Raw genomic sequence first — 487587 nt, forward strand, 5'->3', positions numbered from 1 at the left:
TCCAGGGTATCCCTGTACTTGGCCGCATTCATCTTTCCCTCGATTGCAACCAGTCGTCCTGTCCCTGCAGCTGAAAAACACCCCCACAGCATGATGCTGCCACCACCATGCTTCACTGTTGAGACTGTATTGGACAGGTGATGAGCAGTGCCTGGTTTTCTCCACACATACCGCTTAGAATTAAGGCCAGAAAGTTCTATCTTGGTCTCATCAGACCAGAGAATCTTATTTATCACCATCTTGGAGTCCTTCAGGTGTTTTTTAGCAATCTCCATGCGGGCTTTCATGTGTCTTGCACTGAGGAGAGGCTTCCGTCGGGCCACTCTGCCATAAAGCCCCAACTGGTGGATGGCTGCACTGATGGTTGACTTACTACAACTTTCTCCCATCTCCCGACTGCATCTCTGGAGCTCAGCCACAGTGATCTTTGGGTTCTTCTTTACCTCTCTCACCAAGGCTCTTCTCACCCGATAGCTCAGTTTGGCCGGACGGCCAGCTCTAGGAAGGGTTCTGGTCGTCCCAAACGTCTTCCATTTAAGGATTATGGAGGCCACTGTGCTCTTATGAACCTTAAGGGCAGCAGACATTTTTTTGTAACCTTGGCTAGATCTGTGCCTTGCCACAACTCTGTCTCTGAGCTCTTCAGGCAGTTCCTTTGACCTCATGATTCTCATTTGCTCTGACATGCACTGTGAGCTGTAAGGTCTTATATAGACAGGTGTGTGGCTTTCCTAATCAAGTCCAATCAGTATAATCAAACACAGCTGGACTCAATTGAAGGTGTAGAACCATCTCAAGGATGATCAGAAGAAATGGACAGCACTTGAGTTAAATATATGAGTGTCACAGCAAAGGGTCTGAATACTTAGGACCATGTGATATTTCAGTTTTTCTTTTTTAATAAATGTGCAAAAATGTCAACAATTCTGTGTTTTTCTGTCAATATGGGGTGCTGTGTGTACAGAAATGAGGAAAAAAAATGAACTTAAATGATTTTAGCAAATGGCTTCAATATAACATAGAGTGAAAAATTTAAGGGGGTCTGAATACTTTCCGTACCCACTGTATATATATTAGTATAAACAGTGCATTCATAAAGTGTTCCAAACTTTCCACCTTTTTAAATATTCCCTTGTCAACAGCATACTGGTGTAGATGTATATCTGAGGGTCATGACAGGAGAACTAGACACAGTGTTGTGGTGCCACTTTTGGGACTCAAGGTCAGTAAATAAGCTGAGCAGGTGTTGTGGGCTGTGCGCTGTGATCTGTTTGGGCCCTGAAGTTTGATAGGAGAGAAAATCAAGATGAAAAAAAACAAGGAAAAGTAGCATAGAGAAACATAGCTTGTTTATAGAATGTTGCAAATGTCCTATTCTTCTAAACTAGAACAAATTTGTGAAAGGATTTTAAGGGAAATAAAGATATTTTTGCACATTAATGCCTGTAACAATTCCCTGGGAGATGACAGTCACGGTGGGTTTTCTAATACAAGCGCTGGTTAAACTGAAGTTATATTGTGTGTTCCCCAGCATTTCTGCTAACTAGAGGAATTACTGATGTTTTCAGTGGAGAAGCACACAATAGGGTGCTGACTAACTGGATCAAGACAATCGAGAGAGAAAGACAGAGGTTAGGAGAGGAAGATGGGCAGAAATTAAGCTGCAGCACTGCCTGAGAGGCCTTTTAGAGGGAGGCAATCACCCTGGTTACTCAGTAACCCAGGGCAACAGTTGTCACTCACCTCTCCCCTAATACCCTTCACCCTTAGGCCCACATGAATAGGGACTGCTCTGATTTCAGTCGGCTCTCGTGAACACACACACACACACACACTGAAGCAGTTAACACAGAGGACTCTTTAGGGGAAAAAAGAAAAAGAGCCTTGGAATGGTTTATGGGTGATATCATACATTTCTTTATAGGAATAGTTTGCCCCAAAATGAAAATTGTCCTAATGTCACACCAAATTCATTTGACTTTCTTAGATGGAATACAGATGTTTATTTGCATGAATATTATAATGACCCTAATTGATAAGACTCCTGTATTATTTTCCAAGTATTGTGAAGTGCCACGATCACTTTGTGTGGTGAAAAGAATTACATTTAGGTTGTTATTCACTCTCAGAAGAAATCATTAATAAAGCACTTAAATCAAATTTAAGAACGGAGTTCAACATGACATTATGATGTTTGGAGTCTAGATGTGATGAGAACAAACCAGTCCACTTATAATGTTAGTAATGACTCAGTGCCATAGTCATATTTTAGGCTGTTCTAACTCTGTTCACACTTGTTCGATTGTTTGGTCCATACCATAGTTCTATTCCACCCCTTTCCCCATGATCTCTGCAGGTCTCGCTTTGTGTTATTTTAGTATGAACAGCATTACATTTTCATCATCAATGTGGGTACTAGTGGCAGCTGTTTACCACTGTAGATAGATAAAGACTCCAGCACACTTAAAGAAAATGTGCCTCTTTGTTCATAGGTATAAATAAGGTAAAAAAAGGGCATACCATTTGCGAACATTCAGACACCAGCCACACCGCTGGGGAAGGCATTTAGAGGAGGATTTAAATATGAGGATGCTCAAGACTACATGTAAAACATGTAATATGACATTAAAATGTGTTATCAATGACTTCATGCCCATGCTATGAGAATTCACACAAGATTATTAAAAGAAGCTGTTTTAACGAATCGATGATGATATAAAGTAATAATATGCAGTAGATATATAGCGGTTATCATGTTTACATTTTAAATTAATGCCACTAATGTGCTAACATGCTATATCTGGGCCATAATATGCGCTGATTACACGGTTACTGTATTTATGATAACACTGATACTACTGCAAAGATGGGTGTATAAAAGTGTTAATGGGTAGAATACAAATAAAAGAATGATGACAGGCATATCTTTAGCTGCATGGTTAATCAAAATAAATTCTAAATCACAATATGAGCTTGTGCGATTGCAATTTAACTAAATAAATCATTAAATAGTCTGCTCGCACTACTCCCTTCAAAATGTATGTGCGATCTGTCTGTATTATGTTAGTGTATTATTACAGGGTTTTCATAGCGATTCTGTGCTTCATAACACCATTTCGTGCTCAGAATTACAGATGTGCTCCAAGTTTGGTTCCTTTTGCTTTGATTACATGTGCTGAGCATGCTATATTTTAAGACAGGTGTGCTCATTACATCGAGCGCAAGACTACTGTTGGTCGATCTTGTTAACAGGCCAAAAGGGAAAAAGGATGGAGATAGAAATTACAAAATATATCATAAAGTTTGACATTTATTTCCATGCTTCTGTAGGCAGGCATGGTTTGTTCCTGATAGCATTTGTGTTTTTAGCCTGATAGCCTGCTTAGCATTGCTTATTTCTCTATTGTCAGTGTTTAATCTTTAATCTCTCTTTTTTTCACATGCATTGTTTTTTCCACTTTTATACTTTTTAACGAGAGACGTGCATTTTACCGTGCACACCCACCTTTCCACTTTTATCGTGATTAAACTTTACTACACTTTGTTACACAGATCAATGCATCTATCTCAAAACCACAGGTGATCGGGAACCACCACAACATCAACAATTACAAGAGGGATTCATATCGATCTGAAATGTCCGCTGATCAAAAACCACCACCGCAAGTCATGGCATCTGCTCATATTATCGCTTCATGTATTGCATGACACATGTTTACTATAGCTTCTTCCTTCAGCAGTGAGGGATTCACATGTGATAAATATAAGAAATTAGTCAGGCCGACGGAGAAGGTTAGAGACATGCATCCGAACGCTAGTGGAGGTAAATGAGAAAGAGATACCAGGAGAAACTGTTTCGGATGCGGGTAGTGCTGCGACCTACACACACACTTTGGTTTTGGCTGTAGAATCCGTGCAGCAGGATATTTGGGTGGGGCAAATCAACACCACTCCACTGTTCCTGTTTGGATCAAATCGATTCTCCCCACTCAGTGTAGCACCCACTAAGAATCGTGTTAAAGGAACCCTTGTTATTGGTGACTCTGTTGTAAAGAACGTGGAATTAGAGACTCCAGCCACTATTGTCAAATGCTTTTCCTGTACAAGAGCCCCTAACATCAGATACAATTTACAATTGCTGGCTAATGCCAAATGTAGATTTTATAAGATTGTTATTCATGCTGGCACTGATGAAGTCTGGCCTCGCCAGTTGGAGATCCCTAAAGATAATGTTAATGAGGTGTGTGAACTTGCGAAAATGATGTTTGACACTGTAATATGCTCTGGCTCCCTCCCTGCTCGTCATGGTGATGAGGTTATAGTAGATTAGTGTCACTGAATGGCTGGATGTCTGATTGGTGTTTGGACAATAGCACATGATTCATAGACATTTGGAATAGTTTTTGGGGGAAGACCTGTCCTGCTAAAGAGAGATCCCTCCAGGGAAGGTGATGCTCTCATCTCTAGTAATATAGCTCATAATGTTAATAGTGATAGTATTTGACTAGCTGGGGCCCAGGTCAGGAAGCAGACAAACTGGCTAATCCGAGCATCTGCTAGCTGCCTAGAGACATCACAAAGGTCACATAACTACAACACATAGAGAATAAATCACCTATACCATATAGATACTGTGTCTGTTCCCCCGAACTACCAAACACAAAACACTCGTTGTCATGTAAAAAGCAAATTGACTGATGTCAAACTTGATAAACATCATATAATGGTAGGCCAACATTAGAACACTTTCATCCAAATCACTAATTGTAAATGAAATTATTACAGATAATAGTTTGGATTTACTTTGTTTGACTAAAACGTGGATTAAAACAGATGAGTATATTACTTTAAATGAAACCACTCCCTCAGGTTGCCTCATCTGAAAGGTCGAGGAGGAGGTGTTACTACAATTTACAGTGATATATTCAGTGTTACTCAAAGGTCTGAATATACATTTAACTGAATTCTTCATGTGACATCGTCAGATATAAATAAAAAATCTTTGTAGTTTATTGTTCTTGCAACAGTATTATAGACCACCAGGGCCATATTCTGAATTCCTTTGAGAATTTTCTTATTTTCTGTCAGATCTAGTGATTGCTGAGCATAAAGCTTTAATCGTTGGAGTCTTCAACATCCACCTAGATAACAAAATGATACATTGGGATTAGAATTTATCGATATTCCCAACTCTTTTGGGGTTAGACAAAATGTGACCGGTCCAACCCTAGAGTTGGGGTACTAGTTTAGATTTGACCTCGAGTCCGAGTCACGAGTCCAGTTTTAGTGGACTTGGACTTGACATGGACTCGGATGCATTTTTACTCAGACTTGACTCGGATGCGAGTCTTTCGGACACAGCCAAGTCCATGACATTTGTGATGCAATGGAAAAAAATAAAAAATAAATAACAAAATAATTTTTTGAACACATCTCTGTCTTCATGCAGCTGTATTAGCCCCTGAAGTCATAGATGTAGCCAGAGTTGTTTCACTGTGTTTAAGCAAACATACATCAGTCAACCAATATGCTATAATGTTACTACAGAGACTACTGTATAACATTGACTACCAAGGTGGCTGGCATGACAAAAACAAAGGCAGGTATGTATCCAGTGTAACAGAAACTAAACAAGGCAGTTTCACACTTCATGGGACCTGACAACTGGTAAAAATGTGTGTGGAGTTTGTGCAGACAAGACAGTTTCATTGTGGTTAAAAACTTATAATCAAGAACTTCATTGAGTCAAGAAACCCACAGAATGTCTCTCACAGTTTTCTCAAAACAGCATATCAAAATTAAAATACATAAAATTAGTATTAATATTGGATATAAAATCTTTTTAGGCATCATTTATCTACACATTTAGGCTTCTGTAGTCTCTTGTAGTCCACGCAGTGTTGTCAGCTTTAATAATAATAGCTCGATAAACAGCACCTATTTATTATTGATTGACTATTTTCAAAGCATTGATGAGCTGCTTAAAATACATTATTTTACAGCATTTGTCCGCCATTCACAACATTCAACCATGCACAATAAAATATTAGTATATTTTTGGCAGTGAAATATTTTGTTTATAATTTAATTATAGAATATAAAATAAATGTATTATTCAATTGTTTGTGTGTGAAGCTAAACTTCATTTAACGAGACAAATTTAGTGGGTTATGATGTTTTTATCTGAATGTTTATTTTATTTTTATTGTAAACTACTGGGTAACTTATGCACGTCATTTTTGAAGGGCAATTCTGTTAAATTTATGTCTCAGAATAATCATTCTCAATGTTTTTGCATTTAAAGAAGATGTCAATCAAATTTCCTTTGGTTCATATTTAAAGACTTCAGACTGATTGCAGACCAACGTGGCTGCCGCTCAAGCAAATATCAATTATTTTGATTTTATTTTTTTTAATCTTCTGCGGCAGCTGCTGTGAGACGCACACGGACGCATCACAGATTTACGAACGCATGCAGAACTGCCCTGCATTGTGCGGTTTCCTGCAAATTAACTAGAAAATCTAATATTATCAGTGGGCTTTTCCAGTGTTTTTGGATGTAGCATTTGCAGTCAAATCATGAGATTGTGTAACTTTTATGTTACAAATGATTTCAGATGAAAATAGTCAATATAAAAAACAAATGTTGACTCATTTGTGCGTACTGTATTTTCCCAAATCAGTTAGCAGATAGAGAAAAAAGGATTCAGAAAGAAACCTCAGTATATACTTGTTTCTTTTAATAGGGATCATTTTAAATAAAAACTAAATTAAAATTCGAAACATAATAACCTTGGTTGTAATGTAACGCAGCTTTCGCTTTCTTTAGTCTATGTTTGAGTGGAAGGGGAAAAAGCAACAAATAATTGAAAATGTCAACAGAACGGAATAAGTGTGTTGAAGGAAAGTTTTGTTTTCATACACCTAAAGCAGATGATTTCATTCTGAAACCACTTTGAAGACTGTTCAGCTGGATACTAATCATAAAGATATATACTGTATATGAAAGGCAACAGGGGTGTTTTTACATTCTACATTTATATTGACTGTTTTTCTTAGTTGTGAAGATTAAAATAAGCTTAAAATATTGATGTCAAGTTTACAGTTACTATTTTAATTCAGATTCATTCGGACTCGACCTGTTATGGACTCGGTCTTAGACTATGACTCGGCCCCTTTTGGACTCGGACTCAACTCGGACTCGATTGTTAAAAGACTTGTACTTGACTCGTCATTACATCAACTCTTCAGTGCTGAGCTTAGCTAAAGTAACTCAATCTACACAACATTATCATTCAGGTGGAAATATTCTTTCAACTACTAATGATATCTTCGCTAATAATCTTCCAGACTTGTCTCAAATACTCATTACACCAAAAAGTTAATTAAAACTTGATGTAGACACAGAAAATATTGATACAGTCTTCTATAGCACTCTAGATATTTGTGCCTACCTTCAATTAAAGAAAGGTAAAGAGAACAATCCCGCACCATGGTGCAATGATCACACTCATGCTCTCAAGAGATCAGCTCGAAAAATGGAGCGTAAGTTGAAGAATACAAAATTAGAGGTATTTTGCGGTGCATGGATGGATAGTGCCTCTAACTGCAGACAGGCTCTCTCTGAAAGGTTACTACTTGTATTCTGGCTCAATGTCCCGCTCACAGTTTTATCGGATTGGTTATCTGTCACGAGTAAATGGCAAATCAACACTGTACTCCGTATTTGTGGGGGAGAGGTGGGAAAGAGGAAAGCAGCAAGAGAAAGATGGATCAGAGGGGACAATCTGTTTTCAAAGGTAAAAATTAAATTACTGAAGTTGCAATAAACATCACAATACTCTATGCCAGTGGTCACCAGTTAGCGCTGGATTTGTTCCATCCGGACCGTGAGACTTGACAACGGTTGCCCCATGCCACCATTTTTACACTTAAGGTTAGCAGCACAACAAAACAACAGAGCTGTGCACACCATGTCACGACCGGCTCGTAAGCGTGACAAAGAGGGTGACTACATATGGGTTAAATGTTCAAATTAAAATATATAGCTGAAGTCAGAAATGTATATACACTTCGATTGAAGTTTTTTAACCATAAAAGTACTTTGTGCATGACACAAGTAATTTTTCCAACAATTGTTAACAGAAAGATTGTTTCACTTTTAATTGACTATATCACAATTCCAGTAGGTCAGAGGTTTACATACACCAAGTTAACTGTGCCTTTAAGCAGCTTGGAAAATCCAACAAAATTATGTCAAACCTTTAGACAATTAGCTTCTGATAGATGTACTGAATTTGAGGTTTGTCTGTGGATGTATTTGAAGGCCTACCTTCAAACTCAATGCCTCTTTGCTTGACATCATGGGAAAATCTAAATAAATCAGCCAAGACATCAGAAAAACAAAACTGTGGACTTCCACAAGTCTTGTTCATCCTTGGGAGCAATTTTCAAATGCTGAAGGTACCACGTTCATCTGTACAATCAATAGTATGCAAGTATAAATACCATGGAACCATGCAGCCATCATACCGCTCAGGAAGGAGATGCATTCTGTCTCCTAGAAATGAATGTATTTTGGGGCAAAAAGTGCAAATCAATCCTAGAAAAACGGCAAAGGACCTTTTGAAGATGCTGGAGGAAACAGGTAGACAAGTATCTATATCCACAGTAAAACAAGTCCTATATTGACATAACCTGAAAGGCTGCTCAACAAGGAAGAAGCCACTGCTCCAAAACCACCATAAAAAAGCCAGACTACAGTTTGCAATTGCACATGGGGACAAATATCTTTTTGGAGAAATGTTCTCTGGTCTGATGAAACAAATATTTAACTATTTGGCCATAATGACCATCGTTATGTTTGAAGGAAAAAGGGTGAGGCTTGCAAGCTGAAGATCACCATCCCAACCGTGAAGCATGGGGGTGGTATCATGTTGTGGGGGTTCTTTGCTACAGGAGGGACTGGTGCACTTCACAAAATAGATGGCAAAAGGAAGGAAAAGTATGTGGATATATTGAAGCAACATCTCAAGACCTCAGCCAGGAAGTTAAAGCTTGGTAATAAATGGGTTTTCCAAATGGACAATGACCACAAACATTCCTCAATAGTTGTGGCAAAATGACTTAAGGGCAACAAAGTCAAGGTATTGGAGTGGCCATCACAAAGACCTGACCTCAATCCAATAGAAAATTTGTGGGCAGAACTGAAAAAGTGTGTGTGAGCAAGGATGCCTACAAACCTGACTCAGTTGCACCAGTTCTGTCTGGAGGAATGGGCCAAAATTCCAGCAGCTTATTGAGAGAAGCTTGTGGAAGACTACCCAAAATGTTTGACCCAAGTTAAACAATGTAAAGGCAATACTACCAAATACGAACAAAGTGTATTTCAACTTCTGAGTAACTGGGAGTGTGATGAAAGAAATAAAAGCTGAAACAAATAATTCTCTCTACTACTATTCTGACATTTCACATTCTTAAAATAAAGTAGTGATCCTAACTACCCCAAGACAGGGAATGTTTTCTATGATTAAATGTCAGGAATTGTGTTGAGTTTAAATCCATTTGGCTATGGTGTATGTAAACTTCTGACTTGAACTGTATTTATTAAAAGGAAAATGTTTACATAAAATGAATTTGAACTAAAACAACAGAAACAAAAAAGAACACATGTCTGGATTGGCTAGCGGAAAGAGTGAAGTCTGGGCAAGAGCTGTTAAATGCCATGTAGCATTCACTGGCACAGGTGTATCCCATCAATATTGATATGCCAAACGACTCAGAATACAAGCACTAAAGAAATGCCAATACAGCCCAAAATGTCCGTAACACCTGTAAGCATGATATTTCATCGCTATATCTTTGAATATTTTTCTCTAGCACCGAACACACTTCAACCCTTTCGTGCTCTGCACACATTGCCTCTCTCCCTCGGCCCGCGACAAGATCGTATAGTAGAGCTGCAGATGCCGATAGTTTAAAGACAACAGACCGTAAAAGAGAAATACAGTGAGCAGCAATATAGATTTGTGGCAGAGATAAGGACTGATTTAACAGTTCTCGCCTGTATGACATGGTGTTTTTACATGTTATAGCTAATGATGGCATTGATAGTGGTAGCCAGCTAACCAAAGTTAGAAGTTTAGCAAATGTAACGCCAACTTTGCTAGCATTAAATCTTTCACCTCCGTTGTGAATAAAATCTCGTTGCCCTTAATGCACTTTACTAAACAGGCTAGCCAGCAAGCTACATGAAGAGTGTCAACTCCAATAACATTGAGTCTCGTCTGTTATCACATGTTAATACATAACATTATGTTTTGAGCTGTTTAGTTTGTAGAAATAAAGTTCCACTTTATTTTTGAAACAATTAGGTTGATGTTGTATTCCATTATTTTTTTGAGATAATTTTGAAATGTTCAGTTTTGCAGTATTTCACTAAAAACATGTTCATTGGCATTTCAAGTATGTTTTGTGTTAGTGTAAATTTTCACAGTACAATTGGTATTTTATTGCAAATGTATTTTGGCCCAAAATATCGGTTACCGGTCTCCTTGATATCTAATAATCATTATCGGTATCGTCCCTGAAAAAACCATATCGGTCGACCACTATTATTAATGTATTATATTTATACAGTAGTAATTTTGTCACATTTAATTTCATTCTGAATGTTTATTTGAATACTTTATTCTGCTGTTAAAAACTTTTAAAGCTGTTAAAAACTGTTTTCTTAATTATGTATTTTTGTTCTATTTGTTTCTATACATTGCTTTTAGCTTGTTTAAATGTAACAAGTTCACAAAGCAATTTGCACTGAAATTTACTGCTCAAACTTTCAAGATCGAACTGAAATGTTGTGGGACCTTGTTAAAAATAAACTTTTAGAAACTTTTTGTTTCTAATGAAGCGATTCCAAAATAAATGCAGAGTGGAAGGTGCTAAACACACAGCTAGAAAAACCACATGGTTCGACAGACTTTCCCACATATTGCTGTGGGAACGGTTTTGGATCACCCAATCACCCAGTTTTGTGATTGATGTGAATAGATATGATTGTCCTGGCAGTTGCGGTATGTGATGATGCATTAATCTCTGTGCCGTTTTTGCAGCATAGTTTCATTAAATACTCTTTTTGAAATGGATTGACTGTGTTTTCTTAGTTCATTGAGCTCCTTTATGTTAAAAGAGATCAAGGAAATGTTAATTCCTCAAGACATTACCTTTTCAAAACAGTCTGATCATAAAAACATAAGTTGAAACTTTCTCCTTGATCTTTGTAACTGTATTCAGGGTTGGGTGTGGCGGATAGGAGCATTTATTAAATGTCAGTTTGTCAGATCGCCCAATTCTTCTTGTTGATTGTGGTGACGTTCTATATTTTGACTGCCTTTCAGTACCATGGTCATAATAGAGAAAAATATGCACGGTAATCTCACCACAAGCACAATAATCCAGAGGTTCTCTTAGTATATACTGAGATCCTGAGGCCCCAAGAGGTTTGTGTGACTCACTAGAGGAGTGGTGTGGCTTTTGTGCACTAAATGCGTGCTGGGATTTTGTCACACACATACACGCACGTACAGACTAGCGCAGGGAGGTGTGGAACGGTTGGTGGCAAGAAGAACCAGACTGATCCAGTCAAAGTTTTGACAGGGAGGGTGTGACTGAGGCCTGTTTGCTGGCCAAGATTTTGACTAATTTGTTTCCAATCTTGAATGAGCACTTGGTGTCTTTGGTTAGAGAAATTCTTATGACTGGGCAACATAGCTAAAAATATATATAGGGGCCTTGGTAGCTCAGCGAGTATTGATGCTGACTACCACCCCTGGAGTTGTGAGTTCGAACCCAGGGTGTGCTAAGTGCCTCGAGCCAGGTCTCCTAAGCAACCAAATTGGCCCAGTTGCTAGGGAGGGTAGAGTCACATGGGGTAATCTCCTTGTGGTTGCTATAATGTGGTTTTCTCTCAGTGGGGTGTGTGGTGAGTTGTGAGTAGATGCAGAGAATAGCGTGAAGCCTCAGCATGTGCTACGTCTCCGTGGTAATGCACTCAACAAGCCACTTGATAAGATGCGCAGATTGACGGTCTCAGATGCAGAGGCAACTGAAAGTCGTCCTCCACCACCTGGATTGAGGCGAGTCACTACGCCACCACGAAGACTAAAGAGTGCATTCCAAATTGGGGGAAAAAAAGGGGAGAAAATAAAATAAAAATTATGCATTTATAAATATGTGACAGGGCGGAGTGCGGGGCCGGGTTGTGATTATACACACCCGGTCCCTCATCAGGCTAATTAAGCCTCAGAGACGGATAAAGGCCAACTGCGGATGGTGGTGCGACAGAGAGAGAGAGAATGTTTACGGGCAGCTGACCCGGCACCGCCCTCCACCCTGTCACATTCCTCCCTTGTTCTCTCAGGCTGGGGACCCCCTGGCATGACGTACACCCCCCCGCCCTTTAATTATGGGGGTACTTCCTGTAACAGTGTAGTGCCCCCCAAAAAACACTGTAAAATTTAAAAGAGAGGGAAAAGGCCAACGCGGAGTGGCAGTGGGAGAGAGAGATAAAAAACAACAACACTTACTCGCCAGTTCTCCGATATGCCATAGCTCGGCCACTCCTCCACCCTCTAACGGACGACAGCCACGCCTCCCCGGGTGGATCGGAAGCAGTCCTCCAGCCCCTGGTGGACGGTACGCCCCAGGCGGTCAGCAGCGAGCCCCTCCCTGCTCGCAGTCAGCGCTCTCAGAACCCGCCGTGCTTCAGCGGCTGGTAGGGGGCTCCTCTGACCCTGGCAGCGGCCCTGAATGCTACAGATGGTTGGTTAGGAGCCCCTTCTCCCCTCGCAGTCGGCGGCCAGGCTCCTCCAACCCCCGGCAGACGGCAGCGGCTGCTCCGTTGGGGTGGATGGTAGTGGCGAGAACTCTACTATGCCGTATCCCTCCTCCTTCCCGGGTTTCGGCACCAGTATAAAGGGAACAAGGGCAAGGAGGAGGCGAGACCGGCTTGACAATATAATTTATATTTTAATTGTAAACAAAAAAATTCATAAAAAAACAAGTATATATATAATATATAATATATATATTTTTTTATTTTAACAAAAACTATTTTTTATCAGAGGAACCATTAATTTCGACAAAACATCCATTGTTGCAAAGTAGATTCTAAATGTTTAATGCAAGAAGTTAAATACAGTAAAAATTAGGAATGGAAGTAAATTCCAAAAAGTTTGATTCTGAAGTGCTGGCAATCAAAAGTCCATGACTCTCATGGGCCTGACATTCATAATTAGTGCAATGTATATTGTGCCGTATTATCGTAAGATTTCATTTGACCTGCCATTTTTACTTAAAGTTTGCACAATTCAGAAATGTACAGTAAGATTGTTTATTGTCAGTTATGATTTACATTTAAAACTTTTGAACTTTTATTGAACTTTCAACTTATTGTAGCTCATAATTATTTTTAACATTGTTTATTATTATAATTTATTTATTAATGTATGTTTTACAGAAAGAGATGTGTTGAGATTACACATGAGCCGGTTACACATGCTCTGTGCCATAATCTTAATTAACCTTAAGAATGTAATATCCTCAGTCAGTTTGCAATGGATATCTAAACAGCCGGAGACAGAATATGCACCTTGAGAAAATTATTTATTCAGTATGAAAACTAAGATAAAGATGTTGTGGTTGGGTACCTTATGTCATGTAACAAAAGAAGACCAGAAATTATTAAACAAATCTTGTGTTGTCATGGCTGCAAAAATCTGAAAATGTGTCACATTGTTAATGAGAGGGACAGGTTAAACAAACTAAACTTCTGGCGTTGTCACAATGAGTCAAAGCGAAATGCTCATTATTTGTAATTGAATGTAAAATGAACTCTTGCTACCCTTTCTGCTAGTGTAGTCAGGCATAGTAGCACTAATTCAATGATTTCCTGCATTAAAAGACTCAGTGAAAAGCCTTTTTACAGAAATCTATAGTATACCAAAGTAAACCCAATTAAAACTTGTAAACTTTTAAAAGTCCACTTTTTACTTTGTTTATGCTAGAAACATAGCCTTTTAATTTGCGTGAAAAAGGAACAATGGAAATTACCAATAATTTATTCTTGAAAGATTTATTTGATTAAATCAAAATTGTAGTTTTGTTGCTTTTATTCCAAGCCTATTTGCTTTGAGGCTCTCTATATGTGTTTTAAATCCTAAAGTTGACTTTTAGCACTTATACACATTATCAGTAATTAAAAAAAACTTGAACCACAAATGTTGACTTATTTTATATGCATGAGCATTCCAATAAAAAATCCTCTATGTAAAAAAATGCCCCTAAATACCACCTGTCACCAACTAGCAACAGCAAGTAGCATATCATGGGTTTGCTAGAATGTGGTGCAGGCTATTGATTAGGGTTGACTCAGCTGCTACATGTTTTATAACCGTTAAAGGGATAGTTCAACCAAAAATGAAAATTCTCTCATTATTTACTCACCCTCATGAGATCCCAGATGTGTATGACTTTCTCTCTTCACCACAACACATTTGAAGAAAAATAGAAATATCTCAGCTCAGTAGGTCCTTAAAATGCAAAAGTGAATTTTGAATTGATTTTTGAAGATCAAACAAATCACAGATAGTCAGCATAAACAACATAGATATGATTCAAACTTTTAAATTAATGTCCTCTAAAGCGACACAATCACTTTTAGTGCAAAAAAAGGATCAATATACAATTACTTCTCCAACTCTAAATTATTGATTCTGGGATGGGTGAAAAGAGTACTGAAAAATCATACTCAAGTAGAAGTACTGTTACTTCCCAAAAAATACAGTGTTAGTAGAGTAAAAGTAGCTGTCCTAAAAATACTCAAGTAAGAGTAAAAGAGTAGCTCATTTAAAAGTACTCATGAGTAGTGTGTATTGAGTACCGAGTTGCAAAACCTATCCCCCATTATAATGACCACTGTTAAAATACATCACTTATCTATGATAAACACTACATGAATCTGATTCCAAAAAATAAAAGGGAGACATGATAACAGAAATTAAAAGATTAAAAAGTTATTTTTAATACACTGATCACCATTTTAAATCATAATGTATGAAACAATTGCATTAAAATCAGTTTATGTGTAGGGTCTAAATTTCCCTTAATGCCGACAGAGCTTTATTGTTGTGCATAAAACATGTTCAAACAATGCGAGGAATGCAAAAAAAAAATGCTAAATAAGATCACAGGATCACTTGGCACGTCATGTCCTGCACTATAGTGGAGGTGTAGAGCAGGCATGGGAAAAGTTGTTTGGTACAGGGGCTACACCCCTTATGTTTATAATAATTACTAAAAGGGATAATTCACCCAAAAATGGAAATTATCTCATTTACTCACCCTCATGCCATCCTAGATGTGTATGACTTACTTTCTTCTGCAGAACACAAATTAAGATTTTTAGATATAGCTCTGCTCTTTTGGTCCATACAATGAAAGTGAATTGGTGCTAAAATATTGAAGCTCCACAAATCATATAAATCAGCATAAGTAGTCTAATCCATATGCCTCCAGTGATTTAATCCATGTCTTCAGAAGCGATATGATAGATGTGGTGAGAAACAGATCAATATTTAATTCCTTTTTTATTATTAATTCTCCTCCCTGCTCAGTCAATCTCCACTTTAAATTTCATATTGTTGTTCTTTTGTTTTTTGGTGATTCTAATTCTTAATTAATATCGCCACCTACTGGGCAGAGAGAAGAATTTCAAGCAAAAATGGAGTAAAATATATTGATCTGTTTCTCACCCACACTTGTCATATCAATTCTGAAGTCATGGATTAAACCACTGGATTAAACACTGTATGTATTACTTTTATACTGCTTTTATGTGCTTTTTGGAGCGTCCAAATTTTGGCACCCCTTCACTTACATTGTATGGACCCAAAGAGCTGAAATATTCTTCTTAAAATCTTAATTTGTGTTCTTCCGAAGAAAGAAAGTCATAGACAGATGGCATGAGAGCGAGTAAATTATGAGAGAATTTTCACTTCTGGGTGAATTATTTCTTTAAGTAGCACATGGGGGGCCACATTGTCCTCCTTTTGAGATACAATGTTCCACATTGATTTAGTTCTTGTATGTTTTAAGTCCAGAAATAGTTGTGTTCTCATTCTTATGAATGTTGCACAATTTTCTGAAGTTTGTGACTGGTGCAAAGTTCTGCTGAAGTATTGCTCTGCAAATGTTGATACTTTTCTATCTTTATAAAGGCTAATATTAATAATAATTATAAATTATTTTATCATCTCTACTTTTCTGGTAATTTCTTATACCAATTCACCCACTCTCTACATCAGGGGTCAGTATTATTAAAAAACGAACAATAGTTTAAAAGTATTATTATTATTGAAAATGTCAGGTTTATTCTTTTACATTATTACTTTTAAAGCTACTCAAATTATTCGGCCAAAAGTAGTGAGTGTTTTTCTCGTTTCCTTGTTAACACTGTTTGATTAATAGCTTTTAAAAGAAATGGCCTACTAGACAGTGTTCTATACATGTACACTTCAAGTCTGACATTTTGATGCAAATACTCTTTAAGTTCACTTTACACATAAACGACTACCTTTACATTAATGCCTCATCAAGACGGACATTGGTGGAATTATAAAGTGTATTTGATCATTTAGGCGCATTAGTGCTCAAACATTAGCCACCTGTCAATCGTACTGCACGCAGCTACAGGCGTCAGGAAATAAAAAGTCAATCTTTTATATTTCATCTAGATCGACCAACCAGTGCTGCTCTTGCTATTGTGATCGTTGTAATGAACACCCCTGTTTTAGATGTATAACATTTTGATCGAGGACATCTCTCTTTACCTATAAACATCTAGATTATTTTATTGCCCAGCCCTATTGTTAGCATTGCATTAATCTCTCACAGCAGCCCAATAATCTCAGTGATAGACACACAGAATCTAGTAAGCAGAAATATGAAATTTACCTCTATATGTTTCTTCAAATTAGAGGCAGGATTAATGCTGATATCTGGCTTGAGCAAGTTAAACTCGCATGACTCGATCAAGCAATTGGCCTTTTTCACTGCGAAAATCCCTTTCAAGTGCAGTCCTGATGTTCAGGTGTTGAACTGTTTTTGAGGCATTCTCCACATCCATTACAGATGGCACCAGATCTGCAGCTGCCGTTCAAGTTTTTTTTAATTGAGAGGAGACACGAGACTCTCCCTAGCCAAGATACAAATTTAATCAGGACAGGGAAGTTGCGAACACAGACGGTGGGAAAATAGAGCAGTAAAAGTACAGTTACAGCTCTTAAAATGAACTCAAGTAAAAGTATCATATTTTTGGTGGTATGATGTTGCACAAGTTTAATACAAATGATTTTGCTCCCTTTCTCCATTGCGATCGGTTTGACTGACGCAGATGTGTGCGCTTGCTTGCTCAGTGAAGTTTAATGGAGACTCGCATGTGGTATAAACAAACAGTTTGCGAAATACCCAAAAAAAGGCGCCTAATTTTTTTTAATATATAACATGTATTCATTAAAAAAAACAGCAGAAACTGCAATGGAGAGAAACTCTTAAGTGCATCAAATGGCACAATCAATCTGTCAAAACACCTGATGCAGCAACCGCTCCACGTTAAACTGTATGTGTATTATGATCTTCTTTGTGGTGTTTATAAAGTGCTCACATGCGCTTGACAACTTGGGTCATGTTTTTTCTGCTTCAACTTGTCTCAGTTGATTTTCAAATGAGTTTCATAATGTAGCACATCTTTCACCGTGCTGTAAAGTGACGTCACTGACAGCTTCTCTGTTCTCACCGCATATATCCAACTAATCGATCATGAATTTCATTGTCGATGATTTCAAATTTGTTTTTATCGATTAGCTGTTGCAGACCGAGTTAAAGTACTTCAATATTGATTTTTTTACAATTATTATTAAAAAAAAAATTTGCACCAAAAGCGATCGTATGATGTTACAAGACATACATTTATTTAACAGAGTCCTATTTATGACGTTCTGGTGAAACAAGTAAGTCATACACATGTGGGATATCATGAGGGTGAGTAAATAATGAGAGAATTTTCATTTTTGAGTGAACTATCTCTTTAAGTTAAAAACACTCATAACTGTAAAACTAGTACTAAAAACAGATAACCGAAATTCTGAACAACAACATTTATCAACCTATTCTCGTAGAATAAATTAACTACATTTTTGTAAACTCACTTTTATGTGCCACGTTCTACGTTTCGCCTCAGTTTCCTGATGAAGTGAACACAAGATGTGCAACAACAACAGTGCGTTTTATTCACTTTCACACAAATCATGACTACAACAGCTGATTATGACTTTATAAACACTTATTTTTTAATGTTACACACTATGCTATGTTATGATATCAAAACACTTTTACTCTAAAGCATCATTTTAAAAATGATACATTTTAACATTAACTTTTTTTCACACTTATTCCGGTGCGATTAACTTCTGCGGTAGTTCACCTCATAGAGTGTTATGCTGTGGATTGGAAGACCGTAGTTCAAATCCAGCACAGCACGTAAGCTGGCATGTGAGTGTTATAGAAGTGACACAAGATGGTGTGTTTGCTTCAGAAAACATGCTTTTCCTGTCACATTCGCTTTTAGGACACTGGGTTTGGTGTAGTGTTGGTTAAGGGTAAGGATGTCTGTTTTGTGTATACCTCTCATTTGCTTTTTGGACCCCTTTGGATAGGTTTAGGTTAGAAAGGTACGTTTTACTCATTAAAACCTCCATCTAAAATTCACTTCTCACACAATCTCATCTGATTATGACACATTTCACTCAATTTTGGCGCCCCCTGCTGGACATTTTACTGGGCAACTGCAGCAAAGTGTGTAATGAATAACGCTTTGCAAATGCTTTTGGTCATTTTATGTTCATGAGGTCAGGGGCTGTATTCCCAAAAAAACGTATCTTACCACTAGGAGTTCTTAAGATTTCCTAGCTAAGAGTTTTTGCTTAAAAGCAAATCTGGTAACATATTATAATAACTTTAATTAATAAATAATTTACAAACATGCTTAATCATTAGTTAGACATATTAGATAATGTGTTTGTTAATGTTTACCAATTAATTTATCTATCATTAACTAATGATCTTTTAAGCGTTATGTAATGTAAATTCAAATGCTTACAATTGTTATTAAACTTTCATTCCTATATGACTTTGCACTTTTTTATCATAAATGATTTTAACAAATGTACATAATGATGAACAGATCATTTTTAATGTGCATTTGAATACTTAAAAGTAACTTTAAACTTGTTCATAAATTATTTATATTTGATTTCAAGCACTTTTTACATTCAGAAATGTTTTCAGAAATTGTTATTTTTTTCACCACTTAACATATTATTCATGTTTACAAATGCTTCCTTAATGCCATACATTTACTGTTTGTTTGCATATTTTTACTATTTACACATCTTAACAAATTATTTATTAATCATTTGTTCATATTTTGCACTACCTGATCTAAAGCTGAGACTATTCATACATTGTAAATGTTTATAAGGGTTTACAATGATTATATACTGTATTTATGGGCATTGGACTTTGAGCTACTGTAACAAATTTCGTGTCTGGAGTGGTTTGTTAAATTTAGTTGTGCTTGATACAGATATCAACAACACATAATAACAAGAACAGCCTACATTGATAGAAAAGAAGTTTATTACCTTAACAGATTTTGTATTTGAATTGACTCAATTGTGTCATATATCACAATATATAACAATAAATCATATATATTTATTTTTTCCCACAGATTTTGACTAACAAAAACATGTTTTCTGGATCTTCCATTTCAAGCATGTTCAGGCAGGTCTTGCAATAAACCGGTATTACACAAACATTTTAATGAATAAACTAATGTGTTTTGACAGAAACTGTCATTTAAAGATGCAATATGTAATATATTTACTGTACTTAAGCATAATTATCATAATATGTTATCAGAGATTTAGGAAACATGCTAAGTTGAAAGATTGGTGCTACAGCCAATATATTCTACTTTAAAATGTCCGTTCCGAGACAGAATTTTTTTTTGTTTCTTTTTTCTTCATTTTGTGTTTTGGCCTGTGTGATCTCGCCCACTGCCCATTTCCCAATAGTATTCCGGTTAAGTTGCGGAAGTTAACGGGCAAACACAGAGTGCTGCAGCCATGGAAGCCAGCAATACATCTAGCTAAGATTGACAGAGTTATAAACAATCCACATGTGCTGGTTTATAATTTGCAAACAATAAAAAGATTGAAAACTTACATTGAAAGTAATTTTAAAGTTATAAATATGGATATTTTCTTACAAAACCGCATCGCTTCGCTTCAGAAGGCCTTTTTTAACCCCCTGGAGCCATATGGATGACTTTGGTGGATGGATAAATTGGTGGATGCGCTTTTTTTGGGCTTCAAAATCTAAGGTACCATTCACTCCCATTATAAAGCTTGGAAGAGCCAGGATATTTTTTTATTATAACTCCGATTGTGTTTGGCTGATAGGAGAAAGTCAGACACACCTAGGATGGCTTGTGGGTGAGTAAATTATGGGATAATTTTCATTTTTGGGTGAGCTAACCCTTTAAGTTTCATGCTTTGGAGCGTGCGATCATTCTGTGTTCTCAGATTGGTGGATCAATGATGGACCTCACTTCAGGAGGATTGTGAGAGGATTGTGGGTAGTGTAGTACTTCGCTGGGAATTCAGCCATTGTGCTCATTTATTGACATATTCTCATGAATCACCAGCACTGAACTGCCACTTGTAATAATCAAATTCAAATTTCAAATTCAAGCATTGCTTCATAGATAAAAGCCGCTATTTCACTGGCTGGGATCGAGCAAAAGTGAATGATCCACCGCCACAACAGAGAAAGAGGAAACATTCATAGGAGTCTAGCTCAATGTGAGCTAAGTGCTTAATGTGAGCAGTACGAAATCCGTAGCGGTTCCCACTCGCTGTCCGGTGGACCGTCAAAGTTTACCCATCGACCTCGTGAAGTGGGGTTTGAGTGTTAAATAGTATTTGAAATTTATATTTTTGTAAAGCTTACAAGAGTAAAATGCTTCTTATTTGCTTTTACACAAAGTGGAAACATTTCTATTTTTTTTTTCCATATTTATATTATTTGTTGAGACAAATATATTTGTATTTGATTACTGAGGTAACAGTCATTTGTTTTACCTTTCTTTGCTAATTGAAAGTATTTTTTACATACAGTATGCTATGAATATGTTTTTCTCCCACCTTAAGTCCTGTTATTATTTTTGTGATGTGTTATTGATGTCTGTATCAAGAACTTATTTCTGTAACAAGTACAAATACATTTAATAAACCACCACAAACTTTGTTACAGTAGCTCAAAGGCCAAATGCCTATACAAGTACTTAATACTCATTAGTAAACCTTTATAAACATTTACAATATATTAATAGTTTCAACTTTAGATTGGGCACTGCAAAAATATGAACAAATGATTAATAAATGATTTTAAATATGTGTAAATAGTAAAAGCATGCTTACATGCATTAACAAACAAACAGTAAATGTGTGGCTTTGTTAGATGTTAGATACTAATGAGCTGTACATTAATACATTATTTCTAAACATGAATAGTGTTTGAAGTGGTGAATAATACTATTCATTTCTGAAAACATTTGTGAATGTTAAAAAGTCCATGATTTATAAATAATATATAAAAAAGTTTAATAACATTTGTATTTTAATTTACATTAACTAATGATCTGTTAAGTATTATGTAATGTTAGTTAAATCATTAGTTAACATTAAGAATCGCATTATCTCATATTTCAAACTATTTGAATATACATTAACTAATTATTATTATTATTATATCTATATTATTATTATTATTATTATTATTATTATAACTAACTTCAATGCTGCAGAAATATTTCTGTATTCTTACCCAGATCTGTGCCTCGATACAATCCTGTCTCGGAGGTCTACAGACAATGCTTTGGACTTCATGGCTTGGTTTGTGCTCTGACATGCACTGTTAACTGTGGGACCTTATATGACACGTGTGTGCCTTTCCAAATCATGTCCAATCAACTGAATTTACCACAGGTGGACTCCAATCAAGTTGTAGAAACATCTCAAGGATGATCAGTGGAAACAGGATGCACCTGAGCTCAATTTTAAGTGTCATGGCAAAGGCTGTGAATACTTTAGGGATTTAGACGTCCTCGTGACAACTTCTAGGCTGTTGTGGGTTTAGGAGCTACTTTAGCACTAAAATTCTTCATGAATTACTCTTAAATGAAAACTTTACGAGTCTTTAAAACTACACATGTCCACATTTCTACCCAAAAAGATCGCTTTGCATCAATATCATGCTAGTGAACAAAAGCTTCATTCACAGACTTCTCCAGGAAGAGACAGTAAAGACAATAAGCAAGCACATTTACAGCAGGTTACTGTCCACCACTGCTGTGAGAAGACTATCTCACGCTCTACATGACTCCCCATTCTGTTTCTTTGGCTGCTTCACTCTGGACAGTCATGCAAATGAATGGTCGTGGGTGAATCACACATAGATGAAGATTAAGTCTTGAGTCTTGACTCAGAAGATGAATCACGCAACCTGTTGAGAGCCCAAGTCATCCGAGCAGCTGTCTCAACACACCGAGGTTACAGCCCTCCATCGGGATTCACGGTGGGGTGTGTTTTTACGGCAATCAATCTGTGGGTGTATTTTAGATTTCTTTTTTGGCCTGAGAGAATTCAGCTGATCTGCTTCGCAATAACAAACGAACTCTGTGGCTTCTTCAAAAGAGGTTAAAAAATAAACAGTTTGAAGTGGAAAAACAGGGCCATTTACGGGTTAAGAAATGCTTCATATTGTTTTAAGTTACTGCTGCTCAGGATAAGCACTCTTAAGGTCATTTCCTGCCATTCAGCAACAAGTGCTCTCCTCTTAGTTATGGGCAAGAGTCCTTAGCTGGAAAACATGAAAATAATCTGGGCAAGTAAATAATAGTTGTTCCTCCATGGTGCTGCTGAAAGCTAATCAGCAGGAATCATAATAGGAAACTCAAGCAATGTAAACACAAGAAAATATCTCAATGAAATTTGTACACAGATCAGCCATATGGTCCATGAATCACACATTTTGTACCTCAGCCATTAATTGAGCTTGTGAACAATTGAACCAGGTGCGAATTTGGCTTGATCTTTTGACATGATATAATTGGTGGTTGCCAGGGTGTTGCTATAGTTTTGCAGCAGTGGTTTAAGCGCACAACTACATGATTTCTAGTGTGTTATTGGAGGTTGCTAGGCTTCTGATCTCATGAAAATCATGTGACTGTGGCAACAGTTTTGCTACATAACATAGCTCCTTAAATGTATTGCGGCAGTTCTGAGGTGAAATGTCCACTGTGTGGTGCTAAAAGCGAGTTAAACTTTTTCTCAAATATATACGATTTAAGATTTTAAAGATCTATTGAGTTTTAAATCAACAAAACAGACCTGCCTATCCAAAACCTTAAATCTGAACCTAACTGATGGTGTCATAAAAAGCAAAAGAGAGATGGAATGTCATTTTGGGGTGTTTCTGTGACACTTTCAGCTGTCAAGTGTTTAGATGTCATAAGATAGCATTGTATGAGTAACAGGGTGAACAGTAAGTATTTATGAATTAATAATCTGCAGTTTTACTCGTGATTTATGTAAAATAGTATAAAAGTCATCATTGTTATATACTGCTGCGATACTTAAAATCGAGCCATGTAAAAATAATTTAGTAAAAATGTAGGAATGGTAACACGATTCTATGAGACCACGTTGCAAAAGAGCTCTGTGATACTCATCTGTATGGCTCAAGTCCCTCATTTATTGAAAGTTCATGGTACATTTTGCCTGTTTTAATAATGCAATGTTTAGGGTAAGGGTTTCTTTAAAAATCTCAATCGTAAGTATAAGCAATAAAGCTTGCCTTAGCAACAGTCACTACATGTAAAGGTTTTACAGGATGAATTCTTATGCAAGAACATTAAAAAGGTTCAGACATTATTCCTTGGCAGCACATTTAAAGATATATTGTGGTCATGCAGCTATGAATCATATCAAGAGAGACCAATAGAAAGTAATCCAAATTCATATTTAGACCTGCTTGTTGGTCGTTATAGAAACCGTTGATCAGATGGTCCATTGTACATGTGAGTCATTGGAAGTGACTGCTCACATCTCATCTGCTGTCACGATATGATAGAGAACGCTACTGATTGCATAATTATCATCACGACTCATATAATTACTTGCCATTTAACAGATGCTTTTTTTTCTGTGCAAATCAAATTACAGTACATTGACTGCCGGCACAAGCTCTATGAGCAGCCTGGGGTTATGTGTATCAATCAAGTCAAAACCAAGAAATGTTATTGAGAATACTATGAAATCAATAGGAACTCTTTAAAATTAGTAAAGTGATTTGTTTTGTTGCAGAGATTGTTCAGGGGTTATGGGCTGCAATAAGATGACACTGGTCTGATCATACAGTGGCCCCAAAAAGTATTTGGACATTTGAAGTCACACTTTAAATGTCTAAACGGCACTGCATTAGATAACACAATATCAAACTGGCATGTGGAAACAAGCCATGCCTGATCTTTTCTTATAATTAACTTAAGCAACTGGTGTTTAGGTGATTTTCACACAGGTGTCCTTGCCGAGTAACCACAGGTGTAGTCATGGGTGGACTGGCCATATTGAGCACCAGGCATTTTCCCGGTGGGCTGTTGGGTAATTTGGGCCTGCCTGCTACTGCGCAAGTACCGACACGTCCTACAAGCAATATAGGCAGCCACCCTGGTCTCCAACATGCCTGCACAGACCCCATTACAGAAGTGAATATTAAAAAAACTCAGCACCTAAAATACACACTTTCCCTGGTACTTTCATGTACATTTTAACCTAACATCTGTATGTTGGGGAAACTGTTTTCTGACATGTTATTTGTCTGAGCTATAAAGTGCTTATTTTTAGTGTTTTCTATCACATTTATTGTGGTTTTATATGTTTTAAAGTTATGACAATTTTTACACCGTGGGCCATGACTAGCAATCAATAGAAATGTCTTTTCTTTTCTTCAACACCACAATTTGAAATCCGCTCTGGGCAGTGGTGGACAGTAACGAAGTAAATGTAATTCGTTACTGTACTTAAGTAGCTTTTTTGTGTATCTGTACTTTACTGAAGTATTTAAATTTGGGGAGACTTTTACTTTAACTCCACTACATTTCAAAGTCAAATATCTTACTTTTTACTCTACTACATTTTCAAAATCAGTCGTTCCTTTTTATTTATGAGTGGATAAAAACGTAACTGGTCATACGAGCCACCAATCACAGTACAGCGCATGCGCGCTTTGTTTTGAACTTGCCTTGGCGGCATCTACTAAGCGCGAACCAGGGGTGCGTTTCCCAAAAGCATTGTTAGCCAACTATGGTCGCAAGTTCCGTCGTTATCATCATAGTTCAACGAGTCGGTGTTTCCCGAAACCATCGTTGCAACGAACATTCGCAAACAGCATCGCAGAGTTGTGTGGTTGGAACGACAGCTCTCGACCTGTGGTTAGAAGCAGAGTTTCTTGTTATTATAACATGTGGGCTTAATAAATTATTATCTTGAGCCAAATAAGCAAGATGACATTCAGTACAATCAGTATCTTTTATTTAGAAGACATACAAATGTTCTTTATGTCTTTTAGTTCGTCAATAGATTTAAAGCACCGTTTTTGAAGAGTGCGCATGTGTGAACGTGCTCTAGTGCGTAAGAACGAGCCTATGTTTGAATCTGGAAATAAAGCAAATAACTGAGAAAAATATGAGAGAGTCCTCAGATGACATGTCCGTAATTTATAGCAAAACATCTAGCATTAATTCGATCGCAAACAGATTCATTAAAAGTAGTTTTTACTCCACCACATGTGTGACATCATTAACCAACGTGGTTGAACAACCAATCTGCGACAATACGGTTTCGGGAAACAGTCGTGACTAGCAAGTTGATTTCTTCAACAGTGCATCGTACTATGGTAGTGGAGCAGCAAGTTACGTCTTTGTATAGGAAACGCACCCCAGAGCCGTTAAATATGAGAGTTGCGAACATAGACGGTTGCGACAGTGATCTCACCGCCGCGCGGTCACGTGATTCGTGTAGCTCTCAATAGTTCCAAACAAATTGCGTTGCCAATGATTTTAAGTGGGGCATAGAGCAGCAGCTATTATTGCAGCAATTATCGGTAAATATTGACACATAATGTACATTGCTTATTATGTTGACACTAAAATGACTTGCAGCATTTTTTTTCTGGGGAGTAGCAGAAACACTGCATTAATACGTTTTTGTGTTTAATTTTGGAGGGAAATTGGCTGCTCCCATAACATAGAATATATATATATATATATATATTCTATGTATGTGTGTGCGCGCGCGCGTGTGTGTGTGTATATATATATATATATATATTTAATGGCGTTGTGCAGGTTTATGTGAATGTATCATAACATTAGGATGTTAATAATTATGACCATAGACACTCGAGAAAAAATATATACAGTAAATAGTGTAAATGTATTATACCTTATGGGAACAGTCCCCTTCCCTCCAAAATTAAACACACAAAAAATGTATTCAATTCAAATATATAATATATATATACATCTGACTAATTAATGTCATTTTATTAATAGATTGGTGTGCCAAGAGTGACATTAGTCTTCATGTAGACTGAGTTAAGCAAGAGTCTTGTGACAAATTATAATAGGACATTATGGCCATAAAAAATCATAGTACTTGGATACTTAAGTACATTTGAAGGCAAATACTTTTGTACTTTTACTCAAGTGAATGTTTAAAGGCAGCACTTCTACTTTTACTTGAGTAATATTTTACCTTGAGTATCTTTACTTTAACTCAAGGTATGTGTACTTTGTCCACCACTGGCTCTGGGCCAGAAAGTCCACGGCCACTTTTTAATCCCAGTCTGCCAATGGGTGTAGTTAACTTTGAACGTTTAAATACCAGAAACTGTCCAAATACTTTTTTGTCTAAATTTTGAACAATATCTCTATTGTTTTATCATTTTAAACCTAACAAACACAGTTTTGTGAAATGTTTGCTTGAACAGTGTGCTTGTGCCATCTTATTTTTCTTCCATTTTTGAAATGCCCCATGGCTTGAAGTAATTTAATGACGTTCAGACATTTTTAAGCACGACTTCAGTGTTCAGTGTTGGACCACGATAGCTAGGCCTAGACAAAATCTCTGGACTTCGCGATTGCTTGCTGATATTGGGGAGAAATCTGTGGGATAGATTTAAATATGGTAAATCCATTTGTTAAGGGATCTGAAATCATAAATAACCCCAATGAAAACTAACCAGTAAAATAGCGTTTGGGATGCCTTCAATTATTGTTGTGAAGCAAAAACAGGCAGATAACAGCCACTAATTCCAGTCTCAAGATGGATGGCTTTGTTGTTCCTGTTAAAATGTCTGAAAAAATGTATTTAATTATCTGTATTTAAGCAATGAAATACAGTACGAGAGGTCTTGCAATGATGTAAATTGTCATGGCTAAAGGCCCCTTCAGACGAAACTGAAGAATGAAGGTGTGACTTCATGTAGAAAAGAATCTGACCAAAAAGAAGGTACTTTTGAGTTAGTTTTGGTGGTTTGTAACAGCTCGCCAGGGCGAACATTCAGGAAAACTTCTTACTGGCTGCGAAACACCGTGAAGCTCCACTTACTTTGAATCCGACAGCTAATTCCCGTTCAGTCAGTTAAGATCAGTCAACATGAACACACCAGCTTGCAGAGTTATTAGCGAACTGGTGTAGATTTACCTAGATCTGTACAATCATTCATATAGAGACAAATTCAAAGAACATATCATGCAATTGTTTTTTAAAAGGAATCAAATCTACTCAAATACTCTTAAGTGCCCATTCACTAATATGGCATCCGCAGCAAAAAGCCATTCACACATCTGCCCAAAGGAAGATATGCTTATCATCATTCTTTTGTCTGTATTCTACCCATTTACACTCTTTTAAACACCCATCTTTGCCTTAGTATCAGTGTCATCATAAAATACAATAACCATAAGAGTGTAACTAGTGCATATGATGGCAGCGTATAGCATGTTAGCACATTAGCATATTAGCTCCATGAATTCAGAATGTAAACGAGACAAATTATACTACATATATATTCATTTAAATCATCATAGAGTGGTTAAAACAACTTAGTTTACTGATCTCATGTGAATTCTCATAGAATGAGGAATTAAGTCACTGATTACTCATTTTTATGTCATATTAGTTGATGTTTTACATGTAGTCTTGAGCACTTTAAATATGTTAATGTTTTCTAAACCCCTCCCCCAGTGGCTGCGTGGTGGGTGTCTGAATGTTCATAAATACTATGGCGTTGCTCAGCTGTTCAAACTTCTTTTTACAGCTGAACAAAGAACTTCTCCGTTGGTGTGCTGGGGCCTTAAAAGGTGTCGTTAGTCACAACACACAGTGGAGTGACTAATTTATAAATTCATAAGAAAATATTAAGGACACACATTTTCAAATGATGGCCTCTATGGTTGCAGTAGGGATATACACAGTAGCTAGATGAACAGGATTTACTATATTGTCTATTTGAGGGGCTGTAAATTTGTCCTGACCATTTAGCATCCAGAACTGAAACTATCCATTTTATAAGTGAATTTCTAAGTGCAATTTTTATGTTTTGCTAATTAACTAATTAAAACCACTGTTATCTCCCAAACATGATTCCTTAATTGGTTTTAAAGTTAAAAGTCATGTGTCATTAAATGACTCATTTAAGGTGAATAATTGTTTCTCTTTCATTACATACAGAGCATCAGGCTACTCTCTCGGCCTTTGTAGCCTAAAACAATTACGTTCCCTATTTTGTGCACAAGAAATGATTACTCAGTCTTTGGATAATAGATCTGAGGCCCTATGATGTTGCGATGTGTGATGAGATTAAAAATTAAAAATCTCCACCATCATTTCACAACTAATGAAACTACTGGAGTGGCGAAATGTCAAGTAACAGAGAAACATGTCCAGTTGAACAGAACAAGTATTCCAGATGATACCAACTGTTGCTTAAAGTTCCACCACTGGAATGGTGGTGGCGTAGTGGGCTAAAGCACATAACTGTTAATCAGAAGGTCGCTGGTTTGATAGCCACAGTCACCACCATTGTGTCCATGAGCAAGGCACTTAACTCCAGGTTGTTCCGGGGGGATTGTCCCTGTAATAAGTGCACTGTATATCGCTTTGGATAAAAGCATCTGCCAAATGCATAAATGTAAATGTTAAAGACAACATGCTGTGGCTTTCATAATGCATTTTACATATGTAATGTGATGTGTTCCCAAAAGCAACAGAATATTGAGCAGGAATGGGACTTGATTTTATCTAATGGGATTTGATTGGATCGTGGAAGGTTGGTGTTATATAGCAACGTGCAATCAGATGTTACGAAGGCACTTTTAGTTTACTAAGAAATGCTTGATTGTACATGATACCAACCATACTATTCAACATTCACATAGTTGTTCAAATAAATTGTAGAGAAACCAAATACTAAGATCAAGTAGTCAATGAAAAGAATTGTGTACCTGTTGCAACCAACACTCTGAAACAAGAGCAGCTCTTTATTAAATCACCAAACCAGCCCCTCAGCTGTTTGCTTAATGTGGTCACAGATGCGGCCCATGTCAGGATCACTTCTCGCCCCATACATCCTCAGAGTAAAGAGGTGTCCTGCTGAGGCTTGTCGGCCTGGGGTGAAACCAGCTCCCGCTGGCATCACTCAAGCCTGTTGTCAAAATGTAGCATTCAGCTTCAGCACAGAACTTGAGTTGAGTAATTTCTGGAGTCAAGAGGCTGAATCAGACCTCCCACCCTGAGTATTTTATGGATTACTGTACCATCTATGGTATTGTTACTATTAGTGTAGTGGAGAGGAGAGGAGGTATCCACATTATAGCTTTTTAGTGGAGATGTATAACCTGGTTTGGAATGATAAAGTCAACATACCGTGGGAGTGTTTTGACCAGAAGTTTTGTTTGACTTGTAAATTAATGAACTTGCCATTCTTTATTTGGAAAATCCTGTTTTTTGCATGCATGTCTGTCTGTCTGTCTGTCTCTCTCTCTCTCTCTCTCTCTCTCTCTATCTATCTATCTATCTGTCTGTCTGTCTGTCTGTCTGTCCAATTTTAAAATCCTTAAAATAATTTACCTGAAGTAACATATTAAATGGAAAACAAGACAAAAGCACTTGATAACAATAGGATCTTTTGCAGTGAATTAAACTAATAAAGTCATTTTTTCCTTTAATTCAATGAATGTCATTTAGAGGTGTTTTTAAAAGATGAATTTGTCCTCATTATTATTAGTAAACTTGTTTATTACAACCTTTTAAGTAAAGGTACAAGCTAAATATTTGGTTAAGAGGTAATGATTAATCGCCGAATAGTTGAATAATTGTTATAATAATCTTTATATTCTTTTATCAAAATAATCGTTAGTTGCAGCCCTATTGTACACTGGAGTGATTTTGTTGTTTTTTCCCCCTCAGCTGAAGCTGTTTCTATAACCTAAACTCAAATGCCAAAATGTATCCCACAATTCTAACATAAATTATCATAATGGGAATGACTTAAACATTGTTTGTTTAAAATATGAGAAGATATAAAACTCATCAGACCACATGTCCTAATGTTGCATCCACAATGAGCATGATGTGGGAAAAGTTAATTTTAAGTTTACATTATGTATAGTTTGATATCTTACAGATCCCCACCTTTCATTTGCTATTTATAATTATGAATTTGTTGCATATTTAAACACTTTTTTTTGGCAGTTTAACATTGTGACCGCTTGCTGAGGACACGTTAAGTTACATGAATTTCCAAGTATAGAGCATGCATTATAAAAAACTAAAATTCTAAATAAATTATTTTAAAATATAAGTAATGAGTGCCATGAGTATACACATTTCCATTAGAATTTTCTAGTATTCTATTTTTATCAGGGTTCCAATCTTTTCAAGGCACAAATTTCCAGGACATTTTATGCAGCAAAAAAGTGTCATATTTAACCAAAAACACATGCGTCTGTTTAAATCTAGCTTTTATTTTTGCGTTTCTGTGTGTTTTTGATTTTGAATGGCTGTCTATGGAGAAACATGCTTTTTGCCATTGGATGGTATAGTTCCAGCATCTACCAGCAGGTGCTAACCGGGACCTGCTACAAGGTAATTTAGTTTGTTTATGAATGATTTATGGCTGCTGTAGCCAAGCATGCGATTGGCTGTAGCTGTAACCAGTCAAGCAATCTGCCTCGTTTGGACTGCGATTGCCAAGCACACGATTGGACGCTGATATAATCAATCATGAGGGTGTAAGCACCCTTGACCTTTGATGTTGTTTCACAATGCGCAGCTGGCGGCAGTGACAAAATAAAAAATATTTGCGTGTTTGACTCCTATTCCGCGTCCCGATCATTACCATGTTTTTGTACATGTAACGGAAACCTTGCTAGCAACACAGTCAAACCATTTTATTATACTGAAATATTTTCCAGGACATTTAGGTATTTTTCAAATTTTCCATGACTTTCCATGACTGGAAAACTGCATTGCAGAATTCCAGGTTTTCCAGGACTTGTGGGAACCCTGATTATGAATATCGTCTCTGATACTTACGTAACCTCGTTTCCCTGAGACAAAGGGAACAAGACATTGTGTGCTAATGCATATGGGGAGTGTCCTTTAATACAACCTAGTTGAAACCTCTCTTCAATAATGTAAATATTCTAATATAGAGGAAACATGAATGCCACAGTCCCGCAGGACAGTGACTGACATGAGTATGCTGCAAGTGAGTGACCATAATGTTGGACCAGGAGGGGGGCACTCAGAATGAATATATGAACTATAGTCATATTGTATGAATTCACACCTTCACAAACCCAGTCTTAAGCCCATACTTAAGGGAAGGGGCATAAGTATATGTTTGGCAAACGAAAAAGCAAGCACTCTAGTGTAACCTGACACACACACACACACAATTAGAGACAGTCACAATGAGGAAAAACTGCTTTATTGTAAATAAAAGCAGTCCGGGCAAAAGTACAAACAAGGGGGCAAATCCAAGGAGGGAGGTGAACGAGAGCAGGAAAAACAGTTAACAACTAGGGCGAGGAACACGACGAGACTAGCAGGAACGAAGACAGGGGGACGAGAGGAATGGGGAGTTGGCAAGCTAACAAGTGACGAGTAGGGGCAAAACTAGACGGGACTAGCGGGGGCAAAACTAGACGGGACTAGCAGGGGCAAAACTAGACGGGACTAGCAGGGGCAAAGGTACGGGAACCAAACATACAGGAATCTAAATACAATACAATAACCAACAGGAAACAAACGGAAGGATGGTGTATTTATAGGGGCGAGTGCAGGTGCAAACAATGACAGGTGATTGGGACTGTGGCAGGTGTAACTAATGTGTGGGGATAGGAAGCGCGTGAGAACAAGAGTCATAATGTTCTGGCTGATGAGCCGAAGTGCGCCAGAGGGGGAGATCGTTTATGAGCGAGAGCTCGTAAAAGCAAAACCGGGCGTGGAAGCCCGATGGAGGAAAAAGAGCGTCACGAGCTCAAGGGGAGCGAGGGAGCGGGAAGCAGCAGCCGCCATGGAGTGCATGTGTGCGTGCTCGAGGAAGCGGAGATGGGGCAGAGGGGCGGGGTTCGTGACAGTACTCCCCCTCTGAATAGGACGGCTCCTGACGGCCGCGCTCGGCTGCGAGGAGCGCGAGGGAACAGAACGAGCGTGTGAGCTCGGGGGGACAGAACGAGCGTGTGAGCTCGAGGGGACAGAACGAGCATGTGAGCTCGAGGGGAACAGAACGAGAGTGTGATCTCGCGGGGAACAGAACGAGAGTGTGATCTCGAGGGGAACAGAACGAGAGTGTGATCTCGCGGGGAACAGAACGAGAGTGTGATCTCGCGGGGAACAGAACGAGAGTGTGATCTCGCGGGGAACAGAACGAGCGTGTGATCTCGCGGGGGACAGAACGAGAGTGTGATCTCGCGGAGAACAGAAGGCACCAAAAGGGAAATGAAACAGTCCATGGGGGTCAATGGGCAGTTCAAGACAAGGTCAGGGGGAACATAGTGGACAGGCGGGTGGTCGGGAGGTCCAGGGGGCAGCCATAGGGCAGAGACTGGGTCAGGAGGTCTGGAAGGCGACTGGAGGACAGGGACTGGGTCCGGGGGTCTGGAAGGTGACCACAGGACAGGAATAGGGTCCGGAGGCCAGGGAAGAGGCCACAGGACAGGTAGAGGGTCAGGAAGTCCGGGCTGAGCCGTGAAAGGTGGAGTCGTCAGAGGCGGCCCCGTAGTTGGCTCTGGAGGTGGAGCCGACGGAGGCTTTAGGGGCGAAGGCCTGGAAGGCTCTGGAGGTGGAGCCGAAGGAGGCTTTAGGGGCGAAGGCCTGGAAGGCTCTGGAGGTGGAGCCGAAGGAGGCTTTAGGGGCGAAGGCCTGGAAGGCTCAGGAAGTGGAGCCCATGGAGGTGGTGCCGTAGGAGGCTCCAGAGGTGAGGTCCTGGAAGGCTCTGGAGGCAGAGCCGAGGGAGGTGACGCCGTGGGAGGTGGCGCCGTAGAAGGCTCCAGGAGCCGAAGCCGGGTAGGCTCTAGAGGCAGAGCCGGGGGAGGTGACGCCGTGGGAGGTGGCGCCGTAGAAGGCTCCAGGAGTGAAGCCCTGGTAGGCTCTGGAGGCGGAGCCGGGGGAGCTGGCGCCGTTGGAGGCTTGGGAGGCGGAGCCGCAGGAGGCTCGGGAGGCGAATCTCTAGAAGGCTCTGGCGTCTTAGGGAGCAGAGCCGTAGGAGGCTCGGGAGGCGAATCTCTAGAAGGCTCTGGAGTCTTAGGGAGCAGAGCCATAGGAGGCTCGGGTGGTGGAGCCATGGAAGGCTCGAGAGGCGGAGCCCTAGGAAGCTCTGGAGTCTTTGGGAGCAGAGTCATGAGAGGCTCGGGGGTGGAGCCGTAGGAGGCTCTGGAGGGGGAGCCGTAGAAGGCTCGGGAGGCAGAGCCATAGGAGCCTCTAGTGGCCGAGCCCTGGGAGGCTCGAGAGGCTTGAGGGGGGGAGCCTTGAAAGACTCGAGAGACGAAGCCCTGAGAGGCTTGAGAGGAGGAGGAGGAGCCCTGAAAGACTCGAGAGGGGGAGCCCTGAGAGGCTTGAGAGGGGGAGGAGCCCTGAGAGACTCGAGGGGCGGAGCCCTGAGAGGCGGAGGAGCCCTGAGAGACTCGAGAGGCGAAGCCGTAAGAGGCTTGAGGGGTGGAGTCATGAAAGACTCGAGAGGCGAAGCCGTGAGAGGCTTGAGGGGTGGAGCCATGAAAGACTCGAGGGGCGGAGCCCTGAGAGGCGGAGGAGCCCTGAGAGACTCGAGAGGCGAAGCCGTAAGAGGCTTGAGGGATGGAGCCCTGAAAGACTCGAGAGGTGAAGCCGTGAGAGGCTTGAGGGGTGGAGCCATGAAAGACTCGAGGGATGGAGCCCTGAGAGACTCGAGAGGCGAAGCCATGAGAGGCTTGAGGGGTGGAGCCGTGAAAGACTCGAGGGATGGAGCCCTGAGGGACTTGAGGGGTAGAGCTCTGGGAGGCTCGTGAGGAGGAGCCCTAGGAGGCTCGTGAGGAGGGGCCCTCGGAGGCTCGAGAGGAGGAGCCCTGGGAGGCTCGTGAGGAGGAGCCCTGGGAGGCTCGTGAGGAGGAGCCCTGGGAGGCTCGAGAGGAGGAGCCCGGGAGGGCTCTGAGGGGCGAGCAGAGGCTGACAGAGCCGTGGAAGACTCTGAGGGTGGAGCAGAACCCGGCAGAGCCGTGGAGGACTCTGAGGGCGGAGCAGAACCCGGCAGAGCCGTGGAAGACTCTGAGGGCGGAGCAGAACCCGGTAGAGCCGTAGAAGACTCTGAGGGCACCTCTGCGGTCTTGAGCACAAGACGAGACTGGGGAGAAGGGGCCCTCTTCCTTCTCTTACGTCTTCGGCCAACGGGGGACGTGGCCATGGGGACGGTCCAGGCTACAGGCGCTGGCTCTGGGGCGGTCGAGGCTACAGGCGCTGGCTCGCTGACCGTGGCAGGCATGGGCGCTGGCTCGTTGGCCGTGGCGGGCATGGGCGCTGGCTCGTTGGCCGTGGCGGGCATGGGCGCTGGCTCGTTGGCCGTGGCGGGCATGGGCGCTGGCTCGTTGGCCGTGGCGGGCATGGGCGTTGACTCGCTGGCCGTGCCAGGCTTCGAGGCTGGGGCCTTAACAGGCCTCTGGACTGGGGCCGTGTCAGGCTTGGGGACTAGGGCCGTGTCAGGCTTGGGGACTAAGGCCGTGTCAGGCTTGGGGACTAGGGCCGTGTCAGGCTTCAAGACAGGGGCCGTGGTAGGCTTCAAGACGGGGGCCGTGGTAGGCTTCAAGACGGGGGCCGTGGTAGGCTTCAAGACGGGGGCCGTGGTAGGCTTCAAGACGGGGGCCGTGGTAGGCTTCAAAACGGGGGCCGTGGTAGGCTTCGAGAGGGGGGTCTTGGTGTGGAGCGCTGGTTCAGTGTCTGCCTCCCCCACAGTAAACGAGGAACCAACGCACAGCAGGGCGAGGTCAATAAACTGAGCCAGGTTGAGAGAGCATCGACCACCAGGCATGTATGATGAGGCTGGCTCATTCAGTCCATCCTGAAAAATGTCTTTCAGAACCACCTCATCAAAATTCACCTGGTTGGCCAGGGCACAAAAATCAGTGACATAAACCTCCAAGGGTTGACTCCCTGACGCTAACACCAATAGTCGGGCCGCTGGCTCCATAATGTCAAGGGTGGGGTTATGCGTTACATAACCGCTGCCTCGCAAAAAAACCCCTTGGTCAGCGCCGGAAGAGCCAAAAAACCTCTCGGGGGGTGGAGAGTTCACGGCACTCAAATATGCAGGGGAAGCATAAACGGGCTCAGGGGCAGACACAGGTGACGCAGGGTGACAAAAATCAAAATTTGCACGCACCTGCTGGCCCTGGGCTGTGAGCGCGCGTTCATGCTTCCACACCGTAGCTCCTCGCGCTGAATGTGACGTATTCCTCCGCTCTAGTGAGCCGCGCGAATCCTCAGCGCGACGCATTGTGACTGTCTACGGTGAGGTTGGTTATTCTGTAACCTGACACACACACACACACAAGTAGAGACCGTCACAATGAGGAAAAACTGCTTTATTGTAAATAAAAGCAGTCCGGGCAAAAGTACAAACAAGGGGGCAAATCCAAGGAGGGAGGTGAACGAGAGCAGGGAAAACAGTTAACAACTAGGGCGAGGAACACGACGAGACTAGCGGGAATGAAGACAGGGGGACGAGAGGAATGGGGAGTTGGCAAGCTAACAAGTGATGAGTAGGGGCAAAACTAGACGGGACTAGCGGGGGCAAAACTAGACGGGACTAGCAGGGGCAAAACTAGACGGGACTAGCAGGGGCAAAGGTACGGGAACCAAACATACAGGAATCTAAATACAATACAATAACCAACAGGAAACAAACGGAAGGATGGTGTATTTATAGGGGCGAGTGCAGGTGCAAACAATGACAGGTGATTGGGACTGTGGCAGGTGTAACTAATGTGTGGGGATAGGAAGCGCGTGAGAACAAGAGTCATAATGTTCTGGCTGATGAGCCGAGTGCGCCAGAGGGGGGAGATCGTTTATGAGCGAGAGCTCGTAAAAGCAAAACCGGGCGTGGAAGCCCGATGGAGGAAAAAGAGCGTACGAGCTCAAGGGGAGCGAGGAGCGGGAAGCAGCATGCCTTCATGGAGTGCATGTGTGCGTGCTCGAGGAAGCGGAGATGGGGCAGAGGGGCGGGGTTCGTGACATCTAGACAAAGAGGACTTGTGAAGAGAGAGATGTTACATCTAGGTTGTAAAACCTTGCGAATTTGTTTGAGAAGACCATCCTGCTGCAAAACAAATGTCTTGTCCATGAGGAGCCCATACATCTAGGTGAGTGTGCTTTAACACCAATTGGACAAATCTTACCCTGTGACTCATAAGCCAGGGCAATCGCATCAGTGATCCAGTTAGAAAGTATTTGCTTGAAGACAGACATTCCTTTCATGCATTCTCCATAGCACACAAAGAGCTGATCATACTGGCGGCTGGGCTCAACGTATGCGTGTAGCTCCCACACAGGGCATAACAAATGCAAGGATTGTTCCTCATCCAAATTAAATGGAGGAGGGAAGAAAGCTTGAAGGTGAACCACCTGCGTTCTGAAGGGCATGGTTGGAACCTTAGGCACAAAGCCTTTTCTGGGATGGACGGTGGCTTTTAAAAGACTGGGGCTAAACTCCAGACATGAATTGTTAGTTGGTAGTGCATGTATGTCACCGTCCCGTTTTACTGAAGCCAGAGCCAGCAGTAGTGCGGTCTTAAAGGAGAGCATGTGCAAATCAACAGAACCCTGCAAGCACTTTTATGACTAAAGTGAGGTCCCAAGTCGGGACTGTAGCCAGCTGAGGTGGATTTAATCATCTTGCTCCTCTAAGGAAGTTTATTAATAAATCATGCTTGCCTATAGTGGTGCTGGCTTCAGGTGCATGATATGCAGATATAGTCACCACATAAACTTTGAGCATTTACGGAATGAGTCCTGCGTCTAATCGCTCTTGAAGAAATATGAGAATTTAATGTAATGGATAGTTTACTGGGCTTTTGCCATGTGAAAGACACCAATCAGTGAACACATTCCATTTTAGCATGTTGGGGCATTTCGTGGATGGCGCTCTGGCCTGTAAAATGGTGTTATGACTAAATGCGTCAGTTCTGACACGTTTAGCATGTTCCGTTTAGGGGCCACACATGCAGTTTTCACAGCTTGGGCTGGGGATGCCAGATTGTGACTTGTGCCTGAGAGAGGAGATCCCTCCTTAACTGTATCACCCATGGCAAGCTGTATAACATATCTATCATTTCCAGAAACTATGACTGATTGGGTAATTTCAGTGCAATTAACAGAACTGTTTCCATGTCCACTCGGACTTTGCTGATGACAGAATGAAGGAGGTGCACTGGGGGAAGTGCATACTTGCGTTTCGCCGGCCATACGTGGGCCATTATGTCATGGCGACATATATACACCACTATTGATGTTGTGGTGATTCACAACATCAGAATGAAAAGCTCTCAAAACTAGAAAACAGCCAGTAGCTCTAGGCAGTTGACATGTCACAGCGGGGCGTCCATTAGACACCATGCCCGACCTGTGTTGGATGCATTTGTGGTCAGCACTTTCTTTCTGAAAACTTGACCCAGCATGGTATGTTGGTAGAAGGCTGGCGCTGTCCATGGTGCTAGAGCAGCCAGACAGTGGAGAGTTACCGCAATGCACATGAAAATGAAATGACTTCAGTGGTAATGTTTTTCAGATTGAACTGGAACAGACACTGAAGAATGGTCTCTATGTGCTTGTTCATGAGGTGAGCACGAATTAACTCCTAAAAAGAAGATTTACTGGCTTGGGAAAAGTGTGCTTTTTGCCAGTTGACATTAGACCAGATTTTCGAAATGGCAAAGCAGCAAGTCTCTGTGTTAGCTCAGTAGTGCCTCTGATTTGTTAGAAATAACCAATCGCTGAGGTAGTTCAAAACGCACACACCGTTAATTTTCAATAGGGTGAGTGTCGCATCAATACATTTCGTGAATGTGCGGGTAGCCAGAGACAGACTGAAATGAAGGCCTTTAAATTGATATGCAGTTCCCTCGAATGTGAATCTAAAAAGCCACCTGTTACTTGGTGCAATTGGTACATGAAGTACGCATCCTTCAGATCTTTTGACACAAATCAGTCCTGAGGACAGATATGCGATAAGATATTGTGTAGTCACAATATGCCTGTGTTGCGTGCACACGCATTCGGTGCAGTGGGACAGCAGGATTATTAATTCATATGAAACAACCTCTATCGCATTCTTTGCGAGAAGATTGTGTATTTCGGCTCGTAACACTTGTGTGTCTTCGGACTTCTTTTTTCAATCTTTGGAATTCATTACAAGATATTATGTGCAAACTTTATTGCATGTGATTAATTTGAGACACAGAAAGCAACATATTGAACAACATTTTGAACAACAATATTCCTTTCCCGAAAAATATCAGTGGGGAACAGGAGCGATTTGCTGCGCGGGGAGGGGGTTTCCTGCAGGGCTTGCACTCAGGCACCTGCCTTCATTTGGTCCACGGCTTGCGTGGCTTTACCAGCTGCGCTGAGGCACTCTGGACCGTAGCCTGGCTTGTCCATTTGTTTGAGGAGCTTAGCTTGGAAAACTTGGAGCACCATCATCGTGTGGAGTGCTGAACCAGTTTGGCCCGCCGCTGAGTATGCTCTTCCAGCCAGTGCGGATGTTAGTCGACTCGGCTTAGAAAGATACTACTTCTGATTTCTAACTATATATTCAGACTTATATTTATATATTCAGTAATAGCCTACTCTGTAATATTTCGATTGTAATATTATTGGATGCCACTCCAAAGCTCATTCATAATGCAATGGTGGGCTACAAGACAAGGGTACATTCATACAGTAATACCATGTTTCCTTCGGAGTACCCACTTCAAGGGCTCTGCACTTCGGAGTGATTATAGGGCATAGAGAGGATTGCTTGCGATTGGAATCCGCCCGCGATCTGCTGTAGCGCACACTCTTAAAGGCACCTCTGCTTAATTTTCTATTAAACGCCCACAATTTAAAAAGAAATCTCATAATAACACATTATTACTGTTATTGTGAGATTATGATGAGATTGTAACCCCCCATCCCCGCTGCCCCAGTTCTGTGAAAAGACACTCTTTTAGAAAAAAACAGATACTGTCACATTGTTGAAAAATATAAATTTGTACGACAAATTTTTACAAGAAGTATAAACAATTGTAGTAATTTATCTACTAAACTCTTTAATATGACTAAGTGGCCCTTCATACCAAATGCATCCATTTGTTTAAAAAAAAAAAAAAAGTTAGAAGCATCGTCACAAATTGAGCATAACACCGGTATCTCCAGATGCATTTTTAACATTTCAAGTTCTTTTTCATTTGAGACAGCATCAAAAAGACAGCAAAAATTGGTGCAACACTCAAAGACATCCATCTAGCCCATGTTTACATAGAAAACAATTAAAAATGTTGTGGAAGAATGATAAATGGATTAGGTATTATGAGCACAAAGTGTATTTTAACAGCATTTATTAAAATAGGTACAGTAAATGGTAATTTTATAAAATACTGCATATTGTTCATTGTTAGTCCATGTTAGTTCATAGTGCATTAACTAATGTTAACATAAACAACTTTTAATTTTAAAATGTATTAGTACATGTTGAAGTCAACATGAACCAATATTAACATCACACTTTATTTTATAGTGTTTATGTTACTGTGTATTTATTGGTAATTACTGAGTAATACTAATAAACTACTTACTTCGGGGCTTTTTATCCCATTAAAAATATATATTTTGGACCCCATTTGGGCTGTCATGATTATGCAATTTACTGAAGATTAATTGTCAAACAAATAATTGTGATTATGACAATTGTCTGTTTGAAGGCTCCCACAATTATGATTATTGCAATTAATTGTCATACTTTTTCATAGGTGTATGTGTGCTTCATAAACCTTAAGTAATTTATTCATATTAAAATTTTACATGATTTTCATTAACGCTTTGAAAACTTATGAATTGCATCAAAAATAATATTATATTATATTATATTATATTATATTACATTAGGGCTCCTCTGTTTCACTACGTCATTTACACTGTTTGTATGAACCCACGATGACAAATAACATTTGCCATCAAGGACTAAAAATGAAATGTTTTTTGTTTTGGTTCATTCTGAGCAAAAACTGTAAGTACCCCAGCCTCCTTTCCAAAAGGTTACCGGTTAGAACAAAATAAAAGAAGTGAACTGGTCTGGAAAAACAAGCCGAAAATAAGCAGTTCATTTTTGTCCTGTGTGGTGGATTCATCAGAATAGATATTAAAAGCATACAGTTAATTAACAGTTAAATATCATTTTAATTACAGATCTACTTCTCAGCCAAAACTCAACAGCATCAAATCTGTATTAATGCATCATATCTAACAATAAATCAGTGAAGATTTGGAAACAACTGAGAAATGTTCTTTTTACTTCAATAATGTGTTCCTTGTATCTGGATATGTAGTAATTATACATAGTTGTTAAAAATGTCTTCATTCACAGGCAAAGATTTGTGTGATGCAGCAGTTTCCTTCAGGATCAAAGAACATGTCTCATTTATTTCGGTCCACATGAAGTGGTGTAGTTCCAACACTTTATTGTGATAAACCCTTTAGCCTTTAGTTTCGAGGAAAAATTATCGGAACAAAATTAACTGGTTATAACCGGTTACCAGCATTCAAAAATAAAGTTTTCACTCCAGAACAATTGAATTTTTGGTTATGTTCTGCTATAATTCTGCTCTAATTTAGTTTGCTTAACGATCGTTAAGCCTATTAAAGTCAAACCGTAGTGCTTTGCATTCACTAAAATCCTTGTTCACATTTTTCGTAGGAGTTTGGCAATTGGCACTAACCTCATTGGAATTTAAAGGGCACAATAATCGTGGTTATTTCAAATAACTGCAATCAAATGATTTTAATAATCACGATGGCCCTGATGTAACAAGCAACATAACTCTTTTAACTCCACTCATAGCATGTTCACAGCTGTGTGTGTGTGTGTGTGTGTGTGTGTGTGTGTGTGTGTGTGTGTGAGCGTGTATTTATCACTTTGTGGGGACCAAATGTCCCCATAAGGATAGTAATACCCGAAATTTTTGACCTTGTGGGGACATTTTGTTGGTCCCCATGAGGAAAACAGCTTATAAATCATACTAAATTATGTTTTTTGAACATGTAAAAATGCAGAAAGTTTTCTGTGAGGGTTAGGTTTAGGGGTAGGGTTAGGTTTAGGGGATAGAATATAAAGTTTGTACAGTATAAAAACCATTATGTCTATGGAAAGTCCCCATAAAACATGGAAACACAACTGTGTGTGTGTGTGTGTGTGTGTGTGTGTGTGTGTGTGTGTGTGTGTGTGTGAGACAGGGAGTGAGAGAGAGAGAGAGAGAATGTCTGATGGCCATGGCTACAGGTTGTGTTGTCATTCTTCTCAAACAGATAATGATGGATTGGTTTGGAAAAGCTCCTGGTATAGAAAGTAAGAACATGCGCCGCATGACGTAGCAGGTGGCAAGCGCTGACTTGACAGCAATTAGATGTACAAATCTTTGATTAGGCTCTTGGGAACTCAGTCATTAGAACGGCTGAGTGCTTCCCCCCATCTCACTCAGTCATCACCTTTTCTCTTTCACTGACACTTTAAGTCAATCATCAGATGAAGCTGTCCACAGCTGAACTTCATTTAAATATCTATCTATCTATCTATCTATCTATCTATCTATCTATCTATCTATCTATCTATCTATCTATCTATCTATCTATCTATCTATCTATCTATCTATCTATCTATCTATCTATCCCTTCCCTCTTTCTTTTCAAACCATCCATCCATCCAACAAAGAGCTTTTCAAGAGAGACTAAATAAGGTAGTTTGTTTTAAATAATGTAGCTAAATCAATATATCTTACCGTTGTAATGAGGCATTTGACTGAAATGTTTCTATTCGTGTCATTGTCATTTCTGTGCTTGACACGAGGGTTTCTTCAAATAGTTGCATTTGCACTTATGAAATAATGAAGTAGATAGAAGATATAATAATGCTTAATGATGGCTTTGAAGTTAGGAGTAGCTTACACCCCTGTAAAGTGGCAGAAACTCTGGGAGTGGTGATTACTGCTTTTGGAAAAGGTCATGAGGTATCAGAGTATTACTCCCTGCTAATTCAGAATCTGGGTTTTTTTTTTTCACCCCGTGTTTTTTGGTGGTGTGTTAAGATCCAAGATTTCTGGTTGAAGATTCAGAGTTTTAAGTGTGACTTATTGGGCTCTAAAATTTTATTTGGTGATGGGGTGGTCAGTAATATGGAGAATAAGCACATAAAAAAACTGGGTCCTTAAGGGGTTGGAAGTTGGCTAGAGCGTCCCCATTTCAGGAGTGGTGTTCGGAGATGGGCAGGGTGGCAGCTATTGAAGAGGGGTCATCCAGAAGTCTGAGGAATTTAGACTTGTTTGTTGTTTTTCTTTGCTTAAGAGATTAATCAATTTATTTATTTTTATCACAATTGGCTTAAAAATGGCTTTTAAGATTTGGCATGTATGGGGAGAGTTGAATTTTTCAGTAAATATCTCAAAACCTTCAAGATAACAGTTTATTTTTACATTAAGTGGCAGCTCAGCATTTAAGTGTTTTGGAAAGCCACTGCCACCACAAGATTTTCACAAGGACAGTTTGTCAAAGAAATGCTCACCAAAACAATATTTTCACACTGTAGATAAGGTACAGACGTTTGTCCTTTAAAGCCATTTTATACATATAAACACCATTTGAGCTTTAAACCCACAATAAAGCTTTAGTCACTGGAAATATACAATGAAATGTTTACTTAACAGTTTTTCATATAATTCATTTAACTCTGTGAAAACACTGCTCTTACTCTGTTATACTATTTGTCTATACTATCCATCCATCCATCCATCCATCCCTTTTTCTTTTCTTTTTTTATCTATCATCCATCTTTCTTTTCCACCAACCATCCATCCATCCATCCATCCCTCTTTCTTTTCTTTTTCTATCTATCATCCATCTTTCTTTTCCACCATCCATCCATCCATCCATCCATGGTTCTCGAAGGAGATCAGTATACAGAGCTTTGTTTGCTCTGAATGTCTTGGGAATACGTAACCTTAGTGATAAGACTGTATTCCCAACCCAGTCCCAGAAACTAAGTGTGTCTTAACCAGGCCCCTGTGTACATCAGAACTCTGCTTTAAAGGATTGATTTAAAGGAATATTTTAGCCAAAAAATACAATTCTGTCATAAATTGCTCACTCTAGTGTTGTTTCAATCTTGTATGATTCACTTTCTAATGCAGAACACAAAACCTGGCAGTTGATAATGACTTACTTTAAAGCCAAAAAAATACCCAAAAGTATCATTAAAGTAGTCTGTGTGACACATTCATAATATAACAAGTCTTCTAAAGCCATACGATAGGTTTTGCTGAGACACAACCAGCTTATTGTATGTTGGAAATAATAATAAAAATAATCTTTTGAGAGGCCCACAGCTCATGATTGTCTTGGTTTGATTAATTGCATGTCATTTTCCATTGGAAGGATTGTTCTCAGCTGTTTGGCTTGGTTTCTGCCCTCAATTAACTTCCCTTTCTGAGTCCTCGGTGCAACAGAAGCAAGATTCTGTTCACCTTTTGACAATGTTTTGGGAGGAAAGTTAGCATTGGCATAGGAAAAGGCCTTAATACAGTTCATGTGCAATGCAATGATGTCTTCATAAACTTATTTTTATGTAAATACTCAGAATCTCACACACGCTTATAAACAGTGTGGTGGAGGAGTTTACATTTTAGTGGAGGCGGTAATTTCCATCCGTTAATGTTTTGATTAGAAACTTTTGTTAAACGAGTCAGATATAATTTATCTCAAGCTGTCAGAGAAGTCATTTGTCTCAACTTTGTGGGAATACAATACCAACATCATGCAAATGTTATGCTGGACTTTATGGACAGATTCTGTTTGTGTTTCAGTACCAAACAGTACCAATTATTTTAATGTTCAAGCGTCCGATAACCTAAAATCAGAAACGTTTTTATTTATAGTTCTATTCCTGCTTAATATTGCAATATTCATCCGATTATGCATTGCACTTCTCACATGTGCCCAAATGGAAAACTAATACTAATAAAGATATATTGTCTTTGATTATTCACTATAACTAAGTTCTAAATGTGTTTTCTTTGTTAACATTTTGAATTTAGACCTGAATTGAATAAATTACTACATTCTAGTTGTAAATAATTATACTGAACTGGCCCGGGGCAGAAACGGGTTCTGGATGTTTTTGAATGTTTTAGCATAGCTTTGAATGTAGCATAATTCTGGGGCTTGTGAGAATGTGTGTTTTCTTTGTTAAAATGTTTGTGTTTAGGCCAGAATCGAGTCAGTCAGTAAATAATTTCTGGTTGCAGTATTTGAAATTGTATCTGTTCAGTAACAAAAATACATAGAACTGGCCCTGGGCTTTGTTTGTTAGTCAAAAACAGTTGGGCAGAAACAAGTTCTGGAATGATTTAGGTGATGGCTCTTGCATTGGAATGAATGATTTAGGTGATGGTTGTTGCATTGTCCTGGGCCAGGTGGGAATACGTGGGAATATTCTAAATGGTTCTGAATGTACTGGAATGTTTTAGCTGATGGCTGTTGCATTGGAATTAATGCTCTGGATTGATTTTGGAATGAATAATACAATATTTTGTGAATATTTTGTAAATAGTTTTTAAATAATTACCTCTTTTCCAATTTCAGAATGCCACCAGCAATGATAGGACCTGTGTATAGTGTGCAGAATGTTCTTGCTATCATCCAAAATCTAGAAAGTGACTTTGAGTTGGATTCAGAACACAGCGATGCAAGTTTCAGATGTGATGTCATGCATCAGATTCCAAAAACTGCTGAGATTGTTACATTTTGTCAACAACTTGACAGTGCCAGAGACAGAAAAGACAGACAAAATGTAGAAACTAAGACCTTGGCTCGACTCATTCAGAGAGAATTGTCTGCATGTTGTACCGGAAAACACAACTCTGTGGATGAGATGATGATCCCTTTCAAGGGGAAATTCAGCGGCATAAGGCAGTATCTGCGAGGAGAGCCACACTCATGGGGATTAAAATTATGGGTGAGAAGTGGAATCTCTGGCATGGTCTGTGATTTTGAGGTGTACCAAGAAAGTGTCTATGGACATCGAGCCAAATCTGAACTTGGACTGTCAGGAGATGTTGTGATAAAGCTTGCTTCCACGATTCCAGATGGGCAGAACTACAGAATCTATACTATTTCACCTGCATTCCATTCGTAGTTCAGGTTGCAGATGAGAAGAGCTTGAAGAAGAGTGGGAGAGGAAGCTTTGACTTCAGAGTCGAGGGGAACCACAACATCTGTGCTGTCAAATGGTTTGACAACAGGACGGTGACACTTGTGTCATCCTTTGCTGGTCCAGAACCTGTGCAGAAAATTGAACGCTGGGACAAAACCACCAAAACCTACATTGAAGTTGAGAGGCCTTACAATGTGGAAACTTACAACAAATTTATGGGAGGTGTGGATTTATTGGATTAATTTGCTGGCAAATATAATTTCCACATAAAATCGAAACGGTGGTACCTGTACATCTTCTGGCACACCATTATTCTCGCTGTGATCAATGCCTGGCTCCTCTACAAGTGAGACATTTTCCCAAAGAGATGCTGAACAGGAGACCGTTTCAGGCAGAACGAGCAGATTCTCTTATCCAGGTGAGAACACATTTCTGCTATTTACTGTTTGTAATATGTTTAATGTTTCACTGTTTATAACATATCTGACTTGTATCTTAATGTATTTTTGACATCTTAATATATTCTGTTCTAATCAAATTCAGGTGAACACAATTCCAATTAAACCAAAGAGAGTGCGACCATCTCCAGCCGGTGGCAGCCAAGTAACCCAGACGGTGACATCAAGGAGCCCTTTGAATGCTCACAAGAGACCATCCTCAGATGGGAGTGAACCAAACAGGACCCCAGCTAAGAGGCCATCTGCACACACCCCGGTGGACGTGCGCAGGGACATGGTTTCACATTTACCAGTGAAGACAACAAGAGGACGCTATAGACTCTGCAAAACTGGCCACACCAGTACTCTATGTCGGATGACAAGAACGGTCTTTGGGACTACATACCTGAACTTTGGGACTAAGTCTAAGTTCAGTTTTGTAAAAAAAATATGACTGTTGTGTGATTATTATTCATGATATATAGTTATGGGGCTACATAAGCAATCAACTGTGCAAACGAACACTTAGTTGTTCTGTATATTTGTTCAGACAATGCAAGTACAATTATTATAATCAAACCGCTTATCAGTATTTCTCTATATGATTGTTAATTTAAATCTCACCCGTTTGAGGATTGATCCCAGTTCCCACTCCATGAGTTTTACCAATAGACTCATCCTCTCCTTTAAAACGCAGCCAAACCCACTAATCATGCGATCAGGCCAGAGCAGTGAGCCATGCATGCCTTTGCACATGGCAGGGCAAATTAGAGTGTCTCCAGCAGTCTGGATCTGTAATTCAGCAGCACCAGGCCTTCATCTGTCCCCTGAATTACAGCCCAGCGCTCCCCGCTGTGCATCCAGCTAGGCTCGGCCCTACCACACTCAGACAGAGTGACTGCAGCTCGGAGAACAACACACAACGAGTATGCAGAGCACATGAGATCAATGAGCAACAACCAGTGATAAACACCTTTGCATTAACCATGTGACAATTGAGGCAAGATGGGCCATTAGGGTCACAGAAGTAGAGCTGTTAGGTCAGGCATGGCTGGATGTTTGGCATGGTGTTGTTTGTGACTTCAAATGGGCACAAACAATCACTTCCTGCAAGCAGAGAGTGATGAGATTACAAAGTACTGCTTAAAATTAACCTTCAAAAAATCAAAATGAAAGTTTTGTGGCTTTTAGTCCAAATAAACTTTAAACTAATGTATACGTTTCAGTTTGAAATGTTTAAACTTTGGGGGCGTTCTCATTTAGAACATTCACATACCCCCCGGACAACAACTTTGGGGGCGTGTTGAAGCAGGTTTGGCCCAGGGCCCCAAACAAGCTAGAACAGCTACTGCTAAAATGGACTAAAACATTAATACTCCTTATCACAGGGGAATATAAGCCTACATATGTTTGTCCAGTAAAGTACTCTCTTGAATCAGAATGTCACATAATTTTACTGTTAGTTACTGTAATCAAATTACTTTTTAGTCAAAAGTTTACAGATAGAACCACATTACTTTGAAACCTGACATATATCCAGGTGCACAGTATAGTCAAGCACAGTTTCCATATATTAAAGCTATGATTCAGATGTCTGGATCACAGTAGTAGAGGGATGCTGGACAGTCCTAGCAGAGTGTTTGAGGTCTCAAAGGACAGCATAACATTGTTGACTACCTTTTGGTCTGGTGGCTAAAACCTTTGCACATTTTCTTTTCAAACGAAATAAAATTAACAAATCACTTGCAGGGAAGTCTGTGGATGCTCTGACATGCTGTGGTCGTAACATTTCCTCCACTAGTAGTTCCAGTGTTATAATAATGGATCAGGTCTGGTTCAGTGCTGGTTCAGCAGTGGGCGACTCATGAAGACTCAAAGCTTGTTTCTCTTCACTCCAGAAATCTGCTGAGGAGGCAGAGACTCACAGCAGATGGGTTGACATCAAGCCAACATAACATATTTCTCCAGGATTAATTGTCTGGCCCTGCACTCTCTCTCTCTCTTTATCTCACTCTTTCTTATTTTTTGAGCATTGGAAATGATTACATTCTCTTTGTTGATTATCTATTTGTCCATGACACTCTCATAGTCTGTTTTCAAAACCGATTGTTTCCATTGACTGCTCACTGCGTTCGAAGATGTCATAAAATGATTGTAATTGCCTACATTTAGGCTAATTAGCAATATACAGTAACTACCCAGAACAATTGTTCATTATAATTATTAATAACAGTACATTTAACTGTTTATTTCAGTCTTTTGTCATATAGCTGTTGCTAAATCATCACTACATTCAAGCACCTTTAAAACACTGCAGGTTTGGGTCCCCGTCAGGTTGTTTTAAATGAAAGCAATGAACTCAAGGAGTTATGCATTGCCATGTTGTACCAGTGGCAAATAATTGTTCTTGGGCAATCTACTTCTACATTTACATTTACATTTATGCATTTGGCAGACGCTTTTATCCAAAGCGACTTACAGTGCACTTATTACAGGGACAATCCCCCCGGAGCAACCTGGAGTTAAGTGCCTTGCTCAAGGGCCCAACAGTGGCATCTTGGTGGTGCTGGGGCTTGAATCCCTGACCTTCTGGTCAGTAACCCTGAGACTCAACCACTGAGCCACCACTGCCCCACTGCATCAGATAGACTTCTATCGGGAAGACACGCAGGGTTGAGTGAGGTTTAAGATGCCATTTATTTGATGAATGTAAAACAGAAAATTAATGTCTCTCTTTGGTGTAGGCCCCATCTGGCAGTCCGGGGGAGTTGTACTCGGAACCATCATATCCTGCCGGAGATAGGAGGCAGGGGCGAAGAGCCTACCCAAGTGTGGGACGGGGCTCAACTGGTGGTGGTGGGGTGGTGGAGGTTGCCGTGTTAGCACACTGAAACAGCAATGTGATAGATTGTGAGCAGACTTATAAAGCAATGGCTTACATGAGATTGGCTAGGAGTTACCCAGCTAATGATGTGATGATGTATAGCTGCTAGTCTTCCCGCTAGAACTACGCTGCGCTTCCATTTCCCGCTGCGCCTAAGGACTCCCCTACACTTGATGATAAATAATACAAATAATAATAATAATAATAAGAATAAGAAAAAAATATATAGTTTCAAACACCATCAATAATACACATACCCAACTAAAGAACCCTCCAAAAAATCCAAATAACCCCCCACTTCCTAAACACATCCCATTTCCCCAGCCTTCTAATTACCCAGGATACAGAGTATGGGGCAAAATGAAAACGGAGTGTCCAATACCTCACACATAATGCTCTGAACCCTCAACCAAAATTCTTGGATCTTAACACATCCCCAAAAAACTTGTGTTGTGTCCCCGTCTTCTGAGTGGCATATACAATCTAGAGGGGTCCAACATAATCGATGCAAAATCTTAAATTGCATCAGATAGACCCCTGTATCTCTAGATGTAGACTTGATGCTTTTTAGAATCCTAGCCCACACTCCCTCCACCAAATTAAAATCTTTCTCCCATAATCTCTTGAGAGAAGATGAAGCTCCGTCCCCCAGACTCTGAATTAACAGGGAGTAATACACAGATGCCTCTTGAACTTTTCCAAAAGCAGTACTCACCACTTCCAGAGTATCTGCTGCTTTAGGGGGATGTACACTAGGGGTTCAGCCATATGTTAGAGGCAACATTTAAATAAATGTCTGAATTAAACACTTATCTCGCAAATGCGGGATAACGGGGTGTAACTTTATTTCTGGAGTTAGTTTTATAGAAAGGCTTTGCAGTGGTGAAATAGGGGCCAGAACTTCCTGTTCAATACTAAACCAATGAGCCAAATATCTGAGAATGAATGCATAATAAAAAAACTAAATCTTGGGTAGGCCAAACCCACGTTTGTCAATCTGCCTATGTAACTTATTGAAATGTAATCTGGGACGTTTACCATTCCAATTAAAGGTCTTCGCTATGCCATCAAATTGCTTGAAATAAGAGAGGGGACATCTACAGGGAGAGGCTGTAGCAGGTTGTTGAATTTTGGAATACAATTCATTTTAATAACATAAACCTTCCCAATCATAGATAAATGTAATGAAGCCCACCTGCCCACATCGCTCGAAAACCTTTTTTATTAAAGGGTCAAAATTAACTCCCGCAAATTTGCTGGGAATAAAATGCCAAAATACTTAATGCTCTGAAACAGTGGGTGTTTTAACGTCTGCCCAATGTTTTCTCCAGTCTGACTTGTGTTTTTAAGGTCAGAATGTTTTTCTTATTATTCGTCTATTGTGCAAGAGCAACAAAAAAATACGGGCGTTTAACAAAACCTGAGCAGATAGTTTTCGTGGTTGTTGTTCTTCCGTCATATAGTCGGGTCACGTGACAAAGACCACATCCCTGGATGAAGTATGTCTGAAATCTATTCGCATGCCTACCTAAAATAATGTACTGTTTTGATGGCAGTTAAGTGTGTCCTTCGTAAAATACAGTGCATACTGTGACAGTACAAGGTTTCGGACGTGGCAAAGGTCTCGGAAGTGCTGTTAACCACTATGCAAACCACACGATTGCTACGTTCAGATAGCAAAATGCTCAAGGTGGATTTATTTTATTTGGCCTCTTCGCTGTGGCCTGTATGTATGGTCATATGTGATTACTAAGACGCAAAATAATGTGAACCCCAGAGTGAACAGGTGATGCGTTGTTCTGTTTATGCGCAGGGCTCGTGGTATTTAGCTTTCTCCCATTCATGCATTTACAAACATTTAAGGGTACTTAAAAAACGCAACACAATATTACAGAAATGCTGTGGAGGTTCACCAGTGTTTTGTAATGAGGAACTTGGTAAACTGTCAAATTTAGCGAGTTCCGCTAAAATAAAAGCTCCAGGTGAAGGTTAAGCAAATATGACAGATTATCGGTATCGGGACATCCCTATTGAATTGGTTAATTTAAATAATTGTTATTATATTATAAATTAAATACCATTCTTCCTGGTGTTCATTTAGTGAAAAACTGTGGAAAACATTATTTCATTATCTTTAACTATTATAGATTTTTATTTCATTAAACATTTTTAATCTTCTTGGCTAAAATGGCTGTTTAGATGAAAGAAAAAATTATGATTTGAAATCAGTATAATTTCTGAGCATGTAAGCAATTAAAAAGATACAGTATACAGTATATCAAATATCTGAAGGCTGAAAAATATCAAGATATGTTTTTTGAGCCATATCATCCTGAAAGGGGGCCCTGTGTTTGACTGTTGCTTGGTGCCTCGGAAATTGCAACCCCGCCTTTGGGAGGTCTATAATGCCTGGAGAGGGCTCTCCGTTGGCATTCCCATTCATTCCAATGGCTGTTGTTTGACTGGTGTTTAACCAGACTGATCTCACAGTGAATTCAGAAACAGTGGGTTGATTTTTCTTTAGCTATAATCGGTCTGTGCTTACTGAAATTCCAGAAATTCTACACACTGCCTAAGTGGCCAAATCTTCAAGTGTTGTTGCATGAAATTTCCATGGATGGGCACCAAAAGCGAGCTGTGAAACAAGTTGTTTTCAGCTGTATAGGCTGTAATAACGAGAAGAGGAATGCATGTTTTAAAACTGTTCACCCAAACCCCAAACCAAAACCTAATCAGTAAAAATGTAATGTTGGAGGGAAAAATGCAACCTCCAAATCACGTTTATCACGGGGAAGGTAAAGCGCATTGGAGCCAATGCAAAATGTCTGATAGGAGATGCCGCTTGTCGGTGAGTCGGCATACTGTGGTCGATCCTAGGGTTCTGAAACTCTTGGAAACAACATGCCGACTTCCTGTTTGACTTCTCAGCCATAAAGGTGCTGTAACTGATTTTTTCATGGAAAGGTATCCAAGAACTTGTCATACTCCTTGAAAGACATTAATGAAATAAGTGTCCTGAGATATCTCACCAGTCTCTGTGACACCTCTAGACTCTGTAAATCTGGGCCGCAGTCAATTACGTGTTCTGCCTGTCAATCGTTGTGCGCATTCTCATAGTAGTTTCAGCAAATTATTGAGGCGTAATATCATACATCTGCTTGCTTTTGGTCTCAATAAAGGTAATTTGTTATCTTTAGAGTGCAGGTTTTGGATAATCCAACGGCTCAGCTTGTGGAAATTCTAGAATGGCAAAGATAGCTTACAGCACCAAGTACTCCGCTAATGCTTTTATTCACCTTTGGATCTTTATGATTTGCTTTACTCCATATGTATAGTGATTGTAGCACACATTTGTCATGATTCAAATGCCCATCTGTACTTCACCTGTGCTTTTTCAGTACTTTTTCCAGACCAAAGTACAGGTTGCAGGAACAAATTAGCAGAATGCCTTGGACGTTAATCATCAAACGATGACAAGCAAAACACAGAATAAAGACTTTTCTTCATTGAATTTTCTTCTCAAATCATATCTGTGAGGAGGAGGAGGGTGTGGCCAGGCCGTGAGGGTCACCTAATCAGCCAGGAGGGGGATAAAGACAAGCCGGGGGGTGCAATATCGAGAGAGAGAGACACACGCAGCCACTGTGTTTGTGCATCTATGTGTTTTATGTTATGTTCAGTTATTTTATGTCATTAAAGATATGTTGAGAGTTCTGCCGGTTCCCACTTCCTCCTTGCCCATCCTGAACCATTTACAGTATCTTATTGTTTTTTTGTTGTCCTTATGGAACACAGCGGAGCTAGCATTGACAGAGCTTTTGTCATTTTAGATCTGTCAAGGCATTTGAACATGCAAAAGCAAGCATATCTTTCAATGTACAAAAAAATAAACCTTTGATAAATGTGTAACAGTAATTAAAAACACTTTTTGTTAGATTTCCTTAGACTGGCTTAGAATGCAAATATTTAGCATTAGCAACTGGAAATAACATGTTTGGCTTTCGACAAAGCCTTTCGTGACAGCAGAGTGCCGGGGTGAATGTTAGATCCTTTACAGTGCAGCAAATACATTTGTTATGACCAAGCATACTTGTTATTAGTCAGTGTTGTTATTGCATTTGAGAGAGCATGGTCGAGAGTCGTATTAAATGGAGCACACTGCAGTTAAGTAACAAAGCAAGGGAAGGAAACACACTGACACACATGCTTGTTTTTGCAGCACTATGAGGTGTTGTTTTGAATCCTTTGCCAACCTTGTGGCACATTGAAGTGTGAGGAGAGGGTTCAGGTATCACCATGTGTTCCCGATTAATACAAAAACAAACACTGGAGGTCAGTGGACAGAACAGACATCATTACACTCATTAATATGTGCATGACAGCTGACCGGTCTCATAGACTGATGGATGCGTATAACCATGAACTCGGATTAACAGGTGTGTTGGTAGATGATAACAAACATCAGTGGTAAAAGTTGGCAATGTATCCAGATGGGAAATTAATATTTGCGTCATCAGCTTTGGTTGTTTAATGTACAATTACTGCTGTTTATTTGATTTTGATTACTTTTTCAAGAGATCTATTTCTTTCCACTGATGCATATTTTTGCAAGACACTTGTCTTTTTTTGTCTAGATGTATTAATGTATTCAAAATAACATTAAAACTCTTGCACACTACTTAAGCTTGCAAAAACAACATTTATTGCAACTTTTCTAACATGATCACTTGGGAAGTCAATGTGTTGATTCCGAATATTCATGTCCCCTGAAATCAACTCCAATCTCCAAAATCTCTCCAAACTGACAAGTGTTATCCCCAAATAGACATTTTTGCTCTCTCTGTGGCGCTACTGATTAGCGCATTGCACGAGCAATCTCTAGTCCCAATGAAACCAGGAAGTAATCATGCTCACATGAACAATGGTGAGAGCAGCGGTTACATTTTCATATAAAATGACATTTTTATTCCACTGACAGTTAGTCTAGGTTCGGGTAAGGGGCTATAGTTAATAAAAGATGCATTCCTGTTGACTGTATTACATCATTTATAATTAAAAATACAACTCGCTTTTGGAGCCACCCTGTGGACAGTTCACTCGTAAACTGGGGCAGCCACTTGCCAAAACTTTCAACAACACTTCCAGCTTCGACCACTGGGGGGGTAAGCATAGACCGATTTTAGAGAGAAACTTTTGACCTACTGTTGCCGAATTTACAGTGTGATCAGTCAGAATTTTCATCACGCAACCTTCATCTGGTGTTAGTTTTACGTATATACCAGCAATCATTCAGGGGAGTTAGGATTATTTATTTAATCTTAAATTTCGGAATCAAAATTAATTTTAATATTTTTGAAGAGCATACAGGTGGTATAACATCCTCAGATCATAAAGAAGAAATAAAAGTTTCTTTAAAATGTACAATCTTTTATTATTATTTAAAAAAATCAATCACTATTGTTGCAATTTTGTTTGAACAGTTGTTTGTCAAGTTAGCTTGTCAGTGTGGTATGAGCACACAGTATTGCTGTTTTACACAGTGTTTATTAGAAATTCACAAAAATATTTGACAATAGAAAATCCTGTTAATCGGCCAAGCAATACAATAATCTCAACATGGCCCTATATAGGCTGTTTTTTGGCCTAGTCCATACTCTCACGTTGACAGTTTGATATGACATGAATGAAATCTAACAATTAAATGAGCAATTCACCCAAACATGATAATTCTCTCATCATTTACTCACCCTGATGTCTTCGTAAACTTGTATTACTTTCTCTCTTCTGCAGAACACAAACGCAGATATTCTGATGGATCTATCACTATGCTGCCATTATGTTCTTTTTGGAGCTTGATTGTTTTAAACCACATTGACTTGCATTATTTAGATATATTTACATCATTCATGAAAAAATATTTTAGTATTTATTTTATGTAAATATTTTCAGCAGAAGAAAGAAAATCATACGAGTTTGAGATGGCACGAGGGTGAGTAAATGATGAGGGAATGAACTACACCCTTATATCAGAATATCAATAAAGTGCAAAAATTTTATAAAGTGATGGCAAGAAGTGTGTCAAACAGATGCACATGATGACTCATGGCACCTCAAATGGCATGCCAATATGGGCAGTGTGCATGCTCCAATTTGTTTTGCTAAAAAATAGAGGGAACAGAGTCATAAGACTGGCACTGGGTACCAGCACACCACCACCCATGAGTGCCGTTCCTCCCTCACATATAATCATCAGAGCACGCTGATTAGTTACTGTCACTCATGCAAAACACACTTCCTCCTCTTGCTCATAATTGTGTGCAGCTCGCCGGCCTTTTAAAATGCAATCCTGAAGTGACAATTACTGTCTGTGCTGGACAGAACAGCTCAAGATTGGATGCAGTTTGAGATATTTGGTCTTTTTGTTTGGATTTTCTTTTTTTTTTGCTGTGTGTGTTTTTGTGCACACAAAGGCATATACATTCATATCTACAGTGGGATCCAAAAGTCTGCGACCTTTAGTGTAAATGCCTATTTTGCATTTTTCTAATATTATGCAACATATTTCTTGCATAACAATTTGGGTGAAAAGTTGAACTATACTTAAAATTAACACACATTTCAAACACAAATATAAACGTCTAGGTTACTAGTGTAACCCCTGTTCCCAGATGGAGTGAACGAGACGTTGTGTCGATTGTAGTGACACAAGGGGCTTCCTACAGGAGCCTCGGATACCTCTGAATATGAAAAAGGCCAATGTCAAATTGGCGAACAGAATTTGCATATCCTGCCCCCGGACATACAGTACGGGTATAAAAGGTGGGATGTGCCTCTGTTCAGTCAGGTTCTGCACTGAGGAGCCGAGAACAAGGTTCGGCCATTACAGTGGCTTGGTACAGTGTTGTGACAAGTGGGACACAACGTCTCGTTCCCTCATTCAGGGAACGGGGGTTACACTAGTCACCTAGACATTCCCCTTCTGTCACTCACTCGACATTGTGTCGATTGTAGTGACACAAGGGGTCCCTATTCAATAGTGCCACTTACACTGACCGTATTACGTGATCTGCTGATGCTAGTGCACCAGGCTGTAGAGTGCCAAAGAGCATGAGCATTAGACTGCATGTAACCCTCCCCGATGCCCCACTAGATGTCATATTGTTTTTATTAGGTTCCCGGCATCCGACCAAGGATTCCCTTGAGGGGTGGGAACAAGTACAAGTAACCAAGGTGGGACGGATGCCACTGAAACGGGGCGGATTCCTGGAGAACTGATTTGCGTAGCCAAATCGGATGGTCCTGGCCAGCCAGCATGACAGGTTGGAAGGCGTAAATCACGCGTCCAATCTCTGCCCGAGGGGCACTAAAGGAAAGATTGTTTTTGACATACCCGGTGGGGTTTCGCAGCGGTGGGGAGTAGTGTTGCGTTGGGAGGTAAAGTTGCGACCTGAGGTACCTTGCTCCGCGTACCTGGTAGGTGGTGGGTTAGTGACTAAGGAGGAGGTCCTGGTGAGGCGTCCTCTGGACTCGTCATAACCGGCCAACCGTGGTTGTGAATGCTGTACAGATGTGGATGAAGGGGTGAAGTTTCTACGTCCAGAGTTCCGCTTTGCCTGTAAGGTTTTGTAGCCAGGGCGCTGTGAGAACGGCATCTTGCGGCCACCGGCTAGGTGACCCAGGGGATGAGGAAATCGCTCTTTTATTGAAGTGGGTACCATGGCCCAAAGTGGGTGTGGCAAATTAAGATAAGGACACCAAGGATTCTCCTCCCGGCCCTCCACCGGGGGAGGGAGTGGTCTGGCTACCAGCTCCTGTGCAAACGTCTGGTCCCCAGGGTGGTCTGTCTCGGGAATGCTTGGGGGGGGTAAAATGTGTTGGATGGCCTCTGTCTGCTTTTTCACTGCTGAAAACTGCTTGGCAAAGTCTTTAATGGTGTCACCGAATAGACCAAGCTGGGAGATGGGGGCGTTGAGAAAGCGGGCTTTGTCGGTTTCCTGCATCTCGACCAAGTTCAGCCATAGATGACATTCCTGGACCACAAGGGTGGCCATCGCCTGTCCGAGTGCCTGTGACCTTCATGGCCCGGAGGGCGAGGTCAGTAGCTGAGTGCAGTTCCTGAAGCACAGAACTCCCCAAATCGCCTCCATCACAAGCCGAGTCAGCCTCAATCCTGTGGGAATAAGGCACGACACGGGGGGCGGATGGAGTGCCATTTCCTTCAAGGAAGGAAAGCCGTGACAGCAACTTTGCCATGGTCACTCTCTCGCAATGAGAACATGAACCATTCATAAAGGCTGCCTCAGTGTAATTGCAGCCCACACACGTGAGGCAGCATATATGACCGTCAGAAGCGGAGAGATATCTACCGCATACAGGAACTACACAAAGGAAGAAAGGCATCTTGAAAAAGACGTGTCTTTAAAAAGACGTTCAACGCCAATGTGTAAACTCTTTTAGAGGAAATATACTCTTTTAGGAAACGCTGTCGAAGTGCCCAGGGGCGTGGACTGCCTGGCATGCAGGTAAGGGAGAAATCCGCTGGTAATGCTCCATAGGATCCAACAGCAATACTCTTAGAGGTGAATGGAACAGTAGTGAGTATCTCAGCTCACTGATCACTCATCCCGCCTTTTATACACGTATGTCCGGGGATGGGACATGCAAATTTTGTTCGCCAATTTGGCATTGACCTTTTTCATATACAGAGGTATCCGAGGCTCCCAAAAGAAGCTCCTTGTGTCACTACAATCGACCAAATGTCGAGTGAGTTACAGAAGGGGAATGTTGATTTCTTCGCAGAGATTGGGTCACAGTGAATGTTGGTGAGTGCAGAAAGAGTTTGATCTGGAGGTGGGGTCTGATGATCGCACTCGGTCCCGTGGCTCGGCATCGCTTGTGTATAAATTGTATCACTGTATTACTATAGCCTAGTAATATTGTAGTAATCAGGTTTGTTTTGGCAGAAAATATAGTTTTAATGCAATTAACCATAGTGTTATGGTACTAATATGGTGGTAATCTAGTATCCATGGTTAATTTTGTGGTTACTGTAAATTGACAGTAAAATACCATGGTTACTGTAGTAAAACCAAGGTTATTTTTTCTAAGGGAAGGTTAAGGTTAGGTTTAGGGGTAGGGGTTAATGTAGTTTGTCTTTGGTACTCTAAATAATACAATAAACACACTGCAGTGATGCCCATTTACTGTATGTAAGTATTTAAATATGGGTGCAAACAGTATCTGACACAATTTGCACCAGGGTGTAATTAGTATCTAACATTATTTGCACCAGAGTTGGGGTGCCACTATTTGCACTGGTGTGTAAATAGCATATACGATTATTTGCACCAGGGTGCAAATAGCATCTGCCAAATAATATTAATGGAAGATTTTCTGAGTCTCCTCTGGATTCACAAAACTCATTTTAGTTAACTTTGTAGTTTTTCCCAGATATTTTTAGCTGGAAAACAATGCGTATCATAGCCTGTGATTGGTTAACACCCTCCAATCAATGATCTTTAATCATAACAACAACATTAAATGCCAAACATTTTGCTAAAACGAATTGCTAATTGATATCTTCTGAAACTCTTTTCCCATGCGTTGAAATATAGATCAGCAATCTGTACACTATTTTGTGATTGTTGTTTTTGCTGGTTATCAGCGTGGTGTACAATATCTTTCACTTCCCCAGTGTAAACTCTGTGAACTTCTTTGGAAATGGTCTGTCTTAAATAATGCAGAAATGCTGCATCATTTCAGAGTGATGAAAATGTGGGCACATACAACAGTATGATTCCTAATGCTTAGCTTCTCTAAAAATGATTCACATATCTTTGTGTCCTATTTTATTGTACTTTATTTTCTTGTTTTAAAAAGAGGGAAAAACGATCAAACAAAAACTGCCTTTGTTAGTTTTGTAGATTTTCTTTTGTAACATGCTGACTGGAAATTTCACAGGAGTCACCAAACCACAGAGTCTTAAAAAGAGGAAACTTATTACATTCGTGCAGTGGCACTTCAAAAATACCATGTCATGATGGGCCATGAGACATGTTGCACGGCCTGCAACAACTTTCCGAAAGAGAACCGGAAACTCGTGCCACAACATGACCAACACATGGGACTTGAAGGAGTCAGGTAGATGGGAAATACCATCTGCCTGATAGTGTTGTTCTAAAAGTCCCACACCAAAGACGTTATATGGTACAAATATGCATGTAATACTTCCCTGCTACACAGTACACGGAAAACAGTAAATCGAATGAGTAGGGTGTCAAAAAATATACCTGGATGACCTACTGCATCTGCTGAGATTCTGAAGTGTGCATCCACTGGACACTATTCTTATATGTGGAAATATGGGGTTTATGAACATACACAAATTCATAAGATGTTTCTGTATAAATGTTTAGGCAACCTGTAAGAATGGTTGTATAACTGAATACTTGCTATACATTTCTTTTCTTTTCTTTTAAATCACAATTTTCTAGCAATTGCATGCATTTTACCTGTATGATTTAAACAGCCCTGAATAACTTTTCGATGAAATGAGCCACTTCAATAGAATGAAACCGGTATGCATTACATATACAGAACAAAAGCTACTTCATTTGGGTAATAGTGTTAAATACATGGGGATTTTGCCATTTTGACTAATGTCATCATGACTTATAGCGTACTTTCTGAGATTGAGGACCAGAGGGACTAAATTTTTGTCTGACTGGACTTGTGCTTGCCTTAATTAACAGTTGGAAAAATCATTTTTATTGGAATATTTGTTGCTTTAAAGCATAACATGAGACTGAGGTAATGACAGACAGTTCAGACCACACAGTAAGCTCGGCCGAACACTGCTGAATCTGTGGGTAGCTTTTGTGATGTGTGATATTAAGGTCCCTCATTCTGTTTAGCTCTCGCTTTGTAAAATTGCAAATAGCCAAATATTCCCCCTCAGGTGCAAGAAAGCGTAGTAGGAGTTTGCTGCTAAACTTCTTTCTCAACACCTTTTAAAGGAATAGCTTAACCCCCGAAACTGAAAATTCTGCCATAATGCACTCACTCCCATGTCATTCCAAACCTATATCATATTCAATCTTCTGTGGAAGTCAAAAGGAGATATTTTGCAGAATGTCCATGCTCTTCCTTTCAAAAAATGAAAGTGATGATGAACGTATGGACTAGGGATGGGCATTATCGAGTAATTTTGTTATCGAGTACTCTAACCCACAAAAAACCTATCGATTACTCAGAATTTAAAATATATGTTAAAAATAACAAGTACATACGTGAAATTAATATTTTGTTTTATTCACAACTTACTGAGAACAGTTTTAAAATGAGCTAACTTCAATGAACTATGTTTTTGGAAAACATAGTACTCGATTAATCGATTGCAAATCACTAGTATGGACACGCTGCACAGTTTCATTTCAAAAGCGAGTTTCATTTTTATTTTTAAATGATGTAAAACGGTCAGAACAGACAAAAGGAGTGCATATTTTAATAACCATACCCCTAACCCAAACACAAACCCCAAAACTGACTGTCAGTGGGGTATACATTTTATTTTAGTGCGAAAATGCAATCCCACCCAAAATGCTTTCGCCATTTATTATGTGAACGTGATTACTTCCTGGTTTCCATGGGACCAGAACCCACATCTTGGGGGTTGCTCGCATAACATTGTTTGTGTGTGTGTGTGTGTGTATGTGTGTGTGTGTGTGAGCGTGTATTTATCACTTTGTGGGGACCAAATGGGATAGGATAGTAAAACCCGAAATTTTTGACCTTGTGGGGACATTTTGTCGGTCCCCATGAGGAAAACAGCTTATAAATCATACTAAATTATGTTTTTTGAAAATGTAAAAATGCAGAAAGGTTTCTGTGAGGGTTAGGTTTAGGGGTAGGGTTAGGGGATAGAATATAAAGTTTGTACAGTATAAAAACCATTATGTCTATGGAAAGTCCCCATAAAACATGGAAACACAACATGTGTGTGTGTGTGTGTGTGTGTGTGTGTGTGTGTGTGTGTGTGTGTGTGTGTTTGTGTGTGAGCAAGCATGTATTTATCAATTTGTGTGGCCCAAATGTCCCCATAAGGATAGTAACAACCAAAATATTTGACCTTGTGGGGGCATTTTGTGCAGCTTATAAATCATACTAAATTATGTTTTTTGAAAATGTAGAAATGCAGAAAGTTTTCTGTGAGGGTTAGGTTTAGGGGTAGGGTTAGGTTTAGGGGTTAGAATATAAAGTTTGTACAGTATAAAAACCATTATGTCTATGGAAAGTCCCCATAAAACATGCAAACACAACTGTGTGTGTGTGTGTGTGTGTGTGTGTGTGTGTGTGTGTGTGTGTGTGTGTGTGTGTGTGTGTGTGTGTGTGTGTGTGTTGTTGATTTCTCATTTACTAAGAAACTTGGGGAACAATCTCAAAATATGACATCTGCTGTTATTTGGGATAACTTTGGATATCTTTCTCTTGGTGTCATCTGTCCTTAACAGCAAATAAATGATATGTTATCTGTGATATTTCTTCTTGAATTTAATTATTGTTTTCCACAAATGTCAACAGCATTTCACATGTTACAGTTGATGTGCTGTGTAGGTGTTTTAATGCAAACCTGCCTGTAGGGTTCATGTAATTGGAGCAAAGGCAATTAAATCCTTAGATTGATAAATCATTTAGCCGCTCTTTCATAGAGGAGGTTTTAACGGCATATTAGTGTCTAATTTGAAATTGCAAAATGTTGATTTTTACGGCACTCTTTTGTGAGTAATTGTGCTGTAATCCAGGGATTGGTAAGAACCGTAGTACATGGAGTTGACTTGATTATCTAAAGCAAATAGCTGGATACACTTTGAAAATTTGGGTTGATAATGTTATAAATGAGTGTGCTTTTTCAACTGTTCAGGTGTTTTGGTTACCCCTGTAAAACAAGTAGTTGTCAAACAATATATCTTGTTTTTTTAATGGCCGATTCAGATAACTACGTATGTCGATAATCGCTAATATACAGGAAATTGTACAATTAAATGACAGCACGATACGATGCATTTCTAAATTTCAAAACATTTCTGAATTTAAATGAACACTTATTATATACGATATTTATAAAAAATCACTATAAATATTTGAAAATTAGAAATGTCAAAAGTACTGGTACTTCCGGAACAAGTCGATACTACAATACTAAAAGCAAATACATAAAAACTAAATAATTATAAAAATGAGACCAGTCGTTCTACAGTATGGATGATACAGTATATTGATCATTACTGACAAACCAATATTTTAAGATTTTTTAATGAATGTGCGTTCTGTTTTTGCCTTCAATGTGCATCCAGTTTTTATTGGGTATTTCGCTAATTTCAATAGATTGTGGATTAGCAACCTTGCTCAGTTTCGCATGTGGCAGTTTGCAGTGTCCATGTGTATAGTAAGGATATTTTGTGAATTTGGCATAGGCTAAAACCTACGAGCAAGGTATATCACATCAGTGATTCATTGGGTTTCACGATTCTCGTCCTGTTCTGAATTATTCTGTTTCAGAATTGCTGCCAAAATAAAGACCAATACTGCCACTTTGAATTCTTGCCTTGTTCCTGTTTTGGGGGTATTTCAACATACATAATTTAACTGAGGGTTTGACAGTTGTGAAAGACCCAATTAGGCTATTAACACCTGTAAACAAACAGTATGGATGTCCGTGACATCAAAAAGCACGTAGAATTTGGAGGAAAGGAGGCCAACATACTATTCAGCTTCATTAATATACTGATGTCCACTATAGTTTGTATCCATTATAAATAAATTCTCAGCGCTACCTCTCGCTCTTATTGTTTCTGCCTCTGTGCCATCAAAGACCAGCCTCAGAGGCAAAGGATAATGCGTGAATGCCGAGCATTGTAAGTCACATTTGCATATTTGAGATTTATATTATTCAAATGCTTGACATCCCCTCTCCTTCCTTCGCTCTGCCTGACACCCCAGCCTCACCTTTATCTGTCTTCTCTCCCTCCCCTCTCTTTGCCCCCCATATTTTGATCTGTTCTTCAAGGATTGGAATAAAGCACACAGGTCAGATGTCCACAAGCCATACCAAGTAATTTTATGGTACTTTTATTGTTCTAGGTGAATATGTCCTCAGGGTCTTCAGAGTACTAAAGTATTTGAAATATGCCATTATCCAAAAGGCAGAATTTTTCACATTTGTTATTCCCGATCCTCTGTAGTGTCACTCGTGTGGTCTAGCACAGTTCGCTCCCACTCAGCCGGGTGGTCTTCACACCAATGGGGAGTCAACTGAGGACGGCAGTCTGAGACGTCTCATCTCTCTTCACACGAGCGCTCGCTTCATCTGCTTCTCTTTTTTTCTCGTCCCTTTCTCTTTCCAAGTGGGTTGATGAATGTGCCGGTTACATTTAATCTTGGCAGAGCTCGCGTAATTTAGGGTCTGAGTGCTTTTTCAGAGCCCGTAAACTCGCTCCATATGGAGGGCCATCATATATACCACAATACATCAGGCAGCTTCTAAGATGACAACACAAATGACATGGTGATTTTCACAGAGCCTGGCTGTGGAGGCATTTTTCTACATCTGAATGGGATTTTAAATTGGTAATAATCCACCCAAAAATTAAAAATCTGTTCTCATTTACTCACTCACATGTCATTCCATACCTGTATGACTTTCTTTCTTAGAAAACAAAATGTTAATTTTTTTAAGAACATCCTGGTTGCTCTTTACTATGTAATGAAAGTGAATGAGGCCTGGGGCTGGTTTGCTTTAAATAAAAAAAAATAAAAAAACGTAAAAGTGGTACATATGACAGCGCAGGAAATAATGCCAGACTGTGTGCAGATCACTCGGGGGAGAATCTATGATATTAGGGTGGAGTCCGTCACCAGTCGTGGGCGTGGCCAGCTCTAACGCGACATCACTTTAGAGCAGAAATGAAAAGCATTCATTTTGTTTATCTGTTAACTGCTGAAACTGGATCATTTAGTGAGTGGGCCAAACTCTAGAAATGGATCAATTCAGATCGGTTTTGGGAATTTGATCAAACGTTTAATTGAAAGGATATGACTCAAAAGAACGATTTGTTCAAGAATCGGACATCACTGCATCTATCATGCACTCTCATGAACATGCCAATTATAGAGCTATTATATATTTTCAATCAATAACTTACATTTTATACATACTGTACACACTGTATTTATATATACTGGACTGTATCAGAGTGCCTATTTGTACTAGGTGTATATAGAACCTGCCACAAGCGTGGATAATAAAGACAAATGCCTCTTGTGTTGCTGCATTGGTGTGGGGTGTAATGATGGTGTGGATGTGCTTGCTTCATGTGGATGACCAGGGTTCGATCATGCCCTTTGTCCAACTTTTTCCCATTCTGTTTACAGTCTCCACTCTTAAAATTTCCTTTAATACTACTTATAGTAGGTTGAATTCCTCACAGTGATTTGGACACGGTGGTGGTTAGTGAGATGAGAGAAAAGTTTGATCAGGGTAAAATTAACCATTACAATAGTAATATCGCAGTAGTCATGCTTTTTGTCAAAAGCTAGGGTTTTAACCATGGTGTTACTACAGTAATATGTAATATGATGTTAGTATAGTAACCATGTTTAATTTTGTGGTTGCTATGATTTTACTATAAAATACCATGGTGATCCTGTGGTTACTGTAGTAAAACCATATTTCATTTTTATAAAGTATGATTAGGTTTAGGGGTAGGGGTTGGTGTAGGGTGTCTGTGGGACTCTAAATAAACACAACAAACACGCTATAGTGATGCCCCTATACTGTATATTAGTATTTAATTAAGGATTAAAATGCTCTCTACAGTATACAGCCATGGCCAAAAGTATTGGAAGTGACATACATCTTTTGTTTCACAAAGTTTTCTGCTTCAGTTGTTGTGGTGTTGATTCACATTGTTTCTAGATTATTGTGCAGAGTGATCAGATGCATTTTAAATAATTGCAAAAATCTTTATTGGCCAAAAAAATGAACTTTATCTCAAAAACACAAATTTCACTGTTTTTTGGTCCTGGCACAAAATGACCAGCTAACATAATTTCACTAATCATATCAGCAGCACCTGGGAAAGTGTGAACGAGTACTAGTCAAGAGAAATCACTCTACCACTCTGATTGGATTTTAAGAGCAGACTGATTGCTATAAAAAGAGGGAAGAATTGCTTCCAATCATTGTGTACTTGTTAGCAATCGTTACCTATAAAGAAAGACATCCAGCCATCATTTCTTTGCATCAAAATAGCCTCACATGCAAGGAAATTGCTGCAAAGAATATTGCACCTGAAAGAACCATTTACCAGATCATCAAGAACTTCAAGGAGTGAGGTTCAACTACAGTGAAGAAGGCTTCAGGATGTCCCAGAGTGTCAAGCAAGTGCTAGGACCGTCTCCTCCTGAGGAGTCAGCTACGGAATCGTGTCACCATCAGTGCAGAGCTTGCTCAATATTGGCAGAGGGTTGGTGTGAGTGCATCTGCACACACAGTGAGGTGAAGACTTTTGGACAATGACCTGTTGTTAAGAAGGGCAGCAAAGAAGCCACTTCTCTCCAAGAAAAACATCAAGGAAAGATTGAAATTCTGCAGGAAGTATATGGATTGGACAGCAGAGTACTGGTGCAAAGATATTTTCTCTGATGAAGCCCCCTTCCGACTGTTTGGGACATCTGGAAAATTGATAGTCCGGAGAAGAAAAGGTGAACGCTACCATGAGTCCTGTGTCGTGCCAACAGTGAAGCGTCCTGAATCAACATTGCTTTTCATCCAAGTGAGTGGGCTCTCTCACAATTCTGCCCAAAAAACACTGCTATGAATAAAGAATGGTATCTAACTGTCCTGCAAGAGCAACTTCTCCCAACGATCCAGGAGCAATCTGGTGATGATCTGTGCATTTTCCAGCATGATGGAGCACCATGTAACAAGGCAAGAGTGATAATGAAGTGGCTCGGAGATCATTACATTGAAAATTTGGATCCGTGGCCAGGCAAATCCCGGATCTTTATCCCATTGAGAACCTGTGGTCAATCCTCAAAAGGCGAGGGGACAAGCAGACTCCGAGCACTACTACAGCAAGAATTGATCGGCATCAGTCAGGATTTGGCCCAGAAGCTGATATCCAGCATGCCAGAGTGAATTGCAGAGGTTATGAAGAACAAGTGTCAATACTGTAAATATTGACTCTTTGCATATATTGAATGTTTTTGCGAATAGAAGCCTTTAAAACTCATGAAATGCGTATCATTGTTTTCCACTATACCATAGAAACATGTGAAAAAATTATCTACAAATACTGAAGCAGCAAACTTTGCAAAACACAAAATGTATGTCACTGCCAATACTTTTTGCCACGGCTGGAGATACAGAAGTTTCATATTTGCAATTCTGTGGTTTGTTCAAAACCCTAACCCTAATATTATGTGACTGTGGCGATGTTTTTGCAAAATGATATTATGTGGTTCCTTCCGCATATCGCAGCAGTTCCGTGGTAAAATGTCCACTGTGTGGCACTAAAATACATTTCTCCCAAACAGGTGAGGTTTTCAATATTTAAATCAATAAAACCTACTTTCCTACCTTAAACCTAAACCTAACCGATAGATTCAGAAAAGCAATTATGAAATGAAAAATGCAATTGCTGGAAAACCATATGATTTGTGGTGCTTCTATGACACTTTCGGCTCGCATGTCAACTCCTCATTGCTGTTTTAGCGCCTCTAGTGTTCATTTCATTGGGAAACTGACACGATACGTACATTGAGCCAGGTAAAAATCTAAAAGGTATAATTATGGGATTCTATGAGACCAGATTAATAGTAAGAGTAATGCTTTGTTCTTTAAATAAGGTGTCTGTGGTATTTTTCTTTACTCCAAATGTTTGTTTTTTAAATATCTGAAGAATTAGGAGGTGCCAAAAGATTAAATCCTTATTTATTCACACAATAATACACAGGAGGCGGATGAAGAGAACTTGAAAATCCACTTTGAAATAATCCTAGACTGTACTAGTGTCACATCTGTGTGTCCTCATGTAACCCTTTGCCTGCCTGTCATGCATTGTGCCCTCTGTAATGTAAGGGCCATATATGCAGTTGGCTGCCATCCACACGATCTTACGCACACACACGGAGAACTCACACACACCGCATTCCACAGGAGTCTACTCATGAGAGGCCGTCAAAGGGGGTGGTGTCCCCTCCTCCTCCCCACACTTCCTCTCTGTCAGCACATGCCATTTAAAAGGAACTCTGGACCACACTGAGCAAAGAAGCATAATTGGGGACATTTAAATGGAAAAATATATATATATATATATATATATATCCATTTAAATAAACTTTTTTTTTTATATAAATTAGAACATCAATAGTTTCAAGGATTTCAAGGTCACTGATTACATGAAAGAAAATTTGTGACATTGACCAAGTTCATTTCTGTGCACGAAAGTCAGACTTTCTTGCTTCAGTTGCTAAAGCATACTGTATAAAATGCTCTTTGTATTTCATTTTCATAACAAATCGTGCTGTGATAACATGGATCATTAGATTTTGCACAAACTTGTGTAGTCCAAGCCAATATCTAGCAAATACTAACAAATTCTGATAATCATATACATTTTGCAATCAAACTTTTATTGATATATAAAACTTTACTCTTTACAATAAGGTTGTATACACAATACATAATATTAAAGGGAGAGTTCACCCACAAATGTTTAATGATCTCATCATTTACCATCCCAGACAGGGCTGGCCTATGGGTTTGTGGGGCCCTAGGCAAAATTATAAAAATGCATCCCCACCCCTGGTGTGAAAATTGTCATAACTTTAAAACATCCATAGAACCACTGTAAACGTGATGAGTAGATTTGTTTAATAGAAAGCACAATAAAAGTAGCATTATACCGTATAGCTCGGTAGAGGACAAATAACGTGTCATATAGCTTTTTTTCCCAACATACATTTTACATTTACATTTATGCATTTGGCAGACGCTTTTATCCAAAGTGACTTACAGAGCCCTTATTACAGGGACAATCCCCCTGGAGTAACCTGGAGTTAAGTGCCTTGCTCAAGGACACAATGGTGGTGGCTGTGGGGATCGAACCAGCAACCCTCTGATTAACAGTTCTGTGATTTAGCCCACTAAACCACCACCAATCCATGAACAGGAATATGTTCAACTTTTTTCTTGAAGTACAAATAAACAAGTGTCCCAATGAATATGAGGTCATTGAAACTGCAAGTATGATAATGACTGGTGAACATTTTACTATGTTTGCAATAGGTAATTAAAAAGTGTATTGTATGATTTTCCAGCATTTATTAATCTCAGCTAATGTCCATTTATAAAAATACAATTGTTTATTGTTTGTACATGTCAGTTAATAATGTATTAACTAATGTTAAAAATGGACTAGTATATGTAGAAATTAACATTAAATAAGATTATTAACTAATGTTAACAAATACAACCATAAGTGTTACCCATTAAAGTTACCCTAAATAAGAAAATGCTGTTTAAAATAGTTTTGGATAGTTTTAATTGTATAGGACACTGACAATTGTTGCTAATTCTGATGAAAATGCTTGAAATGTTTATTTAGAGCAACAAAATAAATGAAAACAAAAAGTTGTCCAGAATGTGTGCAAAAGTTAATAAAAGTTAAAACATAAGGGAAAATAAGGTAACGTATAATTATTTATAAATAAAAGAACATATTTTAAATAGGGCCTATTAACATAACACATTGAAATGCATGTATATATTTGTAAACAAATTTAAAGAATAAACACATTTCTCTTAGAGAGCTGACATCTTTGCAGATTTATTTTTTGCGTTTTTATATCAGCAGTGTCTGAATTCCTTCCTGGCTAATAATACTGTGAATCAGAGTGCACTGCTTAGCTTCTTGCCGATTTTAAATACTGCTATTATTTTTTTTTGGTTGTCACTTTCAGTTATTTGTCTTTTTGTGATCACCATAGTTGTGATTTGTGTTAAATGATCAGGTCCACGACCATTGCACGTTATTCAGTGTGTAAGTGTTTTGGAAACCATTGGACTGCGGAGAGTTTCAAATTAAAAGTCATCAGTGTTTTATAGTCTGTGACTTGTTCATATGCTTTGCACATGTTTGCGGGTTCCTGTCAGACACGTCGGCGGTCACCTGTATTGCCTGTAGGATGGGCCAGCCCTGATCCCATGTGTGTATGACTTTCATTCTTCAGCAGAACACAAATTAATATATATATATTTTTTAATATCTCAGCTCTGTAGGTCCATACAATGCAAGTAAATGGTGATCAGACATTTGTAGCAAAAATCACATAAACAAAACATAAAAGTAATCCATATGACTCCAGTGTTTAAATCCATGTCTTCAGAAGTGATATAAGACTGGGTGGAGCTACAAAGTTCTGGCCACCATTCACTTGCATTGTATGGACCTACAGAGCTGAGATATTCTTCTGAAAATCGTTGTTTGTGTTCAGCTGAAGAAAGAAAGGCATACACATCTGGGATGGCACAAGGATGAGTAAATGATGAGAGAATTTTCTTTATTGTTTAATGTTAATTTCTACATATACAAACTGTATATATTTTTTTACATAAAAACAATGAACAATAGTATATTTATAAATTAATATTAATCAAGATTAATAGGCAACAGTTTATTCATTGTTCAATGTAAGTTCATGTTAGTTTATAATGTATTAACAAATGTTAACATATACAACTTTTAATGAAATTGAAATGGGTATCACTTTATAATAACTATATGGTACAAACTATTGTAACACATTTGCTTATATTTAATTAATTGCTCTTAAATTATAAATACATTAATAAACTACATTAAAATAGTTTATTATTGTTTTGTATTCACAGTAGCTAATTATTGCTTAAATAGTTCATAGCAGTTTGTTAGATGTTATTCATCCCTAAACAAATGATAAAATAATTAACTGATGTATAGTAGTTGATGCAAACCAGTCCTAAAGAAGTGTTTATTACAACATTAAGAAGGCATGAATGTATAGTTAATAAAGAAATGATACATACCTATGTAATTGGACTGTACTAGCATCACATCTGTGTCCTCATGTAACCCTCTGCCTGCCTGTCATGCATTGTGCCCTCTGCAATGTAACGGCCATAAATGCAGTTGGCTGCCATCCACACGAACTTACGCACACACGGAGAACTCACACGCACCGCATTCCACAAAATGTAATTGGACATACATTTATAATTAATTCATGCATTTATTACTGTTTTAGAAACACTTTAGCTATTAATGCTGCATTATAACGATTGTAATAAGCATTGACTAATTCGTAGCAAAGTATTTTGCATAACTTAATCTAAAGTGAGAACTATATATAACTAATTGTGTAAATGGCTTAATGTAATAGTATACGTTGAAATAAAAATGAACCAAGATTAATAAATGCTGTAAAATTATTGTTCATTGCTAGTTCATATCAGTGAATAAAACCATATTGTAAAAATAAAACCACACTTTTAAACGGACTGCTACGCCCCTGAATATGTACAACCTTATTGTAAAGTGCACGTTTACTGGTGGTCTTTGACTTTTGGGCCCCACTGTATATTGGATCCAGATAACTCTCTTGGTTGGGTGTTTTCCAACGGCAGGGAGATCAGGGCTCAACGTCAAGATCGTTCTAGTAACGAGGCCCCAGCTGGAAGCCAGAACCATAATAGAAATCCAACACCCAGACCTGGAGAGAAGTGTACAGCGAAAAAAGTGCCAGTTCTGCACTTTCTTTTTCCTGGCGTCCTTTACTATCAAAGCCAGGACAAAGATCCCCACAGCTTTTCACACGATTGCTTTCCACAAGACCATCTGGCTCAAGAAACCCCGAGCAGATCACATCTCAGAGCAGAGGAGGAGCCAGAAAAGACCTGAAGCCTGAAGTGGGGTGACTGAGTTCATTGTGACTGAGAGGAGAAAGGTATTTCAGGCTGAACAGTGAATGTGCTCCACTTTTTAGAAACATTTACTAGGATTTATTTGCTATTAGCACCTTTAAATGACTCCTTTAAAAGTGCCTCGAGTCATTTATTTATTCACCCTCATACTGTTTCAAACATGTATGACTTTCTTTCTTCTGTGAATCACAATAGGAGACACAGTATCTTCTTCGGGGGAACCATGCTGTTCATCCAGAGTTTTTGTGAAAATGTCAAAATCTCCCCATGTGCATTAGGTAAGAACCACCCCAAACCTTTCCCAGCATGCTTTTGAGTAAACAAAGAGAGACAGTCACTTTAGATTCGTCTTTATATAACATCATTTATATACACATGGCTTTTTACAGCAGCATCAAGAGCAAAACTAGTGCTATGGCCTCACATTTCACAAACTGTTTGCTCACAGCTGACAAACTAAAGAATGAAGATACAATATACATATATGTCAGTATTGGCATTAGTCAGAATAACATTGTCTTCAATCAGTTTCTCTTTTGACTTCTCAACTATATAAACAAATTGCACCTTTTAGATAGTTATATCATCTTTTGATTGTGAATCAAATCATTTCTGTACATAAGTTAAGAAATGTAACAGTTTTTTTCAATATAGATCATCTTCAATTCTGTCTTCTCTCTCTAAGAGAACTCATTATATTTATGGAAAAAGTGCAATATTTTGATTTACAGTTTATAGTTTTTCAAAAAAATTGGTCCAAACCGAACAAGACATTTTCCTCCAATTTATTTTTCAATTTTATATATATATATATATATATTGTTTTTCTACAAGCTGCTGCTAAATACAAGGATAACGGCGTTGCATGTAAATTATCTTCTACTCTCTAAATATACTTCATATTCGTCAGAACTATGAACTAACAAGCGACGTTAAATCGACTCCACAGCTCTATAAAATATCAAATATCGCAAACTCGGTCAAATAATTATCATCAAAGTACACAGGTGACCCCATAGGTGGGGTCACATGCTAAATTCACAAAGCATATGTATGCCATGCTTTGTGTTTTATGGATATTAATGGTGGACACAGTCATTTTTGTAAAATATACTGGATCTGTGTTGACTGAGGCAGTGTGGGTCAGAGGTAAATGGATATTCATTTAATGACGTGAGATGTTTGTGAATTTAACAGACATCTGACCATTTGTCCACACTGAGAGCGGAAATGCTGCATGATGCCACACGTTCACAGCCAATCAGAACATATTTGATTGTTTACTATGCCAATATGTGGTGCAGGATTTTGGATCAATTCAATTGTACTGTGGGCGGGGCTAGAACGCCACAGGAATAAAACAGCACCCTTTTTCTCAACCGTCTTGATTCTGGAAGTATTTTTCTCATTCATTTTTTCCATAGAGATTTAAAAACAAAACAAAAAATACCAGCTTTATAAAAGATGCATCACAACATTACAAACTTTGATTTGAAACAAAAAAAAAATTGTTTGCAAAAAAAAAAGGAAAAAGACTGTGTACTTGATTTCATCCCATGATGCAGTGCGAATGACAAATGTAAAACTATTGATTTAAAAGCGTTGATTATAAGGATAAAATATATGTAAATTGTAGTAAGTATTTTGAGAGTACAGGGAGACTAAATTATGTAATTCGACGTGCTTCATAGGAGTGGGCGGTCACTGCAAAGCACTTTTGGTGTGATTTGTTTGCCACCATTCTCTGATTGGTGGATTTTTCTTATTCAGGATTATAGGTTGTTTAGTTTTTCACCAGGAATGTTAATTTTTTTTATTTTTATATCAAATTAAATATCACGGACAAATGGCTTCAACCATTGATTAACAACCTCCGAGCTAAGAAGGTTAAGAAGTTATCATTCAAAATCTATTTGTCTATGGAAAAAATGAATACGATTTTTACTTCTGGATCCAGACTGTTTTTGGACCAATGAGATTTTATTGTGGGCGGGGCTACCAAGCACAACGGCAAAGAAATAGAAACCAAACAACTGACAAAATGCCCTGTTGCTCATCGCGGCAGAGTAGGATAAAAACTCAGATTTACATGGAAGTGAGCTTTTATCACGTCGTGCCTAGGTGGGACACATTGTAAGTGTCCCCAAATTATACAAAAAAAACTCTTTAATAACATTAATCATTTAAAAATAACTGTCCATTAGTCAGCACCTCACATATTTAAATCTACAAAGCATAAAAATGTCTTCGATATCTGTTTTATAACACTATTCAAGAAATCATTTCGAACAAAGTCTTTAATGAATGATCAATGATACTTTCACCCTGGTTCAATATACAGTACACTTGCCAGTTTGCAACGTTTAAATGTCTGCATATAGGTGCAAAATAACCAAATCTGTTGAAATCTGCAGAAAAGGGAGTGAGATATGCATGTGCAAATGAAAAAAGATGGGTATACTTTGAGTTCAAGAGATGTTTTTGAGGCAGAACAATCTTGGAAAATCACCACAAAATTAGTACGTATACATCACAGTGTTTAAAATTTGTGAGAGAAGAGAAATTAAATAGAAATACAATATAAGTGTAAATTATACACTGTGATATGATTCAATCACATCGCTTCTTCTTTAGCCTAATAAATAATGTTTTTAAAAATGCTCTACATTTTCTTAAAGGCAGAGGACTGTTGAATTACTACAGGAACAGATTCAATACGGTGGCAAATGCATAGGAGAGTCTTCTTGTGCTGTTATTCTGAACTACAATATCAGCCACTGTCACAAGGATCTAATGGCATTGGGGGCCCTGTGAGCAATACTTAAAGGGATAGTTCACCCAAAAATGAAAATTCTGTCATCATTTACTCACCCTAATGTTGATCCAAACCCACATGACTTTCTTTTTGTCCATGGAACACTGTTTGACTGTGTGTGAGTCTCTTTTTTTCAATACAATGAAAGAGAATGGTTACTGAGGCTAACATTGTACCTATAATATACTTTTGATTTCAGCTGAAGAAAGAAATAAAGGTTTTGAACAACATTGGGTGAGTGCATGGTGACAGAATAATAATGTTTGAGTAAACTGTCCTTTTAAACACAAATCCAACAATTTTTCAAAATGTCAAGTTTTCTTATGAAGGGAATTTTCAGACCGAGATCTTCATAAAGTCTCAATCTTTTATTTCCCATTCTGCTCTTATATGGGCCACAATGTACTTTTTCAAAGTAGAAAAACACTAGTGAAATATTCAAAAAATTGAGTTTTTGTTCTTTGAGGGCCCCAAAACTCTGCTGAAATGCACTATACACAGCTTATTGTCAGTTGAAGCCAGTAATAAACAGCAATAACAATAATTCAGATAATACAAAAAGAAAGAAAACCCTCAATATTTCTACTTAATATGCCTTTGAAATATATATTTCATGTATTTACAAAAGATGTTGAAAGATGTGTACAATTCGAATGAGAAACACCCTTTTGTGTAAGACCACCAATATGTAAAATGTCAGATCCAGTTTGTACAAAACAACATTAAATCTGTTGCCCTGATTGTTGATATCATTGTGTAAACTCTCTGTATACCAAGTTATAGTAACACACTCTTTAGAAATGTAGTACATCTGCACAATGTCACATACGCTGACTGACGTGACAGAAACAAAAGTGTTACGATACGCTGTGTTTGACGTAGTTCAACTAGTCACCGAAAATTTCCCTAACTTTTTTGAGATTGTGTTTGTTCAGGACCTTTTGTAAATGAATCTATTTACAGTCATTCCAGGCTGTTCCAGTTCTTCTTCACAATAAGGCCAATCATGAAGTCTCCATGAAGCACAGCACGAACGCATTATAACCCTCAACATATATTGCAGGGTAGCACTTTAAACTGACAACGCGACATTTAAAAGAGATCTATTAACATGCATGTCGCTGCTTCAATGAGTATCATATGTACTTTTGTGGTGCCAGATGTTGAATTTGGTGGTTCTGCCTTATCACAGTTTGCCTCAAATGTATAATATTTGTGTGGACATTGGTTTATGTATGTGTTGCAGCAGCTGTAAGGGCCTCAGGTTGTCATTGTCCTGATTTGACCACTGGTTCTCTACAGTGAGAAAAAGGCAACAAAATTAAGCTTGTCAATTTGGCTATGGCTCACAGGCACCTGGTTTGGCACTTGGTTTGAATTTAAGTCCCAGTGTCGGAGGAAAAGTGTTTTTGTAAATTAGCTCCACATTGAGCCCATTTGCTTGGCAGTGTGAGGTCGTATTGCACCACCTCTGTGAAAGAAGAAGTATTAATTGAGGTCCTTGATGAGGGATTCATGTTAGGTTTGGATCGGTGTATACAGCTGCTCAGCATTGCTGATCTCCAGTTGAGATGTGTAGTTTTTACCTATAAAACAAGAAGATATTGTAATGAAAAATTCAGTTGGTGTCTAGTAAATTCCATGCAGAATTACCATGCAGGTCTAGGATGGATTATGCTGGTTTGGTGCTGGTGTAGCCAGTGTACCAGGCTTGCTATTCACCAGCAAAGCTTACAGTCACCAGTATGTTCTTTCAGGTGAAGCTAGTTAAAGGGTTAGTTCACCCAAAAATGAAAATTATCACCCTCAAGTCATCCTAGGTGTATAGGATGATAGGTCAAAAAATATCCTGGCTCTTCCAAGCTTTATAATCGGAATGAATGGTACCTTAGATTTTGAAGCCCAAAAAAGCACATCCATCCATCAAAAAAGTAATCCATACAGCTCCAGGGGGTTAATAAAAACTTTATAAACTACAATCACTGGCTTCCGGTAACGGCCGTCCACGAATTCACTGGCTTCCTCTATCCTCTGCCCTTTTGTGTTCGTGACTTCTCACCGGAGATTAAACTACGCCTACGTCATACACCAGAACTCAACTCTCTCATGAACATGCGGACAGCCATTAACGGAAGCCAGAGATTATAGTATATAAAGTTATAAATATGGATATTTTTCTTACAAAAATGCATCGCTTCACTTCAGAAGTCCTTTATTAACCTCCTGGAGCCATATGGATTACTTTTTTGATGGATGGATGCGCTTTTTTGGGATTCAAAATCTTAGATACCATTCATTCCGATTATAAAGCATGGAAGAGCCAGGATATTTTTTTATATAACTCCGATTGTGTTTGGCTGAAAGAAGAAAGTAATTTACACCTAGGATGGCTTGAGGGTGAGTAAATAATGGGCTATTTTTATTTTTGGGTGAACTAACCCTTTAAGAGGCCTAATAAGAACATCAGCTCACCAGCATCCCATACTGGGAAGCAGCACCTTAACTTAAGTTGGTGACCATAGATTCTGGTCTTTTGAGCACAGTTGTGGGAATAAAGATCTAAACTTTGTTGGCTTGCAAGTTATTGCTATTCGGTTTCTAAAACATAATTGAATGCCATCTTTATTGGGTACCACGATGCTTGACTGACTGTGTAATTCAGTGTTTCTTAATCCTGGTCCTGGTTTACCATCAGTACAACACATTTTTGTTCTCCTTAATCTTACACACCAAATAAAACTCATAAACTCTTTAGTAGAGGATCCATGACCTGAATTGGGTGTCAAATAAGAAAGATATTCAAAATGTGAAGTGTTGGATGTACACCAGGATTCGAATTTGGAAAAACTGCTGTAACGTAAGAGAATAATTCTTACCCAGACACCCAGTTGTGCGTGGTGGTCTTTACACTGTGAGGTGCAAAACCCTGTTGGGTGGCCATGGGGTCGAAGTTGAAGTCCAGCGACTCTCCGTCCATGAGCGTGTCATGTAATATGGACTCCACGTCGCATTCGAATCGCTCCACGGGCATCCCATCCAGATCGCTGGGCAGCTTCTCCAGGTGTTGGTGCTGCTGGTGTGGCATCAGCCCTGGGCTACGGCCGTATCCATTGCTGTTGACATTGCAGTAAGGTGGGAGCCCACAACCAAGATGTGCAGCGCCACCATACTGCACCTGCATGGCTGTTTTGATGCTTTCCAGTCGTCCAGCAGCACTGCTGTGGCCAATGCTAGTCAAGGGATGCAGTGTCCGCACGTTCATCGCCACTGATGGGGGTCGTGCTTGTCTGTGCATGTTGTGCGGATGGGAGAGGGTGCGAGTGTGAGAAGCCCCACCTCCCATAAGTTCATTCCGGGCACTGCTGTAAGGAGGCAGCATACATCCACCGCCTCCAATTGACTGGGAAACAACAGTGTCCACGGAGGGCATGAGCTCTCCAGGCTCCCCGTCAGATGTCAGAAGCTCCTTTAATAACCCTGCTGTGCAATTAAACTGGCCCATGGATCCTGGACCAGGACCAAAGCTGGGCTTGGATTCTGGCAGAGGCTGCATTGGCATGGAGGACATGCTGCCCATTCCTGCCTGGCCATAGAGACACTTACGATAGTCTTGTTGGGTCTGCTGGTTGACCGCGGCTAGACCTGGGGAGTTGTAGGGGGAGTAACCAGGGCTGGCCTGCATGAGGGAGGAGGGCGAGGATTGGTTGGACACTGACCCGGGCCCTCCTGCCGACCCCACCGATGGGTTCTTAGGTGAGAGCAAGTTGAGGTTATCTAGAAGGTTCTCCATGACATTTTCAGAGCCGCTGTGTCCTAGAGAACCAGCCATCTCAGACAAGCTGGGGAGGGTGGAGGTCATTTTGGTCCCTGAGCCAGGGCCTGGGTAAACCATGTGGACATCAGAGTCACCAAGTTCGTCATCAATGAAGGGTGAGAGACGCTCGCTCAAATTGCTGGCATTGGAGCTGGTGCGAGGCCGGAAAGCTGTCCAGGCATCAAAGTCGTCATTGCTGTGGGAGTTCGGACTACCAGGCCACTTGCCATACTGAGATCCAGGGCTTTCTGCACCCCCCTCAGGCCCACCCTGCAGAGCCAGCTATAAATATGGAAATGAATAGAACCAGTCGTGAGAACAATACTTGTAAACGTAACTATGTATAAATAGTTGGAGTACAAACTGTTTATCAAAGAGATCACAGAATTGTCTGCTTTGCAGCTTTAAAGGAGTTTTCACATGCTGGTGTGTCTTGCGCACAGTACACAAGATGCAAATTTTGTATTCGGCACAGTATGAATGGACTGTCTGTGTGAAGCCCAGTTTTTCTGGAAACAGTGTTTACTAGTTGTGGTCAAAAGACTATACGTTGAAATGTTAGAGTGCTCAATTGTGCATGAGACGTAATAGCACACAGATAATAGAAGTATACGCAAGGTGTGGGATCTGGTCATACAATATTTTAGTTATATCATTACATGAAAACCCTTGTAGTATTGTATGGAAGATCTGTATGGACATCCTGAAAAATGAAATGCAAGTTACTATATAGACATATATTCTTGGATGGTTCAGAGATTCCATTTTGGTCAAATGTTTCTGAATGTTCGTTGACCTAATGCCGCAGTACACTTCATCTTTGAGTCAAGTTGTGTTCTTTTTTCCCCCAAAAAAATAGTATTGTAAAAAAAACGGAAATTTAAACAAAAATATTGTTCCTTGGTGTTAGAATATAATTCGACAGTACTGTAAGGTAAAATATTGTAATACTGTATATTGAAATATAAATGTCCCATCTCTAACATCTTTTTCTTTACCTTTTTCTTTGCCGCTCGCCCTCTGCTCTTGGCAAACTTGCTGTTGTTGTCCATGGAGGCAGCTCGGCGTCGGGGTGATTTGCCACTCTTGCCGCCTTCAGGGTTGAGCATCCACCAAGAGCTCTTGCCCGTGCCCTCATTCTGCACACGGACAAACCTACTGTGCAGGGACAGGTTGTGTCTGATTGAGTTCTATGGGAAAGAGAGAGCAAAAAATTGTGTGTTATGTTCGAAATTTGCCCTGTTCCCGTAAATTCCTCTCTGACGGTAAATCAGCAGAGTGCAAATACTCTCAGCAGCTGTTTTCTTTTAAACAGAGCTGTCTTTTCTCTTCACCTCTGCTTTCTTCCACTCACACTTCCCTTCACCTAGATCATTCTCCATCATTAAAAGGAGACCGAGGACAATTGTTCTTGAACATCAGCCATTCGTATAAACATATGCAAGTGGAAATTTACAAATTGGTCTCAGATGTACATGTAATAAAATAGGAGAATCCCTTTTGACGTTTTATTGTGCATTATGGAAACATACAGTAATTTGCATTTTGTTGTAATGATTTATGCTCCTATTCCAAGTCTAATACTCAAGACAGAATTAAAAGACTTTCATCATGAACATGTTATCAGTGGTGTTTACAAAGGCAAGCATTACTATTATTATTGAATTTTGAACTTTTTGAACAAACCCCTACCCTATGTTTTTGACTTGTCCCACAATGTTTCTGCTACGGTTATGAATGATACCTCAAATCACGTGGCTTGTTGAGGAGAGGTGTGCTTTAACTTTTTTAAGCAATCTTATAAATGTTTCCTGCTAGATGATAAAATGGGTGGAAAAAATTCCACACACTGAAGGAGGGACTTAAGGGACCATTATATCAGAGAGATTTGGGTACTCTCTTTTGACTTCGGCTGGTAAGCAACCATATAGCAACACCCTAGCAACCACCTTAACAACCTAGCAACCACATATCACCATGCTAAAAACCACACAGAACACATTAGCAACCACAGAGCAGCACCCTGGCAAGCACCCACAATACCATCAGCATCCCGACGGCGACTTTTGCGGAGGCAAAAAAAAATAAAAAAATAAGTCTTCTATATGATCTAAGCAATGAAGAGAAGTAACCCTTATAGGAAAACAGATGTAAATTTAGGAAAATAGTGGTATATATAAATATTGAGCAATTAGAATTTTCTTTTAGAAGCAGCAGAACTGAGAAAGCAAAATAACATGGACAAATGCCGTTTTTATTTACTACAAGCTATGACTTTATTACATAGCAACAAATCACTTAAATAGCAACCTGTCTTAAAGTCCAGTCAAAACAGCCTTTCTCTGCTTGTTTCTCTACTCAATTCAATGAACAGTTGTGGAACTGGGGTCGATTTAGCCTTGTGTACTGTAAATGATGTCCATCTCTCCACCGAATCCACATCCCTGTCTGGCAAACACAGGTAAACATTCAGCCTGGCATAGACACATTACCTACGTTGTCATGGTGATCTAAATCATTAAGACCATTTTCCCTAGAGAGGAGGAAAATGGGGAATTTTTGAAATGCTGGGCTAATGCCTTCTGTGTCTAATTTAAAGTTGTTAATGGATAGTTTCAGGCTGTGATGGCAGCTTAAGATGGTCGTTGTGGTTGTTTGTGAAGTAAAAAGCTTCATGAGGCACATGCAGAGGCACATGATGATTTTTTTTTTAATCTGGCCCATAAATCCTACAGTGGCTGTAAAGTTTCAGATATGGTCAGTTTGACATGCGTTTTAAAAAAAGAAGCAAACGTTCAAAACAGAGGCAGAACACACTCTTAGTCTTGCATAGCCAGACTTTTGACTATCAGCTTAAAGTCTGATCCACATTGCAACTTGCAAGAAGTCAGGCCAAAAATAAACCCCTTAGACAGGAAAGAGCCATTGGAAATGTAAAACTAGGGATGTCCCAATACCATTTTTATTTTCATTTGTGGTACTCGCCAATACTGAGTCCAATACCTGTTTTTTCTTTTTCTTTCATTTTTTCCCTAAACTCCAAATCAACAGTTCATTAAATTTCATCATCAAAATAGTAGTAGTATTACATAACTTTACAGTAGTGGTATTTTTCTGTCATGCTTTTAGCTACAAATGTATCTTTAATTCTGACAGCTCTTTTATTTTGAAGTGTTTCTGTGTTGTTTTAATCAAGGAGATCTAACTTATGACGGCAGATTCCTGCTCTGGAAAAGCCGGTCGCTACGTGACTCAAAGTGATTATTAAACCGCAATATGCTGCTATTTGATTAAATAAGTATGTACTCTGTATGTACTACAACGTGAATTTGCACTCTGTTTACTGTCATCTGCTACAAACAGAGATTGTGATGCTCATGATGGTGTTTTCTCTGTATGAGCCAAAGAGGAGCTTTAAAAGGTTTGAGCAGCCAGCATCAGCACAACACTGTCTCCACACATTCACAAGCACTGACATTTAAATTACATGCAAACTATATTTTGCGGTTAAATAATCTCACTAGGACATAACATGATTTTAATATGAAAGTATCAGTATCAGGACATCCCTATGTAACACATTGAGGGGTGGGTAATTCTCCTATCACACATAACTCTATTGCTGTCTTCAGTAGGGTAGGAAGTAGGAACTTCATTTTGGGAAGTTCCTACTTGCTTTTGACTCATTTCGGAGTTGTCCTGCAGTTTTGCAAAGCTCTAGCCATTTTTGTGTGCAATACATATTGGAATGTTCGTGTACAAGAATGATTGCCTTGTAGGCAGATATCAATGACCACTGTATACAATACAGTATCTGCGTTGACAAAGAGAAGTAAATCCCAATGTTGAATCAATCACAACTGAACACACAATCATAAAGACTTTATGCAACATGAATCCAAAGGATAACAGTATGAATTGAAGTAGTGTCGCACCGCTAACTATAACACTATCCATCTGTCTCATATTTAAAAATCATTCCCCCACATGCCAGGGCTGTAAACACTGCATCAGTGCTTTACTACACAAGTTTGCATGTCGTGTAAAAAGTCTCTATGGTCCAATAATATTGGCCAGTATGCAAACATATATACCGTGACAAATTTAACCACAACCACATCAGAGGAGTATTTGCTGATGGATATATGGAGAGGTTTTGGAGAATGGGAACCAGGGGGGTCTTGGGAATACCAAAGCAGAACATGGCATTCTGAGAGGGAAGAGTCTGTGCGTCTGGATGTGGCTAGGCCTTGGAAAGGGACAGGGACAGCTTCCTGATGAGTGTTATGAACATGTTTGTGAACTAGAGGTTCTCTACCATTAACTAAGAACACTGATAAAATATAGCCGTGAGGGTGTTCAAGAGCTGGGCGGTGTGACGGTATATACTGTGCAATGGTAGAATGCTAATACTCGCTGCATTAATACTGAATTCAGCTGATGTTTTGTAAGTATATCAGTTATTTTACAACAGCTTTACAATGTGGCTTATCCAATCAGATGGTATAAGTGTTTTTAATTTTTACTTGTTATATCACTGTTATGAACGAGCAGCGAAGGCAGACGAGGAGATGCGGATCCAGTTGCAGTTCAACTTTATTTCATAAACAAACAGGCAAAACACAAAAGGAAAACCCTCAATGGGGAAATAAACATAAAACTAGAAAACACGGGCAGGGAACACACACCAGGCTAACAACATTCAACGAACGACAAAGAGTGAACAAAAAGCAGGGCTTAAATACACAGTGAGTGATGACTGAATGAGACACAGGTGAAAACAATGAACAAAATGGCAGTGATGATGGCAGGTGGATTCTGGGAAGTGTAGTTCTAAACAATGACAAGTGAACACAAAGGCTAACCAAAAGACAAAAGTGAAAACTAAGGAATGCAAAGGTGGCAGACAAAGGGCAACAAAGAAACAAGACAAGGAATTCCTAACATAGCCCTCCCTCAAGGATCAGATTCCAGACGATCAACATAAAACAAAAAATGTCCATTGACTGGGGGGGGAGCTTGTGGTGGGCAGACAGACCAAGGGGGGCAACGACGGGCAGACAGGCAGTCCAGGGGGCAACGACAGGTAGACAGGAAGTCCAAGGAGGCACAAAGGGCAGGCAGGAAGTCCAAGGGGGCACAGATGGCAGGCAGGAAGTTCAAGGGGGCACAAAGGGCAAGGACAGGTTCAGGTGGTCTGGGAGCTGGCCACCGGGCAAGGACAGGTTTGGGGAACCTGGGAGGAGGCCACTGGACAGGGACTGGGTCAGGAGGCCTGGGAGGAGGCCACAGGACGGGACTGGGTCAGGGGCCTGGGAGGAGGCCACAGGACAGGAACAGGGTCAGGGGCCTGGGAGGAGGCCACAGGACGGGACAGGGTCAGGGGGCCTGGGAAGAGGCCACAGGACGGAACAGGGTCAGGAGGCCTGGGAGGAGGCCACAGGACAGGGACTGGGTCAGGAGGCCTGGGAGGAGGCCACAGGACAGGGACTGGGTCAGGAGGCCTGGGAGGAGGCCACAGGACAGGGACTGGGTCAGGAGGCCTTGGAAGGAGGCCACAGGACGGGAACAGGGTCAGGAGGCCTGGGAGGAGGCCACAGGACAGGCACTGGGTCAGGAGGCCTGGGAGGAGGCCACAAAGGCGGTGACCTGGAAGGCTCTGGAGGGGAAGCCGTAGGAGGCTCGGGAGGCGGAGCCGCAGGAGGCTCGGGAGGCAGAGCCGCAGGAGGCTCAGCTGAGGGAGGCTCTGGAGGCGGAGCTGAGGGAGGCTCTGGAGGCTCAGAGGCCTCAGGGGGCGGAGCCGTGGGAGGAGGAACCATGGAAAGCTTGGGAGGCTCAGGGGGCGGAGCTGAGGGAGGAGGAACCATGGAGAGCTCAGGAGGCTCAGGGGGCGGAGCCGTGGGAGGCTCAGGAGGCAAAGCCGAGGGAGGAGGAACCATGGAAAGCTCGGGAGGCTCAGGAGGCAGAGCAGAGGTAGGCTCGTGAGGCGGAGCCCTGTGAATCTCGGGAGGAGGAGCCCTGGCAGACTCGAGAGACTTGAGATGGAGCCCTGGGAGGCGGAGCCCTAGGAGGCTTGGGAGGAGGAGCCCTGGGTGGCTCGGGAGACTTGAGAGGCGGAGCTCTGGAAGGCTCGAGAGGCTTGAGAAGCGGAGCCCTGGGAGGCTCAAGAGACTTGAGGGGTGGAGCCCTGGGAGGCTCGAGGGGAGCACTGGGAGGTCGAGAGAGCCCTGGGAGGCTCAGGAGACTTGAGAGGCGGAGCCCTGGGAGGCTCAGGAGGAGCCCTGGAAGACTCGAGAGGCGGAGCCCTGGGAGGCTCGAGAGGCTTGAGAGGCGGAGCCCTGGGAGGCTGGAGAGGCGGAGCCCTGGGAGGCTGGAGAGGCGGAGCCCTGGGAGGCTGGAGAGGCGGAGCCCTGGAAAGCACGGGAGGTGGAGCTCTGGAAAGCTCGGAAGGTGGAGCTCTGGGAAGCTCGGAAGGCTCGAGGGGCGCAGGCTCTAGGACGGGCATGACCATTGGCGCTGGCTTTTGGTCAGTCCTGGCTATTGGCATTAGCACTGGACGGTCGAGGCTACAGGCTGGCTCAGGGACTGTCGAGGCTACGGCGCTGGCTCAGGGACGTCGAGGCTACAGGCTGGCTCAGGGACTCGAGGCTACAGGCTGGCTCGCTGGTCGCGGGCAGGCTGACGGGCTCTGGCTCGCTGGCCGGGGCAGGCGAGGGCTCTGGCTCGCTGGCCGGGCAGGCGAGGGCTCTGGCTCGCTGGCCGGGGCAGGCGAGGGCTCTGGCTCGCTGGCCGGGGCAGGCGAGGGCTCTGGCTCGCTGGCCGGGCGGCGAGGGCTCTGGCAGACTGGGCGAGCAGAAGCCTTTCCTGACTGTCTCGGCTCCTCCGGCTGGCTCAGGTTGATCTCTGGCAGGCGACGAGGCACTGGCTCACTGACTGTGGTAGGCGCTGGCTTGGGTTCGCTGACCGTGGCTGACGAAGGCTCTGGTTCGCAGACCGGGGCAGGCGAGGGCTCTGGCTCGCTGGCCGGGGCAGGCGAGGGCTCTGGCTCGCTGGCCGGGGCAGGCGAGGGCTCTGGCTCGCTGGCCGGGGCAGGCGAGGGCTCTGGCTCGCTGGCCGGGGCAGGCGGAGACTGGGGAGCAGAAGCCTTTCCTCTTCTCCTCCTCCGCCGGGCAGACGAAGTGGACCGTGCAGGATCACTGACCAAGGCAGGCGTGAAGGTACGAACCACGGGCGAGTGGAGGGTTATTACTCTGGGAGGAGTGGCAGTGTTCTCCTCGATGGCGCCCACAGTTAACGGCGAACCGCAGGCCAGCAGAGTCTCCTCCACGAACGCGTGGAGCGTCCAGCCGCGCGTTGCCTGTGGCAACCGCTCCTTAAGTGGCGGGTGCAGATTGCGCCTGAAGAAGACCACCAGAGAGGAGTCCAGGAAATCCGAGATACCCGCCAGCTTAAGGAAGTCGCGGATGTGGTCCTCTATAGGGCGGTCCTCTTGCTTCAAGCAGAGCAGGTGGAAGTTTGCTCGTTGAACCGCTGGATCCATAGTGTGGTCGTTCGTTCTGTTATGAAGCAGCGAAGGCAGACGAGGAGATGCGGATCCAGTTGCAGTTCAACTTTATTTCACAAACAAACAGGCAAAACACAAAGGAAAACCCTCAATGGGGAAATAAACATAAAACTAGAAAACACGGGCAGGGAACACACACCAGGCTAACAACATTCAACGAACGACAAGGAGTGAACAAAAAGCAGGGCTTAAATACACAGTGAGTGATGACTGAATGAGACACAGGTGAAAACAATGAACAAAATGGCAGTGATTCTGGGAAGTGTAGTTCTAAACAATGACAAGTGAACACGAAGGCTAACCAAAAGACAAAAGTGAAAACTAAGGAATGCAAAGGTGGCAGACAAAGGGCAACAGTGAAACAAGACAAGGAATTCCTAACAATCACCTTATGTGAAGCTGTTTTTTTTTTTGTGAACCCTTAGAATGGCTCTGTTTTGGTAGCACATGCTGAAAGGATTTTTAACAAACTTAATGTTTCATAATAAAGTGGCTTAATGCTTTCCAGATTTTGCTAAGCATGAATAAGTTTAGTCTAGTTTTGTTTGGTTTCGATTAATTTAATTTTGTTTCAATTTTTTACTTTTGTGTGGTTGTGTTAATTAATTCCATTCGTTTTTAGGTTTGTTTGGTTTTGATTGGTTTCGTCTAGTTTTTGTTTAGTTTTGCTTGGTTTTATTTAGTTTACTTTCATTTATTTTGGTTTAGATATTCATTTGGTTGCATTAACTTTCATTTAGATTCGTTTGTTTGGTTTACTTTTTGTTTATAAATAAACATAAATTTGTTTATTTATGTTAAGTTAAAAAAATTGGCTATTGAAATTTAGTATTGTTTAGGTTCGTTGAGTTTAGTTTTATTTACTTTAGTTCAAGTTTCTTTCTAGTAACAGTCATTTTAAAGTGTTTAATTCTGGATTATCAAAAAAAATACCATTACTAAATGGTAATGTTATACATAAAGCTTTGTTGAATTTGAATTTCCATCAAAATAACTATATTCGGATATTTACCGTTACCTTGATATAAAATACTCATCCCATAATATAAGATTTTGATCATACTGTCCATCCCTAGTGTGTCCATTTAGCCTGTTTGAAAGCCATACTGTTCATTTGTGTCCTCTAGACAGCATGGGACAACTGAGCCATTCCAAACTGTGGTCAAATTTGTGAATGTCCCTACATCATAACAAATGGGACAAAATCGAGAAAGAGAACACAAATGATATCAAAGCACGTCCATCCTGGTCACAGGCTTCCTTCCCGAATGACACATTTTTAGCGTGTTTTGACAATAGTTGATGTATTAGTGGTGGAGGAACACAGGAACTTCAACATTCCAGCTAATCACTGTGTTCGAAGTTCAAGCGTAATCACAACTAGCCCTCTAAACCCTATCTCTTCTGGAAACACAAAAATGCGGGATGCCAGTGTCCCAATCCACATTCCTGTCTGTGGATACCAAACCCTGGCCATCATTCTTGTTGTGTGAAGATCCTGTAATCTCGGGTTCGCAACAATACTGCCATGCCACAGTTTCCACATCAATACACACAACTTCACATAAAATGGAGCAATTTCTAGAATGTTATAGCCAAGTAAATCTGTCATCTGTGCAAATAAATCATATCTTATCATGACCTGTAGTGTGTATGTGTTGGATATATTGTGCTGTTGTGTTGACAAGTCTATCACCATGACAATAACTGACATAAAAACAAAAATGAATTATGCATAATTTTAAATTCTAAATTTCCATATAGTATTTTCCTTCAATTCTGTTGTTCAAGTCTCTTCGATATGACGTAGTAGTGCCACAAATACAATGATGGACAATAGATTCGAATTTACAATAGTAACCATTGTTTGGTACAATTGAATGCTACTGCCAAAATACCGTAGTTCTCAACAGTCTCATAGAATGAGCGTTATTATAACTACAATTTTGCAAAGTTTTATGTACCGCGTTCTATGTTTCTGCACAGTTTCCAGCTGAAATTAACAGTGGTGCTACAACATCTGTGCATTTTATTCACTTTTACACGAATCACGACTACACACTTATTCCAACCTTATTAGCTTCCGCAGTAGCTCACCTGATACTTTGCACTCAGAAGTCCAGCCAAGGACACAAGCTAATACGTGAGACAAAAGTGTCATAGAAGCAACACAAAATGTTGTGATTGCTTCAGAAATTGTGCATTTGATTTGATTACACTATTGGTTAGGTTTAGATGTTGGTTCAGGGTAAGGATGTCTGTTTATTTCACCTCTCAGTTGCTTTTACAATACTATTGGTTATATTTAAAAGTTTTAGGTTAGGGAGGTATGAGGTATGTTCATACCAAATGCAAGAATGTAATTGTTTTTGTATTTATTGTTTTTATTACAATAAAATTTAATATTCACCTTAAACCCCACCCCACCCAACTGCACTAACTACGATAAGAGTATGGTTACAATCGTAAACTTTTGTACCATGTATCCATATTAAAAAAGATACCGTCAGTGACTCTCACAGACACTGATTTTAAGCACCTACAGCAGGAACAATGAAGAAAGTCAACAGCAAGAGCCAAACACCAGGAAGTGACCACATGAAAGAGGACTGTCACAGGAAGCCGGCCTTACTTCCTGTCTTTCAGGAAGCAGGGGTTGTGTGTTTGAGCATGTAGAAAGGACTGCAATGCCAGGCCACAGAGCCAGGCTGGGGGTGGAGAGAGGGAGAGAGAGCGAGAAAGCTGCCCTACTGCGCTCGTCCCCTACACTAGCACACTGTTTGGCACTATAGTCAGCCATAGTGATTCTCACTCCAGAGAGAATAATCAAAGCAGACCACACACATAGACCCAGAACAGTGCCAACTCCACTGCCTGCTTACATAATGGAAACCAAGACATTAACTGAATCCTATAAGTAACCCTTACAAAAAAGTACTCTGGTGGCACCATGGTACACTACACTATAGGGCTGGGCGATATGGCTTCAGAAATTATCTAAATATGTTTTTCCTTTCAAATAGCATAAAAGCTTTTTTTTAAGTCAGAGGTTCCTCTACATCACATTTACATCACTTCATCTAAATTGTAGTTAAGTAGAATTCATATTTCAAAGGAATTAAATAAAAATCTATTTAAAAACGATGAAGGCATTTCCCAAAGTTTTTCCACTAACTTAACACAAGGGAAAGTAAAATGTAATCATTTCCATTGATTTGCACATTTATACTTTATTTAACATACAATCATATATGGAAGCTTAATAAAAATCGTATTTATTTTCATATATTTTTACTAAACATTTAACTTATTTATTTATTTGCATATTTCTAAATTATTAGAGTGGAACCCAGTCAAGTTTATTCTTATAATATAATACTGAATTATTATTATTTTCAGGACATAATTTGTTAAATATATATTAATCTAGTTCAGTCCTATTTACTTCACTCTAAACTGGGTTTTTTTTTGACAATGCAAGTGCAGCCATGTTTATTTCAACTTCACCAGGAGCTTTTATTATGAAACAGAAAAAGCGATGTTTGTTTGACAGTTATGAGTTTCGCATCTTGTGAACCGCTGTCTGTTACTGCTCCACATTGGTAGATTTGTATAATAACTTTATAGCGGTTACTAATGTTTGGAATTGCGCAAATGCTTGAACTGGCAGTACTTCACAATGCAGGACCGCGAACTGCACTAAAAGCACTAGCCCATGAGCCCCGCTACTTACCGATACTTACCGATAATTCTTGATACTTACCACGATAAAAAAAAAAATCCACGATATCAGTGATAACTTTTGAGTAATTTTAGATATTTAGCCTATGTTGTACATCTAGACGATCAGGTGCGTGATGCTTTCTCAGTCTATGTTTCCACTGGCATGGAAGAAATCCACTCAAAGCCACCATAGGGATGAATTGAAAATGCTCGCTCAGCTTCGCACATAAAACATTTTGGCCATATCGCCCAGCCCTATACCGTGCCACCCCCACGCTGCACCCAGATCCAGTTCATTCTGAAGTGCACATGGACCATGTCTATTTGTCTTTAATCGCAGACTTTGGCAGTTAAATAATCACATATGATCATAACTCCATATTGATGTTATTTTGATTAATTATACGGCCCTGAAGAACCATGAAAATAGTCTACTGATGCACTCTATTAACCTTAATGGCCAAATAAAAAGCTCATTCAAATCATTGCGATTTACATGATATTGTTGAATTTTATATCGTCAACAAAATCTTCACGATTATATCGTTAGTATTCGATGTATCACCCAGCCCTACTACAGTGATGTTATCAGATGGTAGTATCTTAGTAATAATACTCCATATTTACTAGGGGTGTAACTGATCTCGGTAAAAAACATTTGCACTGTGGTTAATCTCAAGTTTAATGACGCATCTGGATCATACAGTTTGGTGAAGGAAATAAAGCACCAAATAGACATGCCCAGTTGTATCCTCTTCTATTGCACCTGTATGGCTCTGTAGGCACGCTCTGCCTGTTTCACGTGAGTCAACTTTCTACAGAGAGAAGCTGTCCTATTAACTGTAAGTATGTTAAATCAGTTGATGACATCACAGTTCTGCACACATTAGTGTGAAGTTAAAAATGGCAAGCTGAGAAAACAAGCCACAAGATAGAAGCATCATACAAGTCTCATGTCTGTGAACTTTTTCGTTTTGCGGTCAATCAAAAAAGCGATGGTCATAAAACCTTTAAATAACAGGCACTGTTTGCAGACATTGCTCGACGCGAGAGTCGTATACTGGTAATGCATCAATGTTTGATTATTTATTTACGCCGACATCACCCGAGGATAGATAGCGAGTGGCGGGCACAGAGTGAGATGAAATTACACACAATGCACAGACTGCACAGAATTATATTTTGAGCACACACACAATTTTAATATTTTGAGCATGCAAAAAGTTATTTTGCATGCAAAGTGGAAAGGAGGAAAAAGCTAAAATGAATTAATCTTCACAAGAAGATAAATTGCTTTATAAATTGCTTCAAACGGGTGCAAAAGAACCTTTTTTGTGCTCAAAATATCTTCTTGCACATGTAATATAATTTTTTGTGCACTCAGAATATCATATTGCATTGCAGAATTTTTTTGTGTGCTCAGAATATAATCATGCAAAATAAAAAATGTTGTGATCTCAAAATTTCATCTTGCACGAGGAGAACATTTTTGTGCACTCAAAATATGCACATAACTCCATAGATTTCCACATATGACTAAAACACTTGTGTTGCGTTATGACATCCATTCTCATATTCATTTTAACAGCAAGGTTATTCTGAGGAAATTTGTTTCCATTATGAAATGCACTTTATGTTGATGTATGTAGCATAAATTCAGGTATTAGGATAAATATTGATTTAATAGTTAGAGATTTTTACTTTTTTTTTTTAGTTAAGAACACTAACGAAAATTAAACATGGTTTTACTATAGTAATATTGTAGTAGCCATGACTGAAGTAACAATGACCGCTGTCACCATTGATTTCTTGGCAGAAAGTTTTGATACAATTAACCATTGTTTTACAACAGTAATACTGTAGTTTCCATATAGTAACCATGATTTTAGTATTGTAACCATGAAAGTAACCATGTTTTGTGGTTACTATGATTTTGCTAGAAATACCATGGTTAAACTATGGTTTCTGTAGTAAAACCATGGTGATTTGTAGTGAGTGCAAATCTCTTGAAGTGTTTGTACCAAATAAAATATTTTTACTTTGGATTTTAATTTGGCAGTAATATTTTTTTTCTGAACATAAATACAGAAATTAACCGAAACCGTGATGCTAAAACCATGATACAAATCGAACCATGAGAAATTTGAACCGTTACCCCCGTAATATTTACAAAGCAATCTAAAACACTTATTTCAACAGTACATGTCCTAAAACAATATAAAAGCATGGTACTTTAAGGTAGTGAATGTAGTAAATTTGTTAAATTATTTTATTTGTGATCAATACTGTATTTGCTACTAGAAAGGAAAAAGGTCTGTTGTTAGTGAATGGGTAAACAAAGTATTCAAGGGGGCAATATCCAATCAGGTATGCTATTATTCAGGTAGCTAGCTATAAACATGGTTATACCAAACCCATAGTTAGCCTCAATAAGAAAACTGACTATAGAAGAAAACTCACTAAAGCACCACTTGCAGAAATTTGAGAACGCAGTTGCGTTCGGACATATTTAAAAATGCCATGACATGTGAAATCTTGCTTGCGTACCTAAAAGATTTGGTCTAGGTGGACTTGATCGACTATACTGCTCCTGCTGCAGAGTATGTATGAAGAGTTGCTACTGCTAGAACATACACAAACATGCTGCATTGAGCATGTAGGACATGCCGCTGCCGAATTAGACAAACATACAATCCATGTGAAGCAGACCTAGAAAGGTGGTGCTGGGGAGGAGGAGGGTTTCAGAGTGAAAACTTGTGTAGAGTGAAACTGGCTTAACTGCAAATTTACTGGTAATTTAAATGTTAGACAAAGTGAGAGTATGCAAGTTGATTGGCTAGTAGTATACATGTCAAAGGCCCCATTAGCCCGCTATGCAAGCTAATTGGCTAACATATTTCGGGCCCTATTTTAAGACTGCAAAATCTTATGCGATATGTCGTAGGTGTGAGGTCAGTGAGCATGTCCATGAAGTTTTGGTATTTTCATGCAAGCATGTGATAAGTCTTAGGTGTTAATGGGTTGGCAAAATAACGTGCGCTAAGCGTGAATGGGTTTGTTCAAGTGCAATTTAATTCTTAGATTCTTCTCTGGTTATTGTACTGTGTGCATCCCTGTCAAGCAACATCAATATAAAAAAAGACAGCCCATTCATAAGAATTTGCTAGAGTAAATGGGCTGTACACAGTGTCTTAGAAGAATACAAATACGGGCCAGTTGAGTCTTACGTTCTTTTTCCACATTAACTACTTCCTTGTTGAAATGTCAGGCTTATTTCAATGACAAGCACATGCTCCTTATATACGCATGGAAAATGTGATGCTCATCAGGACTAACTGGATGTAGGCTGTGTTAAATTACAGTATAAAGAATGTAAGAATGTATATTTAATCATATTGATCTGCTGACACACAAATCATGCCTAGTACTAAAAAAAATATATAATCTGCGTCCCCAAACTGCTAATGCAGAAACTGAGTTTAGACTTTGCGCCAAGAATATACATGGTTTTAGAGACATTTTAGCGCAATTCAATATTTCTCAGGAAAATAGCAAATTGTGCCATTATATTAGCATACAATACACCCACAGTTTGCAAGTTTGTTCATAAGAAAGCTCACATTTGACAACTTTGCGATGTGCCTACGAAAAAAGACTTATTGCTTTAGTTTAGGTATGTGGGCATATTTCCGTACATGTGAAAATGTGTTTGGTTTTATGTGACGCAGTGAACGTACATTCGTTTGTATGAATGTGTGTATGTGTCACTGCAAGCTCCACTGGCAGCTGGAGGTCATGTGTTCAGGGCAGTCCAAAGCCAAGGACACAGATTCCCATTTCTCTCTCTTTAATCCCTCCCTCCAAGGAGCCAGAAAGGCAACAGTGTTCTCTCTCTCTCTCCCTCTCTCTCTCTCTCTCTCTCTCTCTCTCTATCTATCGCTCTCTCTCTCTCTCTCTCTCTCTCTCTCTCTCTCTCATTCCTTCTTTAAGCATCCAAGATTTACTAAAGACACTAGAGTTGGAATAGAGAAATTATTCTTAATCAGAAACAGTTTCATTTAAAAAAGAAAAATACTAGAACCAAAAGATTTTCAGAGTTGTGAGTTTGCAGTCTGGCTTGAATGAGATGAGAGGGAAAGACTGGTTGCCACAAAATAATAGTTTTATGCAGGATTGCGTTGTCCCTGCTGGTTGCACGTAACAACGTACTTTATAGCCCAACCTGCGTAGACCGGTTTGTGAACGAACGACACTTACGAGCCCATTGTTTCTAACGAAGCGGTCAAAACAACTTAAAAGTGAACCTCAAACTTAACAGACTAACTAAGTGAATCAGTCGAAGGTGAAGCTGAATTAACATCTGACTAACTTACTGAACCACAAGTCATTGTTAATTGATCATATCTGACAAAAAAATTAACCAAGAACTGTTACAGTGTTGATGGTGTACTTACGATTTCTTGTGACTTGTTTGTTCACAACATTTCACTGAATTTTGTTGTATTAAATTGTACTTCAATAAAATGAAATAAAAACATTCAAATATGTAAACAAAAGTAATTTAGGATAAATTTTTAGGAGGGCAGATCCCTCAAAATTACTAAAAGAATCATTAATGGAATCATTTCGAAACTATAATGTAACTGTAATCATTAAGAGGCCTTAAGAACTACATCTGAACATACATACTTCCCTACCATATAGCATGCCAAATATGGTATGCCAATGGAGTAGTATGTCTGAATTCTCAATGTTCAAGGAATAGTAAGCAAGGAATACCCGGTTCCCTATCTGTCACTCACTCAACGTTGTGTCGATGAGTTGACAATAGGGGTCGCTCCTGCGGAGCCCAGACATCTCTGATCTTGAGAAAAGGCCAATGGAAACTGGCCTGTGGAATTTGCATGCCACTCCCCCAGACATACATGTATAAAAGTAGTGACGCTGCAAACACACATCAGATATCTTCTTTGGAGCTGAGCGAGCAAGTCACAGAGCTGAATTCCTCTGCCGCCTCCATTCATCTCTACACGCTGTTGGACCTACGGCGCTTTCCAGCGGTTCTCCCCCTTGCACACTACGTTGTGCTGAGCACACACCCCTGGGCGCTTCAGCAGCAGAAAAAGTTCACGGAGTGAATAACTTACCTATATATACACATATAAATAAAAAACACACAAAAGAGTAATATTTCTCTAAAAGAGTGGTGCAAACGGAAAGCGTCTTTTTCAAAGATGCCTTTTCGTTTGTGTTTATTTCCTGGTTACGGTCGATGTCTCTCCCCGTCTGATGGCCACAATCGCTGCCTTTTGTGTCTGGGTGCCACCCATGCGGAGTCAGCGTTCGTGGATGGTTAATATCCTCACTGCGAGGACATGACCATGGCTACGTTGCGGTCGCGGCTCGCCCTCGTAAGAGAGCAAGCCACCCCAGCGGCTCCCCGATTCGGTCCTTCTTCCTACTGGTATGAGGCGGGGTCGGTTAGCACTGGGAACCTCTCCACCGGGTATTCCCCCACGGACCTCTCACCCCTGTCACGCTCGTATGCTCCAAACGAGCGCTGGGGCGAGGTTGCCGGTTCGTTTCACGGCGGACCCGCAATCTCGTTTGGGGCGCCTGACGACGATGAGGTAAGTGCTCCACATGCGCTGGTTGTCCCCTAGGCAACCCTGTGTGATATATATTCTGCAAAATGGTTTCCCTACGGGTAAACCGCATCTTCCTTGGGCAGAGGGCCCTCTGTCCTTGGTCGCCGTGTTTGTTGTAACTTCTCCCCCTTGGGTAGGACCTACCACGATGCCGCTCTGCACGATGTGCTTCCACTCCTAACCGGTAAGACTGTGTGTTGTATTCCACCTAACCCACCACCCCCCCTCTCGGGGCCGGGTGTGGTCTCCTTGGTGTCCTCCTCTTTCGAGGGACACTCACCAGCTTGGACTGGCCCCCAGCCGAACGATTTCATTCCTTATTGGGGAGAACAATAGAGAGAAGGCCAAGGCTGGGCCAGCAAGTCCTTATACTTCTGAGCAGTTAGCCGTTCCCCTAGGTGCAGGGGACCGCTTCATACCTTGCTGCGCTGGCTACGAGGCACACAGAGGTCTGTCCGTCTCATACCGCCAGTCTGCGTAACCCTGTTCAGCTCTTGTGGCGTTTTCCATTGGGACCCCTAGTGTCAACTCATCGACACAACGTTGATAGATAGGGAATGTCTCAGTTACTGATGTAAACTCTGTTCCCTGATGGAGGGAACGAGACGTTGTGTCCCTCCTGCCACAACACTGAACCAACCGCTGAAATGGCCAGGTCTTTGGCTAGGCTCCTCAGTGCGATACCTGATGTGTGTTTGCAGCGTCACTCCTTTTATACCCGTATGTCCGGGGGAGTGGCATGCAAATTCCACATGCCAATTTCCATTGGCCTTTTCTCAAGATCAGAGATGTCTGGGCTCTGCAGGAGCGACCCCTAGTGTCAACTCATCGACACAACGTCTTGTTCCCTCCATCAGGGAATGGAGGTTACATCAGTAACCGAGACGATGACCTACTATTACCAAAAAGGCCCCGATTTACTAAGATCTCACATAACAGGTGTTATTTTGCTTGTGCAATCTATGAATTATGTAAATATGTGTGTCATGGGCATTTTGCGGGTGATTTACTAAGAAAAATTGTGCAAATAACTACATGTGCAAATATGTTGGACACACTCTCCAAAAGGAGGCTTTTGCATGTGGTACTTGCATCAAATGCATTTACAGTAGAGCTCTCACTATATATAATGGTATTTTTATTCAATATGTAATTTATATGTTTACTCATAAGACTGTATTATATCATCATAAAATCCCTGAAATTTAACAAGTGTAAGAGTAGTTGATGAGAATGCACATGACACTCTTCACTTAAAATTTTCATAATTTACAAAGAAAATGCAATATTATGTACAAGTTAAACCATCGCAGCACTGATGTATACTTAAATGAAATCTGAATTTCAAACCACTATTATCTTGACCATGGCGAAATTAGCTGCGCAAAAGAGGGACACAGGAAGCTGCACGGAACAGAACTTGCGCTCCCTGCTCGTTTCACGGGATCAAGAGGAAACCTGTTCACCGTACAGGTGCGTATCGGCCTGCTTCGAGTACTGGAAAGAATGCCACTTAAAATATTTCGTAATATTTCAGCAGTTAAATTTTTTTTTTTAAACATTAAATTACGACATCATTTGGACATAAATTGTTAGTAGGCTTATAATATTATCAGATATTATATCGAGTTTTAAAATAATCAATTAATTAATTATTAGTGTCAATGAAGGGTGTAATACGTATTATCTGTTCTCAAAATCACCTTTTTGTCACAATGACAGCATGATGCACAGTGCAAATCAGATTAATACCTGCCTTTCATTTGTATTCATTTGCTTTCGTAGGTTCCGATTCTGAAATTATTTTCAGGCTGTATAACTAAAGAACATACTTTTTTACCGGCCGAGAAGTGTGTCCTTCATCAAATGCATTACATACTCTGAGAGTACACCATTACAGATGCAGTTAATGGAATCAGAACTTGAATCGTTACGATTCTCGCCCCCTAAAAGACATCTGTTCATCTGAAATGTAGGCATGTATGACTTCCACATAAGAGCTAAAATGTCTCATAGTTCTTTGTGCTTTAAAGCAAAAAACTCCCCAGGAAGAGCAGGTGAGTATTGTGACTCAGACGTAGCCACATATGTGAGCTACATCACTGTAATAAAACATTACTGGAGACATTCTCCAACCAGCAATGTTCAGATGTCAGCTTGTGATTTGTCAGACTGAAAAATAACATGAACTGCACACAATTACGTTAATGAGATAACCTTGTTCCTACGGGGACTTCAAAGAGGTTTCAAGCAGCCAAGGGGAAGAATGGTGTCAAATGTCATTGTTTGAAGTGCGACACCTGTGCAGGTGAGAAATAGAGACCGCGCGAAGGCCTCGAAATATCCACGTATTTTTTAAGGACAAAGTCCAACCTAATCCGAGGGTCTGAATATGCATTTGTTTTGAGCTCTGGGCTCGAGTCAGGTCATGTCTGGCACAGCAAGAATGTGTGAGTGTGGTTAGCAGGCGACGGAGAGAGCGCCGAGACCTGTCATTAACTCATCACCAGCTCAGCAGGTCTCAAGCATACTAAGTATAGCCCAAGTTACAAAAGTGAAGCAATCAGGTGTAAATAAACCTAATCATTTCGACATGTTAACCCTGGAGAGAAGCAAGACTCCAAGTCTGGATGGAGACAACATGAGTGTTATGCAAAAGTATTAAAATTACTAACTGCCTGCCAGAATTTGTCATTACTTGATTTGGACGATAAGATGTGGCTCTGATATTTGAGTAGACGAGCCACATTCAATCAAAGTTGTTATAAAACGCACCTGTGACAGCAAACAAAGTCCCTTTCAAGAAAAAGTCAGTCCACTCGTCGGCCATCTTTGGAATGCTCCCGTGCAGGCTGGGCAGCTATTTACTTTGTGTACAAGCAGCATAAAAGTACAGCTCCTATCTACTTGAATGGGGAAAGACCGAAATCCTCAAAACTGTAGGTCAAGATTATGTCCAAAGAACATATTTAATATCAGTAGTAAAATCAGACAACATTGGTATCATAACTGTGCTACTTTAGCTTAGATTATGCTAAAAAACTCTATTTTTCAGGCTGGTTCAGCTAATCTGCATGTGTGTTCTCGAGTTGATTGACAGGCGACGTCTGAATCTAATAGGTGATTAGCTCTTTTGCCTGTAAGGTGGGACTTCATGTTCTACATCCATTTGATGTTGGGCATCCCAATTTTTCCTATTTATTTTAATCCAAGTGGTCCATTTTGGGCTAAATAGTCTCTGCTGCAAATCAATTAAGTTCTGTATAAATGCTCTAATCATCTGCCCTCATCATTCATTCATCAATTGATCTTTGAATGATCGTTTAAGCAAGATTCAATTCAAGTAACAGTAAGCTCAGTTGATAGCATATGAGGCATAATGTTGATTACCACAAAAATGTATTTCGACTTGTCCCTCCTTTTCTTAAAAAATATTATAATAATTTAATAAAAACACATTAATTCTTCTTTTAAAACTTGCACATTATTTGAGCTATAAAGTTATTTAAATCATTATTTTTAGTCATTTTAGGGTTTGTTGACATTAAATCAAGGTAATGAAGTTGTAAAACTGGCTATAACTTTACAAAGAAAAAGTTAGTAAAAGATTTCATCAGACTAAAAGCATGTTTGCATGCATATTGTTTATGTCTTGTGAATATACTTTTGAAACAGTGACTATTATCTTTAAAAATAATTGGCCTCCATTCACCTCCATTGTAGGTGCCTCACTGTAACCCAGATTTTTTTTAAGAAAACGAGTGGCAAGTCTAAATAAATATTTGTTGTAATCAATATTGTGCCACAAATGCTGTTAATTGAGCTTTACTTGTATTGAATATTCCTTTAAGTTGCTTGGGATCCATAAACAGCCTACAGTTACCAATGGACTACATACTTGATGGGTAAAGTTTTGTGATTAACATTATTAACACATTTATTTATTGAACATTGGAGTTTTTATCATGCTATATTTGCTACCATATTATAAAAGCAATCCACTTAACATAATGCTCTGTTACCATGGTAAAATCACTGTAAAGCACATTCTCTTGAGGCTTAGTACTTTAATAAATACTACACTCAGTATATAATATTACATCACACCTTTCAAGAGATGTCATGTCTCGTCACGACCACTAATATGAACACGAGGTGTGATGTCTTCACAAATAATGTAACTTTGTGGGTGGTGCTGCATTTGATGTCATGAAAACTACCATAATATTAATTTGCTTCTGTTTGTTCGTCTCTGACCCAGACATGACACTATTTGATGACTACTTTCATCAGATTAGAAGTGCTCACTTTTTGAGAACACACTACATTACGGCCATTTCTCATGAAGAAAGTTCAGTTATAAAAATTTGATATATTAGTCTTTTTTTCCCCCTTTTATTTGTCATAGTCAGGGTGGACACCATATTTATTATTTTCTCATCATTGACTCACCCTCATTCCATCTGAAACTCAAATTACTTTCTTTCTTCTACTGAACACAAACAAAGATATTTTGAATGATGCATGAAGTCAGTGGGGTTCAACACTTCCATGCCCCCACCCCCTATTTGAATCATGTGGTTTAATCCATGTTGTGTGAAGCAATAAAATTGCTTTGGGTGAGAAAGAAACAAAAATGTAGGTATTTAATTAATAAATCTTGACATCCACAGTCTCCTTGTCTCATTCATGAAAGAAGCTCGTTCACACACTTCCACGTGCTTGACGCATCCGTAGAGTGCTGTACGAAAACCAGACACAGTGTTGCCAGGTTCGCAGATTTCACGCCATGGTGGACTATTTTGTAAAGATGCGAGTTAAAAAGATAAGAGACGCAAGTTGAGTTTTTTGGAATACTTTTAAAATGTATCAGGAGAGCCAAAATGATAAATGCTAGAAAATGAAAATACAACGTCTCATTAATGTATAATGATGATACCAGGATTAACCTTCCAACCACATGCAGTTTCAAAGAATCCCTTTCATGAAGCCTGCACTGTGTTCCAATAGGTACGGATGTCAAGATTTCTCATGAACAAGGACTTTTGGTCTGTTTCTGACCCAAAGATGTTGTGTTGCTTTAAAAGACATGGATTAAGTCATGTGAATTACTTTTATGCTGCCTTTATGTCCTTTTTGGAGATTGAAAGTTTTTGACCCCATTGACTTGTATGGAAACTTTGCATGAGGGTGAGTAAATGATGAGAGGATTATAATTTTTGGGTGAACTATATATTGCATTTGACCAATTGTCTAAAGGTTTCTAGGATTTTTTTGTCTACTGAAATATTTTAGGAAAGATTTTCAATGTTTTCACAATTTGTAGGAAATTCAGTGTTTTGTTGGCTGATCAATCCACACACACACACACACACACACACACACACACACACACACACAAACACACACACACATGGATGAAACACATTCAGTTTGCGCAAAATTTTGAATTTGAATTTTTGAATTTAAAAAAAGGTGCACTAATTAAAATGTGGGTTTATGTTGCGCTAGCACTTAGCAGCATAAATGCAGCATCAGTCCTAAGTTAACGATGTCATAGAAAAAAAGAACTATTTACCATTACCCAAGACTAATTTGATCCGCGACTGAAACCGTCCAATTACATTATTATGATTATTGAGATGAGCAAGTAATATTCGGCTAGTCATGTGATCTCAACATAGCGGCACTCATCAATGAGCACCTAGCACCTTGTGTAGAATAAAGCAGTTTTTTCTAACACTGATATGACTTCATCTCATGTAGCCTAAGAGCACATAACTTAAACATATTTTTCAAAAATACTACTCCATTATTACCATTTCTTTTTGTTCATTCAAAAACGACATAGTGCACCTTTAAGTATGACGTTTATCCTGATTAAGGTGTACACCAGAACAATGGGGCTTTTTTTGCACTCCATGTAAGTACCATTATAAGAGCACTTCATATCATAAATGCTCTTTTCATTCTCGCTTTAGCTGAAAATTTCAGCTAAATTTGACTGCAAAGAGCATAAATGCATGATGTTCAATTAACCTCCTAATGTGAAGCCTCTTTATAACTTTTCATCTGTTCTTCAAGCAGATAAAACATGCTTTCTGACTTTGCAGAAATGACTGGCATATTAAGTAGGGATCAAGTTCTTGAGATTAGAACTGCACAATCAGCATATATATTAGAGAGATCAGGAAAGCTTTGAAAGGAAAAGTGAATAATGTCTATGATCATTCAGATGTTTTTTATTTATTACTCCCTGGACAAAAGCCAGAGATGTTTAAATCTGCATAGCGGTGCCAATATATTATAGGTTCAAATTGGATGCACGGTTTGACTTTGAACAACGCAATAATAAAGTCGCACAGTACATTATAAAGAGACTGGGACAGATAAGACACGCACACAAATACAGCACTGTGCAAAAGACACAAAAACATTGTCTTAAGATGGTTATTTATATCTTCAGCTTTAGTGTGTCAATAGGAAATATACATTTTAGACTCCCAAACATTAATTTTGCAAATATAAAAGAACAGAAAAGAAGTGCCTAAAACTTTTGCACAGTACTGTACCTCTGAATGCAGCAGACAAGATGCACTGATTTATTGCCACATTAAAGAGCACTCAAATGCTCTCTTTAAGTCTTAAGTACCTACACACTGTTTCAGAGGTGTAGCAATACACAAACACAGACATACACACTCTCAAAAGGGAAGGAACATACAATATTGATTAATAAGGAAACAATTTTCTCCTAGATCTGCACCATGCAGCCACACTCTGCACGCCGCTTATTATTCAAATAGATAATCAATTAAATCAGTTCCTACACCTGTTGGCCAATGATTTTCCATGATTTTATTTCAGTCGTTTGTAATCACTGAATAAGAACTGTAATTAATCATTTGATAAAAATGTAATCTTGCATTCACAAAGAGCAATTTTCAGCTAATGACAATTTTAGGACCAATCATGAATAGACAAATATATATATATTACATTTTATTAAATATATTTTTAATTAATTATATTTAGTAAAAATTAATAATATAATTTTACAAATGTATAAAATATAAATAAGTTAAAATTTATTTATTTTAAAATATAAATACATTAAAAATATATATTAAAAACTATGGATGTCGATTTAAAATATTTAAAGATAACTATGTATAATTATTTCATCATTATATTTTTAATAATTTTTATATGAGGGGTTTTCTCAGCAAATATTTGTATATGCGATTAAATGCGATTAATCACGATTAATTAATCGGGACACCACGTAATTAATTTGATAAAAAATTTTATCGATTGACAGCCCTAATAAAAACATTATATAAAATATAGTATTTTAGAAATAAATGTATAATATATGTATATAATTAGGGCTGTCAATGAAAGATTTAAATTGTTAATCGTATTTAGCATATTTAACAATTGTAATTACATGATATGTCGATAAAAAATAATAATAATTATAAATCACAATTAATCATAAATATTAATATTTGTAAAAAAAAAGCCCTCAAATAAAAATGATTAAATATACAATGATAAAATAATTATAAATACTATAAATAATTACAATAATATAAATATTTTGCTTTTTTTAATGCGTTATTTCCTATATAATTAATCACATCAATTAAGGCGTTAAATCAACTGCCCTACATATAATATTGTAATGTGAAATTGTTTTTTAAATGTATAAAATATTAATTATTTAAAATGCATTTTATATATATATATATATATATATATATATATATATATATATATATATATATATATATATATATATATATATATTAATTTGAAAGCAGGACATTATCTAATTATCTACTATAACTAAAATATTTACATATTTTCTTTTGACATAGTTGTCTGTACAATTAAAAAATGACACAGGGATCATCCGATGTTGATCATAATATATCTGTCAATTAATTAGCCTAGCTAATAATTGGTTTATCATAAGATTACAATAATGAACTTACACGAATTGTGCAGTACAAAAAAGAAACATTGTCTATATCATCTTTTTGAGTTACATTTTAAAAATCAAGGAATAATCCTTTTAATACAGCTGGTGAGAAAAGTGCAGCATTCATGTTTAAAGAGGTGAAATATTCATGAAAACTTTTAAAAATACAAGAATAAATCAGTTTGGTGCAAACTGCACCAAGTCTTGCATGACTGAGTCTGGCCAAAGTCTGAGTGTGTGTCTGTGGAGGCTGTCTGACTCAAAAGATCAGAATGTTTCCCAAATCAGAACCAGGTCCAGCTCAGGTCCCGCCAGGCCTCTAGTCTGTCTCTCAGCTTCGGATTCCACTCCAGGGAAATGAAATACTGGGCTCAAGCTGAACTCAATACAGCAAATCAGCTGAACGCAAGACATCGGGTTGGGCCATGTGGGTTGCTTTCCAATTAAAGATCAGGTTCTGGAATTACGGATCATGTTGGTGTAAGACACCCAATTTTATGACTTCCTTCAGGTTGGTCTGGTCTTATGTAGTGTGCTTATAAACAAACTATTCCTGAATCAGGCAGCTACGGTGCCCTTGAGGCATTCTGATCTTAACATTGACCACACTTCTTACCGCAAACATTTGGGCTTTTGGGGCGTAGCATTTAAAATCACCATCCACTTATATTGTACAACCCCAATTCTGAAAAAGTTGGGACAGTATGAAAAATTTGAAATAAAAGTGATTTGTAAATTATATTCACCCTTTGCTATATTGTAAGCACTACAACTACACATTATATGATGTTTTACCTTGTGAATTTGTAAAAAAAGGTGAGACAGGCAATTTAAGACTAATAACAATTTGACAAGTTGAAATAACAAGGTGATGTGAAACAGGAGATATAAAACAGGTGAGGCAACTGTGCCATATTATATAGGGAGCCTCCAAAAAAAGCCAAGTCCTTCATGGATCATTTGAGACTTGTCAATTTGCCAACAGATTCTTCAGCAAATATTCCAGCACTTTGAGAACAATGTTCCCCAAAGACAAATTGGAAGGATTTAGGCATTTCACCCTCTGCGGTGCACAATATAGTTAAATGAATCAAGGAATCTGGTTAAATCTCGGTACGTAAAGGGCAAAATGAAAACCACTTCTGAATGTACGTAATCTCTGATCCCTCAGATGTCACTGACTTAAAAAACATCATTCATCTGTAATGGATATCATGAACTTTGGCTTGGGATAACTTTAGCAAATCTTTGTTAGTCAACACCACTCGACGCTGCATCCACAGATGCAAGTTAAGACTTTACTATGCAAAGCAGAAGCCGTACATCAACACAGTCCAGAAGCACTGCCGTCTACTCTGGGCTTGGTCTCATATTAGATGGAAAGTAAACAGTGGAACAGTTTTTTTGGTCTGAAGAGTCCACATTTCAAATCGTTTTTGAAAAACAAAGCCGCCATGTTATCCGGGCCAAAGAGGAAAATGGCCATCCAAACTGTTAATAGCATCAGATCCAAAAGCCAGTGTCTGTATGGGCCAGGGGTTTGTCAGTGCCCATGGCATGGGTAACTGTGAGAAAAGAAAAGAAATACTGGGTTGGGACAGCATGAGATTGAGTAAATGATTAAGAGTGAAATAATTTAATTCTACTTTCTGTTCCTTAAGTTTATATGTATAGTGTACATTGGAAGACAATCTGTTAAACGGTTCCTGTGTTAATGTGTAGAAGAGACAGTTCTGTCTTCTCAAGCTTATGTTGATTGCCTGTGTTTGCACTTTGATAGGTTATCTTGGCCAACAGGGGAAAATCACAGTAATACACGCTGGCCTACTTTTGAAAGTCAATAGACAGGAGCTCTTAAGTGGCCTGCGAAGGAAAGGCAGATGGGGAAATATGAAGCGTCTGGCGTCCTGTCGAATTAACACGACTCCTTTCATTAAAACCCATCCACAGAGGTGGAAATGACAATCGTCATTACAATCCTCATGTACCTGGCAACCGCAATGTGTTGCCAAGGAAAACCTACTAAGGAAACATGACAGGTCAAAGGGAAATCCCTGAATAGTAGTTGGACCTCAGTAAAGTGCTGTGAACATATACCACCAAGATCGAAGGTTTGGACTGTTGGATGCAACATGTTCTCATTGACTACTGAAATATATTGAAGAAATATTTCAAGGAGAGATTTTGGGTGATAAATTATACTACATGAACTATATTCTTACATTTTCTGAACAAAATGATTGGTGTTTTCCCAAGCAAAAATTGCTGCCACAATGCTAGGGTGTTCTCGGTGGTTACTAGGGTGCTGTGGCTGGTTGCTAAATGGTGTACTTTGTGCTTTGTCCCAAGGTGTAGCTTAAGGCTAGAGTTCACTTCGTTTGTTCATGTGCCTTGCATGGTCGAAGGTTTTAGCCTTTCAAAGTATACTCTTTTGACCATGACCCTGTATGAATATGTTCCACATATGTGTACTACGACTGCTTTGTGTTACACTTTAGTACAGTCAACGTCAGGCGTGTGTGCAAATGATGCATGCAGACTGTCCATGTGTCTAGAAAAACGGGGCTGCACTTGGACAGTTCGTGCATACATTGCTGATTAAAAATGTGTGCTAGGCAAACTGTGCTCAAGACGTGGCAGCACACAGAAAAAACGAGTTGAATTGAATTGAAGAATTGGATCCTTTCGATACATCACATTGAATTTGAATTTGAATTAAAGGAATATTCCAGGTTCAATACAAATTGAGCTCAAGCAACAGCATTTGTGGCATAATGTTGATTACCACTAGGGCCTGTCACGATTATTAAATAATCATTTGATTGTGGTTATTTGATCTAACTGCGGTTATTTAAGATAGAATATTTAACAGTCAATGCAAAGAGCTTCGGCTTCACTGGCAAATGTTCCTGGACATAGCTGGTTCATACACGCAGTGTATATGACACGCCGTGACAGAGAGGAGGAGACAAACGCTTACTCTGTTTCTGTGTAGTGATAAAATGATGAAAGGAGAAATTATGCTTCGTGAGATTGAGTGTTCAAGATAATGCAAAAAGCTCCATTCATTATTGAAACGTAACTTGGTTATACAGAAAATAGATACAATCTATTATTATAAAACAATAGCGCATCGATACATCAAAATGGCAGTTGTGATGGAATCACATCAATACTGAATTGTGTCAACATATTTATAATGTACAGTCTATTTTATAAACAGCTACTGTCATCATCCACCAAATTTAGCTAACAGCTATTGATAAAGCTGGCTAGCTTGCTAACTCCGACATCGTATAAATGCAGTCAATGTATCATGCAAAGAAAAGTGATTATTTCAAACTACAGTCTCGCATAGTCAGCCCTATATCCACACTTTGTTTTAGCCCTGTTCCAGCACTGGAGAGTCAAATATAATATACAGTCTCAAAGTTTGCAGTAAAACAATCATAATTGTGTAAGTTTAATTATACTACTTCATACGTCAGCATGATGCCGGTGAATCACGTTCAGTCTCTTTGTACGCTACATCATTGTTTTGATTGATGCTCGTTCACTCGCCTCCCTATGGAGTGTGCGCACGAACACGAGCAACATGTAGCTGGCTGCAGTTCACTTAACGGCCACAGGCGTCATTAATAACAATGGTTTCTGAATCATACATACTGCACCTTTAAAAAATAAAAATAAAAAATAATAATTTCGAGATGATTCGAAGTGAATGGGGTCGATGTTTGGATGGTTTAAAGGCAGAAATAAGAAAAATATACTTTTATAAAAGCACAAGTACATTTTCCTGTTAAAAATCATGTATTATTTTTGCTGTAACGTTGTTTAAATCATTGTTTTTACAGTCCTTTTCAGGGTTTAGAGTTTACAGTGTTTTCATGGCAACAAAGTTGTAAAATTGGATATAACTTTACACAAAAGTTAGTAAGTGATTTTATCAAACTAAAATCATGCAAACATGAATATTGTTTACGTCTTGTGTGGATGTATTTTTTTAAACGAAGGACAACCTGAAAGTTTTTTTTGTGGTAATCAACAATTTGCCACAAATGCTGTTGATTGAGCTTAACTTAATTGGACCAATAATATTAATATTCCTTGAAATTGGCCCGCCGGAAGCTGAATTGGATTTAAATTGGAATGACAAGAAGTGGGATTTACTTAAAAACAGTCACACAACACAGGAATTTAATTAGTCCAACACAACAACACACATTTTAGTATTTATTATAGACTTATTATACCTATTTTTATCCAGATGAAAAATGACAATAATAATAAAAACTCAATTTACACCATAAGTTTGTAAACTTACAATTTATTTGAATTGCGTTACATTTAAATTATACTTCCTTAAATTCAAATTCAAATTCAAATTCTACATCCTGTTTGCTACCTCCGTTCAAACTCAGGCATTTCAGGGTGGTCAGTAAAGGTTCAGGGTGAGGATTAGGGTGAATCTAACAAGAGTGTCACTGCACAAAAAAACAACCAGTTTCTTCTAGTAAGCTAATCATTGCCCTCTTTCATCTTCCTGACTCCACATTCTCTCAGTTTTGTCCATGAAACACGCCACTCAGACACACAATCGGCCCATGGGCCAGCTGATCATACACTCGTGCTGCTGAGACCGGTCGGCACAAAAGACAACCTGTGTCACGCTGTGATGTCAACTCCCACTAATTGAATTTTGGTCAAGGAGAAGTCTGCTAGACAGAGATCCCAATGTGCAACTTCTCAATCCAATTTTTTCTTATGTTAAGTGGGCCCCACTTATGTTACATTGCTCCATTTTTGCCAGAAGAAACACCTCTTTATCCTCAATATAGCACATTTCACACTGAAAATACAAATGTTCTAATGCAAATGAGGTGTAGTCTTTTGGTAGATGGTGTGATCTCATCCAGGCGATGTGGGAGATTTTGATATGTTGTTTGAAGAGACAAGGCGGTCTTCATTACTGAGTAGCTCCTGGCAATGTTATCCTCGCACATCTGCAAAAAGATTCTGAGTACACAAAGCCCAGACAATATCCATCAGCTAGCTTAGCTGAGCATTAGCCAAGCATTTTATTGCCCGCCAATGGGCACTACTTTAGTATTTGAGAGCAAAACCATTGGAACACCATGATGGTGTCCTAAGGCATTTCTGTAGTTTTATGCAACTAATTCGTTTTTGCATAAATCATTTTTATTGCTCAAGGTTTTTCAATGGAGTTTAAAATTAGCCTGACTGAATGTTGCAAAGTTCAACTTAATTCAAGACATATTCTATGAAAATAACTCTTGATGTCTTATGAACTTTTGTTAATCTTGTTTTAAGTTTATTAAGATGTTTTTACTGCAAAACACGATACAAATGCTGATTAAAAAATCTTTTTGCAGTGTAGTCAATGTATGTTAGCTTTGAGGCCATCTCAATGCTAGTTTATTCCTAAAAGTTCCCAAATTTCTGTCCAATAAAATGCTCTTTCGTGTGAGATTGCCCCTCCCAAATAGTAGCAAAAGCATGGTTCACATTTGCCATGAAACTAAAGGCTTTTTGATTAAAAAAGGAGAAGCCCTACGATATTTCTCATCCCAACATCCTGCTTCAACAGGAATTACATCAACATAGAAAAGGAAACTTCGCCCGTCAAACAATTTCATGGAGTTTTTTAGGATTTCTGTAATATTTATGGGGTTAGGAAAAAGAGGAAGCTTAGATCAGCATAAAATGCACCATATTTTCAAACTTTATACGTGTGCGTGCATTCAACGGGTGTATGTTATACCCTCAATGGCCCCACTGTGGCTTTCAAAATTATGTAGCGAAGGTTAACAGGGTTTCAAAGAGCAAAGCAAAGCCGTCAAGTGCAGCACTATTAGTTGACTTCCTCTCCATTGTATTAGCACAGGAAGTGCTGGCTAGCAGTGATACGGATCAGGCTAATGTCACTGCTCCGCACAAAAACACGCGGCCCAATACACAAGGGCAAGTAGCGCATGCAGTCTGAAGAGGACGGGTTCGAGAGCAAATGCTTCCTAATCAAATGTCATCTAATAGCAGAAGATTGGAGAGAAAGGGGAAAACAAATCTCTCGGAGGACAGAGTAATCCCTTACACACAGTAAAAATTACTGAAAGCATGGGATAAAAACACTATTCTAACAATGGACTTCCATGAATCTAGTCCACAGCATATTTTAAGAGCCTTTATCACAAAGTAATTCCCTTTGAACATTTGTGCAGCTGTTATGAAAGAAAGCACGCTAATGTTATATATATACAGGGCCTGTTTTGGTCTTAAAGTCCCCTCAATGCCACAATGATGATTCAGTCGCTAATCCTGGTGACCTTTCTTTAGACAACGGGCATTTAAAAGGGTGCACAAACAACACAAGCTCTTAACGTCGTTGAGAAATTCTATATTTTGGCTATATAACTCGATATAACTGTTGATCATTTCCCTCTATATTAATGATTATTAATTTAAATGATTAAGATTTACATGATTTAAAATACTTTGTGTTGTACAACTGGATACCATAGTCTTTGTGTAGGAAACATATCCAAAATTAGGCTGAAAATGGTCTGAATTATTGCCATTTTCAGTAATCAGGATGTGCAGAAAATGCCTAAATTGTCAACTTCACATTGGTGCATGAAAAGCAGCATGAAAAACCAAACTGTAATTCAACTTTTGAATAAATTATACACAAAATGTGAATTAGACTGTTTAAAACTTACTCGTTACAACTGGTTATTGTTATCTACAGTCCTACCAACCAATAAATGATTCCAAACAATGCTCAACTTGCAAAAAACATGTTGTTAATCGAATTTTTTCACGCAATGGGGGTAGACTTTAATGGAATGCTGTAGTTGACACTTTTGCAGAGACAACTACAAGTAAGCCATTCGTAGGTTGATTTCCTCAAAATCTGGGTGCAATACAAATATTACACCGTTTGTTTGAGCATCCCGACCACTCTATACAGCAACATGTACTCAACCAATGGTGTGACTTTGGGGCAGGACTAATATTGATGGATAAGTGTTTACGCATATGTTACTAATGACTAATTTAATTCCATAGTGGATTATCTGTTTTTCCAACCAATGGCACACAGGAGACGCATTGAGACCTATTCTATGTTTTTATATTTATATTTGTCAGTTCAATGGTGGAAAAGTGAGGTTTAGCCATGATGTATCAAGCAAGTCAGGCTACCTATCGAATCAGGTTGACGTCAGCAAGAGCAGGTGATGAATCAAACCGAGAGATCTGCCAGGACTAGTCAGGACGGGCGGCTTCAAAAGGAAATAGATCTAGCACCTCTCACACATACTTTCTCACACATTTTGCAGCTTGCGGCTGCTCCCCCATTGGCAGGAAGTGCATCAACGTGACCTTTATGGTAGTGGTTCTGTGAAGATTATGCAGTGAAGGCCTTCTGCAAAATTGGCCTTGTCTTTTTTTATTCTGAGATAAATTTAATTGCTTATTGATAATAGCAAGACTGAGGATACAAATATAAAGTTTGAACTATGTCAGCGGCAAAGGCAAATAATGTATGTGCTCATTGCTCCACAAATAATTTACAATTTTTTTGATAGGGACAATACCAATGGAGCAACTTGGAGTGCTGTGTCATGGGCTATGATTGAAATACTACCATACGACCCTTACTGAATCTGTAGTATGCAATATTTTGCGAGGTACAGTATGGAAATATTCTGTATGCATGGAATACCTTGAAGACCTACTGCATTTGTCAAGATGTGCAATACTGTGCACATAATATTGTATTCCGCAATGCACTTGCTAGACTTGACTTTTAATGTAGGCCTACTGTATATGTGACACATGTATGGAAGTAATATCAATCATGGTTTTCACATCACTTTCTTGACTCATTATTATTTAATCAAACATCTAAATTTCTAGCATTTTTAAACAAAATTATTATGACTAGCACCACCCCTGGAGGAAAATGCCATAGTGAGAATGAAAGGCATAAATTAAGCTAAATGAATGCTTTTAGATTAAAATGTATTTGTGTGGACATGGCCTGACATCTACAGTATCTCACAAAAGTGAGTACACACCTGACATTTTTGAAAATATTTGATTATATCGTTTCATGTGACAACACTGAAGAAATGACACTTTGCTACAATGTAAAGTAGTGATTGTACAGCTTGTATAACAGAGTAAATTTGCTGTCCCCTCAAAATAACTCAACACACAGCCATTTATGTCTAAACCGCTGGCAACAAAAGTGAGTACACCCCTAAGTGAAAATGTCCAAACTGGCCCCAAAGTGCCAATATGTTTTGTAGCCACCATTATTTTCCAGCACTGCTTTAACCCTCTTGGGCATGGAGTTCACCAGAGCTTCACAGGTTGCCACTGGAGTCCTCTTCCACTCCTCCATGATGACATCCTGACCTTGTGTTCCTCCACCTTCCGTTTGAGGATGCCCCACAGATGCTCAATAGGGTTTAGGTCTGGAGACATGCTTGGCCAGTCCAGCACCTTCACCCTCAGCTTCTTTAGCCAGGCAGTGGTCGCCTTGGAGGTGTGTTTGGGGTTGTTATCATGCTGGAATACTGCCCTGCAGCCCAGTCTCCAAATGGAGGGGATCATGCTCTGCTTCAGTATGTCACAGTACATTTTGGCATTCATGGTTCCCTCAATGAACTGTAGCTCCCCAGTGCCGGCAGCACTCATGCAGACCCAGACCATGACACTCCCACCACCTTGCTTGACTGTAGGCAAGACACACTTGTCTTTGTACTCCTCACCGGGTTGCCGCCACACACGCTTGACACCATCTGAACCAAATAAGTTTATCTTGGTCTCATCAGACCACAGGACATGGTTTCAGTAATCCATGTCCTTAGTCTGCTTGTCTTCAGCAAACTGTTTGCGGGCTGTCTTGTGCATCATCTTTAGAAGAGGCTTCCTTCTGGGATGACAGCCATGCAGACCAATTTGATGCAGTGTGCGGTGTATGGTCTGAGCACTGACAGGCTGACCCCCCACCCCTTCAACCTCTGCAGCAATTCTGGCAGCATGAGATATGACACTGAGTATGTGCACTCAACTTCTTTGGTCGACCATGGCGAGGCCTGTTCTGAGTGCAACCGGTCCTGTTAAACCGCTGTATGGTCTTGGCTACCGTGCTGCAGCTCAGTGTCAGGGTCTTGGCAATCTTCTTATAGCCTAGACCATCTTTATGTAGAGCAACAACTCTTTTTTCAGATCCTCAGAGAGTTCTTTGCCATGAGGTGCCATGTTGAACTTCCAGTGACCAGTATGAAGGAGTGTGAGAGTGATGGCACCAAATTTAACACACCTGCTCCTCATTCACACCTGAGAACTTGTAACAATAACGAGTCACATGACACCGTGGAGGGAAAATGGCTAATTGGGCCCAATTTGGACATTTTCACTTAGGGGTGTACTCGCTTTTGTTGCCAGCGATTTAGACATTAATGGCTGTGTGTTGAGTTATTTTGAGGGGACAGCAAATTTACACTGTTCTACAAGCTGTACACTCACTACTTTACATTGTAGCAAAGTGTCATTTCTTCAGTGTAGTCACATGAAACGATATAATCAAATATTTACAAAAATGTGAGGGGTGTACTCACTTTTGTGAGATACTGTATATGGCTTCTACACACAGATAACATAGCTAACAGTGATAAAATCCCTTAAGTGACATTTCTCTCAAAGACCGTTTAATAACATCGCCGCATACATCGTATAAATGTCCATATTGCCGTATGTTGTACATAATGCCCCTGTGTGTGGACAGAGCCATGTTTGTGGCAGTCAAAGCGGGTTGTATATATTTTAGAGTGTTATCAGGTGAAAGCGCCTTTGCTATGCTTGGATAAAGACCCTGTGTGGTTACGACACACTACTTCATGTCACTGAGGTAAGGTGGGGTTTCAGAGGTAGGTCCGAGTGTTACCTACAGCTAGGAAATGTTACAGTGGTCGAGTGTGGCCCAACAGATGTATGCCTTTAGGGTGTTATTGCAGCCCGGCGGCAAGAGACCTTATTTGAGCACTGTAGACGCTCAGTCAGGCTAACTGTCACGCAAGTTTGAACTATGGATGGTTAGACCCAAGGATTTAGTATGAATTACACTTCAGAATGGGGCCTCTAATAACATTTCAGCTAACAGACATTCAACTAAATTGTCAAATTTGAAATTTTTCATTGTTTTGGCAGCCGTGACCAACCTTGCTGGAGTTCCGTACTGATTTCATGTTGAGAAATGAGCAAGAAGAATGCTAATGGAATCAAGAGAGATGATCTTTGACACAAGTTCACTTAAAATACAAGTTAATGATTCTAGAACTATATTTAAGGGCTATTATGCAAGCTTGAACAGGTTTGGCCATTAAAGGGAAATTTCACCCAATAGTTTTGGCAATTAATTGGTGCCAAAATTGGTTAATTGGTGTCTTTTGGCACTATCGGTAATCTGCAAAAATCCATGCTGACAGTTTTTTTCTGTCTGTATATTCGTTTTTAGACAGTAATGTTTTTTACTGGTTTTGCCAAATTAATTGACACCAATGAATCAGTTTTGCTGATTAATCCGTGCCTATAGTTGCTTTTCGGAACTATTGGTTATCTTCAAAAATCAACTGTGATACGTTTTTCGGGCAGGGCTCTAGAGTGCGACCAAAATTTATAAGGGTGCGACTAATTTTTTCCCTTGGTCGCACCGGTGCACCTAACGTCCTCGCACGCATCCGCTGCTTCTCGGCGAACTTTTCTTTTTTTTTTCCGCGAACTAAGCGTTTGTTCTCTAGACAGAACTCACTCATGGTTGGATCATATTGTGGTCTAAACCAATCAGAGACAGAGATGGGGCGGGTCTTTGCCTCTGATTGGCTGTGGTCCAGATATTCATGTAAGCTCCGTGCTGTGTGATTGAAATTGCGACCGGAGCAAAAGAGAATCAGCAAAAAAAAAAAACGCAGAAGTCGAATAATGAAAAGAAATAGACCCATAGAGAGTTTTTTCTGTAAGAAAAGTAGGCCTGTTCCTCCCTACACTCTACCCGGTCAATGCTCCGACAACAGCCCAGACACGGAGCTACTTCAGCCAGTCTCCCCAGTCCCTGGTAAGATGCCAAGTCCTGGTCCTTCGTCGGAGATGGCATCCGACTCAGAGACGGAGGTAGAGCCTAACGTTACCGGGCCCGAGATAGAGACTCAAAATAAAAAGGGGAAAACATATATATTTCAGTAAAGACTGGTTAGACCAGTTTCCTGGTTAAGGTTTAATAAGAAAGAGAACATAATGCACTGCATTTATTGTAAAGAATGTGGCCAGAGCATGGCAGGGAACAGTGCATTTGTAAGTGGATCAACAACGTTTCGAATCGAAACGCTGAAAAAGCACAATATTTCAAAAAAACACACTTCATGCCGCGATAAGTGTGTGACTAAAGTGGCTCCTCTTCCGGCTGCATTTCAGCGACAGGCAGCAGCTATCAGGTCCTCAGAACAATCAGAGATGATAATAAAATTCAACGTCGCCTATAACGTCGCAAAAGAAGAGCTGCCATTCACTAAATTTAGATCGGAAATTATTCTGATGAAGAAAAATGGATTAGACGTGAACCCGACGTACAGCAATGACATTGCATGTGCCCAATTTATTGGGGTAATAGCCGACACATTAAAAAAAAAGACGACTGTTGCCATTGCGAATTTTGATGCTAGGGAGAGTGTGGCAAGCTGGTTTAGCCAAGGCCAAAGGGCAAGAAGGCCAAATTACAGGTGTTGGCCATCTGAGGGGCATGCGACAGCAAGGGGGGACCCGCTATGACTTTGAGCCATGAAATGTTAGGTCTCAGTTCAGGGAAGTGTTGAAATGTTTTATTTTGCTTAAATGTTTTTAGTTTGGAAGCTCAGTGAAGCACTTTAAACATTTGTTTTTATTTTTTAAAAAAGATTTTTATTTTTATATGCAGCATAATTGTGCTTCAAATAAAAAAAGTATTTACCTACACCTTATTCTTGTTTAAAATCATTTACATAATATATGAATGTATATGGAGCGTGATAAAAAGGTGACCTTGAAATTGTGCCGTTAAAGGTGATGCAAACCAAGGAAAAATTTGGGTGCACCTAAATAAAAAAGTTAGGCGCACCAGTGCAACCAAGGCAAAAAGTTAATCTGGAGCCCTGTCGGGTAATAGTTTTTTATCGGTGTGACAGGGCGGAGGGCGGGCCGGGTCATGATTATACACACCCGGTCCCTTATCAGGCTAATTAAGCCTCCGAGAGGGATAAAGGCAGATTTCAAACGGTGGTGTGACGAAAGATAGATCGTTTACGGACACGTCCGTCATGTGTGTGTATTTGTCTTTTGTTTAAGTTATCCATTAAAATATTGTTTATATCGCCTGACCAGTTCTCGCCTCCTCCTTTCCACTGAACTGCTTTACAATCGGTTTGGCCGACTAATCAATTTTGCCAATTTATCAGCGCAGATAAATCAGTTTTTATGACTAATCAGTACAGATAGGTGTTTTTGGCATTGTTGGCACCTGAAAAAATCTATCATTTCTCCAATAGTTTTATTTTATTGGTTTTGCAGATTAACTGATGCCGATTAATCAGTTTTGCTAATTAATCATGTTGATTAATCAGTTTGCAGATGAACTGATGCCGATTCTTAATTTTATTTAGATTAAGTGGTGATTTTCACTGATTTTGACAGTAACGCCGATAGTCCCCCCATAGATGCTGCTTCACTTCATGGCTGCATTACCACCTCTGGGTGTGCATTATTTTCTAATAATTAAATGGTCCGTCGTCAATTGTTCTTTTCATATTGTAATACATACAGTAGTTGATGATTTTAAGAGTGCATGTTTTGTTTCCATTATGTGTTTGTATGAGCTGGGAGCACAGGCATTTCAAAATAAGAGTCCCTGGTGCATTTTGGGATGTTTTTAGCTAAACGTAACATGTTACGCAACAATTATAATTTTTATCCTGGTTATTTTGGGGATTTGTTTTGTACAATAAAATGCATCTGGGATTTTCATTCTGGACTCTTGTTACCTTTATGTCTGTATCCATCACAGTAAGAAAAGACTAAGCATTTTGTAACATTCAATAAATAGATTTTAAAACTATAGGTCAGTTTTGAAGTTTTAAGTGAAATATCCTCAGCAGATATAAAAACCTATTTAGACTAATGCTGCCCTTTCACACAATGCATTGAAACTTAACTCTATGACAAGAAATGTGTAAAAGAGGAAAAAGTCACTTGAAAATTGCTTAACACATAGTTTTATATAGGTATGTCTGCTTTGTGAAGACATAGCAGATGCCTGTTGCATGAGTGTATTTGTCACACTTATGACTGTGAGTCAGGTCATGGGTCGCACACAGACTTACAGCCAGACATATGTATTTGAGTAGTATATGGTGTAAGAATGTGAACCAAAAGGGAATTTAAGGCATGCAGTAGAATGCATAGTCAGATGGAAGCATACAGTGACGAGAGGAGAGTTCTGTAAGATTCACCATTAAAGTTTGCATAGTGTCTCTAATATGATTGAGCGTTTGATAACTGAGTGTAAGAATAAAGGGGTTTAGTGTCTAAATGCAATGATTTTTAGTAACATAAGCAAGGCAAAAGGTTCTGTTTCAGATCAAGTTAATATGTGTGCGGATCAGAGGCCAGATCTAATTGTATGTTGAATTCGATCCCTGTTGGATCCACGAGGCATCAGCCAAAAGCCCTTCCATGCAAATTCCACTAAGACAGCCGTAACATTTCCAGTTCCTTGTGGCAGACAGAGAATGTGGAAGAGAAAAGATGTTGAGAAAGGTAAGGATGACAGGACAGTGAGGGTGAAGGGGTGATAGAGAGGAAACAGAAGAACAGGAAAACCACCAGCGCACTGCCAGAGGAGTCAGTTTGCCACAATTATAAAAAGTATTTGGACACTTCAGCTAAACTTGAAATGCATGAATGTCATTTAATTCGATTTCTGAACATTTTCTATTTATAGCTATTTATTTATAGCATTTACTCGCGCGATTAACCAAATGTGAAGCGCTGCCGGCTTGTGATGCGTGAATGGCTTGCACGCGCTGCACAATCTGTTGGGTATACGGCAGTCTCGTCACATTTTAACTTTTTGTTTAGCCTCCCTTTCAGCTCATGAAAACATGCTGTGTGATTATGAGGAAGAATTACATTAAGATGTAGATTAGAATGCAGGTGTGGAATTTCTATATAAACAAATAGTCTACTCCTCTCTCACTGTTGCTGGTGTGCCAGTGATTACCCCTCCACGTGCCAATTGGCACACGTGCCATAGGTTGCTGACCCCTGTACAGACACAAATTCCACTGAGATGTCTGTCCTGCTTTTGACTCCAAGTTTCATATGAGTCATGGAAACCCTTGTGCATGTGAAAGGAAGAGTCTGACGCATGGAAATCTTGGTCACGAAAACATCAACAACTCAAAGCAAGCAGGCAGAATCAAAACAAAACAGAATGGCTTAAAACTCCCGCCATTGGTTTTCACTCTAGCGTGTTCAACCTCCGTGAGTCAGCAGGCCAACACGACATGAATGATTCATTGAAACAAAACGGAGTGCACATGTGGGCACACGTTTAATCTGCCCAACTGGCTCGGCCTCAGCCCAGGAATTCTCTATCACAAAAACAGCCGCCACACACACAGAGCTCAAAAGAGCCAGCAAAACAGTTTTATTTACAAGTCAAAGGGATAGTTCAGCCAAAACTGATAATTCTGTCATTATTTACTCACCCTCATGTCATTCCATACTTGTGAGACTTTCTCTCTTCTGTGGAATACAAAAGTTCTGGCCATTCTATTCCATATAATTAGGACAGAAAGTTTTTTCCTCTACATGGCAACCCTAATGCAAGTAAATCACTCACATGTGCGACCAAATTTTGAAAAATGTCAGTGATTGGCGACTGCCTGGTAAACTTTCAGATTTCACTCACCAGTGATTGAGTAGTATAGTGGCGAAGAAGTTATAAGCACCAAGATCCTTTCACTGTGTGTTGTGAGTAAAAGTTTGGTTTATCTCTTTATGTATGTTCAAAGACGAGATCCTCGCAATCAATTCGTCATTGAACAATGTCTCTTTTATTAACCTTTCAGTACTTTACAGTTAGCTGTTGATTAAAAACAACAACAACAACTAAAGAAACATTTAATTCTAATCACACATGGATGGACTAAAACAAACCATGACATCCTCTCTCGTTATACGCACTCACTGGCTGATGCCGGTAGTCTTAAAGAGACAGTACCGATTTAGCGCGTGCTCTCAATGTAAATACTTTAAAATAGTATGAATTATGCAAGAAACAATAAATATGTAACATAAATATATGTGCAACATAACATATGCAATTTCAAGACATTTATTGATGGAATAGACTGAATTGGAACATTTTTCAAAAGCTAAAATGTGACTTCTATGATGCTAAAGTAATGATAAGATTTGAAACTGGAAGGGTAGAAGGTCCCTCTCTAATCTAATTATTTCATATGTAAGCAAAATGGATTTTGCAATAGAAATATACCCATATCAATTGCTATCAAATTAAATATAATCGGAATCGGAATTTAATCGAATCGCAAACTTGTGAATCTAAATCAAATAGAATCAGGAAATCTGTATCAATACCTAGCCCTACATATAATGAAAGTGAAAGAGAACTGGGGCTGTCAAGCTCTACAATGACAAAAATAAAAGGTCTGATTCATGAATGAATCGCTCTTTTGAGTCAGATCTATTCAATGAATCAGTTGATCCAGTTCACATAAAGTTTACTTTAGGATTCTTTCACAAATTGGGCTGATCAAGTTCTCGCTCGAGTTCAACTCACTAACTCAATGACCAATTCACAGGTATTAGCGGTAAATTATCAGTGAGTAACAACTTAAAGTTTGGTCTGTTTTTCACACAAAGCTATCTGTCACGATCCCCTGTTGTCCGCCCTGTGTTTCTCACTTGTCATCCCGAACTACACTTCCCATAATCCCCTGCCAGTGATGAGGGCAGGGGATTATGGGAAGTGTAGTTCGGGATGACAAATGAGAAACACAGGGCAGACAACAGGGGATCGTGACATAACTAAACAACACAGGGAACAAACAAAACATCCACGAGGGGACAACAAAATATAAACATGAGAAACATCGACGAAGGGTAAGGCAGGAACACAGTCAAGGACAACCATAACATTAACATTAGACGACCGACAACGAATGAACAAACAACAGGGTTTAAATACAGAAGGATGATGATTAAATTAAACTCAGGTGAGAACAATGACACTGGCAGTGATGAGGGCAGGGGATTATGGGAAGTGTAGTTCGGGATGACAAGTGAGAAACACAGGGCAGACAACAGGGGATCGTGACACTATCGTATAAATTCAGAACACTTAAAATCTCGCAAAAGAGTTGTATAGACTAGTGGTTCTCAACCAAATAATATAACTTAATTATAATGCTAAAAAATACATTAAGATGTATGCCCACAAATTATAAACAGACTCTTTCTGAAACTACTAGAATAAAAAAATATCCATGATAAATTATTTTAATCGACACATCTAGTTTCGGGCGAGGAGGCCTTCAAATATTGTCTTGGACAGTGGAGGGCGTTGGAGTAAAAAAAAGGTTGAGAAACACTGGTATAGATCACTTTTAAAAAATACATTTAAACATTTATAATACATTTATGATGCATTTGCATCCTTTTTGATTTGAAGTCCCCATTCATTGTAAATGCATGGAAAAGAGCAACAAGCAAAATCATACTAAATCTCTCTTTTTGTGTACGCAGAAGAAAGTCATGTGGGTTTGGAACAACATGAGGGTAAGTAAATGATGACAGAATGTTAATTTTTGGGTGAACTGTCCCTTTAAAATGAGCTAACCAGTTAAACAAACCCTCTATAAGCAAATAAAGAAGACGGCTGCAACTGTGGACAAATGTGTACATGATGTCAAAAGAAATCCCACAGTGTGGGCCAGATAAAAACAATCTTTAACACATCCATCTTCTTCAGTAGTCCTCCAAAAAAAAAAGAATTTAAATAAAATACTTAATACACTTTCATTTGCGGTTCACTCGCAACGGTATTTGGCAGCAGTGTGTATCAAAGTCAATATTATGTGTTGAAGGGTATGTCTATGTATGAGATTGTGTGTTTGGGTGAGCATAAGCTGGGCACTGTGTGTCTATGTGTCACAATAGTGGGCCAGTCTGTCAGGCACCACGTAAAATCACTTTAGGGCAGGAGTTGCACAACAGTGGAGAGGGTAATGCCTGCGGTTTGGGGCCTCGACAGCCGGCGGACTCAAATGAGTGACAGCCACAATGAAGTCGCACACAAATACTAGCATCGAGGTGCACAATTCTCTCTTTCTCTTATTCACTTACTCAAAAATGCCAACAAACGAGACAGTGTAACTCTGTGGCCCCATCCTTCAATGCTATTAGAGTCTCTCTCTCATCTGTCACTCAACAAGCTGTTGAAGCTCTTCCCTCTAACAGGAAATGTGATGTGATGCCCAATCTTCTTTTTAAGGTGCACTGCTAAATGACTGAACATAATCACTGCCACCTTATACACAAATGCTAGTGCACACCTATACACAAGTTAGATTTCTTTAATGTTGCGTTGACCTACCTACACACGATAGAGCCTGAACAAAAGCAGGGCCGAAAAGAGAATCAACTTTTGCCGGTTTTTAAAAAATATGTATGTAAACGGTTCGGCTTTGACTGCATTTTTAAGGCAACATCCACACTAATCAGTTTTCATTCGGAATCTCTGTTTTTGGTGTCCTAGCATCATCATTTTCCAAAGTATGCAGTGATTTTGGTGGAGGAATACAAGGCTCTTGCATGGATGAGAGGCATAAATGTGATGTACCGGTAGTTAAAATGTTTTTTAACTAAAACATATTAGCGTGGACGTGTCCTAAGAAGCTTAATGTTTATTAAAGGGATAATATTTTACACTTTTGTGTGATTTAAAGGAATAGTTCAGCATAAAATTAAAACTATGGAATCATTTACTCAACCTCATGTCATTCCAAACTCTCATAGCCCGTATGAATGGGCAACAGACGTCAAAGTTTTCAATGAAAAAATAACATCTTAAAGGGATTGTTCACCCAAGAATGAAAATTCTAACATGATTTACTCACCCACATGCCATCCCAGATATGTATGACTTTCTTTCATCAGCAGAACACAAATTAAGATATTTAGAAGAATATTTCAGCACCATAGGTTCTCACAATAGAAGTGAATGTGTGCCAACATTTTTTAACTCCAAAATCCACATAAAGGGAGCATAAAAGTAATCCATAGGACTGAGGTGGTTAAATCCATGTGTTCAGACCAGATATGATAGGTATGGGTGAGAAACAGATCAATATTTATCATTTTATCAATATTTGTCATAAATTCTCCTCCCTGCCCATTAGGGGGCAATATGCAAGAAGGATGTGAATCAACAAAAACAGAAGAAGGAGAATGATAAAGTGAAAGTGGAAATTGAGGGAGGAGAATTTATGCCCTTATGTGGATTTTGGAGCTTCAAAATGTTGGCACCCATTCACTTACATTATATGGACCTACAGAGCTGAGATATTCTTCTAAAAAATCTTCGATTGTGTTCAGCAGAAGAAAGAAAGTCATACACATCTGGGATGGCATAACGGTGAGTAAATGATGAGAGAATTTTCATTTTTGGGTGTACTATCCCTTTACATTTTGCGTTGTTTCCCATCTAAACCTACAAATGCCTTCAGAACACTTGGAATATGATGCATAAGTTGCATGGACTACTTTAATTATTGACACATCAACTGCCATTGTACTGATAAGACAGACTGGTATATTCATTAAAACATCTATTTTTGTGTTCCACATAAGAATGAAAGTCATGCGGGTTTGGAACGACATGAGGATGAGTACATTTTCACTTTTGGGTGACCTACTCCAGTGTTTCTCAACTGCTGGGTCGCGTAGGTTCACGGACAGCAGGGAAAGAACAATGTCATGACTTAAAAATGTCGATTTGCGAAATCTCACATTCTGCACTTTATAAGCCCTAAATTTGCTTCTCAACTAATACCAATGCAATATTTTCACAGTGCGAATAAATTCGTGGATTTCGTGCAAGCCATCACTGAACCACTAGCGCAGATGATCTGCTCTGCTCTAACATATTGTATCTCAGGAGAGCGTGTGCATTAACCGAGGTTCCCTCGATATCACGGCGTAGACAACAAAACTGATGCGGCCCATTTTAATTCTAGTTTTATGGCATGCGTTACGTTTAGAGAATTTTCTAGTTTAAAAAGCTATGCAGAAAGTCAAACCTCTTAAACCGTGGACAGCCTCGACATGCTAAACAGCACTGAGGAGTAAAAGAGCAAATCTGTGATATGCGCCAAAAGAAGTTTTTCAAATTACAAATGACTTAAGTTGATCAAGATTTTACAGTAGTAACAGTAACTATGATATTTTGACAAAACTTTTATAGTTTTAAATTAAACAATCTATTTGGTAGATTATATTAGACATCATTTTTATTACAACTGTGCAGCAGTAGTTTCTAGAAGTTTCTAAATGTGTTAAGGCTCCAATCTTTTCATAACAAATACTTCATTATTATTATGATTTTAGAGAGACTAGCTACATTGACCTAACCACTGTAATGAGCAGCCATCCATGATATTACCTGTGCTTACATGGCATTGCACTGTAAATATAAGGGCAAATACATAAAGGGCTTTAAAGTCTGGACCACCAAGAATTATGAACAAATGATGGTTTTCCTCCTGTGAAATATAAGTTTCAATTATGTTTGACATTAGGAAATAAAGTTTTCCTCTTGTGTACTCTACTGTACCTTTAAGACTTCTATATGTAAATGACCTCTGGAACAATTGGCAAACCTCTTTGCATGTGAAATAAGTAACAACTGCCACACAAAGTTGGTGAACACTGAATTGCCGTTGATGCAATAATGTGGGTGGTCATATGCAGGCTACTTTATACTTTACAATTTGAATAATAAATATTTTTTTATGTTGCGTTTATAAGAATATCATAATGACCATGAATTAGGGCATACAATGTACATAACTGTCAGAAAAACAATTATACAATGTAAAACTAGGCGTCATTTTCACTATACAAATCAAATTAATTTTTTGTTTCTTTTCAGTTTAATAGGAGTTAAATAGGAGGTTTCATGTGAATAAACCTTTTAGTTTCAATACATGATCAAGGTGGACTGGGTAGGAAGTTTTGTGTTGGAAACATACATTAGTACATTGAACTTTTAATTAGAAAAAGACATGATGTGATCACTTTAAGGACAGATTTGAGTTACAGTAAAGACGGAGAAGATGAGCTTACACCAGACTGCATGCGCAACCCCAGCAGTCGTCACCTACTGCCATACAAAACAACTTTGTGACTCACTCTTCCTCACTCCGCACGACTATTTGGTTTTAAATGGTCTAGTATGTCTATCATCAGATGGGCTCTTCAATCTAGCAGAGCGGAGTAAAAACAAACCAGTCGGGGCAAATTCCTTGGGTTGGACTTTGTTGTGCCAAATTTCCAGAATATCCCTGGCTCATAGGTGAATATTGCGTGATTTAAGTCAGGCAACTATGTTGAATATTTCAGAAAAGACCATGCAAGACCGACTTCAAGTTAATTTGAGATAACTGTACATAAATACTGACTGGAAAGCCTAAATATATTTGAGTGGTGATAGCCCAAGGCTCCAAATGTCTACATTGCTATTAGAACATATAATCAGTGGTGAAACACGCATGTCAAAATCAGAGTATACGAGTGGATCGGAGCGGCAGCAATGTCCCCTCCCCACTCAAAGCATTCTGTAATAACTCCACTCTGAGTTTTACATTTCCCGTTCCTCGTTCAAACCTTTGCTCTATAAATTTCAACATGATCACACGGGAAGTCGGCCTGTTGTTTCTGAGGGTTCCGGTACCCTAGTATTGGTCACATTTTGCCAACTCGCAATAAACAGCATCTTATATCAGACATTTTTGCATCGTCTCCGGGGTGTTTACCTTCCCTTGCGGCATGATCGGAAGTGCGTTGTGTCAGCAGCTTTGGAGATCTGGATTCAGATTCCATTTTGAAACCAGGATGAATCACGTTTGCATAATCAGTGACATGTGTGATTCCATTCTCCACTGATGGTTAGGTTTAGGTTTGGGTTGGGGCAAACAGTTTATAAAATGCATTATGTGCACTCCTCTTTTCTGTATTACTACCTGTAGAGCTGAAAACAACTCACTTTACAACTCGCTTTTGGCACCCCTCTGTAAATCTACGCCCAACAACAGTCAACGCTTTGGCCACTGGGGGCAGTGTTTCAAATTTCGGTAAGCACTGACCGATTTCACCTAAGGAGAAGTCCACCTACTGTTTCTGATTTCACTGTTGAGATCAGTCTGTAAATTTTAAGAAAAACAAATAAGAAATCCACTGTATTGAAAACAGCTCTGGATAGTCAATAAAATGTCTCCTTTTGTGTTCCACGTGAGAAAGAATGTAATGCAGGTATAACATTTCATTAGCGTGAGTGAATTATGACATAATTTTCATTTTGGGATGTGTTATACTTAAAAAAAAAAAAAAACACTCCTTGCTCCGCCGCTCTCCGAATCTTTGTCCTTGTATTTACATTTTGTGGGACCATGTTGCAAACCAGTGTACAGCTCTGCGGCCTGTTCCCTTATGCAATCCCCTGCACTCCTGAACATAATCATGAGGATGAGATGTTCTGTCCCTGGACAGAGGCCAACGGCCTGCCGAGATATCAGCATGTTTTGGCCACAGTGAGGCCGCTTGTGAGTTAGGGACCCTGTCAATCTGACAGTACAGGCAGACGGGCGCAGGAGGGAGTTGGGAGAGGCATGCTCAGCCCGCTGGGTCTGTCGAGCCCCAAAATACTTCCCCCAACCTCCAGACTTCGACACATCCCCCAGTATAATTTCTGCACATGGCTTTAAAAGTCTGCTGCGCACTAGCCTGCCCTGTCCTACTTGGAAAGGTTTACCGCAGTGCCCTCTTGCATCAGAGGTGAGGGAACTTGGATCACTATGTAACATGGCTCAAAATACACAGCCTCGCCTGATTGGCTGAGCTGCTCATTGTTGATAAATTAAATAAGAACAACTGTTATTAAACTTTGAAGTGGGTTCATTAACGCATCAGCCTTGGAAAAAATCTCGCAAAGTGCCCTGAGGTCTCTTCTTCCCACAAAATATGTATAGCTATTGAGAACCAATACTATAATGATGATAAATTGTTTGTCTGCTATGTTTCGACAGCACAGCCTGAAACATTTGCAAGATAGCAACAATCTGAAGAGATTTATTTTTTTTCAACACTAGCTATGTCTCTTGGAAGCCACAGCCCTTGAAGAATAGCAAAACATTGCTCTTGTTTAATTCCTTTTTCTCCATGAGTGGTATGTTTAGTCTGGAAAGGGGCACAAAATACATCCCCTCATTTTTTTTCTTCCGTTCTCCATTCCTCTCACACTTTATGAGGTCTTAGAAGGTATTTTAATTTGTTTATATTATTTAAAATGTATATGATTATTCTAACATAATATACACAGTATAATATCATATATCTATAATAATAGTATAGATTTTGTTTAAAAACAATTCTGTTTTTCATGACCTTTGTTCACCGTTCTCCTCGTACTCTAGTCTGAGGTTACAGATGGTAGAAATAATATTTCAGTAATGTAGGGCTAGGTTGTAGACTAATAAGTTTCCATGAAAATAAAGTATGTTACGTGAACTCATTTTTTTTATTTTTTGGGCCATGACCTTAAAGAGTCTTCAGAGAGCACAACACAACGGCAGCATTTCTTCACACACAACATGCATTTGCATATACACATCTGTTTTCAAAGATGACTACCACTCACATGCCAGAAACAGTGGTTTATCAAGGGTTATCTAACGGTATGAGATGTGTGCTTAAGTTTCCTTAAAGTAATGTAAAATGCAAAAAATTGTAATGGTTATCTTTAATTAATTGTCTTTATGCAAAATGTCCAAAACATTTTTGTTCAGACTTGTCTCATGGTAAAATCGGAAACAGTAACTGACTTTTCCTTTGCTAAAATCAGTCTGTGCTTACTGAAATTCAAAACACTGCTCCCAGTGGCCAAAGCTGTAAGTGTTATTGGGCGTAAGCTCTATTTTCTGGGTGTAATGTCCACAGAGGGGCGTGAAGCAAGTTTTTTCAAGCTGTACAGGTAAAAAGGTACAGGTACAGGGGACGGTAAACACGCTGGAGCAGATGCAAAAATGTCTGATTGGAGATGCCGCTTGTCAGTGAGTCGTCATAATGTGGCCGATCCTAGGGTACTGGAACTCTCGGAAACAAAATGCCAAGTTCCTGTGTGATCATGTTGTTTTCACGACAGTTTTAGTGAGAATCACCAAATTCTGCTTGGGAGCGCTAGTGGTGGACAAATTACATACTCCAGCTTTAAAAGGGCCCAGACTGGAATGTGCCCCTAAATGTCATGTCCACCTGCCCTCTAAAAATATTTTTATTGGGTCCATGTTTGGTAAAGCAGGTCACATTAGTTAATGTGAGAGGCAGAGGTGCCCCCATCTTACTGTTGCTCCACTGTAGGAGATTCACTCACTTACAAGTGGCACCAGACTTTGGCCTAAAGCACTCAGATTCCAGTAAACGTTTCATTATGCAATCTTTAATGAGTGTCGCCTTATCTGAACTCCAGCGAGAGAGCGCGTCAGCCAGTCACAGCCTCAGGGGATGACTGAGAAGCGCTCTATCTTTGACTGCTAGCTCGCATGGCTTTCGCAGTTAAAAAATAACAACCGATGACCCAGTGTGTGCCGAGTCATTTTGATTAAGTGTAGTGCGCCATGCACAAACACAAGCACGATCAAAGTCATTTTATTGACTATCCAAAATGCAAAGTTTCCAGAATACAGGCCGAGGGAAAAAATTAGGGGAGTGAAGAGCTTTTGGATAAATACAAGTATCCTTCATACTGAAGTACAAGTACTGATTACACCGTCCCAGTGGGAGCTTCATGAGCAAGACAAAGAATTTCTAAGCAGATCTCCTTTACCCAAAATATCAGATTCTTGGAATCACGATGGCAGAGCTAATGTTCTCGGCTCTTCAAGGAATTAACTGTTCTTGCTTTCAGTTATAGAGAGGAATGCAACATGAAAATGACCACAACATTGCAGGGAGCAGCTGCGAACAGATTTCCTCCAATTTCAGATTTTCAAAGAAAAGCTCCATCTCAAAGATGTCATACTACTCAAAGTAAACTTTAATAGATAGATTATGCAAACTTTTTTGCACTGATTTTAGGTGAAAATTAAAATGCAGAATTCTGTGTAATGGATTGTGCCAGTCAACATCCTAAAATCCAAGAAAAAAATGAAAATTATGTAATATTACCGAACCAAACTGTTTGTAAGATGGCCAGTATAATTAGACCTGATGGCCTGAGGTCTTTGTTTTGAAAGAGGTTTTCAAAAACCCAGTTGATTGGAGGAGGAGTTATCACAAGAACAAAGTATGACGTACCACAGGACAGGAAAATCGATGGTGGACATCAAACACTGCTCTGGTGATTGGTGACAGCAACCTGCATCAAATATTTACACTTCCAGAGTGACGTATGTTTCATAGATGTAGCGAGAGAAGGTAGAGTAACAACGGTGAACAGATCAAACCAAACCATCTAGCCGTGTTTGTTTGGAAATGCACAGAGAGCTCACATCAAGTGTAACCTTTCAGACCCAACGCATGCAAGAGCAATTGAGTTCACCACCCCACAGACACATACAGTACGCACCAAAACAGATGTACGTAAGACTTAGGGTGGTTTCAATATAGTATGTTTTAAGTGAACCAAACCCAGTTCGGTTGAAGTGAATCAGAAAGGGAACCAGCCACAAATGGCCTCAGTGCTTTTGGTGTTCACAGTGTTATGAGGCTTTTCCACTGCATGGTACAACTCGACTCGACTCGACTCTGCTTGCTTTTTGGGGGTTTTCCACTGTGGATAGTACCAGGTACCTGGTACTTTTTTTAGTACCATCTCGGACGAGGTTCCAAGCGAGCTGAGCCGATACTAAATGTGATGTCAAAACCATGCAGATCACTGATAGGTCAGAGAAAATCGTCACTACTAGCTTCCCGCTAGTTTTAAAGTTAGCTACAGCGATAGCAGTATCATTTGTTCACGTGACTTTTGAATTTTAGAGAAATTGCTGTGCGCAAATCCACACTGTGGTCAATAAACGAGGTGCAGATGTTCCTCTCATTAGCGACGAACGAAACAACGCAAAACGAAAAAGTCAGAAAGTGTTTCAGCTGTTGGCCTCACAGCTGAAACACGGCTACCACCGGACCTACCAACAGTGTAGGGAAAAGTTTAAAAAAACATACAGAACCATCAAGGAAAAGTGGAAGTGGTTCGACCACGCTATCTAGACCGGCAAGCAATGGGAGAGAGAGAGCGGCAACTATGACGATCAGCTTATAATCCCACCCACGTTGAGGCAAAACTAAACAGCAGTGGAAAAGCAAGCTCAGAAAAGTAAAGTGAGTAGAGTCGAGTCGAGTCGAACCATAACGTGCAGTGGAAAAGTGCCATAAAAGTCCTTAAAAGAGGACCTCTTCACATTTTTGTGGTCTCAGACCCCTTGATGTTCACACCACAGCTCCTTAAGAACTCAGACCCCATTGCTGTCACGATTATGGAATTTGGCTGAAAAGTAATTGCGAAATAGTTGATTTCGCATGAAGGAAAACATTTGAAATACTATGTGCATTTTAAAATATGTTTATAAAAACCCTTGCTCGTATTTTCGTGGAAGTTTGCCGCAAACCTCCGTAGATGGTACGCCCATCAGAGCACTTTAAAGCAGTTCATCTTACCGTGCTGCTCTGCTCTGAATGAGGCCGGTCCGTTCATTTCTCAAATAATACAAGAATGGAATATGAGACACAAAAACACATCATGGTAATCATGGTATATATATATATTCGCTTAAAATTCCCATATGTGGACAGTAAATTGTGACTGGAATATGAAGTATGTAGCCTAATGCATAGTATGGCAAGCCATGAGGTACTTATGTCATAAAATGCAAAGCGGACTGGTACCTCTTCACTTTCACATTGGACAAATCAATCGAACCACAAAAGAACCCACAAACGAACCTTACTCAGACCACCCCATGAGACCACTTGGGTTGTTCATATTTACACGTTATACCGCTCTGAGTGTGCTTGAAAGGCTCAAACGAACAAGGTGTGAAAACATCCTTAGGCTACACCACAACAGCAGAGACAATCTGCAGTTTATATAGAACCAAAATCATTTGCATTGTTATATAACTTGGAAAAACTCAAACTAGGCCTGGTGGTTAGCATACACAATTTATTGAGATGTGGGCTCATGTGGGGGATGCATGTTCGAGTCTGCTGGCGTATACTCTATATATTTATATATATATATATATATATATATATATATATATATATATATATATATATATATATATATATATACAAGTTGCAAAAAGACCACATAGAACTCAATAAAACTCAAACAGGCTAAGAATGTGTTCAGTAATTGACCTTGATAGCATATCATGTCCCCAGCGGAGAAAAGATGAGCTATCATGTCAAGCTGCTCACAGATTGCTGACTCACAAGGTTCAAGTTAGACAGAATTCACTAAATACTGGCTGATGACAACAATGTATGTCTTAATGTGATATTATCTCTATGGATACCAGCATAAACACAGATATCAGAACAGCTACCAGAAGTGTCCCTGTGACCCTACATAGGACAAGCGGCTATAGAAAATGGAGGGATATCAGAAGTGTACCAAATGTTCATTTCTTTAGACACGTACAATGGAAAAAGAAAAATTGACGAACAAATGAAAAACCATGTTTTGGGTTGAGGTACAATGGTAATCCCATGGGGGTTTTTTCGTTTGTTTTTTAAAGGTACAACGAAAATGCATGCTTTTGGACATGTACAATGGATATACAATGTTTTTTGGACTTAGTACAGTGATAATAAGATGTTTTGAACATGTAAAATAAAAAATAAAAACATGTTTTTTGGACATGTACAATGAAAATACTATGTTTTTTGTTGTAAAATGGAAATACCATGTTTTTTGGATATAATAAAATGGTAATACATGTTTTCTGACATGTACACTGGCAATGCTATGTTTTTTGGACGTGTTAAATGGTAATTCTGTGTTTTTTTGGACATGTACAATGGAAATGTTTTTGGACAAAGTACCATGGAAACAGAATGGCATTCCCTAACAATAAAGGGAATCTGTGAGGAGAGGATATTTATATATTATATTTATATTTTAATAATATAATAATAGTTTATATTTACAATATTTAAAATATTTCTGTTTAATGTATTAAATAACCATATGCAACATCTTAAATAAATGATTGAATAAATCGATTTATTTGTTTTTTGTGTACATTTTATAAATATTTGTATTAAATCACAATCTACAATATAGTCAAATTGACTTTAAAATACCACTGTGCCTTTTCATGTAATATCAAAACACATATTGTTGGGACCTGGGTAGCTCAGCGAGAAAAGACGATGACAACCACCCCTGGAGTCGCGAGTTAGAATCCAGGGCATACTGAGTGACTACAGCAAGGTCTCCTAAGCAACCAAATTGGCCTGGTTGCTAGGGAGGGTAGAGTCACATGGGTTAACCTCCTTGTGGTCACTATAATGTGTGGTTCTCATTCTCGGCGGGGTGTGTGGTGAGTTGTGCGTGGATGCTGTGGAGAATAGCGTGAAGCCTCCACGCGCACGACGTCTCCGCGGTAACGTGCTCAACAAGCCACGTGATAAGACTTAGAGTGCACTGGGAAATGGGCATTCCAAATTGGGGAGAGAAAAAAACAAACATATTGTTTGTGCATTGACAAAATGTTTTTTCTTTTAAATTAAGACCTACTTTAATAATATATAAGAAATATTAATTGTATATTATTTTAATTATAATCTAGAACAACCACAATGTAATATTGATTTAACTGTAACTCAGTCCAAACAATACAGAGTCTGTAAACATAAGATCTATCTAAACTTGCCACAGAGGAATGTGTATTTAGAGTCTGGTATTCACTTTGTTTCCTTCATTCACTGTTTCTCCTCTGAACAACACACGTTACAATTTACCTAATTCTCAGTTTGTGTTCAAGCACAGCTGATAATTGCAAAGTGCACTAGCATGCTGTTACACAAATACTTAAATGCAAAGCTCTCTAAAAGAGTAAAAGACAGCAGGTTTCAATGGATTGTGAGAAGAGGGTAAAGGGTGACCTGAGTACAGTAACATGGCTTCAGGCATTTACCCTTTGGAGGTGTGACATTAACCGCCAAAAGTTACTTTGTCAAGAAGTTGAGTGACTATATCCTCTGGAGCGAATCCCAGACGCTTTTCTGCTCCATGAACTGACAGTTTAGACAGATGATTCAGCACGGAAGGTGTTAGGGGCTGTCATAGATTCAATTCTCTTGTCACGATCAGAGCGTGCAAGGAGCAGCGTTAATATATTTCTCACTCTCTCTTTTTTTATCTCACTGAGAATATGCACACTATGGAGATAATAAAGCTGGTGAAAACAGTATCGTGCCTGTCTCCAACTACATGGACACCATGTGTCTTCCAAAAGCGAACTGATCGCCTAGAGAAAAGTGGCTGAAAACATGCAGAACATTTTACAGTTGACAGTTTTTTTTTCAATATTAAGATTTTAGGTTAAATATGAATAGTCATAGGGGTTTGGAAAGACACGAAGGCATAAATGACATTTTGGGTGAACTATCCCTTTAAAAAAGTCTTAAAGGAACAGTTCACCCAAAATATGTAAATTCACTCATAATTTACTCACCCTCATACCATCCTAGGTGTCTTTCTTCTGCTGAACACAAATATATATATCCACACAATGCAAGTAAATGGAGGCCAGAACTTTGAAGCTCAAAAAAGGACATAAATGCAGCATAAAAGTAATAAGACTCCAGAGTTTTAAATCCATGTCTTCAGAAGAGATATGATAGGTGTGGGTGAGAAACAGATCAATATTTAAGTTGTTTTTTTACTATAAATCTCCACTTTCACATTCACGTTCACATTCTTCTTCTTTTGTTTTTTGCGATTTGCATTCTTTGTGCATATCGCCACCTACTGGGCAGTGAGGAGGTTTATAGTAAAAGGGGCTTAAATATTGATCTGTTTCTCACCCACAGCTATCATATCACTTCAGAAGACATGGATTTAAACCTTGGAGGAGTATGGATTATTTTTAGGCTGCCTGTATGTGCTTTATTGAGCTTCAAAGTTCTTTCCACCATTCACTTGCACTGAGACCAAAAGCTGAGATATTTTTCTAAAAATCTTTGTTTGTGTTCTGCAGAAGAAAGAAAGTCATACACATCTGAGATGGCATGAGGGTGAGTAAATTATGAGAGAATTTTAATTTTTGGGTGAACTATTCCTTTAAGCCAATGATTTTCAACTACCTAGCCTCTCCTTCCCTTCAAGCACATTAGTTTACATTGGCATAAATTATGCTAAGGTCAAAGATATGTGTAAATGAAGCCCCTGAGGTACCCTTAAACTGATCACTACCCACGCCACATTGTTTATGACTTTAGAATCAAATTGAACAGTTCCTGCGGGGAAACTCCCTGTGGCTCACAACACATTGTCCTATTATGAGTCAGAACTATCAAGCATTCAGTCACTACACAGATTCAACAAAATTGCACAGATCATATCAGTTTACAACCAAAACACTAACGCACACTGAATCTGATCTGTCACAGGGTTTATCACATGTGCTTTCGAAATCAGCAGAAAAGCTCTGCTGCCATTCGGTACTTGCATTACCAAGAATTATGTGTTATCAGAGGAAAGGGGGTCAAATTCTCTATTTCCAACACAGGGACATTTACTCTTCAGTTATCAATATGCCTCCCCGTTGACGTACAAAAACATGACAATCATGGAATGCTGGCACAAAGACCAAGACAATAAACCGGTGGGGTGAAGCAGCGCTTTCCTTGCATGCGTAGATTGCCATGCTTACACACTTGGCAACAATCAAAGGAGTACTGACATTTTATTCCCGTGGATATTAATAGCGTGCAGTGCAATGATGCGCTACACCTAACAATGCAACTTTGGGCCTACCAAACGGGAAGGTATCCATGGATCCAAAAGCACTGTTTTCATGTTTCTCTGGTTGCCAGGTTTGTTCAGGCATACCGGTAGTAAGTGACATAAGACTGTGTGTCACCTGAATTGTTTTGTAGGGAAACACCTTGTAACATACCTACTACAAGAGTGACTCCAGTCATCATCTTGAGAAAATGTGGTCTTGGTCCGGGTTTGGGTCTCATAACTTCTTGGTCTGAACCTGGGTTTTGGTTGATGTAGTGTAAAGTTGATTTACACTATATTTAAGGTGATAATTACCACCATACATTTTTTGACAATGCTAACAAAATGATAGTTTTCTACATAGGCTAATGTGTGTGGAATTTCTAATTATGGAAAAACTTAGAACACTGAAAATAAACTAAAAAACTTTATTAGTGAGTGTTTTACAATCAAGGCTGAAGTTCATAAAAACGTTTTAAATTTCATTTTAATATTCAGAATTTTCTCTATTTCACATAAAAAAAAAATGTCTCTCCCCCTTTTCTACCCAATTTGGAAAGCCCAATTCCCAAAGTCCTCGAGGTGTTGTAGTGACTTGACTCAATCCGGATGGCGAAGGACGAATCTCAGTTGCCTCCGTGTCTGAGACCATCAATCCGCGCATCTTATCATGTGGCTTGTTGAGCGTGTTACCGCAGAGACATAGAGCGTGTGGAGACTTCACTCCATCCACCGCGGCATCCACGTACAACTCGCCATGCGCCCCACCGAGAGCGAACCACATTATAGCGACCACGAGGAGGTTACCCCATGTGACTCTACCCTCCTTAGCAACCGGACCAATTTGGTTACTTAGGCTGGAGTCACTCAGCACGCCCTGGGATTCTAACTCGCGAACTCTAGTGGTGGTAGTCAGCGCCTTTACTCTCTAATTCACGTAATTAAATGGGACAGCTTTGTTCTTGGACCAACAGGTCTGAGACTTAATGGAATAGTTCACCCAAAAATAAAAAATTCTCATCATTTACTCGCACTTTTGCCATCCCAGATGTGTATGTTGAAGATTTTCACAAAAAATATCTCTAGTTCTGTAGGTTCACACAATGCAAGTGAATGGTGACCAAAATTTTGAAACACCAAAAAGCACATAAAGGCAGCATAAATGTAATCCATACAACTGCAGGCGTTTAATCCATGTCTTCTGAAGCAATTACACTTTTTAGCGCCATCTAGTGCTCAGCACATGCATCATCAGACTTTCAAGCATGAAGTCATGATAGTGCCTAGAGAATGCAATGGCAAGATGTATAGTGACAAATGTGTTATATTTTGGTCTGTTCTGACCCAAAATGACTGGATCGCTTCAGAAGACATGGATTTAACCACTGGAGTCTTATGGATTAATTTTGTGCTGACATCATGTGCTTTTTGGAGCTTCATATTTTTGGTCATCATTCACTTGCTTTGAATGGACCTACAGAGCTGAGATATTTTTCTACAAATCTTTGTTTGTGTTCTGCAGAAGACATCTTACACATCTGGGATGGCATGAGGGTGAGCAAAAGATGAGAGAATTTTCATTTTTGGGTGAACTATCCCTTTAAGGTTGTGGTCTGAATTAGAATTTTTTTGTCTGGGTCTGGTGATTAGGACTTGAACTTGGTTTTAGGGAGTCTAGTCTATGTGTGGGTCTTGGGGTCAGGTCTTGACCATGGCTGGGTCTAAGGGGGTATTTCAACAGGCCCCCCTAGAAATGTCTGATGCCCCTGCCCGGAGTGAGGGCAAAACCATCAACGTTGCCCCCCTACACATACAAGTGCCCCACCAAAGATCACATCCTACCAGCCCTGCTGGTCTTGACTCTGCCTTTTACCTGGAAAGGTGAAAAAAGCCTACAAGTCCACCCTGTCAGCAGGCATCTCATAACACATTCTACTCGGGACCGTCATATGATATAACATGGGACAGTACTTGACTTATTGACAGCAGTGCACCACCTCAGCATGTGCAGCATGTAATGAGAGCCAATCAGCTGGCCTACACAGCAATGAATAGAGACTATTTACAATCCCATGACAATCCTAAAACAATAAGGGGATGATGCACCATAATCAGTGCTGAATCTAAGTAATTGGGCAAAATGGAAGAGCAGAAATCAATAGCCAACATGCCAAAAGCCATAAAGACTATAATGCATGAGACCCAATTTCACACAGGACGCGTCTAAGAATTTTAAGAACGCTAAACTCATGGAGCGTGACGCGACGCAACGGTCACAGTCGTCCGACGCATGTGTATATATCAACAATGAAAAGATAAATACCTTCCAACCAGCAGAGCTGTTACTGTCCCCCTTGTCCTTAAAATAAGGGACGCTTTTCACCATCCAGTCATAGATCTGAGACAAAGTGAGCCGCTTTTCGGGGGAGTTCTCGATGGCTTTGGTGATCAGGTCCGCGTATGACATATTCCCCCAGGCGTTGCGTCGGGACGAGCTGCTTTTGCGCTGCGCGGCGGCGGCGGCTGCGGCAGCGGCCACTGGAGAGGAGAGCACGGGCACCTGTTGCTGGTGACTCGGGATCTGCTGCTGCTGGTGCTGCTGGTGGATGCAGCTCTCTTGGCACTGGAAATCTCCGCACATGAGCGGTTTCTGATCAGGATAGTCCTCATTCTCTTCCAGCAGACTGAAGTTGTTGATAAAGTCCGTGTTGCTGGAGGGCTCCTGCTTGACGGACGGAGCCGGGGACGATGTGTTGGAGTCGGCGGCTACGGGGTTGGTGAACTCCGGTCGCGGCAGCGGCCAAGTGCACGAACGGGGTCGAGAAAGCGGCTCGAAGTCCGGGTCGATCTCGACCATCTGGTTCTGGGCTGCTTCAGCCATTGTACCAGCAATACTGTACGTCTCGTAAAATGTCACATATGACTAGCGAAATAAATTTTGACGACGCGAACAGCGATGAAAATAAAGAGAAATTAAATGATGATAACAGCTTTAAACTGACTTAGTTACATTGATAGCCACTGTCTTGTGCGTCAGTGTGGGTCAAAGCAGATACAATGACTTCAGAATGGTGTTGTTATGAAGTTTTGTAACCCAGTCTAGTCCAGTAGAGTGTGCTAGTACTGCTGCTGTAGCTTGTTGAATGTGCGTGTATACTTTAATTTGTCGAGCGCGTTTACTGGAACTCACTATCATATGTCACCCGACACCGCCCCCATACATGATTGACAAGCGCCGACAGCCAATCACAGGCGCGCGTTCGAAAGCGAAACAAGCCGTATTTTGGTCCGCCGAAAACTAGTAAACAAACTTTCGCCGAGTTACGAATGTTATGAAAGCGCAACTCGCTTATGACCACATTGTTTCTTACGACTTGGTTTTATCTCTATATAATTAAACGTACAAAACGGTGTTTTGGTATTTTGAGATCAAAGCATCAGCTTTGCACTCAAGGTGACCATTTGCAAAATAAAGAAAGTATTGTTGTGGTTAATAATATGCTGACGTCAGAGCAAATATCCGATAATCTGTCTCTAAACTGTCGTTATCGACTCCGTAGTGCCTGTTCTTATCTATTTTTACTCTACAATAAAGGGAATATAAATGGGACTGTTATGTTTATTTATTATTTGCATTTTGCATTTGATCACAGTATTCATAATGCATTTGTAATAAAGATATATTTATATGTTATACTTATTTTATATATTGGATAAGTCAAACACGTAATAAAATATTTATAATAAAAATATTTATAATTTATTATTTTAATACTGAATATGTTCAATAAGCCACTTGCATCCTAAAATATTTTCAGGGTAATTTTCTTTTATTTTTCGTCTTATTTGAAAAAATAATAAAATAAACAAGGTGATAAGAAAACGATTTAACATTTATTTTATGGTGAAGCATATAGTGCCTGTACTGATCTATTTTAACTGTGCATTTGATCTATTTTTACATAGCCAATACTGGGAATCTATTAGGGTAATTTAATAGTATTTTTATTTAATATAAATACATTTTGAATACATTTATTTGTATTTTTGTTCATGTAATATCATAGCACACATTGTTTACAGAAAAGGCACGCATTTAAGTCCACAGATAATATCTGTTCAAAGTGAGCGTTTAGATAATTTGCATTATATTCAACCCAATCATGCCATCTAGTGGTTGAAATAACTAACCAATGTCTCCTGGCATTTGTGAATCTCAAAGATCACCTTTGAAGAAGTGACTTGTGTCACAATCTTAATGTTGAGTCAACATCCTTAGGCAAGATATGACAGCAACATAGAACATAGTCTTTTATTTCAAGGGCATGCAGTTTTCCAGGAATGCCCCATATGTTGAAGAAGACACGCCTTTGACTGTGTGGTATGCAGACACCTTCAGTGATTAAGGGAGTGTGAGTTTGTGTGTTTATATGTGTTTTAGATATGTTCTACCTCAGTATTGAGAGCATTTGATTTCAGGAGGCTTTTTGAATGTTAGTGTCAATCTATCCAGAGATCAAGAAGGAGTCGGTAAGTGTGAGAATAACTTTTTATCACGTTTTATTGTGATCGTGCAGAACATGTAGAAATGTTGATAAGACATGTGAATGTGGGCAGCGAGTAGGTTTAAATGATCACAGTGTTTGTCTCAAAGCAAACATTTGTAACAGGACTATTGATTAAGAGGACGTCTAATATTAATAGAGAGCACACAATTTATGTAATGTTCTGTGTTTAATTTTTCCAGTTGAGTATGAAGTTGGGTAATGGTCTAATTAAAATCCTTTTTTTATTGTTTCACTTGAGGTTTGTATGTTACCACTACTACAACAAAAATGCACCATGGTATTACCATCTGATACTGTACCATAGTACGGTCATTCTACTTTTTTTAATCGTGTCATTTAAGCATGTGCATTATGTTTTCTATTTTTCTATTTGCATTATTTCTTTACAAAATATGTGCCTTTTCGATGACAATTTACAGTACAATACATAAATAGCAGTTGTTATTACATTATGAACTAGCAATAAACAATATATTTTACAACATTTATGGTAGCACTTTACAATAAGGTTGTTTTTGTTAACACCACAGTAAACATGAACCAGGAATGAGCAATACAGTACTTTTAAAATATGTATTAATCTTGGTAAATGTTAAATTCTACATATACTAATATATGTTTAACATTAAAGGTTGCATAGGTCAACATTAGTTAATGCAATATGAGCTAACATGCACCAACAATGAACAATGGTATTTTGATAAATTAACATTAACCAAGATTTATGAATGTAAAAAATCATTGTTTATTGTTCGATCATGATACCTAACACACATTATTGTAAAGTGTTAATGTATTTATTAATCTTGGTTTATATTATATGGTAACACTTTACAATAATGTTACATTTGTTAACAACAGTTAGCATGAACTAACAATGATCAATACTTTTGCATCATTTATTAATCTTAGTTTATGCTAGTTAATAAACATACAGTTGCTCATTGTTTATTCATGTTAGTTCATAGTGCATTTACTAATGTCAACTAATACAACTTTTGATTGTAAAATAATTATTAGTAAATGTTTTTTCTTAAGATTAATAAATGCTTAATAAGTGTCGTTCATTGTCATTTCATGTTAACTAATGTTGTTAACTAATATTAACAAATGCAATCTTATTGTAAAGTGTTACCCAACTTTTGTATAATATTAAAAATGTATTAGTACATAAAGACATTAACATTAAACAAGATAATTAAATGCTGTAAAAGTATTTTTCATTGTTAGTTTATGTAAACATTTTTGCGTTAACTAATGTAAACACATACAACTTTACAGTAAAGTGTTAGCATGTTGCATTATTTGCTATATTGATGTGTATTATTTTTAGTGTGAAAATAGAGGATTAAAGGAATATTCCAGGTTCAAAGCAAGTTAAGCTCAGTCGACAGCATTAGTGGTATAATATTGATGACCACAAAAAAAAACTAATTTCGACTCGTTCCTCCTTTTCTTTAAAAGAAAGCAAAAATCGAGGTTTCAGCACTTACAATGGAAGTGAATGAGGACATTTTTGGAAGGTTGCAGAAATGTGAAATTTATAATTTTATAAAAAGCACTTACATTAATTCTTCTATTAAAACTAATGCATTTATAGGAGAATTAAGCTGTAAAGTTGTCATTTTAGGGTATAGGATTTAAAAGGATTTTAGGATGTAAAATTTGCCATAACTTTACACTGAGAAGAATAGTAAGCAATTTTATCACACTAAAATCATGTTTACATGCATATTGTTTATGTCTTGTGGCTATACTTTGAAAAAGTGAGTATTTTAATGTTCAAAAATTGGCCCCCATTCACTTCCATTGTGGAATCTAGATTAATTTATTTAAGAAAAGGAGGGACGGAAATTTTTCTGGTATTCAACATTATTCCACAAATTGTAATGATTGAGGTTAACTTGTATTGAACCCGGAATATTCCTTTAATCTGTATCTTGATTTGAGAGGATGAGTAAAATAAAAAAATTTCTTCTGCACTTTACAGGAAGTGATGCAATATAGAAGTTCTTAAGCATGGCTCCACATCCAGTCATTCAAGCTATCATTGATCTTTCAGCTGGAGCATGTGGTAACAGCCTTGCATATCTCATTTCATGTGTCTGTAATAAAACTGAAACAATTTGGGATGTTGAAAATATGCAAAATATGTTGGATCCAGATGTAGTTGTTCTTGCCTTGGGAAACCTTTCCAAATAAATTTCCCATGCCATGGGGCAGAAAAGTTACCTTTTTACATTGCAAAATCCCAATTTACATAATTGTAACATTCAGGTAGTCTTAATTTGCCAACTGTCTTGCATAACTTGGTGGTACACAAATTCATAACAAATGAGAACTTTGTTCAAAATCGGTTGCTTAAAAACACTTATTTATTGAACAATTTATAATGCCATTGCATTAAATACTGTAACTCAATTTATATCACAGGAATGTAGCACAAGCACTCTCTTCAAGCAAAACATAAAAAAAGAAAAAAGAAAAAAAAAAAAGATATATATATATATAAAAAAGATATATATTCTGTTACAAATTAAGCATTTGAACACTTTCTAATTGGCATATGTAAAGTTATTGGAAAATGCTCATAGTTCATGATCTACACCTGTATTTACTCTGCAATGACATCTGTGTTCCTTGTCCATTTGGAAGACCCATTTGCAACCGAGCTTTAACTTCCTGGCTGAAGTTTTGAGATGTTGCTTCAAGATATCCACATCATTTTCCTCATGATCTATTTTGTGAAGTGCACCAGTCTCTCCTGCAGCAAAGCATCCCCACAACATGATGCCCCCCCATGCTTCACGGTTGGGATGATGTTCTTCAGCTTTCAAGCATTCCCCCTTTTCCTCCATACACAACAATGGTCACTGTGGCCAAACATTTACATTTTGTTCAAAAAGTAAGATCTTTGTCCCCATGTGCACTTGCAAACTGTAGTCTGGTTTTGGAGCAGTGGCTTCTTCCTTGCTGAGCAGCCTTTCAGGTTATGTTGATATAGGACTAATTTTACTGTAGATATAGATACTTATCTACCTGTTTCCTCCAGCATCTTCACAAGGTTCTTTGCTTTTGTTATTGGCTGATTTCTTTTGATTTTCCCATGATGTCAATCAAAGAGGCACTGAGTTTGAAGGTAGGCCTTAAAATAAATCCACAGGTATACCTCCAACTCAGTACACCTCCTATCAGAAGCTAATTTGGTAAATGTTTAAAGGCTTGACATCATTTTCTGGAATTTTCCAAGCTGCTTAATGGCACAGTTAACTTAGTGAATGTAAACATCTGACCCACTGGAATTGTGATATAGTCAATTAAAAGTGAAACAATCTGTGGAAACATTATTCGTGTCATGCTCAAAGTAGATTTCCTAAGTGACTTGACAAATCTATAGTTTGCTAATATTAAATGTAAAAAATGAGCTTTAATGACTTCAACCTAATTCTATTTAAACTTCTGAGTTAAACTGTACTTTTTTAAGGCCACTGTACATATGTAAACACAGCTGATTGAATCCGTAATGCCCCATTCCTACTGTATCTATAGGTCAAGGTCAATTTATATATATAGCACATTTAAGAACACTAGTGTATACCAAAGTGCTGTACATATGCAAATTAAACAATAACAGGACACAGAGGAATAAAAGACTAATTTGAAAAATAACACAAAACAAGAAATTACCCATATAGTCAGCAATAAAACATTCATGTGAAAGCCAAGGAATACAGATACTTCTTCAGGCGTGATTTAAAAACAGGAATGGAAGGGGCAGACCTAACGTTCAGAGGTATACTGTTCCATAATCTAGGGCCAGCAACCAAAAAAGCACGATCCCCTTTAAACTTTAGGTGAGAGCGAGGTATTTGCTAGAGAAATTTGTCCGAAGATCTGAGGCTTCTAGGGGATTGTTGATAGCTCAGAAGTTCAGACAGATTAGAAGGGGCCACACCATTTAAAGCTTTATAAACAAATAACAAGATCTTAATGGATCCTATAATGCACCGGTAACCAGTGGAGAGATGCTAAAACCGGTGAAATGTGTTCCCTCTTCTTAGCACCAGTAAGCAACCTAGCAGCTGCGTTTTGGACCAACTGCAGGCAATACAGAGATGAGTGATTTAGCCCCATATACAGTGCATTTGAATAGTCAAGTCTAGATGAGATGAAGGCATGGATAACTGTCTCCAGATCCTTAAATGAGAGCAGAGGTTTTAATTTGACTACTTGTCTTAATTGAAAAAAGCTTCTCCTCACCACAGCATTTACCTGTTTTCCAAAATTTAGCTCAGAGTCAAAAATCACACCTAGGTTTTTTGAACATTTTGAACATTTGGAGACAGTGTATCTAGGTTCCTAGTGATGTCAGAGACAGCACCAGGGAGACCAAACACAACAACCTCAGTTTTGCTCTCATTTAATTGGAGAAAGTTTTTGCAGTCCAACATTTAATGTCTTCAAAGCATTTTAGAAGCATAGAGCAAGAGTAATCAGAACTAAGAGGAATATATAGCTGAGTATCGTCGGCATAGCAATGATATGAAATATTATATTTCTTCATGATAGAACCCAAAGGGAGCATATACAGAGAAAATGGAATGGGTCCCAAGAGGGACCCCTGGGGTACCCCACAAGTGAACAATGCAGAAGAAGAGGACGAATTTCCAATCATAACCCTCACAGTCTAATCTGAGAGGTATGATGTAAACCAATCTAAGATAGTGCCCTTGATGCCAACCTCATCCCTTAAACATTTAAGAAGGATAGCGTGGTCAACGAAATCGAATGCAGCACTGAGATCAAGTAACATCAGAATCCAGAGTGAGCAACAAATCGTTCAACACCTTGAGAAGTGCAGACTCAGTGCTATGTTGCGATCTAAAACCTGATTGAAATGTATCTAAAATATTGTTACCTGAGACAAATAGGGAAAGCTGATTAAAGACAATTTTCTCCAAGATTTTTGATTAAAAAAAAGGCTGTTTGGATATGGGTCTGAAATTTTTAAGATCGGTCATATTTAAATGAGGCTTCTTGAGATGTGGCCTGATCACTGCCTGCTTAAGGCATGAACATCAACCGAAGAGGTGGTCGGCTTAATCTGTTGGACAATATCCATAAGATCTGTGAGGGGTATTGGTTCGAACCGATCACACAGAGCGGAGCAGGTGACTTGTTCAGAGTGGTCAAGACTACTAATGGTCATACTAGATCGTATGGCATCCACCTTACCCATAAAATTTTTTAAAAACGCTGTACTGATGTAGCATCAAGGCCTGAATTAGTAGTAGGAGAGAAAATTGTAGTTATTGTATTAAACAGAACTTTGGGATTGTGATAATTATTTGATATTACTTCAGAAAGATATTTGTTTTTTGAATCTTTTATAGAATGTTGGTAAACGGATAGAGCATATTTCATGAGTTCGTAAGACACTTGCAATTTGTCTTTTTTCCATTTACGCTCAGCTTTCCTACAATCCTGTCTGAGAGCTTGTGTATTACTATTCAACCAAGGTTCTGTCCTAAGATTAGGTTTTGAAAATTTAAAAGGAGTGACAGAGTCTAAATAAAAGTGCTAAAATAAAATGGGTAACTATCTCTTCTATTCCTAAATTTGTGTTTATTAATTTCAGAGTGCTTTTGGAAAAAGTGGAGAAAGCCTCTGAAAAATGACTAGCCATAGCTGTGGTAATGATGCGAGAAAAAGACCCAGAGGAGTAAGATTTTAAAATGTACCCAGGCAATATAGCATTAAAAACAACAGGCTTATGATCAGATCATAATCAAATCAGAGATTTCAACATTTTGTACAGAAATGCCAAAAGATAAAACAAGATCAAGTGTATGACCATGCTCATGAGTAGGGCCATAAATATGCTGTGTGATATTAAAAGAATCAATAATCTGCACAAACTCCCTAACCAGTGGCTTGGAGGGAGAGCAGATAAGAATGTTAAAATCACCAAGAATTATAAGATTGTCCGTAATAGGCAGAATGTTAGAGAGAAAACCAGCAAATTCCTGAATAAAGTCCTTAGTATTGTTAGGTGGCCTATAAATGAGCGCACAAAGTACTGGAATAGGCAGCTGAGCCTGTAGCAATTGTACTTCAAAGGAATTATATTGATCCGTGGGAAGCAATTGGCACTTAAAAATTGTTCTAAAAATTGAAGCCAATCCCCTACATCACCCTACAGTCCTGGGGGAACTAAATAATGTTGTGCATTCTAGTCTGCATTGTTCAACTTCTTCTGTCTGTGTAAGGTGGGACTGCCTGTGTATTAAGCGGTCAGCCCTTTGACACAGCCAAGGTGAAAATGCAGACCTTTCCTGGCATATACAGAAACTTCACCCACTGCTTCATCTCCATCTACAAACGTGTTGGACTCCGTGGGTTCTATCAGGGCACCACACCGGCCCTCATAGCAAGCATCACAGAAAATGCAGTCCTCTTCATGAGCTATGGCTTCTGTCAGAATTTAGTGCGCTTTGTTTCAGGAACTGACCAAGACACAGAACTCAGGTGAGTTACCAACCATTATGGGAAACTGTGTTATAAGTAGTCCAGCAGTGATACAGTGATGATAAAAAAAAAATGTCTCTATACTTTGATGTATGTTACTCTTTGATTACTGTATTCATATACCATGGTACTGAAATTAGAGGCCGACCGGTTGTGGATTTTGCCGATACCGATAATACAGGTGGCCAAAAAGGCAGATAACCATTTAATTGGCAGATCATTTTTAAAATAGTTTTATTGAATGCTAAAAAAAATCCTTACTGTGACGGGTACAGTTTGGTTGCAAGAGTCCAAAATGGTGCATAATGTGGGACTTTTAATTATAAAAGAAGCCCAAAATATATAGGGGACTCTTATTTTGAAATGTCCACATTTCCAGCTCACACGAAGACATCAAAATCATCACAAAATCATCTACAATGTATTACAATATAATTAAAATGTAGTAAACATTGTCATATGGGCTAATACTGTGTGAGTAGTTATTAATATACAGTAGATCATCATTCATTAATATTTGATCATCAGCGATCTATTGTCAATAGACAGATTACGTCAAGTCTTTATTTTATAACATTTTGGATTAGTACTTGTGAATTAGTCCATAAACAGTGATGGTAGCAGAGTCTTGGCTTCTTTACAATTGTCATGTTCATTGTTGTCCTTTGTTCTTTTGTGTACTTTTATTTTGAAAATTCCTGTTCAGTTCCTAGTTTTGTCACATCCTGTTTTCCCACCATGTTTTGTATCTGGGTTTTATTGGTTCATTGTTTGATTACCTTGATTCAGTTCTTGTTTGTCATTGGTTTTAGTTAATTATCTTGTTATCCTGTTTCAGAGTTCTGTTTGTTGATTGGCCTTGTTTCCCTTGTCCTTGTGTATTTAAACCCTGTTTGTTCCTTCATTCCCTTGTCGGTCCTTGAATGTTGTTGTACGTGAATGTTATGGTTGTTTCTCCTGCCTGTGGATGTTTTTCATGTTCATGTTGTTTTCCCCTCATGGATATTTCTTTGTTCCTGTTTGTTTGCCCTCACTTTGATTTATAATAAAGAACCTGCTTTTGGATCCGCACCTCCTCGTCTGCCTTCACTCCTACACTCGTTACAGAACGACCGACCACACTATGGATCCAGCGGTTCAGCAAGCGAACTACCAGCTGCTTTGCCTAAAGCAAGAGGACCGACCGATGGAGGACCACATCCGTGACATCCTTGAGCTGGCAAACATCTCCGACATCCCGGACTCGGCCTTGGTGGTTTTCTTCTGGGGTAACCTAAACCCCTCACTGAAGGAGCGGTTGCCACCGGCGACACGCGGCTGGACGCTCTGTGATTTTGTGGCGGAGACGCTGCTGGTATGCGGCTCGCCACTTACTGTGGATGTTGTGGATGAGGATCCTGCCTCCCCTCCCACGTCGGTGACTCTCCAGTCGTCCCTAGCTCTCCCTGTCACGCCAGCCCCTACGGTCATTGTGCAAACCCCCACGCCTGTTGCCATCATCGAGCCTGCACGGTCCACTTCGTCTGCCCGGAGGAGGGTGAGAAGACGGGCTTCTGCCTCCCGGTTCGCGCCTGCCCCGGTCTGCGAGCCAGAGCCCACACATGTCACAGTGAGCAAGCCAGAGCCCACGCATGTCACGGTGAGCGAGCCAGAGCCCACGCATGTCACGGTGAGCGAGCCAGAGCCCACGCATGTCACTGTGAGTGATCCTGAGTCCTCGTCAGCCACGGTCAGCGAACCCAAGCCAGCGCATGCCTCGGTCACCCAGCCAGTACCTGTCGCCTCAGAAGTCAGTGAGCCAGTGCCGATAGCCTCAAACGTCAATGAGCCAGTGCCTGTAGCCTCAGATATCTGTGAGCCAGCGCCTGTAGCCTCGACCGTCCCAGAGCCAGCGCCAGCAGCCATGACCGTCCAAGAGCCAGCGCCTCCCGAGCCTTCCAGGGCTCAGCCTCCCAAGTCTCTCGAGTCTTCCAGGGCCCCGCCACTCGAGCCTCCCAGGGCTCCCCCTCTCAAGTCTCTCGAGTCTTCTAGGGCTCCTCCTCCCGAGGTTTCCAGAGCTCCGCCTTCCGAGTTTCCCGAGCTTTCCAGAGCTCCGCCTTCTGAGTTTCCCGAGCTTTCCAGAGCTCCGCCTTCCGAGTTTCCTGAGCTTTCCAGAGCTCCGCCTTCCGAGTTACCGAGCTTTCCAGAGCTCCGCCTTCCGAGTTACCCGAGCTTTCCAGAGCTCCGCCTTCCGAGTTACCTGAGCTTACCAGAGCGCCGCCTTCCGAGCTTTCCAGAGCCCCGCCTACCGAGCATCCTGAGCTTTCCAGAGCTCCGCCTCCCGAGCTTCCCAGAGCTCCACCTCTCAAGCCTCTCGAGCCTTCCAGGGCTCCTCCCCCCGAGCCTCCCAGGGCTCCGCCTCTCAAGTCTCTTGAGCCTCTCGAGCCTTCCAGGGCTCTGCCTCTCAAGCCTTCCAGGGCTCCTCCTCCCGAGCCTCCTAGGGCTCCGCCTCTCAAGTCTCTCGAGTCTTCCAGGGCTCCTCCTCCCGAGCCTCCCAGGGCTCCGCCTCTCAAGTCTCTCGAGCCTCTCGAGCCTTCCAGTGCTCTGCCTCTCAAGTCTCTTGAGCCTCTCGAGCCTTCCAGGGCTCTGCCTCTCAAGCCTTCCAGGGCTCCTCCTCCCGAGCCTCCTAGGGCTCCGCCTCTCAAGTCTCTCGAGTCTTCCAGGGCTCCGTCTCTCAAGTCTCCCGAGATTTCCAGAGCTCCTCCTCTCGAGCCTCCTGGGGCTCCACCTCTCAAGCCCCTCAAGCCTTCCAGGGCTCCGCCTCTCAAGTCTCTCGAGCCTTCCAGGGCTCCGCCACTCAAGCCTCTTGAGTCTTCTAGGGCTCCGCCCCTCAAGCTTCTCGAGCCTACCAGGGCACCGCCCCTCAAGCCTCTCGAGCCTTCCAGGGCTCCGCCTCCTATGGCTCAGCCTCCTACTGCTCTGCCTCCCGAGCCTCCCATGGCTCTGCCTCCCGAGCCTCCCACGGCTCTGCCTCCCGAGCCTCCCACGGCTCTGCCTCCCGAGCCTCCTACGGCTCCGCCTCCTATGGCTCAGCCTCCTACGGCTCCACCTCCCGAGCCTCCTGCGGCTCTGCCTCCCGAGCCTCCTACGGCTCCGCCTCTCCAGTCTCCTATGGCTCAACCTTCCTCAGCTCCACCACCGAAGCCTTCCAGCTCACCGCCTGAAGAACCTCCTACGGCGCCACCTCCCTCGGCGCCGCCTCCTAAGCCCCCCACGGTCCTGCCTACGCCTCCTTCGACGCAGCCTCCCAAGTCTTCTATGGCTCCGCCTCCGAAGTCCTCCTTGGCTCCGCCTCACGCAGCTCCACCGGTCCCTATCTGGCGGCCACCACCCAGGTCCCCCAAACCTACCCACATCCCGTGGTCAACCCCCAGGCCTCCTGAACCTATCCATGCCCTGTGGCCCGCTCCCAGGCCCCCTGAGCCCGTCCTTGCTCTGAGGCCAGCTCCCAGACCTCCTGAACCGGTCCTTGCCCCATGGCCATCTCCTAGGCCACCTAGATTGGCCTCTACCCTGTGGCCTCCTCCTAGGCCCCCTGAGCCGGCCCTTGCCTTATGGCCAGCCCCCGGGCCATCTAAACCTGTCCCTGTTCTGAGGCTGCCTCCCAGGCCTCCTAGACCTGTTCCCGTCCTGTGGCCTCCTCCCAGGCCTCCTGACCCTGTTCCCATCCTGTGGCCGCCTCCCAGGCCTCCTGACCCGGTCCCAGTACTGTGGCCTCCTCCCAGGCCTCCTGACCCGGCCCCTATCCTGTGGCCTCCTCCCAGGCCCCCTGACCCAGTTCCCGTCCTGTGGCCTCCTCCCAGGCCTCCTGACCCGGCCCCTGTCCTGTGGCCTCCTCCCGGGCCCCCTGACCCGGCCCCTGTCCTGTGGCCTCCTCCCGGGCCCCCTGACCCAGTCCCTGTCCTGTGGCCTCTTCCCAGGCCTCCTGAACCTGCCCCTGTCCGGTGGCCTCCTCCCAGGGCCCCTGACCCTGTTCCTGATCTGTGGCCTCTTCCCAGGCCCCCTGACCCTGTTCCTGTCCAGTGGCCTCCTCCCCGGTCCCCCAGACCTATCCTTGCCTCCCCTAACCCTGTCCCTTTGTGCCCCCCGGGGCTGCCTAATGGGCCCCGTGGACTGTCTCATCTCCATTTGTGCCCCCGTGGACTGTCTCATTTCCCCCTTGGACTTCCTGCCTGCCCTCTGTGCCCCCTTGGACTTCCTGTCTGCCCCTTGCACCTCCGTGACCTGCCTGTCTTGCCCTCTGCGCCCCCCTGGACTTCCAGCCTGCCCATTGTGCCCCCATGGTCTGTCTGTCTGCCCATGTGCCCACTTGGACTGTCTGTTTGCCCCTGGTGCCCTTATGTTGTTTTTGTGGGTTTTTGTCTTTTGTTTTTGTTTCAGGATCGTCTGGAATCCGATCCTTTTGAGGGGGGATTCTGTCATGTTCATTGTTGTCCTTTGTTCTTTTGTGTACTTTTATTTTGAAAATTCCTGTTCAGTTCCTAGTTTTGTCACATCCTGTTTTCCCACCATGTTTTGTATCTGGGTTTTATTGGTTCATTGTTTGATTACCTTGATTCAGTTCTTGTTTGTCATTGGTTTTAGTTAATTATCTTGTTATCCTGTTTCAGAGTTCTGTTTGTTGATTGGCCTTGTTTCCCTTGTCCTTGTGTATTTAAACCCTGTTTGTTCCTTCATTCCCTTGTCGGTCGTTGAATGTTGTTGTACGTGAATGTTATGGTTGTTTCTCCTGCCTGTGGATGTTTTTCATGTTCATGTTGTTTTCCCTTCGTGGATATTTCTTTGTTCCTGTTTGTTTGCCCTCACTTTGATTTATAATAAAGAACCTGCTTTTGGATCCGCACATCCTCGTCTGCCTTCACTCCTACACTCGTTACAACAATGCAATATCTTTACAATGTAATTCTTTACAATGCTCTATATCAGGGGTCGGGAACTTTTTTTCACTAAGGAGCCAATTTCGTAATTTTTGGTTGATGCATTTTTTCGAAAGTGCATACCACAAACGAATAATTTACTATTTTCAAAAACAACGTTTTTCAATAAAATTTTAATTTTTATATTGCCCATAGACTCAAAAACAAAAAAATGTACAAAAATGTATAGGAAACATGTTGCAATATGGAATTGAGTTTGTGCGGGTTTCCATAAAATTACTTAATTTTACAATTGTTCATGAAAAATGTAATTTCCCTTTTGGGCTGCACAATATGTAAAAAAATATTTTAATGATAATCGCATTTAAAATATTGCGATATCCATTTATATGGTGAACCCCCAAGGTCGGTGATTATTTTTGCTTTGTTGATTTTGCTTTAAAAAATAATTTATTGAAACATGAAAAACGTAAAAGACATTTCTAAATTCAAATTGCACTTTAAACTAAACAAAAAAACGAATAAATTAATGAAGTGATTAAAAAATCTTATATAGAAAGACCTCCCCAAATCCAAATCTTCAATGGCTCCATTTGCCATCATGCAAGTATCAGCACCAATAGGTGCAAATTGAGAACTAAAGACTATTATAAATGTAAAGATAATAATCATAATAAATACGCCTAAAAAATTCCCTTGTGTTCCCACAAAATGCTGCCAAAGGTGTGTTCTTATCGAATGTGCTTGTATTGCGTTTTGGTAACAGTTTATGCTGCCTAAAGAAAAGAAAACGGAACAAAATTTTAGGTTCAAGGTGAACGTGTCTTTAATACAAAGATACCTATATATATATTACTGAACCTGCAGAGTCACATTCACAATGTGTAAGAGCGAACTGCTCCGTGGAAATAAAGCAACCTAATTCACAGCACCACAGGAGATGATCGGAGATTATGTGCAGCATTCTAAAAGACTACATTATTCAACAGTTTTCAGTCAAATGAAACTGAGAAAAAGGAGTGATTTGGGGACTTCAGTGGGTATGGTTCTGCTGGGTAAAACCCCACGGACCGCCCACTCCCCGATACGCTCGTTTGCGCCCGCCCAGTTCTGGGATGAGACAGGCAGCTCGCCTCAGTGCCAGCCTAATGTCTCTTTCGCTGAATCGGAGAGTGCCTTGGTGATGTCAGATGTCAGGGAGTGGCAGTCCATTCTGAGGCCGACACAGATCTGACCGCCAGGACATCGCCCAACAGTTCTCGGCAGTGAAACAGCAGACAGAGGCCATCCAGCACATCTTGCATGCATCAAGAGTGTGCATGCCGTCTGTTCACTGAGGGCATCCCCCTGGCTATACCCCAGCCTGAGCCCAGTTCTTGACCCTGGCACAGAGCCCCACTGCAGGAGAGGGACAACCCCCGCTTCTCGGCCTGCCGCGAAGAACCCCAGGAGGGCTCCCAAGCGCCCCTGAAATGGGATGTCCGAGGATCGAGAGGTCTGCAGGAACTTCAGAGCTGGTAGCCAGACCACTCCATCTCCCAGTGGAGGGCCTGGAGGAAAATCCTTTGTTCCCCATTTCTTTTTTGTTCGCCGCGCGCCGTCTGGGTTGCGGTACCCGAATTGTCAAAAAAAAGAGCAGTTTCCTCTCTCCTCAGGCTACACTGCTCATGGTGCTCATGGTTGCCGCACCCACGGCCACCGAACACTGAGTGTCTGCAGCCTGGGCCTCACGAACACGGCCCACCACCTTCACGTGCCCAACTGCATCACACAAACCACACTCATGGTCGGCCAGTGGTGACGAGTCAAGACGACGGCCCCAGAGGCCCTCCTCTTCAGTCACCAGCCTGCCTTACGCCGGCACACGGAGCAAGGCAAGTACTTCGAGGATCCCCTCAGCATGGCCGCCTTGGGTCAGAGCACCACTCCCCGACGCAGCACTCCCTGCTTCCTCACCGCCACGAGGCCCCAACCCCAGGAATGTTGGATGCGATCCTTCTTGTCCCGCTGCCTTTTCAGCCCTTGGACAGACCTTGCGTTCCTGCGGGCTGGAGTCCCCATACAGCAAATGTCCAGGCGCAAAGTGGTTACGACGGATGCTTCCAAGACTGGCTGGGGCACCATGTGCAATGTTCACGCAGCCGCTGACTGCTGAACAGGACCTCACCTGCGTTGGCACATGAACTGCCACAAGTTGCTGGCAGTACTGCTCGCCCTGTGGAGGATTTTGCTGTTTACCAGGGCAAGCACGTATTGGTCCGGACGGTGGTTAACACTCACATTGCAACTCGCCCGTCACCTCCTCCTCTGGAGTCAGCGCCGACTCAGGTCGCTGCGGGCCACTCATATCCCTGGCAACCTCAACATCACAGCAGATGCTCTGTCGAGGCAGGTGACGCTCAGGGGAGAGTGGAAACTCCACCCCCAGGTGGTCCAGCTGATATGGAGCCAATTCGGCAAAGCACAGGTAGATTTGTCCTTCTGGGAATCCTCCCATTGTCCGCTCTGGTATGCCCTGACAGATCTCTCCTCGGTACATACGTTCTGGTACACAGCTGGCCCCGGGGTCTTTGCAAATATGCATTTCCCTCAGTGAACCTACTTGCTCAGGTTCTGTGCAAGGTCAGGGAAGACGAGGAGCAGGTCATTCTCGTGGCTCCGTTTTGTCCCACACAGACCTGGTTCTCGGACCTCACGCTCCTCGCGACAGCACCTCCCAGGCAAATTCCCCTGAGGAAAGATCTTCTCTCTCAGGGACGGGGCACCCTCTGGCACCCACGCCCAGACCTCTGGAATATCCTTGTCTGGTCCCTGTATGGGACTTGGAATACTGGTCTACCGCCCACAGTGGTTAACACAATCACTCAGGTGTATCTTCGCTAAGTGGTGTTCTTCCCGTACCGAAGATCCCCAGAGATGCGCAGTCGGTTTAGTGCGTTCCTTCATGCAAGAGAAGTTGGATGGGTGGCTGTCACCCTCCACTCTCAAGGTCTATGTAGCTGCTATAGCAGCATACCACGACGCTGTTGAAGGTAAGTCTCTCGGTAAGCATGACCTGATTATCAGGTTCCTGAGAAGTGCCAGGAGGTTGAACCCTCCTAGACCAAGCCTCTTTCCCTCATGGGACCTCTCCGTGGTCCTTCTAGGCCTAAATAGATTCCCGTTCAAGCCCCTAGAGCCAGCTGAGTTAAAGGCCGCCTCATTGAAGACCGCCCTTCTGACCACGCTCACTTCCATCAAGAGGGTTTTGATGTCTCCAAACAGAGGCTTGCCCACTGGATCGTGGACGCCATTGCTTTGGCCTACCAGACCCAGTCCGTGCCCGCCCCCTTGCGGGTTCCAGCACACTCTACGGAGTGTGGCATCCTTGTGGGCACTGGCCAATGGCACCTCTCTAGCAGACAGGTAAGTATCGTTACGCAGGGCAGCTGGCCGGGTGTATCGATTGTGTATAGCGCCTTTCCCCTCTACGAAGGTGAAGCGTTCTACTTTCCCATGCATGTTCCCAATCTGTGAACTCTGGATATCCTTCATCCTAGCCTTCTGGCTCTGAAATTCAGCAGAGGAATACGTACCTATTACGTGTGCTAGTGTGCCCTGTACAGGGGTAAGTGCTCCTTAAGTCTCGGTTACCCCGGTGTCCTCCTGTGATGTATCTTCACAGTGGTGCGGCCTCCCTTTTTTCCAGTAGACCCGCATCTCCCTTGGCAGATTCCTCTCTGCCCCAGTCGCTGCGTCTGTAGAGCTCTTTGTAGAGCAGGACCTACCGCCGCGCCTCTTCCCTGTAAAACCTTAGGCCCATATGACGTATTTGCCACTTTTTACTCTCTCCAGGGTGTGGCCTCCATGGGGTCTTTTCCCCCCTGAAAGAATAGGAATGGAAAAAAAGCCTTCTACAGCGCGTTTTAAGAGCATTTAAAGGCTCAAGCCGAATCAAAGATTCTGTGGAGAGAAAAGGCCAAACGGCCAGCTCCCATAATAGATAACCCCCCCCCCCCCCCAAGGTTTGTTTGGAATTACACAATGTTTTGGGGCATCTGGGGAGGTAACATGCAGTCTGAGTGCATCTGTTCCTATGCTCACAGTAGCTTGCCTACACCTCAATTGGCAGTTCACGTAACACAGTTCAGCCATTGTGGCATTTCATATAGGGAACCATAGTGTCACTACATCAACACAACGTCGAGTGAGTGACAGAAGGGGAACGTCTCGGTAACTGTCTTAACCTCCGTTTCCTGATGGATGGGAACGAGACGTTGTGTCCCTCTTGCCACAGGCTGAACTACACCACTGTTATGGCCGGTCCTTGTCTCGCATCCTCAGTGCAAAAACCTGAATGATTCAGCATTCCAGCCTCCCTTTTATACCCATATGTTGGGGGGAGTGGCATGCAAATTTTACTCGCCAATTCTCATTGGCCTTTTCTCAAAGATCTGAAGGTGCCTCGGGCTCTCGAGATCGACCCCTAGTGTCACTACATCGACACAACGTCGAGTGAGTGACAGAAAGGGACTTAAACGCGTAAATTCACTTTTACGTGTTTAATATGCTTAATAAATGTTTATGGTTAGGTTTAGGAGTAGGTGTGGGATTAGCGGCTGTAAAATATATATAACTTAATATATCATAACAAAAATAATTGCTACTGTACATTAATCTACTTGTTACAGGATTTGTATTGTTGAAATGTGGTTATGTTTAGAGGCTGGGGTTAGGTTAAGTGATCTAAAATATCTATAAACCAGTAAAAATGTACAAATATATTTATAATCCATTTGTGTATTCAAATATAGTTGTAATGGATCGGTCAATATTTGAAATTTCTAAAGCTGTGAATGTAAAAATGTTTACGTTTTAGATGCTTTCAAAAGTCCATATTGTACATTTTATGGTCTATCCAAATGTACAAACTTGTACATTTAAATGTTACAAATATTAACGTATAAATAGCTACATATATTAATGAGGCTGGGAATTCACGTTTGATGTTCCCGGTCAAATTTGACCCGAACAAAATGGAACGAGGTTCTCTTTTGATGAGCGTACAAGGGTTAATGGTCATGTTCTCTCTGTGTGTCAGTGATGTTCAGAAAGCGTGCTCAGGCTCCATTGCCTCTATCTTCTCCTCTCTGGCTTTATGCCCCGCTGAGCTGGTCAAATGTCGTCTGCAGACCATGCATGAAATGGAGGCATCCTGCAAGATCCCCAGCGGACAGAAAAGGTCTGTTAGCATGGAGGATGTTTTGGTAGTGGATAAAGGGCTGAAATATGGGTAATGATGCAAAAATCAGCTATGACGTCAGATCATTATTGTTATGGCTGAAAAACTGCAGTATATTTTGGTCGGCATTATTCAGTAAATCTATAATGTTTTACTTGTTGATTATCTTAACAACTTTGCCACTAAAGCTCCAATCAGGCAACAAAATGCTATTATTGTATTTACAGTAGAAAAAAAATGCATAACCATTTAGAACGTTTGAAACCTGTCACGGAAAAAGAATGTAGTGTTTAAATTAACTAAATTGGGAAAAAAATATGCTCTAATATTCATCAGAAAAATCATAATAAAGGGAAAAAAGGCATTGATTAGCAGAAAATTATTTAGTCTCTGATATAATGTGCATAATGTGCATCCTTAAAAACAAGTTAAGGTAAATAGGAATAAGAAATCAAGTGCTACCAGTTGGAGTTATTTCAATGTGAATAAAAGCTCTTTCCCTCTTTTTCTCAGCACGGTTTGGTCTGTTGTCCGAAATGTGATACGCACGAATGGCCCTCTGGGTTTCTATCAGGGTCTCAGAACAACTATAGTCCGTGAGATACCTGGATACTTCTGTTTCTTTGAAGGATATGAACTCAGCCGCTCTATGTTTGCCCATTACATGGAAAGAGACAAAGAGCACATTGGTAAGATGCCCACTTGAACAGATAGTCCAGTCCCAAATGAACAACATGTTGCTCCGTTGAGCTGGTTGGAATACTCAACAGTGCAATGTTTTGAAAGCGACAATGGATAATTCACACTATCTGTATTTTCTGTAGGTGTTGTGCCATTGATGTTCAGTGGTGGTTTTGGCGGTGCCTGTCTATGGTTGGTGGTTTACCCCATATACTGTGTGAAGTCTCGCATCCAGGTTCTGTCTCTAGCAGGGAGACAGGAGGGCTTCCTTAAGACATTTATGGGGATTTTACGAAATGAGGGTGAGACGCCAATATTTCTATCCAACCATATGCTTAATGTCACGAATCAGTAGAGGCAGGACCCAAACGCAGAGCAAAAAATCAAAAGCTTAATTAATACAAAAATAAACAAAGGCAAAAACTCAAACTACCCTGAAGGGGAAAAAACAAGGTAAAGGCTGGTAAAAACAAGTACAGGCTGGGCTGGAGCAAAAAGGAAAAAACAGGACCGACTGGACAGCGAACAGAACCAACTCGCACCAGACTGAAGACAAGGCTGAGGAACAAGACCAATGATTAAGACAGCACACACAAAGAGACTAAAATAGGAAGATAAATCAAAGCAGGGCAGGTGTGACTAATGAACTAATAATAAGCAAACAAGGAGGCCGGGTATGACACAAGACAGAGAGACACAAGGCAAAACAGAAACAAAGTCCTGTCACATGCAAAAACACAGACTCCCGAATGGCACGTGCGCATATCGCAAAGACAATAGGAAACATGCGCCCATGATAACTGTAACCCGGACACACACACACAAGACGAGACAGTCACAATGTAACGAACAACTGCTTTATTAAATAAGAGCAGGCAAAGGTACAGTGGGGAAAATCCAGAAGGAGAGTCGTCGAGGGAAGCGTAAAGTCGGGGCCGGGGAATCAGGATAAGACAAAGGGGCAAATCTACAGATAGAGTAGTCGTGGAAAGCGTAGGGTCAAAAAGCCGGGTAATCAGAATCAGAAATAACAAGAGGGTAGAAGACGGGAAAACAGTTAACAACTAGGGAGCTGGCAAGCTAAGAGGAACGAATCACAGGGGGTCAAAACTAGACGAGACTAGCGGGGGCAAAACACGGGAATCTAAATACAATAACCAACACCCGTGAAACGGAAGTGCTGGGTATTTATAGGGAAGGTGCAGGTGTAACTAATGTGTGGGGATCGGAAGCGCGTGAGTGCAGGTGAAACTAATGTGTGGGGATTGGAAGCGCGTGAGTGCAGGTGGTCATAATGTTCAGGCTGATGCGCGTGAGAAGCGAGCATGAGTCAGAGGGGGGAGATAGTTTACGAGCATGAGCTCGTAATAGCAAAACCGGGCGTGGAAGCCTGAGGGAGGAAACAGAGCGTACGAGCTCAAGGGGGCGGAGCGAGGAAGCGGAAGCGAGCACGCTTCATGAGTGCATGTGTGCATGCTCGTGGACGCGGAGATGGGGCAGAGGAGCGGGGTTCGTGACAGTACTCCCCCCTCTGAATAGGACGGCTCCTGACGGCCGCGCTCGGCTGCGAGGAGTGCGAGGGAACAGAACGAGCATGTGAGCTCGGGGGGACAGAACGAGCATGTGAGCTCGAGGGGACAGAACGAGCGTGTGAGCTCGAGGGGACAGAACGAGCGTGTGAGCTCGCAGGGGACAGAACGAGCGTGTGAGCTCGCGGGGGACAGAACGAGCATGTGAGCTCGCGGGGGCAGAAGGCACAAAAGGGAAATGAAACAGTCCATGGGGGTCAATGGGCAGTTCAAGGCAAGGTCAGGGGGAACATAGTGGACAGGAGGGTGGTCGGGAGGTCTAGGGGGCAGCCATAGGGCAGAGACTGGGTCAGGAGGTCTGGAAGGCGACTGGAGGACAGGGACTGGGTCCGGGGGTCTGGAAGGTGACCACTGGACAGGAATAGGGTCCGGAGGTCTGGAAGGCGACTGGAGGACAGGGACTGGGTCCGGGGGTCTGGAAGGTGACCACCGGACAGGAATAGGGTCCGGAGGCCAGGGAAGAGGCCACAGGACAGGTAGAGGGTCAGGAAGTCCGGGTTGAGCCGTGAAAGGCGGAGCCGTCAGAGGCGGCACCGTAGGTGGCTCTGGAGCTGGGGTCCTGGAAGGCTCTGGAGGTGGAGCCGACGGAGGCTTTAGGGGCGAAGGCCTGGAAGGCTCTGGAGGTGGAGCCGAGGGAGGCTTTAGGGGCGAAGGCCTGGAAGGCCTGGAGGGGGAGCCGAAGGAGGCTTTAGGGGGGAAGGCCTGGAAGGCTCTGGAAGTGGAGCCCTTGGAGGTGGCGCCGTAGGAGGCTCCAGAGGTGAAGCCCTGGAAGGCTCTGGAGGCAGAGCCGAGGGGGGCTTTAGGGGCGAAGGCCTGGAAGGCTCAGGAAGTGGAGCCCATGGAGGTGGCGCCATAGGAGGCTCCAGAGGTGAAGCCCTGGAAGGCTCGGGAGGCAGAGCCATAGGAGCCTCTAGTGGCCGAGCCCTGGAAGGCTCGAGAGGCTAGAGGGGGGAGCCCTGAAAGACTCGAGAGGGGGAGCCCTGAGAGGCTTGAGAGGGGGAGGAGCCCTGAGAGACTCGAGAGGCGAAGCCTTGAGAGGCTTGAGGGGTGGAGCCATGAAAGACTCGAGAGGGGAAGCCCTGAGAGGCGGAGGAGCCCTGAGAGACTCGAGAGGCGAGCCGTGAGAGGCTTGAGGGGTGGAGCCATGAAAGACTCGAGGGATGGAGCCCTGAAAGACTCGAGAGGTGAAGCCGTGAGAGGCTTGAGGGGTGGAGCCATGAAAGACTCGAGGGATGGAGCCCTGAAAGACTCGAGAGGTGAAGCCGTGAGAGGCTTGAGGGGTGGAGCCATGAAAGACTCGAGGGGCGAAGCCGTGAGAGGCTTGAGGGGTGGAGCCATGAAAGACTCGAGGGGCGAAGCCGTGAGAGGCTTGAGGGGTGGAGCCATGAAAGACTCGAGAGGCGACGCCGTGAGAGGCTTGAGGAGTGGAGCCATGAAAGACTCGAGGGATGGAGCCCTGAAAGACTCGAGAGGCGAAGCCGTGAGAGGCTTGAGGGGTGGAGCCATGAAAGACTCGAGGGATGGAGCCCTGAGAGACTCAAGAGGCGAAGCCGTGAGAGGCTTGAGGGGTGGAGCCCTGAAAGACTCGAGGGATGGAGCCCTGAAAGACTCGAGAGGCAAAGCCGTAAGAGGCTTGAGGGGTGGAGCCATGAAAGACTCGAGGGATGGAGCCCTGAGAGACTCGAGAGGTGAAGCCGTGAGAGGCTTGGAAGGAGGGGGAGCCCTGAGGGACTTGAGGGGTAGAGCTCTGGGAGGCTCGTGAGGAGGAGCCCTAGGAGGCTCGTGAGGAGGAGTTCTCGGAGGCTTGAGCGGAGGAGCCCTGGGAGGCTCGAGAGGAGGAGCCCTGAGAGACTCATGAGGCGGAGCCCGGGAGGGCTCTGAGGGGCGAGCAGAGGCTGACAGAGCCGTGGTAGACTCTGAGAGTGGAGCAGAGGCCGGCAGAGTCGTGGAAGACTCTGAGGGCAGAGCAGAGGTCTGCAGAGCCATGGAAGACTCGGGGGGCGGAGCAGAACCCGGCAGAGCCGTGGAAGACTCGGGGGGCGGAGCAGAACCTGGCAGAGCCGTGGAAGACTCTGGGGGAACCTCTGCGGTCTTGAGCACAAGACGAGACTGGGGAGAAGGGGCCCTCTTCCTTCTCTGACGTCTTCGGCCAACAGGGGATGTGGCCATGGGGACGGTCGAGGCTACAGGCGCTGGCTCTGGGGCGGTCGAGGCTACAGGCGCTGGCTCGCTGACCGTGGCGGACATGGGCGCTGGCTCGTTGGCCGTGGCGGGCATGGGCGCTGGCTCGTTGGCCGTGGCGGGCATGGGCGCTGGCTCGTTGGCCGTGGCGGGCATGGGCGCTGGCTCTCTGGCCGTGGCGGGCATGGGCGTTGACTCGCTGACCGTGCCAGGCTTCGAGACTGGGGCCGTTACAGGCTTCGGGGCTAGGGCCGTGTAAGGCTTAAAAACGGGGGCCGTGTAAGGCTTCAAGATGGGGGCCGTGTAAAGCTTCAAGACGGGGGCCGTGGTAGGCTTCAAGACGGGGGCCGTGGTAGGCTTCAAGACGGGGGCCGTGGTAGGCTTCAAGACGGGGGCCGTGGTAGGCTTCGCTGGTTCAGTTTCTGCCTCCCCCACGGTAAACGAGGAACCGGCGTACAGTAGGGCGAGGTCAATAAACTGAGCCAGGTTAAGGGAGCAGCGACCACCAGGCATTAATGATGAGGTTGGCTCATTCAGTCCACATTGAAAAATGGTCTTCAGAGCCACCTCATTAAAATTCACCTGGTACGCCAGGACACAAAAATCCATCACATAAGCCTCCAAGGTTTGGCTCCCCTGACGCAAACCCATGAGTTGGGCCGCTGGGTCCATAATGCCAAGGGCGGGGTTATGAGTTACACAACCACTGCCTTGCTCGGAAAACTCTAGGTAAGCGCCCGAAGAGCTCACGGCGCTCAGAAATGCGCTGGGAGCATAAACGGGCTCAGGGACAGACACAGGTAGAACAGGGTGACAAAAATCAAACAAAGTGCGTACCTGCTGTCCCTGGGCCGTGAGTGCGTGGTCATCTCTCCCAGCCGCAAATCCGCGCACAGAACGCGCCACGAAAATCCGCTCTAGAGAGCTGCGCGAATCCGTGGAGTGACGCATTGTGACTGTCTACGGTGAGGTTGGTTATTCTGTAACCCGGACACACACACACAAGACGAGACAGTCACAATGTAACGAACAACTGCTTTATTAAATAAGAGCAGGCAAAGGTACAGTGGGGAAAATCCAGAAGGAGAGTCGTCGAGGGAAGCGTAAAGTCGGGGCCGGGGAATCAGGATAAGACAAAGGGGCAAATCTACAGATAGAGTAGTCGTGGAAAGCGTAGGGTCAAAAAGCCGGGTAATCAGAATCAGAAATAACAAGAGGGTAGAAGACGGGAAAACAGTTAACAACTAGGGAGCTGGCAAGCTAAGAGGAACGAATCACAGGGGGGTCAAAACTAGACGAGACTAGCGGGGGGCAAAACACGGGAATCTAAATACAATAACCAACACCCGTGAAACGGAAGTGCTGGGTATTTATAGGGGAAGGTGCAGGTGTAACTAATGTGTGGGGATCGGAAGCGCGTGAGTGCAGGTGAAACTAATGTGTGGGGATTGGAAGCGCGTGAGTGCAGGTGGTCATAATGTTCAGGCTGATGCGCGTGAGAAGCGAGCATGAGTCAGAGGGGGGAGATAGTTTACGAGCATGAGCTCGTAATAGCAAAACCGGGCGTGGAAGCCTGAGGGAGGAAACAGAGCGTACGAGCTCGAGGGGGCGGAGCGAGGAAGCGGGAAGCGAGCACGCTCGCGGAGTGCATGTGTGCATGCTCGTGGACGCGGAGATGGGGCAGAGGAGCGGGGTTCGTGACAATAACTAACAGATAGGATGAGAGAATGCACGGCAACGCTAACAAAGCAATGCCCTGCATTCTCACACTAGACAAAGCCTGAGTGTACATTTCGAGGCATACACCCCGCAATGTATGCAACAGGTGACAAAACGAGATAGGACACCTGTGCAAGAGTTCAGTCACATACACACCCAACACCTCAGACCGAAGTGACTGAACCTCTCACAGTTTACTACTCGGACTAGTAAACAATATACTTGACACTTGACTTGGACTTGAGATCAGAGACCCGTGAAAAACACAAGTCATTAGCAAGTTTAAATGCCATTTTTTAAGCGGTGAAGAGGTGCTTTCCCTGTAAGAGCTGTCTGACTCATTTTTGCAGATAGGTTCTTTCTCATAGTTGGTATGGCTGATTCAAAAGAACTGACACAGTAGAATGATTTGTTCATAACTGAAACCTTCGCTTCCATAGGATGGCATAATCTAAATGCCCTTTATCATAACAGGACGCTACAGGATGCTTGGCAGATTTGGATTAATTTTTTAAATAATTTTTGAAGAATAGTTTGTAGCAATGTCTGACACAGCCAATTAAATGCACTTTTGAATTATGATCCGATCAACATGATCACACGTGGCACCTGGTGCAATTGCCTGGCTTTGAGGCTAGTGTTCAAAGCCAGGCAACAACCACATTTGAATAATCAATGACTTTCACGATTCAGAGGTTTCACTTTTCCCTCTAACATTACTTTTTTACTCCCTTAATTGTTAAGGTAAGGTTTGGGTTGGGGGATAAAATCGATAAATATATGCTTTTCTCTTCATTGGATAACATCCTGAAAATCTGAAAAAAACTTGCTTCACTACTAGCATTTGGCGACCTCTTCTGGACATAAATGGATCTCATATGTGCCTATATGCCCTACAACACTTACCGCTTTGGCAACTTGGGACAGTGTTTTAAAATTTCGGTCAACATACCGAACATACTGATTTTGATGCAAGAAAAGTCGGTCTACTCTTTCCGATTTCACCGTGAGATCAGGCTGGATCCGATCCAAAATCATGCATTGTTAATAGGGATGTGCAATGGTATTCAAATACCGAAATCACATGCACGTGTTTAGAGGTCTTCAACCTGATCTGAGTTCGACAGTACCCGACAAACATTCAGATTTTGGGCTAGGCTCTGGTCAGTTTTTCAAGTAGGCTATAGGGTGAGTTACAGGCTGTTCACACCTGCGTCTGCGCTGTTTTTAAATGGTTTTTCTGTGTAAACACGCAATAAACAGACATCTTCGATCGTTGCGTTGCTCCACAACTCAGGATTTTTGAATATTTCCAAACATATCTCAAGACGCGTGTATTCTGTTTCATCGTTTGTTGTGCTGCATCAGCACTGGTGTCACACATAGACATTCTTATAAATTCAGGTTGCCAAGACGACTTAATGTGACTGTTACACATGATTCCAGATTGTTTTCCACTGCTGTTATCCCAATGATGGTTTTAGTCTTGTTTTAAATGTTAAACGTCTATAATAGATATAGTCTATAATCCATTGTTGTCCACTGTCTGCAGGTTCACTGAATTCACCAGGGCAAATGTAGCTATGAAAGACTATGCAAATTTGAATAGAATGGGATAAATGTATACATTTTGGGGGTGAAGTATGCTGAATTCTGCTCGTTTGCAGGACTGTGGACTTTGTATTCTGGTTTGACCCCCACTATGATTCGAACATTACCCGCCAATGGAGCACTCTTTCTGGCTTATGAACTCAGTCGCAAGATGATGATGCAACAGTTTGATCGCTGACTCCACCTCCTGTAGCTCCTACTGTCTTTTCACCATACCGGCACTGCAACTTATTAATGCTATGTTGTGTTTTCATTATCGACATTGCAGTCAATAATGACTCATTTTAAAGCTTAAAAAACACACAAAGTATCATTAAAGAAGTCCATGTGATTTGTGCATGATATTGCAAGTAATCTGAACATACAACCTGAAATTTAAGTGAAAATCGCTATGAGAGAAGCTTGTTCAGAGTGGCTTGCATGCGAGAACTTGAGTTGTTTTCATGCTAAACACACAAACTCTGAATTGACCTTTTTCTTAGTGCTCATGAAAGATGTCAAAACTTTCAATGAAAACTTGCTTACCTTTCAGTTTGTTTCATTGCCATCGTATTAAAAATGAGTGCAGTGGTATTCACTGAACAATCTCCTTTTGTGTTTCACTTAAGTAAGTCTTTCAAAGGGTTTGAAACAACATGAGGGTGAGCATTTATAGAACATTAAAGGAATAATTCACCCAAAAATGTAAATTCTCTCATCATTTACTCACCTTGATTCCATCCCAGATGTGTATGACTTTCTGTCTTCTGCAGAACACAAATTAAGATTTTTAGAAAAATATCTCCATTTAATTCAAGTGAATGATGACCAGAACTCAGAAGGTCCAAAAAAGCACATAAAGCCTGCATAAAAGTAATCTATATGACTCCAATGATTAAATCCATATCTTTAGTAGCGATATGAAATGTGTGGGTGAGAAACAGATCAAATTGATGTCAATTTTTTTTTTTACTGTAAATCTCCACCTTTGACCAGCCCCAACCAGTAGGTGGCTGAATGTGAAAGTGAAAGTGTGGATTTACAATAATAAAAAATACTTAAATATTGACCTGTTCCTCACCCACACCTATTATATACGCTTCTGAATACATGGATTTAACCACTTTATTCTGCATTTATGTCCTTTTTGTACTTTCTGATTTCTGGTCACCATTCACTTGTATTGTATGGACCTACAGAGCTGAAATATTCTTTTGAAAATCATAATTTGTGTTCTGCAGAAGAAAAAAAAGTCAAAGCCTGTTTTTTTTTTTTATCACTTTAAATAATTCTCTACAGAAAATTTGTGTAGACTCCATGAAACTGCAGTACACTGTACTTCACCTAGTATATGAGATGGCTGTTGTCATGTTTACATAAAGGCCAAAAATGTGTATTTGCATGAATGTGGAAAAAGAGCATGTGACGTGGCATCTAGTGTTGTTGGGCGGCCCCATGTTTTCCATGTTGAGTTTATTACATGTAAACAAAGCCTGTCTCTATGGAGGGAGGCTCTTGGCTGCATGTGACACTTGACCAACCGGGACCCAAAGCTCCCGCATACAGTCGTCGAGCCTAGATACCTTTTAATGAGGTCACAGTACATGTATCTAAACAACTGTGAAAGCTGAATGACAATTTACTGTATTGTGCAGCTATGTTTATTTATTTTGTATTTTTTAAATGCACTTCATATGTTACAGTGCCACACTTTAAAAAGTGATAAAATGCAAATGTTACCTTAAGGAGCTATTTCAATCTTAAAATTTGTTGTAACCTGATGTGTTGATTCAAATATGTTAAATCATAATTTTGACATGAATAAAACCAATGAACTTAGATGAAGCACCATTTTTGGCTGACATTTCTTTCAGTACACATGTGTGTTTAGCCAAACAAATGTGATTCAGCCGCTTTACACTTCTGCTGCTTTGTCATTTTTATATTTAAAATATGAAAATGTTTTTTAAATAGTTAAGCATTATTTATTTTAATTATGTATTATTAGTAATAGTAGTAGTATAACACTATTATTAATTAATTCAAATTGTAATACATATTAATAACATTTAAGACTAATCATAAAATAATGGTTCATTGTCATTTAGATGTAAAAAAAAATATAGAAAAATATAGAAAATATTTCAACATTATTGTTATTAATAATAATAAATGCAGTATCAAATATTATTTAATAATAATGTTACTAATTTAATTATTATTATTAATAATACAATTATTTATAGTTTTATACTATAAAATATGTATTTAAATTAGTATTATTTTAAATAATAATATTAGTATTAAATAGTATTTAACATATTTTAAGGCATTTAAACTATTTTTGTATCATGATCGATAAACTGTATAACTGACCATTGTCCCAGGCAATCGATTTTCTATTCACTATGTCTCTCATATCACTCCATACTCTCTTCCTTCTCACAGGATAAAGTCAGTTTAACTCAAATCAACATTTCATGTCCATTTATTTATTTATTTGGTAAGAAACTGTGTAATAAGCAAGATAATGCAAAGTCAGCCAAAGTAAATGATTATGCAAAATTACATACTGTAGCAAAATTACATACTGTAGCATTCTACTCGTATAGTGTATGCCAGCTCACTTTATACCTTTTTATAGTTGAAATAATCAAAACACCAACATTACATTTCCATGTCGAATTACCAGCTAAAACAAAAGTGATGTCTGCCATAAGAAATTAAATTTATCCGGTCATATATCAGCACTTGGGTGTCATGTGATGGTTTGCCATGTCATTTGAGAGCTCATATTTCTTTGCCTGGTCATGGCACAGCAATCCATGAATAATATATGTCCCGTTACAGCTTTTACAGCATTTAAGAAATATACTGAAGGCTCTGAGAAAATACAAATGATCAGTTATCTGATTATCAGAGTATTTTTCATTTTGTACCTGTTCTGGCTCACGTTATTAGTATCTAAAATTAAATGAGTAATTTTCCTTTCCTCCTCTGCTGTTCTTCATACATCTGCAGTCTAGAGGGAAAAGAGAAGGACACACCCTCGTGGGTAGGTGAGCTCGCTTTTAAAGGTTCTCTGTTACCTGCTGTCTTCCATAACACAAGCTTGTGTTGCTCTTAAAGATGACTACTGTAATCAAGATACAAAACCAGGAGACTGTGCGTCACGCACAAATAATGCAAGGTAGGCCTTCATAAAAACATAACACATTACTTTGTTAAAAAAGTTTCTTTATTCATAAGGCATCACAAAAAATTTAATGTTTCACTACATGAAAAACATAAAAAGTTTACTTAATCCAAGTAATAATGCCAGAAAATGTAACATTTAAAATTATTAAAGCAAAAAAATTCTATAAATATGCTGTATAAATTCACAAAAATGATCAATGCAACCACTCTGTTAACACTTCTTTATTATGAGCAAATTTGCGAAATAACAGCGCACCTAAGCTTTTATAATTGTGGATATCTTGTAGGCCTACATAAGGTGAGTGAAACATGCTGTGCCTGTGTACTACAAAGTGGTAATCTGCAATTGTTACCTCAAGGATCAAAAATTATATATATTCTACTTGATCTAACCCATAAAAATTTATAAAATAAAAATAATTTATATATTCCTCTACATGCTACATTTTTGAGTTGCTTGCCCAAGACTGAATCCTTAAAGACCCAATTGCTTTAACCCGTAAACAGTGAAAACATAAAAGATATGACTGGTCAGTGTGCAGTGAAATTTAAGATAGCTTTATTGAGCTCAAACTGTAAAAGTTGAGTTGTTTACTTCATCGGTTAATTCTGTGATTGATTGGGAATAATAATTAAGATTTATAGTTGACATGATGTAGTGACATGACAAGCCTGTCTTGAAATATACCTGCATAAGATTTATAAGCAATGATCATTTTGGGAAACTTAGCTTGAACAGAAAGTTTGCTTCATGTCTTTCAGATGATAAACAACCCTCACTTGGATGTATCGGCTGGTTCATTATCATCATCTCCATCATTTTCATCATAGGATTGTTTCCTGTCACAATCTTTATGTGCATCAAGGTATGTTGTGTTTTTAAAAGGCTGGGCTAATATGATACAGTAGATTGTACATAGACAACCAACTCTCGATCATTGACGGCATCTACAATGTACTCCCTGGCTCACTCTTAGATTGTACAGGAGTATGAAAGGGCAGTGATCTTTCGACTGGGTCGTATTGTGGACAGGAAACCAAAAGGACCAGGTATGACAAAGGTTTTTATTTGTTTGAACATTTAACAACTGGATCCCATTAATCTACTGGTTGTGCTCATCTTAGGTTCTAAATGTTATTATCCATATCTAACCAGCTGCCCTTTTCACACAAAAACCTTTTTACATGTCAAAGTAAGTGTTTAGCATGTAAGTGAACTTTAGGTCAAAGCAAATTGGTTAAAACTTTTATAAAACATATACATTTTTGGGTTTCACTTTATTTTACAGTATGTATGTTTACATTGTACTTACCCAAGAAAATACGGTGTAATATTAGGTAACTATATTTACTTAATATGGGTTAAGTTTAGGGTTGGGGGTAGGTTTAGGGTTAGTGCCCAGTAACGTTTGGTTACATATGTAACCTCCATTCCCCGAGGGAGGGAACGACACGTTGTGTCGGAGAAGCGACACTAGGGGTCTCTCTTGAGCGCCGATATCAACCTCAGATCTATGAAAAAAGGCCAATGAGAGTTGGCAGCCAGTATTTGCATGTCCCGCCCCCGGACATACGGGTATTTAAGCGGCGCAAATACGGGAGTTCATTCAGGATTTTTCTGAGGAGCCGGAAATGGTCTGGCCACAACAGTGGCTCGGTTCAGCGACATGGCGGAGGAAAGACACAACGTGTCGTTCCCTCCCTCGGGGAAAGGAGGTTACATACGTAACCAAACGTTCCCCTTCTGTCGCTCTCTCCACGTTGTGTCAGAGAAGCGACACTAGGGGACCCATTCCAATCTTGCCATGCGCTGAACCGTGTACGTGAACCGCCGATACAGAGGCGGGCAGGGATTTCATCCAGTGCCACGCATCATCTGTACCTGGCTGCACGTACCCTTCCCCAATGCCCCATAAGAACATCGAGATCCTTCTAGTTACCCTGGAAGGGGAACAAGGCGATGTTTGCCACAATGGGAACGGGCCAGCCTTGCTGGGCCTCATTTCTCTCTATGTTTCTCGCATAGAGCAATCACGGCCGGGGCCCTTACACGCATATAGGGAAGGGGGTCTTACCCAGACCCTGCGGAGACCACACCTGCCCTTTTTCTTGGGGAGGAAAAGTGGTAGACACGTCACACAGCCGTCTTAGGGCTCGTGTGGAAAGTATGGTCGCGGTGGTAGATCCAGCCTCGAAGGGGGAGTTGCTACAGCACGGCGACCGGGCAGCTGTAACTGCCTAAGGGAGACACGGGGTCCGCTCGTAAGGGGACAGAACCGTGGAATTACACACAGGGGAGTCGAGTAGGAGGCCTTACCTGTGGAGCACCTATACCAGTACAGGGTAGCCAACAGGGTACCCGCAGTGGCTTGGGTCGGCGAGTTCCTCCGCTGAACCAGCGGACCCGGAGGGCTGGGGAGGAATCGACCAGGGTCCCGACTCGGAGTGGGGCGCCCTGGGAAAAAAGGCGCACTACTTTACCTTGACGTCAGGAAAAGGGCGCTGGGCGCAAGCGATCCACCCGGCCGGTCGGCCTACGTGTTACCGAGTTCTACGGGCTCGGACCTGAGAAAACACTTTTGAACGGGAGTTTTAACAAGGCCCGATTGAAAACTCGCAGGTCCAGGATTGGTCGTAAGCCACCGCCTTTCTTGGGTACAATGAAGTAAGGGCTGTAGAAACCCTTCCTCATTTCGGTTGGAGGGACGGGCTCTACCGCACCCTTGGCTAAGAGGGTCGCGATTTCCGTGCGCAGGGAACTGCGCTAGGGGCACCAAAGGAGCGCAGTTCCTGCAGCACATCAGGATCAGGTCCACCCCATGCATGTTTTTGAGTGCTTTGGTCTGGTGGACTTGCAGGAGGGCCATCGCATGCAGGGCAGAGGCAGCGCATCCAGCCGCACTGTAGGCCTTCGCGTTGAGCGAGGTTGTTGTCCTACAGGGCTTGGATGGGAGTACGGGGCGGCCACGCCAGGAGGTAGGGCTACCGGGGCATAGATGATACGCAACTGCCCTATCGACCTGGGGAATCGCCCCGTATCCATGGCACTCTCCGCCGTCGAGGGTGGTGAGAGTGGAGTGGTTGGCACCTAGACGAGCGGAGAGCGGGGCTCTCCACGTAGACGTCAGCTCGTCATGCACCTCCGGGAAAAACGGGACCGGGGGGATGCGTGGCAGCGAGCGGCGCTGCCCCCAGGAACCAGTCATCCAACCGTGAAGGCTGTGGGGAGGATGGAGGGTTCCAATCCAACCCCACGCTCACGGCGGCCCGGGAAAGCATGTCAGACATCTGAGCGTCGGCCTCAGCCTGGGCCTGCTGGCCCGAAGGCGGCAGTCCAGGGGAGTCCTCGGCATCAGACATCACACTCTCCGATGCAGCGGCAAGCTCATCTGCTTCGGGCTCGGGAGGATAGACAGCCAGGCCGTGAGGCGAGCCGCTATCGCCGCGAGCGTGGATGGGGACCAGGAGGGAGGTTCGCGGGGGGGCTACCCGGCGAAACTGCACCCGCTGCCGCCCCCAAATCGCCCCCAGCGCCAACCGCATCGTCCTCAATCCCGTGTATCCCCCATATTTTTTTATATGGCTGTATGTTGTATACTGTAAATACTGTATGCTTTCTTCTGGTTTTAGGTAGTAGCAGACATCCCTAAGTATATATAGGCATATTCATTTTACTTCAATCTCAATTATCTTTGCCTAGAGGCCAACTTAACTAAAAAGTGGCACAGCTTACCCCACAATTGTGTGTATTTGTATATTTTTTACATTTATATTTATTCATTTACTTTTTCTTAGGAATTTTCTTTGTGCTGCCATGCACTGACACATTCAGGAAGGTGGACTTGAGAACAGTGTCATTTGATATTCCTCCTCAGGAGGTACATACTCTTGATCTACTTCCATAGACAAACAGAACTAACTTATATATATTATATAAGCTATAGATGTAAAAAAAAAAATGATTGCCATATCATATATGACTTCCAACTCAAAGTTAATGCAGTCATAGCAATATCTAGAACCAACAATCTCTGTTAAGGTTTAATTCACATGTATTTATTTGAGAACAGATCTTGACAAAGGACTCGGTGACAGTGAGTGTGGATGGTGTGGTGTACTTCCGTGTTTTTGACCCCATCTGTTCTGTGGCCAATGTGACCAATGCGGACCACTCAACACGTCTACTGGCCCAGACCACCCTTAGAAACATACTGGGCATAAGGAACCTGTCAGAGCTGCTGTCTGATAGAGAGGGAATCTCAAACAGCATGCAGGTACAAGAGCTCTTGGAGCAGAAAGAGCTATTCAGCAGTCATCTTGGGGCAGTTTCCTTTAAAAATAATCAACTCTTTATCATCTCACCTCTTTATCAAGGAATATTCTGGGTCAACTAAAGCTTTATCTACAACTTCTGCAATTACTAAAGAAAAAGATAAATTCTTAAAAATTATAATCTTCAAATTTGTGCTGTTAAACCCTTTGATACACTTGCCTCATACACTTCCATTGTAAGTGCAATACTGTACACACTGGTATTAAGCTACTACTTTATGTACTAAGTTTAAAATGCATACAATACAATATATTTATCTCGTAACTACATGTTGTTCTGCAAAATTCTTACAAGATTTACATTTGCTGCAACTGAGGTTGAGGTATGGGTTGGTTTAGGAGTAGGGTTCTGGTTAGGGGTTACAGTAAGGTTTTAGAGTAAATATGGGTTAGGGTTAAGATTAACAATGTAACTACAGATGTAATTAAATGCAGGTACATAAAATGTAAGTACAATGAAACAAGCACACTGTATTAACATAATAAGTAGGTTAGAAAATATGACGAGTTGCAAGGATACCAGGGAAGTGTGTTAAGTTAAATCAAGTGTTGTAGATATAGACCAGCATTAGTTCATTTCTATTACATGGATATTGCTTTAGTTGTAAACCTATCCCCAGGGTTCCGCCCCAAGAGATTATTATCTGGGTATCACATTAACGGATCCTCACAATTTGTATTACCTTAATGACAGGCATCCCTGGATGAGGCCACTAGCGATTGGGGCATTAAAGTGGAGCGTGTGGAGATAAAGGATGTTAAATTGCCTCAGCAGCTTCAGAGGGCCATGGCTGCAGAGGCCGAGGCGGCCCGAGAGGCTCGTGCCAAGGTGAGACCACCAAAACACCCTGAGAGTACAAGTAAAATAAGTCTTGTGTTATAGATAATAACTATTAAAAAAATGAAGGACTGCTAATCTTGCTTAGTGACATTAGAGACAACATTGAATGGCATTGCAGCACATTTAACCCTATGTGATGTGATATATTCACTTAATAGATATTTAGTAGGAATTAATGTGGGGTGGGACTTTATCAACAAATTTTATCCAATGGGATTTGATTGAATCATGAAGAGAAGGCTATGATATTATTGGTTAATACCATTTTTGCTGCCTGTATGGCCTAGATTAAGATTTCTTTGCAATAAATTATGAAAATTAAGTTTTATTTTCTTAAGAACAATGCACTGATGAATTGTGCATAAAGAAACCATGAACATTTATTAAGGTCAGTTTAAATGTCATGTTTTCTGCCTGTATTTATGGCCTGTATATCATCTTAAGGCTCCAAATGTAAGGCCATTTTGTACAAAAAGAGATTTTAATAAGAAGGTTGTAGAACATGACATTATGCAGCTACGCAGCCTGAATTAATCTCAAATCATGACAAATACACATGAATAATATAGTGTGTGTTTTGAGATGCCTTAGAATTCATTATTAACTTTCTTCCCTCAAAAGCATCAAGCCTAGAGAGTGTATGTGCATGCGTAACAGAATGCTAGGCTAATACTGCAAAAGGCTAAAACTTCCAAAGTCCTTTTGAACAACCTCAGAGAGATGAACATCAAAGTTATTCATTTTTAATGTTAAGATAGTAACCTAGCTAGCTACAATCTTCTCAGCTGGCATGCAAAATTGTAAATAAAGAACATCATCCAAACTACACCCACGTTTACGTTAGCCAGGCTATGTCCACACTAATTCATTTAAGATTTAACTCAGATTTATTGTGGAAACTTGTGGAAAGACTGTTTTTTTTTTTTTAAAGTCTCAGTTCAAGTGTGGATGAAAGACAAAAACATAACGAAACCAGTGCATTTTCAAATGGAAATGAAGTTTGACTAGCTAAGTTCTCTTAGGTCAAGAATTTTAGTGCGTAAAGGAAAAATTATCACTAAACAAATACCGTAGCAGAACAAAAACGTCAGTGCATTATTACAAAATTTGTAGGTACACTAAAAGAAGAGACTGATCTCAGTGCAATTGTAAACAGTAGGTTTACTCGGTCTGTGCTTCCTGAAATTCAAAACACTGCCCCCAGCGGCCAAAGCGGTAAGTGTTGTCTGGCGTTTGGGCACATGTGAGCTCCTTTTTTGCAGGTGCATTGTCCAAGGTGGAAACAATGCAAAAATGTCTGATAGTAGATGCCGCTTGTCAGTGAGTCGTCATGAAGTGGCCGATCCTAGAGTACTATATCTTTCGGCAACAAAATGCCGACGTCCTGCGTGATCATTTTGCCAGTATGTATAAATTAGCCTTAACAGAGCAGGCAACCACTCTGTGCACTTGATCAAGGTGACAGTCTCAATACTCCCCAAATAAAGGGCTAAGCAATGAATTTAGGTTGTACAAATGTACACAGACAAACATATATGTAATGTATTGCACAATTGTACATTTAGATGAATCTTGAATGAAGCCATGTCTTGTTTGCAGTGCAACGTCTAAGCAAATACGACCTGCTCTGAGCAAAATAGCAATAATCAGATCAATTACAGTTAACCCATTTTTATCTGGGTTGTCTACTGGGTTTTTTAAGGCAATGGTTCTCAACTGATTTTGCTTCAGGATTCCAATTTTACATTGAAAATCAGGTGGCAACCAACACAAAATTGTGCAAAGATTTCCCCTTCAGTCCGCAACCGGCTGCTCTAAAGTCTATCTAATATCACATCGAGAAATTCAGGGTTTTACAAACAGCAGTTCCAGCACTGCAAAGAAATACTGTTGTTGAAATGAACATATTAAAAATGGGGGGGAATCTATATCAGGCATACCAGCAGCTCAAGCGTATTATTATATGTATGTGCAGGTGATTGCAGCAGAGGGTGAGATGAACGCCTCACGGGCATTGAAGGAAGCCTCACTGGTGATTGCCGAGTCACCATCCGCTCTGCAGCTACGATACCTCCAGACTCTAAACACCATCGCAGCAGAGAAAAACTCCACCATCATCTTTCCTCTGCCCATTGATATCATTCAACAGTTCGTATCCAGAAGAGATTAATGATTACTAAAATCCTGAGAATGCTTTAAAGGACTTCAACATCATTTGTAAATAACATAAACGAAAATAAATACAATTATTAACCGGATGCATTTACATAGCCTTTTAATACTTAAAACCCATAGTGCAACATAACTGTCAGAAGAGTTTTTGAATGCATCACAACAACAGTGAGGTAAGCTACACTAACAAGGTTTCAACAAAAATGATACAGCTTTAAGACATTCTTTTTAACATGTGTTGTAACAGTTCACATATACAGTAGAGCTCATACAAGCTGTACAACAATAACCAGAAATAAGAACAGGAAACTTTAATAACACGATGCATGTTATATTCCTCCCTTAAATGTCCAATAACAGAGAGTTGTGTTTGTTTTCCATTTTAAGAATAGGACAAAACGTTCAGAAATTCCATAATTATGTCCATGGGACACACACAAGAAAACAAATCAGTGTATTTCAGAACCTGATTTAGAAAGATTACATTTCAATTATATTTCAAAGGTAGACGTCAGAGTAATACAAGCGGACAGCTATATGAAACTGAAGCAGAGAAGCTTTTTTTCTCGGCAAACAGGTCGTTTTAGATTTTATTCAGAGCTTAATTGTCAATTGAGTGAAATAAATGTAGAAATGTGATAATACATGTGTGTGTTTAACAGTGCAATGGGTTAAACTGTTATACATTGATTTTCATGACATGTAATGACATATGGCATTTAATACACATTCTTAACCTGAGAGATCTCTGAGTAAGACTGGAGGTAATGATACTTTGTAAATGAACACAAAATACAATTTCAGAAATAAAATGGTTTAAAAAAAAAAAATCAACAATCTTAAGTTTTAGTGTTTGTAAATGGCAACATCAAGCACTGCTCTCTTCTCTCTCTCTCTCTCTCTCTCTCTCTCTCTCTCTCTCTCTCTATCTCTTTTGGGATTTGCATGAATTATAAGGCTGAAGAGAGTAAACTAATGATTTTATAGTCACATAAAATCTGTCATAGTCACATCGCATAGTCAATCCATAAAACATGTAATTGAAGCTCATTACTAATAGCTGCACTTATAAGTATATTTGGACCAAAATAAAATAAGAAAAACAAGTATATTGCCCCCTAAGGACAATGAGAACATTAGCATTACTTAAAGAAACAGTTCATCCAAGAGGGTTGTCTTCAGTGGAACACAAATTTTGTTTAAGAATATCCTGGCCACTCTTTTCCATATAATGAAAGTAAACGGGGACTCAAAAATGACCAAAAAGGTCTTCTGTAGTCAAACAATAGCTTTGTATAAGAAACAGACCTAATTGTCAGTGGTTATACACTGATTATCTTCTTCTATATTCAACCTGGTCTCATGGTGAAAACATGACTCTATATACATTTTTGCAAAACCGTTTTACCAGGTACAATTTCCTGCAGTTTCCAGGTGAAGTGAACACTAGAGGCGCTACAACAACTGACTGATTTATTATTTTTCACTCAAATCATGACTTTAATGGCTGATAATAACTTTATAAATATGCATTTTTTCTCTTTATAACTCAGACCCTGCTATTTTATGATAACAATGCACTTTTTACACATCTTTCGAAAAACGATACATTTTAATGCTTGTATTACAGACCCACCTACATTTATGTCTTTTTTTTTAAGGATGTCTTTTTTAACGTCTCTTATATATTTTAAAACACTACTGGCAAAAGTTTTAGGTTAGGGTTGTAAGGGTTTTTTCTTTTCTTCTAAAATTCACCTTAAAACTGCATCTGAATATGACATCATCTTACTTGCTTTTGGCGCCCCCAGCTGGAAATTTCACTGCAAATCTGCAGCCAAACGTCTTATACAGGACGTCAATTCTGAATTGCAAACATGCTGTCATATTAACATAAACATCATGAGTTTAGGCTGTCTATATCAGTGCTCTGGCCTAAATGGACAAAATAGTAATTTAGACTGCAAAAACAAAATGTAAATAGACACCATTTGACACCAATAATGGCAAACGCCTTTGGTTCTCACATTTCTTGTTACAAAACCTCATTGGCACAAGATGTAAATATATGAGTTAACATGATTTAAGTGTGCTAAAATCTGAGATTTACCTGCTATAATAAGATTAGTATGCAATTTTATCACACTAAAATCATGTTAACATAAAAATGTTTACATCTTGTCCCTACACTTTTGAAACTGTGTATTTTAAGGCTTATAGACTGGCCCCCATTCACTTCCATTGTAAGTACCTTGTTGTAACCATCATTTCTGCTTTTAATTAAAACAAATAAGGGATTCAAATAATTTTTTTGTGGCAATCCACTTTTATGCCATAAATGCTGTCGATTGAGCTTAACCTTTAATGAACCTGGAATTCCTTTAACCCTAAGTGCTGAGGTAAAGACGATCCACTTAATTCCACACATGGTGCCTTGTTGTAACACCCCAATAAGACATTCAAGCGGGATATGAAATACACAACATTTTAAATTGAGTTGCTGTCTATTTGCCAAAAGCTTGGTTCATACTGTAAGAAGAGGGCCATTATTTGCCATTAATTGCCAATGTCAGAAATGTTCAACGGTCAAGTAGTGTGACCTGGGATCAAAGTCTTGGCTACAATGTGAATAATACATTCTTACGTTATGTCGTACAGTGTGAAATGACATTTACCCAAGTGGCAGTGATTAAGAACCATAGAATCGTACAGTGTGCTTTAACCATTTCAGTCTCAAACACAAGAGGATTATCAGTTTTAGAGATCTTCCTGTAATGAGATCATGGCTTTGATATTTTAGACCCTGAATGTATAACATATATAAATAAGCATCTATGTAGAGGCCTTCTGCATTTTCATTTCAACAGGTTATGTAATCATGATAACTTGTTAACTTGTGTTGCTAACTTAAAATGCAAACGTAGAGCTCAGTTGAACTTGCGCTGCACTTTCGCAAACATTTCAGCTGAATACTATGCAGCCAAACATCTACAAATATAGGACAAAGGCCCTCAGTAGTGTCCACATGAATGCAGTTTAAGCATATTATATAGGTCAAAGCAACCGGAAGACTTATTTTACATAGCCTACTGTACAGAGCAAAGGAATATGAACAGCCATGACAGATAAAAGTGGCATCAAATTCACAGGCATTTCTTCATTAATGGGATAGTTCACCCAAACATTTTAATTCTCTAATAATTTACTCACCATCATGATATCCCAGGTGTGCATGACTTTCTTTCTTCACCAGAACACAATTGAAGAAAAATAGAAAAATATCTCAGCTCAGTAGGTCCTTAAAATGCAAGTTGATGGTGATCAGACTGTCAGCATAAACGTAATAGATACGACTTCTCGTAGAGTGTGCTCGAACCCGCAAGGGGGCGGGCATGGCCTAATAGCATCAACGACCCAGTGAGCTAACCTCTGTTTGGAGATGGCGTTCCTTTTCCGCCGTCCGCCGAAGCAGACAAAGAGCTGCTCAGAACATCTAAAGCTCTGCGTGCGGTCCAAATAGATATGCAAAGCACGTACCGGACACAGCAACTAAAGGGCTGGGTCTACCTCCTCCCGGGGCAGCACTTGCAGGTTCACGACCTGTTCCCTGAAGGGGGTCGTAGGAACCTTGGGCACGTAGCCCGGTCGCGGCCTCAGGATAACGTGAGAATGTGCTGGACCGAACTCCAGGCAGGTGTTGCTGACAGAGAACGCTTGCAGGTCCCCAACCCTCTTGATGGAGGCTAACGTGATCAGGAGGGCCGTCTTCACTATTTACTTTGATTGCATTTTTAAAAAAAATATATATATATAATGAAAGTGAATGTTAAACGAGACCAACTCTTTTTGTGTGCCAGGGAAGAGAGAAAAATAATGCAAGTTTGGGGAAGTAATGATGATAATAATAAAGAAGTTCTGATATTCAGAAACACTTATAGGGTCCGTTCACACTGATGGGTTTTTGCATCAATCCACACTGTTTCTTAAATAGTTTTTCTAGGTAAACATGCAGATACATTTTACCACTGCTACACAAGTCTTGTGTAGGAGCGGCAAGTATTTTAGAGACCCTGTCAAATTAAAAAGAACTTACTGTTCAGGGAGAGGGCCTTGAGCTCAACTGAATCAATCGGCTCGAAGGGGAGGGTTCAGTCTCCGGGCGCCTTTCAGGAACCTGATAATCAAGTCATGCTTACCTAGGGACTTGCCATCTACTGCGTCGTGGTAGGCTACGATAGCAGCTACATAGACCTTCAAGGTGGAGGGGGACAGCCTCCCCTAAAGCCTTTCCTGCAGGAATGAAAGCACCTGAGCACCTCTGCGGGTCTTCAACTTGTCAACGTCGTGCATCTCGACCATGATCAGCCAGAGATGGCGCTCCTGGACCCCGAGGGTGGCCATTGCCCACCCGAGTGCCTGCGCTGTGACCTTCATGGCTCTGAGACCTGGCTGGAGTCACTGAGTGCATCCTGGATTCGAACTCACGACTCCACGGGTGGTAGTCAGCATCAATACTTGTGGAGCTACCCAGGCCCCCAACTGATGAGGTTTTTATGTTAATGCTAATGATTAATATAATGTTTTAAATCAACAAAACCTTAATCCCTACCCTAAACCTTAAAGGTGCACTACATTTTTCCTAATTAAAAAAGTTTCACACATATAGACATGAATAGCATTTTTTTTTAGAAATATGTTGAAAATTATGTACACCCTCATTAGATTAAAACTCCAGTCATATTAGTAACCGAATAAAAGCTGTTTAATTTCACATTGAGCGGGTCTCCCCCTCATGAGCGCTGCCATGTTGACAGCACTTGACACTGTCATGCACTTGACTGAGTTACAACCACTAATAATGACAATAATAATAACATATTTCCTTTATATAGAGCTTTCAGGTAATGCTCGAACATTAATGTACATGTAATAAAACAAGCAAGCCAAACAATAAAACAACAAACACAATATACTTACTACTGAAAAAAATGAAGCCCAAGTCAACAGATCCAGTGTGATAGTGGCATTGATCATGAAACAATCCGTCACTACCTGCAGCTCTCACAGCACGAAGAGATAAACGGTGACTACCACCCCTTCATGAGTTCATGAGTTTGAATCCCAGGATGTCCTGAGTGACTCCAGCCAGGTCTCCTAAGCAACCAAATTGGCCCGGTTGCTAGCGAGGGTAGAGTCACATGGTGTAACCTCCTCGTGATCGCTATAATGTGGTTCGCTCTCGGTGGGGCGCGTGGCGAGTTGTGCATGGATGTCACGGTGGATGGCGTGAAGCCTCCACACGCACTATGTCTCCGCGGTAACACGCTCAACAAGCCACGTGATAAGATCTGCGGATTGACTGTCTCAGACGAAGAGGCAACTGAGATTCGTCCTCCGCCACCCGGATTGAGGCAAGTCACTACTCCACCACAAGGACATAGAGTGCATTGGGAATTCCAAATTGGGGGGAAAAAGGGGAGGAAAAAATGTATAAATATTCAGTGTAAAGCGGCAGGAATTAGTAAACAAAGTTTCAGTATACTGGACGATGGGTGTCAGTATAGAGTTCAAAACCACAAGTACTACTGGGACAGATGGAACAAGTAAGAGGCAGCTAAAAACTTCTGGAGTACACCTTTAAGCCTGATCCTAATCGATATTGTCATAAAAAGCGAATGTGAAATGAAAAAAAGAGGATTTGTAGGTTAACGCTCTATCGAGTTTTAAATGAACGAAACCTACTACTGAAACGGTCATCTTCTACGCCAAGTTCAAATGTTTTCGGTCTTCCTAAACTTTGGTATCAATCACAATTTGAGGGATGTGTAAGTGCAACTTCCAATTCAGCAATGTGTATTTACAATAAACCTGATAGCACATGAAAGCAGCACAAAACCAAGCCAAACTGCAGAAATCCAAAACATATTACCATTGTAGTGTAGTAGTGTCCTATACATTTCAAATACATTATAAGATTGTATGTGACATCTTGAAATTGTTGATTGAAATGACAGATGTCCAGGTTAAACTTGCCTATAGAGATGACTTCCTGAATTTTCCTGCTGTAGCACTGATAACAATAATGCCTGGGCTTGCACAAAAGGTTGCTGGTGGGTGGCTTAGATTAAAAAAAAAGGCAAGTGGAGGAAAATCCCCCATGTACACCTGATATGTTGTCCTGAACAATCTTTGGAAAAGCTTGAGATCAGAAGCAAAGTTTGGAGAGTAAGCACCATGAAGTCCTGTTCAAATGGAAAACATCAGTGCAAGCCCAAGAGCCAAATGCATTCTGCACTACGCTATATACAAAGTAAAAAAAGTACATTTCAACACTGCCTGTGAAACATCAGCACAACATTGTGATAAACACAAAGTCATAAAATCAAAAAAGAGCCTAATATTCCTTTTTCTGCAAATTCTAACATAGGAATGGGTTTGTACATTTAAGGGATAGTTCACCCAAAAATAAAGATTGCGTCATCATTTGCTCACCTTCATAATGTTCCAAGCCTGTTTGAATTTCTTTCTTTAATGGAACACAAAATGAGATCTTAGGCAGAATGTTATGGACAGCCTCAATCACTATTTACTTTGATTGCATTTTTTTATATATATATTGTATATATATATATATACACAATGAAAGTGAATGTTAAATGAGACCAACTCTTTTTGTGTGCCAGGGAAGAGAGAAAAATAATGCAAGTTTGGGGAAGTAATGGTGATAATAATAAAAGATTTGATATTCAGAAACACTTATAGGGTCCGTTCACACTGATGGGTTTTTGCATCAATCCACACTTTTTCTTAAATAGTTTTTCTAGGTAAACACGCAGATACATTTTACCACTGCTACACAAGTCTTGTGTAGGAGCGGCAAGTATTTTAGAGACCCTGTCAAATTAAAAAGAACTTACTGTTAAAACACATCTTGAGACACTAGTTCAATTCGTGGTGCTGCATCTAGATTTTTGGTGTGAACGACCCCTTACTGCTTTGTGAAGTCACTGGGGGGCATTCAGTAAGAATGAATTGCAGCCACTGATAGTGCTGTTTATTTGCATGATCTGTTGTTTTAGCACCTGAGTACTATCGAATACTATAGAGCAACAACGATTTTGTTTTTTGCTTTTTAAGTGTCACAAAACAAAAGCTCTTGTATTTATGATACATTTTCTGAAAAGTATAGTTTTGGTTTATATCAGGTAAATAGATATTTGTTTCAAGATTTTAAGATATTTCTTCGGGAAAGCAGGGCAACATTTCTCTTTAAGAATATATTTTGCTGTGTACACATGGATTGCGGGTGGTTAAGGAAGAAGATGCAGGTTTTTGTGGTGAAATGCCATGTGCTAAGTTGCCACAACTGTTCAGAGAACCCGGCCCACTTTATCAAGCCAATAACTATTCAGTAAGAATGGACCAATAAACAGCAACTTCCAATAAATACAATAACACTGAACAAGAATTGGCCAACATTTGACCATTTTCTCATTTTTAATATGCATGGGAGGATCTTCTGTTCCTTCCAATTTGAATCCACAAGAAGGGAAATACGAGTTAGAGATACAGAATAGAATGGAAAGAAATAGTGTGCAAGAAACAGAGTGTGAAAGACAGAGTAAGAGAGACAGTGAATCGGGGGACTCATCTAGGAAAGGGCTGTGCTCGGGAGGGGGATGTGGGACTTGACGATGGCCGATGAAGGGGTGACTGGGTTGGAGACATTCGAGGACTCAACTCGCCTGACTGAAGCCGCCACATAAGCTCTTCATTGGTGCGACTCAGTCGTTTCTTCTCGTTGCTCTCTTTCTCCACGTACACCTGCAGGTTGGCATTTTCCTCCGACAGTTGCCTGGTAGAGTAGAGAAAACTACTGCTTAGCATTCTGGTGTATATTAATGTCCTTGCTCTTTTGAAATCAAAGAGTTTATACTATGAATGACACTTGCTGGTATGAGGCGGTTGGCAAATTATAACAGAGGTCAATTACTATACATTCAAAATTCTTGAAGGTACAGTAGCAAAAAGAGTAGCTTATTTAATTCTAAGTGAGACAGGGTGGAAAATGGTCACGTAAAAAAATTTAAAAAATATAAGTCTCTTAGACAAACATTATATGCTGACTTTACTAGGAAGAAAAGTATCCATAGTATCTGTTAGACTTGAAAACGTATGGGTGTCAACACCACCTACCCAGGGTTATGATGGCTCTTTTGTTAAGAAGAGCCATCATACTTAAAATGCTGTATGTACCAGCTCTACATAAAACCACATGATTTAGGACAAAAGGACCTTAAAACAGACAGGCTTTAATGAACAAAGTCGCAGAACTTCCTTTTCCTTCATTTCACATTCCAAATGCATTTAATCAAAGTTTAATCAAAAGTATACTATTATGACCCTTAATCATGTATTATCCATGTATTATAACTAGAATGTTAATCATTATGATTTTTAATAATTTATCATTCTGTATTATAACTAACAAGTTTATAGCAAGCTTACAAGTTTACTAACATGTTTATAGCAAGCTATATGATGCTATATAATGTCTGAGATTGTTTCATTTCAGAACATTTGTGTAAATTAAACTGGCGTAACTTGCATCATATTAACGTTCTTATAAAATCACTGATTAAGTTACACACAATAGCGGGATGTAGAAGTTTTTAACTTTCGTCTGCAGCTGCATCCGAGGCTCCACCTGGTCATTCTATCACCCTATCCACCATCCACGATCGACTTCTTGCGAAATTAACTTCTTCAGCAGAACTCCAGACCAACAACAAAGACTTTCTTCCCAGTCAACCAAGCCAAAGAACTTCCTTCCCAGCAGAATACAAGTACAAACCTCCAGACTTTTGCTAAACACTTTGCAGTAAGATATCATTTTGCAACCCCATTTCAAATTGATGAATTAAATATGGTAATAGGTGGTTTGTTCAAAGCATGATCTGCATATTAGATTAATATATATAATTTTGTCTTTGCTAAATTCCATAAACTGAAATAAGATCAGTTTTATAAATTTGCTCTGCATCAAAGCTAATTTCTTTCTACAATTTGTATGTGTGTCTATGTGTGATAGTTTAGTTTTGTATAGGAGGTGTAGATTAGCACACAGCCAGTATATACTCAAAGAGAATTTGACTGTGGTTTATGATCATACTTGTCATCACTTAAAACCTGTTTGACCCTTGCTACTTTGTTAATGTAAAGCTGAGTCACAGGTTGAGAAGATTACAGATCGAAATGCAGTTTTAATAACATAAAGAGGCAAAGCACACAAATAAAACAAGCCAAGGACACTGACAAACAACCATAACTGTAAAAAAACTGCTGAAAATGGCCAAGATCTTACAACACCTACGGCAAACCAGAGGATTTATATGCTCTGTAAGCACACATACTAATGAGGTAAATGAGACTAATGACAAGACACAATTACAATAATGCACAATAACTTGAAAATTAGAGCCGTACAAAAGATAAGCACAAAAAAAAGGCCAAAAACCATCACAGAACCCCTCCCCTAGGAGCAGCTCCTGATCCCATAGAAAACAAAATATACAAGAGTACTTGAGAACGGGTAAAGGCTGGGGCTTTGGACAGTGACCAGGATCTGGGGCCTGCCATGGGGAATCAGGAGAAGCAGGAGTCCATAGGAGACCTGGTGGATGATTTGAAGACTACAGAGGAGCCTGAGGTGAAACCAAGGAGATGCTGACAGAACTGGAAACACAGGTAGTGTCCCTGAATCTAGAAACCACAGGAAAGTCGGACCAAGAGACCACACGGGATCAGTCGGATGACTAGGAGACCATGGCAGAGCAGGCACATGAACAAGAGACAAGGGCAGAGCTGGCTTATGACTAGGAGACCAAGAAGGAGACGGCAGATGACCAGGAGACCATAGGGATCAGGCAGTGCTGGAGATCAGGGCTGAGCTGGAGGATGTCTAGGAAACCACAAGGGATCCGGCATACGATCAGGAGACCAGGGCAGAGCCCTTGGCATTTGAGACTAAGGGAGAGATAGTGGTCAATCAGGAGACAAGGGTAGAGATGGCAGACGATCAGGAGACCAAGGAGTAACTGGGAAATGGGCTGGTGACCAAGGAAACAGAGGAAGCTGGGAATGAGGACAAGGTCAAAGGCACTAGAGGACCTCTGGGACCTCCAAAGCTGGGACCACTGAGGCTGGGACCACAGAGGCTGGGAGCTCCTAGAGCACTGGAGCAGAGAGCCAGGGAATACCATCACAGAACCCCTCCCCTAGGGACTCTTCAGAGCTATTTTACTTATGAACATTGTTTTCACTAAATTTGACATTTATTGTAGGGAGTAATATCCCTTTAGAATTAGCAGATACTGTATATTCACCTTAACTTAATGCTGGCTAAATAAGCTGATCAGGCATAAATAATACTTTCAATATTCCAGAAATAATTATTCTTCCTTTCTTGAACTAAATGCTTAACAATATGTCACAGCAACACTTAAAGTTTTGTTACAGTTAAGTCTTGCATGAAGACCTACTAGTTGCAGTAGATCTACTTTTATCTTTCAGATTGTAAATTAGAAATTTTGTGGAAAAACCTGGACATGGCAAGGTTGCGGTCAATCCTGTCCTTCAGGTCTTCATTTTGCTGCTGTAACACCTGAATACGCTCCTCCAAATGTACATTTGTTTGAGCCTGCACAAAAAAATACGACATAAAACAAATCACAATTACGTTCTACTCAGCACTCAACTTAAAGGTATAGTTCACTCATACATAAAAATTCTCTAATCGTTTACTCACCCTCATGTCATCCCAGATGTGTATGACTTTCTTTCTTCTGCAGAACACAAATTATGATTTTTTTTAGAAGAATATTTCAGCTCTTTAGGTCCATAAAATAAAATATAATGGGTGCCAAAATTGTGATGCTCCAAAAAGAACATACAAGGCATCATAAAAGTAATCCATATGACTCATGATTTAATCCATATTTTCAGAAGTGACATGACAGGTGTGGGTGAGAAACAGATCAATATGTTAGTCCTTTTTTCCTGAAATTCTTCTTCCTGCCCAGTAGGGGGCGATATGCATGATGACTGTGAATCACCAAAACCACAAGAAGAAGAATGTTAAAAATGATCTGTTTCTCACCCACACCTATCATATCGCTTCTGAAGATACTGATTTAACAACTGGAGTCGTATGGATTACTTTTATGCTGACCTATGTGATTTCTGGAGCTTCAAAATTTTGGCACCCATTCACTTGCATTGTATGGACATACAGAGCTGAGAAATTCTTCTAGAAATCTTCATTTGAGTTCATTTATTCATTTGGCAGACGCTTTTATCCAAAGCAGATGAAAAAAAGTCATACACATCTGGGATGGCATAAGGGTGAGTAAAAGATCATTTTCATTTTTGGGTGAACTATCCCTTTAAAGGTGCACTCGGTAATTTTAGCTTAAGAAAATAAATTGTACTTTTGACAGATTGGTTTCAAATTATGTTTTATTTTACAGTATTCTCGGCAGGTTGACATGTTGAAATCATATGACCAGTGTAAACTACTTTATCTCGGTAACACCCCTATCTCTTGCGGTCTAAATGAAACATGGGTTACACAAGCGGTAAGCGAAAACAAGTATATATCCAAGTCTCCAAGACCACTGTATCAGTCAGAAAAATGTATTCTCTTTCACTCGATTTATGAACTGACCATTTTCTCCAGTTCTGAGATCTTGAGCTCCTGTTGATGAATCTGCTGGTTCTTCATCTCCAGAACCTCTTTGATACTCTTTAGGTCCTCCTCGATATGCTGATATGGGGCGAGGGCATCCTGTACACATAAAAAAATTGGAGATGCATAAAAAGCTGGAAAAAACAGAGACACCCAAATACACAACTTAAGCTGACAGCAGGAACCATACCACAATCTGCTCATCTGTGCTTCTGCATAGAGCATCTTCAAAACGCTTGGCCCGGTCTCGCAGAGTGCGGTTATGAAATGTTAGAGTGTCCACCTGATCCTGAACACAGCACACAAACACACCTGTTCATCATCTGCCATGCAGAAATATGCAAAAAAAATGATTTTTTTAGGGCTCAAAAATGACAACAAACCTGCAGTGAGAGTCTGAGCTTCTCAAATTCCTCTTCCATGGATTTCTTCTGTTGCTCATGTGCCATCTTTATATCTATCAAAACAACAACTACATGTTAGTATGAACACACTGATAAAGTGTGTTCATACAACCTCATCTCAATCATTTTCAATGCGAGCTGGCGACTTCCGGCAACATAAGGAACGGCGACTGGAAATGTTTAACTTTATGCAAATGAAGAGCGACTTTCGGGAGCGACAGCCAATACAAGAGAAGATGGTAGAGCTCACGTGATCCTAATATTTTAATAATAATATTAATTGTAAATAAACAGTGCTATTTAGACTCTCCATACACAACACTAGCGACCTAACTGCCAGCCACTGGCGACATGCAGAGACAAAGTAGCTGGCAGTGTGAATGTAGCTTTAGATGGCTTTCCACTCTATTGTATGTACAGTAGTAAAATAGGTGCAAGTATTTGTTGGGCGATGTTCAATTCACCCCAAAGATGTTCAATAAACCATTTCTTTATGGACTTCGCTTTGTTCATAGGGGAATTGTCATGCTGGAACAGAAAAGGACTTTCCCCAAACCGTTACCACAAAGTTGTAGGCACACAATACACTAGAATGCCATTGTATTGAGTAGGATAATGATTTGTCCTCATTGGAATTAATGTAGTAACCAAACTGGTTGATAAGAAGGGGGTGTCCAAATATGTTTGCCCATATAGTTTGTTTCACCTTTTTTTCAAGGAAAAAAAATAAATAGAATTTTGACTGAGTAATATACAGTATATATTGGAGGGAAACTGTGCTTAAAGGGATAGTTCACACACACACACACACACACACACACACACACACACACACACACACACACACACACACACACACACACACACACACACACACACACGTTGTGTTTCCATGTTTTATGGGGACTTTCCATAGACATAACTGTTTTTATACTGTACAAACTTTATATTCTATCCCCTAAACCTAACCCTACCCCTAAACCTAACCCTCACAGAAAACTTTCTGCATTTTTACATTTTCAAAAAACATAATTTAGTATGATTTATAAGCTGCACAAAATGTCCCCACAAGGTCAAAAATTTCGGTTTTACTATCCTTATGGGGACATTTGGTCCCCACAAAGTGATAAATACACGCTCACACACACACACACACACACACACACACACACACACACACACACACACACACACACACACACACACACACACACACACAAATTTAAATAAAAAAATCTTATTTTTTACTTTAATTTATTAATGCTAATGTTGCTCCAATTCCTGCATGAATTTCTATATTCCGTGGAACACAAAAGAAGATGCTAGACAATATGTTAGTCTCAGTCACCATTCACTTTCAATGTATCTTTTTCAGAACATCTACTTTTGTGTTTCACAGATGAAAGTAATTCTATTTTTTCCCTGAAATGTGTACACACAAATAATAGTAATAATTATTAAATATAATAAATAATAATAATAAATAAAAGATTCTTGGCTTTATTTTTTTATGCAAAATAGTTTATTTTTATTTTTATAAATAGTCTTATTTTTTGTCTGACCTGGACATGCTATTATTAGATTTTTGTTTTGCCTTTTTTGCCAATATTTGGGCAAAGGAAAGGTTGCATGCATCACAGAATGTTAAGTGTTAATTGATGGTTCATTCTTTCATTTACTGAAGCGTTCAACAAAACAGCCAGTTTATGTTGACAACCAATTACCAAGTTAATAAAAATAAAGCTGACTGTCAGAAGGACTCACTCTTGATGGTTCTGGTGTGTTCTTCCTGTAGTGTGGCCAGAGAGGCACTGTGCGTTGCTTCCATCTCCATCAGGGCAGTCTCATGATTCGCACTCATTTCCTCAAACTAACATCAAACATCAGCTGTCAGATTATCAGAGTTTGTCTTTCACAGCGCATACAAAAAGTATTTCACGAAACAAAACATTGGGTAACAACCTCCTATAGGAATGACTGCACCAGACACGAGTCACAGCCAAAGTAGATTGTTTGTGTGGCCCCTTGTGCACCTGGTATTACAGGAATAGTTCACCCAAATGCCACCTCAAACTCATATAACTTTCTTCTGTAGAACACAAAAAGTTTTTATTTTTTTTGTTTGAGATCATGATTTGAAGCTCGATAGCATTTCCTTGCGCTTGACGCTCTGTGCGTGTGCACACGCAGCACATGCTCTGCACATGCGTCAAGTACGAGGTAGTGTAAAGCTTGAAATTAAGGAGACTGCTGCCAGGATTTATGGTGAAAAAGGAGTTACATTTTGGTCTGTTCTCATCCAAAACTGACCATATCACTGCAGAAGACATGGATTAAACCACATGAGTTGTATGGATTTGGAGCTTGAATGTTTTGGACCCCATTGACTTACATTGTATGGACAAAAACACCTAATGTCTCCATCAAAATATCTTCATTTGTGTTCCACAGTAGAAAGAAAGTTATAAGAGTTTGAGACGGCATAAGGGTCAGTAAATGATGAGAATGATCATTTTTGGGTGAACTTCTCCTTTAACATCTGTCTCAGGTGCTCTGTTTCACCTGTTCCTGGTGCTGGGAGCGGAGCTGCTCAAGGTGGTTGCTCTGCTGTTGCTGGAGTCGCTGTATCTCAGAGTGCTGCTCCTTTACCAGTCTCTCCTGCAGGGCCTTGAGCTCCTTCTGTTGCTGCTCTTTGAGTCCTTTCAGCTTCCACTCAAAACTCTGCTCCAGTTGGACCTTCTCACCCTGCAGACGCTCCCACCGCCGAACACTGACCACTACAGAGAGAAAAATATCTTTACATTTTGTTTCCATTGCTAAAAGGTTGCTAAGTTGTTCTGAGTGGGTTTATAGTGTGTTATGATGTTTTTTGGTGTAATTTAGGATGTAAACCTATTGGATTTTTTTTTACATGTTTTATTATATGCCTAATCTTAAGTATGAGCAAAAGTAATAATGATGCAAACACCATTAATACAAACGTGAAATTTGGGGAAAATATGAGTGGAGGGAAAGAGGAAAATGTGGTTGAAAAATACAGATCTGAGAAGGTCTATATATTATTTAGTGAGTGCTTGACCTCATACAACCATATCTGAGAATGTTGCAGTTGAGTGGGCACAAATGAGATGACTGTTAAACTTTTTTTTATTATTTTAACTGTGAGTCAGAGACTTACCCACTTCATCCCTGATCCTGGCTAACTGCAGGGACAACTCCCTCTCCTTCACAGCTCCACTCTCACTCTGCAACACACAAAGATACATAAATGTGTTGTGAAAGGGCCTACATGGAATCTGCACACATTTATTCAACAAATGTGTAAGGGAAAATCTTTTAAATTGTGTGTAATATATTTAGATATGATCAAATGTGTTAACAGAGCTAAGAATGGTAGCTTTTGGTAGCTGAAAGCATGGTCAAATCACCCAAATATTTAAAGGTGCAGTATGTAAGATTCAGAAACCCTTGTTATTAATGACACCTGTGGCCATTAAGTGAACTGCAGCCAGCTACATGTTGCTCATGCTCACACACGTGAACACACTCCATAGGGACGTGAGCAAGAGAGCATCGGCCAAAACAATGACGTAACATACAAAGAGACTGAACGTGATTCACCAGCATCATGCTGACAGATGAGGTAGCATAAATAATATTACAGAGTTATGATTGTTTTACTACAAACTTTGAGACTAAACTAAAACTACTTATCAGCTAATATAGCATACTGATACACACATACAGCTGCATACTATTCAGACAGTTTACAGTTATTTTGCATTATTGTATGTTTTGAATGTCATATGTTGTACTACGAATAAGAAACCAGCGTATTTGCTCCTGTATATCTGACTTTTAGTATCAGAATCAGAATCAGAATCAGCTTTATTGCCAAGTATGCTTACACATACAAGGAATTTGTCTAGATGACAGGAGCTTCCAGTCAACAACAATACAAACAATACCAAAAACAGCAGCAAGACATAGGTAATTAAAAACAGAAAAGAACACTAAATAAATAATTATACATACTATACGTACATACACTCACCTTCATACATACCCACATACACACACGTAGTGCAAATCTAATACAATCTGTTATATAAAGAACAAAAAACTGTATATTATGTACAGAGCAATGTAAGTAATGGCAGAAGTGGATATGTTGGATAATATAAATTAAAATTAAAATTAGACTGTGTATTGCACATAATTATTGCTCAATGGGGCAATTTAATTGTTCATTAGATGGATGGCCTGAGGGAAAAAACTGTTCCTGTGTCTGACAGTTCTGGTGTTCAGAGCTCTGAAGCGCTGGCCAGAAGGCAACAGTTCAAAAAGGTAGTGGGCTGGGTGAGTGGTGTCCAGAGTGATTTTACCAGCCTTTTTCCTCACTCTGGAAGTGTATAGTTCTTGAAGGGGGGCAGGGGGCAACCGATAATCCTCTCAGCAGACCGAACTGTCCTTTGTAGTCTTCTGATGTCTGATTTCAGGAACCTCAGCCGTTTAGGGCTTCAGGTTAACTGCGAAAAGAGCAAGCTCTCCCCGGTTCAGAGCATCTCTTTTCTCGGCATGGAGTTAGACTCTGTCTCAATGAAAGCGCGCCTCACAAGCGAGCATGTGCAGTCGGTGCGGAGCTGTCTGAATACGTTCAGACCAGGCACAGCGGTTCCACTGAAACATTTTCAGAGGCTCCTGGGGCATATGGCATCCTCAGCGGTGGTCGCGCCACTCGTGTTGATGCATATGAGACCACTTCAGTACTGGCCTCAGTCTCGAGTCCCTAGATGGGCATGGCACTGCAGCACATACCGTGTGATCCTCACCCCTTCCTGCCGTCACTTATTCAGCCCTGGACATACCTCTGTTTTCTACGGGCAGGAGTCCCCCTACAGCAGGTGTCCAGACACGTCATAGTTACTGATTTGGGGTCGATTCGGCAGAGCACAGGTAGATCTGTTTGCCTCCCAAGAATCCACCCACTGCCCACTCTGGTACTCTCTGACAGAAGCCCCCCTCGGCACAGACGCGCTGGTACACAGCTGGCCCCGGGGGCTGTGCAAGTACGCATTTCCCCCAGTGAGCCTCCCCCAGTGTGGCAGGTTGAACTTCCTCAGCTGGCTGAAGGAAGTACAACCTCTGCTGGGCCTTTTTCCCAATGGAGTCGATGTGTATCTCCCACTTCAGGTCCTGTGAGATGGTAGTGCCCAGGAACCTGAATGACTCCACTGCTGCCACAGTGCTGTTCAGAATGGTGAGGGGGGACAATGTTGGGGTGTTCCTCCTAAAGTCCACAATCATCTCCACTGTTTTGAGCGGGTTCAGCTCCAGGTTGTTTTGACTGCACCAGAAAGCCAGCCGTTCAACCTCCTTTCTATATGCAGACAACACCAGTCTCTCAAATGACTTCATGACCACAGATGTCAGGGCGACAGGTCTGTAGTCATTAAGTCCTGTGATTTTAGGTTTCTTAGGGACGGGGATAATAACGGAGCGTTTGAAGCAGCATGGGACTTCACACTGCTCCAGTGATCTACTGAAGATCTGAGTGAAGATGGGGGCCAGTTGGTTAGCACAGGAACATATAAAGAGATGATCATTGAAATTATTTGAAAGTTATGAATCAAGGTAGCTTGCAATTCGCCAGTGTTAGCAGGCAAGATCAAATTAACTAAAATGACACAGATCAATCCTTATGGCACTATATTTCACATGCTTTGCAGTTATGCAAGATTACCTGTCCAATAAGAAGAACGCAAATTCAGGGTCGGTTTTGATCCCCAAAACCTAATGAAGGTCCCCTAATCAAATGCCATGTCGAAGTTCACTCTAGTTTTCACTCGACCACAATCACGTTCCCTCTTAGCCAGACGAGATTCAGTAGATACTTTTTTTTTTTTGGCTTACTCTGAGTTTGTGTAGGAGTCGGTGTTGTTCTGGGAGCAGGACGTTTGCTTGATTCCATCTCTAAGATAATGTTACCTGTTGCAGTCTTTTGTCGCTGTTGAATAGCGGAAGAGAAGCTATTACTGGCAAGTCTCTCAGGAGCATGCATAAATGTCACATCCTATGGATTTTCCCGGCAAAAGCAACCCGCTCCCTTCACATGAAAATCAGTCTACAGACTTTAATAGGCAACCTAGGAAGTTTATTTTTTAGTAATTTTTTAAGTTGTGTTACAAGCCGTTCACACATGAATGGTGAATATTACAAGAAAATTGTTACATACTGCACCTTTAATAAACAATTACGCAAGGAGCATATTTAAAATATTTTGTAACTTAAAATGGTGGCTTTTAGAATTCTTTGGAAATCTGTAGAGCTTTTTGTGGAATTTTGCAGACACGTATTTATTGCAGGCCTGAATAAAATATGTAATATAATGGAATGATAATTTGCACGAGGTGTAAATAGCACGTGCCACACAGTGCGGCTATTTGCACTTCAGTAGTCTGGTAGAAACACAGGAATTGAAGACAAACTTCAATTCTAGTGTCGCTGCATATATGTGGGGTGTAACGACAGAGTGGGTGTGCTTTTTGTGTGCGGACGTCCATCCTGTTTCTGGTCTCCACTATTAATATTTGCTTTAATACTACTTACATGACATATGAAAATTAATATGAAGGTTGATTTTCTCACAACAATTTGGTCACGAGTTAAGAGAAAGTTTTGATCTGGGTAAAATTAACCATGGTTTTACTATAGTAATTTTGTAGCAACCATGTTTTTGGGCAGAAGCCATAGTTTTAATGCAATTAACCATGATGTTACTGCAGTAATATGGTGTTAAAATAGCAACCATTTTTTATATTGTGGTTACTGTGATTTTGCTACAAAATACCATGGTGATACTATGATTACTGTAGTAAAACCATGGGTCATTTTTGTGAGGGAAGGTTAGGGTTAGGTTTAGCTGTAGGGGTTGGTGTAGGGCAGAGGCGTTTATTACGTTGACCACTAGTCGATCTCGATAACAGTTCAAGTTTATTTAGTGTAGGCCAAAGTGCTGTGCATTAAGATCAAAACAAATAACATCCTTCTGCTAGAAAATATAGTTCCTGACATGGCAAAACATTGCTATACAACAAGTACAATGATGAACAGGTCTGTGTTTTGGATTACTATATTGTGCATCAGCATCCATGACAAGAACTATCAGTTTTATAGTTAAAAACAAAGCAAAAAATGTTCCTTAACTTTAACGAGTGAAACTCTCAATACATTAAGCAGCAGGCTCCTAACAACCTAATGACACACCTTGATCTACAGTATATTTGTTACAATTAAAATAGCTCAATAAGTTATAATAACAAACATCTACACCACAGTGATTTAATCAAACAACATTGTGATGACTGTGAAAGCATTAAAGCATGATTCAGCATGTTACAATAGCAGCATTGTTCACCTACACTTGTTCACCTCCAAATGCCAGCTGAGATTTCACTGCACCGTCTGTGGACTATAAATAACAGGTACAGATATTACGCTTCCAAAAACATACTGTGGTAGTACCATGGTACAGTGATGTATCAGAAGGTAATACTATGGTACTTTATATATGTACTATGATACTACTGAATGATTACTAACTGTATTATTAACTGTATTTTCCCTTCTTACTTTTCAACACCTCCTCAATGGTAACAAACGGCAGGGTCAAGACCATCTTGGTTACTGTCATAACCTCCGTTCCTTGATGGAGGGAACGAGATATTGTTGCGATGTAGTGACACTAGGGGTCTCTCTTGAGAGCCTCGGTTACCTCTTATCTTTGAGAAAAGGCCAATGAGAATTGTCACACAGAATTTGGGTATAAAGGGTATAAAAGGAGGGAAGCGAACATCTGTTCAGACAGGTTTTGAGCTGAGGAGCCAAGACTTGTTACAGTGTTGTGACAAGAGGGACACAATGTCTCGTTCCCTCTATCAGGGAACAGAGGTTACAACAGTAACCAAGACGTTCCCCTTCTGTCACTCACTCAACGTTGTGTCGATGTAGTGACACTAGGGGTCCCTATCTAAAAATGCCACAACACTGAATCGTATTACATCACGGGAGGTTACCGGAGTAATCAGTACCTGTGGAGCACCTGTCCCAGTACAGGCAACTCGGTGCCTGCAGTGGGTCTGGCTGCAAACTCCAAATCAAGGGGAGGGCTGGGCAACACCCAATACCTTCACAAGAATTTACAATCTCCGGATTGAGCCGGTCTTGTCCCGAGAGGACCACGGAGAGATCCCATGAGGGGAACAGACATGGTAGGAGAGTTCAGCCTCCAGGTGCCTCTAAGGAACCTGATGATCAGGTTGTGCTTCCCTAACGACTTACCACTGCGTCATGGTGAGTCTTCAGATCGGGAAGAACACCAATTTGCAAATAAGCGCCACTTTAGGGCATAAAGCTGCCTGGTAGAGGGAGCTCTGGCTTGAATGATCGTGTCTAAGACGGCTGGTGGTAGACCGCTTAGATCTTCCGCATCCCATCCAAGGACCAGACGTGGAGGTTCCAGAGGTCTGGGCGAAGATGCCAGAGGGACCCAGTCCCTGAGAAAGAAGGGGTATTCGCCAGGGAGATGCTGTCGCGTGGAGCGTGAGATCCGAGAACCAAGTCCGAGTGGGCCAGTAAGTGACTTGTTCCTCATCCTCCCTGACCTTGCACAGGACTTGTGCAAGTAGGCTCACTGGGGGAAATGCGTACTTGCACAGCCCCTGGGGCCAGCTGTGTACCAGCGCGTCTGTGCCGAGGGGGGCTTCTGTCAGAGAGTACCAGAGTGGGCAGTGGGTGGATTCTTGGGAGGCAAACAGATCTACCTGTGCTCTGCCGAATCGACCCCAAATCAGTAACTATGACGTGTCTGGACACCTGCTGTAGGGGGACTCCTGCCCGTAGAAAACAGAGGTATGTCCAGGGCTGAATAAGTGATGGCAGGAAGGGGTGAAGATCACACGGTATGTGCTGCAGTGCCATGCCCATCTCGGGACTCGAGTCTGAGGCCAGTACTGAAGTGGTCTCATATGCATCAACACGAGTGGCGCGACCACCGCTGAGGATGCCATATGCCCCAGGAGCCTCTGAAAATGTTTCAGTGGAACCGCTGTGCCTGGTCTGAACGTATTCAGACAGCTCAGCACCGACTGCACATGCTCGCTTGTGAGGCGCGCTTTCATTGAGACAGAGTCTAACTCCATGCCGAGAAAAGAGATGCTCTGAACCGGGGAGAGCTTGCTCTTTTCGCAGTTAACCTGAAGCCCTAAACGGCTGAGGTTCCTGAGCACCAGATCCCAGTGTGCACAGAGCATCTGTCAAGAGTGTGCTAGGATTAGCCAGTCTTTGAGGTAGTTGAGTAAGCGAATGCCCACTTTCCTTAACGGGGAGCTGCCTCTGCGACTTTCATGAAGACATGAGGGGACACGGACAGAGCTAAGGGGAGGACCTTGTACTGATACACCTGGCCGTCGAAAGCAAACCGTAGAAAGGGTCTGTGATGGGGTAATATTGAGACGTGAAAGTATGCGTCACCACCTGCCGGCCTGAGGTGCGAGTGTGGTGCAGTTGGGCACGTGAATGCGGAAGGTCCGCGTTCAAGGGGCCTGACTGCAAGTGCTCGGTGTCTGATCGCCGTGAGAACGGCAGTTGTGGGCACTGGCTAAGTGACCCAGGGAGTGAGGAAACTGCTTTTTTTGTGACAATGTGGGTACCATAGCCCATTGTGGGAGAAAAGGAAACAAAAGATTCTCCACCCGGCACTCTACCAGGGATGGAGTGGTCTGAAGACCAGCTCCGTGGCAGACGTCTCTCTCCCTGGGTTGCCCGTCTCAGGAGCGATTGGGAGCCTTCCGGGTCCGGGAGATGTTTCGTGAGATGGGGGTGTCTGCCTCCTGTGGGGAGCTCTACGCTGGGGCTGAGAGCTGGGCCTGGGCTGGGGCGGAGCTGTCTGGGGTTTCACCACCACAGGGGGATGCCCTCGGCGAGCAGACAGGGTGCGGAATCTTGAGCCACGGTGGGGCAAGATGTGTTTACTACTTATAGAGGTGAGTGGAACAGCAGTGGGTTTACTCAGCTTGCTGAACATCTGAACAGATGCACACTTCCCTCCTTTTATACCCGTATGTCTGGGGGAGGGGCATGCAAATTCTGTTCGGCAATTCTCACTGGCCTTTTCTTAAAGATAAGAGGTAACCAAGGCTCTCAATAGAGACCCCTAGTGTCACTACATCAACAAAACGTCGAGTGAATAACAGAAAGGGAACATATGACCTTATCAAAGCCCATATGTCTTCATTGTGTCTCTGTTAAAGCTCTCTCCCAATCAGATTTTCCTCCAGCACACAACATATCTTGCAGATCCCCGGGGAGTCTTTCCAGGAATACAAGCTCCTTGTTCGTAATCTGCTTTCATTTTCTAATTTGGAAGGTCTATATTAGTGAGAGCAGGACAGTCTCAAGGACTCTTTCCCCACCTATTAAACACACTATAAATCTGATGGCCGTAACACTGTTACACCTCAACACACCTACAGCACTGAACATGCTTCTATATTACAAAGCACCTACATATCAAACATGGAACTTCTTATTAGTGGGGCTTGCTAAGACAAGCATCACTTTTACTATTGCTCTTACTAAGTATTAAGTATTAAGCTGAGTATTACACTTTGCCGCTTATCTCATCCCACACCATTTGTGCTGCTAACATGATTGATTGATAATTCAAATCATAAAGCTTGTTGAGGAAAGATGAGCAATTACTTTTCTAAGCAATTCAATTATGGAGGACGAAACCGGCAAAAATAATAAATAAATAAATACATAAACACTGTGCTTATATAAATAATTTAATAAATACATAGTGTACGTTTGAGCATAAACAAATATATAAATAATTACATGTGCGAGGAGATATACAAATAAATAAATAAATAAATACATGCACCAATTAATGCTAAATAAATCAATGTAAAACACCTCCTGGATCTGCTTTTGGTGTTCTTGCTGAATTTATTCTGTTATCTGTTTAATTAATAATAATTTATTTTGTATGTTAAATTGTATCCACATGTGGCCTATCATTCATGTTACTCGTAACATATGGGGGCTCGTAGTCCGAGATTGTAGCTGGGATCAGGTCAGTAATGCCCTTGGGAATATTTGCTATTTCACAACACATTACATGAGAGGTATTGTGTTGGTTTGAAATATCTGGGTTGGCCAGTTTACTAACTGGCAAGTCAATCATTTCATGGTCTTTGATTGATTGTAAATTGGGCCTATTTGGTTTTAGGGAGTGCTGCGTGCATTTATTGATTGGGGAATGCCATGATCAGAAGAAGAATACTTTCTCAACTTCATAGCAACCATCTAGAACACTCTAGCAACCACCTAGCAACATCCTTGCAACCATCCAGAACACTAGTTTTGCAGAGGCAAGTAGCACAAAATTTAGTTTGATGTCATTAATGCTTTCAAGCCACTATTTTATATTTCAGATAATCTGCAATCAGTGTAAATATCCATTTAAACATGCATGCAATCATATGCATTGAATTATGTATATACAATTATAAAAAACTAAAATTAAATGAGCCAATAAACATCAAAATTGAAACAGCACAATTATATCATAATATCAGATTAGGTGCATCAAGTGTCAATGGTCATGGTGGGTTGTGTTCCCTCGCCAAGACAGCATGTTTCTGTCTCCTGAGAACACACACACACACATATGGACACACACATAATGCAAACACAAATATACTGTATACTGTATATATATATATATATATATATATATATATATATATATATATATATGATCATCTAATCACAAACTACATAAAGCATACTGCAGAATAAGCTAAACAAGGTTTGATTCATAAAGCACCAAAGATTCTACTTTAGTAAACAAATCAGAGCAAGAAATCAGCTTAAATAATACACTCTCATAAACCGATATGTGCTGTTCCTGAAGCTGCAACTTCTTTACCGTAGTATCCCAACAGCAGTTATGATGGAGACACAGAGAGATTACAGCAACATTCGCCCATGCTAGGGCTAAACGTAGCGTCATAAAAAACTGTCGGGGGGATACCATACACACACCACACCGAGAAGGCTAGAAATAAGGAAAGACGGGGAGGGGAGGACAGAGAGACAGGCAGATTGGGGGATACAGAACGAGCGTGGCATAAAAAGGCAAAACTGCCCCAATAAATGTCCTTACCTCACTCTGAATTGAGTGTCAAAGCCTGACAATAGCAACAATGTGTACCGTGAGACTGCAATTTCATAGACAATTCTTGGGACCACCCACAAGCTGCTCTCTCTCTCTCTCTCTCTCTCTCTCTCTCTCTCTCTCTCTCTCGCTCTCTCTCTCTCTCTCTCACACACACACACACACACACACACACACACACTCAAGGATGTTGGGAGGAGGAGGGGTGGATGATGGAGATATAAAGGAAGACCAATAAACCAAATTACACGCATGCATCTATTGTCTGATAAAAGCGTCCACTAGGAATGGACACACATTTTAATTCAAAGCATCCTAACGGGTCAGTATATTATATATAATAATTCTTCTGATAGTAGTGACACGTAAAATATAATAATGTTGAAATTATTTGCTGTTCTATGTGCTATAAATTAGGCAAAAGAAAATGTAAATCTAGCTCTTCTTTGAATGTGCAGGGTGAAATTTCTATGCTACTAGTGACAAAGGCTTCTAATTCAATTGACAGACATTCAAAAGAAGCCGCATATACAGACCAAAAAATTTCATAACGTTATTGCGGATAGTTCACCAGTGCTCAAATTGTTTTTATTTATATTTGCCTGTAACAAAAACCCACTTATGACTGTCTTACGACTATCTTACGGCAGCCAAAATTCACGTAATTTAACATCTCATAAAATAAAAATTTTGATTAAATTTACTCTGTTATTTATTTACTCTATTTCTAATAAAATAAAACTGAAATTAAAACTTTCTTTCTTCTGCAGAACACAAACAAAGTATTTTAGAAAAATATCTCAGCTCTGTAGGTTCATTCAGTGCAAGTGAATTGTGCGCATGCAATGGCAAAGTACAGTGAAAAAGAGTTTTATTTTGGATTTTTTTTAAGAAGATGGATTAAACCACTGGAGTTTTATGGATTAATTTTATGCAGCCTTTGTGTTTTTTGGACCTACAGAGCTGCTATATTCTTTCTAAAATCTTCATTTGTGTTCAGAGCAGAAGACAGAAATCACATCTGGGATGGCATGAGGGGGAGTAAATTATTAATTATATTTTTTTATTTTTGGCTGAACTGTTCCTTTAAAGTCTGCAGAACCAGCGGTCCATTGGCAGGACCAGGAGTGTGTAATAAGATTCCGCTTACAATTTAAAAATTCCTGCGTGAAAATTCCCATCTAGATACATGAATAGTCATATCATTTGAAGAATCTGAACTTTTCATTATTTTTGCATTCATGTTACATAAAATAACAAGATAAAACCTGAAACCCTCTGCATCCCAAATGAGCATTTTCAAAATATCTTCAAAAACAAGAGCGGCATCTGCAATGTTAGCACCAAAACTCCTTCAGTGACAAAAAAATGTGTTTACCGCCCCTTAGCTTTTTGCGCCGAAGTGGGTCAATAAAAAGCATTTGCATGAGAAAAACTGCAGGAAAAACATCCTGGTTACTTTTGTAACCTCCGTTCCCAGATGGAGGGAGTGAGACGTTGTGTCGATGTAGTGACAGTAGGGGTTGCCCTTGGGAGCCCCAAACACCTCTGATCTTTGAGAAAAGGCCAATGGGAATTGGTGAGTGGAATTTGCATGCCACTCCCCTGGATATACGGGTATAAAAGGAGCTGGCTCGCAACAACTCATTCAGGTTTTGTGCTGAGGAAACGAGACAGGGCCCCGGACATTTCAGCGGGTAGTTCAGTGTTGTGGCAGGAGGGATATAAAATCTTGTTCCCTCCAGCTGGGAACGGAGGTTACCAAAGTAACAAGGACGTTCCCTATCTGTGAGTCACTCTACGTTGTGTCGATGTAGTGGCACTAGGGTTCCCTATACGAAACGCCACAACTAGCTGAACTGTGTAAGGTGGACTGGCGGTGCGAGACGGGCAAACCATTGCGTGCTACGTAGCCAGCGTACCTGGCTGTCACGTGACCTCCTCCAACACTCCTACGAGCGTCTCACAGTCCACCGCACTTCGGGGACAACTCAACTGTAAAAAATTAGTACAGGCCGCCCCAGCCGTGGCCGCTTCTCTTCTTTTTACTTCCCAAAAAAGAATGGAAATCGTTCAACTGGGGGCCACAAGTTTCCGCTTCGGGGGGGGGGTTCTCCAACACACCTGGACACTTGCACTAAGGGGACCACTGCCTGCGGAAATGCAAGGTCATTCCAAGGGCTGAATTAGTGGGGGCAGATCGGCGTGATGACCACGCGATGTGTGCAGCAGCACCATGAGCTTCTGCTTAAAGTCTGCCTGAACTCAAGTCTGAAGCCAGACCTGAAGCTGTCTCATATGCATCCATGTGGATGCTGCCGAGAATGCCATATGCCCCAGGAGCCTCTGAAATTGCTTCAGTGGGACCGCCGTTCTCCGCCTGAATGACTTTAGGCAGTTAATCACCGACTGCCCGCGCTCGCTCTAACTCCAACCCGAGAAAAGAGATGTTCTGTACCATGGAGAGCTTGCTCTTTTCCAAGTTGACCGAAGCCCCAACCGGCTGAGGTGCCTGAGAACCAGGTCCCTGTGTGCACACAACAATTCTCAAGAGTGAGCTAGGATCAGCCAGTCTTCAAGATAGTTGAGGATGCGGATGCCCACCTCCCTTAGCAGGGCAAGGGCTGCCTCTGCGACTTTCGTGAAGATGCGAGGCGACAGGGGCAGACCAAAGGGGAGGACCTTGTACTGGTACGCCCAGCACTCGAAGGCGAACCACAGAAAGGGCCTGTGCCGAGGTGGAAGTATGCATCCTTCAGGTCTACCGCCGCAAACCAATCTTGATGCCGGATGCTTGCTAAAGTGCATTTCTGCATCAGCATCTTAAACGGGAGTCTGTGCAAGGACCGGTACTTGCAGGTCCAAGACTGTCTGCAGCCTACCGCCTTTCTTGGGTATGATAAATTAGCTGTAGAACCCCTTCTTCATCTCGGCTGGAGGGACAGGCTATATCACGTCCTTCCGCAGAAGGGTCGCGATTTCCGCATGCAGGGTGGCGGCGTTCTTGCCCTTCACTGAGGTTAACCAACTACCCTTGTGCACCTTGGCTTGGTGCACCTGCAGGAGAGCCATGGCGTGATATGGCCTGTCCAGTGGCACTGTAAGCCTTAGTCGCCAGTGACGACATAAACCTACAGGCCCTGGACAGGAGTCTAGGATGGTTCCGCCAGGTGGCGGCATTTTGCCAGCACATTTTCACCACAATCACCTTATCCGCCTGGGGAATCAGCGAGTACCCCCTGGAAGTCCCACCATAGAGGGTAGTGAGAGCGGAGGAGCTCAGAGATCGGGCCCGATTAGTGAAAGGTGCAACTCATGACCTCGTGAACTCGTCATGCACCTCCAGGAAGAAAGGGACTAGGGCACGGTCATGAGCAGCGCTCTGTGCCCAGGAACCAATAGTCAAGCCACGAGTGTTCAGGGTGGGTGGAGGGTTCCACTCCAGCCAGATGCTCGCAGCCGCCAGGGCAAGCATGGCTGCCAGCTCCGCGTCGGCCTGTGACTGGGTGACCACACTCGAAGGGGGGATTCCGCAGCGTCAGACTGGCAAGCCCGCACTCCGATGCTGCAATCCAGAGCTCCGAATGAGATTGTGAGCTTGCCCAGAGACGAGCCGGTGGTCTCATCCCAGAACTCGACCGGGTTAAACGAGCGTACTGGGGAATGGGAGGTCCATGGGGTGTTACCCAGGGGAATGGCTCCCATTGGAGTCCCAAAGTAGCCCCTAGTGCTAACCGATGCGGCCTTATACCCGTAGGTAGAACGACCGAGGCAGGGAGCCGCTGGGGTGCCTTTCCCTCTGAGGAACCACTGTGTGAATGCACAGATGTTGTTGTTATTTTTTTATATTTGTAGAATCCTCCTGCAGTTAAATTCCCTTTCTAACATGATTCAGCAATGTAGAGAACTAGCGTAAATCCTCATGAAAATGGACACCTCATAATTCATACAGATTTGATATGTTGCTGATGAATGTATTTTTGATGATGATATAATATACAAAGGAATATGTCTGAAAAATTGCAGTTGGGAACCAAAATACGCAGCAGAGCTTAAGGGGTTAAATAGGACATCAACACTGGAAAGAAAATAGTTTTTGTCAAAGCATTTTATGGGGTATTGTAGTAGGCTAATTTAAGAATCTTCTATTGATGTCAACGTTCAAAAATAAACTGGAAGTGACAGCAGAGAATATTACACATAAATGCAGCACTGTGCACCTAAAATACTGTAAACCCAACTGCTTGTTAATGGCCGTTAATGCCTTTATATAGTAACAGGCTGTCCAAACAGATGGCCCTTTAACCACACTCGATTATCAGAGAGGAAGTTAGTGCTTTGTGTCTATGCAAAAGTAAATAATTGCAGGACAGAGAGAATTAAGATCAAACTGCAGCATCAGCCATCTATTTGGCATCTCTCTTGCCACTTACACAAGATTTTAACCCAAGAAAAAAACCTTTTGAGTAAGCTCTACTGCACTATATACAGTCACACAACACTGAAATAATTCAGGTGAATTTGAATATATGTGAATATCAGGTAAATTGACAGTGTGTTACCATCTGGCAGAAGTGTTGAGTGGTTATGCTGAACACATCAAGGCATCGTGAAGCCTTCCTGAGCTCATCCTGCAGGTTAATCAGGTGCTGGGCCTGATCTTCACACCTCTCTTTCAGTCTATGCACCATCAGACGCTCCCGCTCGGCATCCACACCCTCCACACGGCCACCCAGACGGGCAACACATGATTTCTGACGCACTAGGAGAAATAATAATAATTATTATAATTATTCTCAAAACAATATTCAGTAGATACAGGATAATTAGATGTTGTTTTAACATCATGGTCTGTCAAAACTAGCATTACTGTTATTATGTTTGAAGTCCCAGTGACCCCAAAATGTACAGGAAATAATAATAATAATAATAGTAAACTCCCATCAAATCAGTTTTACATTAATTAAATTAAATTAAATAATTTCCCTTCAGATTATTTTAATGTGTTTCTCTGACCTAATCAAAAACCAGTAGGCAGATATTATTGAAGCTGTATCCCTCTTAAATGAGTTTCTGCTGTATAAGGACTGCACAATAATCTATTAAACATAGCATGATCAGGTTAAACATTTAGAAGTAACTGCTGACTTGCCCATCCCATGACCACTTACACTTACAAATACCCATTGATGAGTCAGCACATGAACACTACAGGTAGCTAGAAAAACAGTAAAGCTGGCTCTACACTAGCAGAATCAGAACAACTCAGTGAGTCACATTTACTGATTAAAATCAGTTGAGATCTTTGATGGCTGAACAGTCCTATCCTGGACCCACAAACTCTATTGCAGATGGGGCATAAATATATGTGGTAGTAGTTGTGGTAGTGATGGCAACCATGGCTGTGTGTCTCCCGACTCTCTCCTGTTGTCTTCTGGTTGTCCTCTCCATCTCCAGCATACAAGCCCCATCCCTACAAAGCTGTCGCCAGATGCTACGATAAGCAGCAACATTCTCCAGGTCCTCTGGTCTGATCTTACACTTCATCAAGGCAATCTTCATTTGATCCTTATAGTGCTTCTTTGGCCCTCAAGCTGAGCATCGACTATGATGTAGCTGGCCATATAGCTCTCTGCGGGGTAGCCGACATGTGGGCATCCTTATCACCTGGCCCAGCCACTGCAGCTGGCGCTGGGTGATCATGGCCTCAATTCTTCTGCAGTTGGTCTTTACAAGTATTTCAGTGTGAGACATACACTCACGCCATGTAATTCCCAGAATGCGCTGAAAGCATCTGACGTGGAAGCGCTCTAAGGACTTAATGTCATGGCTATAGGTTGTCCAAGATATTCCCTGCTAGATTTAGAGTTGGTTATCCAGTGTGTGTAAAACTATCATTTTAGCACTTGTTTTAGAGTATTATTTATTGCTAAAGTGCAGCATCATTTATTTGTGGTGTACGGAATTCGCGTTTGTTCCCGCGCCTGGCACCTCGCGCGACCCTTAGTTTCGGTCAAACCTGACTAGCTTTGTTGTGCTAAGTAGCATTAATGCGTGTCCTGCTTTTTTCCATTGAACGGCTCATTAAAATCGTGTAAATAGTTGACTGAATGCTGATGCGGAAGCAGCAGCTTAAGTGGTAGCCTTCATGTAAAGCCCTCCTAGTGTGAAGACCTTTTTGTGTAAAGACCAGTGAGTCTTCCTGTGCGAGTCCACCAAGCAAGGACATCGACAAGGCGCCACTAACATAGCACTTAAGAATCTTTTAATTTTATACCTTCACTTATTTTCCTTCTACATACTAACATGTCTACTTCACGAATAACACATGCCTTCAAGCTCATCCCTTTTATCTGTTATAGACCGTTTACAAGATATAGATGCAAGACCAAACGCAACCCACACAACCACCGGCCACTTTGCACTTCAGCACCTGCTCTGCTCTCGTTCTCAGTGGGACTCTGGAACTGCCAGTCTGCTGTGAACAAAGCTGACTTCATTCCAGCCTTTGCCACACAGTCCACCCTCAGCATCCTGGCACTGACGGAGACATGGATACATCCAGAGGATACAGCAACACCTGCTGCTCTCTTCAACAACTTCTCCTTCTCTCACAACCCTCGACATACCAGTAGGGGTGGGGGAACAGGTTTGCTCATTTATGACAACTGGACTTTTTCACCATAGTCTTCACTATGTAACAATTCATCTTTTGAATTCCATGCCATTACTACAATGCAACCCACAAAATACATGTTGTTGTCATCTATTGCCCTCCAGGTCAGCTGACAAACTTTCTTGAGGAGTTTGATATCCTGCTGTCCTCCTTGCCAGAGGATGGTAGTCCACTTGTGGTTCTTGGCGATTTCAACATATACCAAGTCAAGCCCCAGGCCGCTGAACTGAATACTCTTCTGGCCTCATTTGACTTGGAAAGACTAAACACCACAGCAACTAACAGATCGGGCAACCAGCTGGACCTCATTTTTACACATAACTGTACCACCTCAAATATTTTGTTACACCTTTACATGTCTCTGATCACTACTTTGTTCAATTCAACATGACTCTCCCATCTACATTAAAACAGATTCCACCTTTGGTTTCCTTTCAACATAATCTCCATTCTCTTTCACCCTCTCGCCTTTACTCTGATGTCTCTACCTCTCTTCCCACAATAAATGTATTTCCACACTTGATGTAAACACTGCCACAGACACACTTAGCACTACTTCAACAACCTGTCTAGACAATATCTATTGTCTTTCCAGCTAACCCTACTGTTGAACACAACATCACCATGTAGCTGGGTACAACTACAGTATCGCCTTCCAAAACGGTCAGAAATCTAGGGTTAACCATCGATAACAAGCTAAACCACATCTCAAAGGCCGCAAGATCATGTAGATTTACACTACAATATCAGGAAGATAAGACCCTTCCTCTCTGAACATGCCACACAATTGCTTGTTCAGTCACTTGTCATAACTAGACTGGACTACTGTAACTCTATCATTGCAGGCCTGCACAATTAGACCTCTGCAAATGATCCAGAATGTAGCAGCACGTCTGGTCTTTAATGAACCAAAGAGAGCACATGGACCACTCTTTGTCTCTCTCCACTGGCTGCCGGTTGATGCACGTATTAAATTGAAGGCTCTGATGCTGGCATACAAAACAGTCACTGGGTCTGCTCCAGCAAACCTAAAATCATTTCTGCAGAACTACACGCCCACCAGAAGCCTGCGGTCGAGCTAAGGAGCGTCTCCTTGTCATACCAACACAAAGAGGCAACAAAACACTTTCCCAGACTTTCAGTTTCGTCATGCCACATTGGTGGATTGACATTCCCAACTCCATCCGTGAAGCTGACTCACCCAGTCACTAAAAAAAATATTGCACTAATCTGTTTTGAATATTATTATGTTGCTAGTGAAACTTTGTAGTATGGCACTTTTCGTAACACTGTCTCCTTAAGATGATTCGCTTATCTTTTCCTCTTTTGTAAGTCGCTTTGGATAAAAGCGTCTGGCAAATGAATAAATCTAAATGTACCCAAGCTTCACAGCTATAGAGGAGGGTGGTGACACAGACTGCTTGGTATACAATGAACTTTGTGGGGGGGGGGTGAAGATTCTTGTTCTCAAATACTCTGCGCTAAATTCTCCCAGGCAGATGCAACCTGTTTAATCCAGCTCTGGATATCGTTGTCGATGCCCCTAAGCTCTGCGAGTATACTCCCCAGATATTTTAAGGATGGCACTACTGACAGCTGTTCACCACCAAAAGTGAAGGTCCATTGGCAAACCACTTGTGTCTTGGTGGTGTTGACTGTCAGCCCCATCCTGCTGTACGCTCTCACTTCCACAGCAAAGACGGACTGGAGATCCTCCGGAGTATGGTCCACAAAAGCACAGTTGTTTGTATACTGCAGTTGCAGGAATCGCTCTCTCCGGAGTTCAGTGGTTGCGTAGAGCCTCTTAATGTTAAAGAGATAGCCATCTAAGCTGAAGTCCACTGCCACACCACTACTGTTCTCAATCTCGTTGTGGAGAACCTTGGTAACACAGGAGGAAGATGTTAAAGAGCACTGGCGCTAGCACACACCCCTGCCTCACCCCTGTGCATACAAGGAAGGGCTCAGAGTTTTGTCCACTGATGGTGACCCGAGCAGTCATCCCATCGTGGAACTGGTGGAGGATGTTAACAAATTTATTGGGACAGCAAAACCTGAGGAGGACATCCCATAAGAGCTTTCTTTGCACAGTTTCAAAAATTTTGGAGATGTTGATAAAGGCCATAAATAGGTCCTGATGTTGCTACTGGCACTTTTCCTGAAGCTGGCGGCTGTGAAGATCATGTTGTTTGTAGTCCTGTTCCTCCGAAATCCACAATGTGATTCAGGCAGCATTGACTCAGTGATGTTTTACTGATGAGTGTCTGAAGCAAAACCCTAGCCAGGACCTTACCAGCAACAGAAAGAATTGCCCCTACTATTGCCGCAAATGGCCTTGTCACCCTTGTTCTTATAAATTACAACAATGTTTGCATCTCTCCATTGTTGTAGGATGTTCTAATCAGTCCAGGCCTTGGTAATGTACTGGTAGAGGATGCGCATACACATGTACCCTCCCTCCTTTAGTAGCTCAGCATGAATATTATCTGCACCAGGGGACTTGTTGGTCTTAAGGATGGACAGCTGACAGAACCACCTGAAAGGTTGGTGTTAGATTGAGTCCTGATTAAGCAGAGTGTTAAAGTGTTCAGCCCACCTCAACAGGATTCTATCCTGATCCTTCAGAAGTTTTAGACCATCAGTGGCTACTCATACAACCTGGCTACTCATAATTTTTATTGTATATTTAAACGGTTCCTTACCATGTACACTGAGTTCGTCAGCTATTTCCAACAACTTTTTTCTCTTTTAATGGTCTGTCATGATATGACATATGTGATATGTCATACAAAAATATAAATGCACCGCTCAATTTGCACTTTCCAGACTGCATGCTTTTTCTGCATAAAAAAATAACTTTTCGTTTTTCCTCTGGCAAAAAAACACTTTATACATGAACTGCACTCATCAGTCACTGCCTTGGTGGCATGTACCTGCCCCACACACAGCCAGTGGTCATTTCAAGCCAGTCGGATGTGTATTTTCAGTGTTTCAAGGCATTAGCTCAGCTGGGAGTCCAGACAGTCAAGTGATTTACTCCTCCCACAGAGAGATGGTAATGCGGGCTCTGTCTCCCTCTGCCTTACCAGTGATTATGTTAATGAAGCTAACACTGCTAGTGTAGAGCCAGCTTAACCCAGGAAATGCCTGTACAGTACATATTTTGCTATTTATGTTCATAGCACACTGTGCACTATATTTGATGCTATTTTGAATGTTTGAGGAAATTTCATCACAATAAACATTCTTTATTCCAGACTCCCAATGAAAAACATATTAACCATTCATGAAACCTTGCGGTTAAGTGAATGTTAAAAACATCCCTTTTTGCACATCCCTACAATCCACACAATGATATGAATATTCATATACATTATTTTAAAGCAATATGTCATAAGAAGACTGTACGTTTGAGATATTGTTTGAGGTGAGAAACAGATCTATATTTAAATCCCTTTTTACAATAAATCTCTACTTTCACTTTTACATTGTTCTTCTTTTGTTTTTGGCAATTCACATTCTACGTGAATATCGCCATCTACTGGGTGGGGAAGAGAATTTATAATAAAAAAGGACTTACATTTTTATCTGTTTCTCACCCACAAGTTTTGGTGAACTACCCTTTTAAGTGGTGTTAGGTACTGTAGGTACTATGTGCAGCTGAGATCCTAAAACCACATTGACTGTGGTAAAATCACTGTAACACAGCCTTGATGGATGCACAGCTATAGGCTTATTTCTTTTAGAAATTATGACAATAGCAATATGACAAAATACCAATGTTCAATAAATAATTATATGTATTAATGATAATCACAATAAACTACTTTTCCATCAAGTAATATCCTTTCTTACCTGAACTATAGGTGATACTGTATGCAGACATGGCACAATAATATTGAATTCTGTTCACTATTATATATAATAGGTCATAGGTGAGAATATTTCAGAGTTTTCTATGTTGATAATAGTTTACTGACTAACATTCAGTTTGTTTTGTGTAAGACCTAAACATCCATTTCAATTTAAGAATTTTTCTCATTTCTTCATCTTACATTGTTCATTTATCTTTACATCAGTTACTAGCAGGTTTCCTAATGGAAGAATTTAGTCTTCACAGTGTTGCTATGACAACCACTACCAGCCTCATTAACCAAAATGAGGCTGGTTAATGAGGGATGGAAAATGACAGTGGGAGGGGCTGAGAAAGCCAGGCAGAAAAAAAGATATAACATACAGGAGACACTTACCAGGGGATTGAGGCTTAGGAGAGACCACTGCAAACCTCTTTGGAGATGACACAATGGGACGTGTAATTTCTAGATCCCTTTGAAACTCTTTTCTAGAGGCTAAATGAGAAACAAAGAATGCATTCATAAATGCCACTTTCATAACTGAAAGCATAAGAGAGGAAAAGTGTATACTGTATCTTACTGTATCTCGTGTATGACTGGTCACTGTAATTCATCCCATTGTTGGACATGCCAACTTAACAAAAGCATGATTAAAAGTTGCCCACTAGCTGCAGCCATTGGTCTAGTTTTCTTATGACTGCAGTGTCAAGTCAGTGATTTCAAAAATAATGCAATGCCTAACTTCAGCCACTAGAGTGCTCTCCAAGAAAATTTTACTCTGTACTGCATTCAGGAGAAAAAAATGTTCCCTCTCGAGAGGTCTCTCCTATTGCGTAAGTAGCTTACACTACGGGACAACTCTGTTTCTCGAGAAATATTGAAGTCTTTATGTAAAACGCATTGCAGCTGCACAGCAGACAGCAATGAGCGAGGCAGCTCGGTCATTGGCTGTGCTGCGACTACTTGCTCGAACCAATGGCGGGCGACTCTGAACGCTAGCGACCAATGGGCACTATCCGAGATTATGTGGAGTCTTTATTAGCCCGTCGAGCGTTCGACTAAGCTCTACAGCAGAACTCCGCTGACATCGCAGGACGCCGGCGCGCACCTTCAGCCGCCTTCAAAGCCTTCTGCTACGCCATCCGGCGTGCATCACCCTGATATCCTTTTGCTAAGCTACTTTGCAAGTGTTCGCCTCTGTGACGCTTTATGTATTTTAGTAAAAGAGCAATTTCGAGGCGTTGTTCACAAATGCCTTCCACCTGCGCCTCGTGCAGAGGCCTTCTTCCTGATGGGGACCGTCACATTATCTGCACTCGCTGCCTGGGACCCGACCACGCAGAAGCTGCTCTCACTCGAGGCGGATGCCCTGAATGTGACTCCCTGGGCCTCACCGAGCTGCGCGCTCGCTTCGCCGCCTTCGCCGCCGCCAGTCCATTTCACGCAGGCGGACCAGCACCCCTCCAACAGAACGGTGGGTCTCGTCTCGTTCAGAGCGTCAGGGGACGACGGTGAAAAGGATGACAGCCTTTCCATTGACGCTGCATCCGACGACTGGCCGGGCTCGGCCTTCGACCCCGCGCCGTCAACATTAGCACGGGCACCAGCATGGACTCGGAGATCGTCCGCATCCTATCTAAAGCCGCGGAAGACCTCGGGCTCGACTGGTCTTCTCCGGAAGAACCCGCCCGCAGCCGGCTGGACGAGTGGTTCCTACAGGGGCGCCGGCAGGCCCCTCGACAGAGACCCTCCCCTTTCTTCCCCAAAGTTCACAACGAACTCACAAAGTCGTGGAAAGCCCGCGACTCTGCTTCGCCTGAAGCCTTCTTTCTCTTCCTCGCTCTCCTCGGTAGACGGCGCAGAGAAAGAGGCTACTGAGGGAACCCTGCCCCTCGAGGAGGCTGTGGCCAACCATCTGTGCCCACCCTCCACCGCTGGATGGAAAGCCAAAGCTTCTCATCCCTCGAAGCCCTGCCGATCTACCTCAGCTCTCGCCGGTCGCGCATACGCCGCAGCCAGCCAAGCTGCGTCAGCGCTTCATTCCATGGCTGTTCTGCAAGTTTATCAGGCCAAACTTCTCCACACCATGGACGAGTCTGGACCTGAACCTGAGGCTTTCAAGGACCTGCGCAGCGCCACTGATGTAGCCCTGCGAGCCACAAAGGCCACCGCCCAATCCATCGGCCGGGCCATGGCTAACCTGACTGTCCTTGAGCGCCATCTGTGGCTGACGCTAACGGAGATGAAGGACGCGGATAAGGCACCATTCCTCGACGCGTCTATCACTCCAAGCAGCCTGTTCGGACCGGCGGTAAGAGAGTTCGCGGAACGCTTCACTGAAGCTCGGAAGGATTCGCAGGCTATGCGTCACTTCCTGCCCAAGCACTCCAGCTCGTCACAGAGCCGCCAGAGACTGCCTCAGCAGCAGCAGCGAGCCAGAGTGGCGCCTCCCGTCTCCCAGCCAAAAAACAGACCTGAAACAGATGCTCGACGCCGCTCGCGTTCCGCTAACCGAAAGCAGCTGCCTGAGCGACGGGGACCTCGGCCCAAGATCGTGCTGAACCCGGAGCCTCGTAAGTCTTCCTAGCCATAGGAAGAAAAAGAGAGAGTGCGTGTCTCTCAAAAGCCGGACCACTCTCTCCAAAACGTGTAAAACATTACCCAGTCCCCTTACAGGCGGCTGGAAATGTCTGTACAGCAGTCAATGGGCCAGTCACAGAACTCGCTCACCTGCAATCAAACGCCGTTTTAACGGCGACACACAAAAAACACAAAAGAGTCATTTTCTGCTTGTGTCACTAAGGAGTCACGTGTCCACACTAAAGTGCGCATTCCCACATATCAATACTGTCCAAACAGTGCGAATACTTCCCCAGCTCCAGCTGGACGCTCCCATAAATGTAGATCGTGTGCCTATTGTCATGTGTGCACCACTACACACAAGCACTGTTCCCACAGTTATAAACACTTCCCCAGTAAAAGCGGGAAATACTATAAAGGTAGCGGCGTGCCTGCTGTCATGCATGCACCCCTACACACAAACACTGTATGCATGGCCAGAAACCCCCGCCGCAAGCGAGAGGCTTTATGAAAGTGGCGGCGTGCCTACTACAGTATATGCACCCCCACCCATAAGCTGCCCATACAGTTTCAAACAGTTCTCTGGCTCATGCCGCGAGCATCACAGATGCGACGCGTGAGCTAGAAACTCCCGCTAAGAGCGGGAAGCTTTATGAAAGTGGCGGCGTGCCTATTACAATGTATGCATCCCCACCCGTAAACACTGTTGATACAGTTTCAAACATTTCTCCAGCTCATGCTGCGAGCATTATGGAGATAGCACGCGTGCCTGTAATCTCACACGCACCCCTGCACTCGGCACTCAACAAAGCTGCTCAGCGCACCAGCGCTTCTGAGAGCTGTAAGCTCAGTGTTAGCACAAGGCGATTCGCCGGTGGGGCCCATACGTCACTGCGACACGCCCCCAGCCAGCATTCAGCCCATATCTGTGCGAACAAAAGCCTGGGAAAAAATCCCGACATACGAAATGGGTTTTGAACATAATAAAACACGGTTACTCGCTTCAATTCGGCTCACGAGACCACCCCGCTTTTCAGCGGTGGTCAAGACGAAAGTGAGGAAAGATGTTTCACATGTTCTACGCACCGAGGTGCTCAAACTGATAGAGAAGGGCTATAGAAACTGTCCCTCCCTCTATGAGCGAGGCAGGTTTTACAGCCGCTATTTTCTCCTCCGAAAAGGATGGTGGTCTCCGCCCCATCCTAGGTCTCAGACATCTGAACAAAGCTTTAATGATTCGCTCGTTCAGAATGTTAATGACCAAACATATCATCGCGCAAGTTCGCCCCGGGGATTGGTTCCTATCAGTGGATTTGAAAGACGCTTACTTTCACATCCCGATAGCGCCTCATCACAGGCCTTTTCTGAGATTCGCTTTCGCATGCCCCCGTCAAACGATTTCAAAGGATGCTCGGTCTCATGGCCTCGGCATCAGCTGTACTCCAGCTAGGATTGTTGCACATGCGTCCTCTCCAACGCTGGCTCAAGAGCCGTGTCCCCACTCACGCGTGGCGCTCGGGCCACTTTTTAATCAGAGCGAATCACGGCTGTATAAAAGCCCTGACGCCCTGGAAAGACGTTGACTGGTATAAAACCGGCATGAGTCTGGGCGTGAACACACAGAGAAAAATGATCACGACAGATGCCTCCAAAATAGGATGGGGGGCCCTTTACGAGGGCAGGCCTGTCTCCGGCTTTTGGTCAAACCCGGAAAAGTGCCTACATATAAACTGTCTGGAAATGAAAGCGGTCGCCTTGGCTCTCAGAGCCCTGCTTCTGTACCTGAAAAACGAACACGTCCTGGTCCGAACGGAAAACATGACGGTAGTATTGTATATAAATCGCCAGGGTGGACTCAGGTCGAGCTCCCTGCACTCTATGGCCAGGGAGCTCATCTTATGGTCACAGCACAACCTGCGCTCGCTGAGAGCAGCGCATGTGCCAGGCGTCCTGAACCAGGGAGCGGACATGCTGTCCAGAGACAAAGTTCTCCCAGGGAATGGTCTCTCCACCCCTGATGGCCCAGTGGTTATGGCAAACCTTTGGCGAGGCAGAGGTCGACCTCTTAGCCTCCAGGGAAAATGCGCACTGCCCTCTTTTCTTCTCAAAAGCACGGACGCTTCGCCCAAGTCTGGCCGAACCGCCCCTTGTATGCTTGTCCCCCGATCGCGATGCTACCTCAGGTCATCAGTCGGATCAGGGAAGTGAAATGTGCAGTGCTCATGGAAGCCCCACTCTGGAAGAACCAGATGTGGTTTCCAGAACGGATGCAGATGATGCAATCTGCCCCATGGCCGATTCCGTTGAGGCTGGACCTCCTCAGGCAGGCCAACGGGATGATTCTTCATCCCGCCCGATCTGTGGGCCCTTCATGCATGGCCCCTCAACGGGTTCCGAGAACCTCCCCAATGGAGTGTTGAGAACCATCACTGAGGCGTGAGCGCCCTCTACGAGGCGCTTATATGCCCAAAAGTGGAAAGTGTTCAGTGACTGGTGTGATACCAAGAGCTTGAACCCCAAATCGTGCGAGATACCAAGTGTACTCGCCTTCTTGCAAGAGCTGCTGGAGGCGGGCCGCACACCCTCCACGCTCAAAGTCTATGTGGCTGCCATAGCGGCGTCACACAATCCTGACAAGGGACGCTCATTAGGGAAAAACGACCTAATCATTCGTTTCCTAAGAGGCACTAGGAGGATGAACCCTCCTCGCCCCCCCTCAGTGCCGATCTGGGACCTGGCCATGGTCCTGGATGCACTCAAGAGTGCCCCGTTCGAACCTCTCCGAACCGTGCACCTTACACAGCTCTCGCTCAAAACTGCGCTCTTGCTGGCGCTCGCCTCAGTCAAGAGAGTGGGCTGACCTGCACGCTGTCATCAACGCTGCTTGCCTGGAATTTGGACCTAACGACTGCAGAGTTGTCCTTAGGCCAAAGCACGGGTATATTCCTAAAGTGCTCTCCACACCCTTCAGAGTACAGGTTATATCTCTGGCAGCGCTATCGTCTCCAGCAGATGAAAGCGACGCTAATTTACTCTGCCCGGTCAGGGCTCAGAGTATATTTGGAACGTTCTGCCCCGTTCAGACAGGCGGAACAATTATTCAGTATGCTTTGGCGGCGCACTAAAGGTCTCGCAGTTTCAAAGCAAAGAAGATCGGCTGGATAGTGGATGCTATAGCGCTGGCTTATGAAGCCAAGGGCCTTCAATGCCCCTTAGGCGTCAGAGCTCACTCTACAAGCAAATACTCGGTTACTAACGTAACCTCGGTTCCCTGAGAGGAGGGAACGAGTATTGCGTAAGCTGCCGTACTTGTGCTTGGTCAGTTCGCTTCGGTCGATTGAACCTAAAGAACTCTCATGACGGGCGCCTAATATATAGCCCTAGCCACGCCCATCTTGGCGGGCTCTGAGCGTCTGCGGCGTGAAGCGCCGCCCATTGGTCGCGCGTTCAGAGTCGCCCGCCATTGGTTCGAAGCAAGTTGCCGCAGCACAGCCAATGACCGAGCTGCCTCGCTCATTGCTGTCTGCTGTGCAGCTGCAATGCGTTTTACATAAAGACTTCAATATTTCTCGAGAAACTGAGTTTTCCCGTAGCGTAAGCTACTTACACAATACTCGTTCCCTCCTCTCAGGGAACCGAGGTTACGTAAGTAACCGAGTCGTTTCATTACACTATGTAAAAAAAAATTTTTGCTTATGCCTCAAAAGTATATAACATGGCTATTATTCCCCACAAACTTTGCTTTTGTGACCAGGACAGTGATATGATATGAAATGTATCTATTTCCCATGAGAAAACGTACAAAAAGTAAGAAAAAAACAACATATGAGTCCAAATTAACATGTATTTATTCATAAGCAATTAGGAAATAACCCTTTACTACCCAGGAACCCAAAAAAAATAAAAAATAATAATTTGTTACACAGTGTTATGTTAACATAAACGACTTTTGACATTATTCCAATTTTTTACTTGATTTTGCTGTCTTGCAAAGCAAAACACAGAGTATAACTGAAATCAATGGAGACTGGCCACATTTGGCCATACAATCATATGTCTATAACTTTAAAAAGTTTACTTTCTTTTACAATTTTGGTGTGTTTTTTTTTTATATAGTGCTTGTTTGTTTTTTTGTTCTTTATTTGGTTTGCTAATTCCACACTGGCAGTATGAGACAAATTACAACTTCTCTCCCTATTTTAGTTACTGTGTTTGTAGACAAACCAATGTCCTTTACTCTTGTAATCATCAGCCTTAATATTCTATTTTAGTCATAGTTATACACTGATCAGCCTAACATTAAAACCACTGACAGGTGAAGTGTATAGCATTAATTATTTCATTACAATGGCACCTGTCAAGGGGTGGGATATATTAGGCAGAGAACAGTCAGTTCTTGAATTTCATGTGTTGGAAGTAGGACAATTGGGCAAGCTTAAGGATCTGAGTGATTTTGACAAGGGCCAAATTGTGATGACTAGACGACTGGGTCAGAGCATCTCCAAAATGGCAGGTCTTGTGGAGTGTTCCTGGTATGCAGTGGTTAGGACATACCAAAAGTGGTCCAAGGAAGTACAACCAGTGAACTGGAGACTGGGTCATGGGCACCCAAGACTCACTGATGCACGTGGGGAGTGAAAGCTAGACCGTCTGGTCCAATCCCACAGAAGAGCTACTGCAGCACAAATTGCTGAAAAACTTAATGCTAGCCATAATAGAAATGTGCTCTGTGGCCACAGACCAGTCAGAGAGCCCATGCTGACCCCTGTCCAATGCCGAAAGCACCTACAATGGGCACGTGTGCGTCAGAACTGGACCAAGGAGCAATGGAAGAAGGTGGACTGATCTGATGAATCAAGTTTTCTTTTAGATCATGTGGACGGCCGGGTCATTTACCTGGAGAAGGGATGGCAACAGGATGCACTATGGGAAGAAGGCAGGCCAGCAGAGGCAGTGTGATGCTCTGGGCAATGTTCTGCTGGGAAACCTTGGGTCCTAGCATTCAAGTGGTCTTTCGAACCATGCTACCAAGCATCAATCTAGTGAATCTCTGCTCTTTTCCTAACAAAACTGATCAATTACTTCGCCTAACCCACAAAATACTATATTTGACTTTTGTTCTTCACGTAAACCTGGCTGAGTGAAGCCATTCCGGACAGCGCATTACATCTACCAGGCTTCCAGCTGTTCAGAGCAGATCACACCATGGTTAAGGGAAAATGAGAGTCGCTGGAACATGTTTTTACATGAACAAATGTTGGTGTACAGATGTAACAACGCTGAAGAAGATTATATTCCTCCACGCTGTGTAAGCGCAGCGCTGCAACAGCTGGCTGATCACATCACAGCACAGAGCAACAATACCTGGACTCACATATTATTAATCTTGGATACTTTAACAAGGCAAACCTCACAGGTTAACAGCCCATATACAGACAGCACATTACATGTCCCACCAGAGACAGAAATACACTGAATCATTGCAACACAACAATAAAGGATGCATATCGCTCTGTCCCTTGAGCAGATTTGGGACTCTCCGGTCACTGTCTGGTTCATCTTTTTCCGATCTATAGACCGAAACTAAAATCAGCTAAACCTGTAGTAAAGACTGTAAAGATATGGACCACTAAAGCAGAGCTGGAATTACAAGCCTGCTTTGACAGCACTGATTGGAGGATCTTTGATTCTGCAGCCACAGACCTGGATGAGCTCACAGATAATGTGGCATCATATATTAGTTTCTGTGAAGATATGTGCATTCCTACTAGGACTTATTTAACATATAACAATGAAAAACCATGGTTTACAGAAAAACTCAGGAAGCTTTGTCAGGTCAAAGAGGATGCTTTACAGAATTGGGGATAAAATATTATCCAATCAGTCCAAAAATCAGACTGACAAAGGAGATCAAAGTGGCTAAAAGAAGCTTTTCTGAAAAGCTGAAAAAAAAAAACAGTTTTCAGCTAACGAACCTGCATCAGATTAGAGAGGCCTGAAAGATTTTACCAACTACAAGACCCCATACCCCAACACTGTAGGGAATCAACAACTGGCTGATGACCTGAATGTGTTTTACTGCAGATTTGAAATGCCCAGTCGCACACCCCCCACCTGCTCCAACCTTCACCTCAAACAAACATTTACACCTCCTGCAACCACCTTCCTACCCTCTCCTGCTACTATACCTGTACTTAAGATCTGTGAAGAGGATGTATGCCGGGTCTTCTTTAAACAGAGGACAAGAAAAGCACAGGGCCCAGATGGTGTTTCACCTGCTTGTCTAAAATCCTTTGCTGACCTGCTGGCTATCATCTTCACACAGATCTTCAACAGATCACTAGAGAAGTATGAAGTTCACTGCTGCTTCAAATGCTTCACATTCATCCCTGTCCCAAAGAAACCCAAAATCACAGAACTTAATGGCTACAGACCATTCACTCTGATGTCTTTGGTCATGTGAGAGACTGGTGTTGGCCCACCTGAAGGACATCACTGTACCCCTCCTGGATCCCCGGCAGTTTGCCTATCGAGCAAACAGGTCTGTGGGTGATGCAGTCAATATGGGACTGCATTACATAATTCAACATCTCGACAGACCAGGGATTTATGCAAGGATACTATATTTGACTTTTAGACTTTTACAGTTTAGCTTTTAAGATCATCAACCCCACTGTCCCATGGACTAAATTAACCCAGCTCTCTGTTCCTGCCTCTCTGTGAGGGGATCACCAGCTTTCTGACAGACAGGCAACAGCTAGTCAGAATGGGAAAATTCACATCTAGCACATTTACAATCAGCACTGGTGGCCCCCAGGGATGTGTGCTCTCCCCACTACCCTTCTTCCTGTACACAAATGTCTGCACCACCAAGGACCCCTCTGTCAAGCTCCTGAAGTTTACAGATGACACTAAAGTCATCAGCCTCATCCAAGATAATAAAGAGTCTGCTTATAGAAGGGAAGCTGAACAGCTGGCCGCCTGGTGCAGTCAAAACAACCTGGAGCTGAACATGCTCAAAACAGTGGAGATGATAGTGAACTTTATGAGGAACACCCCAACATTAACCTCACTCACCATTCTGAACAGCACTGTGGCAGCAGTGGAGTCATTCAGTTCCTGGGCACTACCATCTCACAGGACCTAATAGGAAGTTCAACCTGCCACAGGCACTGCTGATACAGTTCTACTCAGCAGTTATTGAGTCTGTCCTCTGCACTTCTGTAACTGTCTGGTTTGGTTCAGCTACCAAGTCATACATCAGAACACTTCAAAGGATAGTTCAGACTGCTGACAGGATTATTGGCACTTCCCTACCCACCCTACTGGAATTGTAAACATCCAGAGTGACGAAAAGGGCTGGAAAATCACTCTTGACCCCATTCACCCAGCACACTTCCTTTTCGAACTGTTGCCCTATGTACAGCACTACAGAGCACTGAGCACCAAAACAGCCAAGCAGAAATGAGATTGAAATCAGATTTTTTTCAGATGCGTCTCAGTCCGGATGCTCTGGCTGCTCAATTCGTATTTCAAATGTTCTTTTGCATCACTCTTAATGCGACACAATGATGACGTCAAAAAACGATGACTGCAGCACGGAACATCACACTATTTACCAGTCTCCTCCGTCGTTGAGTTTTTCTTGTGCGACAGAGGAGTTCAGCACCGCAACTGGTCAGTGCACTTATTTGGCTGCACATGGAGGCTGCACCTCCATTTTTCCCACATCTGTTTTGAAAGTATCATTATGTGGGTACACATACGTCGTAACCAAAGCAACCCATGCAGATAGGTTGGTTATGTCTGAATGAGCAAATCTGATTTGATCACTTGCAATTAATAGTACGGACAGTGTGCCTGAAAAGATCTGATTTGAGAAAAATCTGATTTGCCTGCAGTCTGAACATAGCCTAACACACTACCACTGCTTTATCAGCGACCGTACAGGCTTTGATAGACCAGATCACTCACGAGTGGTGGGCTTTTGTTTACCTTCACAAAAAATTCTGATAGAACTGAGAGTAGGATCTTTAATTTGAAAATCCTTTAGTTCAGCTGTTGTATAACCCGGCAGAGTAGGCGTACTTCCTTGAGAGTTACTACCTTCCTCTACTCCACACTCTAAAGCATGAATCTGTCTAACCCTACAGCACTTTTCACCAGCAATCACTAAGTCGGGTTCTAAGGCTGTTCCTTTGTTTAAGATATTGCAGAAGGCAATACAGTCATCATATTCTGCATCCTCAGGAGTAACAGGCTCCCCTGCTGATGGCTACCTAGAGAGGGCATCAACAGCTGCATTATGCCACACTGGGCCATATTTCACCTCAAAAAGACGTCCCAATTTTTGCTCAATTGCACTGTTTTTAGATGGCACAAAGGGTTGTTATCTGTTATAACCACAAACTTGGAACCCAGCAGATAACCTCAAGGTTTTTCTGAGATAGCCTTCTTTCTGCTATACAAAGTCTCCTAATGGCATAAGCTATGACTCTCCTGCTGCTGGTATAAGACACCAGCCAGGCCTTCTCCAATGCAAATGGAAGATTGAAATCTGCATACCCTAACACAGGAGCAGAAGTAAGCTTCTCCTTCAGCAGCTCAAATGCTGATTGGCACTCTGATGACCACAAAGCACTAAACTCTTTATTTGTGGCAGCACACTGCTTGATACATATGTTCAGTAAATCATGGATGGGGCCAGCAACTCTAGAAAAACCCTAAATGAGCTTTCTGTTGTAACTAAAGTACCCTAAGAATGAGCGTAAATCCTTAACTGTATTTTCCACACATGCTCGATGCAGCATGTCTTGCATTTAGCCTCATTGTGCAGCAGCAGCATGTCCACATGCTAACTCAGTATGTATGTGTATTTTCTAGCAGTAGCAAGTCTCCTTACTTGCTCTGCTGCAGCAGCACAGCAACAGCAGTGTAGAAGATCTAGTCCGCCAAGACCAATATTCTATCAGTATGTCAAACCCAAATTCACCTGCTAAACCATTCCGAGAGCTGGCTGAATGACTGAATTCTCATTATTATATTACTGTATGAGAATCTAATGACAATAACTTTAAGAATAATGAGAATTACAAACAAACTCAATTATAATGTAATATAAAACAAATGCTCAATATAATAATGAGCATTTGAGGGCAAAGGTGCTGAACTATTATTAAAATATTGTAATAAAGCAAAAAAAGGGCTTCATTTTTTTCATTCTTTAAACAAAAATCGTATTTCTTTATTAATTTTGGGGTAAAAAAAATAACCCTGACATGTTCTTCGACAGATTCTTCCAAAATAGAATATCACCAATATTTTCATAATGCGCTCATGTTCATTCATTGCTTTACTGTTATAGAAAGTATCCAGCAAATAAAAATGTAACAAATCCTATTAAAGCCTTACAATACAGTATAATGATAATGAGATGCTAGCGGCATCACTCACCCACAGGTGAGCCGCGAGGGGTGGGAGCAGAGAGCGGCGGGTGGGGGTGGGGCCACTGGAGGGTGTGGGGCTGCCGCGGTAAGGACTTCTCACACTGCTGCTTTCAGTGAGGGGGAGAGGGGAGCGAGAGAGGAGGGTCTCCTCACTGCCACTGTTTGGACCTGTGGAAAAGAAAACAAGACACTTGTGATTGACATCCTTGCATTCTTCTGTCTACTACTATGGATTTCACAGAAGATGAACTGCTGCCACCTCCAGCCGTACAACAAGGGATGCTTCACTGACCACTACCTACACCTCAGACTTGCGAAGGACTTCAGAGGAAATGAACTACCACAAGCTTCCAGCTGGATTGCAAGTATGTAATACATAGACAATAAATTACTGCCAACCAAGGCCTTTAAATAGACTTCCGCACTCAATGTTTTCTTAGTTAATGCATGATTGTATCACATACAGCTAACTAATGTTGACATTACATTCGCCTTTGGCTTGCTCTCTGGGGGCCTAAAGGCATGATTTTCAATGTCACTTTTTAATAAAACTGCTCAATGAGGACTCTTAAGATGTTACAGACATTACAGGCATTACAGCATACTTTTCTGAAAAGCTGTACAAAATCACTATACAAATAAAAATTGTTTGACTTAACCTGAAATAATGCATCTTTGAAGACAAGCATTCTTTCTTCGCTGTTGTGTACTATCACTTCTGCTCTTGTGTTGTACTCCTTATCATGTTATATGCATCTGGCAATCATTTAGTTCCTTGGTATATACAGTATAATGTAAAAGTACTATTACCATTTCATAATATCACAGTACAACAGTGGTACTGCCACAGTACTTTATTGGTCATTAAAAGCCTCTTAAAAAATATGCTTAACTATTTTTCTTCTAGATTGCTGAGTTTGAATTATGATAACTAATGGTGGTAAAGAGACAGAGCCAATCAATCAGTCCAGAAGTATATGACATGTTCTGCTGACACTGCAGACAATCTGTCTCCACCTTTACTTATATTCCATTCATCTCAGTGTAGAAATGGAAATGTGGTGGATTTTTGCCCAGGTAGATTAATAAATCAATGGCAGGCTCAAAATCACTGATGCATTTTGATTTACAGTATACTCCAGACATACATCCAAAAACAAAAAGTCACAGCTGCAAGGTGAGATCAATGTGATTCAATTCACTACCTGCACATTAATGAGGCACTACAAAACTGTGGTCAATAAAGTCAACAGACGATCTGTTACAAGGGCTGTGAAAACTGTATGTTAAGGAAAAGTGAAATAAAAAAATAAAACATGAATTTAGTTTAAATGTACGTTTTAATTCTGTTTTACAGCTGCCTGGCACACTAATTGTTTTAGAATTCTGTAATCACATGATTTTTGCAATTCTGTTTGGTGCTGCTAGGGTTGAAGAAATCACACTTCAACTGTAAGTATTTTCATTAAAATACAGACAATGGCAACATGTTTCCGATGAATGACCATCAGCAGTAGATGAAGACACTGGCTGGCAAATGGCATGACGTGGTGCATTCCGCTCAGGACATGTCAGAGAGAGGCGCTGGTACACAAAACAGCACTCTGTGCATTATTTATGATGCACCATTAAAGCATTGGAGAGGTTTCACCGTCTGATGTGAATGATGTTTGACATGTAAGACAGATGAAGACCTTTGCATGTTTGAGCACACTGTGTAAAAGCCTTACTTTCATTTTCATTGATGTGATGTTTATGTGAAGACAATGTACTATGCTATTGAATTTGTGATGTACCTCTGATGTAAAGATCAATAGGATAATATCTGAGGCTTATTTTATAGATACAATCTCATGCTGATCATGAAGAAAACCAGATACAATTTGCATTAAGAGCTCTATTCCCAACAAAACATTCCCAATAAAGATCTTGGTTTTAAAGCATATTTATAATTTTCTGTGACATTCAATATGCTATTTTCTTTTCCAGCCAAAACTATTGTTACGCTAGGTCACTTAATGTCAATTAAACCTTGAAAAACTTTCAGGCAAAAATTGGCGAGTTAGTTTGTTAAATTCTTCTCCGCCAGCAAAAATAGTTCCAAAATAAGCCAAAGAATCAAGCACAACTCGCTCTCTGCACTGGATTCATTGAACTTTTTGTGTTTACTTTGTAAATTAATCAGTGCTTTTAAATCATTCAATCATAAACGAATCATTCTCGTTTAGTTCCATTGTTTCAGTGGTGAGCGAATCAGTCAATGATTGAATGACTCACTCATAACATGAAAATGTTATGTTCAATCTCCTGAAATGGCCACTAAACAAATCAGTGAATGAAATCAAAATGATACAATGAATTTCCCACCACTGTTTGGTGATAGAAAATGATGAAGCATCTAACAATAAACATCAGCAGTCTTGGAGCGCCACTTGTCTAATCAGATTCAAGGGCTGACAATAACTGTTGTATAAATATTTATTAACGATTGGACTCCAAATAATCTTCCTGCACTTTTTTTCCTATCAGGCAAACGGCCCACAATTAATTTGCAACTTCATTGTTGAAACACTCTTATTTTAAATGAATTACAAACAACACTTACATGGGTGCAGATCCTGCTTTTCAGTGTCCCTTTTTAAAACAAAAGTAAAGAGCGGTACAAAATAACCAAGTAATGTAAACATTTTTGCAGCCAAATCTTCATTTAGTGGATGAGTTGCATTCAGAATCCAGACTTGAGATAAAAGAACATCATTCGCTTTCAAAAAGTTGATCTGACACTATAACTCCACCGAGTCGCTAGACAGCTCAGACCACATGCAAATCTCTTACGTTTACAAAGTTCGGTTACCATACCAAGACTTAAAAAGTTTTCGGTAAGATCTAGAACCCCGTCAAATACACCAGCCCAGCTCCACTATATGTGGAGGACACTTCCGCCTCTAATCCAGACAAGACATTCAGAGTGACCAAAAGTAAAAGTGGTCACCCTGGCCTGGAATTGGACTTCAACTCGGGTGGGGTCAACAGCTGTCCGAGCAAAGCATCAGAAAAAAATTCCATATGCACACACTAGTCTCCGGATATAAATTACAAGAGGACAAGTCTCTGGGTTTTTAAGAGGGAACATAAAATTGGGAAGTGAAGGTGCAACTGATGACCTCTCAGCTGTCTGAGCCGACAGACAAATGTTTCCCCACTATAGTAGCAGACATGTTGGGACGTCTCCTGATGTTATAATGGGATGCAAAATAAGGGTGTGATTTCAAAACACTCACTGTACTTACAGTATAACATATGACAACTATAACAACCCAAAAAAGACAGAGACAGAGAGAGAGAGAGAGAGAGAGAGAGAGAGAGAGAGAGAGAGAGAGAGAGAATGACCATCTCTGTGAGAATGTATACATCACACTCAGCTCTTTTGCGACATTATTTGTTATTGAGTTTAGGAGAATGACTGTTGGGAATATCTATAAATGAATGAGAGGACACTCAAGTCTAATAGAGATAAAGCTGAATTTACACATACTGCAGCAGTGTGCACAGTCATCTATGACCAAATAACCAACGACTCAGCAGAACATTAGCCTTCAGAGTAATAGGGGAGTGTGAGAGATTGCTGGCAGCAGCATTTCATATGCTGTTCTTAACACTGTATTTAAACTACTACCTAATCAAAATTATATTTCTGAAATTTGGAAAATTCTGGTCTGTAAATTGGCCTGTATATTGCGTGATGTGTATACTTTTTCAGATCTTAAAATAGTTCCATTTTAGAGTTTTATTTTCAGAGACATTTGTAGACTGACATCCCGAAAAGTGTGAACTGTTGTTCTGTGGTGCCTTTTAGAACATTGTTTGTTCGACAGTCCGACATGTCAACTGTTGGGTCAACCAATGATTTGGCTCAACTTTGGGGCAGAACAATCTGTTTGTCCAAACAATAGACAATATGGGAGCGGAGCTAAATGGGTGGAAGGAGCGTTTGGGAAATCTACTTGAAAACAATCATTCATTTTTGTAATTCTTTTTAGTATGGCTAGTAAAGCCGAAATGATACATGTCACATTTAACAATTTGCTTAGATGATTCCAAATCGATTTGAATCACTGCATTCTGGGGGCAAATGTTTTTGTATAATGTTCGCTAAACTGTACAACTGACCGTTGTCCCGACTCCCAAGCCACTGATTTCCTACATTGCTTTGCTTGTTTTATGTAGCGGTAGATCGATATATCAGTTTTACAGATTAATCTGTGCTGATAGTTACTTTTTGGAAGTGTAAGCGCAGCATAGTTGTAGCGGGAAGATTAGCAGCTGTACATCATCGCACAATTAGCTGGGTAATTCCTAGCCAATCACATGTAAGCCATTGCTTTATAAGTATGCTCACAATCTATCACATTGCTTCGGAGTGGTGGTGGTGTAGTGGTCTAAACCACATAACTGGTAAACTGGTAATCAGAAGGTTGCTGGTTCGATCCCCACAGCCACCATCATTGTGTCCTTGAGCAAGGCACTTAACTCCAGGTTGCTCCGGGGGGATTGTCCTTGTAATAAGTACACTGTAAGTCGCTTTGGATAAAAGCGTCTGCCAAAATGCATAAATGTATTTCAGTGTGCTAACATGGCACCCTCCACCACCCCACCACCACCAGTTGAGTCCCGTCCTGCATGGGGGTAGGCTCCTCGATAGGAGTCATCCAGATAGAACTATATGTTATCAGTACAAATCTATGCCAATTGTTTTTCCCCATCAGTGGCCAGCGCTGGAAGATTCTACAGTTTAAACGGCTTGGTTCTGCAGACTAACAGCAGCCTCTACAAGCGAAATAAAAACAATCACTGAGATCTTGTGGTGATTTGCTGTTTCTAAATCTTTCATCATTGACAATATTCATCCATATTTTTATCCTCTCTTCAATGCACATTATATTTGATTATATAATGTAGTGTTTTAAATTGAAGGGAGGATATGCAAAGAAAAATGGGACTATATGGAAACATCCCCCCATAGCACATACATGCATAAAGTCCCACATTATGCACAAAATTTTTTTATGATTATCATTACGATTTTGGTTGAACAATAAACTGCATTTGGGATCCTATTTATTTTGTAGCCTCTGCGTCACAGTAGGGATTGACTATCCATTGTTTACATTTAAAAAAGTATGATTTTAAAAACTAATCAACCGATTAATCGGTTATCGGCCTTTGTTCTTACATAATACAATAATGAATACATAAATGTTTTATTTCTTTTTCTACCATTTAGCATAATATTTGGTAAGTAGCCAAGTAATAATATATAATGGGCATTACAAATGGGTTCATGTACAATCAATAACCAGAATGGAAAAATAAATCCTGTATTATCCATCTAAATAAGACTATTAGTGTGTCTTTTGTAATACGTCAAATTGTCAGTCAGAATGATAATTATAAATTCACATAAATATATCCATGTATTAGATTACTAAAATAATGTATTTTGATAGCATGCTCGACATCATCCTGTTCAACAGGGAAAAGTAAAGGTTATCAAAATTCTCAAGTTATCAAAAAAGTTTATCATCATCATTCTGGTTCAGAATTAGTGTGACCTTTGGTCTAGTTTGTTTATGGTCTGAATTGAGATCTGAATTTGAGAGAATTGTATTCAGTAATTGTTTTCAACTAATTCTACCTCTGATCAAATTCAAAGCAAAAAATAAATCTACTTTTTAAAAATAAAAATGTATAAAATATGCCACAAAATTCTTACATTTTGTTAAAAGTATAGAATTGAGAATCTCAACTGAGATTCATCCTCCACCACCCAGAGTCAATACGCCATCACGAGGACGCACATTGGGAATTGGGCATTCCAAACTGGGGAGAAAAGGGGCAGAGGAAAAAAAAGAAGAAAAAAAGAAAAGAAAATGGAGAAGCTTCAAATTTCCACCTTGTAAGCACTCTTACAATGATAAAAGCTGAAAAATCAACTGTACCTAAAGCTGTACAGCCACATCTTTTAGCAGGTGGTTCTCCAGTCAGACCGCTGTGTATATCAGCATGGGTAAAATGTTTTGCATGTGACTGACAGAAGGTTTATGACAGGAAAAGTTCTAACACTCACGGCTGGATCGGCAGGGGTCACTGTGTGTGCTGTCATTTGATTGGTTGCTGGACACGGAGGACACACTGGCACTGCGGATGAAGCCAAATGCAGCCAGTCGGGCTGGAGGCAGGTGGGAGAAGCCAGGTGGACGCAGTCCAGTTTGACCTGGTTTGGGTACCATAAATTTGGAAGCCACACCAGATGCTAGTCTCTTCTGATCAACTGTAAAAGAGTACATAAATCTTAGTAATACCACAAACACATCACACAAGTTAATTCTTGAATGAAACATATTTCATAGACTTCTATCAACAATCCATAATCTTCAATGAAAACACATATGTGCATGTGTGAACAAACACCCCAACAGGTTTAAAAGGAAAGAACAGTCAGACTTTTAGTGAAGATGCTGATGATTTTTTAAAGGGCTTTATGGCATGGGGACGTGGTCATGTGTCGGTCTGCGGGAGAGAGAGAGAGCGGTAAGGCTTGTCACCTGGTTCATAATTACCCCTAACATCTGTCTCTCATTATAGTGATGCAGAGGGAGACATAAAAGGCACGCCAGCAAGAGACAGGTGTTAGGGGTAAATATGAACCAGGTAACAAGCCTTACTGCTCTCTCTCTCCGGCAGACCAACACATGACCACGTCCCCATGCCACAGGCTTATTCACCAGGCCTGGTAGCTCAGTGAGTATTGACGCTGACTAACACCCCTGGAGTCGCGAGTTCGAATCCAGGGTGTGCTGAGTAACTCCAGCCAGGTTTCTAAGCAACCCTATTGGCCCGGTGACTAGGCAGAGTACAGTCACATAGGGTAACCTCCTCTTGGTCATGATTAGTGGTTCTCGCTCTCTATGGTAAGTTGTGAATAGTCTGCGGAGTGTAGCATGGGCCTCCACATGCGGTGTCATACACAACAAGCCACGTGATAAGATGCACAAATAAGCGGTCTCAGAAACTGAGACTTGTCCTGCACCACCCGGATTGAGGTGCCACCACGAGGACCTACTAAGTAGTGGAAATTGAGCATTCCAAATTGGAAGAAAAGGGTACAAAAATAAATAAATGTATAAATAAAAAAAGGGCTCATTCACCAATCACTTTCACTATGAAAAATATGCAATAAAAGTGAATGGTGACTGTGGCCAACATCTCCTTTTGTGTTCCATGGACGAACAAATGTCATATGGTTATGAAACAACTTGAGGGAACAACATAGCTCTTTTTAAAGTGAAATCTATTTGGTCCTCTTTGGACCTGCTCCAACAAACACAATAGAAAAACATGAAATATTGAAAAACATGAAATATTTTCTGCCTTGATAACGGACAAATTATTTGTCACAGGAAAATTAAGACACAGTGTAAAAAAGAGCGCTTTAGCATTAACTGACCTGAGAGTTCCTGGTGACTGCTTGGAGCTTGACCAGCTGGAGCCGTGTAACTGAGGGGTGATGTCAACTTTTGACTTGGTAATATCTCCCTGTTCTTAGAAGCAGTCTGTCTGCTGATGGCTCCAAGACCAAGCTGAGGCCTTAAAGCTCTAGGAATGCGGAAAACACCAGCAGTATCATGGGTAGACAGCTGAACCCCTCTACCAACCTGAAATAGCAAGAAGCAACTTTTGATGTGTCTGTTACCAGACATTTTAAAATGATTTTATAGGAATATTTAACTCAGAAATGTAAATAATATCATAATTTACTCACCCTAATGTTCTTCCAAACCTGTATGACTTCCATGTCTTTCACGGAACACAAAATGAGAAATTCTGAAGAATGTGCTGTCACTGTACTCTATGCAATCACAATGAATTGGGACTGGAGCATTCAAGCTTCCAAGAGGATGCAAACGCACCATAAAAGTATCATGAAAGCAGTCTTGACAACTTGTGCACTATATTCCAAGTCTTTAAAAGTCATATGATAGCTTTGACTGAGAAAAATAAAGGTTTGGAACAAGATGGGGGTGAGTAAATTATGACATAAAGTCCCTTTAAATTATGGTCTCTGCCCATGCAATCACAAACAGAAAGCATTTTTTGAGTTCAACCGTACTGTGTATGCAACAAAGACTCTTTAATTCTTGTGTCCCACCTCATGCAAATATTGATCTGGCAGCTCCCCGTGGAAACAGTCTGATTTTCCCACCAATTTATGGGGGACAGTGTGACTGGGTGGCCTTATTCCAGAGACCATCAGTCCTGGAGGGGTGTAGTACCCTGATCTCTGTATCTCCTGCTGATACTTATCATAAAGTAAGTTAGAAGAGCTCAGCGTGGGTGAACATCTGGACCCCTCAACCTTTGGCTCTTTTGAGGTTGGAGAGCTGGCGTAAGGTGGAAGTCTGGGTGGAAGAGTTGATACTTCGTAGGGTCCTTCAGACAATGTCTTTGCTTGAGGATTCTTGCGGACATAGGTGATGATTTTAGGTCGGACATTTTTGGGCTTGTGAGGTGGAGAGGACCTCTTAGGTTCAGTCTTTGCTCTAGTGGGTTGTTGAGAAAGAACAGATTTTGGGATAATACTAAAGCTAGTGAGAAAACTTTTACTTGGCTGCCTCAGACCACTGGTACCCCTCTGTGAAGTTTCAGTATGTTCCTGACTACCCTCTCTTGTGCTAATAGATCTGGCTGGTGAAGGAGGTGGCTGTTTCCGAGGTGAAAAGGTGATTTTAGGGGATGGAGGGGTCTCAGGGCGAGAAGGGCTGCTCCAGGGCCTTCTTCGTTCCAATGAACTAGAACTTCGTGTTTTTTCAAAAGTTGATTTCTTCCTGTACAGTTGTGGTTCAGAGCCACCATAATGGACTGGTGTACCCTTTGAGGTTACTGTAGAGGAGTTTAAATTCAGAGCAGAACATTCTTCATCATGGGATTTGAGTTTATTCTGTATATCACCACTGAGATCATGGGAGAGCCTTCTAGTATGGGAAGTAGACTGTGTATTTTCAGAGATTACAGGTTGGCAAGAGTTCTGAGTTGATGTTTTCAAATTTGGATCCTTGTCTTCTGTTACTTGGTGCTCCTTAGTATGAATGCCTGGTTCTCCTGGATTGTCCTCACTAGCGCTTCCAGATTCATTAGGGACCCTTTTGGCCATAGTAATGCTACATTCACTCACACCATTTGTCAGCTGGACTGAGTTCTCATATGTTGCAAAGTCTGTAGCTGGTTGGTTTTCTTGTGCTTCTAAAAGATGTTCCTCTGGCAAAGTAGTTGAGTTGAGGTTCAGATCAACACTAATGTTTTTTGATGTACTTTTTGCTGTGTGTATGGAGCTCCGACTTTTGTCTGGTTTGGTCAGACAAGACTGTATGGCAAGTGTTAGGTCCTCCGAGAGAGTTCGGTATGGTCCTGAGGGTGCATGCCATGAATCAGAGCTCTGGGTTCGACCAGCATGGTCCAGGGCACTAGCAAGACTTCCTCCAAGACTAGACATTGTGGAGAGGCAAGACACAAAAACATCATTATCAGAGCTAAACTCAGCCCTTGTTATGCATCCCGGTGCTTCTTTGCTAGTGCACTGAGGGCAAATGGTGGAATCCTGCTCTTTTAAAGTTAGCTGGGAGGGTCCATCTTTATCACTTGGATATTTTGCTTCGGTCTGCATAACAATGGTGGATGGCCCCTTCAGGTTATCTTTAGGACTATTGCTCTCTTCCTCATTTTCTAGTTCCTGACTTTCAAGCCTCTCAAACTCAGCCAGCTCTGGGTCATCACACAGGGAACCTGTGCCCTGAATAATCATCTTACCCTGTTTCTCAGTCTGGGGTACCACAGAGGTCATGGTGTCAATAACCTCCAAAATTCCTCCATGTTCCCTTTGGATTTCATTAGCATTGGAATCTCCATCTAGGGAATCCACTGCATCTCCATTGTTGTTCCTCATTTTCCTACAGCCATCTTCAGTGCTACCCCCAAAAGGTCTTGCACAATCATTCACACTCATGTTGGTTCTGTGTTATCAAGCTCTCAAGTACAGCTTTGTTGATCCTCTCTTGAGGTCTGGAGCTTTCTCTGCTTTTAAAGCTAATTCAAGCATTTGCATCTTTCAAACTGTTGTTTGAGTTACTGGTCTTGAGTAGATGAAGTCAGGAGTTGACATCAACCTGCAAGGAGAGGCAGGTTTACATTAAACAACAGATTTAGATATGTCTTGATATAACTTGCCAAACTTTTAACAGTGTAGGCATGGCTATGAAATGGCTGGCTGTGAAACTATGTGAAAAGCACTTTATAAATAGAAATGACTTGAATTAATGTGACATCATTTTGTATTTTATTATCAAATTTAGTGCCTCTGCAAACACTGTAGTGACTTGTAGCTTTCAATTATGTTTCAGAGACAAGTGTTGTCCAATGTGAGGCAAATATGAATTAATTTATTTAAAATGAATTTAAAATTTATTTCAGTTAATTGGGTCTATTTAAGTATTTGGCATTAAAAAATCCCTCAGAAATGCAAACATTTCCCTGAAAATACAATACAATTTCTCATGACATTGCTTTCTTGTCAGTTCCTTCCTGGGAAAACACAACATAAGATCAGCCCTAAACTAACAACTTGAAACATGCTTTGCTGTTGCTCAAGTATTGATTTATATAAAGTATTTTTAAGGTGAAAAGATTCCCTGATGCATAATTTTTAATGCTACCCTCAAATTAGATTTGGTGTTATAGGTTATTCAAATCAGCACAATTCTTTCATAATACTGAAGTGAGAAAGCACTCTCTTGCTCACTTTTCCTTAGCAACAAGAGCAGCTCCTCCACTCCAGAATTTCAGCCGTAGGAGGTCATTCCCTAAGGTAATACTGACAAAGGTTCTCAACAGGAACATACTTTTGTAGGAAAACCGGTTCAATATATATTGTAAGGGATAAATAATGGATGAGCTTATTAAACAGCTAATCTTGCCAATGATATAAGCCATAAGATATCTTTAGAAGTATGCTGAAGAAAAAGTTATCCAAAATAGTAAGTCCAAAGGGCACTATTGGATTATTAACTGACTAGCTCTGATACTGTATTTTCAATCCAACTACTAAACACATTGAATATTTCTTTAAAAAAAAAAAAAAGAGAGAGAGAGAGAGAGAGAGAGAGAGAGAGAGAGAGAGAGAGAGTTAAAAGAGTTAAGAGTCTAACTTAAAAATATTCTGCTATGCTAGCTACAGTCAAATCTAAATCTAAGCAAAAAACATGCATAAAGTATTGCATTGTTCTCCGATTTTTCTTGGCCCATTTTGTGCATTTTGTGCATCTACTCATTTTGAGCAAGTGCAATCAAACATTACTGTTCAATTACAGCAGCCATAATAATAATGCCTTATTATCTTTGTGTTTTCATAAATATCTGTAATAATTTATTCAGGATAACATGAAAAGAATCAGAATATGTTATTTGGTACCACAGACAAAATAGCAAATAATGGCATGTACGTAACAAAATACAACAAAAGGATCATTAGCCGTACAGTAGGCCAAGTATATTTTCTTAGTATCATAACTCTCAATATCTTAACTCTAAATACTATGTTGATTCTTTATGTTTGCTTCCATAGATCATAAAAAATTAGACATCTGTTTTCTCCTAGAAATAGACCCCAGGAATCACATGTCTCCTCTAGAATTTTAGAAGGGAACTGAACTCAGATTTACCAAGATACCGAAGTCGGGAATCAAAATTCTGAGTTTTCCATATGATGAACTCAAACAATTCTAATCAAATGTTTCTAAAACCAAATTATTTGTTCTATGTAATTCACATTAATAGTATAGCTTTATAGCCTTACTCTGTCATCAATTTGACTATGTTATTTCTCCTAAGGAATTTGGCATATCCCGTATTCAGGGCTGTTTCTGAACATATATTGGCCCTAAACGAAATCCTACTTGGTATTTCGGAATTCAACATCTGTCATTATTTACTCACCCTTATGTTGTTCCATACTGTTTGATTTTTTTCAAAGTAATTACAAAATCTGAACTATATTATCCAGTTAGCAACTGGATTGTGACAGACCTTAAATGTTCAGTTGTAATGGAATAATTGAAACAGTCACTGTTGGGCTGTCAGAGACAATGCATGTCATGGTCTGACTGTCTAAATGAGGGTTTGTCAGTCACATGTGAGAAGCCACATCACTGTCAGATCTTCCTGTCGAAGTAACCCAGCAGTGAATGACTCCATGAAGAGATTTAGAATATGTCTCTTGAGAAGCCTTGCAACAGATTATTATGGCCATCCTAACCAGACAGGACTATGTCATGCATTACTTGTCGTGGCCTCGGCTACTTAGGACAACAACAAATAAACCTGATTAACATGGAAGAGATAACTTTTATCACTTGTGACACTCAGGGGGAATTCACAAAAAATTAATTGTGCTACAAATGCACCATTTATTAACATGCACTGTCTCCTCAGGATTAGAATCTGATTCACTAAAGGAATCATGCAGATCAGGCAAGTGCAAGTGTGCCCATATAATCTGTGCTGAAAGCAATTTGCAAGCCGCAATTACGATCTTGTGGAAAAGGTCTGAGCATTATATTACAGAGGACTCAATTTACATGTACAAATACAGTTGAAGTCAGAAGTTTACATACACCTTAGTCAAATATATTTAAACTCAGTTTTTCAGAATTCCTGATATTTAATCATAGAAAACATTCCCTGTCTTAGCTCAGTTAGGATCACTACTTTATTTTAAGTATGTGAAATGTCACAATAATAGTAGAGAGAATTATTTATTTCAGCTTTTATTCCTTTCATCACATTCCCAGTGGGTCAGAAGTTTACATACACTTTGTTAGTATTTGGTAGCATTGCCTTTAGCATTGTTTCACTTGATTCAAACATTTTGGGTAGTCTTCCACAAGCTTCTCTCAATAAGTTGCTGGAATTTTGTCCCATTCCTCCAGACAGAACTGGTGTAACAGAGTCAGGTTTGTAGGCCTCCTTTCTCACACATGCTTTTTTCAGTTCTACCCACAAATTTTGAGGTTAGGGCTTTGTGATGGCCACTCAAATGGATGGAATTTGTTGTCCTTAAGCCATTTTTCCACAACTTCGGAGGTATGCTTGGGGTCATTGTCCATTTGGAAGACCCATTTGCGACCAACCTTTCCCTTTCTGGCTGAAATCTTGAGATGTTGCTTCAATATATCCACATAATTTTCCTTTCTCATGATGCCATCTATTTTGTGAAGTGCACCAGTACCCTCCAGCAGCAAAGCATCCCCACAAAATATGATGCTGCTTCCCCCATGCTTAACGATTGGGATGGTGTTCTTTGGCTTGCAAACCTCACCCTTTTTCCTCAAAACATAATAATGGTCATTATGGCCAAACAGTTCAATTTTTGTTTCATTAGACAAGAGGACATTTCTCCAAAAAGATCTTTGTCCCCATGTCCACTTGCAAAACTGTATTCTGGCTTTTTATGGCAGTTTTGGAGTAGTGGCTTCTTCCTTGCTGAGCAGCCTTTCAGGTTATGTCGATATAGGACTCGTTTTACTGTGGATGTAGATATTTGTCTACCTGTTTCCTCCAGAATCTTCAAAAGGTCCTTTGCTGTTGTTCTGGGATTGATTTGCACTTTTTGCACCAAAGTACGTTCATCTCTAAGAGACAGAATGCATCTCCATCCTGAGTGGTATGATGGAAACATGGTGTTTATCCTTGGGTACTTTAGGTTTTATAGATGAACATGGTCCCTTCAGGCATTTGGAAATTGCTCCCAACGATGAACCAGACTTGTGGATGTCCACAGTTTTTTTTCTGAGGGAAAGAACAATGCCATGGTTCTCCCATTGAAGATATTTCAGTGGCCGCCCAAGTGATTGCCTATTTAGGACTGCCGAGGCAGATTTTATGATAATCTTGAAATAAGTTAAAGGCTTCTCATCTGCACTTTCGCACAAGTGTAACAGAACCAGCCTGCGATCATGATCTATTCTTCTCTCTGGTGCGCACATGCAACAACCGGGCTTCCCTCGATATTGAGGCTCTGAATACGGGATATGCCAAATTCCTTAGGAGATTTGAGCGCAGACCTCAAACTGATGTGAGCAATTTCAATTGTAGTGAGACTTTTCTAGTTTAAACGTTACAGAGGAAGTCAAGTCGAACCTCTCAAACAGTAGGCAGCCCTGACATGCCAAACAGCACTGAGGAGGAAAAGTGCTAATAACTACATCATTAAATACAGGTTACATTTTTCTATGGTGGGTCGCCACTTGATTTCCAATGTAAAATCTGGGTCCTGAAGCAAAACCAGTTGAGAACCACTGTCCAAAATGACCTAGCAAAACTATGGTTTGCTAATATATAATCTGCGGGGGAGAGAGAGCAGTAAGGCTTGTCACCTTGGCTGTCATTATCTCTAACACCTGTTTCTTTCTGTAGTGATGGCGGAGAGAGACATAAAAAGGTGCACGAGGCGTCAGGGTGATAAAGAGAGACTGTTCCTGCATCTGCATCAATATGACGTGTTTGTGTGTTTTATGTGCTTTCTGACAGCCCTTTTGTTAAAGTTTTTAAGTGATGTTGAAGAGTAATAAAATACTCACGTTGACAGTTCGCTGCCTTCTGACTCCTCCATTGCTCAAATTACGAACTTGCTACACTAATGCTTGCAGGTGTTCAAAACATGGTTAATTATACTCTCTTTTGACTGTCGTAAACATATAAAACAAATGCTATCATTGCTGCATTGTTTATCTGTTTGCTCTGAGACATCTCTGTTGACAATCAAGGTACCGCTGAACATCGCAACATAATCAATCTCAAAATTTAAAATAACCCACCTCTTTGACACATTTGTATATAGTCGTCAGGCAATTGGCACTGTCTTATCATTTAAACCCCATGTGGTTTTTGTCTGAGCTTTTTGAGTTTTTAAAGCATTATATCATGTAAACTGTAACTGTAACAAGATAACAAACCACCAATGACAAGACTGATCTAATAACTTTGAGACCAATGACAGAACTGAACTGAAAACAAGATAACAAGACAAATAAACATGAACCAATGAAAAGACAAGACAAATAAACTAGGCTTCGAGTGCTGGCTCTGGGACAGACGAGGCTTCGAGTGCTGGCTCTGGAACGAAGAAGGCTTCAGGCGCTGGCTCTGGGATGGATGGCATTCTCCATATCTCCTACCATGAAGTTAGATCCGCTTAGCAGAAGAGCGAAATCAATACATTTCGGCAAAGTCCATTTTATAAGACCTTGAAGGAATCGTGATTGAATGGCTTTTCAAGTCCAGAATGAAAAAATTTCCCTAAAAGCTACCTCATTTAAGTCTACCTTATGAGCCAATTCCCAAAACTCCCCTGGCTTCACGTTCCCCTGGTGTGAACGTATCAGACTCACTGCTGAGTTTCATCTTTTTTGGTCGAGTGTTCTGTAACATTGGAGCATGCAGAGTCAGGTATCATGTAGGTCCCCTCTCGTGCCACCAAAACAGCTCTGACCTGTCGAGGAATGGACTCCACAAGACATCTGAAGGTGTCCTGTAATATCTGGCACCAAGACGTTAGGAGCAGATCCTTTAAGTGCAGTAAGTTGTGAGGTGGGGCCTCCATGGATCTGACTTGTTGGTCCAGGCACAACCCATAGATGCCTCTCTGAAGCTTGATTAGCCTGATTAGGGGCCGGGTGTGCAGAATCACAACCCAGCCCCACCCTCTGCCTTGCCACAGCTTGCTTTCTGCAGGCTTTCAGACAACAAGGCATGATTTTCTATAAAGATGCTTTGAAACTCTATGTATTGTGAAAAGTGCTATACAAATGTAAATTCCTAGAGAGTAGACAAACTTATTTTCTCAAGAAAAACATGAAAATTGTGAGTTCATATTAGTTTTTTTCATAACAATCAAAACAAAATAAACGCAGTGCTGTTTAAGATACTTTATTATAGAGCTCTGCTATTTGCCAATGGCAGACACATTTATGGCATTTGTGATTTAAAGACATTTATGTTGAATCCTTGAATAAGTCTGAGGGAACCATTTTTGGGTACTCATATCATATCGTATCGTGAGGCTATGCAGCGTATCGTGAAATTTGTGTATTGTTACTTGCCTACTGCATGCACCGTGATAGTGTGTTAAAGTACAACATGAAAACAAGCACAGTTGATCTGCTGGTCTCCTTGTTTCATCTTAACCTACATCTATGTCAGCGATCGCGTAAAAAAAATTATTCAGGTAACATCTCACTAGCACAAGAGAATCGGAATGTTATGTAGGCTACTGTGTTCACCCAGCATGTTATGATTTAACTTAAATTCAAATACACTGTAACTGCCTCACATTTTTTAGTTAAGTTTGTTACCGTTTTTGGTTCCTACCTGAAAAATAATAGGAGATCCTAGAGGCGGAACTAATTAGCGCCGATCTCGTGTTCCGCTCGTAATTAATAGATACAACACCTGCAAGAAAAGCGCTAAAATCATAGCATGGCAAGAGCTCTCAAAGCTAAATAAATATTAAAAATATAATTACATCTGGACGTAGATTACCTGAGAAGAAGACTAGGAAGAAGAAGAATTTAAGATTTAGCCCCTTTTAAGTAGAAAGCAGCCTACGAGGTATGTTTCATTTATATCTGGGTTTTTGTGATATATTTCAAGTGCATAATTTTTGTGTTAACTAATGTGTAGCTAAAGTGGCACAACTGTGAATTCCAGACATACGTACATGCATTTTATTATTGTATCCTTTTATTTCTTTTTTTTTCTTTTCTTTTTTTTCACTCAGTTCTCACGGGTTGACATGATATGTTGGAGAAATAAAACCCCGTTTTTTAAACAAGACCTCGTGTTTCGTGTTGACTACTGGAGGGAGCTACAGTGAGAACTCGACTGCTCCGCATGAGTAGCGAGGAAGACGGCAGCAGAGAGCGCGATTCGTGGTTGGGCCGGGACATCTACACATCGCAGTGCGCGCCTGCATTCCAGCCATCACATCAGCGCAAGAAGACGCAGTGCTCACGGGAAGAATCAGGTTCCCTAACGCAAATTAAGCTGCAACTTAGAGACATTAAGCGTTCTGCACAAGAGACTGAGACATGTTTTTGCATTTCACATAACAAGTTAATGTTTTTTGTTACCTTTTCAAATGGAATTTTATTGATATTGCTAGTGTGTTAACATTGTGTTTACTGATGAGTATGCTATAAATATTACTAAGAAATATTAGTAATAAGAGTAAGGCAGAATTGGCCATATATAATTATAAGTGTTATATAACTGTGTTATACTAGCCTTTTGAGTACAGTTTTATTTTGGATAATCAAGTTAATTTAACTGCAGAGAGTAATTTTTCTCCAAAAGAGCGTTAGTAGCTGCAAGTAGTTAAAGGTGTAGTAGTCATATATCATACAACTACTCAATTGAGCTTAGGCTACATTAAACCTAACTTAGATTATTGTGAACAAGGTAATTACTCAACTAAAGTCACATTTAGATTAAAACTAAAGTAAATTAAAATGTCAGAGTTTGAGCTTTTTCTTGAAAGTGACAAAGAGGGTGCTGGTGAAGACACGCAGCAGCACTGCACAGACATGCAACCACAAGCTGCTGAAGGCACAGGAGATGATAACCACACTTCCTCACAAAAGCCACAAAAAAGCCAAAGAGTCCGCAAGTTTATGGAAAAGGGCCAAGAACTGCACGATGAGCAAGTAAGAAGATTTGCACACCGTTTCAGTGTGAGCTACGAGAAGTGGAAGGCTATCACTAAAGACACCAAACAAGCGCTGAGTGGACAATGCTGAAACAACCTGCTGCGTGACCATATCACTAAGATAAGTAATGCCTCAGATCATCTGAATGTTGTTTATGAAGATTTAAGGCACATTGACATTCCCGACCAAGACACACGTCGCAGAGTAGACACCTGTGAAGCAGTAACAAGAACAATCATCCATACTGCAAGGGCTCTTCTAGACACAAGAGGGGATGAAGAACAGAAGGTGAAAGCAACAGAGCCTGTAATTAAATCTGCAGCCTCAGACAAAGTAAGCGTCAACTCTCATCGCACCAAGTCGTCTGCTCATTCTCGAGCTAACTCAAGAACAACATCCCGTTCAAGCAAGTCTTCTGCAAGACAAGATGCTGCTGCTGAAGTTGCTGCCAATGAAGCCACTTTAAAGGTACTGCTAGAGCAAGAACTCCATATTGAAGAACTTGAAAGACTCGAAGCTGAAGCTGCCAATTTACGAGCCAAACAATAGGCTGAAAATGCAGAGAGACAAAGGACGCTGGAAGCCAAGTGCAGACAACTAGAACGACTGGAGACAAATAAGAAGCTAAAGGCTGCTAAGGCACGACAGCAAGTATATGATCAAAGTGAATGCTCCGATAAAGAAATATTTGAGCTGCTCCATCAATCTGTCCCTCTGAAGGAGAATGAGGAAGTCAAGCATGAAAGTAGCCTATTGCAGCATCGCTCCCCACCTCCAGCTGTGACACATCTAAATCAAGAAGACAATACAGCAGCTCTTGTTAGAGCAGTCGCAGAGTCCATCAGTGCGAGTCGTCTTCCCGTACCTGAACCAACAACGTTCAACGGCGACACACTCAGATTCAATGACTGGAAAGTCTCCTTTCAGACACTTATTGACAGGAAAAACATACCAGCCGAAGAAAAAATATACTATCTGCGAAGGTATGTGGGTGGACCAGCCAAAAGGGCCATTGAAAGCTACTTCCTGCTAGGCACAGATTCAGCCTATTGTGCAGCGTGGATCATCCTAGAACAGAGATATGGTAATCCATTCCTTATCGCCAAGGCCTTCAGAGATAAGCTCGATGCATGGCCCAAGATAAGCTCCAAGGGGAGTGTGGAACTTCAGAAACTCGCTGACTTTCTTTGCAGCTGTGAGGCGGCCATGTCTCAGATCAGAGGTCTTGAAGTACTCAACGACTGCAACGAGAACCAGAAAATGCTTGCTAAACTTCCAGACTGGCTGACCTCAAGATGGAATAGGAAGGTCATAGAAGTGGAAGAACAAAGTCACACGTTCCCAAGCTTTAGCCAGTTTGTCAAGTTTCTCACACGTGAAGCCAAAATCACCTGCAACCCAATAACATCTCTCCACGCTCTAAAACCAAGTGAAAGCGAGAAGAGCAAGGTTTCAAAGACCAGAGGTACTGGAGCAAATGTATTTGCAAGTAACTCAGAAGAGAAAACTGTTACCACAAGTTGTGTCTTCTGTGAGAAGGCAGGTCACAGTCTACACAAGTGTCGTAAATTTATGGATGAGACGATTTCAGAGCGAGTCAAGTTTGTTCAAGAGAAGAAATTGTGTTTCGGTTGTCTGAAGTTTGGCCATCGCTCAAAGGACTGTGAAAACAGAAAGATCTGCGATATGTGTGAGAAAAGACACCCAGCTTGCCTTCATGATAATCGCACCAAGGAAGAAAGGATGTCAACGCGGCCTAGTGGAGCAGGGGACAGTGACAGGTCAAGGGAAAGAAAAATGGATCGTCAACAAGATAAAGCAGCAAGATCATCACGTGAGGCAATATCCAATAGAGTTATACAGAATGTTAAAGACACTCATACATCCACAGTCATTCCAGTGTGGGTGTCAGCCACAAGTGAGCCAGATCGTGAAGTTCTTGTGTATGCACTCCTCGATACACAGAGCGACACAACCTTCATCCTGGAAGAAACTGCAAAGACTCTCCACACAAGGAACGAACCAGTTCAGCTAAAGCTCTCTACAATGGCTTCAAGAAACACAGTCGTGTCCTGTCGGAAACTGACTGGACTACAAGTGAGAGGATTCTACTCAGACAAGATAATTCCTCTGCCAGTGACCTACTCAAGAGAATTTATCCCTGCAAACAGAGATCATATTCCCACACCAGAGACTGCAAAGGCATGGCCTCATCTTGAACATATCGCAGATGAGATTGCTCCTCAGCAAAGCTGTGACGTGGGCCTGCTAATCGGCTACAACTGTCCTCAAGCTCTTGTCCCAAGGCAAGTGGTGCCTGGTAAAGAAAATCAGCCCTTTGCACAGAGAACAGACCTGGGCTGGAGCGTAGTCGGTTTTGGCAAACAATGTCTTGACTATGGAGATGAAATTGGAGTAAGTCACCAAGTCATCGTGAAGCAAGTGATGCCTGGTCTCCAGTCCCCTTCAACCCTCATAAGCGAAGTGCACTATGTCTGTAGAACTCAGGTCAAGGAGGTAGTCTCACCTGCAGACGTCATCAAGGTACTGGAATCTGACTTTGTCGAAAGGTCTTTGGAGGATGGCCACATCTCTCAAGAGGATCTCCGATTCCTGTCAAAGATGAAAAGAGGCATCAGGCTCAAGGACAATGGTCATTATGAGATGCCGCTGCCATTCAAGAATGAAAGGCCCAACTTACCAGATAACATGGTATGTGCCATCCACCACCTCAGATGCTTAGAACTGAAGCTGAAAAGAATCGAACAGTACTACAAAGACTACAAGACCTTCATGAATGAGATCATAACACGTGGAGACGCAGAAAGAGTCCCAGACCCTAGAACGCATGTTCCACCAGTTCCATGTTAAAGCAGAAGACCAAGATTATCTAAGATTCCTGTGGTGGGAAAATGGAAATCTTGAAGCTAAACCATCCATCTATCGAATGAAAGTCCACTTGTTTGGTGCTGCTTCATCACCTGGCTGCGCTAACTATGGACTCAAGCACCTCGCAGCTGAAGGACAAGGACACTTCAATGAAGCCACCATCAAGTTCATCCAGAAGAACTTTTACGTTGATGATGGCTTGTCAAGTTTAGCATCCGAAAGCCAAGCTATTCAATTAGTGAAGGAGGCAAGAGAGCTCTGCAGCACAGGCCAACTCCGGCTGCACAAGTTCATCTTGAACAGCAAGAAAGTCCTAGCCACAATCTCCAAAGAAGAATGTGCTGAAGCCGCCCAAGACCTGGACATGGCCCTGGGGGAACTACACGTGGAAAGAGCACTTGGCATACAGTGGTGCGTGGCTTCTGATGAGTTTCAGTTCAGAGTGATCGTCAAAGAAAATCCACTTACCCGAAGAGGAGTCTTGTCCACAGTCGCTTCAGTATACGAACGGTGCCACAAATCCGAGTGGATCATATACTGATCCACTCGGATTTGTGGCACCGTTCATCCTGGTGGGAAAGCAGATCCTGCAGCAGATGTGTTGTGACAAGCTCAGTTGGGATGACATCTTACCTGATGACCTTCGACCTCGGTGGGAGTTTTGGCTCCAAGACCTGCGAAACCTGGCTGGTGTGAAGATCCAGAGATGCTACATTCCATCAAACTTCAAGGTTCAGCACTACGAGCTCCACCATTTCTCTGATGCAAGCGGATCAGGTTATGGCGAGTGTTCATAACTCAGAGCAGTCAGTGCATCAGGTGAAGTCCACTGTTCTTTGGTAATGGGGAAGTCAAGAGTAGCCCCTGCTAAGGTTACAACCATACCAAGACTTGAGCTTTCAGCAGCATTCCTAGCTGTCCGCACCAGTGACATGCTCAAAAGGGAACTGGAGATAGATTGCCTACAAGAAGTCTTTTGGACCGATTCAAAGGTTGTCCTCGGATACATCAATAATGAAGCCAGGAGATTTCATGTGTTTGTAGCCAACCGTGTGGAACGCATCAAGCAAAGTACAGCGGCTGCACAATGGAGGTATGTGGCTTCTGAAGATAATCCAGCAGATCATGCCTCAAGAGGTCTTGCAGCAGAACAACTTGTAGATTCTAACTGGTTCACGCGCCCTGACTTTCTTTGGCAGAAAGAGCTACCCAGCGGAGTAGTCAAGGTGGGAGAGATCGCAAGTAGTGATCCAGAGCTCAAGAAGGCCCAGGCTCATGACACCCAGGCAAAGGAAATAAGGTCACTGTTAGATCGCCTACAAAAGTTCTCCGACTGGTCAAGAATGGTGAAAGCTATAGCCAGACTAAAGCGGCGTGCAAAGGAAGCCAAAGGCCTCAAGCCAAAGTCCTGTGAAAGCACCAGTTTAGAGGAAAGGAGAGAAGCAGAGCTCAGCATAATCAAGATGGTTCAACAAGCAACCTTCTCTCAAGAAATACAGTGCATCCAGTGTCATAAGGACACCCAAATCAAAGACAAAGCCAACAAATTACACAAGTTAAATCCATTCCTGGATGACCAAGGTATCCTCAGAGTGGGAGGCCGCTTAACTCACGCTGCTCTACATCCACATGTGAAACATCCAGCTGTTCTCCCTAAAGACAGTCACGTGTCGGCATTACTCGTCAAGCACTATCATGAGAGAGTGCACCATCAAGGACGTGGAATGACCATGAATGAGCTCCGATCCAATGGCATATGGATTCTGGGATGCAGCAATGCAGTGTCATCCCATATTTACAAGTGCACTACATGCAGGAAGTTTAGAAGAGGCACAGAACAACAAAGGATGGCAAACCTCCCGGAAGAGCGAATGGAAACAACCCCTCCATTTACTTACTGTGGAATGGACTGCTTCGGGCCATTCTACGTCAAGGAAGGAAGAAAAGAGCTAAAGCGTTATGGACTGTTACTTACCTGCATGTGTTCCAGAGCAGTACACAATTGAAATGCTCGATGACTTGACCACAGATGCCTTCATCAACGCTCTGCGTTCATTCATCGCTATTCGTGGAACAGTACGGCAGATAAGGTGTGATCAAGGGACAAACTTTGTCGGCGCTAGGCGCGAGTTTACTGAAGCATTAAAAGAGATGGATCAAGAAGAGCTCAAAGAACTGAGATGCGAGTTCATCATGAACACCCCAGCTTCAAGTCATATGGGTGGTGTCTGGGAAAGACAAATTCGCACCATCAGAAGTGTCCTGACATCCATTCTGGAACAGTCAGCCCGACAACTTGACTGCTCCTCACTACGAATGTTCCTATATGAAGTCATGGCTGTTGTAAATAGCAGACCTCTGACCACTGATCATCTGAATGATCCATCCAGTCCAGAGCCCTTGACACCAAACCACATCCTGACCATGAAATCCACGATCATCTCTCCACCTCCTGGAAAGTTTGTGAGGGAAGATCTTTACCTCCGCAAGATATGGCGCAGAGTTCAACTCTTAGCCAACAACTTTTGGACACGGTGGAAGAAGGAATACCTCCTAAATCTCCAACACAGACAGAAGTGGATCAAAGACCGCAGAAATGCTAAGGTCGATGATATCGTCATTTTGCAAGATGATGCTACACCACGAAACCAGTGGAAGTTATCAAGAGTTATTGAAGTGTACCCAGGAAAGGACGGAAGAGTGAGAAGACTCAAGTTGCTTATCAGCGATTCAAGTCTGGATGAAAAGGGAAAGTGCATCTCTAAACCTGTTCACTTGGAGAGGCCCATCCATAAGACAGTTACATTATTGGAAGCAGACTGAAGACTCCAGCATCTTCTAGTCACTCTTTCCACCAGTTCTTAAGTTAAGCCATAAGTAAATAGTTAGTATTTCAAATTAATATTATGTGCAGTTTTTATGCAGTATGTGTGTCTTTCTAAGCTGTTCTAAGAAATCACTTGTGATTTGGTGGGAGTGTAACTGCCTCACATTTTTTAGTTAAGTTTGTTACCGTTTTTGGTTCCTACCTGAAAAATAATAGGAGATCCTAGAGGCGGAACTAATTAGCGCCGATCTCGTGTTCCGCTCGTAATTAATAGATACAACACCTGCAAGAAAAGCGCTAAAATCATAGCATGGCAAGAGCTCTCAAAGCTAAATAAATATTACAAATATAATTACATCTGGACCTAGATTACCTGAGAAGAAGACTAGGAAGAAGAAGAATTTAAGATTTAGCCCCTTTTAAGTAGAAAGCAGCCTACGAGGTATGTTTCATTTATATCTGGGTTTTTGTGATATATTTCAAGTGCATAATTTTTGTGTTAACTAATGTGTAGCTAAAGTGGCACAACTGTGAATTCCAGACATACGTACATGCATTTTATTATTGTATCCTTTTATTTCTTTTTTTTCTTTTTTTTTTTCACTCAGTTCTCACGGGTTGACATGATATGTTGGAGAAATAAAACCCCGTTTTTTAAACAAGACCTTGTGTTTCGTGTTGACTACTGGAGGGAGCTACATACACTATGGTCCTAATAAAGTGCCTGACATATTCTTCTGCTGTTGTAGCCCATCCACCTCAAGGTTTGACGTGTTGTGCATTCTGAGATGTTATTCTGCTCAATACAATTGTCCAGAGGTGTTATCTGAAATACCGTAGCCTTTCTGTCAAACTGAATCAGTTTGGCCAATCTCTGTTGACCTCTCTCTAGAGACTGTTGTGCGTGAAAATCCCAGGAGATCAGCAGTTACAGAAATACTCAAACCAGCCCATCTCACACCAACAATCATGCCACTGTCTAAATCACTGAGATCCCATTTTTCCCTATTCTGATGGTTGATGTGAACACAGCTCCTGACCCATTTCTGCATGATTTTATGCATTGCCTACCCAATCCCTAATGATTTGAAAACTGTTTGAGAAATAGTTTATTTAAAAGAAAATGTATTTGTGTGGACGTGGCCTATATTGAAGGTTTGTAAAACTAATTTAATCATTTCTCCACATTTTCTTTTATCTGGTTAAGAATGTTCAAGAGGCCTTGCTAGATACAGTAAAAGTGAAGCTTTTTGAGATTTAAAGCACACAGTAAATGTGTTTGTACATGCAGTTTTTCCTTGCAGACTGCAGCACTAGCCCCACATGATCAATACTATAGTGTTCACTTTGATAACACTGCAGTACTTTAGCTGTTCTGGTGCCAGAACAGCATGCAGATGATGGTTTGTTGATACTTGTATGCTCAGAGTCCAATTCACTGGTTTTACAATACAATGCATTTTTAAAAGATCATTCACATCTTTTGTGAAGTTTTCTTATGTCAAAATGCTTTCTCATCTCCCAGTATGTATGCAGAGTCAGCTATAAATAAGCCATTTGTAGGTTGATTTTTACCTACAAGTTAAACACTGTAGCTCTGAGGCGCTATCAAATAGTTTTTCATTTTTTAAGCAGTCTGTCCAGCTCAAAACAGCAACATTGGATCGAGTGAGTTTGGGGTGGGACTATCAGTTTATACAACCAGTTATGGAAAACAGTGGGTGTTTGGCTCACCGTTTATCAAGCGCTGAAACTTTGCCAGGTGAAAAACAATCTGGAATCATATGTAACAGTCACATTAAGTCGTCTTTGCAACCTGAATTCACCAGAATGTCGATGTGTGACACCAGCACTGGTTCAGCACATCAAATGATGAAACAGAGCACATGTGTCTTGAGATATGTTTAGAAATATTAAAGTTCTTTTAAACTTAATGCAGTGTAAAAAAAAAATGAGACGGTTGTGAGTTGTGGCATGGCGCAACGATCAAACACGTCCCTCCAGTGAGTGTTTACATAGAAAAACCATTTAAAAACAGTGCAGATGCAAGTGTGATCAGCCCGTAACTTGCCCAATAGCCTGCTTGAAAAACTGACCTGACCTGAACTGTTGGCAAGCGAACTGCAAGAAAATTTGCTATTGGCTAATGATTCTATTAAATATCATCCATCCATCCATCCATCCATCTATCTATCCGTAGCTACTCGTCTACATTTCTAAATGCCTTATTGGATTGTCATTTTCAGCATGGCTTGGGTATTTAAAGATATTGAGTGATGGCCGCTCATCACTGGTACAACATAATAAATAGAAATGTTTCTCACATAGCATCCATATAATCATTTTCCAACTGTTTGATTGTGAGCTGACATGTAGCGTTAGATAAATACCAGGTACCAATACCAAACTATGTGCATATTAATTAACCTCTAGCAACAGCTAAGTTCTAAGTTAAAATATGACTTAATGTCAGTGGCGAATTCTCAGGGCCAGCAAAGCCTTCTCTGCTGGCCTAACATGCCAAATAAATAATAATTTTTCATCCTTTCATTCTCAATCACCTTTTTGCCTATGTCTTTTTAATCGGTTTCAACTCTTAATTAATCTACTAACATATAGAGTCAGAATTGATTCCTTGAAACAAGCGAAGTGTGACAACTGTTTCTCAAATCGTATATCTGAAGTCGAGCTCGTTAGCAGAAGCTCCACCTCCTCAGGCCTTCAGAATTTCCACAGAATCCCTCCACAGTGCAAATGAATGAGCAACTAAAGTCAGATTGTCAGATTCATCAGCAAATCAGATTGATTTATTTGTTCTTGGTGGGTGTGATTCCCAGTTGAGGCCTTCTAGAGTGACGCAAATGATGTACGTAATTTGAAAGCAAAGAGCGCAAGATTGTCATCACTCTCTCCATTGAGAAAGAGATCCTTATGGATTTAAAAACACAAACAGGAAAAGAGGACTGATTTTCACTTCAAGTAAATTGCTAAGTGCTTTTTGCAGTATTATAGCAACATCAGAAGTTTGCTAAATGTAAATTATGCTGCTTGAGCATTCAGTGTGGATCAAGTTTTGAAAAGTAGAGCTGCATTTCATTCAACTCGGAGAGTCGGATTTTACAACTTTCTACTAGGAAAAGTGCAATGGAATGCATTTTGAAGTCAGAATTACAACTTGTAAACTCGTGCAGAAATTCTGAACTCCGATTTAGCCGAGATGCAGGGGCATGATGTCACACAAACATGTCGACACACAGGTACACTACAAAGTACACTACCTGTCAAAAGTTTAGGGTCACATACTCATTCTTCATTATTATTATTTTTCACATTTAAGGACAATAGTGAAGTCATCATAGCTATGGAAGAACAGAAATTGAACTATACGAATTGTGTTGTTTCTAAAAAAAATTATCCAAAATAAATCAAAACATGTGTTATATTTTAGCATCTTCAAGTAGACACCCTTTGCCTAGAATTTGCAGATATGTACTGTTGACATTTTCTCAACCAACTTCTTGAGGTGTCACCCTGGGATGATTTTTAAACAGTATTGAAGGAGTTCCCATCTATGTTGGCTGCTTTTCTTAATTATTCAGCCCAAGTCATCAATTTCAAAAATGTTTTTTAAATCAAATTTAAATTTTGTAATGAAATAAATTAATATGTTGGCACAATTATATATTTTTTTGTCTACAAAACGAATTTCAAACATTTAAGCATATGCCTTCAGATCAAAAGGTTTTTAAGATCATGAGAAACATTTCAATCAAGAGACCCCAAACTTTTGAAAGGCAGTATAAGTGATAAACATTCACTTTATTAAGTAATATCGATAAATTTGTTTGTTTCCAGATTACATGATATTAACGCTTGTTTAACAAACGCCTGCAGAAAACGCATGTATAAAACATTATAATCTCTTTTGATAATCGTACACCTGAAGCACAACTGCTAGCGCTGTAGTATTGTTTATCGGTAGGGTTGCTAGGAGACATCTCTAATGAGAGTCAAACCCCTGCTAAGCTAACGGGAGCATTGCAGTTTTGTTTCCTTAAACGTCATCTTCCGAATATCGGTGAATGGAGTGCATTTATGGTCGGAGATATCAAATAGTAATATCCCACATCCAACTTGAATGTAATGCAGCATAACCGTGTACCCTGATGGAACTAAATTTATTGCAAGCAACATTTAAAACACAAATATTATAAGATAGATTTTTCCAGGTATTATAGACCTCCTTGATAGATTCATATGAAAAATTATGAGTATTGAAATTCATTTCACAAAACAGTCATGCTGCAGTTAAAATTAGGCTTGCTTGAGCATTAAGTGTCGTTTCAAGTTCTGGCTTTCATGCGTGGACGTGTTTTTAAAATGTCAGTTGGTATTATTAGTTGACTGCCACATAATGTACGATAGGCATAGCATACTTATTCATTGTGAAACTGTTGAATAAGAAATTATTTCTTAATGGCATGAAACGCTCTGAAGGTCTAGACTTAATATGCATGGCCCGCGGCTGCTTAATGTAAGTAATTTGGAGTACCAACAATATGCCAAAAAGAATTGTATCTTACCATTATTGTGAGATGAATATGAGGATCTACTCTGCCAGTGTCACTCCATCACATCAGTAATTTTATTCAGAAAACAGCGTGTGGTGAATATAGTCATGTTTAGAATTTTCCAATGTACAAAATCTGGTTTTAATTATTCATGAAAACTGGGATAGATAATGGACAATGTCACGTTGTGTTACTGCAAACATTTAAAAAAATATGATTTATGTTTCCAGTATTCTAGTTTTGATGAAACACAAATACAATTATTTTGTCCTTGGCCTTATGGGGGGAGAATTAGGATTTCTTGTGATTGCTTAATAAAAGACAAAATTGGGGTAACGTGTATTGTACGCAAGACATAGCAGCATAATGGACAATCAAAGCATACCTTGGCCTTGAATCATCTTGCACCATTTATGCTACGGACATAAATGATACCTCAAATCATGGGTTGTTGAGTTGAGGTGTGCTGTGACTTTTCTAAGAGATCAGACTTACCGTTCTTTACCTTGTGGATGATAAAAAAGGCGAAAATCCTATGGACCAACACTGAAGGAAGGATCCAAGCCATATCTAGGGACCATAATATTATTATTATAGAATTATTATATAATAATAATATTATTATAGAGACATGAGGGTTGTCTGTTTTAACTTGAGCCAGTAGATAACCACCAAGCAACGACCTAGCAATGTCTTAGCAACCATCCAGAACACCCAAGCAACCTCATAGCAAGACATTGGAAACCAATCGGAACACTTAAGTAGCTTCATGGCAACTTCGTGGTAACCACCCACAACATCGTAGCAGCATGACATTGAGTTTTGAATGGGCAAGCCAAGCACCACTTTAAACCACTTAAAAATGTCCAGTAGTTTGATGATCCACAGCATTGACCATATAAACACTGCAGTGACCTCAGTGAGTATAAACATTGAGTATAAATAAAACTCTTACAGCATGTCCCTCAAGGCATCAGCATAATCTCGTGCCCAATGTCTATGCTAGACTGTCTATGTTGCATCTTCCTCTTTGTTTTTCCTCTTTCACTACATTGTAACAATGTTCAGACAGCTATTAAAAGTAATGCTGCCAGGCACAGGAAGTTAAAGAGGCAACTTGCTGTCATCTTAAAGAGATAGTTCATTAAAAAATCTTTTTAATTCTGTCACCATTCACCCATGTTTTTCTAAACCCGTATGACTTACTTTCTTCCATTCATGTAGTGTATTCCAAATGAATGAATTCTGTCAAGTGAATCTATACAGATATTCCATGCTCAGTGTGTAAGGAGCACTGAACAACATGAATCTGAACGTGGCTATACTCATTAAAATGTGATAATTTCCCCTATTTCCTATGATGCATTCAGAGCATGTCCTCTGCACCTGTTCACTAATCAAACCAGCTAATGTACAGAAGAACTGGATTACAGAAACATGTTGCACCTGTCTTTCTCTATAATGTGTGTGTGTGAGTGTGTGTGTGTGTCTGTAGACCCCTTTCTTCTGTAATAGCTCCCTTTATAAAAGCTTCTCCCTCTCATCTCCAAATGGAAGTGATTACCACTCTAAGAGCTGGAGCTCTAATTAAATATTAACATCCAAATACAAACGGGGGCCACTGTGCCTGTTCCCCTCAACCTCCATCAGATTTGAAGAGAAAAAACATCATTTAAAAGCAATGACAACCAGTCAGAGACTCTCAATTTCAGAGGATACATCAATCTTGGGAGAATGATTGTAACACTACAAAACACAACTGTCAGAAGCATATTTTTAATCCATATTTCCCAGTTCACTAATGATTGTGCTAGGTAAGGCAGGCTTCACTATTACTATTGCTCATACTTTGGGATATTTGAATAAACCCTTAACTGAATGTAATAGTTTAATGTTTGAGTTCTGTATGTTAAGGGTTTTTTAAGTTACTAATTAATGACTAATAAGTCTTTACAAATGCATTTAAAATATTTGATATGCAGTAATAGCAACATGCATGTAAAGTGGCAACTTTCATCCAATACTTGCCAAATAGTGAGCATTTTAACTTGCATGTAACAAATGCTTAATAAATACACTTATCCACACGTATTATAATTCATGATTTTTGTCAAAATTCAGCAAAAATAGACTATTATAGGGATAAGCAATAAAACACAGTATTACCTGTCTTTCAACAGAATTGTTGTTGTTAACAAACAGCAATTTCGTTTTATTTATTTGACATTTTATGAGACTACATACACTGACCAAAAACAAGCTCAACCTAGTGTATTTAGAGAGAGCATATAGATAAATAATATTACATACAGAGGTCAAAGAATGAAGAATCATGGCAATATATGCATTATTAACAATGAGATAAAGATTACTATTCATAATATTAAAGTTAGTTTAAACTAATATTTTACTATATTTAAATATACTATTTATATGAATAAATGTACTATTTAATGTATTGTCAATTAATTAATAAGATTTTTATAGTTATTTATTAAAATTGCACACATAATATCAGTGAAGAGAGTGAAGGATCAATATTATGGCAGATAAATATATAAATAAATATGATTATTATTTCAAATGTTAAGATAATATTAAATTGCATATAATGTTATTAAGTATTATATTATTAACTACAGTATTAATACTACTATTATTATAATTATGAAACGCATTATTAGTAGTGGTATTGTTGTTGTTTTTTATTGCTCTTATTCATGCACACAATCACAAATAAACAGACAATAGATCAAGAGATCAAAGAATCAACACAATGGCAATATCCATTATTAATGCATTACGGCTTTCCTTAATTTATTAATTCATTTATCCATCTATTCATTCACTCATTCGCTGCTAACTGAACATGCATATTTGCGGAGAGTGAAAGCATCAGATTAGACTGCTATCAAAATGCAAGTAAACAGCTTGTGATATACAGCACAAGTACACTGATGCAGATAGATATCATACACACGACAGCAGGTGGATATGATGCTGTGCGCCATACACACGCTCACACACTCTCTCACCTGCATATCCTCAGCGGCTGCGAGAAAACGCCGCTCGACTGATGCAGAACATCGTGTGTGTCATTCCGCTCCGCGTCCTACAGGTCGAGTGAGCAAAATCAGACTGCGAGGACGAGGAGAGAGAGAGACAGCACGAGCACAGCAGTATGCCGACCACAGGAATGGATGGTGTGAAATAAAGTGTCTCAAAACCCAGTGAGCTGCCTACCTAGACAGCGTTTCAGAGCCTCACATTCTGATGACCTTAAATGTGCCTCGAGCGCCACGACGTGGACAAAACTGTGGTTGCAGGCTTGCTGTACTGATACAGCACATTCTTAATCATTGGGTTGCAGTGAATGTCTTACAGCATCAACATGTCACTATAACGTTTTGATTTAAAGTCCCATATCATGTCATGGGTTCAACGCCTTTACATTCTTACTATTTTTAATTAAATAACATTGAAAATCTGCGTCAAAAGATATACATTTATCGAAGTAGAAGTTAAGTAATATGCTACTTCTTATTCATACCGACCGAGTAAAGCCATATTTAATTTTTTAAACGAGGCTGTGAGTGATTTTATAAAGGACCTGGATCTCTAGGAGTGAAACCCACAGATAAATATTTTACTCATCTCAACATAAACGTTGTCTGCGTTTACAGTCCCACACACTCAAAACAAATTCATTAACTTTAGCACCCCCTAGTGGATAAATCACCCCATAACACTCAAGGCAACAACTCTACCATTTCAAATAGGCCATTGTGACCACAATATCACATATAGGACAATATTGCAGTGGTATTAGTGGGTATTTCTTCAACTTCAGGTAATGTCCCAGGGACTGACTTTTGTTAAAAGTAAAACCTTTTATTTTCTTTTGTTATATAAAGTCCACAGTAAAACTGACCCATTTATAAAAAATAATAATAAAAATACCTTTAAATCTGATAATAAAAAGTGATTTTTATTTTAATAATGTATTGTGTGAAAATGAAAATGTTGACTGTACCACGGTTGTAGCATTATTTTCACCACACCAAACTATCTTGCCCATAAAGTTTTTTTTAATTTATTTTTTTAAGTTGGCGTACTTAGCCAAGTGATGTTTAATGAAAACAAGAAAAATCTAGGTAAATTTAACTTTTGAACAAAGCATTTTTATTAGGCGTCATTACAAATCTCCAAATATATCTATATATCTATATATATAAAGCTGTAATTATGCAGGAAGAGTGAAGATTTTATTTGTAATAAAATACATAAAAAGTTAGCAATGAAATTAGCCTTAGAATGGGGAAAAAAAAAAACTTTAAAATGTCATTGTGGAGTGGTGGTGGCGTAGTGGCTAAAGCACAGGGCTGTTAATCAGAAGGTCACAGGTTCTAAGCCCATGGCCACCACCATTGTGTCCTTGAGCAAGGCACTTAACTCCAGGTTGTTCCGGTGGGATTGTCTCTGTAATAATTGCACTGTAAGTCGCTTTGGATAAAAGCGTCTGCCAAATGCATAAATGTAAATTTCCATAGTATAACTCAATTTAAGTATACAGCATTGTGTTGAAGATGACAGAGGTGGGAATTGTCATAACTTACAGATAAAAAAATGACAACAATCTCCTGACACATTTTGTACATTGTTAGAAGACAAATTAAATAAACTAGCGAGTGTGAAAAATGTGAAGAAAACGTATGCTGTATGTAATCAAAGCAACTGTACATTTCAAATAAACACATTCCATCGGTAAACGTTTACCAGTAAATTGGTATATTCTGCAAGATTGTTGAGAAAATCTGGTTGGTTAATAAATGGTTCATTGAAAGAAAAAAATTGGTCAATTGTACTTTAGAAATCAAGCATCATTGCACAAGTCATGCAATAAGAGATATTCTCCAGAAGCAAGAACAGAAACTTAAAGAAAGAGCAGAGAAAATGTTGCTGTACTGTGCTTAAATTGTAGTTTTGGTAACTTGATAATATAGGAATAAAAATACTTTACATATATGATCGACCTTTCAGAATAGGGTTTTGTGACAATTCTTCCATCATGAAAATGCTGTTTTTTTCCCCTCACAATAAACATAATAGAAATGCTATTTTCTGTACAAACATTAAAATAATTTATTGCAAGAATTTACAGTACATTTACAGTTCCCTTAATATTGTTTGATGTCAAAAACTGATTATTATATAATTGTTGAAAAAATACAGTGCAAAATGCATTGAAATGTAATACACTCAATAACGTTTCTGCTAAAATGAATAATTGAAAATTGTATTTATGAACCTAAATTTAAAGCGTCAGCTGTTGAAAAAATGCAGTTTATGGTGGATCAACTATTTATAATCCAACATAATTATTCATACTCCATATTTTGGTTTTCAAATTCTAACCCCAAAAAAAAGGATAAACTTAAATAAAACACTTTTTTTTTTTTTAAAGTATACAAAATATACTGTACACATATAATTAGCCTAACACCAGACCCAACAAATGTAAAACTGCTAACAAAAGCAACATGCACACAACAGTTAACCATTCGCAATCCCAATGAATAATTGAGATGTTTCTTATCCTGTTCCCAGACATTGTTTGCACATAATCAGGGTGAGAAATAAAAATTTTTGGCCGACGGACAGCGCAATTTTTCCAGCCATTTTTAAATTCAGATGTAAAAAAGCACTCACTATAAATGTGTTTTTTATGTACAGTATATGACTGAAAATATTATGACCATCTGCCTAATATGCTGTTGGTTCTCCGCGTGCCACCAAATCATCACGTGATCTGCCGAGGCATGGGCTCTACAAGACCCCTGTAGGTGTCCTGTGGTATCCGGCACCAATACATCTGCAGCAGATCCTTCAAGTCCTGTCAGTTGCGAGATAGAGCCGCTGTGGATCGGACTTGTTGGTCCATCACACAGATGCTCGGATTGAGATCTGGGGAATTTGGAGGCCAATTCAACACCTTGAACACTTCGTTATGTTCCTCAAATCATTACCGAACAATGTGTGCAGTGTGGCAGGGCACATTATCCTGCTGAAAGAGGCCACTGCCATCAGGAAATACCATTGCCATGAAGGGGTGTACCTGGTCTGCAAGGATGTTTAGGTAGGTGGCACGTTTTAAATTGATGTCCACATGAATGGCTGGACCCAGGGTTTCGCAGAAGAACATTGCCCAGAGCATCACACTTCCTCCACCGCCTTGTCGTCTTCCCATAGTGCATCCTGGTGCCATCACTTCCCCAGGTAAAATGGCACACACGTACATGGCTGTCCACCTGATGTAAAAGAAAATGGGACTCATTGGACCAGGCGACTTTCTTCCACGGCTGCAAGGTCCAGTTCTGACACACTGTAGGCGCATTTGATGGTGGACAGGGGTCATCTTGGGCACTCTGAGCGGTCAACGGCTACGCAGCCCCATACGCAGCAGGATGTGATGCAATGTGTGTTATGTTACATTCCTCCTGTAACCATCATTAAAAGTTTCTGTGACTTGTGCCACAGAAGACATTCTGTCAGTTCGGATCAGACAGAATTGCCTTCGTTGCCCTTTGAAAAGCACTCGTGATGTGCGTATGAGAAGAAAACATCTTTAGAAATCTGAAGGAATGACTAAAAGTGTCCAATTCGCCATCTTTTCTTCATCTGTTCTTTGCTGAAAGGGCAATCCGAGACTTTTCTCAGGTTACCCTCCACAGTGGCTGGTAGAGAAGGCAAAGCTACCCGCCACTACCCAAATAAGTACTGACAGTTGGCTGGTGGCAGGTGTTAATTTCCCACCCTGCAGGTAACGTCTTCTCTCATGCAAGAAATCTTAGTAACTTAAACTCATAAAAGTCTACAAACCGTGACCTCATGCCTGAGAGGACAAATTGATAACAAAAATAGGGTAACGATTTGTTCAGTGTGCAATTTGCTCAAGACCCTTTTAAAAGTGAATGGGAAAGCATGATGGAAACAAGCCAAAAAATACAATAAAATAGAAAAAAATTAAATAAACCAATTTGACATATGAGGAACCAATGGTTCTAATAGTGCAGTGTACTTCCCTACATATGCTCAGAGCACATGTGTTCTGTCCCTTTTACAATCAGTAATGCGGTCCTTCATGTTTTTTACCCAAATAAATCTAGTAAATATAAATGATCATATCACGACTTGTAATGCTGCTTAAAGGTGCTTTGGATCTTTAGTAACAAAGTCTTTGGTATTTTGAAGAGCAGCAAACTTGAGCGTCAAGTGTAGGTTCTAAGCACATGATGCTACCACTTAAAGGCATTTCAAGTGTATTTTCAAGGGTCACTGTCCTCCTCACCAGCAGCACTAATACCGTTACTCAAAAAAGCCTCTTTCTCTGGTGCAGGAAGTCCATTAGTCATTATAGGTTTGAAGTTGTCTATGCTTACTTCAGTGCTGTTACTGGCCAAGGCTGCTTCTGTACTGTTCCAGATCCCATAGGAAAAATAGATAAAAAAACCTAGAAAGAAAGAAAGACAAAAAGCTGAAGGACATCAGATAGCTTTGCAATTATTTTTCTGTCTATATCCAAATATAATATAAAACAAATCTGAATATTCAACAGTGATTTTACCAAAAGGTGTGTGTTTTTTTTTAGACACAACAAAAAAGCATAGAAAAGCAGCGATAGCACTAATAATAAACATATTATTTTATAGACTACTGTTCAGTATATAATTATATTTATAATTGATGATAATAAATGAGCAATTCCTCTGGCAAGTAATATAAAGGGATGTGATTTTTCCAGATTAATCTGGAATTATTTTTTTTGACCTAAAGATATGACCCATGTGAATGGGTAAATTCGTATAAAAATGTAAAAAATTAAAAAGAGGGGGAGGGGATGTAGGTGTAAATATGTCATCGGAGGTTAATATCTTATCGCGAATGCCCTGTCCTGTCCATTGTCAATAAGCACTTTTCACCCAAACAAGTGTAATTTGACCTTCCCTTGGATGGCGCAGGTTTATCGTCATGCACGTTAAAGCAGAGAATGCACGAGGCAGAATCTCTTTTAATTATTCTAGAGAAATAAAAGGGTTTGTACCGTTGCCAAAGTTTCTGACAGGTTAAAATCGCCAGACATCGCCGGAGTCCAGACATAAATGAATTTTTTCCAGTTTAGAATGGGGAAATTAATTTGCGTTACGAACGTGATAAAAGTTTTTGGGAGACCACAAGCTCTGCAAGCTCTGCAAAAAAAAAAAAATTGTTACCCTATTTATTGAAATGATAATAGCCACATGCTGTAGAAGGTTTGGAAATCAAAGAAAGTAATATTACATTTTTATTCATTGTCATTATTCAAATAAATGGGGAAAAACTTTGTTACGGATGTAACAGTTGTGAAAGCAGCACTTGCACGATGAGCTGGAAACCATCAAAAATCCTTTGAAACCTACAGACATTGACCACTGGCTCTGAGAGTCTGCAAACTGCATGAACCGCTTTAGTCAGCACTGCGTGAGCAAGTGGCGCCCTCTAGCGGGTGTGTGTGGCATAAACTGATCAGCACAGCATTTTGAGACAATCCAATGTTTATATGCTGATCAGCACAATTCAAATTGCAAAGCTGGTCAAAATTATCACTGTGCCGCAGTCTTTGCTATAAATATTCCAAATTTATATAAATATTCTTATTTATAAAATGTTCATTGTTTTGTCTCATTTCATTTTGCTTTTTCCACCATTTTACAAAACCAATAATCCACTTAAGTCCAGGCATTACAGTGATTTTATAATCGGTGTCTTATTATATACAGTATAACTGACTCACCTATGGCCATCCAAATGGCAAAACGCATCCAGGTGCCTGAATCCAACTGCATCATCAGAAACACATTAATAAACATACTGAGGACAGGGAGGAACGGCAGCAGGGGAACCTGGAAATTGCACAAATATGTCAGCTTGTCTTTATAAAGAGTACAAGAGGCAAGCATAAAACTCTCTGGGGCAAATCCACTAAACAGTTGCAGCACAAAAAAACTGACCATTATCCATTCACAACATTTATTTTCTCCACTATTTTTCATTTCCGTATTTATTATTCACTAACCAACCGCAATCTAGCACAATAAAATGCAAACAGTGCAGAGATAGTTGCTCCATGAGTATTTACAAAATAATGTAAATGCTGCTCTTTTCAAACAAACTTTTATTTCAACATTTATTAGAATCATTATAGATGATGTGCTTTATTCACAAAACTCTATGCCATTTACCTGTCGCAATTAATGCTGCGCTATTACCAGTTGAGGAAAGCAGGCGTTTAAAAGACTGTTTTTAAAGAGATGTTGTGTACATGTTTTATTGGTCATGGCAGCTGTAATTCATCAAATGATGATCTAATTGAGGAGAAGCATTATAACTATGCATATATATTGTGCGCCGTTGCCGGTTTTGCATCATTCATGCATAAGTTCTAAAACAGCACATAAATATAAACAGTGCTTTCAGCGGGTGCAATTAATACTTAGTGAATTGACCCCTCTGTATGTGCATGCAGGTTTTTATTAACCTTAAAGGACAGTTTGGTCTTGCTCTCAGGCTGCATCCATATTATCATGGTTATGATGAAACAAACCACGGCCAGAGCTCCAAGAACAGCAAGAGACCAGACTTGAAAGCCACCCTGCACCGCCATTAAACAGAACACACACACCAACACACCTGAGCCGAGAGAGAGAGAGGGAAAACATGACTCATATATAATACATATACATTGATTGACATTACATTGCAGTGCAAGATTTCAAGTGTGATGTAGATTGTTAAAATAGGTATTTCTGCTAGGACTATTATTAGGAAATTGCAATAAATCTCATGTTTTGTTGTGGAGTATACTGATCTCAGACTGTGAAACTGACAACATTTGTATATGTGTATATGAGTGTATGTACTGTATATATTGTATATTTATAAATATACACCGATCAGCCACAACATTAAAACCTCCTGCCTAATATTGTGTAGGTCCCCCTCGTGCCGTCAAAACACATCTCAGAATAGCATTCTGAGATATCATATCATGATATTCTTCACATCACAATTGTACAGAATGGTTATCTGAGTTACCGTAGACTTTCTGTCAGTTTAAATCAGTCTGGCCATTCTCTGTTGCCCTCTCTCATCAACAAGGTGTTTCCATCCACAGAACTGCCGCTCACTGGATGTTTTTTGTTTTTGGCACCATTCTGAGTAAATTCTAGAGTCTGTTGTGTGTGAAAATCCCAGGAGATCAGCAGTAACAAATACTCAAACCAGCCCATCTGGCACCAACAATCATCCATGCGATTATCTAATCAGCCAATCCTGTGGGAGCTGTGCAGTGCACAAAACCAGATACGGGTCAGGAGCTTCAGTTAATGTTCACATCAACCATCGGAATGGGGAAATATGATCTCAGTGATTTTGACGTGGAATGATTGTTGGTGTCAGATGGGATGGTTTGACTGCAGATCTCCTGGGATATTCACACACAACAGTCTCTAGAATTTACTCAAGAATGGTGCCAGAAACAACAAATATCCAGTGAGCGGCAGTTCTTTGGATGTAAATACCTTGTTGATGAGAGAGGTCAACAGAGAATGGCCAGAATGGTTTAAACTGACAGAAGGTCTATGGTAACTCAGATAACCGTTCTGTACAATTGTGGTGAGAAGAATATAATCTCAGAATGCTATTCTGAGATTTGGCTTGGCGCTGTTTTGGTGGCACGAGGGGGACCTACACAATATTAGGCAGGTGGTTTTAATGTTATATATATATATATATATATATATATATATATATATATATATATATATATATATAGCAGTTATGTTCTGTGGTTTCATGTGTTCTTTATTATGAAGTTTATGTCCTTCATTTTGTATTTCTGTTGGTGTTTTCTGTGGCCGAGTTCAGAATGGCATACTACCATACTACTCTTACTATTTCTGCCATAGACAAATATGTAATATATTTAAAATAGTAAGGTTTTGGTGTGGACTTTTATTATGAATTTGCTATGTGATCTTCCTTTTTTGTCACGTGTACCGTTTCCATTTGGTTTTGTCTTGTTTTGCCATTGGTTCTTTGTTCATTGTATCAATTAGCCTTTCTATCTTGTTAGTTATGTTTTGTGATTTGTTGTTCACAATTATCTCATTATCCAGTTAGCCCATGTCTGTGTGTACATACAGGCCCTTGTCTCCTTGTTACACAAACAATACTAGACAAAGTACTTTGTGTTTGTGAGTCTGGATAGCTTTGTTTTACATAGTCTTTGTGTCTGCTTTTTGGATCATTAGTAAAACTTTGTGTTTAACTATTCCATCGGTACTTGGGTTCTTTAATCACATTTCGGGACTACAACATTACAGAACACCAGACCTGTTTATCATGAACCCAGCAGCAAGGCTACTCTCTCTCTATCAGGGAGAATGGTCTATTGGGGATTACACGAGGAATTCTGTGTTCTTATCCAATAAGGTGCGCTTGAATTATTATAATTTAAATGTTTAATCATGAAGAGTTTAATGACTGAACATTAAAACCTTAACTGCAATAAACACAGTTTTATAAATGTATCTAATTAGTCACTTCAGCAAACCCTAAGCTCTGTGTTTATTTGAAAATGTGCATCTGTGCGTGTCTGACCTAATATGCTAGTGCAGATGTTGACGGCAAAGCCAGAGAAATGGGATGGCTCTGTGTTTTTGGGGAAGAGGAGATTGCTAAGAGTGCAGAAGTCTTGAGATCCAGGCAGAAAACCATTACTGCTCTCATTAATGGAGTCAACATTGGTGTCCTCCTGACAACTGGCAATCTGATATTCTACATTCACACTGGGCTGCTCTGGTTGATACCTGACAGAAAGTAAGAGATTGGGTAAAAATTCATTTTATTTATTTTTTAATCTATAGTTACATTTCCTGAAGATATACAAACCCAATAGAAATTCAGCATGTTATTAGAATGACATCACCAGCAGCTAGATTTTGAAAGCAGAAAAAACTATTCTAAACCAGCTTGGAGTACTTAACTAAAAGCAGCAACACTACTAACTAAACTACACTTTTCAGTAGCATGACAGTAGCTCAGCTATTTAAACAATAGTGCAGCTTTTCCAGTAGCGAGTTACATTTTCCACAGAGTAGCAGTGTAGCACCATAAAACGCTACATTTGCAACAATATACTGCGAATGCAGCAATAGAGCCCATGGAGTAAACAAAAAAGCTCACCTAAATCATCCTATCTCTCTCATGTAGCATTGGGAAAAGCAAATTATTCAACTAAATAGGCTCTTTCTGACATTTTATGTAAGGATTCAGTTATATAAAATAGGGTGTTTTCTAGTTTATTAGTGTATATTAGGTATAGATTTATAGTATGTTCAATATAATGCGGTCACCCTATTTATTTAACCTTTACGGAAATTAACCATGGTTTTACTGTAGTAATATTGTAGTAATTATGACAACAGTAACTATGGTTTTTGGCAGATACTATGGTTTTACAATAGTAATATAGCATTATTACAACTGTAGTAACCATGTTTTTTTTGGTAGAAACTATGGTTTTGATACAATAAACATCATTTTACAACAGTTAAATAGTAACCATGGTTTTACAATAGCAATATTGTAGTTACAATGACTCGGTAACCATGGTTATGTTGTGGACGGTATGGTTTTACTTCAAATACCATGGTTAAACTATGGCTACTGTTGTAAAGCCATGTTTAAGTCTATTTAAATAGAACTATCAGGTGAGATTACGGAATTCACAGTTAAGGCTAAGAAACTTTGGCTATAAAACAAAATGTAGTTTATATGTTAATCAATTGCAGAATAAAGTGACAAGAATAAAGAGCCATTTCAATGCAGTGCTTGTGATGAGAATTTGCTAACTTTACACACATTAATTTACTGCTAAATATTCATAAAATAACAACAAATTTCAATAAATCCTTCCAAAGTGGTCCTGCATACCTCAAGATGAGGACACAGGCTGCAACTAGTGTGTATGCCAACAGGGTGCCGATGGACATGAGGTCAACCAGATCTTTCAGATCAAACAATAAAGCCATCACCGCTGTAGAAGGAACACAAGTGTTACTCCAGAAGAATGATTGGCAAATGTTGTACTACAGTATTTCAGAATCCAATATTTAAGACGATATTAAAAATGCATAATAACCAAGAACAAATCCGTTAAAAATAGAAAATAATCTGTGATGTAAGATGAAGAAATGGATCTTAGTCTTGGATCTTATTAAAAGAAATTCTAGTATAATAAAAATAAAAAAGTAGAGCAGTTTAAGCATGTAAACTCACATCCTTGTTGCAGTTGTGTTCTTCATTTAGCAAACTGCTAACAAATTACAGTATGTTCTCTTAAATACTGATTAAAAGCATACCTTGAATATTTTTTAAGTTATGTTGGATAAATGTGTAAATGTAACATGTACAGTACTGTGCAAAAGTTTTAGGCACTTGTGAAAAATGCTGCATAGTGAGAATGTCCTCAAAAATAATAATATAAATAGTTTTCTTTTATCACATAATGTCATACAAAATCCAGTAAACATAAAACAGCTAAATCAATATTCAGTGTGACCACCTTTGCATTTAAAACAGCACCAATTCTCCTAGGTACACCTGGACACAGTTTTTCTTGGTTGTTGACAGATAGGATGTTCCAAGCTTCTTGGAGAATTTGCCACAGTTCTTCTTTCTCTTCATGTAATCTCAGACTGACGTGATGTTCAGTGGAGGGATTGTGGGGGCCATGACTTCTGTTGCAGGGCTCCCTGTTCTTCTATTCTAATCTTTTCTATTTGCAAATTTTAGAAACATACGTACTTAAAGGCTATTCAGTCTTCATGTTATTGAATTATAAAATAAATAAACTAGACGTAGTGCAATGGAACATAATGCAGGTTCCTCAAAGAAGCACGTTTATAAACGTTTATGTTCTTTTATTATTCGGCTCTCTAGAATACTCTATTCTAATTGGTCAATGGTGCCATCTAGTGGTCTGATATTTCTCAGTATACAAATCAATGTTTCATATGCATTTATTTATTTATTTAATGGGCAAGTAGTCTTATGATAAGATGCATTAATGAGCAATCAGACGATCATTTTCACAACATAAACACCAACAGAACTCCGATGCATATCAGAGGTAGATTTTTAAACTGTTCAATAATTACATTTCTTCTCACATAATTACAGAATTTCAATGCAAATCAATATTTTATGTTTATTTATTTATTTGCTAGTAGGCATGTAATAAGCAGGATAATGTACAGTCAGCCGATTTGTTATCGCAAAATAAACCCATTTAGGCTGATATAAGACCCATTCACTTCGAGTCGGATCCTGATCACCCTGTCTGGGTTTATTTTGCCATTACAACTGGCTGACTGTACATTATCCCTTACTTATCTTGACAAAGCATTTTAAAAGCATGGCACTCTTGGATGAGATGGTGAAAAAACAGTGAACAGTCAAATGTGTCATCTAGCACGTTTACACCAGTATCAATAAATATATATATATATATATATATATATATATATATATATATATATATATATATATATGTATACATGTATATGTAGCTGCACAACTAATTAAATATTAAATATAACTTAAGCATACAGTATATGCTAGTAAAATGAAGATGATGATATAAATACACTTCAAGTGTAGTGTATGAGCATTTTTACATGCACACTACGTTGGCATCGGCTTATTCTTAAAGAATTAAACCCACTGTTTTAATTCATGTATTTATATTACATTATTATCTTAATTAGAGGGGATTTTTTTCCAGCAAATATTTATACGTGTGCTTATTTATTCTGCATATCATATCATTAATTTGATTATTAATTGACTGACAGCTCAGTTTTGTATTTATTTTTTTGTTAAAAGTATATCTTTACCAAATGTCTACATTTATGTCTAAATTTTTCTAGACTCTGCTAATACAAATATAAAGTCATGGCTGCAATTCTCTGAACATGAGTGCAAGTTCCTTATGTTCTGAAGTTGTCATAGAGTCAGTTTCTTGCCGTTGCTGGGGTTTAGTGGACAAGACATAGGCTAAACAATTCCTGTTTAGTTATGTGCAGGTTGAGGTGTGCTGGATGCATCCCTGTGAGATCTGTAAAGGAATGATTCTGTTAGCAGTTTTAATCATCCTCACCTGCCACTATGCCCGAGGTTACAGTGGCCATTATAGGGGTTTTGGATTTTTCACTGATGTTAGCCAAGAACTTGAAGAGAAGTCCGTCTTCAGCCATGGCCCATATTACACGGGGCATTGGGAACATGGAGCCCAATAGACTAATTCAGGAGAGAGAGAAACACATTCAATCTGTGTAAATGCAGTTAAGATTAACGTTGTTTAAATTTATGCATGAAAGCAATTTGGCCAAAAGCTTTGAGCACTGTATCTTAACCAGTAAAAGGGAATTCACTGGGTTTGCATTTAAAGGGCCATGAAACATTAAACCAATTTAAAAAATAAATCTAACATACAGTATATATATACACATATTTTTATTTAATTTTCTTTTGCAACAGTTTTTCAAAAATTTTTTACAATTGACAAATACATTTCACAATTCCCAAAATCCCATTAATGTGATGTATCCAGACATTTTATAGTAAAAAAAACAAAACAAAAGAAATCTGCATCATTCTTTTTTTTTTTTTTTAATCTGTATTTTTTAGAATTTTTAAAAACTTTGGTGAGAACTGACCAGTGCTGATGGGGGTTTTATGACACTTTAAAACATGTAAATCTGAATAAATGAAACATTACAATATCTTTAGAACAAGAGGTTTAAAGGAATAGTTCACCCAAAACTTTAAATTCCCTCATTATTTACTCACCATCAATATTTATGTCCCTTTTACAATAAATCCTCCCTGCTCAGTCAATCTTCACTTTAACATTCAGATTCTTCTTGTGTTTTTGGAGATGCATATTGTTCATGCATATCGCCCCCTACTAGCCAGGGAGAATAATTTCTAGCAAAAAAAGTTTATTGATCTGTTTCTCACCTTAAATACTGATCTGTTTCTCACCCACACCTCTCATATCACTTCTGAAGACATGGATTTAACCAATGGAGTCTTCTGGATTACTTTTATTCAGATTTTTGGAGCCTCAAAATATTGGCACCCATTCACTTGCATTTTATGGACCAAAAGAACTGAAATATTCTTCTAAAAATCTTCATTTGTGTTCAGCAGATGATAGAAAGTCATACACATCTGGGATGGCATGAGGGTGAGCAACTGATGGGTTAATTTTTATTTATGGGTGAGCCTTTCCTTGAAGGACAAGGATAATAAAATGAAAGGTGGCCTGCCATCCTTGCCAGAGGATGGCAGGCCACTTGTGGTTCTTGGCGATTTCAACATACACCAAGACAAGCCCCAGGTCATTGAACTGAATACTCTTCTGGCCTCATTTGACTTGGAAAGACTACACACCACAGCAACTCACAGGTCGGGCAACCAGCTGGACCTCATTTTTACACGTAACTGTACCACCTCAAATATTCTTGTTACACCTTTACATGCCTCTGATCACTACTTTGTTCAATTCAACATGATTCTCCCATCCATTGTAAAACCGACTCCGTTCCCTCTCACCCTCTTGCCTTTCCACAGATGTCTCTGCCTCTCTTCCCACAATAAATGTATTTTCCATGCTTGATGTAAACACAGCCACTTAGCTCTACTTTAACAACCTGTCTAGACAACATCTGTCCTCTCTCCTCTAGACCAGCACGTACTACACCACCCAGCCCCTGGCTGTCTGATGTCCTTCGTGAACATCGGACTGATCTCAGGGCAGCTGAGAGGAGATGGCGGAAATCTAAAGATCCAGCTGATCTAGGTAAATATCAGCTTCTGGTTGGAACTTTTTCAGACAACGTTAAAATTGCAAAAACTTCATATTACCAGACCAAGATCAACAGCACCACAGACACTCGTAGCTTGTTTAGAACATTCAACGCACTTCTCTGCCCTCCCCCTCCACCACATCACTGACAGCAGATATCTTCGCCACATTTTTTACTAATAAGGTTACAGCCATCAGCAATACGTTCACTGCACCACACCCTGTCAAACACCCACCTCCTGTATACAACTCTTCTTTCTCTATGTTCTCTCCTTTAACTGACACTGAGGTCTCTAAACTCCTCCTCTCCAACCACACCACAACCTGTTCCCTTGACCCCATTCCATCACACCTTCTCCAGGCCATCTCTCCGTCCATCCTACCGGAACTTACACACATAATTAACACATCCCTTCTTGCAGGCACTTTTCCCACTACATTTAAGCAGGCTCGAGTAACCCCACTGCTGAAAAAAACGGCACTTAACCCCACACAGATAGAACACTACAGACCAGTCTCTCTCATCCCATTCATGGCAAAAACACTTGAAAGGGCAGTTTTCAATCAGATCTCTCACAGAACAAGCTGCTGGATGACAATCAGTAAGGCTTCAAAAGTGGACACTCCACTGAGACTGCCATGCTGTCAGGCGAAAGCTGAATCCAGATCATCCGTTCTGATTCTGCTGGAACTTTCTGCTGCCTTTGACACAGTCAACCATCAGATCCTACTCTCCACCCTCTCTAAACTGGGTATCACTGGAACTGTGCTTGACTGGTTCAACTCTTATCTCTCAGAAAGGTCCTTTGAGGTAGCCTGGAGAGGGGAGGTATCCAAGCCACATCAGTTACTTACTGGGGTACCTCAGGGATCAGTGCTTGGGCCATTTCTCTTCTTCATATACACAACATCACTGGGACCCGTCATCCAGTCACATAGTTTCTCTTACCACTGCTACGCTGATGACAGGCAACTCTCTTTGTCTTTCCAGCCCAATGACACCACAGTGACCGCTCGAATCGCTGCCTGTCTGGCAGACATCTCAGCCTGGATGAAGGAACACCACCTTCAACTCAACCCAGCCAAGACTGAACTCCTTGTCTTTCCAGCCAACCCTGCTGTTGAACACAACATCACCGTGCAGCTGGGTCCAACTACAGTTTCACCTTCCAAAACGGTCAGAAATCTTGGGGTAACCATTGATGATGAGCTAAATTTCCCAGACCACATTTCAAAGACTGCAAGATCTTGTAGATTTACACTCTACAATATCAGGAAGATAAGACCCTTCCTCTCTGTACATGCCACACAACTGCTCGTTCAGTCACTTGTCATAACTAGACTGGACTACTGTAACGCTCTCATTGCAGGCCTTCCTGCATGTGCTATTAGAGCTCTCCAAATGATCCAGAATGCAGCAGCACGTCTGGTCTTTAATGAATCTAAGAGAGCACATGTTACACCACTCTTCGTCTCTCTCCACTGGCTGCCGGTTCATGCACGTACTAAATTCAAGGCCCTGATGCTGGCATACAAAACAGTCACTGGGTCTGCTCCAACATACCTAAAAACATTTATGCAGAGATACGTTCCCACTAGAAGACTGCGGTCGGCTAAGGAATGTCACCTTGTCGTACCAAAACAAAGAGGCACCAAAACACTTTCCCGGACTTTCAGTTTCATCACACCACGGTGGTGGAATGACCCTCCCAACTCAATCCGGGAAGCTGACTCACTCTCTATCTTCAAAATACGGCTTAAAATACATCTTTTCCAAAAGCACTTAACCGGTCACTAAAAAAACTAAAATAATTATTTACATTTCTTGTTGCACTTAAATCTGTTTTGTATACTATTCTAATGATAGTGAAACTTTGTAATATGGCACTTTTCGTACCACTGTCTCCGAAGCGAAGATAATTCGCTTATGTTTTCCTCTTTTGTAAGTCACTTTGGATAAAGGTGTCTGCCAAATGAATAAATGTAAATGTTTGTGCATTCAATAAACACAGCTGAATTAACATAAAAGCAATTCAATTATTAAGTTAAGAAAAATTGTATACCTCAAAGTTCAGGTTGATATTAATGTGGTCATATGAAGAAAAATCGAATTTCCATTCAATGTACTATGAAAAAAAACTTCCAAAACAAAACTCCCAAGTCCAAGGAGATTGAACATTTTCAATTGGAAAGTGGTAAAAACCACCAAACATTATGCTATTACTGGCAGTATGTAGCACCTACAGCTCTGTACAGACATTTTTGTATGACCCCTTTAAACAATTTCAACAATGATTTTGTGCAATTTGTATTAGTTAAAGCTGCTGTGTGTATAATTAATTTTGTTTTGTTAAAATACATTTCCTATCCCAATATAACTGTAAGAGAGCCATTTGTAGTTTGATTTACCCAAAATGTTTACATTTCTACAGCTCTGTCTATCTAAGATGCATGAGTTTGCGGACTGTTTGGAAAGCCTGTTTGACAGCAGCAATTTTTGCATTTCCATGTGGTGACACTAGTGGCGCAGGAATTACTACACACTGTAGCTTTAAAAAACAACAACAACAACAACAACAACAAATAATGCAAAGCAAACACACACACATATACAGACAGATTTGAGCTTGCTTGTTGCTCTTACCTGGTAGACAAGGCACAAAGAGAGCCAACAGCCACTGCATAAGTCGCCCCTTCCCAGCCTACATATTTGAATGCCAGAGGCAGAGGGCTTTTCTCATCCAGCATGTAGTATGGCATCATCATAGTGAGGGAAGCTGATACGCAGAAGTATGCAACGAAACAGATGAGGAGTGATGCTACAATGCCGATGGGTATTGCTCTCTGAGGATTCTTCACCTCCTCACCTAAAAGACAGAAAAATATAAATAGGTGAGACAGATTGAGCAACTGAAATAGAAGGTAAAAACATAACTATCAATTCAGAAGCAGAGTGACCAGCTTCTGACAAAACACACAACACTGTCATGACTTCATTAAAACTCTACAAGAGAGACACAAACATCCCAAATTTACAGCAAATATTGGTCAATTAGTAAACCGGTTTTCCCTTTGAATTAGGTTTATTTTTCTTGCCTCACTGGCAAACAGTTTTTCTTGTTTTAAACATAAAATACATTTTGAAAGTGAGTAAACGAAGACAGAGGTCTCTTTCTTAGTGACCTCGCTAGGCACAGTGCAAAATGTAATGGCCATGTCTTATCCAACTTTCATGAGAGCTCTAATTCTAAGTGCAATTTTGTGCCAGCATAAAGCACAAGTGGGCGTAGGTGTGAATGTTTGCACTATCTGTGGGTGTATGCGCGCAAACTGTGCGTGTACTGCATGTTAATGTAATGGAGCAAAGTGCAATTTGCTATTTTACTGAGAAATAGGTCATTGTGTTAAGATGTTTGAGAAGCATGTCTATTCTTGCCTCAAAATCTAAATTCAGATCCTGCATTCGCAGTTTGGGGTTTCCACCAGCAGATGATAAAGCTATCGATCAGTGTTAATACTAGCCATGATTTGTGAGTCAGTAGATCAATGTGATTAATAATTAGGGCTGTCGATTTAATGCATTAATTCAGTGCGATTCATTTTATAAAACAATTGCACAATTGATCATGTTTCCGGACCGACATTTTGAAAATTCCTGAGGAATTAAAGCTTGAAGTACCACCTATTTTCTACAGAGGGCAGTAACTGAAACTTCAGCTGTATGGCCAATGCACAGATTCCACAGTGAACAAAACAACCCTTCAGCAGGCAGCACAATGCAAACATGCGTAACGTTCTTGCATTCAAAACACTTGGAGCGCACATTTGAACTAAGGGATCTCAAGATGTTTTTTAAGTATTAAACTATGTTTAACTTGCCACAGTGACCTAAAACATTTTATGTTTATGACGCAACGCACTCAAGACGCTACACAAGTATCTGTCTGATGCAGGTATACATTAACGGGACCTTAAACTAGCCCTCATAATAAATCTCAAACTGATTGACAAATTCACTTGTGAAATGGATTACTGTGAACTGTATGTCAGTGATACGTTTAATAATAAGGTAGTAAACAATACATTGTATTCTAAAGCCACTTTTATTAATGATTAACTCTTCTGCTACAAGAATGTAATGCATTTTAATTATCTGAATATTTATATATATATATATATAATATTTAAAGATAACAATGTATAATTATTTCATCATTATACATTTAATTATTGTTATATGAGGGGCTTTCAGCAAATATTTTTATATGTGATTAATTAATCAGCACACCATGTAATTAATTTGATTAAACATTTTAATCGATTGACAGCCCTAATATATTTATATATATATATACACACACCTAAAGGATTATTAGGAACACCATACTAATACTGTGTTTGACCCCCTTTCGCCTTCAGAACTGCCTTAATTCTACGTGGCATTGATTCAACAAGGTGCTGAAAGCATTCTTTAGAAATGTTGGCCCATATTGATAGGATAGCATCTTGCAGTTGATGGAGATTTGTGGGATGCACATCCAGGGCACGAAGCTCCTGTTCCACCACATCCCAAAGATGCTCTATTGGGTTGAGATCTGGTGACTGGGGGGCATTTTAGTACAGTGAACTTATTGTCATGTTCAAGAAACCAATTTGAAATGATTCGAGCTTTGTGACATGGTGCATTATCCTGCTGGAAGTAGCCATCAGAGGATGGGTACATGGTGGCCATAAAGGGATGGACATGGTCAGAAACAATGCTCAGGTAGGCCGTGACATTTAAACTAGGGATGTCCCAATCCGATACCTAGATCGGTATCGCTTCGATACTGACGTTTTTAGACGGATCGGGTATCGGTCCGACGAGCCCGACCCAAATCCGATACTCTGTGTTAGTCATGTTCGTTACTGTCAAGCTTAACAAATGACATAAAAGAACTGTTAAAACACCATTAAAGCGCTTCATATGACTAGTGCATTTTATTCAAAGCCACTTGAAGCCACGTGATAGCTCTGTGAATTGCAATAGGCTGTGTTTAATAAGTAAACATATATGCTCTTGCACGCGCAGCTTCAGCGCGGTAGTGAATGGTGCTTTTACACACACGCGCACGGCTATTTATAGCCTTCACCCGTGCACAATATTTGTGCGCTACAAACGAACATCTCAGATGTAGATGCTCAGCAGTTCGGTTCACTTATAATATGGACTTAGAAAGGCACTGGAGGTGCATTTAACCAGAATTTAAATAAGAAGCGAATTAAACTGTGAATAAAAAGGGTGAGGGTTTAAAAGTTAAAGCTGTCACGGGAGACTCACGGAGAGGCAGATATATGAACTCAGTAGCAGGGTCTATTGAGCAGAGGATTGAAACAGTGATGTAAACATTGTGAGTAAATTCAGTTAAGCAGAGTGGCAAACAGCAGGTAAGTAATATCCAGACAGTGTATAAATATGATGAACGAGATAACTCAAAACAATTTTATGATACATGCAGGCAATAATGAAGACACATGATTGACATAGTAGAAAGTTCTGGAGTCTCAGAAATACTATCGATGAGAACAGGCACAGAGTGAGAAAATGAGAAAGTGAGAAAGTGTGTGTGTGTGTGTGTGTGTGTGTGTGAGAGAGACAGAGAGAGAGAGAGTGTGTGTGTGTGTGTGTGTGTGTGTGTGTGTAAGCGCATGCGAAAGCGGGGTATTTATGCAGTCATTGATTAGCCACTAATGATATGCAGGTGCATGTAATCAGAACTCTGGGAGTGCCAGTATGCTAGTTAATAATAAAGTGTTTCTTAAGCTATAAATTTATATTGAAATAATGTGTAGTTAACAGTTTGTGTTTCTTTACATGGCCTATTAAAGAGTACACCCAATTATTTCCACACAATACTGTAAAGATATTATAAACTGATTATGTAAAAAAACAACACTGTATCGGTTCGGGATCGGTATCGGCCAATACTGAGATTTCCGATATCGGAATCGGATCGGAAGTGGAAAAAGTGGTATCGGGACATCCCTAATTTAATCGATGCCCAATTGGCACTAAGGGCCTAAAGTGTGCCAAGAAAACATCCCCCACAACATTACACCACCACCACCAGCCTGCACAGTGGTAACAAGGCATGATGGATCCATGTTCTCATTCTGTTTACGCCAAATTCTGACTCTACCATCTGAATGTCTCAACAGAAATCGAGACTCATCAGACCAGGCAACATTTTTCCAGTCTTCAACTGTCCAATTTTGGTGAGCTCTTGCAAATTGTAGCCTCTTTTTCCTATTTGTAGTGGAGATGAGTGGTACCCGGTGGGGTCTTCTGCTGTTGTAGCCCATCCGCCTCAAGGATGTGCATGTTGTGGCTTCACAAATGCTTTGCTGCATACCTCGGTTGTAACGAGTGTTTATATCAGGCAAAGTTGCTCTTCTATCACCTTGAATCAGTCGGCCCATTCTCCTCTGACCTCTAGCATCAACAAGGCATTTTCGCCCACAGGACTGCCGCATACTGGATGTTTTTCCCTTTTCACACCATTCTTTGTAAACCCTAGAAATGGTTGTGCGTGAAAATCCTAGTAACTGAGCAGATTGTGAAATACTCAGACCGGCCCGTCTGGCACCAACAACCATGCCACGCTCAAAATTGCTTAAATCAACTTTCTTTCCCATTCTGACATTCAGTTTGGAGTTCAGGAGATTGTCTTGACCAGGACCACACCCCTAAATGTATTGAAGCAACTGCCATGTGATTGGTTGATTAGATAATTGCATTAATGAGAAATTGAACAGGTGTTCCTAATAATCCTTTAGGTGAGTGAATATATATATATATATATATATATATATATATATATATATATATATATATATATATATATATATATATATATATATATATATATATATATACATATACACTATATATAAATAAATAAAGATAACTATTTATAATAATTTCATCATTATATATTGAATTATTGTTATTTGAGGGGCTTTCTCAGTAAATATTTATATATGCGATTAATTCAATTAATTAATCAGGACACCATGTAATTCATTCAATTAAAAATTTGAATCGATTGATAGTCCTATTAACAACATAAAAAAAAAAAGAATAATAATAATAGTAATATGTTAATTGTATGTAGTGCCTTTCCCAAGCTCAAGAAAATGAAACATAAAACATTAAACAGACATGTGACAATGGGAGAACAGCAAAGCATATTTAAAGCAGGTGAGACATGGGCGAGGAGGACGAGAGCCAAAAGAACTCATTTACGCCTGCACCATCTTTGATTTTGAATGGGAATGACAACAAGACTGTAGGCACAGATTTACATTGGTTTAAAGTGTTTTTGGATTGTTCCAAGAACAAAACATTAATAAAATATAAAAAATAAAGAAAATAAAAAATGGTGCCAGCATGAACAAGGTCTATAGTCCCAGAGAGGCAGATAGAGAACATGGATCACATACATCCCTGTCAGGAGCAGTGCAGACAACAATACAGGGGATGCATTGCATACAGCCCATACACAAAACCAAATTCTTATGAATGGGCTGTCTTCCTTTATATCGACGTTGCTTGACAGGAAACGGAATATACTGTATAATAAGACGGTGCATTAACTGGAGAAGTAAAATTGATCTTGACCCACCCCATTAGTGCTTTGTAGCATTATTTCACCAACCCACTTGCGCCTAGACTTAAAAATATCAAATCTTCATGGCCATTTTCAATGATTTACGACATTTCGCTTAGCACTGCAGGTAAGGCTCTTACTTTGCTGTAGTCTAATCTCTATCCCCTCAATTTAGCACCTGAATAGGTGAAAATGTCCACATTTAGTCAACCGATATCTAATATTGACCTATACTGATAAATACAAATTCACTACATATACCAATAACCAATATAGTCAAAACATATCGTGCAACCTAACACATACCGATTTATAATCAAGCAAACCATGTAAAAAAAATAGTCTCACCTGTTGTGGCGATACAATCAAATCCGACAAAAGCATAGAAACAGGTTGCGGCACCAGACAAAACTCCAGAGAAGCCAAAGGGCATGAAGCCTCCAACACCCAGACTCTTTCCAAATGACAACAGCTCTGATGTACTGATGATACAAACAATTCATGAGTTGCAGCATTTCCCTCTGACAAGGATTCTTTAGTATCAGTAAATGATTAATAAAACAGTGTAGTGAGAGTGATCCTATTGCAATGCTGTAATTGTTAGGGTTAATCTCACACAACATGTTCAGGTCACTTTAGATAAAAAAAGAAACTAAAAACAACAACAAGGAAATGAACAATGTGGACCTTATTCACAGCAGCGCCATCTTTACTTTTAGACGGGAATGACAACGAGGATGTACTGGAGGGCTTGTACTGTTATTTCAAGATATTTTTGTGACTTCCCAAAACATACTGCACTTTAAAGCTTTATTCATTCATTGTAGTTGTATCAATGAAACCAAATAGTTTTTTACTTCATAGAGGACGTTTTGTTTAAGATCTCCTCAGGACTCAGGTTCCAGTTTTTGAGGGTTCCTTTGATCAGGCCAGACACCACCACAAACATCAAGACCAGAACGTTGACGCAGGTGAACACCTTATTGACCATAGCTGACTCCTTCACCCCAAACACCAACAACCCTGTAGAACATGAACAAGACCTTAATATCAGATCTCATTTCCAACAGCTTGACTTCCATACTACTATTTTATGACCAATTATCATTAAAGACCCCAATATATTTCTATAATCTGATTCTCGTTGTCTTACCTGTGAGTGTGAGGATGATGAGAACAGCAAACATGTCTGGATACTCTGCTAGCACTCCCGGCATTTTCATATTCATGTGGAGTCTGCAGAAGTTTTCTATGTGTTTACCAATGAGCCCATCGAAGGTTGCACTCCACGCCCGAGCCACACTGGAGGTCCCTGAGGATGACATAATAACAGTTGTTGAACAATATAGGTCTTTCAATGGCCAATGCCAGTATTCTGAGGACCATGTAGCCGATACAATGGCAAAATATATAGATACAGTAGCCTTTGGACATTTCTGAATACTTAAGTCACACTGAGAAGGACTTAATATCAAGTATTCTCACCTATAATGTAGGAGAGGATGAGGTTCCAGCCAGTGATGAAGGCCCACAGCTCCCCTACTGTCACATAGCTGTACAGATATGCGGAGCCTGTCCTGGGTACACGTGCGCCGAACTCAGCATAACACAGTCCGGCCATGACCGAGGCAAGTGCTGCAATAAGGAAGGACACAACGATAGCCGGTCCAGCATTTTCTCGGGCCACGGCTCCGGCCAGCACGTAGACGCCAGCGCCCAATGTGCTGCCCACTCCAAGAGCCACCAGATCTAATGTGTTGAGACATCGAGCAAGCCGAGACTCTTCTGTGCTGCAGTCGACCATCTTCACCCTCAGAAGCTGCTTTCCAAACCCTTTTAGGTGGGCAAGAACCATGTTGAATTCTCTTCGAGCTCACTCGCCCACACAAACACACACAAGGTCTCCACAGAACGGTCAATGGAAAGCCTGGAAAAAAACAATATAAAGAGCAAGAGGGATTACTATTCTGATTTAGTGTCCATTAAAGTTTGTCTTGATATTACAGAAAAACATTTATTTTCATGGGTTCGATTTACAGGAAATACGTACAGAAAAAATTTATAGCTTGAATACATTGGAAGTTGCATTGGATAAAAGTGTCTGCCAAATGCATAAATCGTGGTTACGATAACACAATTGTACTGTGAGTTTTAATGATACACACAAGGACACCATAAGAGGACTGTTAACACAGAGCAAACTCCACACCAAGGAATTATATTGGTAAGGCATAACCAGTAAAGTACTCCTGCCTGTAAAACTAATGATTTAGGGGCCGTTACTTCACAACAAACATGTCTGCGCTGTTCTTAATTGTTTTTGAATATGTAATCATGCACTAGACTAGTGTCTTTGACCGCTGTACCATGTCCATCTCACGAAGGAGCGTCACGTCTGTTCCATTTGTTGTGCAAAAAAAATTAGATGAAGACTCCAGTCATATCATTAACCTCATAAAAGCTTTATTTTATTTAGTTTTATTCAACATGGAAAGGGTCTCCTAATGGGGGCTGCCATGTTATGATCACATTTACCAGCCAATTACTACTTGCGTAATCTCAGTAACCATCATGTTATTGGACACTTTCGCTCATGGATTAAATTACTCATTGTTGAACAGTAAATGTCTAAAATGACATCAGTAACTGAAAACTTAAATTATGCTGCATCCAGCCCCATTGGTGTCAGTGTTAGTCCAAGACAACAGTGCACCTTTAAAGAAACCAACAAAAAAAAAATGTATATCGTATTTGGCAATAAAAAAGAATACTGGTCGAACTCTCATCAAGAGAGCTAAACTTGAACCTCGAACGTTTCTCTTAGGTAATGCAAGCAGTACGATCCTGAGAGACCCCATTCTGGAAGAGCCCTAAGAGCCTGGTATTGCCACTACAAGCAGATTGAGTTCTTATATTCATCGTTACTATAATAGCAGTAGGCTAGAGCATATTGACTTCAAGCTGAGGTATCACTTGAACTTTACAGTATGAACTTTTTTTAAACACAAGTGCTGAGTGCATAAACAAATCCCACCCACAATTCTAATTACTTCTGATGTATTTTTTAATAACCATTTTCTTTAGATTCTTATATATGTTTTTTTTTATTATTATTTATTATTACAGTACAAGTCACACCTTATAAATAGGAATGTGCCCAATATTCAAATACCAAAATCACTATTTGGTTATTCTGCATGTGTTCAGAGGTCTTCAACCCGATGGTACCTACAGGTTTTGGACCAGGTTCGAGTCAGTTTTTCAAGAAGTCTCTAGGGCGAGTTGAATGGGGCGCATGGTAAGTTGTGCGTGGATCGCGAAGAGTAGCATGAGCCTCCGCACGCTGTGAGTCTCCGTGGTGTCATGCACAATGAGCCACGTGATAAGATGCGCAGATTGGCTGTCTCAGAAGATGAGGCAACTCCATACTTTTGCACGAATTATGTCACTTATTAATATGAATTTAAACCATCAGCTTTGTACACAGCCAGGGTTTAACTGCACCTTATTTTTGCTTTGAAAGCATTTTGTAAATCAAAAATTGTTCTCTGTAGTCCTTCAAATAAACACGATGCACCTGTGAGATGCAGATTCCCTGAGTGCGCACTCGAATGTCTGTGCTCGTGCTGCTGTAGTCCTGCATGCATTCGGCCGAATAAATGGTATTTCACATAAGGCTGACATTTACGTGGATTTATAATAGAGATCTCGAAATAAATAAATAGCTGATTTAGAGCACGGGCCATTTGGGTTTAGAGGCCCATGGGCTACAGCCCAATCGGCCCGGTGGTTAATCCGCCACTGGTCATTGTTAGTTCATTGTTTACTAATGTCAAACATTTGTTATATACTACTGTTATATATAAATACTTTACAACTTAAATAGTACATGTATCACTGTTGTGTTGTTTTGCATTGCAGAAACAAGAATTAGATTGTTTGTTATTGAGAATTGAGGCAGAAATGCCACTTTGCTTTGATTTTGGGACAAAGAAGGTTCATGTTCTTGACAGGTGTCAAATTTGCCCTTATCGTTAATACATTATGGCTAAAACGCATATATATTCACAATATTACATTCACATTGCATTATAGAAAGACGTCAGAAGATAATTTTGTTCAAGTCTCTCTGAAGAGCACAGAAAAGTCCTAAAAAATGTGTGTGTGTGTGTGTGTGTGTGTGTGTGTGTGTGTATGTATGTGTATATATATATATATATATATATATATATATATATATATATATATATATATATATTAGTGCTTTTCATCATTTAGTGAGCAAATCTGATAAATATACTTGGGGGAAAAAAACAAAGAGCTTCGAGACACTTCTAATCCACATGGAGTCAGGGACCGCTAATCAGAGAATCTGATGCTTTGAAGTTTAGGATTTTTTCTTACCAACTCAAAATATCAAAGCTGACGAAATCCCTATAGAAAAACAATAAAGTCACACGATTTTTGGTGATTCTTTGCTCGGAGTTTCAGTTCAGCACCTCCAGGTATACAATGCGGAAATGTTTAATAAAACCTTTGAAGAGACCTTTTTCTGTTTTGACCCGAAGAAAAGAGATACATGGGGAGGCGTTTGTCTGTATTACGAGTCGGAGGCGTTTGTCTGTACCACGAGTCAGATGCCTTTGTGGCTACTAACCCATTCAAACCTCAGTGCTACAAATAGCATGCTGTGAGGTTACGTGTCGGCCAGCAGCTGTGGTGGTCACAGACACTCCTACCATCGTTCCATTAACTCTTGGTTCTGGTTTTTGCCTGTCACTGCCTCCTGTCACAAAACCAAGTGTTAATAATCCTCCAGCACTTGATTTTAGAGAAGGTTTAGGAGTGAATTTATTTAGTTTGATTGTAAGGACTTTCTTCTCAACCATGTCAAGCCATACCTTTTTTATGTGTCAACTGGACATTTGTTTTTATTGGCCCATTATAGTAGTGGGTGCAAGTATATGGGTGCGATCTAATGTCAATATATGCATAGAACAATTGAAATATAGGAAAGGAACATACATAAATGAGAACGATCCATTGATCAAGCTATCAGCAGATGATGGGAAAATACCACAGCTTGTTATATCATTTTGGCATAACAAACCATAATAATACTGTCGCCACAATGAGAAGCCAAGAAAATAAATTCTCTTAATTTATCTGCCAAGAATGAGAGCGGTGCATTCTTTAAAGTGTTTAAAGGGTACATGAACTAATCTCAAAATATTGGTTTATGCCTCAATACGGTTCAGCATTTGTTTTTGGTGTGCAATATTTCGAAAATCTCTATATTGTCCCATCCCTACCTAATAGTGAGTCATGAGGGTGATTAAATGATTACAGAACTTTCATATTTGGGTGAGCTATTTATTTGAAAGTTCAATTCATGTTCAATGTTGTCCAGAAAGCAATCCAACCAGCACATTATCTCTAAAACTTTATTTTCAGAAGCTGCTGGTTGTTCAAATTATTATAAAATTACATTTTTCCAAAATACAAAAAAAAAACCTGAGATAATGCCAGCACAACACCACCTTATTAAATATACTTAACAAAAGTAGGCTTGACCGTGGATGCCAAATGACTACAACATTCATGAACAGGGGTCTGTTTCTGTACTCAAAGATAGGTAATGGAAAAAACCTGCACATTGTGCAGCCTGAAGCAACACAGATTGCGCAAATCACACTGGAACATTTGCCATTCACAGCTCTGAAGAAGAAAGGGCAATAGTACGGAGTGCATACATATTGACTTTAAATGGCCAAAGTGACGCACGCACGCATGGAAACTCATGCATGTGTAGAGCCGAGTAAATCAAGAAAGTGGGCTGGGAGAGGGCCTTGCCCCTTTTCCAACAATCACAGAGTGCCTGGAGAAATGGGAGGAATTTGGAACATCAGCTGGCCACATTGTACTCAACCACACAGACATAAACACACATCACTTTAAAGAGGTTATGTGTGTGTAAGCGGTGCTTTAGGGACATTCACCAATCAAAGGATGATCTGCTCTTTACTCCCAAAAGTGAAAACAGTAACAGCAATGCTACACAACATATGCGGTACTACACAACCTGTGGCACGGACGTGAGCGCCCTTAGGTGTCAGAGATGAAGAGCCAATATACTGTATGGACGATTTTCATGCACAGCATTACTTTTTCCCTTCTCTCTCTGATTGTAATTTCTTTGCAACAATCACGCCACCACTTTGTTGTTACCAATTAGTCCACAAATAACTTTATTTGTTTACTTATTAATTTATCAGTTCATCCAATATTGACTTACCATTTTATACATTCATCATTATTATTATTTTTAGCCTTTTCAATAAAAAATAAAACATATGTATAATGATATTAAATGAGCAAAAATTGTAGCAATAATAGTTTAAATTGTAACAGTTGTAATTTCGCGATTGTCCTGCAGGTGTCTGCATAAGTCTGTATCCTTATAATGTTCTTAACGCTGTAGGATTGCTCCAGAGCACTCGATAATCTACGAGCATTTTCAAGTACTACTTAAGGTGCGATGCTTTTGGGTAGAGGTTGACCGATATAGGATTTTGCCGATACGATAACGAAGTTGGGAAGACAAGCCAATAACCAATTAATCGGCAGATAGAAAACACAACATCTAAAGTAGGGATGCATCGATACCCACTTTTCTCTTCCGATCTGATTCCGATACCGGACATCTCAGTATCGGCCAATACCGATCCCGATCCGATACCTGTGTTGTTTTTTGCATAATCAGTTTAGAATATCTTTACATTATTGTGTGGAACTAATTGGGTGTACTCTTTAATATGTAAAGAAACACAAACCTCTAACTACACATTAGTTCAATATAAATGTATAGCTTATTAAGAAACACTTTATTGTGAACTAGTATACTGGATAATGTAGCAGCAAAATTAACAGTAATTCCAGTCTTCAAGTCTTCAGTAGAAAAGGCAGTTGTTTTTTTTTTTGTGTGTGTTTTTTTGGCAAAATGTTTTCAATTTGGTATCTGGACTTTAAAGGATTCAGATCTCTTTTTTTGTTCAATTTAGTTGTAAGACGTCAGTCCACTTTTCATTTCATTTTTTTGGAACCCATTCAAATAAACGTCATGACACGTCATGTCATGACACTTTTACACGACGTGCCCTGAAAAGCAAACACGCAGACAACTGCCATTTAACTGTACAGTAACATCTTGCTGCTTGCACAGTACAGACAGTGTGGTGTGTTCTGTTTTCATATAACCACATATGATAAATTCAAATTGACTGGCTTGAAACAATCCTAAACAGTGTTTGAACTGTTCAATGGAACCAGTATTAATATATTTATTCTACACCCAAATCAAATAAAGACTCTCTCTGGCCTTGTTCAGACTGCCACTAAAAATCAGATTTTTGCATATCCAGATTGTATCCAGATGAGTTTTTGATAGTCTGGACAGCAAAAAAACACATGAAATCAGATTTTTCCAAATATGATTCAAACCACATTGGGAGGTAGTTTCAAATGTGTCTCAGTCCGGATGCTCTGGCTGCTCAATTCGGATTTCAAATGTTCTTTTGCGTCACTCTTAATGCGACACGCAACGATGATGTCAAAAATCGGTGACTGCAGCACGGAACATCACAATATTTACCAGTCTCTTCCGTCGCGGAGTACTTCTTGTGCGACGGAAGAGTTCTGCATCGCGACTGGACAGGGCACTTATAGCGAGATGATGCATCTCCATTTTTCCCCGCATCTGTTTTGAAAGCATCATCACGTGGTTATGCCTACGTCGTTACCAAAGCATGGTATGTCTGAACGTGCAAATCGGATTAGATAACTTACAATTAATAGTGAGTACAGTCTGCCTGAAAAGATCTGATTTGAGAAAAAATCTGATTTGCCTGCTGTCTGAACATAGCCCAAGTCCTTTAAAAAACAAGAAGTTTGAGTGGTACATATTGAAGCAATCATTCCTTTAAAAAAATAGCCAATAGGCTTAAATCACATCACAACCATGATTTGCTACTTGCTAGTCTGTTGCAGGTAGTACTAAAGGGAAGGGAGATCTCAGTAGTTTTGGTCCATTTACCTGAACGAGAGTCTCTAAGGAGGCTTTCACACTGGGCACGTTTGCTGTGGTCCGATTCGGAGTGCGACTGTTCTCGTTGCCCTCGGCAGTGTTGGTCTGGTTTCACACTCACTTGATTCTATCAATTCCATCTTGGTTTACACCGTGCACCTACTCACACTCATGTCCAAGGTGAAGTTATCGCCACTGCCATCTCCTATTATTCCCTATATTTATAACCTATAATAGTATTTATATATAGCATTTATAAGGTGTATAGATAGATAGACAGACAGTATTTATAGCATTGATTGTATTTGTATGTCATTACTTTTTTGGGACTTTAAGGAATGTGTGGATCCTTGTATGTTGTCGAAACTAATGATGTCGTCATCGGCTAAACCGCATGTGCGGGTTACTTTACTTCCAGAGTTGCTTTCACGTTCACATGAATTGCGCTGCGGTTCCATTGCAATCGAACTCAGACCACCTCCTACACGTAGTCTCGGGTTCGGTACTGCGGTGCGCACCCTGGTCTGCATGACAGCTTTCACATTACCAATTGTTCATGCGAACCATGCTCTGTTTCGAACTAAACTGCCTGTGTGAAAGCACCCTAAATTTAAAAGCGTGTATCTGCTAAATTATAATTTCGTCTAGTTTTAGAAGTAGCCTATACTATTAGCATTCAAATGGCTTAAAAGGCAGTAGCTGTTTATGCACAAACGTTTTACTTTGTCTTATATTTTAATGACTCTCAGTAGTCCTCTCAGCTCTGTTTAACATTTTAATACCTTTAGGCTAAATGGATTGCATGGATTTCCACTCATTTCCACATCAAATACAGAAAAAGTGTGCACATTTCGTGCTTTTACCTTAAATGGACTATGCACCGTCACTTCTGCGTTTTGCCTCAGGGCAAACTTACTTCTGGCGCAGCACCGGAAACCATTTCATTCTACGCTGATTAATGCGGTCAAGACGACTCGGGGCAAAATGACTTTTCACACTCGTTATTTACAGAAGTTTCTGCGGATGACATTGAACAATATCCATCGCACATTGAGACACAAAGCTTTTGTTCCATCCAGTAAAATGAAGAAGAGGTTTAACAATGTGTATTTTACATTACATCGACCACAATGAGGGTGAATATTCACAAGCCATAGACCAGCACTGGCTTAGCAAGGTTCCTGTTTCAGACTGTATTGCACATGTAATTACTTTGATTCATTTTGCTAAATAAAGTATATCACTCTGTGATATTATAAGTTAATATAATAATACAATTGACGATACTCCAGGTTCACATCTAATGCTGGAGAGAATGATCATACATTTCTTAACATAGTGACTCTTACTTTAAACATACAATTTGTCTAATAGTGGTCAATATTAGTTTATTTTATTGTTTTTATGCAGTATAATATAATTTTCAATTTCAGTATAATTTACGTTGTACGTAGTGTTCTCAGTGTTGTTTTGTCACCCTGTGGATGCCGCTAAAACCTCGGCTGAGCTACGGCGCAACTGTTCCTAACATCATATTATGGTGATTGTCTCTTTGACATGAATCAATTTGTGTTGCTGTATTGTTCACTAGTAAATCAGCATTCAATTACTGGATGTAAATATTTTGCACACAGAGGAGGACATACAAACTGGTTTGCAGTGGTCGGCCGTTCTGCAAGCTTATTTTAGAAAGAAGAGTAGTTTGCTATAACTTGCCTTAGCTGAACATGAGCCTGGAAGCTCGCTATCGCCCTTAGATTTGACCAGAAATGCATATGCTACCGTGCATGGAGTCCATTGTAGGTTTTATGGTTACGGCATTTTTTTAAGCGCATTTCTAAAAGTTTTATTTAAGAAAATACGAGCAGTTCATTATAATGAGAGAGCCGCCTCCCTGAATCAGGGAGAGTTTTATGTGCAAGATTGAAGCAAGTATCTAATTTTATTAAATGCATCCATGAGACTCCACAGAGTGTAATATTTCATAAATGGGGCTGAAATGGCTGCGATGCAAAATTGTTCTGTCGGATTGCGAGGACCCACTTTATCGACCAGCTGTGGGTTAAACACTTCCAAATGACAGGGACTATGTTCAAAGAGCTGTGTGTCGAGGTTGGAGCTAGTCACATCGAGCTATCGCACACTCATAACGAAGCACGATGGTCAAAAAAGGTCATCGTTTTGTGAAAAACAAATGCAAAACTCTAGAAAGACCACCTCCTCCTAGAGCATTTCATTTTAAGCTAATTTTAGAAAGTTTATTAGCATATGAAGCGTTTCCTTTCAGGAATACTTATGCGCAAAATGTGCGTAAAAATAGTTGATGGAAACCCAGCTTTTAACAAATATAATCAGTCTGTTCTCATGAACATTGAACATTTTATTACCTATGTCTTGCTGCTGTTTTTGGTATTGTTTGTATTGTTGTACACTGGAAGCTCCTGTCACCAAGACAAATTCCTTGTATGTGTAAGCATACTTGGCAATAAAGCTGATTCTGATTCTGAAAGTGGCTAAATTTTTGCAAACAAAATTATGTGCCTTATCACACATTTAGTGAAATGTCCAGCGGCGGGCTCCAAAAGCGAGTGAAATGGTGTCGTAATGAGAGGAGGTTTTTAAGCTGAATATTTTATGGAGGTTTTAATGAGTAAAATGTACCTCTCTTACCTAAAACTTTAACCTAAACCTTACCAATAGTGTCCTTATAGCAAAAGAGATGTAAAAAAACAGACATCCTGATCTAAACCAACACCTAAACCCTAACTAGGGATGCACCGATATAGAATCGAAATGACATGAATAAGAAATGAAAAGCATGAAGAAACCACATCATCTCATGTCGCTTCTCTGACACTCTTGTCTCACATGTCAGCCTCCAGCCGCATACTTCAGAGTCCAAAGCACAACACTCTATGAGGTGAGCTACCATGCAAGCTAATCACATCAGAATAAGTGTGTTTAATGTAGGGGAGTCTGTAATACAAGCGTTAAAATGTCTCGTTTTTCAAATGATGCATTATAGTAAAAGTGTTTAGATATTTTAACAGCATTGTGTGTGTAATAGTGCAAAAAGTGTTAATAAAGTCATAATCAGCTGTTGTACTTGTGATCTGTGTTACAATGAATTAAACACACAGGTGTTGTAGTGCCTCTAGTGTTCATTGTAGTTATAACGTTCATTCTATAAGACTATGTTGAAGATAATATAACGCTTTATAACTTTTTAGTTATAAAATAAAAGAAAATATTCGTTAAATTCGGTTAATTAATTTTATTCTTAAGAATGTGTAGTGTCATCTGCAGTACCTGCATGTTTGGAATTATGTTTTGTCATGTTTACATCAATAAAAAAATTGCCTGCCCCCAGAACATTCTCATAACATTAGCCAATAGTTTCCATTCAGTTACTTTTTCTGGGAACCAGTTCCTAATGTTCTCTGTAGGTTCTATGTTTTTCCCAGAATGTTGCAGTGAGGTTTTGTGAGGACCAACAGATCTTAAATATTCTTCTGTGTAAGTCATACAATCTTGGATGGCATGAGGGTGAATAGATGATGAAAGCATTTTAATTTCTGGGTGAACTACTACTTTAACACAGTTTACAATTCATAAAAAAAAATTCCCGCACTTTCCAAACCGTCATTAAAAAACGTCCCTCGCGCAAGGCAAAAACAATGCGGATTATCTGCAGCCCCTCTGCCAGCATCAGAAGCCTAGTTCATTTGAGCGAATCGGTTCGTTCGGACGGATCATTTTAAACGATCTATCAGTTCGTTTGAGAAGCTATCACTAAAGGATTCCAAGACGTCCCAGCACTGCAGTTTGCGCCATTTCTGCAACAAAATAAAATACTGTGTATAATTCAAACAAATCGCCAACTTCAACAGTTGCCCTACAAACCGAATCGTTTCGAAAGAATCATTAAAAATATAGGGTTCAAAACAATGATTCATTCACGAATCGATGACAAAAACCAGTTTAGCAACAAATCGCGGAACACTATAACCGCTTAATCCAGTTTAACGCCATTACGACCGTATATACAGTATTTATTGTAAAAAATAAAATAAAAATAAGAACCTAAGATGGCAACTCCTCCATGCGGTCTTGCGTTTCTTTTTTTTTAGTTCTGTTTATTTCCGCTCGCATTCAGTACAAAAGATAAAGCGTGCTCAATATAAGGACAAGCACGCGCCAACTATTACACGTCAACCGAAGATATATATTACTCTGTCCGGACTAAACAGTTGACCACACAATGTGTGTTTAAATTAACAAAATCAGTTGCATAATATTTATCATATATGGAGAATAGGAAGTGGTTGATCTGATCTTTCTGGGCACACGTTGCATCAGCCCATACATACATGGAGCGCATTTAGACCATGTGCATAGAAGGCATGAAGGAAGAAAGCTTAAAAATATCTCAAATAAAAAGAAAATAGTTTCTACATGGTCACAAATACGCATGGATAATTAATACAACATATACTAACATTTAAAGGGACTTGCTTTATTCTTACCTCGTCAAGATTTCCAGGGTTTTGCTTTGGAAAAAAGCGAATTACTCGGCGAACATTATGATGGCACGTTCGAGTACAGCAAGGGTTTCACGTAAATTCGGAAGACAGCGAACACTTTTTATTATTCTTTCAAGTAGTTTTTCAATAAAAAGTACAAGTATCGCCATACAGTAAACCCCACCCTTGAGAAATCATTGGTCGAGTTGTGTCTCTACATCCTTCCGTGTGCCAACACCCCAAAACGAGAGGACGCTTGAAGAGTTTTAACCAATGTTACCGAGAGACGTGCCTGTGTTTTGTATAAACTCACGTTTTTTTCATAAGATTACCAGTCCTTTGATTAATCAGTAATATTCAACCTTTCCCTCCCCATCTGTTCACAGAATTTAATTTTTTTATTTTTTTGGTCATACATTTTGCCGTGTTTTGCTTAGCTGAGTCACAAACTCAGTGTACAGTGTCATTAAAGGGATACTTCGCCCAAAAGTGAAAATTCTCTCCTCATTTACTCACCCTCATGTCATCCCAGATGTTTATGCCTTTCTTCAGCAGAACACAAGCAACGATTTTTAGAAGAACAGCTCTGTTGGTCCATTCAACACAAGTGAATGGGTATAAGAACTTTGAAGCTCCAAAAAGCACACAAAGGCAGCATAAATGTACCCAATATGACTCAGTGGATAAATCCATATCTTCAGAAGAGATATGATAGGTGTGGGCAGTAGTGTAGTCTAGGGCAGAGGTCCCCGACCCCCACGTCACGACCCAGTACCGGCCGTTGCTACCGGATCGAGAGAACGTTCTGGCAAAAAATTCTGTGCAGCACTGATAAGCCCTTTGCCCTATAAAGCGCTATCCAAATTTACATAAAAGGCTTGATTTCAGAAAACATTGTATCCACTCTTCCTATAGATGAAGTTACTGTTTACAAACAAACGGTCTGCCCCGCCCTTTCCGAGTTTTTCCGGTAGCCCAGAAAAGAGCTGCTGTATATGGGTTGAAACACCCTGTTTTCCACAGATTATTGGAGATTGTCGTTTCTTTAAATTTCCGATAGATCATTGCATCAGGACAAACACAGCATTTTACATATATGATGATGATATTTCATGGGTCACAGTCATTGTTATTGTCTCTGCTCTATGGTGTAGGCTATATGAACAAACTCTGATCACAAATGGCTGTTTTTAATTTACAAAGTGCTTTTGTTGTGACAGATATGAGGTTAAATATGATCTAATAATTATATGATCAAGATCGCCATATACGATATAGCAGGAGGAGCATAACCTGTCTCAGCCACCGCAGAACATGGACTATGTTTGTGAAAGGATAAGTGAATAAAAATAATGGAATACTTTTAAAATGATGTCTTTGCATTCATTTTGAATGCAATAAATAATATTGTTCAATCGAAAACAGTTGATATTAAGATTTGATATGGAATAAGATCATAGTGAAGTAAGAATATTATTATTTATTGTATGTAGGTTGATAATGTAAGCAGTAAAGACACATATTGCAGGTCTAATGGTAGTTTTTAATTTTATATATCACATTTCTTAGGCTTTAAAAGTGTGTTTAACATGTGAGGATGTGTCATCAACCTGTTACATGTCCGACATGATCATATAGGCTTACCGAACCAAGTGTAAACTTGTTTTGCCTATATTTCAGAAAAGAACCCACATAATTTATTCCCTGTAAACAATAGATATTCCTTTATAATAACTTTTATTACGGGGTTTCCTGCAGTGTGACGTCAGAGTGATTTAATCTATAGTCAGATAGTCATTTTACGTTTCAGTAAAGGAGTGGGACATTTCCAGCATCTAATGCTGATGCACAAGCATCCTTGGAGAAACCATAATGTGCGCTGTAAATGTATTTAGGTATATCAGCTACTACATTAAAACCTAGCTTAACTTAGCTGCTTTTTTGGAGCTTAAAAAATTCAATCACCATTTACTTGCACTAAATGGACCTAAAGAGCTGAAATATTCTTCTAAAAATCTTTGTTTGTGTTCAGAAGAATAAAGAAAGTCATACACATGTCATGGGATGTCATGAGGTTGAGTAAATTATGAGAGATTGTTCTTTTTTTTTGGGGGAATTGGTGTTCTATAATTGGGAAAAAAGCAATAAAATACCATAGAATTTAAAATAATTATGACTATACAGTTGTGGCCAAAAATATTGGCACCCTTGGTAAATATGAGCAAAGAAGTCTGAAATGTATTTATTGTTTATCCTTTTTATCTTTATTTCAAAACATTCACAAAATTCTGTCCTCAAATGATATCAAACAATTGCAAACACAAGATTTATCGAAAAAACAAATTTTTCTCAAATATATGTGGCACAATTATTGGTACCCTTTTATTCAATACTTTGTGAAACCTTCCTTTGCCCAGATAACAGCTCTGAGCCTTCTCCTATAATGCCTAATGAGGGGGTTCAGGTCAGGGGACTAGGATGGCCATGGCAGAACCTTGATTTTGTGGTCAGTGAACTATTTTTGTGTTTCGATTTTTTACCTGTTGGTATATGATAAAGTCCATGATGCCATGTATCCGAACAAGATGTCCTGTACCTCTGGTATAAGAACAGCCCCACAATGTTAAAAATCCACCACCATATTTAACCATGGGCACGAGGTACTTTTTCATATGGATACTCTCTTGTGCACCAAACTCATTTCTGGTGTTTGCGGCCAGAAAGCTCTTGTGACACCATGCCAGAGTTTGTGTGTGGAAATGAGGAGACGGGGAGCAGTGACACCCTTCAGGTAGGCTTTTATTTCCTTTGTCTCTGTGCACAGCGTATGCACTCATTCTGTGCTTTTACTCAGTCAAATGACACTCAAAATAAACATAAAATTATTCACAACACTTAGAATAGAATAAACACTCAATATCAACAGACACCAACGCTGTACACTCGACCTGTTCTTTCTCCCTTCTCTGGCGCGCTCAGATGTTTTAAGGAGTCTCTCTGCTATCACTGTAATGAGAAACCTGTTAGAAATCATGTCAACCAGCTTGACGAGCCACACCACTCCCTCTCTCCAGCAGACAGACACATAACCACACCCCCATCACCACAAATCCATTTTTGTTTAATTTGAAGTTCCAGTAGTGTCTGCAAACTGAAGACGCTTGAGCTTGTTGTTGGATGAGAGCAGAGACTTTTTGTCATCTGATTGTAGTTTATAGACTTTCTGACCCCAAGACCCAACTAATTTCTGCAATTGTCCAGCTGTGATCCTTGGAGCATTTTTGGCCACTCGACCAATCATCCTCACAGTGTGTGGACACAATAAAGACACGCATCCTCTTCAATGGCAATTCTTAACATCTCCAGTTGATTGGAACCTCTTAATTATTGCCCTGATGTTGGAAATGGTCATTTTCAATGCTTTAGCTATTTTCTTATAGCCACTTCTCATTTTGTGAAGCTCAACAACCTTTTGCCACAAATCAGACATTTATTCTTTGGTCTTACACAGTGTGATGATGACTAAGAGAATTTGGCTTGTGTGTTACCTCATATTTATACCCCCTGTGAAACACGAAGTCATGGCTGAACAATTTCATGTTCCTTGTCACCCAGGTGTACTAAAATTGTAAAATATGAATGGAAATATACTTGTATATATACAAATATATATTATGATGAAAACAGTTGTCCCCAGGAGTCATGTTACTGGTGTTACCACTTAACAAATACCCTTGTTTGAAAGAAAGATTTTGACATCACTTACTACATCCTGCATCCTACTTGCTCAAGGTCAAGAAATAAATATTCTGTCTCTTTTCAATTATCAGTTATTTCCTCACGTGTCTCATAATTTAATTCAAGACTTTAAGTTTACATCACTGTTATACCTATTTTATTATAAGGGAATTGAGAAAAATAACACTAATGGATTAAATTACATGTTTTAGAGAGTACAGCATGGTTAGAAACATGTGGTTTGAGGTACTACAGCTGCCATTATATAAAATGCATAGTTTTTATGAAAATTGACAATGGTGTTTCCATCACTGGCATTACCACTCCTTTGTAACACAAGTGACAACCTTGAGTAAGTGAGCTTTTGTAAAAGCTGTACATTTATAATGGATATAATGGATAGAAAATATAAAATGGATATAAAAGCACTCATTAATACACATTTTATAATTAGAACTTTACCATGTTTGGCTATACCAGATTTATGGAACAATGACATAGAAGTTATTCTGGCCAATCTCTAGAGATGGTGTTAAAGGGATAGTTCATCAAAAAAAAATTATTCTCTCATAATTTAATCACCCTCATGCCATCCAACATGTGCATGACTTTCTTTCTTCTGCTGAACACAAACAAAGATTTTTAGGAACATATTTCAGCATTTAACCTCCAGAAAATCCGGATTCAAAATAATTTTTTCATTAAATAAAATTTCATTTCTGGCATATATATATATATATATATTTAAAAAGTGTAGTCTTTTAAAACACTTCTGTGATGCACTTAATGAGGGAATTATTATTTTTTAATATATATATATAAATAAAAATAAAAAAAAAAACTGTTCTTCCACAGGAGTTTCTTTTAAAAGATCAGATTTTATTTTTATTTTTTTCTGGGTCAGAAAAACTTCTAAATGTTATTTTCTTGCCAAGTTTAAAATGAAAACGTAATTCCTACCAATAGAGGGCAGCATTACATCACAGACTCCAATGAGCAATGCGGTCTGTCACTCCCTAGTTGTCATTATATTTTCCCTATATGAAAATGAGCACAAACTGTATTCAATGTGTGCCCTACAAAGACCTTTAAGAATGACCTGCTACATATGAAAAACACGTTATCATTCATATAAAAAACACCTGTCATTGAGGGTCATGCATTAACCTTTTTTTTTTTTTTACATCACTACTGTAACCTTATATTAAAACACTATACCCTTAAATTCAATATTAAATTAATAATAGGTATTTCTCATTTTAGTTATATTGTTATTATGTGTGTGTGTGTGTGTGTGTATATATATATATATATATATATATATATATATATATATACACACACACACACACACACACACACATATATATATATACACACATACACATTTATATATATATATATATATATATATATATATATATATATATATATATATATATATATACACACACATATACATATATATACACATATATATATATATATATATATATATACACACACACACACACACATTTATATATATATATATATATATATATATATATATATATATATATATATATATATATATATACATATATACACACATACACATTTATATATACATTTATATATATACACATATATATACACATTATATATATATATATATATATATGTATATGTATGTGTGTGTGTGTGTGTGTATATATATATATATATATATATATATATATATATATATATGCATGTATGTGTGTATATATATAAATGTGTGTGTGTGTATATATATATAAATGTGTGTGTGTGTGTGTATATATAAATATATAAAACATGTAATAATAAAAAGTTACAAATTGCCCATGAGCTTCCACCTGCCATTTACTGCCTCGTCAATGACATCATATAATATCATATTAGAGGCGGCATATGTTTAACCAAACCACAGTGGAAATGGAAGATAAATTCAATGCACATTTATCTGCACTACATTAAAAGCCGAACATGCATCACAAAAACCATCAATGAGCTCATGAAATCAGATTATGTACATAATGCATCAGTAAACGAAGACTACGGGGGGTGGGGAGGAGACAGGGATGCCAGAGAGGAATATTAGGAGGAGAGAAAAAACAAGAACCATTGTCCACGTATCTGTGCCCTTGAGGAGGAGTGTAAAGTCACATCTCCCCTCAGTTGCTCTTGATTTCCTGGTTCCTCGCAGTCACAGAGGTGATTAATGACGACAAGCTGACTTGATTAGCTAAAAAGACTGTTGAAACAAAGTAGTCCCAGCGCTGGTGTTGACTCCCCCCATTTAGATTAACACATTCAATTCAAGAAGTCTAATGAAAATGCAATTGGTCAGGATGAAAGGTACGATTAAGCACAACGTCCTCCTTCAAATTCACAATGGTCCTTACTGAAGAGGCAGATATTTATGCAAAGTGGCCCTCTCAAAGCTTTTAGCAACACCGAGAGTGATTTTTAAGCTCTTTTGGTGTTACATGAAAAAAAGAACAAGAACATGTCCACGTATCTGTGCCCTTGTGGAGGAGTGTAAAGTCACAGCTTCCCTCAGTTGCTCTTGATTTCAACGGCTGGTTCCTCGCAGTCACAGAGGTGATTAATGACGATGAGCAGGCTTGATTAGCTATAAAGACGGCCGAAACAAAGCAGTCCCAGCGCTCTTGTTGACTCCCCCCGTTTAGATTAACACGTTCAATTCAAGAAGTCTAATGAAAATGCAATTGGTCAGGATGAAAGATACGATTAAGCACAACAAGAGTGATTTTAAGCCCTTTTGGTGTTACATGAAGGTAAATAAAGTATTCAGGACTTTTGTGTTGAACTAATGGGTCTGAAATGTGAATGTTTACTTGTGGTTGGTATTTGAGAGACTAAATATACTGTATGACTGACCACATGGTTGAGTATTTAAAGGTGCACTCAGTAATTTGTTCCCTGATAAAAAAGTTGAACTCCTAAAGAAATTAATTATAATTTGATATGAGAGGACTTTAGTAATATCAGTAACCTTATTAAAGATGTTTTATTCTACATGAGGCAGGGTCTCCTCGTGGGGGCAGCCATTTTAGCATCACATGACCAGCTGAATACTGCTCACTTAATCTCAGTAACAGTCTTGTTATTGGACACTTTCACACTTTTGGATTAATTGAATCATGGCTGATTTTGAATAGTGAAGTACTACAATGGCATCTGTAACTGAAAACTATTGATTTTGAATGATGCTGATCCACACCACTAAGTTTCACTATAAGTCCAAGATGACACAAACAAAGTAAATGAGTGCCCATTTAAAATGGTGCACTTTACAATTGAAAATTACAAAACTGCAGGTACCAAAAGCTGATACTCAATGGGCAATGAAATATTATTTAAAATAAATATGCATGTAATGCTTTAACGCAATGGTTCTCTACTGGTTTTGCTTTAGGACCCAGATTTTCTACTGGACATGTCAAGACCCAACACAACAACAAAATGTCCTTAAAATAAGACATATTAATATATTTGGGGCATAACGTAATGTTTATAATGTTCATACGTTTTTTTACCATCTCATCCCTCCTTTTAAAAATTGAGGTTACAGTGGCACACTTACAATGGAAGTGAATGGGGCCAATATTTTTAGGTTTTAAAAGGCAGAAACGTGATGCTTGTAATTTTATAAAAGCACTTACATTCATTCATTTATCTGTTAAACTTGTGTATTATTTGAGCTGTTTAAATTGTCATTTGTTTTGTTTTTATTTTAGGGTTTAAGGCAAAACATCACATCAACGAAGTTTAAAATTAGACATAACTTTACATAGAAAAGGTTAGTAAGCGACTTTATCACACTAAAATCATGTTAACACATATTGTTATGCCTTGTGGCTATACATTTCAACGTTTATGGATTGGCCCCATTACATTGTGCCTCACTGTAACCCAATTTTTTGCTTTTTTTTTAAAGGAAAGGAGGGACAAGTTGAATTTCTTTTTGAGGTAATTGACATTATTCCACAAATGCCATCAACGGAGCTGAACAGGTCCGTTTCTAGCTATAAGGCATATAAATGGCTGCTTAGGGCCTTGAGCCACTCACTAGCTTTTACCAAGTGGCAGATGAATTTGCATCAAAAGTTTGACTGGATGCATGGCTTTGACGTCAACAGCAAAAGATATGGGAAGCATATCTCCTCCCTTGTAAAGGTTTATAAGCAGGATTATTGTGCTATCCTTTCTATGCATTTGTATTGACATAACTGCATTGAATTATTTGCATTAAGCATAGTTTTTCTCTGCTACACATAAACACTATAGGAACAGACCCGTGGCCCACTTTTGGGTCGCGACCCACCAGTTGATAACCGCTGCTTTAATGGAGCAAGCTATCAAGGGTGTTCAATTAGTACATCAATGAGAGCAGAAGTGGTTTGTTGTCTTTGTTAGAGCACTTTGGAGACTTGATCTGTTAATCTCTGTGATGAATATGTCACTGTCACTGACAGAGCCATTTTAAAACAACTCTATACACAATCACTGCATTAATGCTGACAGGCTCTCAGTGCTAATTTGGTTAAGATCAATGGCTATAAAGGCTGCCACATCCAGACTAAAAGGAAGATATCTGCCATAGAAGCAATACAAGTAGTCTACAGTACATCAAAGCATACTTTTCTAATAAAGAGTCCACCCCCAAGTCTCTATAATATTGTGGTGTCAAGATACGGCTTTGGTCCTTTCAGTTCAAGTCACAGCACGTCTGATTTTTTTTAAAATTTTTCGTAATTAGATAAATATATACACATAACCCAAATCCCAAACATAACTCTAAAAGTAGAGACCAAGACTGCTTTAATTCATGTACTTATTTGCAAATGCAAATATTACAGCACAGCACAGGCGATTTACACGGCATGAACATTTGCCTTATGTCTGGAATTCAATATATTAGGTCTGATATTAGGTGGAAAAACATTCGGAACACGCCGATTTCTTTGTCATCATGTTGGATGAATTACACAATACTATATTATTATTATTATTATTATTATAACAATGTCAAATATAAAAAAAAATAAAATCTTTATTTCGGTTCATACATATTGTCTCGCACAAGACCAGATCTAGAACAAGCCCGGATCTAGACGGTTAAGAACAGGTGGTAGTGACATAAAACGAGTGTGAGGGTGGGGGCTTGTCATGTCAGATGTCATGGCAACTATAAAGCTTACATTTCTAATATTACATATATGACGACAATATGAATGAAAGTAAAACTGTCCTGTTAAACGAAATATTACAGAGCCAGAATTTGTAGAGAACTACCAACTTTTACAGTTTGACATCAGTGGCATGGTAGATATAACAGGCTGTCTTAAGTAACTGCACTAAGCTACCAACTACCATACAAAAAGAAATTCATAATCTAAAACTGATAAGCAGAAAGCTACACTTCTCTGTAGAGCATGGCTGGGTCTAAGGGTGGAGGGCTTTGTACCCCTAGAATTTACTTGTGTCCCCCCAGTTAGATGGTGACACGACCAAAGGGGATTGTTTATTCATATACTACATTTTCATGGTACTTTAAGGTACTTCAAAGAATAACAGTTTTACAATGTGTCATGTTCTGTGGGTGTTCAATGAAATTTTCGATTGATTCAAACTTAACTGGAAATTGACTGACTTAGACAGTTATGCTACCCCTTTAGAACAATTCATTGAAAAGAACTGACTCAAACAAGTGATTCAAAAGAATCTGATATCTCTAGTTCGGATTCTGAAGAAAAAACTGATAGACTGTGAATGTAATTGCTGAAAGTTAACTGACTTGTGAGTACTCATTACAAATAATATTTTCATTGGTGTTTCTGTTGACATATTTACAGTCCCCTCTGAAACTATTGGAACGGCAAGACCAATACATTTGAATTTGCTATACAGAAAAGATATTTAGGTTTGAGATCAAAAGATGTTTAGGATTTCAGCTTTTATTTCCTGGTATTTAGATGTGTTAAACAACCTAAAACAGTCTTTTGTGTCAGACCACCCAATATTTAGGCAAGCAAAAAGCATAGGAACAGATCAGTCTTTAAGACAGTTAACGTAAATAACACGTAATATTTGGTTGCATATCCCATGCTCGCAATAACTGCATCAAGCCTGCGACTCACCAAAATCACCAAATTGTTGGTTTCTTCTTTTGTGATGATTTCCCAGGCTTTTACCACATGCCTCTTTCAGTTGTTGTTTGTTTTGGGGAGTTTCTCCCTTCAATCTCCTCTTCAGGAGGTGACATGCATACTCAATTGGGTTAAGGTCTCGTGATTGACTTGGCCAGTCTAAAACCTTCCACTTTTTCCCCCTGATAAATTCCTTTGTTGAGTTGGCAGTGTGTTTTAGATCATTGTCTTGCTGCAGGATGAAGTTCCTCCCAATTAATGTGGATGCATTTCTCTGTAAATTGGCAGACAAAATGTTCCTGAAATCCTTCTGCTGATACCATCATGAGTTAAATCATCAGTAAAGATGAGTGAGCCCGTTCCAGAAGCAGCCATGCAAGTTATGACACTACCTCCACCATGTTTTACAGATGAGCTTGTATGTTTTGGATCATGAGCAGATCATTTGTTCCTCCACAATTTGGCCTTTCCATTACTTTGGTAATCTCTCATCAGTCCATACCACTTTGTTCCAGAACTTTTGTGGCTCATCTCTGTACTTTTTAGAAAATTCCAATCAGGCCTTCGGATTCTTACAGCTGATGAGTGGTTTGCATCTTGTGGTATGGCCTCTATAATTCTGCTCATGAGGTCTTCTTCGAACGGTGGATTGTGATACCTTCACCTCTGCCCTGTGGAGGCTGTTGTTGATGTCACTGACTGTTGTTTTTGGGGTTTTCTTCTCAGCTCTCACAATGTTTCTGTCATCAGCTGTTGTTGTTTTCCTTGGCCAACCCATTCGGCATCTGTTGCTCAGTACACCAGTGGTTTCTTTCGTTTTCAGGACATTCCAAATAGTTTAAATGTTTGTGCAATGGCTCTGGTTGATTTCCCCCCTTTTCTCAGCTTCAAAATGGCTTTTCTCCCATAGACAGCTCTCTGATCTTCATGTTGGCTTATAGTTTTTAACAACAAATGCAGTATTCACAGGTGAAACTGAAGGTTAAATCCAAGAGTAGATGTTCAGAGCTATTTATTGCTTAAATAATCAATCTAACAGGACACTAGAAGTAAATACCAGGAAATAAAAGCTGAAATCCTACACTCTCATCTCATATCCATCTTTTGATCCAAATGTCTTTGGCGTATAGCTGAGTCTACGACAAAAACGTTATACTACCACTAGACTACACAACCACAAGTAGAAAGTGAAGTAACTCTGTATTTAGAATTTTAGTTCATCCAGAAATGAAAATTCTCTCATAATTTACTCACCCTCATTATATCCCAGGTGTGTATGACTTTCTTCACCAGAACACATTTGAAGAAAAAATATCAATGTATGAACGTTCAATATGCTCTAGAAAGCCATTCAGATTAGGGGTTGAATTACCGATATGTAAGCATGCATTTTTTTAGGTGCAAATTACACTTCTTCAAATCAGAAAACAATGGAGGAGGAAGAGTTACTCTTCTTCAGGGCAAAGGGGAGTAACAGGTGGGTCTGACGATGCCTTGAGAAGAGCAGCTGGCTCGATTATAATAATAACGATTTATATATTGGCAATAGAGTCTGAAATGGCATCATAAACCTACATTTTGACAGTGCAAAAAGCTGCCTGCCCTAAAAACAAACAAATCTAAATGGGGGGCTAAATAATATTCACTAAAACCTGTCTGTGAGCGAAAACGTCTAAAGGCAGTGAATAACACTTAGCAGTTATGATTTTACACAGTGAGTTTAAATGTATTAAAAACATATGATCTAACACTCTTTAGGATTATAATCCTCCACACATATATATATATTCTTTTTATTTATATAGTTATATAAATTTTTTTATTTTTACTTTGATGAATTAACCCATGGTGCACAAATATTTATACCGAATATCTTACATTTCAGACATAGTATGTCAAAAAGTGCTTGTATCATATTCAAATTAAACAGCTGACAGATCACACTCATGTAAATTAATAATATTTCACTTTCCCTTTTATTTCCCTTTATGGTTCTATATAAATACAATGTTGACATATACTGCTTTTAATACTGACCAAAGTAAACTTTGCATTAAGTCATACCAACATTTCACCCAAAAATACATTTGGTTTTGTACAAGTAAACCGTAATTTCAGTAGTAATTTACGAACAAGGCCAATGTGCATTCTTCATTTAGCAACCGTTGATAATCTAGCTGTGGATAGTTTCTCCACAAATTTACAATGAAGCTAAATACAAAGCTGAGCAATAGGAAGTCATTTTAGATGTATTATTTTTAGTTATGATTTGTTTTCATTGATAATCATGATTGATTTTACACACTACAATTTAGCCAACTGAAACAAGTGTTTTTTGCACTTTCAATTAGAGAAGTATGGGGTTTGATGACTAAGGGGCTGTTCAGACCAAACGCAATTTTACGCAAAACAAACCCAAAGCTCTACAGAAGCACAACAGGAACAGTACAGGCGTCTCAGTGTGCATTTTTAGAAGTTATTTTAAACTTGATATGCCGTCTAAAGAATGTGGCACTTCTGTGCAAGAGGCTGGAAACACAGCGAGACGCGGCACTGCAGTCAAAGACATCGAGTTAGCACATGGTTACATAGAAACAGAAGCATGCAAAAATGTGTTAGAAGCAATGGGATTTTAATAATTATTTTTGGTAACACTTTATTTTAAAGTGTCTATGTTACACATTTCATGTAAGTATATGAATTACTATAGTAATAACAATAACAATCTGCAAGTACAAGCAGCTCTGCTTAATAATTACACAGCAATTACACGTCGTTCATTAGTATGTCTCACTAAGTAACATGAACACTGTAAAATAAAGTGCAACTCCAATTCTTGATATTTACTCAATAATGTATCCTGTATGTTGTGAACAATACAGGTTTAATTACGGTAACAGAAAGTTACAGAACCAGCAATATATACTTCTTCAAAAATTTGAACTGAATTTGGTTTGGTGGCAGGTCACAGGAAAATCGCTGGTTTTGTCAAGGAAGTTGGTGAACACACTGTGAAGCTAGGTAGGTCGAGTGGCAGAAGTGTGCTGGGTTTCCATCTCACGGTGAATCGCTGATTGAGTTTCAATAGCAGTAATCGATTTCCTCGTTGGCCAGAACAACAGCGGTTCTGCAGGGAATGTAAACCTGAGAGAGTGCAGGAGCCAAAAACAGAGAAAGAGATCAAAGAGACTTTGAGGCAGTGTAACATTTAAAAACAATTATAAAGTGTAAATGTCTTTAGTTTTGGTGAACACAGTTTTGGTTTGCCCCAAGTCAAAAGAGCCCATCTCAAGTTATGATATTCAAGTCCGTAGATGGCTGGGATTCCTGTATCAAATGTAAGAGCTTTTTTTGATCAGTTTTACAGTCCATCAGATGAAAATTGCAATTCTGATCACCTAAAGAGTAACAGCACACCTAAACTCAACAAGCGGCATGACTTGCTGCACATCAAACTCAATCATGTTTGAAGCAAATAAAGTTGTGGGACAGTTACACCCTGGTTTAATACTTCACTTAGGGTTTGTTAAAATCCTTCACCCGAAGTATGAGCAATGGTACAGGTACCTCTAACTAAAGTTCTCAGATTCAAGGTACATTCAGCAGTGTCAGGAATTTTGCATCACAGTCCTGCAGTGTGACTGCTACTACGATGGCCAGATTATGTAAAACCCAGTCAACGCAGTCAATCGGATGATTGGGACCAACATGATCACAAAGGAGTTCTGGTCGGCCACATTATGCAGACTCACCAAAAAGTGGCATCTCCTATCAGACATTTTTGCATCGGCTCCTACGTTTAAGTTCCACTGTGGAGCGACCAGAATCACGTTGCGTCAGCAGCGTGGGAGACCTTCAATCCCACGTTGCAACCTGGAAGTAATTGCGTTCGCATAATCAGTGACGAACGCGATTCAGAGATCGTACTTTCCCTCTAACATTACATTTTTACACCACTTACGGTTAGCTTTATAAAATATGCATTTGTCTTCAATGTATTACAGCCTGTACAGCTAAAAACAACTCGCTTCACCACTCGCTTTTGGCTCCCCATCCAAGGGCATTTCACCCGGAAAATGGAGCTCACTCAAGCTCATATGCACAACAACAGTTACCGCTTTGGCCACTGGGGGCAGTTTAGCATTTCAGTAAGCACAGACCGATTTTAGCTAAAGAAAAGTCAACCTACTGTTTCCGATATCACTGTGAGATCAGTCTGACTGTAAAGTCTGACATATTGTTAGACATTTGGATGTGCGAGACTAGTAGACTGACTATACTGCTGCTGAAATCATTTCTTTTCATTCAGTCTTTTATTGATACCAGTGACATGTTCACTGACACCTGATTAATTGCCTTTGTGATGAATCTTAGCTGCTGACATAGTTCTAGCAGTGTCAGGAATTTATATCATAGTCATGCAGTTTGACTGCTACTATGATGGCCAGATGATGTTATACCCAGTCATTCAAGTCAATCGGGATGATTGGGACCAACATCTTGGCTATGATGTGTATTATAACAATATGATCACAAAGGAAGTCGATATATTGTTTCTGAGAGTTCTGGTCGGCCACATTATGCAGACTCAATGAAAAGTGCCATCTCCATTCAGACATTTTTGAATCGGCTTCTGCGTTTACCTTCCCATGTGGTGCGTCCAGAATCACATTGCGTCAGTAGCGTGGGAGACCTGGGTTCGAATACCACATCGAAGCAGTAAGTAATTGCATTCTCATAATCAGTGACTAGTGCGATTTGGAGATCATACTTTCCCTCTAACATTACATTTTTACTCCACTGATGGTTAGGTTTATGTTTGGGGTTTGGTTTGGGAGGTGCAGTTTATAAAACATGCATTGCTCTTTCCTATATTACAACTTGCTTCTGGTGCCCCTCCAAAGACAAATCTCCACCAAGAAAATGAAACTCACACATGCTCATACACCCAACAGCACTTAATGCTTTGGCCACTGGGGGCAGTATTTTACATTTCTGTAAGCACAGACCAATTTTAGCTAAAGAAAATTCAACCTACTGTTTCAAATTTCACTGTGAGATCAGACTGATTATGAAGTCTGACATATTAATAGACATAAGGATGTGCGAGACTCTTATGCTGAATTCAATTTATGTCAGAATTGCTATAATCATGAGATGGCAACTCAGATTCTACTCCTGAGTTGTGTCCTGCTATCCATTCTGTGCTTCATAGAAACATGTTTCTCCAGCACTAAATCTCTACAGGCTTCAGGCGGATGTATGTTCAACACTGCAGTCTATATTTCAGTATGCATCTGCCATTCCTCCTCACCCATGTCTGCTTTTCAATGCACGTTCACTTTCTAAGAAAGTTTCCCTGAGGCCGTCAAGAGACTGAGCAAAACACGGTCAAACTGCAAACATATACCGCCTCAGCTCAGGGACTCACATCTCAATAGCGCCCAGTGAGAGCACCTCAGAACATGTTTGTACACTGCAAATTCCGACACGGCGCAGCACCACGGGAGCCGAACAACTCGCGCCGCAACACTGACAACAGACATCAGTGACTAATTAAACAGACTCAGCGGGGAGAGGTACAGCTCGGGTGTACCACGGTGGAGAGGGAGCGAAATGGTATGAATCATTGCACCTGGCGAGATAAAAGCTACCACTGCTCTGCAGCCGCCATGTGTCAACAACATTTACTAGTGGTGACAAATAGTGGATTAATAGACTAACAAAGAACAACAGAGATCTCTAATGTCATTATTACAGTGTGCCGAGCGCATTATGATTATTCAAACCAATGCAATGTGCTCCTCATTATTACAATGTGATCACTTCAAATTAGATTCTGGCTTTTTAATATAGATGTGTTAGATTAAACATGCACACATTTGTTTTTCTATCAAGTTGTGGACTTTCCATTGACTTATATATTTTTTTTATACCATTGTGTTACCACAATAATAGAACTGTGTGCAACAAAATCTAATTTAAACAGTAACGCTGCACTTAACAATTTCTTTGTATGTGAATACATTTCTAAAATGGGATAACTAAACTGTAAGCAGCAGAAGCTGCTATATACCATCTAAAGTGCCCAAAAATCATGTATTTTTTAAAAGATTTATTGTTTATGTTTTACATAGAGTTTTTGTGTGAAATTGAGTAAATATAATACTATAAATATAATATAACATTTAAAATATCATGTAATTTTATAGCAATTTTATGTACAAATAATTAACTGTAATTTTAAATTGTGATAGAATATACTGTATATCAACAGAATAGCGGTCACCCTGCTCTGGAGGTATTTGCATTGGTCATAAAAAATAACAAAAAAATGTAAAAAATAAAATAAAAACAGGGCACTAACAGATTTTTTGCATTTTTTTAGATTTGAATTAAGTGCTTTAATTAAAGCTACACTATGTAACTTTTGGCCCTCTAGCGGAAGCATAATACTGCACATTCTTTTGGTAATTATGTGAGTTGGGATTCGGCTCTGCTCTGCTCTTCTGAATGGATGAATCTGATGGTTTGAAGAGGATACATTGTATTACAGAACCACCTACATTTAAACATAGTTATTCCAATGTGATTAGCTTGCAAAACTAGCGGATTTAGGTATAGGCGACATGGGCAAGCGCCCGGGGCGGCATCTAACCACTCAGAAGTACGAGATGGGCAGATGGGTGAGGGTAGTTCAGGTCTAACCGCTGGAAGCCCGAGGTAGGGGGGAGCGGGGGAATCTATCAAATAGCGCACCTCAAACTTTGTATAGTACTAATAAAAATAAGTCACACTACAAAACGTTACAAAATAAAACACAATTCATTCTTAATACTGTGAATATATAGTTTCACAGACATATTGTTGCATTTTTTTCTGGTTTGGGTGAAATCGTTAAGAATAATATAAAACCAAACAGCCTGCACACCCCCAAGGTGAATTTGGTTTAGTCTTGATTGGTTGACAGTAATTATTATTGATGCTCTAGAGCCAAATCAACACAAATGGATAAGAAAAGGTCTAAGGTGCCCAGATTAGTAAAAGATTAGGGTTCTCTTCTTTATAAGTGTGATATTCTATTTGTGTCTTTGTGTTATATAGGATTTGTGCAATTTAGTTTTATTTGTGTGTTTTTTGTTAGCAATAGGGTAATAGTGTAATAATTCGATTCTCTTTTTTATTTTTATCTATATACTACAATTTGTTTCTATTTGTCTTTATTACTTCTTCTTTTTGATATTTACGAGTCTTATTTTTGTATATATTTTAATATGTATATAGTTGTAATTGTTTTGATAATTTGTGTTGTTCCAAATATCTAAATAAAATACCGCCACTAGAACCGCCACTGTTGAACTTTGGACTCAGAAGACTGCGGTTCAAGCCCAGCCAAAAGCGCTCAAAATGAAAGTTACATTTACATGTTAGAGTAAAACCAAAACCAAAGTGGCACAAAAGCATCACAGAATAATATGGTTGCTTCCAAAAAAAAAATTTGCTTTTAATGTCGAATTTGCTTTTCAAACGCTGTCGTTTAGGGTTAGTTGCCGGTTAAGGGTAAGGATGTTTGTTTTGTTCACCTCTCATTTATATTTTAGGACATGATTGGTTAGGTTTAGGCTTAAGTTTTAGGTTAGGGAAGTAAGTTTTACTAATTAAAACATCTAAAATTCACATTACAAACATTATCTGATAACAACATAATTTCACTTGTTTTTGGCAACACCCGCTGGACATTTCATTGCGAAACGTGCAATAGAGCATGTACTTTTGGTTTGCAAAAATTTACATTTACATTTATGCATTTGGCAGATGCTTTTATCCAAAGCGACTTACAGAGCCCTTATTACAGGTACAATCCCCCCGGAGCAACCTGGAGTTAAGTGCCTTGCTCAAGGACACAATGGTGGTGACTGTGGGGTTCAAACCAGCAAACCAGCGACCTTCTGATTACCAGTTATGTGGTTTAGCCCACTACACCACCGCCACCGAAGTGGCTGAAAAAATCTTTCCAGTCACGTAAATTTCATGAGATCAGGCTGATGTTCATAGTTAATGTGATTATTCTGGGACACCTTTTTAACTTGAGTGGAACTGACTTGAACATCTAAAAGTGTCCAAATATTTTTGGGGGCCACTGAACTTCAAAATGCTATATATAATATTCAAACGCACTTTTTAGCAAAAGATTACAACATTTAAATGCTGTAGGAAGTCTGGCAGGAACCAAATAAAAGGTGTTTGAAGGACTTGATAGCACATGTGGTTTATTGTGCTTGTGTAAGTATTCAGCGCGAATGAGCATTCGACCTCAAGGACAGTAAATCATTAGAAAGGCTCTTTGTGATCAGTATGATTTGAAAAGTGAATGAAAGGTTTGGAACTCACAGTTTGATGCATAAACAAATTGAAGGTGTACGAGCAATACACTCAAAGATTAATTCTGGTTTGTATCTTGTCAACTCTCAATGACTCTTTCCGACTGCCTTCCCAGTTCAAGTTTGTGAGGTCTAGAGTTTGAAGAAAGTATCAGAAAAGCCTTTGGGCATGCTGCACGAGCGGGTCAACATTCTGGCAAGCTGGATCACTGCACATCATGTGCAAAACAAGCTGAGTTCACATGCCTCAGGGAGACAATGGAGTCTCCAGGCACTGTGAGGAGTCTTATGATGACCTTCTGAAGATGGGCGCGTTGTGTAACCTTAAAAATAAGAACACTCCAAAACAATCCACCATCTCTTCTTCTCCCTAAAATCCATGTTCTTTGGGTCCCTGGTGAATACTCTCGCTGGCTAAACTCTCACACCTATCTCTTATCTCGTCCCACTTTTCAAGTGCTCCTTGACTGAAGTAGAGAATAAAACTTCAGCTGGATATTGATTTATTGCGAGTGGATACAGAGAACGAACAGGGATAGAAATGTAAATTGTTTGAGTTTTTCATCCAACAAGTTTGCAAATAAATCTAAAACTAAAAAGACAACAGGACAATGCACTAACAATTTGGATTATCTGCAAAAGCAGACTTTTTTTTTGTATTTGTTGGTTTGGAATGCCTAAAATACTTTTTTGAAACAGTTTAAGATATGCAACAGATGTGTGAGCAAATGCTTTTGTATTCCACAGCTTTATCAATCCACGTTAAAAGAGGACGTTTGGAGATTTGTACGGCAGACAGACAGACTCGAACGCCTTTAATTATAGTGTTACTGTTATTATAGCTCATACTTAGGGTTTGTGTTTTGAACAAACCTAACAAATAAACTTTGGTAGATTGACATAAATGATACCTCAAATCATACAGATCTTTTAGGAGAGGTCTGTTATTACTTTATGACATATGATTTTTATAGTCTGCAAGTTACAACAGGCAAAAAATCAAATAAACTTACTTTGAAGAAGGGACCAAAGCCATTTGTAGGGAACAGAATATCAGAGACTTGGGGTGGACCCTTTTGATCTGGGCCAGTATGAAGCTACCCGAAATACCCTAGCAACCACCCATATCATTCTAGCAACTGAACAGCAACAACCTGTTAACCACCCACAACACCTTTGCACTGTGGTGGCAAGTTTTGCATGGGCAAAATGTAAAAATCTAGTATACTAATGAAATGTACTGATAAAGTTACTGTTTACAAACAAACACTCATTCGGCACCACTGAAAATAACTGCTTTCAATGGGTGCTTTGCTTAAATTGAGCTGAAAATGGTACAAAAGTGCTGTTTGTGGGGTTAAAAGAAGCGGACAGACATATCGGTTTTATGATATATCGGCACCGATAGTTGCTTTTCAGAATCGGTTATCGGTAACAAAAATCTATACCGATAGTTGTAAAGTAAAGTTTATTTATTCCTCCATGTTCCTCTGTGGCCAGCGCTGGAGGATACTACAGTATAAAAGCTGCCTCTAAAGGTGAAATAAACACAATCTCAAGACACTTTGTGAGGATTTGATGTATTCATCTATATTTCTATTATCACTTCAATACATATTTTGTTATTTTGATTAGATAATCAAGTGTTTTAAATTAAAGCGAGGGCATGCAAAGAAAAATTTGACTATATAGAATTGTGCTCCGTCAGCACATATATATATATATATATATATATATATATATATATATAATACTTTTATAGATATTAAAGTTTTTAGAAATCTGAATTTGGTTCAGAAAATATAGAGCATTATAATGGAGCCAAGTCTCTGTCATTTCAAAATAAGAGTCCCTGGTGTGTTTCGGGCATGTTTATAGATAAAAGTCCCACCTTGTTCACCAAAAATTCTGGTTATTATTGGAATATTGGTTGAAATTTAATTGATTTCATTCATTTTGGACTCTCGTTGCCTCTGTGTCTGTGCCAGTCACAGTAAGGAAAGACTAAGAAGTTATTGTTTTTTTACATTCTAAGTCCATTTTAAAAACTATCGTCAGATTAATCGGTTATCAGCCTTTTCCGTCACCTTAGTTATTGGTATTGTCAAAATCCACTATCGGTCGATCTCTAGTTGAAACACCCCATTTCCAAAAGATTATTGGGGATTTGGACTTCTTCACATTTCCATCAGGATCAAGACAAACTCAGTGTATGACAAAATGTATGATATTTGGATCACTGTAATTGTTATCGTGTCTGCTCTAATAAGACCCAATTGACGCAGCTGCTGTTGGTAGACTTAAACTTTTCCAAAGTGCAACCGCTGTGACAGATATGAGATCCAATATGCAAATAAAAACAATGCAATTCTTCTAAAATTAAGTTTTTGCATTTATTTTGAAGGCAGTAAGGAACTTGTTCAATCAGACCCGGCTATTTAGTAACATCATGATGAAACTGAAGACAAATAATATGGGGCTAAAAGAGGGATAAAAGAAAAAAAAAGGCCCTCCTCCTCGTCACTCACTCATTCACACACTCACTCACACTCTCACCCCTTTATAATAACTTTTATAAAAACTCTGAACTAGTTCAAAGACAAAATGTCAAACTAAAAAAAAATAATAATTACATTTAAAATAAATAAAATAATAAAAACCTCTAGAACAGCTAAAAATTATATGGTGCATTTATGCCATAAATAATTAAATAATACAAAATGAATAAATCTATTTTATACTTCGAGATGTTTTAAGCTACTAATAATTACACTGCTGAACATTATTAATATTCAAATTCACAAAACGTAATGTTTTTCGAGGTAAAGAGCTAGGCAGCCTTGTTAGCTCAGGAAACCCTCAAAAGGAGTGACTCACTGGCATTTCTAATTAGAGTCTCATGAATATCATTGGAATTCAAACAATCCACTTCGTATGCAAAACTTTGGGAATCAAACGCAAAAAAGCAGTCGCTGCTCTCACCAAATTGATGCCGGAGGACAGAAATTCACATTTGTTCATCAATGCAAAGTGAAAGAGTAGAATTTTCTTCTGATTGGCACCTCCGCATACCTGATTTTGCAGAATACGTCAGTTTAAGAGCTCTGTGTGTTAGGCTTTGCGACGCCTTCAGGCAGTAAATGAGAGTTTATTGTCACTCATGGAAACGGAGGTGGTAAGCTTATGGACCCATTAAAAGTGGAGAAAAAGACAAGAGGGTGGAAAAGTTTACGCATACTCGCATCAACTTCAAAGCTGCGGCCCTTTCAAAAATCATGATGAAAAATTGCGCACAAATAAAGGGACCTTACTGTGGCACCTGCAAATGAACAGAATGATTAATTACTACGTTATGCGCACATGCCAGCTAAGAGATGTGCAGAAGACCAATATCTGACAAGAATCATGAGAAGATCTACGGCAAACCCCCCTCATGTCAAGCTTTAGTCCCAACTGGGAATCATACTGGTCGCACACCAGTATTAGGCAGCAAGTGGGTGTGAGCGATAATAGTGGTGTTCGAATGAATAAAGTGTTGCAAAGAAAGAAAAAAGAGAATGTGTAATTTTAGGGTTTTAATTGATGAAGGCTGTCTTGATGCAGCTGGGGCTTTCACCAGAGATAAAAGACGTTTTTGTAGAGGGTGCAGAAAATCGTGTATAGAACCACCATAATGCACTTTATATGAGGATAAAACTATAGCTAAAAATTCATAGTACATTCTCTCTCAAAATAGATTTAATAAGAGAAAGGATATCTAACATTATTTTTTACCGACAAAATAGCTCTGTTCTAAAACCTAGTGAGCTGTCTTGCTTCCTATTGCCTACATTGGCAGCTATCATTTAAGGGAGCATCCTAAACATCAAATTGACCGATCTGGAACGTTCTGCATGTCATGTAAATAGAGCTGGTTATACAAAGCATGGGAGACTTGACTAAGGTTGCCACCGTCAATGGGGAAAAATAATGGACAATTGTGCAATTGCACTCAATGTTTTGTGCATGTTCATCACTTTATATGAGGACTAAAGTGAGTTTTAACAAATGAGACAACCGATTTTACCCTCGAAACAGGAATTTTGTATAAATACAGAACATATGATTGGATAATAAGCAATATGGACCGTGGTCCACTAAACTACTTACAATTGGTGTTGTCAAACTCATTGCTGATTGTAGTTAAAATCACTGCTGAGTTTTGTGAAGAGAACACCGTTGTATCAGACTGCACAGCAATTTAATCAAAGTCAATCAGAGAGCCAGAGAAAAAAGAATTGACGGGCCATCAGTTGAAGACCCCTTACCAAGTTTGTCCTTTACAATATAGGACAAATTGCATCCTGTGCTGAATCAATAAGAGACACTGCATTTTATCTGTCAATACAGAACAAAGCCTTTTTATAAGCAGTGTTGGGTAAGTTACTCAAAAAAGTAATCCAATACAAATCACTTGTTCGGGGACGTACACCCTTCAGCTGTCGCAGAAACATAAATAAGTGTAAATATTAAAATCATTTGTGTTTTAAATTAAATAATACTATTTTAGAAATGTGTAACCCAACTAATGTACTTCAAAGTAATCAACTTAATTGAAGTTCAGTAACTGTAATCTGATTACAAGAATTAAAAATGTGCATATATGTACTATATGTATATGTACTGTTATGGGGCTTTTCCACGGCACTATACAGCTCAACTCAACTCGACTCAAGCTTTTTTGGGGTTTTCCACTGTGGATAGTACCTGGTACCTGATTGTTTTAGTACCACCTCGGTCGAGGTTCCAAGCGAGCCGAGCCGATACTAAATGTGACGTCAAAATCCTGCAGATCACTGATTGGTCAGAGAGGATCGTCACTTCCAGCGTCACTGGATTTCCGATACGTGACCTCAACCTGCTAGTTTTAAAGTTAGTAACAGCGATAGCAGTATTATTTGTTCACACGACTTTCGAATTGTGAAAAAATAAATGGCTATGCGCAAAACCACGCCGTGGTCAATAAACGAGGTGCAGGTGCAGACTCATCATTAGTGATGAGTGAAACAATAAAGTCTCTCAGGAAGTGACTCAGCTACCTCCGGACCTACCAACAGTGTAGGGAAAAGTAAAAAAAAAAACAACAACTTAAGTGACTACAGAAGTGGTTAGACCAAATGGACGCTACCTAAACTGGCGAGCAATGGGAGGGAGAGTGCCCTGGACTGGGCGTTGATCCACCATGGAGGATGGTATGTTTTGTAATGTTAACTCTATACTCCGCTTGAGAGCGTCACTTTATTTAACTGACCAGCTACTGGAAGCTTGCTTCTAAAACAACCAGGCCAATTTAACTGTTACACTTGTGTAATATCATCATGCAACAACTGCTTTATGCAGCACAATGAGCTAGTAGCTAACAGTTAGCGGTTGTGTTATTGTTTTGGTCGTGTTTAAGATGACCCTATGGCACAACTATGACGATCATCCTATAACCCCACCCACGTTGAGGGAACCTAAACTGCAGTGGAAAGGCAAGCTCAGAAATGCAAAGCGAGTAGAGTTGAGGCAAGTCGAACCATAATGTGCAGTGGAAATGTGCCTTTACACTACTTTTTGGACCAAAAAAGTAGGCTAATTACATTACATAACAGTAACTAATTACTTTGTACAGGTGTACAGGTGGCAACCCTAGTTTGACATTAGCATTATGCTAAACTAACGTAGCAAATTCATCAAAATAAATCAGCAACAACTGACCTGCCTTAAGCTAAAGAAACTGTAGCAAGTGTATTAAATTATGTGTATGAAAATACAGGATGAATCATCCTCCATTCAATAAGGGACAATACATCTTTGAATATGGGACAATCCCATATTATAAGGGACTGGTAGCAACCCTAGTTTAAACTAGATTTATTTAAATCAATTTCAATAGAGTATGACGTTAGCATGTTGTTAAGCTAAAACCATGATACTCTAATAAGCATAAAACCACATAGCACACACAACTATTGGGTAACATTATCTACACTGAACAATGTTTTATGATAATTTTCAGTCCTGAATTAAAAGAATATTTATTTATAATCAACATTTCTCTTGTTTCTTCCGGCATGTTGGATTAACTATTTTTGGTTTCTCTATGAAGGATCCATGAGATGCTGCCTTAGGGGCCGTTCAGACTAAACACGCTCCTGACCTCAAAAAAGCAAGATGAAGCGCAATAAATGGTCTCTTTGACTGTGGTCAAAACAATGTATCTTAGGAGGCAGCATAATTAATATGCCTTAACATACTTCTTCCATAGGCAGCACAAACGGTTTTGGAACAGAGCAAATGACAATTAAAATGCTTTTATCTCTGAAATCATACAATTATTTATGCATCTCACGGTCTTTTATCTAGCTGCTTCAAATCAAATTAAGCCATAAAATGATAATTATATAGCAGCACAGGGATTTGGATGTGCATTACATGGATCGATATATATTTGACTTGTCTCAGTCTAATGTATCACTATCAATTTCACTCAATTCAGATCTTAAAAGCATCTATTCGGCTTCCAAGCTGTAACATGCGTCTGTCTACTACTTTTCTAAGATGGTCTGTTCTTGGTCCTGTGCTTGGAGACTAGCTGAAAACCGGCTTGGCCAGGCTGGTAGATAAACTAGACCATCTTAAACTACTTACTTACTGGCCAAAGTTAAAAGAGCCTAACACAAAATCTCTATGAACTTCTGCTCCATTTTTATGGCCCCGGCCCCTCCTTCAATGTACTGTTGAAGTCAGAAGTTTAAATACACCTTAGCCAAATACATTTAATTCAATGTCACAATTCCTTACATTTAATCATAGAAAACATTTCCAATCTTAGCTCAGTTAGGATCACTACTTTATTTTAAGAATGTGAAAAATATAGTAGAGCGAATTATTTATTTCAGCTTTTATTTCTTTCATCACATTCCCAGTGGGTCAGAAGTTTACATACACTTTGTTATTATTTTGTGGTATTGCCTTTAAATTATTTAACTTGGGTCAAATGTTTTGGGTAGCCTTCCACAAGCTTCTCACAATAAGTTGCTGGAATTTTAGCCCAGTCCGTCAGGTTTGTAGGGCTCCTTGCTCGCACACGCTTTTTCAGCTCTGCCCACAAATCTGATTGAGGTCAGGCCTTTGTGATGGCCACTCCAATACCTTGACTTTGTTCTTATATCCGTATACTTGGGGTCATTGCCCATTTGGAAGACCCATTTGCAACCAAGTTTTAACGTTTAACGACTTGTCAAAACTATATTTCGCTAATATGAAATCTGTGGAGTGGTTCAAAAATGAGTTTTAAATGACTTCAACCTAAGTGTATGTAAACGTCTGACTTCAACTGCAAATCTATTGGATTTTGGTTGCCTATTTTATCATCCACCAAGTCCAATTGCTTGGTAAAGTAAAAGCTCCACAACAATTTGAGGTATTATTAATGATAAAGCAAAAACAGTGCAGTACGAGTTATGCCCTGAAGATAAGTCGCTTTTGTAAGTCACTTTGGATAAAAGCGTCTGCCAAATGACTAAATGTAAATGTAGATACATATCTTGGGTTAGGGGTTTGTTAAAATCCCAATTTATGAACAACAATAACTGTGATGTTCGCCTTATAAAACAACATTTATAAGTAAATCACTGGCAGTCACTTTCATCGTCTTTCAAAGAAAATATCATCACAGAATCAATGTATTACATAATGTATTTAGCTCTGAGATTCACTGCTGTGTTCTGTCAAACACCTTGAGCTCTCTTCACAGTAGAAACTCAGCGCTAACTTCTGCAAGTTTAATAGTATGAAAATAATACAGTTCATAAATAATGCAGCTTTAATGGAAGCCGGTTATAGTATCAGAAGGCCTACAACTTCTATATCAGATAACAAATGACGACTGCTAGCTTGAGTATTTTGAGACTGAAGGCGATCTGAGGCATCTTTGTGATGTCTGGACTATCACTTTGTTCAACAACAACAACAACATAAAAAGAAATCCAATTGGGTTTTCTTGTGTGTTCTTTGCTTACAGGGATGATTCTCACATCATTTACTCACCCTCGTGTGATCCCAGATATGACTTACTTTCTTCGGCAGAACAGAAATTATGATTTTTAGAAGAATATTTCAGCTCACTAGGTCCATACAATGCAAGTGAATGGGTGCCAACATTTTGAAGCACCAAAATCCACATAAAGGCATCATAAAAGTAATCCATAGGACTCCAGTGGTTTAAATCCATGCGTTCAGACACGATATGATAGGTGTGTGTGAGAAACAGATAAGTAATTATTCTTATTATCATAAAGTCTCCTCCCTGCCCAGTAGGGGGCGATATGCATGAATAATGTGAATCACCAAAAACAGGAGAAGAATGTGAAATTGAAGTGGAGATTGACTGGTCAGGGAGGAGAATTTATGATGATAACAATAACTACTTATCTGTTTCTCACACCACCTATCATATTGTGTCTGAACGCATGGATTTAACAACCCGAGTCATCTGGAGTACATTTATGTTGTGAACTGTTGTGGATTTTGGAGCTTCAAAATGTTGGCATCCATTCACTTGCATTGTGAGGATATACAGAGCTGAGATATTCTTCTAAAAATCTTCGTTTGAGTTCAGCGGAAGAAAGAAAGTCATACACATCTGGGATGGCATGATGGTGAGTAAATGATGAGAGAATTTCATTTTCTGGTGAACTAATCCTTTAAAGGGATAGTTCACCCAAAAACACAAATTCTCACATTTGTTACTCACATCATAAAAGTAATCCATAAGACTCTTCAGAAGTGATATGATAGATGTGGGTGAGAAACAGATCAATATGGAAACCTTTTTTGGCAGAAATTCTACTTCCTGCCCAATAGGGGGTGATATGCATGAATAATGTGAATCATCAAAACACAGAGGAGAATGTGAAAGTTAAAGTGGAGATCCGAAATAGTTGGCAGCTGACTTGCTGCCTAATCGGTTAATGGCTTAACAGACAGCTGTTTTGAATGAATGGAAATCTTAAGGAAACTGGTCTCCGAATTGTGTGAAGAGCACCTTATTTTCATCCTGTCTCTGTATACAGCCTCCGAAGGCAGCATTTTCCTGGTTTCGGACGTAGCCATTGACTGAACAGGGAGGATAATTAATAGTAAAAAAGGACTTCAATATTGACCTGTTCTCACCCACACCTATCATATCACTTCTGAAGATACTGATTTAACCACTGGAGTCCTATGGATTACTTTTATGCTGATTTATGTGATTTTTGGAGCATCAAAATTTTGCCACCCATTCACTTGCATTGTAAGGACCTACAGAGCTGAAATATTCTTCTTAAAATCTTCGTTTGAGTTCAGCAGAGAAAGAAAGTCATACACATCTGGGACGGCAGGAGGGTGAGAAAATGATGAGAGAATTTACGTTTTGGGTGAACTGATCCCGAATGGTGAAATTGCAGGGGGGGGTGGGGGATCACCAATTTTTGTTTGACCTAAATCCGATTTTTGTGCAAAAAAGAAATCCAACATTAATTTAACTTTAACCAAAGCTAAAGATGGTAAAGTTCAGCTAAATATTTGACTACCCCTCCCATTAAAATGTTTAGGTATAATTAAAATATAATATACTATAGAAGTATGTGACTGAACATTAATAATTAATGGTTTTGCAAAGCATCGTCAAATAAGTAAGCACATTAATATCGCACTATACACATGTTATTATAGGCCAGGCTTAAATTGCAACACTCAGTTTTATACAATATATAATTTAATTCCAAGCGTTCTGAAGCCATTTCAATAGCTTTCTGTAAGGAACGGACCATAACTATATGCAGTCATTGAATGTAAAAGAGCAACGTGAACACCATTTCCTTTTCTGTTCCAAGTAAGAAAAAAAAGTAAAACGTGTTAGGTCCGAATGGCCTCCAACTGTGTGTTCAAGCCATGTCAGAATGATCGTATTTACGTGTTGAACGCACATGAATGCCACCACAAAGTCTTTAAGGATTTGAAGGATTGGATTTTCTTTAAGCTCCAACTTTCCTAGTTGGGGACGTGCCAATTTGAGAATCATGGTGGAAGCAAACTGTTATTGGTAATAATTCAGTTTTACTTCAGGATTTTGACTGTGCAGTTAAGTTTGCATGCATTTTTTGAACTTTTAATGAAAATTAACAATACAACTTGCCAGAAAACAAGATTATTAGCTGGTTTATGCAGTGACAAGCTTTTGCAAAACTACATTTCCCATCATTAAATGTGGCTGCACAAGAATGATTAAAATAGATAGAAAAGAATTAATAACACACCTAATGCGTCGCTTTGTTCTTCATGATGTTGCATTGGTGCTAAAAAAGCTTCCTGCCTTTGCTAGTATGTTAAAAAGTGAGAAAGGAATATGAAATTGCAAAACGGGTCTGTTCTTCCCAACTTAAAGCACTTGAACGCACATCACATCATATTATCAATTTCCGACCTCATAAGTACGAACTTCCCAGGAGGACTTGAATGCACCAAAATAAAACAAACATCAATTATGGGAATTGTTACATTGTCACCTTTTATCCAAAAGCTAAAAATTGGTTCACTTGCTCTGCTTAACAATCACAAAATAATGTTGACAACTGGACAAGTCAGCAAAAAAATAAAGTTTCCTTTGGAATTTTTATAGATCTTATTAAATCGTCAGCAGGCCCTTAGGAAAGGAGATGGAGGGAGAAGACAAAGTAAGGAGAAAACGAATGAAAAAAAAGGCAGAATGAAGCCTTGCGTCACAAGCTACAGCCTGAAATGTGGGATTTGAATTTCACGCTGTGCACTTAATTTCAATAAGGCCTGTGGAAATCCAATACACAATATGAAAGCAGCAGCCCAAGAGAACTTATCTGATGGAGAAACATGACTCACTAGATTAACTCAACTATGACGGTTTCAAATAGCGCTGCACTTGACTCCCACTTATTACTGCTGTGATAAGGGCACTAATATCAGTAATAGATTTAAACAAAAGGCACCTAAATAACAGACATATGTAGAGACTCTATGGTTTGAAATGTTAAAACACTATCGGTTAGGTTTAGGCATTGATAAGGTACGGGGGTCTTTTTTAATGTCTCCTAACTATTGGTTAGGTTCAGGCAAAAGTTTTAGGTTAGGGAGGTATGTTTTAAAAACATCCATCTACAATTCACCTTAAAACCTTGTCTGAATACAAAACCATTGAACTCTCTTTTGGCACCCCCAGCTGGACATTGCAATGGAAACATGCAGTCAAACATGTTATACAGCATAAATTGCAAAAATGTTGTAATGTTCACATAAACTTCATGAGTTCAGGCTTTTTAACATGACACGGCGTCAACAAAACACAGCGCTCCTGTGCGAGATGCTGAAAAAATGTGAGATGTGGCGCAACAATCAAAAACGCCAATCTAGTGCACGTTTACATAGAAAACAGCACTGACGGACTTAACAACTCAGCAGCCCCCTAGTGTGCTCTTCTCCTGTAAATCTGAAGTATTTGTGGTACGCAGTGTAGGGTAGTAACGGATTACGAAATTAACGAAATTACGATGAATGTAATCTGTATTGTGTAATCGGATTAGAAAAATCAAGTCTTTGTAATCGGATTACATTACGAGTATTTTAAACTGTAATCAGACTATTGTTACTTTTTATAGATTACATGATTACATATTAACAAGTCAATGGCAGTAAATAGTTAATCATTTATGGTTCATCCTAATCGTTCTCTTTTTCCAATCTTTTCAATTTTTCATTCTAAATCAACACACTGCTGATGTACATTTGGTATGTCTGAGTGTTTTCGGAAGAGTGGGGGGCGGGTTGTGTGTAATGCTCTCAGAACTGATGCTCGCTTCTAGCCAGCCAGGTGAAGATGGGGCGGTGTACCTCTGCATTTAACCACTGATTATATAGAGATCATTTTATTTTTAATAATGAAATTACACTAATAGTGTGCAGCTCACACACTGAAACTGCTTCAAAGGATTTAGTGGATGCCATCTCTAAGGGTCCTGCCCGCAGGGTACACAATAGGCTGGTTCAAAATGAAAAAAAAGCACATTGCCCTACTGTTGCTGTTGATAGTTCCCCTTGTGTGACTTGGTGGAACTCTGCTGTTTTAAAATATTTTGCTCTTTGCTATAATAATTCTGGGTGAAACTTTATGTGTATGGTTTGGTACATGTAAACATGGTATTCTGTGCATACCAGCATAGAGTTAGGTCGATCGTTGAATGCCATTGGCTCAGTGAAGAATTCTGTGCTGTGGTCCAGTCTGCCATGGCCTCCATACTGTATTTCATCCGAGTCCAGTTTGATCTTGTATCTGGAGGAGGGTGTGGTTAAGGAATTCAAAGTGGAGTCATTGAAAACATAATGAGAATAAAACATTATAAATATATTACAGTGCAATATGGTCTATTTGTTCTCGCAGTGATCGTGAAGCATAAGGACATTCAATATTAGCATCAAATACATCTATTGATTCATCAAAATGCAAAACCTAATGTAATGGTCCTAATATTGATAAAACATGTCAAAAACTGGACATAAGAAATTCCTCATCATTAAATCCTCATAGCGTCCACTCTGAACAGTTCTGGCTGTGAACTAGTTGTCCACCCCCTTGAGAAGTTCTTCTACTCCTCAAAATGCAAAGCTGCACTGCAAGTCAACACTACTGAATGCTTTGAGCTCCCCTGAGACAATGACACATATTTGTCCCATATAAACATGGGCACCAAAACCGATGAGCCACCAAATCAACAATTCCAGGCAGAATAATTTATCCATTTCAAAATATTAATAATGTATTCCATCAAAAAATGTTTCAAACAACAGCAAATGTGCACACACACAATATTCCTCTGTCTGTGCTACACTGACTAAATTAAATATTTAAAAAAAAAAGTAATTGCCTAGACTCATGACCAGAATAAGAAATATCTTTGACAGAGAAAAAGAGTGCATAAAAGAATAATGAAGACACATTTCAGTGGAAACTGCAAATCTATTTCATGCTCTTGTGTTTAAAGTTCTACGTTACATACACAGAGTGGACAGATGTCTTGAAAACACCAGCAGGAGCATCAGGCAAGTTTCCTGTATCTAGGTTTCAACTTTACATAATATAAGTATACATATATGTTATTAAGAACATAATGTATGTGTGGTTCAAAACAAGTTAAGCTTTATCAAAAGCATCTGTGTCATAATAACCACATACTATTTCGACTTGTCTGTCATTTTGTAAAAAACAAACACAAACTGTTTACAGCAACCACACAATGGATATGCAGCTTGTTTGTAAAGCACTTTAGTAAGTTCTTCCGTACAAACATGTGTTATCTGAGTTTTAAAATGGTCAAAATCATCCTTTTGGCAGTGCGACTACTGTTCTAGGATGAACCTCAGGTTATGCGTTACTGAGCCTGACGTAATTCCTGTGTTTGGATTGTCCCCTATGTAAAAAGTGTCTTTCTGGTAACCTTGTTTAAAGTTTAGTGTCTTTACATGGTCATAACATGAGTTGAAAGACTGGATTTAAATTTTGCACAGACAAGGTTAGTAAGTTAAAACATATAATGTTTAAATCTTGCCACTATAATTTTGAAATAGTTTGGATTTAAGGTTTATCCTGTGCAATGCTTTTCCGCATAGACTTCCATTGCAAATGCATTACTGTAAACATTATTTTTGTTTGTTTTAACAAACTGATGGATGAGTCAAAAGTATTTTCTGTAGTAATTGACAGCATGCCAGAGATTAACTTGTAGTGAACCCAGAACATTCATTTTAAGACAACAATGAAATACATTTAACTTCCTTAATAGTTCACCCAAAAATGAAAATTCTGTCATTACAATATATTCCCTCATGTCGTTCACTGATTTCAATACAATAGCAGATGATAGTGATGGATATTAAAGCTTGAAAAAAAAAAATGCACAGGTGGACATAATAAAGTGGCCGGTGATTGTATGTGTGTGTGTGTGTGTGTATATATGTATATATATATATATATATATATATATATATATATATATATATATATATATATACTTTATTATGTACACCTGTGCACTTACGTATTCATGCGGTTATCTAATCAGCCAACTGTGTGACAGCAGTGTAATGTAGAAAATCATGCATATATGGGTCAGGAGCTTCAGTTAATGTTCACATCAACCATCAGAATAGGGAAAATGTGATCTCAATGATTTGGACCATGGCATGATTGGTGGTGCAAGATGGGATGGTATATGAGTATTTCTGTAACTGCTGATCTCCTGGGATTTTCACATGCAATAGTCTCTAATGTGTTTAGAGAATGGTGCCAAAAACAACCATTGAGCACCTTGTTGATGAGAGAGGCCAACGGAGAATGGCCAGACTGGTTCGAGCTGACAAAGGCTATGGTAACTCAGATAACCCCTCTATACAATTGTAGTGAGCAGAATAACATCTCACCATGTCGACCTTGTGGAGGATGGGCATGTATGCATATATATATATATACACACATACATACATACATACATACACACACACACACACACTCACCTAAAGGATTATTAGGAACACCATACTAATACTGTGTTTGACCCCCTTTCGCCTTCAGAACTGCCTTAATTCTACGTGGCATTGATTCAACAAGGTGCTGAAAGCATTCTTTAGAAATGTTGGCCCATATTGATAGGATAGCATCTTGCAGTTGATGGAGAATTGTGGGATGCACATCCAGGGCATGAAGCTCCCATTCCACCACATCCCAAAGATGCTCTATTGGGTTGAGATCTGGTGACTGTGGGGGCCATTTTAGTACAGTGAACTCATTGTCATGTTCAAGAAACCAATTTGAAATGATTCGAGCTTTGTGACATGGTGCATTATCCTGCTGGAAGTAGCCATCAGAGGATGGGTACATGGTGGCCATAAAGGGATGGACATGGTCAGAAACAATGCTCAGGTAGGCCGTGGCATTTAAACGATGCCCAATTGGCACTAAGGGGCCTAAAGTGTGCCAAGAAAACATCCCCACACCATTACACCACCACCACCAGCCTGCACAGTGGTAACAAGGCATGATGGATCCATGTTCTCATTCTGTTTACGCCAAATTCTGACTCTACCATCTGAATGTCTCAACAGAAATTGAGACTCATCAGACCAGGCAACATTTTTCCAGTCTTCAACTGTCCAATTTTGGTGAGCTCTTGCAAATTGTAGCCTCTTTTTCCTATTTGTAGTGGAGATGAGTGGTACCCGGTGGGGTCTTCTGCTGTTGTAGCCCATCCGCCTCAAGGTTGTGCGTGTTGTGGCTTCACAAATGCTTTGCTGCATACCACGGTTATAACGAGTGGTTATTTAAGGCAAAGTTGCTCTTCTATCAGCTTGAATCAGTCGGCCCATTCTCCTCTGACCTCTAGCATCAACAAGGCATTTTCGCCCACAGGACTGCCGCATACTGGATGTTTTTCCCTTTTCACACCATTCTTTGTAAACCCAGGAAATGGTTGTGCGTGAAAATCCCAGTAACTGAGCAGATTGTGAAATATTCAGACTGGCCCGTCTGGCACCAACAACCATGCCATGCTCAAAATTGCTTAAATCACCTTTCTTTCCCATTCTGACATTCAGTTTGGAGTTCAGGAGATTGTCTTGACCAGGACCACACCCCTAAAGCAACTGCCATGTGATTGGTTGATTAGATAATTGCATTAATGAGAAATTGAACAGGTGTTCCTAATAATCCATATATATATATATATATATACACACACTCACCTATAGTCATGTGATGCAGTTTTCTTAGTTATGTGATGTGCTGGCAGTGATGCAGCATAAAGTTGTGACTTCTTACAATTGTTTCATGTTAATATACAGTTTTCACACTCTATGTGTAAGTAAACAAACTGTATTCCTGTGGCACATAAAAAGGGAAACAGACTAAGACTCCGTAGTCCCTAGTCTCTCTTACTCCTCTCTCTTGCTGTATAAATATAAATACTGTACATATTTCTCACTTTCACTCTGTTTACCTCCACCTCTCAGGGGTTTAAACAGTTGTGAGATGTAACAAACATGCAGGCAGGCGTCTAATTGGCTGCTTGAATAATCACCTCCTATCCCCATGGGCCAGCAGTGGGTCTTCGTTTTATCCTCAAACACTCTCGTACTCTGCCCCAGAGCTGGAGCACACTTGGCTTTTACTCCCAGCTTGCCAGCTTTGATAGTGATGATTAAAAAGAAGTGTTGCTCTGCGTATTGTTTCTGCTGAGGACGACGATAGATGCCCCCGACCGTACTCCCCCGAATTCCTATTAGCATTGGATTCTCTCACTGATAGAACAAACTCCCTTTGTTATGGATATTTCCGGGATGTTATCAGGAAGCGAGACAAACACAATTAACTGTTGTATTATTTTTGAATTAATGGGTACATCAAGTTTCTTTTACATTCTGTATAGAAATAAAAAGTTAAACATTGCTTTAGCTTTCTTAAAGTGTAGGTCAGGAACCAGCCAAAAACATGGAAATAGAGATGGAAATGAGAGATGTAACAGGTGTTTAAGTGTCTTTCTTCACCATGCTGCTGGTACATTACATGAAGCTTTTTTATTATTTCTGCCTTTCTTGCAAATGTGCTGCATTATAACTAACGAGGGAGTGTCTTGATATAAAAGGCGTTTGCAGTCAAGCACTTGCAATGTTAACAGCGTTATTGATTATGAACAGGAACAATATTTTATCGCTTGTATAGACGCTGTATAATGTCATTTGCATGTGGAATTAACAGGTTTAGAAAGGTTTATACATCTGTAAAATCTTAAGTCCAGTAACTACTTGAAAAAGTGTGCGTTCACACTACATTTAACAAGTGCTTAACGAGGGGGCCCGGGTTAGCTCAGCGAGTTAAGATGCTGACTACCACCCCTGGAGTTGCAAGTTCAAACCCAGGCTGTGCTGAGTGAGTCCAGCCAGGTCTCCTAAGCAACCAAATTGGCCCGGTTGCTAGGGAGGGTAGAGTCACATGGGATAACCTCCTTGTGGTCGCTATAATGTGGTTCTCACTCTCGGTGGGGCGCGTGTTGAGTTGTGCATGGATGCTGTGGAGAATAGCGTGAAGCCTCCACATGTGCTATGTCTCCACGGTAACGCACTCATCAAGCCACGTGATAAGATGCGTGGATTGACGGTCTCAGACACGGAGGTAACTGAGATTTGTCCTCAGCAACCCAGATTGAGGCTAGTCACTATGCCACCACGAGGACTTAGAGCCCATTGGGAATTGGGCATTCCAAATTGGGGAGAAAAGGGGAGGAAAAAAAATGGCATACTGTATTATATTTAAATATGAAAGTTTCCCTGGTTCCCCTCCTTTACGATTTCATTATACAAAAAAAAAACATTACTCTGCAATCTGCTAAATTAATGCAATGAAAAGCTGTGTCAATAGCATGTTTCCCCCAATGTTTCCCCTCTTGTCATATATGGTAAGGTGGGCCAAATCAAAGGTCATCATGGGTCATCATGGGCCAACTTTGGTCCGCGGACCATAGTTTTGTCATCTCTGAACTAAAGAAACCAAATACACAAAATAATAACAGATTACATAATTTGATCAATGATTTAAAAAATATTATGTGTATCAAGTTGGTGTGCAGAAAACTGGGTCTTTTAAACCCTTGATGACCATGAAGCAAAAACATTTTTGCTGTGTTTTCTTTCCACACATTAGTGTACTAGCTAAATGGCTAAGCATTCTCGTTGTTACCCAAGCTTCACCTTTAAATTAAAACTTATGTTATGTTTAGGCTAAATCTCAGTGGATAATAACCAAACAAAATTTGTATGTGTTTTTTTGAAAGCCTTTGAATCTCAAAGCTAATAATCTTTCCTAAAATCTACAGCTTAAAACAGTTTGGTCATTAGCATGTAAAAGCTATGGTATTAGCCCTAGTGTGCCGCTGTGTGCACGTAAAGCATTGTTAAGGCAAAAGGCAAGGAAAAGTTCAAACAATCTTTTGCTACTGACACTTTCGACATTTCGAAGTGCAGCCAATGATTACTGGAGAATAAGCATTAGGTTATTTATCATTATGTGGGCAGTGCCACTGTGTAAATCAATATGTAAGGGAGACTGATCCTGTGTGTATCTTCATACACCAAATTACAGTGGATAAAAAAAGTTTACACACCCCTGTTAAAATGCCAGGTTTTTGTAATGTAAAAGAATGAGACAAAGATAAATCATGTCAGAACTTTTTCCACTTTTAACGTGACCTATAATGTGAACAATTCAATTGAAAAACTGTGGCAGGGCAGAGGGCGGGGCCGGGTCATGATCCTACACACCCGGTCCCGTATTAGGCTGATCAAGCCTCCCGAGAGGGATAAAGGTCGACTGCAGAGGATCGTGCGTGAGAGAGAGATTGTTTACGGACATGTCCGTCATGTGTGTGTTTATGTTGTCTTAAGGTTATCATTAAACTATTATTTATATTGAAAAGCCGGTGCTCACCTCCTCCTTTCCATTGATCCCTTTAAAAAAACAAACTGAAATCTTTGTGGGGGAAAAGTTAAAATGAAAAACCTTACAATAACCTAGTTGCATAAGTGTGCACACCCTCTTATATCTGGGGATGTGGCTGTGTTCAGAATTAACCAATCACATTCAAACTCATGTTAAATAGAAGTCATTACACACCTGCCATCATTTAAAGAGAAATAAAGTTCAGCTGTTCTAGTAGGATTTTCCTGACATTTTCTTATAGTTGCATCTCAGAGCAAAAGCCATGGTCTGCAGAGAGCTTCCAAAGCATCTCATTGTTGAAAGATATCAGTCAGGAGAAGGGTACACAAGAATTTCCAAAGCATTAGATATATCATGGAACACAGTGAAGACAGTCATCATCAAGTGGAGAAAATATGGCACAACAAAGACATTACCAAGAACTGGACGTCCCTCCAAAATTGATGAAAAGACGAGAAGAAAACTGGTCAGGGAGGCTTCCAAGAGGCCTTCAGCAACATTAAAGGAACTACAGGAATTTCTGGCAAGTACTGGCTGTGTGCTACATGTGACAACAATCTCTCGTATTCTTCATATTATTGGGCTATGGGGTAGGGTGGCAAGACGGAAGCCTTTTCTTACAAAGAAAAACATCCAAGCCCGGCTAAAGTTTGCAAAAACAAACATCAAGTCTCCCAAAAGCACGTGGGAAAATGTGTTATGGTCTGATGAAACCAAGGTTGAAATTTTTGGCCATAATTCCAAAAGGAATGTTTGGTGCAAAAACAACTTTGCACATCACCCAAAGAACACCATACCCACAGTGAAGCATGGTGGTGGCAGCATCATGCTTTGGGGCTGTTTTTCTTCAGCTGGAACCGGGGCCTTAGTCAGGGTGGAGGGAATTATGAACAGTTCCAAATACCAGGCAAATTTGGCACAAAACCTTCAGGCATCCGTTATAAAGCTGAAGATGAAGGGAAGTTCACCTTTCAGCACGACAACGACCCAAAGCACACATCCAAATCCACAAAAGCATGGCTTCACCAGAAGAAGATTAACGTTTTGGAATGGCCCAGCCAGAGCCAAGACCTGAATCCAATTGAACATCTGTGGGGTGATCTGAAGAGGGCTGTGCACAGGAGATGTCCTCGTAATCTGACAGATTTGGAGCGCTTTTGCAAAGAAGAGTGGGCAAATATTGCCACGTCAAGATGTGCCATGCTAATAGACTCCTACCCAAAAAGACTAAGTGCTGTAATAAAATCAAAAGGTGCTTCAACAAAGTATTTGTTTAAGGGTGTGCACACTTATGCAACCAGGTTATTGTGAGTTTATTTTTATTTTTTTTTCCTCAAAGATTTCAGTTTTTTTTTTTCAATTGAATTGAATTGTTCATGTTATAGGTCACATTAAAGGTGGAAAAAGTTCTGACATGATTTATCTGTCTCATTCTTTTACATCACAAGAACCTGGCATTTTAACAGGGGTGTGTAGACTTTTTATATCCACTGTATATGACACAATGTTTATGCCATATGAAGACATTCAGAGAATTATCATAATCAAATTATTCAAATAGATATGATTTTCAGGGCATTTTAATCCTAGGACATATTCTTCTAAAATGTATGTCAAATACTTCAGTTGAATAAATTCATTTAATTACTATAGTCACTATAGTCTCTAAACCCATTACTAGATAGACCCTGAATAGAATAATATAAAATGTTATGTTAAAAAATAAAGAGGATTTTTTTATGAGGGCATTTTTTTGCATGCACACTTTAAATATATATGGCATTTTTGCCCCAAGTCCTGTTTAATGTTTGACCCCTTACATGAGTTATGAAAGGCCCATCACTTTTTCGCTAATGTCTAATGAGGAGCCAAAACATAAGTCTGCCTGCTTTTCCAAGCCTTTCAGAAACTGGTAATGTTATTACTGATGCCAACATTTGATGTTGCAGCACAAGTAGAAGAGCACCAAAAACAGAGATGTACACTATGAAAGGAGTGCTGCGTTGCAGAATATCAGTTTCACCCCCTGTGGATTCATGCAGACGCCATGTCTGAGATAAAAAGACCACTACAGGGAGTGAAGAGGAGGGCGAGGGAGGGAGAGAGAGAGAGATAGAGAGAGATAGAGAGAATGCATACAGAAGGCAAAAAGTCTACCTTAAGCATTCATGCATTGATCAATACCACCCATTCCCATTATATGAGAATGAATGTCACCCAGCACCAAAGTATATGTGACAGGCAGAACAGAACACAGAGTGTAAGAGGGTGTGCGAAGAACACAAGGCAAGAATTCATTAAGAATGAATTGTGGCCACTGAAAGCATTGTTTATTTGTGTGAGCTGTCAGCACAGTTTTAGCACCTGATTCGCTAAAGAATTATACAAATCAAGCATCAGTGCAAATGTGGCGACAAAAACAGCGCAATTCCTAAAACTTGTGCGTCTCTTCTGAATTGCATCTTCTGGAAGCAATTTCAGCGACACTTTCAGCGGACGCAATTCAGAAGCGATGCACGAGTTGCGTCTGCTGAATATACCGCTTATCGGCAAGTGCTGTTTTTGCTGCCAATTCACTAAAACAATTATGCAAATCAGCAACAATGCAAACGCGGCAACAAAAATAGTACTGAATTTTTAAAACCAGGCAAACAGCGCAAAAACAATAAAAGTCGGCGCAATTCCCAAATGAGTGCTTTGCTTTTGAGTGCAAGGTTGCAAAAGATGCAGCGGACTAATGCAATCTGGCATACTTTACTGAGATTGTAGAGCATCGCTCCACCACTGTGATCCAGACACCTTAATCTCTCGACTGCACTACACATCTGCTCAGCTATACCGCTCTTTATCTTTATATTGTCATTTGATAAATTAACACCGCCATGTTAAATAGAAAATGTGCAGAATTATCCTGTTTTCTGTTCACAGTAATAGCACAATGTTAATAGCAGTGGGCAAAAAATAAATACAAAAATTTTATTTATAGTGGGACATAATAGTGTGAAGGTAATTGTGCTAAGCAAATAGCAAAACACTTTGTCAATAAAACTATCTATAATGAGCCAAATTAATATAGAAATTATTGACAATGACCTGCAGTTGAAGTCAGAAGTTTTCATACACCTTAGCCAAATACATATAAACTCAGTTTTTCACAATTCCTGAAATTTAGTCATAGAAAACATTTCCTGTTTTAGGTCAGTAAGATTCCAGAGATATATTTATTTCAGATTTTATTTCTTTCATCACATTCCCAGTGGGTCAGAGGTTACATACACTTTGTTAGTATTTGGTAGTATTGCCTTTAAATCGTTTAACTTGGGTCAAACACTGTGGGTAGTCTTCCACAAGCTTCTCACAATAAGTTGCTGGAATTTTGGCCCATTCCTCCAGACAGAACTGTTGTAACGGAGTCAGGTTTGTAGGCCTCCTTGTATGCACATGCTTTTTCAGTTTTGTCCACAAATTTCTATGGGTTTGAGGTCAGGGCTTTGTGATGGCCACTCCAATACCTTCACTTTGTTGTCCTGAAGCCATTTTACCACAACTTTAAAGTTATGCTTGGGTTCACTGTCCATTTGGAAGACCCATTTGCGACCAAGCTTTAACTTCCTGGCTGATGTCTTGAAATGTTGCTTCATTATATCCACATAATATTTCCATCTATTTTGTGAAGTGCACCAGTCCCTCCTGCAGCAAAGCATCCCCACAACATGATGCTGCCACCCCCATGCTTCACGGTTGGGATGGTGTTATTTGGCTTACAAGCCACACCCTTTTCCTCCATGTACAACAATGGTCATTATGGCCAAACAGTAAATTTTTTTGTAACTTTCATCAGACCAGAGGAAATTTCTCCAAAAAGTAAGATCTTTGTTCCCATCTGCACTTGCAAACTGTAATCTGGCTATTTATGGTGGTTTTACTGTGGATATAGATATTTCTACCCGTTTCCTCCAGCACCATCTTCACAAGGTCCTTTGCTGTTTTTCTAAGATTGATTTGCACTTTTCGCACCAAACTACGTTCATCTCTTGGAGACAGAATGTGTCTCCTTCCGGAGCGGTATGATGGCTACGTGGTCCCATGGTGTTTATACTTGCGTACTATTGTTTGTATAGATGAATGTGGGAACTTCAGGCATTTGGAAATTGCTCCCAAGGATGAACCAGACTTGTGGAGGTCAATTTTCTTTTCTGAGGTCTTGGCTGATTTCTTTTTATTTTCCCATTATGTCAAGCAAAGAGGCATTGAGTTTGAAAGTAGGCCTTAAAATACATACACTGGTACACCTCCAATTCAGTACATCCCCTATCAGAAGCTAATCTCTTCTGAAATTTTTCAAGCTGCATAATAACACAGTTAACTTACTGTAACGTATACTTCTGACCCATTCGAATTGTGATATAGTGTAGTCAATCAAAAGTAAAACAATCTGTCTGTAAACAATTGTTGTAATTGTCCTAAACGATTTGCAAAAACTATGGTTTGCTAATGTGAAATCAGTGGACTGGTTAAAATTAGTTTTAATGACTGCAATCTAAGTGTATGTAAACCAAATCATCACAAACGGAACTGCGGTTGTTCAGTGAATAAGACGCAGGTTTTGCATGGAAATATTGTGTGAATTTGCTCCAAAAAGCATTATTGTAAGTGTAGTGCAGAAGCAAGCACACAAGACCCAGAATGGTTAATTAAATGTTCCCTGGCAAGCATGCCCATGTAACAGCAGTGGTTCTCCTGCTCAAATTGGCAGTTCTTGGCTTTTAGCAATTATGTTTTTATTAACGCTTACAGATGATTGTCTCGCAGGCCAGACAGCGATGGCGGCACAGCACTGTAATCAGCGAAGACTTGCTGAACAAAGGGGAGTTTCTGAGATCAAAGTCAATTTGCTCACAGGAGGAAAAGTAGAGGACGAGAGGGTGGCAAGTCTAAGGACAGTCGAGCATTGATGACCTGAAGAAAATGTGTACATGATCATGATTGTGAAGAGGGTCGTGATATTGTGCCTCTCTCGTGTTAGCAATAGCAGTAATGGTAGCCTGTCTTTGAAGGGGCACACAGGTCTTGTGGGTGAATGAGGGTGGTATGGAAGGGTTCAAAACCAGACATCGGTTTAAAAATGATGCCTCTTGCACAGTGCATCAACTCGACAGCATCTTAAATCCTTGTTTGTACCAAACTCAGAGAAAATGTTAACGATTTCCTTGTTTCCTGGTTTCACTAAAGGGCACTATAGGCATTAAAGGGCTAATTGTTTATCCTTAAAATGAGCGTTCATTTTCTGTTTTGTTTAAAACAATACAGTATTTACTGTTTTGTTATATAGTAGCCTTAAATAGAGAGTTAATATAAAAGTATTTGGGTCTTTATATCATTCTTAAAAATATTTTTATGCCATTGAATTAAAGGGATAGTTCACCCAAAAATCTAAATTCTCTCATTATTTACTCACCCTCATGCCATCCCGGATGTGTATGAATTTCTTTCATCTGCAGAACACAAAGATTTTTAGAAGATTATCTCAGCTCTGTAGGTCCATATAATGTAAGTAAATGATGACCAGAATTTTGAATCTTCAAAACTCACAAATAATAATAAAAGTAATCCATACGATTCCATATGACGGTAAAACAATGTCTTCTGAAGAAAAAAGGTGTGGGTGAGAAACAGATTAATATTTAAGTTAATTTTTCCTATAAATCTCCACATTTGACCAGCACCGACCATTAGTTTGCGATATGCAGGAAGAATGCGAATTGTCAAAAAAAGAAGTCAAGTCAACTTTTATTTAAAGAGCACATTTAAAAACAACAGAAGTTGACCCAAAGTGCTTTACAGATCAAACAAAATATATAAATATATGAAAACGGATTTAAAATGAAATATAAAACATAATAAAAATAAGTAAAATCATGTATTAATCCACTTCAACCTATTCAAAAGCCACAGAATAAAAATACGTTTTTAAAGAAGATTTAAAAATGGCTAGTGATGAAGCTGACCTCACATGGAAAGGGAGACTATTCCAGAGATTAGGACCGATCACAGAAAAGGCACAGTCACCCTTAGATCTATAGCCGCAACGAGGAACCTTCAATAGAAGTTGATCAGAAGACCTGAGCGCTCTGGTGGGGGAGTAAGGGTATAGAAGGTCACTGATATATTGGGGCGCAAGACCATACAATGCCTTTTAGACAAAAATCGAGAGATGCTAAAACCGGAGAAATGTGATCCCTCTTTCTTGACCCTGTTAAAAGCCTAGCTGCTGCATTTTGAACAAGCTGAAGGCGGGATAACGCAGTTTGGGGCAGACAAATGTACAATGAGTTACAATAGTCTAACGTTGATGTGATAAGTGAGTGGATCACAATTTCCTAGTCTTTATAGGAAAGAAATTGTTTTATTTTAGCGATTGATCTCAGGTGGAAAAAGCTACCCATGACAACAGCAATGATCTGCTTGTTGAGAAGTAACAATGAGTCTAAAATCACTAAGACTCCTCACATGATCTTGTACATGAATGTAAGAATGTAAAATTGAAAGTTAAATTGGAGATGTATGATAAAAAAGACTTAACTATTGATCAGTTTCTCACCCACATGCATAGGCGGAAATTGCGGCCTAAAATCATATTTTAATGATTTAATATCATTAAAATATGTGTATTGTAATATAATGATATATTCTTAAAATAATTGTTTAAGAAATAAAATAATACAAATGCAAACGGGGCAACAACAAAAAACCCCTTGGTGTACCCTTCAAAAATTGCTCTTGAGAATTATGTTTATTGTCCCCCCCAACATTGATGAAATTTTTGCCCCTGCCCACATGTGTCATATTTCTTCATAAGACACGGACTGAACCACTGGAGTCGTTTGGATTACTTTTATGCTATCTTTATGTGATTTTTGGAGCCTCTAAGTTTTGGTCACCATTCACTTCAATTGTAAGGACCTACAGAGCTGAAATATACTTTTAACAATCTTTGTTTGTGTTCTGCTGAAGTAAGACAGTCATACACACCTGGGATGGTGGGATGATGAGTAAATGAAGAGAGGATTATCATTTTTGGGTGAACTATCCCTTTAAAATGAAAATGTCAATCAAAGAGGCATCTGCGAATAAATTATTCTAGAGTCTTAGAACTAATTTCACATTTATTAGCCTCTTTGTTCCAGTTGTTTTTAACTGGTTTCAATGGGATTTTAGTGGATGTTTAAGGTTGTTCCACAAAGTTTGACAACTAGAAAGTATATCTGTTTTATATTTAAAAATAATACAAATACAATACTTGTTAAATGTTTTGCTTGAATAGTGTACTTGTGTTAAGATAAATGCCTCTTGCTTTATCTAATTCAATGACATTCATATATTTTAAGTGTGGCTTAAGTGTCCAAATACATTTTGGGGGCACTGTATACAGTGTATGTATAACTCACGAGTCACGACCATGCATCATACCCTCCTGATACTTATATATGTGCATTTTTTCTTTCCATAATTTATCAAATTCATTAAGCTTTTTTTCTATGAAGTCATCAAGTGTGTCTTTCTGTGAAACATGCAGCACTTATGCCCAAGGACAAGCCTGTAATACATTCAAGGAGGAATGCTGATATGGTTGAATTATTTAGAAATGGCATTCAGGTAAATGCCCCTGACAGATATAGGAGAATGATGATCTGACACAATTGCAGATGCCAGCTGGCACGCGGCGTATCAAAGACACATCAGGCCTGACAGGAAGAGCTTTTATGATGATACCCAACTGGGATTCACAATACTCCAATCATCTGAATGGAGAAAGGCACCTGAAGAATGCACCCATTGAGAGACAAACTGAATGAAAGATTGGAGGAAAAAAATGCATGTAAGGTTTGAGCTCCTGTCAAAAACTGATGTCGACAGAATTTTAATGGCTCATGTTTGTGGCTGAGGGCTTAACTCAGAAGGAAACTTTGTCTTCGTTTTTTTAAAGGAGAGGAAATGTCTAAAAAACAAATCCACTGTTCGTCCCACCAAAAGGTCATAGGAGAGACTTATTAAGGCCTTGAAGTGTCAGATATCCAAAATTATGAACACTTTCTCCTCCGGGAAGCTTTTTGTTTGACTTAAACATTTAGAAATGTTTCAGTGTGCACTTGTTTACAAAAATGTGAGGATTGCGACTGCCAACTGATGTGGCCATTAATCTATGCAAAAGCGTTTACTATTGTTAACGGTGTAAACAGAGGGAAACCCTTAAACCCTGTTCATGCTGCCAGCAATTTTACCGCTTGAGGTCGCTGTACTCAGCGGCTAAAAATGAAATGTTTTATATTTTGGCTCGTTCTGAGCAGAATCTATTTTTTTTCACTGCCTCCTTCCCAAATGGTATACGGTTACAATGAAATTAAATAATGGTTCATAACTTATCATTTTAAAATGTGTGAGTGAGAGTCCCCCAGCCACTGGGGGTTGCGTCAGGAAGGGCATCCGGCATAAAACTGTGCCAAATCAAATATATATGTGAAGCGTACCCTGCACCCACACGGGACAAAACGCTAAGAGAGAAGTGTTGCCAGATCTCAACAGAGAAACAAGCCCAAAATAAGCAACTTACCACACCAAAATAAATGCTTGTATTTCTAATTCGACATATTGACCTTTAATTGTTTTTAATACACAAAAATATACAAACTTGGCAGCTCTTAATGGAAACGAATGGCAGAAATGACTTCAGAAGCAAATTCACTAAACAGTTGTATACATTTTGCGACTATCGACTGCCAAAGCAAAAACTTTTCCTATTTTCTTACCATCTAAAAAGACAGAGACCCTTAGGGAAGAAGTCACTAAACAGTTGTGCCACATTTTCAGTGCAAAAACCTATATCTTAATCCAGTTTAACCATTTGTAAATGCACTAAAATAGCACTGCGCTGTGTTAAATTAAGTAATACTCATTCTTATTTGTGCAAACATGCAAGATTGTGCTTTTCCACAAAATGATGTGCTTCTTATACACCCACCCCATTTAACAGCAACCTACTGCTGCCCTCAGAAAGCAGAATTTAATTTCATGTAAAAGAGATGATTCCCTTTAGTGAATCAGGTGCTAAAGCAGAATAAATAAAAAGCAAAAAACATAAAAAAATTTCAGAGGGCACATTTTATTCATAGTTCATTCCCTCCCACCTTAGAGTTACATCTTTCCCGTTTACACCTGGTATTAACATCTGTCTTGGGTAAATCAAGATTGAAAATATATAAATACATATACCAGGAGTGGTGGTGGCACAGTGGGCTGAAGCACTTAACTGGTAATCAGAAGGTTGTCGGTTCGATCCCCACAGCCACCACCAATGTGTCGTTGAGCAAGGCACTTAACTCCAGGTTGCTCCGGGAGAATTGTCCCTGTAATAAGTGCACTGCATATCGCTTTGGATAAAAGTGTCTGCCTAATGCATAAATGTAAATGTAAATATACATGCATAAAACTTAACAGAACATCTTCAAAATGCCTGTCATCATAGACTGATATCATGAGAATTATGTCACTGTGGTGACATTTTTGCCAAATTATATTACATGGCTCATGAATGGTTTTGCGGCAGTTTCTAGGAGAAATTTCCACTGTGTGGTGCAAAAAGCAAGTTAAATGTTCTCCAAAATACCAAAATAGGCTTAGAAGGTTAATTCTCTATCAAGTTTTATTTATACAAAACCTTCCTACCCTCAACCTTAAACTTAAAACTAACCGATAGTGTCTGTTAGGAATATATTAGATATAGTCACGATCTCCAATTCCCCGGTCCCGTCTTTCTATGTTCGTGCCCAGTGAGGTGCAGTCGTGAGTCTGTGTCTCTGAAGATTTCGCGAAGGAAGTAGAAGGAACCACAACACAGACATTGTCTATATTCAATCTACTCAACGTTTATTACAGCAAGCATGTTATTTATATTCTTCATGAGACAAAGAACAGCCAACAGTAAAGTGACGACAAGGCTCTTATGACAGAGGAGGTGAAACTGGGTACACCGGAGTGATAAAGGAACATGACCATATACAGATGTCCCAGAGAGTTTACTACTTATAGAGCTGACCCATTCAACTCACGAAAATAAGCATGCTCCTCGAAACACGGAACATCAAAAAGAGGAACAGACAGCAATAATTAACGGCCATGCACACCCTGAGACGTGAGGCAAGCGTCTGGGGTCAACTGAACACACATACATACAAAGCAAAAAACACAAAGCAGAACATCATGTATCATTTCATATTTCTCATTTCTCACAGTGTCAGAAAAAGCAAACGTTTGCTGAAGCAACAATGTAATTTTGAGGTGCTTCTATGATACTTTCAGCTCATGTACTGGCTTGTATGCTTAGTACTAGTACCCCTTTCCCTTTGCAAAGCACGTGTAACACTTTATCAGTTGCACAATTAGATAGCATTTGAACAAACTGAGTTTTTATATGTGTAACACTGTTAAGGATGGGCAAGGAGGAGGCGAGAACCGGCTTGTCAACATAAATTATATTTAATTAAACTCAAAACCAAAACACACAAACAAACACACACATGACGGACATGCCTGTAATTCTCTGTCTCTCGAACCATCTTCACCTGCTGCCTTTATCCCGGCGTGCGATATTCCGCCCCGGCCCCGCCCCCCTCCGCTCCACACTCCTCCCGGCATTATCTCAGGCCGGGGTGCCTTCCTGGGAGGAGACAGGAGGGGAAGACAACAACAACAAAAATAGGCGAGGGAAAAGGCCAACGTGGTGCGAAAGAGAGAGAGAGGAGAGAGAGAAAAAGCTCACTCACCGGTTCTCTGATGTACCGTTGCGTGGTCCTCGAACACTCCTCCACACTCAGGCAGACGACAGCCGCTCCAACCCCGGGCGAACCGGAGTCAAACCTTCTACCCCCGTTCCGGGCGGTTGGAGAGTTTCTTCCCTCCTCCCCTCGCGGACGGCGGTCTCCCTCGACCCCTCCGCATCTCTGGGGACGGCAGGGAACTCCTCCGCCCCCGGCAGCGGCACCCTCGCTCCAGGCGGTCGGGGTATCCAGTCCCCACTTGCCCCGCGGACGGCGGCCGTTCCCCGTACCCGGGCGGTCGGGCTACTCCGTCACCCGGCAGATGGCAGCGGCGCTCCCCTGGGTGGACGGCAGTGTCGAGGACTCTACAACAGGCATCCCTCCTCCTTCCCGGGCTTTCGGCACCAATGTAACACAGTTAAGGATGGGCAAGGAGGAGGCGAGAACCGGCTTGTCAACATAAATGATATTTAATTAAACTCAAAACCAAAACACACAAACATAAACACACACATGACGGACATGCCCGTAATGCTCTCTCTCTCGAACCATCGTCACCTTTATCCCTCGCGCGCCTCATCAGGCCGATTGGGGACCGGGCGCGCGATATTCCGACCCGGCCCCGCCCCCCTCCGCTCCACAATATGCAATGCAAACGTATAAATTTATCACCTTACAATTCATGCACATTAGAAGAAGCGTTAATATGTCATAAAATAGCATTATGTCAGGAACAGGGTAAAAACAAGTGTTTATTAACTGATAATATGTCATATAACTTATTATTTACAAGTAATGCAAGGAATTCACCATGAAATTGACAAGATATGTACAATGAGCCATGTAAAAATTATTTAGCAAAAATGTAGGTATAGTAAGTTAACGTTATTCTATGAGACCAGACCAAGTTGTGATATAAATATGATATGACACATATTATTTGAATACAACAAATGAGCATTCCAATCAAAACTTAACATTTGCGGTAAAATAACAATTTGGAAGTTATTCAGCAGCAACAGCGTTGGGCATTTAGTGCCCTTTTTTACTTTTATTTTGTGCTTTATCAACATACAGCGACACACTAATATATCTGGTGATTTATGCAGACAGGAAATCAAAGACTCTTTGATTTGTACCAGGTGTAAACAGCTGCTCTTTCCATATAATCAAAGTGAATGGGGATTTTTTTTTATAGATATTAATACAGTATATGCACAGTACATATATATATATCGTATATGCGTCTGAGCTGGCACTTATGTGCAATGGCTGGGGAGTATTGGAAAACAACTCTGGACTTGTTGGGTCAGACTTGTTTGCCTCTTCTGACACAGGATGGCATTTTCATCTGTCTTCTGCTCTAATTGGATGCTCTGCTTCAAGTCACATCAGCCAAGCACGCTTGACTTACTGACACAAACACACTGCAATTCTAGGCAAATTCACCTACGTGTTTACCTCTAACGCTTATAATGACAGCTATTTTGCCACTTCTCACCCGTTTACCTCTGAAGGCTGGTTTCTCCATCCTGAAAAACATTTCTTGTAGCATTAAACCAGCACAGATAGTGAATGAGGCAAAATAAAAATCTTCTGTACACAACTGAACAGAAAATATGAGTCTAAATCCAATGTCCAGCCTTTTAACTGAATTCGGTGAACAACTGACACATGTGTTTTTTGACCTACTGTATGATGTACTAACAATGACCACAAAAAAACGTAAAGAGCTCGAGTCCAGAAATGTGTATGGCAACACAGCCTCAAAATGATGCTGGCAGTCAGACATTTGCAGCATAAAATTAAAGGGGATTATTGAGAAAGGGAGTAATATTTGGCCACAGACTTGTACTTTTAGGTAAAATCAACCTACAAATGGCTTACTTATATGGTAGTTGACTCTACATATAAAGGTGGGATACAAGAATAAATACATTTACCATTGAAAACAATTACACCAGCTCTAAAGCACTTATCCTGTTGTAATGCATGAATGTGCATTATTATAACGTGAACAATGCTAGAGAGGTGAAGGATACTTCCCTGCTGTCCCCACTGCCACTCTATAGCTGCTGAAGCTGTTTGTGGGGTTGAAGTTGAAGATGAAGATGACATTAGCCCTCTCGAAGACGATCACCTTGTCTCCCTCGTGCTTGGCGCTGACGTAAGCCTAATTGCATAAAAATAAGGAGAAATTCAAGGTTAAACCCACCAATGGGACTGCTTGAGATTTGAACTCTTTTTAATAATCACACATAATCTGGATTTCAGATTATGCTTTCCTGATCTTTAGCACACATTTACAGTGCTTAAAATACTGGTGGTTCCCATCTATGACAACGGTTACACTTGGTATTAAGATGTGCTTTTGGTGGTCCGATCACATGTGGTCACCGCTAATTACAGGTCTAAACGGGGTCTAAAACGAATGTGGTCAAAAACGCAAGTGGTCACATCGCATTTGAGGTGTAGGTGCTAATCCGTCCTGTATGCATCCCGGATACCTGTCAATCAACCACTGCGCCAGTTACAAGCGGCTTTTAAAGGAAATAACCGTTCGATCGAGAAAAAAACAAAAAACTGATACACACACAAACAGGAGAACTTCACGGATCTTCCTCAGTGTGTTTGATATCAAAACAGATGAGAAGCATGGACATCTGAAGCTCCTTTAAAACAGGTATTCCAATAAAATTATGGCCATTTCTGCTCGAAATGTTGCGTTTGTGCCGTTTAAATTCCAGAAGCATCTGGAAACAGCGTTGCATTTTTTCACGCTTTCTTTGTCTTTAATGACTTTGTTGCACTTTATTGTCATGCAGTAACACACTGACATAGTGATTGATGTCTGTAGTCATAAAACAGAGATCCTCTCCCCTTGAAAACCGAACACAAGTGCTCACAGAAAATGCATTTAAGTGACCAGGTGTACACAGCGATGTGTCTCGTCTGACCAAATTTTTTCGGATCACCAGAGATGCATCTTAATACCATGCGAAAGCAGGGTTTATACTGTTGAAAAAGCAGCTTCAGCATTTTTGCTAAATGAAATTAAGTGCTTCATTACAAGCTTTTCTACAGTTTCCCAGTAAAATGTACAGCAGGGGGCTCCAAACGCGAGTGAAATTGTCATAATCAGACAAGGTTTTTAAGGTGAATATTAGATGGTGGTTTTAATGAGTAAAATGTACCTCCCTAACTTCAAAATTTTACCTAAACCTAACTGATAGTGATCTGAAAGCAAATGAGAGGTAAACAAAACAGACATAATAACATTAAAAACCAACACCTAAAACTAACCAATAGTGTCCTAAAAGCAAATACGAAATTAAAAGCACATTTTCTGAAGCACCAATGTCATTCCATTTTGTTTGCTTGGCTGGGCTAGAACCACGGTCTTCTGAGTCCAAAGCACAACACTATTTTCAGGCAAGCAATCGCAGAAGCTGATCATGTCAGAATAAGTGTGTGAATGTCGGTGGGGCTGTAATACAAGCATTCAAATGTGTTGTTTTTCAAATGAGGCATTATAGTAAAAGAGTTTTGACATCATAACATAGTAGCCTGTGAGTAATAGTGCCAAAAATGTACAACAAGGCACGTAAATGTAAATTTGCAAAAATGTTGTAATGCTCATTCTAGAGACTAGGTTTCAAAATAAAAATGTGACCATTTCATTTTAGTGATAAATGTTCAACAAAAAACGATTTTGAGATGAAAAAAAAAATATATGCGATCTAATAATTTGATTCTTTGAATTCAAACTACTATCTGTTTTATACGAGTGGTGGTGGCGTAGTGTTCTAAAGCACATAACTGTTAATCAGAAGGTCGCTGGTTCGATCCCAACAGCCACCACCATTGTGTCCTTGAGCAAGGCACTTAACTCCAGGTTACTCCAGGGGGATTGTCCCTGTAATAAGTGCACTGTAAGTCGCTTTGGATAAAAGCGTCTGCCAAATGCATAAATGTAAAATGTAAAATAGCCATCTATTTATGTTTACACAGTCAATGGTAGCTACCATTTAAGATTTCATCATGGATGTGAGGTCGAGGGCAACTGCAACACTGGTTATAAAATAAATGTTTATGACTGAAGTAAAATATTGAATCCTTAAAAGGTGCAGTATGAAGATTCAGAAACCCTTGTTATTAATGACATGATCTATATTTCTTTGAGACAAACCCCACTCAGTTTCATATTCTGTTATATAATGCAAAGACATTCATTCTTTTTAAATTCTTGTATTGAAGCTTTGGTTTGATTGCCCAGATCAGCTTTGATTAAATTACTATCAAGAAGGAATAATAATACAAATAAATTATTTTTTTTTTTTAAATCAATGAATTGAAGATTCATTTCACTTTTTTCACACAAAACCTTCAAACTCCAAACTCCTGAAGTGCAACATTTTTTATCCAACAAAAATCCAGATAAAAATGTTGCCGCAAAAGAAAGCTCTCTGTTAGAGGCAGATGACTGCAAATGATTTAGCTGCTGGTTTCCAGCAGAAAGTACGGCTCTGTAATGTGTAATTATAAGAGATTATCAATGTCACCCTGCCCTACTATTTTTAATGGCCCAGACCATGGACCTCAGCCAATTTGAGAACTAAATATGAGAGAGAGATAAGAGACCCTCGCACTAGACATGCAAGAGATCCAGATGACAGTTGTTCAATAGGGAAACAGAATATTCCAGTTGTCCTCTGAATTAATCTGTATTGAGTTAACATTGTTTTCTACAGTATTCATGCTTGGTTTGTGGTTCATTTAAGGCATTACTAAGTTAATCCACTGAATGTCATATCAGGTTATTATGGTCACATTATGAAGACACTGTAACCTTACAGCTAGAGAGAAAATTAACATTCGGCAAGTGCCAAATGCAAGTAAAAAATGTGTTTATTTGCCAGTTGGTTGGAACACTTTTCATTAATCAAAAGACATACAGGGGTCTATTTTCACGTGTGCACTAGGTGCAGCATAATTCATAAAATCTCTTGCTCAGCTGCTCATTTTTTTTAGCACTACTTCTTAGCTCAATTTTGGTGTCAGCGCAAAGTGCAAGTGGTCGTGGGTGATTGTTTGCGCTATCTGTGGGTGTATGCGCCCAAACTGTGGGTGTATAGTATGTTAATGAAGTGGTGCAAAGTTCAATTTAATAATTTCCTGAAAAATAGGTCATCCAAACATGTGTAACATCAAATTATGTCCCTGATGATCACTGAACAAAACTTAATAAGACTTGTGTAAAATCTTCAAGAGGTCATGATTTATTTTTCAATTATTATGATTAATATTATGTTTATATTTAAAACATTGTAGTAGAGTGAAAAGTAGTGCAAAAGGGGCCAGTGGACAAAGTTGGAGTTGGAGAGGGTAAAATGTTTGGATTTTATTTTAGGTGGTTATATAGGATTTTTTTGACACTATTGATTAGATTTTGGTTTAAAGTGTGATTTGATTTGAATGAAGAAAATAAAATTCTCCCCATTTCTCCCCAATTTGGCATGCCCATTTCCCAATGCGCTCTAGGTTCTCGTGGTGGCATAGTGACTCGCCTCAATCTGGGTGGCGGAGGACGAATCTCAGTTGCCTCCGCGTCTGAAACAGTCAATCCGCGCATCTTATCACGTGGCTTGGCATCCATGCACATCGCATCACACCACATGACCTACCAAGAGTGAGAACCACATTATAGCGACCACGAGGAGGTTAACCCGACGTGACTCTACCCACCATAGAAACCAGGCCAACTGGTTGCATAATTAATTTTATTTTAAAGGCAAAACAGACTGGCAGAAGTGAGGTTAGTGCAAACATTCACTGCCTAACCTGAAAGGCTGATACAATCACTGTTAATACTAGCCATGTTATGTGTGTGACTTGATCAATATGAATAATAATACTTATATTCTCATGTGGCTCAGTTGGTAGAGCGGGTCGGCCACTAATTGCAGGCCCACACAACTCCATTTGCCGAAGTGTCCTTGGGCAAGACACTGAACCCCAAGTTGCTCCCAATGGCAGGCTAGCACCTTGCATGGCAGCTCTCCCGCCATTGATGTATGAATGCGTGTGTGTGTGTGAATGGGTGAATGAGTCACAGTGTAAAGCGCTTTGAATACCGTTAAGGTTAAAAAGGCGCTATATAAGTGCAGACGATTTACCATTTATAGAATTATGCCTGACATTCAACAAGAACGCAGTTAGTGCACAAAAGAACATGAGCCCATATTTATATTCTTCTAATTCATTGCATACAGCCCATTTACACTAGCACTTAGCGTTAGCTCTCTTAAAATAGGGCCCGATAAGTCCATCCACTTAACAAAATGCTAGTTGTGACTTGCACGTTTTCTAACAACTTTTACCTCAATAAAAATGTTGCCATCAAAGGTTTACCCCCTCCAGAACTCCATGTGGTTACATCCTATATATGTGAAATATTCCATTAAAGTCACCAAACAAAAATATCGGTGTCACATACAGTGAGATGTAGTTAAACTAGTAATTTATGCACATGTGGTAAGCATAGTATTAATGGAATAATTAAACACGGACCATTGGATGAATGAAAATGGAAACTCATTTGTGTTACAGCTGCATTACCAACTCATCACCAATTGCCAATCATTTTATGCACATTCAATACATATCACGCAGTCTTACATGAACATGCAGTACATACAATGTTAATTAAATTAAATTGTTATCTTTAAAACAGACGATTGTTTTGACCTTTAAATAAGTGCATTGAAATGTACTGTAATCTCAGTCTGAGATCCGAGGATGAAAAAAAGCTGAAACTTTTGTAGACATGAGGAGGTGAGGCAATTCTCATTGTAATGATATACAGGCACCAAAGAAGGCGTGAGGGAGATAATGTGCATTACAGAGTGCTGGAACTGTATCCTTTAGTGCATACACCTACAGCTTTAATGTTTTTTTTAGATTGACCCGTTACGGGACATGACATGTTTGGTTTCATTTTATAGCTAAAAGTTTGCTTAGGAATGAGGTGATCTAAGTGGAGCAACTGATGTTGTTGTATCTGTCTGCAATGTTTTTTTTTAATACTTTTGCTATTTAAATATGCAATAGATGGACATCTTTGACCATCTCTCCTGCATACCAGTGCATAGACTTCTTATTTGGTAATAATTCAGTTTTAATTTGACTCTTTTTTTGTATATTGTGATTTGGTCCGTAAGGCTCCTGGATGTCATATTCAGAATGGATACACAAAATAATTATCTCAAATAATACTTACAGTAGAAGCAGATAACCAATGAATTAGTTCAAAACCCAGATTATAAACTCACACTGTGGCCAACTGTAATGCTTCGCGAATGCCAATATCTAGAAAGCAGGGTGGCCGATATCAGGGGCAGACTGGCCATCGGGAGCACCGGACGTATTCCTGGTGGGCCGCTGGTTAATTTGGCACAAACCCCATAACAATGCGAAAATTCAATAAACTTTGAAAGATAAAGCCAAAACAAAAGATTTTATTTTGAAATATTGTAATAGCTTTTATTTAGTATGTTCTTACACATCGGAGCGCACATCCATAAGAGCAGATTAACTCTGTACCTCGGGTGGAGTTCATTATTTGACATACATATCACAATAATGGTGACAACCAAAAACATCATGTTAAGTATAAGATGAGCTCTGAATAAATCACAAAACGACAACTAACTGCAAGCTACAACAAATAAAGTAAAAGCAGCATATGTAAAATCTACAATCAGTAAAGCTATAAGCAGTACATGGTCATTTGCATAATTTATTCATACTGAAATAAAGAGGTTTTCACTTTTTCTCTAGAATAATCTGGGGAAGGTATTAAAACACTGCAGAAATAAAGACACAACAAACTCACATAGAGGGAACATATGAGCAATTAAACTGCCAAAAAACTTTAAGAGGTATGTTTAATTATTTATTTACATATATTTATATTTAAATATGTACATATTCTGTCCAATTTACAAAGCATTGTCAGTGTCCTGCTGTGTGACACTTTCTTCATCTAAATATTTAATATGTGTGTTATGGTGTGGTGTGTTGCGGGCCGGGTTTGGTGGGCCGATCTGGACCAGAAAGTCCAGAGCCACTATTTAGTCCATGCCGCCCCGGGACGATATATCGGCAGTTGATGTGGTATGTAATTTCACTGTGCTCAAACAAAGATTACATTAATATTTTCACTTCCTGTATATTTTCTTTATATTTGTATAATTAAAAAAAAAGTTTATAATATTTTGTCAGCAATTATAGAGTCCTGTGAATGAATCACAACATCTATTTTAAAAAGGTCGGATTGTCCTTTTTAAAATGGATTTTGTGATTCATTCACAGGATTGGGGATCCTTAAAAATGTTGCTAATCAGAACCCTAACAGCAAGTAAAGAAGACATTTTTCAAGTATTTAAATCAGGAGGATGAGTTAAACCTCCAACTATTAATTACATTTTTAATATTTATGTGGAACTACTTCCATGCTCATTTATTTTGCCCTGTGGTGTATAGTGGCAACATGCCAGAAAGAGAGACTTACAGAATTAATATGCATTAAATAAGCTAAAACCTTATTTGTGTGGATGCAGCATTTGGGAGTCTTCCAGCTGGAAAAAAAAGAATTCAAAGAATACACTTAAATGACCCCGTGTTGACATGCTAAATCTAAAACTACATTCAACAGCATTTTTCAAAATTGTATTATAATGATATATATATTATAATGCATACAGTTTTCATGTCCTATAGCCATACTACAGCCATAAATATCCACCAGCCAATATTCGGCCCAGTACGACCCATAACCACCACAGAAGTGGCAACCACAATAAACCAGATGAAGAATGGCAAAGCCATAGGGACTGACAACATCCCCGCAGAGTTATGGAAACTGATGGGGAGAAAAGGAGCAGAATTCCTTGCAGCTTTGTTGATGACATACTGGCAGACAAAACACGGAACGCCTTAGACAAACAAGCTCAGGTGTGGAAGACGAGACGGCGAATATGGGATGTGGCTCAGCATCAAGAAAACAGAGTATCTTGAAAGTGAAGACCAGACAAATGGCACCATCTGTGTAGATGGACAACAACAAGGTAACATAATTGAAATACCTTGGATCATATGTCACAGTTGATTGTAACACAGTACAAGAGTGAATGCAGCATGGGTAAGATGGTGCCAAACTACTGGAGTCCTTTGGGACCACAAGATCCCAACACGTCTGAAATCCAAGATCTACAGAACTGTCATCAGACCAGTGGAATTATATACAGCGGATTGTTGGCTGATAACCAAGAAACACGAACAAGTCTTGAGCACCATGGAAATGCGGATGCTTAGGTGGTTAATTGGGCTAACAAGGCTTAATCGAGTTATAAACATTCACGGACGGAAGACCCTCTGTGTTGCCCCAATTCGAGAAAAGATGCAGTATGCATGGCTAAGTTGGTACGGACACATGCTATGAAGTAGTGAATACTCAGTAGCCAAAATAACACTAGCACTCAGCCCAAAAGGAAAGCAGCCACATGGAAGACCAAAGAAAGATGGCTGGATCAGATAGAGGAAGACATGCATGTAGCCAATGTCACCAAAGAGGATACAGCAGGCCGTGCGAAATGGAGGCAACAATGTAGAAAAGACAACCCTGTGAACTAGTGGGACAACACCTTAACTGGACAAAAAGGAGACAGTTTTCATGTCCTCATTAGTTTTTTTTTTTTTTTTTTTTCCTCATATTAGTTGAGAGATTAGACCAAGAATTTTAAATAGTGTAGATGGAATTGAGTTCGGTGATATTGAAATAAACAATATTTTTTTATGTAAAATTAAACTTTTTGTATTGTCTAAATGCTTAAATTGTCTGCTGTCACAATACATTAAGCTCTGAATGTCTTTAGTAAAATCCTGAATGTTTTCATCATCTTGAATTGATGAAAAAAGTACTAGTGCTTCGGGAAGAAGTTGATACTAAAATATATATATATATATATATATATATATATATATATATATATATATATATATATATATATATATATATTGTGTGTATGTATGTGTGTGTATATATATATATATATATATATATATATATATATATATATATATATATAGATAGATATTACAGATCGTTCTGTAATATTGACAATATCTAATACAAATTCATTTTAGTACCACACGCTTGTCGGCTGCTTTCAAACACGCATGCAAGAAGAACTATGTCTCTGGTCAACAGTGCTGTCTTGGTGAGATATTGGAAACTGTTGAGTTGGTCTAGCCAGATGCATTAAGTACATATATTAAGATACTTAAGTCTCAGAACCACAGTAGTATATAATGTACAGATGTGCAAGGAAGTTAACGAGAAAGTACATTTGACATTTTGCATTTATTGAAAAACTCTTTAAGACATGATGCCAAAACCTGTACGTTTCATGCAATTTGTCTTAATAAAAAAGTTTTGCAAAAACGTTGGCAAATCTAACAACTATTTTGTTCTCATTACCACCTATTTTAGCCTATTTAGAGCTTGCCATCTTTTAAACTAACTTAAAAATCCTGACAAATGATTAGTAGGCTATAAAACTGTCGATTGTACTGTGTTGAATTACAGAAAGTCGAAAAGGCGTTTGTGGCATGGGGGGCGTGGTCGTGTGTCGGTTTGCGGGAGAAAGAGAGAGCGGTAAGTCTTGTCACCTGGTTTGCAATTACCTCTAACACCTGTGTCTTGTTATAGTGATACAGAGAGAGACATTTAAGGAACGCCAAGTGTCGAGAGCGGGAGAGAGAGTGTCCAGAAAGCATGACAGACGAGAGAGTGTGTCCCAAGGGTGCTCACATATATAGATATCTTTAACAAATATTGAATTGTTATCGACGGTGACAGTCGATTCTGTGTGTAAGAAAACACGACCAATAAAAGGACTGACCTTGAACATGCCTCGTTGTCTCCTGACTCCTCCATTGCTCCAATCAAACCAGTTCACAGCGTTTTAAAGTACACAGTGATCTTTGAGAGTGTCTGAGGTTAGTTTTAGGTTTAGTAATATTTGAAGATCTACTACACAAATTATTCTACTATAAAGTGCAGCCAAATATATTTCAATATTTCTTTAAAAGATGGCCCCATACATATCCACAGAGGTCTGGGCTGAAGGTGAGGTCACGTTTACATTCACACGGCAAATTCCACTGGTGAAATGTAATGCAATGGTCTTGTGGTGAAGAAGAATTTCCCCTCGTGGATTTCACGTGGAGTTCAAGTTTGGTGAACTTTGATGGTCAAATTCGCCACATGGATGAATAGGCAGTTAACTGGTTTGACAGTGACCTCTGTGTGGGTTGTGATTTGTACACAGCTACACTGAATACTTTTCAACATCTCTATCACAGAGTATCAATGCAGCATTAAATAGAGGCTGCTTGGCAATTAGATTTTAGGTGGTTTCACACACACTCTGAACATCTGCCCACGCACTCTTCAGCAACATAATTTTGCTGTGTAAAGGTAAATGTGACCACGCTTGCCATAGATGTGTCTGTCTTGTCAGGCACTTCTCATGCAACTTACAGTCTATGTGATCCCACAAATGCTCAATGGGGTTAAAATCCATAACACTCTTTTCCAACTATCTGTTGTCCAATGTCTGTTTCTTTACCCACTCTAACCTTTTCTTTTTGTTTTTCTGTTTCAAAAGTGTCTTTATCTTTGCAATTCTTCCCATAAGGCTGCACCCCTGAGTCTTCTCTTTACTGTTGTACATGAAACTGGTGTTGAGCGGGTAGAATTCAATGAAGCTGTCAGCTGCGGACATGTGAGGTGTCTATTTCTTAAACTAGAGACTCTGATGTACTTATCCTCTTGTTTAGTTGTACATCTTGACCTTCCACATATCTTTCTGTACCAATTCCTTCCGAAACAGGTCAAATCTGTACATTACTTTTGTACCAAACCTTTGGCCGCCGGTGTAAATATCATGAAATGGTTGAAAAAAGCTCAATATTTTTATAATTTTTTTGTGGCTATATAGCCCATCAATAGTCGCCTTTACCCTTCCTTCAGCCAGGTGGGCATTCCAGCGTTTATCGGCCACCCTATCCACCCATTGGCCTGTCTCAGTCTCCATCCACAGACTACAAAAAGAGCAGTGGTGACTAGTGCAGCGACTCCTGCCAAGTGCAGAGAAGTTGAATAAAAGGAGCAGAGAGGGAACCACTAATCCACTTCACGCACACAAACACTCTACTCTCTGGAGCGATACTTTATTATCACTCAGTCAGAGTTGTGCAGATAGTGAGAGAGCTGGGTGTATAAATCAGTGCCAAGGTTTTTACTGTTGATTATCTACCCTGAGAAAAGAAAACTAAGATACACAGCAATTACAAACATTCAGACACCCAAGACATGTTCAGAGCTCATCTTTTATAAAGACCTCTTAATAGAGGAGTCAGAGCCAGTTTCCTCTCCCAAAACAAAATGAACTACAGATTCTACTACAATTCATTTTCCTGATAGAGGTTTCAATGCTATTATCATTATTTTGTATGCATATTCTTATTTTTATTTCTAGCATTCTAACTACTTTTTAATCATTTATATGTCTGTTTATAACAGTCTGTTTGTGGGAGAAAAAAAAATTCCTATTCATTTATTCCATAGGGGAATTGATTTTTCATTGATGGCATATGCTTCTGCTGTAGCCACCAGTCTCTTCTATTGTAACTTTTAAAAGAAGAGCTCCTTGTGAAGAACTACACTATTCATGAATCCTGAAGCGAAAAACCCACCAAGCCGTAGCGAATGCGCTCTGCGAATGACTCAACCAAGTCTGCCTACCTACACTTTAAACTACTTATATAATTGTATGTATATGTATCTGAATATTTAGCAAAAATTAAAATATATAAATTGTATCATAATCAAACTATTTAAATCAGCAGTTTTATATTTTTACATTGTTTTTAATTTAATTACTTCATTCGCAATGCATCATGGGATTAGAATTCATTCCTTCATGAATAACATTAAGAACACAGTCTTGTATATTTGTCTTCTGGATGATTTTCAAATTTATTTGTATTTATCGGATTTATGGGGGGGGGGGGGGCTATTATTAGTCATAACTTATACACCTGGATTCTGATTGGACAGTTGCTGCAGTGAACCTCAGCAGTGCAATTCATAAAATCATGCAGATACGGGTCAGGATCATCAGTTTTCAATTTTCACGTCAACCTTCAGAATGTGGACAAAATGTGATCTCAGTGATTTCAACCGTGGCATGATTTTTGGTGCCAGATGGGCTGATTTGAGCATTTCTGTAACTGACGATCTTGTGATTTCTAGAGTTTACTCAGAATGGTGCCAAAAACAAAAACATCCAGTGAGTGGCAGTTTTGCCTTGATGACAGAGACAGAGAATGCCAGACTGGTTCGAGCTGACACAAAGGCTACGGTAATTCAGATAACCACTCTGTACAAATGTAGTGAGCAGAATAGCATATCAGAATGCACAACACGTTGAACCTTGAGGTGGTTGGCATTTTATTAGGACCATAGTGTTCGTAATAAAGTGTTTGGTGAGTGTATATTGGTAATAATACTGCTTTCCGAAATACTTGATTCCAAATGGTCAAATCGAGACATTTAGCGGTGAAATATTTCTGAATACTACATTTCTTGCCAATTCTTTAAAAACTACCAAGTATAAAACATTGTGGTAAAGTCAAAGCCAGCAAAAGACAAGGTGAGGCAGGTGTAACTTGTGCTGTGGATCATGCAGGGAAGTATTACTCATCATTAGTACTCAATCATTTACACAGCTTGTAATCTGTTTTCTGCCAATTCAGCTCTTCGTCTGCATGATTGCCCTGATACCACTCAGACTAGTGCACAGATACATGTGAAAGGAATATTCACACTGTAAACCCTAATGTAGTCATTACTGGAAAATTCAAGTTGTCTAAAGTAAACATTACCTGAAATGTAAAGTTTAAATATAACTAAAATATCTAGGTTCCTTGAATTATTTAATTATGTTTCCTTGGTCACAGGGAACATATTGGGTCATTTAAGTAGTAGTTTATTTATTTTTGTATCCCCTTTTCTCCCAGTTTGGCAAACCCACTCCACTACTAGTAGGTCCTTGTGGTGGTGCGGTTACTCGCCTCAATCCGGGTGGCAGAGTACAAGTCTCAGTTGCCTCCACTTCTGAGACAGTCAATCAGCGCATCTTATCACATGGCTCATTGTGCATGACACCGCAGAGACTCCTCACCATGCACCCCATTGAGAGTGAGAACCACTAATCGTGACCACGAGGAGGTTACCCCATGTGACTCTACCCTCCCTAGAAACCAGGCCAATTTGGTTGCTTAGGAGACCTGGCTGGAGTCACTCAGCACACCCTGGATTTGTACTCACGAATCCAGGTTTGGTAGTCAGCATCAATCCTAGCTGAGCTACCCAGGCCCCCCATAAATAGTAGTTATTAAGAATTCATAGAGGTTTTAGCTCTTTTGTTGTATTATTAATGTGGTTTTGTAGCAAATAGTTGGTTCATGAGATGTCAACATTAAGGTGACCTATTCCCTTTGGTCAAGTTGGACCCTGTTAACACTATCTCAGCTTTCCTTGTGCATGTGCGACTTAATTATAGATAATAAAACTATTTCAGATGTTTTCTAATAACAAACAATGGCTCTCAAAAGACTCGTCTGTCTCAACAAAAAAAGAGGCAGCCTTTCTTAAAACGTATCAGGAAAGTTTTAATGTTAAAAGGAAGGAATTGAGAGTTATGATACGCAAAAATAGATTTTAAAAATAAGTGTAATATTATTGACACTGAGATAATTTTAAATTATTTGAATACGTTTTCTGGGAGATTTGATGTGGGTAACAATAGAGAAGATATTAATGACTGGTGTTCTGAAATGAGCCATGTTATTAATTTTACACAGGAGGAAATCGGGACTTGTCTGGCACAAGTTAAGACATATAAGGCCCCTTATTAAAGGTGTGTTCTCATGAACTGTTGGAAGTTGTTACAAAGCTTTTTCAGTTCTTAATAAATACTCACACTGTGCCTTTTTTGTGGAAGATGTCTGTGATACGACCAATTCCCAAAAAAAGCTCTAAAAGATTTTCGTCCTGTTGCCTTAACATCAATTTTGGCCAAATGCATGAAAAGGGTCATAAGGCAGCATCTCAGCTTAAATGTTTCTGAGCAACTAGACCCATTACAATCTGCCTACAAGTCTCATAGAGTGAAATAGGATGCTTCACTTACCATGGCAGATACAATCACTGGTCATTTAGAGCAGCCAAAAGCCAATGCCCGAATTTTATTTAGTGTAAAGTTCCGCTCTTAATACAATACAGATACATTTTCTTTTAAAGCGGCTTCTAGATTTGGATGTAAGTTGGGCAGTAGCTCTTTTGATTAAAAATTATTTAATCGATTGCCCACAGCGAGTTTGTCTGAATGGAGTTATGTCGGTCACAATTATTTTGAATAAGGGGGTAACCCCAAGGCTGCGTTATATCACCACACTTCTTTTCCATATACACAAATGAAATTAATTTGAATAGCAGGGATTTTAAATGATTTAAATATGCAGATGATATAGCACTAATTGCACTTTTAAATAGGAACGCTCTTAATAATATGTACTATGAGCACGTCTCTAAATTGGAACAATAACGAGTCGAGTTTACTGCAAATAAATGTTGAAAAAATAAAAGGAATTTATTTTAGGTCATACAGAACCCCTTTCGTCAATTACACTATGTGGTCAAGTAGTGGATACTGTTTCAAGTACCTGAGGACCATGATTGACAGCAAGCTAACTTTTTTAGGAAATGTGGACCTCATTTGTAAAAAAGCAAACCAGAGGTTATTTTTGCTGCGGAAGTTGAGAGGGGTTGCTGTCAGCCAAAGTGTTTTTTGTTGTTACTCGCCTCAATCAAGGTGGCAGAGGACGAATTTTAATTGCCTCCATGTCTGAGACGTCAATCCACGCATTTTATCACTTGGGCTTGTTGATCGTGTTACCGCGGAGACCTTGCGCATGTGGAGGCTCACACTATTCTCCGCGGCATCCATGCACAACTAACCACGCGCCCAACCGAGAGAGAGAACCACATTATAGCGACCACGAGGAGGTTAACCCAACATGACTATACCCATCCTAGCAACCGGGCCAATTGGTTGCTTAGGAAGCCTGACTGGAGTCACTCAGCACGCCCTGGACTTGAACTTGCACCTAAATTGAAACCATTGAATTCAAATTATTAAGTTGAAACAACAACATTTAAATTGAAAATCAGAGTTGAGTCTAGTAACCTTAACTTAAATAGTTAAGTTCTTTCTATATGGACACCAAGTTAAGTGAACTTAATTACACAAGATTTGGAGACGCCGTTACTCAATTCTTAATTCAACTGAGGGAACGAGTTTACTCAATCAGTTCAATAGAGTCAACAATAGGGTTCAATAGGGTTTTCATTGCTGGGCTAAATACAAGTTAAACTCTACTGACAGAATCTGTGACATGATATAATTACTAGAGTCAATCATTGTGATTCGTCCCTTAGTTTGTAAAAAAACTAAACAATTCACAATAGAAGTCTGTTGGGGAAATGTTAAAATTAGGGCTGTCGATTTAACAAGTTAATCCGGTGTGATTTATTATGTAAAAAATAACATGTAAAACAAATTAACGCAATTAATCATGTCCCTGGACCGTTATATGGAATATTCCACCGTCGGAGCAATTCAAGCTTGAGGTACCACCTGTTTACAGCAGAGGACAGTAAGAGAAACTACTGCTATAGGCAACGTGCAGCTGTACAGAGAACAAACCACACTCTTGACACTAGTGACAGCACAAGACATTCAGCTGGACGGAGACATTTCCAGAATCTAGGGATCTTGAGACTTGTTTTTCTAAGTTGCAAACTAGATTTAACTTGACACAGTAGTGCTTAAGTTTAATTCACTTAAAGTACACCCACAATGTAAAATGTTATCATTGTTTACTCCGCCCTATGCCATTCCTAACCTATATGTTGTTATATTTTCCATGGAACACAAAAGGAGAATTTTAAAATGACGGTGAGTAAAATATGACAGGATTTTCATTTGCGTGTAAACTATTCAATTAACTTGGGATATTCCTTTAAAACATGCTGTCACTCCCTCTCATTTTCACTCTTTCATGCCTGACAGCATTATATCAATCAATTCATATTCTCATGGTGGTGTAGAGACTGGAATTACACCTACAGTATGAGCCAATGTGTTTTTTTTTTCCACAGGTAATGACTCACATGCACATATCTTCCATACGGTGAGGTGGAAATTAATTAAAAAGTAAGAAAGTAACAAGACTGCAGGGCTGGTTAGGGACTGATAGCTGTTTTAGTGAAATGGCAGATGTCCCGGTGATGGTAGGATGCTTTTATGTTGAACATAAAGGGAGTAAGATATAACGAGAAAACACAGGAATAGAGAACTTGGAAATTGAGAAAGTCAAACAGTGGTGACACACAGAACTAGATGAAAAGGAAGAAGAGCAAGCAATATTTAATGATACTGGGAAGAAAGAGAGAGTAAAAGCGGGAAAATGTAGTTGGTGACTTTTCTCTCACCGGGGGAGCAGCCAGCCAGCCGTACTTGTCCTCTGTTCGGTTCATGTCCCGGTCGAAAGCGTACAGCTGCCGATAACGCAGGTGATCTGTGTCCACAAGATTGAACTGTCGGCGGGCGTAATGGTAACTCTCATTGTTGCCGACTCGTGGAAAATCTAGCCATTCTGGATGGCCAAACTCATTACCTGTAATTAATGCAAGAGAAGATTTTAGAGAAAGTATTTAAAGACATAATTCACAAAATGAATATATCTGTCTGTCTGTCTGTCTGTCTGTCTGTCTATCTATCTATCACAAGGCCTAGCAACCTGCCAGAACACCTTTGAAATGCCTAGCAACAAAGTAACCAAACATTCCAGAGATTCAAACTCCAACTGTCAATTTTTTTTAAAAAGTAAACAAACCATCTCCCTAACAAATGGAATGTTCAAATTGAGCCAAGAGATTAAAATGGAATGTTCGTGAATTCAAACTCAAACCTTCAAAAAATTTTAATGTAGAAAAACTGTCTCCCAAGCAAAGCCAGAATACCCCAAACAAACAGAAAACCTAGCGATCAGCTAGAACAGCCTAGAAAAGCCACGTCTAGCAACAAATAAAAATAAATACATAATAATTCCATAGCCTTACATTTACGAAATGTTCAAATGAGTCAAGAAGCTGAAAAGGAATGTTCATGAATTCAATGTTCATGAGCCTGCCAGAACGCCATAGAAATGCCTAGCAACCACCCAGAACATCTTAACAAGTGACCAAAATTCCATAAACTTACCCACAGCTTTGTTTTGTTAAACAAATTTGTTAACCACTCCAAAGATTTTATATTAGCAAACTATAGTTTTGGCAAGTTGTTGAATGTTTCACTTTTAATTGACTATATCACAATTCCAGTGGGTCAGAATTTTACATACACATACAAGTTAACTGTGCCTTTAAGCAGCTTGGAAAATTTCAAGATTTTAGACAAATAGCTTCTGATAGGTGGTGTACTGAACTGGAGGTGTATCTGTGGATATATTTTAAGGCCTACCTTTGATTGACACCATGGGAAAATAATCAGCCAAAAAATGTTGGACATCCACATGTCCAGATCATCCTTGGGAGCAAATTCCAATGGCCTGAAGGTACCACGTTCATCTGTACAAACATTAGTATGCAAGTATAAAAACCACGGGACCACTCAGCCATCATACCGCTCAGGAAGGAGACACATTCTGAGATGAACGTATGGTGCGAAAAGTGCAAAACAATCCCAGAACAACAGCAAAGGACCTTGTGAAGATGCTGGAGGAAACAAGTATCTATATCCACAGTAAAACAAGTCCTATATCGACATAACCTGAAAGGCTGCTCAGCAAGGAAGAAGCCACTGCTCCAAAACCACCATAAAAAAGCCAGACTACAGTTTGCAAGTGCACATGGGGACAAAGACCTTTTTGTTGAAATGTCCTCTGGTCTAATGAAACAAAAATTGAACTGTTTGGCCATAATGACCATTATTATGTTTTGAGGAAAAAGGGTGAGGCTTGCAAGCCAAAGAACACCATCCCAATCGTTAAGCATGGGGGAAGCAGCATCATATTTTGTGGGGATGCTTTGCTGCAGGAGGGACTGGTGCACTTCACAAAATAGATGGCATCATGAGAAAGGAAAATTATGTGGATATATTGAAGCAACATCTCATGACATCAGCCAGGAAGTTAAAGCTTGGTCGCAAATGGGTCTTCCAAATGGACAATGACACCAAGCATAACTTTAAAGTTGTGGTAAAATGGCTTCAGGACAACAAAGTGAAGGTATTGGAGTGGCCATCACAAAGCCCTGACCTAAGTCCACTACAACATTTGTGGGCAAAACTGAAAAGGTGTGTGCGAGCAAGGAGGCCTACAAACCAACAGTTCTGTCTGGAGGAATGGGCCAAAATTCCAGCAACTTATTGTGAGAAGCTTGTGGAAGACTACCCACAGTGTTTGACCCAAGTTAAACAATTTAAAAGGCAATGCTACCAAATACTAACAACGTGTATGTAAACTTCTGACCCACTGGGAATGTAATGAAAGAAATAAATGCTGAAATAAATAATTCTCTCTACTATTATTCTGACGTTTCACATTCTTAAAATGAAGAAGTGATCCTAACTGTCCTAAAACAGGGAATGTTTTCTACGATGAAATGTCAGGAATTGTGTAAAACTGAGTTTAAATGTATTTGGCTAAGGTGTATGTAAACTTCAATGTTGTTTACAAAGGGCCAGTTACTTATATGAAAGGCTGTTGCTGCCACACAATGTGTGCTCCTGCATCATAAAATCACCTTTTATACAGCTTACAGAAATAAAGTATTATAAGGGGAAGGACGTTCCATAGCAATTTAATTAAACCAATTTAATATCAAATATTAACACTCCAATAAAATGTTTTGTTAGATTGACACTGTTAAATCGACAGCCATGACAAGTACATGTACTAGCAAGCAGTCCTCTGATGTTGCCAAATAAACAAAAAGCGTCCTTTTATTCCCGATCTCAGCATTCAATAGTTAATTGATCATTTAGATAGTTTCAACATTTCAAAAGGCCACCTCTTAAAAGGTACCAAATTGGTTTGGTATACAATTTTCTTTGAAGGAAGTCTGAGATTTCTATAAGCATTGAAAAGGTGATGCGAACTGCCCTCAGACCTCAAAACTACCTTTCCCTCCCAAACCACCCCCTGCAGTGAGCATTCACTTCAAAGGCGCTCACTAAACACGCTGTCATTACCATGGCAAGACGAGGAAAGTGTGCATCTTCAAGATCTATTCCCACAGCGTTTTTTTTTTATTTTCAAACAAAAGAATGAATGCTAAATGAGTTCACCGACCTATATTCACAACATTTCCGAAAGAACAGAAAGAAACACTGAAAACACAGCATAATGAAATGGGTAGACAAGGATATAGGACTGAATAATGCATTATGAAATGTAAAATGACCTTGTCTGAGGGTTAAGTTAGAGGAAAAGGAAGGATTGCCTTTTGATGTCCCTCAATAAATTGTAAAAATATGAGAACTTGCCAAGTTGGCTGACGTTTCTTGAGGGTATATTAATTTTCAAAGACAAACAGTTTTATTCACTAAAGTAAAACATTTTTTTTTCTCTAAAGCTATAATTATTATGCTCTACACCAAACCCTTAATTTTAATTTAAGGTTTAACTTTTAATGATGGCTGAGACTTTGCATATTACTCAAAAAGTATGTCTGGGTCAAAGTGAATCTGAATGATGAAGGTCTCATTTTACATATCCAGAATCCACATGTTACTTTTTGCTACACTTGCCCATGATGGCTTAATACTGATGTCCTTATGGCAATGGAATTATTAAGCTGTTTTTCCCTGGCATATGTGTGACAAACAGCGCAGTCCTGGTGTCGCTTGCTGCATTATACACAACCGTCTCTGTGAAACTGCACCGGTCACAAAAATGTCAAGACACATTATGATTGTGTCCCTCACATTTTCATTTTGGTGGTAGTAATATTCCACATACTGTTTGAGTCACCACATGGAGTTCTGGAGAAATAAACAAAACTTAAGGCATTGTAGACAAACTCATAAACTTTAAAGATTTCAACTTTTCCACTGAGGAAATAGTTGATAGAGTCGCACATATTTTCTTTAGTAGATGTACTTTCATTTGAATAATGAATGTCCCTTATACCATGTGTAATGTTGAAGTACATAGATAAATTTCCAACCAATTGGTGAGTAACCCCATTTAACTGACTAGCTAAAGCCAGTTTTCATCAAATCCAATGCACTTATTAAAGGAATAGTTCACCAAAAATAAAAATGCTCTCATCATTTACTCGCTCTGATGCCATCCCATATGTGAATGACTTTCTTTCTTCTACAGAACACAAATTAAGACCTTTAAGAAGAATATCTCAGCTCTGTAGGTCCATACATTGTGTGTGAACGGTGGCCAGAAATTTGAAGCTCCAAAAAGCACATAAATGCAGCAAAGAAACAGTTCATACACCTTCAGTGGTGAAATCCATGTCTTCAGAAGTGATATGACAGGTGTGGATGAGAAACAGTTCAATATTTAAGTAATTTTTTGCAATATATCTTGACCTTTGACCAGCCCAGACCAGTAGGTGGTGATATGCACGAATAATTTGAATCGCAAAAACTCAAAAGAAGAATGTGGATGTGAAAGTGAAAGTAGAGATGTTTGGTAAACAAGGACTTAAACATTGATCTGTTTCTCACCCACACCTATTAAATCGCTTCTTATGACATGAATTTAAACCACTGAAATCATATGGATTTCTATTATGCTGCATTTGTGCTTTTTGGAGCTTCAACTTTTTGGTCACCATTCACTTGTATTGTATGGACCTACAGATCTGAGATAGTCCTCTAAAAATCTTCATTTCTGTTCTGCAGAAGAAAATTGTACACATCTGGATGGCATGAGTGTGAGTAAATGTTGGAGAATATTAATTTTTGGGTGAACTATCCCTTTAGCACAACGGACACCAATGAAAAGGATGTCAATGAAAGCAAAAGCCAATGCACTCATGAATGCACCACAGAAGTCAAGAATTTCTCTTCAATAAAATGGCTTACATTTTGGTTTGTTCCTGATCAAAGCCAAAACATATGTCTTCGGAGGACATATGACATACGAGTTGCATGCGACTACTTTTATGATACTTCGGGGTCATGATAATAAGCTTTAAACTGAGACACTATCAATTGTCATTGTGTTAAAAAGACGGACTGAGATATTCATTAAAATTTCTCCATTTGGGTTCCGCAATAGAAATCATACAGACACGACAGGAAGTCATACAGGTTTGGTATAACAATAGGGAAATTAAATGATGACATAATTTTCATTTTTGGTGGGCTAATCCTGTACATTAGATTTGTGTCACTCTTTGATTTGTGCCATTTTTCATAACCTGAGAGAGGCTGACAACCCTAATATTAGTGATTGACAGCAAAGTCTGAAGCAGATGGCCGTTGAGTTCACAAGCAGTGCTGGAGAGGACAGTGAGGGAATATATTTGCAAGCTGAGCGCGAGCAGCGGAATAAAAGCGAAAGACGGCGATGTGACAGTCTTGTCAAGCGGAGTGATGAGATAATGAATCCGTCATCAGCTGACAAGACAACATCATAAAACAACAGTTGGGTAATTGAATTCTGTGGAGGCGCTTTGACGAGAAAGAGAACAGAGGCAAAACAATGGTGATGAGGCAAGTTGTTTATACAGAAGGACAGAAAGAAAGGAGCACCGGAGATGAAAATAAAAATGGATGCCTGGATGAGGTGGAACAGACAAGGAATGACAGCGCTTTCTAATAAAATACATTAAGTAGCTGTAAAAGAAGTGTCAAACATTAAGTAAACAGAAGGGGGAGTACAGATAATAGCCGTTTCAAAACCTGGTGAGCTGCCTCACTGCCTACTGTACATAGCCAGCTGCATTGTAAAGGCTAGTTCACAGAGCCCCAACAAATGCCAACAAACGCACACTTTTATCCTGTAGTTGGGTTAAGTATGTTCACCCTGTTGATGTTTGCTGGGTATAGTGGGAATGCCAGTTTTGTTACCCAACATTCTAAACCCAAAAAACACATTTCAAATTTTTGCAGTTTCTTTTGGTAGTGTGAACCAGCCTTTAGGCAGCATCTGAACAATCATGTGACGAGGGTCACTTAGCGGATGATAAGAACCACGTCACGTTACAAAGCACAGGTATCACACTTAGAATGCGAAATATCTGTGGTTTATGCCACATACTATGGTATAAATCAGGATATTTCCCCATTTCCCCCAACGCTGGGTTTATGATGCAACGCAACCAAAATGAGACTCTAAAAGCACACGTCTGACACACCGGTACATTGACACGTCCCTTATAAAGTCCTTACTATAAATCTATTTTGGACAGATTGGCGAATTCAATTCCAAAATGGATTGCTGTGGACTGTAGGCCAGTGATTGGTCAATGTTCAATGATATGGAAATACTGTAAATATATTGACACTTTTTACATTGTCTTATCAATGCTATACTCGTGTGCCACAAGAATGTAATGCATTTAATTATTTGAATTGTTATATTCATAGTATGTAATAATTATAATTATTTAAATACAACAATTTATCATTATTTCATCTATATATATATATATATATATATAGAATTCTTGTTATTTTAGTGCCTTTCTCAGCATATATTTATGTATGTCATTAATTGCGATTAGTTAATCGGTATCTTCTGTAATTATTTACATTAAAAATATTCATTGATTGAGAGCCCTAATGAATGACATTATATTATACAGTATATGACATACTATATATTCATGTTTTAAATGTATTCTACTTGAATAATATTATTTTAGAAGCCTTAGCCTTAGTGATGTACCCAAAAGTAATTAAGTCAGTAACTGTAATCTGCTTACAAGAATTCTAAATATAATGCATTAGACTACTTTTTGAAGTTATTAGCTTACTGTAATTTATGACTTCATAATCAGATTACACCCAGCTCTAAAATATTTTTGCACTACTTCAAGAATGCACAAAGTGACGTCGATGAGTATGCAGGTTGGAGGATGAAAAACCAGTGCAAATGTGCAAACTGAAAGCTTAGAAGCATCTATTATGCAATTTCTGTATGTGTAGCTGTGATGAGGAGGAGGGCAGGAACCAGACTAACCATCAAAATAATGTTTAATGAAACCAAAAGACACAAAACATAAACACACACACGGCAGCTGCGTATGGCGCTCTCTCTCTCTCTCTCTCGAATTGCCGCATCTTGCGCACTTATTCCTCTCTTCAGCGGATTAGCCTGATTGGTCCGGCCCCGCACTCCTCCTCATCACACTAGCATAGGCTTTATTCAAGCAGTCAAACCTAAATGTAAAAATGCTAAATGTAATATCTATCTATCTATCTATCTATATCCATTGCTAACTATTTCTGAAGGTTTTGTTTGGTGTCAAATATAATGAAAGACTATGTTAATATGTTCAGGTGTTGTGAAAGAATTTTGAGCAGCCCCACTATTTGCAGCTTCATGTAGTCGCTGGATGCCGAATGGCTGCAGCAGTGTGTACATTCACAGAAAACAATGGCTAATGGTTAGTTGTTGTTCAACTGTAATGTCCGTTGTGAAATCATATCGACTGATTTGGAACGCTAAACATTCTGCAGCCAGAAACACACAAATAGGGCTCCATAGGATTAAATTCAACAGATTTTGACATTAGCATGTGGCTAAGCTAATGTTGTGATACTCTTGGTAGGCATAAAAATATGTAGCACACACAAATATCAGGTAAAAGGATCCACTTTTAACTACACAGAACTACTGTCTGAATGAGGACAAGTAGGGGCAAGCGAGGTGAGTGAGGTCGGGATTCAAAACCTGCGAGCCAAAAGCTCTTGTGTGTGCAGACCACTGTGCCACAACTCTGACAGGACTGAACTATATATACATATACATATATATATACACATATATACATATATATATATATACATATACATATATATATACACATATATACACATATATATATATATATATATATATATATATATATATATACATACATATATATATATACACATATATACACATATATACATATACACACACACACACACATATATATATACATATATATACATATACACACACACACACATATATATACATATATATATATACATATACATATATATACATATACATATATACATATATATATACATATATACACACATATATATACACATATATATATATATATATATATATATATATATATATATATATATATACATATATATATATATATATATATATTAGTTTTTTATTAATAATTCTTTCTGTATTAAATCACTGATTTTAGTTTCTTTAGAAGTAACATTTCTCTTGCTTCGTACGCCATCTTGGATTTATACAGCTTGGCCAAAACATGGTATTGTAGAAGGCAGAATAAAGTTGCCTACCTTTGGGAACAGGGGCATGCCTACATTGACTTAAAATGCATGCCTCCATAAGCAGCTGAATAGGTTTTGGAGCAACTGACGAAGACAGACAAATCTGTAAGCTGGCTAATCCCTAGATAGTGCCACATTTTGAAATTCTAAAAATATGGAAATTGGAAGATAACCAGGGAATTAGAACAATAACATTCACAGCAGGTAGAATGTTCTCACAGCTACCCCAAAGGCATGTACATATGACACCAGTGTACACAGTTCCACAAGTGAAAAGTCGACTTCCTTTGAAGAATAATGTCTGTTTGCTAGATTGTTGTATATGAGGTGTTGGAAATGTTTTTCACATGTTTAAAAGTGGAGTATACAGTTTTCATTTAATATATTTCACTCTGAGCAGGAAATATACAGTATATAGCAGATGATGTGCAATATTACTCTCTCATACACCTTTATTATGTATGCAGGTGTTCCATCATATAGATGGATGAATTTCACAAAACAAACTGTCAAGAAATCTTTGTCATTTAATAAATTATATTTTGCGTATGAAGCAATTTTACATTTAAGAGCATTACAATTTTGCTTTGTGACTTTTAAACCCCCAAAGTTACCATTGCTTGCTTAGACAAGTTTTGTAGAGCTCCCCACTGAAATCAATGAGAGTCTGCCATAAAATATATATATTTTATTTGTGGATGATTTCAGTAAACATTTTTATACAATCCAGAACAACAAAACATACATGACTGCCTACTCAAATAAAAAATAATATAAACGAAAGCAAAACCTTATCTTATGAACCTGGTGGACACAACAGCTGCTAAAGGTAGGATTGATCAGTTACATATTTAGGGTGGGGCTTAGCGAAGGGTCAATATTTTTTTTTAATGTTATTACCTTAGTGCAAATAAATAAATAAATACTAAATAAATAAAAAAATATGCTATATTATTTAAATTATATATTTGTAGAGTAAAAAAAAATAAAAATGCCCAGACAGCATGATCTTCATTACTGTTAATGAGAATAATCTCAATAAATTCAAACGTTTTAGGCACTTGGGAAAAATCTTGCATGGTGAGGATGCCTTCAAAGATAATACCATATATAGTTTTAATTGATCAATTAATGTCATACAAAGACCAGTAAACATAAAAAAGCTAGATTAATAGCTACCACTGTTGCCTTCAAAACAGCACCAACTCTCCTTGGTACACCAGGATACAGTTTTTCTTGATTGTTGACCGATAGGATGTTCCAAGTGTCATGGAGAATTTGCCACAGTTCTTCTATCAATTTCAGCCGTCTCAATTGCTTCTGTTTCTTCTTGTTATCCCAGACTGACTAAATATTCAGTGGGGGGGCTCTGTGGGGACCATGACATCTGTTGCAGTGCTCCCTGTTCTTCCATTCTATTTGCAAATGAAATGTGTGGGAGTCTAAAATGTATAATTCCTATCGGCACACTAAAGCTGAAAATATAAATAACCATCTTAAGAAAAATGTTTTTGTGAAGCATCTTATGTGCCTAAGATTTTGCACAGTACTGTATATATACACATACATACATACAGTTAAAGTCAGAAGATTACATCCACTTAGGTTGAAGACATTCATTTTAACCACTCCACAGATTTCATATTAGCAAACTATAGTTTTGGCAAGTCATTTCGGACATCATCTTTGTGCATGAGTAATTTTTCTAAAAAATTTTACAGACCGATTGTTTCACTTTTATTCACTATATCACAATTCCAGTGGGTCAAAAAGTTTACATACACTAAGTTCACTGTGCCTATAAGCAGCTTGGAGAATTCCAGAAAATTATGTCAAGCCTTTAGACAATTAGCCAATTAGTTTCTATTAGGAGGTATAATGAATTGGAGGTGTATCTATGGATGTATTTTAAGGCCTACCTTCAAACTCAGTGCCTCTTTGCTTGATATCATACAACAATCAATAGAAATCAGCCAAGACCTAGGAGAAAAAATTGTGGACCTCCACAAGTCTGGGTCATCCTTGAGATAAATTTCCAAATGCCTCAAGGTACCACATTCATCTGTACAAACAATAGTACGCAAGTATAAACATCATGGAACCACTCAACCAGGAAGGAGACACATTCTGTCCTAGAGATGAATGTAATTTGGTGTGATTTGGGGTGCTTTGCTGCAGGAGGGACTGGTGCACTTCACAAAATAAATGGCATCATGAGGAAGGAAAATTATGTGGATATATTGAAGCAATATCTCAAGACATCAGCCAGGAAGTTAAAGCTTGGTAATAAATGGGTCTTCCAAATGGACAATGACACCAAGCATACAGTAAAATGGCTTCAGGACAACAAAGTCAAGGTATTGGAGTGGCCATCACAAAGCCCTGACCTAAGTCCACTAGAACATTTGTGGGCAGAACTGAAAAAGCATATGCGAACAAGGAGGCCTACAAACCTGACTCAGTTACACCAGTTCTGTCTGGAGGAACGGGCCAAAATTCTTATTGTGAGAAGCTTGTAGAAGGCTACCCGAAACATTTGACCCAAGTTAAACAATGTAAAGGCAATGCTACCAAATACTAACAAAGTGTATGTAAACTTCTGACCCACTGGGAATGTGATGAAACAAAAGCTGAACTAAATAATTTCCTCTACTATTTAGACATTTCACATTCTATAAATAAGACAGGGAATGTTTTCTACAATTAAATGTAAGGAATTTGAAAAACTATTTTTGTATTTGGCTAAGGTGTCTGTAAATTTCTGACTTCAACTAATACAGTGTGTGTATATATATCTTGACCAGCCCATCTGGCACCAACAATAATGCCATGGTCCAAATCACTGAGATCACATTTTTTGATTTTATGCACAGCACTGCTGCCACTTAATTGGCTTATTAGATAATCGCATGGATGATCGATAGATGAGTATTGATAAATGAGTAGGATGTTCACGCACAACAATCTCTAGAATTTACTCAGAATGATGCCAAAAACAAAAACATCCAGTGAGCGGCAGTTCTGTGGACGGAAACACCTTGTTGATGACAGAGGTCAACAGAGAATGGCCAGACTGGTTCAAACTAACAAAGTCTACAATAACTCAGATAACTCTGTACAATTGTGGTGAGAAGAATATAATCTCAGAATGCTATTCTGAGATGCGGTTTGGTGCTGTTATGGCAGAACGAGGGAGACCTACACAATATTAGGCAGGTGGTTTTAATGTTGTGGCTGATCGGTGTGTATAAATCATAATAATATTAATATTATAATAATACGTTTATTTTATATAGCGCCTTTCTTCAAACTCAAGGTCGCTTTACAGGACTAGAGTAAACATATTTTCAAGTTGAAGTTTTCAACAAAAACCTTGTAAAGGCTTACACTAAAAAGTCCTTAAAAAGTTACAAGCTTGAAATATGATAGACACAAAACTGGAATATGAAACCGCTATTAGTTCATTAAAAAGTGGTTAGATGTGTCAAACAGTGGCCCTTCAAAGATGCTGATACCTTCTAGCCATAAACCTGTCTGGGCTGGAGTGCTTTATTGTGGCACAGGCCTCATGCTGGCAGCTTAGATTCCCAATTGAGAGAGAGAGAGAGAGAGAGAGACACACACACACACACACACAGGAAAAGAGTGTGTAATAAATTTAGAACCGAAGCAGAAGTTGAGCTCAAAGTTTAGTGTTTGCTTTGTCATGGTGAAGAACTTCAAAGACCGTGTTTGATAAAAAGTTGTATATAGAGCTGAAAAATTGCCCTGTGATACCAAGTTATACAGCAGCAAAATACAGAGTTAACTTCATAATTAGGGAAGTGTAGCATGAAGGGGTTGAATTGACTATACTGATCAGCTACAGTAAATTAATGTATAAGAATAAGTCAGAGCTGTGCTGTAGCAGTTAGTCCATGTGTCAGAGTTTAAATCCAACTTTCAACATTTCTTGACCCTAATTCTCCCTCTTTCTCCCATCATTTGCTGTCCTCTCTTTACTATATTATACTAGACTGTACTGTACAATACTCAGGGGTGGGCAATAGGGGGCAAAGCCCCCCCAAAATGGCTTAGTAAGTAAGCATATTAAAATCCACAGGAGGTTTCACTCCAAGAACAGTCACCCTTAAATTAAGTAAACCCTTTTAATAGTGAGCCAAGTCTTACAGGGATAGTTCACCCAAAAAATGAAAATTCTCTCATTTACTCACCCTCATGTCATTGTATGGACCTACAGAGCTGAGATATTCTTCTAAAAATCTTCATTTTTGTTCTGCAGAAGAAAGTAAGTCACACACATCTGGGATGGCATTAGGGTGAGGAAATGAGAGAGATAATTTTTATTTTTGGGGGAACTATTTCCTTTCGTTGGACTGTTCATACAGGAAACATTTTTCAGTTTGTCTGTGTTGTTTTGAAATTGTTTCTTCATGCAAACAAGTGCTAGTTCAGGGCTTTTTAACCATTTAGGACATGCACCCCCATCTGTTTGTGTAATATGACATTTGCAAGTATCTCAGAACATACAACACACTGTGGATGTGCTTGTTATTTAGCATGATGTATGTGTAATTTATTTTGTGTAGGCTAATGTTCGTCATACTTTGGGAATTTTGTCAAATCGTGTTTGCTTCAATTAAGTGTATGCCTTAAACACTAGTAGTGTTTTGTTCATGAGCGTATCAGCATTTTGAACAAATCTTTTATGTAAAGGAATCGTTCATGTCCACTTCTATCTTTTCGGTTGTGAACGATTTATCGCCACCTACTGGCATAAAGATGTACTATGTGGAAACGGTGACTGAAAAAAATAGTACTGGTTGACCAGATTCAAAAGACTTGATAATCTCGCTCCGCCTTGACGGGTGCTCAGACCACAGGTGCTGGATGGACATCTTTGACTGTTTTGACACGTCTCACTGTATTTCAGCATTTCAAGCCATGAGAGCAGTGTTTTAAAGACACTGTATCATTGTAAATGAACTTCAACCTTTAAAACTGTGACACCAGACATCTGCACTTTATTCTATTCGCTGCTCTGCATCTAGCTTTTTTTAACACATGCGTTCTGTGTGACCGGCCCCTTATGGTGGCTCTGTGCTGCTTCCACTATTGCTATTTTTACTGAAATAGATATTCGAATATTATTATACAAAAAGATAAAGTTCCAAACTTCTGTATTCATTTCATCCCTTTCTGCAGCATTGCACTGCTGTCCGATTAAACCTGGTATGACTTTCACAGAGAACGAAGGAAGAAAAAAAAAAGAAAAGAGAAATTTATGGCATAAGGTCACACCCAAATTCAGACAATTATTAATTCCTATACTAGGACACGCAATAAGCAAAGATTAAATAACAAAGAATATATTTGGTGAACCTGATAACGTAGTTTCAATTGGAGACAAATTGAAACTACGTTTTTTCCCTTTAAAATGAAAACTGATGACACCATTTCAGGCCTCCTGGTCTTTCAATTTACAGCTTTACCCATAGCCGGGAGCTGCCCTTGGAACAAGGTTGTCTGAAAAACCCAAGCATCCATTAGCATACGCAAACAAAGAGCTAGATGAGGTGATCCTTTTAAAATGTGATTCAGGATTAAGCTCTGATGACCTATAGCTAAATCACATACAAACTCGTAGTCAGAAACCAATCAGTTTAGAAGTTTATCCTCCATTTCCATCTTACACAAACACGCCACACATTCAGAGTTGAAAGCAAACAGACTAATAGCTTATATGGGCTGTGGTTAACATGAAATAAATCTATAATGAAAATGTGGTTAGTAATGCCTTTATCATAACCTATATCAAAACAGTCCCATAGTCATTTGTTTAGAAAATGCCTTTGCGCTTCATGACTTCATGATGCTACACCTTCTTGCCAAATACATACATTGCCGCTCTCTATCACTCCATTTTTTAGATGTCGGTTTTACTAGTTCATCTTAGTTCAAGTTCATTCTTGTAATATAAGGGGAAATGTATTAATGATCAGACATCTACAGTATATTGTTCCATATTTCCAATGTTTCTATCAAAGAGGTCTATTAAAACCAGAGAGAGCTATCTGTTGGCATCATGCACCACTGGGTGTATGCAAACTGTTCAGGAGAAGACAACATTCTCACTGTGTTACTGAAGTATTTGACCCCCTCAGTTTACCACCAAAAACTACACATGCACAGAACTGGAGCATGCAGTGATGCAAATTATATCCCATCAATAGCGGTTCACTTCAGCGAACTGTACTGGAGATCACTAGAACCATACTTTTCAAGTGGACCTGGGTGAGGATCGCACCAGAGTTCGGAAAACATTGTTTACACAGACCAGACGAACCTGTGTGCGCTCCAAATGTGCTCGTATGAAAGTGTCCTCCAAAAACTGGCTCTGGCAAAACACCTAATGTAATGTGAAATATTTGCAATGTACTGTATATGTTATTTGCAAAACATTTATATAGCCAGAAAACACAGCTACTTTTGAATGGCTAATATTTTTTGACTACATTTTTCAGTTGCATGTCAGAAGCAATAGTGTAGCTTTTCCAGAGGAATCCAAATCATCAAGTTAATTGGTTGTTTTGTTGACAAAATTATCTGTATCTGTATCAGTTCATATGACAAAATGATCTGCATCTGTATCAGTTCATATGACAAAATGATCTGCATTTGTATCGGTTCATATGAAAAAATTATCTGTATCGGTTCATATGACAAAATGATCTGCATCTGTATCAGTTCATATGACAAAATGATCTGCATCTGTATCAGTTCATATGACAAAATGATCTGCATCTGTATCGGTTCATATGACAAAATGATCTGCATCTGTATCAGTTCATATGACAAAATGATCTGCATCTGTATCGGTTCATATGACAAAATGATCTGCATCTGTATCAGTTCATATGACAAAATGATCTGCATCTGTATCAGTTCATATGACAAAATGATCTGCATCTGTATCGGTTCATATGACAAAATGATCTGCATCTGTATCGGTTCATATGACAAAATGATCTGCATCTGTATCGGTTCATATGACAAAATGATCTGCATCTGTATCAGTTCATATGACAAAATGATCTGCATCTGTATCAGTTCATATGACAAAATGATCTGCATCTGTATCGGTTCATATGACAAAATGATCTGTATCAGTTCATATGACAAAATGATCTGTATCTGTATTGGTTCATATGACAAAATGATCTGCATCTGTATCAGTTCATATGACAAAATGATCTGCATCTGTATCAGTTCATATGACAAAATGATCTGCATCTGTATCGGTTCATATGACAAAATGATCTGTATCAGTTCATATGACAAAATGATCTGTATCGGTTCATATGACAAAATGATCTGCATCTGTAACAGTTCATATGACAAAATGATCTGTATCGGTTCATATGACAAAATGATCTGTATCTGTATCGGTTCATATGAAAAATTATCTGTATCGGTTCATATGAAAAATTATCTGTATCGGTTCATAAGACAAAATGATCTGCATCTGTATCAGTTCATATGACAAAATGATCTGCATCTGTATCGGTTCATATGAAAAAATTATCTGTATCGGTTCATATGACAAAATGATCTGTATCTGTATCGGTTCATATGACAAAATTATCTGCATCTGTATCAGTTCATAAGACAAAATTATCTGCATCTGTGTCAGTTCATAAGACAAAATTATCTGCATCTGTGTCAGTTCATAAGACAAAATTATCTGCATCTGTATCAGTTCATAAGACAAAATTATCTGCATCTGTGTCAGTTCATAAGACAAAATGATCTGCATCTGTATCAGTTCATATGACAAAATGATCTGCATCTGTATCGGTTCATATGACAAAATGATCTGCATCTGTATCGGTTCATATGACAAAATGATCTGTATCTGTATCGGTTCATATGACAAAATGACCTGCATCTGTATCGGTTCATATGACAAAATGATCTGCATCTGTATCGGTTCATATGACAAAATGATCTGCATCTGTATCGGTTCATATGACAAAATGATCTGCATCTGTATCGGTTCATATGACAAAATGATCTGCATCTGTATCGGTTCATATGACAAAATGATCTGCATCTGTATCGGTTCATATGACAAAATGATCTGTATCGGTTCATATGACAAAATGATCTGTATCGGTTCATATGACAAAATGATCTGTATCTGTATCGGTTCATATGACAAAATGACCTGCATCTGTATCGGTTCATATGACAAAATGATCTACATCTGTGTCAGTTCATATGACAAAATGATCTGCATCTGTATCGGTTCATATGACAAAATGATCTGCATCTGTATCTGTTCATATGACAAAATGATCTGCATCTGTATCAGTTCATATGACAAAATGATCTGCATTTGTATCGGTTCATATGAAAAAATTATCTGTATCGGTTCATATGACAAAATGATCTGCATCTGTATCAGTTCATATGACAAAATGATCTGCATCTGTATCTGTTCATATGACAAAATGATCTGCATCTGTATCAGTTCATAAGACAAAATTATCTGCATCTGTGTCAGTTCATAAGACAAAATGATCTGCATCTGTGTCAGTTCATAAGACAAAATTATCTGCATCTGTATCAGTTCATAAGACAAAATTATCTGCATCTGTGTCAGTTCATAAGACAAAATGATCTGCATCTGTGTCAGTTCATAAGACAAAATGATCTGCATCTGTGTCGGTTCATATGACAAAATGATCTGCATCTGTGTCGGTTCATATGACAAAATGATCTGCATCTGTATCAGTTCATATGACAAAATGATCTGCATCTGTATCAGTTCATATGACAAAATGATCTGCATCTGTATCAGTTCATATGACAAAATGATCTGCATCTGTATCGGTTCATATGACAAAATGACCTGCATCTGTATCGGTTCATATGACAAAATGATCTGCATCTGTATCGGTTCATATGACAAAATGACCTGCATCTTTATCGGTTCATATGACAAAATGATCTGCATCTGTATCGGTTCATATGACAAAATGACCTGCATCTGTATCGGTTCATATGACAAAATGATCTGCATCTGTATCGGTTCATATGACAAAATGATCTGCATCTGTATCGGTTCATATGACAAAATGATCTGCATCGGTGTCGGTTCATATGACAAAATGATCTGTATCGGTTCATATGACAAAATGATCTGTATCGGTTCATATGACAAAATGATCTGTATCTGTATCGGTTCATATGACAAAATGATCTACATCTGTATCAGTTCATATGACAAAATGATCTGCATCTGTATCAGTTCATATGACAAAATGATCTGCATCTGTATCAGTTCATATGACAAAATGATCTGCATCTGTATCAGTTCATATGACAAAATGATCTGCATCTGTATCAGTTCATATGACAAAATGATCTGCATCTGTATCGGTTCATATGACAAAATGATCTGCATCTGTATCGGTTCATATGACAAAATGATCTGCATCTGTATCAGTTCATATGACAAAATGATCTGCATCTGTATCTGTTCATATGACAAAATGATTTGCATCTGTATCTGTTCATATGACAAAATTATCTGCATTCCGATAAAACCGGGTATGGAAGGGGCTCAAACCGGAAGTGCATATAAACAAAATGAAACTGTTACTCTTACATTTATAGTTTCTATTAATACAATACACCTTGTATATGCCTTTTCATAATAATAGCCTAATAATAATAATACAAATTATTATAATTATTATTATACAATTATTATTTAATGAAATTATTCTTTTTTTTAACAGGTAAAGCTGAATTTGTAGGCTACATTAACTGTGGAATATGATATTAACTGTGGTTTCTCCTGGTATTTCTGATATTAATATCTTCTGAAACTGAATTTCCGTTTGTCTGTGCATGTATATCAACATTATTCTGGGGACAGGATGTGTCAAGAAAAATGTGTAATATCAAGCACACATTTTTCAGTGAATAATAAATAAAAATGTAAACATTAAGAAATGAAAGTAAATCAACATATCCTACAAACAGGTGAAAGTCCCATAAGTATATCAGGAATTTTTACAATAGGACACCATTATTTAGTTAAATAATGATACTAATACTACTCCTAATAATGATAATAATAGCATTAACATAAAAAAAAATTATAGTCTTAAGTCTTAACCAGATAATTACCTTAATCGCTGATGTGAATATAAATGTGGTCAACTTTAATAGACGAGTTTCGACATGAAATCATCACTTCAGGTCAGGAATTTAACATCGCACTCAGGTTTAGGCTATTAATGAATACATGGGAATCACATGTGAATCGTGCGATACATTAACATAGACATTTCAAGAAGTGAAAAGTGTATATGATGTCGTATCTTAGATAAAGTTACACTTGAGAAGCTCCTGACGTCTGAAATCACACCGTGCGCATTTTCATTCATAAGGTTTACACTTTAGAACTTTAGAGAAATATTGGCTGTTTCGGCAGAAAAATTAGTTGTAATTTTGGATGTGTTTATTTAAAATGTTGCTTTATCCATGGGCTTATTGAATAATCAGTGAAACAAATATTTTTATATTATTTGGATGAATCAGTTATTCGTTTTGATGTCATTATTATGAGCCTTTCTGAATATGGTATTCGGCTTTGGGCTCATCCCAAGTTAAGAGTATAATTCACGTTTGTTCTTCAGCCAGATCTTATGAAGGGATTTATGGACAGACCTTAGAAAATGATCATTCAATATACAGTGTACCATGTGACTATTTTAATATAAACAAACATACAGTATTAAGGGTGTTTTCTAAGTTAGCATGTAACTGAAGATGAAAGTGCTAGCTAGCTAAGCTAAATTTTCACTTTAAGAAAGTAGTTGAAGAGCTCTGGTTTAAGGTAAATAGTGAAACTACAAGTGTCGTTAAATGCAGGTACTTTAAATGCAAGTACAATGGAACAACACATATGTACATAATAAGTACATTGTTTCAAATGCTTAAGTGCATAGTAGTAGGTAATGATACCAAAATGTTATTTTACTATAAATTCTCTTCCTGCACAGTGGATGGAAATATGCACAAAGAATGTGAATCACAAAAAAACAAAAGGAGAACTCTTTGGTGAGAAGAGAGCTTAGGATTGCTGTTTGAAAGTAAAAAAGGACTTAAATATTGATCTGTTTTTCACCCACACCTATCATATCACTTCTGAAGACATGGATTAATACACTGGAGTCGTATGGATTACTTTTATGCTGCCTTTATGTGCTTTTTGAAGCTTTAAATTTCTGGACCCTGTTGACTTGCATTGAATGGCCATACAGAGCTGAAATATTCTTCTAAAAATCTTTGTTTGTGTTCGGCACAAGAAAGAAAACCATACACATCTGGGATGGCATAAGGGCGAGTAAATAATGAGAGCATTTTCATTTTTGGGTGAACTATCCTTTTAAGATTGCACTCAACTTTAACTCCCTAGCTCGGATTTATTTCCAAAATAACAGATATGACAGTGGTCTCGGACTTGATGTTGGCGAAGATGCAAAAACAACATTTTTGACATGTGATTCTAACATGGATAAACAGCCTTTTTTTTTTTTTGGCCAGTAATTTTTGTAATACTTTTAGCCCAAAATGCTGTGCTGCATGAAAAAAAAAAATCTGATTTTTAGAAGTTAATAACTTACTGATTGTAAGTTATTAACTTCTAAAAATCTGATTTTTTTTTTTTTCATGCAGCACAGCATTGTCTCTACACATGCCATAACAAAACATTGTTTGTTTACTCATTCATAATACATGAATGATAAAATTTGGGCAAGACGTTCACATAAGAAAATGTTCACTTCACTAAATCCTGCAGTAGTTTTACTCATCAAGAGAGCAGTTTGAATCTGATCATCGCTCTGTGGTTCTGAAGGTGATCTAGAAGTTTTCTCCATCTCTGAAAGTCAAGCATTCATTCATCTCACTCTATACCTGCTGATTTAATGATGAAGCCACTGAGGCGTTTCATTGGTGCCTCGCGAGTGTGTTATAATGTGGAGTCTCTGCCTCACAGCCCTCATCTTCTCTTTGCATTGCAAACATGGCTGCCGTCTCTTTGTGGCCTCTTAGCTCGCAAGCTGCTTCTGCCACTGGAGGGTAAATAGATGGGTTTCACCGAATTGCGGCCGACTCAAATTGATTTGCTTGCTCAAACTATTTGTTCTTGCTTGCACTGGCTAAATGACTCCACAGATATTCATCCACTGACATATCATGTCCTGTATTTACCTTTTTGTTTTGGCTTAGAATGATACCTTCATTGAAGTAACAATTAAAAATAAATAAATCCGCAATCTGTGCTGCGTCGTATGAATTTAAATAAAGTCAGCACACTTTCGGTATATTAAAAAGATAATTCAGGTGTCTGGATCACAGTAGTAGAGTGATGCTGTACAGTCCAAGCAATCTGCTGCATCCTCCGCTAAATAGCGCTCAGAATCTGCACACTAGATTGGAATTGCCTAAACACTCTCACGGCGAAATTGTAAGGATTCATATGAATTTTCTAAATTTGGCTAATTCGTATGATATCGTACGACTTTCACTACTGCTAATGGCGTCCATGTACATCGTTTCCACCTAATGCGTGCCAATGACTTGCTTCTGTCACACATAACCGCTTCCTATCATGTTTACTCACACTGACTACTGATCGGTTAGGTTTAGACAAGGCGTTTGGGTAGGGGCATAATATTAATAAGCATGTCCTTAACGCCTCGTGTGCAAAACTTTCGGGAATTCATATGAACAAACTTGTACGAAATCATACGAAATAGCCAGCTCATAAAATATGTACAAATGTTAATTAGACTTTGTTGGGAATTGTGGCATGCAAATTACGTTCTGCACAGATTTTGAAACCAGAATTGATCACTGTTGCCTGATCTGCATTCCTTTATGCCTCCTGCACACCGCACGACTTTCAAAGATGTCGGATCATAGTACAGTTCATATTACACAACTGTCTGTCTTGTCATGGAAGTCGTAGCGGTTTCAAATTACATGATGAATCCGCGACAGGGGTGAACACATTACAAAACATTTCACTATTGACGAATCCCCGACAACTCTGTCTGGACTCCAAATTACGTTTCACAACAGAGTACACGCAAGAAGTGATACGAGATACGAAAACAATTGCATAATCATTTGTTATGCATTTCATAATATGATGTTTGTTTTTAATCGCCTAAAAGCATCATAGATTTTATTGGTTACAATATGAAACCGTACCTCCTACTGAAAAATCAACCTATTTGCTTACCTGACTGTCCAAAAGAATTAGCAATTTCTCTCCAACTCTTCTCTTTCTCCACCCGGTTGTGGTACAGTTCAGATGAAACATAAAATATGCACTGGTGCTCCTGCCAATGTTCCACTAATCTTTCCTCCATTTCTTCAGTCCAATGAGAATTTCTTTATACCGCAGCCATGCTAGATGATGTTCTGTTGCAGGTACATCAGGACTCCTCCCACTGAAACTTCCTGTGTCCCGTTTCTTGCTCTCTCATTGGCTGTAGGTCAACGCTGCAATTGTGTTCAGTCAAAACATATTTCACATTGCGTGATTTGGAATCGCAGACAGGTCCAGATATTTAACATGCAAGATATCTCGCTGGCATCGGCGATGCGTCGGCACATCTTCTCTCAAATCGCGTCTTTGATCATTCATACATTGCTATCAGGCTTTTGTCGTCGATCTCCACAAAACTGTCGGCGAGCGAAAATCGGCCTTAAAATCATGTAGTGTAAACTCGGCATTAGTGAATCGGGCGCTAAACCAGCGTGCAAATAACCTGCGATTTTCTCAGACGCAATCTTAGTGAATTCTCCCCAGAACATGCATCTCAGTATGGTGAGTTATAGAGCACTTCAACATTAAAATAGAAGATCTCTTAGAGATTAATCAAGTTTGTTTCCTTGTGAGCAAACACGAAGGCCTGCTGTCTCTTAACATTTCAGATTTTTCTAGCCTTTGGCTGTTGAAGCTTAACTGACTCAAGAATATATATTCAGCTGGGGCACAACACCATTAGGCGGGTAATTTCAGCCAGCAGACAAAAGCATTTTACAGATATACTACATCTGAAGAGCAGAATGTGTCCACATCAGGCGATCCACATCTGTAGCTGTCATTACCGTTAGTGGTATTGGCTGTAGAACAGCAGCAGTAAACAATAACAGCACTCTTGTGTACATCAAAGATGAGTTGGTCCATATGTTCGCATACGTAGGGTTTGGGTAGTTTGTGATATGAATATACCCGTGGCACAGGAAAACAAATTCTCCCTGTCTTTGTTAAACTCTGGTTTACGGAGATTGATATTGATATGTTATATAGTTGTTCAGTGTCTCTGATCTACAGCTGACCTGGTCAGCAGGTGGGGCTAGTCCACTGTTCGGCCTCACTGCTGACCAAAGAAATGCAAGCTGATGTTCAACTTTCTCTAGGAATATGGCCACTTCTTTACACAGCTGTAATGATGCGGTAATATTACATCAAGCACACATGGGGTCTAATTATTATATCTGAAACAATATATTTTAACAGAAATCAAGAAGAGTTCTTTTTTTACATTATTAAATGGACAACCATATTTAATAGACTTTTACACCATGCCATAGCAGTTTTACAAGTGTTGAAGACTTTAGCAGGACAGGTTATTATGGCCGTACAGAAGTTTGCCAAACACGGTTCTGTTTCTGGTCCCGTTTCTATCTGATCTTAACAGATTGTGCGCCAAATTTCAACACTGACTGTTTTGTGAATCTGTCACAATGTAATGCAGACATTGCAAAGAAGCTGATACTGAAAGATGCAGCAGCACAAAAGTGGTGTAACGACACGCTCCTCCCTCTCATCATCGTCACCCCGCCTCTGAGGGCCGTCCTTCAGCCAGGCTCACGACAGGAATGGGCAGGAATGAGAAGAGGCGCATAATTAATAAGCCTTGTTTGAGCAGCGGATGAATGAGACACATCTGATTGTGTGTTTATTCCAAATTTATTACACACGAATAAAGCCTTTTTCCATTAGTCTAGCTAGTTGTAGGACCAGAACTAATCCGGACTGAGTAATGTTTACTTTATATGTTTAATAATATATAACAATGTAGCAAATAATTCCTCAAACAGAATGCTGTTTAAATCCAAATGTGGACCAGATTTGAAATCAATGCATGTGCAAGGACTCACCCATGAAGTTCAGGTATCCCTCCCCTCCCAGGCTGTGAGTAAGCAGCCGAATCATCTTGTGAAGCTGAATGCCCCGATCAATGATAGAGTTCATGGGAATCAGGGTGCTCATGTTGGTGTACATCTCCTTGTCCATCAGCCAGAATGCCAGTGTTTTGTCTCCAACCAGGGCCTGGCAGTGTGGACAAAGAAACCTTTTCAACATTCAAATGCCACATAAAGATAAAAATTATGTAACAAAACATATATACAAATTTCAGATGAGCAAATTTGTATTTAATTTATATTTATTTTCTAATAATAATAATAATAATAATAAAAAATGACTACTACTAATAATAATAATATAAACAAATTATAACAATTATGAAACATTTCAGCTTAACACATTTTTCTAAGGCCATCAGAATATTTGTGCTTGTGCTGTTAGAGTTCCTATAAAAATGTATCCTAAATTTAGGAAAAATGTAAGTGCGAACATATTGATGAATCATAATCAGTGAAAACATTTGCAAAGGTTTCCAGACAAATACACGCATGTGCACAAATACAAGATAGGTCAGGAAATTATGGCCAAAGAGGGCAGAACTGTATTGGGAAAGGTTGCGAGCTGGATTCAACCTCAATATGTGCAAACCGCCAAGCTAAGGCTCCGTCATTTAATAACATTTTAATTCACGCTTGCCACATCTGGTCTTTTGATGGAAACTTTATTGCACTGCTAAAATGCTGGTGTATTGATGAAGTATCACAGACAAGTTTTACTAGTTTTAGCACGTTCAAGTCAGCCTCACTCAAGTGTCTCATATTGAGTTGCACAGATCATTATTCTCAGACCTTGGAAACACAACATAAATAAAAAAAAAAACAGAAGAAAAGAAGACATAGAAAAACAACAACCTGTTCTAGCCGTGCCATTTGAATGTGTACAAACACGATGGATGTGTAAATTTTGCATTTCAGCCCATCCCTAGAGGACTACAACCTGTGGTGACACCAATTTCCATTCGCAATGACACATTGATTACATTTCCTTTTCTTCCCTTTGCTAGCAGAATGGATGTACATGGGGCAGAAATACCTGGTCGTGGCTCTCAGCATAGGCGATGCATTTCTCGCCGTATCGTCTGTTGGTCATTGTGAACACAATGTTTCCCATGTTCCAATCTTCATCCTTGAATTCCTTGAGGATCTAAAAATGCAAATGAATAAATAAATGGAAAGTACAAGGAAAAAAGTGAAGAGGGAAATGGCAACATTTACAATTTTACACCACCATTAGTTACACATTACAATGCTTTAATCCACCAGAGCACTGCAATAACACATTCTAGAGGAGATGAAGACTACTACTAATTTAACAACATGATCACATGGAAGTCGGCATGTTGTTTCTGAGAGTTCCGGTCCCCTAGGCTCAAGCACATTATGCCAATTCACCAACAAGCGGCATCTCCTAGAAGACATTTTTGCATTGGCTCCGCCGTGATTACTTTCCCCCGTGACATGACCGGATGCATGTTGCGTCAGCAGCATGGGAGACCAGTGTTTGGATCCCACGTTGAAACCAGAAAGTAATTTTATTAGCATAGTCATTGATAAGCGTGATTCTGAGGTTAAATTTTTCCCTCTAAAATTACACTTTTACTCCACTGATGGTTAGGTTTAGTGGGAACGGTTTACAAAATATGCATTCCTCCTCACTGTACTACAGCCTGTACAGCTAAAAACAAAAGTTGCGTGTTAGCACCAGAAGACCAAATAGAGCAACAACCTCATATGTTTGGGAGAAAATGCAACTCGCTTTTAGCGCCACTCAGTGGACATTTCACCTCAGAATTGCCGAAATAAGGGAAACACGTATTATAATTTTGCAAAAATGTATTTAGTCAAATTCTCTTAATGAGAACAGGCTAAATCTATACAATATCTATAAAATAACATCCTCTTAAATAGCTTCAATGTAGTTAGATACGTTTTGTTAGTAGCTTACACTGTAGCAACCTTTTCAGAAATTAATCTTGACTGCAGAAACTATTCTTTCGACAACTAAAGAAAGCTTCACTGATAATCTTCCAGATCCATCTCATACACTCAATAAACCCCAAAGCCCAGAAGAACTTGATTAAATGACAAAAAATATAAATGCAGTCTTCCCTACCACTCTTGATATTGTCGCCCCACTTCGATTAAAGACAATTAAAGAAATAAGCCCTGCACCACGGTACAATAATCACACTCATGCTCTCAAGAGAGCAGCTTGTAAAATGGTGCGCATGTGGAAAAATACAAAATTAGAAGTATTGGCTGGCACTAAAAGCTGCCAGGTCAGCATATTTTAGTAAATTCATAGAAAATAACCACAACAATCCTTGGTGTTTATTCAGTACTGTGGCTAAATTGGTTAGGAATAAAGCCTCAACAGAACCAGATATTACATCACAGCACATGGAATTATGCAATCATCTGTCATAGCACCTCAGAAAACAGTGTCTAATAATTTTCCTCAAGTGCAACTTCAATCCTTCTCTGTCATAGGTCATGAAGAGCTAACAAAACTTATCGAAACATCAAAAGCCACAACATGTTTGTTAGATCCTATACCAACTAAGCTCTTAAAAGAGGTATCTCCTGTAATTTCAGAACCTCTTCTTATGGCAGTTAGTAGTCAAAAGTAAGTAGTCAAAACTTGATCCTGGATAACTGGCTAACTACAGACCGATTTCAAATCTTCCGTTTATGTCAAAAAATACTAGAAAAGGTAGTATCCTCCCAAATATGTTCATTTCTACAGAGAAATAGTATATACAAATAATTTCAGTCAGGATTTAGGCCTCATCACAGTACAGAGACTGCACTTAGAGTTACAAATGACTTGCTCTTATCATCTGATCGCAGCTGCATTTCTCTTCTAGTGCTTTTAGATCTTAGTGCTGCATTTGACACGATAGATCACAACATTCTCTTGAATAGGCTAGAGAATTATGTTGGCATTTGTGGAGTTGCATTAGCATGGTTTAGGTCATATTTAGCAGACAGCTACCACTTTGTCTATGTAAATGAGGAATTCAAACCAAACAAAAGTAAAATATGGAGTGCCACAGTGATCGGTTTTTGGGCCTCTGCTTTTCTTCTTGTATATGCTTCCCCTGGGAGATATAATCAGGAATCGTGGAATAAGTTTCCACTGCTATGCCAACGATACACAACTTTATATTTCTTCAAAACTTGATGAGATTTCACAATTCTCCAAATTAGCAGAGTGTATCATTGAAAAAAAAAGAACAGAAATTTCCTTCTACTCAATTCTGACAAAACAGAGGTACTAATTATTGGACCAAAAAATAAAATAAAAAATAAGCAGCTACAATATAATTTGACTCTTGATGGATGTACGGTTACATCATCTTCAACAGCGAAGAACTTAAGTGTTATATTTGATACCAATCTGTCCTTTGTAAATCAAATTACTAATGTTTGTAGAACAGCATTCTTCCACCTAAGAAATATTGCTAAATTACGGCACATGCTCTCTGTTGCTGATGCCGAAAAACTAATTCATGTGTTCATAACCTCAAGACTATTGTAATGCATTACTGGGAGAATGTCCAGCAAGATCAATAAATAAACTTCAATTGGTTCAAAATGCAGCAGCCAGAGTGCTGACGAGAACCAAGAAATATGATCATATTAGCCCCATTTTATCATCGTTACATTGGCTACCTGTTAAATTCTGTATTCATTTAAAAATTCTGTTAACTACATACAAAGCTTTGAATGGTCTAGCTCCACAGTACTTAAGTGACCTACCACGCTATATTCCATCGCGTTCATTACGATCGCAAAATTCTGGCCTGTTAATAGTTCCTAGAATATCAAAATCCACAAAAGGAGGTAGATCTTTTTCATATTTGGCTCCTAAACTATGGAATAGTCTCCCTAACACAGTATGAGATGCAGACACACTCCCTCAGTTTAAGTCCAGACTAAAGACTCATCTATTTAGCCAGGCATACACCTAATTTATCCTCCAATCCACAATTAGTCTGCTTTAGTTTAGTCTGCCGGAACCAAAAAACAGAAACATTGATCATGATATATAACTCTGCAATAAATTGAATGGCATCTATGCTTATATTATTTTATTTGTTTCCGTCTCAACCTCGGGATTCCTATCCTGAGGTCACCAGAACCGGCTGGATCCAGCTCCATTCCTGCTTCGTGTTGGACTCCACTGCTACGTGTCGCTGAATGATGATGACTAAATGCAGCCAGTGCCAGCCATACATCACTTCAGACATCAGAGGATGAACTGATGCCAACTCCATCCATAAGACATGGGATAATTCATATGCCATTGTCTGAACCTTGGATTTAGGATGGACCACACCGAAATTACCGGCCAGGTTGAACTGCGTTTCACATCCCTGATCTCTGCCTGCATCACCTCGGTCTATTGATGGACTACGATCTTGAAATGGAATGCATACACTAACAATTGCCAACAAAAGCCTTCATTAGACAAATTACAAGGACAATTGCATCTATGTGTACTTCTGCAGTTAATCCAGGATGGACTTCAAAGACATTAGTCATTAATCTTACAGTTCAAACAAAATCGATGTTTAAACACTGACCGTTAACACTTATTTAGATTAATAATTTTAAACCATGACTTGAACTATACATAAGTAATATTTACATTATATTCTTGATGTTAGCCAGAGGGGAACTGGCCCCCACAGTGAGTCTGGTTTCTCCCAAGGTTATTTTTCTCCATTAATCAACATTTTATGGAGTTTTGTATTCCTTGCCACAGTCGCCTTGAGCTTGCTCACTGGGGTTATTAATACAATTATTATTTAATTACTTATTTTAAACACGATTAACAATTGTATTTTATCTAATTACACAATGATGATTCATCGACATTATAGACATTACAGTTTTATTGTCTGTTAATGCCTGATCTTCTGTAAAGCTGCTTTGAAACGATGTGTGTTGTGAAAGGTGCTATACAAATACAACAAACTGCAATTTACTGCAGTTGAAACTATGCAAGTACACGCACAAATGCTTGGCCAATGCAATACAAGTTTGCGGCCCTGTTGTGCTTACTTAAGATGCGTTCTTTCGTTAATAAGTCAGTAAAAAACTCAGTTCTCAATCGGATTATAGAGTTAACTTCAACATTAAACTAGACTTTATCAATTAGGTCGCTGGCTATACACACCTTCAGGGTTGTTGACATTAAATCATTTTGGAAAGTTGACATGTCCTGTAGTGTGTCATGTTGTATTCCATTTAAAACACTTTTAAACAGCATTTTGCTCTCTTATATAATTATTATGCAATAAGATTGTATGACCATAATTGAGAATACAGGGAAGGTGTTTACTTTTAAAAATGTGCTCGTCATAACTCAAACATTTAAAATTAAAGTCAAGAAAAAAAAAAAAAAGTTACTTAAAGCAGTGAAAAACATACATTTCGCCCCTTAAATATCACAAATGCTCAATGTCAGCAGCTCATTGGTTCTCAAGATGTCAGACACCTCCGAAAGTGGCGATTCTCAGATCAGTGTACTGTTGACTCAGTGTACTGTACAGTTGTTATGAGCAACTCATTGTACTGTTGACTCGAGAAATGCTGCAACCAGAGCATTCAGTACAATTTGTGAACTAGTTGGAGTGGTTAATTGCCAAGAAGGAGATATCACCAGTTCTAGGATCATATTACTCCCGGTTCTCAGCTCATTTCGATTCGGAGTGTCAGGCACATCCGAGAGACAGGTTAAGATAGAGTAACTTGTGGATCAGTGTTACTCGAGATGCGAACTGTTCCAAACAATTCGGTCCGATTTGGTGAACTAGTTTAACTAGTTCACTAAAAGAACCGGTTCAAAAGAATGATTAGTTCATGAACTGGACATCACTAATCCTGACACATTTCGGAACGTAATGCCGTGAGAAATTAAGCAGGCTTAGCTAGAAAGTCTTCATGTCCACTTACTTGCATTGCTTTTGGTATGCTTTGGGACTTAGATGACCCCCACACCCTTCCAACCAAAAAACAAAACAAAAGCATGTGACTATGTGATAATGTTCAATCAACACTTGCTATCGCATACACCACATCTACATCCTGTTGCAAATTTACCATTAACAGTACCAGCACAGCTGTATGCTAATGTATATAACATATAAGAGAAAGCTATTAAATTAGCATCTCAATCAGATCTCCACCACAGCACTAACAGAAAGAATTCACCATCAACACACACCCTGCATCAACATCCTTCACTTTTACACCTGTGCCTTTTGTCACCCCACTTTATCATCCGACTCACTCAAATTTCGATTCAGTCTTGAGACGGCACGCACAGCTCATCCAGTTACACTGAGATTTTGTTGGAACAGGACTGAGATGTACAGCCTGTCGAAGAGACGGAAAAGCTCAAAGGAAAGCACAGAGTGTGGGTCCAACACAAACTTGAAGACCTGTCAAAAATGTGACTGCGCATTTATTTTGCGAAATTGAATTCAAACGTCCACCATTTTTGAGTGCAAAACAGATGCGTAATGATGTCTAATGATTCAGTTGATTGAAATTCGAAGAAAAAGATGCAATACAATAGAGATGTGCACAACTAATCGACTAATCTAGTACTCGTTCAGCACTAACTAATCGACTATTAAAATACTATAATATTGCACATAAATTTTCAATTGTGCACTTGCCTTCAGTAAGCAATGCTGAATTATACTGTATTTTCCCTCTGAATCTCTCAAAAAACCTCACAGTTACAACTGATTCATTACAGTATTGAGAATTGCAATGAAATCTAATGAGAACTAAATTAATCAATATTGTTCATTTAATTTTCAAAAGAAATGCTAAATTTGTTTCAGTTCAACTTATTTTGAAATGCTCTTGGTAACATTTTTAATTGTAAATATTTTACATACGTTTCTTACCTGATATTTTTAAGTTATTATTAATTTACGAATAATCGATTACTCCGTTTTTGTGGCTTAGAGTACTCGAATACAAAATCACTCGATAATGCCCATCCCTATCCTATAGAGATAAACAATGTATGTTCATGTTTTCAGCAACATGACCACACGGGAGGTTGGCATGTTGTTTCTGATACTTCCTATACCCTAGAATAGGCCACATTATGCCGACTCACTTACAAGCAACCTCTCCTATCAGACATGTTTGCATTGGCTCAAGTGTGTTTACCTTCTTCTGTGGTGCAACCAGATGCATGGTGCATGTTGTGTCAGCAATGTGGGAGACCCGCGTTGAATCTAAGAAGTAATTGCGTTCGTGTAATCGGTGACGAACGTGTTTCTGAGGTTGCATTTTTCCTTCTAATTTCAGGTTTACGCCATTGATATTTAGGTTTATGATTTGGATTGAGGGATAGAGTTTATAAACATGCATTCCTCTTCTCTGAACTACAGCTGTACCCTTCACAACTCCCTTTTGGCGCCCCTCTATGGACATTTCTCCCAGAAAACGGAGCTCACAAGTGCCCATATGCCCAACAGCACTAACTGCTTTGACCACCGGGGGCAGTGGTTTAAATATCATAAAGCACAGACTAAAGAGCTAAAGAAAAGTCAGCCCACTGGTTCCGATTTCACTTTTACTCCACGCCAACATAAAAGAAACAGGCTGGTTTAAGGTGGTCTTAGCTTGTTTAAGAAAGTCTTAGCTGGTTTAAATGAATAATTCATCCAAACAATTTAATTTTGTCATAATTTTCTTACCCTCTTATTGTTCCAAACTAGTTTATAACTTTCCTTATTGACAACAACATCTCAAATTTTACACATCAGCAAATATCAGGGGCAAACTAGGAACAAGACAGGACTGTTTTGTATTCCTCACAACATTCAGGGTGATATCTGTTAGTGTTGTGTGTCTTCACCTCACATACACACCCATTGGGCTCAGCTGCAGTGCACACTGCATTGTGTGATTGACAGCAGCCAGGGAAGCCCATCAGAGTGACAGACACTTGTGTGCTGGGTGAGATTGGGCCTGACAGGTGAGTGACATTGAGGACAACCTTTATATTACCCCACAGCCAAACAATTAATAGAAAGACAAAAAAAGGCTGGAGTGTTTTAGCAGTCACTAGCGCTGCAATGAGGAGTTTGGTGAAATGAGAAGTGAAAGCCATCGCTCTTCATCTTCAACCGGCTCTTTGTTTATCATTCAGGGCTGTTCTGAGAGAACTGTCTGTTAAGTGAAACATTTAATCACGCGGTGACAACACCTTGGATTTAAAAATGGCAGCTTTAGGTTGTATTATTATAGATGCATCCAAATTCTTCTACTTGCAAAGTATGTACTCAGTTCAAGGAAGAACATAGTTTCTCACCCTTAACAAAAGGATGTTCATTAGGTATGTAGGTGTGTAGTGTAAAGATATTCCCGGACATACTACATTCAGTAATTATTATTTACCAATAAAATACATATACATTTTTCAAAGATCAGTCCAAGTCACATTTTCTATCATTTTCAATCTGTCTGCTAATAATGTCCAAAACAGCCTGTTCTTTTGTCTTGCTAAAAATAATTTCATAGATAACATTTTATGTACCATAAATACACACAATGGACCCTTTTCAGGTTTACAGGTTTTGGAATGCAGAAGTAAACTATTGTAGGGTAAACTTCAAATGCGCTGAATGGGAGTGAATGGGAGACCAAGCCAAATATATTTTTTGCTTACCCATTTGTTCCAACATCAAGAGAAAAATGTCGTTATTACGTTTCCACAATTTTCCAAATGAAGAAAAAATACAAATAAAATAGAAAGCGATCAATTCAGAATGTCAGAAGAGAGATGATGTCAAAACTTAAAACTAATTTCATTGTAATATAATACAAAGTATAACGTTATGAATTTACATTAAATACTTAAAAATATAAAAAGGTTTGCTAGATGTACGGTGCTAAATTAGGTCAGAAGGCATATCACAGTTTTTGAAAAAGGTCCCTTAAATATTTTCACACTTTTTGCATAATTTGAAATCTACAGCTTGATTTGAAATGACGCCTACTAAAAAGATTCTGCTTATTCTGTTAAAATATTCTGATATTTACCTTGAATTTCTTTGTTTTCTTCAATCATCACTTCACATCTCATATTTCATCTCAAGCATTCTCTTCACTGACAATTCTGTTGACTTGGTTAAATAAATAAACAAACAAATAAATAAATAAAACAAACTTTACCTCAGATAAGATTTTTTTTATGTTTTGGAAACGACACCACGAATGTGGGACAGTCAAATATTTTTACATATTGAAATTATTTATTCTTATTTCACTCTTTGTTTAGATTATCATAGTTTTAAACATGTAAATATATGTATTTTTTCTAACATAATTACATAGTTTAATATTGAAAGTCTGGTTCTGGTAAAAGGCTAAAACTGTAAAATCTGTACATAAAAGGCATTTGAAAAATTCAGTGATAAACGCATGGTATAACCTTATTCACGCTAGCGCCATCTTGATTTTTAATGGGAATGACAATGAGGTTGTAAGGGATAGGCTTACATTCTCTTCAATTGGCTGTACTGCTTTTTAAAGTGTTCTTGGATCGTTCCACTCATCAAATATTGATAAAATATATGTCCAAGAACATATAATATACAAAGAACTCCAGACAACATGAGATGAGGTAAATCAAATGTGATCTAGGAGATTTATTCAGCTTTACACAAGTCATGTCATTGAAGAGACGGGAAGTCTCCCTCACAGCCTCGTTGTCATTCCCATTTAAAAACAAAGATGGCGCTAGCGTGAAAATGATTTAAATACTCTACCTGTATATGCGCTTTAATGAATGCGGTTTCTCTATAAAAGAATCAAAAAAGACAATTTTGTTCTTTCTTTTTTTTTTTTGTCTAATTGGACTTTTTTTTATTAGTCTGCAGCAGATTGACAGTATATGAATGTTTATTACCTGATATTAGGCTACACTTTCAGTTTCACATGATGTGCCCAATCACTGTTTTATATTAATGATACTTCACCGGGAACTGTTCAAAGAAGCTATGCATTATTTCATTTGAACATTACATTTACTTTGCGTTTTGAAAAGCATTTGGCAACTACAACTTCAATTGGAACTGTAAGTAATTGTACATCTTGTACTAAGCTAAAGAATACGTGCACATGTACCAGTAGGCCTATGTGTTTTTGTGTGTATACTGTGAATATAATGAATGTCTATAATATGGATATTGTGTATTGTATATATATTTTTTATAAACCTACGGGTCAAAGGACCAGAGCAGTGAATACAGAAAAAGAACATTTTGTAGCTGATGTGAGCCAAAACACAATGGATGAACGGAAAAGCTAATTTCGCACCCTAAGCCAGACATGCCTGACTGTGCTTGCACGCACCCACCCACCACGATTTCTTTCATTTACACTAAAAAAAGAACATAGCATAAAGAATACTCTGCATTCAGACTGGCGCAACCTACTCTTTCTATAGCTGAACTCTTGGCCCACTCCAAGTCTGATAGCTTAAGGCTGTACCGATTTAATAATAATAATAATAATAATATATATATATATATATATATATATATATATATATATATATATATATATATATATATATATATATATACACACACACACAGTCAGCTTTTGATTCGTAAGGCAATCGACTGCAATTAACCAAATGACAGAGGATGAATCCTAAAGCGTAACTCTCAGAGAAATGCAACCCCTAATGACTATGAGGTGCAAAGGGCCAAATGGGAAACAGTCTTTCTCTGTTGATCGCCGCATGCGTTATGTTACACCCGGCTTCCCCGCAATTATCATCTGACAGTTTAACTTCTGAATGATCGTGGAGTGAGGACACACTCATAACCCCTTTCCATTGACAGAGCCAGAGAGAGAGAGAAATTATTTGATGTCGTACACAACTGCATAGCGACATAAAAAGAAAAAGCCCACTGACTGGTGTGAACATATTATGAATCATCACATTGCGAGGGATGCAAATCTGGGACGCATCTATATAAAGGCAACTGAATGACTTCTGCATGCATATTATAGAATGAAAAAAGACACCATTAAAAGATACAATTTTAATTCTGTCATTTACAAACCCTAATGCTGTTCCAAACTAGTTTGACTTTTTCAAATAGAACACAAAAGGATCATCTAACTATCATAAAAGTGGTCCATATGACTAGTGCACAATATTATGCATCTTCTTTAGTCATACAATAGATTATAGTCAGGAAGAGAGCAAAATTTAGGTTGATATTCAATGAAAATCTTGATATTCGCCCTAACTCTCCTTGACAAGTTCATGAGAAGTAGTAGCAATGACCAATTGTTTTTAAACAGATCTTTGCAATGATTTGTTGATTTGCTTCACAAAACCAATTTTAATGGTTCATTCACTGATCCAGTTCTCGAGTTCACAGACTCAATGATTCGGTTGCAGCAGCTCACTGGAGGCAAATATTATCAGTGAATAAAGATTTAAATTTCAGTCTGTTTCTCATCCAAAGCAATTGCATGACTTCTGAAGACTCTGAATGAAGCGCACAAGACGTATGGACTACTTTTAGTCCTTTTGGAAGCTACAATGATCCAGTCCCTATTCACTGTAACTGCAGAGAAAAGAGCGACCAGCCCATTCTTAAAACGTTCTCCTTATGGGTTCCAGAGAAGAAAGAAAAACTAATATGGGTTTGGAACAACATGAGGGTGAGAACATTATGGCAAACATTTCATTTTTGGGTGAGATTACTTTCAAATGGACCATTAAATCAGAACCAAACAGCCTTGAATTGAGAGTGTTGTAGACAAAGGTGACTTCAGACCACAATTGTAAAGTTAATTTGTACGTTTAGCCGGGGAACAAGGCCGAGCTACACTCTCTCACTGTAGCCGTCCTTGTGAGACGCCAATGTTCGAGGCGTTCTTCACTAGCTCTAATTGCTTCCATTACATTTCAATTTGTTGGAGCTGGACAGAAGGGCACTGGCTAAATTAGAGGGCTTTTGTTATGCTATTCCATTTGAAGTGACAGTGTTTTGGAGTGGTAATCAGATACAATCAGGCAAACTTGTGCTGCACGCCTTATCTGCTTCTCTTATTAGGGCATCTTAATTTCTCAGGGGCCCGGAGATGCAGTTGGGTTGCCTCCGCAGGCTCAGAGGTCAGATTAATCAGACAGGTTGGGCGACATTGGGAGCAGGGTGTAGGATGTGTGTGAATTTAAGTTTTTGTCGGCAAGCGAGGCTGCCTCATTTTAATACTAACTTTCAGTTCTTACTCTGTAAGGGTGAATCTTACAAAGCTGGCCAATAACATTTCCAGGTAATTTCACCCCAAAATCAACTGAAAATTCAACCCTTTTTTAGGACTAAGAAACCCCATTAAAAAAAAAAAGAAGAGTTTTGTTGTTTTTAGTCAACCTGTTCTCATAGGATCATGCAATTATGCCTACATGCAAAAATATTTTTACGTGCCTCATTTCCTGTTGGAATGAATACTAGAGGCACAACAACAACATTTACTTTTATTAACTTTCACACAAATCATGAGTACAATGGCAGATTGTTGTTGCCATCCTGTACCTGTCCCGCAGGTGTGATATTCGGATGTACCGATTGTTAAATGTTGTCTGCCTCTGCAAGGATGGTCAGTTGTCCTTCCTGTCTCCCTGTAGCGCTGTCTTAGGCATATCACAGTACAGACATTGCCCTGGCCACATCTGCAGTCCTCATGCCTCCTTGCAGCATGCCTAAGGTACGTTCACACAGATGAGCAGGGACCCTGGGCATCTTTCTTACTTTTGAGTCAGTAAAAAGGTCTATTTATTGTCCTAAGTTTTTATAACTGACCTTAATTGCCTACCGACTGTAAGCTGTTGGTGCATTAAGTGCATGTTCATTAATTGTTTATGGTTCATTAAACAAGCATGGGAAACATTGCTTAAACACTTTACAATATAGATCTGTAAAGTTATCTAGAGTTTCTTTTTTTTGCGGAGTTTATATATATAAATAAATATATAAACATACACAACAGTTAGTTCTGGTCCTCGAATCTGATTGGACGAGAGACTTCAATGTGTGTATCACTCTGCTTGTGTTCGTCATCCTAAACAAAAGAGCAGTGCAGATGTGTTAAGAGCTAATGTAGGCCATTTGTCTCTTTTACATCATTTTTTTTACATTACATATGCTATCCAGCAGGTGGTGGCAAAAGATAATTTTGTGTGTAATATGAGCCAGTTGGTGACGAGAAGTGAATCAGTCAGTCGTTGTTTACATAGAACAGCACTCCGGATCGCTTGTATTACTACTACATTACTACAGCTTGGAAATTGCTTTAAATGAACAACTTAAACATTAAGGCTCATCACAGCAGAGAGACACAACAGACTGATTAATTACAGAACTCAAGGTGCTTACCTCTTACCGGAGTTTCCACATTGGATACACACTGTTTAAAATGGCGGAGGACATTGCGGTTTCTATAGTGATCGACTCTTGTGCACCAGCTACTGTGAAATAGAGAGGAATACCCCTGCTTGGATGGCTATTTCACAACTGAGAAAGCTGACCTTCAGAAAGCTGATAGCATATCTGCTTGGGTGTGGCAACAGGTGATTGCACACACTCCATCTCTCTCTCTCTCTCTCACACACACACACACACACACACACACACACACACACCCCCAATAACTTGTTCGAAACAGCACTTGCCATAATACTATTTCTGAAGTGACATTTTTGAATTACTAATGAATGCTTGGACGCATCATTTGTTTTGAAACAGCAACAGCCGATTTGGATCAGTTGCGTAAGAAAGTTGTTCCATGCACAAATGCGTTTTAATGACTGTACTCCGTGTACTCAACTTACTTGTTCATTGATACTCGCAATTGTGCTATATGGATCAACACTGCTGATGTAGGGTTATACCACACTCTTGCTTGTGTGATATTGCTTAAATATCTATCTATCTATCTATCTATCTATCTATCTATCTATCTATCTAATTCCATAACCAACAATATTTACAAGCTTGTTCAAAAACATTGACTGATCTTGCTGTCTTTCAGATTTACAGCTATATATTCTGTATTTACATTTTTATATTCAGATTTACAGCTATATATTCTGTATTTACATTTTTATATTCAGATTTACAGCTATATACTCATGTATTTACATTTTTATATTCAGATTTACAGCTATATATTCTGTATTTACATTTTTATATTCAGATTCACAGCTATATATTCAGATTTACAGCTATATATTCTGTATTTACATTTATATATTCAGATTTATAAGTATGTATTAAGAGTTACATTTATATATTCAGATTTACAGCTATATATTCTGTATTTACATTTATATATTCAGATTTATAAGTATGTATTAAGAGTTACATTTATATATTCAGATTTATAACTATATATCCTGATTTACAGTGATGTGAAAAAGTGTTCTCTTATGAGAGGTTCTCTCGTATTGCGTAAGCTAGCTTACACTACGGGAAAGATTAATCTTTTCTGAGATATTGAAGCCAAAAAATTATCCTTAATTTGTATCCATTGTCAACGCAGTGCAGCAGCTGCATACCTTGAGCGGGCTAGCTAGCGAGCTCATTGGTTGCTCTGCGGCAACTGCTGCAGCCTATAGATCTAACTTGAGTGAACTTGCGCCCAATGACAGGCCTCACGCCGTCACTGTATCAAAGCCCGCCAGAATGGGCATGGCTAGAGTGCATATAAGCGTAAGTTCAGTAGGCTGGAACCCTGATTTTCATCTATTCAGCTGAAGCTCTTCGCATCTCTGAACTGCAGAAGCCGCGCGCCGCTCGAGGGGCATCTAGCAAGCTTGGACAGCGCCAAAGAAGCAGGCCGTCTTCGCCACCTTCAGCCATCCTGCGAGCTACGCCATCCGGGCGACGTATCCTTTTAGAGCAAGCTAGTTCCTCAGCGAACTTCACAAAAGAGCAACGAGCGTCTTTTTAAAGATGCCTCGCACCACCTGCGCCTCATGCCGCGCCCCTCTCAGCGCCGGAGACCGCCACCTCATCTGCGCTCTCTGGCTGGGACTGGAACATGCAGAGCTCGCCTCGCTGACGGCGGATGCGACCTCTGCGAGGAGCTCCCGATGTCGACCCTGCGGGCTCGACTCGAGCACTCAAAACCGAAGCCGCCGCTAACTTTCGCTTCGCCACAGCAGAAAGAAGCGCCGCTCCCAAAGGCTGCCGGAACCGGTGTTAGAAGCGACTACCTCGCCGAGCCTCTCCCTCGAGCCTCGCTCACCTTCTCCGCCCCGGGACACGCAGTTGCCGCAGAGCGGCCGCGACTGTTGCCATCTCGGATGACGAGGCGGAGGATAAGGGCTGCTGTTCCATCATGGCTTCAGACAGTGAGGAGTGGTCAGGCTCCTAGCCGCCTCCTCGCCCAGGAATCCAGCAGGACCTGCGCCGAGTCGAGGAAGAACTAACGCCTCCTCACACAGGCCGTCGACCGCCTCGGGCTCGAGTGGTCACCGCCCTCTGAGCAGGCTCCCAACAGACTCGACGGCTGCTTTCTTCAGAGCCGCCGCCGCTGGCGCCAGCGTCCGGCCGCCCCTTCCTGCCGAACTCCACGCCAAGCTCTCTAAATCGTGGAACGCCTCTCTCGCCAGGAACCGATCCCATGTCTCCACCTCTCTCGCTCGGTGGACGGCACCACCGAGAGGGGCTACTCTTCCATCCCCTGGTCGAGGATTCGGTAGCAGCACACCTTTGCCCGCCTCCACGAGATGGCGGTCTAAGCCAGTGCTCCTGTCTAAGGCCTGTAGAACTACTTCCGCCTGTGTTGGCCGTGCCTATGCCGCCGCCGGCCAAGCCGCATCTGCTCTGCATTCCATGGCCGTTCTACAGATCCTCCAAGCAGACCTTCTTTGAGAGTGGGATGAGAAAGGCAGGCACCTAGAGGCTGTTCAGATCTAAGGAGCGCGACGAATCTCGCCCTTCAGGCCACCAAAGCTGCAGCTCAAGCCCTAGGGAAGTGCATGGCCGCGCTGACTGTGACCGAGAGACACCTATGGCTAACGCTAGCCGACATGGGAGAAGCTGAACGCTCACGTTCCTCAACGCGCCGCTCTCTCCGTCCGGTCTCTTTGGTTCCGCCGTGAGTGGCATTGTTGACCGTTTCTCGGAAGTCCAGAAAGCCACCCAAGCCATGAATCTCTTCCTGCCTCGTCACGCTAGCTCCTCTGCAGGCCGCCCACGTGACCAGCCTCCTGCACGAGCCTCTTCACAGCGCCCAGCTCAGCAAAGCCAGACTTCTCAGCGTCGTCAGGGCGGCTGCCCTAGAACGCGCTCAGACAGCCGCCACAGACCGCCGCCCCCCCGCGGGCCTCGGCCTAAGATTGCGCTGAAACCTGAGCAATCGAAGTCCTCCTAGCTTTGTTAAGGAAACGACGGCTCAGTCCCGTCGCGGCCGGACCACAGTCAAAGCTTCGCCCACTGTCAGTCCCCTTCTCTCAGGCTACTGCAGTGGTGGATTCAGCAGCCAACAAGCCGGTGATACTGCCCGCTTGCCTGCACTCAAATGCCGTTTTCACGGCGACCCAAAGAAATCTTGTGAAAAGCAAACATGCCTTATGTGTAGAAAATGTGCCCACAATCCAGTGTTCACCCCTACACACAAGCATTACACTTCCTGTGTCCCTATCAGAGCCCACTCACATAAAGCGGGCACAGCCAGCTCGAGTGTTAGAGTCAATAAACGCGCCCACCTAATCCGCGTGCGCGCCTCTTCTCTGCCCGCTCTGTCACACGGCCAGCAAACACCTCTCTGTATGTAAGTCCCATGCCCGTGACTATGCTTGCGCATCACTTCACAGATGTGACTCTTTCCCCATTCACCTCAATCGGGAAGTCACTCACAGAACAGCCTGTCCCTGCTGTCTGCGAAGCAGTCATGCATAAGCACAGTAAGCCGCTCACACATTCTGTTCAGCTCGCTGTGTGCGGCAATCAGGGCTGACTTGGCCATTCACCCTCTAGCGCTATGCTTCAAAGCGTGGAAAGCTATCCCAGGGATATCCAAATGGGTGTTAAGCACAATAAAACAGGGCTATTTGCTACAGTTCGATCGCCGCCTCCCCGCTTCAGAGCTGGCTCGAAACTACTGTGAACACGGAAGCAGCCTGCATGCTTCGCTCAGAAATAGCAAACCTTCTGTGCAAAAGGGCCATAGAGAGAGTGCCACCTTCTGAGCGAAGTCGGGTTTTACAGCCATTATTTTCCTGTCCCCAAGAAAGACGGCGGCCTCAGACCAATATTAGATCTCAGGGTTTTGAACAAGGTGCTCGCAAAAAGACCGCTCAAAATGCTTACAATCAGGAAACTCCTCACAGCATGTGCCTAGGGGACTGGTTTATTTCTCTCGATATAGATGCCTACTTTCAGATTCAGATAAATCCCCGTCACAGGCCATTCTTGAGATTCGCCTCGACGGCCAGGTTTATCAATACACCGTCCTTCCGTTCGGCCTGTCTTTAGCACCTCGTACTTTCACGAAGTGCCTGGATGCGGCGCCGCACCCCTGTGGAGTCAGGGCTTGCGAATTCTGAACTATTTGGACGATTGGCTGATTTTGGCACAGTCACATACGGAGCTTCTGTCTCACAGGACAGTTCTCCTCAGTCAGCTGAACAGTTTGGGTCTTGCAGTCAATTGGACCAAGAGCTCACTACAGCCCAGTCAGGCAATTTCCTTCCTTGGAATAGAACTAGACTCCATGGCGATGACGGCTCGCTTATCTACACAGGCGCCAGCCGTGTTCAGCTGACTAGCCGCGTCCTTTCAGATGAACAGCCTCACGCCTCTGAGAATGACAGCCTTTCAGAGAATGCTAGGTTACATGGCCTCAGCTGCAGCAGTACTTCAGCTGGGTTTACTGTGCATGCGCCCGCTTCAGCATTGGCTAAACACCCGCGCGTCTCGCCAGGCTTGGGCCACGGGCCGCCAGCCGATCAGAGTGACTCAGACCTGTATCTCAGCTCTGCAACCCTGGACAGTGGCCGAATGGTATCAGCGAGGAGTGACGATGGGAGCTGTATCTCGCCGAAAAGTCATCTCGACAGACGCGTCCAACACGGGTTGCGCTTCCTCCCGGTCATTCAGGGTCACCAAGTCCTGGTCCGTTCAGACAACAGATCTGTGGTATCCTATCTAAACCGTCAGGGCGGTGTCAGATCCAGGAACCTCTTCCATCTGACAAAACGCATACTGAGTTGGTCCCAGTGCCACCTGCGCCGCTGAGGGTGACGCGACGTGCCAGGCCACCTGAACGACGGCCCAGACAGACTGTCCAGAGACAATATTTCCCCAGGGGAATGGTCCCTGCACGCTCAAACAGTCCAGAAGTTATGGAGCATATTCGCAGAGCAGAGATAGACCTCTTTAAGCGCCAGAAGAGAATCTCACTGCCCAGTATTTTTCTCGAAAGCTGAGGACGCCGCTGGCCCAGGACTGGCCCAACCGCCGCTTTACGCCTTCCCTCCCGCCTCGCTATTGCCACAGGTAATGCAGAGGATCAGGGAAACGCGCCACTCGGTGCTCCTCATAGCCCCGTGCTGGGAGAATCAGACATGGTTCCTGGAGCTTACGCAGCTGTCACTGACAGCCCCGCGGCCCATTCCAGTGAGAGCAGATCTCCTCTCTCAAGCTCGCGGCACGATCTGGCATCCCCACCCAGAGCGCTGGGCGCTGCACGTGTGGGTGATCAACGACTACCCGTCGCTTTGCCAGGAGTAATAAACACTATCATACATGCTAGAGCCCCTTCCATGAGAAGACTATGCGTCCAAATGGTCTGTGTTTTCAAAATGGTGCACCGACAGAGACCTGGACCCACGGACATGTGGGGTGTCGTCGCTGCTTGTGTTTTTACAAGAGCTGCTGGATAAGGGCAGATCCCCATCCACGCTCAAAGTGTACATGGCGGCTGTCACGGCGTTCGCTGAACCCCTGCACGGCCAGTCACTGGGAAAAAAAAAACGAGCTGGTCATCCGCTTCCTTAGAGGAGCTAGAAGGATGAACGCCCCGCGCCCCCCATCGGTTCCTATCTGGGATCTTTCCGTAGTTCTCGAAGCTATGAAAGCCCCCCCTTTCGAACCGCTTCAATCCGTGGATTTGAAATACCTTTCACTCAAAACCGTTTTTCTAACTGCCCTGTCATCAGTTAAACGTGTGGGAGACCTTCACACGCTGTCTGTCAGTGCTGCGTGTCTTGAGTTTGGCCCAAGTGACTCCAAGGTCATCTTAAAGCCTAGACACGGCTATGTCCCCAAGGTGATCGGTACTCCTTTCAGAGCACAAATCATTTCCCTATCGGCGCTGTCAGCATCCGATAGCGAACACGACGCCAATCTCCTTTGCCCAGTCAGAGCACTGAGTTACATTTATATATTCAGATTTATAACTATATATCCTGATTTACAGTGATGTGAAAAAGTGTTCTCTTACGAGAGGTTCTCTCGTATTGCGTAAGCTAGCTTACACTACGGGAAAGATTAATCTTTTCTGAGATATTGAAGCCAAAAAATTATCCTTAATTTGTATCCATTGTCAACGCAGTGCAGCAGCTGCATACCTTGAGCGGGCTAGCTAGCGAGCTCATTGGTTGCTCTGCGGCAACTGCTGCAGCCTATAGACGAACTTGAGTGAACTTAGCGTCCAATGACAGGCTCACGCCGTCACTGTATCAAAGCCCGCCAGAATGGGCATGGCTAGAGTGCATATAAGCGTAAGTTCAGTAGGCTGGAACCCTGATTTTCATCTATTCAGCGAAGCTCTTCGCATCTCTGAACTGCAGAAGCCGGCCGCCGTTCGAGGGGCATCTAGCAAGCTTGGACAGCGCCGAAGAAGCAGGCCGTCTTCGCCACCTTCAGCCATCCTGCGAGCTACGCCATCCGGCGACGTATCCTTTTAGAGCAAGCTAGTTCCTCAGCGTAACTTCACAAAAAGAGCAACGAGCGTCTTTTTAAAGATGCCTCGCACCACCTGCGCCTCATGCCGCCCCTCTCAGCGCCGGAGACCGCCACCTCATCTGGCGCTCTCTGGCTGGGACTGGAACATGCAGAGCTCGCCCTCGCTGACGGCGGATGCGACCTCTGCGAGGAGCTCCCGATGTCGACCCTGCGGGCTCGACTCGAAGCACTCAAAACCGAAGCCGCCGCGCCAACTTTCGTTTCACCGCGCAGAAAGAAGCGCCGCTCCCAAAGGCTGCCGGAACCGGTGTTAGAAGCGACTACCTCGCCGGAGCCTCTCCCTCGAGCCTCGCTTTCACCTTCTCCGCCCCCCCGGGACACGCAGTTGCCGCAGAGCGGCCGCACTGTTGCCATCTCGGATGACGAGGCGGAGGATAAGGGCTGCTGTTCCATCATGGCTTCGGACAGTGAGGAGTGGTCAGGCTCCCAAGCCGCCTCCTCGGCCCAGGAATCCAGCAGGACCCGCGCCGAGTCGAGGAAGAACTAACGCCTCCTCACACAGGCCGTCGACCGCCTCGGGCTCGAGTGGTCACCGCCCTCTGAGCAGGCTCCCAACAGACTCGACGGCTGCTTTCTTCAGAGCCGTCGCCGCGGCGCCAGCGTCCGGCCGCCCCTTCCTGCCGGAACTCCACGCCAAGCTCTCTAAATCGTGGAACGCGCCTCTCTCGGCCAGGAACCGATCCCATGTCTCCACCTCTCTCGCTTCGGTGGACGGCACCACCGAGAGGGGCTACTCTTCCATCCCCCTGGTCGAGGATTCGGTAGCAGCACACCTTTGCCCGCCCTCCACGAGATGGCGGTCTAAGCCAGTGCTCCCGTCTAAGGCCTGTAGAACTACTTCCGCCTGTGTTGGCCGCGCCTATGCCGCCGCCAGCCAAGCCGCATCTGCTCTGCATTCCATGGCCGTTCTACAGATCCTCCAAGCAGACCTTCTTTGAGAGTGGGATGAGAAAGGCAGGCACCTAGAGGCTGTTCAGATCTAAGGAGCGCGACGAATCTCGCCCTTCGCGCCACCAAAGCTGCAGCTCAAGCCCTAGGGAAGTGCATGGCCGCGCTGACTGTGACCGAGAGACACCTATGGCTAACGCTAGCCGACATGGGAGAAGCTGAACGCTCACGTTCCTCAACGCGCCGCTCTCTCCGTCCGGTCTCTTTGGTTCCGCGGTGAGTGGCATTGTTGACCGTTTCTCGGAAGTCCAGAAAGCCACCCAAGCCATGAATCTTTTCCTGCCTCGTCACGCTAGCTCCTCTGCAGGCCGCCCACGTGACCAGCCTCCTGCACGAGCCTCTTCACAGCGCCCAGCTCAGCAAAGCCAGACTTCTCAGCGTCGTCAGGGCGGCTGCCCTAGAACGCCAGCCAGACAGCCGCCACAGACCGCCGCCTCGCTGGCCTCGGCCTAAGATTGCGCTGAAACCTGAGCAACCGAAGTCCTCCTAGCTTTGTTAAGGAAACGACGGCTCAGTCCCGTCGCGGCCGGACCACAGTCAAAGCTTCGCCCCCTGTCAGTCCCCTTCTCTCAGGCTACTGCAGTGGTGGATTCAGCAGCCAACAAGCCGGTGATACTGCCCGCTTGCCTGCACTCAAATGCCGTTTTCACGGCGACCCAAAGAAATCTTGTGAAAAGCAAACATGCCTTATGTGTAGAAAATGTGCCCACAATCCAGTGTTCACCCCTACACACAAGCATTACACTTCCTGTGTCCCTATCAGAGCCCACTCACATAAAGCGGGCACAGCCAGCTCGAGTGTTAGAGTCAATAAACGCGCCCACCTAATCCGCGTGCGCGCCTCTTCTCTGCCCGCTCTGTCACACGGCCAGCAAACACCTCTCTGTATGTAAGTCCCATGCCCGTGACTATGCTTGCGCATCACTTCACAGATGTGACTCTTTCCCCATTCACCTCAATCGGGAAGTCACTCACAGAACAGCCTGTCCCTGCTGTCTGCGAGCAGTCATGCATAAGCACAGTAAGCGCGCCACACATTCTGTTCAGCTCGCTGTGTGCGGCAATCAGGGCTGACTTGGCCATTCACCCTCTAGCGTTATGCTTCAAAGCGTGAAAGCTATCCCAGGGATATCCAAATGGGTGTTAAGCACAATAAAACAGGGCTATTTGCTACAGTTCGATCGCCGCCCTCCCCGCTTCAGAGCGCGGCTCGAAACTACTGTGAACACGGAAGCAGCCTGCATGCTTCGTTCTGAAATAGCAAACCTTCTGTGCAAAAGGGCCATAGAGAGAGTGCCACCTTCTGAGCGAGTCGGGGTTTTACAGCCATTATTTTCCTGTCCCCAAGAAAGACGGCGGCCTCAGACCAATATTAGATCTCAGGGTTTTGAACAAGGTGCTCGCAAAAAGACCGTTCAAAATGCTTACAATCAGGAAACTCCTCGCGCATGTGCGCCAGGGGGACTGGTTTATTTCTCTCGATATAGATGCCTACTTTCAGATTCAGATAAATCCCCGTCACAGGCCATTCTTGAGATTCGCCTTCGACGGCCAGGTTTATCAATACACCGTCCTTCCGTTCGGCCTGTCTTTAGCACCCCGTACTTTCACGAAGTGCCTGGATGCGGCGCTCGCACCCCTGTGGAGTCAGGGCTTGCGAATTCTGAACTATTTGGACGATTGGCTGATTTTGGCACAGTCACATACGGAGCTTCTGTCTCACAGGACAGTTCTCCTCAGTCAGCTGAACAGTTTGGGTCTTGCAGTCAATTGGACCAAGAGCTCACTACAGCCCAGTCAGGCAATTTCCTTCCTTGGAATAGAACTAGACTCCATGGCGATGACGGCTCGCTTATCTACACAGGCGCGCACCTTGTTCAGCGACTAGCCGTGTCCTTTCAGATGAACAGCCTCACGCCTCTGAGAATGACAGCCTTTCAGAGAATGCTAGGTTACATGGCCTCAGCTGCAGCAGTACTTCAGCTGGGTTTACTGTGCATGCGCCCGCTTCAGCATTGGCTAAACACCCGCGCGTCTCGCCAGGCTTGGGCCACGGGCCGCCAGCCGATAAGAGTGACTCAGACCTGTATCTCAGCTCTGCAACCCTGGACAGTGGCCGAATGGTATCAGCGAGGAGTGACGATGGGAGCTGTATCTCGCCGAAAAGTCATCTCGACAGACGCGTCCAACACGGGTTGCGCTTCCTCCCGGTCATTCAGGGTCACCAAGTCCTGGTCCGTTCAGACAACAGATCTGTGGTATCCTATCTAAACCGTCAGGGCGGTGTCAGATCCAGGAACCTCTTCCATCTGACAAAACGCATACTGAGTTGGTCCCAGTGCCACCTGCGCTCGCTGAGGGTGACGCACGTGCCAGGCCACCTGAACGACGGCCCAGACAGACTGTCCAGAGACAATATTTCCCCAGGGGAATGGTCCCTGCACGCTCAAACAGTCCAGAAGTTATGGAGCATATTCGGCAGAGCAGAGATAGACCTCTTTGCGTCAGAAGAGAACTCACTGCCCAGTATTTTTCTCGAAAAGCGAGGACGCGCTGGCCCAGGACTGGCCCAACCGCCCGCTTTACGCCTTCCCTCCCGTCTCGCTATTGCCACAGGTAATGCAGAGGATCAGGGAAACGCGTCACTCGGTGCTCCTCATAGCCCCGTGCTGGGAGAATCAGACATGGTTCCTGGAGCTTACGCAGCTGTCACTGACAGCCCCGTGGCCCATTCCAGCGAGAGCAGATCTCCTCTCTCAAGCTCGCGGCACGATCTGGCATCCCCACCCAGAGCGCTGGGCGCTGCACGTGTGGGTGATCAACGACTACCCGTCGCTTTGCCAGAAGGAGTAATAAACACTATCATACACGCTAGAGCCCCTTCCACGAGAAGACTATGCGTCCAAATGGTCTGTGTTTTCAAAATGGTGCACCGACAGAGACCTGGACCCACGGACATGTGGGGTGTCGTCGCTGCTTGTGTTTTTACAAGAGCTGCTGGATAAGGGCAGATCCCCATCCACGCTCAAAGTGTACATGGCGGCCGTCGCGGCGTTCGCTGAACCCCTGCACGGCCAGTCACTGGGAAAAAAAAAACGAGCTGGTCATCCGCTTCCTTAGAGGAGCTAGAAGGATGAACGCCCCGCGCCCCCCATCGGTTCCTATCTGGGATCTTTCCGTAGTTCTCGAAGCTATGAAAGCCCCCCCTTTCGAACCGCTTCAATCCGTGGATTTGAAATACCTTTCACTCAAAACCGTTTTTCTAACTGCCCTGTCATCAGTTAAACGTGTGGGAGACCTTCACGCGCTGTCTGTCAGCGCTGCGTGTCTTGAGTTTGGACCAAGTGACTCCAAGGTCATCTTAAAGCCTAGACACGGCTATGTCCCCAAGGTGATCAGTACTCCTTTCAGAGCACAAATCATTTCCCTATCGGCGCTGCCAGCATCCGATAGCGAACACGACGCCAATCTCCTTTGCCCAGTCAGAGCACTGAGATTGTATACTGCGCGCTCCGCCTCTTTCAGATGCTCTGAGCAGCTTTTCGTTTCGCTCGAGGGCGCACCAAAGGTTTCGCCGCCTCGAAACAGACACTGTCTAGATGGATAGTGGACGCTATTGCTGCCGCGTACGGCGTCAAAAGACCTACCATGCCCGTTAGGCATTAGGGCTCACTCCACTAGAGGCATGGCCTCCTCGTGGGCATGGTCCAGCGGGATTTCCATTCACGACATATGTGTGGCAGCGGGCTGGGCTTCCCCCTCCACCTTTGTCAGATTTTACAATCTGGAAGTGCCCGCCCTGCAGGCAAAACTACTAGCGGTTTAATACGCTACAGTTCCCCTGGTGAGCTGCACTGACGGGACACATTCCACACAGACCGGCACCGCCGATCTGTCTTTCCCTTCCCACTATGTGCTTATGTATTACACACACACACACACACACACTGGCCCGCACTCTTGCCGGCCAAATATTATTTCCCCACACACAAGGGCTCCCCCGGGTCCCCCCACCCCCTGGGCTCATGCAGTGGATGCTTGGCGCGCACGGCATTGACAATGGGTTGCCGTAGCGTAAGCTAGCTTACGCAATACGAGAGAACCTCTCGTAAGAGAACGAATCTGTTACCTTACGTAACCTCGGTTCTCTCTAGAAGAGGGAACGAGTATTGCGTAGCCGGCCGTGCTCGCGCCACGAGCGATTTTTGCATCATTCAATGAAAACCAGGGTTCCAGCCTACGAACTTATATGCACTCTAGCCACGCCCATTCTGGCGGGCTTTGATACAGTGACGGCGCGGGCGTCTGTCATTGGACGCAAGTTCACTCAAGTTCGTCTATAGGCTGCAGCAGTTGCCGCAGAGCAACCAATGAGCTCCCTAGCTAGCCCGCTCAAGGTATGCAGCTGCTGCACTGCGTTGACAATGGATACAAATTAAGGATAATTTTTTGGCTTCAATATCTCAGAAAAGATGAATCTTTCCCATAGCGTAAGCTAGCTTAAGCAATACTCGTTCCCTTTTCTAGAGAGAACCGAGGTTCTTCTATTTTTGTGTATTTTTATGCCAATTTGTTTTAGACCTTCAGATGAGATATACCATAAAACAAAGGCAACCTGAGTAAACACAAGCAGTTTTCAAAGATATACATTTTTTATTGAAGCAAAAAAGTTATCCAAAACCTACAGTATATCACCCATGTGAAAAAAAACTGCCCCTTAAACTTATTTGATGTGAGAGAGGCCTGCAGTTCTTGGATGTTGCCCTTGGCTTTTTTGTGACTTCCTGGATGAGTTGCTGTTGTGCTCCTGGAGGAATTTTGAAAGGTCGGCTACTTCTGGGAAGGTTCACTACTGTGCCAAGTGTTCTCCATTTGTAGATAATGGCTCTAACTGTGGATCTTTGGAGTCCTAGATCCTTTTAAATAAGGTTATAACCCTTCCCAGACTGATATATTTCAATCACCGTTTTCCTCAATTTCTAGAATTTATTTGCATAGTGTGCTACTGGGTGAGACCTTTTAGCCAACTTCATGTTGCTGAAAAAGTTCTATTTAGCTGATGATTGATTGAACAGGGTTGGCAGTAATCAGGTCTGTGTGTGTCTAGTCCATCTGAATCTCAATATGAATGCGGTTTCATAGATGGGGATTTAGTAACTGGGTGCAAATACTTTTTCACAAAGGCCTAGTTAGTATTGTATAACTTATTTGCTTCAATAAATAACATTATCATTCAAAAACTGTATTTTGCGTTTACTCTGATTGCTTTTGTCCAATGTAAAATTTTGTTGGGGGGCAAGAATGGGGGCAAACACTTTTTCAAAGTACTTTACATATTCAAATGTATATTTATATTCAGATTCATAATTATACATTCAGATAGATTTATTTTATATTGAGGATTTAATTATTTGTAGATTTACTATTACATTTTCAGATTTATTATAACTATCTTCAGATTTACCTAATTAGTCATTCAAAAAAATGGCTAAAATATTATTACTCCGATTTTTCTAGCTTATTGGGTGCATCTAGATGATTTGCTTGAATTTTTGACTTGCAGAAGGGGAACATTTTCTGAAAAATATTGTGTAACATACATTGATACTGTAAAAGTTACACACAAACTCAAATCACTCTTCTCTTTTGCGCACATCTGCGTGCACTTTTTCTTTGTCGACACAATCCCAAAGTCGTCAGAGAGCCCTCCGAGTGCAGTCTCATTGGTTCCCCAACACAAAACTAAATCGATAGTGGTGTCAGATGAAAAGCCCCAAATAAATACTGCCTGCTGGGCAACATTGCATGAAAAAAAGCAAATGTTAAAAAAAGCAGCAGGCAGCAGCCTTTCTGCCATTCTAAAGACTGATCCAGAGTCAGTGAAGTGGACACCTCTGTGCATGAAGAGCATCGTGCTGAATCAACCCACCGGAGCAAAGCCGTATAGGGGTCTTAAGGGGCAGGGAGAAACATATGGACCAGTGCTGCTAGTCCTGTAAAAAGCCTTGTATTATGGGTAGCCTTGTTTAGCAATGCATGCCGATTCTCCATGGTGACTGCGCATAGCACCAACAGTCACCCCAGCAGAGCACAAGGCACACCCACACTTTTTATTTTATTCAAGGGGCTTATTGCCTTTACTGTATAGGACAGTCTAGACAGTGCAGAACATGGATGGGGAAGTTAATAAATACCAGTACTCTGGACATGTTCAAAAAAAAGAACTACATTTCAAAATGGGATAAGAATATTGTGCATGCATAACTGCATTTAGAAACAATGGCTGTGGTTGTTGGACGATTTAGTGAACCATCCTCATCACAGGTCATCTCAACTAACTGTACGTAAGAGTAAAAACACACGTTTGAAATCCTCTGTCATAGCAGAGCATGGTTACCCTGAAGTGCACTGCATACTAGAATACTTCTTTCTACACATACATGCTTGCAGAGGGCAGGTGTCCAAAGACCAACTCTGAATTTAAAGTCTAAATGACTTTTATAATATGGCCAAAGTCTTTATAACTTTACAAGGACAAGTAGAAAACATGGACATTTGTTTACTGTTTTTTTTTTAATAACACTGCACTATCCGTTGATCACTCAATATGATCTAGTGTATTTTTCTAAAGCAACTGACACAGTTGTACACTAATGTCCCAAATTAAGCATGTCTTGTTATTAAAACAAGACTTATTTTAAATGTTCAGGCGACCAAGTTAACACTTAAAAATTCCTCACATGTAAGTCTGTCACGATTATGAAACCCTTATCATGAACCACACTCAAGAGTAGCTTCTGAACCGCGTGTAAAGATTAACCGCTTCTAAAGTGCTCTCACGTGTGCACAATTCTGCAGAGGTTCGCACTATATTCCTGCAAAAATATAAGCGAGGATTTTGATAGTGAAAGCAATCTGGATTCACTTTAAGTTTTCGCATAACAGCAAATGTTTTGGTCGTTGCAGGCTCATATACACAGTGCTAATGACATGCTGTGTCACAGGAGACGCCCATTTAATCTATTTCAGTTGAGATGAATGAAGAAACATGTTTTCAAATACAAACAGAATCTCAAAAGGTCTTCATTGTTGCAAAATAGGGGCTAATTTTGATATCACTCAACCAAGATTATTGATCTAAATAAGCTATTTAAGTTTCATTCTCTGAAAGTAATGACTAAGCAGTAACTGATATTTTTATTTATTTGTTTTTATTAAAAGATATGCAAAAGTATTTCTGCCTGTCAATCATTGTGTGCATTCACAGAACGGCCCATATATGATCTTATAAGTGCCAGTATGGTGTCCTGCTCATGTGTTTGTAGTGCAGGATTTTGGAAAGACAGGGAGCGCTAATTCAATGGCTAGTTTGGTGGAAGTTCCAGAACAGTAAAAATCACTTACAGCACCTTTAGGTTACGTTTACATTAATCCGGATACATTTGAAAATGCCGTTTTCGTTTTAAAACGCTCTCTGTCCACACTAACGTTTTGAAGCGTTTCCCAAAAGTTTCTCGTCCACACTGAAACATGCGGAAAATCCTGTCTGAAACGCAATTCTCCTCGTGTTCCGTCGTCGGACAACCAATTCGCCTTTGAAGGAATGCAATGTGAAGGTGACATTTATTTTTAACAACGCAATCAAAGTGAGTATCAGGCACAACAGCGCCGCTATTACACAGGCCGCATCTTCATTGTTTTGGTTGGGTAGATCATATGACTAAAAATGTGTCATAGTTTTCCAAAGCATCCGTTTTCACAGTCCACACTACAACGCGAAAATGGCGTTTTCAAATTTATAGACTTGAGTGCATTTTCAAAAATCAGTGTGGACAGAAGGCCAAAACGAAGATGAAAATGTATGAGTGTGGACTAGGCCTTAAGCACCAAGATTTAACTAGTTCATTCAATACTCCAAGCAATGGGTAATAATCAAAAATCTATTTGACATGAAAGATGCAGTGCAAAAAAATAATACATTATAAAATAATTAATTTTATTCATTAGTATTTTTGTGCTCTAGTAAAATAATATCTATATGTCCTTAAAACAAAATAGAATTTCCTTTTTTTAGTTACATTGTGCAAGATTTTAAGGCTTATTTTCAGACAATATTTCTCAAATTAAATGTTTTTTTTTCCTCGCCGCACTGGCAAAATAATGTTTTCCTAATTAAATTGTGTTTGAAACAAGAAAAAAAATATTTGCCAATAGTATAATAAAAATTAAAATGTAAAATATTCCATAATTTTGCTTCGGTTTTAAGGATTTCTTTTTAACAGGAAAAGACGCCTTATGTTTAGAAAGAAGAAGCAAATGAATTAAAATCGAATTACTTTAGCTTACTAAATATAATTTACTTCAGAAAATCTAGATCTACAAAAACATCCTATTTATTAAGGTTAAACACAATGAGGGGGTCAGTCGTAAGATATATACACACACATATATATATATATATATATATATATATATATATATATATATATACACACACACACACACACACACACACACACACACTCACCTAAAGGATTATTAGGAACACCATACTAATACTGTGTTTGACCCCTTTCGCCTTCAGAACTGCCTTAATTCTACGTGGCATTGATTCAACAAGGTGCTGAAAGCATTCTTTAGAAATGTTGGCCCATATTGATAGGATAGCATCTTGCAGTTGATGGAGATTTGTGGGATGCACATCCAGGGCACGAAGCTCCTGCTCCACCACATCCCAAAGATGCTCTATTGGGTTGAGATCTGGTGACTGTGGGGGCCATTTTAGTACAGTGAACTCATTGTCATGTTCAAGAAACCAATTTGAAATGATTCGAGCTTTGTGACATGGTGCATTATCCTGCTGGAAGTAGCCATCAGAGGATTGGTACATGGTGGCCATAAAGGGATGGACGTGGTCAGAAACAATGCTCAGGTAGGCCGTGGCATTTAAACAATGCCCAATTGGCACTAAGGGGCCTAAAGTGTGCCAAGAAAACATCCCCCACACCATTACACCACCACCACCACCAGCCTGCACAGTGGTAACAAGGCATGATGGATCCATGTTCTCATTCTGTTTACGCCAAATTCTGACTCTACCATCTGAATGTCTCAACAGAAATCGAGACTCATCAGACCAGGCAACATTTTTCCAGTCTTCAACTGTCCAATTTTGGTGAGCTCTTGCAAATTGTAGCCTCTTTTTCCTATTTGTAGTGGAGATGAGTGGTACCCGGTGGGGTCTTCTGCTGTTGTAGCCCATCCGCCTCAAGGTTGTGTGTGTTGTGGCTTCACAAATGCTTTGCTGCATACCTCGGTTGTAACGAGTGGTTATTTCAGGCAAAGTTGTCTTCTATCAGCTTGAATCAGTCGGCCCATTCTCCTCTGACCTCTAGCATCAACAAGGCATTTTCACCCACAGGACTGCCGCGATACTGGATGTTTTTCCCTTTTCACACCATTCTTTGTAAACCCTAGAAATGGTTGTGCGTGAAAATCCCAGTAACTGAGCAGATTGTGAAATACTCAGACCGGCCCGTCTGGCACCAACAACCATGCCACGCTCAAAATTGCTTATCACCTTTCTTTCCCATTCTGACATTCAGTTTAGAGTTCAGGAGATTGTCTTGACCAGGACCACACCCCTAAATGCATTGAAGCAACTGCCATGTGATTGGTTGATTAGATAATTGCATTAATGAGAAATTGAACAGGTGTTCCTAATAATCCTTTAGGTGAGTGTGTATATATATATATATATAAAGATATAATGTACCTATAATAAATAGTCAAGATTCTATTCAAACTAATAGTTGGAAACTACTATTGTCTGATCAAGACTTTCACTTTATGGTACTGCCAAGAACAGAAAAGAATAATCTCAATTTATCTCCATAATGAGAAGACCTTCATTAATATTCATGCTCACATAAGAGGGCAGAACAAAGGAATGCTTTAGATCACCTCACAGAAGAACACTAATTAGGAAAAATGATTGAAGAAATGCCTATAATTCTTCTTTTAATTATGCACACAAATGAATAAAAATAAAATAAAAAACAAGTATTAAACACTACCTTGTTTCCAATACCACACCAGAGTAAAGGTGTAGTTCACCTTCATATCATTCCAAAACTGCAACTTTTTTCTTTTCTTCTGCGGAACACAAAAAAAAGATTTTTAAAGCAGAATGTCCAAGCTGCTATTTTCCATACAATGGAAGTGAAAGGTGACCATGGCCATCAGGCAAGATTTTCATTGAATAAAGAGTATCATTCAGAAGACTTGGAATATTACGGAAGCCATGAACCACACTGATAACAAAAACATTCACTAGGTGGATTTTTTTTAGGTGACTTTGTGCCTTCCTGAGCCAGCTTAAAAAAAAATTTCTCTCCAATTTTTTTTTTTTTTCATAAATTTTTGTCTCAAAAAAAAAATTTTTTTAATTATTTAAAAAAAAAAAAAAAGAAAAGAAAAGAAAGTGTTCACTCTCAAAAAAACAACAAACAAACAATATATATATACATATATATATATATATATATATATATATATATATATATACACATACACACACACACAGTATATTTCTCTCAATTCAAAAATATTTCTCTCTCTCTCAAAAAAACCCAAAATATTTCTATAATTTAAAAAAATATTTTTTTATCTAAATTTAAAATTAATATTTTTTCTCTCAAAACTTCTTTTCCCTACTATCAGTAAGCATGAAATCTTATGCTTACAAGGTGACAGAAGACAGCTTGATCTGTTTATTTTTATTATTGTATAAATACATCAGGAATGTTTTGCAAACCTTAATCAAGGAAATAAATGTAATCTTTCAGAGTCTACCACTACATTAGATCCCCCAATTAAATGAATATATATCAGGTTACAATGTTTCATATGACATTCATTGTAAAGTGTGACAACGGGAGTTCTTTCTGGTTGTTTGATGACATTAACCACCAGGAATATTGATGCTGTTATTGATATTGTGCTTTTTTATTTAAAGGGATGACTCATGTTAGAGCTGCCCAAATCACTCAACTCTTTGGAGTGACGCATCAGCTTGTCACACTTTACAACGAATGTCATATGAAACATAGTAACCCGAGATATATTAATTTAATTAGAGGATCTCACATATTAGTTGACTCTCCAACATTATATATGAATCTTTCCTTGATTAAGATTGAGAATTTTGTTTCTCCATAAATACTTTTTAAAGAAACAAAATTGAAAAAAAAAAAATATATATTTTTAAAAAACTAAATTGAGAAAAATATATTTTTGAAAGAAAAAAAAAATTGGAGAGAAAAACATATTTGAGAGAGAAAACAAATGTGTAGGACAGGCTCAGGAAGGCACAAAGACACCTAAAAAATAAATGCACCTTTTTTTTTTCACAGTGCAGTTCAGGGCGAATATAGCACACAAGTCATATGGACTATGTTATTGCTGCTTAAATGGTGCTTTTTTTGTGCTATTTGGAACATGAATGTCTCTGTCTCAATCCATTATCATATGCAAGAGAGCAGCTCAGACATTTTGCTTAACTTCTCTGTTATTCCATGGAAGAAAATCATACTGGTTTGAAACAACATGAGGGTGAGTAAATGATAACAGAAATGTCATTTTTGGTTGAACTATCCCTTTCACATAAATCTGCCTAAGAAAATGTATCTGATCTGATGGTTGTCAGTTTAGTTTGTACAGACATATTTGGAGCAGGTTCCACATAGTCTATCTTCAAATCTAATTCCCCCGAGAAAGAGAAACACGTTCCACTTCTGAATTACAAACAGGATGAGTATGTGATGAATGAGACACTATATGACTCAAAACAAACTGCCGCCATCCTCAGGGAATATGTTGAAATGTGAGCAAAGTTGTCAGCTGCACTTACTGTAAGACTGTAGGGGTTGATATTCTGTGATGTGCTGATGAAAGGCAATGCAATACATGTAGTTGAGGTAATTGTTATTCATGTTCTGTTTCATACTTCAATCTAGGATCCGGGCACCGCTAGGGGGCTTCAAGGGTGTGATAGGTGGTCCTTTAAAAGCCACTTATTTAATTTTGTATGTTGTCTTTATAATTTTGCCCCATACAGAATAAGGGTCATTCTTGGGATTCTGTGATATTTCAGTCACCAACAATCATCCATGTGATTATCCAATAAGTCAATTGTGTGGCAGCAGTGCAGTGCATAAAATCATCCAGATGCGGGTCAGGAGCTTCAGTTAATGTTCACATCAACCATCAGAATGTGAAAAAATGTGATCTCAGTGATTTGGACCGTGGCATGATTGTTGGTGTTAGATGGGCTGGTTTGAGTATTTCTGTAACTGCTGATGTGGGATTTTCACACACAACAGTCTCTAGAATTGAATCTGAATTGTGTCAAAAACAAAAACATCCAGTGAGCGGCAATTCTGTGGATGAAACAGCTTGTTGATGAGAGAGATCAAAAGAGCATCTGGCTAATAATACATATATATAGCAAATAGTTTGACATCCTCATGTGGGGACAGCAGGACTAATTTGTGAAATTTAAATAATACCAACTATAGAAAGATTTTACAATGTTTTTTCTATATTGGCAACACAATCTCAATTTTCTTTCTTTGCACTGTCAAAAAACAATCAATGCAAACCATGTTACAATAAAATGATACATTGTAAATTAATTGTCCCAGGTCGAGTGTTCTAAACATCATCTGCAACCTGAAAGTGAACTTTTGTTCTGATTTTAGGAGTAAATGCACTTGTCTCAATAGGAAAGCTATAAGATGCTCTCTTGTTCCCTTGCTCCTTATTTAGTAAATTACTTGAACTACAGTGCGCTGTCTGTCTGCACTGGTCTCAGAATAGTTTGAAATGCACCTTATTGTCATCCTGACTCCATATTAAAGCCATTGAAAGCAAACCTTTTCAGTTATTGGATGAACCCATTGATTCGCAATGTGATAATGCACAGGAAATATAGGATTTCTATGTGGAAAAAAGCCCTATAGTCCACGTTAATGGTCACTGTTTAACAGTGTGCCGTTTCAAAACAATGTCTGCTGTGATCTGCCCCATGTTGTTTTGTCACATGACTCGGTGAGACAAAAGTTTAACCCTTTACTGACAGTCCTGAACTGAGATCAGTCGGTTAAAATAAAATTATGCATAGTGTTTAGTGAAGACAAAACACGCAGTCAAAATATGAGATATATGTTTGGTATACTACAGTATGTATTGAGGTTGTAGAAATGGAATACCTGTGTCCATAAAGGTTTGATACATTTTTGAAAACTTTTATAGCATTTACTACAACAAAAATGTTTTATTACTTTAAAAATGCCAAGTGGTATAACATCATATGAAATGGGTCACCGCAGAGGATTTGAAGTCCGACAGTAAACAAGCGGTGCTTTGATGGCTGTGGCAGCAGTACATTAAAGGACAAAACGTAAAACTTCTGAGAGAGAACACCTGTTTGTGTGGACCTCTGTACAAATATAGCTTCCTATATTTATCTATCAATCAATCATTGTATTAGCATTAAGCTAAACGTCATTTCTTTTTAAAAATAGACTTTTCATCAAGGACTTTTCTTTTCCTAACCCTTAACAAATATCATGCATTTTTCAGTCAAGTTTTCTTGGTTACTCCATTTGACCTGAACAAAATGTGCCTTTCATAAAAATGTCAAAATATCTGATATTTATATGAGGGTCAAATGGGTTCTCTCGGTTTTATATTTTTGTGACATGACCACATAAAAGGCTGCCTCCATGTCGGTTACACCACCTGATGTTGACTTGGTGGATATGTTTTTTATATATTAATAATATTTCAAAACAAAATCTTTCACTGCTATTTAAAAACAATGATTATAATAAAAATGGCAAAAAAAATTAAATGGCAAAACTAATTATGCCCGCATTCTTTTTTAAGAATTCAGTTCAATTAAATTCAATTAACTTCACTTAAAAATTCACCACGTTCAATTTAGAATTGAACTGAATTGACCACTTCAATTCAATTCAATTATTTAATTTAAAATTCACTTCAGTTTAATTGAATCATTTAATTTAATTTAAATTAATTCTACTCTATTTAATTCTATTCCAGTTTTACTGTCCAGACAGTTACACCATTTAGACATTTTTGACTTTATTATGTTTTTTTAAGAGACAATTTAAGCACCTCAGAATGTATAAAAATGACTTTAAGCCCTGAAATAGAAAACATTTTCATCACAGTAGAGGTGTATTCAAATGATTGTGATAAATTGCATTTTTTATATATCTCCCAATTACTTTGATGCGGACAAAAAAAATAAATAAAAAAATTGCATCATGTCATAGACCCTTGTCATTCAAGTTCATGTTATTGTGAAAACACACTCACCTGAATCCATTTGTCAGGAATGGCCATGGCCAGACGATAGTCAAAACCGAGACCTCCTTCCTGGACTGGACAGCAAAGGGCAGGCATACCAGATACATCCTTAAAAAAAAAAAAAAGTACATTTTTAAAAACATGCCAACATCAAGTGATTATACCATTAAAAAATGTATAAAAACTTCATATGATCCATATTACGGAGCACGGAGCTTATGGCAAAGGGAAAATCCTTAAAAAAAAAAATAAATACATTTATATATATGATTGATTTATTGAGTTGATTTAAATATTTTATCATTTCATTATGTTTCATTTATCCTTCAGTCTACCAGATTAAATTGCTCTATATACAAACCTGAATTAACCTTTCTTTTGAAGTTGACCAAAAATTATTTTCAGCACTGTAGTTATAGTCTTTGTTATATGTATAGTCCATTTTTATGCTATTAAATTGTTTCCTGCAATGTAAGCAAACTCTATTATTCACAGTCCTAGGCTCTATCAATGGAGCTCACAAAAGAAAATTAGATATCTCTGGTGGACACAGTCCACTAATCACAAAACACAGAACAAAGTAAGTAAAAAGTAAGTACTCATTAATCACGGTGAGACAGAGGCACTGAGTGCTAATTTAATGCACTGTACCTTTAACTTCAGAGGTTAATTTTGTCTTTGTGGAGTTGGAATACAGTGTCGCGCTTGACAAGACTAAGGTTACTGAGCCATGACAAGAGGTACTGTGGTAATTTTTGGATGATACCGGCACATACACTGAGTGGTGTAACCAATAGACCATGAAAGATCCCTTTGTATAGTGGTATAAGCTACAGATGCTGGAGACTTTGATAATAATGTAGAATTACTGTCGCCTCAAAGCATAAAATAGTAACAACAGGAAAATCTTGATACTGATGATAGCTTCCTTGTTCAATGAGAAAGCATTTCTGAACACAACAGATGACTAGCCTCTGCAATAGTGATGCAGTCCTGATAGAGGGTGTGTAGAATGTGGTTTGCCAGCATGAGGTAGACCAGCGACTCTTCATCTACTTGGAGTCCAAAGTATTCAGCATAATCCCCTGAAAATCCTGATCCTGAGTATCCGGAAAAATGGAAATGAAATCAGATTCAATAGCTTTACGTTATGAACTTAAAAGGAATGTTCCAGGTCAATACCAGTTAATTTCAATCAAAAACATTTGCAGCATAATGTTGATTCCCACAAATAAACTTGTCTTTCCAATATTTAAAAACAAGCAATAGTTGTGGATACAGTACAGCACTTACAATGGAAGTGAATGGGGTTAAAATACACACTGTTTCAGTGTGAAAACAGAATGACTTTACACAAAAGTTTAGTAAGTGATTTATTTTGCAATAAAGTTATTTCCAAAATTACAACAAACCCAGCAATCCTATTATTAGACATAACATTACAGAGCTAAGCTTAAGTGATTGTATCACACTAAATTAATTAATTAATTAATATATATATATATATATATATTATATATATATATATATATATATATATATATATATATATATATATATATATATATATATATATATATATATATATATATATATATATATATATATATATATACACTGATTAGCCACAACATTAAAACCACCTGCCTAATGTTGTGCAGGTCCCCCTCGTGCTGCCAAAACAGCGCCAACCAGAATCTCAGAACAGTATTCGGAGATTATAGTCTTCTCACCACAACTGTACAGAATGGTTATCTGAGTTACTGTAGACTTTGTCAGTTTGAACCAGTCTGGCCATTCTTGGTTTACCTCAGTCATCAGGCGTTTCAATCTGCAGAATTGCCGCTCACTGGATTTTATTTTTGTTTTTGGCACTATTCTGAGTAAATTATAGAGACCGTTGTGTGTGAAAATCCCAAGAGATCAGCAGTTACAGAAATACTCAAACCAGCCCATCTGACACCAACAATCATGCTACGGTCCAAATCCCCAAATTCCCCATTCTGATGGTTAAAGTGAACATTAACTGAAGCTCCTGACCCGCATCTGGATGATTTTATACACTGCACTGCTGCCACACGATTGGCTGATTAGATAATCGCATGGATGATTGTTGGTGCCAGATGGGCTGGTTTGAGTATTTCTGTTACTGCTTATCTCCTAGGATTTTCACACACAACAGTCTCTAGAATTGACTCCAAATGGTGCCAAAAACATCCAGTGAGGGGCAGTTCTGCAGATGGAAATGTCTTGTTGATGAGAGAGGTCAACAGAGAATGGCCAGACTGGTTAGAACTGACAAAGTCTACAGTAACTCAGATAACCATTCTGTACAATTGTGGTCAGAGGGGGACCTACACTATAGTAGGCAGGTGGATGTAATGTTGTGGCTGATCGGTGTATATAAACTCTATACATATAAACAGTTTAGTGTATATTTACAATGTATACCAGCATTGTTTATTTTGTGATAATACATTTTGTGATTTTGTGATATGTACTATACTGACTTTATTATATTATATATTATACACTATACTTTATGATAATATATTCAATACATATATTGTCTATATACAGTACACATACCCCATCTATCATTTTAGTATACAGAATTTTATAATAGTACACCGGTATGTTGCTAGACAAAATGTTAATTTAGTTACTAACACATTTAGTGTAAATAGCCACTGCCATATTTTAATTGGTCTAATATCAAGCTTCATTAAAGCCAAGACTTTGAATTTAGACAACGCACTTTTTAAAATCTACACAAATGCATTAGCAGTATCACTGGTCGAAAATTGAAAAAAGAAAAGTGAAAAATGGCAAAATAACCTTTGCCACACTACTTGTGTAATTAATTTCCTGCTTGAAAGAGCTTGCATGGCAGGTATTTTCTTGCTTAATTCTTTCCATTCATGAGATTTTCCATTATGTGCTACCCTTGAAACGGCTGCTCAACAATATTCCACCTGTAAGAATAGGCCGTTCATATAATTACATTAAGAACGTTTAGCACTTCATTTTCAACGGTACTTGGACATACCGATTCCGTGATGATGGTACAACATAGACGTCACCCCATCAAACCTGTATCCATCAAATCTGTACTCCTCCATCCACCAGCGTAAATTGGACAGGAGAAAACGCAACACCTCCCAGCTACATACACATAAGCAGACACAAACACATATTGTTATTATGCAATTCTGACAATGAATCTACATCTGAATTTGAATAAAAACAGTGGCAATTTATAATCATTTCAATAAGAACTTTAACGAACTTGCTAAGGTAAGCATCACTATTACCATTGCTTATACTTGGGGTTAGAGATTTAAAAAAACTCTGACACCATGTATTAAACTTTGACATGCCACTCGTTTCGCACCACTACGGGAGTGAAAGATAGCTCAAATCATGCAGCATATTGAAGAGAGGTGTGCTTTCAGATGTAACATATTTGCATGCTGCGCAAAAAGACTAGACTTAAAACCATAAAAACATAGTCTTGCATTGAAGGAGGGAAGAAGAAGGCCTGAGGTCCCATTTACACCAGATATTCTTTAGCTGGATTGCATTCAAATCTTGCATTCAAATGAGTCTCCACTATGGTTGGATAGAGATCCGATCAAAGTTACCCATGCAAAGTTGAAAACACTACTTACATATTACATCAGAGGCTGTGGTAACCGAAAATTCTCCATCTTTGAGCCCAAGTTTTTAAACATTGATGGAATTATTCCCATTACTATGGCATTCAGGGTTTTTCCTTCATTGAACATTTTTTGGCAGCCACCAAAGAAAAAATTCAGGTTGCAGAAGCAAATTTAATTAAATTAAGATTATAAATAAATCACGCTTTTGGCACTTTGTAAGTGCTAAATATGCTTCTCATCTGAAATGCGGTTTAGGGCGAGAACATGACAAATAACCTTTTTTTATTTTATTTTTTTACTGTAAATCTTGCCATTGGAGTCTCAAAGGCTATCATGATTTCAAGCTCTATTACACTTCCTAATGCATGAGGTATGTGTAGAGCGCTAGATGTCGCTAGGAATTGTAATCAAGCTTGAAATCTTGATCACTAAGGAGACTGCAGATGTCAAGATGTGCAGTGAAAAAAGGAATTATATTTTGGTCTGTTGTCACCCAAAATCAGTTACATCAATTTTGAAGATATGGATTAAACCACTGGATTCCATTTATGCTACCTTTATGTGATTTCTGAAGCTTCAAAGTTCTGGTCACCATTTACTTGCATCGTATGGACCTACAGAGCTGAGATATTTTTCTAAAAATCTTTGTGTTCTGCTGATGAAAGAAAGTCATACACATCTGGGATGGCATGAAGGCGAGTAAATGATGAGAATTTTCATTTTTGGGTGAACTAAACCTTTAAGCAATTTTTTTTTTTTACCAATTGGTAAAAGATAAAGACCAGTATTAACAGAGTTAATCTTATTGAAAGAGGTAGTTATAGTTGTACAATAAAGTTTTCAGTACTTTTAAGTGGTGACAGACTTAAAATGTGGTTTCAGGTTTTCAGGCACCATAGTAATATAATTAATACAGCTGACATCATCAAATTCTGGGATGCATTGATTCCCAGATGGCATAAACTTAGCACTGCCTGGAAGTGCGGGTAGTATTGCATTCTGAGAGTTCAAATTTAACATGATATGGAGTGAAACAAACCCTTCTAATAGTGCACAGAGCATCGATCAAACTACATTCATGTTCTTGTAGCAACTGTTCTTGTATTCCATCTTTTTCAGAATACATATTGTTTCAAAGCAGTTTCAAAGAAATCATGCCTTATGCCTTAATGTCTAAAAACCAAAGGTGACTGTGGCAAGGGGGGGAAAACTCCATAAGATTTAAAAAAAATAAAAATAATTAGGGCCTAACTCAAATTTTTAAGCAGTGGACAGACTCAGCCCATCCTTCTCTGCCATTGAGCCAAATATGTACATAATACCACATATCTAACCATATGATACAGTATATAATAATAGTAATAATTATCATCAAGCTTTCATTTAACAGTGTGAAACATGAAACAAGATAACCCAGCATTATGTTTACCCAGGGTTAAGAATTGTCCATAAATTGACAGATCAAATTTTTTACCCTAGAAACCAGATAGCATTATAACTTCTGCAGCTATTTTGAAGCACAGGGAAATTTTGAAAAGCTCCTTCAGTCCATGTTTCATACCTTGAAATGAATACTAATATACCCTTTCTATACCGAACCCTCATCGGATGGCTCTATCAGCTCCCCATGGCATGTGGCAATGTGCATAAATTAACCGTCAGGAGGAGAAATTGAAATCAACTCATCCCTAAAGTATGTCTATATCGTGGTGTGTTTAGATGATATGTGTAGGCACTTGTGAGCAGCCCCTTCCAGCTGAGCATCCTCAACAACTTACCTCTTTTGGAGTAATGGCCACGTTGCCATAGAAACTTTGTTAAAATGCTAGAGCAGGGGTCCTCTGGCACCATGCAAAGCATATACAGAAAAAGGTAAAGTATCTCAACCATGTGAAGCCAAATTGAAGAGCGGGAAAGAACATCACACCGTGCCAGACAGTTTTCTAAATGCCAAAATGCTGTGATTCATGGTACAGCACCCTTAATGTTATTGTCAAAAGAAGGACAATGTGACACAAAATGGGTTAGTTTTGTCATCATTTACTCATCCACAAGACTTTCTTTCATCCATGGAAAGCGAATTTGGAAATTTTGAAGAATGTACAGTAGGGTACAATGGGGCTAAAGACACCCTTTAAAGAAATAGAACACCCAAAAAAGAAAAATATCTCATTTTCCTCAGGTCATCCCAGATGAGTATTACTTCCCGACCGATATATCGGTCACCCGATATTAGCCTTTCACCAATATATCGTATCGGCATATATGCGCAGATATAATTTTTTTTTTTCAGAACATATAATGCAGAAAACAATGCTTTAGAATTGGTGTCATTGCGTAGTTTGTCCAGCAGAGGCACTCCAACTCCATTGTTTACAGAGCGGACTCTGGCAGTGGCTCTGCAGACAGGGTGGAGTTGAGCAGTGTCTTCTCGGTAAGTTGCTAACTAGTTTGTGAAACACATACTAGAAAGTTAATAAAAATGACACCATCATTTTCCCTTTTCAATATAACTAATATAACGTTAACCCTGTCCTTGACAACCATGTCACTCACGTTTATCACATCTGTTTGTTATGTTAGCCAGCTATAGTTTGTCAATCCAGTCAGTAATGTAGCATATTGAAAGTTAAACATCTGAGCATATTTTTGCAGCTCATCAGACAATGGTGTGGTGGTGGATTGTGTCTGTGGAGTGTTGATTTCACGCTATGTTATTACCTAATTGGTGAGACACAATGCTGGAAATTAAACAAAGTCTATATTTTACTCTCTGTGACAACAAGCTTATAGCTAACTAGCTAATCACGCAGCTACTTTCATTGCTTTTCATCTGAGTGGGAGCTAATGTGTCTACACCAAACTGTTTTGTTCAGGATTCGCAGTTTGGTACCCCCTTTAACCGAACAATTCAAGTCGTTGCATTTATAAAATGTAATATTTAAATGTCTGGTTTTCCACCACTGAAAGTTTCCCCTGAACTTGTATAGCAGAATACGGTGTAACACCGCTGCCGCTGTTTATCTGTAAATGCTTCATGTTTTACAACCTGACAATAATTGACTGGCAGTATTAAAATAGTCAGCATTTGACTGATACTAAACAGTACTGACGTTTATTTAGCTATTTATTTTCGCAGGTGTCCATTTCTAGAATTTGTTGACAATGTATAATATTAATGTCAAATATTCTTTGATAAAAATATTTAAGAAAGCAGCCTTCTGAGTACCTTTGCAGTAATATTGGTGGAAAATCAGTGAACAATCCACATAGAAAAGGTTTTCATTCCAGCTCAAAAATTAACTATATCAGCCACCATATCGGTGGTCTGTGAATTTTGCCCCTCTAAAACTGTATCGGTCTCAAAAATACAATATCAGTCGGGCTCTAATGTGTATGACTTTCTTTCTTCTGCAGAATACAAATGAAGATTTTCTAGATATCTTAGCTCTGTAGGTACATACAATGCAAGTCGATGCTGGCTAGAACTTTGAAGCTTTAAAAAGCCACATGAAGGCAGCATAAGTGTAATCCATAAAACTCCAGTGGTTTAATCCATGACTTTAGAAGTGATATGCAAGGTGTGGGTGAGAAACCGGTCAATATGTTAGTATTCTTTTTACAATAAATCTCCACCTTCACTTCCAAATTAGTCTGCTTTTTCTTTTTTTTTTTTCGCTGCTTGATATTCTTCATGGATATTCAGCCACATACTAGTTGGGGCTGGTCAGAGGTGGAGATTTATAGTAAAAAAAAAAGGACTTGAATATTGATCTGTTTCCCACCCTTCTGAAGACATGGATTTAACCACTGGAGTTATATGGACTTTTATGCCATCTTTGTGTGCTTTATGGAGCTTCAAAGTTCTGGTCACCATTCATTAGCATCGCATGGACTTACAGAGCTGAGATAGAGCTGAGTGAAAATCTTCATTTGTGTTCAGCAGAAGAAAGTCATACACATCTGGGAAGGCATGAGGGTGAGTAAATGATGAGAACATTTTCATTTTGGGGTGAACTAATACAGAAAAAGGAAAATGGGATTTGATATATATATTTTTTTTTTTTTTCCCTGTATTCAAAAAGTGTATTAAGATAAATAAATGTATTTTTATTGAAAACTGACAAGGCAACATAATTTGTATATAAAAAAAAAAGATATAGAGATAATTGCAACATTTTAAAAGTCCATGCAATTACAATGAATGGGGACTGGAGCTTTCAAGCTTCAAAAAGGACATAAGCACCATAGAACTGGTCAATACGACTTGTGCGCTATATCCAAAGTCTTCTGAACTCATACGATTGCCTAGTTGTCATTATAATAAGTTGTTCAAATGACAAATGTTTCTTTTGAATCGGATAGTTTCAATGAATCAGTTCAACTGGTTAATACAACAAACTTGAGTCTGAATTGTTTGTGCTTGAATCAGACCGATCAGGTTCAACTCAATAAATGACTCAATGATGTGGTCACAGCGGTTCTCAAATTATCCGAAGATCTCACAGCAATGGAAAATGATCAGTGAATAACTTAAATTTGGTTTGTTCTCACCCAAATATTTTGTATGACTTCAAAAGATTTGGAATATAGCACATGAGCCTTATGGAACCCGTTTATGATGCTTTTGCAAACCTTTTGGAGCTTGAAAGCTTCAGTCCTCCATTGTAATTGCACGAAAAAGAACGACCAGTACATTCTTCAAATTTCTCAATTTGTGTTCAACAGAAGAAAGACATTAGGAACAACATGAAGGCAATTAAATTATGAATATAAGAATGTAATTTCTGGATGAACTACTCCTTTAAGACGCAGGCAGATCTTGCTGAAATTCTGTGCATGTTCCCTAAAGAGCAGGACTAACTCTAATCCAACATCTTAAACTGTATTCAAAGTAATGTGACTGCATTAATGTATGAATGAACTCTGTTCAACCTCCATTTCACTCTGCTCAAATTCGACAACAATGACAAGAGGCCCAGCAACCAGAAAATGAGAAAATATGGAAATGAACCATCTTTTCACCAATTTGACACTCACACTGGAATTTGAAGCTACTGAGAATAACTTATGAGCCCCTTCACACATAAAAGTTTGCAGAACCGTGAAGATATCTGATAACATTAATACAGTCTAAGGAGCTGCAGCCTTCATCTGAAGTCATTCCGCTGCTTTCACGTGATTCATTCAGCTCTGTGCTGATCTAGGCACCAACATTCGTGTGTGCTAAATCAAATATATGGATACAAGTCCCTGTTGGCTAGGCACAAATCCCCCAAAGCTTCTCCCAGGATGGAGAAATTCACAATTGGTTCTGCTTGAGGAGTGAATCAGTGCCAGGGCAGATTGTAGTTTTCCCAGCCATGGGGGAAAATGCTGATGTAGATATCCTCAGTGTAGTTTCATAAAGTTGCAAATGGCAAGCAGGTTTACTATCCCAATACTCGGGGACTGTGGTAATCTGATAAGCGTGTGGCATGGGCAGTCACGCAGCGCCATGTGCGATAAATAGATTATACTCTGATCAACACTGCGCTCACACGTGTCGCAAAGGCCAAACACACAATGCGTTATCATGGGACTGAGGTAATGCTTGCCTGAACAGGGGAGCTATGACTAAGCCATATCTGCACATTAAAGGCATAAGTACGGCTGTTATTTCACATTGGCAAGTCCTGTGTTGGGAGGTTATCTGACTGGGAGTGGGCCTGGTGGATAAAAAAAAGCCTATGTAGTAATGAAGGCATGGGTTTAAAGTAAACGAGTACTTAATTAGGGAGTACTTAATTAGGGCAGCGCAATATGGATTTTCACGAGTTCTCCTGCCCATATAATATTTGAGCGATAAAGGGTAAACCTATGTGGCTTGCTAAGGGGCTCGAGGAAGAGGCTCGACTTGAGCTCTAAATTTACCCCCTCTACGGGACTACTTTTTATACAGAGGAAGCTATGGCCAGGAACTCTTAGAAGATTGAGGAAGGAGATGCGGAGGTGGAGGGATGCCGGAAATACTGTCGCTAGAGTGAGGTAAGCGGTGGTTGCATCCTGCAAGTTCACTGACAGATTAAGATGAGCAAGCTCCTCCCGAACTTTCATTTAAGAACTCAATAAAAATATCTCTCTCAATATTTTTCAGCCTACTGACAATTTTCAATATATATCTCGATAATTATATATTTGCTCTGAAATGGCTTAAAAGCATTTTCTTTTTTTAATCAGAGGAACCATCTTTTCATCCAAACAGCCATTGTAGCCAAGTAGTTACATTTTTAAAAAGGAATGAAATAAAAATATTATTTAAAAATAGGCATGTTTCCCAAAAGTTTTTCACAAAATAAACACGGGAGATTTATTCATTTTCATTCATTTGCACCTTTATGTTTATATTCATATTCCATATAAAATGATACATAGTAGCATTATAAAAATAATTATTTACCTTCATATATTTTTACTAAGAGTTTTGTAAATGAACAAGGTGTACAAAAACTACTTCACTCATTAATTATTACATATATACATACATTATATATACATTATATATATATATATATATATATATATATATATATATATATATATAGCCTATATATATATTTTTTTTTAAATGCATTAACCCCATTTTTGGGCTGCCGCCATTAATTTTTCACACTCAAATTTAAAAGCTCAAATTCACACATACTGTGGACTAATTGCAAATATATAAATATATATACCATATAAAATACTGTAATATTGTTTATGTTTATAATCTTATGATGAAAAAAAAAAAAAAAATCTTGTAAAGCATGCAATTCTGGTTCCGTTCACTCTATCTCTCTGCAAAAAGTCTTGTTTTCTTATTTTCAAAAATTCTTATTTTACTAGATGGCAACAATTACTAGGAAAAATATTTTACCCTATCACCTTCCATCAATATATGCAGATCTGAAATGTAGGTGGTGCTCTAATGCACCTCAGCCCTCACAGATGTACCCGTCCATAGACATTTATTCTAACATTTAGTTCATGCATCACACCCATTGTTTCAATGATTATCTTGGCCTCTGAGTGGACTAGACGCTAAATTTAGGATGTCATTAGAAAGCTGAGATTCTCCCCTTTGTGATTATGTATAACATTTTATCATCGATAGTCGAGAACATATTTTGCCATGATTTGTTTAGCATGCTTTTCCTGCTGGACTGCATATTTTGGATTATTCACATAAGAAAGTTCACAGAAAAGTAAAAATAAAAAGTAAGAGCCAATATAAAGTTTTTAAAGTTATAAAGATATAAAGTTCATAGCTATTTGGGGCTTAAAACATTTAAAAGCTTAGAATCTGAACGTTTGTAAGACACTGCATATGCCCGACTTGGGCATAGGATGCCGCATATGCCTGACTGTGTTCTTTCTGTGTTTCTGAAGTCAACTGGGTTTGGAACAACAAGAGGGAGAGTAAATGACAGAATTTTCATATTTGGTTGAATTATATTTATATACATAATTTCTATTGAAACAGAATACTTGCACTTTTACAAGGGCAAAAATGACACTTTTCACTCTTTACCATTTTACTTAGACCTCCAAACTATAAATAACATTTTCACAGGTCATGACGACATACTGTACTTTGTGAGACAGTACCAAACTTTAAGTATAACTTCTCTGTACTTTTTACCCCTCAGAAAGACGCTGCGATGGTTTGATGGTTTGTGAATGTAAAGGAATCAGTTACTGACAATAATATGACTTTAAATTGATAAACGGGCCAGTTTTCACCATAACCAGATTATATATGACTTCAAAGGTACCTGGAAGGACGGTTAAATGATCCTTTGATTCGATTATAAATCTCTCCATTTCCCCTCAGCTTCATTTTGCCACCATTGGCCATCTTCTGCTCTCGCTATGAGCGTTCAATGACAAAATATCCGATGAATATCAATAAAACAGGTGGCCAATCCTTCACAGCAAGAAAGAAAGAAAAGAAAAAAAAACATGCAACATTTCCTCAAGAGGCAAATAGCTGATAAACTGCCAGTACCACATGCATCCATTGCATGTGGAGATTGACAGGAAGAAGACAAGTGTGATGACAATCATAAAATTCTCCGGCTTTTGCACTATGACCTTGCTACACCTTACAACACATCTGTCAATAAGCACTTGTTCCCAGACAGTTACAAATGAACACTCCAAGAATACTTTCAAAAGGAGTATAATCTCTCAAATGGGGTACATTGACATAATTGGCATTTCCTCAAGCCGATATTGTTATCCAGTCTCAGGTGTGAGGGCGATCGCACAAAGAGGAAATGATATAAATCCCAGTATCCTCAACATTACAGTCAACCTGCATGAGAACAATACATTTGCAACCATGACAGGTCATTTCACACGAGGCACAACACTGAAACGAAGGCACCTGACAGTTTGAGGGATGGCAAACAGCCGGGCCTTGTGGGAAACGATGACTGAGGTGCCTCATTTTACGCACTTCACACGGCGCGCCTATCCTATTGGCAAAACGGCTTCTTCACTCATTCAATAAGAGACGAGCCCTTCAGATTAATGTTTCTTGGGGAAGAGATAGATAACACTTGGATAAAATGATGTGACAAGTGCCATTGCCATGTCATTTATGTGTTGTGCGACGGCAGCCTTTGGAATCTGTTCAAGACTGTCAGAATTAGCATTCTCTATTCACATCCAGCTGTGCCTCTGGCACATTTCAGGCATTTGTCTCAATAAAAAGTTTATTAAATCTCATTGAGAGGCATTGGTAGAACACACGATGCGTTCTGATGAAAAATGAATATTTTGTGAAAGCAAGACACTCGTTCGGCTCCTAGGCGTAACGCTTTTTGAAAAATACCTCATAGGTCTGGGCAGCATGGCAGTGTATACAACGGATATTTTTGGACCTGGATGCTGAACATTTTTATGAAAATGTGTATCCTTAATATTTTTATTATGTACCAGTGCCGGTAATACTGTGATGTTTCGTGGGGCACTTATAGGTTTAAGGGGAGCAACGTTGATCATTTTGCCATCAGTCCAGGGGCAGAGCGCCCCTTGATCGTTTTGCTGTCAGTCATGGCAGGAGCATCAGAAGTTTTTTTTTGTGTGTGTGTGTGGGGGAGTGGCCCCACTAGACCCAGTCATTTTATGTGGTAGCCTTTTTTAAAAGCCAAAAATTTTACCTCTTCCTCACATTGTGCCTAACAACACCCATAAGATGCGAGTATATTCGCAATAATATAGCATGACCTATAGTCATGACCGTGCTTAAATATTGAAGGAGTGGATTTAATAATTATGATTATTTTATGAACGGGTGTTTCATTTAATCTTTATACACTTCCAGTTTAAGCACCACCCACATCCAGTTCAATCCAAATACATATAATTTTGCCAAGACATTATGACTACCTGCTATACTGTCGGTCCTCCGCGTACCTCCAAAACAGAGCATATATACACTCACCTAAAAGGATTATTAGGAACACCATACTAATACTGTGTTTGACCCCCTTTCGCCTTCAGAACTGCCTTAATTGTACGTGGCATTGATTCAACAAGGTGCTGAAGGCATTCTTTAGAAATGTTGGCCCATATTGATAGGATAGCATCTTGCAGTTGATGGAGATTTGTGGGATGCACATCCAGGGCACGAAGCTCCCGTTCCACCACATCCCAAAGATGCTCCATTGGGTTGAGATCTGGTGACTGTGGGGGCCATTTTAGTACAGTGAACTCATTGTCATGTTCAAGAAACCAATTTGAAATGATTCGAGCTTTGTGACATGGTGCATTATCCTGCTGGAAGTAGCCATCAGAGGATGGGTACATGGTGGCCATAAAGGGATGGACGTGGTCAGAAACAATGCTCAGGTAGGCCGTGGCATTTTAACGATGCCCAATTGGCACTAAGGGGCCTAAAGTGTGCCAAGAAAACATCCCCCACACCATTACACCACCACCACCAGCCTGCACAGTGGTAACAAGGCATGATGGATCCATGTTCTCATTCTGTTTACACCAAATTCTGACTCTACCATCTGAATGTCTCAACAGAAATCGAGACTCATCAGACCAGACAACATTTTTCCAGTCTTCAACTGTCCAATTTTGGTGAGCTCTTGCAAATTGTAGCCTCTTTTTCCTATTTGAAGTGGAGATGAGTGGTACCCGGTGGGGTCTTCTGCTGTTGTTACACACACACACACACACACACACACACACACACACACACACACAAGTTAGATTCGGTCCTCAAATCTGTTTGGACGAGAGAGGTTCCATGAGCACTGATGGTCTGACACCATCAGCACTCGGACTCTTCACTGTGTATGTGTACATCACTCCACTTGTGTTTGTGGCATTCTAAACTAAAGTGTACAGTAAGAGCAGTGCAGATGTGTTAAGAGCCATCTGTCTCTTTACATATCATTTTGTGAAATTACACATTTTAGCCAGCAGGTGGAGGCAAAAGACAATTTTTGTGTGTAATATGAGCCAGTTGGTGGCGTAAAGTGAGTCAGCATCACTCAGTGTTTATATTCAACAGCACTCCGTGATCGCTCATATTAATTCTACACTACTAAAGCTAGGAAATAGCTTTAAACAGCCTTCAACTAACAACTTCAGTATTAAGGCACAACAGACTGATTAACTACACAAACTCAAGGCGCTTAACTCTTACTGGAGTTTCCACATTGGAGTGGATAAAATGGCGGAGGACATTGAGGTTTCTATAGAGAAAGACTGTTGCGCACCAGTTACCGTGTAAAAGGGAGGAGTATCCCCGCTTGGACAGCTAATTTTCCACTGAAAATAATGCGTATGACTTGCTTGTACAAATATTTATTGTACAAGTTTTCAAATTCAAATCTACAAGCTCTTGAGTTTTGGAACACATTTACCTTCTAACAGATGTCAAAAAGGCACATTAGAGTTGACATCATTAAAATGCAATAGTGCTGTTCAGGTTGTAGTACACAAATCCGGAAGTCTAATTCGCCCATGGGTTCCTTCAGGATTTTTCTATGGGTTTTATAATGGGAGTTTTGGATTTATGAGTAAAATAAGGTCTGTAGTAAACATACAGAAAAGTCCTAAGGGAACCCATGGCGAATTAGACTTCCAGGTTCACTTACAAACTGAAGTCACGGTTGAACAGCTCTATGTCAATGCCATTTCACAGCTGAACTAAAGCTATAGTGACAGCGTGATCATGACAGATCTGGACCCACTGCAGCCAAATAAGTTCAATTTCATTCAGGGCGCACACTCATGGGACACAACACACTGTAACAGACTTTCACTGAATAGGAAACTGCCGATTAGAAAGCTGGATTCAGTCAAAGGATCGTGGCGCTCAAGTTCTTCTTCGCCACTACACAGCTAAATCACTGGTGAGTAATGAAATGGAGAAACACCAACAAATGATGAGCAAAGACATTTAAGCAGGATTTGTTTGCTTGTTTGTTTTGCGGAAGTGGGTGGAGAATTCTGCCTCCATCTGAAGAGTCAGGCAGAAATGGGCATCATTAATGCAGCAATTCGGCATTCCAAGTAATTAATATTTACTCGCTAGTGGCTAATAAAATACATATTTTATGCATATGCGAGTAATTTACTCGCTAAATAGAGGGCTGCCATTACATGAGATATTAGTGTTTAATTGAGTATGATTAACGTGCTAAAGCTAACGCATTTTGTGCATTTCAAAAGTAATTCCATTGGCTTAAAAACAGCGAATGCTTTCATGTAGTAAAACATTTGTGTTCCACTTGGGACGATACTACACTTTGAAAATGTATACACTAGATGGCAGAGTACATCGTTTTTTGTTTGACATGGAAAGGCTTTTAGTCAACTATCTCAATAAAAGTTGTACATAATTTACGAGTTGGCCATTTCATATGGTCTCGCACAATGTTGCGCGCAAAAAAGTCGTACGATCACGTCCAAATTCCCGGATGTCTAATGCGGAAGTAAATGAGAGTTCCACTTACGAGGCGACAAGGACATACTTATTAATATTATGCAATTACCCAAACCCCTTATCTAAACTTAACCAATCAGTAGAGTGTGTAAACATGATAAGAGTCTGTTGTGTGTGACAGAAGCAAGTCATTGCCGCGTATTAGATTTAAACGATGTCCAGCGATGTCACTGGCTGTAGTGATGTGATATTCATAGGAATACAAACAAGTTTAGTCACACAATATCATACGAATTAGCCAAATTTAAAAAAGCCGTATGAATCCTGATGATTTCGCCATGAAAGTGTGTTGAGTTTAGTTGTTTATGGTTGCTGAGCAACGTCAGATCTTTCCACAAAAATACACAATATAACTGATGTGCGGCCACAGGTGTGCGTCTAGTAGATCAGCTATTTTACAATGACTTCAAAAGTGACTTAAGTAATATTTGTTTAATAATATTACACTAAAATAATATATTTCAGTCATTTGTTTTAAACTGTACTGTTACATAATGTGAAGAGGTTTTTGTGCTGATGCCAGAATTGTAACTTTTTCTTAGGAATAGTCTTTTGGTTGGCGTCCACAAAGTTCAGCATAAAAATAAAAAAAAAAAATGCATAAAGAAGCGCACGCACGTTTAATTTGTGAAGTATTTAATTAACTGGATTGTTAAAAAATTGTCAGCAAACATAACTAGCGGTATGTCATGATACATACCGTTATCGTGACATAACATTTCTCATACCATAGTATAAGATTATGGTCATACCGGCCACCAATATACACCAAGGACATTATCAACTATAGACATTAGCAATCTTTCACAAAGGCTAAGCATAATTCACCATTATTTGCACAGCATACCAAGCATGTCCCACAAAATTAAACCATCATACTCGTCTTGGTTCAGATTAGAAAATGAGTGTTAACCCTCTGTGCATGTAACGCACTATCGAAAAGTGAGACCACAAAAGCTGGCTAGCCTCAGGTCTGCCTCTGTTTGATGTGTAGAGGGATTCCGATGATAACTGATGAAAAATTTATTCAAATGAGCCAATACAGCATGAGACCGGAGGAAGGGATGGCTAAGCATGAAAGAGCCTTCTGAAGTCCCACATTCGAGACCTCTCGAGAATCAGAGATAGGGCAGATAACAGCAATGGCCGAGAGGAAGTGTGCCTGCCCTTCAGGAGGCGGGTGGAGAGCTGTAGCGACACAGAGGATTAATTTACTTGCTTTCACAAGGTGTCCTTGCAGCTCTTTGAAACAGCCTATTAGAGGTCCCACAGGAAGGCATGAGGTGCGGCCCAGTGGATGTCTCTCGGCTAGTTCGATTTCTACTACAAGGACTAAGAGCGCAAGCACTGGCTGTTCAAGCTACCCTGTAGACGGCACGTAGACACAGCACATATCAGGGCTAAACTGATTGTGCCAGACATTGCCATTAACAAAAAAGAATTAAAAAAAATTATAAAAAATTACTGGAACATTCCTCATTCTTACAATTTCATTGAATAGTAATACATTTTGAATTGACGTTTCTGAAAGACAGCTGATCAAGCAACACTGAGCAAAAGCCCTTTGTGTGTAAAGTGCATCCGGAAAGTATTCACAGCACTTAACTTTTTCACATTGTGTTATGTTACAGCCTTATTCCAAAATGGATTAAATTAATTATTTTCCTCAAAATTCTACAAATAACACACCATAATGACAATGTGAAAGAAGTTTGTTTGAAATCTTTGCAAATAAAAAAAACTCATAAGTACAGTATTCACAGCCTTTGCTCAATACTTTGTTGAAGCACCTTTGGCACGAATTACCTCAATTATTTTTGTGTATGATGCTACAAGCTTGGCACACCTATTTTTGGGCAGTTTCTCCCATTCTTCTTTGCAGGACCTCTCAAGCTCCATCAGGTTGGATGGGGAGCGTCGGTACACAGCCATTTTCAGATCTCTCCAGAGATGTTGACTCGGGTTCAAGTCTGGGCTCTGGCTGGGCCACTCTAGAACATTAACAGAGTTGTCCCGTAGCCACTCCTTTATTATCTTGGCTATGTGCTTAGGGTCGTTGTCCTGTTGGAAGATGAACCTTTGCCCCAGTCTGAGGTCCTGAGTGCTCTGGAGCAGGTTTTCATCAAGGATGTCTCTGTACATTGCTGCATTCATCTTTCTCTCGATTCTGACAAGTCTCCCAGTTCCTGCCACTGAAAAACATCCCCACAGCATAATGATGCCACCACCATACTTCACTGTAGGGATGGTAGTGGCCAGGTGATGAGCGGTGCCTGGATTCCTCCAGATATGACGCTTGCCATTCAGGCCAAAAAGTTCAATATTTGTTTCATCAGACCAGAGAATTTTGTTTCTCATGGTCTGAGTCCTTCAGGTGCCTTTTGGCAAACTGCAGGCGGGCTGTCATGTGCCTTTTACTGAGGAGTGGCTTCCGTCTGGCCACTCTACCATACTGGCCTGATTGGTGGAGTGCTGCAGAGATGGTTGTTCTTCTGGAAGGTTATCCTCTCTCCACAGAGAAACACTGGAGCTCTGTCAGAGTGACCATCAGGTTCTTGGTCACCTCCCTGACTAAGGCTCTTCTCCCCAGATCACTCAGTTTGGCCAGGCGGCCAGCTGTAGGAAGAGTCCTGGTGGATCCAAACTTCTTCCATTTACGGATGATGGAGGCCACTGTGCTCATTGGGACCTTCAATGCTGCAGAAATGTTTCTGTACCCTTCCCTAATTTGTGCCTCGATACAATCCTGTCTCGGAGGTCTACAGACAATTCCTTGGACTTCATGGCTTGGTTTGTGCTCTGACATGCACTGTTAACTGTGGGACCTTATATAGACACGTGTGTGCCTTTCCAAATCATGTGCTTACTCTTCAGTTAGTTTGAAGCTCATGGAGTACTGGATGAACTTTTATTATACAACCACATTATATTTTTTTTAAGTTGCAGTTGCAGTCAATAATTACACATTTAGGTAAGATATGACTGAAAAATATGAAAATAAAAGGGCTCAAGTCAGTGGTTCTCAACCAGAGGGGTGGGGCCTACAGTGCAAGGGGGCCTCAAGATGACATTAAATTATTTATATAAAAAATTGCAATATTAGAAACAGCTAAGAAATCAAGATTATTATGTAAAGTGACATATTTTTCACATTGAAAATGCACAGCTAAGTGATTTAATATTGTATTATTAATACTACATTATTTGGGAATTGATTGGGTGTTCCGTACTAGATATTTTATATTTTATTTCAAGTTTGCAGTAAATTTTGGACCATCCCTCTACTAAAATACCCACGAGCACCAACTATTGAGGACCAAAGGGATGTGAACATAAATCACATGTAAAATGGACATGTTGCTTCCGAAGGTTCATGTACCCAGAAATTAACCTCAAGCAACTTCCCCATTAGACATTTTTTCACCAATTCAGTCATACCTCTAGCAAAACCAAAGTCTCTTTCAAGGCAAGTTGGCATAAAAGTACAGCTCCTATCTAATTGAATGGGCAAAGACAGAAATCTCCATAATGTTTGGTCAAGATTACAATGAAATGGCATATTGATGTTGACAAACAATGGTGAGCATGATTTGGAGGTTGCATTGTTACTCTAAATAACATTTTTATTCAAATATTGGTTAGGTTTAGGGTTAGAAGGTAGTTAATAAAATCTGCACTGCTGTTGACTTGCTGTATTGTTTGCAAACACAAACACAACTTTTTTGGCATGTCTCCATTTTACCTGGAAACTGAAGCTCTAACAATCCCATACGGTCAACAACACTTCCAGTTTTAGCCATTGGGGGCAGTGGTTCAAATCTTGGTAAGCATAGACAGATTTCAGAAGCAGAACTTTTGACCAACTGTTAGTTTTGCTGAATTTACAGTTTGATCAGTCTGACGTGGAGGCTGTAAGTCATGTTACCTACAACATTAGCCTAAAACAATGCTTAAATAGCTGTTTTGCTATTGTGCCACGATAATTGGGTTGATTCATAGCAGACCGGTGACCATAGGCAACTGCTACACCAGTTAAACATTTTTAGGTATTAAAGAGACAGTGGTCTCTGAGAAAGGGGCCAGCTTGGGTACAAAGAGGCCAAAGAAACACAACCGCCAAAATCCCGCCAAATACGACACAAATGCATGCCATCACCCATGCTGTCTGATTGTCTGTATCAGAGTTGCGTGATTAGACAATGCTGTGCCATTTCATTTGTTGGGAGCAGGCTCTTCTGTGATTCATCTTCACAAAAGCAGGAATTAAAAGAGAGCCCGACACCTAGATGCATCCAAACAAACAGCGACAAGAAAACAGACAAATTAACCAGTGATGAGACCAGGGCTCCTTCAGGCTTTTAAAAATGACTCTTCAGATGGCTGCTGGAGGTGGCATATGTCTGCAGCCCGTCTAATGAGACCCTCAGATAGCTGTGAAAGCTCAATAAGTAATGAAACTCCAACTTGGCTCTTATTACTGAATCTCCTCGCCATCTGACACTAAACATTGGGTAACGTATTGGTGGCAGCAGCATTTGGCATGCGCTTATTAAACGTGGATTCAAAAAGGCATTGATAGACTTCCAAGAGGCAGCCATCAGGGCCAGAGGCGGCAAGCGGCTGAAGTGCCACACACCTTCATAGTGCTCACTGCTACTATGACAGTGAGGATTTGGAGAGCAGAGCTTTGGGTGGTAGTGTACGTGGAGCCGCATACATTGTGAGTGTCAGTGGGAGACAGTACTGTTGACTTATTCACAAGCATACATGGACACTCGAAGTTACTATATATTTAACACATATATTTATGTTGCTGATTTAATTCAGGGCTCAATGGCTCAGGCCAGTTTGAGAGAGTTGAGGGAACTTAAATGGCTGACATGGATGAGGTTTTTATTGAAATTGCAAAGATTTGAGATATTCTTGGAAGTATTACTTCCTTTATAATGGACTAACAATTCTAAACAAATCAGAAATGATCTGCACCATGTGCCATAATTTTCCATTAAAAAATATTTATGAAGTTTATAGCTATTGTGGAGTTACAGTACATTTTATCTATGAAAATGTAAGCTTTTATTGAGAATAAAATCATAATACAATTCTTATTGTATTTTGTTTCTGTAAAGAAATAAATGTTATATTCTGATACTAATAAAAAAAATCTGTATAATGTTTTGCAGAATATGTTTTGTAACTGCAGCCCTGCTTTAGGACATTTAAGTAAATGTCCTCTGGCTCTTTTCAAACTGGAGAGGGACTTTTTAGTTCCTAAAGTTACAGTATGTTAAAAAGAACATTCAAATCTTATTTCAAAAGTCGTGGAAAATGTAATTCCTTATACAATGAAACCATTAATTCCAAGCAATATGATGATCTAATGATTGGTCCAAATGCACTGATATCACACACTTGGATTAATAAATGTAGTGGTTTTTAATGCTATGTGACGTTTCATTTAACCTTCAGCAGTTGATCTGAGAAATGTCAGACACTCTTACGTGCTCAGAATCTCATTTATACACACTTTTTGCTCTGGTTGACCCTGATTTGACCTTTTGGTCTCATCATTTGAAGGGTTGTTTGTCCATGGGTGTAACAAACATCTCCATATTATGTTTTCACAGACTTATTTTTAGTCATTAATGAGAAACAAATTCATATTTTTTTTTTTTAACGTCAGCCTTCCAAGCCTTCTTTTTTATTATCTCCACAAATGGTGCTTTTGTCTTCCAATTGTATACTTTGTCAACTGTAAACGGTATTCACACACTTTATACACCTATGCTTGAGGTCAAAATTGTGATGTGGTATACCAAAAAAATAGCCTAGTTTAGTGTCACCTCTGTTTTGACAGCATCCCAACATTGATTTTTTAGAAACAATCCTACAGTTTGCTCTAATTTGTAAAGTTTTGCTTTTGAGAACAAAAAACATTTTTCTTCTTCAACCCCATCAGAAACAAAACAGCTGCTCTAAATGAAATCTGTCAAAAGGGCCAGAACTCAGAACGATAGGGTGACAGAGGAAAATTGAAATTCATTTTCCAATCCACCAAGTGTCAGGTGACTCTTCAGATCAGAGTTCCCCTTCAAAAGATCTTTTGCTCTGACCAATATGTGAAAATTCAGTGGTTAAGTGAATTAAACGTTGATTCTGCATCTATGTGGACATGATAATACACTGTCCCCAAAGAGTATATGAACAATTTTGACCACTGAAGTCACATTAAAGAATGTCTAAATGCCACTGCATTATATACAAAATATCAAACAAAGCGACATCTGAAGAAATTATGCTAGAGTATGACATTTAATCCACTGGTCTGAAGGTGATTTTTAGTGGATGTGTGAAGTCTACACAGGTGTCCCTAGAAAGTAACCTGGAGTGGTTCACATTAACCACAGACATGTTACTCAAAGTTAAAATCTAAAAGTAATACATTGTATTGTGTAGGGAAAGATTAAATACAAATTTGTTTAAATAAATGAACCTTGTTCAGAATTTAGAACTTTCTCTTTCTTTTGACTTCACAAAACTGACACTCTTTAAGTAACCTGAATTGTTGTATCTGTTTTGAGTTTAACTGTCTCTTTAAATTTACAGGAACTTAACTTGTCCAGTTGAACTTAAAGATGTCCAGTAGCCTCTCAATCGAAGCAACCAATGTTGCAATGGGAGCATAGAGACACTATTGTGCATTTTTGTAATGCAGCTCTGTAGAGTTGGTGAAACTATACATTCCTATGATGTCGGCTATTGGGCATTCCCCATCCCTCTGTTTTGCAAGCTTTACTTAATCGATTTGTGTTGGGGCAAAATGAATATTTTAAGTTTGGTTAACTGAAACTGGGCAGGGTGTTTCTAATTCTCAGCATTCTTCATGCTACTCCATAGGGAGAGTAAATATTAAAAATAAGTGATATAAAAAGTGTCTTTGGGCAAGACAAATGTAAAGAGGGAGACTTTGTGTTTAGTGATTTGTTGTGTTATTTAGAAGAGTTTATGTTATGTTGGAGGTTTGGGGTTTATCGTTAGTGAATAGTGGAGCTTTAAGGTGCACTCAGTAATTCTAATCCAATACACTTTTTTAATATTTGTACACAGACTTGGCTCTGTAAATGGGACAAAAACAAAGTGGAACAGACCAACCAACACTACCCCAGCCAATCAGCAACAGGGGGTGGTTCTTGCACGTGCACAGGATGGGGGGTGGGGGCAGAGCGAGAGGGAAATTCATTAGAAGAGTGACGGCAAATCTGGCTGATGCAAACTTTCTAAACTCCAAAGAGGACAAATGGCTGAGAAACAGACAAAGAGAAAAAGGTCAGACGAATATAAATGTAAAAGGAATGAATTTGCGTGCATGAATTTGGGGGGTGGGGGCGGAGCTTTAGAAGAAGCACTGAGAATATCAACAGTGTTGAACTTTTAAGCTTAGGTTGAGTAAAGGTACAAGTTAAGAGTGTTTAAAGTTGCTTTACTCATTAAGCAATTGCTATGCTAATCAAAGCATTCAGGATGCTAGCAAGTTTATAATGTAAAGAGAATAATTTAAGTTAATTTAACAAGTCAGTTTAGTTGGGTTTAGTTAATCCAATTAGGTTCCCTCTACTTGATGTATTTAAATTTAAATTGCACGATCACTTTAAGTTCAGCCAAAGAATACAATTTCAAGTTAAGTGCCATCAAAATGTTTGAGTTAGCTTACTCAATATTTAAAGTTAGGAGCGATTAGCATGCATGTGTAGAAAACAATCTTTATCTAAAGTTCAACTTAGCCTCCTTAAAAGGGGCAGAATGTAAAATTCAGAAACCCTTGTTATTAATGACACCTGTGGCCATTAAGTGAACTGCAGCCAGCTACCTGTTGCTCACGCTCGTGCACACACTCCATAAGGGTGCGAACATCAGCCAAAACAATGACGTAATGTACAAAGAGACTGAACGTGATTCACTATCATCATGCTGACAGATATAAGCATAATTAAAATTAGACTGTATATTATATTTGTTATTGTATTTTAGCTTGCTGAATAATTATAGATTAACACTGATTATGACAGTTACTGTGCAGGCAAAATCAAGTTAGCTAAAATGACACCGAATAATCCTTATGGCACTATATTTCACATGCTTTGCTGTTATGTAAGATTACCTGTCTAATAAGAACAACACCAATTCAGGGTTGGTTTTGATCTACAAAACCGAATGAAGGTCCCTCCAGGAATCAAATGCCCTGCCGATGTTCACTCTAGTTTTCACTCGACCACGATCACATTCCCGCTTAGCCATATGGGATTCAGAAGATAAATGTTTTTTTTTTTTTTGGTTTTTGTGTTGGAGTCCGTGTTGTGCTGGGTACCGCACGTTTGCTGGATAACATTAGATAACATTACCTAGTGTTGCAGTTTGTTGTCACTGTTGAATAGCGGAAGATAAGCTATTACTGTCTGAGGCAAGTCTCTTGGGAGTGCGCATAAACATAACATACTTTGGATTTTCCTGGAAATAAACGACCCGATCCCTTCACATGAAAATCAGTCTACAGGCTTTAATAGGCAACCTAGGAAATCCAGGAAGGGCTAATTTTTTTAAGTTGCCTTACAAGCCGTTCACACATCGGCAAAAGACACATTTAAATTGTTGAAAATTGTTACATATTGCACCTTTAAACTTGGACTTTATTAATTTCAAAATATGTAACTGATTATCTCAATGAATTCTGCTAACTTATTAGGATTTGCAGTGTATTGTTATATTTGTTGAAATTCACTTAGATTGATATTTTCTACATAATGCAAAGACATTCATATTTTATGTGTAGCATAAGTGTCCAAATGCATTTTGGGTCCAATGTATGAAAAAACAAAGAATGTGAAATTTGTGTATCAAAATGAAACCACTTAGAACTTATCAAAACCATGTCCAACATAAAAAGATGCCCAATGTGCAGAGTGATGTGGAAATTCTATTATATAACAGATATTTTTAAAATGTTGCATTTATAGCATCTGTATAGTCCCATTTAATATAATAGTGTATTTTTGTTCAAATCTATTCACAATAATTTGTTTAAGATCAAACGACAAATGGAAAACCCCTGAACTATAGTGATGTAGTTGGCAGAAGAATTGTTTATCATCATTACTATACATTTTATACATGAATAAAAACATTGAATCTTTTACTGAATATTGATACATGTTGTCAAATTGCTGTTGCTGCTGTTGTATAAAAGCAAAAAAATAGGATGTACTTATGCACAATGCTTTCATCATGTCATTTTATAAACAAGAACATTGTGAGAATATGGCTGTTCAAATTGAAAAAGGAAATATTTCTCATTCTGAGCAGTAATTTAAAATAGAACATTATAGCAAATACAACATTTTAAATGTGATTAAAACACTTTTCGATATTTCACATGCAAGACATCAGAGACAAATGCAATGTACAATGATGAAGGACATATTGATGGAGTAGTCAGACTGCTCTCTGGCAGAACGCTTTCATATAAAACACTGAAATAATTGCTGTCAGCCCGAGCCGGGGCTGTGGGAATACTGCCTGAGACAAATGGAGTACAGTAAGAGTAACAATATAAAGACAAGCTCCTCGGTATGGATATATTTGTATATAAAAAAAGAAATTATTGTATTATCTGGCAAAGAGTTGCTATGAAAAACTAATGGCTACAGAAATAGTAGTTATTATAATAAAAACAAAAATTATCAAGTAAAAAATCAGTTCGAGTTGATGTCCAGTTGCATTCGCATATATTGGCAAACCTCTCGTCTTGTTCTCACGAGTTTATCTCATTCACATTGTATTGTAAAGACAGATCGGGATATTCATTCAAATTTCTTTGCAGAAGAAAGTCAGATGGGTTTGTAACAACATGAGGGTGAGTAAACAATGACAACTGTAATTTTTGGGTGAACTATTCCTTTAAGTAGAATCTATAACGGCAACAATTTAATGATATGCCCAAAGTGTTTAACGTTTGAACTACTGTGGGTTTTATTTTTCTAATTTCTAAGCCCCTTAGCTCTTTTTCATTGTCTCTTTGTTTCAGATGAATTAGTCTAAACAGGCAAATACTACAATGATTATTCATAAACGGAAAGCATCTGTTAAATGCTTTAAGCAATTTACATGAATATTCCGCTGTGTGAGATAAGGACAAGTTAATGCTTGTTCACGAGCAAACGAAAGTGCTGATGAGGTGAACTAATTATGAAAGCATAATTCCATACCACATTATTAATTACAGAGATATGACCTGTGAGCACAGCTCATTAACACACACAAATATTCACATACTCGCATAGTTCCAGAACAGTAAACGGGTTCGGTGAGTGGTTGATATTAATTAGAGTAAAATTAGAGTAAATATCGAGAGAATATGTTTTTCACCCCATGTAATACTAAAGCAATCCATGTGGATATGCAAATATCTTAAAGGGACAGTACACCCAAAATGTAATTCTCTCATCAAAATGTAATTTTTCCCTCTAAATCTCCACTTTCACTTTTACATCTGAAAGTGAAAGTTAAAGTGGAGATTGAGTAAAAAAAAAGTCCTTAAATATTGTTCTGTTTCTCAACCACACCTATTATATCGCTTCTGAATATATAGATAAAACACTGGAGTCATATGGATTACTACTTTTATGTTTCCTTTATGTGTACGGAGTTGAGCTATTGCTTCTTAAAATTATTCATTGGTGTTCTGCTAAAGAAAGAAAGACATACACATCTGGGATGGTATGAGGGTGAGTAAATGATGGGAGGATTTCAAATTTTTTGGGTGAACTATTCCTTTAAATAACTAATAGTGAGACTGGGGCAATGTCTCAGTGACTGTAAGGATTTTAGTCAAATGTCCAATTACACAAATGTGTGATTTCTCTAGTAATGGTTTTTATGTTTTCAAAAAATAAACGAAAATTCCAGTATCATCAAATTTTTGTTATAGCTTTAAGTGAACACGATACAACTACACTGGCAGACATTAAAGCAAGTGTACAATATAATAATGGTAGATTTGAACCAAAGGTTTGATGTGTGCTCAGAGGACACAGGTACTTTTATGTCAGGTCAGAGCAACGGTCACAGTTTTATTTGAAAAAGTTGTCTATGCATTTATATGTTGTAATTGTACAGTACACAATCTCTTCATTACAAAAACAATGGTTTGAAACAATTGTACAACCCCGCCCCTAGAGGTCCGTTCTCACATTTTCAGTGTTTGCTTCAAAGTTAGTGATGTTCGACCACTTCGAGTATTATCGACAGCTGCTTATTCAAAATCTGCCATTTATTCGGAGGAAAGCAACTATGAGAAATGCATTATTTCAGGGTTCAACAATAAAGATTATTTTCTGTTGGCCAAGTCGGGCCATTAGTTCAATGATTTCACTGGCCTCACACCCAAACCAATGAAACAAACCAAAAAACATAAAAACACCCAGGTCCAAACCAAAGGCTCTTTTGTGAAAGCACCCTTAGAAGACAGCTGCCTTTGCAGGAAGTAGACACTGAAGCTTCTAACAAGGTTTTGAAACAGAGCTTACTGTGCATCATCATGTTATACAATACCACATAACAACAGACGTTGTCAGACGTTGTCCTTGACTGATGTAACATACGTGAAGAGTGTTCGAAATGCAAAAAACATAACCAGTCTAACCTCGAGTAGTTGAAGAGTCTGCTGTCCCAGAGGCTGTGTTCTCCACGGGGTCCACTGTGGAAGAAACACGAGTCAGAGCCATCAAAGCGGTTCAGCCCATCCTCCGTGTTCTTGGATGCGTGGCTGTGTACCACATCCAGCAGGACGATGATGCCCAGAGAGTGAGCCACGTCAATCAGCTCCTTGAGATCCTCTGGGGTGCCGTAACGACTGGAGAGAAAACACATGAAGGCAGGTAAAGTAACAGAGCAGGCTAGCCAGAGGATGTTTGTCAAAGCTTGGGTTAAGCTTGAATCTAACAAGTTTGACTGCCAAGAACAATTCTTTGAAAAGTATAGAGATGTTTTTCTGAGTGTATTCCACCAAAGGCTGTATTGGCAGGGTTACAGAAGAGTGCAGAAAGTGTGCCTGTTTTAAGAAAAATGGCAGAGAACAGAGAATATCAACAGAGAATACCGTTCCATCTGAAACATCACATGTGAACCCCCAATTTATTTATTAAAGAGATTTAATAACACCATCTAAACTCAAGTTATGTATTTATTTAGAGATTTTTTGGTATTTTTGACATTCTCTCCAAATTACTAAAATTAGCACATTGTATGTAATCTTCACTTCAATAAAAACATTCATTTCAGTAAATTGAGAGATCGTTAAACCATCAAAATATGTCATGCATTGGGGGTCTCTGGTGAACTCTGCTGGAATAAAAAAAATACCAATTACATGAAATGACAACTATGGCCAGTAGATGGCTTCAGTGATCCATGCAATGACTTAATTTTCATACGTCATCACAAGTTATGCATTGGATATATATGTAGACTTTATAAAAGTCAATTATTTGTAAAATTGTAGATTTTTTTTAAACCACTTGTGTTGAAGGGTGAGATTTTGCAATGATGCCACAATACGCTTACAGTCAAACCTGACCATGGTGTGCAGCTCCCAAGCCCAAGCGTAAACTTTCTCACAGAGGCAGACAAAGACCTTGATCTTACCTTCGTGTGTGTGTTTTGCATGTTTTAGTGTGTTCAGGTGGCAAGTTTAGGAAAAGTCGCCAAGCCTTGTACCGCTCAGATTAAGGAAAAAACTAAAATGTAGTCAAAAATGACCCAAACACTTATAAAGGATTAACTAACGCTTTTAACATAATCAATTTAGTAAGTTTACATGCACTTAAAGGTCTGATTGAAGTCTAATTTGACTTTTTAAAATGCCATGTAAATGCTTTAGTTTGGGTGGTTGCCAGGGTGGTCCTGTACAGTGGACAGTTGCTTGCTGGCCCAGGTCATAAGAGCCCACCCTCCATTCTCGAATATTCTGGCCCATAGATATTGCCCAGACCCCTCTTTCAATGCAATTATTTGGCCCGTTTGTCTGTCAGGCAAAAAAAAAAAATTAATCTGAACACTTAAAAAAGGAATAGTGCATCTCTCCTCAACAAGAAAATTTATTTTTATCATTTATGTTCATAGAAAGAAGAATATGGCTTGAGTTAGATTGTTTCAAAACAGGTTTCCCAAACACTCCTTGTCTTCCACCCAGCATCCTGTCTCTCATTGTCTGACAAACAGATAGTCCCACCCTAAAAATCACATTATCGGTTGAGCCAGCAATTTACATGTTTTTAGGTATGTGTCTTGTTCAAGGGCACAATATTGACAACTCGTAGATCCCCCCCTTCTGGGGCTCAAACCTACAACCTGTCAGTTAACAGCCCAGATCTACAACCAGTATGCCACACCACCACCATCATGTGTATATGTGTGAGAGTGCTTATTGTAGAAAGCCAAACCTGTTTCATAACAGCTGTGTTAAGCACTGCCAGCGATATGACATGTGTGCAAATACATCAAGCATGGCGCACAATTGCCGTGTAAAAACAAACAAATATGCCAGTAAATAAAAATCAATCTTGGATCATTTACACCATCATGGCCACTGAGCAGAGGTCAAAGCCTCCATTTGGTTTGACACATGGCTCCTTGCGGAACAAAGGGCGAGAATCGTGATGCCATCAGCCTTTCCTCTTCGTGTAATTGCTTCGTGAAGCATTATCTGTCCTCCAGGTATCATCATAACACGTTCCCCTGGTAAATACAACGTGCGGTGACAACAAAACTCCTCCCATTCCCAGCATCTAGACCTTGCCTGGTTTAAACAGCTAGCGGGGATCAATCATGGGTGAAATTACTCTGTATACATTATACTCACGCTATAGGCTGTCTCCAACGCTAGCCGGTAAGGGCTATGGGCGGAATATAGCACATAAATAAAGAATTCCTGCCTGTCTTCCTTTATCTAAGGCCTCTACCTCTCCACAGGATTAACTGCAAATGTGTTTACAAGGAGATTATCAGCCCCAACTGAGGAGCTTTGCTGTGATTTGGGGCCCCAGTTGTGTGTGTGTGTGTGTGTGTGTGTGTGTGTGTGTGTGTGTGTGTGTGTGTGTGTGTGTGAGAAAGAGAGTACTAATGTACTAGAGCTGTAGTTTATTCATTAAACTGTATATGTTAATAAGATGAAAATAAATTAACATGATCATAAGTGCATTTTTGTTTCAAAATGCAATGATTTTTTTTTTTACATTTACACCATGGATGGATGGATGGATGGATGGATTTACCTGGATGCTGCAAAGAAACTTGTGACCTGATATCCGAAGCTAGCGTAGTACGCATGTTCCATGATCGCCATCATCTGAATGCAGTTATATCCTGTACGACAATAAAGAGAGTGGTGTTTAATAGCAGATATTTGAATAAAAGAAGCTTCCAATGTTTTAAAGACCCCATTAAATTGCTTAAAAATCAAGTGGGTATGTTTCCTATTGAAAACATTTGTGTGGGACATAATATAGGGACAATCCCTTTTTTATTTAAATAGCTAATAGGATTTAAATCACAGCCATAATCCATGGTTTACTACTTGCAAGTCAGTTGCATTTGGTCTTAGGGGGAAGGAACATTTGATTGGATGAAAATCTGTGCAGTGCAAGATGAATCTTCCATATTTTTTTCTCTTTTTTCCAGGAACAAAAGAAAATCCATTTTAAAATGTCATACATGGTGGAAATTAATTTGGTGAACTTTTAAGAGTACACTAGTATATACAGTAGATGTCTTCAAAGCTAACAGCCATAGACTAAAAGCCACAAAATTCCAATTTTGTTTTCATGGTTTGTTTTAAGAAGCCGCAGCACTAACTAATTGAAGTACTAACTTTTCATTTATTTAGAGACAGCACTTTTCATTAAGAACAGAAACCAACACAACACCCTAAAAAGTAAGACACAAAATAGCCAAAAGAACTTTGAGGAACACTGGCAACAACTGTCAAGCCCAGTCAAAAAACTTTTATCCACAAACTTGTATCCACGGATGAGCATCCACAAAACAAGAAAGGTAGTTCAAGCTAACACATGCCCCTACAATAAATCAACACACATTGGCCACTGGGACACACTCACTGAATGACTCATTGGGACGTATGATGTCTATGCTGCATGGCTCAACCACAAAAACAGCTTTCCAATCCTCCACGCAAACTGCAGCGTCTCTGACATCTTTGAAACGATATTGAAAAGACTCAAGAGGGAGACCCAGGCTTGTCTCAAAATGTTGTTGTTTTTTCTAAGCAGATTAGTTTATTTATTTATCTATCTATATATCAATCTATGAATCTTCTTCGCCCCACATCAGAGAAAGTTTGGGGATTTTTGTTGAGGCGTGACAGCAGCAGGGGCTCAAGAGGAAACGTCTCGCCAACAATGTGTGAACACACACACACACACACACACACACACACACACACACACACACACACACACACACACACACACACACACACACACACACACACACACACACACACACACACACACACACACACACACACACACACACACACACACACACACACACAGTGTTTCCATGTTTTATGGGGACTTTCCATAGACATAATGGTTTTTATACTGTACAAACTTTATATTCTATCCCCTAACCCTACCTACCCCTAAACCTAACCCTCACAGAAAACTTTCTGCATTTTTACATTTTCAAAAAACATAATTTAGTATGATTTATAAGCTGTTTTCCTCATGGGGACCGACAAAATGTCCCAACAAGGTCAAAAACTTCAGGTTTTACTATCCTTATGGGGACATTTGGTCCCCACAAAGTGATAAATACGCGCGCCCACACACACACACACACACACACACACACACACACACACACACACACACACGTTTTCATATGGCAAAGCCACAATTTTCTAGGGAAACCTCCACAATTTTCTTTGTTACCACAAACAATGAGACATCCAGGGACAGAGCGAAACAGTACATCCCAGAATATACAAAATGCATGGACATTATTATTCAATTCCAATATGTGCTATGGAAAACTGCATCATAAAATATAAAGGACTGTAAGTGGGTGGATGGATAGGTTTAATGTTAACATGGTTGCACATATGCTTCTGTTTTGCCATCTAGCAAAAAAAAAAAAAATTAATAAAAAAAAAAAAAAGTAGAAGTCGACAATATGTGAGTGGTAATTGCCTGTGTTAAAACTCTCTGCCAAAATATTGTAGATGGCCTTACAAGTTTTTCATGATTTCCCATGACTATTATATTTTGGAGCCTAAACATACTTGGGGCACCCAGGGGCCCAAGTACAGCAATAAGCACAATACTGTACAACAATGAGTAAACAACAAAAAAAATGTGAGTGGTGCTTGCTGTGGCCATCCAACTCGCTGGGCAATGTCCTACTGTACCAAGAGCCTTGGCACATATCCCCCAGTCAAAAGAGCCCACCCCATGTCTCTATAATGTTCTGGTGCAAAGATATGGCTGGGGCCACAAGGGGCCCTCAAGGGCCTTATGGAGCTTACCAATGACTTATGTAATCTGCCTACCCTAATGTCTCTATAATGTTCTGTTGTTGAGATGCAGTGTTCTGGGGGGTAAATAAATGAAAAATTATAATTGTATATATATATACACACTACCATTCAAAAGTTTAGGGTCACTTACTCATTCTTATTTTTTTTCTTCACATTTTAGAATAATAGTGAAGTCATCAAAACTATGGAATCACATAAATAGAACTATTGGATTTATGTTGTGACTAAACAAAATCCAAAATAAATAAAAACTGTGTTATATTTTAGCATCCTCAAAGTAGACACCCTTTGCCTAGAATTTGCAGACATGTACTCTTGACATTTGCTCAACCAACTTCTTGAGGTATCACCCTAAATTTCTATGTCCCTAAAAAGTCTATGGGAGTTTTGGACACTTCAATATGGGTATACGACAAACGGTGCAGGACGAGTTACGTGTCGAAGTAGAGGTAAAAGAACAAGGTTATGAATTTTGGAAAATCTCTAAACTTTGGTCAGAACAACAGTAATAAAGTGCAACAGAAAGAAAAAGAGGGAACATTTCTATTTAGTTTTTCCATAGGGGACCTGCTAATAACGATAACTTATGAACCTTTATACCACGGTCTGTTGAATGCTTGATTCTGATTGGTTCACGGACGTTCTAAGGAGTGCAATTATTTTTCAAGGAAACTTACGGCTATGTTCCAGGTCTTGACCGCATAACGGTCCCATATCACCAAATAATTTCAGTTATTTCCAAGAGCCCTATGGGCTATCGCAACAACATTACCAGTTAAAACAAAGTCATTGGTTAAAGTAAATCAGTTAAGAATGTCAAACAAATTCTAAAATATCCTACATTTATTTACATTTTGGTTAAAAAGAGCCCTTGCCTCCCCCGCACTTACACACGCTCACACACTGAGACTCGAGTCGCGATCAACAAATAGAGCCACACCCCTGCGGACCAATACGAAAATTTCTATTATCCAAAATAACGTTCTGTTTCAATGTATTTCACCCTAATCAGTCTCACATAGCTATAGTAGAAAGCACCGGGCTAACCCCCCCCCCATTTGGCTTTCACATACACACGCATGCACACCACACGCGCCGAGAAGCAGCGCATCCTTCGTTGCTAGTTCTAAAATTACTTTTTCCAATAAGCAACGAAGGCTTGAGCTGTGTCAAAGCTAGATACACTTAAAAATACAACAGTTTCTATATTATCTGAAATATCTCTGGGAAACACTCTCACGCTCCCCCTCTCACACATACACACTATCACACAACTGGATACACATTATATGCATAATGCACACACTTAAGGCCCAAACATACTCGTGAGAGAAAAACAGAGTCATGTCAGCACATTCAGCATTCTGCATCTTAGTGGTGTTGTCAAGATGTAACTTGACACCAAGTCTTCTAAAAGTGACAGACATGGAAAAGCAGTGTGAGGTACATGACAATGGTCAATCTGAACTATCATCCTGCCTCAGTCACATCCATCAGAACAAGAGCTTGACATGATACAGTTCTGCAGATGCATTAATCCAAGTTTTAATTGAGAACATTAACATTCTTTTAAAGGTTTGGGAGTTGCAGTTTGAAGTGAGAGATATGGAAAAGCAGTGCGAGGTACATGACAATGGTCAAAGACTTTTGTCTAGTGCACGTTTATATACAAAAATAATAAAAAACAGTCCAGATGGGTCCACTTTGGTGTTCAGGAATAGTTAGCAGGTCACACTAGGATTGGTCTGTCCTGCTCTTCTCTCTTTTTGTGAACTGAGCACCAGCATGGCCAAGGATGCAATGGTTTAAAGTAGGCATTGATGTTGTTGCTGTAGAGGTGTTCATGAATTAATAAGCCACCTAGTGATGTAGGGAAGACACGGAAGTAATGTATAAGGTTATTATTATTTTGCCTGACAAAGACCTAATGGTCTAAACGTCGCAAGAAAGTGTAAGCCAATAAATATTTTTTTTGGATAAATAAATCAGTGTGTGGACTCTTACCATTTTTTCCTTTAGCAGATAGCCAGTTTAAACAGATTTAAAAGCCATTATAGGTGCTATAATGAATTATATTCTGCTCTGCAGGTAAATATCTCCAAGTCCTCAAACCATGAGATTCATCCGAACAGCACAGCAGTGCCGAAAAACAACTCACGTAAAACGCTCCTCCGCAAATAACTAGAGGTCCAAAAGTTACATAGTGCAGCATGTCTGGTCCCCTTTATAAGCACTTCATAAACAGATTAATAAATACTCTCTGACTGAGATAAATGTTTTGCAACTACTGCGTTAATAACTATCATCCCTATGCCCTAAATGCCCCAGGATCCATGAAGCACGAAGTAATGTTCACGAAAGTTTGTGATTGACTGTTACATAACTCCAATCACTAAAACCCCAGGCCTCTAATCTCCTGTGCCTGGAGGATACTCGAAAATAGCCCATGCACCTCCAAAACATCCCCATACACACTCAAACACACCTCTCTCTGACCTCCATCCATGCCAACACTAATGAACAATCTACACGGCACCTAAAGCCTGTAAACAGGGTGTTGACCTGCAAAAGAGGCTCGGTTGAAAGAACAGTCTGCCTAGAACATTGGCGCTGGGGCCAGTGGGTCATCATCCATGCAGCAGGTCTGGCTGGTTAAGCACCACTGGAGCTCAGACATAACATTTCTCTGGGCTAAAAATAATGTTTCTACCTTTGCAAAAAAAACTAAAAATTACTGCGGAGGTACTATGATACAATGACGATGCCCTAATTAAGGAGTGCTGTGGGGGTGGAAGGGTACAGTAATGGTATCAGATGGTAATACCATGGCACTTTGATATACATTCAATGATTATATGTTAATCAAATTCATGTACCATGGTCTTTGCAAAAATACCATGGTAGTACCACAGTACTATGTCCAAAATACATGGCATTATCATGGTACTTTTTGCTACTTTCTTGAAAGTATGGAATTACGGTTAAACATAAAAAATAAAAACAAATTTAAAAAGTTTTTTTTACCAGGAAACCAGGTGATATGTGTCAAATAATAATAAAAACAGTAATACCATAGAACTTTGTTACTTTTTTGTATAGATCAAAAAATATAGATTTGCCACATAGATTTGGCATGGAGGGTGTATCATATATACCGTTTCTAAGCTTTAATCTGGTTCATATTGCTTTGTGTCTGTAAAAAATATGAAAGTCACTCAGAGAGTGTACTGTAAGTCAGTTGGGATAAAAAGCATCTGCAAAATGCATAAATGTACAAAGCAATTGAAAAAAAATAAAAATAAGCATTGAATGAAAATCAAGGGAGAAATCATGTACAGATGAAGTAAATTATGGAGAACAAAAAAAAAATAATTATATATACACATTTATTTTTTGTTATTAATTAAATATAATTATTAACAAAATATAAACAAGACATAAAAGGTTCTGTGTACCTTCTTGGTCCATGTTTGATGCATTCTTTTGTTTTTCATTTTGAAATGTATTTTTGATTATCCTTTTTTAGCACACACACACACACACACACACACACACACACACACACACACACACACACACACACACACACACACACACAGACACACACACAGACACACACACAGACACAGACACAGACACACACACAGACACACACACAGACACACACACAGACACACACACAGACACACACACACACACACTTAATTTTTAAAGATATGGGCAAAAAAAATGACATGCACATGTAAGTGGAGCTGAAATGCGATTGGTCAATCTGAACTGTCATCCTGCCTCAAACACATCCATCAGAACAGCTCTGTAAAAGCATTTAATTCAGAACATTAACATTCTTTCAAAGGTTTAGGAGTTGCTGTCGCTTGTTAAACAACCAGACAATGGATTTATATAACTTAAACTTGCTAAAATTATGCCGTAGTTCCGGATTTAAAAGGCAGGGTGTTGATTTTTATAAAATGTAATATTATATATCTAAAAATATATTTATTTATTCATAAAAACAAAAAATAAAACAAAACATAAAACAGAATAAAAAACAAAAACAAACCTATATTAAATATATAAATAAAAAGGCAATTTTTAAGGAACAAATGATGATAAAGTCAGTTCATTACAAACTCACAGGTTTTGGTCTCAAAGTTATTTTTGGAGGGTGGGAGCTTGGCTAATTCAACGGCTCAGTTACGTGAAAGCTTCAGAACGCTAAAATCGCTTACAGCACCTTTAATGAAGAGGTTTCTTACCAAGGTCTTTTATCTTGGGCAGCACGTTGTGTGTAAAGTTGCTGTAAGATGCCACTTTGCCCTCTGGAGAAGCGATGCCAATGTGGGACTCATAGATCCGTAAGCTCCTGGGCTTCTGTGGACGAGGGTGCTTGTGCTGGGACAAGAACGACAGGGAAAAATATCTCAATTTATTGTCACAGTATGCCACAAGTGGACACCATTGAATGCAAGATGACAGAAGTGAATTTGGGAATTTCGCCATATCATTAAGACTTATTTCTGAAGAACTTTAAATGTAATTATTATTTTTTAATCATTCATATTGAATTTAATTATTTTACCAAAAAAAATTAAATATGGCCATAATTTAGTAACCTTAACTTTGCTCGAACTACCTTCTTTCTTCCTTCTTTCTTTTTTTAATTATTAGGATTATTTATTTATTTATTTTTAGCTTGACAGCCCCAGTCCCCTTTCACTTTCATACATGAAAAAAAGAGCAGTCTGGATATTCTTCAGAAAGAAAGAATACAAGCCATACGTGTTTGGAACGCAATGAGTAAATGATAGCCAATTTTCATTTTAGGGTGAACTATTCCTTTAAAGCTAAATCATATTTATCAGAGAGAGAAACAGAGTATTTTATAGAAACAAATCATGATGTATCCATAAAGGCATTTTCAAGTATATGCTTTAATTAATGAGCATTAAACACAGATGTCCAACAAGCGTACTATTCACACAAAGCAGGCCATTTTAATTAAAAATGCATCACACATTATTAGTCATCCATTATTAGCGACTACAAGGTTGAAAGTTCAGACCCCATGATAGCTCACTGCAAAATAAAAGGTTGTGTCATACCGCCTCTGGGGGAGTAATCACTTACAATGTAAGGTTGAGGAGGGTCCCAGTGCACCCAATCATAGATGACGGACTCATTATTGGTCACATACTTTGCCCAAGGTGAAATTCGGTACAGCCGCTCACCTGTACTGGTGTGAACAACCACCTGGGAAGAGAGACAAATGAAGTATATATCAGCAAGGGCACACCAAAAGGGGTGGAAAGCGGGCACAAGCAAAGGGCAATGGGTAAAAGAAAATGTGTTTACAGCTGCAATCAGGGCCATCCCATGAAAAAAGGGCACATGGTACAAGTAAAATGCATGTTTGAGTTTAGTTTGACAGAATTCATTGTATCGGGTTTATCGAAAAAACTATTTGTGCTGAAAAAGTGATCTGCGCCATCAGCTTTTGATTCATTATTTAAAAAGGGAAAAACTGCTGAAAAATATATAACCACAGTTCATCAAACTTCATCAAGTTTTTGCCATATTTGGGACTTGACAGCCCCTGTATCATTCACTTTCACTGTAAGAAAAACAAACGCATGAATACTGGGCTAAATATCTGCTTTTGTGTTACACTGAAGAACAAAAATCATATAGCTTTGCAACATGAACACAGGAAATCGACATGTTGCTTCCGAATGTTCACATACCATGAAATCAACCACATTCTGGCGAATTACTAGCAAAGCAGCATCTGCCATCAGACATGTATCCATCAATTCAAATACATTTAACTTTTCCTGTCTGAGCAACCTCAGAGAGACCAGGAAGTAATTGGGTTTACATAAACAACGGTGAGCATGATTCTGAGGTTGTGCTTTTGGACAAAAATACAATTTTAGGGGGTAAAATTAGAAAAAAAAAATGCACTGTTGACTGGATTACATAATTAAATTTTTTTTTTTTCTTTTGGTGCCACTTTATAGACATTTCACCCAGAAACCAGAGCTCACATCTGACCATACGCTCAACAACAATTCCAGCTTCAGCCACTGGGGGCAGTAATTTGAAATTTGGCAAGCACAGACCAATTCCAACTGCAGAAATTTCGACCTACTGTCCCTGAATTCAACGTGCGATTAGTCTTAAATGACACGAGGGTGAGTAAGTGATGACAACATTTACATTTTTGGGTAAACTTATATTTAAATTATCCGATAATTTGACACAGACTTTAAAATGTGACTGAAGTGATTCAAAATCAGGCACGAAATAAACATGTTTACTAACGTAACACAATATCATCACCAAATTTGTGCTTGCCCTCATAGAGGATAGAGCCTGTGAAAAGGAATCACACAGCAACAAAACCATTGATCAGAAACTGAAAAAGTAATTTAATCCATTATGTACTTTCGACAAACACTATTTATAGACTCAGATTTGACTACAGAAGCAATCCTTCATAACAGGCATTCAAAAGGACAGTGTGACTTTAAAATCAACATGACATTTGAATGTATCCTATTTACTTGTTTTTAGATGATCATGGTCTCATTGTGAAATATTTATTGGTGAACCAAAAAAAAAAAAACTTTGTTTTTGTAATGTTGCTTCAAAATGTATAACTTCCTCTGAAGCAAAAGCTCTTATTTTTCAGCCCATTTGTTTTTATACAAAAATTTATAATCATTTATTGTAAGTTCAAAATGTATAACTAATGTTTACATACAAATTTGCATGTTAAAAATGCACTAGTATGCTGGAATTACCATTAACCAAGGTTAATAAATGCTATAAAAGTGTTGGTCATTGTTAGTTCATGTTAACAAATGAAGTAAATTAATGTTAACGAATACAACCTTATTGTAAAGAATTACCTTTTTTTTCCTTTATCTCTGAAAGTCCTGTTTCACTTGGAAATACAGTGGCCCAAAAAAGTATGTTATTTTTGGAGCTTGAAAGTTTGGACCCCACTGACTTGGGTATATTTACATAATATCTCCATCAACATATTTTTGTTTATGTTCTGTGGAAGAAATTCATACTAGTTTGAGATGGCATAATGATAAGTAGGCCTAAATAATGAAAGAATTGTACATTTTGGGTGAACTGTTCCTTTAAACCACACATTAGTTATGAAAGTCCTTGTATTATGCAATAATTAATCCAACTAATCATGTTTATTTTAAAGAGTTTAGCATGAAACACAAATCAAGCAAAAAAATTTAACAAAAAGTGGTTTGTTCGGCTTCAAATTATAAAACAATATAAATATTGCTCAAAATTAAAGGGATAGTTCACCCAAAAATGAAAATTCTCTCATCATTTACTCACCCTCATGCCATCCCAGATGTGTATGACTTTCTTCTGCAGAACACAAACAAAGATTTTTAGAAGAACACTCCATCTCTGTTGGTCCATACAATCGACGTGAATGATCTGACATTTGTAGCTTCATAATCCACATAAAGGAAACATAAAAGTAATCCAAAAGTTTCCAGTGATTAAATCAAAATCTTAAGGAGCGATATAAAATGTGTGGTTAAGAAACAGATAAAAAAAAATATGTCCTTATGTTCTTAAAATCTCCACTTTTACATCTGAAAGTCACATGTGGTACCTGTTTAGTTTCAATTTCACATCTGAAAGTGAAAGTTAAAGTGGAGATTGAGTAAAAAGGGACTTAAATATTGTTCTGTTTCTTACGCACACCTATTATATCGCTTCTGAATATATGGATTTAACTACTGGACACATATGGATTACTTTTATGTTTTCTTTCTGTGATTTTTAGAGCTACAGAAAGGTCTGATCACCATTCACCTGCATTGAATGGACCAACAGAGCTGTGAATGGGTGCCACATTTTTGTGTTCTGCTGAAGAAAGAAAGTCATATACATCTGAGATGGCATGAGGGTGAGTAAATGATGAGAGAATTTTCATTTTTGTGTGAACAATTCCTTTAACACAAGCATTTGGAAACTTACTGGTTGTAAAACATTAGTGAAACACATAGTTAAATGAAAAATAAAAATTCTCATCATCATTTACTAACCATCATTTCATCCCAGATGTGTATGACTTTCTTTCATCTGCTGAACTCAAATGAAGATTTTAAGAAGAACACCTCAGCTCGTTTGGTCCATAAAATGCAAGCGAATGAGTGACAACATTTTGAAACTCCAACAATCACAAAAGTCAGCATAAAAGTAATCCATAAGACTCCTGTGGTTAAATAAATGTCTTCAGAAGTACTATGATAGGTGTGGGTAAGAAAAAGTTCAATATTAAAATATTTTATTTTACTATAAATTCTCCTTGATGCTCAGTCAATCTCCATTTGAACTTTCACATTCTTCTTATTGTGTTTTTGGTGATTCACGTTCTTCATGAATATCACCCCCTACTGGACAAGGAGAAGAATTTGTAGCTAATTGTTTTTGTAAAATTTAAATATTGATCTGTTTCTCACCCACATCTGTCATATCACTACTGAAGAGTGGATCAAAACACTGGAGTTGTATGAATTACTTTTGATGCATTTATATGCTTTTTGGAGCATCCAAAATTTGGCACCCATTCACTTGCATTGTATGGACCAAAAGAGCTCAAATATTGTTCTAAATATCTTCATTTGTGTTCTGCAGAAGAAAGAAAGTCCTTCACAGCTGGGATGGCATCAGGGTGAGTAAATGATGAGAGAATTGTAACTTTTGGGTGAACTATCCCTTTAATGCGACGAACTGCACCTGTATTTATGCGAGGAGGGACTGACTTCACAATGTACATCCACTAAAAATCTTATTACACCAGCTGCTTCAAAGTCATTTGAAAAATTACTTTGAAAAGTGAAGTTAGATTTCAGAAAATGTCTACCATAATTTACCCTACAGATGTCACTTGATTTCATATTTGTATCTAACGCAGTGGCATTCATACATGTTTAAGTGCGACTTGCATGTCCAAAAGCATCCAAATATTTTTTGGGTCACATTAAGGAAGCAAAAAATGCCTTCAAACAAACACACTCCAAGAAAGCATGGAAAACCAGCCAGAGGCACTGTTTCCAGCACGCTCTCCAAACAAGAGCAAGAAAAGAGCATGTATTCCAGTCTAAAGTCTTTCTAACTTAAAGTCACTCTCCTCTCCTCACTCCCCACTGCCATGCTCAGTCACACGACTGTCAGTAAGGGAGAGCGGATCAATATCGGACCATCTCTCTTTGTGTGAATGCACCCCCGGGAGCTCTCTTTCCTAACTCTCACATGCTCTCTCCCTCAGTTTCTTGGGCCAAAAAGCAAATGGATCATTTGATGGTACCTTCCATAAGCTGCCGGTGAGAGGTAATGAGTGAGCCATTGGCACCTGCAGTGACCTACAGAGTCCCAGCTCTTCTAACTAACGGCTCTTCAACAGAGGACACGGTGGAGCACCAAACCGCCACATCACGGGTGTGCGAGTTTATACAATTACAGAGAAAGAACAGTGAGAGTGGACAGATGCTGAGCCAGATGAATTGATGGAGGGGGAAAAAAAAAAATCAGAGAAAATAGCATCCACACTGTTTCAATGAATGGAGTGGAGCATAAATGGATAATGACAAAACTCTAACTGTAATAAGTGGGTTCATTTAATGTCTGTCACTGTGATGTGATGTCGAATTATAGATGAAGGGGGTGCCATCGGATTTATATAACCAAAGCTGCCTTGATTTAGTCAATGGGTAATTCAAACATCCTTTGTGGCACTTTCCATTCACAAGATACAAAACTGGGCAACTTTAAAAAATGTGGAAGAAGCTAAACCTTCAGGTAATTATTAAATGATGAAAAAATATCCATATTAAAAACCCTGTCCTCGTCTTACCCAGATTCACTACGGTAAGCCTACAATAATGATTTTTATTTAGAGCTGTCGGGAATGATATGGCACGAAATCACAGGAATACGTCATTCCTCCTTGTGCGTTTACGTCATGTCCATAAGCTCAGAATGAAGGTCCAGCTGTGTCGCGATTCATGCGAGTGAGAAGAAGGAAGAGAGTGCAGCAGCTGTTAAGCAGCAGCATGAAATGACTTTTTAACCATTTTTAAATGTTAGGGGAATGTATCTGCTATAACGCTTGGATTTGTTTTCTGGTATGGTTGTTGAAGCTTACACTGGTTGTCATGCAAAGTCAGAAGTTTTCAAACACTGGTGCTAAGTGGATGGGTCTTGTATCACCCTGAAGGGATATATTTTGTGATAACAACTAGCCAACTGTACATAATCTTGCTTATTACATGTCTGCATACCAATTAAGAAATACATTTTCTCTGGTTTGCGTCACATGATTCTGTGAAAAATTCAGTTGAAATTATTTTATTAGCTTGTAGACATAGTAGCTTGATACGAGAAACAGGAAAGATGAGTTGCAATACCCAGATGACCACATGTCTGATTTCACTTAATCCACGGATTAGAATAGAGTATTCCAGAGAGCCGAATAATAATACGTTATTTTAATTAATGGATTCAGTCAAGAGGTTCAAGCCCCTTTAAAAGGGACAAAAAATTACCCTTTAAGAGGGGATACAGTTAATTTATGTTTTAAAACAATAATAACTTTTCATGCTTGGTTAAAGTTCAACAATAGTTTAACATATGGTAAATTGAATTTGTGCCTCCAATACATTAAAATGTCATGCGATACCACAATATAGCATACTATATTCATGGAATGTGTCTTATTATGATTCAAGGTCACTCTGTTATGACACAAGACTACTTTGTAGATTAAAAAAAGAATAGGACAGTCAAATTCCTGCACATTTCAAGTCAGAGTGAACCACTTTTCACTAGAAACATAATCTGGTTGACACTCTACTCAGCTGAGTCCAGTATGGGAGTCAGAACAGGGGTAAGGCTAGCGTCTGCAACTGGTTCTTATCGTCTGTTCCCTGGCCCGAGGAGACAACAGCAACAGAGCAGGTGAGTGCACCCACTGAGTGCCACCTACCTGCCATCAATCATCTCGACATAATGGACAGTATGAGTGGGAAGGGTTTGACTATGTGTTATAGATGCATACTCTCCCCATACAGAAATACAGAACAGAAAAGGATATTTATGTAATCACCACAGATCGGGTTGGTGGAATATAGTTCTGTGACTTTCATGGGATGCCGTCCAAACACACTAAGTTTAAAGAGTGAAAGCTTTCAAAAGGACATATTTTAATATCTATAATTGAGTGAACGGTACAACCGATCCCTCAGGACAAGTGCATACATTTGTATAAAATTATACCTCCATAAGTGTGAAAACACAAATTATATAGCAATTATTAAGAACATATGCTGTTGAGGTGCAACAAATTGCTTGAAAGTCACTGTTGCTCCTGTACCTTTAACATTGCCAAACCATCCATAAAACGAAAGAATATTTAAGCCATCTAGCCGGTGCAGAAGGGCTCCATAATACCTCAGTGCCTCTTTCAGACTAATGAAGTAAACACTGCAGCTAATGTGTCTGCTCACCTTCAGCTTGGTGCTATGAGTGACAGCAGGTGTCGCATCATCTTTAGGGGGGATGTGCAGCTCCCACTTCCCAAACTCCTTTTTAGTGTAAGGATGCGAAAATTTGTTCCAGCCATCTATTAGAGAACCAAAAAAAATATATGTAATACTGAATGGTACAAACATTAAACCACAAATTGACACAAGATATTAATATAAAATAGCCAGACATGGGCATTACTCATGTTTATATGTTTAATTGACACGTAATACTGATTGTTGTAATTAACAAATCACAAGAGTAATATTCAGCCTATAAACATTTAGACAAAATGTATATATTTCACATGATTTAATAACTAGCATAACAAACAAAAATTTTAATTATATATATATATATATATATATATACACACACACATACAGTTGAAGTCAGAAGTTTTCATACACCTTAGCCAAAAACATTTAAACTCAAAGTCCTGACATTGAATCATAAAAAACATTGCCCGTCTTAGCTCAGTTAGAATCACTACTTTATTTTAAGAATGTGAAATGTCAGAAAAATAGTAGAGAAAATAATTTATTTCAGTTTTTATTTCTTTCATCACATTCCCAGTGGGTCAGAAGTTAGCATTGTTTAACTTAGTTCAAATATTTTGGGTAGTCTTCCACAAGCTTCTCACAATAAGTTGCTGGAATTTTGGCCCATTCCTCCAGACAGAACTGGTGTAACTGAGTCAGGTTTGCAGGCCTCCTTGTTCGCAAATGCTTTTTCAGTTCTGCCCACAAATTTCAATAGGATTGAGGTCAGGGCTTTGTGATGGCCACTCCAATACCTTCACTTTGTTGTCTTTAAGCCATTTTGCCACAACTTTGGTGGTATGCTTGGGTTCACTGTCCATTTGGAAGACCCATTTGCAACAGAGTTTAACTTCCTGGCTGATGTCTTGAGATGTTGCTTCAATATATATGCATACTTTTCCTTCCTCACGATGCCATCTATTTTGTGAAGTGCACCATACCCTCCAGCAGCAAAGCACCCCCACAACATGATGCTGCCACCCCCATGCTTTACGGTTGGGATGGTGTTCTTCGGCTTGCAAACCTCACCCTTCCCCCCCCCCCCCAAACATAACGATTGTCATTATGGCCATTTTGTTTCATCAGACCAGAGGACATTTCTCCAAAAAGTAAGATCTTTGTCCCCATGTGCACTTGCAAACTGTAGTCTGTCTTTATAATGGCTGTTGTGGATCCTTGTCTTCCTTTTTTCCTCCAGCATTTTCATAAGGTCCTTTGCTGTTGTTCTGGGATTGACTTGCACTTTTCGCACTAAACTACTTTCATCTCTAGGAGACAGAATGCATCTCCATCCTGAGCGGTATGAAGGCTACGTGGTCCCGTGGTGTTTATACTTGCATACTGGTGTTTGGAAATTGCTCCCAAGGATGAACCACATTTGAAGAGGTCCAAAAAAATGTTTCTGAAGTCTTGGCTGATTTCTATTGATTTTCCCATGATGTCAAGCAATGAGGCACTGAATTTGAAGGTAGGCCTTCAAATAAATCCACAGGTACACCTCCAACTCAGTACATATCATATCATAAGATAATTGACTAATTGAAACTTCTGACCCACTGGAATTGTGGTAGTCAATTCAAAGTGAAACAATCGGTTTGTAAACAATTGTTGGAAAAATTACTTGTGTCATGCACAAAGTAGATGTCCTAAACGACTTGCCAAAACTATAGTTTGCTTACTAAATCTGTGGAGTGGTTAAAAAATTTGTTTTAATAAATTTTAATCTAACTGTGTAAACTTCTGACTTCAACTGTATATATAAAAATATTACTTTAAAAAATATATATTTTTTGGGGAAATTAATGATGAAGTTGTTTATACTCTCATGTAGTCAAGGTGCAAAGAAAGTATTTTTATATTTTTTACTTCATGGTTATACCACATGACAATTTAAAAGTTTAAACTATTTTGTGTAGAAAATGCAATACGTTTTTCAAAAATGTATGAAACAAAATTGGACACAAAGATTACATTTCTGAAAACTTGACACAAGACTTTTAAACTATTTTTTCTTAAAGATTTCTAATTTTAAAACCTTAGCAAACCTTATTTTTCAATGACCCATGAGTATTAGACAAAAAAAAGAAAATATTTTACACTGGTTATGTGCACCAAGTGATGAGGTCTACTTGCGCAGCTTTGTATTATGATTCTATCGATAATAAGTTACATTTCTAACAGACTACATAGAATGTATTAAGATTTTCTGAGGAAGGCTTTCATATGTCTTGTGCAACATCATCAGTTGTTTATAAGGAAAGTTCCAAATGTGGTAAATTACGGATTAATTATTTAAGTACCACATACATCAGATTGTTAAGTAAAAGTTATGTTTTAATGCAAGTAAAATGTAATCCTTTATTTAATCAATATTATGTCATGAAGTATATTAATTTTAGATTTAAATGTAATTCTTATAAATAAATGCATGTGTAATTATATATATATATATATACACACACACACACACACACACACACACAGTTAGTTCCGGTCCTCGAATCTGATTGGACGAGAGATGTTCCATGAGCACTGATGGTGTGACAGCATCAGCACTCAGAAGCTTCACTGTGTGTGTATCACTCTGCTTGTGTTCGTGCTGTTCTAAATTAAAGTGTATCTGTTAGGAGTTACTGGCTTTATTTTGAAATTACATATGTTAGCCAGCAGGTGGTGGCAAAAGATAATTATTGTGTGTAATATGAGCCAGTTGGTGACAAAGTGAATCCGTTAGTCATTGTTTACAAAGAACTGCGCTCTGTGATCACTCATACTACTAATACATTACCAAAGCTAGGAAATAGCTTTAAATGGACAACTTCAGGATTAAGGCTCATGCTGAGAGACACAACAGGCTGATTTATTACAGAACTCAAGTGCTTACCTTTTATCAGAGTTTCCACATTGGATACATACGGTTTAAAATGGCGGAGGACATTGCTGTTTCTATAGTGAATGACTCTTGCACACCAGCTACTGTGAAATAGAGAGGAATACCCCTGCTTGGACATCCATTTTCCACTGAGAAAGCTGACACAGCATCTCTGATTGGGTGTGGCAACAGGTGATCGCTCTCTTTTCGAGAGGCTCATCATGAGGCACATTAAGACCCAGCTGCCCCCCTCACTAGACCCACTGCAGTTTGCTTATCGTCCAAACCGTTCAACAGACGACGCCATTGCCACCACTCTCCATCTGGCCCTCACCCACCTAGATAAAAAGGACTCATACGTTCGAATGCTGTTCATAGATTTCAGCTCAGCATTCAACACAATCATTCCCCAGCACCTGATTGGAAAGCTGAACCTGCTGGGCCCGGACACCTCCCTCTACAACTGGATCCTGGACTTTCTTACAGGCAGACCTCAGTCAGTCCGGATCGGGAACAGCATCTCCACTACCACCACACTGAGCACTGGGGCCCCCCGGGGCTGTGTGCTTAGTCCACTGCTGTTCACTCTGCTGACTCACGAGTGTGCAGCAATGCACAGCTCGAACCACATCATTAAGTTCGCCGATGACACAACCGTGGTGCAGAGAGGAGGTGCAGCGGCTAACGGACTGGTGTAGAGCCAACAACCTGTCTCTGAATGTGGACAAAACAAAAGAGATGGTTGTTGACTTTAGGAGAGCACAGAGTTACCGCTCTCCGCTGAACATCGACGGCTCCTCTGTGGAGATAGTCAAGAGCACCAAATTCCTTGGTGTTCACCTGGCAGAGAACCTCACCTGGTCCCTCAACACCAGTTCTATTAACCAGAAACCCCAGCAGTGTCTCTACTTTCTTCGAAGGCTGAGGAAAGCACATCTCCCAACCCCCATCCTCACTACATTCTATAGAGGGACTATTGAGAGCATCCTGAGCAGCTGCATCACTGCCTGGTTTGGGACTTGCACCGTTTTGGACCGCAAAGCCCTGCAGAGGATAGTGAGGACAGCGGAGAAGATCATCGGGGTCTCTCTTCCCTCCATCAAAGACATTTACAAAAACACTGTATCCGCAAAGCAACCAGCATTGTGGACGACCCCACACACCCCTCACACAAACTCTTTACCCTCCTCCCGTCTGGCAAGAGGTACCGAAGCATTCGGGCCCTCACGGCCAGACTGTGTAACAGCTTCTTCCCCCAAGCCATCAGACTCCTCAATACTCAGAGACTGGACTGACACACACACACGTGTCCTGAGTTGCTCTTTAATTATTGTCACTTTATACCTGGCTGCTACCTCAATAACAGCTATGTGCATAGAACACTATCTCATAGTATGTTGTTTACATTTGGCATGTTTAGAAACTGTCATCTTTTTGCACTACTGTGTACTGGTCGGCGTTGCACTGTCTCTCACTGTGCTTATTGTCCAGTTAATTTTTTGTAATTTATTGTACTGTCCCGTACTTTTTGCACACAAAAACTATGTGCACGTGCACTTTATATATGCATGTCATTTCATCTGTATAGTCTCATGTTGTTCTGTGTTTGTCCTATGTTGTTTTATGTAGCACCATGGTCCTGGAGGAACGTTGTCTCGTTTTGCTGTGTACTGTACTAACTGTATATGGTTGAACGACAATAAAAACCATACAATTAAAAACTTTTTGAATTACTAACAGAGGCTTGGACACATCATATATTTTGAACCAGCAACGGCAGATTCTGACTCATTGCGTAAGTAGTTCCATGTACAAATGCGTTTTTATGACCATACTTGGTTTTTCAATTTTTTTTAAATGTACTTATTCATTGAACTGTTGTATTTAAGCAATATCACACTCGCAATCATGCTATATGGCCCTACATCAGCACTGCTGTAATTACCTACGGCACTCAGCCTGCAGGCCTCGTGCCTGCGACCGAATCACAGCAGTGCTGATGTAGGGCCATATCGCACTCTTGCTCGTCTGATATTGCTTAAATATTTATTCATTTCTGTAATAATAATAAATCATTTTACTTATAATTTTTTAGTGCAGAATGTACTGGTCACTCTTTCCCCCCTTTTATGAGAAATTAAATTCCCATTAAAATGGTTCCAACTGTAAAAAAAAAAAAATCTTGCTCTACTATCAGCATTTCTCAGATTAAGCAAGGTTTTTTAAAAACACTTTGTCAGGAAAGAAGTTCAATTTGGAAAACATGTGACTCGAGATCCTCGTGTTCCGTTCCATTCTGTTGTGCTCTGTCTGTTTGAACAGACCTGGGCTCATAATCTGAGCAGCCTCACCACTGAGTTCAGCCGAACAGTACTGATATCTGGGAATATCACTACCGTACATACAACTGTAATGAATGAAAAACACAGTTGTATTGCTGTTATTATTAAGCTTGTGTCTGGGGTAGTACCAATAACACAATGTTAACATAGAACTGTCTTTTGAGAATTAGATTTACAATATTTATTGTTTTTATTGTCAATTTTTAAAATCTGCTGACTTTAAAAATTTGACTGAATTAGAATTCTAGTAATATTTAAGGGCAAAAAATGTATTTAGTTTTGTCAGCCCTGTTGACAACCCGATGTATCATCTGGAATATTATACTGAATAAATATACTGAAATTGCACTACCATCTGAAATAAAAAAAATATTTTAAAAAAAAAAACAACGCACTGAAGTCTCCAGTGAGAAACAAGGCTTCAGCGGCCGGCACCCACTCCTTGAAGACGAGACTGTTGTCCGACATTCGCTGTACGCCGTAACTCTCATAGCTGCGTGTGAACTGATCAAAGCCTCCCTCGGCCTCCTCAAGGAGTGCGAGCTGCTTCTCAAATAGCCCATACCTTCAAAAACAGAGCAGAGGGAAAACATCTTTTAGGATATAGTATATAATGAAAGCAATGAGAACTGGACCTTTCCATCTCCAAAATGTAAATTGAAACAAACAAAAAAAACTCCACAAAGCTTATATGAGTAATGCCAGTTACATATCAGTAAATCATATTAAAATAAACATGGGTTATGTATCTGCTTATTAGCCATAGTCTCATATGCATTGTACCATAAACATGCTAAGAGAAAAATGGCTGGTAAACCATTTTAATAGGTGTAAACTAAATCATTTACAAAGTTCATATTCTATGCTATTATATATGGCTCCCATTGAACACCCCTTGGCATATTTATCCTTAGTAATGTCTTTGAAATCTCAAAAGTAGAGTTTGGAATTTGAAAGCAGCTAGCCACTCATGTATATTGATGGAAGATCCAATGATCTGGCATCTTCTACATACTAGGCCTATATATTGCATAACCCAGAGACACCTAATACCAATACTGTACATGCATCTTGTGCTTTAACTTCACTAATGTTTTTCATATAATCCACCCTCTTGAACAAAAAAAATATGGGCATCAATTCAGCCAAAGTCTGCTGGCTGCTTGATTTTTCAGCAAGGCAGATCAAGTTCCCCTCCCACCTTCTGGCCATCAACAAAGGTGTACCACAAGGCTCTGTTCTTGGTCCACTTCAATTTTTCTTAAATAGCTTCATATCACAGCATTCTTCAAAATCCTGAAAGTTAGTGATAGGCTGATACAGTGGCCCCAAATTGTATTTGGACAATTTTGCACTCCTAAGTCACACTTAAATATTAATTACATTGCATTATATATATATAAAAAAGATCAAAGTAAGTGGAATCAGCAAACAAAAAAATGCCAGACTTTTTCATCAGAATTAACTACACTTGTCTGAGCCATTTGTGCAATTGTCTCAAGGGGTGTAAAAAATAATAATATGTTTTATCCCAATTTTGAACATATACATTGAATATACAGTAACTATTGTTTTATGATTTTTGGTGAAATTAATGTTACTTAAAACACATGTTCTGCATTCATTGAAAAATTAGTCATTTTAGTGGATGTTTGAGGTCAGTTCCACTCAAGTTTACACCTGTGTCATAGTAGAGTAACCTGGGTGTACAGGTGTTAAAAAAAAGACAAATATTTTAGTAATGTAGTTCTACTAATGTTTGACAACAAAAAACACAATAGATCAATTGTTTTCTAAATTGAAACCTAACAAACAAATTTGTCAAATTCATCATGTTTAAACAATATTTTTATATATATTAATATAATAATAACAACAACAACAACAACAACAACAACAAATATTTGCTTTGTTTTGATATTTTCTTTTAATATTTGCAAAGATATAATAGTGTGGCTTAAGTGTCCAAATTCTTTTTGAGGCAAGTGTCGGTCAGGCCGAATATTCAACCAATCTGTGGCCATTATGAGTTTACCGGCATTATTCATGCACGCTTGGTCATTTAACAGAAGCAGTAGTTCCCTGATTGTGTCAGTTTTAAAATCTTCCAACAGCATTATCAATGGATGCAATTTAGCTATTTGATGCATCTCATTTTGGTATAATGAATTTGTATTATAATGCATCATAATATTGGTCATCTGCAAACCTGCACTCCAGATATCAGTATCAACATCAGCTTATGAAAAAACTGAACTGATCTACTGAAAATATCCAGAAGACACCACAATAATCACTCATTTACAAAGCAGCATATATCAGCTATAAGTGGATAGCCACCACTTTTTTGAGGGTCTCCATCACAACAAGCCAAAACAGACTAATTACAATTCATAGGCCCTTATTTACAATCACAATGCTCATATGTTTTGCTCAAAAATGGCACATCACCACTGACCATCTCATCACAAACATTACCTTAAGAGATTATCTTACAGACAATCAAGGAAGTTTGGAGTCGTTTAACACCTCCTTGTTCGATTCTGCACAGCCATTACAGAAATCAATGTCTCTGTGTGTACTGAGAACATGCAAACAAGGAAAAACCTGGAAAAAGAAAATAACACAGATCACGTACTTCTTACACTGCATTGACCAGTCTATTGTTTTACATAGTACACCATGCTTAAATTGTATTAATGTCTATATGATGTACTGTCTCTCCACATACTGTGTATATAATCTGTATTGTACTTTGTGTAAGACCTGTAATTACATTCTGTATGTCACTGTCATTTATATGTTGAAAAGCTGTACCTACAACAATTTCCACCCAGTCTGGTTATATGCCATTAAAGACGCTATTCTACTGTATTCTATTCTGTTGGAAGGCTTGTTGACAATGAAGAAGTGTCACATCATTTTTAGTAGAACGTCAAACGAAAATGGCAGTGACTTTCAAGAGCACAAAGGATAAGTTCTGCCTTAATAAACACAGTTTAAAACAGACGCATGCCAGATAGAATAAAAAAAAACTTCTCAATGTCTTCTGAGCACCACGGACAAGGATCGTGTATAGTGTTTCAGGCAGACAGTCATTTTCTTGAGTTTATACTTGTTTATTTCTAAACAACCAATACTGCTCTTCCACGGCTGTACATTAAAAGTGACTTAACATCTGCTTTTGAAACTTAATTGCTCACAACACACTTAAAAAGACCTTATGGCTAATTCTTATCCTTCAAAACAATCAATAGCACTTAAGATCCCCATTGCCACCTGCTGTTTATTGGATTCCCTGGTAGGATGCCGTCTTTCCAAGAATTGAATGCAGAATCTAAACAGCTAAGCTCCCAGCGGTCTATAATGCCTTAAGGAGTTCACAAATGCAGCAACTTGACTTCCAGTCTCTTTGTATCTGCATTCAGATTCAATGAGATTAGCAGATTTCCAGCTATATGAGTGGCTTTGTTCAGACAGAAAGTAAACATTTTTTTTTTTAAATGTTGGAGTATCTAACTCAAATCCATTTAGTTGTTATTAAATGACAAAAACATGAAATTCGTTGTTTGCAAACGTGAGCCAAAATCTATTGGAATGCATCTCAGTCTGAAAGATCAGAACAGATTTTAAGAAGTATCTTTTCATTTGGGATGCAACGCATATGTACAATTATTCAAAGTGTGCATTAATGTCTACAACGGTGTCCAAATACACTCATTTTCAGCAGCTACTCTGTTGTGCTGAAGAAAGTCTCTTGGCATTGATACATGTACAATATTACTAACAAACTGATTTTATGTGCAGTGCAGAGCTGCAACAACTAATTGACCAAATCGATTATAATCAATAATGGAAATCATTGGCACAAATTTCATGATCTATTAGTTGGATATATGCTGGGAGCACAGAGAAGCCCTGTCTGTGACGTCACTTTACAGCACGGTGAAAAATGTGTTGCATGATTAAACTGCTGAAGCGGGGAAAAACATGACCCAAGTTGTCCAGCACATGTGAGCACTTTATAAACACCTCAAAGAAGATCATATTAAGCATACAGTTTAATGAGGAGTGGTTTCTGCATCAGGTGTGTTTGATGCGCTTAAAGGGCACCTATTATGGCATTTAAAATGTTCCTAATATTGTTTTGGGACCCAACAACAGTTTTACATGCATGCAATGACAAAAAAACACTTTTGTTGTCTTATAATATGCATTTATGTTTACCTGATTTGCTCACCGACTCCCAAATGATTCGTTCAACCACTCATTTTTCCAACCCCCTCCTTTGTGTGACACTAATCTGCGGTGATTGGTCAGATGACCCAGTCAGTTGTGATTGGTATACTCTGTGCAGAGATTGTCGGAAACGGAACGCCCATCACCGCTTTGTAGTAAAAAAATCAAAATCAGAGAAGGAATTTGAGTTGATTTATGTTAGCGATCATAGCCCAAAGTTCGATGGTAAACACCCAATCAGTTATTGTTTGCGTTAGCCCAACGCATAAACATATTGATAAAGCACTGCATTGCTACAAGTTATTGCTCTACTATTTATGACAACTCCAATAACATCGACAAACATTTCACATATTTCAAAAAAATTGACACTGGAGACCTATAAGCTGCGCTGAGTGTAAGTTACACAACACACACAAATACTTATTAAGCATGCTAAAAAACACATAAAAGCAACAATTATTAATAATACTTACAGGTTGTGATTCGGAGGAGGAAGTTGATCCAAATAAACTTGGTACTGAACCTTCCTTCAGCATCAACAGTCTCGCGAATCCACACTTGAAAGCATTCATGTTCGTAAAGCAATCGTCATTAAAATGACGCGAACACAGCACAAGGTTCGGGCTATAGTTGTGTGGTATAGTTGTAAATATAAACTCTAGCCACTGATTCTTCACATGCTCGTCTCTGGGCAGTGAAAAAAGGTCGCTTTTGATATGCACTTCAGAACACAGCGTCTTGTTGTCGACATGATGTTTTCAAGTTTTCCCTGGTGTCTGCGCGCGCAATGAGTGGGCGCGGCCAGTTTGATACTTTTTCCTTCGTCTTGACGTCACAACGTAAAGGAAAATGACTCATTGGAAAAACGATTCATTACATTGACTTGCAGTCGACTCCTACTTTTGAGAGACAATAACTTTTTTTACGGTGAATTTTCATATATAAAACTTTGCAGGATGTTTCTGTTCACTTAAATCTATGTTACACACTACATGACAGGTAATTTTCAAAATTCCATAATAGGTGCCCTTTAAGAGTTGTCCAGCGCTTGACTTACATTTTACTGATATTTTCTGTTTTATAATCTAGCCTATATACATGTTATGAATTCAAAATCAGGCCTGTATTTCACAAAACTGTTAGGTTTTACCACATGCAAGTGTCCGAGCAAGCGAGCGCACACATCGGTGTCAAACCGATCGCAATGGAGAAAGGAAGCTAAATCACTTTGATTAAACTTGTGCGTCATCATACGGCGATTTGAGTTTCAATATAATAAAGTATTTTAGAACATTTCTCATCATGTGAGCGCATGTAATACAAGGTTGAGACTTTTCAAGTGTGAGTGAATCTGCACTGTTTACAGATGATTGTACTGTATTAAACTCCATATGATGCATAATTATCCTAAGAGTTCTGATATTTGATAGTCCTCCTGATAATGCCAAACGTAATGTCTGATTTCACAAGTAAATTGATACTATGGCAAACATTATTTAACTGGATAAGCATACACAGTTTTGAAAAGAATAGTTTAGAAAAATGTAATCAACGGCAATACGATTTTAAAACCTACAATATGAATTTAAAATAATTCAAATGTATGTAATCAGTGACATTGTACAAGCATATGTATCTAATATAATTATTGATTTTTCAGCTGGACAGAATAATGAATATTTCTATTCTGGTGTCACTACTGCCCTCTTCTCAGGTGATTTTTTTTTTAAATACATTTTATTTTTTATCCAATTAATCAATTAATTGAAGAAATAATCAAAGATTAATCAGTTACCAAAATAATCGTTAGTTGCAGCTAGGGCTGCATAATTAATCGAAATAAAATCGAAATCGCGATATGACATTGTGCGATTAGTATCTTGCAAAGGGCTGCAATTTAAATAAATAAATAAATAAATAAAGTCATCTCGCATATGAAGACGACTTTGTTTCAAATTATTTGCGCTGCTCTGTCCAGTCTATATTAAGTTAGAGCATTGTTACAGTGTTTTCAGAGCGGTTCTGTGCTCCACAACCCCATCTCATGCTTAGAGTAACAAGTGCTCAGAGTTCGGTTCCGTTTGCTTACCTGCACCAAGCGCTTTATTTACACTAAACTGGTGCATCCTGCATAAAGCATTTTGTATTATTATCTGCGGTAGCAGCATCTCAGTCTCTGCAAGGCACAGGGATCATAATAACAATGCGGAAAACAAGATGGGGTATAATTCAAACATCTTTATTAAATGATTGCGGAGCAAACAGCATTAACAGCAACACCTGTAGAGTCCAGAAGCATCTCTTCCTCCATTCTCCTCCCATTTGTTTACCTCAAGAGAGCATGTCGTCCTTTTTACACTCCCAGCGCCAACAAGTGAAAGCGGAACTAATATTACCAACATCCAACAAAATGAAAAGGAAACAACGTACATATAATAAATCTATATCAAATATTTAGTTACTATAATACATTGCTAAATTAAATATAATAAAATTATTAAATGCAATGGTGACAAACTAACCAAACTTTTCACTTTAAAATTGAATTACATCAATGGGTTATCAGTTCAACTTCAGTTTGACATTAAGCCTCATTCTAGGACTATCTTATATACAGTAAAGAGTAATTTGTATAAGCCTACTTTTAAACCATTGAATAATGCAATAAACACAAAATATAATTTTTTAAATGTTGTCTTTATTCTATCAACCAACATCATTTTTGACAGGATGAATTTTTGACAGATGAAAAGAAAATTGGAGATTGTATCGATGTTAAAATCCTGATTGGAGCATTCCTAATATTCAAGTTGACTGTTTCAAAAACTAATGATGATGATGATGATTAGTGGGCTGAGACCCTAATCACAAAATGGACAAAAATGGGTACATGGAGGATGGTAACATTTGAATAAGAAGAAGACATTATTTCACTGTTTATATATTTATTTATTTTTTGTGGGTGAACTGAAAAAAGGTCTCAGTTTGGTTCTTTTTAAGAGGGCTGAAGTGTGAAAACCCCAGTAGCCTTTTTGCAGTTGAACATGTGGAAAACATTACTATTTTTTACCATCATAATTGCAGTTCAAATCGCAACCACAATATTTTTCAAAATAGTCGCAATATGACTTTTTGTCCAAATCGTGCAGCCCTAATGCAGTGTGAACAAAGCTTAAGGACACCTAGAAATCAACAGCATAGGGGTGTGTGAACACCCCTAAAATCCACTACTGGTCATGCTAATGGGTTGAAAAGGAGGTAAAAGATCTTGGGTGAAGCCTGAAAAGCTGGTATGTCTGGCACAGTCTAGCAGAAGCCTTTGGGCTTGCCCATTTAGGACTAAGTTCCAGGCATAATCCAGTACTCAAAACAAAGTGACTTCTGGCATTTCAGAGATTTTAACAAAAATTTTAAGTTGTCTTAAGTATTTAAAATAATACTTATTTTCTTTGGGTGGTTGAATGAACTATTTAGTCCCTTTAAACTTCAGCATCCCACCATTTGTGCTATGGACAGAAATAATACCTCAAATCAAGCAGCTCGTTGATAAGAGGTGTGCTACAACTTTTCTAAGTGATCAGACTTAAATGTCAAAATATTCCAAGAAACTTTCCTAAAACCCAAATAGTCGATGGGTTATTCAAAAGGCGAGACGCATGCCTTTGAAATAAATGGACAAAGCAAAACCCTTCAAAAGAGTAACTGACAGATAATCAAAACATTTACTAAATTGCTAAAATGGCAATTTATGGATTATGCTCAAGAACGGGATTTTTCACACCAGGTGCTTCGAAGTCCGACAGTAACTGACTTGACATTTATTACAGAAGGCTGTGAATTTGATACAAAAGCATTGCTTAAATTGCTGTAGTGTTGGTGCTTTAAAGGTGATGAATTGAAAGAATGTTAGAACAACATGATCACACAGGAAGTTGACATGTTGTTCTGTTATCATTGAACCGGCATCTTTTATCAAACATTTTTGCATCTGCTTCAGCATGATTACCTTTCCTTGTGGTGAAAGGGCGACCTGGGTTTGAATCTCACGTTGAAACCAGGAAGTAATCATGTTCGCATAATCAGTGATGAGTGTGATACAGAAGTTGCATTTTCCCCTTTAGCATTGCATTTTTATTCCACGATGGTAAACTTAAGTTTTGGGGTTTGGGGGTACAATTTATAAAATATACTCTTCACTGCATTACAGCCTGTACAGCTGAAAACAACACTATACACAACTCGCTTTTGGCACCCCTCAGTGGACATTACACCCGGTAAATGGAGCTCACACATACCCATACACCCAACAACACTTAGTCTTTTGGCCACTGGGGGCAGTGTTTCGCAATTCAGCAATCACTGAACGATTTCAGTAAAAAAAGTTAAGTCAACCTACTGTTTCCAATCCACACCTAACCCCGTCCTTTATCTGAGACCACCCAATATGTCTATTAGTCTCAATATTTTTGTGTTCTTTAACTGAACCATGTCTATTGCCTTCCTGAAAAGTGTTTTACACTAAACTGGTATCATTATTCAACTTTACAGCATTGTGCCATAACATTTTCTGGGACACCTGAAAGGCAAACACAAAAGCAAGTCACCTGACAGCTATTTAAAAGGAAATTAATCTGCCCCCCACCCCATGCTCCATCATTGTCATTATAAGAAATCAGTGTTTGAGGAGTGAATGGGGGCTGGCAAACTGCTGCACCATAAGCCAGTGATATTCTCTGCATGTCTGCAGGCTCGAGTCCCAGATGATTAGAGTCTAGAGGAGAGATCAGAAACTGCATCTCAATCAGTCGGTCAAGGTGACTTCACATGAAGCTGATTTTCAACATGGTCATTACCACAACCTGAACGTCAGTGAAATCAGAATTTTGGCAAACCTGCTTATTAGTAATAATGAAAGCCAATTACTTGGCTATTCATGTCCTTTCTAAGAACATTCACAATGTTGAGTAGATGTTTCCTTGGTTCTCCCATTCTAGAAAAGAATCCTTAGTTCATGGAAATCATTTAAAATGAATAAATCTAGCACTTTCAGGGTTTTATTCACAAACAAAATTACTTTTGCAGGTTTGCGTAATCTAAAACCCATAAATGACCACTACTACAACCATCCTCTGAATGAAAAAAAAAAAAAAAAAAACGAAAATTGCCATTCACATGAATGGCAGGCACAAAAAAATACCAACCAGGCTCATAGAAATCCTTTTTAAAAACCTTACATTTTAGCTAAATTATTTTATGTGGCTGTGGATTTTGATGTAGATGTAACGGATATTTTGATCTTTTGGACTGCCAGTAGTTATGCCACTGTACATATCACAACACTTTTGAACAGATTATCAGTTCATTAACATTGGGGTCTTGGTCTTTTCTCACCTCCACATTAGCAGTTCGCTACAAGGCCCAATGTGATTGTTAAACCACAAAACGCTGTGATTTAATTCAATAAATATGTGCTCTGTGCTTCAAAGTAAATGTTCTCTGTCATGTACTACACTCACACAGTGCATAAGATGCTCATGATGCAGTGTTTTCAGTGTACAAGCAGTCGTCTTCACACATTCATTTTGACGCATGCAGCACATGCAGATTATATATTTAATTCAATTGCAGCCTTTTGCGGTTTACTTCTCTAACTAAGACGTATCACAATTTTTATTTGAATGACTGTGCATTCAAACATTCATTTTTATCCCAAATATGTCCAATAGTATACGTTCCATTCCGCACATTCAGCATTTTATAGTTAATTCCACTTTTATCACTGGATTCCATGATTCTGTTCGTGTCTTCCACATAACGGAAATCATAGGGCCCCAATTAACCTTAAAGGAATATTCTGGGTTCAATACAAGTTAAGCTCAATAGACAGCATGTGTGGCATAATATTGGTTACCACAAAACATTTATTTTAACTCGTCCCTTTTTTAAAAAAAACAAGTTTCAGTAAGGCACTTACAATGAAAATGAATTGGGGGCCAATTTTTGAACATTAAAATACTCACGGTTTCAAAAGTGTAGCCACAAGACGTAAACAATATGAGTGTAAACATGATTTTAATGTGATAAAATTGCTTACATTTTCTGTGTAAAACTATAGCCAATTTTACAACTTGCTGTGACAATGTAAAATCAATAAAACCTTCAAACGACAGTAAAAATTACAATTTAAACAACTTTACAGATCAAATAATACACATTTTAACAGAAGAATTATGCAATTGTTTTTATAAAATTATAAGCTTTACATTTATGTGTTTAAACCCTACAAAAAGGAGGAACGTGGTAATTAACATTATGCCACAAATACTGTTGATTGAACTTAACTTGTACTGAACCCGGAACATTCCATTAACAACCTTATCTGTTTGGGGGGCGGAAAAATTGACTCATAATGAAAAATAAAACAATTATACTAAATTATTTTAGCATAGAAAAAAATATCATAAAAGAAAATATAATAATGGGAAGAAAATGTAGATGTGCCCACAAAAAAAAAAAAACACACCGTCATGACGCTTGGGTATTGCTGATGGTTGCCAAGGGTTGCTATGTTGCCAAGTTGTTCCAAATTGTGTTAGGGCATTGCTAAGTGGTGGCAGGGGTGTTCTAAGTGGTTTCTTATGGTCCAAGTCAAATGAGCACATCCCTGTCTCTATGAACTTTTGGTCCCTAGATATGACTTGGGTTCCTCCTCCATTGTAAATCTATTAGATTTGTATGCTTGTTTATTGTCTGTCAGGCATACATTGTAAGTGTGAAAAGTACTAGCACTACTTGCCGCCACGATGTTGTAGTTGGCCTGAATCTTACATGATTTCTTAATGTCTCCAAGAGATGTTAGTGCCCAAATATGGATGGGGCCCCCTAGAGCCTCTGTACACTGCCCCAAGTTAAAACAAGCACCTCCAGGTCTCTATAATTTTCTAGCACCTTGATCTGAACAAGTTTAATGGATATTTTGCCAATTTTCTCATTTGCCAGGCGAAAAACAGAAGTCCTCACTTCGAAACGCAACAAGCCAAAAGATTTGAGGTATCATTCATGTTACATGCCACCGTTCAATACTTAGGATTAGAATTGTAAAAATCCCTGACCCTTTGTATCAGTAATATTAATACTGACGCTTGCCTTCGCAAGCATGCTCGGAAGGTAAAATGTATTCACAGCTGTGATCCCATACTGCTGCATATCTCAAGCAACTCTGGATTAAGTGCTTGTTCAAGGGCTTAACCCAGTACTAGACTAATATGCCAGAGCCCCATGTGTTGGACTCAAACCAAAAATATCCTGGTTAACTGACCTGGAGCCCTGACACAGTGTGCTACTGCAACGTTTACGAGAGTATGTGAACGTAATTATTCCCACTGTCCTCAATGTTTTTATTTTTCTTGTTCTAAAATATGTACAGTTGGTTAAGTAACAGTCCGTGCCCATTGGCATGGAAGAAACTTCCTCAATGCTGCCCACACCACTAGAGAGCTGCCGCTTTGGGGTGTGTCTGAAACATCTACAGCAAGTGTGTATTGTCTATATTTTCTTTCAGTATACAACAGTACACACTTTCAGCAAATCATAACATATTAAACACGATTACAGTTGGAAAGATGCAAACTTCATTCCGAATGCCCAAGTATATTATAGGTGTTGATTTATAACACTTTTGTTTATCCAGCAACTGCATAGCCACAACGAAAGCATGCGATCTTAAATGAATATTCCAGGTTCAATAGAATTTAAGCTCAATGCTGATCGATTTATGATCAGAGTTTATGATCAGTCCCATTTTCTGAATGAGGAATTTAGTCTTTTGCCCTCTGGGTGATGATATAAAATCCCAATTAGTAGGTTGAATCGATTTAGGAACTCTTTTGTGCCGACTTTTAAATAAGACTACTTGAGACTTACATTTTCATGGTTTTATTGTTTTTATTTTGTTAGGATAATATTGTTGCTGTCTAATATTTGGGAGTATGTTCAAGTTGTGTGTGTGTTTTGGCTGTGGTGAATGTAGTCCAAAACAAATTTTCCTTACTAGACAATAAAGTATACTCAACCATGTTGATTACCACAAAAATGTATTTCAACTAGTCTTTTTAAAAAAAAAAAAATAAAAAAAAAAAAGCAAGAATCAAGGTTACAGTGAGGCCTTTACAATGGAAGTGAACATGGTCGAAATGTGGCAAAAAAGGCAAAAATGTGAAGCTTATAATTTTATAAAAGCACTTGCATTACTTCTGTTAAAACTCATGTATTTTTTGAGCAGTAAATTTGTTTAAATTTGTATTTTTACAGTAATTTTAGGATTTGTTGACATTACATCGCTATGGCAACAAAGTTGTAAAGTTGGCTATAACTTTACACAGATGCGGTTAGTAAGTGATTTTTATCACACCAAAATCATGTTTACATGCATATTGTTTGTGTGTTGTGGCTATACTTTTGAAAATGTTAGTATTTTAATGAAAACAACCCCCCAATTCACATCCATTTTGAGTGTCTCACTAAAACCTGCATTTTTGATTCTTGTAAAGAAAAGGAGGGACGAGTCATAGCGCATTCATTCCAAAAATGTTCATGCTTAAATGTGCCGAATTCAGGACAAGTGCCAAGATGAGGCAAATGCTTATGCCCCTAAAATTCAGGAACACCGTGCCTTTGACATCACATCTCTCTTGATATCCTTCTACTGAGAAACTACATTTGCCAAGAAGGGAAAGGATGCTGTTTTGGTCTCAGTGCTGTTATGGTTAGTGTAACACCCACTAAACAAGGAGTACAACATTAACCGGATGCTTGACTCAATGCCAACAGGTAGCAACTGCAATTTAGTTCAATACACTGAGCCAGATCAATGGGCCAATCAGAAGATACCAAGCTCGAAGGAGGCAAAGCACACACAACACACAAGTTTGAGGTTTTAGATTTTTGTTCTATTGTTATGATTTTTTCCCTTTGTGATGATGTAATGAACAGTAAATAATAAATGACAAAGATAAACCAAATTAAATGTCAAACTTTTGACAAAAAAAAGGGAAAAGGAAAAAATACAATATGATTAATCCTAATCACGTTCTTATTTGAAAGAAAATCGCTAAACCCAAAAAGAATACAAGTAAAATTAATTATTCAACAAAACTTTTCTTTCTTGACTCTCTGGTTGATAAATTCCCTCTTTCCTTTTCAGCTGAGGTTTGAATTTCTTGGTTTCTGTAATTTAAATATGACTATTTGTTGTAGATTAATAAGTTAAGTTTCAATTTAAGGTCCTAATTTTCATGTCTTTACTGTAGTTTAAACCAGTCGCTTCAAATACAAACTCAAATCAGTATTTTAACCCAGATGATTCAATTAGAGTAACAATTCACATGAATTTACCTCAAAAATGTACAATATGTATATGTAACCAAATAACACGTCTTTTAAAGAGATATATAGATATATATATATATATACACACACAAAACAAATTGTAAATGAGGTCACAAAATTGCAAAAATAAAGATTATACACACTTCAGTCCATTCGATAATTTCAGTTCAGAAAAATATACCTCAGTCCATTCAGATTTCAGGAGGAAAACAACACCACTAAGTGGATGAGAAGGTAAGAAGTAAAAGATCCAAATTCAGTCCGGGAGGCTCGCCATCTTTCTTTTCTCTCAGCACGGCTTGATGAATCCTCACCATGCACATAAATCACAGTAGAAAATCCAAACTTCTACATAAACAACAAAAACTTGCCGATTCCTCTGAATTAACAGTGTTCTGCTAATATTTTATCCAGATTACACCACGAACTACAGCGATGACTCAGCTAACTTTAGCTCGATATTCCGGATCAACAAGGCCATAACAGGTAAGCTCTTTTACAAAACTTCTCAATTTGACACTAATTTAACTTTAAATAACTTATCTGCTTTGTTTAGTAGTTGTTTACTAATTATTTCTCAAAATTAGATAATTTATCTCAAATTTCGTAAGCTTTGTTCGCATGCGTTTCTGTTTCATCTTCCTCTATCAATCTCGCCCCGTCTCACAGTGGGCGGAGTTAACATCGCTGCTGCTCACACTCAATTGGAAGATCTACATCTGCAGTACAGATTCCAACTCTAATTGGATACATTTTACCGCAGTAATTTGCATATTACTAATATAATTAATAAAGCATTTTATTTATCTCAATTTTCTTTTATCTTTTTTTTTCACATAAACAGTTTTACTGGAAGGGTGAATACGCCAAAAATATATTTTTATTTGACTAATTTGAGTCTGGGTTACATTAGGTTTAGAGTTTCAGTTAGGAATATATTCATGTCATTTTTACTCAAATAATGCCTTTTCACATCACATCAATTAAAATTTTGCATTCTTATAATGTTGGCTCATGTCTTGCACACTACTGTAGCATCAGCTTCGGACATTAGAAAGTGTCCAAAGAAGCATAGATCGAATTTAGCAGAAAAAACAATTGACCTTCTGTCGCCACATTTCCTAGGAAATAAATTTGCCAAAGAGCACCTCTGGTCTATTGCTACCACTCTCAAAAGTCACACAGCAGACTGATCTGAAAGTTTAATCGGAAGCAGTAGGCCGAGTTTACTTTTAACTAAAATCTAGTCGAAATTTAAAACACCACCATGAGTGGCCAAATCAGTAAGTGTTGTTGGGCATATTTGCACGTGTGAGCTCCATTTTCCATGTGAAATGTCCAAGAGTGTCCATTACCGCCGCTCCCTATACGCATATTACGCAGTCTGTGTAGGGCACCAACTCCCTAGGGGTACCAGAAACTTCGCCGGCTGCCCTTACTCACACTTTATACGTTATTCAAGGACCCAGTAGTACTCATGGAACACAAACTACCGCCTCGTGCTCGCACGTCCCTTGTGAGTGAGTAATATGTTTGGAGGAAAATGGATGAGGCTTGCAAGCCAAAGAACACCATCCCAACCGTGAAGTATAGGGGTGGCAGCATCATGTTGTGGGGGTGCTTTGCTGCAGGAGGGACTGGTGCACTTCACAAAATTGTGAAAATGATGTGGATATATTGAAGCAAATCTCAAGATATCAGCCAGGAAGTTAAAGCACGGTTGCAAATGGGTCTTCCAAATGGACAATGACACAAGCATACCACCAAAGTTGGGGCAAAATGGCTTAAGGACAAGGTCAAGGTATTGGTGTGGCCATCACAAAGCCCTGACCTCGATCTGACCTCTAGGCAGAACTGAAAAAGCATGTGAGAGCAAGCAGGCCTACAAACCTGACTCAGTTACACCAGTTCTGTCTGGAAGAATGGGCCAAACTTCCAGCAAAATTCAATTTAAAAGGCAATGCTACCAAATAATAACAAAGTGTATGTAAACTTCTGACCCACTGGGAACGTGAAGAAAGAAATAAAATCTGAAATATATTATTCTCTCTGCTATTATTCTGATATTTCACTTTCTTAAAATGAAGAAGTGATCCTAACGGACCAAAGACAAGGAATGTTTTCTATGATTAAATGTCAGGAATTGTGAAAAACTGAGTTTAAATGTATTTGGCTAAGGTGTATGTAAACTTCTGACTTCAACTGTATTTGGTCTTCTGTGTGCACAAAATGAATGATAATCTCTGTGTTTTAGATCTTACACTGATCCACTTTTATGAACCTCAGTGAACAAATGATCAGAGCAACACATATCAATCCCAGTTTGGAGTTTGTGGAGTCTCTTTTGTCATCTAAATTCCTGACACTACACTCCCTCTCTCGACGCACAGCGTGATTCAGAGCTGCCCGCAAGACCTTGTTGATTTTGACGCTTGCACTCATACGAAACACTTGAGTTGCTAAGAGCCTCGGATGCTGGGTTTGATCAAGAGTCGAACAGTTATAGTGCTGGAACCTGCCTGTGTACAATTATTTATGGGGAGGAGAGGGCCTTTCAGAGGCTAGACAGGTTTGTGAGGCTCACCAATGGCTCCCTGGAGCCAGAGAAAAGCAGCACAGCTGCTGGAATGGGGCCTGACACACGTGTGTCCAACGTGACCAATAACCTCACAAACACAAGTACAGCAAAAAAAAAAATAATAATATATTACTTAAAGGGGTCATGACATACTCTTATTTAAAAAAAATTTAAAACAAGTTTTTATCGTCCCTGAGGTCCACTGATTATGGTTTCTGCGCCAAAACTGTCATAATTTAATAACATATGATTATGTTCCACCCCGTCTCTGGCCCTCTGTCAAAATCTCGGTTTAAAGCTATCTAGCCCTTTAGGACTTCAATGTAAACACCCACTGTTCTGATTTGCTAAATTCGTGCAGTCCCTTAAATAAAGCCATATTTGAAACTCAATCGAAAGAAAAAGAACAAACTTCACATTGTAATTTATAAAACTACATTTCAGGGTTAACACATAACGTACACCCAACACATTTTATCTGAAATGTATAAAAAATTTTCCCTAAAGCACAGTAACTATAAAACAGACATGACATATGAAACATTCCTGAATGAAACTCTTTACTCATGGTTTTGGTAGAGATAAACTTCACTGTCCTCCAATAACAGTTCATTCACAAACCTTGAATCATATTATGACTCGTTCACAAGCAATCTAAGCTGATAGGAGCCGTAAACACGATTAAATGTTCTTAATACGCAAATGTAATACAGTCCATGGTGACGTTGGGTGCTTCAACCGGCAACAGACCAAAGCAGAGAAGCTGGTCTTCACATCTCACATATTCAGTGTTTGTTTACACAGTCATTAGCAGTAGTAGAATGAGACACGTTTTTAAAAGTTGTACTTGCACTGCTCTTAAAATGCACCGCACATTGCTGGAAATGCATCGAAATGATTAAAGATGTCCATATAGTGCATGTGTACAAAAGACTAACAACTAAATATAGCACAAATGGGTGCAAAAACTGTCCAGAATGCCTTCAAAACAGCACAAAAGCAAAATGAAAGGATTCATGTCCAATCAAGCTGTAATTTTACCAATGTATGCATGTGTGAAAATATTATATAATTGTGTGCATTTATGATAGAGTACAAAGGGGCAAAAGGCACCCCTTAAAGAAATGTTGCTTTTTCTGGTCACAAAATGTATAAAAGGTCAAAAATGTATTCATTATTGATGGAGCAACATCATTTGTGTGAAAAGAAATAATAAATGGAAGATGTTCCAATTAAAATTCTGCTTACAAAAAATAAATAAATAAAAATAAAATAAAATAAAATAAAGGTGGTGAGGGAGCCTTTTACCCCACAACTGGGATACCTTACTTGGGGTAAAAAGTTTTTTTTGTTTAAATGGTAAGGGGCACAATTTGTCAACTAATGCAAATCACTTTGAGACACAAAGATGCTTTTTGAGTAACAAATTAAGATGATGCTTTCTCAAATTAAATACTTCAGAAAAGGGTTTACTTTCTATTAATTCTCTAGTCTACTATTAATTTGACATTTAATTACATCAAGTATTATATATAAAAAAAACTAATCTCAATTAGAGTCAATGTGAGCCCACTTTGAAACTTTTAATACCCCCCCCCCCAAGAAAAATAATGTATTAATAGGGGCCTTTAGCCCCTGCAACAGGGGGACTTTTTACCCCAAATACATCCTTACACTTATTTGCCAGTTACTGAAATGTTTTGGATTTAATGAAACAGAACTGAAAATGATAAATAGGTATATTGTCTCAAAAGAAATGTTTTCATTTCGTTAGCTACATAAATGTGCAACATTTTTAAAAAAATATTAAAAAAAATTACATCAAACTGCCTCAAAATCAATCTTTAGACATTAAACGCAATGAACTCATGGAGCAGAAACATTTTGAAGTTCAGTGTCAAACAGTTGTTTAGGAAAGGTAGTTTGTTGATATTTTGTGTTTTGGGAGAAAATAAAATCAATGGAGCCCTTTACCCCATGGAGAATTTAGCCCGTTGCACCCTACATAAAATGTACGCTCTGAAATTAGCCTTAGCAAGACAAAGAAAGCAGCCATTTTATTTCTAAAACATCAAAAATGTTATTTCCATCAGCATTATTATCACCACTGAATTCTATTAAACACATTACAGAACTTAAGATGTGTTGAAATGGACAATGTGGTGTGAATTTCCATGTTTTGTGGAACAAATTGCAAAAATTACATAAATCACCTGTTATGCATGTATATACATTTTTGGACATTATTAGTAGACAAATAAAAAATGAGAGTTTGAAAAATGTTTTAACGAAGCTTCACTTTCAAGAAGTCCACAGTGTTAAAAGTGCCCAAGGTAGAAGAAACACCCTTTCATGATAGCAATCTTTAAAACTACCATAATCTCACCATTGTCGACATGCAGAATTAAAAAAAACGAAACCTAAAATAAACAATAAAACAAACAAAAATCAAGATGAACTGACCAGCCAAACTCAATAATCACTAATTTACATTTTGGTTGTTAGATTAAATTCATCCTACGCCATCCCTTGTGTAAATTTTGTGTCAAAACCTGACAAACAGTTTGCTGTCCAGAACCCACTGCATTACAGAGTTCTGATATTAGCCTACATAAACTTTCACCTCTTGAAAGTTTGCATCATCTCAACACTTATGCTAGCAGGGGAAATTTGCTCAATTAAATATTCATGAGGGAGCGGATGAAAAGAAGCTTCTGCGTGTTTTGGTTTAGTTTGGCAGCACGCTGCCGGCTATGTTTGCCCATGCTGATTACAGATATTCAGGCCAATGTGTAAATGATTAGCCTCTGTTAAAACGATGAATACCGGTCTCCATTTCACCCTATTAGGGCACGACCCTTTGTAGTCTAAGGTCAATAAAATGTATTCACAACAAACAAAGTTCATATTAGTTCCAAGACTTATATAATTCACTCGTCACTTCATGTTCTTTCACATCCACGAGGAAAATCTTTATGCTCAGAGGTTGCACTTGGGTCATTTCGTATCTCGTCAGCAAAATGACTGACAAAAACGTTCCAAATATATAAACATATAGTGTTAAAAGACTCATCTTATTTGTGATTTTTGACTCCTATGGGCTCTCACATCCAGAGCGGAGTGAAGTAGCAAACAAATTTGACATTTTTATTTTTCGTACAGTCTTCCGTAATAATTTAGGTTTCTTATAGGCCTATCCTGTGTGTTTTTTCCTCAGTCAACATGTGCCACACATTTCACTCACTATTATTCCACTTTCAAAAACCAGGTCCGCTGAGAAGGGTAAAATTAGACACCATGTCCATGTATTGAGATACCTCGATGGCTACCCCTCAAGACTTTGGTGTTAATTAAAACAATAATGAAGAACTCCATTTCACTTGTCATCTGTGGCACTAATGAACAGAGAATGTGGAGTCATAAATATGCAGACAGTGCCACGCACACTTAATGTGTGCAACAATACAATTAGACGTTATTATTATTGTAATCAAATGTTAAGTCAGTGTCATAGGATTGTGTATATTATGCATCAAAATGATGGGTGGTGAACGGTCCATTTGTTGACAGTGCTTCTCTCTGGATTTAAATTAAATGCCATCCAATTGGTACAAATCTCTCGCACAAGGATTCAGATAATCTGGAGTACCAATGGTATGTGCTCGTAGCTTACACAACATAAATCTGTTAAATTATGACTATAATTGGGAATGACATTTTAAAACCTGACATTGTGATCAAAATTAAAGGATTAAATAACAGTGACATCACAAAATAGGCAACTGCATGATTCCTCAATAAGGGATATTAAAGGCATTTTCTGAACTATTGACAACACCGGCTTTTACTTGCATTAGGATCAGTTGTCATTACTGGAAAGACTAATTTGAGCATCTCTGACTGGCCATTGTTGTTTTATTGTTCAATGGACATGTCAGTGATTGGTTATAATACTCAACCGTTGCAAAAACATGTTTTAATAGAAACCATTGACGGAAAAGCAGCAGGCTTAAATTGAATGCTGTAATAAATGTTGATTCGTACAATTAATTTTGCAGCCCTACCCCAACTCATTAATCACTTTTTTTGTAGGTCTTCATGTATTAACAAGCTGTCAGAATATTCTGCTTCATAATATTTTATCTGCGATAAAAATCACTGCTGCAGTTTCTTTAAAGGAATAGTTCATCATTGACTCACCCTCATGCCATCCCAGATGTGACTTACTTTCTTCTGCTGAACACAAATGAAGATTTAGAAGAATATCTCAGCTCTGTGTGTCCATACAATACATGCGAATAGTGACCAAAACTTTGAAGGCCCAACAAGCACATAAAGGCAGAATAAAAGTAATCTGTATGACTTCAGTTGTTTAATCCATGTCTTGTGAAGTGATCCAGTCGGTTTTGGTGAGAACAGACTACAATCAAGGTTGCTGCAGAGTTTTTAAAATCAAATTAAAGACTTTTTAAGACCTTTTTCAAAACCTGAATAAATAAAATTAATACTGTATCCCCATACCAAAACAATCTCAAAATAAATCATGTATCACAGGCTCTTCACATTCAACATGGCCTTAACATTGCTTATCAGTAAAACAGGGTAGGATTTGATTCATCACGTGGAACGTTTAACTTTAAAGAAGCTTTAACTTTGAAATACACCGGGGACTATTATTTTGAAATGTTTGAGCTTCACTACTTCCAGCTGCTCATTCAAACAAATAAGGAATATCAAATGTGTACAATCATTTACAACATATTACTGTACAATATAAACAATTAAAAGTGAACATTGTCATGTTTCATCAACACTATATCATCATCATTAACAGTTGATCTTTACTGATAGTTTGTCATAAATTGTTTGTCAGTGCTACATTTTCACTCTGCAGGATGCAGTGCATGCATTTAAAGCATATTCTTTTGAAGTTTGATAATCACATTAGTTCATGTTGTATAATTTAAGACTTTATGACTTTAAATTTTGGAAAACTGAATTTAAGACATGTTAAGCCTTTAAGGATCTTAAAAAGAAAATACCCAACCCTGAAATAACCCAAAAAACAAATAACTCCTCTTTCATTTTAAATATTGACATCAACAGCCGCCAGGGCGATCATGGTTTCACACTCGATTACACTTTCAAACGTAATCCTTTCCTCTGCGCATGCGTCAAGCACTAGGAATTGTAATCTAGAAATTCTTATCTTACCTGTAGACTGCAAAGGCAAGATATACTGTGAAAAAGGAGTTATATTTCATTTTTTCGCTCACCCAAAACCGATTAGATCGCTTCAGAAGACCACTGGAGTTGTATGGATTAATTTCATGCTACCTTTATGTGCTTTTTGGAGCTTCAAAGTTCTGGCCACCATTCACTTGTATTGAAATGAACCAACAGAGCTGAAATATTCTTCTAAAAACCTCAGTTTGTGTTCACAGTAAAATGATGAGAGACTAAATTTTTGGGCGAACTATTCCTTTAAAGAGTGTACTCCGCTGCAACTGTCCTTGATCTGCCCTAGTATGGTAGAGTAGTAAGGTATTCCGAACTCAGCCATGTTTTCCTGCTTTGCCTTTTGACATCTGACTGATTTGGAAAGCATGTCTATAAAATATATTGATGCAACAGTAAAAAGAAAAATTATTATTAATAATAATAACGGTTTGATGCTTAATGCTTTCATCATGTACTCACACAACTGCTGGTTGCCAGTATTCATAGAGGTGGGTGGGGCCAGGATGTGACAGGATTTACCTCTCTGCTGAAAGCTGATGATTATGAATTTAAATTCATTTAAATTGTGCAAAAATATATAAGAAATAAAATTTACACTGCTCAAGAGTTTAGCGTGAAATCACAAAGACTTACACAATACAAGTGATAACTGTAAAATTATGACGCAATGAAAAGACATTTACACAACAAGCAGAAACAGCGGCTGCTATGAGAGCTCAAGAGGACTGCTGCAAACTAATTCTTTGTGATTTTTTTTTTTTTAAAGTAAAACAGCTATAGTATATCCAGGTGTAAGTGAATTCATATATGCCCACAACAAAAACACACAGGCTTATTCATTTTAAAGCTTAAAATTTATTTAAAAAATATAAAAGCTTTTATATGTATTTGAATTGAAAACTTATAGCCTTAACAAATAAATAAAGGCTACTTTTTCAAAATGAATAGAGAGTATAAATATATTCTCCGTAAGATTATTTTCCTTTTTTAAAAATCTACTAGTTAGTATAGAAACAAAGTGTTTTTAAACAATGGAATAAACCGCTTTGTAAATATATACAGGATAATAGGAAACCTTAAAAAGTCTTAAAACTCTTAAGTTGCTAAAAAGGCTTGGGGGACTAGAATCCCCAAATTTAATAAACTATTATAAAGTTGCCCAAATTCAACCTATATTGATTTGGATGAATGAAGAATCTAAAGTAAAATGGAGGAAGATGGACATTTATCGAATAGGGGAATTGTATATCCCTGTTCCTGCCCAAACAAAGCAACACATTTAAATCAATAGATAATATTTGTATTAATAGTACTTTTAGAAGTTAGTTAGAAAATAAGAAAAATAGAACAATTAAGAAAGATATAGTTTCAGATGGAGGTCTGAATAGAGATCAGCAGTTGTTCACTGATAAAGGAATGGACACCGTTTCAAACCGAGCCAAAAATATGAGCTTCCAAATTCACAATTAATTATTACAGGTAATATATTTATTAACAGAAGTTAAAGTAAAAGAAATAAAAAAGGAAATTCATCCATTAAGAAATGATATAGTTGATTCAAACAATACAACTAATCCAATAAAAATGTTATGAATTTTATAGAAATATACAGGAGACACTGAATAAAATGATATGTAGGGAGGATGAAATAAAAATAAAATACAAATATATTCCTTACTATTCAATCCAGTGTTTGGGGGAATCTGCTTGGAAGATACAAATGAGATTTTTTATAACACTTGTTATTCAATAAATACAATATCTGATAAAAGGGATTGTTGGAAAAATGCTCATTACAGTCAAATTCTATACGACTGCTCTAAATTGACAATTTATTGGAAGTGATTTGACAGGTTAATTTATTATTTAACTGTACAACAGAAATACATCCAGAAACCTTATTTGGGGTAAAATGCCATAATCCTTAAGAAATAAAACTGAACAAAATATATTCAGGGTAATCAGAATAGCAGCTTTGAAACCTGGTTTAAACCAGAACCCCCACAATCTCAAAGATGAAGAGTAATTATTTCGGAAATATACCAAATAACATTTAGAATTAATAATAAAAGTCTGGCATGTGAAATGGGATTTGCTTAAAAATATTATAAAGCAATTTAGATTGTTTCCTTCATATTCTTGATTTTTGAACAAAATTAGTTAGTATGATTGATGGGGTCTGATCAGTCACAGCTGGGTCACCCGGATGAGGGTGTATGATGTTGAGAGACCCGAAACACCCAATGATTCCAGGAACATCACTGAAGATGTGTCCAGTAGCATCAGTAGATGTATTTGCACAGCCTTTAACCTGATCTAATCAGTGACAACCAGGAAAGACTGGTTGACAACCACAAAAAGTGTGGTGACTACCGGAGAGTTGGTGACAGCTTGGAGAGACGGCAACCGGGGCAGAACGGGCTGGCAACCCAATCTGTGTCTTCTGTGAGGGGACTCCCACAACAAGCTACGATGAACCTAATGGAAAAATACCCCCAGGGGTGCCCGAGAGGGGGGGAGGATGAGCACCCCAACTGGACGGACACAACGGCATTAGAACAAGGCAAGGGAGAAACGACTACGAGACAGCAGTGTACATGTGGCAAAATCTGTAAGAACAAGCGAGGCCTAAAGATCCACCAAGGGAGGATGAAGTGTCTGGTGGGGACAGGACCAACACAACGCACAGGTGTTCAACCTGGTGAGACGCAGGAGGAGCCAGGCCCGGAGTCACCCCACAGTGCCCGGAACCTCCAAGTGTTGCAAATGACGCCATCTAGCATCAAATCTGAGAGGAGGTGGATCAAGTGGCCAGCAGCTAACATGACCTCACTGTGGAACCAGTTTGACATTGATGTCGACCAGATTCTGGAGACCACCATCAGGGGAGACGTCAACAGGAAACTGCAAGCCATGACAACGATTATCATCAGCATTGCATATGAACGGTTCGGAGAAGAGGTGAATGATGGAGGCTCCAAAGGATCTCACTCAAATAACCAACGTGAGGAGAGAATCCATAACATCAGACAGGAGATGAAGATCCTGAAGCGGCAGTACAGGCAGGCAGGAAAGGAGGAGCGAATTGGCTTGGCACAGCTGATGAGCATCCTACGAAAAAAGATCAGGATCCTCCGTCGGGCAGAGTGGCACCGAAGGCGCCGCCGCGAAAGAGCCCGAAAGCGAGCTGCATTCATTGCCAACCCCTTTAAGTTCACTAAGGAGCTGCTAGGGCAGAAGCGTAGCGGCCAGCTGATCTGCTCTCAGGAGGAGATTGATCATCACCTGAAGGAAACATACAGCGACCCAGCAAGAGAGCAAGAGTTGGGGGAGTGCAGCACTCTGATAGATCCTCCTGGGCCAAGTGTGCAGTTCAACATGTCAGAGTTGCAGCTAAAGGAGGTTCGAGAGGTTGTCGAGAAAGCGCGAGCAAGCTCTGCTCCAGGACCAAGCGGTACTTCATACAAAGTGTACAAGAACTGTCCTAAACTCCTGCTGCGCCTGTGGAAAATCCTGCGTGTCATCTGGAGGAGGGGCAGGATTCCTGAACAGTGGAGAGTTGCCGAAGGGGTCTGGATTCGAAGGAGGAGAACTCCAAGAAGATAGACCAGTTCCGCATCATCTCCCTGTTGTGTATTGAAGCTAAGATCTTCTTCAGTGCTGTCTCTAACCGGCTGAGCACCTTCCTCTCAAAGAACAGGTTTATTGATACATCAGTTCAGAAGGGTGGAATAGCAGGAATGTCTGGATGTTTGGAACACACAGGAGTGGTAACACAGCTCATCAGAGAGGCCAGAGAGAACAAGGGCAATCTGTCAGTGCTGTGGCTCGATATGGCAAATGCTTATGGCTCAATACCACACAAGTTGGTGCAGCTCACTCTGACAAAATATCATGTCCCCAGCAGAGTCAGAGACCTCATCGCTGACTATTACAACAATTTCAGGATGAGAACCTCTTCAGGAGCAGTGACATCAGGCTGGCACAAGGTCGAGATCGGAATCATCACGGGTTGTACCATCTCCGTTATTCTGTTCTCCCTGGCCATGAATATGCTCACAAAGTCTGCTGAACCAGAGTGCAGAGGGCCAAAGATGAAGTCAGCTCAACGTCAGCCACCAATCAGAGCATTTATGGACGACCTCACGGTCACCACAGAATCAGTTCCAGGCTGCCGGTGGATTATAAAGGGTCTCGAAAAGCTAATGGAGTGGGCACGGATGCATTTTAAACCAGCCAAGTCAAGATCGATGGTGCTGAGAAGAGGAAAGGTGGATGAGAAATCCCGGTTTAGCGTCGCAGGTGTAATAATCCCGACCATCACTGAGAAGCCTGTCAAGAGCTTAGGCAAGGTGTTTGACAGCACCCTGAGGGACTTTGCATCAATCCAGTCAACCTGCATTGAGCTGGACATGTGGCTGAAGTCAGTGGACCGGTCTGGATTGCCAGGGAAGTTTAAAGCTTGGCTATACCAGCATGGCATTCTTCCCAGGATCCTGTGGCCACTACTCGTCTACGAGTGCCAATCTCGACTGTGGAAACCCTAGAGAGGAAGGTCAGCAGCCACCTCAGAAGATGGCTGGGGCTTCCAAAAAGTCTAAGTAGCATCGCACTTTACGGGCACCGCAACAAACTGCAACTGCCGCTCAAGTCCTTGGAGGAGGAGTTCAAGGTAACAAGAGCTAGGGAAGTGTTGATATACAGAGACTCAAGTGATCCAAAGGTGGCAACGACTGGGGTTGAAGTGAGGACTGGTCGGAAGTGGAAGGCTGAGGAGGCTGTTCGACAAGCAGAGGCAAGATTACACCACAAAAGACTGGTGGGGGTGGTTACAAGAGGCAGGGCTGGACTGGGTTCCTTTTCAACTCCCCACATTGACACCACCAAAGGGAAGGAAAGGCGCTGCCTTGTCCAGGAGGAGGTGAGAGCAGTGGTCGAGGAGGAGAGAACCTGCAGGACAGTAGGAATGAGGCAACAGGGCGCCTGGACACGATGGGAGAACGCGATCGAGAGGAAGGTGACATGGGCGGAGCTGTGGAAGGCATAGCCACATCGGATCAAGTTTCTTATCCAGGCAGTATACGATGTGCTTCCCAGCCCATCAAACCTTCACATATGGGGCAAAGTGGAGTCTCCAGCATGCCCACTGTGCTCCAAGCGTGGAACCCTAGAGCACATTCTGAGTTGCTGCTCAAAGGCACTGGGAGAGGGAAGGTACAGGTGGAGGCATGACCAGGTACTGAAGGCCATTGCTGAAGCCATTGCTACAGGAGTCGAGTGGGCAAAGCACTCCCGCCCCTCCAAACAAGCCATCACCTTCGTCAGAGCTGGAGAGCAGCCAAAACCAGCCGCAAATACATCTGCAGGCATCCTGGCCACTGCGAGGGACTGGCAGCTGTTGGTGGACTTGGAGCGGCAACTCAAGTTCCCCAACCACGTTGTGACCACCTCCTTAAGACCAGATGTTGTTCTCTTGTCTGAGTCCACCAAACAAGTGGTTCTGTTGGAGCTTACAGTCCCTTGAGAAGATCGCTTGGAGGAGGCCTTTGAGAGGAAGCTTACCAAGTACGAAGGACTAGTCAGCGAGTGTCGACAAGCCGGATGGAGAGCAAGGTGTCTTCCAATAGAGGTAGGATGCAGGGGCTTTATAGCCCGATCCCTGTCCAGAGCCTTTAGTCTGTTAGGCATTGATGGAGTGCGGAGGAGAAGAGCCATCCGCAATACCACTGAAGCGGCAGAGAAAGCCTCAAGATGGCTATGGCTCAAGAGAGGAGATCCATGGGGGCAGGGTAGCTAGATTTGCCAACTGGACACAAGCTGGGGTCTGATCAGCCACAGCTGGGTCGCCTGGATGAGGGTGTATGATGTTGAGAGACCCGAAACACCCAATGATTCCAGGAACATCACTGAAGATGTGTCCAGTAGCATCAGTAGATGTATTTGCACAGGATGTCCCATCTCATTTCATATTTAAAGAAAGGAGGTGATGCCTTAACTTTCTTTTGTAAAAAATAAATAAAAATGCAAAAATAAAAATCATAAAAAAGGATACTATTTATTCATTAAAAAGTGAGCATTGCAATACTGTATGGTATGCAATAATAAGATGTATTTGCTCTTTTTATAAAAGACATATTTTGTGTACTGCTTATATTGTTTATTTCTTATATTATTATAACTTAAATTAAAATACTGTAAATTAATCTCGAGTCAAAGTAAGAAAGAAGGGGTTTGTGTGGTATTCAACCCTTTCCACATCTTGAGCTTTTAATATTTTAAAAACGATAATTGTTTTTGCAGGTATCATATTAATCCATCTTACTGGCTGTTTCATGGAGAGCCTAATATAGTACGTTTATATTTTCAAAGATGTGTTTTGCTATGGCAAAACAGCGTACGTGAAAAGCAATTACATTTTAAATAAAATACAACACTATCTGCTGTAAATCTGCATTTAGATTCTCAAATAGTTTATCATGAAGAGTCAATTTTGTGGATTTCTAAGATTGTGTTTGTAAAGTGTGCTTTAAGAGACACGGGGGAGTGACTTGATTGCGTCAGAGATGTTACTCACAGCTGATTGGTTCAGCATCTGTAATCCAAAACGAAACCCGCTACAGAGCTGGTTAGCCGTTTAATGTAAATTACTATGGAGATAAACACCGATAAAAGCTGACCAACTTTCATGATACCCACCTAAAACCTGGAGAAGAGGCAAAATAAACTAAAACAGGCCAGCCACCGAAACCGGCTTCATGGAACAGGCCTCAATGCAGGAAGATGAAGCAACATAGGAAGCATGCAAAGTGCGTAAATACACGTGGATTACATGAGCCTGAAACAAAACTGCTTGCTGCGTATAATGTATAGAATGCAATAATAATTCTGGGCACTATCAAATGCATAATAATAAAAAGTTTCCACTGCTGTTATCAGTCATTCTCTGCAAATAAATTAACTGTCATCAAAATACTCCATACAAACCATGGATGTCTATGTTAACACATTGCAAGTGCTGTATGGCATGTCAAGCCACAAGAGAGTTACATACCAATGCGATGATCTCATAGCAATCTCTGCGAAGATAATATGCTGAATTATTATCATATTTCATGATCATTGCCGGTTGCATGACAATTGTGCGTTTGGGACGGGCACAGGATCACCCTTCAATAAGATACATATCACTTATAAAAGCACATTTTACCTCCTCTGGAAGTCCTTTTCATAGGGTTTAAGGTAAGGATCCATTTGCAGAAGGGAGCTCAGGTTAGGATTTAAAACTTTATCCTCCAAATCTGCCATGTTTGCATCAGACTGGAGCAATCGAGCACCGACTGCCTCGTTTAAAGCGTGAAAGTGGCGCTTTCTCTAAGGAGAAGTGAGTTGCGGTTTATATCGCAATTAGAGACACGGGGTCATCTGTTTGTGCCCTGCCCATATGAAGCCCACAGGATATGGCTTCATCGAGGTGTCTTTTAATGCAAATATTTAAATGACTACGTATTTCTTTAAGGTGACGGCGGAGGTATTCAGATAGAAGGAGGTCTAGACTCAAGACTAAGAGGGTCTCTCGTTGAACCTTTTGTCAACTTTAGGACATTTTGACTTGGCAATTTTAAGCAGTCCTGCAGTGTGACAATATACTTA

General features: G+C 39.6%; 6 protein-coding genes and 1 long non-coding RNA gene across 8 annotated transcripts; 3 read left to right on the forward strand and 4 right to left on the reverse strand.

Moving 5' to 3' along the window:
* Positions 1-71470: 71470 nt before the first annotated feature.
* Positions 71471-79372, forward strand: LOC127631500 (uncharacterized). Its single transcript, XR_007968982.1, has 3 exons — positions 71471-71598; positions 71771-71853; positions 79265-79372. It is a non-coding gene; the product is annotated as an uncharacterized LOC127631500 (long non-coding RNA).
* Positions 71916-136643, reverse strand: foxo1a (forkhead box O1 a). The gene is made up of 4 exons (XM_052109611.1): positions 135823-136643; positions 79203-79394; positions 77267-78486; positions 71916-75976 (listed from the first exon to the last, which is right to left on the reverse strand). The coding sequence occupies exons 1-4, from the start codon at positions 136378-136380 to the stop codon at positions 75973-75975; spliced, it is 1974 nt and encodes a 657-aa protein (XP_051965571.1). The 5' UTR covers positions 136381-136643; the 3' UTR covers positions 71916-75972.
* A 1290-nt stretch (positions 136644-137933) lies between these two features.
* Positions 137934-163483, forward strand: LOC127631493 (mitochondrial ornithine transporter 1-like). The gene is made up of 7 exons (XM_052109630.1): positions 137934-138029; positions 140058-140141; positions 144337-144595; positions 154592-154732; positions 155246-155421; positions 155557-155715; positions 162570-163483. Exons 2-7 carry the CDS (start codon positions 140087-140089, stop codon positions 162689-162691), a joined length of 912 nt encoding a protein of 303 aa, XP_051965590.1. The 5' UTR covers positions 137934-138029; positions 140058-140086; the 3' UTR covers positions 162692-163483.
* A 2138-nt stretch (positions 163484-165621) lies between these two features.
* Positions 165622-173033, forward strand: stoml3a (stomatin (EPB72)-like 3a). The gene is made up of 7 exons (XM_052109632.1): positions 165622-165682; positions 166453-166556; positions 166668-166740; positions 169486-169568; positions 169761-169964; positions 170717-170851; positions 172839-173033. Exons 1-7 carry the CDS (start codon positions 165622-165624, stop codon positions 173031-173033), a joined length of 855 nt encoding a protein of 284 aa, XP_051965592.1.
* Positions 173034-180682: 7649 nt separating this feature from the next.
* Positions 180683-230045, reverse strand: mtus2b (microtubule associated tumor suppressor candidate 2b). The gene is given in 17 exon segments (XM_052109555.1): positions 180683-180890; positions 183637-183740; positions 184764-184880; positions 184972-185070; positions 185165-185238; positions 186950-187055; positions 187748-187962; positions 188364-188430; positions 201992-202191; positions 205581-205986; positions 207961-207977; positions 208356-208454; positions 219993-220013; positions 220016-220153; positions 226113-226316; positions 227493-227700; positions 228195-230045. Coding segments are annotated over 17 exon segments (4134 nt in total).
* A 22237-nt stretch (positions 230046-252282) lies between these two features.
* LOC127631481 (high affinity cationic amino acid transporter 1-like) lies at positions 252283-285651 on the reverse strand. The gene is made up of 12 exons (XM_052109612.1): positions 285316-285651; positions 274192-274633; positions 273860-274018; positions 273564-273729; positions 273055-273188; positions 267702-267924; positions 263345-263484; positions 261118-261220; positions 259783-259991; positions 257660-257811; positions 256916-257024; positions 252283-255595 (listed from the first exon to the last, which is right to left on the reverse strand). Exons 2-12 carry the CDS (start codon positions 274559-274561, stop codon positions 255411-255413), a joined length of 1950 nt encoding a protein of 649 aa, XP_051965572.1. The 5' UTR covers positions 274562-274633; positions 285316-285651; the 3' UTR covers positions 252283-255410.
* An 11552-nt stretch (positions 285652-297203) lies between these two features.
* Positions 297204-487346, reverse strand: LOC127631478 (1,4-alpha-glucan-branching enzyme-like). Of its 2 annotated transcripts, XM_052109608.1 has the most exons (16): positions 487145-487339; positions 458885-459054; positions 453216-453331; positions 446791-446913; positions 445920-446055; positions 439376-439466; positions 436747-436956; positions 412444-412559; positions 410367-410494; positions 409404-409502; positions 375041-375151; positions 373960-374131; positions 350688-350872; positions 335044-335174; positions 315860-315977; positions 297204-298373 (listed from the first exon to the last, which is right to left on the reverse strand). In XM_052109608.1, exons 1-16 carry the CDS (start codon positions 487240-487242, stop codon positions 298311-298313), a joined length of 2067 nt encoding a protein of 688 aa, XP_051965568.1. In that variant the 5' UTR covers positions 487243-487339; the 3' UTR covers positions 297204-298310. The 2 variants fall into 2 exon arrangements, with proteins under 2 accessions (XP_051965568.1, XP_051965569.1); XM_052109609.1 differs by lacking the exons at positions 297204-298373; positions 315860-315977; positions 335044-335174; positions 350688-350872 and adding an exon at positions 373473-373665 and having other exon boundaries at positions 487145-487346.
* Positions 487347-487587: the final 241 nt, after the last annotated feature.

This window comes from Xyrauchen texanus, chromosome 38, assembly GCF_025860055.1.
Source record: "Xyrauchen texanus isolate HMW12.3.18 chromosome 38, RBS_HiC_50CHRs, whole genome shotgun sequence".
NCBI classification, from domain to species: Eukaryota; Metazoa; Chordata; class Actinopteri; order Cypriniformes; family Catostomidae; genus Xyrauchen; species Xyrauchen texanus.

Coding starts and splice junctions, on each gene's coding strand:
- foxo1a (XM_052109611.1), bottom strand. CDS start 136,380: ATGGCTGAAGCAGCCCAGAACCAGATGGTCGAGATCGACCCGGACTTC. Junction 79,395..135,822: donor ACAGCTCTGCTGGTTGGAAG/GTATTTATCTTT, acceptor TCTTTCCCATAG/AACTCAATCAGACACAACCT. Junction 78,487..79,202: donor GGCGAGCGGCAAAGAAAAAG/GTAAAGAAAAAG, acceptor CCATATTTATAG/CTGGCTCTGCAGGGTGGGCC.
- LOC127631493 (XM_052109630.1), top strand. CDS start 140,087: ATGGCTCCACATCCAGTCATTCAAGCTATCATTGATCTTTCAGCTGGA. Junction 154,733..155,245: donor ATCCCCAGCGGACAGAAAAG/GTCTGTTAGCAT, acceptor TCTTTTTCTCAG/CACGGTTTGGTCTGTTGTCC. Junction 155,716..162,569: donor GGGGATTTTACGAAATGAGG/GTGAGACGCCAA, acceptor GCTCGTTTGCAG/GACTGTGGACTTTGTATTCT.
- stoml3a (XM_052109632.1), top strand. CDS start 165,622: ATGACTACTGTAATCAAGATACAAAACCAGGAGACTGTGCGTCACGCA. Junction 165,683..166,452: donor TCACGCACAAATAATGCAAG/GTAGGCCTTCAT, acceptor CATGTCTTTCAG/ATGATAAACAACCCTCACTT. Junction 166,557..166,667: donor CAATCTTTATGTGCATCAAG/GTATGTTGTGTT, acceptor GCTCACTCTTAG/ATTGTACAGGAGTATGAAAG.
- LOC127631481 (XM_052109612.1), bottom strand. CDS start 274,561: ATGGTTCTTGCCCACCTAAAAGGGTTTGGAAAGCAGCTTCTGAGGGTG. Junction 257,812..259,782: donor CATCTGCACTAGCATATTAG/GTCAGACACGCA, acceptor CTCTCGGCTCAG/GTGTGTTGGTGTGTGTGTTC. Junction 255,596..256,915: donor TGCCATTTGGATGGCCATAG/GTGAGTCAGTTA, acceptor CTTTCTTTCTAG/GTTTTTTTATCTATTTTTCC.
- LOC127631478 (XM_052109608.1), bottom strand. CDS start 487,242: ATGGCAGATTTGGAGGATAAAGTTTTAAATCCTAACCTGAGCTCCCTT. Junction 446,056..446,790: donor ACCCTCCTCAACCTTACATT/GTAAGTGATTAC, acceptor TTCTTGTCCCAG/CACAAGCACCCTCGTCCACA. Junction 350,873..373,959: donor GGGATACCTGAACTTCATGG/GTGAGTCCTTGC, acceptor CATTAATTACAG/GTAATGAGTTTGGCCATCCA.